The sequence below is a fragment of the Hippopotamus amphibius genome, chromosome 1 (genome assembly GCF_030028045.1).
Source record: "Hippopotamus amphibius kiboko isolate mHipAmp2 chromosome 1, mHipAmp2.hap2, whole genome shotgun sequence".
Taxonomy (NCBI): domain Eukaryota; kingdom Metazoa; phylum Chordata; class Mammalia; order Artiodactyla; family Hippopotamidae; genus Hippopotamus; species Hippopotamus amphibius.
In genome coordinates, this window is record NC_080186.1 from 76636060 (window position 1) to 77129951 (window position 493892).

Below are 493892 nucleotides of genomic sequence, written 5' to 3' on the forward strand. Positions count from 1 at the left end.
GGCTGTGGCCACTGGAGGCATATTTGTACAGTGCTAAGATGCTAATCATTTTGATCCCAGCCAAGCCTTGTTACCTCAAAGTTGATCCTGGGATCAAGCTTGGGTTCAAATGTTCCAGTCTATCTTCAGTAACAGAACGTTTTTGTTTTTGCTTTTGTTTTTCTTTCTCATTTGTTAGGTGTGTATTTCCCAAAGCTTAAGAAATTAGAGATGTGAAAGGTTGTTATGTTGAGATGGTTCTCTCTGCAATTCACCCACAAATGTGTCAGCACCATGCCTGACAGACAGGCCTTGCACCTTTGAGACCCAGAGAGATTCATGGATGAGTTAGAAATAACAATAAATGCTGACATGCAGAAAATACCTCTCACTACTATAAAACATTTCTCTGTTCCTCATCTTATAGCAAAGTGTGTCAGTGGCAAGAATTTTATAGTTGACAGACTAGGGTTCAAATTTTAGCCCTGCTGTGTGACCTTAGGTAAGTTGCTTAACCTCCCTGAGTCTCCGTTTCCTCATCTGTGAAACTGAGATACAAATGCCACCCTCAAACTGTTGTTTTGGGAGGATTAAGAAGGGTAGTAATAGCTAAGCGGAATGTCTGGCATGTGGTAAAAGCTCAATCATGGGTGGCTAGGACTGCAATTATTCCCACTATAACTCTGTGAGGTGGGACAGGCCCACTTTACAGATGAAGGAATTAGAGCTCAGAGACACAGAGTGACTGATCCACGTGAGTGGCCCAGCCCGTGGGGGCTCAAACTCTGGTTCTCCAGGCACTGAGTCTAGAGCCCTTTCCTCATTCCACATGTAGGGTGCCCGCTCTCATCACTGCCACATTCACAGACACTCAGCTGAGGCTCAGACGACAGAGCTGGAGAAACAGCCATGTCAGAGGAAGACAAAGTAGGGAGTTGAAGATCCACCGGACAGGCATGAGCTGGATGCCCGGAGCTCAGGGACCTGAGGGCCCAGACACAGGGGTGGGGAGACTCAGCCCTGTGTCCATGGCAGGGAGGGCTAGAGGGGTATGTGAGGCTGAGGTCTTGGCATTAAAGGACACACGGCCTAGCAAGCAACTGGTGAAGGCTGGCTCAGGGAGACACGCAGTGACTCGAGGGCCAGAGGCTGGTGACAAGGACAAATATGAAGAACTGAGAAAGGGACAGAAATAGAGGAAGGGAAACTTGACGAGAGGCTCCAGAAGTATTAATTAGTATTAATTGAGGATGGCACCTGCCTTCTGGGGTGTGACAGGTGAAAAGTCTCTGTGGTGGAGTCAGTTAAAATATTCCTTTAAGATTCCTTCTAATGACAAAAAAAGAAAGTGTCTTCCTTTTCTTTCCTTAGCAAAGCAAGCAATATTTCATAAGTCAAATTCCTCCAAGTCTCCAGTCAAGGGGAATTAGCTAGGAGAAACTTGATTTCCTACAATTTGATGTGAGATGCTCTGGGTATCCATGTGATATGTCCGTGTGATATTCACGTGGCAGCCCAGCAGGAGTAACCAGAATCTCTTTAAGCTTGTTTTCCAGAGAAACTGGAATCATGGACTCCTAGACTGAAAGGTCATCCGGCTCGCATTTCCCTCCAGTGCATGAAGTTTCCCCTTAAAAGTGGTCTGTCAGGCTCTGCTTGGACACCTCCAGTGACAGGGAGCTCCCTACCCCTCAAGGCAGCCCTTTACATATATGGACAGCTCTGAATTTTAGAAAATGTTTCCTTATTTATAGTCTTCAGTTTCCAGTGACAGAAAAACCCAACTGAAACTGCCATTAGCAAAAAATAAACAAATAAGGAATACATTGGGCAGTAGACTCTTGATGTGCCACCCGGATCCCCTCCTATGAAGGACTTCTAGCACCAGCTGCTGGAGAGCTGCCAACAGGCAACCTTTGACTGGCAAACCCTTCAGGGACTGCTTCCCTGCAGCCGTCTTTCCTGGGGCAACCCACAGCCAATGACTAATCGATGCCAGTGTATAGATGTCTGGGTCATCTCCACCTAGGGCTCTTCCTGGGCTTGGCTGAAGTGTCCTCAGGACTGCATTTAGTCCTCCCTCTGCAACTTCTGCTCCCTTCCCTTCCCGCCCCTCCCCTCCTTTCCCCTCCTCTCCCCTCCCCTTCCCTTCCTCAAGCATTCATCCCTAGGACACTCCTGAATAAACATCCTGCACCCTGAACTCTGCTTCAGAGTCCACTTTCCAGGGAACAAAATTGTGGCATACTGGCTCCCCTAACGGGATGGTCTAGAGGATATGAGGCACAGCTGGTTCTAGGGGCTCAGGAGGAGCGAGCTGGGGCATAATATCACCCCTTGTCTTGGCTGTGCTCGGCTGCGTGCCAACTTCACTTTCAGATACTGGCATCCATGCAGCCTCACATCCAGTGGCGGGGGGACGGGGAGCTTTTCACCAGCAACTCCATAGAAGTTCAAAATGTACTTCTCATTGAACTGATCTAAGTCACAAGCCGATTCTTGGATCAATCATTGTGGCCGGAGAGGATACGATATGCTGATTCTCTTAGGCCAGAATCATAAGGTCACCTGGATGGAGGGATGTAGTCATCGGCCAAAACATGAGGGCCGAGAGTAGGGGAGGGACTATCCCATGAACAACACGTGGGTTCTGTGATCAGAAAAAAGGAAGACAGATGCCACGCAGGCAAAAACCACAAAGGTCTACCACAATTCTGCTGTGCAGAAGTCCGTCTCCCTGCTGTTCCCACCCACAGGGTCACACGGCACGACAATCCTAGCCCTCTTCCACAGGACAGCCCTGTGCATGTTCGAAGAGCCCTGTTCTTCCCACCCCTCCAGGCTTCTCCTCCAGTGTCCATTGACCATCTTCTCCTACGTGGCTTGGCCCTGAGCCCTCTCACCTCTCAGGGCATTTTCTTCTAAAAACAATCTCTTTTGTCTTTAGTTTCAAAGTGCACAGCCCAGAATGAAATATAATACTCTTAGAAGTGGACCAGATAATCCCTCCTTTGAGACATTCTACTTCTATTAATGAAGTTCAAGGTAAAAAGAATGAGCTTCTCTTGGTGGACATAAAAATTGACTTCTAACAATAAATCAGGTGTTATTTGCCTAATGTCCCGAGTTCTTTCCCAAGTTCCAGTGCTGTCATGTATCTTCTCATTCCACAGTTGTGCAGTTAGATTTTTGAACAATATTGCATACAATAAATGACAATTATATATATATATCGATTGGATATATCAGAGCTCGTCCTACTTTGACTCTCTGGGTTTGGGCATATAAAATTACATGTGTGAGAAAGATTACTGGACCAGAATCCTGGATTCAAGTCCTGAACATCAGCACTGACAAGCTGTGCGACCTTTGCTGATCACTTAATTCCTCAGTCTCTACTTCATCATATAGATATGAGTTAAAAACATCTACCTTATAAGTTGTACATATCAAAATCAAACATCATATATGCTTTGAAAACTATATGTATATGTGTGTAAACAGTATAAAATGTTTTATATTATAAAATGCTTTTCTTACTGTACGAGAAATGTTACATCATAGAATGTTTTCTTACTGACGTTTTCTTACTGTGGGTCACGGTTTAAAAATTTGAAGAAAAACACCTCTTCGAGGCCTATACCTGTCTTATTCACCAGTGTATACACAGACACACACATATACAAACTGAAATAAATTTTCATGAAATGAAACTCCGTCTTATTACATATGAGTAAGGAACAAATAACAAAGTTAAATAGCAAACATAATTGTATGACTACTCAAATACAACATAGAAAGATTATCCCAAAATAAATAATACAAAACCCAAAAATGCTGGTCACGACCCCACTACATTGATTTCATAGCCCATCAATAATCGCAATTCAGATGAGTAGATAGCAATTCTAGCAGAGTGTGGTACATGCAAGGATGAGGAAGCTACACCTATGGGTACCACCTATGGTATGGAAGCTCCAGGGGAACACCCAGTGGAGACCCAGGAGGTTGAAGGCATTTTAGAAAGTGGCATTTAAGCTGAAAGCTGAAGGCTGAATATGAGTTGCAGAGGCTGGGGGTGGAGGGTGAGAGAAGCCCGGACAGGTGTGGAGAACTGCTGGCAGAAGGGTCTGCAGAGAGAAAACAGGCCCCTGGCCTCTCACCACTATAGCACAAGAAAAGGGAAAGGTGATGTTTCCTCCCTGAAATGTCACAGTAAGAAGCCATTGGTATCCCTCTCCCTCCCGGTCCTCCTGCTGCCCGTCACTCTCCATTGCCCGCCTCTCGCCACTGCCTCCCGTCTTCTCTCCCTCACGGCAGCCTCCATGTCTTTCTCCCTCTCTCCTTTGAAAGCTGATCTTTGGCTCTTAGTGTGAAAGTGATTTGAATTTGGCTCGGAGGTGCTCTGCGCCCACGCCCAGCCTCTGGCAGGCTGGCTCCTTCCAGGCAGCTGTTTTGGTTTCGAAATTCCAATGTGGCAGAGGCTGCAGTCCGTCTTCCCTTCAAAAACTTGGAATGATTTCAAATCATAGGCACCTTCGATCAATGCTACGCTAACCTACTGGGTTTTCGCTCCGTGCGTTCAGGTTAAATGAATACCTGACGAAAGGGCCCACATTTCAAGGCAGTGACATTTAATAGCTGAGAGGAAAAGTGGCTTTAATGGAAAGCAACCTTTGGAATTCCTGCTTGTGAGAAACCCAATTCAGCTTTCTGTGCTGCCAGCAAGAAATGATCAGTAGCACCAATGTTTATGACCTATTTTAAAAAACCATCTGCTGGAAGAAAGATGGCGAAGTAGAAGGACGTGGAATGCATCCCTCTCCACAGATGCATCAGGAATACACTAAAAGACGCAATAATTCCCACAGAGAACCAGCTGAACACCAGTAAACGACTTCGGACACCAGAAAGGACTGAAAAGATCCCGACATAACTGGGACAAGCAACCTCTGAAGTCTGGACTACTCCATGAGAAGTAAAGCAGGAGGCTCTGGGGAGGGAACACTGAATCCAGGATGCTAGACTACTAGGGAGTCCTCAGACACAGGGAAGATTAACTACAGAGAACTCTCACAGAGCCCTGTATCAGAGTCTAAGACTGGCTTCGTCCGACTGTCTGCAACTGCCAGTGCTGGACACCTCACACCAAACTACAAACAAGATAGGAACACAAACCCACCCATCAGCACACTGACTACCTAAAGCCATATTAACCTCACAGATACCCTAAAACACACCTCCTGATAGGGCACTGGTCATCAGAGAGAAAAGACACAGAGCCACACCCTGGAAAGCAGACACCAGATCCCACCCCCCCCACCCCCACCCCCCGCACCAGGAAGCCTACTCAAGACATTGGAGAAACCCCACCACAGGGGGCAGAGTGCAGAAACAAGAGGAATTACTACTAGGCAGCATAGGGAAAGGAGACAGCAAATCCTATAAATTAGACAAAATGAGAAAACAAAGAAACACCATGCAGGCAAAGGAGCAGGAAAAGAAACCCAAAAGATCAAGTTAATGAAGAGGAAATAGGAAAGTTGCCTGAAAAAGAATTCAGAGTAATGACAGTAAAGATGATCCAAAATCTTGATAACAAAATACAGAAAATACAAGAAACAGTTAATAAGGACTCAGAAGAACTAAAGAGCAAACAGTAATGGATAACAAAATAACTAAAATTAAAAATACTCTAGATGGTATAATGAGCAGAATAACTGAGGCAGAAGAATGAAAAAGTGAGTTGGAAGATAGAATGGGGGAAATAACTGCCACAGAGCAGGAAAGAGAAAAAAGAATAAAAAGAATGGAAGACAGTCTCAGAGACCTTGGTGACAACATTAAGTGCACCCACATTCGAATCATAGGCATCCCAGAAGAAGAAGAAAAAAAGAAAGGGTCTGAGAAAATATTTGAAGAGGTTCTAGTGGAAAACTTCCCCAACATGAGAAAGGAAATAATCAAGTCCATGAAACACAGAGAGCCTCATACACAATAAACCCAAGGAGAAATACACTGAGGCACATATTAATCAAACTAATGACAATTAAACACAAAGAAAAAATATTAAAAGCAGCAAGAGAAAAGCAGCAAATAACATATAAGGGAAAACACATAAGGATAAAAGCTGATCTATCTGCAGAAACTCTGCAGGCCAGAAGGGAATGGCAAGATGTATTGACAGTCCTGAAAGAGAAAAACCTACAGCCAAGAATACTCTACCCAGCAAGAATCTCACTCAGATTCGACGGAGAAATCAAAAGCTTTACGGACAAGCAAAAGTTAAGAGAATTCAGCACCACCAAACTAGCCTTACAACAATTGCTAAAGGAACTGTTTTAAGTAGGAAACACAAGAGAAGGAAAAGACCTACAAAAACAAACCCAAAATCATTGAGAAAATGATAATAGGAACAGACACATGTCAATAATCACCTTAAATGTAAATGGATTAAATGCTCCAACCAAAAGACACAGACTGGCTGAATGGATACAAAAACAAGACCCTTCTATATGCTGCCTACAAGAAATCCACTTCAGACCAAGGGACACATATAGACTGAAAGTAAAGGGATGGAAAAAGATATTCCATGCAAATGGAAGTCAAAAGAAAGCTGGAGTAGCAATACTCATATCAGACAAATTAGACTTGAAAGTAAAGACTATTACAAGAGACAAGGAAGGACACTACATAATGATCAAGGCATCAATCTAAGAAGAAGATATAACAATTGTAAATATCTATGCACCCAACATAGGAGCTCCTCAATACATAAGGCAAAGGCTAACAGCCATAAAAGGGGAAATCAACAGTAACACAATAATAGTAGGAGACTGTAACACCCCACTTACATCAATGGACAGATCATCCAAACAGAAAATAAATAAGGACACACAAGCTTTAAATGACACATTAGACCATCTGGACTTAATTGATATTTATAGGACATTCCATCCAAAAACTACAGAATACACTTTCTTCTCAAGTGCACATGGAACATTTTCCAGGATAGATCACATCTTGGGTCACAAATCAAGCCTTGGTAAATTCAAGAAAATTGAAATCATGTCAAGCATTTTCTCTGACCACAATGCCATGAGACTAGATAGCAATTACAGGAAAAAAACTGTAAAAAAATACAAACACATGGAGGCTAAACAATATGCTACTAAACAATCAAGAAATCACTAAAGAAATCAAAGAGGAAATCAAAAAATATCTAGAAACAAATGACAACGAAAACACAACAACCCAATACCTATGGCATGCAGCAAAAGCAGTTCTAAGGGGGAAGTTTATAGCAATACAGTCCTACCTCAAGAAACAAGAAAGATATCGAATAAACACCCTAAACTTACACCTAAAACAATCAGAGACAGAAGAACAAGAATACCCTGAAGTGAGCAGAAGGAAAGAAATCATAAAGATCCGAGCAGAAATAAATGAAAAAGAAAGGAAGGAAACAATAGCAAAGATCAATGAAACTAAAAGCTGGTTCTTTGAGAAGATAAACAAAATTGATAAACCATTAGCCAGACTCATCAGGAAAAAAAGGGAGAAGATGCAAATCAACAGAATTAGAAATGAAAAAGGAGAAGTAACAACGGACACCACAGAAATACAAAAGATCATGAGAGACTACTACAAGCAACTATATGCCAATAAATTAGACAACCTGGAAGAAATGGATAAATTCTTAGAAAAGTACAATCTTCCAAGACTGAACCAGGAAGAAATAGAAACTATGAACAGACCAATCACAAGCACTGAAATTGAGGCTGTGATTAAAAATCTCCCAACAAACAAAAGCCCAGGGCCACATGGCTTCACAGGTGGATTCTATCAAACATTTAGAGCAGAGCTAACACCTATCCTTCTCAAACTCTTCCAAAATATAGCAGAAGGAGGAACACTCCCAAACTCATTCCACGAGGCCACCATCACTCTGATACCAAAACCAAGCAAAGATGTCACAAAAAAAGAAAATTACAGGCCAATATCACTGATGAATACAGATGCAAAAATCCTCAACAAAATGCTAGCTAACAGAATCCAACAGCACATTAAAAAAATCATACATCATGATTAAGTGGTGTTTATCCCTGGAATGCAAGGATTCTTCAATATACACAAATCAATCAATGTGATACATCATATCAAAAAATTGAAGGCTAAAAACCATATGATAATCTCAATAGATGCAGAAAAAGCTTTTGACAAAATTCAACATCCATTTATGATAAAAACTCTCCAGAAAATGGGCATAGAATGAAATTACCTCAACATAATAAAAGCCATATATGAGAAACCAAAATCCAACATCGTTCTAAATGGTGAAAAACTGAAAGAATTCCTTCTAAGAACAGGAATAAGACAAGGGTGCCCACTCTCACCTTTATTATTCAACATAGTTTTGGAAGTTTTAGCCACAGCAATCAGAAAAGAAAATGAAATAAAAGGAATCCAAATTAGAAAAGAAGTAAAATTGTCACTCTTTGCAGATAGCATGTTATTATACATAGAAAACTCTAAAGACTCTACCAGAGGGACTTCCTAGGTGGTGCAGTGTTTAAGAATCTGCCTGCCAATGCAGGGGACACAGGTTCAAGCCCTGCCCCAGGAAGATCCCACATGCTGCAGAGCAACTAAGCCCACGTACCACAACTACTGAGCCTGCACTCTAGAGCCCGTGAGCCACAACCATTGAGCCCATGTGCTGCAACTACTGAATCCCACATGCCTAGAGCCCGTGCTCCACAACAAGAGAAGCCACCACAAGAAGCCCACTCACCACAATGAAGAGCAGCTCCTGCTCTCAGCAACTAGAGAAAGCCTGTGTACAGCAACAAAGATCCAACATAGCCAAAAAAAATAATAATAAATGCAATAAAAAAAAAAGACTCTACCAGAAAATTGCTAGCACTAATTGATGAATATAGTAAAGTAGCAGGATATAAAATTAATGCACAGAAATCTCTTGCATTGATATACACTAACAACGAAAAAGCAGAAAGAGAAATTAAGGAAACTCTCCCATTTACCATTGCAACAAAAAGAATAAAATACCTAGGAATAAACCTGCCTAAGGAGGCAAAAGATCTGTATGCAGAAAACTTTAAGACATTGATGAAAGAAATCAAAGACGACACAAACAGATGGAGGGACATACCATGTTCCTGGATTGGAAGAATCAACATCGTGAAAATGTCTGTACTACCCAAAGCAATTTACAGATTCAATGCAATCCCGATCAAATTACCAGTGGCATTTTTCACAGAACTAGAACAAGAAATCTTATGATTTGTATGGAAATGCAAAAGACCCTGAAGAGCCAAAGCAATCTTGAGAAGGAAAAATGGAGTTGGTGGAATTAGGCTTCCTGACTTCAAACTATACTACAAGGCCATAGTGATCAAGACAGTATGGTACTGGCATAAAAATAGAAAGGAAGATCAATGGAATAGAATAGAGAACTCAGAAGTAAGCCCAAACACATATGGGCACCTTATCTTTGACAAAGGAGGCAAGAATATACAATGGAAAAAAGACAGCCTCTTCAATAAGTGGTGCTGGGAAAATTGGACAGCAACATGTAAAAGAATGAAATTAGAACACTTCCTAACACCATACACAAAAATAAACTCAAAATGGACTAAAGACCTAAATGTCAGGCCAGACACTATAAAACTCCTAGAGGAAAACATAGGCAGAACACTCTATGACATAAATCAAAGCAAGATCCTTTCTGACCCACCTCCTAGAATCATGGAAATAAAATCAAGAATAAACAAATGGGACCTCATGAAACTTAGAAGCTTTTGCACTGTGAAAGAAACCATAAACAATACAAGAAGAAATGGACAAAGGATTAATCTCCAAAATATATAAGCAGTTCATGCAGCTTAATACCAAAAAAGCAAATAACCCAATCCACAAATGGGCGGAAGACCTAAATAGACATTTCTCCAAAGAAGACATACAGATGGCCAATAAACACATGAAAAGATGCTGAACATCACTAATCATTAGAGAAACGCAAGTCAAAGCCACAATGAGGTATCACCTCACACCTGTCAGAATGGCCATCATCAAAAAATCTAGAAACAATAAATGTTGGAGAGGATGTGGAGAAAAGGGAACTCTCCTGCACTGTTGGTGGGAATGTAAGCTGGTACAGCCACTATGGAAAACAGTTTGGAGGTTCCTTAAAAAACTAAAAATAGAACTACCATATGATCCAGTCATCCCACTCCTGGGCATACCCAGAGAAAACCATCATCCAAAAAGAAACGTACCATAATGTTCATTGCAGCACTATTTACAATAGCCAGGACATGGAAGCAACCTAAATGCCCATCAACAGATGAGTGGATAAAGAAGATGTGGCACATATATACCATGGAATATTACTCAGTCATAAAAGGGAATGAAATGGAGCTCTATGTAATGAGGTGGATAGACCTAGAGTCTGTCATACAGAGTGAAGTAAGCCAGAAAGAGAAAAACAAATACTGTATGCTAACTCATATATATGGAATCTTAAAAAAAAAAAAAAAGGTACTGATGAACCTAGGGACAGGGCAAGAATAAGGATGCAGATGCAGAGAATGGACTGGAGGACATGGGGTTGTGGGGGCAGGGGGCAAAGAGGAAGCCGGGACGAAGTGAGAGAGCAGCATGGACATATATATACTACCAACTGTGAGGTGGATAGCTAGTGGGAGGTTGCTGTATAACAAAGCGAGATCAACTTGGTGATGGGTGATGCCTAAGAGGGTCAGGACAGGGAGAGCGGGAGGGAGTCGTGGGAGGGAGGGGATATGGGGATGTATGTATAAATACAGCTGATGCACTTTGGTGTACCTCAAAAGCTGGTACAAGAGTATAAAGCAATTGTATTCCAATAAAGAGCTTAAAAAAAAGCCATCTTACTCTTATTCTAACTGAAAAAAAAAAAAGCCATTGAACAGAAAGGTCGCAAGATAAAAACAAAGCAAACAAAAAATCTTGACAGAAGTGTAAATATTCTTTTTTTTTAAAGTGTAAGTATTCTTGACAAAAATATTAAGTAGAAAAAAGCGTATACCCAAATAAACAAACAAACAAAAACTGAAAACTCTTAAGACAGACCCAAAGGAGGCAATTATGATCAAGATATTTGATGGGTGGGATGAAGTTCAACGTTATTCTCTCACACTTTCTTAGGGAGTAGTAAATCAGGCATAATTTATCTAACTGCTCACACTTACTTTTAATCTCAGTGAAAAGGAAATTGCTTAAATTGCAAAGGTGATAAAGCTTTGAAAAACGGAGACAGGTGTGGTTCCTGGCTCCAGAAAGCTCCCCTTCTCTGTGTACCCCTCCTCCCTGCTCCCCAGTGCCTGCCACGCTCAGCATTACTCACACCTGCAGACAGGCAGGGCCTCGGGCTGCAGCTTCCAAGTGGAGACAGGGCAGGACTATAAAAATCACCTCAACCACAAATCAACCAGCTTCCAGCTGACTTGGCCTCACACTCCACTTTCCGGCACTCCAATAATTGGGCCTCTGATTGACCTGTTTCCTGGTTTGGGTCCATCTCTCTCCTGCCAGGACCTGGCTCCCGTACTTCACCCCCTTTGGCGTGGCATTTAAGCAAAGGTTTTTCTTTCTCCACTTGGCTCCAGTCTCTGCCTCTGCTGTTTCCTCTCTGTATAATCCTTCCACACACCTGCAAGCGAGTTATTGCACCAAAGGCTCTTGGAAGCCAGATGATCTGAGAAGGAACATGCACTGTCATTCATTTTTTTGGATTCATTAAAAAAGTCCAAAGGGACCAGAATAAACTAATGCTGAAGGAGAAAGGGCAGATGAGAGGAAAGCAGCCAGTCTGAAGAGAGAGAGAAGGAAAGAGAAGGAGAGAGAGAGTGAAAAAGAGAGAAGCCTCAGGCATCCAACAAGGCTGCATGGAGATAGAGGCTTTGGAGTCATGTGTTGAGGCAAAGAAAGGAAAGAGCCCACAAAACAAAGCTCTTTCTTTACATCAAAATTTTGCTGCCACCCTGGCCTTTCAGTTGCTCCAACACAAGTTCCTTCCTCGGCGTTTGGACCCCTCTGCCTGAGCACGCTGTTCCCCACCTGGATCCTCTCTATTCATTCTGTAAAGTCACCTTCCAGGTCTCCTGCGTGGGGATGACCCTGGCACCCTGAGACAAAGCCCCTATTTAATCCTCATCCAGCCCGTTCTTTTCCTCAGTCTCTCCCATCTCACCACGATTACTCTATTGAATCTGCCCGATTTGTTTAAGGTCTCTCCACTAGATTGTAAGGCCTACAGGGCAGGGATCACATCTAGCTTGACTTTCTGCCCAGCTGTTCCTGATCACCCCTAGACCTTCGACGCAGGTGAGCCATTATGTCACAGGGTCCCTCCCGGAAAGTGGAGTCTGAGACGGAGTTTAGGGTGCAGACTGTTTGTGAGGGAGTGCCCTGGGGGGTGAACACTGCAGGAAGGGAGGGGGAGGGAGCAGAAGGTGCAGAAGGACTGAAGCCAAGCGCAGGCCCCAGGACAGTGAGGCCATGAGATGCCCTGCAACTAGAATGGCCTCCAGAGTTAGGGAGTCGGACGGAGATGACAAGAATTTATACTCAGGCATTGTCATGCACTGATGGGGGGGTCACCTCAGGAAGGGGTGTGTGGGGCAGGGTGACTCGGCTCAACGCCACCCCTGAAGGGGCTGACCATTAAAGGTTGTCTGCTGTTTGTGGTGGAGCTGAGTTAGAAATTAGAAGGCATTCATGATGATTTCACTGTTGGCCATAGTGACTGTGGTGGCAGTGGAAGCCTTTAAATGCATGTTTTATTCATTTCTCCATCCATCCCTCCATTCATCTGACCACTGATCTCACAAATATTTGTTGAGTGCCTACCAGGTTCCAGACACCCCTCCACAGCACAGAAAGAGCCTACTCATCACACCTCCACTGGAGGTCTCTCCAAGACTGGAGAAAGTATGTGGGGGGAATAAGGGGCCAGAAGAGTAAAGAAAGGGAACAGAAGGGTCACCAAAGCAAAACCTACACCTAGCACACAATTTGAGAAGAGGAGCACGTAAATGGTGTGCACCAGCTACAGAGCAGCTCTTGCCCTGTGTGCTCTCATCCCCCCGGCAAGCCACAGACAGAGCTCTCATGTTTCATGAAAGAGGAAACTGAGACTCAGAAAGCTGATGGAACCTGCTTAGAAGCATGCAAACCCAGCTCTGCCTGAATGTGGGGCTTTTGCTCAACCATTTGCCTGAAGACCTTGGCTCAGCCCCTGCTGGGAAGCCATCAGCTTGGACACAGAAGGCTACAGCTGCAAGTGGCCTTGTGGCGGCTGGGGAGATGCCACCAGCCAGGGATTTGACCAACCAAGTCTGAACAACCATGGTCCTCTCTGCCTGCTTCCCTTGTGGGTGAACCCTAACCTGCTCACCTTACCGGGCCTGACCCGACTGCTCTCTTTGCAGAATGAGTCAGCTCAGCCCTCCTGACCTTGGGTTGCACTCTGACTCTAATTAACCTGACCACAGCCACAGCAGCTCAGCCATGAGGGCCCATAACCCTTTCTCTGATGCTCCTGCCTACTCTTAGGTGAATGAGCTCATGGAGGATAACAGATGTAGGTGTTCTTGCTTCTATGGAAATTCCCAAGCCTCCCACTGTCTGTGTCCTTCCATGAAAACACGAACTTGAGTTGCTAACTGGTAAACTCCTTCAGGGCAGGATCACAGTTCAATTCAACTTTGATTCCTGGTACCCAGTGCCTCACCCAGCTAGAGCAAATGCTCATGGAGTATTCATTAAGAAAGTAAAACCAATCAACACACACACGCAATGAGTAAGGCTAGAGCCATTCAAAACTAGAATGACACTACCAGAACTTACTAATGTGTTCCACTATATCAGAAAGATCCAGCTTTAGAACATATTTTATTCATTTAATCATTGCTTACGGAAGACTTGCTAAATGTCAGGCATTGTGCTAGGTGCCAGAAAATCATCACTGAAAAAGAAGATACAGTTCCTAACTTCATGGAGCTCACAGACTAGTAAAAGAAACCGACATTAAACAAATCGTTGACCAAATGGTAGTCATTGTGATCAGCAGCACAGGTGCCGTGCAAATTAGCATAACTGGGTGTTCGTCTGGTCCCAGGGGTTGCAGATTTTCCTATGGAAGGAATATTCAAGCTGAAACTTAAAAGATGAATGGGAATTAGCCAAAGAGGAAAGAAGTGCTATGACAGCAGGGAGGGCCTAAAGGATTGGAGTGTGCCTGTGAGGTGAGGGCACTGAGAGGACAGAGAAAGGGGGCATGGGGACACTAGGGACATTGATGAGGAGGGTGTAGCCAGGTCAGCAGGGCACTGTGAGCCCTGGCAACAGATTTGCATTTTTTAATAAAAGAAATGGGACATCACTGATCATGTTTAAGCAGGGGAGTAACAATTAGATTCGTGTTTTTAAAAAATCTTTCTGGCTGCTACATGGAAAGTAGATTAGAGAATGTAAATAAGGACGTGAGGCGTAGCCCAGGCAAGAGGCTCTGGTGTCTGGTGTCAGGCAGCAAAATGCAGAGCAATGGACAGAAGTGAGAACTCTTCAGGAGGTTACTGGGTTGGCAGGACTTGAGGACTGTCTGATCATGCAATGGATTGGGGTGCAGGGGAGGTGAAAGGGAGACGTGGCGTCAATGACGGCACCACCCAGATTTCCTCCTTGATTGTCTAAGTGGTAGGTGCTGCCATCCTCTGGAGAGGAAACCAAAAAGGAGGGGCGAGTTTAGGAGACAGCTAATGAATTCATTTTAAACGAGTCAAGTTTGTGATGCCAGGCCGATATCCAGATGGTGATGGCAAGTCAGTGGTTGGAGACAGAGGTCTGAGCTCAGAAGATAGATCTGAAATGGAGATGTATGGTAACCACTCCCACATTTATAGGTGGCATTAAAAGCCGTGGGAGTGGATGAGATCACACAGGGAGATACTAGAGAGGAAAGAGAAAGTTAAAACCGACAGGAGCCAGAGTCTAGAATAAAATCTTCATGACCCCTCCCCATCAATAACAAAGGCTCAGGGAGGACCAGGAGATCCTCACACGCGCCCGGCACAGATTCTTCCACGTAGGGCTGGGAGCTTACAGGATCAACAATGGAGGAAGGTCAGCCAAGCAATTTGGCAAGGCAGCCTTGGCAGAGGAAGGCAAGTGCATGTTTAAGCCTGGATAACTCTGAAATAAGGCCGTTCCTCAGAGGGGCACTACTGGAACTCTAAACACCTCCTGGGTAAAAGCCTCTGGGTCCACCTCCCTCCTGTTCTCCTCCTTGACATTTTTGCAGCATTAAAATGCTGAAGTCCTATCGGGTTGATTCCCAAAGCTGAGGAAATCTGATTTCTCAGATATGAAAGGGAATCTGCCTCCCGAGTGCCAGCGCTCGCCCGGAAGATCGAACCTACGCAATCTAGTTGGCTAAACGTGAACTCGCCCACAAACAGCACATCACCCCCCTGTCAAGCCTCACAGTCCCAACTGAATTATGTAAGCACAGTGGGTTTATTAAGAGCTATTTGTCAATTTAATAGCACAAAACCAAGGAGGAGCCAGATTCTTGACTGAGGCAGACAGATTTATAAGGAGTATGACTCAGGTGCTTTCTCCCAGCAAGCTCCCTAATAAAATGCCGTGGTTGCCTGAAACCTATAAATGCCGTAGGAAGATTAGCTTGTACATTAGAAGCAGCAGCTTCCAGAAAATAATTTGCGAGATTCTTGATCCACACCCACACACATGCACACGTACATATCTACACCTCCCTATGTATGCATGCACATGTGTACACATACACATCTTCATCTGTGTACACACCCATGCGGATGTGTAGATGTGCACAAATACTTTCTGGAAATGAGAAAAGCACTAGTGGGAGCGAAGTCCTAGATCCTAAGTCTGCCCTGTAATTAACCCTCCTTTGCACAATTTACCATAATGTGTGTGTGTTGGTGCCTACATTGCATATTTTAAGCAAAGACAAAGTTGTGGTAACCGATCTTTTTTCCCTGCAAGGAAAAAAGCACTTAGCTCAGTTCCTAGCATATTTATTGCAGAGGAACAAGCCTTTCTGAAGAAGGTGGCATCTGAGCCAGGCCTAGAAGGTGGCCTGGGGTTCTAGTAGCTGGAGAGTTGGTGGGGGTGGTGTCCTAGGAGGAAAGGAGCAGTTTAAGCAGAGATGGGAAAGTCAGGACCTTGGGAAACAGCAAGCTTTCACTAGAGCATTGGGTATATCTGGAAAAGCAAGGAACATAAAAATGGACAAGCAGGTTGAGGGGAGGGTCCTATCATGGAGGCCCTCAAATTTGGGGTGAAATAATTTGGACTTCATCTGTAGGACATGGGGCATGGGGAGCATTTCAAAGGGTTTCAACAGGAGAGTGACACGATCAGGATTATGCTTCAGGACGACTAATCTGCTCACAGGCTGGTGAGAAATTGGAAATGGAAAATCCGGGAGGTTGTAACACCAGGCCAGGCCAGAATCTGAAGTAGTGAGATTATTAATATCTCTTAACACTAAAAGATGCTTGTAATACATTCTACGGTTAAGTCAGTTGCAACTTGATATGATTATATACACAATCTCATTTTTGCAAATATAAATACACAAACACCTACCAGGTATATCTGAAGCGGAAAAGTCTGCAAGAAGCACATCCAAATACAAATATTGCTTATTTGTGGTTGGTGGGCTATTGGATCACTTTTATTTTTTATTTGATTTTGTATATTTTATATTGTTTCCTACAATGAACATTTTCTTGTGTTAAAAAAGAGGAGGGAGATGGAATCTGCCTCTATCAACCAGAAAGTCCATCAAAGTAGTTTCCTAAACAATAGAATCATCTACGTTGGAGCTGGATTGGGCCTTTCCCCTCACTTAAAAGCCCAGAGTCAAGGTCATGGTAACCAGGACCAGGGAGGAAGCCACCAGAACGGAAAGGACACAGTATTTTCCTTCTGAGGTTTCTAAGCACAGTCCATCCTGGCACTTGAGAGCTAGACAACCTGGTTTAGGTGAAGAATGCCAACAGCTGTGAATCTGGGCTGCAAACTGGACAGGCCACAATGCCACTCACAGGCTGAGAACGCCTTACTGCCAGAAGAGTTTGGGGATGATTAGACCAACCCTACCGCTGAGTAGCACTGAAAAACAGGACTGTGAAAGTGAAAGGGCTTGACGGCGTTCTTGTAAACTCTACAGCACTTTCTTGCCTAGTGCTCATTAACTCAGGCTGTATCAGTCACCACACACACCTCAACTCCACTCACCTTGCTGAATCTAATCCATCCACGGCAAATCACGTACCAAGCTCTTACCGCGTACCAGGCACTGTTCTACAGGTGGGAAGCCCAGCAGCGATCAAAGCAGATTCCGTGGGTCAGACCTGGGGCATTTCATGTCCTTGAAGGTCTCACCATGCTTTTTCCTCCCTCCGTTCTTCCTGCTCCCTTCCTTCTGGCTTCCTGGATGTAAGCTTCGCGATAGCTGGGATTGGTATTGGTTGTTTTCTCGGCTGTGGGCCCAGGACCCAGAACACCTGCGTGGCTCACAGCAAGGGTGCCACAAATAATCGCTGAACCAATGGGTTTCACATGGGCTGTGTCCTCGACAGCAATCATGGTTCTGCTACCATTTTGTCAAGCTTATTCCTCTGAACCCCTCAAGCATCACTCTCTCTGAGAAGCCCTCTGGAATTCACCAGATTCTTCTGTTAATGACTCTCGGTATCCTGTGCTTCTCCTCGCACATACCATCACCATAATTACATAATTACCTAATTTGTCTCTCCTGTGACTACAGAAACTCCATGGACCCTGGGCCTGGGCTGGTCTTACTTACCACTATATCCCCAGTTCATAGCACCGAACCGGGCCCATGGGAGTCACTCAAAGGTTGTCAAGTGACTGACTGCATACAATTGATGACCACCGAATCCCAGCTGGAAACAGAGTAACCCTCATCCCTATGGTTACCAAGAATGCTCCTGGGCAGCTGTTGGCAGAGCCGATTACAGCAACCAGGCTACATCCCGGGCACTTTTGCCCCCGGTCCTGTTTCCGAGAGTAAATTCAGGAAACTGCAGGATGCACTGCAGTCACTGATTCATTCAATGAATATTTCGGCATCACTAGAGGAAGTACAAAGATGACTAAAGCAGTCTCTGCTCTTGAGCGGCTTGTACTTTAGTGGGGCCGATGGAACGAACAAGACAAAGGCACTGATGTGTTGAAAGCTGTATTAGTTTTCTAGGGTTATGATAACAAAGTCCCGTAAACTGAGAGGCTTAGGAATTTATTGTCTCACAGTTCTGGAAGCTAGAAGTCCAAGATCAAGGTGTCAGCAGGGTCATGTTCCTTCTAGAAGCACTAGGAAAAGCTCTATTCCAGGCCTCTCTACTAGCTTTGGGAGTTCCTTGGCTTGTGGTAGCATGACTCCAGTCTTTGCATGCCATCCTTGCTATGTATGTCTGTGTCCAAATTTTTACCTTTTTATAAGGACACCAGTCACATTGGATTAGAGACCACCCTAATGACCTCATTTTAACTTGATTACCTCTAGAAAGACCCTAACTCCAAATACAGTCACAGTCTGAGGTACTGAGGATCCGGACTCCAACATAACTTTGGGAGACCATAATTCAGCCCAGGACAGAGGCACTCTGAGAGAGGTCTTCACAGGACCCAGAGTGGCAGCAGGAGGAAATAATCCACTCCCGTGGGGGTGGGGCTGGGGATAAGGAAAGGGTACAGAAAAGGCTTCTCAGAGCACATGAACCTCAGACTCAATCTTGAAGAAGAAACGAGTGTTTTCCAAGCCATGTGGGGTGGAGGTGGAGTGGGGTGCAGAGAGGGTGGGACAAGGTGGGCAGGAACCAGATCATAAGAGACTTGGTCTAACCTAAGCGTTGGTCCTGAATGTCCCTCAAGTCCTTCCGCTTTCTAGAATGATCCTTTCGTTCGGTATTCAAATGGAAAAAGCTGAAATAGCCACGCCATGAACAGTGGGGAGCCTGATATCACTGAGGATTCAGTGTGGTTCTGGTGGAGGCAAGACTCTCCTGGGCCACTCAGCACCACAGCTCGCCTGTGACGGGGACTCGCCACTGCTCTCAGCCTCTGCTACTGCCATCTGTCCTCTGCATCCCTCAGTCCTTTCTAGACTCTTCTTCCATGACTGTGGGCACGGCAAGCTTACGCTGCGGGCTAGGGAGAGCAAAAGGACACAGCACGGAATAGGAAACAGCTTATTCTGACATGCTAGCCACGGTGGCTTCAACTTCCCTTGGCCACCTCCACTAAAGGAACGTTCTTACCAGCCAACTGTATCTTCTTAGGCTCCTGTCACCCCCACCTTCTCTGTCTCACCAGGTAGAATCTTTTAGAGGCTTTTAAAAAGACCAGTGCCCAAGACCATCTCAAACCACTTGAATCAGATTCCACGGGAGTGGGACCAGGCAGGGATATATCTCCAGGCTCCCATGTCCTTCTAGATTGACAACAGCACTGTGTCCAGACCTGGCTCATATCTCCCTCTTCCCTACCTCCTTGGCCTGGCAGCGAAGGAAAGCTCCGGTTCCTGTTACCTTATTATGCAGAGCAATTCCTCTGTCTGTCTTTCTTACTTGCTCTCACTTACTTAGGCCTAAGCATATTAGGCCAGCTCTTCTCAAAATAATGAACAAATAAATGAGGTCAGTCATGAGGTGTTCCTATAAAACAGACTCCTTTTCCTCTGAAATGAATTGTGTCTCTCCCCTTACAGGGAAAACCACTGCAACTCTTAGCTTTTGTTTTAAATACCGTATTTCAATGATTTTAAGACTCAAATATTTTCTGCATTTTAACGTTATCTGAGATCAGATGTAGCTTATCATCAATGGGGTATCATAGTTTATTTGACAATGGTTGTTTTTTTTTTTTTAAAGTCCTTCAAGTAATGTAGATTTGATTTGAGGGGAGATAGTATAGCAATAACTTTTTTTAAATAAATTTATTCATCCATTTATTTGTTTATTTACTTATTTATTTATTTATTTTATTGGCTGTGTTTGGTCTTCATTGCTGCACACAGGCTTTCTGTAGTTGCAGTGAGCGGGGGCTACGCTTCATTGTGGTGCATGGGCTCCTCATTGTGGTGGCCTCTCTTGTTGCGGAACATGGCCTCTAGGCGCATGGGCTTCAGTAGTTGCGGCACATGGGCTCAATTGTTGTGGCTCACAGGCTTAGTTGCTCCGCGGCATGTGGTATCTTCCTGGGGCAGGGATAGAACCCGTGTCCCCTGCGTTGGCAGGCGGATTCTTAACCACTGCTCCACCAGGGAAGTCCCAGCAATAACTTTCTTAATCCTCTTGCCACAAGGGCTGGTTTTGCCAAGGAGTTTGGACTTTATGTCATAGGTAGGAGGGAGCCAACAAAGGGTTTTGAGTGAGGGAGTAACATGACAACGCCTGGCTTTCCAGAACCACTCTGTCCCATGCCTGTGGGAGTAAGGCCAGAAGGCTCCTCAGTGGAACTGGAAAAATCAGCCCTGCCTAGGGATGAGGGGATCCAAACTTGCTTCCTTGGGGACATGAAGGATTTCAATTCCCTGTGTTAAGGCCCATGTGGTCCAGGTGGTATCCTCAGAGAAGGCCCATCAGCTCTCTCCTAAGTGGCCTGAAGAGGTAGCCTTCACTGCCTCCACCTGCAGGGCTGGCTCTCTCGCCAGGCCAGGACTTGATGCCAGTGGTCTTCTCCACCTGGGGCCTTCTTCCCCAGGCATCCCAATATTTACCAGGCATACACAAGAGACCTATGTATAAACCACAGGATGTCCGTTTGTTAAGTTCCAAAGGGAAATAAAGATGGCAGACAGACAGCACACTCTGGTAGAGAGATCAGACCATTCCTTCCCTGAAGGCAAATTACCAGCAAAGCCAAGTTGTCACGAGAAGGCCAAATGATTCACTTGTAATGAGAAAATCAGCTTTCAAGAGTACTGAAAGTTCACACCAGCCAGAGCACCTTGTTCTTTCTCTGTTAAGAAATGAATACAGAAGCAGCCAAATCATCCAGCAGAGACTTAGTGAGCAAGGAATCAGGGCAGGGATCATGGTTAAGCATTAGCCACGTCTTGCAGCTGAACTGCTTGCATTGCTCTCCCCGCCTAGAGGGGCTGCTGTGCCCAGTGAACCCCATCGCTCAGGTCTGCCGGCCAAGCATGCTTCTTGCCTGGACGCTGAATGGATGGACATCGCCAGCACTTGCCCGAGACTCATCATGTTCAGCTTCCAAGGCTGACCAGTGCCTGCCTCTGACAACGTGGCCCTCCCACCCCCCAGAGTAACTGGGGCTTTGTTTCCTCCCTCAAGGTCACAATCAAGCCCAGCCTCCACTATCCAAGAACACATTTAAACACAATCTCTTGGATTTTTCCCACAAATGGCTTATCTCAACTTCCGTGTGTGTACTTCAATGTTTAACCCTTCACAAATTTATTTACAAGCTCTTCAGACTCCTGGCTGTCACTTCCTGGGGACAAGCACCAGGAGGAAATGGTCTTCTTTATAATAAGGAACTTAATTCCCCTTTTTCATCCTGGGCATGGAAACCCTCCCTCCTCCTAGTCTGGAGTAGCCTACAGGACTTGTGAAATAAGCTGGATTTCATACACAGGAGAGAGGAATACCAGTGCTCATAGCCCAGGGAAGTCTCGTAAGTAGCCTCAGGCCAGGGATGGATTTTGTTGGGTCTACACTGCAGGGCTCATCTTATCGGAGGGTTAACAACATAGACCTTGAAGCCACACAGAGCTGGGTTCCAATCCTAGCTTTGCCTTAGAGACAGCAGTCAACCTCTCTGAGCCTTGCCTTTAAAATGGGATAATAATATCTGTATCTCCTGGAAGGATGAAGTAAAACAGTAACACACAGTACTTGACATACAGTAAGCATTGTTGCCTTCTCTTTGCCTTCTCAGTTTTTCTCATTATTGGAAATTGTCCCATAAAAGCCTTAGACCTCCACAAAAATCTCCTCTTCGCCCTCCCTGCCCACCCCCACCCACCAGGCAATTCAAAGCAGCGAGAGAGGCCTAGCAGTTACATTTTCTTCTTTTCTGTGCTTTTTTTAAACAATGTCTTATATACACCCTAATATTCACAGCTATGTATTTACTCCCAAGATTTACTTTAAAATAATGGGATGAGAAAAAAAAAAAAAATGGGATGAGGAAGGAGAAATGGAGAGTATAGAGGAAAGGCGACTGGCATGAGCTGACAGTTGCTGAAGCTGCATAGTGGCTACAAGGGAACTCATATACCATTTTCTGTACTTTTGGATATGTTGATAGTGGAAATTTTCCATATTAAAAAATATTTTTAGAAGAAAAAAATCATACTGATGAGTTTCTATTTGCCAGACAGCAGTTGAGGAGAGAGGGTTTGAAAGAAGAATAAGTTCAGGCCCTGCCAGTGAGGAATTCACAGGTTGGTGGGAGAGACAGGCGTGACAGTGGTCATTTCAAGCAGAGCAATAAGCGGACACAGTGCAAGTGGGGGCTCGATGGGGAACCTGGGGGAGAAGGGGGGCGGCTCCACAGCTTCTGCTCTCCCCCTAGACCACATTGCTGGCTTGCAAAACTGCATGTGAGAGGCAGCAGGCATGCAGAGAAGGACATGCCTGAATGGGCATCCTTCCCATCATGACGCACTTCAGGCACTGCCTCCACCAGAAGCCGCTTCACCCTCTCCCTTCCAAGCTGGGTTAGGTGCCTTCCTCTGAGTTATGTCTACCTTAGCCTTTATAACGCTGAATAGAGTGATTATATTGGGGGGGGAGGGGAGGGAGCGGTGAGGAGAAGGGAGGAGTCGACCCTGAAAACCTTATATAGTGCAAAGCTCCCATAACTCAGGACCAACTGTGACAGAATGGCAGGTATGTCCATCTACCAAATGATGGTGGCGCCCCCGTGTGGCAACATTGTGAACAGTATCTGCGAATGCCCAGGTTCACCTGCATTCAACTTAAGAAACTCTTAACCGATTTACTAGTTCAGAACCTTCTCATTTCTTCAATATTTGCACATAAATGAGACAATATATTTCTACCACATTCCTTCAAATCTGCAGCATAAATTAAAATTGCACATAACTTGACTCCTGAATTGTAATTATCTATTCTCTGACAGGGTCCTCTTCCTCACCTCTTTTTTCCCAGTTGACTAGAAGGAAGGAAGGAAAGAAGGGAAGGAAACAGGGAGGGAGGAAAAGAAGGAAGGGAGGGTAAGATTAGAGAGAAAGACTGTCTTCTCTTCCTCTTCTCCCTTCCCCACCCCCAAATGCAGAGGCATGTCATATGAGAATTTGACATTAGTGATCATCTTTTCTGTGCTGAGCAGTAATTGACATAAAAGTGAGGTTAAATCCTGATGCTGTCTAGCTCCCCCATCTTGGGATTGTCATTTGCTTTTCAAAAGCCTTCATTCTCCCGGCAATCATGTAGGAAGAGCAGTATCAACCGGACCTCTGAAGGGTCATAGAAGTGTCATATTAGATAATGCAGGAGAAAGCTTTTGAACACTGTAAAGCTGCAGACTCACGTTAGGGGTGTTGTGACCGGCTGACACAGGGCATGCACAGCCTGGCACTTCCGAGTGACTCATCGGCCTCTTATATGAGCCCATCTCACTAGGAGGCCCTGAAGGTGGCTGAGCTAATGTTTGCAAACCACTTTAAAGAAGAGAAGGGCTTTAAAACTGCTTCGATCACTTCCGGTTAGATGACCTCTTTACAAGAGTACAAAGAAGAGCAAATGTGGACTTTTCTCTTCCTTTTAATTTTCTTTCCAAAAGGGAGACAATTCACTCCATCATTAGTGTACACCATAGTGTTTGAATTAACCAATCGAGGGCAGAAGAGTTGGGGGTGGGTGGGCGGGGTTATTAAAAATATTATTATTGTTATTTTTTAATGGGAGAGCAATGTGTGCTTATTTTTTAAGTGTAAATGATATACAAATATAGAAAATAGAAGGGAAAAGCCCAACTCTTCTAAAGACCACCTCTACCCCTTCCCAGAGGTGGCCACTGTTAAGACAGATGTAAGAGCTTTCTGCGTATTTGGTCCTGCAATTTTCTTTTTTCACTTAACCATAAACAGTAGGGGTCTTTTTTTTTTTTTTTTTAACAAAGATGGAAATTTTTAAAGAAATTTAGAAGGCAATATAAATGTTTTACCAAGGGGACTGCTTATTCAAATCTGTTTCTTAAGCCAAAAGCGAGACTTGGAATGTTACCCTAGCATCTGAGGGGAAGGATGTCCTGTGCACACCTTTGTCACATGTTCGTCCTCCGAAACTAGAATGTGAGCTTCTCAGAACCTAGCACCATGCCCGGCACAAATCAGTGTTTGCCAAGTGAGTAAACAAGTGACCCTGTGATTCCCCATAATTAATCACCACTGGGCCCCTCTGTGCTTCACAGCATCTTGCTTTCCCAGCACTTTCACAGGTTGGGTCACTTTGGCCTCACAATAGCCCTCTAACTTGTGTCGCACTTCGTATTTCATTTTATGGTTATTTTACAGATGGGGAAACTGAGTCCTAGTGAAGTCACAGAGCTGGGCCTAGAACGCAGATGTCTTTCGTTGCACCCACTCTTTGTATTCACCAGTGCCTGCCTCTACTGTGTACAATGGTCAGAGGATAACAGAATAAGTTGAATGTCTACACAGCTGAAAGCTCGCTTTGAGGTGGTAAGGGTTAATCCTCTTCAGTGCTACTTTAGGTTGGGTACACCAAGCTCTATGAAGGCCTCTGGTCTGCAAACCATCTTCTGCCATCTGCTGGATGAAAGCAGCATTTCAGTCCTGCCGCCCATCAGCCATGGTAACAAGTTTCCATCTGTTAAGGACCTACTTAGTGCCATGTAATTTACATGTGTAATTTCTTTGGCTCCTCCAAGCAATCCTATAAGGTAGGTCCAGTCTTACCCCCATTTTCGGAATAGGCAACTGAGGTTTGCAGTGTTTAGGTAACCCACGTTTACATATACTAGTTTCCTAGGGTTACTGTAACAAATTACTGCAAACCTGGTGGCTGAAATAGGAATTTATTCTCTCACAATTATGGAGGCCAGAAGTCTGAAATCAAGGTGTCAACAGGGCCAGGCTCCTTCCAAAAGCTCTAGGGAAAACTTTTTCCTGGCTCTTCCAGCTTCTGGGGGCTCCAGGCATTCCATGGCTTGTGGCCACATCACTCTAATCCCTGCCTCCATCTTCACACGGCCTTCCTCTCTTTCTCCCTGTGTATCTCTCCTCTGTGTTTCTCTTATAAGGACATTTGTCATCTAATTTAGAGCTCACCAAGATAATACAGGGTGATCTCCCCTCAAGATCCTTAACTTACATCTACAAAAACCCTTTTTCCAAATAAGGTCATATTCACAGGTTCCTGGGGTAAGAAGGTGAGCATATCTTTCGGGGGTTGGGGGAGCAACCAGTCAACCGACTACCCTATGTTCTTTAGTTGATATGTTGCAGAGTCTATGCTCTTTATCATTGTTAGATGGGGTCAAGACTGTTGCGAGCAACCCTCCCCTCTGTGTCTCCTCTACCCCTCAGTCCTTCCCATTTTAAGTACCCCCCTTCTCTCTTTTCAGTGAAGGAAGAGGAAAAAAAAAAAAAAAAAAAAGCCTTGCACCCTGAGCCTCCCTGCTCTTGCTCATTGCATATGGTGACCGCATGATTTACTATCCAAATGAGGACATATTTGAGGATCAAAGAGTAAAAGTGAGCGTTAACAATTATACTGTGATGACAGGCACACTAGGACTGTGAGGGCAAAGCTAAAAGCAGGGGAGCCCTGCTAGGGCCCCTCCAGGGTAAGCTGCTCCTGCTGGCTTTCCCCAAGACTCCGTGCCTCTCTTTTCTTTTGCACCTGAAGTCAACTCCCTCCACGGGTACCTCCACCTGGCAGGTGATCAGGAGACACAGAGGCCCAGCAGACATGCACTAAATGAGGGCTGAATTCCCTTTTAAAATATTTGTTGAACATGGACTTTGTGCTGCTAAATCGCTGGCACGCAATCCCTGCCCTTGAGGAGTTTATAGACTAGCAAGGGAGTGGCCGACAGCCGGAAGTGTGCTAAAGATCTCTGGCTGCCACCCGAGGAGGAAGTTGCACGTGGGAAAGGCTCACTGGGGCAAAGGGGAAGGAAAAGGCCCCCAACACAGCTGATCCAGGTGTGCTAGCCCATCATCTCATGCAGCCCTCACAGTCCTATGAGGAAGGTATGGATCCATGTTCTATTATCAAAAATCCTCGGGGCCAGTGTGTTTTGGAATTCAGATACTTCTGGATTTCAGAGCAATAATGTGTTGTAAGCATTTTCTATTCTGTACCCTATGGTCTGGGGCTATACACCCCCTCCCATGAATATATTCACAACTCTATAGCAAAACATGTATATTCACATTAAATAAAATAAACACAGACTGTAAGAAGTTTCATGTCAGTTCAAGGAAGAATTTTATGGCAAATTAATTCAGATCAATTAGATTTCACTGTTAAATGAGTCAAGAAAAAAATGTCCATTTTTACAGCTTTGGGATTCGGGAATTGTAGATAAACAACTGTAGGGCTGTAGAATTTGCTCCAATTTGAAGACAAAGAAGCTCAGGCTCCGAGAGGTTATGAAACTTGCCCAAGACACACAGTAAGTGGTGCAGCTGGAATTGAACATTCATCTGCCTCCTGGGTCACCCACAGCATCACTCTGATTTGAGTTTTTTTTTGATTCAGGTAAGAGACCAGAGCCTGATCGTGAGCAATGTCATGGTTTCTGAGATAATACTGGCTGCTCTGTCCTGCTTGTCTTTGTAGAAACACTTGAACCAAAGCTTTAAGTCACATGGACATGCATGATCTTTTTGTCTGCCAGTGTTTGTGGTGTGCCATTCTTGAGGCATCTGCAGTGTGAATGATTCTGTGGTTTCAGGCCCAGGGGTGCAGTTCCTACTCATGAACTTGGAAGGGGCTTTAATTAAAAAGTCATGCAGAGTTGCTTAGACAGCAAAACCAGACAGCTCCTTTTTGTTGACCTACTTCAAACACATAGGATTACTTAAGTTTATAAAAAGAAAATACAGTCCTCAGGAGAGTAATAATTACTCCTAACAGTAACTTTAAAAGAAATGGTCTGATTAATAGAAAACACCAAATCCATGAATAATTTTAAATGCTTGCCTCCTCATCCATAGTGTGGGATCAGATTCCCTGACCTGGCACTCCCAACACATGCGCACACACACACACCCCCCCCATATACACACATCTCTCTCACACACACACCACATACACACACACACACACACGCATACACAGACACATGTACTCAACACACACACACACCCCACACACGCATACACAGACACACGTACTCCACATACACACACACACACCACACACACACACACACACAGATAATGAGCATCCTGTGCACGGTGAGGCTTGGGTGAATTTGTTCTCCCTGTCCCCTCTGCTGGGCGGTGGAGTGCTAAACCCTACTGGTCGTCGCTAACTCCAGCTAAAGTCAGCTGGCCAAGGAGTCAGGCTTGTCAGGTTTAACCACATGACTTATCACCACTTTTTGGCTTCCTGGAGTGAGAATTCACTCCAAGCCAACAAAGACGGTAATCTTCCTTCCATAGTTAAGCCCAACCCTACCCCTCTCCTCACAACTAGGTTTTCACCATTATTTTGTCTCTTGACACAAAAGATGACACGTCCAGAAAATTTCCTTAACAGGTCAGTTTTCTGTTGCTCACATTTCTGCAACAAGGAAAGAAGTAACAACCCACCTAAAACAATCCAGAGGTTTCCATTTCAAATTGCAACAAGGACAGTTATGATGATTGCTAACCTTACTGACTGAGCGGTTACTATGTCCCAGGCAACTCAGCGTGCTGTCTGATTCATCTTGGAAGAATGAAAGTGATCAAACTACAGCTTTCGGGACTGCACTGTATTGTATTCAAATAACAATAAACACTTACATAGCACTGTCATGTGCCAAGCACTGTTCTAAGTGCATTGTACGTAATCCTCTCACTGCCGCCCATGCAACAGCCCTATATGGTAGATACCTATGTAATGCCATTTTACAGATGGGGAAACACTAAGTAACTTGTCAAGGTCACACAACTAGAAAGCGGTGTAGCTGGAATTATGATTGAGATGCTCAGGCCCTAAAGTCTGTGTTTTTCCTGCTGCAGTGAGAACACTGTCTCTCTAGGGATGAGATCTATGTCTTATTCACCCCTGCATCCCAGCCCCCAGTGCTGGACCTGGCAGAAATACATGCTTAACACATGTTCAAAGAGAAAGGAAAAGAGGAATTGAAAGATGGGGGACGGGAAGGAAGGAGGCACCTGTTTCAGAGACATACCTGCACAGTGCTCCCCGTGGAAATGAAGGTCCAGGGCCAGTTAGAAACCAATGGCATTTTTCTGAGAAAGAAGAGCTGATGGATGCATCTTTGGGGGTTCGCTTCTATAAGCTGACTGTCTGCTACAACCCCACATAGGAGGGACCCTTTGCAACTTTACCAATGGCCCCAAAACAGAGTCTATCAGAATCTGCTCATGATCCCAACAGCAGGATTAAAAGGCCCTCCACGGACAGAGGTGTGATACGGGGAGCATCGACGCATAGCTAGATAGGGAACAATCATTCTGCTGGGTCCGTTCTCCAACTTACAGTATTTTCTAATATCTGTAAGGAAATATTTAGACTTGGAGATTGTGAAGACTATGCTGATGTAGAGCAAAAGCCAAACTGTGCAGAGAATCAGCCCACTATTTCCTCAGGGTTCCAGAATATCAGTCATACCTAATTAAGGTAGGTATCGTGTTCTATAGGAGTTATTTGTTTATTTCTATCTCTCATGCTAGCCCAAGTGTTCCTGAGGCGCAAGGACCTTGTTACTCATCCTTAGTATGGTGTAAGTGGTTAAACATGTGACTCGAGGAGCCAGATTCCCTGAGATAACATTAAGACCTCATCATTTACTGTGTGGTGTTTGGCAAGCTACCTAACCTCTCTGAGCCTCTCTTTTCTTATTTGTTGAGTAAGAAATAAGGATAATGTTTTCCATAAGGGAATTTCACTAGCTCTTGAGCTGCCTGGGAAAAGCCTTACTGGGGGAAAAGAAAAAACAATGGCACGAAAGTAGGGTTCTGCATGCATTATTTCATGAAAGCTTGATGATTAAGTGAGAGATTTATGTAAGTTGCTTAGCATAGTGCCTCACTCATACTGCATGTGACAAAGACTGTTTCCTAGTACCCACATTCCCCTTCTTTCTTTAGTAATAATGACGCCAAAGTTTTAGTGGGGTGTGTGCCTGGTTTTAGAAAGAAGGCTCTGGAGAACTGTGAAGAAGTGGTGGGGTGTGTGTGGTTAGGGGCAGGTGCCCACTTGGCCATGGCCAAGGTCAAGGTGAGAGGAATACCGAGCACCCTGTCAGTGGTGGAGAGAAGTGGTGAGTGCTAGGGTTTTCTGGGGCAGATTCAGCCAGATTTTATGAATGACACAGGGAGAGAAGGAGGCAGATGGGAGGGAGGGGAAGAGGCCAGAGGATACCCTGTTTCTCAGCATGGTGACTAAGTGTGGGGACTTAGTAATTAATAAGTCACTGAGCTAGAGAATGGAGAAGGAGGAACAGGTTTGGGAGGCAGGTGATGAGTGCAGTTAAGGACACACTGGGCGGAAGGGGCTGGGAGATGTCCCCATCCAGAGGCCCAGCCAATTTCCTTTGTTCGCTGCCTCTGTGGAATGGTGTTTCACCGTCAACATGAGTCCTGAAAAAGGGTTTTGCAAAGAGCATGCAAATGTTCTGTGCCTGATGTTCTGTGCCTGGAAGATCAAAACCACCTGCAGAGGCAGCAACTTTCACACACACATCCCCCTACCCCTCCAGGTCTGCTTTCCAAGCCTGCAGCTCAGCCCGGCCTCAGCCCACACCAGGCTCCAAAGGCAGGAGACAAAAGGTGTGTATCTACAGCACAGAATGACCATATCCACCCCATCAGCAATGGTTTTTGTGGAACGTTTGGTCATAGTGTGCAAGGTTTTGTTTTATGCAGAGTTGTTCCTGTGAAAATAGCTAACGTGATTATGTTGAATTGCACAGCTAACACTAGAGTCGTTTCTCCCTTGCAATTCTGGTCCCTGCAGATGTTTCCCTGCAAGTCTATCTTGCACCAACTCCATGCAGGCTCTTACAAGTCTTGTAAAACTCCACAGGGCCTGAAGCAAGTGTGCTACCCAATCCCCTGACCTCAGACAAAGGAGGTCAAACTGCAAGGTTGCATGATCTTCTTTCTCAGCAGGGAATTTTAAGATGTCAACTCATCACCTTAGAGACCCAGCCTAGTACTTAACCAATGCTTGTTAGTACCTGTCACTATACAAAATCCTGTGTAGGCATTATTTTATTTAATCCTTAGATCTAAACAACAAGGTAGGGAAGATGCAGCTCAGAGAGGGCGAGGAGCTTGCCTAAAGCTGCACAGCTAATAAATGGTAGAGGTGGGATTCCACTCAAACCTGTCTCACCCCAGTTTTCAATGCCTAACCACTGGGCAGAACTGCCCTCCACCATCAGTCCAGGGTTTCATTTCCCTGGTGATAGGTTTAGCATTGCTGTCATTTAGTTCCAGGTCCTCTAGCTCAGTTTGCCCTATTTTCCATGTGCTGTTCTTCACATCTGGACTGTCTGTTTTACTGAAGAGGATGTTTGTGGTTTCCTACCATTCACCCAGTGTTAGAAAAGGAAAGGACTTGGCCATGAGGAAACTCAGAAGAGGTGTCTCTGGCTCTACTTGCTCTCCTAGAAATGATGCATGGAGTAGACAGTGGTGACCAGTGTCATGCTGGCTCTGCTAGAGTCACCGCTTGACGAGCTCTTTGTGCAGGTGACCATCACACCTAGCTCGGGGCATAATGATCTTAGAAAAGCTATCTATTTGGGTCCACATCAGTATGCTTTTTATAAAGCAAATCTGGGCTATGAATGTTCAGAGTTGCAAGGTGAAACAAATGAGAAAGGAGGGATATGTTCAGAAGAGACGGATAGTTCTGTTTGTCTTCCCTCTGAATTGTTTGTTCCCTCTTAGCTGCCCTCTCTCTTCCTCTTGGTTTGCCTCCATCACCATCTTTCCCGGTAGATACTGAGTTGTCAGCATGGAACAGGCTCAGCTGCAGCACTTACAGCGTTGCAGAGGTAGAGGAAGAGCGAGTGTCATGGTAGCACCCAAGCTTTAAATGCTTCCACCCAGAGCAGCACATGTCACTTCTGATCAAACTTCACTGCAGAGAGCTAGTTCCAGGGCTGGGGAACGTGATCTCCCCCATGCCCAGGCAGGAGAGGTGACGGGGACCTGGGGAGCACTTGTTACCTCTATCGTTGAGACTTTCCTTTGATGTCTACTGATACTTAGTTGTTGACATGATTAGGGACAAGGGGAATTCTGGTAAGATGTCATGGTAATGGTGCAGGGTTGTTTGTGAGGTTCTGTTTTGTTTTTTAAATTTTGTCAAGGTGTGATTTGTATATCATACAATTCACCCATTTTCAGTGTACAGTTCAATGATTTTCAGTAAATTTACCACGTTGTGCAACCAGTAGGTAGAGCAGTTTTTGAATCTCCTTGAATCCCACCACTAAAACATTCACAGCCACGAGGTTAGCAAAACCAAGAACCACCTATAACCAAACCTGGCAAGCAGTTTTGTTGAACTCCAAAATTTAAGCGAGTAGGAACAAGCTGCCAGTAATTATATGACCCACCTGATATCAGAATCTGCAGAAGGAGAAAGAGGAAAAGTAAAGGGGCTTCTGATGCCCCTAAGAATTGGAGGACCCTCCATCTGGCAAAGGAACTCACTGGAATATTCTGTGGGTGGTAGACTACACCCTGCAGGCCTACAAGGCCTGCACTTGCCCAGCTTTAAGACCAAAGAAAGAGCCTGGAGTCAGCAACAGAGACATCAAGGGTTTCATGGACAGGGGAGCTTACACATCTGAAGCATGGTCCTGGAGTGACACTCCACCACGTGCGGCCCTCGGTGGGTGGGACACAGTGGCCGTCCTCACTTTCTCCGGGGGTGGGGGGGTGGGGTGACGGGGTGGGGGGGGAGTAGAGGGGGAATTACCAGTTATAGGGGCATTGATGTCAAGTGGGCTCATCAGTTACCAGGGAAACCAGCAGAGGGGCACACCCCTTCCCTCCACTTTGATACGAACGATCACTAGCTGGGACCTGGGACAAGTATGCAGGAAGGTCAGTCCCGTGCATAGGGTGTGGGTGAAGCAGGCACTGGTCGGGCAGGGGATGCACAGAGAGCAAGAGAGCAGCCACCCTGAGTGGCCTGACCATACAGCGGGCCATTTGAAGAATGGAGGCAAAGCTGGGGTCTGGTTCAAGGGAGGTTCTCATGCTCACATGAGTACAGGGTGACTGTGGAAAGATCTGATCACACTGGCGGGGTCCAAGGGTCCCAGAGGCCATGGGTCTGGGCCCTATGAACTCTTAAAGCCAACAAGCCAAGGCTCTCTTCCAGGACGAAGCCCCACCCCAAGGAGAAAATGCCGGGAGTGTCATCCAAACTGAACAAGACAGGAAAAGGGGCAAAGAAAAGGTGGTGTCAAAATGAAGGGTGCGGAGGGGAGCAGGGAAGAGGAACTCAGAACTTAGGAGGTCATATTTATAGCTACTTCATGAAACTAACAGACGTGGACGCTGTAGACTGAAAACAGGAAAAGCTCTCTTGCCGTTTTTTAACCCCTGAAAGTAGAGGGGAAACTCCTTTCAATAAAAAATGAGCCACAGAGAAGGATTGTAGTCAAATATGAACAACACTATTATGAAAAAAAAGGGAATAAGAAGCAGAATAATACCACTACAATGAAAAAATACCAAAAAACATGCCACAAAACTGATGAAACTTATGATCTAGTATTTCAAGATAGCTCAAAAAATAAGAAAACAATAGAAACTAAAACAACATAAATCAGAATGAGAAAAAAGTAGGATGATTCAGGAAAAGGAATATTTGAAAAGAGAAATAAAAGAATTCAAAAAAGAATTGGCGATAAAAGAAAAATCATTTCAGAAAAAGGGTAAACTAGAAGGACAACAATAAACAAACCAAATGAAAAATGCCTTGAGAGAAATAGAAATGGAAAATGGAAAAAGGTTTTAAAATCAAAAAAGGAAAGAAAAAGAGATAAAAAGGGCTTGGAGGAGAGTACCAAGTAGAGAAAACAAGTAAAGACTATCCAATATACCTACAATGAATTCTCAAAGAAGAAAATAAAAGAATGAGACAAAAAATTATTAAAAACTAAAATACAAAAAAACCTTGAAATTAAAAAAAAAAAAAACACCTTAAACCACATATTTAAAACACGGACCTACTGTATAGTGCATCAATATCTTATAATAACCTATAATGGAAAAGAATCTGAAAAATTATATGTATACTATATACTAGTATATAGCATATAATTTTTATTATATATAATAAATATAGATAACTGAATCACATTGCTGTACACCTGAAATTGACACAACATTGTAAATAAACTATAGTTCAATTAAAAACATTTAAAAAAATTTTTAAATTAAAAAAACCCCACATATTGAACAGACACACTGCATAAATTGGGAAAATCAGCACTCAATAGCTCCACTCTGAAACTATTGAATTTTAGAGAAAAATTTTAAAACTCCTTTGTGCAGCCAGACAAAAAGAACAAAGAGAAAGAAAATCAGATTATCAACAGACTTTCGTCATCAATGCTTCCTGTCAGAAATCAGTGGAGTAACTTACTTAGGATATTCAAAGAATATGTAGCCAAGAATTTTTTTTTAAATTATTTTTTGAGGGGTACACCAAGTTCAGTCATCTGTTTTTATACACATATCCCCGCATTCCCTCCCTCCCTCATTTCCCCCCCCCCACCCTCCCCGTCCCAGTCCTCTAAGGCATCTTCCATCCTCGAGTTGGACTCCCTTTGTTATACAACAACTTCCCACTGGCTATCTATTTTACAGTTGGTAGTATATATATGTCTGTGCTACTCTTTCGTGTAGCCAAGAATTTTAAATCCAGCTAAATTGATCTTCAAATATAAAGTCAGCAAACATACTGTTGTAAACATGCAAGAACTTGGGAGGCAGTACTTCTAGGAGTCTCTTCTGAAGAGTCAAAGAAAGCTTCTGCAACCAAAATGGCTGAAGAAACAGCAGCATAAGAACTGCTCAAGTAAGTCAGCTAACAAAGCAAGACGAATGATAGAATTAAAATAAATGATTTTGCATCCCCAGATGAATTAATAGATCCATTTATTCAATGATCATTAGTGGCTGCTAACATCACAAAAAGAGAAACAAAGATAAATTACATGCCCCATGATGGAACTACACAACACAATTAATGAAGGAAAAGAATAAAACTTCCCAAGCCTCTAAAGCTAGCCACCACCTAACAGGCAATACAGGGAAATACCACAGTCATACCACAAGGATGCAATCAGCAAAATTCAATCTAGGAGAAGTGCTTACAGCAAGTAGCATAATTCTTTAACACTTTTTACAGTTAAAAAATAAAGGAGAGAATTATGAGATTAAAAAATAATCAGAAGGAGGCTTCCCTGGTGGCGCAGTGGTTTAAGAATCCACCTGCCAATGCAGGAGACAGGGGTTCGAGCTCTGGTCCAGGAAAATCCCACATGCCACGGAGCAACTAAGCCCGTGAGCCACAACTACTGAGCCTGCGCTCTAGAGCCCGCGAGCCACAACTATTGAGCTCACATGCCACAACTACTGAAGCCCATGCACCTAGAGCCCATGCTCTGCAACCAGAGAAGCCACTGCAATGAGAAGCCCACACACCACAACAAAGAGTAGCCCCGGCTCTCTGAAACTAGAGAAAGCCTACACGCAGCAATGAAGACACAACACAGCCAATAAATAAATAAATTTATTTTAAAAATAATAATTAGAAGGTATACAGATCAAGTTGCAAACACTGTTTAATCTAATTTAAGCTAACATACTCTGGGAAAAAAATTATTGAAAAATCAAGGAAACATGAACATTGACTGGATATTGATGATATTAAGGAATTATTTTTTAGGTTGACATTGGTATTATGGTTATATTTTAAATGAGCAGTCTTCGTCTTCAGAGATTCATGGTGAAATATTCACAGATAAAATAATATGAGGTCTGGGATTTGGAGCTAAGGAGTCTGGGGTCAGCGTCAGAGAATAGATGGGAGTAAAGAAGAAGCAAGCTTGGCCAGGAATTGATCATTGTTGAAGCTGAGCAATGAGTGTATGCCAGATTCTCTCTACTTCTGTTTATTTTTGAAATATGCTGTAATAAAGAAATATTCTATATTTTTGTTAGAATTTCAAATTTTTATTATAAACAAACATCCCTTTAATTTTTTTCAATTTCATAGAGATTTTTTAAATTGAAGTATAGTTGATTTACAATGTTGTGTTGATTTCAGGTATACAGTAAAGTGATTCAGTTATACATATATATTCTTTTTCAGATTCTTTTCCATTATAGGTTATTATAAGATATTGAATATAGTTCACTGTACTATACAGTAGGTCCTTTTTGTTTATCTATTTTATATATAGCAGTGCGTATGTGTTAATCCCAAATGTCTAATTTATCCCTCCCTCTCCCTCCAAATTATTCTGCATTTTTAAAGAGAGAAAGACAGTGCACACGTGACTGAGAGAGAGACTGGGAGATTATGGGAATAAAAAGTGAATTGGAAGTTCTGGGTGCAGTTTCTATTGACCTGGGGCTTCACTATAAAGTCATTTGCTTCAGCCATTTGATGACAAACTCCTAATATCAGTACCTTTCAGTCTTTTAACTTGGGCAGGTTATATTCCCCAGAATAGATTCTTCCTGTTACTAGACATAGATGGTAAAGGCCTGGCAACCAGCATTTCGTTATTAGAGTACCAACATCCTCACCTGTGCCTGGGGTCACCCTGTCCAGAGGCCCTGTGCTTTTCCTTCTCCAGAATATAAACCTCTAACCTGCTTGGAGAAGGAAGCAGCAGTCTGGATGGGGGAGGGGACCGACAAATCTAACTACTTCTTCAACAGCTGCCAACAAACCCTCCTTACTGTAAATAACACCTATTTTACACTATTTCTTTTTTTTAAATACTTATTTATTTATTTATTTATTTATTTATTTATTTATTTATTTATTTATTTTTGGCTGCGTCGGGTCTTAGTTTCGGCACTCAAGATCTTCCTTGCGGCATGCAGGATCTTGTGTTGAGGCGTGCGGGCTCAGCAGTTGTGGCGCACAAACTCTGTAGCTGTGGTTCGTGTGTTCAGTAGTTGGCAGCGCTGTGGCATATGGAATCTTAGTTCCCTGACCAGGATCCCACTCATGTACCCTGCATTGGAAGGCAAATTCTTATCCACTGGACCACCATGGAAGTCCCTACACTATTTCTTTTTCTTTTTTTTTTTTTAATTAATTATTTATTTATTTTTTGGGGGGGTACACCAGGTTCAATCATCTGTTTTTCTGTTTTTTTTTAAATTTTTTATTTATTTATTTTTTTTCGGAGGTACACCAGGTTCAATCATCTGTTTTTATACACATATCCCCGTATTCCCTCCCTTCCTTGGCTCCCCCCCCTCGAGTCCCCCCCACCCTCCCTGCCCCAGTCCTCTAAGGCATCTTCCATCCTCGAGTTGGACTCCCTTTGTTATACAACAACTTCCCACTGACTATTTTACAGTTGGTAGTATATATGTGTCTGTGCTACTCTCTCGCTTCTTCTCAGTTTCCCCTTCACCCCCCGCCCCCTCCCATACCTTGAGTCCTCCAGTCCATTCTCTGTATCTGTGTCCTTGTTCTTGTCACTGAGTTCATCAGTACCCTTTTTAGATTCCGTATATGTGAGTTAGCATACAATATTTGTCCTTCTCTTTCTGACTTACTTCACTATGTATGACAGATTGTAGTTCTATCCACCTCATTACATATAGCTCCATCTCATCCCTTTTTATAGCTGAGTAATATTCCATTGTATATATATGCCACATCTTCTGTATCCATTCATTTGTTGATGGGCATTTAGGTTGCTTCCATGTCCTGGCTATTGTAAATAGTGCTGCAATAAACATTATGGTACAAGTTTCTTTTGGGATTATGGTTTTCTTTGGGTATATGCCCAGGAGTGGGATTACTGGATCATATGGTAGTTCTATTTGTAGTTTTTTAAGGAACCTCCAAATTGTTTTCCATAGTGGCTGTACCAACTTACAGTCCCACCAACAGTGCAGGAGAGTTCCCTTTTCTCCACACCCTCTCCAACATTTGTGGTTTCCAGACTTTGTGATGATGGCCATTCTGATTGGTGCTGAGGTGATACCTCATTGTGGCTTTGACTTGCATTTCTCTGATGATTAGTGATGTTGAGCATCTTTTCATGTGTTTGTTGGCCATCTGTATGTCTTCTTTGGAGAAATGTCTATTTAGGTCTTCTGCCCATTTGTGGATTGGGTTCTTTGCTTTTTTGGTATTAAGCTTCATGAGCTGCTTGTATATTTTGGAGGTTAATCCTTTGTCCGTTGTTTCACAGGCAATTATTTTTTCCCATTCTGAGGGTTGCCTTTTAGTCTTGTTTATGGTTTCTTTTGCTGTGCAAAAGCTTTTAAGTTTCATGAGGTCCCATTCGTTTATTCTTGATTTTATTTCCATGATTCTAGGAGGTGGGTCGAAAAGGATGTTGCTTTGATGTAGGTCATAGAGTGTTCTGCCTATGTTTTCCTCTAGGAGTTTTATAGTGTCTGGCCTTACATGTAGGTCTTTAATCCATTTGGAGTTTATTTTTGTGTATGGTGTTAGGAAGTGTTCTAATTTCATTCTTTTACATGTTGCTGTCCAATTTTCCCAGCACCACTTATTGAAGAGGCTGTCTTTTTTCCATTGTATACTCGTGCCTCCTTTGTCAAAGATAAGGTGCCCATATGTGTTTGGGCTTACTTCTGAGTTCTCTATTCTATTCCATTGATCTTCCTTTGTATTTTTGTGCCAGTACCATACTGTCTTGATCACTATGGCCTTGTAGTATAGTTTGAAGTCAGGAAGCCTGATTCCACCAACTCCATTTTTCCTTCTCAAGATTGCTTTGGCTATTCGGGGTCTTTTGCGTTTCCATACAAATCGTAAGATTTCTTGCTCTAGTTCTGTGAAAAATGCCATTGGTAATTTGATCGGGATTGCATTGAATCTGTAAATTGCTTTGGGTAGTACAGACATTTTCACGATGTTGATTCTTCCAATCCAGGAACATGGTATGTCCCTCCATCTGTTTGTGTCGTCTTTGATTTCTTTCATCAATGTCTTAAAGTTTTCTGCATACAGATCTTTTGCCTCCTTAGGCAGGTTTATTCCTAGGTATTTGATTCTTTTGGTTGCAATGGTGAATGGGAGAGTTTCCTTAATTTCTCTTTCTGCTCTTCCGTTGTCAGTGTATAGGAATGCAAGGGATTTCTGTGCATTAATTTTGTATCCTGCTACTTTACTAAACTCTTCAATTAGTGCTAGCAGGTTTCTGGTAGAGTCTTTAGGGTTTTCTATATATAATATCATGTCATCTGCAAAGAGTGACAATTTTACTTCTTCTTTTCCAATTTGGATTCCTTTGATTTCTTTTTCTTCTCTGATTGCTGTGGCTAACACTTCCAAAACTATGTTGAATAACAGTGGTGAGAGGGGACACCCTTGTCTTGTTCCTGTTCTTAGAGGGAATTCTTCCAGTTTATCTCCATTGAGAACGATGTTGGCTTTTGGTTTTTCATATATGGCTTTTATTATGTTGAGGTAATTTCCTTCTATGCCCATTTTCTGGAGAGCTTTTATCATAAATGGATGTTGAACTTTGTCAAAAGCTTTTTCTGCATCTATTGAATTGATCATATGGTTTTTAGCCTTCAAATTGTTGATATGATGTATCACGTTGATTGATTTGCGTATATTGAAGAATCCTTGCATCCCAGGGATAAACCCCACTTGATCATGGTGTAGGATTTTTTTAATGTGCTGTTGCAGTCTGTTAGCTAGTATTCTGTTGAGGATTTTTGCATCTATGTTCATCAGTGATATTGGTCTGTAGTTTTCTTTTTTTGTGACATCTTTGCCTGGTTTTGGTATCAGGGTGATGGTAGCCTCGTAGAATGAGTTTGGGAGTGCTCCGCCTTCTGCAATATTTTGGAAGAGTTTGAGAAGGATAGGTGTTAACTCTTCTCGAAATGTTTGATAGAATTCGCCCATAAATCCATCTGGTCCTGGGCTTTTGTGTGTTGGGAGATTTTTAATCACTGCCTCAATTTCTGTACTTGTGATTGGTCTGTTCATGGTTTCTATTTCTTCCTGGTTCAGTCTTGGAAGATTGTATTTTTCTAAGAATGTATCCATTTCTTCCAGGTTATCCAATTGATTGGCATATAGTTGCTTGTAGTAGTCTCTCATGATGTTTTGTATTTCTGCGGTGTCCGTTGTTAGTTCTCCTTTTTCATGTCTAATTCTGTTGATTTGCATCTTCTCCCTTTTTTTCTTGATGAGTCTGGCTAATGTTTTATCAATTTTGTTAATCTTCTCAAAGAACCAGCTTTTAGTTTTATTTATTTTTCTTATGGTTTCTTTCCTTTCTTTTTCATTTATTTCTGCTCTGATCTTTATGATTTCTTTCCTTCTGCTCCCTTTGGGGTTTCTTTGTTCTTCTTTCTCTAGTTGTTTGAGGTGTAAGGTTAGGTTGTTTATTCGATCATTTTCTTGTTTCTTAAGGTAGGACTGTATTGCTATAAACTACCCTCTTAGAACTGCTTTTGCTGCATCCCATAGGTTTTGGGTTGTTGTGTTTTCATTGTCATTTGTTTCTAGATATTTTTTGATTTCCTCTTTGATTTCTTTAGTGATTCCTTGGTTGTTTAAGAGTGAATTGTTAAGCCTCCATGTGTTTGTATTTTTTGCAGTTTTTTTCCTGTAATTGATATCTAGTCTCATGGCGTTGTGGTCTGAGAAGATGCTTGATATGATTTCAATTTTCTTGAATTTTCTGAGGTTTGATTTGTGACCCAAGATGTGACCTATCCTGGAAAATGTTCCGTGTGCACTTGAGAAGAAAGTGTAGTCTGTCGTTTTTGGATGGAATGTCCTATAAATATCAATTAAGTCGAGATGGTCTAATGTGTCATTTAAAGCTTGTGTGTCTTTATTTATTTTCTGTTTGGATGATCTGTCCATTGATGTAAGTGGGGTGTTCAAGTCTCCCACTATTATTGTGTTACTGTTGATGTCCCCTTTTATAGCTGTTAGCATTTGCCTTATGTATTGAGGTGCTCCTATATTGGAGGCATAGATATTTACCATTGTGATATGTTCTTCTTGGATGGATCCCTTGATCATTATGTAGTGTCCTTCCTTGTCTCTTGTAATAGTCTTTACTTTCAAGTCTAATTTGTCTGATATGAGTATTGCTACTCCAGCTTTCTTTTGACTTCCATTTGCATGGAATATCTTTTTCCATCCCTTCACTTTCAGTCTATATGTATCCCTTGGTCTGAAGTGGGTTTCTTGTAGGCAGCATATAGAAGGGTCTTGTTTTTGTATCCATTCAGCCAGTCTGTGTCTTTTGGTTGGAGCATTTAATCCATTTACATTTAAAGTGATTATTGACATGTGTGTTCCAATGACCATTTTCTGAATTGTTTGGGGTTTGTATTTGTAGGTGTTTTCCTTTTCTTGTGTTTCCTACTTAGAGAAGTTCCTTTAGCACTTGTTGTAAGGCTGGTTTGGTGGTGCTGAATTCTCTTCACTTTTGCTTGTCTGGAAAGCTTTTGATTTCTCCGTCGAATCTGAGTGAGATTCTTGCTGGGTAGAGTATTCTTGGCTGTAGGTTTCTCTCTTTCAGGACTTTCAGTATATCCTGCCATTCCCTTCTGGCCTGCAGAGTTTCTGTAGAAAGGTCAGCTGTTATCCTGATGGGTTTTCCCTTATATGTTGTTTGTTGCTTTTCTCTTGCTGCTTTTACTATTTTTTCTTTGTGTTTAATTGTCGTTAGTTTGATTAATATGTGTCTTGGTGTATTTCTCCTTGGGTTTATTCTGTATGGGACTCTCTGTGCTTCTTGGACTTGGTGAATTATTTCCTTTCCCATGTTGGGGAAGTTTTCTACTATAACCTCTTCAAATATTTTCTCAGACCCTTTCTTGTTTTCTTCTTCTTCTGGGATGCCTATAATTCGAATGTTGGTATGTTTAAGGTTATCACTGAGGTCTCTGAGGCTGTCTTCTAGTCTTTTTATTTTTTTTTTCTTTTTCCTGCTCTGTGGCAGTTATTTCCCCCATTCTATCTTCCAACTCACTTATTCGTTCTTCTGCCTCAGTCATTCTGCTGGTTAGAGCATCTAGAGTATTTTTAATTTCAGTTATTTTGTTATCCATTGCTGTTTGTTTTTCTGAGTTCTTATGAACTGTTTCTTGTACTTTCTCTATTTTGTTATCGAGATTTTGTATCATTTTTACTATCATGACTCTAAATTCTTTTTCAGGCATTTTTCCTATTTCCTCCTCATTGATTTGGTCTTGTGGGTTTTTTTCCTGCTCCTGTGCCTGCATGGTGTTTCTTTGTTTCCTCATGGTTGTCCAAGCTTTTGGGGTTGCTTGTCCTGGTGATATAGGTGTTTATAGAAGACTGTCCAAGCCTCAGACTAATGTCCAAGTATTGGATTAAACGAGTATTAAGTCTAGGAAACACATACATGTATAAGACACACAATTACTGAATCCGTTAGGACATAAGGCTCTAGAAAGACCTGACAGAACCCCAGTGTGCTATCAGATATTCACAGAGAAACCCAGCAGAAATTGACAACTGAAACAGAACAAATCAGAGACAAAAGCAAAAGCAAACAAACAACAAATAACACCCTACACATACAAACATCAATCCTGGGAGATTTTGTAAGCTAGGATCATATATAGAAAAGAGCCAGAGTACCACCAGAGAAAATGGAGATTCTCAGAATGAAATTAGACAGTTGTACTAAGAACTAAGATAAAGATAAAAACCTAATATTAAATACCAAGGCGGTGCATCATCTGGAGAATAGAGCAAGGAGTCTGAGCAGATCGATAGTGTTGCTTATAAGTATGTTAAGATAAAATAAACTTAAAATGGCTGGAAGAAAGGGGAACAGAAGAGCATAGTGTGGTTGGAAATATGCAAATAAAAAGAAAGGAATAGAAATGTATAAAAGATAGGGATGAAAGGAAAGTATGAGAGATATAGTGTCCGTACTACCAAAAACTTAGCTAGATATAGAAGTATATAAAAAGGCAAAAAAAAAAAAAAGAATAAAAAATATCATTAAGAAATTATGTTATAAAACTTGTAGATCCCTTAGGGCTAAGATCGTATTTAATAAAGAAAAAAAAGAAGAAAAAAAAGAGAGAAAAAGAAAAAAAATAAATAAATCCAGAACTGATCCCAGAATGGACCAGTTCAATAGGAATTGATACTAATATTTCTGTTTCCTTGGAGTCTCAGCTGTAAGTGTCCTTCTACTCGCCTGGGGTTTTTTTGCATTATTCTGTGACTAGCAGAGGTTCCTTTATTGTTCGTCTGTAAGCGTTGGTGTGTGGGGAGGGAGAGGGTACAATAGTGGCTCCTTCTCCTGGGAGTGAGTGAGCAGTGGCGCACTGTTGTTTCAGTTGGGTGTGGAGGTGCCTGTTGCAGAGGGACGCCGGTGGCTCAGGCGTAAATAGAAAGTCTTAGAGTTGGGCCTCTCTCGGGTTTTGTTGTTGTTGTTGTTGTTGTTGTTGTTGTTGTTGTTTTCTCGGCAGCCTCCATGCTGCCGGCGATCCAAGGGGTTTCTTTTTTTTTGTTTTTTTTTTTCTTCAATTTTTTTTTTTTTGGGGGGGTACACCAGGTTCAGTCATCTGTTTTTATACACATATCCCCATATTCCCTCCCTTCCTTGACTCCCCCCCCTCGAGTCCCCCCCACCCTCCCTGCCCCAGTCTTCTAAGGCATCTTCCATCCTCGAGTTGGACTCCCTTTGTTATACAACTTCCCACTGACTATTTTACAGTTGGGGCGGGGGGTGAAGGGGAAACTGAGATCCAAGGGGTTTTAATCTAGCCCCGCCCGAGGGCCTGAGGGTGCTTGTTATCCCTGAGCACCTTAGGTGGCCCACGGGGCGTCTCTCCACTGCCTGTTGCAGAAGCGCCGAAAGAGACGCGCGCGGCTCCTCCCCCCCGCCTGTGAGCCTGCAGCCTCCAGCTGCCATCATGGCCGGGCGGCTCTCAGGGGCAGGCACTCCTCGCCGCGGAACTCTTCCCTCCTGTCCTCTCGGTCCGTCACCTTACTGGCAACAATGTTTCTCACCCTGAACCGGCTCTCCGGTTCCCACCCTCCTGCTCCCAGACCCTCTGTTCAGCTGTGGATCGACGTCTGGGTCCGGGAACGCTGAGCTGCGCTGCGGACCCTCCGTATGTTTCTCACTCCCTCCCGTCTGCTTCTCACTCCCTCCCGTCTGCCACAGCTCCGCCGCTTCACCCTCTTTGAGCCCTCGTAGATGCCTCCCTACCGGCTATGTCGGGCTCCCCGCAGCCCTTTCTCGTGTCCGAGGCCGTCTGCTGGTGTTCAGCTGGTTCTCTGTGGGAATGACTGCGTCCTTCCGTGCATTCCCAATGCATCTGTGGAGAGGGATGCACTCCACGTCTCTCTACTTCGCCGCCATCTTTTCTCCTCCATTCACCTGTTTTTATACACATATCCCCATATTCCCTCCCTTCCTTGACTCCCCCCCTTGAGTCCCCCCCACCCTCCCCGCCCCAGTCCTCTAAGGCATCTTCCATCCTCGAGTTGGGCTCCCTTTGTTATACAACAACTTCCCACTGACTATTTTACAGTTGGTAGTATATATATGTCTGTGCTACTCCTACACTATTTCTTAATATTCCAGGTGCCACAAATTCCTGAGCCTTTTCAAGATTCTGCAGTGCAAATAAAGTTGGTTCTCAGCTGCGGACAAAAAGTTAATCAACAGTCCATCTAAGAAAGAAATGGAAAATTTTATTCAAGCCGACCTGAGGATTATAACCTGGGAGACAGTCTTTCAGAAAGATCTGAGGACTGCTCTGCTTGCTAGAGGTCAAAGCACAGTTACATACGTTTCTGAGACACAGGATTACACATCAAATAATGTAGTGACGCGGACTTCTCTGGTGGCACGTGGTTAAGAATCTGCCTGCCAACATAGGGGACACAGGTTCGATCCTTGGTCCAGGAAGATTCCATATGCCACGAAGCAACTAAGCCCATGTGCCACAATTACCAAGCCTGTGCTCTAGAGCCCACGAGCCACAACTGAAGCCCACATGCTGCAACTACTGAAGCCCTCGTGCCTAGCCTGTGTTCTGCAAGAAAATGAATCTAGTGACAGGGCAGGAATAAAGATGCAAACATAGAGAACAGACTTCAGGACACAGGGGAGAAGGGGAGGCTGGGATGTAGTGAGAGAGTAGCATTGACATATATATACTACCAAATGTAAAATAGATAGCTAGTGGGAAGCTGCTGCATAATACAGGGAGATCAATTTGGTGCTTTGTGACAAACTAGAGGGGTGGGATGGGGAGGGTGAGAGGGAGGCTCAAGAGGGAGGGGATATAGGGATATATGTATACATACAGCTGAATCACTTTGTGGTACAGCAGAAACTAACAACATTGTAAAGCAATTATACTCCAATAAAGATGTATAAAATTTTTTTTCTTAATTTTTTTGTTTTTATTTATTTTTTTAAAGTTCTTTATTGGAATATAATTGCTTTACACTGTTGTGCCAGCTTTTGCTGTACAACAAAGTGAATCATCTGTATTTATAAATACATCCCCATATCCCCTCCCTCCTACGACTCCCGCCCACCCTCCCTATCCCATCCCTCTAAGTCAGAAGCCACTGCACTGAGAAGCCCATGCACTGCAACAGAGTAGCCCCCGTTCGCCACAATTAGAGAAAGCCCACGTGCAGCAATGAAGACCCAACGCAGACTAAATAAATAAATAAATAACGTAATGACAGTTTACACCATCTAGATCTACATGAAAGAGTAGTGGGTCACCATGACCCCTTACAGCATTAAGAAGGAAGGTTATCTCCTAAGGAGGTCTGGTTAATGCAGATGCACAATACACACTAAAGGGGAGATGGGAGGCCCAAATGCGCAGGGGAAATTTTTATGCTTAGATTTTTCTTGTCTTGCCATAAAATTTGAATTTTATTTCATCACAGCTTTCCCCATCGCCAGTTTAGAATTCTACTTAAGTGAGTCTGTTGAGCCATTTACCACTCATTCAGCTGCATTCTCTTCTTTTGTTCCCCTGGGCGTGCAAGTCTACACAAAACACACACACACACACACACACACACACACATTTTTAGCTGGGTTCTGGGAGAGAGCAAAAAATGAAATGTGTATGCTCAGCATACCAATTTCCTCATCCTTTACCCCTTTTTTATTCTTTAATTCAAAAAATAATATAAACATAGAAAAGTACATACAAATATGTACAGTTTGATGAATAATTATAAAAACAAAGGTCCATGTGACCACTACCCCAGGCCAAAAACAGAACAATGCCAGCACCAGGGAACCTCAGTGAGCCCCATCCAATCCCAGCCCTGTCACCACCAGAGGCAACCTCCATCCTGACTTTTATAGAAATCCTTCACTTGCTTTTCATTTATTTTTCACTTTTCTCTACAGTAGTCATCTCTGTACCAAATAATTTTGCTTTGCCTGTTTAGGACCTTTTTTTCCTGAGAAACACTCTGTCGTATTCTTCTGTGTCTTGCCTCTTTCCTTCAACATCGCGTGTGTGAGGTGCGTCCAGGTTGCATGTAGCTCTAATGTACTCATTTTCTTTGCTGTTTTTCCATGATGAATGAATGCATGGTAGCTTTGTTTTTCCATTTTATTTTGTACAGACACTGGATTGTTTACAGTTTGGGTCTATGATGCACAATTGTGCTACACACATTCTTGGACTTATATTATTGTATATTTACACAAATTTCTCTAGCTGTATGTCTGAAAGTGAAACTGCCATGTGATAAGTATGTGAATCTTCAACTTAACTAAAAATTCCCAAGCTGTCTTCCAAAGCAGGCCACCTCATTGTACAATTGAAGGGGGCGTCATCCCCCCAAATGTCCTATGCAAAGGGCACACTCTTGAATGTAATGAGTTGGCAACTTTTGGGCTCTGTCAATTTGTTCTCTCACTGGCAGTTTTTCAGAATTATTCCTATTATTCCATGTTTTGCCAGTTCTTGGAGTTTTCAGACTTTAAAATTTTTGTGAATCTGGTGAGTGTATAATTATGTTTCATTGCATTTCCATGGTTACAAGTAAGATTGAGCACATCTTACGTTTATTGGACTTTGGATTCCTGATCCTCCCTTTTTTAACATTATTTTGAAAATATGTATTTGTTTCTGTAATCTAAACCATGTAGATAAAGACTTACATATTTGATAAAGTGTGTTACCCCTGTAATGACTGGGGAGGGGGAGGTTACTGTTTCTATGCCAATATATGTTAAATTGTGAATAATGCCAACTCAACACAGTGCAGTTGAATTCTTTTTCCAGAGTTGACAGCACAGCTAACACTTCCTTTAACCTACAGAAGTCTGATTTCTTTACCAAATTGCTCCTTAAAATGCTGTGTAAAAGGTTTTCTGGGACTTTCTGTAATCAAATGGTCTCTGACATTGCTCATCCTTCTTGGCTGTTCTGTAACATTTGACACTTTATGCCTCCCTCCATCTTGAAATAAACCCTTCTCTCTATTGGTTTTCCTCCTATCTGAAGACTCTTTCTGCTTTTCCTTCCCCATCTCTTCTCTCTAACATCCAATCAATGTTGGTGTTTTCCAATGCTCTGTCTCTAGACCCTCTCATTTCTAGTAAATACCATTATCCCCACAGGCCAACTCTAGTCCTTCTACCTGGGAAAATTCCCCAGCCCCATCCCACATCCATGGGGATGAGCCTTTAACAGGTGTGTTCTCCTGTTAAAGGCTCTTCCCTGCCTTAGCTGAGTGGCCCAGGGTGGACAACAGACCAAAGATGGGCCAACCTGATGCCTGCTCCCCAAAATTAGGAACGGAGACCCAAAGTCTTGTTGAACTTGGGCCGGAATTGTGATATGAGAACCTCGGAGCCAGAGGTAGCCTCATTCTAACAAGTGGGCTAAGAATTGAAGACAGCTGTCAGGGAGAGGACAGAGCAAAGCACACAAGCATAAAGAAGCAGAGACGGGAGACAGTGAGAATTCCTCGCGTGATGTTTCACTTCCTAGTCCCAGCTCAGCCTTATTTCAAGTCCCCTCACTGTGTTCAGGTTCACTTACCATGTTTACTGTACTCACAACCTAAGTCCCAACCAGCGTCTTCTCTTCTACCTCTACCCACTTATCCTGGATGATTTTATTCCCACTGGAATTTATGCCAGAACCCTATCCTACCCAGCTGAACGTCACCATTGCTTTCTATCTCTTGAGGAGAGAACTCCATAGCTCAGGAGAAATTCTCAGCTGTGTGTCTGAGTGGTCCCTGCTTCATCCCGTCCTGGGGTTTGAAGCTTTTCTGCCATGGTTTTCCAACAGGAAATCACCTGCCCCTTTTCTTTCCTCTAGGCCCTGCCATCCTTCCCCAGCTTAGAAACTTCACTTTAGTGCCCCACTGATGCGTCTTTTCCAGAATTCCTTTTTCTCTAAGCCTGGCCAGTATGACTTAGCACCTGCCTGCTCTCCCCAAGAACAGCCATGCTCTCAGCCATGGCCGTCAGCACCTGCTGTGAGGACCCAGTTCCTTAAGCCCTTCTCAGGACAGAGCTCACTTCAGAGACAGCAAATATATGGCACAGGCTGTCTGTTTCCCCATCCCACAACAGAAATGTGTTCATTAATCCTATCACTCTTTCTTGCTGATGCTGGACACGACATCATCTTAGAATCTTTCTTAACACAGTCCTGGAGTACCAACAAATTATCCACCAGAGCTGGGTTTCTGACATTGGCAAGAAAGAGACATTTAGAAAGATTTGGGGGTATGTGTTGAGTTTACTTTTAGCCCTTAGATTTGAGGAGAAGGCGTAATTTCAAGTGCAGCAGACTCATAGATAGCTGGAAGGCCACGGCCATAGAGGAACAGAGCCCAGGGGTGACACCTCCCTTCCCTCCCTGGGATCTCTCTGCAGGCTGGGCTTGCTCCCTTCAGCTGTCTTCAACCCTGGTCGTGGCCTCTGCATCTCTGTAGGAACTATTTGCTGTTTGGACAACATAGTGGTTAAAAGCATGGGTACTAGAACCAGGCATTTTTTTCCCTGGGTTTGAATCCCAACTCTATCATTTACCACAAGTGAGAGGGATTTCTGGCAATTTATTTTACCCCTCCCTCTCCTGTACCTTGATTTCCTCATCTGCAAAATAGAATAATAATCAGATCTACCTCACTGGATTGTTGTGAGGATTAAATGAGTTCATATGTGTAAATGCTTAGAACACTGCTCAGTAAATGTCTGCAACTATTCTTACCCCACAAGGAAACTAAGCTCCTTGAAGACTCAGTTGGTCTTCCTCATCTTTTCCTGGCACATAGATGGCTCTGAATTGAAGAATACAGTCTTTGAAGACTTAGAGATGAAATCTCAGCTCTCCCACTCAGTATTTGGGTGACTGAAAAATAAGTATCTTTGTTGTAAAACTGAGATGATCATACCTACTTTATAGAATTTCTTTATAGAATTGTAAGTATTAAATGAGATATTGTACATAAAGCTCCAAGGACACAGCAAACCCTAAAAAACTCTTATTATCAAGGCTAGGTATAGTGTCATGGCTGTGGAGCCAGACTGCTTGGTTTTGAATTCTGGTTCTGCCGCACAGTTGCTTTGTGACCTTGTCAAGTGACTTCAGCTCCTTGTACCTCAGTTTTCTCCTCTTTAAAATGGGGATAATGCTAGCACTTACCTTATAGGGGTTGGGCAGGATCAAGTTAGAAAATATGTGTACGGCCCTTGGCCCAGTGCCTGACACGTATCTCAGTCAATGCCAGGTTGTTATTGTTTGTTTAATAAATGAATGAATTGTAGAGAAGGTCTTCAAAAAATGAACTTGCTAAAGGACAGAATCATTGAGCACTGTAATTACCAAGACCCATCCTGAAGTCAGATTCAGGTTGAGCCAAACCGTAAGTGCAAGGAGAGCTGTGAGAGACAGCAGCCCAGAGAACTAAGCCCTCTCCCTGTCGCCTTCTTCCACTGGCCTGGGGCATGGGAACAACTGGCACCTAGAATAATAGGCTGCTAGAGCTGGAAGGATCTTTGTGACTAGATCAGGTAGGCCGTTTTCTCTTGAGTAATCGAAACCCAGAGAGATCAAGTGACCCCAGTTGCCCAAGATTCAGGTCAGTTCAGTGCCTTCATCACTGCAACACGCTGCTTCTCAGCTCCACAGTCTCCTCATGTGAAAACGGAGATGTGCTTGTTGCCGGTTGTCTGCTTCAAGGCATCTGACAGCCACTGAACTTCAATTCCTCCTGGGCTGGAAAAAGTTCGGCGGGAACAATAGAAAGATAAAGAATGGTGTAGGATCTACGCGCAGCCTCTAGAGGGAGCCCTGAGCACAGGCGGGGAAGCGCTAGCCTGGCGTGCAGCCGGGCCCTGGGGCGGTGGCTGCAGCCTAAGGACTGACCCTCTGAGGGCTCCTTCCCACAGGCCGACCCCTTCTCTGGCACTTGGAGCAATGAGAAAACCCTGGGATACAGGCGCAAACACAAGGCTTTAGGCCCTTATTCCTTTCATGCAAGGTGTGTGCACCTGCCCACCGTCCCTTAATCCCACTGAGCCTTGGCTGTCAGGTGGGAAGTCACATCTGCCTTGCCCCTTCCAGGATTTAAAAGACTGATCTTTCGACTAAAGTCTAGGAATTTACCCAAATAAGTAAACAGAATCAGGCCCAGAGATGTGTATACAACAGCAAATCTCACAGTTTTTGTCTCATGACCCCTTTATATGGCTAAAAAATTATTGAAGGCCCCAGAGAGCTACTGCTTAAATGGCTTATATCCATCAATATTACCGTACTAGAAATTAATTCTTAGAGGTGTCTAAATATATACTCATTTAGAAATAACAAGTCATTATGTGTTCGTATAAAGAGCATTTTTGTGAAATAACATTTTCCAAAACAAAACATTTTTTTTCAAGTCTCTTTAATATCTGGCTTAATGGGAGAGAGCTGTATACTCCTTTTGCATTGAATACATGGCAACTCCACATATCATGTAACCTCTGAAAGACTTCACTGTTTACTGTGAGAATGAGAGTACAAAATGTCTTTAACCTTGAGGACTCCCTAAAAGGACACTGCAGAGGCCCAGGGGCCACACTTTGAGAACTGCTGGTGTAAAGACATTTTTCTTAGTGTTATTTATAGCAGGGAGACTCCCCTCTCCTTTCCCACTGCTACCAGGCTGGTTCAGACTTGCATTATAGGGGGCAGGTGACAGCAAAAGTCTCAGAACTGGTCACCTTGCCCCTACCCTCCTACTGCTCCCATCCTTGGAGTGAATTCTTCATAAAACACTGCATGATTAGGTCACATGCCCCTCTCCCAAATCCTCTTATGACCCTTCACTGCCTAGTCAGTGCTCACACATCTAAGGGTTAGGCTCCCTGGTCTGACTGCAGCCAAAATTCCCACCCTTATGTCATACTCCACCTGTCTGACGTGCCTGATGGTTTTAGCAAATCCAGACTATCAACCCTCCCTCAAATGTGCTTTCTGTGTCCCGCCTCTATGTTTTTGTTTCTTTGGGTCCCTTCACTTAAAATACCCTCTCTCAGGACGTCCCTGGCAGTCCAGTGGTTAAGACTATGCACTTCCACTGCAGGGAGCGCAGATTCCAACCCTTGTTGGGGAACTAAGATCCCACATGTGGCACCTCCCCCCACAACCCCGCCAAAAAAAAAAAAAAACCCCAAAAAACAAACCTCTCTCTCTCCCATTTCCTTCCATTCTCCTTTGGCTTTCAGACTCATTCCCCCAGCTGGAGACCTTCTACAAGCTTCTAAAATACTTGTTTGTCTTTTATGCAAAGCAAAGTGTTCTGATGTGGAGCTTTTGATCCAGCTGTTTAGAGGAAAGTTTCAAAAAAAAAAAAACCCCTTGCTTTATTAGTTTCCTATTGCCACTGTAAAAAAATTACTACAAACTTAGTGGCTTAGAATGACACAAATTTACCACCTTATAATTGCGGGGGTCAGAAGATGGAAATGGTTCTTAGAGGCTAAAATCAAGGTGTCGGCAGAGATTTGTTCCTTTTGGAAGCTCTAGGGGGAGAATCCGTTTCCATGCCTTTTCTAGCTTCCAGAGGCCTCTTGCATCCTTTAGCTAGTGGTGCCCTCTTCCCTCCTCAAAGGACATCACTCCAACCTCTGCTTCTGTCATCACATCTCCCCTTTCTCTCTGACTTTCCTGCCTCCCTCCTATAAGGACCCTTGTGATTACATTGGACCCACCTGGATAATCAAGGCTACTCTCCCCATTTCAAGCTTCTTAATTTAATCACATCTGCAAAGTCCCTTTCTGTGTGTAAAGTAACATATTCACAGGTTTCAGGGATTAGGATGTGGATATCTTGGGGGCCATTATCCAGTCTAATATCACAGTTGCCAATACCAAAAGATAAAAATCAAGATGCAATCTCAATGCTTAACTGTACAAATCTGAGTCAGACATACACCCCTAAGTGAGATAAATCTCATTCATCTGATTGCTTTGAAGATTCAGCGAGATAATCCGTGTGAAGCATGATGACAACTACACTGAGATCACTCACCAAATGCCTGTGACTATTATTATTGGCCATTATTTCTCATTTTACCACCAGCTGACTTAGAGTTGCCATCATAGCACTTGTCATATTTTATAACTATTCATTTCTTTGGGGTGACTATGTAGTGTACAATGATTTTTAACTGATTTTTAATTATGTAAATATGACCTTAATTCTCCTACAAACAAAAAATCCGTTTAATCTGTCTCTCTCTCATTGGATCGCAAACTCCACATGGGCAAGAGCTATTTTACACACCATCATACTCCTAGAATCTAGTCCACGAGTGAATACATACATACTTAGCAATCTATAAATGTTTGTGGAATTAATGAATTCAACCTAACTTATAAAATAGCTCTTCTAGTTCCCCATTGCTTTCTATTTAAAATTCAGGTTCTCTACTTAGCAAGACAAACAAGTTTCAGCAACAGCCAGTCCCAACTTGCTTCAAATCTCACTTCCCACCACTCCCTTCCATCGTGTAACTTACCCTCCAGCAATACCAAACTTACCCCATCCTCTCAGGCCTCCAGGCCCTTTCTTGGGCCAGTGCATCTTCCTTTGCCTGGGGTGGCCTCTTCCCACCCTCAGCGATGGGAACACACCCACATATCACCCCCTTTTTGTCACCGGGTTAAGTCCTGCTCACCCCTTCTTAGCCCAATGCTCCACTCTAGACAGCGCCCTCACAGGCCCCAACATTCTGGAAAAGGGGGCCAACCAGATCCTCCTTAGCCCCTTGAAGGGCACCAGATTGTAAATGCCTGTCCATCTGACAGCTTCTTCCCACCCCCACCCCAACAGCCTGTAAGGCCTTTAAAAGCAGGGACCAGACCTTACTCGCTGTTACATCCCCAGAAACTGGCAGGAGGTACATAGTAGGTACTCATTTAGTGTTAGCTGAACCCCTGCCTCTGCCTCTGTCTCTAGAATGTCAGCTGCTTGGGTACAGGGACTATTTTATTTATCTTTATATCTTCAGCCTCTGGCGGGAACATCGTGGGCACTCCACCAATGTTTGCTGAGTGGCCAAGTCTGTCCACAAGATGCCCTGCCCACGCTAAGTTACAGGCTGAATGTCAATCACTGTGTGCTAATCCCCACTGGTAGGCTTTGGAAGGGTTAAAAATAAATAAAAATAAAAACAAAACACTGTTCTTCCCTCCAGAGCTTATGGGAGTATATATTGGGCAAGACTCAACATAACTGTCTATTGATGGCCTCTGAAAATGCTTTTCAATGGATTCTACTAGTCATGCTGAAACCATGCACCTCAGATTGGGAATTGAGCCCACACAGCCGGGACTCACACCCAGCCAAAACCCAAGGTCCTCCAACTGAGATCACACACCTGGTTTTAGGACTTAATGAAGCTCAGATTCTTGATGTCTCATCTCAGAAAGAATTCAGTGAGAGACAGAGTGATAGGTAAGAAGTAGACTTATTTAGAGAAAAACACAGAGTGTGGGCCCTCTCAGAAGGTGAGAAAGGCACCAGGGTATGGGGGTTGTCAGTTTTTGTAAGGGTGGGTAATTTCATAGGCTAATGAGGGGGTGCAGTATTCCAGCTGTTTCAGGAAGCGTTGGGGAGGGGGGAGTTCCAGGAATTGGGCCACTGCCCACTTCTGGATCCTCATGGTCAGCCTTGGAACTGTCACGGCACCTGGAAGTCGACCTGTCCACCATCCTGGACCCATTTGGTTCTAATCAGTTTATGTCATGTCCTCAGGCTATGTCATTCTATCACAGGTTGTCCCCTGCCCCCTGCCCTCCTGTTTCAATACTTCTTGCCAAGAAGTATACCTCACAAGAAAGGCTAACGAATAATCCTAAACTGGCCACTATTCCCTGCCTTCTATCCATGATGCTCTAGTTCCTACTCTGCCTTATGCTTGCTCTGCACCTGCCCAAACCCTTCTATGGATAACACCAGGGCTCCAACAACTCTTTTGAGTAACCAACAGACCCACTGTGTGTCCAGCATCATCCCTTCCTCCTCTCTTTTGACCTTACTGATGCTTTCCCAAGCAGCCCAGAGGGCTTGCCTTCCCCAATCCACTCCTATCTCACTTGGCAGTCCCCAGATGCCCAGAGCGCCAGCCCTATCTTCTGAAGCAGAGCTTTGGTAGCAGAAGAAAGGACGGTTGGGGGCAGGAAAGAGGTACGTACAGAACAGTCTCCAGAGCACCCAGACATACCCACTGAAGTGGCAGATACAGCTTTATTTCCTGTATTACGGAGAAAAAAAATGATCAGTCTCCCATTAGGGAGCACATGGCTGGTTGTGTAACTGCATCCTTTACAACCATTTACCTAGTTTCTTTCCAACCATCCTATTTATCAGCAGATATATTTAAAATTACTGTGAATTGGAGGGAATAGGAGATAAAGAAGGGAATTAACATTTGAGAAGAGGCTACTTACTATGTGCCAGGCTAGGACTGTGCTGGGCATCTTTTTATGTGTTAGCTCCTTAATCCTCACCAAAACCAGCACACAAACAAAAAGACCATGTGGTACTAGTATCTCCCAGGGCCTCAGAAAGTTTTAAGTAGTTACACAGCTGATAAGCAGTGTTATCATGATTTGAACGCAATTTCCACAAAACCCGTGCTTCTTACACTACACAAAGTTTTCTGTTATGGAGCAGCTACTATATGGAAGGCACTTTGCAAATGATATTCCATGAATCTTCCCCACGACGCCATGGGAAGTGGTTTCACACAACCATTTTTATAGGCAAGGAAACCAGGCTCAGAAAGGTTAGGCACCTTGTCCAAATCCATATTTACACATCAGGAGATTTCACATTGAAATCTTAAAACACACCCCCACCCACACACATAATAGAAAACCAGCTCCAGCTGTGTTAAGCAGGAAAGGATTACAGGGAATTGGGCGCTTACAAAATTGATGGAGAAGCGGGCTCTAGGCTGGGCCCCCAGGAATGGCACCCTAAACAACATACAGATGGCATCTCAACTGCTGTCTCCAGGCCCTGACCGCCTTAAGGCGATCCTTAGCCACAACCCAGGATGAAGGGGCTGCTATTGTCAGTGTTGGCTCTGCATCAGCCAAGCCTACACCAGCAACATAGTGTAGCAACAAGGTGGCCCCACCTTCGTCCCCACTTAACTTGATTCTAATTTGAGTCTCCTGCAAGCACATCTGAATGACACTCTAATCATACCCAGAACCTGTAAAAGAGGCTGATAAGGTGGATTTTACCTTTGCAGCCTCTGCAGTTCAGGAAGGCAAGCGGAGGAAGGATAGATAGATGCTGAGCGAGTCATTCTACTGTATCTGCCACAGCCTGCATTCCCACAGGCCCCCAACAGCTGCTGTTGAGAAGCCCCCTTCAGAAGGAGCTAAGAATCAAGTCCTCCTACTCACCAGCACTATGCACGCTGCATATTTATTACTTCTGTCTGCTACATAGATCCCATGGTGTGAATCCACCATTTGTTACCTATCCACTCTGCCAGGACAGAAACCCAAGCTGGCTTTTGGGCCTCCTTGGGAAATTACCTAAGACATATGCTTGGACCTCATGGGCTTTTGAGCCCACATCACCTGATCTCACTTTCATCCACTACAGAATAATAGAATATATAATTATATATGTATGTATGTATGCATGTATATATGTATATATATAATTACGTATGTATGTATGTATAGAACATAGGATAACAACAGGTAACTTCATGGAGCATTTACCTTGGGTCAGATATTTTTCTAAATGTTTTAATGTACTCGTTCATTTAATACAGTCCTCATGGATTGTCATGAAGATTAAGTTAAGCAACATAGGTATCTGGCACTTTATACCAAGGACATAGTGGTGCTCAGTAATTATCACCCAGCACTAGGTCAAGAGAAGGACACCAAGGCCTGACCATTGTCTGATAACAGTCTGGAATGTACTACCAGGCAAGATATCTCAGATTCCCTCTGTGTACCCATCCTATGGCCTGCGCCACTTAGATTCTAGCCCCTGAAACACAAGTCGCCCTGATCTGTTTCTCTCTCTAACTCCCCATGAGATTAGGATGCCTTTGAGGCAGGGGATGGTCCTATTTTTCTATACTCTTTTCAACACCTAACACAGTGACTGGCACATGTAGGCATTCAATCCATGACTATTAGGTGAATATATTAATGTGAATAAGAGTTTATGATAGGCCTAAACCTCATAAGAAAAAATTCTTGGGGTATAGATTCCATAGGTGTTTCAAGGAGTATGGGTACATTGACCTCTGAAGGTCAAAAAAGGTTACTTCATAATATGACAAGGAATGCTATTCTCCTAGAGGATGAACTATAAGGAGATACAAAAACTAGGGCTGTTTCCTATATGCCTGGCAGAAGTTTCGTTGGGGTTGGGATAATAGGGGGAGACCGCACCTTCCACAACACTGAGGCAGGCCTGCTGACCTCAGAAATGGACACTTCCTAAAGGGCACTTCACAGATCAGTTGCAAGACTAGGTGTTAGGCTTACAAACTCAGATGCCTACAGAGGGCAGGCAAGGGACTTGAGTGAGGAGTTCTGAAGCAGTGGAGACCTGCTTCTTCTCATCAGCAGACAGCTGCTGCTTAATCTCAACCATTGTTGCTATGTAGGCTGTGGGCCCAGTGTCACCAGGTTTTTCTATTTTTCAAAGAATGCCAGATGATACAGATTTTTATGGGAGTCTAACTTTTAATATAAATTTGTTAGTTAAAATGGTCCTCAGGGGGAAAAAAAAATTGTCCTCAGGCCTCACATGTTCTCTGAGGAAAGTATAAGCTATTGCAGTTATCCAGGAAGAAGTGATTAGGTGCTTACCTAGGGCAGTGGCAATGCGGACAGATAGACCTGGTAGCGTTAGGATCAACTAGATTTAATGACTAGTTGGATGTAGATGATGAATAGATGTTGTAAAAGACTCTGATGTTTCCAGCCTAAATGACTTAGAGGAAGCCAACGCCACAGCCAGCTTCATGGAATGGAATAAGAATGGATCTTGAATCGGACAAAACCGGTTCAAACTCAGCCTCATCACTTACTAGGTGTGTGACCTTGAGCATGCTGCTTAACTTCTCTGAGCTTCAGTTTCTTCATCTATTATAATTGGGTAATATTGATATATATCTCATGGCGTTGTTTACAAAGATCAAATAAGATTGTGCATGTAGAGTGCTTAGCACAGAGCCTGGCACACAGCAAGAGCTCAAATGCTTGTCAAATTTATTAGCAACATCCCTTCATTCTACTTACAGTAAAATGAATTGTTGCTGTCGTTGTTGTTTTGGTAGTTTGTACTCTTCCCGATCCCCTGATCCAGGAGTATCATGTGACCCAGGCCTGGCCAATGAGAACACTACACTCTTCTGGTGACAGTGATTAGCTCAGGGACCAAGTCAGACAGTCTGAGAATGAAGTCCACAGAATAAGGCAGCTGAGAGATGAAAGAGAAACTAAGTCCTTCTGGAGCATTTCATTGTCTTCATCATGCCACACGTGAAATCAACCCCATATCTGGACTTTGCAATTAATATTCCTTTAGATTATGTCATTTGGATTGGATTTTCTAACATATCACTAAAACAATACTGAGGTTATTACTATGACTATTGTTATTGTGACTTTTTAACTTAGATTTCTAATGATTGGCATATCCTTATCACTAAAACAATACTGAGGTTATTACTATGACTATTGTTATTGTGACTTTTTAACTTAGATTTCTAATGATTGGCATATCCTTCATAGAGTTGAAAGCTTGACAGCACTTGGGAAAGCCATCTCCAGCCATGGTCCCCTGGGGATGAGGCCCTGTTCTTGAACACCTCTTAGATGACAGTGAGAACATGACATATACCTGAGGTATCCTGAGAAGCCATCCCAAAGTGGGAACCTACCCTCTCACAGCTCAGCAGCACTTACCCAGCTTGAAGTTCAGAAACCCAGTTTGAGGGTGAGGCAACAGGCAGTGTGGTCACTGCTTCTGTAACTTCTGTGGTTCTCGTCTGGTTTCCAGAGGAGACTTTCAGGTTGGACATTAGCTCAGGAAGAAGAAGTCAGGTGAGATCTAGAGACTAAAAACCCTGAATGTTTGGAGAGAAAAGTCTTCACCTTGATCCTCCAGAGTTATGGTACCTAGGCCTTACCAGCCTACTGTTACATCCCATGGGGTCATGAGAGAGGGTGTTACATGTGCAGGGCTCTGGCTGGCATTTGGGAGATATGGGTTTTAGCCTTGTCTCCAAAACACACTAGATGTCTAATCTAGGACATGCTACTTGCCTCTCTGACCCTTATTTTCCTCATTAGGAAAGCTGGGAGAATTTAATAAAATGATATATCCATAGCACTTAGCAGTGTCTGAAACATAGTATGTATGTTCTTAGCAAATACTTTTTTTCCTCTCTGAGTCTCAAGTTACTCATCTGTAGAGAGTAAAGGTGATGAGACTAAACTCTGGTTACTGCATAATCCACAAGATTCCTTACAGCTTGAAAATATTTCAAAACATTCTATATTTCTTTAACTTATTTAAAGTGATAAAAAGCATACTGCAAGCTTATCATACTACAGAAACATAACCCTTCATCCAAAACTCTTGGTGCCAAATGCAATTCATAATTATTTAGTAATCTTTATCGAATTCTTTAGTAGGGTAAGACTGCTCCAAAGCTTGAATATAACAGAACACCCCCAGAGAGGTATGGGTAGCATTCCTATGGTGGTTTTAAAATATGTCCACAAATTCTGTGATATTCTCTTCTTTAAGAGGTGAAAACTAAATCTCTTCTTGTGTGGGGGCTGAACTTGGTGACTCTCTTCTAAGAAACAGGACAAAGCAGGAGGAACAGTGTGACACTTGGAGACCAGCTCATAAAAGACATTGTGCTGCCTCCTGCCGAGAGCCATATGAATGAGCCATCTTGCAAGAGAATCCTTCAGCCCTGGTCAAGCCTTCAGATTGCAGCCCCAGCAACACCTTGTCTGCAACCACACGGGAGACCCTGCGTCACAACTGCACAGGCGAGTTGCTTTGGAATTCCTGACCCACAGAAACTGTGACATGATAAATATTTGTTGTTTCAAACCATTAAGTTTGGGGGTGATTTGTTATGTAACTATTAATAAATACAATCCCTTAATCAAGCATATTGATAATTTTGTAGTGCAGTGTATAGATATTCATAGCAAGTGGTTTAAATAACATCTGCAAATAAACTTACTTCAATTCAGTCAAATTTGACTGCAAAATGAGTTGCTCCAAACTTAAGACTTTTGGTTTTCGGAGCATTTTCATTTGATTTGATTTGATTTGATTTTGGAATGGCAGATGAGAAATTATGAACAGGGATTACATAATGCAAAACACTTACAGGGGCACAGTTTTCAGTCCCAGTGTGCCTGTTAGACAATGACCATGTCAGAAAAATGCCCTGAACTGAGTTACTTTTCTTATAAAAAAAAAAAAAACAAACATTAACAGCCACAAACTGCCTTCCCCACTAAACTGTGTACTCGAATGTATAGATTTTCTCATCTTCACAGACTTTGTAGCCAGTGGGATTCTTAGAGATCATCTAGGCCATAGTTTTCCAAAGTACAATAAAGAGGTCGCCCTCATCGGAATTGGGAAGGTTGGGAGAGGTACTTGTAATGCAGATTCTGAGGCCTTAGCCAAGCCTGCTGAGTCAGAACCTTAGACCTAGGAATCATATTAGCTTCATGGTGTTGGATAAGTTAGCTAACCTCTTTAAACCTGAGTTTCTGCATCTATAAAACAGGGATAATAATACATGCTTCTTATGATTATTAGGAGAATCAAAGGAAATGGTGTAGTAAAGTGTCCGACACAGTGCCTGGTATAAAAATGACTTCTGAACTGAGTTATATATTAAGGCTATACCTTGATTCCAGGCAGCCGAGCACCAGGAGAACACATAATACCACCTCCCCACCGTACAAGGCGTCAGTGGGGTACCACAGCTTAAGTATGATAATGACATTAATAACAGCAACATGACTGTTGAATGCTTAAGTGCCAGGTACCAATCTAAGCACTTAGCTAACATTAACAAATTAAATTCTCATAACAATCCTGTGAGGTAGATGCTTTTCTTAGACTTGTTTTACAGATGAGAATACTGAGATACAGAGCAGTTAAGTAATAGACTAAAGTTACAGCTTCTAGGTTAGCAGAACCAGGATTTGAACTCAGAGAAAGTAAATAGTTTGTAACAGTAAGATTTACTCAGACTTACTTGCCCTAAGATAAAAGAGGAGGGACCCCAAGTCCCGAAGTATCCTCCTTTTTTTTTTTTTTTTTTTTTTTGGTTAATCCCTCTTTACTTTCTATTTATTTATTTATTTATTGGCTGCATTGGGTTTTTGTTGCTATGCGTGGGCTTTCTCTAGTTGTGGCAAGCAGGGGCTACTCTTCATTGCGGCGCGTGGGCCTCTCACTACAGTGGCTCCTCTTGTTGCAGAGCACGGACTCTAGGCACGAGGGCTTCAGTACTTGAAGCACATGGGCTCAGTAGTTGTGGTACATGGGCTTAGCTGCTCCACGGCATGTGGAATCTTCCTGGCCCAGGGATGGAACCCGAGTCCCCCCCATTGGCAGGCGGATTCTTAACCACTGCACCACCAGGGAAGTCCTCATCTTCCTTTCTTGATCAACGTCTACTACACTGCCTCAGAGCTATAGCTGAAGTTGAGATCCCAAGTGAATTGTGAATCCTGGCAAAGTTGGCTCTCATGCTCTTACCAGGAGCATGTTTGGATGAAACAAAAGGAAGCACTGGGCCTAGGACAGATGGTCACCTTCTGGAGAAAGCAGTCCAGCCAGGAAGGCTGAGGGCCCTCAGGAGGCTTAGTTTCTTTTAGCCTGAGCCAACCTCAGCTTTAGAGCCTTCACACAATCCATTTCCTCTGCCCAGAATTCTCCCTGGGCTTTCTTATCCTTCAAGTCCTATCCTTCACATCCTCAGAGAGGCCTTTATCTGATAATTCCATTTGAAATAGATGTCCTGTCCCATCCCCCATTCTCAACTATTCTCTGTAATAGCCCACTCTTCAGTTCCTATCAGCACTTTCCATAAATGTTAATGATTTTTAGAAATCGTTCATCTGTTTTCTGATCTTTCTCACTGCTACAGGAGGGCAGGAACCATGTTTGTCTCATTCACCACTGTAAACTCCAGGACTTGATTGTAAACAAGGTCTGGCACATAATTGATTCCATCAGGACTTGTTAAATGCTGGTGAATGTGATGAAAAACATGAGTGGATATCCTGCCGTTTCCCTCTCCTGCCCACATTGATGCCCATTCCTCACCACTTCACCCTACATCTTTTCCTTTGAAGGGAATCACTGAGCTAAGGCCCTCGAATAAGGGACAGACCTGCTTTCTGCACCTTTCACTGTCCTCAGCAGAGGATTTCTCCCACTCCCCACCCCCAGTCTTTATCACAAAGTGCCCACATCTTTTGGGAGGAAGGCTGAACCAAGCACAGAAGAGTGACCTGAACAGAGTGGTTCAAAAAACCTACTTAAACATTTAAAAAAGTAACCAGCTTTGGAGCTCCAAAGTCTTCAGTCCTAGAAAGAAAAATAGAATGAATTCAATGATCTATACTACAGGGGGCAGTGGCTTTTTTTTAAGCCGGAACCAGTATCATTAGCTACTGTACACAATCCATTGAGTGATATCCAAGGTTTGAACCAATTAAGCCACAGCTTGAGATCACAGCTGGAGATAAATGATGGCAGAGAGAAGGCACTAGGGCCTCATCTCACATCCCAGCTGTAGACAATCCATAGTTCTATTGACTTTGGCAAGAAAAAACACTGAAATATATTTGGGGGCAGGGGAGTAACTTTTCTGTTGAATGTGTTCTTCCTCCACAGAGCCTTAAGAAAGTAAAACTGATAACTCGAAAGACTTCAAAGTGGCAAATGGTGCAATTCACTAAGAAAATCAGGGTTGTGTAATCATTAAACAGCAGAATCTCCCAGAAGGCAATTCCTAGAAATAAAATGCCAACCACAGTACAAGTCATCAGAAAGCCTTTGTAGCAGGAATTTCCAGCTTGACCGAAACCACCTACTTAAAACAACTATACCCCAATAAAAACAGAGGAAAAAAAAAAAAGAAGAAATCATCTACTTAGAGTTCTGAGAGAAAAGACCAGCATTATCCCAATTCCTTACACCTGCATTGTTACTGAGACTTGGAATTAATTATTCAACTAAATAAGTGCTCCGAAATTCATCTGACATGTTTAACTCTGTGAGCCTGGGCATGTTACTTGACTTCTCTGGGTCTCTATCTATAAAATGGAAATAATCATAGTACATATTTGCCTTATATGGTACAAAGACTAAATAAATTATAATATATAAATGCTTAGTGCAGTGTCTGACAAATAGTAAATGCTATGAAAGTGTTGAAAACTGATTATTTTTTGCAGATGTTTACATGGTTATTGCAAATATGCTCCCAGTGACGCTTGTACACATCTCCATCACATTGAATCCTATGACCAGTTTGCCCTTCCACTTCCATCCTAGAGCAACCTGAGGGCAAGGACTCAGTCTATTTCTCTGTGTATCCCAGTGCCATCAATGATCTAGCAAATAATATTCATTCAGTAAGTATTTGTGATGAATAAATAAAGGCATACTACTCTGAGGTTATAAACTGAATAACACACAGTCCTTGCCCTTGATGAGCTCATATCCACTGGGGTAGAAAGACACTAAACAAAACCCCATCATGTGATTGATTAGAATTCTTAAAGAGGTATGAAAACATTGCTGTTAGAATTTGCTTAGCTTGGGGTAATGAGGGAGAAGGTGATGTATAAAGCAGCCTCAACAAGAATATACAATGGAGAAAAGAGCCTCTTCAATAAGTGGTTCTGGGAAAACTGACAGCTACATGTAAAAGAAAGAAATTAGAACACTTCCTAACACCATACACAAAAATAAACTCAAAATGGATTAAAGACCTAAATGTAAGGCCAGACACTATACAACTCTTAGAGGAAAACATAGGCAGAACACTCTGTGACATAAATCTATGACAGCAAGATTCTTTTCGACCCACCTCCTAGAGTAATGGAAATAAAGGCAAAAATAAACAAATGGGACCTAATGAAACTTAAAAGCTTTTGCACAGCAAAAGAAACCATAAACAAGACAAAAAGACAACCCTCAGAATGGGAGAAAATATTTGCCAATGAAGCAACTGACAAAGGATTAATCTCCAAAATATACAAGCAGCTCATGCAGCTCACTATCAAAAAAACAAACAACCCAATCCAAAAACGGGTGGAAGACCTACACAGACGTTTATCCAAAGAAGATATACAGATGGCCAACAAACACATGAAAAGATGCTCAACATCACTAATCATTAGAGAAATGCAAAACAAAACCACAATGAGGTATCACCTCACATCACACCAGTCAGAATGGCCATTGCAAAAAAAGCTAGAAATAATAAATGCTGGAGAGGGTGTGGAGAAAAGGGAACCCCCCTGCACTGTTGGTGGGAATGTAAATTGATACAGCCACTATGGAGGTTCCTTAAAAAACTAAAAATAGAACTACCATATGACCCAGAAATCCCACTCCTGGGTATATACCCTAAGAAAACCACAATTCAGAAAGATACATGTACCACAATGTTCATTGCAGCACTATTTACAATAGCCAGGTCATGGAAGCAACCTAAATGCCCATCAACAGATGAATGGATAAAGAAGATGTGGCACATATACACAATGGAATATTAGCCATGAAAAGGAACAAAATTGAGTTATTTGTAGTGAGGTGAGTGCACCTAGAGTCTCTCATACAGAGTGAAGTAAGTCAGAAAGAGAAACAAATTATGCTAACGCATATATATGGAATCTAACAACAACAAAAAATGGTACTGACGAACCTAGTGGCAGGGCAAGAATAAAGATGCAGACGTAAACGGACTTGAGGACACAGTGGGAGATGAGGAAACTGGGACAAAATGAGAGAGTAGCACTGACGTATATACACTACCAAATGTAAAATAAATAGCTAGTGGGAAGCTGCTGCATAGCACAGGGAGATAAACTCGATGCTTGGTGACAACCTAGAGTGGTGGGATAGGGAAGGTGGGAGGGAGGCTCAAGAGGGAGGAGATATGGGGATACATGTATAAATATAGCTGATTCACTTTGTTGTATAGCAGAAATGAACACAACACTGTAAAGCAATTATACTCCAATAAAGATCTGGAAAACAAACAAACAAACAAAAACAAACAAAAAAACAGCCTCAAAGGAGGAGAAGACTTTCGCCAAGTAAAGGTTGAGTGAAGGAGGTGGCATCTCCTGAGTTTGAAGGATGAGTAGGAGTTGTCCAGATGAAGAAGGAAAAGAGGACTCTGCAGGCAGATGAAGTAGCGTATGTGCACTTCAGATTCTTGTGTGGGGAGAGTGTGTGGATCTGTGAGAGAGACATTTCACCATCAGACTATAAATTCCTATAGAACAGGGGTCAGCAAGCTTTTTCTATAAAGGGCTAAACAGAAAATATTTTCAGCTTTGTGAACCATTCAGTTTTTCACAGCTACTCAACTCTGTCACTGTAGCAAGAAATCAGCCATAGATAACATGTAAACAAACAACATGGGAGGATTCAGCCGGGGGAGGGCTGCATTTGGTCCATGGGCCCTAGTTTGTCAACTCCTACTACAGAACAAGGAAACTGCCCTCTGGCTTCCCAAGGATAGAGCTCATGAAGGTGCCCAACCCACAGGGCTTATGCTAGGGAGCCCTTCACATGATCAGACTTGCTCTTTGCGTGGGTTATCAATTGCTGTGTTACAAATTATCTCAAAACTTAGTGGCTGAAATTATTAATATCTATGACAGTTTCTGTAGGTCAGGAAGAAATCTGGGCAGTTCTGACTGAGAATCTCTTATAAAGTTGTAGTCAAGATATCAACTAGGGCTACAATTATCTGAAGGCTCTAAAGGGGCTGGAGAATCTACTTTCAATAAAAGTAGCTGACAAGTGGGTGTTGGCTTTGGCAGGTGGCCTCAGTTCTTTCCCATGTGGGGGCCCTTCCACATGGCTGCTTGAGTGTCCTCCACAACATGGTGGCTGGCTTCCCCCAGAGCAAATGGTCCAAGGGACCAAGGTGGAAGCCATGACCTAGCCTAGGAAGTCACATACTGTCACTTTTGCCATATGTTATTTGCCCTATAGACAAACATGGATTCAATATGGGAACAGACACTGTGCAAGACATGAACACTAGGAGGCAAGGAGTACTGAAGGTCATGTTGAGGCTGCCTACCACATCCTTTCTCCATAACCCACAGTGACATGTGCTTCACTCTTCTCTCCCTTCTTTCAGTCAAATGCTATCACAGAATCTTCACAGAATTTGAATGTTCCAAACCCTTCATATTATCCATAAAAGACAATAAGAAGAACTCTTGGATAACATGGAGATGCTAAAAAATTAAATGAGTCCTTGCTACCTTTACCTACAGCATGAGAGATACTAGGGTACAAACACAGGATGCTCATCTCTGAAATTCTTCCTGAAGGAAATGGCTTATTAGATAAACCATTAGTTGCTGCCTATCAATCAATCTCCATTCCAGCTTCCTCACTTGCCTAAAGGTGAGTTGCACAGGATAGCCAGATACTACACTCTTTGCTTTCTGTAAATGAAGTAGAATCAAGAAACTGCTAAAAACTTTACCTAGAAACACAGCTTGGGACTTGCCTGGTGGCGCAGTGGTTAAGAATCTGCCTGCCAATGCAGGGGACATGGGTTCGATCCGTAATCCAGGAAGATGCCACGGAGCAACTAAACCTGTGCGCCGCAATTACTAAGCCTGCACTCTAGAGCCGGTGAGCTACAACTACTAAGGCCCATATGCCACAACAATTGAAGTCCATGCACCTAGAGCTGGTGCTCCGCAACAAGAGAAGCCACTGCAATGAAAAGCCTGTGCACTGCAACTAGAGAAAGCCCGTGCAGAGCAACGAAGACCCAAAGTAACCAAAAACCAAAAATAAATAAATAAATAAATTTTAAAAAAAGAAAAAGAAAACCAACACAGCTTACTGTTCCCCAAACAAACCCAAAAGGGCTATTTGAGGAAACAGGCTGAACAACTACATTTCTATCAAACTATTTGGGACCTATATAGAAGAACTGGTGAGACCTTATCATTCTTTCCAGCCTCTAACTTGGTCCAGCACCCGTTTCCCCTACACTCCTAACCATTCCTGCTTCTGTTCACAGGTATCACAGGTCCCTTTCGGCTAGTCAGGGCCTGGGGAGAGGCTAGGTGACATCTCTGCAAAGTATCTCTTCAACTGGTGCACGGAGGCGCTGTGTTTTGTGGCTTGGGGAAAAGAGATTTTTATTTATTTTGCTTGTCCAGGTGAGAGTAGATAGTTGAGAGAGACATAAAGGTGACAGGGAAGGACAGGCTATTGTATGACTCAACTTCAAGTGCTGGACTTCTCTGAAACCCTATAACTAAGAAGATGAGGGCTGGCTGAGAGAGATGTTGTTGTGGAGAGATAGAGGACTCTGGCCAAAAGTGGCGTTTCCTGGGGACTCAAATGACCGACTGTGGCACAGAAGTGGGACCATTCTTCACAGCTCTCAGGACCCAGTGACACACAGGGATGCTGAGCCCTAGGGACTAGGGTGCCTTGTGAGGAAGCCCCCTTGGTACTGGCATTGCTATTCTCACAATTAGCATAGTCAGCAGAGGTAGCGGCAAGTCTGCCTAAAGTGTTGAGAGCTGAGATGTCACCAAGAGGGAAGCCACAGTGCATGACGGGTGCCTGTACCATATGCACTAGGTTGTAGGTGTAAGTAGGTACTCCACAGGGACTCTGGGAAATGGCCCAGGCACCTCTGGGTGAGAGGGACAAACTCCTATAATTCGACATGTAGGGGTCTACAGTCATATCTTAGGATATTCATATAAATGTGACCTCACTATAGTGCTTAAGAGTATGGATTTTGGAGCCAGACTACCTGGGTGGCCCGGGGCAAGTTACTGAAACTCTCTGAGCCTATTTTTCCTCATCTGTAAATTGGAGATAATAATATACTATTTTGGAAGGTTGTTGTGACTATTCCAGGAATTATACATGTAAAGTACTCAGAACAGTGACTGACACATAATAACCACCATGTAATGACTGAAAAAATTTTTTTGTTCTCACAAGTTGGTGATGCCTGAAACAAACGTGTTATATAAACTTCCTGGGATGAAACTTATCTCCTCCACTATAGAGATTGTTGCTTGTTGGAAAATTCTAGTTATTAAAATTTCTTTCTGTTAAGGCAACTTTCCTCCTTGCAACTTCTCCACATTGATTTCAGTTTTTCTCTGAGCTATTCCAAAATAAACCTTTCTCGTGGTAACAGCTCATTGAGACACTTCTCAGGATCTCCCTGTGTTTTCTCCTCTCCATGCTGAGCAGCCACAGATCTTTCAACCATTCCCCAGAAACATGGCCCCCAGGTCCCTCTCCATCCCAGGTGCATGCCTCTGAATGCACTGCAGATCGTCAGCATTGGGGAGGGTTGTGGACTCCAAGCAGACAGCCTGGGGACTGTCTCCAGGAGACCCTCCCCCTCACATGAACACATGCTCCTTAGAGGAAAAAATGTCAGATGAACCCAACCGTTTCAAATTAATTTTGCTTGGGAGAGCAAAGGATAGGGAATTTCCAAACCCAGCCAAGGTCTTTGTCAAAGCTGTTCCTCTAAGACAGAGATGGACAACTGGCTGCCTGGAGAAGGGCCAGCTGGGAAGTGTAACCCTGTCCAGGGGGACGTGAGCCAGCACTGGCTCCTCCTCTCAGGAGGTGAGAAGGAAAACCTGGTTTCCTCAGTAGAGATAAGCATACAGTATGTGCTCCGTAAATAAACAAAACTTCTTGTACCTGGCACAGGCCGTCACTCCTTCCCCAGCAGGGACATATGCCTCTCTCACTCCACTTTCACTGTCAGAAGCCCTGGATAGCAGTTGTCTGCCCCCCACCTCCAGCACAGGAGGCTGCCAGCACATTTCCGGGTTTCACTTGCTCGGGACTTTCTAAATCATTTTCTTTTATGCATCTGATGGGTAGAAGAACAGGAGGTAGGAGGGAGCATGGAAAACATCACTTTGGTCTCAATCAGATTATTTTCTGAAAAATAACAGTTGAAATTGTCTTCAGCTGCTTTGTGTATGGCAGTATTTAATAGGGATTATACCCAAAGACTGTTTTGGAAATAAGGCCTCCCTATTTTTTTTTTAAATAGTTTCCCCTATTATAAAAGTAAGCCCTGCTCATCAAAGGGGGAGAAAAGCTATCAACCATAGTTCAACAACCCAAAGACAACATCTTCATTAACACTTCAGTGCATCTCTTGCCAGAATCTGTCAGAGCTTTTTATCTCTTTTCCAAATAATTATAATCATAGTTTATAAAACACAATCTCAAAGCATTCACACATTTCTGAACATTCCTTCTATTAGTATATACTTTACACAAATGCATTTTTAAGAGGTTTTTTTTATTTTATTTTTTTTATTTATTGGCTGCGTTGGGTCTTCATTGCTGCACATGGGCTTTCTCTAGTTGTGGCAAGCGGGAGCTACTCTTCATTGTGGTGCTCGGGCTCCTCTTTGCAGTGGCTTCTCTTGTTGCAGAGCACAGGCTCTAGGCGCATGGGCCTCAGTAGTTGTGGCACACAGGCTCAACAGTTGTGGCTCACAGGCTCTAGAGCACAAGTTCAGTAGTTGTGGCGCATGGGCTTAGTTGCTCCGTGGCATGTGGTATCTTCCTGGAGCAGGGATCAAACCCGCCATGTCTCCTGAATTGGCAGGTGGATTCTTAACCATTGCGCCACCTAGGAAGTCCCTAAGAGTTTTATTAAGATGGAATTCGCATACTATATGAATTTAAATTTGCCCATTTAAAGTATACAGCTCAGTAGTTTTCAGCATACACAGAACTGTGCGACCATCACCACAATCGATCTGAGAACATTTTTATTACCCCAAGAAGAAATCTGGTAATCGTTAGCAGTCACTCCCCACCCTCACCCCTACCCCAACCCCAGCCTTAGGCATTCACTCTTTCTGTCTCTATAGATTTGCCAATTCTGGACATCTAAGTGGAATTATACAATACATGGTCTTTTGTGACTGGCTTCTCTCATTTAGCATAATTTTTTAAGGTTCATCCATGTTATAACATGTATCAATACTTCATTCCTTTTTATTGCCAAATAATATTCTATTATATGGGTATGTTACATTTTATCAGTTTGTCACTTCATGGACATTTGTGTTGTTTCCACTTCTTTAACTATTATGAATAATGTTGCTGTGAACTTTTGTGTACAAGTATATGTTTTTATTTCTCTTGGGTATACACCTAGGAGTGGAATTGCTGGGTCATATGGTAACTCTATGTTTAACCTTTTGTGGACTTGACATGACATACTGTTTTCAAAATTTGCATCACTTTATGTCCCCACCAGCAGTGTATGAGGCTTCTAACTTCTCCACATCCTTGCTAGCACTTGATATTACTTGTCTTTCTTAGTGTAACCATCCTAATGGGTATAAAATGGTATCTCATTATGGTTTTGATTTGTGTTTCCCTAATGACTAATGATCTTACAATGGAATACTACTCAGCCATAAAAAAGAACAAAATAATACCATCTGCAGCAACATGGATGCAACTAGAGATTATCATACTAAGTGAAGCAAGTCAGAAAGAGCAAGACAAATACCATATGATATCACTTATATGTGGAATCTAAAATATGGCACCAATGAACCTATCTACAAAACAGGAACAGACTCACAGACATAGAGAACACACTGGTGATTGCAAGTGGGGAGGAGGGTGGGAGAGGGAAGAACTGGGAGTTTGGGATTAGCGCATGTAAACTATTGTACATAGGATGGATAAACAACAAGATCCTACTGTATAGCACAGGGAACCATACTCAATACCCTGTGATAAACCATAATAGAAATAAATGTAAAAAAAAAAAGAATGTCTCTGTGTATAACTGAGTCACTCTGCTGTGTAGCAGGGATTGGCACAACACTATAAATCAATTCTACCTAAATTAAAAAAAAAAAAAGAGAGAGAAATGCAAATCAAAACTACAATGAGGTACTACCTCACACCAGTCAGAACAGCCATCATTAAAAAGTCTACAAATAACAAATGCGGGAGAGGGTGTGAAGAAAAGGGAACCCTCCTACACTGTTGGTGGGAATGTAAATTGGTGCAGCCACTATGGAGAACAGTATGGAAGTTCCTCAAAAAAATAAAAATAGAGTTGCCATATGATCCAGCAATCCCACTCCTGGGCATACATCTGGATAAAACTATAATTTGAAGAGATACATGCACTCTATGTTCATAGCAGCACTCTTTACAATAGCCAAGATATGGAAACAACCTAAATGTCCATCAACAGATGAATGGATAAAGAAGATGTGGTATATCTATACAATGGAATGTCACTCAGCCATTAAAAAAAAGAATGAAATAATGCCATTTGCAGCTACATGGATAGACCTAGAGATTATCATACTAAGTGAAGTAAGAAAGAAAAAGACAAATACCATGATATCACTTATATGTGGAATCTAAAATGTGACACAAAAGAACTTATCTACAAAATAGAAACAGACTCATAGACATGGAGAACAGACTTGTAGTTGCCAACAGAGAGAGGGATGGGAAAGGGATGGTTTGGGAGTTTGGGATTAGCAGATGCAAAGTATCATATATAGGATGGATAAACAACAAGGTCCTACTGTAGAGCACAGGGAACTATATTCAATACCCTGTAATAAACTATAATTGAAAGGAATATGAGAAAGAATGTATATGTATAACTGAATCACTTTCTTATACACCAGAAATTAACACAATATTGTAAATCAACTATACTTCAATAAAATAAATTTTGAAAAATAAAACAAAATAAAGGTGTTTGACTACATTACTTTCTCAAAAGTTTTTATTCATTTACACTCCTTTCAGCAATATATAGTTGGCGCTCTGTATCCACAGATTCAACCAACCTTGGATCAAAAGCATTCAGAAAAAAAAATTTCAGGAAGTTCCAAAATGCAAAACTTGAATTGCTGCACACTGGCAACCATTTACATAGCATTTACAGGCATGCTTCTGAAATATTTTGGGCTTGGTTCCAGACCACTGCAATAAAGCGAATATAGCAATAAAGCAAATCACATGAACTTTTTTGGTTTCCCAGTACATATAAAAGTGATGTTTACACTATACTGTAGTCTATTAAGTGTGCAATAGCAGTATGTCTGAAAAAGTACATACCTTAATTAAAAAGTCTGAGCCTTCAGCAAGTTGTAATCTTTTTTTGCAATAGTAACATCAAAGATCACTGATCACAGATCACCATAACAAATTTAATAATAATGAAAAAATGTGAAATATTGCAAGAATTACCAAATGCTATTGGAAAAATGGCACCGATAGGTTGCTCAACACAGGGTTGCTACAAACCTTCAATTTGTAAAAAGCACAGTATCTGTGAAGCAAAATAAAACAAAACTCAGTAAAATGAGGGCTATGTCTGTACATTGTATTTACAGTTATTTACATAGCATTTATGTTGTATTAGGTATTATAAGTAATCTACAGACATTTTAAAGTATATGTGAGGATGTGCATGAGTTATGTGCAAATACTATGCCACTTCATGTAAGGGACTTGAGATTTTCACATCTGTGGGGTTCTTGAAGCAAATCCCCCCACAGATACTGAGGAAGGATTGTATAAGCAAGCCCTCTTTTTGCCAATATTGCAAGGGAATTCGTTTTCTTTTTTTTTTTTTAATTTTTGCTAACTTGATTGGCACCCATTTTTTTCACTGATTTGTTTTCTGGTTGCATTTCTTACTCTGTGAATTGTCTGATTCTATCCTACCCCACATTTAAGTGTTTTTCTTGCTGCCTTGTTTGAACTCCTTCTATGGCCCATCTAATTGTCTGGCTCCCTATCACTCAATGCCCTGCAGCATACTGATCAAAAATTCTTGCTGGATCACTTGCATCTGCTGCCTCCATAGTGAGAACTTGCAAAAACTCAAGTTAGTTTTTTTTTTTTTTTTTTAATGTTTTAGCATCTTTTTGCCAGCCATTTCCACTTCTGGAAGTGCTCATCCTGCAAAACTTCTTATAGTTGTACCACAACATTTTTGGTTCTTTACTTTCTCCTGAAAATGGTCCTTTGCTTTCTTCTGAAAACTTATCAGTCCTGTGTTCACCTCCTCAAAGCTCTTCCAGGGACTTCCCTGGTGGCGCAGTGATTAACAGAATCCGCCTGCCAATGCAGGGGACAACAGGTTTGATCCCTGGTCCAGGAAGATCCCACATGCTGCGGAGCAACTAAGCCCGTGCACCACAGCTACTGAGCCTGTGCTCTAGAGCCCTCAAGCTACAACTACTGAAACCTGAGGGCCTAGAGCCTGTACTCCACAACAAGAGAAGCAAGGGTGAGAATGAGAACCCATGCACCACAATGAAGAGTAGCCCCCACTCGCCACAACTAGAGAAAGCCTGCATGCAGCAATGAAGACCCAATGCAGCCAATAAATAAATAAATTTATATATTAAAAAAAAAAAAAGCTCTTCCAGTTGGCTCATTAAGTAACTTAACTGTGCAAATAATATAGTTATGTAGGACAGAGCATTCTGCATGCATTACCTCACACTGGCTCACATAAACACTAAGAGAGAGTTTTCACTATCATTCCTGAGATTGCAAACATGAAGCACAGAGAAATTTAGTACCTTTTCCAGAACCACACAGCTAGTAAGTGGTTGAGCTGGATTTTGACCTCAAGCCCTCAGACTCCAGAGCCACTGGGGTGGCCAGCTAGTTTATCTGATCCATGAAATCACATCAAGGGAAAATGGATGAATAGGGCCTGGTGTTACCATCCCAGGTTAAAATGCACACTTTAATAGTGACCTCAACCCAAAGTTATGACTAGTTTTGGGCACCATGGCAAGACTGGTACAAAGTAGAGGAGCTATTTTGGAGTCAGATGCCATGGTTTTCCCTTTCTCAAAGCATGCTGCTTTGTTCTAGTGTATCTGAGCTAAATTTGTACAGTCCTGGCACAGAGTAAGTGCTCAAGAAACACTGGTTTTATCTCCCTGTTTCCTTGGCCCCCAAGAGATGCCCTGTCATCATCAGTGCAGAACCTTGGTGATGGATTATCAACTTCACTATTAGAGTAATAATAAAAGTTGCCCCTTGAGTGCAGTCTATCACCAGACACTGAGCTAAGCAATTCATATACACATCACCTCATAAACTCAGGTCAACTTCACTGCATGCCTGAGAAGTCACTCCTTAAACACACAGTCAAATGACATGTTAAAACATCTGGAAAGATGACCCTTTTCCATATACATCAGATCACGTTACTACTCTTCTGCTCAAACCCCCAGTGGCTTCCCAACTTATTTAGAGTAAAACTTAAAACTTTCCATGGAGTAATGTCCCTTCTTACTTTTCCTCACTCATTCAAAGCATACCTTCTGCCTTAGGGTTACTGCATCTGCTGTCCCTCCCACCTGAAATCTTCTTCTCTACGCTTAGTTCATGTTTCAGCTCAAAAGTCACCTTCTCAGAGGGGCCTTCTTCGACCACCCCTTCTAAATAGCTTCTCTCCACCCCTCATACCCCTTACTTTGCTTTGTTCATTGCACTTGCCACCTGGCATCCAAATTTATCTCCTATCTGTTTCACTCGACTAGACTCCTAGGTACATGATAAAAAGAACTCTGTTCACTTCTGTACTTACTTCCCAGAACCTTGAATCACACATTGTAGGTGCTCAAAAAAGTATTTGTGGAAGGAGGGAAGGAAGGAAGGAAGGAGGGAAGGGAGGGAGGGAGGGAGGAATGAAGGAACTGTTAATATCCCCATTTCATAGATGAGGACTCAGGTTAAGCAACTTGCTCAAGGTCACACCGCTAATTAAGTGGCAAGACAGAGATCTAAGACTTCAACTCTTAACCACATTAAATATCGCCTCACACATACACGAGTATCGCAGAGCTTATCTGCAATGTTACATGACTTTTTAAAAAGAGGCCTAAGTAAATGTTATTTATAGATTACTTGCTTTAAAAAAAAAAAAGGAAAAAGAAATCACAGAACTAAAAAGCAACTACACATTTTGAGTAAAAACACAAAATTAGAAGTGCTTGAATATTTTAGTTGGCTTTGGTTTAGTACTTTATTTTAATTCCTTCTCACATGCACACTAAAAGGCATGGAATAATCCTTCTGTCTGTGACATTGGGCAGTCACTGCAAATGCCTGGGCATAGGGCTCATCTAGAAGGCCACAGTCCAGGCATCTTCTCAGAATACTGACCTATTCCTTTTATTTAGCCCGAGGTAACATAATCCTTTAGACATCCAATTTGTAGGTCAGCTGTAACAGGGGTGGGAAGTTGGAGGCTGGTTATTATCCTTCTTCACTCTTTTCAGTTCTTAGTAAACAAAAATTGAAATACTATTTCCAAAATACATAAACCAGAGTGCATAAGTGCGAGAAAGCCCTTTAGGGAGCATCTGGTCTACCCTCTCATTTTCCAGATGAGGAACATAAGTCCCTTGGAGGTGAATTTCTACATATATAATAATATGCTTGACATTTGCTTTCAAATTTAGCATGGCATTATGCCAAATGAACCCAAAAGCTGAGAATATATGGCCAAAAAAGTCCATGTGTTTCCTCAGGAACTCATTGAACCATGACATCAGTTTTCTTCTCAAGTCTCTAAAATCTGAGTCTCACTAAAAATGATCTCACACCTCAACAGGGAATAAATCTGTGGGACTGTTAACCTCACACTGGCCAAATATTGGCACTCTTTGTGTACCCTGGACCACATCGGATTTAATCCACCAATCTTTGTTGAGCTCCATGTCAATTCAAGGGCGCTGACCATGCACTACAGATATGAAGGCTTGGTCTTCAGCCAAGCCAGAATTGAAGTCTAAGGATGGTCTATGTGACTGTAGTAAGATCCCTGCACAGGGAACTTGTTAGCTTTGATGGCCAGAGACAAGTCTGAACAATTTTTCTTTTCTTCTTTTTCTCTCCCTATTTTATTATTGTTTCATTGCCTACTTTTTCTTCTTTTCTTCAAAATGCATGTTTGATGCCAAAAAAAAAAAAAGAAATCTGGAAAGAACAATTAAGTATTGACAACATTATATTTATAATTCCAAACACTGGAAACACTTTCATGTGTAGCACTTAAAAGTCCATTAATTGAGAAAACCAAGCTGGCTGTGAGAAATTTGGAACCTCAGGTTTGACATCACCGATCAGAACCTCCTCCACATCTCCCTAGGGCCCATACTGAGAAAGAATCTTGGTGTGGGTAGTTGAGTCCATGATGGGAAATGTTTTGTAATTGAGATCCTAAAAGTAAACTGCATCAGAAGATTACCTTGAGATTGAAATGCTGGTGAAGGAGAAATGAAGGTTAAGGCTGTGGTAAGCACATCATGATTAAGCCCCTGGAGGTTTTGGAGCTTGACTCCTGGGTTAGAATCCTATCTCTGTTACTTTAGGCAGGCAGGTTACTCAACCCCTCAGTCTTCTCTATAAAAATGGAGATCAAGACCCCTTCCCTGTAGGAAGATTGTGAGGGCCTCATGAGACGGGCCTATAGAGACCTTAGTGCAGAGCCAAGCCCGTGATGTGTCCTCACTCAGCATGAGCCATTCTTGTACGCTGGCCTTCAGTGCAGTGTCATGGCAACCAGAACTAAAGGAAGAGTCAGAAAAAGTTGGCTCCTTGCTCTGAATCATCCACATTTTCACAGGGGCTCTGCCAGCAACCTCATGGTAGGTGGTTTACAGAACCCAGGCTAGGATCAGGCACAGCCTGCACAGTGCTCTGGGTCCGGGGAGTCAGGACAGCAGCTGCCAGGGATACGAAGTATGTTTTTAGGTTGCCAGAGTCACTCCCTCCTTCACTCCAACATAAAATCTGGTGAAAATGAAGAGTCTGGACCACCAAAGGAGCAGGAGGAATGGAGGCCCAGAGGGACAGTCTGAAGCCTGAGAAAGGGTTGGTGTGGAGTCAGGGAAGTGACTCCCAGGTCCACTGCCCTGGTGATGGGGGCAGGAAAGGAAAAGAAGTCAGCTAGCCGGTTCCTATGACAGGAAAGGGAACTCGCCAAGCTAGAGCCCTTGGGAAATCAGCTTAGGAAATTAGACGGGGCTTAACTTGTTAAACCGTTGGAAGGATAAAGATACTGGGAAAGGGGTTCCAGGTTCCTTGGGAGAGGGGACAGCGGCACAGCCTCTGCAGGGACAGATTCATATAAATACATTTCTTCTGTTGCCTGTTTTTCAGTGGAAAGGAAAAACATACACACCCTCTCCTCCATAATAAGAGGTTTGGTCTGTGCCTCTCTCTGACTTCCTCACAAACAACCACAGGGAGCAGATAGACTCCTCAGATTACTCTTGACCTTGGGAGTTGACCCTTAAAAATGCATTCTACTTCAAGATCTGAGAAAACAAAACAAAACAAAATCCAACAACCTCTTGTGGAAAATGGTTTATTTCTGTTGGGTCCCTGTTTCCCTTCTCTAAGTCACTGCCGCTCCACAGTTAAGATTACTTTAATAAGCGTGTGCGCGTGCACATATACACACACACACACAGAGCAGGCCATTCCTCTTCTAATTAAAGCACTTCATAGCTTCCCACTATCCCTAGATTAAAATCCAAATGGCAAACTGTGGACAATAAGGTCTCCCATGATCTGGCCCTTGCCCATCTCTCAGACCTCATTTATACCACTCTCTGGATGTTTATTATTTCCAGCTACCCTGGCCTTGGTCTTCTTTCAGGTTTATTCCCAGTTAGGGCCTCTGCACCAGCTGGTCTCTATATCTGAAATGCTCTTCCCCCTGATTTTATCATTGCTGACTCCTTGCTTTTCAGGTCCCACTCAAGTGTCACCTTCTCAAGAACTTCCTGAACCACACAGTCCAAATCTGAATCTGTACACATTCCATCATTTGCCAGCATTTAATCACTTCCTGGCCTCTTTCTTGTGTCCTTGCTCCTTGTCTGTTGTTGTCACTCCTACAGGGACATAAACCCCATGATCACAAGGCTTTGGCTTTCCTATTTATCACCATCCACAGAGTCTAGATTCTTGCGTGACACACAACCGAGCTCCATACCTAATTATAAACCAGAAGAATGAAGCTCATATCTCCCTACACTTTCCCCCATTGCCATCTGGTAATGACAGAACCCGATTCCTTCTCATCTCCCACCTATACCACCCAGATATCAGAGCCTTATTTGGGCCTTCATCATCATACTCTGGGGCTCCTGCTCAACTGTCCCTAGCTTGGAACCCCTCTAATCTCTTCAAAACTTCTACATCTTTCAAGTCGCCTTTACCCCACCTCCACTAAAGCAGGAATTCCAGTTGCTCAACCCTTCCCAAATCTCCAAGCCCATTAGCTTCCTTTCAACTTGACTCCCTGCACAGACTTTTGGTATCATGGCTAAAAACACAGGGTTGTGGCCACACCAGTGACCACAGTTTGAGGTTTGTTGTGAGGATTAAATGAGCTCAGCACAATGCCTGACACATACTGAGTGTTCAGTCCACGGTAGCCAGTCTCATTAGTAATCACTACCTTTGCCTCCGCCTCCTACTATTTCTTCTCCCCCACCCCTACTCCTATTTGGATAGTTTTACTCTGTTTGGTTCATTTATATGAGTTGAAGTTGGGACCCTGCCAGGTCTTCTTGGTGGTAGTGCACAGTTCTGACTGGATAGAACCAGCTCAGTGTGGGTTGGAGAAGAGCTAAGAGCTTTCCAGACTCCCCAGGAACCTTGCACACCAGCCTTCGGGTTTCAGGCTCTGGCTGTCTGGTGCCCATGGGTGGGCTTCTAAAGCTGTTGGAGGTGGGGCAGAAGCCCTCTGAGCAGGGTATGTTGGAGTGACGTTCACCCATGTTTTCACTTATTAGATGCTTAAAAAGCCAGCTTCTACACTTTGGGGTTATCAACTCAGGGTTTACTACAACCCCTTCAGGTTTTTACCCTTTCTCATACAAGGTCCCAGGCATCCAGAGAGGCAATCTTTGGAAACAATCATGAGTAATTCCTGGCCTGATTCCCTGCATGGGGTGGGGTTGCTGCAAACAGGGGAAGCTGCCCGTGTCTTCTGGCTATAGTTCTGTGACCCAGACAAAGTGAAATTGTAAGACCCTTTCTTTGCCTCTCCTCAGATATGTCTCAGGCCTCAATTATGGGGAATTTTTCATTTGAGGAAATCCAATTTATTACAGGATGGTTAAAAGTAAACACCAGATTCTCAAATATTTGCAAGAAGAATTTATAAATGACTGAGTAAAGGAACTCAGAAATGGATATGACTAGAGACCTTGCTGCTATGAGGGACTGGCAAGTCTGGAGTAACCTTGTAATTTTACAAATGTGACCTTATAAAATTAACTAAATTATTTCCACAAATGCCCTGAGCACACTGTATGTGCCAGACACTGTGCTAGATGCTGGAGATGCAGGGATGAGCAAGGCAGGCCCAGTCCCTGCCCTCCTAGAGCTCAGAGTGTATGAGCAAGGATTATACAGTGTGAGAGATGCTCCTGCCAGAGGAAAGGTATAGGATGATCTATCTGGGAGCACATGTGAGAGGATACTTAACCCAGACTCGAAGCACTGGGCTCGGGGAAGGCTTCTTGAAGGACAACACGATGTTCCAGGTGAGGCTTAAAGGATGAATGAGTCAGTCAAATGGTAGGAGGAGTGGCAAGGTTAAAGGGAAGTGTTTCAGGCAAAGTCAAGTGCATGTGCAAAGGATAAGACAAGAGAGGGTATGATGCACTGCAGGAACCAAGGAGCAGTTGGGTAGGGCTCCACTGCCAGGGGTTCTGATATAATTGGTTTTGGATGAAGCCCAGCCTTGGGTATTTTTAAAGGCTTCCCAGATGACTTTCATGTATAGTCAGGCTTGAGAACTGCTGGACCAGAACATGGGATGAAAGGGAGGGAGTGGTGAGAGGTGAGACTGGAGATATGAGCTCGGCCAGGTCACGCAGAAACTGGAAGACTGTGTCAAGGAGCTTGAGTTTTCTTCTCTGAGCGCTGGGAGGCTATTTAAACATTCAAGCAAGGGAACAAATGGCACGATCAGACTTGCAGACTTCGGAACATCCCTGTTGTGGAATATGGATTAGAGGGGGGCAGGAATAGAAGGAAGAAAACCAGTTGAGAGGCTCTTGCAAGAATTGAAGCAAAAGAGAACCACAACCTGAATTAGGCAAGTGGCAACAGGGATGGATGGAGGCAGATGAATTTCAGAGATATTTAGGAAGTAGAACTGCTAGGGCTTGATCAAAGATGGGCTGTGTGAGGGAGAAGTCAAGGGCCATCCCTCTGTTTGGACGGTCAGGTGGATGGAGTATCATCCCCTGGGATAGGGCTCACCGGAGGGCAAGCACCAGGGAAGGAGAAGCTGGCGTGTGGATAGGTGGGTGAGGACAACAGCCTGGGATCTGTTGAGTTTGAGGTGCCAGTGGGACATCCATGCGAGATAAGCAGTCAACAAATAGTAATTTAGCCCTCAGGTAAAACATCTGGGCTGAAGATAGAAATGAAGAAGTCATCAGAAAAGGGTAGGAATGGATGCGATCACCCGGGGGAGGGTGTGGAGTGTGAAGAGGAAAATATGTTCACAGACTCTCACAAGTTGTTTCCTTCCTCCAGGTAGACAGCCCTGGAACCATTAAGGGTAATTAGGCTACCTGGTGGAGTGACTTGTCCGAGCTAGTCCTCCTCAAGCATGTGAACTGGCTTACCCCAGCCAATGTGAACCCCTGCCACTGGCCTATATTCAGTCTGTTACTGTCAGTGCAATTGGATCAAGTTGATTGGCAACGAGGAGTGGCTGGCAGTTGTGTCTTGCACCTATGGAGTTTAGCTGCAGGAGGCAGTTCCAAATTCCGTGGCTCTGCTTAGAGGTTTCTAAATGCAGTGGTAGTTATGTGTTAGACATCTGAGGCGTTTTAAAGAAAGTAAGCCTGAATCATCTGAGAATGGGAACATCTGACAACTAACTCAACAAGAAAGTCCTGGGAAGAATTTGCTATGGAGAAAGAAAGGATGTGTAGGTAGCAAGAAATGCTTTTATTCTAGGTTCTGTGTAATTGTGATTCTATTTTACATTTAGTCTGCCTGGATCTAAGTGCCCCAGGTGCCCTCAGATTCCAGAATCAATCTCTGTTGTATTGTAAACAACAACAACAAAGCACTTTGACATTAGGCAGAGGTTGTTTTGTTTTGTTTTTTGTTTTGTTTTATCCCAACAAGCCCATAAAATAAGGCAGGTGTTAGCCTCATTTTAAAGATGAGGTAACTGAGACCGAAGGTAACGTATTAGCTTGCCCAAAGTTGCAGAACATAAAAATTGGACTGACATTTTCTCACTCCAAATTCACTCCAATCTCTCAACTCTGGCTTCCACCTTTTTTAAAGGGGCCTTTTTTAATGTGTTCCAGAGAAGACCTACAAGAGAGGATGGAAAGAAGATTTGGAAAGAAACTCAGCAGTTACCTCCTGTGATTGCTGTGTTTATGACTTTTTCCTTTGCTCTCAATCTCATCCCAGCATAAATCACACATGCCTAATAGCAAAAAGTTTGAAGGAAGTTGTCTGGAGTGGGCAGAGGAATCGGAGAACCTGATTCCAGATGAATTATAGACCCCAAGGACTGGAAGGGACCAATGGGTCATGTACTCTAGCCCCTAAATTTACAGATGGGAGAAAGTGAGATGAACATAAGTCATGCATGCTCACCTAGCCAACTGTGGCCAAAAGGAATCCAGAACCTTAGCCTGCTGATGTACACCTAAATAACAGTGTAAAAATAACCACAGACTGACACAAGCCAAACAAACACAACACCCCAAAATATATATGGGAATAAAGAGCTGACCTAAAAGAAGAAGTACACACACACTCTGTTACACATTTCCCTTTTCTTTTGGATACATTCTCACAGGGTTCTGACTGAGAAAGTTAATTAGGAAAATTATTATGGTACTCTCTCTTGTCTTTTACTGAAGTCATGGGGGTAGGTTGGTAGAAGTGCCTAGAAGGTAGAGTGGGTGGAATTGGGAAATTGCTCTGTAAGATTCAGGTTGGTGACAATGGGACTGTTGATTCCACCAGTAATTCACTAGGCACTAGAATTAAATGTAATAATAGCTTGCATTTGTATAGCATATTCTAATTTACAAAGGTCTTTTATAACACTATCTCATTTGATCCCACTGACAACCATTTAAGGTACACAAGACAGGTATAATTATCCCACTTTATGGGTGAGAAAACTGAAACTTGTAGAAATGAAATGACTTGACCAAGCAAATTCACTTACTAGAGTCTGGACTACAGAGCAGCTGTTCTTACTTAGAGAACTTCAACTGTGCAAAGGTCACACAGCTAAGTAGGACTTGAATCCCAGTGAGGCCACTTCCAGAGTTTATGATTTTGACTACCATGTTCTACCAGTCATTCAACAGACATGTTGAGGGTGTCTTTTTTTAGTTCCCTACTCATTGTAAATATAATCCATGTGCTACTGCTGAGACAGGGACTCATTAGTGAAGGCATGCCTGGAAAAGGCTTCCAGAACTCTCTCATACCTCAGCAAACACAAGTCTGTGTCCTAATCCCAGAGTCCCCACTGACCCTAACTTCAGAGAAGACGAGCTAAGAGGAGCCTGATGGGCAGCCCAGTGATGGCCACAGCCTTCAGTCTCTGGGCACATGAGAAGCTGGTGTGCTACAGCTCCAGCTTGGGTCCAGTCAGAGGTAAGGAAGCCAGATGGAGGCTGTTCTTCCCAGGAGTCTTCTGTGTTGTCCTCTCCTTTGCCCTGTTAGCACTCCTCCTGAAAAACTAGTAGCGGCTGCTTGAAAATTGACCAACCTGAGGGGAACATGTCACAAAGCACACAGGGCCTCCTTGGGGCAGGACCCCTGGGACAGGCGGCTCAGCCAAGCAGCTCCATAAATAGCACTGTCATACGTGAAAGGGGAGGTAGGTCGGGAAAACACGCTGGCTCCTCGGTGACTGTAAACCAGTGGGTCTAAATGATGAGTCTCAGGAAAAAAATAATTTCTGTTACATAGGTTTAATGCTGAGGAGTCCCTTTAAGAACTAATTCGTGTTATGAGTTGTTTAGGACTTTCTATTCCTCATTCTTTTACTCCCTTTTCTTCCGTCAGTCCCTGACTAACATGCCTTTTCCATCTTGTCTGTCAGATGATATTGTATAAGAATCCAGACTGAGTTTTTCTGACTATTTATAGAAGACAGTTGTGCTGCTTTAGCACAGGAACTAAAGTTTGGTTCCAAGTCATGTTACATGTAAAAAACTTACAGAAATGTGTTTGCTCTCAAATGTTCTCTCCCACTCCTGTCCCATCCCATCAGAGAGGCCTCTTTGAGTAACATATCCCTTTCCCATGTCCTTTTTGAATATTTTTTTTTTCTGTTTGCAAAAGCAGTTCATGCCAATAATAGGTTTCAAGGACTGTGCAAACGTATAGCTAAAAACCTAAAAGTGCTTCTTAGTCTCTAGCCCAGAGATAACTGCTGTGAACAGCTGACCTCTCTTTTAGCATAAAGGCTTTTGCAATGATACATAGGAAAGGTCAAGAACACGGATAGTAGGTTTTGATAGGAGGGGACCATACAACAAAGTTTCAAAGGAAAAGCAACAGGAGGTGGGAAAAAAAAAAAAGTGAAGAAAATTAGCCCCAGTCTTTCAGCCTGGCTGATTGGGAGGAAGGTGCTTTGGGGAAAGAACTAGGAAAGACGTTTAGTCTGTTAGGCCTGGGTGGTCATCCTGTGTCAATTATCATCATCATTCTAGTGGCGACAGTGACAAATGCTTCAAAGGCTACAGTTAGCCTCCCAGCTGTTCTGTTTGGTATTCTGAACTCAGACCACTTCAGCATCTCAACAGGAATTAAAAGCTGAGAGGGAGGGAGAAAATTCAAATGTAGAAAAGACGGACTTACCTATTTGCGGAATCTAAACTTTTCAATCACCACCTCCAAGCAGCTGCTCAGAACATTTTAGCGCTAGCATCCACAATTTCTATAAACTCACCCATAACCTTCTCAAAGTTTAAACACTCTCTAATTAACGCAAAATCACCTTCAACAAAATGTAATTTGAGCCAAACAAACATCTTAAGGTTAGGGTAAGAGGTAGACAGACTTTCTAAGTTGGAAATGTGAATTCTGCCAACCTACGGCATCTAATAATTACAGCAGACCAAGAGTCAAGCTTTGGATCCCATCACTCTTGCCACTATTAATGTTGCTGGTACTCATTGCTGTGTGTATAACCAGGCAAATTCCCACTTTAGGACCCTGACAAACAGGTCCCACTGGTCCTTCCCTCCTTAATCCAGTATCCTCACAGACAGCATGTGTTATTAAGTAGGCTGTACTAATGCCAGTTCCTATGCACCTTGTATGAGGGTGGTGAGGATAGTCAGCCCTTGGCCCTGCTGACTTCAGAGCAGGAGGGTAATTGCTGCTGACTTGTAGCTCTAGATCCTCGGAGGCTCCTACTCCCTGGATTGCTCCTCTGGTGACATTTTCAATGGGGGTGATGATTGCTATACCTGTACTTCTCTTTCTTTTCAATTATCACAAAAGAAAAATAAGCGTGCAGAGATAATATTGTTGTTGTTACTGGTTATTGAATTTAATTTTACTTTGCTATTTTAGGTTTTTATCCTTGGCTTAACTAAACCAAAGCTCAAATTTTCTCAGCATAGCCCCAAGGGATAGAACAAGGATCAAAGAGAAGAAACGGAAAAGGAGGCAAGCTGTGAGTGAAGAAGCAACCTCCTGAATGCGAAGTTCCCTCTCTCTAACAGAAGTCAAGTACAGGCAGTAGGATCTTTTGTTAGGTTGTCATTGTCATCTGAATGAAAGACCTGAGGTAAAGTCAGATATGACTTGGGCCACAAAACTAGTTGACCAACTAGCAACTTTAGCAGATGGTGGCATTAACTAGGTATAGTCACCAGATTTCCAGGAAGGGTTATACTTGTTAAAGGCTCATAAATTACAAGTACACCAAGATATGATCAAAAGCTAAGAGAGATATATATACGAAAACTAGTGTGCCACTTACCCGTTCCCTATGAGAAATGTAACCACACATGTATTGGATATGTCAACCAACTGACTGCATTCTCAGTTGTGAGGGTAAAAACACACACATTTAGACACATCTACAGAATCCTGGAAATACACTGTCAAGACTGTGTATAAGTAGGTATTTTACCACATTCTAAGTTCTCTAGGAATAGAACCAGCCTCATCACATGCAAGATGATTGAGCAATTTTAGCACAGTCACCTTTTGGAACGTGTTTCCAACTTTCAACTCCAGATAGGATAGGCCTGCCTTTATGTGTTCAGTAAAAACATTTGTTTTGAAAGGGGAGGGTTCACAGACTCTCTCTTAGGTCATTTCCTCAGTTACTAAGTTTATGCCTTACATTTTGATTCTCACTAATGCCCTTCTCAGAGACTTCTGAGTTGAGTCAATTGTGAGAAAAACTGGCAGCTCACCCCTCTATTGACTACAGGGTATTCAGTTATTGAATGGAAACTGTACAAGATGACCTTTCTAGTCCTTCTCAATTCTATGGTTTCATGAACCTATTCACAGGGGAATAGAGGAAGGGATAGGAAAAGTTATACAGTCGAGGCAGAGGAATAAGGAGAGGGTTGAATCTGATTTAAGTAAAGAAACCATTTTTACTGAGGGCAGAGATATGGGATTATGCATCCCGTGTTTTCTCTACTTTCATTGTTTCTAACAGGCACTTGCCTTTTTTGGCAGCTAAAATCCAAGGAGGCTCTCCTATGAGACAAACTAAGCAGCAGCTCAGAATTGTGTCTATGCAGCAGCCCCACTGTGTAAGGCCCAAATACCTTGCACTGAATTACCATAAACACTTTCTGATTCCACACAGAAATTGGTTTGGCTGCAATTCCATTCAGCTAAGTACCTTGCTCTATCTGGTCATTCACTTATTCAAACAACTTTTACTGAGCACTAAGGCAGATTCTGGCAGAGAGAAATAAGTAAGATATTGTCCATTCACAATCTAATGAAATAAGATATAGAAGGAATGATTTTAAAACAGAAAGTTTTGTGTTTTGCTAAAAGAACATGCAAAGTACTGGGGTATTCGGAGGATGGAAAGAGTATCTCCAAGAACTGCTTTAGTTGCATCTTACAACAAAAAGGTTGTATTTTTATTTCTATGCACTTTTTTTATTCCTCTTGAGACTTCCGTTTTAACCTAGAGATTATGTAAATAGATTTGGTTTGTTTTATAAGCGCTTGGAGATTTTTCTGTAATCTTTCCTTTATTCTAATTTGATTTCATTGTGGTTAGAGAACACACTCTGTATGATTTCATTTTTCTAAATCTTGTTGGTTTGTTTTAGAGCAAACCTCATAGGACATGGTCTATCTTGGGGTATGATCCATGGGCACTTGAACAGCATGTGCATTCTATTGTTGTGAGGTAGAATATTCTGTAAATGTTGATTAGATCCTGTTGGTTGATGGTGGTGTTGAGTTCTTTTATATCCTTGCTAAAATTTTGTCTAGGTGTACTATCAATTGTTGAGAGAAGTGTATTAAAGTCTCTAACTATAATTGTGAATTTGTCTATTTCTCCTTTCAGTTTTATAGGTTTTGCTTCACATATTTTGTAGCTCGGTTGTTTGGTGCATACATATTTAGGATTGCTATGTCTTTTTGATGTAGTGTCCCTTTTATCATTATTTATTGTCCCTCTCTGTCTTTGGTAATTTTCTTTTTACTAGAGTCTATTTTTTCTGACATTAATATGGCCAATCATGCTTTATTTTGATTAATGTTTATATGACATATCTTTTTCTATCCTTTTGCTTTCAACCTACCTATTTCATTATATTTGAAGTGAGTTTCTCATAGACAACATATTTGGATCATATTTATTTTAAGCTCTTTATTGGAATATAATTGCTTTACACTGTTGTGCCAGTTTTTTGCTGTACAACAAAGTGAATCAACTGTATTTATACATATATCCCTGTATCCCCTCCTGCCAGTGACCCCTTCCCACCTTCCCTATTCCAGCCCTCTAAGTCATCACCCATCATCGAGTTGATCTCCCTGTGTTATGCAGCAGCTTCCCACTAGCTATCTATTTTACATTTGGTAGTGTATATATGTCAATGCTACTCTCTAACTTCGTCCCGGCTTCCCCTTTGCCACTCCCCTCGCCCCCCACGGTGTCCTTAAGTCCATTCTCTACATTTGCATCTTTATTCTTGCCCTGTCACTGGGTTCATCAGTACCATTTTTTTAGATTCCATATATATAAGTTAGCATATGGTATTTGTTTTTCTCTTTCTGGCTTACTTCGCTCTGTATGACAGATTCTAGGTTCATCCACTTCACTACAAATAACTCAATTTCATTCCTTTTTATGGCTGAGTGATATTCCATTGTATATATGTGCCACATCTTCTTTTGGATCATATTTTTTAATTCACTCTGCCAATCTGTCATTTGATTGGTGTATTTAGGCCATTACACATAATTATTGATATGTGAGGGCTTAAATTTGCCATTTTATTTTTTTCTATTTATTCTGTTCCACTTCTCTGTTTTCCTTTTTATGCCTTCTTGCAGACTACCTGAATATTTCTGAGAAGTCTATTTTAATCTATCTCTAGTGTTTGGAGTATGCTTCTTTGCACAGCTTTTTTGATGATTGCTTAGGTATTATATATGCATCAAGTTATCTACTGGTAACATCACTTTACCAGCTTGAATAATAAGAATGATTGAATTATAAGTGAAATTTTTTCCAAAGTCTGCAGCATTTAACTATAAGACATCTCCTCTGGCACCTGAGGTCTTGATGTCACTGAAATCTAGATTGCAGAACTTCCTCATGTTTCCAGAGGTGCCTGACTGTGAAATCCAGCTGTCACCACCACAGGAAAAAGAGATGCACTGAAATGTTTAGGAAGCTACCAATTGTCCATGTTTATGAGCAAAGGGATAGACTTGATGCTTAAAATCTAGATAGAACTTTCAAAATTCCAAATTTTAGTTACATATACCAACTTGGTAAACTTTTAAGAGGAAAGTTTAAAAATAGCAAAATTACATTATTCACATTTTACCTCATGATTTCATTTTTTTGCTAGCATTTCATGTAAAGGGAAAAATGGGTCATAAGTGACTCACACTGGATCATCTGACTGCAGGTACTTTGAGTGAGGCTACATGAATTTGCAGTTTGGCTGTGTGGAAGATGTCCAGACTTGGATGTCAGATAGATGTGGGGTTGAATCCAGTCTTTGCCATTTATAAGCTATGTGACATTAGATAAATTACTTAACTTTATGGATACCTTGTTTATAATTTGCAAAGTGTGGTCAATCATTTTTCCTGTAAAAGGCAGGATTAAACGACACATGACATATGTAAAAGGTTTAACCTAGAGAAGGTGATAGACAAAAATGAATTTCCTTGCTATGTTCCTGTTGACTTTCACAGAGAGGAACCAAATAACTGTATTTAAAAGCATATGGGATTGATGAAAGAAATCAAAGATGACACAAACAGATGGAGGGACATACCATGTTCCTGGATTGGAAGAATCAACATAGTGAAAATATCAAGGGGGGGGAGTCAAGGAAGGGAGGGATTACGGGGATATGTGTATAAAAACAGATGATTGAACTTGGTGTACCCCCAAAAAAATAATAAATAAATTAAAAAAAAAACAAAAAACAAAAACATAGTGAAAATGACTGTACTACCCAAAGCAATTTACAGATTCAGTGCAATCCCGATCAAATTACCAATGGCATTTTTCACAGAACTAGAGCAAGAAATCTTACAATTTGTATGGAAACGCAAAAGACCCCGAATAGCCAAAGCAATCCTGAGAAGGAAAAATGGAGTTGGAGGAATCAGGCTTCCTGACTTCAAACTATACTACAAGGCCATAGTGATCAAGACAGTATGGTACTGGCATAAAAATAGAAAGGAAGATCAATGGAATAGAATAGAGAACTCAGAAGTAAGCCCAAACACATATGGGCACCTTATCTTTGACAAAGGAGGCAAGAATATACAATGGAAAAAAGACAGCCTCTTCAATAAGTGGTGCTAGGAAAATTGGACAGCAACATGTCAAAGAATGAAATTAGAACACTTCCTAACACCATACACAAAAATAAACTCCAAATGGATTAAAGACCTACATGTAAGGCCAGACACTATAAAACTCCTAGAGGAAAACATAGGCAGAACACTCTATGACATCCATCAAAGCAAGATCCTTTTTGACCCACCTCCTAGAATCAGGGAAATAAAATCAAGAATAAACGAATGGGACCTCATGAAACTTAAAAGCTTTTGCACAGCAAAAGAAACCATAAACAAGACTAAAAGGCAACCCTCAGAATGGGAAAAAATAGTTGCCTATGAAACAACGGACAAAGGATTAACTTCCAAAATATACAAGCAGCTCATGAAGCTTAATACCAAAAAAGCAAAGAACCCAATCCACAAATGGGCAGAAGACCTAAATAGACATTTCTCCAAAGAAGACATACAGATGGCCAACAAACACATGAAAAGATGCTCAACATCACTCATCATCAGAGAAATGCAAGTCAAAGCCACAATGAGGTATCACCTCAGCACCGATCAGAATGGCCATCATCACAAAATCTGGAAACCACAAATGTTGGAGAGGGTGTGGAGAAAAGGGAACTCTCCTGCACTGTTGGTGGGACTGTAACTTGGTACAGCCACTATGGAAAACAATTTGGAGGTTCCTTCAAAAACTACAAATAGAACTACCATATGATCCAGTAATCCCACTCCTGGGCATATACCCAAAGAAAACCATAATCCCAAAAGAAACTTGTACCATAATGTTTATCGCAGCACTATTTACAATAGCCAGGACATGGAAGCAACCTAAATGCCCATCAACAAACGAATGGTTAAAGAAGATGTGGCATATATATACACAATGGAATATTACTCAGCTATAAAAAGGGATGAGATGGAGCTATATGTAATGAGGTGGATAGACCTACAGTCTGTCATACAGAGTGAAGTAAGTCAGAAAGAGAAAGACAAATATTGTATGCTAACTCACATATACGGAATCTAAAAATGGTACTGATGAACTCAGTGACAAGAACAAGGATGCAGGTACAGAGAAGGGACTGGAGAACTCGAGGTTTGGGAGTGGGTGGGGGGTGAAGGGGAAGCTGAGACGAAGCGAGAGAGTAGCACAGACATATATATACTACCAACTGTAAAACAGATAGCCAGTGGGAAGTTGTTGTATAACAAAGGGAGTTCAACTCGAGGATGGAAGATGCCTTAGAGGACTGGGACGGGGAGGGTGGGGGGGACTCGAGGGAGGGTGGGGGGGGGGAGTCAAGGGAGGGAGGGAATACGGGGATATGTGTATAAAAACAGATGACTGAACTTGGTGTACCCCCCCAAAAATAATAAATAAATAAATAAAATTAAAAAAAAAATTAAAGCATATGGGTATTTCCAAACTAGGCCTCTCTCATCAACCAAGGTTTGTATTTGCTGATACCATCTTGACATATAACCATGAGGTAGTTACCAGAGACCAGAGAAGTGTGCCAGATAGTTAATATTTTGGTAACATTAAAGAAGTTCCTTCTTAAAGAGCTTTAAACACACACACACACTCTCTTACTGATTCCTGACCATGTGACGAGCAGGGGTGGGCACTCTGACATCTGACATCATGGCTTCCTTTCATTGCACCCACCTAGTCATCTCAGAGATCCAGAGAGATGAAGAGCAGGTAAAAAGGGACCTCACCTAAAAATTAAGTCTGGGATGCAGATCAGAGTTGCCTAGATAATTCTTTAACCTTGAAGAAGTTACTTAGCTTCTTTAAACCTCAGCTTCCTCATGTATTAAATGAGACTAGACCACCTTTGGGGCAGTTGTGAGGGTGAATTAGGTCATGTCCATAAAACACTTGAGGTCTTTGAAAGAAAAGCTTTTACAAACCTATAAACAGCACAATTAATGTCATCATTGCCATTATTATTGTTGATGAGGGGGAATAGTTTAGCACACATGCAAACTGCAGAATAGAGAATATTTGTTTCAGAGAATCTGAATCTGAATACTTTTCTATGGAGTATATCTTACCCCACACTCTTTTTTGCTGGCTTAAAACATCCCACTCCTACTTTTGCTCTTAGAATTGACATTTTATTGCTAGCAATAAAATGTATGTATAAAAAGTCCCCAAAGCCATCACCCCCATCTTTCACAATGGTTAAGAGTCCCTCAGGAGTGTCTTAGGTGGAACTAGAAAACTTTTGACCTTTCCTGTAATGCAATACCTTCTTTAATAATCTAAACAGCTAATATTGATATAGCACCCAGTGTATTCCAGATACTGTGCTAAGATTTTATCAGCATTATCTCATTTAAATCTTACAACAGCCTAGAATACACCTTACTCTTTCATTTTCTTTAGTCTCTACCCAAAGGGCACCTACTAATGGGGGCTTTTCACCTATAAGAATAACCTACTCCCTCACCCCCTAGTGCTTTTACTTGGCTTTGTGTTTTTCATAGTCACCATCTGACATAACTAAGTTTCTTGGTATGTTCTTGTCTCTCATTAGAATGCAAGGTGTAGAAGGTTGGGATCTTGTTTTGTTAACTATCTATCCTCAACATCTAATACAGTGCCTAGCAGGGGAGTGCTAAAGAAAACTGATGAGCAAATTAATGACCTTATGAGTTAGGTAAGATTATACTATTTTACTGATAATGAAATAGAGGCTTTGAGATTTGTCCATAGTCACACAATAAATGGCGCAGCTGGGACTGGAAAGAAGTCTATCTGATTCCAGGCTGGTCACTAATCATCGACCTCATGCCCCACTGCCTTCAGGGAAGATCGCAAAGATGATACTCTGTTGCTGTTTTGCTGTGGCATGTTTCTGTTAGAAGAGTCATGAAGGTAATAAAAATGAGATAAAGGCAAGGGATGTGTCTGAAGTGTCAGATAAACTGGGGAAAACAATTAGATTCTAGTAAATTGTCCTTTTCTCCCCTTCCAAGACTTTTCATATCTAAAAAGATATATTGGTCAATTTTCTCTTTAGGTCTAGCTAAGATGACCTGTAAATATGGGGCCGCATATTTCTCCTTTCCCTTATGTACCTTCTATAACTTCTGCATCAGTGTGCTGGGGCCACAAGTTCCTATAAGGAGAGAAAAATGAAATAACATTTTAAACATTTAATGTGCATTGCCACTGCCCTAGATACACTACATTCTTTATCTCTACTACACACCAATTTATAGGCAGTGGGTATTTTATTTATTTTTTAATTAATTAATTTGTTTTTGGCTGTGTTGTGTCTTCGTTGCTGCACACGGGCTTTCTTTAGTTGCGGACAGCAGGGGCTACTCTTTGTTGCGGTGTGTGGGCTTCTCATTGTGGTGGCTTCTCTTGCTGCAGATCACGGGCTCTAGGCACACGTGCTTCAGTAGTTGTGGCGCGTGGACTCAGTAGTTGTGGCTCAAGGGCTCTAGAGCGCAGGCTCAACAGTTGTGGTGCATGGACTTAGTTGCTCTGCAGCATGTGGGATCTTCCCAGACCACGGCTCAAACCCGTGTCCCCTGCATTGGCAGGTGGATTCTTGACCACTGCGCCCCCAGGGAAGTCCCCAGGCAGTGGGTATTTTAAATCTACATTTTATAGATGATAAAACTCAAGGAGGCTAAATACCTACTTCAAGGTGTCTCAGCCTGCCTTCAGAGTATGTTCTTTATCTGTGTAGATTAGTGAAGACAGTCAGAGACACTGAAGCAGGCCCATGGTGACTTTCCTACTAGGATATCATTTGGTATCCTAGGAAACTGGTGGCAAATGTCAGTTCTTGAGTATAATGAGTACTCAAAACTGCAGGGATTGCAACACCAGAGCAAAATGACAAGATTAGTATCTCTGTACTTGACTAAGATATATTCTCATTGTCTCTACACTTGGTCCTCAGATGTTCTTCCATGTGGAAAAGACCAGGGTCTAGGACTGAGCATCTCTACCTTTGAGCCTTTACTCTCTTCTGGGAGGATGCCTATGCCTAAGAAGATCACAATGAAAACAAGTTATCCTAGGAGTATGCTAGAATCGGGTCATGAGAAAATGAATCTGACTCTGTAAAACGAAAGAAAGGCGTGTTGAGGAAAGGCAGCCCCATGGAAGAAAAGGTAGTTAGGCTCCAAGCACAAGACAAGAATTGGACCCGACACTTTCCTCCCCTCTCTACTTTCTTCCCATTTCCTCTTCTAATCCCATCCTCCCCATCCCCTAGACCATCACCTATATACTTTCTGTAACCCACCTCCACCCACCACTCACCCTCCCTAGCATGCATTCTAAAAGGACTCCCTCAGACAGAAACAGGCTGGTGGTGTGGTGGGGGGGCGGGGGGCAGGTACAAATGCCTAATAAACATTAGAAAAGCTGCCAACCTCTCTGGAAAGCTGGGAAATGGAAATTTAAAACAAAGTTAACAATGCTTGGAAGAGTTTTTAAGGAGTGATATGGTCAGAATACAGTAACCTTGTCTGACTTGAGATTTTAATGTAGTGTGTAATTCTTTGGATATATCCCCCAAAAGAAGTGATTCAATTTCAGCTTTTAAAAAAATATACTAACAAATATGCTGGTGTTTTGGTGTTTAAAAATAGCATGGTATCCATGTATATGGAAAATTAGTTTTGCAATTACTAGCTACCTTTCCTTTTCCGTATCTGAAAGACTTCTTTCACCCTGGGAACTTATAAGAGAAAAAACAAAAACACAAATGATCAGTGATGAAAAAGCAAAGGGCAAGGCATATTCTAACATGATAAATGTACAGTTTGTTAACTATTGATATTATTGAAACAGATTTGGATAACATAAATTCCATTTAATATGAAGACATACCTTTGGAGTGGGACTGGGGTTAAGTGAATAACAAATCTTTAGAAAAGTTCTAAAAGCTGAAAGTTGGTAGTGTTTAGTTTGGTTTGGTTTAGTTTTGTAACTCACTCCTGGCAAGACATAATCTGATCTGAATTCTTTTAGTGGCAAAACTCGAACTGAGCTCGTATGTTATGTGGCTATTTATAGTATTTATTTCCCACTTAGTATGAATATTCATACGTTTTGCTGCAGAAAAAATGTTTGATTACAATTACAGGACTGCTGTATACCCCACTACAGTGTTACATAATATACTTTATATGCACATATTATCCTTCTTAAATCTGAAAAATTCTGAATTCTGAAAACCTCTGGCTCCAAAGGTTTTAGATGAGGAATTGAGGACCACATTTCTCCATCCAGGCGTTAATAGCTGCATAACATTTTTATGTTAAGGGGTTAGATGTTGGACATCATGATCTCTGAGATATTTTCCTGCATTAAGTATAACACTTCCCCCCCTTTTAAAGGGTGAAAACTAGTGTCTACCGAGGGAGAGCCTCCAAGCACACAAATGGTAACTCATAAAGCTGAGGCTAGCGTTGCCAAGTCTTATCTCTGATTCTGGAGAAATTCAGCCAGGGAGTGGCACCTATGCTGTCTTGGCCTGAGTTATCCACTTTTACTGTCATGATTCTGAACCTGGCTTTCGTCTACCTTCTCTCAGAGGCTGAGAGAAGCCCAGGCCATGTGTGGTTTTTGAGAATCTTGGTATGTTTTTTAAAAATGCTAAAATAGAGTTACAGAAATTGTGGTCCTGTTTACATTAAGTGGTTTTTGGTAACAGTTTTGTTAACATATGATAAAAGCTATGCACAAAATAATTACAGAATTGTCTTTTTAGGTTTAGTAATAATATTAAAAATGTTAATTGATAACACATTACAGGTGGTATGGTCCAGCAATGAAACAAGTTTAAAATTGCATTATGAACATAACCCACTTTCAATTCTGTAAATATACCTCTAAGACAATCAAATATATAACCTCATTTGGAAATAACATCAAAAGTCTGCACTGGAGGGTTTTGAATGTGAAGCCCAGGCCCTGTGTCAGGCCTCCTGGACTGTCCCGGGATTGTTTGCTTTTCTATTTTAATGCTGATCTGCCAACTACAAAGAACTCTCAGTCTCTGAAGCTGCCCAAAATTGGGTCTTTCAAGCATGGGGTTTCCCTGCATTGTGTATTTCTATTGCTGAATTTATATTACTCTTATGTTTTGTTTCTGTACATAGTAATAATAGAAAAGAACCACACATATCAGGAGCCATGACTCTCCCTCCAGTCAAAAATCCCTCTGAAGGCTCTAGAATGCCAGGGACTCTTCTCAGATCCATGGTGGAAGGATAAGCTGTTAGGCACCTCTGGCTCTAAAGTCTGTTGAAAAGAAGACTGTCTTCTGAGCCCAGTGCTGCCCGGAAGACTCTCCTCTTACTCAAAAACCTTTTCCCCTTGGGTTGTTTCCTGCCTCTCACTGTAATTGTCTCCCTAACAGAGGAACCACCTGCCCTGGTTCTCCCTGACCTGGGGTTTTCTGTTTAACTACTTCATGCCTATCCCATGTGGGATGTTATTCCCTCTCTGCAGGCAAGGAGACTGAGGTTGAGAGAAATTATGTAACTTGCCCAAAATCTTACAGCTAACAAATGGTAGAACAATGATGTTAAAATCTATGCTTTATTCCACCATGCTAGATAGCCCAGGTAGTCTATTCCTTCTGTCTTTTACAAAGCGTTTGTAACTGATTGTTTAATCAGTTACAAATCACCTAACTCCACTATCCTGTGGCCCACATTTCTCTCTCTTCCCCTCAAGAAATTCATGAAATGCTTTGCTAAATGCCTTGAATTCCTTACGAAATATGTGGTAACTCCATCAAAAAATGAAACAAAATTAGTTCATACAGCAAGTATTTTTTGATGACCTGCTATGTGCCAAAGCCCTGTGTCCACCATGAGTTATTCCTAATGAATCAGTGTGGGATCCAATGATCAGTTCTTCCTCTTTCAGTACTTCACAAACTATTCCTTGAACATGTTATTCCAGAATCTAGCCCAGGATGATCATTGGAAGTATTAATAAATAAGCTGTTGTTTGCAGAATTCAACTTTCTCACTTTTTTAGAAAATCAAACTATTCATGCATCCCCAGAAAACGTTTTCATTCTCCCAGATACCTTAGAGAGATAACCAAAATGGTTTGGCTCCCTCATTTTTAACTTCTTTCCGTTGCTGCAATAAATCTAATTGCAGAGTACACTTTATTCGTATTTTGTTTGACTTTTATCTTTAATGGTAATGCCATTAAATTCTTTCAGCTGTTTCTGAGGCAGCTATACTGCATGCCTTCTTCTCCCAGAGTCTGCCCAAAGGAGAAAAATTTCTGACCCCAGGCAAGCCTTACTCCTGGATCTGGGATTTATGTGTTTTATTCTATAAAATCAACTTTCTGTGTATATTTCAGCAGAGGATCCTTTCATAGACTTGTTACCTTTAGCATTTTTTTTGGTTAGGGCTACCTGCAGTTGTTCTGCCGGAATGTTCTCATGATCTATTCCTGCATAACAAACCACCTCAAGACTTAATGAACTGAAATAATTTATCATTGTTCCGTGGGTTGACTGAGTTCAGCTGGGAAGTTCTCACTTAGGATCTCTCAACTGGTTGCAGTCAGAGTCTACTAGGGCCAGGGTGGGCTTCGTGGCTGTGACCTACACAGTCACACAAGGCCCCTTCTTAGAAGGGCCTTATGCTTGATTCAATGTCCTGCTGTTGCCGTCTTGATTCTCTTACTACTTTTTGAGGAGCCCAGAATTTTCATTTTGCACTGGGCCTTACAAATTACAGAGCTGGTCCTGGCTAAGGCTGCAGTTATCTGAAGACTTGACTAGGCTGGATGTCTAAGATGCCTCATTCACTGCTAGCTGATGCTGGTTGTTGACTGGGAGTTCCACTGGGGCTGTCACCTGAAATCCCCACATATGACTTCTCTGTGTGGCCTGAATTTCTTAGAGACAGTATCTCAAGAGTGAGGGGTCCATGGGATCCAGGTACAAGCTGAAATGCTTCTTAAGACTCAGCCTTGGAAAAACCAGAATATCACTTGCAACACATTCTGTTGGTGAAGCGAGTCATTGAAGACCAGCCCAGACTCAAGGGCAAGTGCATTGGACTCCGCCTCTTGATGGGGAGTTGCAAGATCACATTGCAGGAGAACACATGGGATGAGACATTGTTCTGCTCATCTTTGGAAAATACACTCTGCCACAGGACTATTTGGGGGTACCCCATTGCTTTGTCTTGAGTGCTCGGCTTCTTTCAGGCTTCCCTGAAAGCTCTACCTTGTTGGCAGGCATTCATGACCAAGTGTGGCTAGATAAGACTGCTTTGGGATATCAGCCCTGTTTTTTGGTGTCTGCCTAATATGATTAAAGTGGGGCTTGCTCAAAATCTCTTCAAACCAAGTATGTGCCTGGGGGATGAGAGATGTGCTTAATGCAGGTTCTGATCTTGAGGTGGGGTAGGGACTGCTAGGAGGAACTACTTTTTGAGGTTTTGCCACATTTCATGTTGAGCAAAAATATCGAGCTTTTTTAGGTTACACTGCTAAATCTTGCAGCTTTCAACTAAAACGTCTTATAGTAGAGATGAAAGGAAAGAAGGTGCAGTGTTTGATAATCCTTCGGCAAATCCCAATTCCAGCACCTATTAGGTAGGGGAAACTGAGAGCTTCAGTTTCTTTATTTGTAAAGTAGGACTAATGATACTCCCTTGGGGCTATTGTGATGATGAAGCAGGATAATGTATTAGGTGTTCAAATAGTTACCATTATTAACAAGTATATCACTTGTCTTTGATTTAGGTTTTTATCTTTTAGGTTCCTTTTGCCAAACTCGTGGTTGAGTTATTAGACCTACCTTGATCCTCTGGGGTTACTTACTGATGTAGATATAATGAAAACACGCTAAGAGTGCCATGGTCCTGAAGCCTCTGTATTAGAAGGTGTGGTTTACACCTTTCAATGTTCAGGGCTGACAAAACCAGTAGTAGTGGGTAATTAAAATGTATTGAGCAGGGTACTTAAATGTGTTAGGGGCTTTTGATTTAATTCTCACTCAACCTTCTGAGATGAGTACTATTTTATTTCTGACATTATAGATGAAGAAATAGTAGTTTGGTGAGAATAAGCAATTTGTGCAAAATCATCAAGGAGGTAAATAGTGGGCCAGGATCCAAACACAGGTCTCTTTAGCCTTAGGGCCTGTGTTTCACCATTGTGTTATATGGCCTCCTAGACAGAATAAAGCATTCACATATTTGAATCCTTTGTGTGTGACCTGAGATCTCAGGCTCTTGTTTAGTGACTGATTTGGGAGCTTAAGATCCTAATATTTTACTATCAAGTCTGGTTTAAGACCTTGTTGAAGAGTTCCTAAAGCCATCCAGTTTTTAGGCCATTGGTATAAATTTCCCTGGAGGATTATCTTGTGGTGGGCCAATCCCTGCTGCTTGTGGCTGGGTAGCTTTCAGCAAGGCCTCTCATCTGACATTTGGCATTTTTCCTGGCAGGCAGCCAAGGGACTGAGTATTTGTTTTCTTTTACTTTCATTCTTAACCATTTCCTCTCAAAATAAACAAAAAAGAACTCAGGGATTTTACTAGTGGAAATGAATCTTAAAAAGCTGTTTGTGAGGACCATAAGAAAAATAAATAAAACTAAAAGTTGGTTCTTTGAGAAGATTAACAAAATTGATAAACCATTAGCCAGACTCATCAAGAAAAAAAGGGAGAAGATGCAAATCAACAGAATTAGAAATGAAAAAGGAGAAGTAACAATGGACACCTCAGAAATACAAAACATCATGAGAGACTACTACAAGCAACTATATGCCAATCAATTGGATAACCTGGAAGAAATGGATACATTCTTAGAAAAATACAATCTTCCAAGACTGAACCAGGAAGAAATAGAAACCATGAACAGACCAATCACAAGTACAGAAATTGAGGCAGTGATTAAAAATCTCCCAACACACAAAAGCCCAGGACCAGATGGGTTCATGGGCGAATTCTATCAAACATTTCGAGAAGAGTTAACACCTATCCTTCTCAAACTCTTCCAAAATATTGCAGAAGGCGGAGCACTCCCAAACTCATTCTACGAGGCCACTATCACCCTGATACCAAAACCAGGCAAAGATGTCACAAAAAAAGAAAACTACAGACCAATATCACTGATGAATATAGATGCAAAAATCCTCAACAAAATATTAGCTAAGAGACTGCAACAGCACATTAAAAAAATCCTACACCATGATCAAGTGGGGTTTATCCCTGGGATGCAAGGATTCTTCAATATACGCAAATCAATCAACGTGATACAGCATATCAACAAACTGAAGGATAAAAACCATATGTTCATTTCAATAGATGCAGAAAAAGCTTTTGACAAAGTTCAACATCCATTTATGATAAAAGCTCTCCAGAAAATGGGCATAGAAGGAAATTACCTCAACATAATAAAAGCCATATATGAAAAACCAAAAGCCAACATCATTCTCAATGGGGAAAAACTGGAAGAATTCCCTCTAAGAACAGGAACAAGACAAGGGTGTCCCCTCTCACCACTATTATTCAACATAGTTTTGGAAGTTTTAGCCACAGCAATCAGAGAAGAAAAAGAAATATAAGGAATCCAAATTGGAAAAGAAGAAGTAAAATTGTCACTCTTTGCAGATGACATGATATCATATATAGAAAACCCTAAAGACTCTACCAGAAAACTGCTAGCACTAATTGAAGAGTTTAGTAAAGTAGCAGGATACAAAATTAATGTGCAGAAATCTCTTGCATTCCTATACACTAACAACGGAAGAGCAGAAAGAGAAATTAAGGAAACTCTCCCATTCACCATTGCAACGAAAAGAATCAAATACCTAGGAATAAACCTGCCTAAGGAGGCAAAAGATCTGTATGCAGAAAACTTTAAGACATTGATGAAAGAAATCAAAGACGACACAAACAGATGGAGGGACATACAATGTTCCTGGATTGGAAGAATCAACATCGTGAAAATGTCTGTACCACCCAAAGCAATTTACAGATTCAATGCAATCCCGATCAAATTACCAATGGCATTTTTCACAGAACTAGAGCAAGAAATCTTACAATTTGTATGGAAACGCAAAAGACCCCGAATAGCCAAAGCAATCTTGAGAAGGAAAAATGGAGTTGGTGGAATCAGGTTTCCTGACTTCAAACTATACTACAAGGCCATAGTGATCAAGACAGTATGGTACTGGCACAAAAACAGAAAGGACGATCAATGGAATAGAATAGAGAACTCAGAAGTAAGCCCAAACACATATGGGCACCTTATCTTTGACAAAGGAAGCACGAGTATACAATGGAAAAAAGACAGCCTCTTCAATAAGTGGTGCTGGGAAAATTGGACAGCAACATGTCAAAGAATGAAATTAGAACACTTCCTAACACCATACACAAAAATAAACTCCAAATGGATTAAAGACCTACATGTAAGGCCAGACACCATAAAACTCCTAGAGGAAAACATAGGCAGAACACTCTATGACATCCATCAAAGCAAGATCCTTTTTGACCCACCTCCTAGAATCAGGGAAATAAAATCAAGAATAAACGAATGGGACCTCATGAAACTTAAAAGCTTTTGCACAGCTAAAGAAACCATAAACAAGACTAAAAGGCAACCCTCAGAATGGGAAAAAATAGTTGCCTATGAAACAACGGACAAAGGATTAACCTCCAAAATATACAAGCAGCTCATGAAGCTTAATACCAAAAAAGCAAAGAACCCAATCCACAAATGGGCAGAAGACCTAAATAGACATTTCTCCAAAGAAGACATACAGATGGCCAACAAACACATGAAAAGATGCTCAACATCACTCATCATCAGAGAAATGCAAGTCAAAGCCACAATGAGGTATCACCTCACACCAATCAGAATGGCCATCATCACAAAGTCTGGAAAGAACAAATGTTGGAGAGGGTGTGGAGAAAAGGGAACTCTCCTGCACTGTTGGTGGGACTGTAACTTGGTACAGCCACTATGGAAAACAATTTGGAGGTTCCTTCAAAAACTACAAATAGAACTACCATATGATCCAGTAATCCCACTCCTGGGCATATACCCAAAGAAAACCATAATCCCAAAAGAAACTTGTACCATAATGTTTATTGCAGCACTATTTACAATAGCCAGGACATGGAAGCAACCTAAATGCCCATCAACAAATGAATGGATACAGAAGATGTGGCATATATATACAATGGAATATTACTCAGCTATGAAAAGGGATGAGATGGAGCTATATGTCATGAGGTGGATAGAACTACAATCTGTCATACATAGTGAAGTAAGTCAGAAAGAGAAGGACAAATATTGTATGCTAACTCACATATACGGAATCTAAAAATGGTACTGATGAACTCAGTGACAAGAACAAGGATGCAGATACAGAGAATGGACTGGAGAACTCGAGGTATGGGAGTGGGTGGGGGGGTGAAGGGGAAGCTGAGACGAAGCGAGAGAGTAGCACAGACATATATATACTACCAACTGTAAAATAGTCAGTGGGAAGTTGTATAACAAAGGGAGTCCAACTTGAGGATGGAAGATGCCTTAGAGGACTGGGGCAGGGAGGGTGGCGGGGACTTGAGGGCGGGGAGTCAAGGAAGGGAGGGAATACGGGGATATGTGTATAAAAACAGATGATTGAACCTGGTGAACCCCCCCAAAAAAATAAATAAATAAATAAAAATTAAAAAAAAAAAAGCTGTTTGTGAGGGAAATTTTGTAGCTGGAGGGGAAAGGGGGTAAAGGTGATTGAGAGAAAGGAAGAAACAGAGCCCTTAAAATTAACAGAATTCAGAATTCCCTTGAACTAGAGAAGTTCTAATTTTAAAAGCTGTTTAAATTCCTCAAAAGAGAGGTATTCTGTAAGTATCAATATTGGAGAGGTGCCTCTTAATTAGCTTTGGAGAATCTCTAAGGTGAGTATTTATTTTTGCTGTGTCCCCAACATTTCCCTTTAGCAAATGTTTACAATGACCTTCTCTTTCCTAACATTTAATTTCCAAACTTGATAAAAAGTAGCAGGATTGGCTTAAGTTTGGATGCTTGCTCTTCCCTCTTCTGTTCATTTAGAAAGGTGCTGGCAGCTATTCACAAACCACTGAAATGATTATTTGGCTTTAGTGACCCTCCCCAAGAAAAACTTTTTCCTCCTTACTATTCTTTTCCTTTTTTTTTCTTTAAAGCACTGAACTACATGCCTTGCTTTAAGTATTTTACAAGTGTTAACTTATTGAACCCTCACAATCCTAAGAGATCTCTAACAATTACATTCCTATTTAACAGATAAGAAACCTCAGGCTTAGAGAAGTTAAGAACCAGGCTTCAGGTCACATGGCTGTATCAGTGGGGTTTGATGGGAGAGCCTTTTTTTTTTCACAGCCCCAGGATCAAGACCGGCCTCTATCACCTCCCAGCGTGACTGGCCAACTCACAATTGCTTACACTGCCTGTAATATGCCTGAAGTTTCCACAGTATTTCAACCAATCCCAACAAAATCTGACATTATTCCCATGAGAAATTAAGTGCATTCCAGTTTCTAACGGGTTTTCTATCTTCCCTCCTTAAATAGGCTAATGTCTCCTGGGCTTCTGCTCCAGTAGAGGATGGAAAGGATTCTATTTATTCATTTTCTCACTTGACAGACACACACACAGGCAATACAGCACAGGATCAGAGTGCGGACATTGGAACCAAACCACTTTGTTTGAATTGTGGCTTTGTCATTTACTTGCTCAAGGTCACACAGCTCGTTAGTGAATCTTTCTGTGCCTCAGGTCTCTTATGTAAAATGGGTTAATGATAACATTGACCTCACACAATTATTATGAATTTAAAATGAGTTAATCTATATTAAATACTTACCACCATGCCTGGCACACAGTAAATGCTCAATAAGCACAAAGTATCATTGAACAGCTATTTAGGAAATAGAAGTATGCTAGGCACTGGAAATAAAAGCACTTAAGGGCTTCCCTGGTGGCGCAATGGTTAAGAATCCGTCTGCCAATGCAGGGGACATGAGTTCGAGCCCTGGTCCGGGAAGATCCCGCATGCCACAGAGCAACTAAGCCTGTGCGCAACAACTACTGAGCCCACAAGCCGCAACTACTGAAGCCCATTTGCCTAGAGCCTGTGCTCCACAACAAGAGAAGCCACCACAATAAGAAGCCTGAGCACTGTCCACTCTCCGCAACTACAGAAAGCCCTCACGCAGCAATGAAGACCCACTGCAGCCAATAAATAAACATTTTTTTAAAAAGCACTTAAAATCTAGTGAGAAATATAGGGCACATTCAATAGTCCATTCATGTGCTAAGCACCAGGCACTGGGGGGCATAAAAGCTAAACAAAACACCCCACTGCAAATATTTACAAACTACTAGAAAAGGTAAATAGACAAATAATGACAATGTAGTGTAATAAGTACTGCAAATAGAGTAGAAATGAGTTATATTAGAGCACAAGAGAGGGTGGAGGGTCATGACATTTGAGGGTCAGAGAAGGTTTCTTACAGGAAGTGAACTCAAGGTAAGACCTGGTGGATGAGAAAGAATTTGCCACATATTACTAGAACAGGATAAGAACTGTAAGGTATATAAAGGGCATGCAGCATGTGCATGGGATAGTGAGCAGTTCTATATGGCTTAAGGAATAGGGTGCATGGGGTGGGCGGCAGGAAGAAGGTGAGGAAGCTGGAAAGAAGATATCACCAGATTATTAAAGGCCTTCAGTTCTTTGCTGAGGATTTTGGACTTTACCCTGTAAGTAACAGGGAGCCATGAAAAGCTGTTGAGTCTTGGAGTAATATGATCAGATAATCCAAACCTGATGAGATTTGAACTCCTGACCACAATGATACTCCTAGAGAGAAATGAAGGCCTGCACTGGAGTGCTGGCCACGGGGATGAAGAAGAAGAGATATTTGGGAGATAATAGGAAGAACTATTAGAATGTGATGACTGTCTAGAACAGAATGGAAGGGCAGAATATCCTACACTGCCCTCAAAAGTGATATCCTTATAGCTATGATGGGTACTTAGTTGGAATAGTTTGAGGAGTACAGGTGGCATAACAGAAAGAACATGAATTTTTGGAGCTGGATGGGAATGAATTCAAATCTAGTTTCTACTATTTGTTGGTTTCATGTTTAGCGTAGATAACAATCCTACCTCAAAGTTTGTTATATAATAACACAAGCATGTAAAGCACCTAGTACAGTGCCTGGCACATAGTAAGCTTGATCATTGTACTCTGAGATTAGAAAAATAAGACATGATCAGAGGTTCATGCCGGACAGCAGTGGTCCTTAGTCTTTTGAATGCCTTAGAAACTTTTCATTTAAAAAAAACTTGGGAATTCCTAGATGGCGCACTGTTTAAGTATCTGCCTGCCAATGCAGGGGACACAGGTTCAAGCCCTGGTCCAGGAAGATCCCACATGCCGAGGGGCAACTAAGCCCGTGTGCCACAACTACTGAGCCTGTACTCTAGAGCCTGTGAGCCACAACTACTGAGCCTGTGTGCTGCAACTACTGAAACCTGCGTGCCTAGAGCCTGTGCTCTGCAACAGGAAAAGCCACCAAAATGAGGAGCCCATGCACCACAATGAAGAGTAGACCCCGCCTGCCACAACTAGAGAAAGCCCGTGTGCAGCAACAAGGACCCAACACAGCCAATACATAAATAAATTTATTATAAAAATAAAAAAATTAAAAAAAAATAAACTCAAACCCAATGTTTACAAAGTTGGCACCAGAGGAAGAAACTTCCTGTGGTAATGGTGGGTGGGAAGGGCTTGTAGCCCTCACTCCTGTGTCTCTGCCTGACCTGAGATCTCTGCACACATATAATTGGCTCCAAAATGTCTACACATGATCTCTGCATGTGAATGTCAGCCACAAGGATCCATCTCCTTCATCCTCACCATTTATTTCTTCTGGGAGCAGCAGAAACCTAAGAAATTCCAGTCAGCAATCAAGAGTAGTGTCTTTGAAGATCAGTTTAAGCTATCGCGATAAGCTCCTATTCATTCAGTGCTTATTATGTCTGAGCATTGCACTTATAATTATCTCTTCTAATTTTTCAATTTTAGGGATACCACCTGCACATGTACTGCTTCAGTTTTTCAGTAGCTCCTGGTAAATAATATGATATTACCATGAAGAAACCTTCTGCCAACAAACTTTGGTATTGTTAACCTCTAGCCTACTTCACAGAAGCCAAGAACAGTCAGAGTACGGAGGGGGAACTTTTACTGAAAAAGTTTTGGATCAATAATAAGATTGCCTTTGCCCTCTCAATGCCTAAAGTATCAGGTTAAAACTTCAAGAATGTGGATCTGGCTTCTTTTAGAATAACAAATGAGAATTTTGATTACAGAATATTTTAAATTTGAAGCTTTATTACCATATTAGTTGAGGGATTCTTCTTGGTAGAGAAAATTGGAAGCAATTTGAAAGCACACACAGACTAAAATTACCTTCGTATTCAGTGTAAGATCTGTCTTGCAATTCACCACTCCAACTTCACGCTCATCTGGCTACAGACACTCAGAGATTTTTGTTTTTGCTTTTGTTTTTTGTCTTGGAGTCTACAAGCTCCTTGCTACTTCATATTGTCTTGCTTGCTGTTTCTCTGGCTTTTTCTTTAAATCTCTGCAAGGCTGATCTCTTCTCATTGTTCAGGCCTTAGCTTAGAGGCTTTCTGACCATACAATCCAAAAAAGTTGTCCCTCCCTCACATTATGCTCTCATGGTACCTATCACTCTCTGAAAACGATGTCAGTGACATATTTACTTACTTGTTTATTCTTTGCTTCTTTCCACCAGTATGTAAACTCTATGAAGCAGAGGGCCTCGCCTGTTTTGTTCACCACAAAATCCTTAGGGCTCAGAACAGTGCTGAACACCCAAGTGGATGTTCAATAAATTGTTGTTGAGTTAAATGTTTACTATGAGAAAGAATAAATAGTATTAAGTGTGAAATATATTTTCTGTTTTCAAAGGGGTTTATACAAATGCATTTGGAACTTCATTGAATGTATTTAAACCTAAAAACTTGCTATTTATTGTAATGTCCAAAATAAAATGTTTTTAAAAGAGTAAGATGAAAAATAACAATATTTTCTCTTCTAAGGTTTTTCTTTTGGTTTGACATAATCAACATTAATTTAAAAGGAAGGGGAATACATCAAACAAAAAATTAATTTTAAATGGATTATAGGCCTAAATGTGAGATTCTAAAAATCTATAAAACTTTTAGAAAACATAGGAGTAAATCTTTGAGATTTTGGGTTAGGTAAAGGCTTGTTAGATATGGCAACAACAGCACAAGTGACAAAAGAAAAGTAGACAAAGTGGACTTCATCACAAAAGACCACACCAAATTAAAAAGTTTTAATGCTGCAAAGGATACCACCAACAAAGTGAAAAGTCAGCCCACAGAACTGGGACAAAATATGCAAATCATATAACTGAGAAGGCCCTTAATCTAGAATATATGACGAATTCTTACAACTCAACAGTAATTTAAAAATAAATATACTAGTTAGAAAATAGCAAAGATCTAAATAGACATTCTCCAAAGAAGATATACAAATGGCCAATAAGCATGTTAAAGATGCTCAACATCATTAGCCATTAGGGAAATACAAATCAAAACTACGATGAGATACCACTTCACATCCACTAGGATGGCTATTATCAAAACACAAACACACAGGATGCGGAGAATCTGTAATCATAATTGTCAGTGGGATTGTAAAATGGTGCAACCTCTTTGGAAAACAGCCTGGCTCCTAAAAATGTTAAACATAGAGTTACCATATGACCTAGCAATTCCATTCCTAGATACATATCCAAGAGATATGAAATCATATGTCCACACAAATCCTGCAAACAAATATTCATAACAGTATTATTCCTAATAGCCAAAAAAGCAGAAATAACCCAAATGTCTATCAATTGGTGAATGTATAAATAAAATGCAGTCTATCTATACAATGAAATATTATTCATTCATAAAAAGGAATGAAGTACCAATAAATGCAACAACATGGATGAATTTAGAAAATATTATGCTAAGTGAAAGAAGCTAGTAACTAAAGACCACATGATTCCATTTATATGAAATGTCCAGAATAGGCAAATCTATGAGACAGAAAGTAGATTAGTGCTTGCCTAGGGCTGGGGGTGGAAGGAATGGGGAGTGACAGTTAATGAGTATGGGTTTCTTCTGGAAGTGATAAAAATATTCCAAAATTAGATAATGGTAATAGTTGCACAACTCTGTGAACATGCTAAAAACTTTTGAATAGTATTCTTTAGATGGGTGAATTATATGGTGTGTGAATTACGTTTCAATAAAGCTGTGTGTGTGTGTTTTTTTTAAGAGTACGATATAGGAGAAAAAAGGAAGGGAAGTTTAAAATCAAGAGTATCAACCTAAGAAAGTTTGAGGTGGCAAAATAGTGTAATATTTCTATTTTTAGCTTTGATATCCTAACTTTAGCAAGAGCCTAGACTTGCAATATTATATTTAGCAATTCATCCTTAGAGATAGAGGATTTGCCCTTTTCTTCATAAGAACTTTTATTGTTTTTGTTTTAAAAATGTATTATATACTTAGAGTATACTAAAAATTAGATTCTCTTATTTACATTTATATGATAACTGTATCCAGTGTTCCCAAAGTGTTATAATAGAATAATAGTTTTCTCTTGCTACAGATGGTAGCCATGTAAGGATGAAAGACTGTTCCCTCTATCATGTCACTCACAAGCATAACAGGCTGTGAGGTGAGACTGTCTGGACTCTTCCAGGCAATGTGAATTTGGGAGAGGCATTTAACCACAGTTTCCCCATGTGTAAAAGGGGAGTAGAGGTAGTAATATTATTTACTCCATAATGTTGTTCTGAGAATTAAAGGAAATGACTCATGTAAGGTATTCAGCACAGTGTCAACTGCACAGCAAACAAACTGTAGTCCTTGTTAGTAATTATTATTATAATATAGCAACAGTAACAGATGGTTGAGATTATTTTGAAATGGGTAAAAAACAAGTTGTAATGTGGTTGATAACTGAGTATTGGCATGCTAAAAACAAGTGAGGGCTGGAAGGAGGTATAATATTCCATTTCTCAATTTCACTGACATTAGACAAGTAAACTGGATACTTAAGATATTTGGATAGTTTTCAGCATTTACTGCTAGAAAACTCTAGAGAGCGTGCTATAGTTAAGACTGTGAAGTTGCACAACTATTTTTCAGAAAACAACATGTGATTCAAGCATTGCTACAGAGAGCTGATATTTTAGGCTACATTTCTAATCAGCCATAACTTATAATTTGTTACTTTACAACTCCTACGTTTCATTTGAATACCAGTCTGCCAAGAAGTCTCCTTTTCCTTCTCTCTAGAGGTTTATTTGGCTAATATTTTTCTATTGAGAGTAGCAGGAACTTTCAAATACTTTTAAAGACTATTTTAACTTCTCCGAAGAAAGGAAACATTTGCAAAAATAATTACATAGAAAATAAAATTGATTGTGAGATGTAAAAGAATTAGCATTTTGAGCTCTATGTACTTTAAAAATGGGCTTTAAAACTTTCCTGGATTAACCAAAATTCCAGGAGAGACAAAAGGGAAAGAAGCAAGTTGAAAGTTCTTACAAATGTTTCCCATTTTCCCCAAATGTTTATTCATATTTTTATGTTATATTAATAGATAAAGTCCCTGAAAAGCATGAGTGAACCTCAAAAATTCAAGGCCATACAATTTCTCTATGTGTAGCTTATCTTTAAGTATTCTTGTTGTAAAAATGCTTGGTGGTCATAAAGATCTGTTTGAGGAAACCAGAGACCTGTATGTAGGATAAAAAACAACTAAGGACAGGTCTGCCCCACCCCTCAGACTGTGGTAGGAGTGGGTAAATTACCTAGCCTCTTTGTGCTTCATTTTCCTCACCTTAAAAAGGCAATAATACCTTCCTCATAAAGTAGATGTGGGGATTAAATGAGATCACACATGTAAAATGCACCAAGTAGGCAGTAAAATATCAAGTTTTAGCTCTTGACATTGTTGTGGCAGTGGCCAGAAGCGGGTAAGAAGAGGAGCTGTAGCAGATGTCTCAAAGATACAGACATTAACAGGCCTTGGTAAAGAGAAAGTTTGTTAAAGCATGGAGATCCTCCAAACTGCACTTAAGCTATTTGCAAAGGGACATGAAGAGTATGGTCAAAAATTCCTTGTCCTTTGTCTTGGTAGACACCACAAGAGCCAGAGCTTGTGGAAGAAGGTGGGGTCTGTGTGTGAGATGGGAGTGTGTGTGGCAGGGACTGAGGCAACATATAAATAGGTGACTTTGAGGAATGGGGGCTGGATTTAGAAATAAAACCACTAGGCTTGCTGCCACATGCCTGTAACATGACTCTTTTTTTTTTCCCTGTTAAGGAATTGATTTAAATTCTGCTCAGAAATTGATAAGATTACATTTGGCCATGTTACATTCCCTGCCTGACATGCAACAATATTTAAATCGTATTAAATATTGGAAATTAACTTATATTGACTGACTTCTATCAGAAGGCAGAGCCTAGATTAAACAGCTGATGTCGGGAGGCTCATAGTCCAGTTAGAAGACTGGGTTAACTCCTGGCACTAGCACTTATAGAGATGTGAACTTGGTAAGTCATTTCACCTCTTAAATGATTTCATCTGTGAAAAGGGAAAACCACTTACCTAACAAGTTGTTGTTGACATTAAGGTTATCCATAGCACCTGGAACATAGAGATGTATTTTTCTATATTTTTTGTTAACATAAGAAGGTTTTAAAATTGATACTACATTTACACTGCAGCATTACCAAATATGCTTGAATGTGCATTGACACTCTATTACATTAATGGACTGTAATATTCTCAACTAATATCAATGCTTCTGGTAATGACAGTTAATTCGCTGACATTATTTTCCTTCCCTCACTGCATCTCTCAGCACACCACACTTTCAGATGCTCTAAAATGTTATTTCTTGAGCACATTTTACTAACACTCAATCTTTGGCTTGCGGGACACGAATGGACAACTGGACTGACTCTAGAAAGTGTTTCTACAAACAGTGCCTTTTCTGGCTAGTGCTGCACTGTCAGGAGTTTACTGCAATTAAAGCACCGGTGGCAACACGGCATTTCTCACACAAGAAAAGCGCGCAACACTCACATCTGATAGTTCAACTTGTCTTTTGATTAATTCCGCTGCTCGAGTCCCCGCGAGAGGAAGCGTATTCTGTCTCACACTAAACAGAAGAACCTCGATTCATTATTGGGGCTGCAGGAGAGAGACTCCAGCCACTGAGCAGCTAGGGACTTGGAACAGAGTGTGTCCCGCGTCCGCGAGGCCGGTGCGGCACCTCAGCAACCCGCCAGCCCTGGAAGTTTGTGAGCCTCCACTTGTACGACTGGTAGTCGCCTTGACCCTCCCGGACGGGTGGGGAAAGTTAGCCCTGCGCCGGAGGCGGGGAGTAAAACCGAAGACTGAGAGAACTTTCACGAGCAAAACACGCCGTCACGTTTTCCTGTTTTCAGCGTAGCTCCAGACGCGGAGAGTTTAAGGGCGGTGAGAGCAGGTGGCAGGACTCCGCCTACCACTGTGCTTCTCCTCACTCAGCTTGCATGCTCCACTCTCTAGGCGAGGTCCCGCCTCTGAAGCGCGCGCGAAGAGTTGTCGCGCCGTTCATTCTGGGGATTGTAGTCCTGGCGCTGGCAGCAGCCTCGGGAGAGGCGACTCTGGCCTACATACCCCATAGTGCCGTGCGGCGCCAGCCGCTCCCGGATGTGTGCCTGGCGCCGGAAGAGAAGACGGCCCCCCTCTCTCGGCCCGGCCATCTTGTGGGAAGAGCTGAAGCAGGCGCTCTTGGCTCGGCGCGGCCCGCTGCAATCCGTGGAGGAACGCGCCGCCGAGCCACCATCATGCCTGGGCACTTACAGGAAGGCTTCGGCTGCGTGGTCACCAACCGATTCGACCAGTTATTTGACGACGAATCGGACCCCTTCGAGGTGTTGAAGGCAGCAGAGAACAAGAAAAAAGAAGCCGGCGGGGGCGGCGTTGGGGGCCCTGGGGCCAAGAGCGCAGCTCAGGCCGCAGCCCAGACCAACTCCAACGCGGCGGGCAAACAGCTGCGTAAAGAGTCCCAGAAAGACCGCAAAAACCCGCTGCCCCCCAACGTCGGCGTGGTTGACAAGAAGGAGGAGACGCAGCCGCCTGTGGCGCTTAAGAAAGAAGGTAAAGCTGTGGTGGAAGGTGGGGGAGACCCGGCATGGAGGGAAGGAACGAGGGGACTTGGCGGCTATCACTTGCCTCTGGGCCTCCAAGGGTCCGCGGGAGACTTGGCTGCCGACTTCGCCGCGTACCCCCCCCCCTCCCCGACAAAAGCCAGGTCCTGCGAAGGTGCTGGGAGCGTGGTAGCTCCGAGTTCAAACCGCCACCTGCAAGAATCTTAGAGCCACCCCTTCCCGCCTCGGGTTCTGAGCGGAGGAGCGTGGTCGGGATCCTGGGAGGCTGTTGCCTGCCCGCCGGATTCCTTGGCGGGCGAGCGCATGGACCGAGTTCGGGGAAGGGAGCCACTTTTCGTAGCATTTGTCGTTAACGGGATAGCGGCGGCTCCGCGGCTTTTTCCTGCTCAGAGCTCTCCCTCAGCCTGCTGCTCTGAGGTGCGGTTGTCTCTTTTAGGCTCCTGTCCTGCCATCTTGTCCCAGGGTGGCGTGAGGTACCCCCGAGAAAAGCTGGGGTCGGTGTTTCTGCCCGAGCTACGCCTGTGTTCGAGCCTATCGGATGTTGTGGAGTAAGCTGCCTTTTTAGGTGCCACATGTGTTTCACTGTTCCCCCCTCGGCCCCTCACTTATTAACAAACTTAATAATTTGCTGGAGCGAGTCAGGCCGTTGGGAGGGAGAGAAAGTTGGCCACCCTGGATTGAGCAGAAGCGGGAGTTCTGAATGAAGGTTGGTGATTGCAGGAAATCTTGAAGCTCGTCCTCGGGCCGCGATCCTTTTCCGCGGCCGGACCCCCAGCACGCATGTTTCGGGTAGCGTGGCCCGCCTTGGGCCTCGTGGTGAAAAGAGTGCCGAGGCTGTCACAGCGTTAGCCGCCGCCGAGCCCTTTTGAGTCTGTAGCTTTTTCTCCCCATGTGCGTGAAGCATGGTCAGGATTTCATGGGCGAGTAGTGGTTGCTTCTAGGTCACTGCAAACTTCACAGGATTGTCTTGAACTTGGTTTTTGCACTCTCATTCATTACTGGTTTGTCTTTTGCGATGGATGAAAAAGCAGAACAGTGGGGGATAAGAAAAAGTGCACATGATCCGTAGTAAGTAGGTGTAGGACCTAAGCTGTGAATCTTAAAGGTTTCCTTTATGTGTTGAAAGTTGAAATTTTGCCACGTGCTTCTGAAGGGCGTTCTCATTAGCTTTAATTGAATTTAATAACATTCAACTAATTTAAATTAAAAATCATAACAATTGTGTTTTTTGGTTTAGAATTTTTAAAAAACAGCTTTGTAAGGCTTGGGGTGAAAAACCAAGGTGGTAAATAAAACAATTGTATTGAAACTACAGGTTGGGAAGGGATGCACAAATTGGAGTACTAGAGAGCTTGTATACATCGTTTAGACTAAAAAGCTATTCAGTCAGCTAAGTTTTATAGTAGCACAATGTAATAAATCATTTAATTTATTTTATATGTTAAGGAACACTGGCTTGTGTATTTATTTAAACTGATCTTAAGTTTACCTCCTTCATCACACTAATCTAAAGAAGGTACATGAAAAGATGGAACGTGAAGTGTGTTCACCGGTCTTGAATGGTCAAAACATGAAGCATGGTTTAAACCCCTCACATGTTTTGATCATGAAGTCCATTTTTGAAATAAGCGCTTACCTGGAACCTAGTATTTTAAGTTACAAGTTTAAATTTGTAATTTGTAAATGAAATAATTAGAAATTATTTTACGAATATATAACCAAGACTGAACTCAACATTCAGTAGTCTTTTGGGGAAAACTTCCATTATTAGCTATCAACATTTTCTTTAGGTCAGCATTTCAGAGCGCACTTAACCTTAAGTTGCATAAAACATAAGCTTATGAAATATTGAATGAAAAAAATTCGTCTTGAGATCCTACTACTTAGCAGCTAGTTCTGGGCGTTGGGGAAGGATAGACCTGTAAACAAAGTCCCTGCCTCTTGTAGTGGGACGGATTGTTAACCTGATCATGTGTTCTGTGCCTTTGAAGAGAGGTCCTGGCACAATCCTAGATATGCCTCAGATGTGTATTTAATATTTATAAGAGACGGTTGCATTTTTTAAAATGTCAATCATTGGGTGAATTTATTTGTAAGTTTTTTAGATTCTTTAAACCTGATAGTGAATATTGGGGTGTGGGGAAGCAAGCCATTGTTCATTTGGGTGTGTGTGGCTTGGATATAAGGACTGGTTCCGTGGCTCCACCCCAATATACTACCTCTGACGAAATTTATTTAAAATGCCTTGGTGTAAGATCTAACGTTTGTAGTCTGTCCTAAGAGTTAATGTGAAATGCGCCTTAAAATTTCATTGAAGAGTTTGACATTTACCATTTGACTTTAGCTACAAGCAGTGGAATACTTGGGTGCGTCCTCGTGGTGTTACACTTTTCTTAGAAAGAACCAGAGTGAATCAACTTAATTTCTTGTTGTGAAACCAGTTCCTTAGGTGCTTTTTGACTTTGTCAGAAATTGTGGTTTGGGAATTTTACAGTCCTGAATTTAACCATCAATCTACTTATTATCCTTAAGGCCACCAGTAATGCATATTGGTTGCCTTTTTGGCCTCTGACACTAACAGGAAAAAAGTAATGAATGAAGGGGGAAATCAGTAAGTGCTTCAGCCATCACTTAGTGTCACAAGTTTCTATTTCTTTCATCTTGCTTGAAAGGGGTCCTTTGGTGTGTGTAGTTTTTAAAGGTTCTTTGGAAACAAAGATACTTGTAAATGCAAACCAAAAAATTTCTCCATAATAATAAAATAACTGGACTGTTTTCTACTGGTTGGATAACAGTATGTTTTAAAAGTTAGGTGTGGTGTGTTATATACATATATAAACTGCGGTAGGAGAAGATGGTACTTTTTTTCCTGTTAAATAGCTATTTTCAACTATGGAGATAATCTTTTTTTAATTAATTTTTTATTGAAGTGTAGTTGATTTTACAGTGTTGTGTTAATTTCTGCTGTACAGTGAAGTGATTCAGTTATACATATATACTTTTTTTAATGTATTCTTTTCCATTATGTTTATCACGGGATATTGAACATACCAATAGTTTCCGGTGTTCCACAGTAAGGCCTTGTTATCAGTCGGAGATGTAATCTTAAATGCCATTTGTTTTTCTTTCAGTTTTGTAATTTCATACAATCATCAGCCTTTTTACTGTTTTTCCCGCTCCAGATAATGTGAAATAAAATGTCTTCATTGGGGGTTTTTTTTGAAGGACTTTATCTGATGATTGTGTTGGTTTGCTTGATTATTATTTATGAATGGCTACTGGTGTTGTCTTTGGTATCTTTAAAACCAAAATGTATTATTTGCTTAAAATTTGTTTAAATTTAGAATTTTAAATTGAGAGACTGGCATCTTGAAAAGTGAGGGAAATAATGACTAACCAAGTGACTTACGGGTCAGGTGTAGAGAATGCTTTAGGGGGAAAAATGATTTGACAAACTAAATGGAAGTTTGAAACGAGTTTATTTAAATAGGAATTTTTCTGAAGTACTTTGTTAAATTTTAGAGATACCCAGTGTTAGCCTTTTTCAATAGGAAGTGCCAGTTAGTGGACTTAGTAGCAATCTTTTTTTTTTAACAGTTTAGGTGTAAATTTTTTGTATTGCAAAAATAATTTGCTTTTGGGGGGTTTTTTAATCATTTTAGGAATAAGACGTGTTGGAAGAAGACCTGATCAGCAACTTCAGGCTGAAGGGAAGATAATTGATAGGAGACCAGAAAGGCGACCACCTCGTGAAAGACGATTTGAAAAGCCACTTGAAGAAAAGGGTGAAGGAGGAGAATTTTCAGTTGATAGGCAAGATTGTTTCTTAATCTTTTCATGTTTTGTCAGTTTTATAGAGTCACATCTTAACGCAAATAAATTGAGCATAATTGCCAGGACGCAGTTTTTCAAGCATCTGAATGTGTGTGTTGTTATTCTTAGGACATTGTGGTAACAGTTTTTAGTATTTAAACTTAGATATCTTGTAGTGAAACATTTCAATTATGCAAGTTAGATGTGTTTAATTTTTAAGTATATTGGTGAATAGCAGTTTACTACATTATAGTGTGAAATGAGTAACAATGAAAAAGTGTATGCGTTAGTAGTAAAGTTTTAGAGAATGTCAAAATAATTTTCTTTGGGGAGTTTCCTAGTTTTGATTTCCTTTAAGTGTTTAGAAGTAGACTATTTTGAATTTCCTAAAACGTGTTTAACAGTTGGAATATGAACCAGTAAATATGGTCCTGCATTTTTGAGCCTTTGAACTTCCCTTATTCCTTTTTCCAGAAACCTTAGAAGTATATAATATTTTTTATTTGTTGTAGACCAATTATTGACCGGCCTATCCGAGGCCGTGGTGGTCTTGGAAGAGGTCGAGGAGGTCGTGGACGTGGAATGGGCCGTGGAGATGGCTTTGATTCTCGTGGCAAACGTGAATTTGATAGGCATAGTGGAAGTGATAGATCGTAAGTCTTATATTGGTTTTTATTATACTTTTATATTTGAATGTACTTCTTTAATAAAACAAAATTTGAATTTCTAGAACTGAAGAGTATTATGTTAACTCAGTTTTGTTAGTTCTTTTTCACATTACAGTGGCCTGAAGCATGAGGACAAACGTGGAGGTAGCGGATCTCACAACTGGGGAACTGTCAAAGATGAATTAACGTTGGTATTCTGTTTTTTTAAATAAATACTTTTAATAAAATTGATCATACCTTACTAGTGGTTGCCCATTAAATTTTTGCTTGTCCCTGGGACAAGAATAGATGCTTTCATCTCAGAGCTACTTGCTTACAAGATAATGAATGCTTTTTTGGGTATATTTGGGTTATAATGCATCACATGATCAGTTTTTCTACATTTCAAAAAATAGGTGATAGTGATTTTTCTTTTCATATGGGTATATAGCTTTTATTGAAATCCTATTTGGAAATTATTTAGATGTTACAGTAGTGTATGTTTTTTATTTAATAGTTAATTTTCTAGCTATTGACCCTTTCGGTGATTACAAAAATTTGAAAAGCTGGTGAGGCTTTTCTTTTAAAACTAACTGCTGTCATATCACTTTCTGAGTAATGTACTTGATCTATAACTTGAATCAGTATACATTGTTAAATTATTTTCTCTTAGTGGTCTGCTGGGGACTAAATTTAGTAGGAAGAGACTTTGGGAATGTGAGAATTTTAAAATATTTCTGTATAAAGACTTTTTCAGCTACATGTAAATGGACCTAGATGCCTTTTTTTCTTTCTTTCCTTAGAGAGTCCCCCAAATACATTCAGAAACAAATATCTTATAATTGCAGTGACTTGGAGCAATCAAATGTGACTGAGGAAACACCTGAAGGTGAAGAACATCCAGTTGCGGACACTGAAAATAAGTAAGTGCTTTTGTGTGCACAGTAGCAGTAATGCTCCAGCATTGAAATGTTTGAGGTTTAATAAGAAAGCAGCCTTTAGGCTTAATGCTGTTATTTATTTGCTTTTTAACAGGAGAGACTTTATTGTACTCCATTCCCTCAGATAGTATTTAGAGGAGTGCTTTACACATGTATATGTTGGGCTCTAATGGTTTGATAAATAGAAATGGTTATTTCTATTTGAAATTACCATTGTCATCTTAAAAAGATAAGATACGTATTTTAGTAAATCCTGTTAGCCCTAAGCACAAAAAGTAGCTATTTTAACCTGAGAAATATTTGGAACTCATAGCTCAAAGTACTTTGGACTCATAACTTTACAGATTTTATTCTGATACAGTTTAAAGTGAGAAAATATGACCATTTTAAAATTAGTTCCTCCATCTCTTAAGAGTTGTCTCCCTCCCCCCCCAATCAACATAGAATTTGGAACATAGCATTATTGGCTTGTTTTAAAATGTGTAAAGAGAGCAAGGGCCAGAATATGTTATCAGTTTACACTGGCTTTTTTAATCCTTTTTATTTTCTGAGTTTTTAGGTAGAAGACGGTTTTGAAATTGTTCAAGGGTGGGAGAGTTTTAAAGACTCAAGTTATGCTGGTAGAAATAATTTAATGCCTTCCTCTGGTTTCCATCAGTACAAGCAGAAGTTATATGCCAGTCATTTCTTTCAGTATGTTGTTTAAAGTCTTGCATTACAGATTATTTAGGTCAGTAATTCTTAATCAGGGTATATTCATATCATTTAGGGAGGGGATGCTTTTCTAAACTTTTCTTTTTCTCCAGAAGGAATTGTTCTTACAGTGAACCACTATTAATGATTGGAAAGTCATATTTCATGGATTTGTTTGAATAGGGAATAATAATCGATTTACCATCAGAGAGAATAGATAAAAATATATGGTGTCAAGTGATGTGTTGAACTTGCTAATATAAATTCATTTATACGAAACTATGGAATCCTAATTTTGTGTGGTAAACAATGAAATTGTGATAGGTAAGATAAATGAATCTTATGTAGTGTTAGGTACTTTACAAAGCACAACACAAATGTTGTTCCCTTAATGAAGAGCTCATGCTTAAATCACTTTAAGAGTAATCTGCCAAGATTATAACTGTTTACCAGAAGAAAAGGATGTATTGATAAGGTATTGGAAGCAAATCTTTAGCTCAGTTCCCAGGACTGAAAGACCTAAGACGGAAAGACTAAAGACCATGATGATGACAGTAGAGCAGCCTCAAGACCTACTCCAGAATAGGGGAGAACCTGAACATAGTATTATGTCTTTTATATGCAAGTGCAAATTTAAGAGAGACAGCTTTGGCTGAATTTGATTAGCTCCCTTATGGATAGTTCTGGAGCTTCTGTTTTGTCTCATTTGATTCTTACAACAGCCCTTGAAGGTAGGTGTCATGGTTTCATGGTGTGGTAAAGGTGTGCTGAGTTCTGTTGTTGGCTGTGTTACAACTTATGAGTAGTTAGGACCCTTTTTCAATTTTTAGTTTTCTCATCTGTAAACTGACAGGATTGAACTTTACAGTCAGTATCGCATCAACTCAGTGTAAACTTGGTCTGAGAAGTTTTAAGATGGGGTTTGTCAAACAGTAAAGAGTAGCATGGATGGGAGATATTTGAGCTCTGAGGCTAACTGAATCACCTGCTATCTTTGGAAAGAAGCAGTGCTTCCAAAATAGCAAACAACTTGTTTGGTGACAATTGGAAATTGAGATTAAATAGTATATTCCTAGGCCCATGCTTTGTTTCTGTGAAAAGGGAAAGGGATAACATAAAACAGTTACACAGCCTGAGAATTATATTTAGAAATAACTAATTTGGTGTTAAATATTGAAACCAGTATTTTGTAGAAAGTTCCATTAGTAGTGAAACTTTATGTAGTCTTCCTGTTGGTATACAGATTGGTTTGAAAGTTGGAGTATATAAAGTTAGGATTTGTAGAAATTAAAGGTTTGCTTAGATGTTAAATAAAGGATAGGGGAAAGGGTTCTTTTATATTCTAGAATGTGAAACTTGGCTGCTCATGGACATCCTAGATGATTATCTTCATATATGTTACGAATTATGTATTGTTGGAAATTAATAAATGTGTTTTAGGAGAAGCAAGGTCAAGGATTTTGATCACATAGTGTAAGTTTTAAAAACAGTATGGTTTTAAGAAATGTGTTCTAGGTTTGATAAAGCCGATTCAGGATTGTGTTACTGATAAATTATTTTAGAGTTTATGAAGATGAATTGTGTGTTCCTTAGTTATCCACACTTTCACTAATTCAACAAACATTGGATTTCTGGTCTCTAGAAGATTACCAACTAGCCAAGATTAACTTCCTTACTTATAATCGTAAGTTATATGATTTTATCAGCCCCTCTACCAGGTATAAAACTTAAATATCTTCACACAGGGAGAATGAAGTTGAAGAAGTAAAGGAAGAAGGTCCAAAAGAAATGACTTTGGATGAGTGGAAGGCTATTCAAAATAAGGACCGGGCAAAAGTAGAATTTAATATCCGAAAACCAAATGAAGGTGCTGATGGGCAGTGGAAGAAGGGATTTGTTCTTCATAAGTCAAAGAGTGAAGAGGTAAAATGAAGTTTTGTGGTGTTTGAAAATGTTCACATGTTGTCTTGACTTGCACTTACCATTTTTGTTTTAAAATTTCACATGGATAATCTGGTTTAAAAGTTTTACATAGGACTATTTGAGGCAGAGAAATTGTCCTAAAAGGAAAATAAACTGCATTATCATATATTCTAAGAAACCATTCTTTCAAAGTTGTAAAATATTTTTAAAAATCTTACTAACTGGGAGTCATTAAGACTTGTATTAAGTTGAAAGGTTGGCATTTTTATGTGGTTAACTGTCTGCCTATGCCGTATAGAATATCCAGGAATCTTCAGTAAGTGGTGTTATCCTTCTTTACAGAGGAGTGATGTCTTGTAAAGACCAGAGAATTAATTTATGAGTTTCCTTTCCTTAGAAATGAAAATATTTGAGAAGGACGTGTGACTTTTAATTCGGTATCTTCTGTTTAAGCCTTGGGGCACATTAGATGAAAGTCCCACTGCTGTGTCATTTTAGGGTTTGTGTAAGTAGGAGATTTAGTCATAGTTAAATTGAAATGTTATGAAGGCAACTTGTTATTAAAAGATTTAGTAGACTCTTTCCACATTTTAATTTTCTAAACAAAAAATAGCTGTGAAACAAACTTGGAAATATTTTGAAATAAAATAGAGGTTTAGAGATGATTTTTTTAAACATCGACTTCATGAAAGTAGTATAAATGAGGCCATTATCTTGTGTCAATTCCTGTAGGGAAGAAAAAACATTTTGCTTCATTTGAATGCTTTTGGTTATTTTTTTTGTAATTCTTACAGATAAAGTTGTTTTGTGTATCTGTGTAAAACAAAGAGAATTCTTGATGTAAAGAACCATGAAAGTTCACTTTGGAGAGATTTTTCATTTGAACTAATTAATAAACTGTTTAGGTTAATGTGAAAAAGATTTACTTTGGCATCTTGGAAACAATTATTCATAACTTTTTTGGGGTCCCAACAGAACTTCTCTCCAGAACGGAACACAGAGACATAAAATATTTTGGTATATTTTTAGATTATATCATTATTATCATTAATACCCTGAAGTGTCTTCATGCATTTTACAGACATCAGGTTAGGTATCCCAGCTTTAAGTATTATTTTATATTGAGCTTTTCAGAAATAATTATATTAACGCAAGGTGATGGTATATAATTAGAAATTTTAGAAAATTATGTTTGGACCCTTATAATTATGCTGCCTTTGTGATGTGGGTACTTGAAATCTGGCCTTATTGGCATATATGGCCTTATCATTTGAATACCGATTGTCCCCAACTTAGAACTTTTGGGTTTTTTGAGTTTAAAATGGTGTGAAAACAATACACAGAGTAGAAACCATACTTCAAATTTTGAATTTTGATCTCTCAGGCTAAATATGCAGTACTTGCTGCTCTCTTGTGATGCTGGGCAGCAGCAGCGAGCTGCAGTTCCCTGTCAGCCTCCTGATAGTGAGGGTGAGCAACCTCTACACTTAGAACCATTCTGTTTTTCACTTTCAATATTTCATTTGATAAATTACATGAGATATTTAATACTTTATTATAAAATAGGCTTTGTGGTTTTGTGTTAGCTGATTTTGCTCAACTGTAGGCTAATGTAAATGGCCTGAGCACGTTTAAGGTAGGCTAGGCCAAGCTATGGTGTTTGGTAGGTTAGGTATATTAAATTTATTTTGGACTTAAAAGATATTCAGGGTTTATCAGGGTGCAACCCCATTGTAATTTGAACAAGATAGGTATAATAGGTTTGTTGTATACAACACTTTAAGTACTTCTTTTTTAATTATCTTCATCTTCACAAATATGAATAGTTAGGGAAAAGAGGAAACTTTTGAGATACGGGGAACTGAATTATTGACAGCTGAGACCAGAGCTCTTATTTCTTCATTGTCATACAGTGCTCTAGGGCAGGGGGGACTTTGTTAAATTTATTCTACTAGTTAACTTGAAGGTTGGGAATGTGACCTGAACATCCAGACTTCCTCCTCACTGTTACAGTAAAACCTTCAAGATGTTTTCAGTAGTATATCAACTTAAGCTTTTTTGCTTCTGTGCTCAGAAATTTATAAGTCCTTTTAATTAATAAGTTGATATCGTTGCCTTACAGTAGCTAATGTTTAAAATCAGACACTTGGTATATATAATTGACTTTAATTTGCTAATGATTTTTGTGGGTTTGTATTTTAGGCTCCTTTAAAATTAATATTTTAAAAAGGATCTTCTGTTGCCTTTAAATTTGGTTTAAATTCAACCTAATGGAAGACACAAAGGGATGACATTTAATTTGGATATTAGATGATTGAAAGGATGATTAAATCTATATACAAATACAAAATTTATTTGTACTTTAAAAGGTAATTATTAACAGTTGTACCATTACAAGATATTTAGAAAGAATGAAATGTCCTGTCAGAAAAGAGGATTATACATGTATTTAGAAAAATTAAAACATACTTTAAATTGGTATAAGAGGTTTCCAACTAGAAGATTGAAAACCATTCATCCCAAACATGCAAAAGAAATCAAGACATTAAACAGTGTGAAGTTCTCTGACCTTGTTTGCAGAGTCCATCATGTAGCTTAGGATCTGGATTTCACAAACACGGGGATGAGTTAATTTTTAGAAGGTTTCCTTTGGTAAATTTAAGGCATGATTTTATTTGTGCACAGCTTTTCAAAGTTCCTTTCTTATGTAACGTGTTTCACTTGAATTTGTACTTCTCCAGTTTATATGGAAGAACACATAGTTAAATATGAACAGAAAAGCATTTGAAGAAGTCTGTAATTTCTTTCCCAAGTCATAGTTGGAAGAGAATAGAGTAAAAAGTTTTTTAAAACTTGTAAAGAGATTCAGTAATATCTTTATTTTTTTAATTTATTTATTTATTTATTGTCTGTTGGGTCTTCATTGCTGCATGTGGGCTTTCTCTAGTTGCAGAGAGTGGGGGCTACTTTTTGTCGTGGTGTGTGGGCTTCCTTGTTGCGGTGGCTTCTCTTGTTGCGGAGCACAGGCTCTAGGTTTATGGGCTTCAATAGTTGAGGCATGTGGGCTCACAGGCTCTAAAGCGCAGGCTCAGTAGTTGTGGCACGTGGGCTTAGTTGCTCCACGGCATGTGGGATCTTCCTGGAGCAGGGATCGAACCTATGTCCCCTGCATTGGCAGGCGGATTCTCAACCGCTGCACCACCTAGGAAGCCCCAGTAATGTCTTTAACAGAAATATACACCGTCTATCCAACAGTCTTCATCACAGGTTCATATTGGAATGGTAATCTGAAGGACATACTTTAAATGTACCTATTCATACATCACTGCTAAAGATGATTCAGTAGGTTTGAGATGGGGCCCAGCCACTTGAGTAGTTGTGATTATATCTCTAATCAGGACTTGCTGATATCACCTGTAATTTAAAGTTAAGGGAAAAGTAGAGAAAAGTAAAAGGAATTATTCCTCCTATATTACTGTAGCTGATCCCAAAGCTCACTTATTACCTATAGAGGTGTTGCTGTATTTTTTCACACAAAGTACAGGTTGGATTTTTGGTCTTTTTAGGAGAAAGCTCGTTATTTAGAAATATGCAACATTACTTTCCTATTACTCACCCAGTGGCCTTCACTTAAATTTTTAGGCTCATGCTGAAGATTCAGTTATGGATCACCATTTCCGGAAGCCAGCAAATGATATAACGTCTCAGCTGGAGATCAATTTTGGAGACCTTGGCCGCCCAGGACGTGGCGGCAGGGGAGGGCGAGGTGGCCGTGGACGTGGTGGACGTCCAAACCGTGGCATCAGGACTGACAAGGTAATTTTAAGACTTCTTCTACCCTTTTAAGTAATTTGAGGACCTCTTTTCGTAAATCACTGCGCTAGGTCCTTTAGGGCACATAAGTAGAAGAAGAAAAAGAGGTTAACGTGCCTTTAAGAAACTACATTTTAAGTTATATTTTTGTTTAAAGCACTTACATGACTGAATAATGCTGCCAGTAGTTAAGTTTACCACCCTTTATTGAGTACTTATTTGGTGCTGGTCACCGTACTGTGCTGAAAAAAAAAGTCACCATTTTATGCAAGATGAAATTCAGGTGCAGGGAACCAAGGTGATTGTTCTAAACCTTTGCTAAATAAGGTCTGGCTGAAATGCCAAATACTGCTTTCCCTTCACAAATCTTCACTGATTTTTAGGGCTCAGCTTAACCTTTGTGTCCATTATATAATTGTGTGACATTGACTGATTGATTGTTGACACCTTTTTTGTTCATGAGAGCTATTCTCTGAGAGTTGGGATTCATTTTTGTCCTGTTTTCTGTAATCTCTATTGCCTTGCCTTGAGTGTGACACAAAACAGATTCTTCTGAAATATTTTGGTAGAAGCCCTAATAATTGGTAGATTTGAACTGATCTGTCTGATGCCAAAGCTCATGGTTTTAATGACTAGATATTATTAAAGTATTAGAGATAACTTGGGTTAGTTCATTGTCTCTTATGGTCTACCTAGGAAACAACCATAATGTCCTCCTGAATTCTCAACACCTGATATACAAATTGGGGGACCCATCTGCTTGATTGAGTCTGGCATTGTTTGGTAGTGGTAATGTACCACTACCATTGTTGTGGTGGTAACCTATATCCTAGATTTTATGGTCACCCATAACAATGTAGCAATATTTTGTTTCTGTTTCTTTGTGACATGGGTTCTTTTTAAAGGCCAGCTTTGTGTATATGGGTCTTTTCAATACTTTTTTTGTTTTGTAATTTGTATTTTGACTCTAAATAGCCATTGGGTTCCTTTCTATCAATGATGAATGTGCTGCTTAAATAATTATAATTGGTTTCTTAGCCTGCTTTCAAATTGATGCCATTCTTACTTAGCACATGGGGAAAATAAAACACTATTGAACAACAAAATAAGAATCTATATACATACCTTGTGTGAATCTGTGTGTGTGATTTATTAGAAAAATAACCCATGCAGTTACTGGGAAATTTTCTGAGATCTTGATAGAAATTCAGGACAAGGCTCATTGGAAATATTTGTAGTCCTATTCTCTTTTTTCTTTCTTTCTTTTTATTGGAATATAGTTGGTTTATAATGTTGTGGTAGTTTCTGTTACACATACATGTAGTCACTCCTTTTTAGATTCTTTTCCCGTATAGGTCATTACAGAGTACTGCGTAGAGCTCCCTGTGCTATACAATAGGTCCTTAGTTATCTATTTTATTTATAATAGTATGTATATGTCAATCCCAACCTCCCAGTTTAACTCTACCCCACCCCGCAGGCCTATTCTGATCCATAATTTTGCCTTTTAAAAGTAAAAGCTTTAACATATTTTACTTACTGTAATAAAACTTTAAGATTTTTTTTTAGAGTTCTGTGTCTAAATGTAGACTCTGGAAATATGTTAATAAGATTTGAGAATCATTAATTTTGCTTCTGTTTCTTTTTCCAGTCAAGTGCTTCTGCTCCTGATGTGGATGACCCAGAGGCATTCCCAGCTCTGGCTTAACTGGATGCCATGAGACAACCCTGGTTCCTTTGTGGACCCTCCTCTTTGAGGCTTGCATGCTTAAGGATCCCAAACAACTAAGAAATTTAAGGAGAAAAAAAAAAAAAGACTGTCATTCATACCATTCACACCTAAAGACTGAATTTTATGTTTTGAAAATGAACTTCTCCTGCTACACAGAAGTAACAATATGGTAGTCAGTTTTGTATTTAGAAATGTATTGGTAGCAGGGATGTTTTCATAATTTTCAGAGATTATGCATTCTTCATGAATACTTTTGTATTGCTGCTTGCAAATATGCATTTCCAAACTTGAAATATAGGTGTGAACAGTGTGTACCAGTTTAAAGCTTTCACTTCATTTGTGTTTTTTAATTAAGGATTTAGATGTTCCCCCTATTACAAACTGGTTTTAAATATTGGACATAATAGCAGTTTTAATACCTGCTTTGCATTTTCACACATTGTCAACTGGGACATGTGAACTTTGATTGTCAAATTTTATGCTGTGTGGGATACTAACTACTTTATGTATTTTAACTTAGTTTTAATATTTTCATTTCTGGGGATAAGGTCTTTTTTCACTTCTCATGATAGCTGTTATATATGCTAAATCTTTATATACAGAAATATCAGTACTTGAACAAATTCAAAGCACATTGGTTTATTAACCCTTGCTCCTCCTGCATGGTTCATTAGATTCAAATTATGATTGATTCACAATTTCAATTACATTTACTTTTAAAATATGTCACTTTCCCGTTTTTAAAACCAATCTAGACACCTTACTGGTGAAAGTTGTTTAATTAAGCTACTTATTGTTGATAGAAACATACTGTCAAGTGAAGTAGTTTTATGGGTGTTGGGTTTTTCCTCCTCCAGTAGGGTGGGTGGAACAAGTTAATTTGGCTAATGCATAATATTTAAACTGCTCTGTAAAGTAAGTGGCCGCTCAGTATGATTTGTATGTGTGAAAGGTCCCAAATCAAAATTGTACATCCATAATCAACCCTTTAACCCTTCCTTGTTTTAAAGAAACCAAAGGGCACTGGTTAGTTGGGGCGGGGGGGGGGTTATGTTAATTTTTGGAATTTGAAAAGCAGACAGCTTTACTTTATAAGGTTGGAACAGCAGCACCATCCATGAAATACAAACCAAAAATTTTACTGTTTCTGAATTTCCTATATTGCTATTGATTTTGGTCTTAAGTTCATAGATTCCACAGAAGGTGATAAGTATCTTTTACCTCTTTCTCCATTAGAAAATTAGGCTAATAATGGATTTCTCGATCGAGAGCATCACCACTTACGAAAACGTACATGGAGAGAATAATCAATAAACAGGCTTTCTAGGACCTTTTTTTTTAAAGACTTCTACAACGTTTATTGATAAACATGAAATGGGTTTTATTTACAGTTTTAAAGATCTTTTTGTCACTACTAGTAATTTTCTTTCTATATATGGTAATGTCCAGTTTTAAAAATACTTTATGATTTAAGACTTTAAACCGTAAAATGTCTATTTAGCTGATTAGTTCTCCCCTATACTTCTAAAAGAGAAGTTGTACAGTACAAGAGTTATTCATTGGGATTAGAGTTATTAATCTAGTTACCTACTAGTACGACATCTTAGGAAGGAGGTAATTAGTTTTTTTAAATGATGGATAAACTTGTGCTGGTGTTTTAGATCTTATGATGCTGAGCATGTTCTGCACTGGTGCTAATGTTTAACAATTTTATATTTACAAACATACCTGCTACCCAGAGGCAAGTATTAATTTAGTCCATATGGACTATTGACCCCTCTTGAGATTGCAACATACACACTCCTAAACACATACATAGTGTGTTTAGACTTTAAAGTATCTTAACTCATTTCTGGACATGAATGTGTTATAAATTTGCCTGATTTCTAGCAACATATAGAAAACACCTGCTATTAAAAACACTTCACAAGTTCTACTCATTGTCAGCCATTGCTGGCATTCTGTCACTAGAGAATACACAGCAATATCTGGTATGTTGCAAGCTTTCAAGATAGCCTGGATTTTAAAAGTTGGTCCATTAGTTGTATCTGATGGATGTAAATTTGCCTCCTAGTTCACTTTGTCAAGAGCTAAAACTGTGAACCTAACTTTCTCTTATTGGTGGGTAATAACTGAAAATAAAGATTTTATTTTCATGCTCACTTCTTAAAAAGTCATAAAAACAATCAAATAGGAGCCCATTTTTCGTCATGTGTTTTCTGACCTATGTGTGCACCCCCGGGGTGATGCTCACATTTCATTTTTCCTCCTAAAACTTAGGTTTTATGTGGGGTGTTTATTAAACTAGGATGGGATACCTTTTTAAATTATAATTAGAAAGTTTAATTCTTGTAAAGTGAATTTCAAGGACTGAAGACAATTGGCATTTCTTTTAGAAAACCACATTTTTGAGTGTGAAGGTTAATCATATTGAATGTCGGGTGGGGGGTTTGCTTTTACAAACGGTAATAATGGTGGCTAATAGACTGTTTTAATGAACTTTTATCTTGATGCTTTTAAACGGAAATAATGCCAGAGTTTATTTTTTTTTACTAATGTTTTCAGTTTGCATTGAGATAATTGGGATAAGGTCTCTTTTTACAGTTAACTATCTTGAGACCTGTGCGGAGTTATGAAAGATTTTAAAATGTGTTGCTAGGCACTATACATCTAAATTATTTTACTCAGTTTTATTTAAAAAGTGGAAGCAGGATATGTCTTGAGTTGTAAATACATTTGGGCTTGTTGGTTTGGGTGTGGAGGGAAAATATTAAGTATTCATTTTGATTGTGTTATTTTTCTAATTGCTATAAATGGTTGTCCTGGAACAGAGAAATTTTGTTATGCCTTTAGGGAGTTGCATTAGAAAGTCTGACTACTGTATATTGGATTTTAAAAATACATCTTTAAGAGCACTAGTAGTATATGGAAAGAATCAACAAAATATTAAAGGGTTAAAAAAAAACTAAGGGAGAAATGTGGAGCTACTAGAACCTGAATGATTTTGACTTTTAAGATCACATGAGGTATACTAATGGACATCTATCCCAACCTTGAAGTAATTGGTAAAGCAAATTCTCAGGCTCTTGGGTGCCTGCAGTTCTACTTTGTAAAGAAAGTAAATGCTTATAAAATAGATTCTAACCCAGACATTTGTAATTCCACTGAAATTAACATGTAAATAAATGTTTAGAGAGTGGGAACACATATAAACCAGATTTCCAAGTTAACTGGAGGAAGCCCAGGTGATGACTGGTATGCTTTACAGAGTATATCTAGTAACAAGGCAGTAAAATCCCTAATCAAATTTTCAGATCTAGTAATTAGTGAGATAATCTACAAACATTGTAAAACTGTCAGGTTTTATCATTGAGCTGTATATTAAGTGGCAGCTTTCAAAAATTTGGGCTCGATTTTTTGCTCAGCGTGGGTTTATCTATGACATTCTCTCAAGTTCAGAATCTTAACTTGATCTAAGTTAGACAAATATGGAGGTTGTATGAGAAGTGATTGAAATAAGGCTGAAAAAAAAATAAAGCTGAGAGGAGTTCATTTGATCAGTAATACACGGAAAGATTGTAACCTAAAGGTTAAACTTAATTTCGGAAAGTGGTTAGGATATAAATTATTGAAACCATTAAGATTTTGTCCATGGTGGAAAGTACTAACATTGGAAACGAGTAATGAGTATCATTTAAATATGTGGTATATCTAAGCCAGCAGTCAACAGATTGTAGCCTATGGCCTATTTTTGTATAGTTCCTGAGCTAAGAATGGCTTCTACATTTCAGAAGGGTTAAAGACTATTCTACAAAGATTTTTGTAGCCCACAAAGTTTAAAACATCTGGTCCTTTACAAAAAACATGTTTGCTGACCCCTAATCTGAGCCATCAGGTCAACATAAAAGTTCTTTTAAAAAAATTAAAGTTTAGTTCTAGGTACAGATTAAGTCACCCTACCTCCTGGGAAGTTGTGAAATTAAAACTATTTTAAAAATTTTTGCCTCTTAACCTCTAATCAGAATAAGGGCAAGATGTTTGATAGCTTCTTAGTAAAGATCTTGCTATTTTAAGAAAAAAATTTAGCTTGCAACTTATATTCTGAAAGCTGTTAAGAAAAGTATAAATTTGCTAGAATAGTACACTTAATGCCATGGTTATAGTTTTTCACATTTAGTGGCACTTATCACTTAATGCTAAGATCTTTCTGTTGTGCTATGACTTCTTCATATAAGAATTATGAATATTTTTGTATAGGTAAGAAAACATCTCTATTAACTCCATAGGTTGAACTGGGGCAGGAATTAATGGCTTCTGAGGACTGCATTTCTCAGGAGGATATCTGGGTAGAATCTAGCTTTTGTGCCATTACTTCTGTCTTAAATAACTGGGAGTCAGTTTTTTGCTTCTGTCTTATAAAATGACTGGGATTCAGTTACTCTTCAGAATGGAAGGAAAGAAAGTGAGAAATGGCCTGTACAACTTACACAATAATTTTCCAAATTATGTTTTTGTTGGAGGTGTTAATTACATAGTGTTAAGTCTGCAACATTTGTCCCTTTTGCTGCCCATTGGAGGGCATGACAGTTCTGGTACACTTGAATGTGTATTCTAAGTCTTGTGCTTGGGAAACATAGGAGATATTTGTTGATAACTAATTGACAGTTCTGGCTTGTGGATTTCTAACAATTATTTAGTACCTAAAGTGATGAGAATTGCTCTGAACTGATCTTGCTGGGCTTTATTCCTTAAATAGCTGCACTAAGTGTTGCTGGTATGGAAATGTGAAAAGCAAAGGGCTAGTTAATTAGAATTTTGTTATTTGAAGAACTGAGCTGGGAAAATGGTAAGTTGTTTGGACAGTATTGTTTACACTATGTCACCTTAACTGCAGTTGTAGTTGATTTCTAAAGTTTTTTATTAGCTGATAAATAATGTCAGAAATTTTTTTTATGGGAACTTTTACATGTTGAATTCCTTGTTTCACACCTTGGGTAATAATCCATAGTGAAATGTTTTTTGTTTGGCAGCCACACTGACAAAAGTTCAATGAGCACATGTTTAGAAGTTTTGTCAAAGTGCTCAGTTGACTAAACACATCAAAGAAGATGGTAGCTTCCACACCACCCCCAACCCCATTTCATACCTGAAAACGTTTAAGCTTACATGACTGGTGAAGTAAACACAGATAACATTTCTGTTTAGAGATACAATTGATTTGTCTATTCTGTGGAAATTCTGAATTTCCAGTGAAGCTTCCACATTTTTTTTTCCCAGTAAAAAAGGAAAACCCTTTCCTAAAAACTACAGATAATTTGGTTTCAGCTTGATTTTGTGTACATGTGTATCAAGGCTTTACTTAAGTACTACAGTGGTAATAGCTTCTTAAAAATACCATAGGAAGACTGGATTGGATAAAACTAAATACAGGTGTTCATTGGTTACTAATCATACAAAGAAAATCAGCATACCCAGCCACTTATATTGTGTATGCTTCAGACCACTGTATTTTGTTCATAACAGTATCCCTTGAAGATTGAGTGGCACTTTGTCACTGTATCAACAAAATCCTGTAGATGAAAAGCATTTTAACAATTGGATTGGCCCAGTCCCACACAGCCCGCATTTTGAGTCAAATGGTAGAACTGGAAGTTACGTTGACTGAAATAGAGCAGTGCTTTGGATGCTGTATATGCTGAGTGAAAATACTTGCTTGAAGAACTTAGATAACCAGCACCTCCTAATTACAGCAAAGCATGGATGTTCCCCCCTTTTTTTTTCCTGCTTAGAGTTATTAAAATTTAAAAATAACTGCAGATTTTTAGAAGAAAAAATTTGAAGAGTATCTCTAGCTGGAGAAATTATTGACTTATCCTCTAGTTTTTTTACTCTATTGTAAGCAAGTGAAAAGTGGGTATTTTTTTTAAAAAAACAGTCTACAATTGCTCTGAAAGCTGTGATAGACCAGAGGAAGGTCTAAAAGGAGTGTTTATAGGAATGCAAAGGAATCCCATCATATGCAGTTGTTGGCAGTGTGAAGGCAGAGAAAACATAGGAAACAAATATTTTCCTACAGTATTGTAGAAAGGCAAATGGTCTTTTACTCCCCTTGTGATGGGATAAAGTAAGATTTCTGCTTCTAAATGAAATCTTGTGACATCCTATTTTCACCTTGAGAGATTTTTTTTTTGGCGGGGGATGATAGTCTCCAGGCTCTATGCTTTAGATAGCACAGGAAAAACTACCAGGTTAACACAGGCTATGTTCTTAGCTAATGTGCAGGGAGATACATAACTGACATTTTAGTAAGTGAATTAGATTTTGTTTTCTAAAGGGACGATTTTTTTATTTTGTTGCAAATAATTTTTGTCCAATTTCAAAAGGATGTTTTTGCAGTTTTTTTGAACTAGTGAAAATGTTCAGCTTGTGGGTGTTATTTTATACCTTTCTAGTGAAAATTCAGGGCCTTTGAAAACAATTTAGTCTCCATGAGGATCTCATGACAGCTTTTATAGTATTTCATTGGGTCCACTTACCTATGGGTAGTAAAATATCTGAAATTGGAAAAGGGAAGGTATTACGGACCTCACCTGACATTCTCTTGCCTAGGCAAGGCCAGGGTCTCTTTGTGGAAGAATTCCTTACAGTTGTGGAAATTGAGAAGTGGCCTGAATTGATTTAAAGAGACCCCGTGGCAGCACATAAGAGGTCTGTATGTTTCTTGGAGATGTGATTTGAAATCTCAGAGCCAAATTAAGAATGGTTTTGCCACTTGTAAATGAAAGAAAGGGCCATTAACAAAATGTGGAGCCGATCACCATAGAACAAAGGAAAGGCATTTATGTTTCAACAGTTCATACAAGCAACACAACACAAATTGAGTCAAATGCAACCCTGTTTCCTTTTTACTTACAAAATAGCCATGTTCAGGAAAAAAATCAGGTAAATTGGATGGAGTTATAGTTATTTTAATTAAAGAGAACACTGCTCTGGTTACTTTTCTATTTGAAAGGCATAGTGTTTTTATTCATAGTTTTAATAATAGTTTTACCAATTTCCTTAAAATAATGAGTATTGGGAGTATTGTTTCCCTTCTTTGGCCTACACAGTGTGCCTTGTATTGTAGGATTTAGATTAGCTGGGTAGATAAGAGCAAATTCAGGGGTACCAGATTTGTCCTGGTGTCGTACTCTTTGGGTTAGATTTCTCAAGAACCAAGAAGGCTCTAGAACTTCAGAAGTATGGAAATGCCAGTTTTATGGAATCACAGTTATAGTCAGAACCTCAATCGATACAAATTTGTTGTGCAGTCACTTGCATAGAAAAGAATTAGAGTAGTTGAAAGTTACACTCTAAAACCGGACTGGTATCAGGTACTGATTGTGTGACTTTGGCTGTTACTTGTTTCACAGTTTCCTCATCTCTAAAGTGGAGATAACACCTACTACCCTAAACCAGTCATGATGAGAACTGAGTTACACCCCTTAAATACTGCATGTACCAAGTACTGTGTTAGAGGTTACTGGTCATTATTAACAATTCCTGTTTGGATGGGAATAAGGAAAAATTGGCTTTTTGTATAAACTTTGTATTTCAAGATCCATTGCTTCAGTTGTTACTCTGACATCCCCAACCCTCACCCAGTGTGTCAGCTATTTTGTATTTTCTGTCCTCTGACAGGAGCATTAAGGGTGAGAGTGCCAGACAGAGGAGGTGGCGGATGAAAGAGGCCATAAAGAAAGTTGTTAGTAGTGTCTGTCTTTAGGACCCACTGTCTCAGGTCTTTGGAAAGAAATTGGTACTATTTTATATTTCATTGACTTTATCCACTTAGAGTAATAAGTATTTGTGATGAAAACAATGGAAAAGCGTAATTTGAAAACCTATGGGACTTCCTTGGTGGCTCAGGTTAAGAATCTACTTGTCAGTGCAGGGGATACAGGTTCGATCCCTGGTCCAGAAAGATCCCACAGGCCACAGAGCAGCAATTAAGCCTGTACACCACAACTACTGAAGCCTAGAGCCTGTGCTCCGCAACATGAGAAGCCACCGCACTGAGAAGCTCACGCTCTGCGCAACTAGAGAAAGCCCGCGTGCAGCTGCTTCCAGAAAAAGAGCCAACTAACATTCCTGCTGCCAACCACAGTTCTCTGATTAATACTGGCTAATTTTTTCATTAATGTTGCTAATTTGGTAAGGGAAAATTGTACTTAATTTTTATTTCTTTGATTACAGGTGGGTTTTTTTATGCTTATTGGGCATTTATCATTTATATGTATTTTGTGAGTTGCTCACTCAGTCCATTTTTCTTTGAAGTGTTGGCTTTTTTCATATTGATCTGTAAGAGTGCCTTAGTAAGTTACCTTGGCATATCTTGCAAATATTTTTATCTAACTTGGTGTGTGTGTTTGGCAGTTTTAATTGGAAATTTATTCCAGTGTAGGTTGTGATGTAAAGATATGACTTGTTTCTTTCCATCATCAGCTGGCCAACTGATTAAATTGCTTATCTTTTTTTCTTTTAGGGTGAAGAAGAGGCCTTTCTGATCTCTTTATTCTAGACAGTGATTAATTTGAGGGTTCCTCTATCAGTCTTTTATAAGGGTGGATAATGTGAATGTCCTTGAGTCCTGCAGGCTGGGAAGAGAAAAACAGGGCTCCTTTGGAGGGCATGAGAAGTGATATTGAGACAGATGACAACTACATCAGGTGAAAGAAAAAATCTTGATGGAGAAAACCAAGATTTGAACATGGGGGATAGACTAGAATAGAATGTGCCTAGCTTGGCATCTCCTTCACTGGCCTCTGGGAATTGGTGAGTTGCAGCTGTAGGCTATTAATGGAAGCTGAGAAATTGGGACAGTGTGGAAGGGAAAATGCACTAAAGGGAAAGAGCTAGATAACACCAGTTTGGCTTTCCTGTTACCTATAAGGAAGACAGAGGCCTAGGAAATAGAATTTCTGGCTTGTGGAAAAGAAGCCTTTTTAATGCATAATTCAGGGTAATGATCTGAACACAAGAATTGGTAGAGAGTCCCATGAATTCATTGAGAATGAACTTGGACTCTATTTGTAGTAGAGAATTAAGGAATTTGATGTGTTTCAATAGAGCAGAGATTTCTGGGTTGGCTCTTGGATATGTATCAGGAGTGCAGATTTAAAGGGTTGTTAATTTTCCCAAGGAATGAAAGCCTGGCTATATGAATATTGGTGAGCTCTACCTAGTCCTGGTAAACTAGGCAATCTCATTTGGGATTTTGTGTATGGGCAGGAAGAGAGACTATAAAAACTATTTGGGGCAAGGGCAGAATGAGGTTACCCATCCTGTCATTCATGGAAAGAGAACATTTTATCTGGCAGAGGGAGCAGCCAAAGGCATGCTCAAATGTGTTTTTAAAATAAGAAAGTGCTACATGTATTACACTAGTGCTGTCAATAAACAGTAGGGTAGAATGGGGGTTGAGAATGAAGAGGATTACAAGCAAATGCAATTGTCTCAATAAAGAGGAAGCAGGCTGGACTGGCTTCTCGAACAGAAGGAATAAGGTGGAAGTGGTGGCAGGAGACATCTTTTACTTTTTACTGATAGCCTCCTATGGAACCAGGCACGGTGCTGGAGAAACACATTGCCATGGTTCCTGCCTTCAAGCTATTTACAGTCCATTAGGGGAAGTAAGTACTTCATGCTAGGGGAGCATTGAGGAGGCCTCTGCGTCCTTAGAAGGAGCCTTTAGGGGTCAAGCAACTCTCCCTTTAAAAAAATTTTTTTTCACTTTTTAGGAAAACAAGTGAGGACTGCAGTACCACCTGGGGCTTTAAGAGAAGGAAAAGGTGTGGGGGTAAAAGGGAGACTGGGACCTGTGTGTTTAGTCCAAAAGGGTAGGGGAAGAGTGACTAACATAGCTATCAGGTAATCAAAAGGTAATCAAATATAGGATAAGCAGGTATTACAAGAAAGAAAAGTTGGCTTTTATTGCCAAGAGGTGATAGGTTGGTCTGCTTCTGAGGTGGCAGGCTTGTCATGGCCCATTGCAAACAGTCAAACAAGGGGCTCCACATTCTGGGTGCAGACGAGCCAGTGCTGAAGCTGCTGAGATGCAAGGAACCATGGTGTGGGGGTGCTATGCAGCAGCAAAGGAGAGTAGAATAGAGATGTAAGGAAGAAGCTTAAGCTTTTCAAAGAAAGCCTGGAGAACTAAATGTGTTAGTCTGGAATAGCAAAAGGCATGGATGAAATGTTAAATAAGCAGAACAAACGGTCATTTCAAGTCTAGGGCTTTGAGGGACATCTGGTAAACCAAAGCCACCTCAGTTCCAGTGTTTGGGTGGGATCGTGGTAGGGTATAGGACTCAGGCTTGATAGGGATTTAAGAAAAAGGTTCCTGGACCTTTCATCCTGTCCTTTTGTGCAAAGGGTACTATTAGCATTTAGACTAAGATTCTTCTCTACCAGCTTAGCAGAAGTGCTTATAGTTAAGGCAGTGATGGGTGAAGGAAGGGTGATAAGCCACAGGCCAGCTTTAAAGCTTTCCAAGTTCACGCTGGAGAAAAGAGAATTATCTTCCATGCTCAACTTGAGCTGTCTGATGACCAGCTCAGAGTTTTCCTGAGAAAGGAAAGCAGGAGGCCTTCAGAAGGGACAACTTCTGAGTGCAATCTTGGCAGTTTGGTCTTAGATCCTGAGGTGGCCCTGGTCCTAAATGCAGCATCAGCTGCAGCAGAAAGAATAGGACACACAAGGGGTCAGAGAAGCTTTGGCCCACTCTTTTACAAGACATCAGATTTCAGAGAGGGGAGGCTGCTTGCCCAAGGTCCTACAGTGTGTTTAGCAGTAGCTTTCCACCATCAAGCTGCTGTTGATTCACTGAAAGAGGGTAAAGGCAAAATAAAACAAACTAGCAAAACTATGGAAAAGGTACATTCTTAGGCTTCTACAAATAAGAACAACCATGACCATCTTGGGAGCCCTTTTATATTGATGTTCACCGAGTCTTACGCCTGCACATGTAAAACGAGGTTGATCTGTTTTGAAGGTACCCAGTAACTTCACTAATATGTCCATCATTTAGTGTATTTAATATATCCAATACAGTGGCCAAGTGTCATATGTGACTATTTTAATTACAACGAAAAGTCAGTTTCTCAGTCATACTAGAGATACATTCCTAAGTGGTCAATGGCCAATGTGGTTAGTATCTACTGGATCAAACAGCAGCTATACATAGGAACATTTCTATCTCAGGCCTACTGGACAGTACTGATCTAGACACAAGACCTAGTTTGTAGTAGCTGCTTTATAAGTTGACCCTTAAACAATGTGAGGGTTGGAGTGCCGACTTTCCTGTGCAGTTGAAAATCTGCATATAACATTTAGTTGGCCTTCCTTCCTTGTCTGTGGTTCTGCATCCATGGCTTCATCCAACAATGGATCATGTAGTACCGTAGAATTTAATATTTTAAAAAATTTGCAGGGACTTCCCTGGTGGCACAGTGCTTAAGACTCCACGCTCCCAATGCAGGGGGCCTGGGTTTGATCCCTGGTTGGGGAACTGGATCCCACATGCATGCTGCAACTAAGAGTTCTCATGCCATAACTGGGGAACGCACCTGATGCAACTAAGACCTGGCGCAACCAAATAAATAAATAAATATTGTTTAAAAATCTGCATATAGGTGGACCCATGCAGCTCAAATACATATTATTCAGGGTCAACTGTAAAGAGTTGTTGAATGAATGGCCCTCTGGACTGTCTGCCATTGCTAGTAAGAGTTTTGGTTTCCACTCTTGCCTTTTCCCTTTCTGGCCAACACAGGCAAGAAAGTTGCAGGAATCCAGACTGGAGTCTCTAGGTCCACACAGCAGAGGATGTACTCTTAAGGCTCTGGAGAAGGTAAGATGAGGTATTTGGGTTACAGCCAACTCTCAGTTCCTGAGATTCACCCTGAGCTTTGCAGGCCGTGTAGCTGCAACCAGACCTGATGGTAGCACCCAGAGATGACGACCACTGGAGCAGGCAGCTGGGTAGATGGGGCACGCTGTGCTGCTTGGGGACATATCAACTTCCCAAACTTCAAGCTTCGCCACTCAGAGCATGAGGGAGCCACACCCCATCTTTAACTGATCCAGAGTCAACTTCTCACCACAGGAGAAGGTGAGAGGGTGAAGGGAACTTGAGGGGAAAATGGAAAGAGAGATGTGCTGAGGCAGTTCTTCCAGAGGGTCAGTGATGGGAGCCTCATGTGAAGGGAGATAATCTATGTTGGAGGGTAAGTAGCCCTCATGGGTAGGAAGGTAGTCCACTGGGAGGACTGTCAAGGGGCTGGCTAGGTTTCCCGGCTTTGTGTTGGGGCCCTTGCTCCCCAGCACCTTGTACAGATCCACCCCTTGTCCCATCTCTGCTGTGAGAGCTCTTGGAGCTGGTGGGCTTGAGGCACTGTACCCTGCGTCTTCCTCAGAGGTATAGTGACCTTGGACTCCTTGTCCCTTTTCTGGCCAGTTGGGGTGACGGGGACGTCCGAAGACTGGGGTCACTTGATGAAGGACTTCGTTGATGACCAGGGGCTCAGGTTCTTCGGGAGTGGCCCAGTCTGTCAGGAGCCTATCCAAGGCCAGCTGCGTCTTCTCCTGAGAAAGGGGAGGAAGAGGCTCAAATGGCTGTGTTGAATAAGTAGCCGTGACAACCAACGTCTCCAGGGTTCCAAGAGGCCTCCCAGCCCGCACTGCATAGTCAGCGGAGGCGGAACACTGTGGGCCTTTACTTTGTGAGGTAAGAGAAGCAGTTAACATTGTTGGGGAGGCAGTTGGGCAGGAGCCGTGAGCTCCTCTCAACCCCCAGCCAGTGAGTGATTCACTATCCTGCTCAGCCTTCAACGAGACTGTTTCTGGTGAGTCAAACTGCACCAGCTGCTTTTCCTCTAGCATAGAGGGCATGGTGGGTGCAAAGGAAAGCTGAGCTTGCATTGTCTGGGGAGGAGGCACGGAAGACTTCAAAAGGGTCACACTAGAGCTGAATCCTGAGAGAGGTATAGTATTTTCCAGGTAACAAAGTGTTGGGCAAGGAGAATTGGTCTATTCTGGAACCTGCTTTCTTAGGACAGGCACACTGAGGCTTTGAAAATAGAAGGAGGTCACATGATGAAGGGATGCTAAGGAGTCTGGGCTTTGATACAACTGCTGAAAGGTTTTTGGCAGGGTAATATCAGTTCGGCTCTTAAGAAAGACCCTTCTGGAATAACTTTTTTGGAAGCAATTTTCATCCTTTCTTCCCTATAGCTAATTTTGTCTGTTACTTTTCTTGCTTTGTTTTTCTCAACATCTAACTGGTTACCAACTCTTCAATGTCACATCTTTCCTCTCCAAACTTACTACTGATTCCCGAGTCCAAGTTCAAGCACTTTATTAACATTTCTTTTTATAGGCTTTATTGGTCTCTGTTTACATCCTTGAAACTATCTTGTATGCTGACTGCTTGATCTTTCTAAAGCAGAGCTCCAAAGCCCAGTTTCATGAAGCCCTACTGACTGTTACCCCCACTGGACTCCTACCAAAGCGAAGAAGCCACCTGTTAGGTTCTTGGCACAAGATGCTTTATAATATCACTTTTTTTTTTTTTAAACATGTCTGTAAGTTATCTGCAAGCAGGGACGATTCTTAAGGAAGGAAGGGGACAACAAAAAATAGCCTTAGGACAGGGCAAACCCTGAGGACTAGTAGAAGAGTCCTATAGACTCTGAGACTCTACAGCTTGGGAAAACTCAATCTACCTCTCTGGCCTTTGGATCCCTTGTCTGTCAGATGCCAAGCTGTGCAAGATGGTCTGATCTGGACTGGACCCTGATGTCCCCACCCTTGCCTTGAGCATGGCAAGTGTCCCCAAAGTGAATGATGGTGCTGTTTCAGGGTAGACTTCTGCAAAGGGCCCTGAGCAGCCAAAGGGTACGTGTGTACTTTTCTTTCGGGAGCCTGCTATTTTCCTGTCGCTCTATCGCTATGCAAACTGGCCCTGGCATGTTGGTCTGGCTTTGGAACATGGCTGGCAGCTGCCAAAGCGCTGCCACCACTGCTGTGGAAGAGATCTCACAGGATGAGGATCACCTTGTTGTTTTCACAAGGTGAGGCTCTGCCTTCTTGAAAGCTTTGACAGTATCAACAGAGGCTGTTTCTCAGAGCTTTTACAAAGCAGGCCCCCTGGCTGACAAGTCCTAGGGCAGGGCCTCTTGGACCACTAATAACTCAGGTACATCATGGAAACTATTTTAAGCTTTTTCAAGCTCAAAATGGATAGCATCCCAGTGATCCCCTTTATGACTGGGCCTTTTCATCTAGAGCTTTAAGACCCATGGCTTTTCAGCCACATTTTAAGAAATGGTAGGGGGATGTAAAGCCTGAGAACTCAAAGCACATTTTGTTGGAGGTGAAAGATGTCTGCTCCCGCCTGTCACCAGGAGAGCAGTTTGCGTCTTTAAAAACAGTCTACCCCTTCAAGGGTCAGGTGACATGGGGTTCTGAGGCTGCCATAAGGCCATTAAAGATGGCATGTTTAATTTTTTAAAAAATGTTTTAATTTACTGGTTATTTTTGCAAAAGAAACATATGCACATAGTTTTGTAAAAACATTTTTTTAAGTTCACAGGGAATTTATAATAAAAATTAAGTGGCCTTCATGCCTACAACTGCCTCCCCAAAGGCAAACACCATTATCAGTTTCATATTTAGGCTTCCAGAAATATCCTGTGCACATGCTGGAGACTGTGTGTGTGTGTGTATATCTATAAAATCATCTTCCTCTTTATACAAATGAGAACCCACTTTAGACAATTATTACAAACTCCTTTTTTTTTGCTTTTAAATACATTAGAGATTTTAGACACATACATCTCATTTTTTTTAGTAGTTGCATAATATCCTGTTGTACAGATATACCCAAATGTTTCACCTGGCCCCCTGGTGGCAGGTTACATTCTGTAATGTTTGGCTTCTATTTATAATGCTGCAATGAACATACTCATACTGTATAACTCTGGGCGTGTGTGGCAATTACTGTTATTTTTCCCATGTGTTACTTTCTCTAACCCTTTGTCTTTCTCAGCATCTCTTCTAGGCTTTGTACGGGCTCTTCAGTGTCTCTGCATGCCTCTGTATTCCCTCATGCCCAGGCAGTGGCAAATAGAGACCATGATGCCACAGTTACCAGCTTGGGAGCCAGGTGTCTGCGACTGACCCAGAGCAGCTTCCCACTGTGCTATTTCAGGCTTTTAGGACATGGAACGTGGAATCTCAGCCTTGGAAGAGAGAGAGATCTTAGAGCTCAGTTGATTCAACTCTTGGTACCTGAATCCCCTCTAATACTAGCAGTGGCATCCTTATTGAGTGCATTCGCATAGGTCATCACAATATTTCCACCAAGTGAGGGCCCAGTGTGTGAATACTTCTTGAGTTAGTCTGTTCAGCTCAGAGGTGTTGACTGCTGGAAACACCCCTCTCAGCCTGTGCTTAAAATCTTTTAGAACATATAGTATAATGGCAGACAGCACATCTTGCTTATATGTGAACCCAGAATCTACTTACTAGCTGACAAACATGGGGCAAGTTACTGAGTCCTCTGTGCCTCACTTTCCTCATCTGAAAAATGGGGATAATAATATTGCAACCTTATAAAGCTGTTGTATAAATTAGATGTTAACACATGAAAATTTTTTTTAAAGTGCCTGGCTTATAGAAAGTAATGTATGTTATATATATATATAAACATAAATATATTATTATGAAATATTGGTATTTATCATATATAATCATGTCATGTATAATCAAATATATATCATATACATGCCATACACATATACATATACTGTTATTATTATACTGCTCTTGCTACTGTAACTTACCAGTGACAAAACTCCTCAATAGAGAGGAGACTTCAAGTATAGATCTTCCTGTGAAGAAAATGATCTTTGCCTTGTGTGATCCATGCGCTTTACTTGACATCTTACTTAGTCTTCACAACAATATATATGAGAGATATTGTCAATTCCTATTTTATGGAGGATGAAACTAGGGCTCATGTCATCAGGCAAGGTGCTCAAGGGTCACTGACACAGTAAGTGGCTTTATTTCAAAGGCATTAAACTGCAGTCGCTCATAAATTCCTACTGAGGCAGACATGGCTGGGACCAGCTCTTTCTCTGAGGAATGGCTGGTACCCCTGGCTTCTGGCCTGAGGCAGGGTGTGGATGAGAGAATGAATGCATGAGTCACTAAAGCGAAGAATCTTGGTGGAGGAGGGCTGTAAGATGTGAAAATGTGGGGTTGCCGAGGCCCCAGGCAATGGGAAGAACATGGGCACCCCTCTCCTCCCCTTTGCTCCCCTTCAGTGCACAGTGTTGCTCCACGTTCAGATGCCTTCAACTACAAGACCCTCTGCCAGAGTCAGACCCTGTTGCCCACTGTGGGCTGCGCTCCCCTTCTGGGACTGTGCGGCAGCAGCTCCCAGCAGGCCCTTTACTCCCAGCACGCGCATCTGCCAGCTGAGCAACCTCTCCCGCCTTAAAACCTTTTCCTTGCACAGTGGAATGACTTACTGGCTTCCTGCCAAGACCAAAATAATCTGGGCTCTATTTATCTGTTCTGTGCTCACACAGGACTGGGAATGTCACAGTAAAGCTTCACTGCTCTTGAATTTGGATGAGCCAATGCTCAGACGAGTGCTCGGCAAATATACTTGCTTTTTAAATTTCTTTTTAAGTAAGGTGAAATGAGGAGGGGAACATAAGGCATAGGAAGGAATGAAAAGCTGGGAGTCTTTTAGTCTTGGTCATAAGCTTCAGCAAATTCCTGTGCATGGGAGTGATGACTCAGATGGTAACCTAGCACTCATGATAAGCAGCTTATCCATAGGATCGAACACCCAGGTTTCCCTGTAACTACAACACGAGACTTAGGTGTACTGGTCACCAGAACCCCATCGACTGACCACTAAGGCTTTATACCTTACCTCCACAATGGGATATTTCTTGGCCCAAGTGCTATTCGCTGGGTCTGGAATTTCTTTGCTACACCATTGAGGTCTGAGGGCCAAAAGGAGAACAAGTACCCTGCAGGTAAAGAAGACAATGACTTCTGGTTAAGTGTGCACACGGTGGCATGGAAGCACAGGTTCTTAGTGCAGTGGTTTCAGTGTAGGGGTATGCAAATGAGTAAAATGTAAACACTGCAGGAGAAAGATGATGCATCATCCAAGGCTGGACTAGTTTTCTGTGAAGTTTGGATAGACAATAAAGACTCGTGGTGCAACCACTTAGGGTTTGTTAAATAAACTATGCAACTTTTGCTCAATGGAATGTTTAGCTATCACTAAGTAGCCAAGTACTCATTCAACGAACACGGATTGACTCCTTAATGTATGACCAGCACAGTGCCACATGCTGGGGATAAAACAGCAAACAAGAGGACACGGTCAGTACCCTTGGGGAGATTACTATTTGTATTTAGTAAATTAGAATGTTTATAAAGAGCTTGTAATGACAGGTCAACTGTTTTGCTAAAAGTGAAAAAATACAAAGATTTAAACAGGATGCAAGTTATGTATAAACAGCTTGGACATAACCAAGTTAAAAAAAATGCTAAGAAAAAAATACCATATGGAAATATCCAAACTATTAACAGTAGTTGTATTTGGTGATCAGAGGGTCTTTTATTTCTTCTTTCCACATCTCTGGGTTTTTGAAAATATTTTAAAGTGAGTTTATGATGTGGAAGAAAAAAATCCTAAAAATGTTTTTTATATGCATATGACAACTATTTTGACTACTTTTTAAGAAATTCAAGACAATATGAAGCATTATTAAAGACTTGGCTTTAACAAACTTTGTTTAATAAGAAAAGTAAATTTCTGGGATGTGTTTAGCCCTTTGAAACGAGATGGGGCCATGTGACTAGGTTTTTTCCAAAAGAGTGTAAGCAGGGGTAACTGTGACCTAGTATAGATTTTGAAGATGAGGAAAGTACCCAAGGGATGGTGGGCCAATAAAATGGGAGAAAACTGGATCCTTAAATGACTGTGTGGAGCAGAGTTGCTGACCAATCTGGATGACATACCTTGTGATTATTATATTGGAGAAAAATAAGCCATTTTATTAAAGCCACTATATTTGGGGGAGGGGAGGGGTCTTTTTCTTTTTTCTTTAACAGCAAAAGCCTCCACCCTAACTGATACTATTTCCCTGAAGAGGATGCATGTGATCCTAGTTGACTCTTTGAGTTCAGGTTTTTCAACATCTACCTAAAGAGAGCTCTGTTTTGAAGTATCAATTACATATGGCAGAGCTTCAATAAATAGAAAACATTTCAGACAAGTTCAATGGCTGACAGAATAACTTTGAGCTAGTTTTATTTTGACCTCTTCTCCTACTTTACACAATATCTTAAAAAACTATTGAATAACTCATGTAAAAAATTCTGTTTACCAAATAATACATTTAAAGGAATTTTAGAAAATATAGTTAAATAGAACTGAAATCACCTATAATTCTATCCCGTTATAACCATCATTAATATTTTAGTGTATACCCTTGGGTCAGAGTGTATTAACTGCCATCCAATACCCATTTTCCCCTCTTTCTTAGGAAGGGGACCCTGATTTACTGGAATGATAGTGAGCTGAGCTAAAAGGCCACAGTTTAAAGTCTCCCCTGCCTCACCAAGTTCTGGCCAATGAGATGTAACTAAAAGTTGTCATGTGTGACTTCTTCATGTGAAGGCTCCTGAAAAGGTGGGTGTGGGCACCTTCCTTCTCCCTGTAGTTGTAGAATGCAGGCAAGATGGCCATAGTTCCTGCAACCGTTGGACCATGAGGTGAACCGTTGGACCATGAGGATGGAAGCCAATGTTGGGATAGTGGAGCAGAAAAAGAAGGAGCCTCGGTCCCTGATGACTAGGGAGCTCCTACACCTGCCGTTACCTGAGTTTACTTCCTTTACCTGAGTGAGAAGCTTAGCTCATTTGTCATGTTATTTTGGCTTTTTATGTTACATACAACCAAATTTAATGCTAACTAATATATCTTGTGTGTCTGTGTGCATGTGTGTATGAACTATTTTTAAAAAATGAAAGTACATGTTTTGCAACCTGTTTTTTAAAATGCAATATAGCAAATATACCATTTAATTTTTGTCTATATCTTTAATAAATGCATAGTATGCTGTGTAGCCTAAAATGTATTGTGATTTATTTAACCAATCCCATATCGTTAGGCATTTAGGTAGCTTCAAATTGTTTTCCTTTTATGAACAATACTTCAGTGAACATATTTGCCACTAAATATCTGTATATACCTATGATATACTTAGAAGAAATTTATAGTTGGGAATTGCCAGCTGAAAGGTGTAATATTTTAAAAATTTAAACATATACTGTCACCCAAAAAGTTGAATATATTTAGTCTGCTGCCAGCAATGTATGAGAGTTCATTTCTTTGACGCATAGCAGCCACAGCTATTACATTAAAAAAAATACATTTACCAAAATCGGCAGGTGTAGTGAACTTACTTTTGCCGGAAGCAGCGCACTGAGAGAATGCCCACCACGATGACAGCCATGCAAATGCTTGGCACCACAAACGCGCTCCAATTGGCTTTACCTGAAATGAAAAGTTAGCAAACCCTCTGACCGAGTTATTTTCAAATTTCTAAATACTGACTGTTGTCTGAACCCGCTGGGCTTTATCCACAACTCCTGGGTAGCTGGACTCGGAAACAATGCCAATTCACTTTTGCCCATTCAGTTAGGGAGAAAGGGCCCAAAGGGGCCAATTCTATCGTTTAAGGGAGGAGCTCCAGCCCTACAAGGACTTCTTCCTCTAACAGGGGCAGAAGGAAAGGGAGTATAATATACAAAGCACTGGTTGTAAATTGGGAGCCCTGGATTCTAGTCCTGACTTTGCCACTGACTGATACGTGGACCTCAGATTCTTGATCTATAAAAGGTGAATGATGACACGTACCTTGCAGGTTGTTGTGAATATTAGAGATGGTGTATTTAAAGCACACAGCCATGTATCTGAACATAGGAGGCCTCAAGAAATGGTAGGTATTAATTTTAACAAACCATTGGGTAAGCCCTCTATCTAACTAGGGTCTTTGAAATTGTTCTAATTCCTTCCTATGAACACATAAATATTTCACTAGCTGTTGGAATTTTTCATTCATTTATTCAACATTTATTGAGTGTCAACCATGTAACAGGCCAGGTTAGGTGCTGGAATACACAGATGAATAGGACATGGGCTCTGCTATCTTAAGAAGAGTCTTCTTAAGACATGACTTCTGCTTCTCAAGAAATCATGAAGATAGTCCAGGAGACATGTGTAAACATGTAAACAGTAAACCATGATGCCACAGGATACGTGTAAAAACATCACATACAAGGCAGTGTTGCAGAGAATAGCATGGAAAATGGCTTCATGAGCAGCTCAGGAAGGTTTCCCAAAAGGCAGGATGTCAAAAGTTTAGATTTGGATGGCTAGGAATCAGCAAAGCGGACAAGGTAGGGAAGTGCAAATTAGACAGCACGCACAGAAGGAGGAAACGGCGAGCACTTCAGCAACCGCAAATAGTCTGGTCGGTACGAATGATGAGTGTGCGGCAGAGGACGAAGCTAGATGGGTGAACAGGACCAGGTTGTGCAGGGCTTGGTAATGAAGCGGTTTGAATTCTAACTTGAAAGTCCCTGGGGAACCACTGGTGGGTTGCAACTGGAGGTAGAATGTCAGCAACAGGGATCTTGCAGAAAGCTTCTTCTTCTGATAGACTGAAGAACAGGCTGGGAGGGAGGGAGAACAGGGGTCACTAGCAGCCAGAGACCTGCTAGCCCCTGGGAGAAGGGCTGTTGCCAGCACTGAACAGGGGAGTTAACACAGGCAGCCTTGTCACCACCCCACACAATCCACACAATCTGACATTTCTTTAGCATATGCCTTTCTTTCTGGGCAGATGGGACAAGTCTGGAGTACCAGGAGTAGAAAGATGCTGAGTCCTTAATCCAATTAATTGCTCACAAGTTAACTTCCATGGGAGTGCTGAGAGATGAGAAAAGGGCCTGTCAATTTTCCCAGTGGACAAGTATCTGGCATAGAACAACAAAGTCCTGAATGATAAACTTGATCCTCCATGTCACAAAGCAAGAACAGCTTGTTTTATGCTTGGAGCAGATGCACACGGGCGCTGCCAGAGAGAATAGTATACCTTAACCGGTGCAGAGAAACCCATGTTAGCTGGGTCACTTCTTCACATACCCAAAGTTAACTTAAGAAACTCAAATCTGAGTCTGATTTGTATTCTGCCACTTGCCACCTCTATGACTTTGGGTAATCTTTCTGTACCTCACACCCGTAAAAACACATCGTCATCCCTCATTCCTTTATTCATTTCATATTGGGTACCTGGTAGTATGGCCAGGTACAGGCGTGTAAAGCAGGCACATTACATGTTTGTGGTCAGGTTTAAATGAGCAAAAGTATGTGTTACATGGGTTGAATTGTGTCCTCCCACCTCAAAAATTAATATATTGAAGTTCTAACTTCCAGTACCTCAGAAAGTGACCTTATTTGGAAACAGGGTCATTGCAGAGGTAATTAGTTAAGACAGGTCAGGCTGCAGTAGGGTGGCCCCTGGTGTCCTTAGTGAAAGGGGAACTTTGGGCAAAGAGACACACACAAAGAAAACTCTACGAGAGATGAAGGTAGAGATCTAGAAGCCAAGGAACGCCAAAGCTTGCCCCCAGAAGCGGGGTGAGAGGCACAGAACAGATTCTCTCACAGCCCTTGGAAGAAGCCAGCTCTGCTGACACCTTGATCTCAGATTTTCAGCCTCCAGAACCGGGAGGAAATGAATTTCTGTTGTTTAAGTCACTCAGCTTGTGGCACTTTGTTACAAGAGCCCCAGCAAACTACTACAGTATGCAACGTGCTTCACACACTGCCGGGCACAGAACTACCTGACATGCAGTCGCCATATTATTGTTGGGATTATTCTCATCACTCACTGAACAGGTATTTAGTTAAGGACTAGGTGTTGGGTGCCATTCTAGACCTTGATGATAGAGGTTAAACAGATACTAGTCCCTGCCTATTGGACTCAGAGTTTTGAATAGGGGTCAAGTATAGCACACTATGAAGGAAATATGGACGTGCATTTGGGAAGGCTTTCTGGAAGGGCAACATTTTTGCTGAGTTTTGAAAAATGAGTCTCCAAGCAGACAATGAAATGGTAGGGCACTCTGGCTAGAGGAAATAGCAAGTGCAAAGGTGTAGCAGCAAGAAAGTAATTAGTGAATTAAAGGAAATCTGATCATCTCCATATCAAGTAGTGGGAGTCTACGCCTATGCAGGAATCCAGGGCGGACTCGCCCTCTCTCAGGGTGGTTCTTACCTTGCAGACAAAATTCTCTTTCATTTCCTTGGGGGCTTTCACCAGCAGCTGTCAGAGCTGTCATCCATAGAGTGTATGTCACTCTGGGCTGCAGGCTGTCTATGGGATGTGAATTTGGGGAGACCCTGTAGGGAATTTCTGAAAGGAAGATAAATATAAAGGAGGAAAGGCACAAATTAAAGGAAATATCTGAATGTAGGCTCTTACTCATTTTTATTTGTTAATGCTTCATTTAATTTGAAAGAGAAAAGCACATTGCTGTTTTAAAGGCGTCCGAATTCATTAATACTTAATACTTTAAAAGGCCCTAGGCGCTGTCATTTATGAAGGCCCCACTTCACAGCATATCAAGAGAATTACATTTTTTTCTGTGGTAAAATCTTTTCGAAGAGTTATCATTTTGCTTTTGATATTATTTAGCTGTAGTAACTCCTTTTATTTCCTATGATTACAATGTTTCCAACATTTACCAGGTCTATCTGAGAGCTTCTGGGGAGGAAATTAAATGTACAAATTGTTTTTAATGGAATTTTTAAGAAAGCTAAGTTTAGCAATTAATGAAACAGACATTAAATAATATAAATTTAGATTTCCTTTTTTTCTTTTTGGTAAGTTCTGTGTACTGGTCTTAGTGGGTTTAATCATAGACCTGCTTCAATCTGACATAAACTCTAAAAAATAAAAGTAATGGTACTTAGATTTATTTGGGTAGTTTAAGCCTAGATTGTCAGTTCTTTATGCTTTCAACACCCCTGCAGGTTCTCAGCAGGGAAGATTTTGGTTTTTGAGCAATGTGTTGATGCTGTTTTTTCATTCCAGAAATATGAATGTTGGTAGCCTTTAGTAAGTAGGCAATCTCCTCCCCCAGGGACCTATGGGGTGTGAGTTTCAGAGTGACCTCTCAAAAACTGAGGGGGAGTGTAAAATCAAGGCCAGAACTTCGGCAGGTGTACCCTCCTGGCTTGCCTAGCAGACTTGTGCATGCGCTGGTGATCAGGGTGGAAACTAGAACTCAGCACTTTGTGCCTCACCATTATTTCCTGTCTCACAAACCCCAGGGCAAGTCAATTGTGACCCTGTTTGCTGAATTTCTTTCAACAGTCACACATATTTATTGAGTGTCTGCCCTGGACCAGGCACCAAGGCACAGAATCTGCCTCAGAGAGTTCACCATCTAGTAGGGAAAACAGACCCCTTATACTCCCACAGCCCTGCTTACTGTGTGTGACCAGGAAGATGGAGCCCTGTACTATGGCATCCACTCCACCCAAAGGAGCTGAGGCCTCAGCAGACCATTTAACAGCTGTGACTATCAGAGCCACTTCTATATTTTACATCCTTTTGAGAAAAAGTACCATGTGGAAAATTCCCAAGCCTACTCTATTTTATTTTTTTTTTTTGTGGCACACGGGCTTGGTTGCTCCGCGGCATGTGGGATCTTCCTGGAGCAGGGATCGAACCTGTGACCTCTGCATTGGCAGGCGGATTCTTAACCACTGCGCCACCTAGGAAGCCCCCCAAGCCTACTCTAACCCGATGAAATTGCTTGCACAGACTTCAGCTATATGATTAAACTAAAGTGTCTCTCATTCCCAAGGCAGGGGACTAAAAAAATAATTTGGGAGAGACTTCTGCTCATCTTGCTGCAGCAAAGATTAGGCCAGCATCAGGGAGTCAGTCATCGGATTGTGTCAGGGCGTCCTTAACTCTGGGAGTGAATGAGCCATTGGAACGTGAGGGAAGGGGTTTGAATGATTTGCTGGGCCAAAAAAGTTTACATGCAAACACACATACATACACATGTGTACATTTGAAGAATAAAAATAGAAACTATGGGAGAAGCAGAGAGGAGGGCGATGGTGTCAGCAATTTGGTTGGCAAATAGGTTGAGTTGAGTAATGGGAGAAAGAAGTCATGCAGGAAATACTGGTTCTGCTGCCTCATCTGGGCTGTGATCTCTGGCAGAGATAAAGGAGGCCATTCAATCCCTGGATCTGAAACTTTAGGCTTACAGTGGTTAAATGACAAAGGCACCAGTTTAGGGAGATGTGATGGTTGTCAGTCATCTGAAAGGTCACCAGTAAGAAGGTCAATTAGTACCAGGCAAAACAGCAGCTTGGCTCCTCGAAATCAGCTTTTATCTAACCATCTGCAGTGGTTTAACAAAAGCCCAGGGCAGTATTCACCCATTTGTTATTCAAAAAATACTGTTTTTATTAAGCACCTACTGGGTGCCCTGCTGTATTGTAGGCAAGGGGCAGATAATAGTGAACTAACTGCCATGGCTTCTGCCCTCATGTTGGCAAAAACAGCCAAGTGATAAGTAGAATGTGTGCTAAGCAGAGCGGTGCCCACGGCGGTATCAACAAACTTCCATGGGAGTGGCTGTGTACCTGAATCTCCTGGGGAATGCGGACGCCCTGCCCCAGTGCCACACCTCTCTCCTGCCCAGGCAGGGTGAAGCGTTCCTACTGCACCCTGCTTGTGCTGTTAGAGGCCGTGCCAGAAGACACCTAAAGACAGGGCCCTTCCTCCTCAGAACTCCAACCTCCTTTTGATGACGTGGAGCCTCTCTGCTTTCTTTTTCCCTACTATTCAACCTACTGCCCTCTACCACTCTCTAGAAATTGCACTTGTGGATTCACCAATGATTTCTGGTTGCCAGATGCAATAGGTAGTTGTCAGTCCTTGATTACAGCACTTACATCACTTCTGTGTACTTTTCCATCTCCCTGGGTGGACTGTGAGCTCTCTGAACATAGGGAACAGGTCTTGTTCATCTATAAATGCTAAAAGGGAAACCACCTAAACTGGTACAAAACAGGGCTTTGAATCTGCACCTTCTCCCCTGTAAACTTGTTTTAGAATACATTTACACAGACTTTACATTCATCACATTTGGTGCAAATAAGGTAGGTAATTTCTTCAACATCTATAAGAGCAAATTTAAGAACCATCTAACCATGTTGATCTTGTTATAAATAGGCATCTTGGTTTAAATTCTGTCAAAATGAAAATTTGGGAGGGAACAAATTTCACATGAAGTATTCCAAATGGCTCATGACAAGATCAATTGATTCATCACCTTTGGGGGTGCATTTCAGAACTAACCCCAACAGTGGGGAGCAGTTCTGTTTAGTGATACGCTGTGTTTAGCAATGGTGGATTATTAAGTGGATTATTGTAAGGGTTTATGGTGGCATACTATAGAGCTGTTAAAAAAAAGAATGAGACAAGTTCCCATGGACTGATGTGGAAAGATCTCAGGATGTATTATTGAGAAGCAAAAGTAAAGTGCAGATCAGAGTACAGATAGTTACCTCAAATGTATGCATTAAGTTTTTTTCTGGAAGAACTGCTAACAGCCTAAGTATGGAGGAAGGGATAATTTCTACTTTATATCTTTCTGAACTACTTGAATGCTTTTATGATATACAAGTATTATTTACTTAATAAGAAATTAACTAGCGTTAAAAGTCATAACTTTTAGAAAAGTAGCCCTGCAGATCTAAGGTCAAGAGAGAGGACCAATTCCTCACGCTTCCCAGGTAAAAATCACTCTGCAGGCAGCTCTCTGACACCTACTTCTCAGGTTGGCCTTGTTACATTCTTCTTGGACCTAGTAGTTCTCATGAAGGAGTAAAATGGTTGTTTCTTTATGATAAATGCTCCTGAAAGAAAGCCAGCTGCCTATGAAATACTAAAGGGAAGCTCAAGCCAGGAAAAACAGAACAAAACTGAGTAAATCAAAGATTAGAACATTAAATCTGGCAAGTGACTTGGAGCTGTTCGGTGAATGAGTGAGGAAATCATTTGAGATAATGCTCCAGCCAGAATTTAATTGTTTTAGTCTTACAGCATAATTATGGGTCATAAGGAGTTACTTAAATTGTATTTTATCCATTTAAGGAGAAAATAATATGCTATGATGGCATTTGCAAATGTGGGGATTCAAAGGTTCTCCAAATGCATTCCCTGCAAGCCTCAAGGGTCCACGTAATAGTATCGAAGTGCCTTTGTTGTTTTTTGAAATGCTATCTCCCCATATGAGTAAGCTCCTGGAAAGCCTCGTCCACGAGCTTCATTTCTTCAATTTGCTTGGCACGTAACACATATTCAGTAATTTTGTGTGTGTCAGTGTGTGTGTGTGTTTAGATGCCTTTTATTTTTCTTCATTCAATTAATTTCACAAATATTTATGGAGCACCTACTAAGTGCCAGGTATGGTGCTAGCACTTGCACAAACATGTTTCCCCAACATCTAAACAAGAAAGTCCCTGCTGCCTTTGTTTCTCACACATACCACAAAGCTGAGGCTGGGAATTGGAGTCCCGTTCCTTCCAATATATCCTGTAATGGAGGATGCAGCCCATTTGCTCCTGGGCTGGAATTTCGTCCCATGAAATTAAAATGTTCCCCTTTTCCTCTGAGATGGCATTAATGTGGGGGCCACTCAGTGGTGCTGTGAAGTAGAACACAGGAGGCTTTTGTCACCCTCCACATCCAAACCATTAAACTAGAGCAAAATTGGGCAAAAGGTCCCAAGACTCACCTTTGTTCTTAGAGTTACCCCAGATGGAGCTGCATCCTCCCTGGTCCCCTGAAAGTGCATGCACGCGGATTTCATAACAGATGTAGGGTTTTATGTCTTCTGCAAGACATAATGACAGAGGCTATTCTGGTTGAAACAAGGATTTAAAGAAAACCACACAGACAGCTTTTGAAACAAAACTCACCTTCAAGGAAAAACTTTTGACTTTTATAAATAAGTTATTGCTGTTTACAGAAAAGTAAGTGCGGTGTTTTGCAGGCATTACACCTGAATGGCCCTTCTAATTCCCTAGATGCTTATCAGGATCTGACAGGGCAGAGATGACACATTCCCAGCAGGCCTGACTAATCAGGGCAAGCTCAGTGCAGTCTACCCCCTTGTTCCTCTCCTACCCCTCCCCCCCCAGGTTCCACTCAGATCTCAGTTGCTTCACAGCTTGGCAGATTGGGAAGATACCTGGGAGTGTCAATGCTCCTTCCTAGCTTTTAAAGTGCCACATTTTGCAATTTTCTGTCACTCATGAAGTTTATTGGCAAGTCACTCTTCCCTTTACAAACTCCTTAATTCCATGAACCTTAGTTTCTACTTTCTGTAAAGAAAAGGTCCTTCTCATAGATAATGCCCATGACATATCTTTAAACTCCCAATGAAAGTTTAAAGGAAAAAGATTGTTTCTATTAGGTACCTAACTGTAGTCTCATGTGGTCAGAGTAAGGACTCTCTCCCATATTGTTCAATGTCCTGCCATAGGTAGATCTGGTCCCCTACACAGATAATTGATTAGGGCTTAACATTTTCTTTTTTGGGAAGAAGAGTGTTACATCACAAAATAATTTACTAAACTGTGTTTTATATAAAAATCCATTGTCCCGTAAATATTCCAGCAAGTAGGTAGTATATAAAGCTCAGACATGCAACCAGTACTGTCAGAAGGGACCATGAGGAAATCAAAACTCACATCATGGGTGAGTTCCAATCCGTATTATGGAGCAAGGCTGCAGTCAGCTTAGTCCTGTAATCCAACGATGCTTTGTGGTGGCCTCCAGACCCAGAAGCCCAAAGGGCAACACGGAATATGGAATCATTTCATTTGGGAGGGGCTGGTGCCTGGCTGCTCTGTTGCTAGTTCTGGAAGGGACAAACCAAGCACTGTGCCATGTGGGAGTTCCAGATGAGCTCATTAGGCGAATGGTTTCGTTGCATTTTGCCATGCAAAGTCATGCAAAGTATGCGTTCAGGGCAGGGGTCTTGGGAACTGCTGTGTCAGAAGCTATGGGCTTCTTCTTGTGAACAGCCTACCCTTAGTGGAGGAGGGAGGAAAATGTGGCTTCATAACTTAGCTGACATTTTCCTTTCTATGAAGAGTAGAGCCCTAGCAAGCTTGTTCCCCAGTTCTGACCTTAAGCACTCTTGTTTTATTGGCTAATTCTTACATGAACACCCCCTAATCACGGTCTGCTCCCCACCTCACAAGTTCCTTAGCCTTCGCTGCTGGTGGATGAAGCCCATACTCTTAACATTTTCCTTTCTTTCTACAGTCTGGCCCCAACTTCCAGGCTTATTTCTTAAGACTCCCATGCATGCACATATACCTTGTACCCTTGAGCAAAGGCTCTGTCCTCACATTTATAAACCACCTCTTAGGTGGTTTTTCTGAAGAAAGCGAACTTCACCTATTAAATCTGGGAGAAGGCAAATATGAAAAGATCAGCAATGAGGAGTAATCATAGAGGAGGTATGATGGGACCGTGTGGGGGCCCAAACAGCTAGGCGTCAGGGAAGGTTTTCTAGACACTGCGATGGCTACAGGTTTGCAAAAGCAGTGGCTCTATAAGGTCAGAACTGTTTTCACCAAGACAAGACAAGACTGACAGTTTCTGGCCTAGGCCCCATCAACTTATAATCCAGGAGTTGGACTTCAGTGCAGCCCGCTGCAAAGCATCCAACTCAGCCCCAGCCAGATGCTGGGAAAAGACTGGTGAGGATCTGATGGCAACGAGTCATCTTACTGATTGGAGAGGGTTACTTTGAATTCCTGATAAGTATGAGCTAGTTAAATTTTAAGGGTTTATTTTCAGAATGTAACATCAACACAAACTCAGAAGTGCTTAAAAACATTTTAGTTTCCTAAGTATGGAGAACGTTCTCTCTTGTCATCTATTTTATGCATTGTGTGTAGAATTACAGAATTTCTAAAAGGAAAGAATTGTAGCCACTGTATAGTTCAAACTATCCCAAAGGGGTAAATCCTAATACAGTTTATAATAAGCGTTTATAATTATATAGCAGTTTAGAGTTCAGTAAATGCCTTTTCTATCCACTGTTTCATCTGATTTGATGGGCAGAACAGCCCTAAAGGAAAATTGGTTCTACTGCAACAGTCTAGGGACAGAGACCGCACTGCCTTGAGGGGTAATCAACTGTTCTATTAGAGACCATCAAGTATAAGGAAAGATCTTTCTCAAAACTGAGCTGACATCTGTCTTCTTATCATTTTTATACAGGGGGCTTTTGTTTTGCTCTCCAGAACAACAAAGGACACACATTCTTTCTTACATATGCATCAAAGCCAGCAACAACTGTCAACCCCCTCCCCCCAGTGCAGAATTCTCTTCTACAGGCTAAATGGTTTCCACATTTTTAAGACCCCGAATGGCTTGCTCACCTTCCTCTGATGCTCACTGGCTTATCCAGGCAGCATTCTCTTTTAAGTACAGTGATTAAAACTGAACACAACCCACTAGAAGTCTAAGCAGCAAGACTCTAAAAGGGGCACGCAGTTAAGGACTGGCTCATGTATTGTTGTGCAGTGCCCTGTGTTTATTTCATTTGCAGAAGTCTTCTCTCCTTAAGCAGGCTATGTGTATCCTCCTGGTCAGGTGTAATTGTCATGGTGTAATGAAAATACAGGATTTAGAGCTTGAGAACCTATTAAAATCTTAGCTCCATCACATATAATAATAATAACAATAGCTAAATTATTAAGCACTTAAAATATGCTAGGTACAGTTCAAAACGTTTTCTCTTTCAGGTAGTCTTCACAATAACCCAATGAGGTAGGTGATACTACCCCCATCTTACAGAAAAGGAAACTGAGGCACAGAGAAGTTAAATAATTTGTCCTGGATCATACAATCTAATAAGTGACAGAGCCAGGACTCAAACCTAGATAGTCTGGCTGCAGAACTTTTAATCACCATGCTGAACTTATATTTTGAAAATCACATTGACATTTTTAACACATTAACACACACGTAGCCATACAGAAGACACATTTATCAACACTTTAATTTGGTGATGCTGCTGACCTAGATTGATTAGTGTTAATTATCTTATGATGATTTTGAATTATTATAGAACAACAATTAGTAGGAGAAAAATAGAAGGAGCAAAACACTATAGTTTCGACTTCTGAATGTCTCAGTGTGCACGCGCGCTCTCTCTCTCTCACACACACACACACACACACACACACACACACACACACACACAGAGGCATACGTGCCTTGTTCATCAAAATTCGTCCTGGAAGAAGATTTTCAAGCAAGTGACCATCTAACTAATCTAATTTTGATATGCAAATAATACCATTTCTCTTTGGGAAAATTAAAATAAGAAATTTCTATTAATAGGTTTTTGGTAACATATTCATTGGTAAGTAAGGGAGGCCTCTGAGTATTTCAAACACAAAACAATATTAGAAGCTCACTATCAATAACAGACAGAGTAAGACTTTAGAGTCTGTGAATTAAGAACTTGAAAAAAAAAAATAAAGAATTTGAGACCTTGCCCGTTAATGTTTGTTCGGCAAATGTCAACTACCTGTGACTAGGACTAGATCTCTCCTCTGAGAGAAGAAGTTAAGGATTCTTTTCGCTGGTCAGGAATAGCAAGCCCCATTTAGGGATTGCTACAGTGACAGCTAAAGGACAAGCATCAGACTCTGATGGGAGGAAGACGTGCACCACAGCAATCATTTATAAAAATGATTAAACAAGCCTCTGGCCACCTTGTTTTCCAATTGTCCAGTGTTGCTTATGCTCAGGATTGAAGCTGACTATTTGTGAAATTTCTTTTCAGTTTAGATTCATATTGTATGATACAGAAATTTAGGATGTGCTCTGAGGGTAAAATGAAATAATAATAAAAAAAAGACATTGACTAACTTCTGTCCAATCATTTGAATATATTTTCATATGCTTTCTATCACTTGATTCTAACCACTGACAGATTTGGAATTTGAGCACTAGAGATACCAATTATCATATAGATAATTCTGGATTTGTTATCACAAAAATAATAAGTAGCAGAATTGGACATGAAAGATTTCCTGGTTTCCTCATCTGTATAATGGGTGTAATATCTCTTGCCACATGATTGTTCTCAGAATTAAATGAACACCCAAATGTAATGTCCATCACACTGACTTGCTACCACGTAGCTCTAAGCCATGCTTGTTGGGTGCATTATTCAGTCATCTTATACGGCACTGTACCAGGTACACGAGTTTCCCATAAATACTGGGAATTTTTTTTTGTCAATCAGTGGGTCTTCATGGGTGCAGTGGTGCATCCTGATGGGCTCTAGGTCATCACTGTCCTTCTTCTCATGCAGCTGCCTGTAACTGTAACTGGGTTCCCACCTAAAATTTCCTTGAAAAACATGAACTTATTAATCCTCTAGAAGGAAGGTGAATAATTAAGTACCTGAAATCAGAGCGGACAGCTTGTAGGGGGAACTCCGTAACCAGCCTAGAGGGGGCTGCGTGCTGCCCCTCAGATGGAGTTCCCTCCATTCCACCACGTACTCCTGCACAGCGGGGGCAGCTTTCCCCGGAGGTGCCCATGTCACCATGAGGTTGTCCACACCCTCTGAGTTTGCTGAGACCTGTCGAGGAGCCAGCAACCCTTTATGGGGAAAGAGGGAGAGGGACAAAAACAAAATCACAGTGGATACAGATATAAAACACAACAGAGCAAAGTTGTAGTAAGAACTGATTTCTTTTAAAGGACTTCAGCTTTACAGATTTTGTTCACCCAGTTTCTCAGTTCTTGGAGAACGGGCATTGGTGCCAGGACCCTGTGTGGTGGTATTTATGGAATTATTTTCTCCATCTTCCATTCCACTTCCCATTTCTGTGTCCCCAAAGGTATCTGCACTAGTGAATATAATATGCATCCTCCTGATCCATCTCCCGTATGTTTATCTGCATATATATGTGTCCTTGAGAATTAGTGTTGCTTTGTGCTTGTGTGTTTTATTTTCATGAAACATGTTTGGAGTAAATATAATGCTTTCCTAACTTTTTCACTCAACATTATGTTTCTGGGATACATTCATCCTGCTGCTATAAGAAAATCCAGCTCATTCCTTCAGACTACTGCCTCAACGCTTTTTTTGTTCAGTCTCCAAGTGACAAGCAGTAGCTTCCTTCCAACTCTTTGCCAACACAAGCAAGGATGCAACGAGTATTCCCTTGTATGTCCTCGTGTGTGCCTTGCAAGAGTGTCTCTCTCACCCTCCTACACTATTGGTGGGAATGTAAATTGGTATAGCCATTATGGAGAACAGTATGGAGGTTCCTTAAAAAACTAAAAAATAGAGTTACCATATGACCCAGCAATTCCACTACTGGGCATATATCTGGAGAAAACCATAATTCAAAAGGATGCATGCACCCCGATGTTCACTGCAGCAGTATTTACAATAGCTAGGTCATGGAAGCAACCTAAATGTCCATCGACAGAGGGATAGATAAAGAAGACAGGGTACATACGTACAGATATTACTCTGTCATAAAAAGGAACAAAATAATGCCATTTGCAGCAACATGGATGGACCTAGAGATTGTCATACAGAGTGAAGTCAGAAAGAGAAAGACAAATATTGTATAATATCACTTATATGTAGAACCTAGAAAAATGGTTCAAATGAACTTATTTGCAAAGCAGAAAGAGAGTCACAGATTAGAAAACAAACTTATGGTTACCAAGGAGGGAAGGGAGGTGGAATGAACTGGGAGATTGGGATTGACATATATACACTCCTATATATAAAGTAGATAACTAGTGAGAACCTACTGTATAGCACAGGGAACTCTACTCAATGCTCTGTGGTGACCTACATGGGAAGGAAATCTAAAAAAGAGTGAATATATGTATATATGTTACTGATTCACTTTGCTGTACAGCTGAAGCTAATACAACATTGTAAAGCAACTATACTCCAATTAAAAAAAAAGAATTGTCTCTATATAAATGCACAGAATTTCTCATTTATAAACTAAATTCACCTATTTCACTAAATATGGCCAGACTGATCTCTAAAACAGTCAATCAGTTGACACTCAAACAAGAAAAGCATGAGAGTTCTCATTTCCCCACCAGCATTTGGTATTTTCTGACTTTCTCATTTTGCCAATCTGGTACATGTAAGGTAGTATTTAACTGTGGTTTTATTTTCATTTTCTGATTTCTTATGAGGCTGAGCTTCTCTTCACATATTACTAGCTGTCTGACTTTCCCCTTCTCATACTTCATTCATTTTTTCTGTTGTGTTTCCTGTCTTCTTCCTAATTTGCAGAAATAGCTTTTATATTCTAGACATTAATCACTTGTTAGTTTTCAACACTAAAAATATCTCACTCCAGTCTTTCAAGTCTCTGATAAATTTATGATGTGTTTGTTGCACATAAATACTTTGATGTGGGTAAATTCATCCACAGTTTGTGTACTTTGAGTCTTATTTATGAAATCCTTCCATTCTGGGGTCACAATGATACTCTACTACATTTCCTAGCTTTTGGTTTCACATTTAGGTTTTTAATCCAAATCTAGCTAAAGGGTGTTTTTTATTTTTTCTTTTTAAGGGAATAAACCTTATTGTTTTTTCCACACAGCTAGTCAATTTTTCCAAGTGTGGTACCATCCCTGTCACACACCAAATTCCACACATTCATGGGTTTGTGTCTGGGTCAGCTTCTTCACCAGAACACACTTGTCACCTTACGAGGTTTGGTGGCACCTATTTGGTGGTTAAAGTCCCTCCTCATTTTGCTCTTTTTTTTTCAAAGTGGTCTTGGGTATTCATGAAACTTTATTTGTCCAGATAGCTTTTAGAATCAGTTTACCAGAGTCCTCAAAAATTTCAGCTGGTATTTTTATTGGAATTATATTAAATTTATAGGTCAATTCAAGGAGAACTGACACTGTTACAATGTTAAATTGTCCCATTTATAAATACATTGTTTCACTGAAATTATTTAGGTCTCCTATTATATCTTTTAATGGCATTTCAAAAATTCCTCAAAGTTTTAATGCATTCATTTTTAGGTTAATTCCTAGACATTTTATACTATTAGTTTGCTATTTAAAATGAATCTTATTTTCTACTGCTTTTTCCACTATTAATTTGTGTTTGTTACTCTTATTCTGGTGGACCTGCTAAACTCTCCAGTTAGTTCTAATAATTTGTCTCTTGCCCTTGTTAAATATTCCATGTAATTTGCCCTTGTAAATTTTCCATGTAATAATGTTATTAGCTGTTCACTTAAAATATCTCCTCTTTCCAATCTTTGAATTAAATCTCTTATTCCTTTTTTGTTTTTATCTTGCTGCTAATTTTAAAGAGAATGTTCTTATGTATCTTTATTAAAATGATGCTTGCTGCATGTTTTTGGTAGGATGTCTTTTTTTCTTTTTTTTCTGCATTGGGTCTTTGTTGCTGTGCACGGGGGCTACTCTTCATCACAGAGAAGATGCGTGGGCTTTTCATTGCAGTGGCTTCTCTTGTTGTGAAGCAGGGGCTCTAGGCACATGGTCTTCAGTAGTTGCAGCACGTGTGCTCAGTAGTTGTGGCTTGCAGGCTTTAAAGCGCGGGCTCAGTAGTTGTGGTACACAGGCTTAGTTGCTCTAAGGTGTGTGGGATCTTCCTGGACCAGAGATCGAACCCGTGTCCCTTACATTGGCAGGCGGATTCTTAACCACTGCGCCACCAGGGAAGTCCTGTAGAAAGTCTTAAAAAAGCTAAAAAGTTTTCTTTTATTCATAGCTTTCAAATAGACTTTACTTTTATAAAATACTATTTATTTACTAAAAACTTTGTTTTACTAAATACTTTTTCACATCTGTTAAGAACATATCCCTTTTTTCTCTTTCAGTATTAAAGTAATGAATTACATTGATACATTTTTCTGGTGTTGATCTATCTTTGTATTCTTGGGAGCAACCCTGCTTGATCATTCTGCACTCAATATTCTTTTCTTTTTTTCTCTTCTTTTCTTTTCTTCTTTCTTTTTAAATAGACTTTATTTTTTAAAGCAGTTTTACATTCACAGCAAAATTGAGTGGGCGGTACAGAGATTTTCCATACACTCCGACCCCATACAAGCATCGCCTCCCTGACTACTGACATCCTGCACCAGAGTAGTACATTCTGTAAGATTCTTGATAAATATTTTTGAATGTTTTTCCCTTTCAGTTACTTTTTTCTCTTATTGGGACTCCTTTTAGGTGGTTGTCATTACTTCTCTTTTTATTCTTTCAGTGTTTTAAGTCTTCTCATGTTTCAAATTCTTTTCCCCTTTTGATGACTTTTAAAAGAGTTTCTCGCCCAATCTTCCACTCACTCGTTCAGTCTTCAGATGAGTCCTTTCTGCTATCCAACCCACTGGGTGAGTTCTTTATTTCAACAACTGAACTTTCCATACTGAATCTCTTTATTTGGGGCTTTTTCAAGACCACCTATTTCTGATTCATGTTCCTAGCAACCTCTCTTTATCGTTCTAAGGATATTTATTATGCTTAGTCTAAACTCTTGCTCTTTCTGTTGTGCTGGTCATACTTCCTACCATACGGGTAGTCTCATTTGATGCCTTTCTTTCCTAGAACTTATGCCCCTCAGATTTCTCCTAATTTTCTCCTTTGGGATCATGTTTTATTTTCTTGGATTGATCAGCAGCGTTGGCCTTTATTTTTCTGGGGGGGGGGGGGGGGGGGGGGCGGAGGAGTGAAAGCTTAGCCAGAGCTCATGCTCCTTCAGGTAAGCTTCGGTGCGGAGGAGAAGCTTTTCAGGGTGGAAAGCCAGAGAGCCTGTAATGATGCACCCTGAGTTCTGCCTGTCCCCTGGTTCCCTGTAGGTGTGCCTGGCAGATCTGTGACTGGCATTGGTCTTCATGGAGGAGTGGGCTGTTATTCTCTTCTGTAATTGCCAGGCCACGGGTAGGTGGCAGGAGAAAATCTCAGGCACTCTTTGTTAGGCTTCATGGCTTCCTTGTAGTTACTCTGCCCTTCAGACTTTGCTGCCCCATAGCAAAAATGCCTGGGCGATAGACATCTCAGGGCAACATGGGGAAGAAAAAGGAGTTCCGCCAGTAAGTGCTACTTCAGCCCTCCTTCTTCATCACTATTCCTCATACACAGGAGCTCAGCCATCCTGTCCTGTCTCTCCTGTGGCATCTTTGGAGTGGGTTTGGTGGTGAGAGTCTGGAACCTGTGTGTTGCCTACCTGGCCAGGAACTGGAATTCTTCAGCCCTGGTTCTTTATCTTCATTTGCCTTGGTATCTTATTTTCTGGCTTTGCCACGAGTTTGTTTTTGTTTTTGTTTTTGGAGAATAAAATGTATTCACTCAGTAAATATGTATTGAGCACCTAGGGTTTGCAAGACCCTTTGCCAGGTGATGGGCTAAAACAGCCAAGGTGTCTTTCCAACCACTGTTTTCTCTGCAATTAGCTAAGTAAATCAACCTGGCATTGCCCAGCCTCTGAGTCACCACACTTACCAGGAACCAGCCTGAATTTCCTCCCAGTGATGTTTGCTAGGGCATGCTCCCTCCTTTAGAACACTGCTAACAACTCACCTCTCTGGCACCTTTCAGAATTCTTCCTTTAGCCTCTATCATTCAACTTCCCATCTCCATTTTCACTGAGAACTTCTAAACAGAGTTATGAAGTCATAAGGTATTTGGGAAGAGTGCCCACCTAAGAGACAGGTGGCTTGCTTTTTAAATCCAGCTCTGCCACTAATTGTGTGTATGATCTTGGCTAAGTTACTTCACCTCCTGGGGCCTCAGTCTCTGACATCTGTGTGGGCCTCTTTTTATGGCTGTACTGGCTTCTGTTTCTTGTCATAGTTTCAAGAATTCTTAAGCACAGGGACTGGTCTGAAATATTAAATATGTTTTACTTGTTGACTGGCGGGTTTAGCACACATTCAATTTTCATCATAAACCAACAAAATCATCCTCATGCTGCTTCATATGCAATGCTGTGGCATATGCCTTTTACAACAAAGTTGTCCCTACTTTCTCAATATCAACACAGTTCTGCCTCTTGGGGTATTATTTTTCCTTCCTAGAAGGAAAGCTATTTATGTGAGTAGTGTGAATGTATATTGAAAGAGAGGGAGACAAAAATCATGTACACTATTCCTACAGATCATGTAGAATTTGTGTGAGACACGAAGGCTCCAGGATGCGACCATGTGGTTTGCAAATCTGTCCTTCAGGTCTCCCTGGGATGCACAACTACCCTTATTGGATGGTTCAGGTGTGACCTTAGGAGAGACAATAGGCTCTTGAGATTTCCGGGACCAGGACCCTCTTAGCTATAGTTTGGCTCTAGAGAACTGTTTCAGTGTCCTACTTTACCACCCCTCCATGTTCCTCTTTATTGAGTCTCACCATTATTTAACACCTTCCATTCTGAGAGGAGGAAGTGTGCCTCTTACATCTTTTTGCTATTGGATCCCATCATCCTTTAGCTCCCCAGGAACTTCATTCCATTAGTAATTCCCTTTCCCCTTTGTCTTCAACTCTTTCCCACCCGGTTCTTCTTTTCAACTTCTATGCCTGTTCAGATCTCACTTTAAAACAAATCCTCATGCCTGCACACCTGCACTCCTTTGCCTGGCTAACACCATCTTGTGTCTCCACTCTCTGTTCACATGTAGCCTCCTCTCCAAACCCATGCTTCAGCTTTTCTGTTCCTAGAGTGCCCTGTGCACACCTCTAATCTCACTCTTATCTTGTACTGCAGTTTCCTTGTTTATATGTCTGCCCCTCCCACTGGACAAAATATCAAAATATAATTGTAGGACTTTGACTGTATCTTTTACCTCTTGCTGAATTCCAGTTACCTTATATAGTAATCTCAATAAATTTTTGTTGAATCAATAACGTAGAGGCCAAGTCTAAAATAATGAATGTGCCATTTGGAGAAGCTGTTTCCATATCTAAATAAAAAAGCTGGAATGGACCCAGAAAATTCAAGAGGCTTATTTCCTCAAGACCCATCTGTAGTGACGTTTAAAGAAATAATGTATTTTGATGTACTACTTTTTAACAAGAGCAGGATACTAAACAGATCTCAATTCTCCCCCCACCCCCCACAGAATCCCCTTTAAAAATTACATATGTAGTACTTATTCATTGAAGAAAAAAAGTTAATATAAAAATCACCTGTAATACCATAACGTAGATATGATTTCTGTTAATATTTCCATGTACATTCTTCTAGATTTTTTTTACTATGCTAAAATGTGTATTTATGTAAATATATATTTTAAACGACATCATACCATGTATGCTTTTGAAAGCCTACTTTTTCACTTATTATGTACATCTTTCCATGCCAATAAAAACAGCTACAATATCACTTTAATGCTGGAGCAGGATTAAGGTGGGTGAGGCGTGTGATATATTTAACCAATATATCCTCTATTATAAATACTTAGGCTGTGGTGTTTCATTATTTCAAAAGCATTTCAACAAACATCTTGTGCTTACATCTTTTTAAGCTCATGCCTTACTATTTGCTGCGGATACATTTCTAATGGCAAAATTTCTTGCTCAAAAGATATGTTCATATTTAAAGTTTGTTAGTGTTACAAATTGCCAAATTTCTCTTCAGAAAGTTGTACCAATTTATACACCTGTCAGCAGCATACGAGAGTATCTTTTCCCCACACTCTCACCAATATGGGTTATGCTAATTCTGCTTACTCTTTCTCGGTTTGGTTTGATTTCTCATGCTTTTTTGCAAAATTTGTGTCTCACTGATTGCTAATTAGGCTGAACATATTTTCACATTTTCATTGTTCCATTTACTTTATATTTATTTTTTGAGTTGCCTGTTGATATCCCATGATCTATTATTTATTTGAAGAGTTATATATAGATAGATAATCAACCCTCTTTTTGCCAAAAATGTAGCATACACTTCTCTTAAATTGTGCTTTGCATTTGAGAGCCTTATTTACGGTATTTTAAAATTTTTACTTTACTATGCATAACGTTTAAGCTTTGTTTCCCCCATAGTTAATCCATCTTTTCCTTCACGTTTCTGCCTTAGATGCCTTTCCCACATGAGACAGAGATTAACAGTTACCTACCAAATACCCTCTCCTCATCTTCTTTAGCAAGGGAACAATGTGTTTCTGAGCCTCCTTTGCAGTTAGGTGTGACCAGGTGACCAGTTAGGGTCATTGACTGCCAGTGTTATTGTGTGACCCAGGGCAAAACTCCTCAAGAGTTTCTGTTGCCCAGAAGGAAACAGCTAGAACTCCTGCAGCCATGCCTGGACCACTTCCATCTTGCCAATGGAAGTCAACTTGGCAGTCGGTACAGAAGGAAAGAGCCTGGAGTCCCCACAATGTTATGAAGCTGTCACACCAGCCCTGGGCTGTCCACATCCAAACTTCTTTTATACAAGAGAATAAGTAAATCACTGTAGTCAGGCCTCTGGTAAGAGCAACTCTTACTCCTAAGAGCAGTTCCTAACTCATATTTCAACCCGAGGTTATATCAATATTTATTTGTATTTTTATCTACTATATTATCTCTACATTTACAGATAAATGACTGAAAAGACATTTAACCAAGATTCAACAGTGTATATAAGATAATTATTTTTGGTAGAAGCTTCCTCAAAATGATAATTGCTAGACCCCCATGTGGATAAACTGTTACACTGAATTTTAAGGAAGAATCTAATTATAGAGTTTTATTCTATCAGGCATTTTTTGTAAAAGTTAAGCTAATGATCTTGACATGAAAAACTTCTATAATACAGAGCTTGAGAAATAGCTTTAATATCTGTTTTCTTGACAAGTTATGGGCTTTTATCCTGACAAGTTAGTTTTCAGAGGATGCAACTATAAAATGTGTATAGCTAGTTGGGAAGTTTTCAGTGTAGATAATTGGATACATATCTAAATTTGTGTAATAAAGAGCTGTATTAGAGCAAAAATGTGCTATAGTTCCATTACAGACAGAATTTTATTTTAATACTATTGATTTTAAAACATGTTTTGACTACAGGTATGCTTTTTCTAGAACTTGACAACACATATTATTCTTGCTTCTGGAAAAATTAGCCAGATATTCGTGTTCAATTTAATGTAATGAATATTTCCTTACCTGATATTTATTAAGCACCTGCTATGTATTAGTCTCTGCATTTAATCTCACAATGACCTGCAATTCTGGTAATATAATCCCTAGTTTAGATAGGGGGAAATTGAAGCTCTGAGGTGTTAATTCACTTGTCCAAGGACACTCACTGACTGTTGACTCCAAAGTCTAAACTCCTGCACTACTCATACCAGACCCTGAGCTGGACCTGAGGGAGATAAGAGATTAGTAAGACGATTTCCTACAGGCAATGTTAAAGAAAATTTGGTACTTACCTGCCCCACACAGGTCCGTTATGTTAATATAAGTGGGCAGGGAACTGCCTTTTGAGTTAGCTGCAGACACAGCCACAGCCCAGTTCCCAGTTCCGGGAATGACCCAGGTCCAGGAGGTGTGTTCTGTGATGTTCTGTAGTATGGCTTTCCCCTCTGCTACCTCCTGCAAGGTCACTCGATAGTGGAGGATTTTTCCTCTTGCCTCTGATAGACTCAGATTCTGCAACAGAGCACATCTACTTACTATGTACTCTCAGACAAGGCCACTGGATGCTCTATGCTAGGACCTCATGACTGTCTGCAGCAGACGGCTACATCAAAGTGATCTTTTTATTTATATCTTCTCATCTTCATTGCACACTTTTATGCCTCCATCCAGCCCTGCCACTTAGAAAAATCACCAGTTAACATTTTTTTAAAGCTAATTCTTAAAAACACATTGATTTTCCTTTCTTGCTTTAACATAAAACTTCTTAATAGTAGACAACTCAATTACAGTCAATGGAACAAGTGAGGGATCTGAACTCAGAAGACCTGGGTTTGAGTTCCAGCTCTACCAAGCATCAGCTGTGTGACCCTGGGCAAGGCATTCAGCCCCTCTGAGTCTCCATTTCCACATTTGTGAAACACACACATGTATGTATTTTTATATAGAAAGTGCAGTGCTGCTCCTGAAATCAAAAACAAGATTTTCAAGAGCTAAACTAGTAAAATCCATACATAGTGAATTGGATTAGCCATCTGTGCTGGGAAACTAAGACACAGCTTATAAATGTGTGACTAACAAGTTTTGGAACTGCAAGAGTTCCAATTGAGATCGTTTGGGAACAATCCCAGAAAGTAAGCAGAAAACTAATTATTTGCATTATAACCCTGTTTGGACAAGGACCATGGGAAACAGACGCATTAGAAATGGAGAGTTGCCAAGGCCTGCTCCATGCCTAGTGCAGGGAGAGAAAGGCATTGCTCACCAGACTTAAGCATCACAGTTTTCTTAGCAAGACTCCTCCTTCCATGGGGTGTGGGGTAGCCTCAAGCCACTGAACGACACACCTTAGGACTGGCAAATGCCCCTTTCTCTGGTTCCCTGCTCCCTAAGCAATCTTCTAATAATTTGGTTTCCTGTGCTGTTTATCTGTCAGGAGAGGCTGGGCTAACATGAACATCTGGTTCACTTAAAATTTGTATCTTTCACTTTAAGTGAAAAAATTGGCCTTCTGACTATAATTTGGCTTCTGAAATAATTAGCATGCTGGGAGAAGATGTTCCTGTCTGCTGATTCAAGCCTTCTGGTTGGCTCAACAGCTGCAATTCTCACTATAAATTAATGCATGAACATCCAGCTTTTATATTTCAGGCTCTGGGAGCTTGAATAATGCAGGTCATGTCCCAGGTGCCCTTCTGGACCCACAAGGCCCAAGACTGGATCATAAACAACAGCCAACGCACTGGGTGAATGCCATGTTGCTTGGGGCACTTTTGGGTGCACGTTCACCTTTCCTTAGAAGACGTCCTCTGTCCTGGCAAGAGCCAAGAGAATGCTGCACATGTCCATCACAGCCAATCTCAAAGGCCCATTGTGTGGATTAAAACAAGTGAGTGCTTTTGACATTGTGATGTATTGAACTGTTATTAATAAATATCCCCTTTGTCATAGGAGAAAAAACAAGATAAATGAAAGCAAAAGCTGGCTAGGGAAGGCAATTCCCTCAGCTATCATTCCATCTTTCCCTCCTGGTCTCTTCTGCAGCTCCAGAGGGAGGACTGTCACCCCCATCCCAGGCACTCTCATCCAAAGGCACTCCCCAAGAGTTAACTGAGCTCACAACACTCCCCATTCTTGCCAGGGACCCAAGGGGCAAATAGGGAAACAGCCTGTATTACCACCCTCTCACTGTCCTTCACGGACACCTCAGCAATCTCGTGCAATCCAATGGTGGAGTGCTGACAGAAGGGGGGAAATGGTAAGTCTTCTTGGGTCCCACAAACCTACCTAGAGACCTGCTGTGGAATTCTAGCTGATCCCAGTGATCTAGTAAACAGAGGGGTGGGTTGGAAAGATGAGTGAAGGTTCCCAGAGGGCAGCAAAGGGCCTGGATCCACCTTGCATTTTCTCTTCATATCCCATATTTTTGCGTTGTAAATATCAGTGAGAAGGTAAGCATGGGGACAAGGAGTTAGACAAACAAATATGGTATTCCTTGAATTATGCTTGTATAAAATGTCAAGCTCAAGTTTGGGATAAAGGTTAACATCTCTCAGATAATTGGTCTCCTTAACCAAACTGGAAAATGAGCCTAACTTGTCTAGCAGGGTCCACAGGATAAAAGATTCAATGAGTTCAATGAGCCAAAGCGAAAACAGGTATTTAGCCAGCAGGGAACTCAGTCTCCTGAAGCAGCTGAAAACAGTGTGATTAGGTTGGTTAAAAAAAACAAAACAAAACAGTAACATCGAGTTTGCAAGTCTTGTATATAATCCATCACCCCTGGATTACACCTGGCCCTGATGGAATGGAATATCATCGCAGAACAACAAAACAGGAAGGGATTCTACTGATTAACAATTAATTCAGTGTTTCATTTTTATCAATGGGGAAACTAAGCCCCAGGGACATGAGATGACTTGCTTACGGCCACTCAAGGGACAGATGGAGGGGCTGAGAGTGGAATCCAGGGCTCCTGACTTCTGGACTCGTGACCCCCTCCACTCTCACTCGCTGCTCCTTCTATTGTCATGCCTGAGACAATGAACTGGTGAGTACGAGCGCCATGTTGCACAGTTGGATCCCATTCACCCTCTGGCCCAGAGCTGCAAAGCAACTGATGTGGAACATCAACATTGGGCATGAGGTCAGCAATTTGGGGAGGGTGGAGATTCAGAATTCTTTTATTCCAGCGCCAACAGGCCCTGAGTCAGAAGTAGAGAAGCTCTGAACCAAGAAGAATCTTGGCCTGAGGAGCCAGCTGGCTTTTCTCAAATAAACTCATTTTTGCTCTAGTGTTTATTTGGGTGGGTGAGAAGGGGGAATCTATCATTTATTCGGCCATACCATGAGTCAGGAGTTTTACATCTATTGTCACATTTATTCCTTATAACTCCCCATTCTGATGAGGGTGCTAAAGCTCAGAGAGAGGTTAAGAAACTGACTCAAGAAGTCCCCCCAGAAAAGTGATGTGAGATTTTAGTGCGCCCCCTGGTGGATGTGAGAGAGGAAGTTGATATCCAGACGGCGTCTGGGGTTCCTGGGAGCATCTCAAAGACAGGGTACTTCTTGTCCCTTCTTGGGCAGTGCTGACAGTGGGTTTCAAGCCAGTGGTCCTACTGTCGTTGTCACCCTCTTCTACTGGTAAGAATACACTCAAAAGGAAAAGCTGTCCACTGCCTCTTTCCCTTCAGTTTTCTTTCTGCTCTGTCCTGTGGAAAATGATCTAAACTTAGTGAACTTAGCCTTTCTGACTTCGGTTTGTCTGAAGAAGAGAGTGAACAGCTTCCTCATAAACCATTATAAGAATTCTGCTGCCTGAAAAGGCTTTCAGCATCAAAAATAACTTGGTGAATGTAATCTAAGAGAGGACAAAGTCTGATGCATTTCAGAATGCAGTGCTTTGTTTTTGAACTATATTATAGGAAAGGTGTTTCTGTGAATTGATAAATCATTTTCTCTTAGACTTAAAGAAAAACTGTTGTGTAATATTTTACTTGTGAACTTCCCTGATGCACATAATAAATTTTTAAAAACTGTTAGAGCTTAGCCTATATCAAAGAAGAGAGTCTGTAATCAAGACCCCTTGGAAAGCTGGGGAGTTTGAACACTTACTAGTCACAGCTTTATCTGCGAAGGTTTTGGGGTTTTTTTCTTTTTTTTTTTCTGGAACACTGCTGACTTGGTTCTTGTTATTGGGGCAGATCTTTTGCTTTTCCGCTCCACCACCTACTAGCCATGTGACCTTGGGCAAGTTATTTCACCTCTTTGAGCCTCAATTTTCTCCTCTGTAAAATGAGGATAATTCTATGTGTAGCATAGGTTTATTGGAGGATTCAATGAGCTAAAGGAAGTAGACTGTTTCAAAAGAGTGTTTGATGCACAACAAATGTGAAGACACTTGATGGGTACTCTTCTCTCACTTACTCTAATATAAAAATCATTATAATTGGCACTTTTCCCATCATACTCATATGGCTCTTCTCTTAATCTTGACCTGGCTTATACCACAGCTCTCTATGGAAGTCTCACCAACATTATACAGTTGATTACAAAGTATATACAATTTGTGGGTTTAAGTCTGGGTACCTTGACTTCAGAACTTACGACTGCCTTCAGCAACCCCAGTCCAAAGTGAAGACAATCCTCACCTGGAAGTTTTAAAAATCATTGTACTGGAAATTTCTATCTGTGGCTCTGTCTTCCCTCTAGCTGTCGCTTCATCTTTGCATCCTCAGTGTCATGCACAAGGTTTGCCTCCTAACGACAACCTAGCAAACACTTCACAATTCTCTCATTAATTTTCAAATCAAAATCATGTAGTATATACTATTATTATCTGCACTGTGCTCATGAGGCAAGTAAGGCACAGAGAGGTTAAGCACTTTGCTCAAGAACACACAGCCAGTAAGCAGTAAAGCTGGAACTTGAACCCAAGTAACACAGCTGCTGTATCTGGAGGATGAAGTCTTAATTGCTGTCACGCTGGCACTCAGTAGACATTCCCCAGGTGTTCTGCTACTCTGAACTGATTTAACTGATAGTCATACCTCCTGGTAGTTACCCTGGCATAACGATTTCTATCTTGTTTTACAGCTAGAAAACAGCAAAATAATGGAAACTTTTTAAGAGCAAAGCTTTAACTCCCCCTCCATCTCTGTTTTCTGTCTTCTGTTAATTCTCTGCTACTTACTCTTATCTTTGTCACCGACCACATTCTGCTATTCAACCCAAATTCCCTGCATTGCAGCTGGTATAGTATGTGTGACTAGTAAGCTAGGGAAAGCAACCTGTTCTGTCTGAAAATATCTCTAGAAATGCTGTGCCAGCCTGTGATGGGACAGGGTTGGGAAAGGGAAGGAGAAGAGAGTTGAATACTGCAACAAAACTAATCTTTCCATCTGCTGCTTTTGTATTTAAATATTGATTCTGAGGTTGGATACCTCCTCTAATTATATAAGGGCCTCAGGTTCCTGGCAGCCAGTTTTCTCTGGGGATTTACAATAGACTTTTGTCCTCCATCAATATAAACCAGATTACAAGTAATACTTTCTACTTTTACTGTATCCCTTTCATATGAGGAGGCCAAAGAATTCATCCCTTCAGTGCACTGTGATACAGGTTGGAATATTCTTCGTTCACCAAAGACAAAGACAGGGAGAAAGAGACCAAGTGAATGTATTGAAGAAGCTGCTTCTGGTCTCAACGGTCCGAGGCTGTGCTGTAAACTGGTGTATGGGGCTGGCTCTTCTCTCTTTCTTTTTGCCTTTTATGGTTTGAAGGTAGCTGTTTATCAAAATGAATTACTTCACTGAACAAGTGAATATAAAACACCCAATCTTTTCCCTGCCTTTGGAACCAAAAGTTTCCTTATCTCTCCTCTGTCCTGCCTGTGAAGGCTCAGGGGCCTCGTCATCCACTACAGGAGAGCTGTGCAGCCCTTGAAATGAGGCTATCCTGACCTGAGACGGGCTGCTATCTGGAGGGTGAGCTCTTGGCCCTTGTGCCGTACTGGCGCTAAGTAGACACGGCAGTTGTCAAAGACATGGTAGGAAAAAAAGAATGTAAAATAGCTCATGAATAATTTTTAAATCGATTTTACATGTTGAGATGATAACATTCCAGATATATTTGTGTTAAGTAAAATGTATTATTAAAATTAAGTCCACCTGTTTCTTTTTATTTTCTTAACTGTGGCTACAAGAAAGTTTTAAATTATGCATGTGGCTTGCATCTGTGGCTTGCTTTATATTTCGATGGGATAGCGTTTCACTAATGTGATTCTTCACATGCCAAAGCCATGTCCCCAGGGGGTCTCCTGCCAAATATTCTCCCACCCTTGTCCTGACTAACTTGTTCTTCTGGGGAGCGCCAGTATTACCTTCCTTTTTTTTAAGAGTCAGAAAACTTTAATAACACCTAGACAGAATCAACACTAACAATTCAAGGGGAAGTTTATACATGATATTTTCTAAAGCTTTTAAATATTCCAAAAGATTTTATCCTTAAAATTCAGTTGAAACAAACAGGCGCACAGAAACTTCACCCTATTTAACCCTCAGCAACTGGACTGCTGACTCACTTTACCCACACCTCCAAATCCTTCCAACCAATTAAGAAACTAAAAAGCAGAAACTCACATGGCATTCTGACTGCCAGGCCTATCTTTCGATGTGTAGACTCTCCTATCCCCTTTGCCCACCCCTCCCCCCCCTCCATGCTCCATCTCTGTAACTGCAGTGACTCGCTTGCTGCCTGAGCTCCACTCCGTTCTATGGTTCACGAAGTCAGTCAGCAGCATAGAGAATGCAAGATGCTGAAATCTGCAGTACCACCTTCTGAAAGGCCCTCTTGACTCCTCACCCCCGCCCTGCCTGGTCACTGTCCCCCCAGCTGAGCCGTGAACCCCTTTGTAACACCTGAGTGCCCTTGCCCTCCCCTCTGCTATTTCTGTCCTCCTGCTGGACTACAAGCTCAGGGATATGGAGCCTGGACCTGGCTTGTTCGCTTCCATATCCCTGCATGCAGCACAGGCTCTAGGCCTAAAAAGGGGCTTTAATGTATTTGTTTGGTTAAAGAATAAATGAATGAGTGAGTGAATGGAGGAGTGAATTTAGCTCCATCTGCACACAGGTATTTCTCTTCCAGACCCACAGCCTAAACTACTATTTCAGAAAGTTTGTGATTCACCATGATAGAGACAGTGAGAGGACTCTGAAGAAATTTACAGAAGAAGCTGGAAAGGTTAATGTGGCTTTAACCCATTGTCATATCTTTTCATACGTCATCCACATATACATCTGAGGTGATTTTCTTCTTAAAGGATAGAAGCTGTATTAACTGAAGGAAAAGCGTACTGGAATCACAGATTGAAATGCTTGGTCAAAGCAAAGGAAATGATATGAAAGTTTGCACAGAAGAAGGTGATAGAGGGAATCTGAGGGAGAATATATGACCAGTCCTCCACCCCGTGAAGGGATCTAACCCAACATTGGGGCTGCTGGTGACAGAGCAACATTTTCTACCTGTTATCGAATTTACTGTTTTAATAATACCCAGGTGTTTTTGCTTTATTCACAGATCAGGTTCTACTTTTTGGCTTCAACATACAAAGTATTTTTTCTCTTAAAAGCAACTATGGGGACTTGCCTGGCAGTGCAGTGGTTAGGACTCCGCACTTTCACTGCCAGGGGGCGCAGGTTCGATCCCTGGTCGGGGAACTAAGGTCCCCAGTGCCGTGTGGTATGGCCAAAAATTTAAAAATAAAAAATTTTAAAAAGCAACTATGGCAAAAAATAATACAGGATATTTTTGAGGAGATGCAGCTTTTAGGAGAAACCAAGGTATGGGAAAATTAGTGACCACGTGGGAACCAGAACAGAGGTCTCCTTTACCCTCAACACACTCACACACTCACATTCATAAACACACACACAGAGATACTTGCATTCACACACATTCACAACCGCCCCACACCCACACACATTCACCCACACCCGTACCCACAGATACCACACACTCACAACTTCAGGCTCACTCGCTGCGATGGTGACTCACGTGTTGGAAGGCAACACCTAATGTGATGGTGTCAGGAAGTGGGGCCTCTGCGAGTTGATTAGGTCAGGAGGGTGGGATTAGTGCTCTCTGAGAGACCCCAGAAGGCTGCTTAGCCCCTTCCTCCATGTCACCGTGTGAGGATACAAGAGAAGTCTAAGTCTGTGACCCAGAAGAGGGCCCTCACCCAGCCATGCCGGTAGATGGATCTCAGACGTCCAGTCTCCAGAACTGTGAGAAATTGATCTCTGTTATATATAAGCCCCTGGTCTATGGTATTTTATTATACTAAGACACTCACATACATGAATAACATCCATGCCCGCACACACACACATACTCACATATACACACCCACACACTCACATCCCTCACACATACAAAACTCACACGCATGCACACACACAACACACATGCACACACACCACTCCATACACGCACACTCACACATCCTCACCTCCGCCCCCCCCCCCCCCCCGCCCCCACGCACTGGGGCTGTACCCATTCAGCACCAAGTTGCTCTCCTCTAGTGTAAACATCCTACAAAAATGAAAGGTCATCTCACATTTCCCCAGCTGCAAGAGAAAGCCGCTCTCTCTGTGTTCACAGGCTGACGGGGTTTTACTTGGGGCTTCCTTTGGTGCCAAAGCCCAAAATTCCCCTCTGCAGTGGTGGGGTGTCCCTCTCATCAGGTTTCCCAGTACTGATCAAAATAAAAAAAAAATCACCCACCGCACGCATGTCTTTGCTTCCTTTCCCCAGTGAGGTCTGACTGGGGCTCCACCGCAAAGCACCTGATCGGGCTGCAGCGTTTCTTTCTAGCCTGAGGTTTAGATGAGTTCCTGTGTCACAGCACTGCCCTGTCAGCTCCCAAGCCTGCCTGAGGGCAGCAAGAGGAATCCCCAGGAGTGGGAGAGGGGTGGTTCCAAACAGAAGGGCAGTATTCTGCCCAGGAAAGGCTCCCAGCAGCAAGCACCACGTTATAGAAATCCTCTCTTGGGGAATCACTTCCCCTCCCTAGACCTCAGTTTCCATGTTAGTAAAGCAACTGCTGGAACTGTGTGCTGCTCAAATGTCGTTTGGCTCTAGAGGTCTGGGATTCATGGTTCTGGGGTCCAGAGCAAGACTGCTCATCTCAATAACTCCAGTCGGGGTTTAATTGCCACTCCCAGGTGGGTGCCTGTTTAGGGCCTCTGAAGAAACCCAGGATTCAAGAGACAGGGACCTGTAATGACCCTGTAAAACTGAATCCTGGATTCAACTTTCCTTTCTCAGGCTGGACAATCACTGAAAGTTTGGAAGGTGCCCTGTCATGACTACCATTTGGCCCAAGATTGTAGAAGCTTCTAGCTTTTACATTTTTGGTTTCTTATTCAAATCAGTTCCAGTCCAAAGCATCCTTCTTGGGCCCACAATTCTGGCCCCACAAAAGGAAAGACTTTCTAACATATTGATAAGAGATGCCATCAAGGCATGGGCTGCCTCCAAAGCAGTTCTCCCTGTCCCAGAAGGTCCTAGCAGAGACATCTGTCTGTTCTGGCTGGACTGGGAGCAATGTTTATGAGAGAAAAAGCGTGGACTAGAAGAGCTTTAAAGCCCCTTTGAATTTCAAGATTTCATTTTAGAACCTAAGCTTTGTGAGGAATAGGGACAAGATCAAGATGAGCAACAGAGGGGAATCTGGATCTGCAAGCTTGCTAAGCGTTACCTGTGGCTAACAAACAGTGACTGCGACTTTGCTCTGATGCTGGTTTCAGGGTACCCTGCTCATGTCTGTTTTAAATTCTCTTTGTGAAAGTGAGGAACACAGCTATAGCACCGGGTGTGCTGCTTACACTGTTGGGGTAAAAACCATGATGCAGTACCATTTAATTTTTCTTCGGTGGCCGCAGTGATTTTTCTAGGTTTGTGTCTTCTCATTTACTGGACCCCACGATGGTCATGTCAGCTCTGCGGAAACCAGGATCGTTACCCTCATTCTACTGAGAGCAACCCCAGAGCAGAGAGGAGTGAAATGGGACCAGAACAGCATTTTTTTTCAGATGACTGTACAGGACATTTTGGAAGGAGGGATCTTTATGGGAGGGAGAATTTTGGATTTAACCAGTTGCTTACTTGTGAAAACCAATAGCCAGGAATCAAGCTGGGTTCTTCTATATTATTTACAAATTATGGCTGCTCCAAATGCCTTGCTTGGAGAATAATTTTGCTGTTAAAAATGCTTTAAGATAAATTTTAAGCTTCAGTTTTAGTTTCAAAGTGAAGAACTTGATTATGACTCACCAAGCTATTTATAGCAGTCTCCACTTATACCAGACATTTTGTGTGAGAGAGAGAGAAAGAAAGGGAAAGAGGGAGAAAGAACTCATTGCTTAAAACTAAAGAAGATTGCAATGATCAATAGCTATCATTCTAACCTCATCAGAGGACTTTATTACTCTGACCTCTGGTTTCATGCTCATCAGCTTCATAATTCCAAAACTGTTTATTTAACCTTAACCTGAAGACGTGTTGTAAAAAGGATGTAGGTTTTGGGAATTAAAACCTCTTCTTATGAACATGCCAATCAGTAGCTCAATTTAAATAGTATTTATTTATTTTTTTTGCAGGGGACAAAGATGAGTCATACTGTAGCAGAAAGAGCTTTGGATGGGGTTTCAGGCCCAGCTCTGCACTTTGTAGGTGGGTGACTTTGGGAATAACCTCCTTTTTCGAACACTCAGTTTTCTCATTTGTTAGTGGGGATATCAGTGTGTATTTCTTAGGGTTTTTGTAAGGATTAAGTGAAGTGATAATGCCAGCTTTCAGCATGTTGTAAAACTTTTACCTTCTGTAATAGCAATAGGCCTCACTGTTTTCAAGTGTTCAGTTCACCACTGTTTTACTACTATTCCTGAGCAAGGGCTGCTTTCTCTTCCTATTCCTATTTCCTACTATTGTTAGTGTTCCTGAGGTAGAGCACGTTTCTTTCCACCCTTCCCCTTTTCAATGACCACAGAAAATATATTCCTAAATAACCACATCCACAGTCTTAATTTTCCCCAAAATGAATGAGGGAGATGGCATGGTCGCTGCTGGGCATACTGTATGTAGGAGGGGGTAGGGGTGGCGCAGAGGAGACGAGAATCAGAAGAGAAGGCATAGTGAGTGGGGTCAGAGGGTGCGCATGCCTGGGGATGGGAGGGGACCTTGATCCAACTGGAAGTGAGTGAGGAAAAGAAGTGATTGTGTGGAGGCAGGAAGTCAGAGTTCTCACCCTTGTCTGGGAAAAGTAAATGACACAGGCAAGTATCCTGAGGATGTGGCTGAGAAAATGAGCTCCAACAGCGTCTCTGAAGTTGCACTTCAAAGCCGCTACGCAAACAGAAGGTCTTTTTCTGGCCTCGAAACTTATCATCCAAAATGTAATTCTCTTCATATGTCCATTATATCTCAGCAAAAACAAAACAAAAAACCCCAAGTATGTAACTCTCCTGAATTTTAAGTGGGCACTGCAAACTTACCTTCCAGAAGAGAGAAATCTGTTGTCTACTGTAGTCAATGTGCTGTCTCATGTACCAGACATCTAACATCCCAGTAGGCTCTGTGTTGAAAGGGAAAAAACCATAGTTTCATAATATACATATATATATATGCACAATATAAAAACTTTAAAAGTCAATTGATTATTGATTAAATGATTCTGGAAGTGTATGATTATAGGATTATTTCAATTTTCTTTGTGTCCCAGTATTTTCCTTTTTCTTTTGTTAAACAATGAACATGTTGGATCATAGAAGTCAGAAAAAAACAAGGTTACTTTAAAATCAAATTTGTAAAAATGACAGGGGGGAAATTACATTCTTAACTTACTCTTAAAACATGTATTAGTAAAACAACTCAGAGAAAGTACGTGTGGTTAATTCTTTTTTATTGGAATGCAGAAAGAATTCTCAACAGAAAAACAGACATAAATCATGAGGGAAACATTTTTTGATCCCGTAAAAATACAAAACACAAACGATGCACTCTGTGTTCATCTCCATTCCTGAACTTATGCTGGAGTATAATTATTTGGTTTTATGATTACTAGACAATAATCTAAGGAAGCCTATCTCATTCATTCTAACACTCCTTATACCTAGCACAGTGCTTAGAATGGAACAAGCTCCCAATTCTTTGTTAATTGATGAATAAGCAAATGAACAAACTAGGCAATATTACCTACTTGATGCTGAAACACAGGCTGAACTAGTAAAAGAAATAACCACCAATCCATAAGATAATGGCCAAACATGACCTAATTTAATTTGAGAAAGTCAATCGAACATACTCGAAAAGAAACTGAATAATCAACTCCTGTGTCTAAGAGTGTGTGTGTGTGTGTGTGTGTGTGTGTGTGTGTGTGTGTGTGAGTGAGTGAAGTAGTTTTATTTCTCCCACTGTCACATTTGTTTTGATTTACAGCCAGGGCTGGAATCAATAGAAGCAATCCCTGAAAACAGGCTTCAACTGCACTAACCTTACTTGTGTAACAGCGACACTCAGAGTATATTAGGGTGAGGCTATCTTGAGGTTTCTTCTGGAGCAGCAAGTTCCATTTAACCAGATGGAAATTTCCAGAAAACTAAGTCCTACCTGGATAGCAGAAGACAAGTAGCTAGAGAGGGGAGAAGAGAAAGAAGGACAGGGAGGGAGCACATGTTCCAGCACATCTTATGCGCAGGCCCTGTGGGGCCCCTTCAGTTACATCATCAGCCCTGTGACGCACTAGCTTCAGTGCAGTGGTTAAAGTGTGAGCTCCAGAGCCAGACCGTCTACGGGCTAATCCCGGCTCTGTGATCTTGAACAAATGCTTACCGTGTCCTCAAGCCAGGTTTCTCATCTGTCAAATGAAGACATTAATTCTACACATCAGATGGGGCTGTTGTGATAATTTAAATGAACGGAAGAGTGCTGACACATGGTAAGCACTCAGTAAATTTAGCTGCTGTGTTTTCGTCATTTGAAAACCGAAGGGCCGGGAAATTAAGGAACTGGATCAAGTTTCCAGAACTAACCATCCGAGAAGCCAGGCTCTGAACTCAGCTCTTTTTTATCAGGTAGCCTGTGATCTTTGCTCTGCACCATGCCGTTGCCTGGCTCTGTGAAGGCTTATGATTTCTCTATAAAACTTACATCCTCCATCAGGTACAACTCTTTCTATTCTCTTCCTTTGTCACTTCCTCTTCCTGCCTCTCTCGCCTTCGTCTCTCTCTTTTTATTTCTAAACATTCACTTCTTTTCTTCCCCCTCTCTTCCCACCAGTGGTAGCATTTACCCTTGCAGTAGGACTTAGAGGTAAGAAATGTGTACAGAAGACATTCTGAAAGTGCTCTCAATCCTTCAGGATTACAGGGACCCAGGAGTCAAGCTCAGAACTTTTTTTTCCTGCTAGTGCAGATGCAAAAAGGAAGAAAGCACAGGCAACGGAAGGAAAGGGGTTTGACATTTATTAACCACCTACCATGCATCAGGTAATCTTTGGACACTTTATATGCATGATCTCAATCCTCATGCAAGGCAGAGGGTACATAAGATTACACCTGCTTTGCAGCTAAGGACAAGGAGGTTGACAAAGGTTAAATGATTTACAAAAACCGTGGAGCTAGTAATGGCAAAGCTAAGAGCTGAGTCCAGGTCTTGCTGTCTCCAAAGACCCTGCTTGTCCATTACAGTTCACCATGTTGAGCAAACATCTGAACAGTCCACAAACTAGATAATCCAGACATTGACACATAATTAGGATTTGGAAACTTGGGTGTTTTCAGTGTCAAAGCCAGTTGACATGTTCCATGGTGCTAAATGTCTTCGGTTAACTGCACACTTGTAAGAAATTTAAAGGGAACATTCATTGCCTCATTGCCACTCCTTGCCTCTACAACCTACAGATTATTACAGAGCTAAGAATCAAATTCTAGAGTCATATTTTCTTCAAAGGATAAACTGCAAATGAAGCTGAAATTTTAACAGTGCCCACCTACAGCGTAAGCCTCTATGGGAGAGAAATCATTCGCTGAATCTGTATGAGTTTCAAAGTGTAAAATTTCATGACCAGGAAGGTCAAACCATTGCTGCTTAAAGCAATGTAAGAACTAATATTAGAGAGAATCTTTGGCATTCACCTGTCACGAAACCACTTAAAGTCCTAACCTCAGTTATCTAACAAAAGGCAGATAAAACTATTCTAGGCAGGTGAGAAAAGGAAAGTCAAAGGCCCATTCCAAGTGACAAAAAAAGGATGGGCACAAATGATTAAAAACACGAATATTGAGAAACAGAATTCAGTTCGCCTGAGATGAACGTACCTTCAACGTAAAGGAAAAAAAAAATGTAGGGTTCAAGAGGAGGGAGTCACCAATATGAAAAAAGAGGACAACTTACATTAAGCAGAAGTTTGATCTAACTGACCTAAGTGACCTCATGGGTTCTTTCAACTCTAAATCGCATGATTCCAGGACTCTATGAAACAGTACATGTGGTAAGTAAATCAGGGCCCAGCCATGTGCTGCTTCTGAGATCAGCACCCATCTCTGAAGCCAAGGCGAGTGCAAGGGCGTGGACAAGAGCAATTGAGTTGCGAGTGGAAAGTAATCCCTCTACAGAGGTTTTAGCAGACAGTGGAGGGGAGTAGAAATTATCTTCAGGACCAGTGAAAATGGAGAATTTAACACAAACTAAATAGGGAAAAGGTATATCTTGAGAAATTTGAACCCATGAGAATATTTTGGTCCAAACCATGCTCCAAGCAGGGCAGATAGAGATAAACCATTCACTGCCTTGGCTCCTCAATGTCCACTTTTTGGACTGTGATACATTTCCCTAAATCTAGTTTCAAATAACTCAAACAGATTTACAAACACCAACTCATTTAAACAAGCTTTTTAGCGGTAGGCTCTTGCCTTTAGACATCACCACCTGCTATGTCTCCACGGGAAGCCCTACACATACTCCCACCCTTCCTCCTCTTTGATAACTTTCAACACTTGGTTCACTCCTTCCACTCCTTTCTGTCACTATTTTTGGCAGCTAATCCACACGGGTGTTCCTTGCCAATGACTGGGACTCTGCTCACTTCCAGTGATCTGATTCTCTTGACTGATGCCTTTGCCTCACATTCCACTGAGCAAAAGGAAGCAATCAGACAGGGATTCCCTAACCTTTCCACCATGAAAATTTTCAAACTTCCCCATCAATTCCCTAACACAGCACCCCTACTGATTTTACTGTGGATGAAGCATCCCTACTTCCATCAAAGACCAACCCCTTAACTTTAGTTCTGGATCCCATCCTCTTGCTTTATCAAGGATCTCTCTCCCACCATTATCCCACTCCCCATATCAGTTTCTCCCTCTCTGCGTGGCCCTATCATCACCGTGCAAATATACTGTGTTGTCTCTGATCCTAAAAACAAAAACAAACAAGGAATTTCTTAATAGCACATCCTGCTTCGGCTACTGCCCAACATTGCTGCTCCCCTTCACAGAACTTCTTGAAGAGTTGTGAATTGTCACTGTCTTTATCCCCTCACCTGACATTCACTCTCAACCAATGCCACTTGGGATTCTGTCCCCATCACTCTTCCGATGCTGCTCCTGGTTGGCAGTGAATGTTGTTTTGTCAAACCTAATGATCACGTCTCTATTCTTGTTCCATTGGGTTTATTGGCAGCATTTGACATAGATGAATTCTCTACCATTTTTTTTTAAAGAAACATAATCTTTCAACATCCAGATCACAACTAAAGAGCTTATTTCTTAACAGAAGCAGGACTGTTTCCTCTATACTAAAATCAATGGAGGCATCGTGTTTAGAGTGCTGATGGGGAAAAAAGTGAGTTGCAAAAGATTACATGCAGCATATGATTTTGATTAAGCTCAAAAACAAGCAAAACTAATCACTTTTTAGAAATACTTACATTTATGAAAACTATGAGCATGACACAAATGCACAATCCAGGATAGTGGCTACCTCTGGGGAAGTGTGAGAGGGTAAGAATACATCAGTAATTTTTATAGCATTTAAGTTGAATGATGGGTTTGTAAATGTTCATTTTTTGTTGTTAAGCTTTGTCATGAGAAAGTCGCTTAAACTAGGATATTCATAGCAGCAATGGAAGGAATGAATAAAATTTGAATATATTTAGGAGAGTCAACTGCTGGTATGAAGGGATGGGAGAAAAGGAGAATTTAAGGATAATTTCTACATTTTTGACTTGAATAACTAGGAATATGGTGGTGTTATTTACCATCATAGGAAAAATTGAAAAAGAGGCATTTTGGAAGCATTTTGCTTTAAAGAAAAAATAAAAGTATCCGTTTAGGCTATATAAGGTTTAGGATATCTGTTGACATCTAAGTGAAGATATAGAATAGGTGACTGGAACACAAATCTGAAGTTCTGGAGAGAGTCCAGGACAGAAACTATATTCTTTCTCTCTCTCTATCTCTTTACCTACCTATTTAGTTTTAGAGCCATGAGACTGAGTGAGGTCAGTTGGAAAAAGAAGGAGACCCAATATAAAGCACTATAGATTGATATTAAGAAGAGAAAGATGGCCAGCAAAAGAGACCAAGAAGAACTAGCCAACAGGGTAGAGTAAAAACAAAAAACAAGAGATTTCACAGAATTCAAGAGAATCAAGCACTTCCAGGAGGAAATAGCTCTTTTCTTCTCCTGCAGTAACCTTGGAGACCACATGTTTCAGAGAGAGGAAGGCTGCAAAATTCCCTTTGGACTTTGCAGTTTTTTCTTGGTGTCATCTCTTCCAGGGATCTTCCCCTAATGTTCCAAGATAGACTGAAAGCTTTTGAATCTGAGGATCTCATTGATGATCATTGTGTCTGAGCACGTGGCATAGTTCCTGATATACACACATTCCTCACAGATCATCCAGAGGAGTGTTTCTCCCCCCATTGGCTTCTTTTGGATGGTTTCATGGAAAGTATTTCTTCCCACCGGGGTGATACCATCTTATCAAATAATTAAACTTAGGCATTTACTTCTTCCAGGGTAGGTGTTGGGCTTAGAGGAGACCACAAGAAGAAGAAAAGAGGGTAGGGACACTCATTGAATCTCAAACATAACATTTTCCCTCTAATGAAAATGCTTGTAAGCAAGTCCCTTTAGAAGGTAAAGAAACATTCATTCTCATTTCTCCAAGCATTAGGCAAAAAGATGCAAGTATGATACTTTCAAGTTTAGCTAGTTTAGGAGTCAGCAAACTGTGGTCCATGGACTAAACCTGGCTGGTTCCCTATTCCCTCTTTTGGTATAGGCAGTGAGCTAATAATAATGGTTTTCACATTTTTAAATGATTGAAAACAAATCAAAAGAAGAATCATTTTTAGTTAAATGAAAATTTTATAAAATTCAAATGTCTATGCAAAAATGAAATTTTGGACATAGCTTTGTCTATGTATTTGCATACTGTCAATGGCTGTGATAACAGCAAATTTTAGTAGTTGTGACAAGGATCATACAGTCTGCAAAGCTGGAAATATTTACTATTTGGACCTTTATAGAAAATGTTTGCTGACTCCTAAGCTAGACTTACTATCTTGCTTGCAAGATGGTAAAACAACCTCTAGTTGTTCACACCTAAAAGTTCAAGATCACAAATGAGTGAATAATTGTCTAGCTTCTCAGTGTGCAGATGGGTGGCTGCAGCTGGTAGCCCTGCATTTTCTCCCTCTTTGGGCATCTCTCACCAATCACCTATGCCATCACCATCATGGGGGAGGACTTCTCCTTTACTGCTCTGGCACTAGTATGAGCATTTAATACTTCCTTTATTAATTGTCCACAGTCAAGTTTAGCAAGACCAAACACATAAATAAGACTTTGAAAAATGGAGAATGAACAGACAGAAACACCTAATTGATAATATAGCTCTAAGGAATGGCTCATTCATCTTTATTTTGGAGTCTCCTCCTGGAGACATTGGAAACGATGAGAGAGTACCTTCCCCCAACAGCTGGGCATATTCTCCCGCATGTTTGGACACCATGAAGCCCAAATTAAGACCGTTTTCCCACTAGAAGCAAAATATGATTGCTCATTTTCCAGTATCAGGCCCACATCTGATGGATACTGATTGCTGGACTGTCCTCCTAAATATAGGAAAGTGATTTCTTTCCTTCCACCCCTTACTTAGTGGTCATTTTAGAAGTGTTTTTCATGGAGGACCATGACAAGAGTTGAATTTAATGACACGGGAAAGGGCCATATGGAGTGAATAATGCCCTCATTCTCTGCTGGCATGCTATAAATAACTGCACCCAATCCACCAGGAGATAACACACTCTTCTGTTTTGAGTGGCCAAGGCTGCAAAGAAAGAGCTCTATCATAAGATCATTCAGTTTCAGAGAGTAACAAAAAAAAAACAGCTTACGATATTTTTTTTTAAATGCCAAGTTACATATGCATACACATCTCAAGGGTTAAAAGGAAGAAGTGTTAAAAAAAATTCACACCTTTTAGGTTTACATCAGTTGATGTTTCATACAGAAACTGATGACAGAAACAGTGGTAAGAGGTGAAAACCATGAAGCTTAGAGTAAGAGAAAAGAGATCCTACAACAACCCACAGAAAGATCAAACACAAAAAAGGGAGATTCAGACACTGAAAGGAAGTCAGCAGAGCTTGGTCAACGTGGTGTGTCTCAGAGAATGGGTTTCTCTCTTTATGAATGCTTGCAGTTACTCTGAATAAGCCAGCTTCCTTGGTTCAATTCATAACCATCCACGAGTTCAACACCATAACAAGTTGCTGCTCTCATTGTTATGATGGTGGTTTATTTTATAGGATATGAGAAAGTTACCATCCTGCCTTGAAGGGTTTTTAATTCAACAGATAAACACTTAAAAAAAAAAAAAAAAGGAAAAGGAAAACATTTTCACACATCTCCAAACAGGTCATTACTAAATGTGAGTAAAAATGACAAGAATTTACACGCTCAGAGTTTCCCTAGTTTATACTTTAGCTTAATGTGATGAAACTTAAAAATTTCTCAGCCTATTTACTACCTTGGATGTGAACGTAAAATATGGCCCATTTCCAAGAATTTTATCTGTACTATGTATAAGTAAACTCTAATCCATGAGGTAATTTAAAAATGCATGACACTGACATTGTAATAAAAGGGTAATATGAGTAAGCTCTGGATTATAAAAATGATACACATTTAAACAGAGAACAAGTGGCTCAACATTAAAGAGGTTTTTATCATAAAATGAGAGGAATAAATTATAACTTGAATGAATTCATTTTAAAATATTTTTTAAAATAGGGAAATGAACTATTGTAAGAAGAAAGGAAGAGTATACAATTATTCTACAATTTATATATTATTTATTTTATTAATAGTTTACATCCTTGAAAGTCATTGGGGTATCACTGATAAGCACCATTAGTTACCAAAAATCACTAGTAGCTCACAGAAAGTGAATGCAACTTAATCATTAGGCTAGTTTACGTGCACATGTAACTATAAGTTTCACAAACAAGGATTTAGCTTTTCTGACATTAATGCTTCAAAATCTCCAGATAATAAAGCAATAGATTTCATGCCAATTATCTTTCCTCTAAGACAAATTAACATAAATTACGAAGTCCTATACTGTATCACTAAGTGCTTTTGAAAACTAATATTCAGATGGCTCTTTCTCATGTCCCCAAAGATTTTGTACTGGCATAAAGTTCATATAAGCATTTTTGCTTTTTTGATTATACTTCAATAAAATTGTCTTCCCTATAATTACCAAAAAGAAAAGTCCATCAGACTTAAAAATATATGTGATCTCTTCAGAGCTGTGGGCAGTCTAGTGGTACTCATGTAAGCAGTGAGTATCAAAGTTTTGAAGAAGTGCAGTGGTGTAATATTTGGAGGAGGGACGATCACTGGATGCTAAACTTTATGTTACAATGTTGTCTCCAGAGTCTACCTTTTGTCAAGCTTTTAGGATGGCTTATAAAGCCATATTAATTTTCATAGAGTCCAAAGGGTAAAATGTATCAAGGTTTAATGATAAAGGACTGAAATTAATTACACGTTGTAACTTTCTGGAGTAAGGGAGAGTAGCTGAGAAAGTAAGTGAAATAGAAATAAGATATATAATCAAACAGTATTGAGGCATAAGCTTGTAACCAACATGATAACGTGAGGCAAACGGGAGTAGGACTTACCTAATGTTGAAATTTTTTTTAGCAACGTCAACGTATCTCCCCGACAGTTTCAATACTTAAGTCAATGTCAAAATGAGTCTGTTGATTAATGCACTCACACTTTTTGGTTCCGTATCGGTACTTTAGAGATTCTACTCCAAGCAAATTATTACCTCTTCCTCTCTCCCTCCTGTCTTTCCTTCCCTCTATCCACCTCCCACGCCCCCACCTTTTTTTGACACATACCTTCTTCTGGTGTTTGTGTTCTCAATGATTCACTCCAATCACTCCAACTACCTTTATAATGATGTAACTTAGAGGAAATCTGAAATTCATATTCTGTAAAGGGTTTCAGATCCAGCAAATCATGTCTTCCTTTGGCATTTGTGGCATTAACCTTGAATCCAACAAGATTTTAAAAACAGCCTGTTAATAATAAATTGATTTAAATAAAGGTAAGAGAACCAGACCAGATAACCCTTTTCACTTTTCAAATCTGTTATTCAACGAAGAAACATCAATGACTGGGTTACTAAATACACACGATGTTAATCTGAAACAATAGCTTCTCATTAAAAAAAAAACACCAAAAAACTCCCGCGTCTAAGAACCCATCTATACGGATTCCAAGGGGAGCCTGAAACCAGCTGAAAAACACGATTGAAAACTACCAGTTTTAAAAAGGGCCTTGAAGAAGTTTGTTTCTACACTAGAGGTTACTGCTTATTTAGTCACAACTAGAATGTGATGAATGTTTTGACACAGACATAAAACTGGTTCCAAACAGAAAAATTTAATTATATAAGAAAATTATAAAGGCAAAAGTATATGTGAAAAATTTATTACCTCTCTACATGTGGAACTGATCCTTTGTTATTATTACAAGCCATTTTATATTTTACAAAAATACTAGAAGGAACTATAATCCTACATTTTTTTATTGTAAAAAATTTAATGTTTAGGGAAATCCCTGGCGGTCCAGTGGTTAGGACTCCTCGCTTTCACTGCTGAGGGCCTGGGCTCAATCCCTGGTCAAGGAACTAAGATCCTACAAGCTGTGCAGCGCCGTCAAAAAAAAAAAAAAAAAAAAAGTAATGTTTAATGCTATACAAAGTGTGAAGCTTTATCTTTGGAATATTCAATTCAGACAAGCCTTTTTGAACATTCCCTAATATTTCTCTTTCCAATATGTTAAAAGGAATTACCAAAAAGTAATAATGGAAGTAATAATGGGGTAGGGAGTAGAATAACAGGGAGAAATGACTCATTTACTAGAAATAAATTGTAGAAAATTAATGTGGGTTTACATAAGCCTATGGCTTAAAAAAATTTCAGAATCAGTGATCAAATTTTAAGGTATTTCTTAATAAACAGAAGTGTAAATGACTGGTATGTTTCAAATGTGTATCTGTACTTTGGGTTAAATACTCTTAAACTGCATATTTTGCTGGTAGGAAAAGAGAGATCTGCACAGTGCTCTAAGAACCCTCCCTGGTCTCCCCTTCGCCCTAGAGACCATTACCATATTCCAGGCCCTGCTGTTAGTGGGCCGATATCTGAGTCGATTAAGCAGCACCAGCCCCTCATCTCTCCACTGAAGGGCACACCTGCTCACGGATGCGTTTACACATTTGATTCTGATGTCCCACGGAGGAAGAGGCCTCACTGGTAACCAGGACAAACACAGAAGTGTGATTCAGTCTCCACAATTGGAAATTGTCTTACGTATTGACATGAGCTTATAAAGAGTTGGACAAATCTCATTTCTAAGATGCATGGCTGCCAAACTTGGTGAAATAGATGAGAGAGTAGTCCCTGGCTTTTCGGAAGAAGGAAAAGTCAGATTCACTTCTAAACCATTAAAGTAAGTCCCTTTAATCTACCCTCATTTTCACCAGATAGGCTACCATGAACTTCAGTGATAATTTCAATTCCACTTAATTCAATGATTTAAGGAAAAGCAACGTGCCAAACCCAAGAGTTCCAGTGGCTGAGAAGGTGTGGCTGGTGGTGATCACCCCAGAAGGAGGAGAAATGTTGGCAGGAGAAGGCATAGGAAAGAGACAGAGCAACACAGGAACAGAAGAACAGGAGGGAAAGAAGGTGGCTGGAGACGGTCAGTGTAAAGAGGTGGAAGGTAGAGTGGGGAGAACTGTGACAGGAAAACGCAGAGTAGGTACCGACCGTCAGACTCACAGTCAGCAGTATGTGTGTAAAGAGGTGCTTTGGGAAGAGAGGAGAGAGACACACAGTGTGAGGCCAGAACTTCAGGCAGGCCAGAAGCCCAGTTCTACCTGGGACGGTCAGACCTTGGGAATGCCTGGGATTGGCCTCTGATTCAACTGGGCCAGTCGTATTTGCTCAGAAACGTGCTGAGACTGGCGCACTCCAGCTCCCAAGCTGATCAGAGGGAAGGAGGTAGGTATTTTCCAAGGAAGATGCATTGGTACAATGAAACACTTTATGTATAGGTTGGCACCTAGCTGCTTTAGCTCTGCAGGCCCACGTGCAGCCCATCTCAAAACAGTGGAGTAGCCATGGGGGTGAAAAGACACCTCCACCAGGAAGGGCTTACACCGAGCTTCCTGAGTAACTTCACACGATCCTCTCTTCAGTCAGATGGTAACACAGGCAGCCGGTGCCTCCATGGGATTTGAAGCTAGGGGGCTCTTATTTCTCCAACAGAGAGAATAATGTTGAGTATCCCATTTTGTACAACCATCTCTCTATAGCTCTAGAGACATACATCCTTTTGCTTGCATCAAAGAAACATCTATCCTTTGCCTATGCCTACTGGCCACTTCCCATGAACCACTGTCCCTTTTGAAACAATCACACAGAATATTCAAGTGATTTTAAAAATAATATTTATGTGCCAATGATCGAAACCCACAAAAAGTGAAATAATACATACCTATGTCCAGCAATGTGAATGAGGATGTAAATGAAGAAGCACTCCCAAGACTATTGGCAGCAATAACCTTCGCTGTGTAATTAGATTCAGGTGATTCAGGGGTTAGGCTGATTCCAAGGTCCAAATGGTCACAATAGTGATCATTACATGGCTTCTGCCAAGTTAAATTTTTTGGTCCATTTAACCTGTAAACGAAAGACAATTGTGTTTAGCAAGATACTTTATGTGCTATTGCCTCCTTTTAGTACAAAGGAACAAAATGTTCAACTATTTTAAATTCTTGACATTTTTTAAGGTCAGTTTTACTTCTAGGCGATACACTATGGGAATATTTGTATTCTGTGGTCATAAATAGGACCATACTTCACCCTCTCTTTATTTTTGGTGGGACTGAGACTTTTTGACATTCATATGGATGAGTAACCATCTCTACACTTCCTGAATTCCCAAAACCCTAGCTGAATCTTGGCTCCTTAGGACAGATCCAATCACCAAGGGATCCATGGCCACCCTGGCATTTACTGCACAGAAGTGCAAGATCCTAGTACAGACCGGAACCCTGAGCCACACTTCCTTCCCCCTACCGCCTCCTTGCTTACGCATAGTGCTACCAGCAGGATCTTTGGATGGGACCAACTCCAAAGAAAACTCCAGACTCTCTCTCTTTTTGTGAACTCTCGGGTCAGGCCAAGATACTCTAAAAAGAAACTTTTTTGTGGCAGCTAATGGTAAGCTACCACAAAAAAGAGTCTATATACATGACCCCAAGAGTCCGCAGCTGCAGAAGAGGGAAGGGATATAATGCAGTCAGTTTCACACTACAGAGCAGGGAAGAATGCCCACAACGCAGGCCTTGGATGCCCTGAAAAGAATCTGAGTTAGTCCTCAGACCCAAGACATAAGTTCTCACACTTTAATTGAATGAATCAGTTTTACTTGATGAGCACGATATATTTTTTTAAAGTATCTAATCATCTAGAGGTGTTTTCTGCTTCTTCTCGCTGATAAAACTAGAACTGTTAGATATTTCTAAATGCCATCTAAGAGGAGACCTACCAGAAAAGCTGCAAAAATATAGTCTCACTCACTGTAAAGTGTATGCAGTATATATGTGAGTGTCTCGTCCTCTGTCCCAGGTGCAGGCCACGGTCCCACGTACTCCCTTCTGTATACAAGATAAATTTTGAGGCTGTTCTGGAACAACTTTAAAAAGAAAGAACAAAACCGCCTATTTTAAATAGCACACAGGTGATATTTCAATTACATTGTTCGTATTTGCCAACAAGATAACAATACTTCCCTATGTCTCCCACATCCAGATGAGCTGGGAGCTATTTCAGATCTCATCAAATTCAAATTTGCCTCCTAGGCATGAATTTCTTCTAATAATAATTGTAATAATAGTGAATATAGATCAAAAATTTACTATAGGCCAAGTCCTGTGCCAAGTGTTTTATAACTGGTTTTTCTCATCAGAGCAGCTACATCAAGTACATGCTATTATTATCCTTATTGTATCAAAGAGAAAACTAAGACATAAGAGATGAAGTATCTTGCCCAAGATTACACAACTATGAAGTAGCAGAATCAGGGCTCCAGCTCACGTGTGGCTGACTTGAGTCCAAGCCTTTCACCATCATATTCTACTATTCTCCCTGACAGGTGAGCATCCAGTGCTAGCTCCATTACCCCACGTGAGGTGAGTTTACTTTTTTAGAATGAAGCCCATTCAAATATTAGAAACCTTTAAAAATTAGGGGCTTGCTTTCTTCATTGATCTGAAAATTGTTGCCAAGGCACTTCTACCCACCAGCCCTAGTCATGTCTTCCTGGGCTGTACCACCTAAATCTACTTTCTGCAGCATCACTTGGAGCACCTGAATGAACATTTATAAATTAATTCTTTATGTACGCAGACACTGAGAACCTTCCATGGGCTAGGCAGTGTTAGCCGTGGAAATGCAAAGGTGCACAAGGCAGGCATGGTCCCTTCTGTCATTAGGTGTGTATTTTTAAATGAAGCCACTTTATAGTCAAAGACAGAACTCAACGCTAGGAGTTACTCAGATTTAATGGAGGTAAGAGAAAATACTGTTACTTTGTCGTCTCGTTTGACCCTGAGACCCACATGTAGTAGAGGCTTCCTTTGGGTGAGATAAAACGAGTATGCCACTGAAGCCCTAGATATTGTCTGCTCAGAAAATAAAAGGTGTAATTGATGGGATAAAAGTTTTTTTGTCCTTAGCACACACCATAGACCTGGGGACAGTAATTGCCCACTGTGTGACCTTGGCAAAATGAACTTCTCAGAACTTCAGTTTCTTCAACTACAAAATGAGTATAGCAATATGTAGCTCATATTTTTAATGGAATAATAAACTCTTTTCCTAGAACAATAGATTCTTTCTAGTATGTGTATATAGACTAGATATACATCATATACATTTATATGTACACTTTATACATCTATATACACAACTACTTATGACTAATACTATGTTAACTTTTCATTTTATGCACAGTTTCTTGTTTATCTTGGAGGTAGTAATTAATTGCCTTGTTTTTCCATTTGTTTAGTTTCCTTATTATTAATATAATTCCAAATTCTTAAGTCAATTATCTGAATCACTGTTCAACATATTCAGATGTACTGAGAACCCTATTAGTTTCATCTGCTTGGAGACCAGTTTCTTGGAGACTTGTGAACTTTCCAATAAGACAGGTTTGCCTCTATGCCTGTACACAGCTATCTTTCTGGAACTGCCAGCCTTCAGTGTTTTGGAAATTTCTTCTTTTTCCCCTGTTTTGGATCTCCTGTTTCTTAGATCCAATGCTTTCTTCTTTCTTGATTTAATTACTTGTTTTGGTGGAGTATATCCTTTAGTAGTTCCCTGGGAAAGGTGGCTTGAGAGGAAATATTTTGAACATGGCTGAAAATGGCGTTATTCTACCCTCACACTTGACTGATACTTTAGCTGAGTATAAAATGTGCTTAATGAGCGTCTATTTTCTTTCATTCTTATGGATTCTCAAAGAGTTCATACGTTCCAGGAACTTTTATTTTTTATTTTGGGAAACAATTTTGAATTATTTCCCTAACAACTCCTATCTCTCGTTTTTTTTCCTAAAAATCTCTAGTGTCATCTTCGTCTAATTTTGTATTTTATCTCCTATATTTTAAAACCCTTGATCCTTTTGCTCTAATATGAGAGAAAAACCTCCTCAGTTTATATTTCTTTCCTCCTATTGAGTTTTTCTTTTCCACTTATCATTTTTTAGGTGGGAATGTTTTTTATTCTCTGAATATTTCCTTTTTATAGTATCCTATTTTTGTTCTGTATGCAATATTTTCTTTTAATGCCTAAGGGTATCAAGGACATGTTTTGTTTCTTAACATTTCTTCTCCCTGAACATAATCTATTTCTTCCACTTTGCTTTGCTCCACATGTTTGTTTTGGTTTCTGTTCTTCATGTTAGACATTTTCCTAAGATCCTTGTATTTTTTTATTAATTAATTAAAAAAAATTTTTTTTTTGGTCGCTCTGTGCAACTTGTGGGATCTTAGTTCCCCAACCAGAGATTGAACCCAGGCCCTTGGCAGTGAAAGTGCTGAGTCCTAACCACTGGACTGCCAGGAAATTCCTGGATCCTTGTGTTTTCACTCATATATAGGAGGCGGTTGCTAAATTATAGACTGGAGCTCTGCAGGTATGCCAGTTGAGGGACATTTGTTGACTCTGGGTTTCACTCCAGTGTGATCTGACTAGGGTTTCTTAGGAACCTCTATTGCAAATCATTTTAGACATTTCCTCTTAGCCTTGTCTGATTTCCAGAAAAGGATTTTCTAATCTGCCCGGAGGAAAGTATGTGTCAATGTTCCTTTCATCCCTCTGTTTTTCAGTACTACCAAGCTCAACTGAATGGGCTGAAACTAGCTGAGTGGCCCTCTGATAACAGGGCTCCAGGGCTATGCCTGTGTAGCAGGGCCCTGAGTGACTGGCTACATGGAATTGGGAAGAGAATATGAGAATCTGTTTTTTTTTTGTTTTGTTTTTAATCTTTTTTTTTAAGCTCTTTATTGGAATATAATTGCTTTACACTCTTGTACCAGCTTTTGAGGTACACCAAAGTGAATCAGCTGTATTTATACATATATCCCCATATCCCCTCCCACCAGCGACTCCCTCCCGGCTCTCCCTGTGCTGGCCCTCTAAGGCATCACCCATCATCGAGTTGATCTCCCTTTGTTATACAGCAACTTCCCATTAGCTATCTATTTTACAGTTGGTAGTGTATATATGTCTATGCTACTCTTTCACTTCATCCCAGCTCCCCCTTCGCCACCCCCCCCAACTCTGAGTCCTCCAGTCCATTCTCTGCATCTGCATCCTTATTCTTGCCCTGTCCCTAGGTTCATCAGTACCATTTCTTTTTTTTTTTTATTTTTTAGATTCCGTATATATGCATTAGCATACAGTATTTGTCTTTCTCTTTCTGGCTTACTTCATTCTGTATGACAGACTCTAGGTCTATCCACCTCATTACATATAGCTCCATTTCATTCCTTTTTATGGCTGAGTAACATTCCATTGTATATATGTGCCACATCTTCTTTATCCATTCATCTGTTGATGGGCATTTAGGTTGCTTCCATGTCCTGGCTATTGTAAATAGTGCTGCAATGAACATTGTGGTACATGTTTCTTTTTGGATTATGGTTTTGAGAATCTGTTTTTAAAACAATAGATTTTTCAATCAAATCTTCCTTTTTATCCCCCCTGCTACCCAGCAGTACATGGTATCACCAATTTCTGTCTGTCTGGGGTGGGAGCTTCTGCATTAAATCAGGTTGCATCTTGATGCTTCTCACTGCCAGCTGTAGGCTAAGCCAGTTATCGCTGGTCCACTTGCTTTCCAGCTTCCAAAACTTTTTGTCCTTTAGGATTTGTGCCTCTTGAAAACTTTCTTCACTGCAGCTTGAATTTATTTCACGGGGAATGAAAGTAAATACATGTGTTCAAACTACCATCATTTCCCTAATGTTTCATAGGGTCTTTTGATGACCAAATGGGATAAAGTACCTGGTACTTTTGCATAATAAAAAAGTTAGTCTCACCTTCGCCTTTACTCCTAAAAGTTTGTAGAGCATCTCATTTTAAAGACTACATCTTTTACCCACAAATCAAGTCAACTTTCTCAAGGGAGTTTCCTGGACCATGAAATCAAGGTGTCCACTTCAGCCCAGGACTTGGTTTGGGCAGGGACTATCTATCCCAGGAGAAACCAGACCTGATTCTCTCCAGTACAAACTTATAATAGCCAATGCTAGGAAAGGTCAGAAATCAAAGCCTCTGAAAATTAAAATGGTTTAATCTCTGAATTGTTACATGTATTATGCTCATTATTATTTTTAAAAGCCCTATTTACTATGTGAAATAAAAAGTCTTAGAAAAATACCTTTCAGAAATATCAACAGCTAAGCATATATTGAAAACAACTAAGCAAGGATCTATTGTCTTTCATTTATCTCCTTGATTGTCCAAATAGTCTGTGGCCCAATTCTCTGAGGTTAAGTAGAGCACTGGTTTGTTAGTTACTGCACAATTTGGGTGAGCTCTGGGCAGCAGAGCAGCACAAGCCCAGAAAGGGGCCAGAAAGAAAAGGCTTAAAGGCCATTTACCCATTCCCAGTTCTGAAGAACCAGTCAGCTTTATGAAAGGTCCACTCAGGGTATGCAATAGTACTAGGGGCTAGCTCTTATCACAGAAAAGAAAATGGGTTGCTCACTCCCTCACTAGATAGGATTAAGCTTACTACACTGGGTGAAACCAACAATCATTGTGTCTCTTCTTGGAATGACTAGGCATACTCAGAAAAAGTGTTGCTTCCAGTCAGTCCTTCACCTCAAAGGTGCTACACTTGTTCAAAGAGCAGCCACTTGATCGTGTGGTTACCACCTGAGCAAGCTGCACAAGCAACATTCCAGCAGCGCTACCCAACTGAGCTGCACCGGGGCAGTACTCCTCACCATCTCCCTAGATCTCCTGATGCTACAAACTGTCACAGATGCATCCACAACTTCTGGATGGAAAAGGAAACAAATGAAAAGGGGCTGCAGCATTCTCATGCATCTGGGCAAACATCAGAAATGGAATGGAATGGCTTAAGGACATTGGCAAAGATACTGACTTCCAAGGCCATTGTTAGCCCCCTAAAAAGATGAAAACATCTGGAACCCTGACACCACAGGGCTGTGAATGTTTGATACCAATATGGTATGTTGGTCTATAAGATGGTGAATTACCTGGATGAAATATTCAGGTGTTCTGAGGACAAGGGAGGTGAGGACCAATGGTGTTTTTCAGAAAAAAATTTCATTTTGTCTGTAACTAATGTTTATACTTCCTTTCAAGCGAAACATGCTCAGCCACTCAGCATGCTGCACATGTGAGGAAAAGAGTAAAACTGATGGAACTGCAACCCTAGCGCTCATCACTTAAATGCCTCCTTTGTGCCTGGTACTAGATTAAGCACTTTGCATAAAAGGTGTCATCTAATTGCTACAAGCATCTTATGAGGTAGGTGTATTAGGATCTTCATCACACAGATAGAGAAACTGAGGCTCAGAGAATTAAAATTATTTAAGTGTCCACTGCTAGTGGCAGGGTTGAGATTCAAAGCCCAGGCACCTTTTATTACATCACAGGCTGTCAGAGCTGAGAGTACATGACCCATAAGTTGTGTGAACAGGAGCCCCTGAGCTGGAAAAGGAGTATGGGACCTAGTTTATGCCTCCGTACCCACAAATAATTTGCTTAGACATTTGCTTGGTGTTCTTCTCAACGCTTGTGGTGGCCCCCCAGGAAGACGGCTTGGCACCAACCACCTCCTTATAGCTCACAGAGAAGAGGCTTCCATCTTTCCTGAAAAGAGTCTCATTGAGCTCTATATCACTCTCTTTATGAGAGGGACCCTGTCCTTGCAACTTGGTCAGTCAGCCTGCTACAGCAATTCCTCCTACTCTCCTCATGCCTCTCACCTGCCACTTCGGAGCGTCCCTGGATCCACAGAGGCACAGACATTCGTGGGATCGCTCAGGGCCTATGCATGTTCACCAGCTTGCCGGGCTGAGACTTTAAGGCTGAAGGCTGCAGGCTGCAGGCCGCAAGCTGCAGGAAGGTGTGCTGCTGGCTCACTCTGTGCACCGTGGCTCAGGCTGCAGACGCCAACTCTGACATCTTAGTTCTTACCCCCCACAGCCGCATGGAGGGACCCGCAGTGCAAGCCAGCAGTGCAGGGGAGTTGGTGCTCTGTGGGTGAACTTTGACCGGCAGACAGTTAATTTGCTCTTTCATCTGTCACTCTATTTCCATATATTCTTTCTGGGGATGTCCCTGGTGACCGAGCAGCCAGCTGTATCTTCAGTTGGTGCCGAACTTAACCACCTCATGTTTGCTCTGCTCTTTTCCTAGTTCACTCCCTCACTCTTGCTTCCCTGGAACTGTACAAATCCCCTCCCCTTACGAAGTCTTAGAACATCAGTTTTGTCTAGAAAACCCAGGAAAAGATACTAAGTATGATTACAGTTCTCTTTTAACCTCTGCTAAGTATGATAAGCAGTGGTCAGGAGTGAGATGGATGGAAGAACAATTTTTTGTGCATTAAGTCAGAGGGAGGAAGAAGTACTCAGCCTTGGGTATCAGCCTAGGCTGCATAAGTCAAAAGAGACATTTCTTTCTTCTTTTTAGGAGGCTGTGGCTTTGAACAATTCTCATAAGTCAGGAAGGCATGAGACTGTCACACAGAGTGAAGTAAGTCAGAAAGAGAAAAACAAATATCGTATATTAACATATATGTGGAATCTGAAAAAACTGGTATAGACGATCTTATTTACAAAGCAGAAATAGAGACACACAAGTAGAGAACAAACATGTGGATACCAAGGGGGAAGTGGAAGGTGGGATGAATTTGGAGACTCGGATTGATGTATATACACTATTGATACAAATGTATAAAAGAGATAACTAATGAGAACCTACTGTATAGCACACGGAACTCTACCCAATGCTATGTGGTGACCTAAATGAGAAGGAAATCCAAAAAAGAGGGGATATATGTCTATGTATAGTTGATTCACTCTGCTGTGCAGTATAAAATAACATAATATTGTAAAGCAACTATACTCCAACAAAAATTTTTTTAAAAAGGTATACCTGCCACTGGTGATGTGAGTTTTTGAAACTATAAAAAGCTCTTGGTAAAACTCAAACACGAGAAATACAGGCATCCCTCAATTTTTACTTAATATGGGTGTTGCTGTCTATAAAATTTTTATTATGCTGTATTAAAATCAGCAAAATGGAGTTTGTTCTAGTTCCAAATGCATTGTTAGTTTCAGTTCCAAATCCCTGTGGGTATCAGGAGAATGGGACTGTTCCACGACCTGCAGGAAATCTACCGTTGATTAAATGTCTGAGAACCATAAGATTTATCATGACAAACAATCCCCATTCCTCATGTGAAACAACATATAAAATACTCACCTGGTGCTGACAGAGCACTATTGGAGAACCACTGGTCCAGAAATAGACTTAGATGATTATTTCAATATGTAATCAAATAAGTACCTAATACTTTCACTTCCTTTTTACTCTGAATTTTAAAGAAAATGAAGAAAATTTGAAAGTGTTTATTGGACTATGGCCTCCTTGCTATTTTACTTTGTTGTGAAATACTCTTTTGATTTGCTGATGTGTCAAACACCAAGACATTTTAGACAGAAAAGCATAAAAGTTATAATCACAGCAACAATTAGGTTACTGACAACTATTAAAAAGAAAGAAGATTGTGGTTATTATTACTCCAGATGCAGAAATCCTGGCCAAATCGCTCTTGAAAATGCCTGTCAAAATGTCACTTATTAAAATGTAACATTTTCATTGAAGATTGGTATATCTTAATCTCAATCATTTTAGATGAAATAAACAAAGTGCAATATAAATTAATCGAAGAAGAAGGAGGAGGAGGAGGAGGGGGAGGGGGAGGAGGAGGAAGAGGAGGCGGCTGCGGCATGAAGACTCAGCTGTGGAGAGCCATGTTCCTGACACTGGAGCCCAAGGGCAACAGGTAAATGGTATTAATGGCCAAAAAGTGGAGAGAAAGAGAGATGGGAAGAGAGGGGTGCAGAGGAGAGGAGAGGAGTGGAGAGGAGAGGGAAGAAGAGACTTACTAAAAGAGATTCCAGTTCTATTGATTTCTGGACTTCTCACACTGAAGTGCTCGTCTTACTATCAAGGTTAAGTATATCCCTGTGGTGGGAGAAGAAAGAACACTGTCTTCTACTTGGATTTCTGCTTAATACATGACAAAGACCAGAAGATCACCAATTTTTAGGAACTCAGAATGGAATGCTCACCACCAACGGAGATCTCTGCCCCACATATTCGAATCTCATCATTACTGCTACAGGCCAGTTTGCAGACAAACAGGGTTGTACCCAGGGGAAGACCTGTGACTTGAGAACTGAGGGAGTGACCATGCTGGAAATAGATTCTTCTGTCAAACTTGTAGAGGATTAACTTGTTAAAACTGGAGTATCTCAAGCAGCCTTGTTTGGGCTTCAAAGAGCAAGAAATGTTGACAGCTGACCCAAGGGAAATTACATGGGAGGGCTGAACAGTCACATCCCCTCTCTTGCACACATCTGCAATAAGACACAAATGCAAAAGACATAAGTCAGCACATAAGAAACCCATCTCGAGATGGAGGTTTTGTGTAATTCCCTGCAGCTGGGTAAAACTAACCCCATCAAATCATGGAAATATACGTAAGCTACATTGCTCTGGCTGTATTGGTGAAGCACAATGAGGACAGAAGGTAACTGTATTAAAGTCTAACTGTATTTGAATTAAAATATACCTCCTTCTCAAAACAGTAACACTACAACAAGAACTATAAATAGGAAAGTGGTGAGAAAATAGGGTTGGAAGAACATTCAGGAACACAGTTCTAGGAAAAACCAATCTCTCTTATATGTAACTTATTCACCAGACTACTAAAAAGTACTTCCCAGACTAAATCACATTTGTTTCCGTCCCCATTTATGATTTATAATGCTTACTTCAATACTCATACCAGAATGATTAAAAAGCTATTACAAATGTTTAAAAGCCCACCACAAATGTTAAAGGGCAGATCTGGGACGAATTCCCTCTCTTGCTATATTAGGGGTATAAAGTATGTTCAAGGATGGAAATTAGGTCTTACCATGATATTCCTTCAAGATTTAAGACCCTAGATAGGATGAACCATTACCCAATACAGTTAATATGAAATTACATAAACGTATTCTTCTTTTAAAAAAGAGTCCTCCATATTATTTTCTGTAGTGCCATGTCCCACAACAAACTCTTAGTTAAAGAGAGGTCATTCTTACTCTCCAGGAGGTTTTGTATGTGTAAATATGATGGCTAATCAGAAATTAGCAGTTTTGGGTAGTACTCAGTAACTGCTGATGAAAAAACCCTTAGAATTATAGATTCACCCTAAATTTTTAGATGTGATATAAAGCCTCCACTGAAAGCTTTTTTTGGGAATTATAAGATTGCTCGGATCAACTACCATAAACAAACTGGTAAAAAAGTTATTTAAATCAAACAAAGGAAATACTGAATACTGAAAAGTTTCCATTTTTATTTTCAGAAGTCTCTTTCTCTCTCTTATCTTACTTATATGTTTGTTTTCTGCTTCTTTGATCCTAATGGACCAGAAAGTAAAAAATAAGATGCCAATAAAAACAGCAAAGAAAATGCCAGTCATTATTTTTTTTAGCAGAGCTGAATCCATCCACGAATATCCTCTGTTAAAACGCACTATAACGTAAAATATTTATTCATGATGCTTAGCTTGGTGCATAGTCATTTTCTTAAGAGGAAAAGATATCATTGGACTCTTATCCATTAGTTTTAATGAAATAAAATACACATTAGTAACAGACATGGAAGCAGACTTATCCACTTAAACTTGACAGAAGATTGACTACAAAAGACCAACTACCAGAACATTTACCACAAATGCATATTTCAACTGTAACGGATAATTTAAACCAAAAATCCCTCCACAGATTAGATTACAGAAATATCTTACCTATTTTTGCCTTAACTAACAGCAACTTGATGATAAAAATAAGCGCCAGTGAGCACCCGCTAACCATATGTGCCATGAACAGTCAACTCTGGAAGACACCTCTGTACTTTTCCTTGTAAAAGAAGACAAATTCATTCATGTTAAATACATTCAGAAAATACCAAAACCAAAACCATTCAAGGAGCTTAAAATGCCCCTTTAACTATCTCTGCATTGTTAAGAATTTTTTTTTTTTTAATGATGTTTACCTTTAAAGCTAGTAAACTGAAAATCTTAGCCACCTCTAACCACCCATGTCATTTAAGCTTCTTGGGGTCAGCAAAGGGTGGGGAAAGGGACCTGGCCTTTAGAACTGGGTTTAAATATTTTGAGACTATGGGCAAGTTTCTTAACCTTCTGAGCTTCAGTCTCACACAAAACTTTTTTTCTTCCAAACAGGGCTGCACCATCATAGTCAAACGTAGTAAATTCTAAGAGTAGTGAAAATTAATTTATTTATTATTTAATTTAAAGCCTTTTATTGATTTTGTTACAATATTGCTTCTGCTTTATGTTTTGGTTTTTTGGCTGTGAGGCATGTGAGATCTTAGCTCCCCGACCAGGTATCAAACCCGCACCCCCTGCATTGAAAGGCAAAGTCTTAACCACTGGGCTGACAGGGAATTTCCAGTAGAGAGAATTTCTGATCTAGTCATATACTTCTGGAAGTAACAGGGGATTAAAAAGTGGCTCATAATCTACCCCCCTCCCCCAAAACTTAGTAAAAGATTGATTTCCTTGGTAGTAAGAAAAGAATTCCAAGGGTTCTAAGGGGACTGTTTGGGTTTTCTATAGAAGTTCCATTTTACTTGTTTGTTTGGTTGTTTATTCATTACTCATTTATTTTACTAAGTATTTTTATCTTGAATGATTTGGAAAATGCAAGCTGGTGATTTTTGTTTGTTTCCAAATTTAAACCTAAGAAATGGCTTCAGCAAATTCTCTAAATTCTATTAAAAGTGGGCCAGAGATTCATGAAGCAGGCCGAAAAGCTCTGTGATGTTGGGCCACTGGCAACCAGCCAATGCAAATGTTCACCTCTTTTTCCCATGCCTAGAAATGTGCCAGAATGTACTGGAGAGCCTCAGAAAAATTCACTTATTCATTCAACAGGGATGGCTACCTTTCACGTGCCAAGCACAGTGTTAAGTGCTAGAGAGGCAACAGTCCTGCCCTAGTGGGCTTCTAGGAAAGTGTCTACTTGCTCTTCTGACTCCTCTACCTCTAACCTAGTCATCACTCAGGGAAGCCCCCAAATAATATAAGTGTGTTTTCAATAGTCTTTTCTGGTGGCTTTTCCTCCTCCTCCTGACTATTAAGTCTTGGAGGACCTCAGTGCACTCAAGATGTTTTTTTTCTCTCTTTCTACTCTCTCCTTAGAGATCTCATCTGGTCACCTGGCTCTAGATACCATCTGTATGCTAAAGACTCTCAGACGCTTATCTTCAACTCAGACATTGCTCTGAGCTCTAGTTTCATATGTCTGTCTCCTTGGCATCACTTCTTGGACATCTAACAGACTGCTCAATATTAACATGTTCAAGTTGAATTTTTGGTCTCCCTTCTCCAAACTGGTTCTTCCTCTAGGGTTTTCTACCTCCATGAATAACATTTTTATCCCCTGAACTGCTCAAAAACCTAGATGTCATCCTTGATTCCACCCTCTCTCTCATGCCCCACAGCCAAACCATCACTAAGTCCTGTCAGTTTTACCTCCCAAATACATCACAGATCAGTCCACTTCTCTCCATCTCTACCGCCCTCACCCCAGTTCAAACCACTGTCATCTCTCCCCTAGATGACTGCAGTAGCTCTTTAGTGTGTCTCTCCAATCCATCCTTGCCCCTTTCTAAGTCATTTTCACATAGCTGACTACTTTTTGATTATGTTACCTGCTTCATATCACCTCCATTTAAAACCCGTCCCCATCGCTGTTAGAAAAAAAAAAAAAAGTCCTTACCACACATGACTCTCTCACGCACTGCATGGCTTCATGTCTCCTATCTTGCCACCATCATTTTGCTCTACTTTTCTGCCTTGCCAACTCTGCTTCATGCACACTGGCCTTCAGACTGTTCCTTGAGCAAGACGTGCCCTTTGCTGCTCTGGGTACTCTGCACTTTTCATTTCCTCTGCTAGAATCCTCTTCCCCTGGCTCTTAGTGGCTCACTGACTTACATCCTTCAGACTTCAGATCATGCGTCACTTCCTCAGAGAGCCCCTCCCTGACCACTCAGTCAAAGTGGTCTTGCCCAGCTCCTTTCTACTCATCACCTTGTTTATTCACTTCACAATACAATCTGTAACTATCTTGTTTATTTACTTGATTGCTTGTTTGTCATCTATCTTTGTTCTAGAATTTAAGCCACCAGGAGAGCAGGAACATTGACTGTCTGGCTCACTGCTGTGCGTGAGCACTTGGCATTGGGAAAGAGCACCCAACAAATGTTTATTGAAAGAGAGAGGGGAATGAGGGAGGGAGGGAGGGAGGAATATGAGCTATAGAAAATTCCCTATAAACATGCCTGTGGTAGGCAGCATAATGGTCCACCAAAGATGTCCATGCCCTAGCCCCCAGAACCTGTGAATATATCACGTTGCACAACAAAGGGACTTTGGAGATGTGATTACAGTTAGGGACCTTGAGGTGGGGTGATTATCCTGGAAACCAAAATGGGCCCAATCTAACTATGTGAGTCCTTAAAAGTGGAGGAGGGAGGCAGAAGAGTCGGTCGGAGAGCTGGGATGTGAGGACGGTGTGTGCTGCCTTTGAAGATGGAGGAAGCGGTCATGAGCCAATGAATGTGGTGGCCTCTACAATCTGGAGATGACTCTCAGTTTACAGATAATATAAAATGTATTCTCTGGGTCTTGGTTTAAAAATGTTTGAGAAACACTGATCTAAATTGAAATCGGACACTTTTGCTCTCTCTAAATCATAAAGGCCCAGGTCATGGCACACAATGGCCTCTGTGAGCTAACGCCTGTTTCCATCACCAGCCACATCCACCAGTGCTGACACTACTGTCTAGGAACACGGAGCTGCTTCTAGTTCCCCTGCACATCCCATGCCAATGCATGCTTCTGTGTCTTTGTTCATGCTATTCTCTTACCTTTCCACTGTTCTTAGGCTGGCTAAGTCTTACTCCTCCATCCCAACTCAGCTCAGACACCTTTTATTCAGTCATTTATTCAACAAATATGTATGTATTCAGCAGTTGCTATGTACCAAGGACTTGGGAGAGAGTGGAGAACAAGACAGACAGGGTTTTAGCTCTCATGGAACCAACAATATGGGAGTAGATAGACAAAAAGCAAATAAATAGCAAACAGATACCTTCAGAGAATGACAAAAGAGTAAGAGAGGCTAAGGGGAGAGAGAACCTGGGGAGGAGAGAAGCGGTCAGTAAAGGCATTTCTAGTAGGTGAAACTTGAGCTGAGATTGGCACAGGCCAGGTGAAGACTAAGAAAGACTTTTCCTGACGGAATACATGTTGAGTGCAAAGTCTGGAGGCAGAAGAACAAGATTGCTGTGGTTGAGGCACAGAAATAAGGTCAGGGTAAAAAGTGACTGTGGGGAGAATGGCATGAAATGAAATTTGAGAAGAAGGTAGGAGCCAGATCTACCATGGGCTTGTTTGCCATCGAAGGGAGCCTGGATTTTACTCTCCAATCTATGGGAAACCCCTGGTGTATAATTAGAGGTTTTATTTATTTATTCAACTGGATTTTAACTAGGGTGTCACAAGATAAGAATTACATTAAACACACACACCAATACAAAAGCAAACAAACAGAAAAACCAGTCTTGGCTCCGTGTATGGAGGCAGGAGAAGAAGCAAGCAGAACCCGTCAGGAAGCAACTGGGGAGACCCAGGTAGGAAATGGTGGTGATGTGGACCACAGCGATAGCGGTAGAGATGGAAAGAAGTAGCCAGATCTTAGGAAGCCTTACTGATGTCTTCAGGTCAGACTTAAGCCTCCTACTAGTATCTTCGTAGCATCCTGGCATCCTCTTATCTTAGCCCTGCCATATTAAACAGAATTAATTTCTTTAGGTATCAGCCTGTCTCCTCCATTAGCTTGAAAGTTCCTCATGGGCAGAGCCCACAATTTGTGGCACTGAAAAGGCATGTGCTGAACTGAATGAAACTCAAATCGCTTTCCAGTTTTTTACTTCTGGTTTAGTTTAATATAACTACAATACATTAAATCTCATTCTGCTACATGGTGTTCAACATTATTAACGCCTTTTTTTATTGTAGCTACCTTAGTTTAGTTTAAAATTAGTTTTCATTAAACTTTGGAATATTCTGGCATAAAGGAAATTATGGATTGAACTAGAAGATAACTGAATGAACAGATATATAGGGATTAAATAGGTTTCTGCTTTCTAACTGCAAAGGGTATCTACAGGGTATCTTTCAATGTGCATTGCAACTTATGAAGATATAACATTCTCCAAATAGTAAAATAATTAATAGTAAAATATTACTTGGTTATTGTAAGAATTTAAAAAATGTACATATATGAAGTATGTGTATATATAATATATACACACACCTATATATTAAATAGGCAAAATAGAGGATAAATTTGAGTTTATATAGTACATTGATCCAAACATAAACATGCCCATTTTCTCTGAATGACCAGGTAAAACACCTTCTTCATTTATAAGAAACTCAGAACCCCAAAGACCTTCAAGTAAATGAGGTATCTTCCAATAAAATGAAACCTCCAATCAACTGTAAACATCCTTCACATAGTCTGCCTGGAGGGTCGATATTAAAACTACAACTCTGTCTTGAATCAGAGAATCAAAGAGTGCTATGTCATTGACTCATCACTCAAGTGGTGACAATTTCCAGATAGCGAAAACAACATCTCAATGAGGGGGGCAGGGACCAGCCAGAAATAAAGCAACTGACAAGAGGGCAGAGACAGCAGTTGACCCTCAGGGAGCCTCTCTTTCCCCACTGCTCCAGAAAGAAGCACAAAATAAGCAGCTAAAATCATATTGACTAGGCTAGGAAAAACCCTTACCACAGGTGATAATTTCATGTAGGCAGGAACTCTTCCTACTTCCACACTACTTTTCTTCTGTAGCACCACAGTAAGCTTAAGACACAGCACAGTATTGTGGGGAAAAAAAGGCTAGCGAATCTCAGTTCCACTGTATACTGTTAACTGTCAGGGTGCCATTTCCTCATTCATGCAATGAATACAGGAATATCTACCCAGACAAAGTTGTTGGGAGGGTGAATATGCCCAGGTCCTGGACCCATGGGAATACCTAGCACAGGGTAGGCACTCCACTGAGGCTAGCTCCCATTTTCCCTTCTGGGTCCAGCTTTTGCATCTCTTTTCTAAATCGCTTATGACTTTCATCGTATAGGAATTGTGTGTTTTGTTAGACTAGGTAAAATGTCATATGCTAGGCAATCTTAACCCTGGCTATCGAAGAATTTAATAACTCAGAGGAGGAGGGAACCTCAAAGGTTAGCCAATAACTACCATGCCTTGCTGCTCCTTTCCCCTCCCAACAGCTGACATTTGAGTCTGGGCCATCAGAGAACCACCAAGTGATTGTTTTGAACGTGCATGAAGGCTGTCTGCCTTACATATACAGGTCGTTAATTACCCAGTTGACTCAATGAGGCAGGGTACAAAACCGTTCCCTTCCGCTGGCAAAGCAACTGATAGGCATGTCTTACTGGTGGCAGATCAGTATAAAGACAACACTTTGGAGGTTATGTATTCTACATTCCTCATTTTATAGACAAATAAACTGAGCCCTAAAGAAAAGAAGGGACTTGCCAAAGGTCACATTAATAGCAGAATCCAGATCTGAACGGAGGTCTCCCAATTTCTAATCCAAGATTACTTCTAGCAGGTGAGATTGCTTCTGATTAGTAGCATCAGTAGCAGCATAGAACTAGAAATAAGGCTAACAGTATTAACACTGTCCTTAATACTAATGTTACCGTTTGTTGATCTCTTATTATGTTTGATGCACATTACATACAATCTTTATGATACCCATCTAGTAAAGCACTTACAATGCCTAATGCTTTAGTCTTCAGAAGGTTGAATCACCCACCTCCCTGAAAAGAAGATCAAACAACAAAACCCAGTGTACATACAATATGTAACCATCTCTAATGATCTACTCCACTATAAGGGTGGAAAAAGAAAATCAAGTTCACCAAGTAGCTAACTTGCAACTCAGTCATTGGAGCCAACCTTCTCCTCCCCATGCCTTTCCATGAGCTATATCATGAACAAGAAGAGTTTCCTCATTGAAGCATCATCTCCTTTTTGCTCCTGAGTCTACCATTTGTTGAAAAACCTAACAAACCATAACATGGACAAATCCTGGCCTGCCAGCCTCAGATCATCAAATTAGCCCCTTCAAAATGTCATATCACATGCTTAAAGGCAAAGGAAAGTAACCACATCAACCCCTTCTGCTTCTTCTTCTTTCTAACCAACAGTTCCAACCCCCATGAGCCGAACTGGACGCACACCTGTTTTCCTTTCTTAACGCAGCTGCTGAGGCTCTCTTGAACTTCCTCTCATCTCACTGGTAAGCGTTTGTAGTCTAATTACAGGAGCTTTCTTCTCTTGCTTGAATTCAGGAGACTTCTTAAGTTTGGGTCCTTCTCTCTCTTTTTTTTTTTAATTTCCCTTTTTATGGGGATCCCAACCCCAGAATCATGTGTACTGTAAACTGGCTTATAAAATTGAACAAGCATTCCTACAATAGAGCAGTAAAAAGGAAATAAAGAAGAAATAAGACATGGATGGAGTCTTGAAGAAAACGTACTTTCAAATCAACTGGTGTTATTTAATATGTTTTTTCTGTCTTCGATTAGCTCCACAAGGTTACAATTTTCATGGCACTTGTTCAATTGTTTCAAGAATCCAACCTTCTCATTTTCACTCTCTGTATCCTTCAAGAGCTAGAAATAAAATAAGCCATCTTTTACTGGAAAGGATGACATATTGGAAAAAGCCTGGTATTTGGGGCCAGAGGACCATCCTGGGGCCAGATGCCATCCTGGTTTCTCCACCTCTATCTGTGTCATCATTGCAAATAACTTTGAAAAATGGCAATCCACATTTATGGAGAAAATTAAATCTCTTCCACTAACTTTTCTTCCTTAGTTTATGGGAAACGTCTCTCCTTGGACACATTCAATCTTGAAGTCCCTATTTGTGGACAATGGCATGGGAGTGGCAGGTTTATCCTTGGGTCTTGAGTACTTTAGAATCCTGGCAAGTTTTGTGACATCAACCCCTGAGTATTTTCTTAGTGCTATGCGGCATTAAAAATATTAAAGCATATTACAATTACTTTAAGAGTTTTCTAGGAGTTTCACAACTATCTTAATGTAATTGGAGGTACCCTGGGTGGGTGGTGGGGGCACTAAGACTAGTGATCACCTTTGCTGCAATATTCCAAAAGGTTTCTTCTATAAACTAAAAATTCAACTGAAATCTCTACACTAATGACCCCATGTGTCAGTATCTCTGCCTGATGTTTTACTTAGTATTTTCCTTTTCTTCTGCATATTACTGCAATAGAGATGTAAATTAAAATTCTAATCTTAATAATCTTTTATAGGAGTTTACTTACCAATTTACCACAATGCAGAGGACATGACTGAGTTGTTAATATCTGGTCTTCTACTAAATAAAGTAACTATTGGTATCTCTATTCTACAGGTAGAGAAATCTGCAAGTTGATCAAGATAATACAGAAGAACCAGAAATAAATTCAGAATTGGGTAAATTAGAACTACCTTCCATGCTTGAGTTTCCTCAATTGTAAAATAAAAATAAAAATAGCACCTACCTCATGGGATTATTATGGGAATTAAATGAGAAGCTCTTAGCAAAGTGTCTGGTATATAGAAAGAGCTCAATAAATACTATCATCCATTATAATTATTATTATTATTAGAAAAAAGATAATATCACCTACTTATCAAGGACATTGTTAGAATTAAGTTAGCCTCACTTTTTGACCTCTCTCTCGGCCCATTTATCTGGCTCACCATTGAAGGATTAATTTGATTAAAACTAGATCCTATACCTCCTTCATAAAAGGTGACTTTATGCCACCTATCATTTCTGATAATACTAAATGTTCTCATAATTATTTCTTCCTAAAGAGTTTTAACTTCTTGAGGACAGGAACTGAGACTTATGTTTCTTCATATATATTACAACGACCAGCACAATATCTTGAACATAACAAATGTTCAATACATATACTTTAAAAAAAAATTGTCACCATTAGCAAAGAGCACCACAATGTTCCAGCAACAAAGGAAACTGAGCAAGGCTTCCTTGGGATTTAGCTCTTTCCAGATTAGCCTGCGCAAATGTACATGCAGAAGTTGAGAGCAGTGCTGTGAGTATAACTGCAAAGATGACAAATAATTGGCCAAAGAACAAAGCAGGTACAATTTTTTAAAAAGTCCACAATTGAGAAATGATGTACAACATCTACTGTACTTATAGGATTCTTCTCCCATAAAAATCTCACATGTGCTTTAGAATTTTTCCACACTAGAACTCATTCTAATACAGGAAAGATTCAGAGCTGGCCAACATTTGGGAATTTATGTAAACATCATGACAGTCAAGAAACATGATACATGCTAAAAGAATGTTGCAAACTCTTCTAGAGTCTTTTGTGCTCAAGAAAGTGACAGTAGTGAATTGAGAATTTCACATTAAAATGGAAGGAAAGAGTATCAGCTCGCAGCCACCAAGGTCCTTTCAGTAATGTGCTGGACAGAGAAACAGGGCACTGTACCATTCCTTGTTAATGGGAGCCAGAATCTAATGTTTGCTTGCCCAAGTGGAGGTGGATATAATGTTTTGCATCAGAGGTACAACGGCAAGGAGCACAGAGCCTGGAGCCAAAAACCTGTAACTCACTCTCTGTGAAAGTGTGAGAGTTTCCACATCTGTAAAACGAGAATACTTACAACCAGTTCACTGGGTTTTCAGAGAATTATAGAGGGGGATTTACCTGGTGGTGTAGTGGTTAAGAATCCATCTGCCAATGCAGGGGACATGAGTTCCATCCCTGGGCCGGGAAGATCCCACATGCCACTAAACCCGTGGGCCACAACTACAGAGCCTGCACTCTAGAGCCCCTGAGCCACAACTACTGAGCCCACAGGCCGCAACTACTGAAGCCCGCGTGCCTAGAGCCCCTGCTCCCCGCTCGCCACAACTAGAGAAAGCCTGCGTGCAGCAACGAAGACCCAACGCAGTCAATAAATAAATAAATTGAAAAAGAAAAGAATTATAGAGGATAACAATGATACCCAAGGGCCAAGTACATAGTAGGTGATCAACGAAGATTTTTATCGACACAGGATATACACCTAGGGGATTGTAACAGACATTCGGAGTTTTTCAAAAGGCTGATTTTGCCCTGTTCTTTAGACACACGAGGGCAAAAATTTTTTGTATACATTAGGATTGCTATTCGTAAGATCTAAATCTAATCATAGGGATACTTAACCTCTTCCAATGCTTGTATTCAGTGCCCCTCAACCAGGTGAAAAGGGCCTCTCTGAAGAGACTTGGCCCCGCGGCTCGCGCCATTGCATTCTGCTAGTGACTAGCCGGGCCGGGACTCTGGGTCTACCCACGCTCCAGGAAAGTGCTACGGAGAAAGGGGCAACTCGCCCCCATGCAAGACTAGGTAAGACTCCTCCCTATCTTACTCACAGACGGTCCCCCTTCGAGTCCCGAGTCACGTCCTGGGCCTGGCCCGCGGCCGGACCCCGAGGGGCGCCCGCTGCACTTTCCAGACGCCGACGCTCCCCTCCGAGCGCGCCCACCCCTCCGAGCGCGCCTCGGAGGCTCAGTCTGAGCGCCGCCTCCCCCCCATCTGGCCAAGCGCGACCCGGCACCCTCAGGCGAACATCCCGCCCGGAGCGAGGACCGTGGTGAGGAGAGGCCGCCTCCAATCCCCCCTCCCGGCGAGAAGCGAGGCACCGAAGCCCGGGTCCCGGCGCCCCCACCCCGCCGAACCCCGGGTCACTCACCGCGCGTCGCCCGCCCGCCCGCGGGCCCGCTGCGGGGCGGCGCGGAGCCTGTGGCCCGGGTGCTGCGGGGCGCACGTGCCGCGCCGGCCGTGTGCGCTCCCGGCGTCCCGGTGCCCGTGCCCGCCCCGCTGGCGGCCCCGGGGTGGGCGCTGCGGCGCCCGGGCGCGCGCGGACGTGCGGCGGGCGGGGCTGGGCCGTGGCGGGGGCCGCTGGCGGAGGGAAAGCGGCCGCACAGTCAGCGGTGGAAGCGGGCCGGCCAGGGTCCGGTTCCCCGCCCCCGCCCCGGGAGGCTCTGCCCGTGTCGCCCGGAGCAAGGCAGTGACCGCTCCACGCCGCCGGTTCCCCTTCTACGCAGTGCGGTTAGGAGAGCCTCGCTCGGCAGCCCGAGCGAGGGTTGACCGGGTTGGTGAGGTGAGTTGATCGCCAGGGTGTGATCGTGTTCTCGCCTTTCAGGGCCGCAGGGAAGTGGCACTTCGTTGACACTCTTGAGAGAACTTTCCTCAGAGATGTTCTTCCTCTCTGCTTGCCCAGCACTTACCACACCCTAGTGCCGCGGTCTCCAAAGTGGGCTGTGTGCAAGACTGGGTGTGGGAAGAAAATACTAGAACTTTCATTTGTGTTTGGTAAAAAAAAAAAAAGAAACCAACATTTAATAGATGACATGAAAAAAGAAAGAAAGAAAAATAGATGGCGCGACTCCCGACCCTAAATCGTCCGGTGTTCTGTATGTTATAAGTGGGGTTCTGAGGGAAGAGGGAAAACTGCCCAAAATGTAGAGGAGATGACAGTGGTGACTTTACTTTTGACAACATTTCATTGAATCTAGGAATTTAACAGTAAGACATACTATTTTTAATGTACTAGTAAGAAATAAAAAGAACTGTCTCATAAATTTATGACACAATTCTTTCTTATCACTTAGAATATTTATAATTAAATTTTTATTTTTTTTAAAAATGTCGCTTTACTATCACACTTGCTCATTCAAAAGAAAATATAAGCAAAAAAAGTATTTAAAATATTGTTTAAATAGGTTCATATTCAGTGTGAACACTCCTGATCACTTTTTTGTCTCACCTTGTATCATCCTCAGTGACATGCGTGTTAATGAAGCTGCATTTCTTAAAATAAGAAGAATGTCTCGCTGTAACCTCTGGGATGTTCTTGGCTTCCACTGAAACCAATCTAGGCTTGCTGAGCATGTGCAGAGCCAACTCTGTCACCATACTGTTTGGGCAGTAGGCATAAGACACCTCCTGATTTTGGAGATGTTAAACATGAAAAATGTGCATCTTCGAATTGACAATGCACAGTGGATTGCTTTTATGAGACTGGGACATGTAGTTTACATACTTCAGTGATTTATCTATATGAATAATTTGATTAAAACAAACCCTTAAATTGTAGAATCTTAACATCAGGAGATGGTGAGTGACTGTGAAAATTTTTTGCAACAAAGTTGAAAGAATTTAGTTAAAAGTGAGTTAATTTTTTTTTTTTTTACCAAAGAAGGCAAATATTCTAAACTTGCTGATCTTTTCTGTAATGATATGTCTCTTAGCAGTATGTTACCTAAGAGATTTTTTTTTTTTTGGAAAAAATAAAAAACAAGGCTTGTTTGTCCCTGAAAGTAAAGATGACATTTCAACAGGGAGTGAGAAAGTGCTATAAGGAGAACATTTCAAAACAAATATTTCAAAATGTTACCACTATTGTGGGCTTTTTTGTTATTGTTGTTAACAATTGTGTAACTTTGTCACCTACAAAAAAATGCTTTAAAAACTTGGAAACAATTTACTAACTTGTTTCAATCTTTCAACTGAGTAATTGAGTGAATTTTGAACCCACTTGTTAAAAAATATGAAAATGCAGCAGCTTCTGCTGTTTGAAAGGAGAACTAATCAATACCAGGAGCAATAAAATTATGGTAACCAAATGTTAATTATAACTAAATGTTATAATTCATGGATTAGCTTATTTTTCTATAATTTTTAGTGAGAAGAAAGGCTTTTTATTTTAATAAATTATTCAAAAATGAATTTTACTCTTTCACTTTAAAATTAATTTATATTTTGTGTACATTTTACAATATATGTTATAAATATATATTTGTAATATATATTTACTTATGTATATGTAAAATTTGAGTAAGTTTAAAAAAACCAACTGAATATATATTGGGAATGTGTTCTCGAATCCCTTTTTTCTTTAGGCATGCACAATCTACAGTGTTTAAAAAACAGTACTCTGTTAACTTCTAACTGTAGCATGTTACAAAATTGCTAAGTCAGACACAAGATGGTATTCCAGTACATCTGAGCCATTTTCTGTAGGGGAACAGATGAGAGGTATTGGAGAAAGGACTTGAATCTGTTAAGCAAGCAAAACAAATTAGGAGAAAACTGTAAGATGCAGGCAACAATGACAGCCTTCATTAATCTCTTCTTTTCCCTGGATGCAAACAAATCAGAAGATGACTAATCTTGCATAAGTAATATTACAGAAATTATCTTCTCCTAAGTTCATCAGTGTATCATTCAATTTAGGGTTAAATATTGAAGGAAAGCTTGTGCTAATAGTTATTAATAACAGAGGTTCTCCCATCCTCCCTGCGTCCTCCCTGTTATTGTAAGCTCCAGGACTGCAAGGACCACATCTGTCTTGTTTGCTCCCTTATCTCCAGCACCTGGCACAGTGAGGGGCAAAGAACAGGGGGTCAACAAATATTTGTTGAGTCGAATTGACTTGTTCTGGAGAGATATTCTCTTTGGTCAACCAAGGAGTTAAAAAAGAATAGTTGGAAAATTATATATAGTTTTTCTTAGCAAGTCAGTGACCATTCCATTTGGAATTTAACCATCTGTAGAGGTCTTCCTGTTTTCTTTTTTCCTTTCTCTTCCTTTCCTGCCTCCTCTTCTTTTAATATCTGGGGAGTTTTCCCTAGTAGATACATGGTGGTTGTCAGTGGTTACCTATCTAGTTAGAGGGAAAAAAATCTTACTTCTGTATTTTCTGAGAACAAGCCCTAAGAGAGTGGAGAAAGCCTGGTGAAGCAAGAGCCTAACATACAAACCAGACTATAAACCTATGATGGTTAGGATGACTATTTTTAAGTCTATTGATGTGAGATGGCCATCTGTATAGCTATAGCTAGATGAATGCACTTGCAAATCAAAAGATCAATTAAGTGAATAACCACAGTGACAGTGACAAAGACTTTTCTAGGAAATACTAGTTGTTTCCATTTCTGGTATTTTTCCATTCCTTTAAATGTCTATTTTGGTTCATTGTTGTTACCAAAAGTCCTGAAAATACTTACTCACACTGTGCTATTGAGTGTCATTTGTCAGAATAAGTATTAAGAGATGGTTGCCAACATAGTGATTTAGTGCATCAGACGAATGATGGCACCAGTTAAGCTTGGTAAGAAGGTTTCGACATACATTTTAACCTTTTACTTTAGTAAGAAGATTAGAATCTAAGATTAATTATTCATTCTTACTGCTTCACTTTGCAAAATTTCCATTTCTGAAAGTTTTTGCTTAATTATGCATTTTACTCATCTGTCCAAAGTGTTACACAGATAGGACACCAATGTCTCTCTTAAATGTACTTGTAGTGTCATATGTGGAAAACATAAAATATTGTAGTGCAAGATTCTTAGATTATTAGTAACCCCAAACATTCTTAAAACGCAGAATTGTAACTTTTCCATAACTGACATTCAGCAAGCACAGATGTTGTTTAGACATGAATAAACCACATGGAAAATGCCATATCTTGGATAGGAACCATGCATTTTCAAGAGGTTTTTAGGTTGCCAGAAGTCTTATTAAATGAAAAAAAAAGGTTAAAGAGTAAAATGAGACAGGAGGCAAATTTAAAGCACTGACAGCCACAGGCCCTTGCACAACATAAATTTAATTCACAATCTGGCTCTGTTATTCTCAAATAAATCTAAGAGACATATGATACACAGGACTCACAGATTCCATCATATAATGGCTCGTAACCTGGGCATCAGAAGCAGAACTTTTGGTGGCCCAAGAGAAAGTTCTTAGGTTCTTCTAAAGAGGAGAGTGATTCACATAAAAGACAAATTTCTCACAAACATTCCTACACAAAACCACACAGCAGTTTCTTATTTATTTAGTTAGTTAGTTAGTTATAGATTTGCTCAATGAAAGTCTAATGAAGGGCATTCTGGAACATAGATGCTTGGCGAGAATTAACATTCTTTTCCATGTATCAGTCTTTTAGGCTCCAAATATCTCTTTGCTCCATGCTTCTCATACATAAAAAATATTCTCTGATTTCTGAAGTGAGATAACCTCCAATCTGTCCTGTCAATGTATTCAGAGCCAAGCTCTCTGGGTGGTGAGCAACAGTGACTGCGTAGTGGGCTATGACTCCTCTGGTCTACTGCCTGTAATCCCAAAACACACATTACCTGTACCCCACTCCTTCACCCATGATGTAAAGTGGTAGAACAGGAACACTGAACGCTCCCCTTTGGAAGGGAGAAAAATGTGAGACACCAGAAGTCATTGGTCTGAAGCACTACTATCTGCTGGGTAATGTGTTAGAGTTTTTGATTTTAGCCTATAGGATCTCTGTTAAAACTGAGACAGAAAGTATCTCAGTTAAGTATCCTTTGCTACAAGTCAAACACAACAGAATAATAATAGGGTAAATTAATAATTTGTCCTCTCCTCTCTAGTCTCTCCCTCCAAAGTAATAGTTTTGTGAGAATCTTTCCACATTTTTCTTCATGCCTTTATAGATGTGTAAAAGCATGATAGATTTTTTCTGCTTTAAACAAAAATTGTCTATCTATCTATCTATCTATCTATCTATCTATCTATCATCTATCTTTTGTTTTTCTTTACCACATGGCATAAACTTCATTCCACAACATACATAATAGATCTAATTCATTTTTTCAATACCTATAAGTATTCCATACTATGTATACAGTAAGATTTAGTTGACTGTTCTTTTACTTATAGATCTTCAGGTTTTTTTTCCAGTTTTCCTCCAAACAAAAATATAACATACCCACCAAAATAAAAATATTCTTAAACATAACCATGTACAGATGTGTAGTGCTTGTTGAATCAAAAGGTTTGAACTTTTTCACTTTAATGTATTATGCCAGATTATTGTCCAAACGGTAGTAATTCACACTCCTACTTGCATACCACGTCATCACTAACAGTGAATGCTATCCATCTTCTGTAATTTTTAATCAATATAACAGGTGAGAAATGGTATTTCATTGCTTTAAACTGTATATCCTTGACTACGAACATCCCTTCACATGACTGATAGTTTTTACAAATATGTATTATTAATTTATCGCAGCCTATCTGTAAATAATGTATAACGCGTGAACTTTACAACAGTATACTTGTGTCTTCATAACTTCTGTGCTATTCCATTGCACATTTTACCTTCATGCATATTGCAGCCCACACAATACATTATTACTACTTTTGCTTTAACTATCTTTTAGAGAAATTTAGAAATAGAAAACAAACGTTTCTCTTTATTTCCCACATATTTACGATTGCCAACACCCTTTATTCCTTTTCAGAGATCAGAGTTTCCACTAGGTATCATTTCACTTCTGTCTAAAGAAATTCCTTTAACATTTCCTGTAGTGCAGGTGTGCTAGTGACAAATTTTTTCAGCTTTTATTTGTCTAAAAAGGTGTATTTCGCCTTAACTTTGGAGTATTTCTTGTGTTGTACGTAAAATGACAGGCTTTTTTCCCCATAGCATATTAAGGATATTATTCCATGGTCTTTTGGCCTGCGTTGTTTCTGATGAGAGTCAGTGGATTTCTTATCTTGTCCTCCCATATGTAATGTCCTATTTTCTCCTCATGATGCCTTCAAGATTTTTCTCCTTCTCACTGGTATTCATATTATGTAATGATGTGCTTTGGTGTGATTTCCTTGGTGTTTGTTCTGCTTAGTGTTTGTTGCACTTGGTAGATCTGTCTGTTTTTTGTTTTTGCCAAATTTGGAAAATTTTTCAGACATTGTTTCTTTAAATGTTTCTTCTGCCTCCACTTCTAGATTCCAACTACACAATTTTAGAGTGCTTTATATTGTCCCCAGGTCATTGAGGCTCTGATCTTTTTTTATTTTTATTTTTTTCCAGTTATTTTTTTCTTTTTGCTGTGTTTTCAAGTTTATTGCTCTTTCTTCTGCAGTGTCAAATCTGTTAAATCCATCCAGTTAGTTTTACATAAGATGTTAAAATATTTATCCTCTCTAGAAGTTTCATTTGCTTAGTTTATAATAGTTTCCATTTCCCTTGTTATCAGTTTTTCCTTTCAATTCTTGACTGCATTTATAATAGTTGTAGTAAAGTCCTTGTCTGCTATTTCTATCATCTTTGCTATTTCTGAGTTTATTTCTATTGCCTATTTATGAGTCATATTAATTGTGCTTCTTTGCCCATCTAGTAATGTTTTACTGAATCCTAGAGATTGTAAATGTTATGGGATCTACAAAGGCTAAAATATTTGCTATCTGGTCCCATACAGAAAAAAATTTGCTAACCTTGTTCTAGATGTATAGAATTGTTTTGAGTATAATTGTCAGTACATGGAGTACACAGCATGCAGTTGTCTTTTAAAGTCCTACCTCACCCACCCCCTCTTCCTTCCTTCCTTCCCTCTTCCTTCTTTCCTTTCCTTTCTTTCCTTCCTTCCTTCCTTCCTTCCATCCTTCTTTCTTTCTTTCTTTCTCTCTCTCTCTCTCTCTCTTTCTGGCAGTTAATACATCAGTACATTTTTTAAAATTAAGCAACAGTCAAGAATACAAAAGTGGGGCTTCCCTGGTGGCTCAGAGGTTAAGAATCCGCCTGCCAATGCAGGGGACATGGGTTCAAGCCCTGGTCCGGGAAGATTCCCACATGCCGTGGAGCAACTAAGCCCGTGCGCCACACCTACTGAGCCTGTGCTCTAGAGCCTGTGAGCCACAACTACTGAGCCTGTGTGCAACAACTACTGAAGCCTGCACTCCTAGAGCCTGTGCTGCACAACAAGAGAAGCCACCGCAATGAGAAGCCCATGCACTGCAATGAAGAGTAGCCCCCGCTCACCACAACTAGACAAAGCCTGCACACAGCAACCAAGATCCAATGCAGCCAATAAATAATTAATTTAAAAAAATTTTTAATTAAAAAAAAAAAAACAAGAGTGGAGAGCAAAATAAACAATGCCCTTTGTTCCCCACCCTCATCACAAACTCAACAATTATCAAATTTAGGGAGATTTTGATCCTCTCATAATATCTATCAGTCCATCCAGACCATACTTTGATAGTGACACTTTCTGTTTTTTGAATTTATGCAAAGTTCAAAGCAAACACAAGTTTCAGCTGGGTCTCCTGTTAACAATTTCTAACCTCTACACCCACTTTCTATTCACTGTATTCACAAACATACACCTTTCTTTGTGTGGGTATATTTGGGACCATGTTATATATGTTGGTCTTTTCTAGCATTGTTCATTTTGGAGTTCTTTCCATGTCAAGCTGTGTAAGCCTACCTCATATTTTTCTTAAACAACTTCATCACATCTATATAACACAAATAGGCCACAATTCATGAACTAGTTTCATTTTAATGAACATTTTTATTTGTAATTTTCCATTATCACACATGATATTGCAAGAAACATACTTTACATAGTTTATATATTCATTTCTGAACATTTGTGGCTATTTTGTGGGATAAATTTTGGAAGTAGAATTCAAACATCAGAAAAAGTTCATGTTTACCATTTTTATTGAGATATAATTGACATATAACATTATATTTGTTTCACATGTACAGTATAATGATTTGATATATGTGTATGTTGTGAATGATCATCACAATGTCTAATTAATATCCATCACTCCATAGAGTTACAATATTTTTCTTGTGATGAGAACTATTAAGATTTACTTAGCAACTTTTGAATATGTAATACAGTATTAGTAACTATAGTCACCATGCTGTATACATCCCCAGGACTTATTTATTCTGTTTTATAGCTGAAAGTTTCTACCTTTTGACCACCTTCACCAATTTCACCCACCCTCCCTCTTCTGCCTTCAACAAACACCAATCTTTTCTCTGTATTCATCAGTTTTGTGTTTGTTTGTTTGTTTTTTAGATTCCATGTATAAGTGAGATCATACAGCATTGTTTTTCTCTATCTGACTTATTTTACTTAGCAAACTGCCCTCAAGGTCCATCCATGTTGTTGCGAATGGCAGTAATTCCTTTATTTTTATGGCTGAATAATATTCCATCTTACGTGTATGGATGTGTGGATATATACATATATATATGTATATATCTCACAACTTATCCATTTGTCCATTGATGAACATTTAGTGGATTTCCATATCTTGGCTATTGTAAATAGTGCTGCAATGAAGTATAATTGCTGGATCATATGGTAGCTCTAGTTTTAATTTTTTTGAGGAGGCTCCATACTGTTTTCCATAGTGACTGCACCAATTTACATTTTCACCAACAGTACACAAGCGTTCCCTTTTCTCCACATCCTCTCCAACACTTGTTATTTCTTGTTTTTTTTTTTAATAATAGTCATTCTAACAGATGTGAAGTGGTATCTCATTGTGGTTTTGATTTGCATTTCTCTGATAATTAGTGATATGGAGCACCATTTTCATGTGCTTGTTGGCCACCTCTATGTTGTCTCTGGAAAAATGCATATTCATATCCTCTGTCCATTTTTTAACTTGAATTTGTTTTTTGCTATTGAGTTGTATGAGTTCTTTTTATATTTTGGATATTAATCCCTTATCAGATATATGACTTGCAAATTTTTTCTCCCATTCAGTAGGTTGCCTTTTCATTTTGTTGACAGTTTTCTTTGCTGTGCAGATGCTTTTTTAGTTTGACATAATCCCACTTTTTTACTTTTGCTTTTGTTGCCTTTGCTTTTGGTGTCAAATCCAAAAAATTCATTGCCAAGACCAATGTCAAAATTTTACCGCCTATATTTTCTTCTAGGAGTTTTATGGTTTCAGGTCTTATGTTCAAGCCTTTAATCTGTTTGGAGTTAATTTCTGTGTACACTGTAGAGAGTGGTCTGTTTCATTCTTCTGTATGTGTCTGTCCAGTTTTTCCTGTACCATTTATCAAAGAGATTTTTTTTCCCCATTGCATATTCTCAGCTTCTTTGTCATAAACTCATATTTGTGTGGGCTTATTTCTGGGCTGTCTATTCTCTTCCATTGATCTGTGTCTGTTTTTATGCCAATACCATACTGTTTGATTATAATAGCTTTGTAATATAGTTTGAAATCAGGATGCATAATGTCTCTAGCTTTTTCTTCTTTCTCAGGATTACTTTGGCTATTAAGGATCTTTTGTCATTCCATACAAATTTTAGAATTGTATGTTCTATTTCTGTGAAAGAATGCCATTGGAGTTTTGATAGGGATTGCATTGAATCTGTAGATTCTTTGGTATAAACAGTTTAACAATATTAATTCTTCCAATCTATGAGCATTGACTATTTTTCCATTTATTTGTGACTTCTTCAACTTCTTTCATCAATGTCTTATACTTTTCAGTGTACAAGTCTTTCACCTCCTTGGTTAAATTTATTCCTAAGTATTGTATTCCATTTGATGCAGTTGTAAATGGGATTGCTTTCTTAGTTTCTCTTTCTAATAGTTTATTATTAGTGTATAGAAACCTAACTGATTTTTGTATATTGATTTTGTATTCTGAAACTTTATTAAATTTGTTTATTAGTTCTAACAGCTTTTTGTTGTTGTTGAGTCTTTAGGGTTTTCTATAGATAGTATCATATCATCTGCAAATAGTGATGGTTTTACTTCTTCCTTTCCAATTGGATGCATTTTATTTCTTTTTCTTGCCTAATTGCTCTGGCTGGGACTTGCAGTACTATGTTGAATAAAAATGGCAAGAATAGGCATCCCTGTCCAGTTCCTGATCTTAAAGGTAATACTTTCAGCTTTTCTCCACTGAGTATCATGTTAGCTGTGGATGTGTCATATACAGTCTTTATTATGTTGAGATTTGTCCCCTCTATTTCCACTTTGTTGAGAGTTTTTATCATAAATGGATATTGAATTTTGCCCAATACTTTTTCTGAGTCTATTGACATGACCATATGATTTTTATCCTTCTTTTTGTTAATATGGTGTAACACTTTGATTGATTTGTGGATGTTGAACCATCTTTGCACCCCTGGAAAAAATTCCACTTGATTATAGTATATAATTCTTTTAAGATATGTTGGATTTGGTTTGCTAATATTTTGTTGAGTATTTTTACATCTATGTTCAGCAAGGATATTGGACTGTAATTTTATTATCTTGTAGTAGCCTTCTCTGGTTTTGGTAGTGGGGTAATGCTGGCCTCGTAAAATGGGTTTGGAAGGGTTCCCTTCTCTTCTATTTCCTGGGAAGATTTTGAGAAAGCTTGATATTAGTTCTTCTTTAAGTGTTTGTTAGAGTTCACCAGTGAAGCCATCTGGTCTTGCACTTTTGTTTGTTGGGAGGATTTTGATTACCGATTCAATCTCCTTACTAGTAATAAGTCTGTTCAGGTTTTCTATTTCTTCATGAAAGTCTTGGTACTTTGTATGTATCTAGGAAATTATCTGTTTCTTTTAGATTGTCCAATTTTTTTGCATATAATTGTCCATGGTAGTCTCTTATGATCCTTTGTATTTCTGTGGTATCCATTGTAATGTTTCCTCTTTCATTTCTGATTTCATTTATTTGAGTTATGTCTCTCCTTTTTTTGGTGAATCTAGTTCATACCACCTTTTAACTTTTTGGTTTGTTTACTTTTATTTTTCATTTCTAATTGTCTATGTCCAGTCCTATTATCCTTACCACCCCATTAACACTTTCATTTATATAATGTATCTTTCCAATCTGCATTCAAAGTGTTTATTCACATACTTATGAATTTATGGTAAATATCTAATAGAGTTATGTTTTAAAAAATTTAAATGAATGGTCTTGCTTTATAAATTTTTTTTCAGGATATTTTGCATTTTCTTTTACAAAAAACTGCATATGTTTAAAGTGCACAAATTGATATTTTTTTCTTATTAGTAATGTATATATGGCAATACCAATCTCCCAATTTAGCCCACCCCTACCTCCCCCACCCCTGCTTTCCCCACTTGGTGTCCTATGTTTGTTCTCTACATCTGTGTCTCTATTTCTGCCTTGCAAACCAGTTGATTTGTACCATTTTTTAATATTCTACATATATGTGTTAATATAGGATATTTATTTCTCTCTTTCTGACTCACTTCACTCTGTATGACAGTCTCTAGGTCCACCCATGACTCTACAAATGTCCTAATTTCATTCCTTTTTATGGCTGAGTAATATTCCATTGTATATATGTACCACATCTTCTTTATCCATTCATCTGTTGATGGACATTTAGGTTGCTTCCATGACCTGGCTATTGTAAATAGTGCTGCAATGAACATTGGGGTGCATGTGTCTTTTTGAATTATGGTGTTCTCTGGGGATATGCCCAGCAGTGGGATTGCTGGGTCATATGGTAACTCTACTTTTAGTTTTTCAAGGAACCTCCATACTATTCTCCATAGTGGCTATATCAATTTACATTCCCACCAACAGTGCAAGAGAGTTCACCTTTCTCCACACCCTCTCCAGCATTAACTGTTTGTAGATTTTCTGATGATGCCCATTCTAACCTGTGTGAGGTGATACCTCATTGTAGTTTTGATTTGCATTTCTCTAATAATTAGTGATGTTGAGCAGCTTTTCATGTGCCTGTTAGCCATCCATATGTCTTCTTTGGACAACTGCCTATTTAAGTCTTCTGCCCATTTTTTGATTGGGTTGTTTGTTTTTTGATATTCAGCTGCATGAACTGTTTATATAGAGATTAATCCTTTGTCTGTTGATTCATTTGCAAATATTTTCTTCCATTCTGAGGGTTATCTTTTCATCTTGCTTGTAGTTTCCTTTGCTGTGCAGAAGCTTTGAAGTTTCAAGAGGTCCCACCTATTTATTTTTGTTTTTATTTCCATTACTCTAGGAGGTGGGTCAAAAAAGATCTTGCTGTGATTTATGTCAAAGAAGTTTCTTCCTTTGTTTTCCTCTAGGAGTTTTATAGTGTCTGGCCTTACATGTAGGTCTTTAATCCATTTTGAGTTTATTTTTGTGTATGGTATTAGGGAGTGTTCTAATTTCATTCTTTTACATGTAGCTGTCCAGTTTTCCCAGCATCACTTATTGAAGATGCTGTCTTCTCCATTGTATATCCTTGCCTCCGTAGTTGGCCATAGTTTATCTCTGGGCTTTCTATCCTGTTCCATTGATCTATATTTCTGTTTTTGTGCCAGTACCATATTGTCTTGATTACTGTAGCTTTGTAGTATAGTCTGAAGTCAGGGAGTCTGATTCGCCCAGCTCCATTTTTTTCCCACAAGATTGCTTTGGCTATTCGGGGTCTTTTGTGTCTCCATACAAATTTTAGGATTTTTTGTTCTAGTTCTGTGAAAAATGCCATTGGTAATTTGATAGGGATTGCATTGAATCTGTAGATTGCTTTGGGTAGTATATTCATTTTCACAGTGTTGATTCTTCCAATCCAAGAACATGGTATATCTCTTCATTTGTGTCGTCTTTGATTTCTTTCATGAGTGTCTTATAGTTTTCTGAGCACAGGTCTTTTACCTCCTTAGTTAGGTTTATTCCTAGGTATTTTATTCTTTTTGTTGCAATGGTGAATGGGATTGTTTCCTTAATTTCCCTTTCTGATCCTTCATTGTTAGGGTATAGAGATGCAAGAGATTTCTGTGTTTTAATTTTGTATCCTGCAACTTTAGCAAATTCATTGATTAGCTCAAGTAGTTTTCTGGTGGTATCTTTAGGATTTTCTATGTTTAGTATCATGTCATCTGCGAACAGTGACAGTTTTACTACTTCTTTTCCAGTTTGGATTCCTTTTATTTCTTTTTCTTCTCTGATTGCTGTGGCAAGGACTTCCAAAAGTATGTTGAATAGTAGTGGCGAGAGTGGACATCCTTGTCTTGTTCCAGATCTTAGAGGGAATGCTTTCAGTTTTTCACCATTGAGAATGATGTTTGCTGTGGGTTTGTCGTATATGGCCTTTATTATGTTGAGATGAGTTCTCTCTGTGCCCACCTTATGGAGAGCTTTTATCATAAATGGGTGTTGAATTTTGTCAAAAGCTTTTTCTGCTTCTATTGAGATGATCATGTGGTTTTTATCCTTCAGCTTGTTAATATGGTGTATCACATTGACTGTGTGTATTGAAGAATCCTTGCATTCCAGGGATAAACCCCACTTGATCATGATGGATGATCCTTTTAATGTGTTGTTGGATTCTGTTTGCTAGTATTCTGTTGAGAATTTTTGTATCTAAATTCATCAGTGATATTGGTCTGTAATTTTCTTTTTTTGTAGTATCTTTGTCTGGTTTTGGTACCAGGGTGATGGTGGCCTCATAGAATGAGTTTGGGAGTGTTCCTTCCTCTGCAATTTTTTGGAAGAGTTTGAGAAGGATGGGGATGATCTGTTCATATTTTCTGTGTCTTCCTGATTCAATCTTGGAAGGTTATACCTTTCTAAGAATCTGTCCATTTCATCCAGGTTGTCCATTTTATTGGCATATAATTGCTTGTAGTAGTCTCTTATGGTGCTTTTTATTTCTGCGGTGTCCATTGTAACTTCTCCTGTTTCATTTCTAATTTTATTAATTCGAGTCCTCTCCCTCTTTTTCTTGATGTGTCTTGCTAAAGTTTTTATCAATTTTGTTTATCTTCTCAAAGAACCAGCTTTTAGTTTTATTGATTTTTGCTATTGTTTTCTTTGTTTGTATTTCATTTATTTCTGCTCTGATCTTTATGATTTCTCTCCTTCTGCTAACTTTGGGTTTTGTTTGCTCTTCTTTCTCTAGTCTCTTTAGGTGTGAGGTTAGATTGTTTATTTGGGATTTTTCTTGTTTCTTGAGGTAGGATTGTATTGCTATAAACTTCCGTCTTAGGACTGCTTTTGCTGCATCTTATAGGTTTTGGATTGTTGTATTTTTGTTGTCATTTATCTCTAAGTATTTTTTGATTTCCCCTTTGATTTATTCAGTGATCTCTTGGTTATTTAGTAGCATATTGTTTAGCCTCCATGTGTTTGTGCTTTTTACAGTTTTTTTCCTGTAATTGATTTCTAATCTTATAGTGTTGTGGTCAGAAAAGATGCTTGATATGATTTCAATTTTCTTAAATTTACCAAGGCTTTATTTATGACCCAAAATGTGATCTATCCTGGAGAATGTTCTGTGTGCACTTGAGAAGAATGTGTAATCTGCTGTTTTTGGATGTAATGTCCCATAGATATCTATTAAATCTAGCTGATTTATTATGTCATTTAAAGCTTGCATTTCCTTAATAATTTTCTGTGTGGATGATCTGTCCATTGGTGTAAGTGGGGTGTTAAAGTCCCCCACTATTATTGTATTGCTGTTGATTTCCTCTTTCATGGTTGTTAGCATTTGCCTTATGTATTGAGGTGCTCCTGTATTGGATGCATATGTATTTATAATTGTTGTCTTCTCTTCTTGGATTGATCCCTTAATCATTATGTAGTGTCCTTTCTTTTCCCTTGCAATATTTGTTATTTTAAAGTCTATTTTATCTGATATGAGTATCACTACTCCAGCTTTCTTTTGATTTCCATTTGCATGGAATATCTTTTTCCATCCCCTCACTTTCAGTCTGTATGTGTCCCTAGGTCTGAAGTGGACCTCTTGTAGACAGCATATATATGGGTCTTATTTTTGTATCCATTCAGCCAGGCTGTGTCTTTTGGTTGGTGCATTTAGTCCATTTACATTCAAGGTGATTATCAATATGTATGTTCCTATTACCATTTTCTTAATTGTTTTGTGTTTGTTTTGTAGGTCCTTTTCTTCTCTTATGTTTCCCACTTAGAGAAGTTCCTTCAGCATGTGTTGTAGGGCTGGTTTGGTGGTGCTGAATTCTCTTAGCTGTTGCTTGTTTGTAAAGCTTTTGATTTCTCTGTCGAATCTGAATGAGATCCTTGCTGGGTAGAGTATTCTTGGTTGTAGGTTCTTCCCTCTCATCACTTTAAATATATCGTGCCACTCCCTTCTGGCTTGCAGAGTTTCTGCTGAGAAATCAGCTGTTAACTTTATGGGAGTTCCCTACTATATTATTTGTCATTTTTCCCTTGCTACTTTTAATAATTTTTCTTTGTCTTTCACTTTTATCCATTTGATTACTATGTGTCTCCTTGAGTTTATCCTGCCTGGGACTCTCTGCCCTTCCTGGACTTGGGTAGCTATTTCCTTTCCCATGTTAGGGAAGTTTTCAGCTATAATCTCTTCCAGTATTTTCTTGGGTCCTTTCTCTCTCTCTCCTCATTCTGGGACCCCAATAATGTGAATGTTGGTGCATTTAACATTGTCCCAGTGGTCTCTTAGGCTGTGCTCATTTCTTTTCATTCTTTTTTCTTTATTCTTTTCCACATCAATGATTTTCACCATTATGTTTTCCAGGTCACTTATTCATTCTTCTGCCTCAGTTAATCTGCTATTGGTTCCTTGTAGTGTATTTTTCATTTCAATTATTGTATTGCTTATCTCTGTTTGTTCTTTAATTCTTCTAGGTGTTTGTTAAACTTTTCTTGCATATTTTTGATCTTTGCATCCAATCTCTTTTCAAAGTCCTGGATCATCTTCACTATCATTATTCTGAATTCTTTTTCTGGAAGGTTGCCTATCTCTACTTCATTGAGTTGTTTTTCTGGGGTTTTATCCTGTCCCTTCATCTGGTACAAAGTCTTCTGCCTTTTCATTTTCTCTGTCTTTCTGTGGTTGTGTTTTTCAGTTCCACAGAATGGAATACTGCTGATACTACTTGATACTGCTGTCTGCCCTCTTGTGGAGGAAGCCATCTCAGAGCCTTGTGTGTGCTTCCTGATGGGAGGGACTGGTGGTAGGTAGGGCTGGGTGTTGCTTTGGTGGGCAGAGCTCAGTAAAACTTTAATCTGCTTGTCTGCCAATGGTGGGGGCTGCGTTCCCATGCTGTTGATTGTTTGGCCTGAAGTGACCCAGCAGTGGAGGTTACAGGCTCTTTGGCAGGGCTAATGGCTGACTCCTGGAGGGCTCACACCAATGAGCACTTCCCAGAACCCCTGCCACCAGTGTCCCTGTCCCTCTGGTGAGCCACAGCCGCCCCCAACCTCTGCAGGCAACCCTCCAACACCAGCATGTAGGTCTGGTTCAGTCTCCTATGGAGTCACTAGTCCTTCCCCCTGGGTCCTGGTGAGTACACTATTTTTTGTGTGCCCTCCAAGAGTGTAGTCTCTGTTGCCTCCAGTACTCTGGAGGTCTTGCAATTAAATCCCACTGGCCTTCAAAGTCTGACTCCCTGGGGATTCCCCCTCCTGTTGCCAGACCCCCAGGTTGGGAAGCCTCTCATGGGGCTCAGAACCCTCACTCCAGTGGGTGGACTTCTGTGGTATAACTGTTCTCCAGTTTGTGAGTCACCCACCCAGCGGTTATGGGAATTAATTATTGTGATTGTGCCCCTCGTACCATATCATTGCAGCTTCTCCTTTGTCTCTGGATGTAGGGTGTCTTTTTTGGTGAGTTCCAGTGTCTTTTTTTTTTTTTTGATGATTTTATTAGTTGTAATTCCCATGGTCTTGCAAGAGGGAGTGAGCACACATCCTTCTACTCCACCATCTTGAACTGTCTCTTGCTTTATACATTTAATACTGTTTTTACTTTTATTTCCCTTTCAACATCATGTTTTTATGATCGATTCACGTTGTTACAAGTAGCTTTGGGTCATTGTTTCAGCCTGTTGCATAGCATTCCTTCAAAAGTGTAATCCACATTTCCACATTTCCACATTTATATTCATATTGATGGGCTTCTCAGTTGCCTCCAACTCCTTGCTATCACAAATAATACCTTGAACATCCTCACGTATGTCTCTTGTGCATGTACATGGATGTTTTTATAAGGTGTGCACCCAGAAATAGAAGTGCTGAGTCACAAGTGATGCACACACTCAAGTAAAAAATAAAAGATTGGCTGCACCAGTTTGCAGTCACATGAGTGACACATGAGGGTTTCTGTTTCTCCTCATCTTTTTCAGATTCTTGCACTATCCAGTTGTATTAGTTTCCTGTTGCTTCTGCAGTAAATTACTACAAGCTTAGTGGCTTAAAATAACACAAATTTCTACAGTTCTGAAGGTCAGAAGTCCAAAGTGGGTCTTACTGAGCTAAAATCAGTTTGTTGGCAAGGTTGCATTCTTTTCTAGAGACCCTAAGGGAGAATCCATTTTCTTGCCTTTCTCAGCTTCTAGAATCTACTCACATTCCTTAATTCATGGCTCCCTTCATCTTCAAAGATAACAATGGCCAGTTAAGTGTTTTTCACATCACATCACATCACATCACATCATCCTAACACTACTTTTCCTGCCTCCCTCTTTCATATTTAAGGACCCCAGTGATTACATTATGTCCACTTGGATAATCTCCCTCTGTCAAAGTCCATTTTAATTCTACCTTCAACATTAATTCTCTTTTGCCCTGGAACCTAATATATTCACATGTTCTGGGGATTAAAATGTCAGTATCTTTTGAGGTGGGATATTTTTCTGCCTACCACAACAGCTTTATAGTTTTTGCCAATTTGTAAAGCATCTTGTTGTGGCTAAAATGTACCAAAAAACTCATATAAATTGGTTAAAAAAAATGAATAGAAAATTAAGAATAGATATAAATAGACACATCACAAAAGGAAAAACCTAAAATGCTAATAAATGTATGGAGATATGCTCAACTTCACTCAAAAATAGGAATGCAAACTAAAACTACACTGAGACCATTTTTTATAACAATTTGAGTTTTTTTTTGTAACAGTTTGAGAAACATTGAGATATAGTTAATATACTGTAGAACCCATTCATGTAAAGTGTAGAAGTCAGTAGTTTTAGTATATTTGCAGAGTTGTATAACCGTCACTACAATCAATTTTAGACTATTTTCATCACCTCCCAAAGAAACACTGTAAACTTTAGTTATCACCTCCAACCCTTCCATCCCTATTTTCTGTGTCTGTATAGTTGCCTATTCTGGACATTTCATATAAATGGAATTATATAATAAATGGTCTTTGGCAATTGGCATCTTTAACTTAAAATGTTTTCAAGGTTCATCTGTGTTGTAGCATCCATCAGTGCTTTATTCTTTTTTACAGTTAAATAGTATTGATATACTACATACTGTTTATCCATTCATCAATTGATGGACCTTTTGGTTGTTTCTGTCTTTTTGTGGAATGATGCTGCTATAAGCATTCATGTACAAATTTATGTGTGGACATATGTTATCATTTCCCTTGGATATATTCCTGGGAGTGAAATTGCTTCGTCTAATATAGCAACACTGTGTTTAAGTTCTTGAGAAATGTTCCAAGGTGGCTGAATCCTACCTAAATTCCTACCACCAGCAGTATATAAATGCTCTTCACCAAAACTTAATATCTGTCTTTTTTATTATAGCAATCCTACTGTATGTAAAGTGGTATCTCTTTGTGGTTTTCACTTGTATGAGACCATTTTTTTACCTGTTGTATTGGCAAAGATCAAATTTTGAAAAAACACTGAGATGGCGAGTATATTGGGTGAAAACAGGCACTAACCTACATTGCTGGTGGGAGTGTGAATTAGTACAACCTCTAGGGAAGTTTTTTGGCCATTTGGCTTAGTTATCAACATTTTAAGTGCACATAAGCTTTGACTTAACAATTCCTCTTCTAGCAATTTGAACCTGAGATATTTTTACATACAGAAATGTGGAAAGTGATTTACGTACAGGGATTTTCACAATAGCATTGTTTGTACCAGTATTGGTTAGTATGGGACTGGTTATGTAAATGGAATGCAATGCTACACTTTAAAAGAATGAGACAGTTTCATATGCACTCATATGAAATTATCCCCAAGATATACTGATATATGAAGAAAGATGGGGTGTTGAGCAATGTTCTACTATGCTGTCATTTTATTAAAAAAAAGAAAAATATAATATACATTTGCCTGTGTATCCCTAGTGTATCTCTGAAAGAATGCATAAGAAACCAAGAGTGATTTCCACTGGAGAAGGGAATTAAATGGCTGAGAAGGGTGGGAGGGCATTTTTAAATAATATTTCTTTCTTTTTGTATTTAAAATTTTTGAACTATATGTATGCTATAGTTATTTCATAAATAATTTTTACTTAAAAATTTCTACATAAACGTCTGGCATTACTTTTTATGTTAATCCCAACTTTATTTTTTGTTATAAAAGAAATCTTTTTATTATATTTTCTAATTGGATATTGCTGGAACCAGGGGGCACTAATGATTTTTATATACAGATCTTGTTCTGATAAATTATTATAGCAATCTTTTATAATAGTTTATCTTAATGTTTATCATAGTTTATCTTGTTTTTTTATGTAAATGATTATATCACCTAAAAATATGAAATCTTTGTCTCTTCTAATTCTTATACTTCTTATTTTTTAGCTGTCTTATTGTGTTGGCTTGGTGGAGTTATTCTTGTCCCATTTTCACCAAGTCAGCCTTGAGTGGTTCACAGAATTATTCAGGCTTTCCATCAAGCCTGGGTCTGAGGCTATTTGCTTACTCTTCCCAAAGTAGTGAAACTCTAATCCCAAAGGTCTGTAATTATTTCCTTCATCCCCATGAATTCTGTTTTAGCTCCTACTCAGTGCTCTTACTTTGGGCCTCTCTTCATTTCTGGCAAATGGGGTTGTACTTTCTTGCTTTTGGCTTGACTATGTATTTTAAACAAATTTATTTAAAAATTCAGAATTTCTGTGTATTTGGAGTTAGAGACAACTTCCTGCATCATCTACTATATTACTAGCAGGAAGTTTCCACCTGCTATGGACAGAATGTTTGTGTTCCTCTGCAAATTCATATGTTGAAGGCTTAATCCCCAGTGTGATGGTATTTGGAGGTAGGCCTTTGGGAAATAAGAGGTTTTGATGAGGTCATGTGCATAGAGCCCCCATGATGGGATTGGTGCTCTCATAAGGAGTTGAAGATACCTAAGCTCTCTCTTTACATTGTAAGGAAACCAAGAAGAGGGCTCTTACCGGAACCTGACCATGCTTTCACCCTGATCTCAAACTTCCAGCCTCCAGAACTGTGAGAAATAAATACTGTTACTTAAGCCACCCAGTTTCCAGAATCCTTGTTATAGCAGCCCAAACTAACTAAGACACGATTTGACCACCACCCCCTTTTAATAACCGTTATTGTACACACTTCTTTTCCCAGTCACTCAAATGTGGATATATTTGTCAGGAATTTGGTCCTCTATGGTTCTCTTCATATTCTTCTTCCATTGGTATATTAGTATTCTACTGCTGCATCACAAATTGCCACATAGGTAACAGTGTAAAACAATATACATTTATTATCTCAGAGTCTTGGTGGGTCAGGAGTCTGGGCATGGCTCAGCTGGGTTCTATGCTCAGGGTCTCACAAGGCCACAGCCATGGTGTCAACCAGGGCTGTGACATAATCTGAAGCATGCCATCCTCTTTCAAGCTCACATGGTTGTTGACAGAATTCATTTTCATGTATCTATAGAACTCTTGGTGGCTTGTTCCTTAAAGGCCAGAAGAAGAATCTTTGAACTTGGAGAGGGCCTCTTTTAGAGGGCTCATCTGATTAGATCAAGTCCATCCAAGATAATCTTCCTTTTAGCTGACTCAGTGTTAACTGATTTGGGACCTCAGTTACATCCGCAAAATACCTTCACCTTTGCCATGTAAGGTAGCACAATGACAGGAGTGATATCCTACCACCACTACCATTTTCTATTGATTAGAAACAGGTCACAGGGTCCACACTCAAGAAAGGAGGATTGCACAAAGGTATGAATACAAGAGAGTGAGAATCATGGGACTATCTTAAAGTCTGCCTATCACACTTGGTAATCTCATACTTGAATACTATTTGAAATTCACTCTTTAGCAGGAATGAATCTCAAATCTGTATCTTAATTTCAGTTTCTTTTTCAATAACCACTTCAACTATCTAATGAGCATCTCTGCTTCTGTGACCCATTAGCATTTCAAACTCAATACAGTAAACCTTCATCAATGATGTATCTAATTCTCATATAAGAAAATGATTGTCTGAGTTCATAATTTAAACTTAGCCTTTAAAGAGTCCTCTGCATGTACCCACTCCATAAGCTGATCTTTTTCACTTCATTAGGGCTAGTGCATTAAAAAGTTGTTTCATTTGCTAGGCAATCCGCTGGGCTACCTACTAAGCCCAGTGGATTGCCTAGCTGTTATAGACCACTGCCTCAGTCTTCAGCATCCTTAGAAGTTACATGTCATGCTCCTCAAGGGTCTCTCTAGAGTAGTCAAAACCATGCACACTGCAAGGTGTTTATTCTGTATATTCAAAGCCCGACTTCTCTCCACTTCTCTAAACCAACTATTTTTCAAGTTGTTCATAGGTTGCTTGATGATATCACCGTCCTCCAAACCATCCAGTCTCACAATTGTAAAGTAGTGGTGTGTGAACTTCAGTGGGGATATTTAGGAAAGGAAGGAATCTCCTGATTTACTATGCCAAGAAGAGTTTGTGAATGAGCATATGTGCATTCTTTTTTCAGGAAAGATGTCCTTAGCTTTCTTTAGATTTTTCGAAGGCATGCATAACTGAATAAAACTGACTTAGAGTTTTATTGATGGGTTGTCAATTCCTTTTAACATTGACATCTTGATATACTTAGTATTTCTGTCAGTACTGGCATCCTGGTTGAGGTATTCATTGCCTTTGTATTATATTCCTAATTACTCTTTTGCCAATTTAATCCTCCTAAAGCCCATATTTGAACATGTGTTTATCCAGTCAACCATTCATTCAGTTTATAGTGCCAATTGCTGAGAATATCAAGATGAGTAGACATTTCAATTCTCAGTCTTTTCCCATTTTGGTGAAGAAAACAAATATAAAGATATTTTTAAAAAGCAGCATATGTGCAAGAGTAAGTTTTAGAATATATATGCTGCTATGGGAATAATCGGAATAGTGTCTAACTCCCTTATTCTGAGGCAATGAAAAATGGAGGCACACAGGATGTGACACTCATGGTGGGTCTGGAAGGATGAATAGGAACTTTGCACATCCAACAGAGTGTGGAAAGATCATCAATGGAGATAGACTGTATGCTTAGATGTAAGGAGTCAAAGTGTTGCTTGAGCTTGGGAAGATATGAATAATTTCTATGAATCATAAAGATGCATGGGGTGGACTGTGGGAAATGACCCGACATATAGGTTTGGTCAGATTGGAAGATTCTCATTTGTCCTTTGTGAAGACCCATGAAAGATTCAACTGTACATTCCATTAGTGGCAATTTGTTAAATGCCTGGTATGGGTTGGGAGTTATGATAGTCCCCACAGGAAAAAGATGATAAAAGACACAAACTGAAATTTGCTAAAAGAGTAGAACTTAAATGTTCTCACACACACACAAAAAAGATAACTATGTGAGATGATAGATGTGTTAATCAACTTGGTGCAGGGGGAATCCTTTCACAAATGTATGTATGTATCAAATCATCATGTTGCACACTTTAAATAGTTTTATTTCTCAGCCATACCTCAATAAAGCTGAGGGGAAAAAAGAAATGTATAGATAAGTAATCATAACAGAGTCTGATAAATTCTGTAAAAGTGGCGATCTTGTGAAATGGGGAGGCAGATCAGGGAAGCTTTTTGAAGGAAGATACGTGAGCCCAGTGTTTTACACATAGAAGGCACACATTAAAGTTTCTTGCATGATTACATGGACAAGAGACTGACTGCTGATAAGACAGGAAGGGTCTTCCAAATAGGTGACACAGGAATAAGCATGCTATGTTAAGGGAGAGAGAATTATCCTGAAGTATATAGAGAACTATTGAAGCACTAAAAACATTGACCTAATTCTCTTTTTAAGTCTTGAAATAGAGAGGAGAATGACCTGGTGGAAGAAGAGAATGGGAACTTTGTGAGTGGGGCAGAGAGATGCAGAGGAGACTATGGAATTAAGAGACATTTTGGAACAGATTCCAAAATAGGCCTTGGCCAGGAGATTATGGGATGTCACAGAGAGAAAGATAGTGAGTTCAGCTTTGGATATACTGAGTTTGAGGCAGTTTGGGACTATGATAGAGGATGTCTAGTAGGCAACTGGCTATATAAGCCTGGTATTTTGAAGAGAGATCTAGCCAAGACATATGGATGTTGAAGTCATCAACATGAAGGTGGTAATTGAAAACATGAAAGTACATGAGATCATCCAGGAAAATTTTATAAAGTCCTTGGGAAACTTACAAACACTAATCTTGAAAGAATGTAAGAAAAAAGGGACAGTCAAAAAACAGTAAGAGGTTGGGGAAAAATCAGGAAAAGAAAGAGGCCATGGAAACTGAGGTAGGAACTAACTTTAAAAAGGCAAAGAGCAGTCCAAAATGATAAGTGCTGCTTCAGAGGAGTACTTTTAGTCATTAAATTCATTTATAAAATATTTGTTGGGACCTTAGTCTGTGTTAGGTTCTGAACATTAAGAATGGAAGCAATTCTAGGGGAAGAAAAGATGGCAGTGAAGTAGAAGGATGTGAAGTGCATCTCTGTCTCCACAGATGCATCAGGAATACATCAAAAGATGCAATAATTTCCACAGAAAACTGGCTGAACACTAGCAGAAGACCTTGGACATCAGAAAGGACTACAATGATCCTGGCATAACTGGGACGAGTGACCTGTGGAGTCTGGATTCCTTGACCAGAAGTCAAGTCTGAGGCTCTGGGGAGGGAGCACCAAGTCCAGGACACTAGACCACTAGAGAGTACTCAGCCACAGGGAATATTAATTGCAGAGAACTCTCTCTGAGGCCTCTATCAGAGTCCAAGACCCAGCCTCACCTGACTGCCTGTAACTGCTGATGTTGGATACCTCACACCAAGCTACAAACAAGACAGGAACACAAGCCCACCCATCAGCACAAAGACTACCTAAAGCCATACTAAGTTCACCGATACCCTAAAACACACCACCTGACATGGCCCTGCTCATCAGAGGGAAAAGACTCAGATCCGCACACCAGAAAGCAGGCACCAGACCCTCCCATCAGAAGGGACCTGGACCAACCCCACTACAGGGGGCAGAGAACAGAAACAAGAGGAATTACTACAAGGTAGCATAGGGAAAGGAGACAGCAAATACTATAAATTAGACAAAATGAGAAAACAAAGAAATATCTTGCAGGCAAAGGAGCAAGGTAAAAATCCACAAGACCAAATAAATAGAGAAGAAATAACCAAATTGCCTGAAAAAGAATTCAGAGTAATGATAGTAAAGATGATCCAAAATCTCAAAAACAAAATAGAGAAAATACAAGAAACATTTAATAAGGTCCTAGAAGAACTAAAGAGCAAACAAACAGTAATGAACAACACAATAACTGAAATTAAAAATACTCAAATGCAATCAACAGCAGAATAATGAGGCAGAAGAACAAGTACATGAGCTGGAAGATAGAATGGTGGAAATAACTGCCACAGGGCAGGAAAAAGAGAAAAGAATAAAAAAGAATGGAAGACAGTCTAAGAGACCTCAGGGACAACATTAAGCACACCAACATTCGAATCATAAGCGTCCCAGAAGAAGAAGTAAAAAAGAAAGGGTCTGAGAAAATATTTGAAGAGATTATAGTCAAAAACTTCCCCAACATGGGAAAGGAAATAGTCAATCAACTCCAAGAAGTGCAGAGAATCCCATATGGAATAAACCCAGGGAGAAACACACCGAGGCACGTATTAATGAAACTAATGAAAATCAAACACAAAGTAAAAATATTAAAAGCAGCAAGAGAAAAGCAACAAATAACTTATAAGGGAAAACCCATAAGAATAACAGCTGATCTCTCTGCAGAAATTCTGCAGGCCAGAAGGAAGTGGCAGAGTATACTTAAAGTCTTGAAAGAGAAAAACCTACAGCCAAGAATACTCTACCCAGCAAGAGTCTCATTCAGATTCGATGGAGAAATCAAAAGCTTTACAAACAGGCAAAAGCTAAGAGAATTCAGCACCACCAAACTAGCCTTACAACAATTGCTAAAGGAACTTCTCTAGGCAGGAAACACAAGAGAAGGAAAAGACCTACAAAAACAAACCCAAAACAATTAAGAAAATAATAATAGGAATATTCATGTCAATAATTACCTTAAATGTAAATGGATTAAATGCTCCAACCAAAAGACACAGACTGGCTGAATGGATACAAAAATAAGACCCCTATATTTGCCATCTACAAGAAACCCACTTCAGACCAAGGGACACATATAGACTGAAAGTAAGGGGGTGGAAAAAGATATTCCATACAAATGGAAGTCAAAAGAAAGCTGGAGTAGCAATACTCATATCAGACAAATTCAACTTTAAAGTAAAGACTATTACAAGAGACAAGAATGGAGACTACATAATGATCAAGGGATCAATCCAAGAAGAACACATAACAATTGTAAACATCTATGCACCCAACATAGGAGCACCTCAATACATAAGGCAAATGCTAACAGCCATAAAAGGGGAAACTGATAGTAACACAATAATAATAGGAGACTAACACCCCACTTACACTAATGGACAGATCATCCAGACAGAAACTAAAAAAGGAAACACAAGCTTTAAATGACACATTAGACTATCATAACTTAATTGATATTTATATGACATTCCATGAAAAAACTACAGAACTCACTTTCTTCTCAAGTGCACACAAAACATTCTCCAGGATAGATCACATCTTGGGTCACAAATCGAGCCTCAGCAAATTCAAGAAAATTGAAATCATATCAAGCATCTTCTCTGACCACAATGCCATGAGACTAGACATCAGTTACAGGAAAAAAACTGTAAAAAATACAAACACATAGAGGTTAAACAATATGCTATTAAACAACCAAGAAATCACTGAAGAAATCAAAGAGGAAATCAAAAAATACCTAGAAACAATGACAATGAAAACATGACAACCCAAAACCTATGGGATGCAGCAAAAGCAGTCCTAAGAGGGAAGTTTGTAGCAATAAAATCCTACCTCAAGAAACAAGAAAAATCTCGAATAAACAAGCTAACCTTACACCTAAAACAATTAGAGAAAGAAGAACAAAGAAACCCAAAGTGAACAGAAGGAAAGAAATCATAAAGATCAGATCAGAAATAAATGAAAAAGAAATGATGGAAGCAATAGCAAAGATCAATAAAACTAAAAGCTGATTCTTTGAGAAGATAAACAAAATTGATAAATCATTAGCCAGACTCATCAGGAAAAAAAGGGAGAAGATGCAAATCAACAGAATTAGAAATGAAAAAGGAGAAGTAACAACGGACACAGCAGAAATACAAAAGATCATGAGAGACTACTACAAGCAACTATATGCCAATAAATTGGATAACCTGGAAGAAATGGATAAATTCTTAGAAAAGTACAATCTTCCAAGACTGAACCAGGAAGAAATAGAAAATATGAACAGACCAATCACAAGCACAGAAATTGAGACTGTGATTAAAAATCTCCCAACAAACAAAAGCCCAGGGCCAGACGGCTTCACAGGTGAATTCTATCAAACACTTAGAGAAGAGCTAACACCCATCCTTCTCAAACTCTTCCAAAAATTTGCAGAAGGAGGAAGACTCCCAAACTCATTCTACAAGGCCACCATCAGCCTGATACCAAAAGCAGGCAAAGATGTCACAAAAAAAGAAAATTACAGGCCAATATCACTGATGAATATAGATGCAAAAATCCTCAACAAAATACTAGCAAACAGAATCCAACAAAACATTAGAAAGATCATACACCATGATCAAGTGGGGTTTATCCCTGGAATGCAAGGATTCTTCAATATACACAAATCAATCAATGTGATACATCATATTAACATACTGAAGGATAAAAGCCACATGATTATCTCAATAGATGCAGAAAAAGCTTTTGACAAAATTCAACATCCATTTGTGATAAAAACTCTCCGAAAGTGGGCATAGAAGGAAATTACCTCAACATAATAAAAACCATATATGACAAACCCACAGCAAACATCATTCTAAATGGTGAAAAACTGAAAGAATTCCCTCTAAGAACAGGAACAAGACAAGTGTGCCCACTCTCACCACTATTATTCAACATAGTTTTGGAATACACCTGCCTTGGGGGCAAAAGAACTGTATGCAGAAAACTATAAGACACTGATGAAAGAAATCAAAGATGATACAAACAGATGGAGGGACATACCATATTCTTGAATTGGAAGAATCAACATTGTGAAAATGATTATACTACCCAAAGCAATTTACAGATTCAATGCAATCTTTATCAAATTACCAATGGCATTTTTTCACAGAACTATAACAGGAAATTTTGTGATTTGTATGGAAACAGAAAAGATCCCAAATAGCCAAAGCAATCTTGAGAAGGAAAGATGGAGCTGGAGGAATCAGGCTCCCTGACTTCAAACTATACTACATGGCTACAGTGATCAAGACAGTATGGTACTGGCACAAAAACAGAAGTATAGATCAATAGAACAGAATAGAGAGCCCAGAGATAAACCCATGCACATATGGGCACCTTATCTTTGACAAAGGAGGCAAGAATATACAATGGAGAACAGATAACCTCTTCAATAAGTGATGCTGGGAAAATTGGACAGCAACATGTAAAAGAATGAAATTAGAACACTTCCTAACACCATACACAAAAATAAACTAAAAATGGATTAAAGACCTACATGTAAGGCCAGATACTCTAAAACATAGGCAGAACACTCTGTGACATAAATCAAAGCAAGATCCTTTTTGACTCATCTCCTAGAATAATGGAAATAAAATCAAAAATAAAGAAATGGGACCTAATGAAACTTAAAATCTTTTGCCATGTAAAAGAAACCATAAACAAGACAAGAAGGCAACCCTCAGAATGGGAGAAAATGTTTGCCAATGAAGCAATGGACAAAGGATTAATCTCTAAAATATACAAGCAGCTCATGCAGCTTAATAGCAAAAAAAGCAAATAACCCAATCCAAAAATGGGTGGAGGACCTAAACAGACATTTCTCCAAAGAAGACATGCAGATGGCTAACAAATACATGGAAAGATGCTCAACATCACTAATCATTAGAGAAATGCATGTCAGAGCCACAATGAGGTATCACCTCACACCGGTCAGAATGGCCATCATCAAAACATCTAGAAACAATAAATGTTGGAGAGGGTGTGGAGAAAAGGGAACCCTCCTGCACTGTTGGTGGGAATGTAAATTGGTACAGCCACTATGGAGAACAGTATGGAGGTTCTTTAAAAACTAAAAATAGAACTACCATATGACCCAGCAATCCCACTACTGGGCATATACCTGGAGAAAACCATAATCCAAAAAGAAATATGTACCACAGTGTTCATTGCAGCACTATTTACAATAACCAGGACGCGGAAACAACCTAAATGCCCATCAACAGATGAATGAATAAAGAAGATGTGGCACATATATACCATGGAATATTACTCAGCCATAAAAAGGAATGAAATTGAGTTATTTGTAGTGAGGTGGATGGACCTAGACTCTGTCATACAGAGTGAAGTAAGCCAGAAAGAGAAAAACAAATACCATATGCTAACTCATATATATGGAATCTAAAAAAAATTGGTACTGATGAACCCAGTGACAGAGCAAGAATAAAGATGCAGATGTAGAGAACAGACTTGAGGACATGGGGTGGGGGGTGAAGGGGAAGCTGGAATGAAGTGAGAGAGTAGCATTGACATATATACACGACCAAATGTAAAATAGATAGCTAGTGGGAAGCTGTTGCATAACACAGGGAGATCAACTCAATGATTGTTGATGACTTAGAGGGGTGGCATAGGAACAGCGGGAAGGAGTCTCAGGAGGGAGGGAATATGGGGATATATGTATAAATACAGCTGATATACTTTGTTATACAGTAGAAGCTGGCACAACAGTGTAAAGCAATTCTATTCCAATAAAGAGCTTAAAGAAAAAAGAATAGAAGCAATTCTGAATGTTAAGGATAGAAATTCAGAGTTTGGTGGCTTACATTTTGGTAGATGAGTATTTATATAAGCAAATGTGTACAATAAAATATGTAAGGTGTTTGATCTAAATTTCCATAAGGTACCAAAAGAACACCAATGCAAGAGAGACCAGTTCTACCTGTGGAGGGCAGGGGAAAAGGAAAGGATTCATATGGAAGGTGACATATGTGAAAGTATTAATTGGATCTGGCAGTTATCTGCATAAGAGGAATTCTTTAGAGGTAAGGAAAAAAGTCAAATTGTAGTTGGTAAGGAGTAAATGAAAAATAAACAAACAAGAAATGTAAGTTATTCTTTCAAGCAATTTGGCTCTGAAAAGAAAGAGGTAATTTCAGGTTCTGTCTCCTTCTTTCTCAGATTCTTTCTATTGCTTCTGCTTCTGATGACTTCTGTCTGTATGTCCGTATTGATCATGTTTTATTTTTATTGATCCTATATTTATTTATTATTGAAGTATAGTTGATTTACAATATTGTGTTAGTTTCAGGTGTACAGCAAAGTGATTCAGATATGTATATATGTGTATATACATACATATCATACCATTCTTTATCCATTCATACCATATCTTTATGCATTCATCTTTTGATGGACACAGACTGTTTTCATGTCTTGACTATTGTAAATAGTGCTGTTATGGACAATGGGGTGCATATCTTTTTGAATTAGAGTTTTTGTCTTTTCTGGATGTCATTTTTTTTAAAGAACTTTTATTGAGATACTATTGACATATGGTAAACTGCATATATTTAAAATGTACAGTTTGATTTTTTTTCTCATCAGTGTTTTATATATGGCAACCCCAATCTCCCAATTCATCTCACGCCACCCTGGCTTTCCCCACTTTGTGTCCATATGTTTGTTCACTACATCTGTGTCTCTATTTCTGCCTTGCAAATGGGTTGATTTGTACCATTTTTCTATATTCTACACATATGTGTTAATGTACGATATTTGTTTTTCTCTTTCTGACTCACTTCACTCTGTATGACAGTCTCTAGGTCCATCCATGTCTCTACAAATGCCCCAATTTCGTGCATTTTTATAGCTGAATTATGGTTTTCTCTGGGGATATGCCCAGCAGTGGGATTGCTGGGTCATATGGTAATTCTATTTTTAGTTTTTCAAGGAACCTCCATAGTGTTCTCCATAGTAGCTATATCAATTTACATTCCCACCAACAATACAGGAGGGTTCCCTTTTCTCCACACCCTCTCCAGCATTTACTGTTTGTAGATTTTCTGATGATGCCCATTCTAACTGGTGTGAGGTGATACCTCATTGTAGCTTTGATTTGCATTTCTCTAATAATTAGTGATGTTGAGCAGCTTTTCATGTGCCTCTTGGCCACCCACATGTCTTCTTTGAAGAAATGCCTGTTTAGGTCTTCTGCCCATTTTTTGATTGGGTTGTTTGTTTTTTTGATATTGAACTACATGAACTGTTTATATATTTTGGAGATTGTTAATCCTTTGTCTGTTGATTCATTTGTAAATATTTTCTCCGATTCTGAGGGTTAACTTTTCATCGTGCTTGTAGTTTGCTGTGCAGAAGCTTTGAAGTTTCATTAGGTTCCACTTATTTATTTTTGTTTTTATTTCCATTACTCTAGGAGGTGGGTCTTCTGCTCATTTTTTGATTTTTTTTTTTTATTGAGTTGTATGAGCTGTTTGTATGTTTTGAAAATTAAGCCGTTTTTGTTTACATCATTTGCAGATATTTTCTCTCGGTCTATAGTTTGTCTCTTCATTTTGTTTATGGTTTCCTTTGCTATACAAAAGCTTATAAGTTTGACAATCATGTTTTTTACTTTCTGTGTTTTATGATGCATTGACATTTTGGGGCCTTGCAGACCTGGAGAGAGACTGCCCCTCCCAGGGCTAGCTAATTCCTAACATAATAAGCAATTTGCCTTCAAACACTCTTCATATACAAACCAACTGTCTTAGTCAGCTCAAGCTGCTGTAACAAAATGCCATAAACTAAATGGCTTAAACAACAGACATCTACTTCTCAGAGTTCTGGAGACTGGGAAGGTCGAGGTCAAGGTACCAGGATATTTGTTCCTGGTAAGAGATCTCTTCCTGGCTTGCTTAAGGCTGCCTTCTTGCTGTGTGCTCAAATGGCCTTTCCTCAGTGCATTCTCATGGGGAGAGATCTCTCGCTGCTTTTCCTCTTCTTACAAGGACACTAATCCCATCAGGAAGGTCCTACCCTCATGACTTAATCTAAGCCTAATTACTTCCCCAAATCCTAACTTCCAAATACCATCACATTGTGGGTTGGGGCTTCAACAAATGAATTTTGGGGGGACACAAACATTCAGTCCATAACACCAACTAACCTAAATTCCATATCCCTGAACACCTCCTTTATATAATTTTTTACATATCAAGTCAGTGTTTTCCCTTCCCTAAAGCACCCCATGTCCAAGTACCAAACAACTAAAGACTACTCCTATAGCCCAGGGCCCAGTGTAATTATTCCAACTACCCAATCCTAAACTTGCCTACTCTGTCTTGCTCATTCCTTCCCATGAAAACTCCCCTAAAGGCTCTAGGCCATGCCCTCCCCTGGCTCTTTCTGCCTCCTGACCAATCCTGGAACTTTCCTATGTGGCCCTGCATGGCGTGGTGTGTCCCCTTCTCTTGGGGACTGTGAGTCATAAAGCTTTTTTTCAATGGCATTGTCCTCTCCATGTCATCACTCAGTCACCCCTATGAAATAAATCCCAAGTATAATCAAGACAATGTCTCAGATTTAATACTACTAATGGGAGAAGTTGTGATTAAATTTATTAGTCACTGTATTAAATTCTTTAGGGCAGCTGTAAAGAATTACCACAAACTAGGTGACCTAAACAAAGGAAATTTATTCTCTCACAGTTCTGGAGGCAAGAAGTCTGAAATCAAGGGGGACCATTCTCCCTTTGAAGGCTTTAGGGAAGAATCCTTCTTTGCCTCTTCCCAGCTTCTGGTGGTTCCCAGTAGTCCTTGGAATTCCATGGCTGTGGAAGCATTCAATCCCTACCTGTGTCTTCACATGATGTCTCTCATGAGGACACCAGTCATTAGATTTAGGGCCCACGCTAATCCAGTATGCCCTTATCTTAATTTAGTTAATTATATCTGCAAAGACCTTCTCCCCAAATAAGGTCATATTCTGAGGTTCTGGGTAGACATGAATTTGGGGACACTATTCGATCTAGCACAGTCACTCTCCAAACTAGTATGAGGCAGAGTTCTCACATCAGGCTGCTCACATACAGTGCTCATGCTGCTGGCTGTGCTTACATCCAACAATCCAGCTTCAGATGGAGTTTCCTATCTAATTTAAACTTACACAGATTCGGAGGAGGAGCTGTGGAAAATAAATGCCTTCAAAACAATGATTCTCTAGAGAACATATTTTTAAGGCTTGCTTGTCCCCAGGCATACACTCCTGCTTATTGGAGAAAGTTAAGATTGGTGATGGGGCTCCTTGTTTAAGAGGCAGTGGTACTGGTTCCAAGAGACATCTGAGCATAGCTCAGTGGACCAGCCAGTATGTCCCAACAGTGAGACCCTCTGAGAAAATCGGCTTCTGAAAAGCTGATTCTGGTTACCTCTTCCCATCCAAACCTGGTTGGTAAGAGGCCAGGGAAGACAATGAGAATTTGCAGGACCAAGACCTGGAAGTAAAGAAAGTCTAGATATGTGAGGTTGGCATTTGGACTCTTTTATCTTTTAGAGATGTAAGATAAATGTGTGACTGAGAAGCTCCATGAGGAGTCCCAGGAGCTTTAGGACCAAAAAAATGGAGGAGCAAAAAGATGGAGCTCAGAAAAGGTTCCCTGCTAATTTCTCCAGGCATTCAGTTGCAATCCTGAAGGGCTGCATCCTAGGAGTCAATGGGAATGGGAAATAGGCTTCACAAAAACTCTGGCCTAGCTTTGCATTATTTTAATCCCAGATTGCATTAAGATGACCTACCTCTGGCCAAACTTCTGCCAAAAGTAAAAGTCAACCCAGAGCCTCAAATCGCCTTCATATTTCTTCACGTACAATGTCTAGAATTCAATAAAAGAGAATAAAGCCTACAAAAATAATAATTGACCTAAAACAGGAAGAAAATATGAACAGAGCCACAGGAGATACAAATGCTGGAGTTTTAAAATATTTATTTATTTACTTATTTATCTGTATTGGGTCTTAGTTGCGGTGCACAGGCTTAGTTTCCCTGAGACATGTAGGATCTTAGTTCCCGAGCTAGGGATCAAAGCTGCATCCCCTGCATTGGAAGATGGATTCTTAACCACTGGACCACCAGGGAAGTCCCAAATGTTGGGGTTTTTAGACATGATTTTAAAATAACTATGAGAATGTATTTAAGAAATTAAAGAACAAGATGGATAATTTTGTCAGAGAAATGAAAACTATAAAAATGAATCAAATGGAAGTTCTAAAACTGAAAAATAAAAAGTAAGCACTGAATAGATTGACTTAATAGTAGACGATGCAGCTAGAGAGAAAATAAAATTGAATAGAGGTCAGAGTACAATATCCAGACTGAAGCAGGGAGAGACAAAAGATGTAAAGGACATATGGAATACAATGAAAAGGTCTAACATACATGGAGCTGAAGTCCATTGAGAGAGAAGAAGGCAAAGAGAACAGAATTCAGGCTACATAAAGAGCTTCTAGCAGCAGACGACTCAGAAGAAAGATGGGCAAGAGACTTGGAGACACTTCTACAGAAGAGGGGGTTGTGGGCTGACTCATGCACCGCCCCCCCTCAATCCATATGTTGAAATCTTAACCCCCGGTACCACAGAATGTAACTGTATTTGGAGTTATGCTCTTTAAAGGAGTAGTTAAGTTAAAATGAGGTCATTAGGATGGGCCCTAATCCAACTTGACTAGTGTCCTTATAAGAAGAGGAGATTAGGACACAGACATACACAGAGGGATGACCACGTAAAGACAGAGAGAACACAGCCATCTACAAGTCAGAGAGAGGCCTCAGAAAACACCAACCCTGCTAACACTTTGATCTTAAACTTCTAGCCTCCAAAATTGTGGGAAAATAAGTTTCTACTGTTTAAGCCACCTTGTCTGTGATACTTTGTTACAGTAGTCCTAGCCAGCTAATACAGAAAGTACTCATAAGGCCAGTCAATATATAAAAAGGTGTTTAACCTCATTAATCATCGGGGAAATGCAAATTAAAACCACAATAGGATATCAGCACACCCACTAGAATGTCTAAAATTTAAACATCTGACAATGCCAAAAGTGTTAACTGTTACTATAAATGTTGACTCAATTAATAGATATTTGTAAAACATTGTCCCAGGCACTGTGCTAGAGAAAGGGGCTATAAAGAAGGTAGACACTTTCCCTACCCTCCTTCAACTTGTGGTCTGGGAGGGAAGACAAACAACTAAATTAGTTAACAAATAATATGTGCTAAGTGCTATCTGTGATTGTGGAAGTGTGAGATGCATTAAGACACACAGCAGAATATCTAGCTTAACGTGGGAGTAAAATCAGTGACAATTAAGAAATGGGTAAGTATTTCAGGGCTCTTCTAAAGAGAGACTGAGATGTGTGGGCTCCACCAACAGGCTAATAACTGCTGTTGTTTTGGGGTGATGATTTTCAAATAAATGTTCAACGTTTGTTCAAAGATAAAGCTGAATCTCTTTGGGGAAGAGCAGAGAAGGCCCTCAGGGTCTGCTTCAGCCTCTCCCCTGCTATTCACAGCAATCCTGCTCTGGTCCCAAATTGATCAGAACAGAAGCCTGCAATCAAGGCTGGCTTCATGATGTGTAATCTGTGAGGATGCACAGGCCCCAGGCTTAAAAGAGTCCTGCACTCGTTTTAATGCTCAGCTGTCACCAATTACTGAAATTCTTAATAGTTTTTTAATAAGGAGCTCCAATTCATTTTGCACTGGGCCCCTTAATTTATGTAGCTGGCCTAGCCTGCAGCTAACAGCACTTGAGATCCTTAAACAGTAGTTTAACATGCTCCTTGGGATTTTTATGTGGCCAGGATTATTGTGAATGTAGACTGTCCGGGTCTACTCCAGACCTCCTGAATCAGAATCTGCATTTTAGAAGTTCCCTGGCAATTTAATGCACATTTAAGTGGGAGAAAGGTTCATTGAGAACACCTCATCCCCCATAGGTACTGAGAGTGGAACTAACCCCATCCCTGACTCTCAGGTATATGACTTGGCCTGGCCAATGAGAGCATTGCATTCCCTAGTAACAGTGATTAAGTAACTTTGAGGTAAGTATGTGACACAGGTTACTTCAAGCACCATAAGTATTGGAATTTGTATGGGAACTGCTCAGCTGAGAGCATCTCTTTTTCTCTGGTACTGTTAGCAGTAAGAGTGACCTGATGGTGGACACTATATGAAGCCTGAAAATGAAACCAGTATTGCAAAAGGACCGGCCAAGAGTTGGTGGAAAACTGAGTCTTGATGCCATTGCCTTAGCTCCTGGGTTAAGAAGTACTTGAAGTTAAATCTACCCTTGGATTTTTATTTTATTTTAGTTACCTGATGCAATAAATTCTTATTTTCATTTAAGTTCATTTGAGTCAGGTTTTCTACTCTTTGGTACCAAAAGAGACCTGATGAATAAACCCTTCTCTGTTCAGTTTTACATAAGGTGACCCTCAGAGGTAGAGAGATGTTTTGCTGCAATTGTGTGTACTCATCAATAGATGCACTTTTTGCTTGAATTATCCAGTTCAGTGATCAAGTTGCATAAATTCACCTTATAATTACCAAATTTCCATTTTGTTTTACTTTAAATGACACCAGTCCTGGATCAGAAACATTTTCTCTTTGTGCTGTTCTGCTGTTTTAAAACATACTATTCAGTTGTAGCTATTAATGGAGGACCAGTCAATTCCAATGTGTAGTAACAGGTTTCCTTCTGGGGTGTAACTTCCTTAGGCGGTTCACTGAGCAAACAATGCTAAGAATGAAAAGCTCCTGTTTCCACATCAGGCATCTACGGCTAAAAGTGCTTCTCTAACTAAAGCTCGCCTTCCCTCCATGCTGACTATCTCCTTTAAAAGTTCCATTACCTCAAAGAAATGGTTAACCAAGCTTTTTCTTTAATATGACATCAGAGTCCTTTTTCCTTCAAAGCATTTTAAACTATGTTTTACTTGTCTCTGACTACCTGGTGGGTAACTGAATGCCCCGCATAAACTATTTTCTCAATGTGTGCCTGTTGAATTCTGTGAAATTGTCTACATACACCTATAAGCAGGCTAAAGTTTATAAAGTTTGTTAGGTTACAAATCTAACTCGAATATAGACCATTAGAACTGGAAAGGACTGAAAGATACTTTAGCTGAAACTTTTACTTTCTCTGTCTGTCTCACTGTCTCTTTCCCTCTGTTTTTCTCTCTCTAAGAAATAATACATTATAGATACAACCAAAGCCCATGCTACTGTTCCCTTCCTTCTCCCTCCTGCCTAAAGGTAAGCTCTATGGTGAGGCTGGTATTCATCAATCCAGTGTATGTTTTTGTATTTTTATGAAGTATTTTAGAGTCTGAAAATTTGTATAAATGGAATCAGATTGATGTATCCTTTTGCGGTGTGCTTTTTTTCCCACTTACTCTTATATTCTTGAATTTAACCCTCTCGATAACGTGGATCAACTCTGGGACAAGCTTGCATACGAGCACAAGGAAGCATGTTCATAGCTGCTCGCTGCAGCACTGTTTGTGGTGATGAAAAGTCGAAACTACCCCATGTCAGGGAATGGATAAGCTGAAGTTTATTTATATAATGGAATGTCAATCCATCGTTAAAACAAATAACTTCTGTGTTTTACATGGTCCCGAGAGGTTATGTGAAATGGCAAATGTCACTGAGATGAGTAATGGGAAATCTGAGCTTGAATTCAGAACTCTGGGTCTAAACCTAGTGCTCTTTTTAAATTAACCTTATATTTTTAAATAATCTCCAACTTACAGAAAAACCATGAAAATAACACATACAAAGAATTCCCATATACCTTTACCAGATATTTTTAACATATCACTTTTGTTTTATTATCTCTCTTTCTCTCTCTCTAGATACAATTTCTTCACTAAGTCATCTGAGAGAGGTTTTGTTTGCGTATATTATGGCCCTTTAGCTAAAATACTCCAATGTGTTTTCATATAAATAGAGGTTTTTAAAAGTATTCACAGTACAGGTATCAAATGCAGGAAATTTCAACATGATACAGCATTTTAAAAATAAACTGCAGCCCATATTAAAATTTTGTTGAATATCCCAAAAATAGTCTTGATACCAAATTGTCCCTCATACTTGCCCTTGGCATGGGATTCAGTCCAGGATCATGTGTTGGATTTGGTGGTCAAGCCTAGTTTTTAAATGATTCATTATTGCTGAATCTGAACGTTTCACAGGTGTTTTTTTTGTAGTTTCTCTATTACACACACGTGCTGATTTTAATATACTCTTGGTATAACTGCTATATTCTTGGTACTGTGTACAGTATTACTACCAAGAAGAAAACTCCAGTCTTGAAGAGCAAATCTTAATTTAAACAAACAGTTTAAACACAGCTGAGAAATTCACAGTAGAGCACAGTGCTGAGTTAGGTACATGGTGGGAGGGAGGTGACCTACGTTCAAAATCTTACGAGCTAGGTGCAGTGCAGCAGCTCTCTGACTCAGTTTCCTCAGCTGTAAAGTCATGATGATAATACTTCACAAGTTGTTGGGAAGTTAAGCAATGTTTGGAAATAGCCCAGTATGAATTAATAGAACTCATTTAGAGCAGATGGGGTTTTTTTTTTAGTTTGTGCACTGAGATTTAGTTTCTATCAAGTTTGCATTAATGGTATGACGCCTAGTAGCCCTTAAGCCTGTTCACAGCAGGAGATGTGGGAAGTGATACTTAAGTCATTTCTTCCCCAGTTTATGACAAGGTTATCTGGTTTCTGCACAAACACAGATAAGGTACTTTCTCTTTTACACATTATACCACATAAAACTTGGTACTGTGTAAAAGATTTTTGTTTACGTAGTCATAGTAAAGGAAATTAGCATCAGTTGGCTTGAACATTTTGGTTAGCCATACTTAACTTACCTTTTGAAACTCAGTCACATAATTTAAAGGTATTTTCCTCTTCTCAGATAGTGTCCAGTAGTATCTTTATCCAGGCATAATTGTTTGAGATGGAAAGATGAGAGTTATAAACATTTATAAAAACAAAAACATTAAAATTTCATTTCTAATTTTTGTCTGCCAAATAGGAAGTACAATGAGTTGATAATGCAATCCAGTGGTCCCTCACAGGCTTTTAAAATTTATGTTTTTTTTTTTTTTTTAAGCTGAATTGCCCTTGTGGACAATGCTTCCTATAACTGCAATGAGGTTGACCTAGGAAGAAGTTGTCAGGATGGCTTGAGGTTTAACTTCAATTTACTAACAATCTACTGAAAACAACACCAAATATATGTTTGTGCAGCAGTCCCTGTTCAATTTCAGGTAAATTAGTTTGCAAGATAAACACCACCATTGCTAATCATTATTTAAAGAAAACCATATAGGTCTGGGAACAAAATACAACGCTTTTTTCTTTTTCTTTTTAATTCTGGGGGGTTGTAATAGGACTCTCAATTACAAATAACAGAACTACAACTGTAAGTAGCTTAAGCAAAAAGGTGACTGTATGATAAAGTGTTCTCTTATACTGTAGGTCATGAATGTAATTGAGCCTTGTAAACAGTTAAAGCTAGGAACTCTGATACCTTTGGGGTTCTCATTCCATCTCTCCTCCTTGCCCTTTTCTGTTCATTTGTTTATTCTCTTGCTCTCTTTCGGCAGACCATCCTTCTTTTTAAATTCTGGTCATGTGGGAAAAAAACATGACTGACAATAGCTTCTGAACTTTGCATCTAAAGTTCTGTCACTGGAGAGACTCTCTGTTTCTCCAGAAATTCTGGGGAAGGCCTTTGGTTGGTCCAGCTTACATCAGGTGTGTATGTCTAGCCCAACTGTTATAACCAAAGTCTTGGGAAGGCATTGTTTGGCCTGCCTTGGGTTAGGATACCCCACACCAATCAACTGCAGCCAGCTGGCCAGGGTGACACTGAAGGAACATGTAGATAGGAGGAAAGGGGCAGTTCCCAGAAAAGGGGAACTGGGCAGACAATAGATGACCACCATCAGGGTATACTCCACCCATTCTTAGAAAAATTAATTTCTGATTCCTTATTGCATCCATAAGGGTTAATTGAGATACAAATATCAAGACCACCAATAACAGTGAGTTAAAAACATTAGTGACATCGAAAAATAGAGATAAGTGCTCCAGGGAAGCCCTTTAAAATCCTCAGGGACATGGGCTTCTTCCATCTTTCTGCTCCACCATCCTCAGTGCGTGGCTTATCTCCTCCAGGTCATCTCATGGGCCCAGATGTCTGCTGGAGCCCTGGCTATTATGTCCACTTTCCAGTCATCAGGAAGAAGGAATGGGGGAGAAAAGGGGAAAAGATTTCTCCATGTGTCTGTCTTCCCTTTTAAAAATACTTCCTGGAAATCCCTCTAACACCTTCTATGCATATCTCATCGGACAGAACTCAGTCAAATAGCCACATGTCGTGGTAAGGGAGGCTGGAAAATGGCTTTTAGCGGGTGTCTTGCTGCTTCAATAATATAGGGGTCTTGACAGTAAGCAGGAATGCGAGAATGGATACTGGAGAGACAACTGGAAGTCTCTACCACATTTACTGCGAGCCAGACACTGGTAGATAGGAACACGGTGGGTGTGATATATAAACAGTTAACTATAGCCAGTTCTGAAGGAGGCACAAGATGAGGGAGTGAGTTCAGTGCCAGGCAGAGAGAGTAGCCTGACAGGGGAAAGGTGTACCTCTTTTGTTTTATGGAAGTAAGGAGAGAGGATGGGAGAGAAGCAGTCTGTAGGTGAGCTAGTGGCGAGGGGAAGGGGCTCCCATTGATTGGCATCTGTTGTCCCTGAGAAGAAGTCATGGAAGAAGTGGGGGTGCTGAATAACAACGGACAAAGGCAAAAAGTTCCTTTTCACAAGGGAAAACACGTGGCTGGTTCTGAACCCCGGCCGTGCATAAAATACCCCTGATGAACATTTAAAGATGTATGGACGAGGCTGGCGACGGTGATCAGGCTTCAGGAGGCTTTGGTTTTTCTTTTCTGTTTGGTTTTTTCGTTCACCAGGTGATTTTAACGTTCAGGCAGGTAAGAACTACTGGTCTATTTCTTTTCTTTCTGAATTGATTAAGGGTTTTATTTTATCAATTTTTTTTATTGAAGTGCAGTTGCTGTACAATACTCTATAAGTTACAGGTGTACAAGATAGAGATTTATAATTTTTAAAGGTTGCACTTCATTTATAGTTATTATAAAATACTGGCTATATTCCCTGTGTTGTACAGTATATCCTTGTAGCTTATTTTATACCCAATAGTTTATACCTCTTAATTCCCTACCCCTTTATTGCCACCCCACCCCCACTGGAAACCACTAGTTTGTTCTCTACTCTGTGATTCTGCTTCTTTTTTGTTATATTCACTAGTTTGTGTATTTCTTAGATCCCTCATGTAAGTGATATCATACAGTATTTGTCTTTCTCTGTCTGACTTATTTCACTCAACATAATGCCCTCCAAGTCCATACTACTGGTCCATTTCTAAGCAGTTAAGTTGGTGCAGGTGGTAAAAGAACCTTGGAGTAGGAGTCAGGAAAGTGGTTGTGCCCCCAGCTCTGTCATGCCACATAAATCACCAGGCCAACCCCAGCTTCACTGCAAAAATTAACAGGCTAGATTGAAACAAAATAGGTGGCATTTAGAAAAATAATAAGTAAGTAAATGTATGCCATGGATTATCTCTACTGGACTATTTTAGTAGAATATAGTGATTTTTTTACACCAAAGTTCCTATCGACGAGAATGCCTGATCTTTCAGAATTCAGCTGGTGTTTTTTTATTAGTGAGCTATTTAATTAATGTCCTGCAAGGTGAGCACACCTGCTGGTTTGCTCATTTTCTTTAACACACTACACAGTTTTTCTGCTCCTGATTATCAGGGAGAGCTGTCTCATTAGTGTGCTGGCTAGAAACATCTTCTCCTGAAGAAATGGAAATTGTTGTCTGCTCACTGAGGTGTTTTTAACTCTGCCATGTTAATCTATTTGAAGTAAGGAATTCAGTCAAAAGTAAAAAACGTGGTTGAAAACAACTGCCATGTTGAAATGATCCAAGGAAATAAAAGAAAGCTGCAGAGCTGAAGAGAAAAATGCATTTTTTTACATTGTATCATTGCTTTCTCATCGATGATACAGCGGCAGCTTAGAGAGAAACAACAATGATGACAGTGAGAGTATACGGAAGAGCCTCAGAAAACACATTGAGGCCTGAATGGTCTCTGATGCCTTCAGGTGATATTGTTTTCCTTCTCATGTCTATTATTCATTTATTCTTTTAACAAATATTTATTGAGCACCTGTGATGTGCCAGGCACTCTCCTAAGCATTAAAGATTGGTGGGGAAAAAAGCAGACAAAATTTCTGCCCTCCTGGATCTTACATTGTAGTGGGTGACAATGAACAGTGTGTGAAATATGCAGCGTGTTTGGTTTTAGATGGTGGTGAGTACAATAAATAGGGAAGGGAGGGGGAGAGATTGGGAAGTGTGGGGGGCGGGGTTCCAGTTTTAGAGAGAGTGACCAGGGAAGGCCCGGAGGTAGTGTGCTAGTGAGCGATGTGATAACCTTGGGAAAAGGTGTTCAGGGAAGAGGGAACAGTAAGGCAAAGGCCCTGAGGTGTCTGCTAGGTGGCCGGGGGACAGAGAGAGGTACACCAGGTAGGGCTTCATAGGTCACTGTAGTGACTTGGACTACTGTTATTTGTGGGATGGGAAGCTATTGGCAGGTTCTGAACAGACAAGCATTGTTCTAGCAGGATCATCTAGTTACTCTACTGAAGATGGTCCATAGGAGACTTTTGTAATAACCCAGGCAAGGGAGGATGGTGGTTTGAACTAGGGTGGCTGAGTTGCGGTAGTAAGAAGTGATTTAATTTCTGGATATATTTTAAAGGTAGGGTGAATCGATTTTCCTGGTAGACTAGACATGAGGAGTGAGAGAGAAAAAAAATCAAGGATGACACCAAGATTTGTGAGCGTTACTATTTACTGAGATGGGGATGTCTGTGGGAAGAGAAGTCTTGGGAGATCATCTTGTATTGGGTCTTACGGCTTGTGAGGAGGTGCAAACGGACATGTCAGACAGATAATTGAATGTATGAGTCTTGAGTTCAGGGTCGAGGTCAGGCGAATCTGTTTTCATGACATGTAGACAGTGCTTAAAGCCACAGGAATGGACGAGATCACCTATGGAGAAACAAAGGCCTGAGCTGTGGGGCCTCCAGCATTTATGTGACAAAGAGGCTAGGAGAAACCTGAAAAGGAGGCTGAGAACGAGTAGCCAAAGAAAGAGGTCATGGGCTGGTGGTGTCCTGGAAGTGAAATGAAGAGAGTGTTTCAGGAAGGAGAGAGTAGTCAACTATGCAAGGTACACCAAGATCCGCATCCTTGTCCCAGAATAGGACGAGGAGAGAGAACATGAAACTCCAGTGACTGCCCAAGGTCACACACTTGGCATGTGGTAGATTTGAAATTCAAAAACCCTGATTGTTTGACCTTAATCCAAGCTCTTAAAGGGAAAATAAAACAAAGTGTGGTCCACCTATTTGCAGCATTAGTTGTATTTGTAGCTCTACATGCTTTTCTGCAAAATTTTTGTTAAGTGAGGATTTCCATTGCTTACTAAAACGAAAGAAACAAAATGGGGGAAAAATAAGAGTTTTAAAAAGTGTTTTAAAAATCTTCATTTCATTAAAGTTATGCGGATAGGCTGAAACCATCATCAAGCATGTTTCTGAATTTGTTTGCTTGTTTGTTGCATTAGAATGGCTTTTCTGCATTACTCTGGGCTTTTAGCGAGCTCCCTCTCTGTCCCTCACAAGGTTCTACATATGCTGCCTCTGTTCAATCGAATGGAATCTCTGAAGTAGCACACTGGGTAGAATGTGCAATGAATACTAAAAAAGGGAAAATGAACCTGCAAATACTTGGTAGCTGGCAGTTTCTTAAAATCCTAATCTCATGTAATGAAATACAAGTGATTTTCAATGTTAGCAACTGAGATAAAATAAATCTACATTGAATACCGACGTAAAATTAGTGCTGAACTTTGTTTAAATCCAGATGAGAAGAGGTTTTAAATTAGTATCATATCAGCCAGTATCCAATGAATATCAACATTTGCATCTTCACTGTGAAATCCTGAACACTGAAACAAAACGGCAGGAATACGATGAGAGTTTAGGGTTGATGCTGTTTACTAGGTGGACAAGAGCAGCCTGCACTACCTAAAATGCATGCTTTTCAACGTTTCTAGTCCTGTTTCCTCCTCTTCAGTCCACAGGTCTAGTGACACTTCCTGTCTCACCTCTCAGGTACCTCATATTCCCACTCTTGCTTTCTCCATTTAGGTATCTATCCCTCCCTCCAAATTCTCATATGTGTGTACAGACATATATAAGAGGATCATTATAGGAAAGGGTATATTAGTGAAAAATTGGAAACAAACTAAATGTCTGTTAACATGATACTAGGTAAATATATTAAAACACAACTGTTTAAAGGAATAAGATAAGGTTCAATATCATAACATGTGAAGATTTCCAAGATAAATGGATAGGTGAAAATAACAAGTCAATGAACAATACCATAGGTTAACCATCTAGGTACAAAACCAATTGGAAAGAACACCATTAACTTGTTAAGAGTCACTATTTTTGATGATGGGGATGGCACAAGGGAAGCAGAGGTGGGAAGAGGCACTGTCACTTTTCACTCCATTTACATTGGTATTGCTTATATTTTTTTGTTTTTTTCATGTGTAACTGTGTAGCTTAAACCTATAAATATATATATATATATTTCACAATTGTACTCTTTCTTTCTCACTCACTTCTAATAAAGTGCTCAGGCAGGATGTAAACAGAAAGAAACAGTCAGGTTTATTGACTTCCTCATCTCACACTTGGGTTTCAGTGTTGGACTATTTATGATTTCCTTCCTGCGCTCTGACAAAGTCACTAATTTTAGGTATGCCTTTATGGTTAGAAACAGCATTTTGTTTTGCTTGAATTTTTGAACAAATGATCTCAAGAACTGTGTTTCTGCAACACTTGCTTAGTCTATATAAGTACGTATATACATATATATTTTTTTTTCCTCATAAAGCTAGGCCAGAATCCTCTTCCTGCCCCAAACAAAAATGGACCATTTAAGAATAAGTTCTTAATTTGTTGCTAAATGCTAATTTTTAGAAAGATAATAAATTGTTTTCCTGACCACACACATAAAAGAAATGCATGTCCAGAATATCCATGGAAATTCTGTATATGAAAGATGCAGCCTATTTATTCTAAATTAAGTTTAAAAGTGAAATTAGCAAAATGGCTAGGAGAGTCCTAACGTGAAACATTAATTGGGATTTAATGGTATAATCTTAGCAGTGGGAAAGAGACATAATAACATTCTATCAAACCTTTGTTAGAGATCCTTGTAATATTGCCTTAACTGTAGCATACAAGAAAGCTGCACACAATCCACTCCATGAATCAGAATCCAATTATTTTATATTGGTTTCATGCTTTTACCCAAGAGAGTTCCATAAATTGTTTTTAATCACTTCTTTTATTTTAAATCAATAGTGTCTGCCAAGTGGGTAACGTTTTCTATTAAAACATCACTTTCTATAATTGGTATAATTACTTCATAAAGAGAGAAACTGCAGCGCAATTTGGCAGTCTTTGGGTTCATAAAATCTAATTATATTCACAACACAATATTTTATTCTTAGCGATCACAAAAAGAACATAAACTTGAACAAAACCCAGACATTTATGATGAAGTAATTAGAGAGAAACAAGTTAATCATTGCATATAGTACCACCTCTATTAGCAGTCTCCGAGAGAAAGCTTTATACAGAGTCATTTAGAGTGTAGGGAGGTTCGAGGGAGTTCAGTCCACTTTGCCTGGGTGGCAGCCTTGTGGCTGAGATGGAGAGTTTAGTACAATCCTGCGGTGCAGGCTTCTCAAGGCTAGGCTAGGACCCAGATCACCCAGGTGTGGACTAGAGATTCCCCAGCCTTGGGTTTTCATACTGCGTGGACGGATAGGCGGCTTCAGCAGCAGCTACGGAGGAGAGGTAGCAGGGATAGTCATGAACTTCACCCTGTGTTTCAACAGAAGATTTGCTTTCACTTGTTTTATACTTGGGGCTTCTGCAACAAATTTCATTTGGAGAAAGGGGATCAGTCGCTAAAATTGATTTTTGAAAACCTCTGCCCTATGCCATAGTCATGGCTGCCTCTATGTCAAAGGGACTAAAAATATAAGGAAAGAAAAGAAGCTGGGAACACCTTCTGACTGAACCAGGAGGGCCAAACAACAACCCACGTTACCCAAGAACCTCATGTTAGAACTCTAAAGCCCTCTTTTTTTAAAAAATAAATTTATTTATTATTTATTTATCTATTTATTTATTTATTGGCTGTGTTGGGTCTTCGTTGCTGCGTGTGGGCTTGCCCTAGTTGCAGCAAATGGGGGCTACTCTTCATTGTGGTGTGCAGGCTTCTCATTGCGGTGGCTTCTCTTGCTGCAGAGTGCAGGCTCTAGGCCCATGGGCTTCAGTAGTTGCAGCACGTGGGCTCAATAGTTGTGGCTCACGGGCTCTAGAGCACAGGCTCAGTAGTTGTGGCACAGGGGCTTAGTTGCTCCACGACATGTGGGATCTTCTGGCCCAGGGATTGAATCTGTGTTCCCTGCATTGGCAGGCAGATTCTTAACTATCGCGCCACCAGGGAAGCCCTAAAGCCCTCTTATAGATCAATATTATTTCTAACTCTTGCAAAAATAAATTCCTAATTTAAAAAAGGTTAAAACACACACACACATAAACCAAGAAGATACCCCCAAATTGTACTTCAATTCCTCCCCGTATTGTTTCTTTGTAAGAAAACGGAGGTAGGGGGCAAAGAAGATATAAGAACAGGAGAAAATTGGTTGTCCCTTAATCAGCTCCAGTGTTGTCCAGAACCAAGGCGTTCCATTTTGCTTCAGCTTCACTGTATATTAACCTACATTTCTTTCTTTATATTTCTCTCCCCTTCTTTTCTCTCAGTGATATCTCGAGGGGCTTTTTCTCTCCCTTTCTTTTTCCTCCTCAACCCACACCAATAAGCATGACACGTTCATTTAGGAAGCAGCGGCTTAAAAAGATTGTGAGACTCAGAGAAAGTTAATAATAAGCCCAAGGGCTAGATGGAAAGGTGAAAAGATACAAACTTGTCCCCTAAAGCTACAGAAAATTCTGGCTGAGGAAGTGAAAGGTGGCAGAGGACTGGGATTAGGGGCAACTTGTCCAGGAGGGAAAGAAGTAGAGACATTAGCTACTGGAGAATTCGTCTATAAAGGAGACGTATCAGTGGCAAGCTGATTCTCACATGTAGCTCCTACCTGCAATTCAGATTGCAGACCTCTCCCAGGTCCCCTCCTGGGAGACACCTTCCCTGACTGCCCAGCACAAAGTGGCCACCAAGTCCCTGTCTATCACATTATCCCATTTTACCTCTCTACATGGCACTCATTATCTGGCTTTTTCCTTTATTTTTTCCTGCCTCTCTCTATCTCCTATCCTCACCCCTTCTCCACCAAAAACTCCCTGAAGAGCAGTTGTTTGATTCCATATGTTATCTGCTTCTTGCTTCTAGAATATAAGCTCCAAGGCTGCAGGGATCTGGCTGGTTTTGTTAACATCTATATCAGTTCAAAGTGCCTTACACATAGTAGGGGCATTCGACACTTCAGTGAATACTTGTTAAATAAAGAATCATAGAAAGAAAACCCTTTGCCACTTAGCAAGGCTGCACTGTGATGAAGCAGTTGAAATTCTCCCTGAGTTGGGACAATGGCAGGCACATTGCTCTGGTTATAGGTATGGCCTCAGTTTTTAGTCCATTGGGACCAACAAGGGCCAATGGCATGGAGGGAACTAAAAGTGTCTTCTCCATGCTTAATGTGATGTGGATGTGGGGAAGACACCATAGGAAGAGAAAGCAGCGCCCCTTCCTGCTCCAGGGGGCAAGAAGGAGATGTTCTAAAGGAGGCATTGACTGCCTTGAAAACACACTCAGAAGATCAAATAATGCTGCAATCCTTTAAGCTTGACAAAAGTTTTTGATGTGTGGCAGGTTACAATTATACTAAAATACACTATGAAAATATTCTTTACTTGTTAACAGATATCTTTAGCAGATTGGTAAACATCAAAGATGCATCTTGGTCTTTTGTTGTTTCTATCTCAAATACTATCTGCCTCTTTGCTTCATTATATTCTCCCTTTGGATAAAAATAACGTAAAGGCAATTTAATATTAGCATTTCATTAGTGATTTAAAATATACACCTTTCAGAATATGTAAAGTATAACAAATATATACATATTTCAGTGTAAATAGAATAGAATTTCACAGCAGGAGGTACATATTTTACACTAATAGTAATGTTCATTTTGGAGCACAATGGCTTTAGTAAATGATAGAAAGTAAAATAATTGTCAAAAAAAAAAGAGATAAATTGTGATAAATTATTTATATGTTGGACATTTAACAGTCTTTCTAGATAGAGTGACCAAATGATTTATCACCCAAAGGGATGCCTCTGAGAGGGAAAAGGCACAAGGCACACTGGCCATAATTAACACTGGGACAACAGACAAAAACCAGGATAAACCACGATGTATGGTCATCCTCCTCATGGGTACATTTAATGACAACAAAACCGCTTTTGGGTTTTTTTTTTTCCTCAAAAGTCAATAGCTTGCTCATGTGCTAACAACTGGTCCTGTTTTGATTAACTGCTTTGTTATAATAAAATTAAACTATTTAATCTGAATATAAATTGTTGCTGACAACTGTTAGAAGAGGAAGAAAAATTCAATGGGTAATCAATTTTAAAATTGTTCTGATCATTAGAGAAAATTTCCCCTTGATGTAAAAATTAATCATAATAGAGAAATCAGCTAGGTACCACTTCTCAGATTAAAATATGCATTTTATATTTTTAAGATCACCCACTTCCAATATTGATCTGGTTGGAAGATGGAGTTCATCCTTAGTCCCAGCCTTTACTGACTGCGGCCATCAGGAGCACTGTGTTGAGAGGCTTCTGAGGCCACCTTAGGGCTCAGCAGAATGGTGCGTGGTGATGAGTTGGTGATGTTTACAGGAGACATAAGATACGGGGCAGTGACAGGTATGGCGAGTATTGCCATCCAAGATTTGGAAAAAATACCTGTTTTAAGAATAATTTTCTGACATATCTAATACTAAAGAAATAATTACACCTTGTTGATCCTGCATCTTCTACCTCGATAAATCTACTACAGTGTAATTAATACACCAGCTACACCACAGGAGAACAATGCCATCACTCTTAACTGGAAAGAAGACTGCTATCTCACGATTTCCATACATCACTCTTTTACAGCTCTCTCAGTCCAAAATCAAAACAAGGAAGATCGAATTCTTAACATCTGAATAGAAAGTAGTGGGGAAAAAACCCAACACAGTACACATGTAATTAATTGTTCCTCTGTTTGCATCCCTTACCTATTTTGTTGTTTGTAGGCTATATTTTTATCTACTCGAAGAGAACACTAAGTAATAAAATGAAAATTAAACTTGCTCTTCCTCTTGAAAGTGAGTACTAATACTCTATTTTAAAGAACTATTTTCAGCAGTTATTTCACTACCACATATTTTGTATTATTTATCCTTCATACAACAGAGAGATCTGTTTTGTGCCTTGTAATGAAGAAAACTTACAAAGATATAGTTGATACATTTTTTAAAATATAGGAGGCATCCCTAATATTGCTGCTGCTTTTGTGACCATAAAGTATGTTCCATCTTTGGGTCTTAATTCTCCAATTAAAAAAAATGGGACAATTAAATTTGTGTTGAGGGAGAGAGCCATCTTCCGAAGCAAGGCAGCTTTTGACTACACAGCTCTACTTTTCTAAGAGTGAAATCCTATTGAAGTGGCTTTCCAAAATATTTTGTGGAAAATAAGAATTAATAGATGGTAACTCCTCATTCATGCTCCCCAAACAGGAGACAAATTCATCAGGCAGCAGGGTCTGTTCTGGAATAGTTTCATTTGGCGATGCATTTTCCAGAAGCATGGTGGTTTCTCCCTCTATTGGATTTTCCACGTCTGGAGGACTGCATTCTCCTTGATTTAAAATGAGGCTTAATTCTTCAAGAAATAGTGTGTTGCTTAGCGAATTCATACTTGAGACAGAAAAAGCGAAATTAGGATGTTTTTTAAACCTGGCATTCATTCCCAGGTTTAAGGAATCAGCTGGTGGTTCCAGAGTTGAGGAAGTGGTTTCACCATTATTGCTGAGACGGTCTCCCCCAGTGAGAAAATTTGAAATCTGGGGTTTGTACCCAGTGTTAAGATCAGGAATATACACAACTGTAGTGTTGGCGAGTAGTGACTTTCGCAGGCTGTCCTTTGTTTCCAGGGATCCTGTATTCTTTTGCCTCTTGTATTCCATGGGTTTTTCTTCTGGAAGAAAGATTTCTATTTCTGTAATCACTGGATCAACATATAGGACCTGTTCGCTGGAATTATTATTCATAAATTCACTTTTTTCCTAGGAAAAAAAAACGTTTTATTTTACAAAAGACATTTAAAGGGGCCAACTGGATAGTTGAGTAAGGACTGGAATTTGCTTTCCCCCAACTTTCCTTTCACCCTCACTTTTCTTCATATTGTTCTCTTTCCATATGATTTTCTCCTTTTGTCTTTTGTTATCCTGCTCCATTCCAAATGTTTGTTAAATTCTCCCAGGGGGAGACTGAAGGAAAGGAGTAATAAAAAATAATCCATGCCGTAAGCATGTCTTTATTTAAAAATTTTAAAGAGAAAGAAGCCTCTTGCATATTAACTAGCGTATTAATTCAGGGCCTTTTAAAATTTTGGAATATTTCTTAGTATTATAGAGCCTTACTACAAGAAAATACTTGGTTGCTTAAATGAAAGTTGCCAGGTTGGGGGGTTCTGAAGGTGTGCAGCTGCTCACAGTTCAGACTTGTCTGTGATGATCAGTCAGGAGAGTGGGTGGAGAAAGTTTTTATTTGTATAAAAGCCTGATGACTCTTCTGGTAAGGAAAGGACTGGAGGCATTCCAGCTCATGGCTGACTTCCCAGAGCACATAACTCCCATCCAACACAGTTACAAAATTATAACCACTTGCTATGGACTGAATGTTTGAGTCCCTCCAAAATTCATATGTTGAAGCCCTAGCCACCCCTACCCCAATGTGATAGTATTAGGACGTGGGGCCTTTGGTAGGTAATTAGGTCATAAGGGTGCAGCCCTCATGAATAGGATTAGTGTCCTCAGAAGGAAAGACACTAGAGAGCTGATATCTCTGTCCACCATGTGAGGATACAAGAAGACAGCCATCTACAAGAGAGCCCTCACCAGGAACCAAATCTGCTGGTGTCTTGATCTCAGACTTCCCAGCCTTCAGGACTGTGAGAAATAAATGTTTGTCATTTAAGCCACCCAGTCTGTGATATTCTGGGTGGAGCAGCCTGAACTGACTAGAACATCACCCCTTAGTCTTTGGGCAGAAAACAAAACCTCATCTGAAGGAAACCCTAAGGTTCATTTCTAATTCCAGAAGCCCAGAATGGGAAGGAAGTTTGGCAAAGAGGAAGACCTTGAATAAAACAGCATGGAGAGTCATTCAAATTTTCTTTGGCTCTGCCTCCCCAGGGCACTTGCCAGGTTTGGGTTGGGAAGGGCAGACATGTAGTCATGGGTCAGATGAAGTCAAAGGAACTAGACTTGCTATAGTAAACCAAGAGGAAGGGGGTGTTTTCCTTCTTCAGGCTGGCAGCTAAGTGGAGAAGTGGGTGGGAGTCAGACCACAGTGAAGGACACAGAAGAGGAACAGGGACTATTCCATAGTGAGGACAACAAAGGAAGAGGAGGATCTGATCACAACGAGGTCAGGGACAATTCTCTGAATCACACAATGTCCCCAGTTCCCTAGGATAACTAGTGGGGGAGCAAGACAGAATGACTAAGTGGAATGAATATCAAGACTACAGTGTTTATCTGCTGTAGTTTGGTGACTACTTGTCTGCCAGTCAATAGTTAACTATGAAATTTATTCTATATGTGTGTTCAGTTATTCCGGATCACCCCTCCATCATGTAGGCAACATCACCTCCTTCAAAATCAACCACGTCCACACCCTTTCTCTCCTTCAAGTATCCAGAGACAAGGATCCCTCCTCTTGCTCAAGGTGAGCCTTTCCTCCTCATCCCTTCATAGTCTTACTTGATCGGTCCCATTCCTGCCACCCCCCTACCACCCCCCCCCAAACTACTCCTCTCAAGCCCGTTTAATTTAGTACAAACATGCTTCTGAGTCCATACTGTTCTGTTATACATTCATTGCATCAGTATTGAGAGTATTTGACCATATGTCAGCATAGCTGCTTTCTTACTTGCCTTCTAGTCTACACTTATCAAAAGATGTCTCCACTCTCAGTCCCCACTTCCTTACCTTCCATTCACTTCTAACTGAACCCCTGGATGGGGACCACCAGTGACCTGCTCCCTGTCACACTCCACAGATGCATTCCATTTCTTATGTTATAGATCTTCTACAAAGTCAGCACTGAGGACTCTTGCTTCTTGACTCTGCTCACAACTCACGATGCTCATTTCTCTACCCTCCCATTCTGCCTCTTTCCTAGGACCATTCCTATTCCGGTGGAAACCCCCTCACTGACTCCTTGCTATCTTTCGCAACAGTTTTCAACCCCTTAGCAGGTTCTCAACACAGGCTGTGTAGTGGAGTCACTTGGGAAGCTTTGAAAAATGCTGTTGCCTGGGTCTCTCCATGTCCTCCCTGCCCTAAAGATCCTGGATTGTGACCTGGAAATCAGAATTCTAATATGCAACCAAGGCTAAGAAATGTTCCCTTAGAGACTCACCTGGGGCTAGGGAAGTTGATTAATGGGCTCACTAGATCTCCAAATGGAGCCACTTTTTCTTGTTTTACAAATACTTCTCTTCCTCACATCATTTGAACAAAGGGTTCCTAGGCTAAAAATAATTTTTTTTTTAAGTTTGAAAACTATTGATTGGCAGAATGAAGTCTGAGTTCCATAACAAGGCCTCCTGTGACCTGATCCCACTCTGTATTCCCGCATTATTCCAGCCACTCCTCACATCAAGTGTTTGCGCAAAGCCACACCCAACATGCTCTTCTTACTTCTGTGTCTTTGCTCATTTTGAATGTCCTTTGTTTCTCCTGAGCAATTCCTTCCCATCTTTCAATATGTTTCCTCTATACTGTTGTCATATTTGGGCTCATCTCTGTCACTGTACTATGTCCCTGGATCACAATGCGTGGATGATACGTCTGTCCCATCCACTGAGTTTTGAACCCCTTGACAGCCAGGCCAGAGAGCCAGAAAGCGTAGGAGCACACATAGCAGATTCCTTCTCCTCCTCCATAATCAGCAGCAGCTCCTCAACCACTGGCAAAGTCCCCTATAGCCTCAGGGTCTTCCCGGGGCACCCTTCTATTCTTTGTTAAACTGGAAACCTGGCCCACCCCCGTGAGGCCGTCTGCCACAGTCTCCTCACATTCATCTTCTCGAATTCCACTGGGTCTCAGGAGCAAAGTGGTGTCCTCCTTGGGCTCCACCTGCTTCTCCAGTCTGATGTAAAACAGAAGCCCCTTGGTGTCTCTGAGGCTCAATCTATTGAGATTTTCTTCCCTTGTCCTTCTGTCCCCGAAGACACCTTCCAATTGCTTGGCCACCAAGTGGCTCTGGCACCTGGCTCACAGTCTTCTACTCACTTTTCTCTTTAGAATGGCATTGCTTCTCTCTTCCATCTCTCTTTTCTTCCCCTAGTCCATTCTCTCATCTCCCTTAAATATGATTTGAAATATGTATAATCTTATTTCTACATAAGTTTATACAGTTGTGCAAATAGGCACACACATTTCTTTATTTGAATGGAAATTCTACTCCAATTATTGAACTGCACCCTTGGTTTCAGCTGCCATTTAGTTTGCATTTGATGGTGTTTGGTTACCTGTAGCATTTTCACAACATTACTGTTTTCCATATTAGGAATACCTTCATAAAGCCACTTTGGTATTAGCAATAAGATTCTTCTTTTAATTCTAAAAAACAAAAATGACACAGAATAAGCATCTTACTTGAGGACTGGTGGGGGCAATCATCTAGGAGATTAGGAAATGAACTAGAATGGAATGCATAATAAAAACCAAACTTTCTGATGCGGGAACTAAGATTTCCATCTCTTACTTTAAAAAGTTATGCGGGAAGTTGATGCAACATCTTTTCAGATTTTCCTCTTCTCTCGATTGCTCTGCATGTCTCTAATGAGCCAGAACATTACAAAACACTCACACTAGATTCAAGATAAGTGGGAGAACCACCCAGGAAGTGAAACCGTACACGTTAAATATGGCAAACCATTATAAGCGAAGATGTCAGTGTGGAAAAGTTTGTAAAACTTACAGGATATTTTGTAAAACTTTCCATGGGGACCGCAACCACAGAGAAATATTAAAGAAGAGAATGTCATATAATAAAACTATAATATTTGAGCTCCTCTAATTGTAATGATTCTAAATAAGGTTGAGATGATAGTGGTGGCTCCAAACTTTCCTTATGTGTTTGGAGTAAAAGTCTGGGGAAGTTTTCTTACATTTGTGTGACACGGTGAGAACACCAGTTTTTACATAGGCTGTGAACTTATTAAAGATATCTGGGGTAGGGTGACAGAAAGAGGAGTGAGAAGCTGTGAACACTCCACTTTTCCTCCTTAGCTACCCCTTGGTTCCGCCACTGTGTTGAAAGCACTTTCTACATCTACATAAAAATTGATTTCAGCAAAGAGGTTGTCCTGGGAGCTTAGGAGAGACTACATTGATCTCTGGCACATTATTACATGTTAACAACACACCACAATGGATCAGACTTTTTAACTGTTTATGCAGCTTCTCTAAGAACTTTTACTAAGTAACAACCAAAATGGCTGCATGGACTTTGCTAGCCCAATTTGACCTTGAACTGTAGGGTAAAAATAATTTCTTTACACATATTTACACAGTGTTTTATGGTTCAGGATTTTTTTTTGTTTTTTTGTTTTGTTTTGTTTTGTTTTTTACTAATTCACATTCCCTTTGTATACCTAAAATTAGACCAAATTAGTAACTTCATGCTTTTGTAGAAAGTTTTTATACAGCATACTGATACAGTGAGAAAAAAATATATATATATCCACTCTTATTTTCACTATATTTAAAAATGTTTTGCCCTCCATTTTCCAGTTCTGCTTCTGAAATTAGGCTTTTATAAATAACGTATAGTTATAGTAAAAACACTGTCTGCTCATATGTAAAATAGTTATATTGGAATTGTCTAGTTTTATCTTTTTAAAAAGAATGCTTGTTTAAATAATTAAATTAGCAAAGAATTGTTTTATTTTCTTATTATCATTACTACTAGGAAGTTAATTTTGAGTTAGTAACAAACAATGTTATTTAAAATTTCACGCAATCTAGGACATCTTTGGGCAATGAAACAAATATTAATACTCTTATGCACTGCAAGTTGGAACATTAAGATATTTCAGAGGGTTTTATGATCATGTATATTTTACAACCACCTAAAATAAAGTTCCATATTAGTTTTCTCACCTCCCAAGTGTACCAGGGATATGTTCATTAATGTATAATTTAAAAATTTAGAATTTGAGGAAAAAGCCTATGTAAATAAAAAAAAAATCACTAGTGTACTTTATTTAGAATAGCTCATTCTGAATCTTTTTACTGGTTATAAATTTCAAAGAAAGTAGGATTATGGAGCAAGTGATGGCAAGAAATAGAAACAGTGCCAATTAGGCAAAGAACATTCACATATGTTAAATGTGTGCATCATTGAATGAACTGAGTGACTGCCACATCAAACAACTCTATTAACAGATTAGAAATACTCAGTGCATCTAATAAAATGTAGAGCATCAAAAGCCTTGCTTCCCTCAAAGCCTTATTTTTATATAATTAGGCATGATCTTTACTAATACCATACTGCAAAAAAATGATTGAAGGAGGCCAAGGGGAATGAGCTTTGGGGCTGGATGCTAAAACACTAACACAATTGGTATCAAAGTGGGAAATTCAGACATTGCCACACTTCTCTTCACATTGATTCAGCGGATTTGTTTGAGTAGAACTTGAGGCAGGTTACGACTTAACTACTGTGAAGAGTCCAGGCACTGTAGACAGACTTGAGGGCACAATGAGAAGGCTGTGTAGGGAAAGAGAGAACACGGGCTGAGATGTCAGCTGCGTCTGGACTCCTGGCTTTGTGTTTGGTGACCTTGGGCTGAGCACTTAACCTCTGTAAGCCTCATGTAAGTCATCTGTAAAATAGGCCACTGAGTTTTTCTGGAAGAGTCGCTTGCAAGGATTAAAGAATGACATTTGTAAAGAGTTTGGCATGGGTGGGTACTCGTTAAACACTGTTCCCTTTGTTGTATCTTTCTCTCAAGAAAAATGTTGATGAATTTTTCTGGTAAATCACAGTATTGACTACATTTTGATGGTACACATACATGGGCTAAATGATAAAACAAATTCTACAGAAACCTACCCAGTTCGAAGCGATCTGTTAAATATCCCAATCAAAGAAAGAATTGACAACATAACGGCAAAGAAGACCATTCCCAATAAAAGCCCAATGTCTTGTTGCCTGTTGTCTGAAAGGAAAGAAAAATAATTTTAGCTATAATTTCCCTCTGTGTGACGCCAGAATCATTGTTCTTTCTACCCTGCTCCAAGGGAAGGTCATTGATCTCAAAGGACACAGGAGGGGGAAATAAAATTAACCTTTACCTTGGGCTGTAAAGTGACTGCCCTTCCAAACCACACAATGATACATTTTGTTTGAGGAAATTGGGCTGCACGTATCTGATGTCAGTGGGTTTCCAGAATTGAGTCTCTGGCAAATGTGGTCAGCATTAGACATTTTTCTGAGCTTGTGCTTGCATATTTTATATAAAAAAGTCTAGTGATGAACCTCATTTGGTTTGTCTAACACAAGTGAGAATTCCTAATTGCCCGCAACAGAGTCTAAAGCTGGTCACGATCACAACTGAAGATTTTTGTTTTTGTGGTTGTTCATTTGTTTTTTTAACCCTTCGTACACATAGCAGTTATGTACAACTTGTCACCATTCTTCCAAATTTATCGTTCGTGAATTTTTTCCTGCTGAAAAAGAACATTCACTCTACTTAGACCAATATATGTTGTAAGAGAGAAATCCAAATTGCCATATATCTTACACAGACATTTTATTTTAAAAACAATGCTTTTAAAAAATTTTGAAGTGGAATTAATCACCTGCAATCTTTAAATGATTAATATATTCAACATGTGTTACCTACCAGGCTCATCACATTTCCTTCCTAGTACAAGAAAAACCCTATTTTGTTTTTTCAAATGTAAACTTTGAGACATGACTGGAGTTGGTTCTCAGCCATGCCCATGCTGGGTATTCGCCCCTTTCATCCTTCTTCCTCCCTTCTTCTCTCCCTTTGGCAAATGTTTATCAGATACTTACCATGTGTCAGACACTGAATTGGCCCTTCCCTAGTTATTTCCCAGCTGCACTTAGCATACACTTGGGGGTCTCCAGGCTGTCCAGTCCCTCTCCTAAAGCCACTGGTGGGCCAGGGCCAGTGTGGCTTACTTCATGCCAGAGTACCAGTGGGGTATGGAATTAGTGTTTTTCTAGCACTAAAATACTATTGCTGAGGATTTCAAGCACCTAATGGGAGGTACTGGCTGCCACATACCCTTGGACATTAGTCCTGGAAGAGGATGAAGAATTCCCAAGTTACCATGAGGCCAGGGAAAGGAGTATGAGTAGAGCAGAGTCACCAAGAGAATAACTTGAGATACCTGGGTTCAAATTAGATGCTGCCACTTATCAGCTTTGTAACCTCGGAGCATAATAATTGAACTTGCCAAAGCTCAAGTTTCCTCTACGGTAAAGTAATACCTATCTAATAGAGCAGCCATGAGTTCCTAGCCCCCACAATTGCTACAGAAATATCAAGGTGCAGGTTTGGTGTGGGCGTCTGTAGTTAGGGGTCTATATTGAACCTAAGCATTTGGCTCATAATTGATTTACATAACACAGATTCAGAGCACCCTTACACTGCCTCATTTTCTTTATAACACTTACTGCACCTTTTCTTTTTGTGTTTGTTGTTTCCCCCACCTCCCACCCCACGCTGTCTATCTGGAATGGAAGCTCCATGAAGATAGGGGCTTTATTCATTTTTTTTTCACTGCTGATTCCCCAGTATTTAGAATAGTGCCTGGCACATAGTATATGTGCTTGGCAACATAGAATATTTTTTGAATGAATAAACAAAAGTCCAAAGAATGTCAATATCACCTGCCAAAGTTTTTATACTATTCCTGCCAGATTTGTGTTCAAAGAGATAACCTGATCTAATATCTTTTTATGCCTAAAACATTTAGGTATGCTTATCAATGGAAAATACTGAGCCATACTAACAAATAAAATGGGAGTTGGTTTGTGTAAGAGAAAGAGCACAGACTTCAGGATTGGAAATAGGATTTGAATTTTAGTCCAAACAAGTTCCTCAACCTCTCTGAGCTCCAGATTTCCCATCTGTAAAATAGATACATAACACTTACCTCAACAGGTTGTTTTGAAGATTGATAAAGATTTTGAAGATTGAAAAAGATGAAGTATATGAAACTCCTAGCACATGGTAGACACTCAAATAATGGTATTTTTTAGGAAGAATTTTTAAGGTCTTTAGCCCCATCACCAATAACCCAGAGCAAAAGCTGGCAAAATCTATCTAAACCACTCCTTAAATTCAATTTTAAGCAGATTTTTGTTGTTGTTTTTTTTCCTATGGAAAGCATGTGGCATATCTTACTATCAAGCAACGAATGCTTAACACATGATTTTTCAGTGTAGCGCATTCAGGTGAATAACTAGTAAAGACTATTCAACAAACCTAAGCAGTATTTTCTTACCAGAAGTAAGGTGTCCTTTAAAGATGGAAGCAAGTAGAAGCTTAGAATTCTGCGTATCGTATTGGTATGATTTCAGTGTGACCTGGGGGACTTAAACAAAAAGAAAATAGCATCACCTTTTTACTTTTTGCACTCAGGTTACTTAGTTTCCTAAGAGAGTTTCTTCACTTGTTTGGAGATGATTAAAGTAAACCAGTAACTTTAATAGGCTGGAAATATGGAGTAAAAGCAAACACCTTCGAGTGTGTGTGTGTTTTCTTCTTGTTTTTATTAAATTGGGTAAATCCCAAAGGAGGAAATATTCAAAGGACAATAAAAAACTACCTAGGGTTTGTAAGACTTCAAGGTGTGTCCATTAATTTCATGAGGCTTCTAGGCCACAAATACCAAAGAACTTTATTTCATTCACTGAACCAGAAGAAAACACACAACTGGTCTCTACTTGATTCTTTCCAATAGATGATGCAATAAAGTTTAGGTTTCCTTAAGAGTCTCTAAGATGTGTCACTTTTGCCTTTGCACAATCTTAGAGATGTTGTTGGTAAACAGCGTTTTGGCTCCATATAAGAAGCCCAGTTTTGATTAGCAGATGCTTTGAGGTTATAACGTAAGAGTGGAATGCCATTAATGACTTCCCTCTGCTCTTTTTGCACTGGGAAGAATCCTGGCCAGCCCTGTCTACCCATAATGGCTGTCAGGATACTGCTCATAAAAGCTTCTGACCAGAGTGGAGTCAGCTGCCTTGGTAGCTAACTCGTTTTCAGTCTGCACTCAAAAGAGTCCCGGAACTTCCTTACCCACCTCCTCCCTCCTGATAATAAAAAGCTGCCAGAGGTGACTTCAAGGACACGATTCTCCCAGCTGACAGGAGATATTCCTGAAAATGGTTCTAAGCTGTGGGTCCCCAAGAGGGTCTCAAGCCCTATTTATTCAGTCACTCTGATTTCAGTGTTCAAATTCTTCTTTTAGAATAATTACTTTAGGGACCAGGGAGATATCACAACTTGAGGTCTCCTTAACTGCTATGGAGATATCACAGGCTTGTATAACAAGCTATGTGGCAACTCTCTTTGAGAAAAATATCACAGAGTTCTGATAAAAAGATTCCTACGGGTCTTTGGAAATGTTTTAAAAAGACTGATCTGGGTGCAAGCCCAGGCTCAACTGAAGAGTAGTTTTCTAAGAACAATGCGTAGGGAATTTTAGAAGATGAAAACATCAGAAAAGTCAAAAGTTCTCTCCTGTGTTTTTATTCTCGCTTCTCCACAGCAAGAGAGAAATGTCTCACTGTGAATTGTGACAAATCAGAAACTCTTTCTGGCTCCTCAATGCTTCACTAAGTCTCTTTTTACCCTGAGTATGTGGTTCCATCCCCAATGGTCAACAGCCAGGTTTATGCATCTAAATTAGTATCTTATAGACTCATGTTCATTCTCAGGGAGCCCAAGCAGGAATCTGCACCTATATTATTTTACAATTTTAAGAAAAATATTACATTAAAATGTAACACAACTTTAAATTTGGCAAAATCATGGGTTTATAGCATATATTTCTGGATTACTTTTGTTTTAACTTTTATTATCTTAAAATTAGCATTTTTATTTAAAAATAGTATATGGTACTTTTCATACAGGTTGATATAATTCTGTTGTATAAACTACAGGTGGTTATTTGGCAATGAAACATCAGTTATTAAATTGCATCACATAAAAATAATTTTCATATCTGACTAGGGCTTTATTAGCCCTAATAGAGAAGAAACATAATCTTCCTTTAGAGTCTTTTTGCTATCACAGTTTCAAATCAACCAGATGTATTAATTTAAATTAGGCTAAGTTAAAGTCATTTAAAAGAGATTCTTAATTATGAGAGGGTAATTTCACAAAGAATCAGATATCTGAAGTAAGAAAATTTATAAACAAAACTGTCAGAGAAGAAGTTAAGCTAATGACAAGTTTTTTTAATTAATTTTTATTGAAGTATAGTTGCTTTACCATGTTCTGTTAGTTTCTGCTATACAGCAAAGTGAATCAGTTATACATATACACTGTACATATAGCCCCTCTTTTTTAGATTTCCTTCCCATTTAGGTCACCACAGATCATTGAGTAGAGTTTCCTGTGCTGTGCAGTAGGTTCTCGTTAGTTGTCTATTTTGTACATAATGTATATATGCCAATGACAAAATTTTTAAGTGTAGGACTGAAATGAAGCCATATAGACTATATTCTTCACGGCATACTGCCACCAAGTGGCTAGGTCATTTCTTCTTAAATCATACTTAATATTTTTCATTATAAAAGCAGTAACTATAATAGGAGAAAGAAATTTTAAAAAGAAAAATAAAAGGGAGAGGGGGAAAAAACTCTAATCCCATCCTCTTAATCCACCTGCCATGACTGAAAAACATTGTTTATATCTACTCTAATCATCACTGTATTGCCTAAAATGCTAGAAAAAGAAAATCTCATGGTATTTTTGTTATTTATTTAATGTCTGTGGTGTTATGTCCATAAAAAGACAATTCTGTCCCTGCATCAGAATATTGAATTATGCTTATTACACTCACAGCACATATTTAAGTATACTCAGAAACCCCAAATCATCTCTAATTTGCTAAGAATTTTTATATAACTTATGCACACTGACATTAGACACTAGAGTTAGTCTTAACAGAAGACAATGTGTTTATAGGGAATTTAGAATGGTTTTTAAAAAAAGATGTAGTTTCTTATTCTTGGACAAAACTAGAAGCATAACTACATTCTTTGGCTACCAAATAGCAACTTAATTTAATCAAATCTACTCAAAAGAATTAGTTTTAGCAATAATGTATTCCATCTGTTTCTTAGGGATAATGTCAAATCAGTTTCCTCAGCCTTTCCCTCTATGTCTACCATGGGGCAGAGTGTTTTGTTATTCTTTTAAAGTGATGATTTATTGAGTACTAATTATGTTCCAGATAATGTACTAGACTTTACATGCTTTCTCTCATTTAATCCTTACAACAACTCAATCAGGTAGATAGTACTGTTGTCCTCATTTTATGGATGAAGAAACAGAGACATAAAAAGGATAAATGACTTGTCCAAAGTCACTAGATAGAGGTTCAAGGGTGAAAATTCCTTCTTAGTCCTGGCACGTAATTTGTGCTGGTCACTGGCCCCATTAATTAATAATCTCACTTTTGTAGCAGGATAGCTCCAGGTGGGGCAGCTGAGAGCCTTGCAAGCAGTGCTGCCATGCTGAGACTTAGCCATTACTCCCTGGCGGCTGGCCAGTGTGTTAGAGCTGCCTGGCCTTGTAGCGCTCGGGACCCACCACAATGGACTATGTTTGGACTAACCCACCGAGCACCAATTCTTAGACTCTTCCAGCCTAGAGTTATTTTTGTCTGAACACCAACTATTTTCCTTGATTATACAAGTGATACATGCTAACGGTAGGATGCTTTAAAAATATAGAAGAGTATGAAAAAGAAAATACAATTTTATATTTGTTCACAAACTTGAAATAATCTTTTTAAATATTTGTTAGCAGCCTTTTGTGTATATCTGTACCTTAATTGAGATCACTCTCTTTACTAAAGAGTGTTGTGTGTGGAATTTTTAAATTTAATATCATATCATGAACATTTTTAAGTTTTATTAAAAATTGTTCAGAATCATCATACTAATGGCAATTTTGATATTTCATCATGTTTATTCAATCATCCCCCACTGAGAAACTACATAGCTTGGTGATTTCAAATATCAGCTTTGGATTCAGAGGAAACTCAGTTCAAATCCTGGCTCCACCTCTTGGAGTTGCATGGCCCTGGGCAAGTTGCTTAACCGCTTTGTGACTCAGTTTCTTCACTGGATAAAATTGGATGATAACAACACTTCATTCATGAGTTTTGATGAGATAGTTCATACAAAGCACCTAGTACCATGCCTTATACAAATTAAAAACTTAATAAGCATTAGCTATTGCTATTATTGGACTTTTAGATTGTTACCAAATTCTTACTTTTATAATTAGCTTTCAAATAAATATCATTGTACATAAGATTCTTTTCCATATCTCTGCTTATTTCCTAAGGCTAGATTTCTTTTTCTTTTTTTTAAAGATATGTAATTTAAAAAAATTATTTTCTAAAATTTTTGGTTGCACTGGGTCTTAGTTGCGGCCGATGGGCTCCTTAGTTGCAGCTCATGGGCTCCTCAGTTGTGGCATGTGAACTCTTAGTTGCAGCATGCATGTGGGATCTAGTTCCCTGACCAGGGATCAAACCCGCATCCCCTGCATTGGAAGGTGGGTTCTTAACCACTGTGCCACCAGGGAAGTCCCAAGGCTAGATTTCTATAAGTGGGATTAGTGGGCCAAAAGGGTATGGACATTTAAGGCTCCTTTGTTCATTTTTGTCCTTGCCAGTCTTGGTGTCAGAACCACACTAACCAAGGCCTGCATCTTAGAGGTTTGACCAGAGCTGATGCAGAGACCTTTCTAGACCTTTCTTTCAGAAGTTTCTAGATATTTAAGAAAGAGGAGCCATATTAAAGGTGTGTTTTTCACGTTAGTGAAGGTTTTTTTTCTGTCTTGTTTTTCGTGAAGCATAAGCATCTCCTTTTGGTTTCTTTCTATTCTCCTTCTTCTAATAATCTCAGCTATTTAACAGCTTTAACATGCTATCTCCCTAGGCCAGTTTAGCTTTATGGTTGGAATTCAACATTATTGGGCCAAGGGTGAAGATCTGACCCCAGTCCATGTCAGATGGCAAAGCAAAAGACAGTGGCCAGGCCTATCAAATAGACACCAGAAGCCCAGGGCAGAGAAAATGATACGTTCAGAACTCTTTACCACACCTTGAAAAACAAGTCAAATGATGAATCATTTCATAAGTCACCATGTCATCCCTGTGTGAAGGATAGGAGGTCGTGCCTAGACATAGTCAAGGGATTACCTTCATGCTTATATTCCTAGGCTGTAAGCACTTGGTACATAGGGAGTAAAGAAGGTTAAGAAATATGTATATGGTGATCATATTGTTAAAGAGAAAGAATAAGAGAAGGAAAAGGTGAAAAGCAGCAGCCACCTAGATATTTTCTTGAGTGACATGGACCATACAGAGGTAAGGATCTGATGTCAAAGTGTAGAAAAATTCTATGTGCAGGAACAGGCAGCTTCCAAGTTTCACCCGGTGGTTTAGAATTCTTCAAAGGTGCAACCTTGCTGTCAAGTCTAGCACTTACCTGTTCCTGAGTCTGAACAGTCTAGTGGACATTTGCCATTTTTCAGTTGCCCAGCACCAGGACTTACTTCTTTGTGGACATCCTAGGGTAAGCAGGAGGCAGGTAGGGCTTCCCACTGTGGTAGCCTCAATGGAGCAGAGACTCCCTCTCCCACAGCCAGCAAGTAGCTGCAAGCATATGACCTAAGCCTAGCTCATCAGATGCCCTCCTCCCTCACTTGCAAGGGACACGCAGCTCCAGGAAATCACTTAGAATCCAATATGGGTGCAGCAGCTATATCCAGGGTCGGTAACAGCAGCACCAGTGCAGTGTCCAGGGCACAGGGCAGGCAGTGGCAGTGGCCACAGTACCAGCTGCAGAGTCCTCACCAGATTCTTGCTAGGCTGTGATTTTGGCTGTGGTTCTAGTTCACGCAGTCCCTTGGATCCTGCTAGTGACCATTTTGCCAGCCTTTCTACTACTTTCCAGCTATCTTTCCAATAATTCCCTTTCTGCTTAAGAGAACTAGATTATATTTCTTTTGCTTGCACCTAATCACAATGAAAAATTGTGTATTTGGTAAAAGTTGCAATTGTTGGTAGTGGGTGGTTAGGTGAGGAGACAGGGTAGGACAAATAATGTCCCCACAAAGATGTCCATCCTCTAATCCCTGGAATTTGTGTATAGATTATTTTATATGGCAAAAGGGATTTGAGATGGGAGATTATCCTAAATTATGGGGGTGAAACTTCAAGGGTCTTTATAAGAAGGAGGCAGGAGGGTCAGAGTCAGCAAAAGAGATTGGCAGATGCTATGCTTCTGGCTCTGATGTTGAATGATGGGGCTGCAAGTCAAGAAATGCAGGCAGCCTCTAGAATCGGGAAAGACACTGAAAGTGACTCTCCTAGAGCCTCCAGAAGGAACACAGTTCTGCCAATGCCTTGATTTTGACCCAGTGATACTTATTTTGGATTTCTCACCTCCATAACAACTAGATAATACACTTGTATTGTTTTAAGTTAATGAATTTATACTAACATTTTACAGAAGCAATAGGAAACTAATACAGGAGATTATTACTTCCTCATGGAAAAGCATAATCTTTATTCTCTATTACTGGATTTCAAACCTCAGAGAAATTATGAATTGTTTTTATTCTACAAAACCCTGGTGATTTATTAGGGACAGAACCCAAAGAAGATTAAATAAACCCAGATGAAGGATCTAAAATGATCAGTATTTCAAGGAACATTGTGTATATGTTTAACCCAGTTTAGTAACCATAAATCTACAAATTTATAATCCATCTCAATATGAATGAATCAGAAATCTCTAATTACAAATAACAGAATTTTTGTAAAGTACATTCTGTGTGCCACTTCTAATTTGCATTATATTTAATATCACCTATATTTTGTTCCATTGATATAACATTTGTTTTGGTGGCTAAAAAGCCACTAAAAGTCCTGAAAAATTAATGAAAATCTTTGAGTCACTAGTAATGCAACAACCAATAGTATTTCATGAGAACAAAGTACAATGTGGTTTAATTTAATATCTTGCTTATGCTTGCCTTCCTCTGGAGAATTGTCAAAAAAAAAAAAAAAAAGAAAAAAGAAGAATATGATTTCTATGGGAAACTTTTCTACTGCAAGTTGTAGCTCAAACAGGTTAATTAGTCATTATGAAATGTGACTACCCATCCCTCAGGCCTCTGACTTGTCATTAAAGGGATTATAAAGCCTGTAACTTTTCTTTATTACAAAGGGATCTGTATTATAATGCAGAATTGAAAAACATTCCTGCCTAGAAGACCTCTTCTCACATTTTTCACACCAGTAGTAGCGAAATTAGGGAATTCATGTTCACATTATCAGTGTTGGTTTTCTAGGCTGACAAACTATTTTTTCCCCTTAGGGGCTCTTTCTGTACTGCTTAAAGACCTCGGGAACTTTTACAGCGACTTATCAAGGTTGGTGGTCTAGAAGCTCCAATCTTGGCAGCCCTTGGAGGTTTCCAGAGCCTCTGCTGAAATCTCAGTCCAGAGGCAGATGGGGTAATATGGGATGTGGTGGTTCATGGGAGCCACGGTCCTGCATCCTGTGCTTCTTGGGATCCTGGGCTGCTAAGGGGGCTGGGGTGCCCAGTGACTGAGGAGGCAGTGGGCAGGAGGAAAAGTAAGCAGAGAGGGAACCACACAGCAACAGAGAGAATGGTCTGAGATTCTCATGTCCCCACCCTTTCCTGGCCCCCAAAACCACTGTTACTAAGCCAATGGCTTCGGCACTTAGTTCTCTCCCTTTCTGTCCACATTTCCTGCCCACAGCCTTCATGACACTTCTCCCTCTTAAAGGGTGTGTCCAGCCTCCAGAACACTGGTTTTTACACTTTGCTGCAGAAGTATCATTTGGCTAGAGGCTGAGGAATCTGCATTTTAAACTAGTACCGAAGCATTTCTAATGCAGATGGTCCACAGACCCCACTCTGAGAAGCATTTCTTTCAAGACATTTTATTAAACCAGAGCCAGCTGGAAAAAACACACTGTGGTGCCTTGTCTTGGGCAAGGTCACCTTTTCTACCTATACTTTGTCCTCATCTTAGACTGCCCTATCCTATCCCAAGGTTTCTATGGTTTCAGTCTCATCACTTTAACCCAAACCTGCTTCCACAACTTGCATTCATTGCCAAAGTAGAAATAGTTGATAGCATCTTGTAGTTCCCTTTTCTCTCCTGTATTTGCATTTCATAACAAACATTACATTAAATGCAGCTCTGTTGGCATATTAGCTAATGTGTAGAGGAGAATTTGGTTAGGTGGCCCAGGGGAGGCTGACACGGGACCCTCCTAGGTCTCTTAGGAAGGAGACCAGCAGAGCTACAGGGTGAGTGCTGGAATCCTACAGCCTGAGCTATGCTCTGGCCCTACCATTTACCAGCGTTATAACATTCAGCAAAGTGCTTAACCTCCCTGAGCCTCATCTTCATCCGCACAATTGGAATAATAGTTTTGTAAGGATGCAGTGGTGAGTAAAATCCTTCTTACAGTGCCCAACATATAATAAGCATCCAATAAATGTTAGCCATATTATTTATTATCCTGAAGTCACCTGGATTCAGTCACTGAATTAGCCTCTTGTTATTATACCAGGATAGAAAAATATGAGCCTTTACACCAGAGAAATTTCTCCTATGTGTTTGCTAAAGTCTGATAGTATTTTCTGAGGTTGATTTTTTTTTTCTCTTTTAGTATAGTAGTCCCCCCTTATCGGTGGTTTTGCTTCCCTCAGTTTGTTACCCTGGTCAACTGCGCCCAAAAATATTAAATGGAAAATTCCAGAAATAAACAATTCATAAGTTTTAAATTGCGCACCATTCTGAGTAGTGTGAAGAACTCTCATGTTGTCCAGCTCCATCCAGACGCGGATGTGAGTCATCCATGGGTCTCTCCTGTTAATCACGTAGTAGCCTGCTTGGTTATCAGAACAACCTAAATTTCCTGGTATCTCTGCGCTTGTGTTCAAGTGACCCTTATTTTATATAATAATGGCCCAAAGTACAAGCGTAGTGATGCTGGCAATTTGGATGTGCCAAAGAGAAGCTGTAAAGTGCTTCCTTTAAGTGAAAAGATGAAAGTTCTCAACTTATTAATTAAAGAAAAATAATCCCATGCTGAGGTTTCTGAGTCATACAGTAAGAATGAATCTTCTATCCTTGAGATTGTGAAGAGGGAAAAAGAAATTGTGCTAGTTTTGATGTCATACCTCAAACTGCATAAGTTATAGCTACAGTGCGTGATAAGTGCTTAGTTAAGATGCAGAAGGCATTAAATTTGCACAATAAGATATTTTGAAAGAGACTACATTCATGTGACTTTTATTATAGTATATTGTTATAGTTGTTCAATATTATTACTAGTTGTTGTTAGTCTCTTGCTATGCTTAATTTAGAAATTAAACTTTATCATAAGTGTGTATGTACAGGAAAAAAAAACATAGTATTTATAAGGTTTGGTACTATCCATAGTTTCAAGCATCCACTGGGGGTCTTGGAATATATCCCCCACCTATAAGGGGGGACTACTGTGTAAGGCTTTGTTTTCCACTGAAGTCTAAATACTCTAAGAAGTTGCCACAGCAATCAGAGAAGAAAAAGAAATAAAAGGAATCCAAGTTGGAAAAGAAGTAGTAAAACTGTCACTGTTCGCAGATGACATGATACTATACATAGAAAATCCTAAAGATGCCACCAGAAAAGTACCTGAGCTAATCAGTGAATCTGGTAAAGTTGCAGGATACAAAATTAACACACAGAAATCTCTTGCATTCTTATACACTAACAATGAAAGATCAGAAAGAGAAATTAAGGAAACAATCCCATTCACCATTGCAACAAAAAGTACAAAATACCTATGAATAAACCTAACTAAGGAGGTAACAGACCTGTGCTCAGAAAACTATAAGACACTCATGAAAGAAATCCAAGATGACACAAACATATGGAGAGATATACCATGTTCTTGGATCGGAAGAATCAACATTGTGAAAATGACCAAACTACCCAAAGCAATCTACAGATTCAATGCAATCCCTATCAAATTACCAATGGCATTTTTCACAGAACTAGAACAAAAAATCCTAAAATTTATATGGAGACCCAAAAGACCCCAAATAGCCAAGCAATCTTGAGGGGAAAAAACGGAGCTGACTTCAGACTATACTACAAAGCTACAGTAATCAAGACAATGTGGTACTGAAACACAGAAATATAGACCAGTGGAACAGGATAGAAAGCCCAGAGATAAACTATGGTCAACTTATCTATGACAAAGGAGGCAAGGATATACAATGGAGAAAAGACAGCCTCTTCAATAAGTGGTGCTGGGAAAACTGGACAGCTACATGTAAAACAATGAAATTAGAACACTCCCTAACGCTATACACAAAAATAAACTCAAAATGGATTAAAGACCTAAATGTAAGGCCAGACACTATAAAACTCCTAGAGGAAAACATAGGAAGAACACTCTTTGACAAAAATCAGCAAGATCTTTTTTGACCCACCTCCTAGAGTAATGGAAATAAAAACAAAAATAAATAAGTGGAACCTAATGAAACTTCAAAGCTTCTGCACAGCAAAGGAAACTACAAGCAAGATGAAAAGATAATCCTCAGAATGGGAGAAAATATTTGCAAATTAATCAACAGACAAAGGATTAATCTCTATATAAACAGTTCATGCAGCTAAATATCAAAAAAACAAACAACCCAATCAAAAAATGGGCAGAAGACCTAAACAGGCATTTCTCCAAAGAAGACATACAGATGACCAAGAGGCACGTAAAAAGCTGCTCAACATCACTAATTATTAGAGAAATGCAAATCAAAACTACAATGAGGTATCACCTCACACTGGTTAGAATGGGCATCATCAGAAAATCTACAAACAGTTAATGCTGGAGAGGGTGTGGAGAAAGGTGAACTCTCTTGCACTGTTGATGGGAATGTAAATTGATACAGCCACTATGGAGAACAGTATGGAGGTTGCTTGCAAAACTAAAACTAGAACTACCATATGACCCAGCAATCCCACTGCTGGGCATATCCCCAGAGAACACCATAATTCAAAAAGACACATGCACTCCAATGTTCATTGCAGCACTATTTACAATAGCCAGGACATGGAAGCAACCTAAATATCCATCAACAGATGAATGATAAAGAAGATGTGGTACATACATACAATGGAATATCACTCAGCTGTAAAAAGGAATGAAATTGGGACATTTGTAGAGACATGGATGGACCTAGAGACTGTCATACAGAGTGAAGTGAGTCAGAAAGAGAAAAACAATATCGTATATTAACACATATGTGTGGACTATAGAAAAATGGTACAAATCAACCAGTTTGCAAGGCAGAAATAGAGACACAGATGCTGTGAACAAACATATGGACACCAAGTGGGGAAAGCAGGGTTGGGGGGTGTTAGGGTGGGATGAATTGGGAGATTGGGATCGCCATATATACATTACTAATAAGAAAAAAAAATTGTACGCCTTAAATATATGCAGTTTATTGTATGTCAATTGTATCTCAATAAAAGTTCTTAAAAAATAAATAAATACTCTAAGGAAGGAAAAGATAATACGTCATTTAACCCTTATTATGATTGAGTTCCTTTGCTTTCTTTTGGAGACCAGGTTTTTAAGGGCCAAGGAAAGGCACTATCCAGAGGGAAAGTGATACAGAAGAATGCCAGGGGCCTGCAGGAAAAGCCATACCTACTTCATGATTTGTCCTGTGGTGCCATCTGGGCATAAATTTGAAAACTCATTGTTTCAGGGTGAATCAATTTAGTGATATACATAAGAATTTTAGAGAACAAGAACAGGAAATTCCTGCATAGAGGGAAATTATTCCCTGGGTTGTGTTTCTTCATAAATAAATAAACAAACAAACCTTTAATTACTGGGAAAATTTGGCCAAAAAACCCCATTATTAAACCTGTTGGTTAACTAAAGTATTATAGGAACTATATCTTTTTATTTTTTCAGTTATGAAACAACTCAAACTTCAGTTGTGAGGTTTGATTCTTAGTGCTTTTATTTATATCTTTATTTATAATGGTCTATACTTTTTATTATACTTTTGTATTGACTGTCTTCTCTAGAATTGAGATCTTTGTCTCCTTTGCCCACTGAGGTTCTGCAAGTACCTGGCAAGTCCTGGTGCATGGTAGAGAATAAATGAATATTTCATGAACAACTTAAATGAATGACTGTCTTTTCATGGATAGCTTTTTAAAAAGCAATTGATATTAAAGATTTACTGAAAAGCAATTTGGCAATTTGCATCTTAAAATGTGCTTAACTCTTGATCAAAAAAGACCTAAGACATAAGGAGAGTTTATATACAAAGCTATTCAAAGAAGCTTATTGATAATGGGAAAAGTGCAATAACCTAGATATTGTTTAAATAGAGAAATGATTAAATATACTACATCCATAAACTGGAATACACCCATTAAATAGGTTTTTAATTCAACAAGGTAGATTAAGTAAGAAAATCAGGATATAAAACAGTATATATACCACAGCATCAACCATTAAAAAAATATGTGCATAGGAAAAAACTAGTATTAAATCCATTAAAATGTAAACCACTTATTTCTAGGTTGCATATTACAATAGACTCGCATTGCTTTCACAAATAGAAAAAAAAGGGATAAATTTTCTAGAAGATTTAATACTAGCATGTTCCCTAACACACTTACCCTGTTTCTTCTTTAATGTGTCTTAGAAAGGACTTTGTAACCAAGCAAATAGTTTATAGTTCCTTTTAACTATGTTAAACATGGATAGATGCAAATCTTCAGGGATATTTAATTTTAACTGGCATTTTTGCCTCTTAAGTGATTTTTTTTCCCCTTAGGAAACAAAGACTTTACATTTAGAATTGCTGCAGGGTAGCTGTGATGTTCCTGTTCCTTCTATGAGAGGTTTGTGGCCTTTACTTTTATTTTTTTAGGCACATGGGCTGAGTTGCTCTGTGGCATGTGGGATCTTCCTGGAGGCTGGGATCAAACCCGTGACCTCTGCATTGGCAGGTGGATTCTTAACCACTGCACCACCTAGGAAACCCTGTGGCCTTTACTTTTAAAGGAGAACATTTGTACAGTATCTCTTGGTATTTCTGGGGGATTAGTTCCAGGACCCCCTGCAGATACAAAAATCAGAGGAAGCTCTTCCCTTAATTAAAATAGAGTAGTATTTTCCCATAATCTATGCACACCCTTCCGTATACTTTAAATCATCTCTAGATTACTTATAATGCCGAATATAATGTAAATGCTATGTAAATAGTTGTAAATACAATGTAAATGGTATGGAAATTGTTGCTGGTGTGAGGCAAATTCAAGTTTTGCTTTTGGAACTTTCCAGATTTTTTTTTCCCAAATATTTTCTATCTATGGTTGGTTGAATCTGTGGATGTGGAACCCATGAACATGGAGAACTGACTGTACTTAACTTGTAGGATATTTTGTTAAGCTGTTCCTCCACTTTGATGTATAGTTGACCCTTGAACAACACAGAGGTCAGGGGCGCTGACCCTCCACACAGCCAACATCCGCATATAATTTATAGTTGGTTCCCTGTATTCCCTGTTCCATTGCATCCCGGTTTTGCACCCGTGGATTCAACCAACCACAGATTGTGTAGCATTGTAGTATTTATTGAAAAATATCTATGTATAAGTGAATCTGTACAGTTCAAACCCATGTTGTTAAAGGGTCAACTGTAATTAGTTAAAGAAAGAAACTGATGAGATTGCTGAGGGCTGGTAGTGAGTAAGAAAATTCGTGTTCTGCTTTAACTGCTGTTTCCCACTAGCAGTGAAGCAAGTCATGCTTCAGTTTCTTCATTTGTAAAATGACGCCAATTACACTACCAAATATGACAGATGTAAAGGTCAAACAAGCTTATATATAATCTTGCTAAACAATTCTAGATTTCATTAAAATAACTGGATTATCACCTAAATTAGACTATTTTAAAATGGCATATAAAGTCCTAAGAATTTTAACAATATCAACTTAAGACAGAATACCTTAAATTGAAAACTTACTTTAAAAAAAGAGAACTGATAACCAGTATTACAAATGTTTCCCTTAATGATGTATTTCTAATATTTTGGCATTAGGGGGCGCCAAAAGAACGTTTAAGCTTGTCTCTCTCTTGGTGTCCTCTGCTTATTTGGTGTCCATCAATATTTATAATGTACGTCAAAGTGCTTTGAAAACATAAAACACAATTACAAGATGTATTATAGTAAGAATGATATTAACAATGCTGTGATTACAATTAAGTACTTCAGTTCTGAAAAGAAAATTTTAAATCTAGTGTATAAGCAACCTGCAGTAGGGAGACATCTTCAGGATAATGGGGCCACTATGGAGTATTATGACAATTACAATAGATTCATTTTATTGTTTACTCACAAATGGAGTCTATTTGGCTAGGATTTTATTGAATGACATGTAAATGACTAGGAAATTAAACAAGTAATATTAAGAACAGGAAAATACCTAAAGATAATAGCTCAGCTAGATTTTATTGAGAAAAGAATTAAATAATCCCGTGCATACTAAACAAGCACCCTAGGTGGTTTTTATGCCCTGGAATGTTTGAGAATCATTATATAAATTGTAGTCAGCCTTAACAAAATCAAAGCAAAATGACAATTTAAATGTTATCACCTGCCCTAAAATAGTTTTGTTGATTTTGATAGAAATAAAGGAGAAAAAAATAGATATACTTAGAAAAGAGACAAGTTAAAATTAAAGCCTAAGAGATTGAATATATAAATACACTCACCTGTTTCAGGAGTTTTATGAAAAAAGGGTGGACTCCAGTGCTGCCAGTACCTTTTACCTGTTTCTTGACATCTTACTTGAAATACATACTTAGTATTTGGCTGCAAGTGGAATTCTGACTGTTGCATGTATGTAAAATTGGCGTCAAATTCTTTAACCTAAAATGAATGAACAACCATAGTGAAATACCATAAAGAAATGAGGCAGTGTGCTTTTAAAACAAATAATTATTACATTTAGCAGAAATGTATGGAGCACCTATTATGTTCCAGGACTCTTCTAGACCCTGGGAAAACAGGGAGGAATAGGATACTTTGCATAAAAGATGGCCATAAATAATCAAATACATGTTATTTAGCCTTATAAGTGAAATACATGTTGCTTAGTGTTTGACAGCTCTTTCAAGCTTTTAAATCTCAAGAAATTCCAAAATGTAATCGTCTTAATTTTGGAACAGCTGATTTTAATAGGGTGGGAGAAGGGGGGACATAATAGCGATTGTTAGAATTCAGTCCTTCTTCCCTCCTCTCTCTCTCTCTCTCTGCAGTTGCATATTTAGATCAGTAATTCTTCCTGAATGATGAAATAATTTCACTTGCTAATGATGACTCTTGGAAAAAATTACCTACAAACTAAGCTGTTAATTGGTCCTTATTGCAGGTCTATGCATTCAACAATTTATCATCTATCTATCTAGCTATCTATCTATCTATCTATCATCTATCTATCTAGATATGGACATATATATATATATATATATATATATATATGTCCTTATTGCAGGTCTATGCATTCAAATAGAAAATAAAATAAAACATTTAAGAATGTTGAACTGTGAAAATCCAGTGGAAGATAAGCAAGAAAATAGCTGAGAGATAAACTTAAAAATCATTTTTCTGGGACTACAACCTGCTATAAAATATAATGAAAAAGAATCTCCAGACAAGCTAGTTCAGTTGGGAGAGGGAAACCAAGGCATTTACACAGTGTAATTTACACAGCCTTAGTGTGTTGCACTAAGTGAATAAAAAAAGTGAAGCACAATTGAAAGGTAAACACAAAAAAAGTCTAGAAATGCACTTATTCAGCAACTGGGAAAAAACAGTTGCCATGAAAGAGAAAGTTAAAACTATTATGATTAAAACACACGCACACACACACGCGCACACACACACACAACAAGGTATCCATGTCATTTAGAGATTCTATTGTTAAAACTTAGTCTTAACATAAATCTTCAAAGCTTGCAATGCATTAAAGATGTAAAAATCATAAAAATATCTGTTTTGGGATATCATGTTCCCTGAAAGGTATCATTCAGAGTTCCCATAAGCCACTTTTCTACACATGGCCCTTGAAATTTTCTGCATCTCTAAATATGACTGTAGGCCCCTGGAGTCTCCTGCAATCCAGGGGAGATTTTACTAGTGCCAAAAATTTGACTTCGTTATGCACCCTGCTTCATATCAGCTTCTCTTGGAGGACAGTTGCTGTTCTCCAGTATGTCTCTTGCTGTTATATTTATAAATAAGTCCTCTAAGAAGAGAAATACCCTAAAGTACAGCCAGAATTCTAAAATAGAAGAATTTTATGGAACTGTTAACAGATGTTTCTACTAAGAGGCAAACCAGGTGACTGCTTAGGGACTTGCAAGCTTAAGATGGGACCTCAAAATGATACTTTCAGAGGCTAAAATGAACATTGAGAGAGCTGGATCTAATTGTGTTCCTATGGAGAGGGTATGATCTCAAGTGCCAGAAATGTAACTTTATTTTTATAGCAGCTAATTTCTTTTTAAAGCCTCAATTCTGAAGGTGGGAGGCCTGGAAATTTAATCTCCATCATTTTGAGGTACCTCTTTCCTTAGGGTTATACCCAAGGATATAGGTATAACCTAGAGTTCTGGGAGCTTCCTTGGGTGAAGGGGAGAATCTCAACCTATTCAGAGTTCTATAATCCTAACTTCCTCTCACTCCCAATCTGGGGCATGGCGCAGGGTGAAGGGTCCTTCTCAGTAACTACCCAAGTCTAAACTCTTTTTGTTCTTCCCCCTTACCAACCCCTTCCCCACCTGCATTTCCTCCTCTCTCTGCTTAGGAGTCTTTATCTAGCGCTTGGTGTGGGAGGGAAGGGGGTGGGGATTGGGAAACCTAGTGGTGACTAATCATATGTTCTTACAGATCTTGTGTCCTATACGAGCATTTATACTTTTGAAATGCCAAGGCCCAGGCCTGTTGTTCTATTAGCCATTCCAGAAAAAAAGTGGATGCTTGGTTTTGTGCAGCCCATGCGCTAAGAAGGGTTTTTACATTTTTTAAATGGCTGAAAGAAAATCCAAAGAAGATTATTTCGGTGATGCATGTAAATGATACAAAATTCAAATTTCAGTGTCCAAAAGTAAAATCTTACTGGAACGCAACAGTGTCTATTCATTTACATGTTGTCTATGGCTGCTTTCATGTTACAAATGCAGAGTTGAATAGCTGGAACAGAGATCTTATGCCCTGGAAAGCCTAAATTGTTTACTATTTGCCTCTTGAATAAGAAGTTTGCCAATACCCTGGTCTAGCTTAATCAGAGACGTGAGTTACCGTGAATTCATTTAATTGAACTTATAGTCAAGATTTCCCTACTTCACTATCACTGTTGTTGGCACTATTAAAGGCAAATAATAGTAATACTAATAGCCAATGTGTCCAAATATTATCTGTGTGAACCAGACACTATACATACCAATGGAAATACAAAATGATTATGGAACAGCCCTATCTTCCAGGGGCTCCTAGTAAAAAGATAGGAAATACACATATAAACAGGTAAATACAACATGGCAAATGCTCCTGAGGTAGGGTGCATGGAAGTGGGCAAGGATTGCTGTTGAGGATTGTGAGCTCAAATTTTTTATACACGTTTCAAGTGCCAAGAAGACAGTTGATGAAGATAAGCAAAGTAGATATTCTCCCCATGGCATCAGCCTTGCAGGTTCACCTGGAGGACTGGCTGATACCTCGTAATCTATATGCAGCTTGGTTAAAAATGGCTGAAAATCATTGCAGCACTATTTACAATAGCCAGGACATGGAAGCAACCTAAATGCCCATCAACAGATGGATGCATAAAGAAGATGTGGCACATATATACAGTGGAATATTACTCAGCCATAAAAAGGAATGAAATGGAGCTATATGTAATGAGGTGGATAGACTTAGAGTCTGTCATACAGAGTGAAGTAAGCCAGAAAGAGAAAAACAAATACTGTATGCTAACTCATATATACAGAATCTTAAAAAAAAAAAAGAAATGGTACTGATGAACCCAGTGACAGGGCAAGAATAAGGCTGCAGATGCAGAGAATGGACTGGAGGACACGGGGTTGGGGGGGCAGGGGATGAAGGGGAAGCTGGCACGAAGTGAGAGAGTAGCGTAGACATATTTACACTACCAACTGTAAAATAGATAGCTAGTGGGAAGTTGCTGTATAACAAAGGGAGATCAACTTGATGACAGGTGATGGAGGGCCAGGACAGGGAGGGTGGGAGAGAGTCACGGGAGGGAGGGAATATGAAGATATATGTATAAATACAGCTGATTCACTTTGGTGTACCTCAAAAGCTGGCACAAGAGTGTAAAGCAATTTTATTCCAATAAAGAAGTTAAAAAAAAATGTAACACTTGAGACCCACATAAGCTAATTGACACAGTGTGAGTAGATCAAATTATGAATAGATGATCACTGCGCTGAATTGTCTCAGAACTCACTGAGACTTCTTTTTGAGGGTCTTTAGTTAGATATTCCTCCTTTTCCTAAGCAATAAATGCTGAATCAGTCAAAAAAAATGGTTGAAAATACCCTCAATGAACTGATTTTGATTTTCAGATGGGCATCCTTGGCTCGACCACACCTGAAACGTGACACTCCTGAAGGTTAAGATGAAGAGTAACAGTAACAGCCAGCATTTACTGAACATTAACTCTATTCCAGGCATTTGACCATGCCCCAAACCATGAGGTAGGTGCCTATCTTATTCCTCTTTTAAGTGTGGTAATAATGAGGCTCAGAGAAGCCAGGGAAGGCTTAGCTTCCCTCGGCTGCACAACCAGAAAGTGGCAGAGCCAGGCTTTGAACTCTAGAGCCTGTGTGCTTAGCCACAAGGCTGTCTGCGTAGCTGTCTGCCACTTTGAAGTAAAGAGCTTCCCTTCAGCAATTATCTGATGGAGGCAGAGCTGGGTGGAAGAGTAAATCGGTACTCCTTTGTGTCTGCCCACTCTTTAAGACTCTCACTTCCTGTCTTCTTACACGGAGGTAAAGACAACATTTTAGGCTGTGATCCAGATGAAATTGACAGGTAACAAATGTGAAAAACAAAGCTCCATTCTGGCTGTTAACAACCGGACTTGGGTCATATGTGTGAGTAGTTACATTTGGAGGAATCATGGTAAAAGGGATAGGATACAGATTTTGAATTGAAACTGGTTCCTTCACTTCCCAAACATTTTGGGGTGCCCAAAGTGACGTAGGGTCTGTGAGAGGCACTAAGTTACTAACACTGCAAGCTTGGAGAACCTGGCTTAAGCTCTTTCAAGCCCATGTCCTCATTTCTGTGAAGGCGCTGATACTACCTATCACGAAAGATTGTGGTGAAGATTAAATGAGGTAACAGATATTCTTCCAGCTCCTTTATTTGCCTGCTTCTTATAAAGAGAAAGTTTTGAAAAGGGAGCTCAAATTTACCTCTAAGTTACCAAGTTTCACAGTGGCATACGTAGCACCACCAGGGGAGCAGAAAACAAGTTTCATTCAGAAAACAGTTGTTGTTTTTTTTCTCCCAGATCTAACAGTTTTTTTTATTTTTTTAAGCTCTTTATTGAAATATATTGCTTTACACTCTTGTGCCAGCTTTTGAGGTACACCAAAGTGAATCAGCTGTATTTATACATATATCCCCATATCCCCTCCCTCCCACGACTCCCTCCCACTCACCCTGTCCTGGCCCTCTAAGGCATCACCCATCATCAAGTTGATCTCCCTTTGTTATACAGCGACTTCCCACTAGCTATCTATTTTACAGTTGGTAGTGTAAATATGTCTATGCTACTCTCTCCCTTCGTCTCAGCTTCCCCTTCACCCCCCGCCTCCCCAACTTCATGTCCTCTAGTCCATTCTTTGCATCTGCATCCTTATTCTTGCCCTGTCACTGGGTTCATCAGTACCTTTTTTTTTTTTTTTTTTGGATTCCATATATATGAGTTAGCATATTTGTAACAGTATTTGTTTTTCTCTTTCTGGCTTACTTCACTCTGTATGACAGACTCTAGGTCTATCCACCTAATTACATATAGTTCCATTTCATTCCTTTTTATGGCAGAGTAATAGTCCATGGTATATATGTGCCACATCTTCTTTATCCATTCATCTGTTGATGGGCATTTAGGTTGCTTCCATGTCCTGGCTATTGTAAATAGTGTTGCAATGAACATTATGGTACATGTTTCTTTTGGGATTATGGTTTTCTCTGGTTATATGCCCAGTAGTGGGATTACTGGATTAAAGACCTAAATGTAAGGCCAGACACTATAAAACTCTTAGAGGAAAACATAGGCAGAACACTCTATGACATACATCAAAGCAAGATCCTTTTTGACCCACCTCCTAGAATAATGGAAATAAAATCAAGAACAAACAAGTGGGACCTAATGAAACAAAAGCTTTTGCACTGCAAAAGAAACCATAAATAAGACAGCAAGACAGCCCTCAGAATGGGAGAAAATACTTGCCAAGGAAGCAAAGGACAAAGGATTAATCTCCAAAATATACAAGCAGCTCATGCAGCTTCATACCAAAAAAGCAAACAATCCAATCCACAAATGGGCGGAAGACGTAAATAGACATTTCTCCAAAGAAGACATACAGATGGCCAACAAACACATGAAAAGATGCTCAACATCACTAATCATTAGAGAAATGCAAGTCAAAGCCACAATGAGGTATCACCTCACACCTGTCAGAATGGCCATCATCAAAAAAATCTAGAAACAGTAAATGTTGGAGAGGGTGTGGAGAAAAGGGAACTCTCCTACACTGTTGGTGGGAATGTAAGTTGTTACAGCCACTATGGAAAACAGTTTGGAGGTTCCTTAAAAAACTAAAAATAGAACTACCATATGATCCAGAAAACAGTTGGTTTTTGAAAATCTATTCAGAAATACTCATACTATAACTTCTTTCTATTTTCTAAACGTTCTTATTGCTTATTACTTCCTCCTACTTATGCCAAATAAAGGAATTTCATATTCTCAATATCATCCTATGACCATGGCACTATCCAGGTGTCTTTTTAGAGTAAAGCCTCATTCACTCAAAATCTAAGATGAGAACTTAATTTGGGTTGTTTTCAAATTTACCTAAATTGCACATTTGCAAAAGATTGGCTGTGGATTTTTTTTAATCTTGCTTGTCCTAGGCTTCAAGCATGTGGTTGTTGTGCACACAAATGCTGTAATTATTTAGTCAAGGAGTCCAGCAGGATCTTCATTTGGTTATTGAGCAAATGTTGCAGAACATGGGCTTGCATCTAAGTGTGATCTAAACAACTAAAAGATCACATTTCTTACTTGAATGAACAAGGGTAAATAAGTTGGCATTGAGGATTTATTTTTAAAGAGCAGTCTTTAGAGTTTGTCATGAAATCAGTATAGTTTTACCCTCATTTTCTTGATGCTCTTTAAACATATTGCGCCACAGCAAAGAAAATATCATTCATGTTCAGAACAATGAAGGCTTTGGAGTCATGCTAATCATCAGATAATAAATACATTTCATATCACTTAGCTCCCTGAAAACCGCTAAATTCATACGTGATACATAACTGTTAATTAAGCAAAGCCATAAACTCCATTCCTTAATTATTTTGTTTAAATGGCAGTTTATTGTACTTAAAAATAATAAAATGGCATTTCTTTTCAAATATATCAAAATTGATACTTTTTCTTCAGTCAGGCTAGTGTTACCCTGTAGTTCAAATTAGTGAGTTTTTATTATAGTGTTCACAAAGTGCTGTCATGTGATGTGATTTTATTAATGAACCTTGTACTTATGCCTCTGCTAAGACACTTGTTAACTTACCATTGGTATTTAAGAAAGGTTAGTTTGCCTAGACATTCACTTTTTGCCTTATGCTCATCTAAGACTAATATAGTAACAATTCTTACATTTTGGATTGAACATTTTTCATTTAAAAAGAGACACCCGTCAATCTGAAGCTTTTTGAACAGATTTTATTTCCCTGGATGGCTATTATATTTCAGCATAGAATACTTACATTTCATATTCATAATCACTGATACAAATTTCACCCTAAGAGACACTGAATTACAAGGAGCTAAATAGATTAATCCCTCCTAGTTGGACATTTGTCTATTTAGCAGTTTACAAAAGGCAAGCGACCTTTTCAGGAAACACCTCTCTATTTGGAAGCATCATTATTAAAACTATAGTGGTTTGAATATCACACAATCAGATAAAAACATGTAAAATAGATCATTATACACCCACTGTGGTCACTGACTGTTGGCTGTCTTTTCTTTCACTCACTCACATGCAAAAGAATAGTGAAAGTTAGCTTACGTTCCAAGTTTGGTTGGTTGTAGCCTTGTATCTCATTTCACAGGAAACCTTTTCAACTGATGTTTGGCTATTCCAGTGGATTACGGTTTGGGGCACTGTAGTATTTATATCCTCAGCCCTGGAAATAATGGTTGCAGAAGGTATCACTAGAAAAAAAACAAAAGCAGAAATCCAGCAGCTTAAAACTTGCCTAGGGAGAAATCAATATTTTTTCATCAATATTTAGACATGTTAAAACTCAAAGTACTAAAAAAAAATCTCATAATCTAATTAACAATGAAATTTTTCTTGTTTTCTAATCTATTATGTAGAAGGAAACTGCTGTTCCTAAGTAAATATCTATTCCACCCATTCTCCATTTCTTTTAAATGGAACTCTAACAGTCTTGTCTTTTCCCATCTCACACTCTCTAATATTCCTAACTAGTGAAATTCTGAAGCCTGACCTATTAACAAAAGAGTGTAAAAAAGAGGTAAAGAAGATATCACTTCTTTCCTGTGTCTGTTTAGGGAGAAATGATGTTTTGCATCCTAAATTTAGTTCAGAAAATCTGATTTGGTAAGATGTTAAGTTGAGATCTTTCACAATAATATTTTTATTCTCTTATGTCATAGGGAAATTTTTATGAATATTTATATCTATTGCTAACTGGTTTTGTTATCTATTAAAATAAATCTGTATTTGAAAGTATGATTTGAACAAAGAGTCTCACAAGACTCTAAGACTTTACAAATTATTGCCGTGTTCTGTGATTAGGTTTTTCAAAAGAAAACAAATTCTGATTGGTTATCTTACTAGCTACTTTTTGTACTAGGAGTAATGGTGTAACTGGAATCTCTGTATTGCTAAACTGTGTAAATTCTTGTAAATTTGTTCTGTCTGAACAGAATAAAATCATTGGCACTTTCCATTTCTCCTACATGCATAATAGAACAATGAAAACCTATGACTTTGTTAGATGTATTTATTATTGGGTTGGCCAAGAATTTCATTCAGTGTTTTCCATAACATCTTACAGAAAACCCCAAAAGAACCTTTTGGCCAACCCAATATTTATTTAACAAAGAACTCAAGAACCTGTATGTGTGTTTTCAGGGGCCATTATTACAGCTTAATATTCTCTATGAATTAGTTTCCTTTTTGTTTATTCTAAGTTTATAAAGTATTCTTTGGGAAAATTATTTTATTTTCAATGAATAATATCTAAAATTATATGCACAGATACATGATTTATAGAAAAATATAAAAATTAAAGGTTTGCTTTCTAGTAGCACTGACAAAATAAAATCCTTGAGCTAAACCTAGCATAGAATATAAGTAGTAGTAGCAGAATTAGTCTAATTAAAGAGCTTACCATACTGAACTTCTATCATCTGAATTCCATAGTTGGCTTCCTTTTGCTAGTTAAAGCTTCTTGTAATAAGAATCAGAATTCAGTGATTTCTAGAGTCAGGGAAGTAGATCTCCAGGGCTCTGAAACCACTTGGGACCGTTTAAGCACCCTCAAACTATAAATTACCCACCCCCTCCTGTCTCCCACCCCTGAGTGTAGCCTGCCACAGGTACAACAGCACAAGCATTCTGAGACCCTTTCACAGAAAGAAATGTTCTAGGGAGGAAGCAAAAGTCTGGTTAGTCCTATGAGAAATGCAGATAGAACAGTAAGTCCGGTTTAAGATAGAGTCTTAGCACAGAGCAGATCAATGCAGTAGAGATCTAAGGCTTTATGTTTAAATGAGTTTATATTTTTCAAATAAACATGTGCTACATAATATGTACTTGAACATTAATTTGTTACACAAGACTCAAAATGTTGAATTTTTGCTCTCATTGCTTAGTGTCAAACATTCCCATCAGATCTTACATTTTTGAAAAAAAGTCCAGTCCATCATAGATGCCATATTTTTAGTTTCCACTTATATTGAAATAAAGAACCATATTATAGTTGTTTGGTATCTTTATAACAACATGTATTTACTTATAATTATTCAGTCGGGAGAACTAATGCTCAAAATGGCAGCAGGAAAGCACTAAATTTTCTGTATTGAAACTCATTTCTCTATAAGAGAAGCTTAAGCATTCCCCTCACATGTCATTTTGGCAGTGTTACTGCACTATTAACTCAGCCCTGCCTTTCAGCATACCTCCCTAACTTAATTAAATCCCAATCCCTTAGCTGTTATGTGGAAATTGCTCCCAGGAGAGTCCTCTGTCTTTAGTTTCATAGAACAGCTCATTTATCTAACTTGCAATGTCTCATTCTTAAAGTGCCACAAATGAATACAGTTCATCCGTTAATAACCTACTGTTGGGAGTAGCCTCCTACACTGTCAACCTGTGTTTTTCAACCTGAGTTTCTAAGAATCCATTTTGGGATACTGAGAAAGGATGAGAAGGAGGAGGAGGTGGAGTAACTCCAACAAGAGGCTTCCTGGTTCAGTGTGAAAAGCAGATTTGAAGGTGACAGACAGATGAGATTTTGGGAGGTGGGGTGGTAGTTAACTTGCAAGTCAGCAAGTCTGGGATGAATTCTGGTTCTCCTCCTTGGTAGCTATGCACTTTGAGCAAATTACTTTATCTCTTTCTTCTTCTATAAAATGGGCACAGTGGTACCATGTATGATTGTTTCCACAATTAAATGTGATTTGCATATTAATTGTCTGGAATGCTATAGGTGTTCCAGTATATGGATGCAATGACACTAAGATCATAATGAGATAGCAATGGTAATACTAGCAGTAATACTACTAACAATAATCTAGTTCCTCAAAATGATACTGCCAAAATGATACTGAGCATGATACCTTTAAACATCATTAATCCATTGAAAGGAAACTGTTTTTAAGAAAAGGGCATGTTATGGCTATATCCTACCTCAAAATATAAACTTACAAAAATGTGTAGATCGTGGTCCAAAGAACTATAACTTCAGGAATATACAATACAATGGAGTTACTATTCATCTCTATAGTTAGCAGTGTTTGTTTTCAAAGCCACTATTCATAGCATAAGGACAGATTTTTAGACCAATCCTATTAGTTGAGATAGTTGAGTTTAGTTGAGACGTTGAGATATTAGTTCCAATAGAAGATCCCAGTAGAGCCCAAAGGATACCCATGTTGTACCCTGAGAGATGTTACATCCCCTAGATCATTAATCAGCAGGAAAGTTGTCAGACACATTGCAATGTGCTTTTAAATAAAGACTGAGGATAGGAGTTGAGGATACTAGAACTAGAGGCTTCCCATTCTGCAACCTCAGCTTTCTTAATGCCACTTAGCCTTGGTTTCCTCATGTATAAATTATAATCATTTCTACAAAATAAGGTTGTTGTGAGGGTTAAATAAGATAGTGCATGTAAAAGCAGTTAGCACTGAAGAAAGTGCCATAAATGTTAGCTACAGAAATCATCTTTAATAATAAAATCAGGAGTAATTGGCACTAGGATCTGCAAAGAGAAGGTGATTCACACTTGGTGCTCTTTGGCTGAACTCTCGCATTAGGACCAGGATGTAGTTGTAAAAGGCTCAAGGGCAATTACTTTTTGGAATTTATCTTAAGGAGAAAAACAACTACTATGCAAAAATTCAGCCAAAAGATTGTCCATGGCCATATGGTTTATGATGGTGTAAAACTGAGAACAATAATAAGGGACTAATTAAATATATTAATTAAAAATAAGATTGTAGACTAAATTCATACAAATATTTATTCTATATTAATTTTTTAAAAAGGCAAATTCTAAAACACCTAAAGCAAAAGATGCTAACTTTTGTTGAATCTGGTTGGTGTACATAGAGATGTCTACATAATTCTCCACAATTTTCTACGTTTTTTGGAGAACTTGTCAAACAAAAGCAAACAAAAACATAAGTTCTGTGTATACAGTAGAATGCTTTAGTATGCTGTACCTCTCACAACATAAGACTCATCACACTTTATTATAATCCTTATTTATTTCCCTCTTCCCTGGTAGATTGCAAGACAAGCAGGTACCTTCCTTGTCTATCTTATTCTCCCTAGCCCTTAGAACAATGCATGAACAAAAGAAGTTCTGAATAAATATTGTGAAAAGACATACCCCATGTAGAAGTAAGACTGGAAAAATACACAAGACAATGGCAGCCTTACTAATCTTTGACTTGTCTCAGGCAGTGGATTATGGGAAAATCTTGTTTTCTTTATCATGATCTTCAGGAACTTTAGGGAAACTCCTTTCAGATCTCAACCTCATTTGATTAGGTCAGCACAAATTAGTTGTTTTTTTGTAAAGCCATTATGGAATTTCTTATTCTTTACCTATATCATCCAGGTCAATTTGCACTTGTTTCGACTTCTCCATGCCCAGTACATTTGAAGCTTGGACCCAAACCAAATACTTTTTGCCACCTTGCAGTGAATCAGTGGAGATGTTAATATAACTTGAAGTGAGATATTCTTGCTCTTCTTCTGTCTCTACACTTAAAAAAAAAAAAAGATTATGATCACCAGTTACGTTGGTTTGAATTAATCATTCCTCAATTTTTTGAAGCTATCTTTTTAGCTTGCTTTCAGAATGCAACCTTTTACTTAAAAAATGAATCAGAATTGGTTTAATTTTTAGAATTTTTTAAAACAAAATCAAGACCATCCAGGGCCACAGTATGACTTTCATGGGCTCTAAGCACTTTTGCCTTCATAGACCTCTTCTTCCATTAAGATAAAAAATTTTATATGTGTGTAGGTATGTTTATGTTTATATATATATGTACATATATATACACACACATGTATTCATATAGACTATGTTTTACAACTGTTGATATAAAAGCAAATATATTAATGTCACCTATTAAAACATTTTCTTTGACATAATTGTTCATTTTTTCCTGGGATTTCAAAAGAAATTAAACATTTTGGTAGACTCTTGAAAGTACGGCGAGCCCTGGGTACTGTGCCTACTGTGCCTCTTTGGGAAAGTCAGCTGGGGACATGGCTTGAACTCTGGGAAGGAGCATTGCACAGGGGTTCTGTGCAAGGGCTTTGTAATAAGGAATGCTAACTTCATGTTAATAAGTACTCAAAAGTGAAAATAAGAGAATGGCAACTATGTGTAAGTAGTAAGTAGGGCATCTTTGAATATTTTCCAGTTAGAGAAAACCACATACATGTTCTTAATTGGTTTGTGGCTAATTCTTTTATCACACGTATTGAGACCACAAGTCAAAATGGAAATGTATTCTCAAACCGACATCAACCATAGCTACTAGTAATTTAATTCTTCTTTTAAAGTCTACCCTCATATTAGCACCTAGACCACAAAGCACTACTTTAGATGAAGAATCTAATCATGATGACTGACTGTACTTTAGGACAATTTTTGCATACAACCGTATATTACAAAGTTTTAAAATTTCTTACTTCTTTTTTCCTGTGCTAATTAATACATAACAGATTATTTGTTGAAGGGAGTCAGCATGATTTATATTTTTCTAAAGCTTCCATTGCACCTAATCCTAGTTGTAGTTAATAGATTTTCAGTAAACACTGCTGATGATGGTGAACAGTATCTTTTTAATTTGATCATTCATTCAACAAATATTTATTTAACACCCACTATGTTCCAAGCACTACTTTAGACATTGGGACTACCACAATGAACAAAACAGGTAAAGTCCCAACCTTTGTGGAGCACACATTCTAGTGGAAATAAATACATATACAATATGCCTTGTGGTGATAAACATTCAGAAGGAAAAAGGAAGGGGGTTAGGAAAAGCTGGGAGTAGGGGTGGGTTTTGTTTTTGTTTTTTTGTTTTGTTTTTTTTTAGGGAGATGGGGAAGACCTATCTGAGCATCTGAGAAGGTAACACTAAAACAATACAGAATCAAGTCTTGTGGGTCTATGAAGGAAGAGCATTCTAGGTGTTGTGCAAAGGCCCGGAGGCAGGACCTTGCCTGTTCTGTTCAAGAACAGTAAGGAGGTCATTGAGGCTTGGTAGACTTGGTAGACTGAGGGAATGGAAAAGGATGAGATGAGATCAGTGAGTCCTAGAGGAGGGGGAGATTTAGAAGGCATTGTAAGATCACATCAAGCCATGGAAGGGTGCTGACTTTGATCTCTGAGTGAAATGGAAGATTTTGAGCAGAGGAGTGACTGATGTGCATGTGAAGAGGATTACTCTGACAAAGTAATTACTCAGGCAAAGGTGGAGGCTAGAGCACTAGTTTAATAATGCAGGTGAGAGATGATGTAGCTTGGACCAGGCAGTGAGAAGAAGTCAGCTTTTTAAAGACAGATCCAACAGGTTTTGCTGATCAGTTGAATGGGATGTGTGATAGAGAGGAATCCAGGAGGAGTCCAATGATTTTAACCTGAATACTGCAAAGGATGGAGTTGCCACCAACTAAGATAGAGAATGAGAGTCTGCGGAGAGGAAAATTGGTATTTGGTTTTGGAAATGTTAGCTTGAAAATACCTTTTGGACATCTAAGAGGAAATATTGAGTAAGATGTTAGATAAATGATGGCTGCAATTCAGGAGAGATATCTGGACTAGAGATATAGATTATGAGTGAGTTTTACACCATAAATTTGGATGAGATCTTTTAGGTAGTGAGTGTAGATGGAGATAATAAGAGGTCCTAGGATAGAGCTCTGGGTCACCATTACTTTACCAGAATAAAGGGGAATTGCCAAAAGACACTGAGAAAAAACATCCAGAAAGGTAGGAGGAAAACCAAAAGAGCGAGCTGTCCTGGAAGCCAAAAGAAGGAAGTAAAAAGCTAAATTAAATGCTCCCAATAGTAAATCCTCCTGATAAGGAAGGTAGGGACTGAGAATAAACCGTTGCATCTAGTAATGGGGAAGTCATTAGTAATACTAATAAGACCTGCAGGTGGAGGGCAAAAACTTGACTAGATTAAAGAGAGGATGAAAAGAGAGCAAGAAGAGGCAGAAAGTACAAACAACTCTTTTGAGGAGTTTGCCATAAGAAGGAGCAGAGAACTAGATTAGTGGAAGGGAGGGAACAAGGGAGGATTGTATTTTCAAGAAAGCAGATGCTACAACATCTTTGAAAACTGATGTGGAGATCCATTAAAGATAGAAAAGGTGATGATAAAGAAGAAAAAGAGGAATACTGTTGGAGGGTTGTCCTCTAAGATCTAGTACACAGCAGAGAGCTGGCCTCAGGGCAATGATAGTTCATCCATGGTAGCAGAAGGGAAGACCAAGTATGTGGGTACAGATGTCAGCATGTCAGCAGATGAGGAAGGTTGTGGTATTTCTCATTACTCCTATTTTCTCAGTGAAATAGGAAGCAGGTCATCAACAGAGAGTGAAGAGGGGAGAAGCTGTTAGAGACCAAAGATGCGAGAAAGAGTAATGAGATAATTACCTAGTTAGTGGGGGAATGACTTGGCCAGCGAAGTGCAGTAGGACTCCTGGGTGGCTATCTGGCCCAGCTGAGGGGAGTGGTCATGAATGTAAAGTAATATCAGTAAGTTTGTGTTTGTCCCCAGCCCCAACTAGCCCTCCAAGCACTGGTGCAGAATCTGTGAGGAGATGAATTTTATCATATGAACTGATTATTGAGTCTAAAAGAACTCAGTAGAAATATAACATCACGGCCTTAAATATACTCAGAATTATATCTAAGAACTCTTTCTGGTTGTTATGAATATGCATATGGAGAGGAAGATGTGGAAAAAAGAGCAGGCCTTATGAACTGGAAGAGTAGGCAATTGATTTTAGAGGTCTCATTAAAACTAAAAGACTCTACTGGTCTTTCACAGTACCTGAAAATTCTACCATTGTTGTTATTCTAAACAGTTTATGAACTTGTCATACACATAGATGTTGTCTATTTTTTTTTAATGTTCTAGCATTTAACATAGTTCTGAGAAGACATGAAATGCTAAATAAATATTTGTTAAATTGACTTGAATAAAATATAATGAAGGGCCATCATGCACTCATTTTCATTCAACAGGTATTTATTGAGTAGAAGGTACTGTGCCAGACACTGCTAGAGTTATCCAAGATAAAGAAAGAACATATTTACATGAAGCTGTTGAGCGTAATGGGACAACAGTAAGTAGATGTTTATTAGCAGAGGTTCGTTTCTTTTTTTTCTGTCACCACCCGTTGGTACAAAGCAAATTACAAAGGGGTTGAAGAGTGTATGTGAATGGACATGCAGCTTTGCTGGTGGGGTCACCACAAAGGTACTGGGGAGAAAGAAGACTTGAAGCAACACAGACACAATTACTCTCCTTTACAACTTCAACCCAACACCAGATGGAGGCCCTGATGGCCCCTAGGCTGCCATAGAGGGAATTCCATCTTTCTGCCACTGTGGAAACAAGTGGGTGGTGGGCTGAGGTGAAATGCCTCTTTCTATACATGATTTTACTGGAAAACAGAACCACATGAGTTGGAAGTGAAACTTTGCAAATGCTGATCTCTACCTATGTGCCCAAGTGGAAAATACCCTGAGAACCCAGGATCTAGAACAGCCTTTTTAAATCTGATACCACCTCAACCACAAAATTGATTATAAGTCACCTTTTTCCTAGGGGGAAAGGCCTTCTTAATTGTAAGTTAGAAAAATGGGTTTCTCTAAGTTTTCTCAACTCATGGGTGCAATTTTTAATTTAATTACACACTCATGGGTGTAAGACGAACAGGTGTTTATTTTCTTTTCCAATTTATCTGTTCTTATAGGAGCTCATTCTTTGAATTTGCTAGAGGAGAACATTCATTTTTATGGTAACCTTTCACATCTTTTATGCTAAAACATGAAAAAGTTTTTTAAAAATTGATAAAATTCCATTAATCTGGGCTCAATTCAGAATTTGGGTTAGGTTTGCCTGAGTTTGGCTATAATTTGCTCTTGGTTTCAGAAACGACAATGAAAAAAGTTTTTTAAATATATAAGACCTTGTAGTATTATTATTTAACTCAATGGTGAAGGGAGGATGCAGAAAATGTTTATTTCTAGTTATCAGAATAATCACTCAGTGTTTATTGAGCACTTACTATGTGCCAGGCCTCATCCTAGGCTCAAGCAATACAGAGTGAACAAAACAAACAAAAATTCTTGCCCACGTTGGGTTTACGTTTCTAGTTTGAATAAATGAGTGGCTTTACTACTGACATATGTACAACAGCTAGAAAATTAGTCTTACTTATTAGAGCACATTTAACAATCTTTCTAGATAGTCATCTGTCCAAAATTACTGTTACTTGAAAATAATGTAAAGTTATTGTTTATAATATCCTGTAAATGATCATTTTTTATGTCTTTACATTAATCTTCTCTCCCAAATGAGTCAGGTTTTGATTCTGAAACAAATCAAACAAGTATAGAGTCAACCTTGAGTTTCACCACAAAGTTCTAATACTCTAACATTGCCTTTTTGTCGGTTTCTAAGAATTTCCTATTTGTGAGCCTTTTCTTATAATTTGCTTTCTTGGAAGTTTTATAATACTCAGTATGGTACTACTTACACTCATTTCTCAGGAGGCTGAAGCTTAGCAAAGCTAAATAAATTTGCCAAGATCACTCAGCTAGCAAATGTGGCAAATACTGTTAGATGACAGTACTGGACCCCATCCACAACACCCCTCTCCCAGGTTCCCATCCAGACAGAGGAGACATGTAACTCAATTCTGGCCAATGATATGCAAGGGGAAATCCATGGGAGAATTTCTTTTTCCCTTCATCTCTTTCCTTGCTGAAACTTGGATGAAAAGCCTGGATGTGCAGCATCTGAGAATTAAGGCCAACACACTAAAGACTGCAGAGGAGAAAGGTGGAAAGAGCCTGGGTCCTTGGGGTATCATTGAATTAACATGCTAGTTCTGTACCACCTACCACTATGGCCTGGTATAAATAAAGCCTTGTCTGTTTAGGTCACTGCACTTGGGTTTTCAGATATTTGTACCATAAAAGACATCTATAAATTCTCAGAACTGGAAATCAAACACAAAACTCTAAAGCCTGTGCTCCTTCCAATGGATATTTCTGACAGTTTGCTCTTTAATCAATTTATTCTTAAGACTTTCAAAGTGACTTTTTGAGTAGTGAGAACAATTTCAATACTCATAACTACTGCAACTATTCCTCACTTGATAAAGTAGATGTGTCCCTCAAAAACTATGTGTGAATAATTTAGACATATACAATTGTTAATGCATTAATGGCTTTTAAAAGAGATATATAATAATCTTATAAAATATTAGGAGAACATTTTTTATGATACTAAATAGGAAATTAGGAGTGGTTGACAAATGTTTGTCTAACAAATATATTTTCTCAAAGTGTGTTATGTGTGTTCCAAATTTACAACACGGTTTCATTGCCAGAAGCCTGAGAAGGTACATTAGTAGGATTTGAGAGAATTAACCCATACCCAGTAGGGTGGCAATAATCAACAAAATAATAACAAGTATTGGCAAGAGTGTGGAGAAGTTGGAATCCTCATACACTCCTGGTGGAATGTAATGGTGTAGAGAAAACAGTATGGCAGTTTCAAGATGGGCAGGCAACCTGAATAGGCATATTTTCAAAGAAGATATACACGTAGTCAACAGGCACATGAAAAAAGGCTCAATATTGCTAATCATTAGAGAAATGCAAATCAAAACAACAATGAGAGGGAATGCCCTGGTGGTCCAGTCGTTAGGACTCCGCGCTCTCACTGCAGAGGGCCTGGGTTCAATCCCTGGTTGGGGAACTAAGATTCTACGAGCTGTGTGGCATGGCCAAAAATAAACATAAAAAAAAAAAAATGAGATACCAGTTCACACCTGTCAGAATGGTTATCATCCAAAAGTCTACAAATAACAAATGTTGGCAAGGATGTGGAAAAAAGGAAACCCTAGTACACTGTTGGTGGGATTGAAAATTGGTGCAGCCACTATGGAAAACAGTATGGAGTTTCCTCAAGAAACTAAAAATACAACTACCATACAATCCAGCAATTCCTCTGTTGAGTTTATATCAGAAGAAAGTGAAAACACTAATTCAAAAAGAGACATGCATCCCAATGTTCATTACAGCATTATTTACAATAACCAAGATATGGAAGCAACCTAAGTATCCATTAACAGATGAATGGACAAAGAAGATGTGATATATATATATACACAATGAAATATTACTCAGATATAAAAAAGAATGAAACTATGCCATCTGTAACAATGTGGATGGATCTAGAGAGTATTATGCTTAGTGAAATGTCAGACAGCGAAAGACAAATACTCTGATATCACTTATGTGTGGAATCTAAAAAATAAAGCAAACAAATGTATATAACCAAACAAAAACAGACTCACAGATATAGAAAACAAACTAGTGGTTACTAGTAGGGAGAAGGGGTGGGGGAGGGGAAAGATAAGGATATGAGATTAAGAGATACAAACTATTATCTATAAAATAAATAAGCAACAAAAATATATTGTACCGCACGGGGAAATATAGCCATTATTTTATAATAACTTTAAAGGGAGTATGACTGATAAAAATATTGAATCATTATGTTGTACACCTGAAACTAACATAACATTGTAAATCAACTATACTTCAATTAAAAAAACAGTATGGCAGTTTTCCTCAGAAGTGTAAACTGAGTTATCATATGATCTAGCAATTCTATTCCTAAGTATCAATATATACTCAATAGAAATGAAAACGTATGTCTACACATAATCTTGTACGTGAGTGTTAGTAAAGCATTATTCATAGTAGCCAAAAAAATGGAAACAACACAAATGTCCATCAACTAATGAATGGATAAATGTGATATATTCATACAATGGAACATTATTCAGCCATGAAAAGGAATGAGTACTGATACATGCTGCACCATGGATGAATCTTGAAAACCTTACACCAAGTGAAAGAAGCTAGCTATGAAAGACCACAAACTGTATGATTCCTTTTATATAAAATGTTCAGAGTAGGCAGATGCACAGAGGATGCCTAGGGCTGGGAGAGTTGAGAGGAAATGGAGAGTGACTGCTAATGGAGATGGGGTTTCTTTTTGACATGAAGAAAATGTCCTAATATTGTGGTGATGGTTGCACGACTCTTTGAATATACTAAAATCATTGAATTGTACACTTTAAATAAGGTGAATTGTATGGTATATGAATTATACTCAATAAAGCTGTTATATTAAGAGAAAAAGGATTAACCAACTAATCAAGATCAATGGGTCCATGAGATAGTAAAAGTTCCAGGAGACAGCAAGGCCTAGGCATTCTCTGTCAGTCTGGCATTATCTAACTTTTCTTTGAGCTTAAACTGTGGTGTTTGCCCCCTTACTGCCTCATTTTCACATTCCTAAAGTTGCCTTTGCAATGAGATTCTTGTCCTCATGGACTCTTTTCATCTCAATGGGACTACTTTATCCCAGAGGCAAGGAGGAGTGATTAAGTCTCAGACACCTGTTAGAATCCTGGCTTCCCTTACGTCTCAGCCAAGTGACTTTGGGAAAGTAACATAAGCTCTGTAAAGGGGGACAATTCTAATAGTTACTGCATAAGGTTGAGCTGAGGATTGAAGATGTAAGGCACATGAAGTACGTAGTGCATATTGTATATTATTTGACAACATAACCCATCCCTGATCTCAGTGTTTCCACCATCCTTTTGATACCTGACCACACCTCTATTTAGTGAAAAATGTGAGCTTCTTGCCCTTGACATGTAGCCAGTAACTCCAGGTTTAGCAATGTATTCATAAAATCTGTCTAGTTTTTACCCCAAATGTCTTGAACTTAGAGGTGTTACTTTTTATGTTTCATTTAATCAAAATTATTCTGAGTATATAAAAGATGGAGAAAGAGAGCAAGATTGGAGAGCATCATTCCCTCCCATAATGATCAAACCTGGATAGCATCTCTCAAATACGCCCTGTGAACTGGGTTCCCACACCGCTTCAGCAGAAAAGACTAAATTAGAAAAAAAGCAGTCAGGCACCCCAGGTTCAAATCCCACCTCTCCCTCTCATAGCTGCATGGCCTTGGATGCATCACATAACCTAGCTAAGCCTGAGTCACCTGTCTACAAAAATTGGAAAAAATATATGTACCACACAAGATTGCACAGGGGATTAAATGAGGTAGCACATATAAAGCATTTGGTCCAGTGCTTGGTAAACAGTAGGAGTCCAATAAAAGCTTTTTTTTTTTAAGTAGTTTGTGAAACTTTTGAGAATCACTGGCAAAAAGATGTACTTCAAATACAGTTGACCCTTGAACAACATGGGTTTGAACTGTTCAGGGCAACTTATAGGTGGATTTTTTTCAATAAATATATTGGAAAATTTTTGGAGATTTGTGACAATTTGAAAAAAACTCATAAATGAATTGCATAGCCTAGAAATATCAAAAAATTAAGAAAAAGTTAGGTATGTAATAAAATATTTGTAGATACTAGTAGATACTAGTCAATCTTTACATAGGCATAAAGTGAGTGATATTTAATATAAAATTAATAATGGTTAGTTTTCTTACTGTTCTATAACTTGCTTTCAAAGAATTACGTTACCATACAGTATGCCCGTTTTTCCTAGTCAACTGCATATCAACCTATCATCACAGGTAAGTGGTTTTATAAAAAAAAGTAACAAAATTTCCAATACTGTATTATGAATATGACTGTAATATTGCATGCCATAAAAATTTTATGATTCATTCATTAGTACATAGGCTAGGTTACCATGAAGTAATCATGTCAATTACACCAGGCTACTATAAAGCAATCATAGTACTACTTCTTCCCTATCCGTACATGAATTGTTACACCTGTAAATAAACATGAATTTCTTTTTCACAAGATCTTTTCATTTTTGATGTCAGTATTAACAAATGATTAATCTTGTAAACAGACAACATTAACTTACAGTATCAATAAATACAGTATAGCAGCGAGAGAATAGCACAGACATATATATACTACCAAATGTAAAATAGTCAGTGGGAAGTTGTTGTATAACAAAGGGAGTCCAACTCGAGGATGGAAGATGCCTTAGAGGACTGGGGCAGGGAGGGAGGGGGGGACTCAAGGGGGGGGCGTCAAGGAAGGGAGGGAATACGGGGATATGTGTATAAAAACAGTTGATTGAACCTGGTGTACCCCCCCCAAAAAAAAAATACAGTATAGTATTATAAATGTATTTTCTCTTCCTTATGAGTTCCTTAATAACATATTCTTTTCTCCAGCTTACTTCATTGTAAGAATACAGTATATAATACATATAACATACAAAATATGCCAATCAACTGTTTGTGTTATCAGTAAGGTTTCTGTAGCTGTTTTTTTTTTTTTAAGGTAAGGCACAATAATTTTTTTTAAGCTCTTTATTGGAATATAATTGCTTTACACTCTTGTATCAGTTTTTGAGGTACACCAAAGTGAATCAGCTGTATTTATACATATATCCCCATATCCCCTCCCTCCTGCAACTCCCTTCCACCCTCCATATCCTGGCCCTCTAAGTCATCACCCATCATCGAGTTGATCTCCCTTTGTTATACTGTAGCTAAGTTTTGAGAGAGTCAAAAGTTACATGAAGCGATTAGCATCCCAACCCCCGCGTTTTTCAAGGATCAACTGTGCAAAACTGAAGATATTCTTAAAAAAAAAAAAATAAATGAAACAAAACAAGGATAGGGTGACCAACCTAGCCCAGTTTCCCCACAATTTTCCCCCCAAATTAATGGTATTATCAACATCTTTAATACTAGAAAAGGAATCCAACACAGACTGATATACATGGATATAGCTTAGATATAGTGAAATTTTTTTTTTAAGGGATAGAAGAGAGTTTTATTCAAGCTAAACTGGGGCCTATAGCCCAGGAGACAGCCTCTCAGTAGCTCCGAGGAACTTCTCTAACAGTGAAACATTTGAATTATGTACATTAAGGAAAGGAAAAATTTTTTCACATCAACCTTTTCCTATTTTGTAGTTTCTGAATAGTAGAAACTAAAGATACATTTTTTTCCAATTTAATTTAGTATGAAGTAATATAACTTTTATGATCAATTATTTGTCTTAAAGCATGAAACAAGAGATTTTGGCGGCATGGCTGTCTGGCTCCTGAAGTCTGTTGTCGTTACATGGTAAAAAAAAAGAGTGTTTCCACAAAGCCCTCCTCAACTCCAATTAGAAAATTTTTACTTTCATTCAATTATTACCTTCAGTTTTAAAATTGAAAGTCCTGTGTCCTGATAGCTCCCTTAGTCTCAGGCAAACCCGGGAAGATGGTCATCCTATATAGACACCAAATTCAAGATTTGGGGGTCACTAATAATTAATGGCTTCCATGAATGTAGTGCTAACTATGGACCTGGCACAGTGATACACACTTTAAAAGCCAAATTCCACTTAAATAATTAGAATTAACCTGTGCATTAAGTTCTATTTTTAAATCCATTTCAAAGATAAAGAAATGGCAATTTGGAGAAATTAAGTTGCCTAAACCCTAGAAGGAGGATAGAGGTGGGCTTTGAGCAAAGATCCTTTTAAAACTGTGCTGTGCATGGTCATTGGATCCACTAGAGGTCCATCACATATTTCATCACCTAGAAGCCACCAGCATGGTAGAGCAGTACAATGGTCTTTATAAGACCAGCCAAGATCTTAGGTTAGAATTAACACCCGTTAAGGATGTGCTGTCATCATCCAGGGTGTTCTAAATCTGTGACCATCATATATACAATGGAACATTACTCAGCCATAAACAGGAATGAAATTGAGTTATTTGTAGTGAGGTGGATGGACCTTGAGTCTGTCATACGGAGTGAAGTAAGTCAGAAAGAGAAAAACAAATACCGTATGCTAACACATGTATATGGAATCTAGAAAATGGTACTGATGAACCTAGTGACAGGGCAGGAATAAAGACGCACACATAGAAAATAAATGGACTTGAGGACATGGCGGGGGGGGCAGGGAAGGTGAAGCTGGGATGTAGTGAGAGAGTAGCATTGACATATAAACACTACCAAATGTAAAATAGATAGCTAGTGGGAAGCTGCTGCATAGCATGGGGAGATCAGCTTGGTGCTTTGTGACGACCTGCAGGGGTGGGATGGGGAGGGTGGGAGGGAGATTCAAGAGGGAGGGGATATGGGGATATATGTATAAATACATACACTTTGTTGTGTAGCAGAAACTAACACAACATTGTAAAGCAATTATATTCCAATAAAGATGTATTAAAAAAAATAACAACTGTGCTGTGCCGTGTCCTATTAGGCCCTTGCACCCAATTACCTGCAATGAGTAAAAAGAGTAGAAAGATTATGGAACACATTGCCCCACAGTGAAAATATTAATGGCCTGCAGAGGGTTTTTGTAGCTTCCTTGATCATAATTAGGGAGTTGAGTTAATAAGGATGCGTTTAATGTTTGAAGCTGATTTCTTGGATCTCTGCTGGAGGCACAACACTGGCTGGACTGGAGTGGAATTGCTCAGGTTAGACTGTTAGGAAGGAACCTACCTCTTCACGGACACCACATACTTTGTGTCTATGTAGGTGGGCTTCCCGGGGTTCCAGGTACAAGTCATGTTGCCTGAATATTCATAAATGACACAGGTTACTTTGTCAGGGACATCTGGTGGATCTGCAACAAAATGTATCACTTAGGAGCCACCACAGAAATATAAAATTTTCTATAGTTAGTTGATAAACTTTCCATTTTATTTGGAAAACCAGGCCAATCAGCGCACAGCACCTCCCCTGTTCCATTGCCACCAGCTCACCTTGCAACCCACTTTGCCCTCAAACATCGCTACTTTTCTCCACATACTTTACAATATTCTCCCCTCCTTTGGGGATACTAAGGTGACCAAGTTCCTCCCATCCAAAAAAAAAAACAAAACAAAACTCCTCCCCAAATTCTCTCTCCTCAGCTGCCAATGTATCTTTCTCCTTTTCAAAACAGCTTGTTTTTTTTTTTAAAGTCCATTATACTGGTCTTTTTCCTCAACTCCCATTTACACTTGAACCCCAAACAATCAAGATTCAGACCGACAATTCCACTAAAACCACTGTTGTTAAGGGCATCAGTGACTTTCTAATCCACAAATCCCATGATTTCTGTGAGGTTTTCATCCAGCTTGACCTCTGCAGCATTTGCTATTTTGGTCACTGTCACCTTGAAACCTCTCTGCCTTTGGCTCTTGTGAAAGGGTTCTCCATGGTGTTTTTCTTCTACTCTGGGAACTATCTCCTCCTCCAGCACGTATTCCACTTACCCACTTTAAAAGTTTTGTGTTCATACATACAATGGAGTATTACTCAGCCTTTAAAAGAAAGGGGATTCTTACACATGCTACAATATGGATGAACCTTGATAACATTATGCTACATAAAATAAGCCAGACACGAAAGGACAAACAATATATGATTCCACTTATAGGAGGTATCTAGAACAGTCAAACTCACAGAGACTGAAAATAGAATGGTGGTGGCTGGGGAGATGGGGGAAATGCTTAGCTGTTGTTTAATGGGTACAGCATTTCAGTTTTGTAAGATGAAAAAGTTCTAGAAATGGATGGTGGTGATGGTTGCACAATGATGTGAATGTATACTTAATGACACAGAACTGTGCACTTAAGAATAGTTAAAATGGTACATTTTACTACAAAAAAAGATTAAAAAATTTTTGGCATTCACGGAATTCTATTTCTAGTTTCTCTCTCTTTCTCCCTTCTCCCATGCCCTCAACTCTTTCTCTGAGTGGCCATATTATAGAGAACATTGTTAGTTTTTGTCTGCTACCATCTTTCCCTTTGAGAACTGACATCTCCCTCACTTCCAACCTCATCTGCACTCCACCCCTATGCGAAGGGCTATCAATCACACAGAAGTGTGCCCTTGACCTAGGCTGGCTAATCAGAGTATTTCCCTTGGGAATGAACACATGGCTCAAGATGAACCAATCAGAATTATCCAAGGATCTTCTTCTGGAGCCATTGTAAATGAGGTGCTCTCTCCCCCACTGAAATTGCTATCTCTGAGTAACATGTGAACTGTGAATTGTTGATGGCTATCTTGCTGTCATAGTGAAACAGTCTATTTAAGAATCAAGCCAGGCTTCCTAGGTGGCACAGTGGTTAAGAATCTGCCTGCCAACGCAGGGGACATAGGTTCGATCCTTGCTCCAGGAAGATCCCACATGCCACGGAGCAACTAAGCCTGTGAGCCAAAAAAAAAAAAAAAGAAGAAGAAGAAGAATCAAGCCAACACAGGGGAAAACAAAACCCAAGAGATGAAAAAAGATGAGAGAGTTCTGATGACATCGTTTGAGCTCTTGGAGACTCTGAAGCCTATGAAACCCCATCAACTATAGAACTGCATCTGGAATTTTCAGGTGCATCATCCAATAATAAATTACCAAGAGTCAAGGTCAAAAAAGACGTATGGAAATACTGAGTGTTTACCGTATGCTCACTTTTTAGGTGTGGCTCTCAGCTTGTGCCTACATTTGCAATACTGCCTGGGAAACTTGACTACTCAGAAAATGACAAGAGGGATTTCCCTGGCAGTCCAGTGATTAAGACTCTGTGCTTTCACTGCAAGGGGCAGGGGTTTGATATCTGCTCAGGGAACTAAGATCCCACATGCCTTGAGGCGCAGCCAAAAAAAAAAAAGAAAAGAAAATGATAATTCTTTCCCATTAAAAAAAAAGGGAAAGGATGAGGCTCAGCAAGAATAAGAATACAGACATTTATGCACCTGAAGTTATACCCAAAGATTGATCTTAAATACAAATATATTCTTGAACTTCACCTGTAAATCATCTACCAAGAATACTACTTATAAAATAAGAAATAAATATATGAAAAAATTTATCCTTATTGCAAATTAAACCAAAAATAGATGTCATTTAGATCTATCAAATTGGCAAGTATTTTGAAAAATTGTAACCCACAGTACTGAAATGGACTCAGGGAAATCATCTAACACACTGCTGGTGGGAATGCAAATTGGTACAACCTTTACAGAGAGCGCTTGAAACCATGTACAAGCCCCTGTGTCCTTGTCTTTTGAAATAAAATGCTGACTCATTCAACTCAATCCCTATCAAATTACCAATGGCATTTTTCACAAAACTAGAACGATAAATCTTACGATTTGTATGGAAACGCAAAAGACCCCGAATAGACAAAGCAATCTTGAGAAGGAAAAATGGAGTTGGTGGAATTAGGCTTCCTGACTTCAAACTATACTACAAGGCCACAGTGATCAAGACAGTATGGTACTGGCACAAAATTAGAAAGGTAGATCAATGGAACAGAACAGAGAACTCAGAGGTAAGCCCAAACACATATGGGCACCTTATCTTTGACAAAGGAGGCACGAATATACAATGGAAAAAAGACAGCCTCTTCAATAAGTGGTGCTGGGAAAATTGGACAGCAACATGTAAAAGAATGAAATTAGAACACTACCTAACATCATACACAGAAATAAACTCCAAATGGATTAAAGACCTACATGTAAGGCCAGACACCATAAAACTCCTAGAGGAAAACATAGGCAGAACACTCTATGACATACATCAAAGCAAGATCCTTTCTGACCCACCTCCTAGAATCATGGAAATAAAATCAAGAACAAACAAATGGGACCTCATGAAACTTAAAAGCTTTTGCACAGCGAAAGAAACCATAAACAAGACAAGAAGGGAACCCTCAGAATGGGAGAAAATACTAGCCAATGAAACAACGGACAAAGGATTAATCTCCAAAATATACAAGCAGCTTATGCAGCTTCATACCAAAAAAGTAAATAATGCAATCCACAAATGGGCGGAAGACGTAAACAGACATTTCTCCAAAGAAGACATACAGATGGCCAACAAACACATGAAAAGATGTTCAACATCACTAATTATCAGAGAAATGCAAGTCAAAGCCACAAGGAGTTATCACCTCACACTGATCAGAATGGCCATCATCACAAAATCTGGAAACAACAAATGTTGGAGAGGGTGTGGAGAAAAGGGAACTCTCCTGCACTGTTGGTGGGACTGTAAGTTGGTATAGCCACTATGGAAAACAATTTGGAGGTTCCTTAAAAAACTACAAATAGAACTACCATATGATCCAGTCATCCCACTCCTAGGCATATACCCAGAGAAAACCATAATCCCAAAAGAAACATGTACCATAATGTTTATTGCAGCACTATTTACAATAGCCAGGGCATGGAAGCCACCTAAATGCCCATCAACAGATGAACGGATAAAGAAGATGTGGCACATATACACAGTGGAATATTACTCAGCCATAAGAAGGAATGAAATTGAGTTATTTGTAGTGAGGTGGATAGACCTAGAGTCTGTCATACAGAGTGAAGTAAGCCAGAAAGAGAAAAACAAATACAGTATGCTAACTCATATATATGGAATCTGAAGAAATGGTACTGATGAACCCAGTGACAGGACAAGAGTGGAGATGCAGATGTAGAGAATGGACTTGAGGACACGGGGCTGGGGTAGGGGGTGAATGGGAAGCTGGGATGAAGTGAGAGAGTAGCATAGACATAGATACACTACCAACTGTAAAATAGCTAGTGGGAAGCTGCTGTATAACAAAGGGAGATCAACTCGATCATGGGTGATGCTTTAGAGGCCCAGGACAGGGAGGGTGGGAGGGAGTCTCAGGAGGGAGGGGATATGGGGATATATGTATAAATACAGCTGATTCACTTTGGTGTACCTCAAAAACTGGTACAAGAGTGTAAAGCAAATATATTCCATTAAAGAGCTTAAACAAACAAGCAAACAAACAAAAACAAACAAACAAACAAAAGAGTTAATGATTGGGAAATGTGAAGATGTAGAAACAAAGAATAGCTGTTGGGCTGAGGAACTGGTAACAATTTAGACTATAATTCTGCCACATAACAGAATCACCCAACTCCCAGTTCCCTGAAAGATATAGATAAAAGCCTGACAGACATTCTTAAGTTGTTTTTACAGGAAGCAGACCCCCCACCACCACATGAAAACTGCTGACCATAACAACATAGACTAGACTGATTGAAACCAGAAGGTTGATGATGCTTGAAACTTCACCTGATGCCATCCAATCTGAGAATTGTCCACGAGCTGATCACACCCTGCTCCTTGCGCACTATAAAACTCCTCACTGCCCCCTCTGGCGGGGGTCACACAGTCTTGAGGGCATTAGTCCGCTGTGGCCCCCTTTGCCTGCCAAAGCAATAAAAGCTACTCTTTTCTAGTTCACCCAAATCTCTGTCTCCACGTTTCTATTCAGCACTGGTGAACAGAAGCCGAGTTTTGGCAACACACTTTACATATCACAGTCTTTAAAAGCGGGAGTAATATCTTGCAACTCAGCAATTTTAAATCTAGGAATGCATGCTTGCTGAAATGTTCATAGGTATACAAAAATATTTGGCTGAAAAGGGTTTGCCTCAAAGTGTTGTTCATAATTGAGACCACTTGAATTGGAGACCACCTTAACACCCCAAAATACACTACTAAAATACATCCCAAAACAAAGTTGTAGAAGACAATTTAGGTATCTGGCCTTTGGAAGTCACTAGAAATATGTTTAATTAAGTAAGTAAGTACTGGCCATATGATATAGTGAAAAAAATAGGTTTCAAAATAGTATAGTATAGTCATCTCATTTGAGAGACAAACAGAGAGCTAGAGAGGGGTAGAGAGAGAGAAAGACTGAAACTTGAAAGTCATATTCCAAATTGTTAAAGAAAGAGTCTGTTAGTAGTGAGATTATGGGATTATAGAAATGATGGATATTTCTTTTTTGTTGGTTCAAAATTTTTAAACTTTCTACATGAATCCAATTTGATTTTACAATTAAAAAACATATTTTCAAACAGTAAGAACACACTAAAATTCTTTAGAACATTTTTGTGAATTGTAGTATCAAGTTACAATGGGGAGAAACGGGACTCCAAGTAGGATAAAAGAAATCTCTAAGTTTTATTTGAACTTTAAAGGAGGTAGCTGTGGAAACAAATTTAAATCATTTTGGATATTAATTGAGTTGGGGTCTCTCAGTGATTTATGCTAATTTTTCCATCAGTGATTGGTGTTCATTTTTCCCTCTGGTTTCAGACAGAGTATCATTGATTGGGCTATCGTGAAAGACAACTGTCAGTCTTTTGCGCTATTTGTTATTCTACAGCATTCTCTCTGAAATGTCTGGTAACTAATTAACTTTGCAAAAGAACAAGTAGATTATACACACACAAGCAAATAAACACACTATTTGTTAATGTGAAGCTATGTAAAGATGGGAATGTGAATATGGTTATAAGCATAAGACCGAATTGTTTTTAGATCTCATTGCCAGGTTATTAAATGTCCGTGGATAAAAACCTGCTGAACAGCCAGATACGAGAGAATACTCTGCTCACTCCCACCAATCGCATCTCTCCCGTACCATTGGGTCCCTCACTATTCACAGGCCAGGTTTCTTGTTAATTCAGTTTAGCCAAGTATCATTTTCTAATGAGAGCTTCTTGAAGGCACAGTCTGTGATCCCCTCTTCTCTGAATTTCTATCATTCAACACATTTTTGGTGCATACCAACCATGTGCATACCAGCTTAGTAAAGTTTATTTCATGACTTGATTGGCTTGATTAATAAAATGATAATGAGAAGAATTTAAAATGAAAAGAAAGTCAATACTTCTGGCAAAGATAACTCGGTAATTCCTCACCTAAGGAGCGCACAGACCAGCCTATGGTGTCACTAATGAGGCTTAGTAGCAATGTTTTTTTGTTTTGTTTTGTTTGGCACACAGGCTTAGTTGCTCCGCGGCATGTGGGATCTTCCAGGAGCTGGGATCGAACCCGTGACCTCTGCATTGGCAGGCGGATTCTTAACCACTGCGCCACCTAGGAAGCCCAGTAGCAATGTTAAAGACGAGTATTCATTGCCTTTTATTGGATAACACGTCTGCTTTCATCATGATGACAAGTAGAGATGAAAGATGGTTAAAATTTAAGTCAAAGATATTTAAACTTTTAAATAAATGATTACATGGGAACATGCCTGTTTCATGAATAGTTTGATCTGGTGTTTTTAAATGAATAGAGACATTTTATAGTGTTTCATCCTGTGATTGGTGTAACTCTGATAGAATACTTTTCATAGTGTGTGTGCAGATAAGAATCTAGGAAGTTTTTAAGATTATGGCTAAAAACGAAAACTGTGATAATAATAGTTTGTATTTCACAAATTACACATTAAAGTACAGAACCTTTTTAATATGTTTAGATATCTTTTTTAGGAAAAGCAACGACTCATTCATCTTCTCTGTCTTTTATGATCTATCTCCAGTCTGAAAAAATAGACATAATCATTTTGTTCAGAACAGTGATGATAAGTTGACACAGTAAAGCTCACAGGATGAATATCCTGTAATCAGAGTGATCCAGTGAAAGCAATGTGATTTCTAGAATACCACAAAAACCCTCAAAAAACTTTACTTGACCTACTTAAATAGGAAGTTTTGTTTGCTAAGAATTCAAAGCCCAAGAACACAGGGGTTCTTGAATCCAGGGGTTTGAGTAAATTCTTACATGGCAGTTACAATTTCACACTCATAACCAGAGGTCTATGTAAGAAATTCCAACTCACAAGGTAAGTTAGTGGAAAGGTTGATGTTCTTTCTAAGCAGCCGTCAGCAGAAAATATAAGTGCTTCTAATATGTTGTCCTAGAAGGGGAGAAAAGGCCATTCCCTGGCCCTAAACCTCACCTGGTGGTTGTGTTTGGGGGCAGAAGGCCTCAGCCAACACTGGGAGAGTTGTTGACAATAATCTGTCACCCAAACTGCAACAGAGGGAAGCAGGTGTACTTCTTTTGCCTCCCTTCTTACTCTGGCTTAAATTAAAAACTAACCTTTCCCCACAACCGTGAAAGTTGCTCATTTGCCCTCCAAAGAAATATTCTCTCAACATCCCTCCCCCACCTCCAAAGGATAAATAGGAAAGTATTTAAGCATGAAGGGTTATTTCTGTTTCCTGAGGATGTGGACAAGCTAAGAAGTCCTCAGACATCAGATAAGATGTCTACTTGTGGTTTCAACTCCCACAATTTAGGGCAAGTTTAGCATATTATTTATTATTTTAGGGCATGAGTTTTTTGACTCCAAAACCTACTAATTTCCTTCCTTAGTTCACATCTACCACCTCCTACAGCTCTTCTCTCTTAGAAATCACGGCAATCAAGGTGCCAGCAGGACCATGGCCTTACTTGAGAACAAGGAAGCCTCCTGCTTCTCAGGCATCCCCTGTAGGGGCAGGGGAGGTGGCCAGGTGGGTTTGCTCTATCTGAGGACTGGAGATGAGGAAGAAGAACTCAGACCTGATTCTCAAAAGTATGGAGAAAGGGAGCATGACAAAGACCCAAAGCCCTCTATCTTTCACTGAAAATGGGCCAAGATGCTGTAGGATGAATCTCTGGGTTAAAACAGTGCTGAACTTACTAACTTTTCCTTCATAATAGTAGAACCAAGAATTAAGTACAGGGACTTCCCTCATGGTGCAGTGGTTAAGAATCCACCTGCCAATGCAGAGGACACAGGTTTGACCCCTGGTCCAGGAAGATCCCACATACCTCAGACCAATAAAGTCCATGAACCGCAACTACTGGGCCTGTGCTCTAGAGCCCGCGAGCCACAACTATTGAGCCCTTGTGCCACAACTACTGAAGCCCACACGCTTAGAGCCTGTGCTCTGCAACAAGAGAAGCCACCGCAATGGGAAGCCTGTGCACTGCAATGAAGAGTAGCCCTACTCGCCACAACTAGAGAAAGCCAACGTGCACACCCAATGCAGCCAATAAATAAATTGTTAAAAAGTTAAAAAGTTAAAAAAAATCTGCATGAGTATTAAAATTAAAAAAGAAAAATAAAGAATTAAGTATATAATTATACAAGCCAGCCCATATTACTATAGTAGTTTAAACACCTTCAGAATACTATGAAGACAAATTGAATCTAGCAAATATTTTAAAAATTAATAATTAATTTTTTCCTTAATAATTATAGTAAGAAACACAATGATTCACAATTGGGGCAGTGACTTTAGGAGCAGAGAATTGTATTATAATCTCCCCATGTTTTATCAAAAGGATGCATTTAAAAGGGTTTAGGTGGAAAACAATTTGGAGGTTCCTTAAAAAACTACAAATAGAACTACCATATGATCCAGTAATCCCACTACTGGGCATATACCCAGAGAAAACCATAATCCCAAAAGAAACTTGTACCATAATGTTTATTGCAGCACTATCTACAATAGCCAGGACATGGAAGCAACCTAAATGCCCATCAACAAATGAATGGATACAGAAGATGTGGCATATATATACAATGGAATATTACTCAGCTATAAAAAGGGATGAGATGGAGCTATATGTAATGAGGTGGATAGAACTACAATCTGTCATACAGAGTGAAGTAAGTCAGAAAGAGAAGGACAAATATTGTATGCTAACTCACATATACGGAATCTAAAAATGGTGCTGATGAACTCAGTGACAAGAACAAGGATGCAGATACAGAGAATGGACTGGAGAACTCGAGGTATGGGAGGGGGCGGGGGGTGAAGGGGAAACTGAGACGAAGCGAGAGAGTAGCACAGACATATATATACTACCAACTGTAAAATAGTCAGTGGGAAGATGTTGTATAACAAAGGGAGTCCAACTCGAGGACGGAAGATGCCTTAGAGGACTGGGGCGGGGAGGGTGGGGGGGACTCGAGGTGGGGGGAGTCAAGGAAGGGAGGGAATACGGGGATATGTGTATAAAAACAGATGATTGAACCTGGCATACCCCCCTCAAAAAAAAAAAAAATAAACAACACCTAAAGTGGTGAGTTATAAATTTCTATAAAAAAAAATAAATAAATAAAAGGGTTTAGGAAAAATCATACACCGTGATCAAGTGGGGTTTATCCCTGGGATGCAATGATTCTTCAATATACGCAAATCAATCAATGTGATACATCATATCAACAAACTGAAGGATAAAAACCATATGATCATCTCAATAGATGCAGAAAAAGCTTTTGACAAAATTCAACATCCATTTGTGATAAAAGCTCTCCAGAAAATGGGCATAGGAGGAAATTACCTCAACACAATAAAAGCCATATATGAGAAACCAAAAGCCAACATCGTGCTAAATGGGGAAAAACTGAAAGAATTCCCTCTAAGAACAGGAACAAGACAAGGGTGTCCACTCTCACCATTATTATTCAACATAGTTTTGGAAGTTTTAGCCACAGCAATCAGAGAAGAAAAAGAAATAAAAGGAATCCAGCTTGGAAAAGAAGAAGTAAAATTGTCACTCTTTGCAGATGACATGATATTATACATAGAAAACCCTAAAGATTCTACCAGAAAACCGCTAGCACTAATTGATGAATTTAGTAAAGTAGCAGGATACAAAATTAATGCACAGAAATCTTGTGCATTCCTATACACTAACAATGGAAGAGCAGAAAGAGAAATTAAGGAAACTCTCCCATTCACCATTGCAACCAAAAGAATCAAATACCTAGGAATAAACCTGCCTAAGGAGGAAAAAGATCTGTATGCAGAAAACTTTAAGACACTGATGAAAGAAATCAAAGACGACACAAACAGATGGAGGGACATACCATGTTCCTGGATTGGAAGAATCAACATAGTGAAAATGACTGTACTACCCAAAGCAATTTACAGATTCAATGTAATAACGATCAAATTACCAATGGCATTTTTCACAGAACTAGAGCAAGAAATCTTATGATTTGTATGGAAATGCAAAAGACCCCGAATAAACAAAGCAATCTTGAGAAGGAAAAATGGAGTTGGTAGAATCAGGCTTCCTGACTTCAAACTATACTACAAGGACATAGTGATCAAGATTGTATGGTACTGGCACAAAATTAGAAAGGAAGATCAATGGAACAGAACAGAGAACTCAGAGGTAAGCCCAAACACATATGGGCACCTTATCTTTGACAAAGGAGGCACGAATATACAATGGAAAAAAGACAGCCTCTTCAATAAGTGGTGCTGGGAAAATTGGACAGCAACATGTAAAAGAATGAAATTAGAACACTACCTAACATCATACACAGAAATAAACTCCAAATGGATTAAAGACCTACATGTAAGGCCAGACACCATAAAACTCCTAGAGGAAAACATAGGCAGAACACTCTATGACATACATCAAAGCAAGATCCTTTCTGACCCACCTCCTAGAATCATGGAAATAAAATCAAGAACAAACAAATGGGACCTCATGAAACTTAAAAGCTTTTGCACAGCGAAAGAAACCATAAACAAGACAAGAAGGGAACCCTCAGAATGGGAGAAAATACTAGCCAATGAAACAACGGACAAAGGATTAATCTCCAAAATATACAAGCAGCTCATGCAGCTTCATACCAAAAAAGTAAATAATGCAATCCACAAATGGGCGGAAGACGTAAACAGACATTTCTCCAAAGAAGACATACAGATGGCCAACAAACACATGAAAAGATGTTCAACATCACTAATTATCAGAGAAATGCAAGTCAAAGCCACAAGGAGTTATCACCTCACACTGATCAGAATGGCCATCATCACAAAATCTGGAAACAACAAATGTTGGAGAGGGTGTGGAGAAAAGGGAACTCTCCTGCACTGTTGGTGGGACTGTAAGTTGGTACAGCCACTATGGAAAACAATTTGGAGGTTCCTTAAAAAACTACAAATAGAACTACCATATGATCCAGTCATCCTACTCCTGGGCATATACCCAGAGAAAACCATAATCCCAAAAGAAACATGTACCATAATGTTTATTGCAGCACTATTTACAATAGCCAGGACATGGAAGCAACCTTAATGCCCATCAACAAATGAATGGAAAAAGAAGATGTGGCATATGTATACAATGGAATATTACTCAGCTATAAAAAGGAATGAAATGGAGCTATATGTAATGAGGTGGATAGACCTAGAGTCTGTCATACAGAGTGAAGTAAGTCAGAAAGAGAAAGACAAATATTGTATGCTAATTCATATATACGGAATCTAAAAATGGTACTGATGAACTCAGTGACAAGACAAGAATAAGGATGCAGATGCAGAGAACGGACTGGAGATCTCGAGGTTTGGGGAGGTGGGGGATGAAGGGGAAGCTGAGATGAAGTGAGAGAGTAGCATAAACATATATATACTACCAACTGTAAAATAGATAGCCAGTGGGAAATTGCTGTATAACAAAGGGAGTTCAGCTCGATGATGGATGATGCCTTGGAGGACTGGGATGGGGAGGGTGGGGGGAAGTCGAGGGAGGGAGGGGATACGGGAATATGTGTGTAAATACAGATGACTGACCTTGGTGTACCTCAAAAACTGGTACAAGAGTGTAAAGCAATTATATTCCAATAAAAAAAACGGTTTAGGCACATTAATGTTGTAGTTTAAAGTGTATATATAACATGCTTTCAAATAAATTACTAAAATTTGGTGCTTACCATAGCCAGTATAATTAGCCTCATTTTTCCAACATGGAATTGAGGTTCAGACTGGTTAAGCAACTTGCCTACGTCACACAGCTGGTAAGAAGTATAGCAGGGACACAAAGCTAATGTTGCAAATGTTTCTTCCTTCCTAAATCTTAGCCTCAGAATTTCTCAATGGGACTTGCTTCAAGGTTGATATTATTGAATAGTTTGGAAAACAACGTTAAGTAAAAAACAGATGAAAAGTGCAGCAGGCTAGTGTTGAAAAATGATTTTTTGAATGCATTGGCAACATTTAAAAGTTTGTAGAGTCCACACTGAAAGTTTACACTTCTGTCTTCTTTTGAAGAGTCAAAACATCTAAGAATACTTGGCCCTCATAGATGCTGAAGCTGGGCAGTGGCTGTGCCCAGTAGACCATCTATGTGCTTTCCTCTCTGCAAGGATCCCACCAGCCTCCTTAACTCACACATTTCACCAACCTGGCCCAGCGAGACATTTGAATTTGTAACTCCTACATTAAATTAATAGAAGAAGTGAACTACATCAATTTGCCTCTATTTTTAGACAAGATCGGTAATTGCCAGTTAATTGTTAGACTAACTGTCATTTGGATTTTGAATGCACCCCAACACTTACATCCAGAAGAAATGTCTTTTCCACATATCAGTGTCTCTTGAAAATATCCGGGACATTCAGCAGTACAGTACACAAAGGCTTGTGGCTCCAGAAAGTTGTTATACCAAAGGCGAGCTGTTGTTTTATTAACCCTTATGATCTGAAATCTTTCTTTGATGCCATTTTTATAAAAATAAAGTTTCCTTGGTTGGCAGTTCTTAATTGCTGCTTGACAATATATAGAGATATTCATACCCATCTTAAAAATTGTGGCTGGTTCTACCCAGATGCGTCCAGAGCAGTTTATATTTGTAATTCCTGGAAAACAAGTAGATAAAATAAAAAATTCCATGTAAAACATTAAAACCAGAGATTCAGAAGAACATGCTATCACATTTAAGATTTTTTTTCGATTAATTGAATAATTTCCATTGGAAAAGAGTTTTAGGACTCAGAGTATCATTTAATTGCTTAGATTATCGGGATGTGTTTTTACCATATTCTGTTGATGTTCCGTAGCATGACACAAGACTAGAGTAAACTTTCAGCTTCTCTAGCTGTCTAAAGAGCAAATATAATTAGCTTTCCTATTTTAAAGGTAAGGACTGAGGCATCTTGAGTCTACCTTGTTTTTCAAAGGTAACGTTAGGAGTAACAATTGGCACTGCAGAATCCAAACCCCATTCTCCAGCTACTCAATCAATCTTTCATTCTTTTATAGATAAAGGCTACTTTTCTCAGAAAATTATGAGTTTAATGAGTAAAATCATACTCTTACTAATTGCAAAAATTTATTGCTTGACAACTACTTAAAATCATCATTAATTTAATAATATGGAAAATGTTCAGAATATATTTTTAAGCTGAAAAGCAAGTTGCAAAACAACATATTTAATATAGGCTCTATGTTAAAAATAAATAGATGAATTAGTTAAAGAGGAATACACTGAGATATTAACAATGATAATCTCTGTGTTAGAATAATTTTTTATTTTTAATTGTATATTTCTGTTTTAAAAATTATATAATGTATTATTTTTATAACCAACAATAATTTGAAGTCATTATCATAAACTTGAATGACAATGCAATGCAATATCAATTAAATTAAATTCACATCAAGGAAAATTTATTGTAGGCTTTTTCCGGAAATACCTGTATTAGACTATGTTAAAACTTTATCAAAATAGTGATAATGAAAGGTCAGTATTTGATTTTTAAAAATCCTTATCTTTGGGATTCAGAGCTTAAAGAATTAACCTTTTTATACTATAAATGTAATTGAATATGTCCATTTATGTAATGAACATTTACATATAAGTTATAAATATTTAAATGTTGAAGTAGTGATATAAATAATTCCATCATTATCAATAGGGAATTGAAACCAAAGACATGAAAAGAAGTTTTAAGAAAAAAAAAAAAAGTTTTAAGAAAGCATCTGACTGCTTTAAATAAGTTTAACAATTTCAAGTTCAGACAAACTGCATCTTAAGCACCTTAAAAAATATGTGAATAATACCATGAAACCATTGTGAGTAGTGTTTGAGAATACACAGAAAGTATCAAAAATGTCAGAAGACTTTCGATTTGGACAAATGTTCTAGTTTTCAAAAGTGGAATAAAGGATAACCCCAGAAACAGTGGACCACTGAGCTTCACAACATTCTAGAATGAATAAGTCAATGATTTTTCTGTATGTAGAAAAAAGTCAATAATCAGCAGGAGTTGACATGGATTATATATGAATAAGTCATAAGAAATATGTTAATTTCTCTTTTTAATATGTTAAAATGTCATATAAAATGTTAATTTTTTTTAGATTGGTCAGAGGAATATTAAACAGTATATTTTTTATTGCAGCAAAGCAATTAAAAAGGGGTAAAAATATCATTCTAGAAGAAAACTTGGAAAAGATAGTCTGGATGATATTAAAAATATTCATAGCAGATTGAACAATGATATATAAAATAATTTCTAATGGACAGTTGGAAGGTCTCTAATGCCACATCACACAGGTTTGTCTTATTTCTCTACTCTTTAATCAGTTGGATGTATAAACAGAAGTTCTACTTATCATTTGCATATTTACAGAAGCTGGAAAAAGTAGCTGGTGTTTTATTTCTACTAAATCTTCTTGGATAGTTGGATAGCTGTTGGTCTGACTCTGGAAGTGTCCTATATCCTGCTGGAAGGATTCTAGATATCAAGGTGGGGCTACTTCTACATCTCCAAAATATGTATGTCCCAACCTACAGAAGACAGTTTTGCTTTTGTCACTATTCTGAGTAACTTGCATGATTTGCACAGCTTCCTTCAAGGTCTAGAACCCTGCTTTAGTGTTGCTTATCTCCTAGGTCGCTATGCCCCCAGGTCACTATGCCCCCAGTAAAAACTTTCAAATGCCAGTGGCTGCCTTGCCTGAACTTCTGATGAGCTCCCTCCTGGACTCCTAAAAGCTGTGTGTGCCTGTGTCATAACTTTTGTGTGAATTACAAAATAGGAATAGTAATGACACATAATACTACTGCACAAAGTTGTTGTGTGGGCTACAAAGCTTAGCCCAGCACCTGACACGCAGTAGCCATCAATAAATGGTTTGTGGAACTGAATTAAGTTCAAATGTTTGATGAGTTATCATATAAGTTTAAAATGTTCAAAGATAGAATATGCCAACTCAAAATAATAAGCTCCTTCATGGAAATGTTGACATAAGAATTAGACATCTGTCTGTTAGGATGCTTGATAAAGGAATCCTGCATTAGGAGGGAGGTTGCACTTTATTTCATTCCACATAATTATATGTACACATAATTTTTCCAATATAATATTTTCTTATTCTCCAGATACTCTAGCATAATGCCGTGAACATAATAAACACTCGATAATTTATTTGAATAAAAAATAGTAATAGGTACTCAAAACACTGTACCTCCATGACACCAGTTGAAGAATATATAAAGAGCTATTACCACATCCCATTGAATTGTGATCTGATTCATGCCTGATAGCAGGAAAAAGCTCTTTGTCGCCCTCTAGAAAAAACATGAAAAATGTTTAAACTGTAATATTTTAATAAAATAACAATACTAAAAGGCATAACATTTTTTTCTAACAGTTGTTGGTTATGTTGAGAACCTTTAACTAGAAAGAAAAGAAGGAAGGAAAGAAGGAAGAAAGAAAGGGAGGGGGGAAGGAAACAGGGCAAAGAACAGTCACTGGAGTGTGAGGAGGTATAATACAGGTAGAGGAGTAAAGCGAAAGAGTGGAATTTTATACCCTTCAAAAATCACTATGAATTACTTTAGTAGGACATTTTGACCCTTGATAAAATATAATGCCTCCTAATCTTGTCTCTCTCATCAGAAATCTCTTTCTGATCTAACTCCTGATGCTCAGTTCTTCTCCTGACCAGGTTTACATGCCTATCAGGCTCCCAAAATATTAGTCTTTGATAAGTAAAACTCGGGAAAAGCCAAAAATATCAGAACTTCCAGAAAAAAAGCATTCAAAATGAAGAAAGAGGAAGTGAGCCAAAGGCTTACGTGCTATCACCAGTTAAATTTACAGAAAGCCCTTTTATCTGTAGGGAGTTCCAAAGAAACACCTTATAGCAATTTGAAACAATATTGCCATTAGTTTACAACTGGAGTTACGTTATTCAGTTAATCAGTTACCAACATTATTGAATAATATTCAATAATCAATCTTATTCAGTTATTTTTATCTTTTTAGTAAATCTTAAGCCTTTCATATAAACAACAAAACTCATACCTCATCAAATAGCACAAGATATCTGATAACATTTTTAAAAACTGGGGTCCCCAGGACTTATGAATATAAGGATCCCTTTCATAATGTGTTAACAATAGTAGGTCTTCTCTTTATGAATAGCAGGGAAAACAAGCCCTAAAATATTCCTAGTTAGGAGTTAACTACTCACCTAATAGAACATATGCAATAATATTATTTACAGTGATGTGATAGACAATATTACAGATTCAACTTCCATCAGTAACCACTGTATGAAATATCACAAGAACTTATAAGAGAAGACAAATTGGCCCATGTATTTCCAAAAGAAAATATAGCTGTTTTTGAGTATTTAGATGATCCTTGTCTCTTTACCTTTTAACCTGTTTGAGGCACATAATTCCAGAGCCAGGCTGCTACCCCGTCGCCTGCGTCACGTCTTCTCTCCTCACTGCCTGCCTGTCAAAGATCACTTCAGGTTTTCAGTGATGAGACAAATGGAAATGTCAGCAAAACTCCGACCTACATTTCAGATTCTTGAAAAGGAACGCAAACCGTCCAATTCAAAATGACTGGCTCTTATGTCACTATTTGGGAAAACCCAGATTACTGAAAGTGAACTACCTTGTCAGTACTTTTTTCCCCCCCTCATCTTAATTTAAAATAATCTGTATCATCGAAGAAGTAGAACACATATATGTGCTTTCTCTATCAAAATCTTTGACACCAAAGATATGATGCTTAGTTTTAATTTGCAACCAACATTGATATCTATTATAAGCCCATTTCTTAAGAAAAGAAAGTTTAAATGCTACTGTTAACCATTCATTTATTTAACAAGCATTTTTGAGCATGTAATATGTGCCCAGGTACTGTTCGGGGCATTAAAGATATAATGGTGATTAATTACAGAACAGCCACTTTATTGTATTGTTTACAATGATAAAATTACAGATCAGTGGCTTTGAACTATTGTTCATGGTTTAGCAGAATCCTATGACCAAATAAAAAATTATCAAATTATTTTGTTGGTTTATAGTAAGCATCACCAGGGGACTTTTGCGGTACACTTTCTCTTCTTGCCTCCTTATTTGTTCTACGTGAATATCTTTTTACTGTATGTATTCCTTTCTATTGTAAATGACAGTTAATTTACTCATTTCCTCCACAGTGAATTTCTTAAAGTCAGAAACTTCATATGGTTTTAAATTTTTATATCTTTAGTACCTAGCATATTAGAATACTCTGGGGGAATATTTAAAACAGTCCTATACTCAAATTTATTGTACCCAGTGAAATCAGAATTTCTGTGAGTAGATATTGAGCATCGATATTTTTAAAAAGCCTCTCCTGGTGATTATAATGAGCAGTCAGGGCTGAGGACCACTGGAGTACACGAATAAGAGTGTCTTTGACTACCAACCAGGTTTTAATTACTAGTAACAAGTTTCTAAACTGTGAAGGAGAGAGTATGGGAAAACATTTCACATACAAAGAACAGAAGGTGAAAGTAATATAGGTGGTTTGGGACTGGCAAGTTGTTTCTCCAGTTTGAAGTGAAAAGGATTTGAGCTGGGAAATTAGGTCAGTGGCAGAATGTAATGGGCTTTGTATTTCTTTCTATTGCTGTCTGTCCTCCCAATCACCCAGGTGCATCTTGCCACCTGGCCGTTGCTTGTCAGGCTACATAGCTGAAAAAAAGCAATACAACGACAAAAACCCCTCAACTTCCTTTATCTGAAAGTGTCAGAGATAGCAAAGATTTGTTAGGCAGAGAAATACATAATCAAGTTGGATTTTTAGAAAGATAATTCTAATATCTGTGTGAATTGAATGAGGGTAGAGAGTCCAATTAGGAGGCTATGGCAAATTAAAGGCTGATGAAGGCCTAACGCAAAGCAAAGCTAGTGAGAACTGAGAGGAGGAAGCACACCTGAGAGCTCTGTGGAGGCCAATTTGACAGGAGTTACGCAGTGAACATCCTGTGTGTGGGGCTAAGATTTCAGGAGCATAAGGATTGACTCTGGTGGCTACTTTTGCTGACCCAACAGATAACAGCTTTAACCGAACACACAAAAGGAGGCGTGAGGGTGGGGAAGTAACGAATTTGGTTCTGATCATGTTGATTTGGAGGGGCTGATAGCATGTTCAGAGAAGACTGGTAGGCTATTGGAGACGTTGGTAAACTTGAGAGAGAAGTTTGAGCTGGAGATTAAATTTTAGAAGCTTTCAGAATGTCAGTAGTAATAAAAGTAAAATTAGAATAAGAGAACACAGAGAGAACATCCAGGGAGGTAAGGGAAGGGAGTAGGTGGCCAGAACCAGAAGATCTTAACCAAAGGACAGAAGAAGAGACACAAGAAGAAGTGTGACTAGTGTCAAATGGTCAGAGATTAAATATGATAGGAACTAAAAGGAAGTGTTGAATTTGACAATAATCAGTCTTCCCTGAGAATAGTTTCAGAAAAGAAATAGAGGTAGAAAAGAGATTGAAGTGAGTTAGAACAGAAAATAAAGGAGAGGACATAATCTAATCTTTTGGGACATTGGAGAGTGGAGATGAGATTGATGGACAGCTCAGTGCAAATCAGGGTTCATTTATTTATTTTAATGGGGGCTGGTGGTAGTTCTTAACCATCTTTTCTTTTCAAAGATATTTGCCATGCGTATCTCTTCTTTGGTGAACAATCTGTTCAAATCTTTTGTCCATTTTTATTGGTTTATTTGTTTTTATTATTGAGTTTTGAGAGTTCTTTATATGGTTTGGAAACTAGTCTTTTACCAGACATATGTTTCACAAATATTTTGTCCTAGTCTTCTGTGGCTTATCTTTTCATTTTCTTACCAACACCTTTTTTTTTTTTTGGATGCGTTGGGTCTTCATTGCTGCAGGTGGGCTTTCTCTAGTTGCGGTGAGTGGGGACTGCTCTTCGTTATGGCGCTAGGGCTTCTCATTGCAGTGGCTTCTCTTGTTGCGGACCACAGACTCTAGGTGTGCATGCGTGGGCTTCAGTAGTTGCAGCATGTGGGCTCAGCAGTTGTGGCATGCAAGCTTAGTTGCTCCACAGCATGTGGGATCTTCCCAGACCAGGGATTAAACCTGTGTCCCCTGCATTGGCAGATGGATTCTCAACCACTACACCATCAGGGAAGTCCCTTACCAATATCTTTTGAAAGAAGTTTTTAATTTTGATAAAGTCCAATTCATTAATTATTTTAATGATTGTTTCTTTTTTTGTCCTGTGAGCCTCTGCTTACAATTTTATCAATGGATCAATACAAAATATTGCTTTATGTGTGTTTCTGTTTAAAGACAATTTATATTGTTGACTCATTAACTTTGAACTTAGGGCCAACAGCCCTATAATTCATATCTGCACAAAGCTTACCTAACATGGATGGTCTTTTTAATGTACATTGCAGACTTCTTGCACTTAGGAGCACTAGACAGTACTTCAGGAATATACATGGGGGCCATGTTAAACAGTGAAATCACCAACAAAAGCACAAAATGTGAAAAATGTAGCACTAAATAGACTTGAGAAAGGACATGCAATTATAGTATGATGCTGAAATAAGTTGCTTAGCTGGGAACTTGCACGTTGGGTGACTCAAAGCTTTCGCCACTCTGTAAATCTCTGCAAATGACTGACAAAGTGCTGCAAGTATTGATTTGGGGGTTACAAAGAAATTTTAGTTAGTAAATAAATTCACAAATACAGAATTGGAATGATGAGGATCAACTATATAAAATCGTGTATGTAAATGGTTTGACTTCACTTGCTAATCAGAAATCATCAAGACCCATTGTCTTGGCTTTCTTTCCATAGGCAGGGTTGCCATCTAGGTACCCTGGGACAGTCCAATTTAAACTTGTCCCAGGGTAATTACACATAATACTCCATTTTATTTTCAAAATTATTCCATTTTAGAAGATATCACCATCTTATAAGCCTACAAGTAATAAACCTTGTTTATTTCCTAAAAGTCACACAATTTCAAGTTTTTCTCTAGCACTTGTTAAAAGTTTGGAGTTGTTGTTGACTGAGGGGATGAAAAGGGTGATTGAGTGTAAAATGCATGATCTTGAAAACATTAAATTAGTAAGTATATTCTGAGTTATATCACAGAGTAAATACATTATCATGCAACATTTAGATTGTTTCCAACTTTAAAAAAAAATCCTGTTTAGGGAACTTCAGAACAGAAGGAAACAACTAGAGCAACTGTGCTTTTCTATACATTTACCTGCCTATTGTGGATTGAAAATATCTCCAGTTTCCCTGTCCAGTGACAGCAAACATTGTCATAAACTGACTACTAGAGGGAATTCCTTGAAGTAGTTTGGTTAGGATCTTCCAGTTTAGGAAGTATAGCTGGACCAAGACCTGGAATGTTAAACTGTTGCCTGGCAACATTGGTCTACCCATTGGGGAGGAGGTCTAGAGGGATCTATCTTGCCTCAGAACTCAGATGCCATATATGGGTGGAATGAGAAGAACAAGGAGTGGCCTGTTGATCCCTGACTCTGCATAGAGGTGGAAAACCTACCACCTCTATACAGGAAAGTGATATGGCAGCCCCAGCATTTTTAAATGGGCTTGGCTTAGGGCAGATAATCTGCTTAGAGAGGAGGACTGCGGAACCCTTGAATTTGTGCTTGCATAGCAGGTACACTATTTCTACTTTTGATTACTGCATTTCTTTGAAGTGGTTTTAGTAGGGGAGAGTGTCTGAATATTATCATGTGTAAAGCTCCTAAACTATCCCTTTGAAGGTACCACTAAATATGCAAATCCCATTAGGTAGACCTGATTTGGGAGGCTTAAAATTTTGTGCCATAGTAATCTGGCAATTCTGTATGGCATCAGGAAATCAATATTATGGAAGGGTGGGGAGACTGATGGGTGGTTGGATGAACTGTTTTCTGAAGGAAAGAAGATGACGATGGCTACCAACAGAGGCCAGAGGAAGTTCCTTAATATATGGATATGCTCAGGGCAGACATTTGTACATATCTGCACAATTCTTGGTAGCTAGGATGCAGTGGTACAGCCCAGTCTCTCTCTGTACTTGGGTGGAAAAAAGGTGTCCACATTTGAGAGGGCTTACACTACTACAATGACTAAAATGTAACGGGATCCCTCCTCACTCCCTTCTGGGGCATAACACATATCCACCCTCCTTCTTGAATAGTCACAAATCGAACCAAGATGACAGAAGAGGGCCTTTAGAAACTGCAACACAAAAATAAGACAGGAGGGCTTCTTTTTTCTTAAGCAAATAACAGGAGTTATGCTTTGGAGCAATTCCCCCAATTCATGGTAGAATAAAAGTCTAATTGTTTAATAGATGTTTGGCTAGGAAACTGGCTTCCTTCTCCCAATTTCTTCTTTAAACAACCAAGAAAGAGGCAAATGCATGGGTGGGCCCCCAGATATTGAGGATAAGAGAAGAAAAGCCCACTATGACTGTGGACACACTTGTGCAGTGAGCCTCTCCTCAGGCCTGTTTAAGGTTGTTTCTGTATATACTGCATTACGGGGCTTGAGCCTGGAGTAAAGAACCCTTTTGCAGTCTTCAATATACTGACGTTTGTATGTGCAATTGAAGACTTATTTAGGTAATTGACTGTGTCACCCTGCCCTTCTGTTGTTACAGACCTAATAAAGGGGCTACGTGTTCCTTAAATGCCTTCTATGTGCCAGCATAGACTGGCTAGGGGTTGTGACTAAAGAAGAGGATGTTAATGGTTTTCAAGGACCCTGAAGTAGGAAAGAAGATTGTATCTAAAAATTACAATGAAAAAGATTAAAATGCTAATAGACAGATATGAAAACAGTTAGGGGAGCCTAGAGGAATATACAGGAGACTCAGGTTCACACTTTTGCAAGCTTCAGCCCTGAATGCCACCTCTTACAGGGCAGAGTTTACCTGATCTGGGTCAATGACTCAGGCTTGGTTCCTCCAGGTTGATCTCACACTTGCGACTCTGAACTAGATTTTTTTTTTTAAGCTCTTTATTGGAATATACTTGCTTTCACTCTTGTACCAGCTTTTGAGGTACACCAGAGTGAATCAGCTGTATTTATACATATATCCCCATATCCCCTCCCTCCCGGGACTTCCTCCCCACCTCCCTGTCCTGGCCCTCTAAGGCATCACCCATCATCGAGTTGATCTCCCTTTGTTATACAGCAACTTCCCACTAGCTATCTATTTTACAGTTGGTAGTGTAAATATGTCTATGCTACTCTCTCACTTTGTCCCAGCTTCCCCTTCACTCCCCACCCCCACCCCCATCCCGTGTCCTCCAGTCCATTCTCTGCATCTGCAGCCTTATTCTTGCCCTGTCACTGGGTTCATCAGTACCTTTTCTTTTTTTTTTTTTTTAGATTCCGTATATATGAGTTAGCATACAGTATTTGTTTTTCTCTTTCTGGCTTACTTCGCTCTGTATGACAGACTCTAGGTCTATCCACCTCATTACATATAGCTCCATTTCATTCCTTTTTATGGCTGAGTAGCATTCCGTGGTATATATGTGCCACATCTTCTTTATCCACTCATCTGTTGATGGGCATTTAGGTTGCTTCCACATCCTGGCTATTGTAAATAGTGCTGCAATGAACATTATGGTACATGTTTCTTTTGGGATTATGGTTTTCTCTGGGTATATGCCCAGTAGTGGGATTACTGGATCACGTGGTAGTTCTATTTTTAGTTTTTTAAGTGGAGTGATATGGTGTGGTACACACCCATTGGAGGATGATAGGGTAGCAGTAGAGGCAGTTGAAAGAGGAATGCTGGTACTATAAAAAGGCAAAAGATTTATATGATCTGAAGAGAAACCAAAGTTATTTGGTAAATACCATATGAACTAGATTTTATGGCACCAAATAACTTTGGTTTCTCTTCAGATCATATAAATCTTTTGCCTTTTTATGGTACCAGCATTCCTCTTTCAACTGCCTCTACTGCTACCCTATCATCCTCCAATAGATGTGTACCACACCATATCACTTTGTGCCCAGCTCACTGTCTGGGCCTGCCCTACTTTTCAGCACTCACAACTGAGTAATTATGAAAAGTGCAATTTCAGTTCCACAGTCTTAATTTAAAAAGGTAACAGAAAATATTATTCATTTCAGAAAACTTTTTATGAAAAATGTTGAACTTGTTTTTCTAACTTCATGACCTTGAAGTTATAAGTTTTAATTATCTGAGGATAATTTTACCTGGAAAAACTCATTTTTCAAATATGCCAGATAAAGGAGATGTCACTTTACTAATTTTCTCAACTACTGAATTACTAATCCCATTATTCATAAAGAGTTATGTAGACTCTTTGAAGAGAAATAAATACCATAACTCCTTTGACTCATCCAAAGGACAGTACCGTACATGCAGCTGCGAAGATTTCTCAGTATCAAACACCTTATAGTTCATTCAGCTCTGTCAGAGGAATGGGTGCTACTGGCTGAATCATCACCATTTCCTGTGAGGTGTATAGTAAATGTCAACTTTATCTTATTTCCTATGAGCTTGTTAAGAGACTTAAGAATGCTCAGAAATGGAGGTGAACTCAAAATCTTCAATGTACAACTGCAGCTCTTGGAGACTTTATGTGTACTTTTAAGGAGCTCAATTTCCAGATTTTCAACTTCCTAATGTGCCCTTTCCTGAATTTGATTTCTCTGAGAATAAGCCTGGGTTCACAGTGTCATTCTTTTGCTTCATAAAGAATGGTGTCCCTCCATCCCAAGTATCAGTATTGTGCATGACCCTGAGTATAATTAGCTCCAGGGTACCAAAGAATTAGAGAAACGGAAATACTAGTTTCAGGGAGAACTCTTCAGATAACTAACCAAGGCACTTTAAATTCATAAGGCTTCCAATCTTTTCCTGCATTGTATACATTTTTTAGAAAAGTGAAGCTTACTAAAATACTTGTATTCCAGCCCATGTTGACATACTCTGAATTTTAGCCAGTTTGGGATATTTGGGCCTATTTTGAAATAGTCTGAATGCTGAGCATCAGAAGCAATATGGGGAACTTATGGTTATCCTCGTAAACGTAAATGAGATTTTTGAAGGACTATCATATTTTTTCTCGACACATTGGATAAAATTCAGGTGTAAAGTTTTACTTGATTTCTTTCAGATTTGCTGTACTTTATTGATAAGGTAGTTAAAGATTATGTTATCAAATTATATCACAGCATGTTTGTTCCTATTACAGCCTTGTCTAGCTTGTTTCATCTTATAAAATGTTCAATAATTTCTATTTTCTATTTTCTAAAGGAAGTAAACTTTTTTAGACTTCTCTTTAATATTTTAGACATTAACTTAAAAATGTGCAAAAGGGTACATAATTTTTAAAGTTTATTTTAAGGGTATTTAAGGAAAACATTTGGAAGACTACTGTACTAGTGTTCACCTATACTAGCCAAACAAAATCCATATGTGGAGAAAATACACCAAACTATCAATGGTGGTTTCTCTGGTTTATGGAGTTATGGTTAGTTTTTCTTCCTTTTACTTTTCTATAACTTCCTATTTTTTAGGATGACTATATTATATATGATAATTTAAAAACATTTGGAAAATACTAAACACATTAAGGACAGGAAGTCTTTAAAGGGAGGGATATAAACAGGAGATTCCTTCCTAGTCGATTCTAAAATATGAGGCAGCTGGAGGGAAATATTGATATGTCTACTGATGTACACATTTTATTTATACAAGTTCAACTATAGGTGGAGGGGGGAGAGTTTTTATCCCATTAACTTCTCCTTCATTCTTCTACCATCTTCTTCAAAAGACAGTTTGAGTCTTTAGTGACTCAAAGAAGTCCATACCAGAAATGCAATAATAATAAATACTTTTTAAATTGAGGTATAATTGACAAATAAAATTGTATTCAATATATATTTAAAATGTATATATTGCAGTAAATGCACTGATTATGGTATATGTATACATGTGTTAAATGATTTGGTATATGTATACATGTATGTGTATATATGTGTTAAATGATTTGGTATATGTATACATGTATGTGTATATATGTGTTAAATGATTTGGTATATGTATGTATACATGTGTTAAATGATTACTGCAATCAAGATAATCAGTGCGTTTATCACCTCACATATTCTCTTTCTTTCTTTCATGAAAACACTTCAGATCTACTCTCTTGGCAAGTATACAATATGGTATTATAAAATATATTTACCATGCTGTATGTTAGATCCTCAGAACTAATATACTAATTATAGATTACTCATAAATAAAAGTTTGCACCCTTGGATCAACATCTTCCTATTTCCCCCACACTACAGCCCCTGGGAACTACCATTCTACTCTCTGTTTCTATGAGTTCCACACTTCTTTTTTTTAGATTCCTCATATAAGTGATACCAAACAGTATTTGTCTTTCTGTCTGGTTTATTTCCTTTTGTGTAATGTCCTCCAGATTCATCTATGTGGTTGCAAATGGCAGGATGCCCTTCTTTCTCCTGGCTGAATAATATTCCATTGTGTATATACATCACACCTTTTTTATCCATCCTCTTGTCAGACACTTAGGTTGTTTCCATACTTTGGTTATTGCGTATATTGTGTATAAAGGCAATGAACATGGGTGTGCATTTGTCTCTTCAAGATACAGATTTCAGTTGCTTCAGATAGGTATCCAGGAGTGAGATTGCTGGATTATATGGTAGTTCAATTTTTAATTTTTTAAGGAACCGCTATACTGTCTTTCATAATGGCTGTACCATTTTACATTCCCACCAACAGTATTTAAGGGTTCCCTTTTCTTCACATCCTCCCCAACGTTTGTTATCTCTTGTTCTTTTTAATAAAAGTCATTCTAACAAGCATGAGGTAATATCTCACTGTGGTTTTGATGTGCATTTCCCTCATGATTAGTGATGTTGAGCACCTTCTCATTTACCAGTTGGCCATTTGTGTATCTTTTTTGGGAAAACATCTATTCAGTTCCTCTACACATTTTTTAATCAGATTGTTTTGCTGCTATTGAGTTTTATGAGTTCCTTATATATTTCAGATATTAACCCTTATCATATATAGTTTGCAATTATATTCTCTTATTCCACAGGTTGCCTTTCCTTTGTGTTGGTTGTTTCCTTTGCTGTGCAGAAGTTTTTCAGTTTGATATAGTCCCACTTTGCTTATTTTTGCTTTCGTTGTCTGTGCTTTTGGTGTCATATCCAAAAAATCATTGCCAAGACTAATGCCTTTCAAGGAGTTTTCCCCTATGTTTTCTTCCAGGAGTTTTATGTTTTCAGGTGTTACACTTAAGTCTTTAATTAATTTCAAATTAATTTTTTGAATGGTGTTCAATAGGGGTCTAATTTCATTCTTTTGCATGTGGAAATCCAGTTTGCTCAGCACTATTTATCAAAGAGACTATACTTTCCCCATTGTATGTGTTTGGTGTCTTTGTCAAAGATTAGTTGATCATATATGCATGAATTTATTTCTGGGCTCTTTACACTATTCCATTGGCATATTTTTATGCCAGCATCATGCTGTTTTGATTACTATAGCTTTGTAATATAGTTTGAAATCAGGAAGTGTAATGCCTTCCGCTTTGTTCTTCTTTTCAAGATTGCTTTGGCTAGCCGAGGTCTTTTTTGGTTCCATACAAATACTAGGATTGTTTTTTTCTATTTCTGTGAAAAATGCCATTGGAATTTTGATAGGGATTGCATTAAACCTGTAGATTGCTTCAGATAGTATGAACATTTTAGCAATATTAATTTTTCCAATCCAAGAATACAGGATAGATTTTCTTTTTTTTCATTGAAGTACAGTTGATTTACAATATTGCATTAGTTTCGGGTGTGCAGTAAAGTGATTCTGTTATATATATATTTTTTCTTTTTTTTCTATTCTTTTCCAGTATAGTTTATTATAAGATATTGAGTATAGTTCCCTGTGCTATACAGTAGGAGGTCCTTGTTGATTATTTTATACATAATAGTGTGTATATGTTAATCCCAAATTTCTAATTTATTCCCACCCCTTTCCCCTTTGGTGACCATAAGTTTGTTTTCTATGTCTGTGGGTCTATTTCTGTTTCATAAATAAGTTCATTTGTATCCTTTTTTTTTTTTTAGATTCCGCATATAAGTGGTATCATATGATATTTGTCTTTCTCTGACATACTTCACTTTGTATGATAATCTCTAGGTCCATCCATATTGCTGTAAATGGCATTATTTCATTCTTTTTTATGGCTGAGTAGTATTCCACTGTGTATATATATAAGATGTGATATATGTATATATATCTTACATCTTCTCTATGCATTCCTCTGTCGATGAACACTTAGGTTGCTTTCTCTATACATTCCTCTGATGATGGACATTTAGGCTGCTTTCATGTCTTTGTTATTGTAAATAGTGCTGCTATTAAAAATGGGGTGCATGTACCTTTTTGAATTATAGTTTTCTCTGCATATATGACCAGGAATGGGATTGCTGGGTCATATGGCAGCTCTTTTTAGTTTTTTAAGAAACCTCCATACTGATTTCCATAGTGGCTGTATCAATTGACATTCCCACCAGCAATGTAGGAGAGTTCCCTTTTTTCCACACCCTCTCCAGCATTTATTATTTGTAGACTTTTTAATGATGGCCATTCTCACCAGTGTGAGGTGATAGCTCATTGTAGTTTTGATTTGCATTTCTCTAGTAATTAGCAATGCTGAGAATCTTTTCATGTGCCTGTTGGCCATCTGTAAGTCTTCTTTGGAGAAATGTCTATTTAGGTCTTATGCCCATTTTTGATTGGGTTTTTTGTTTTTTGTTGTTTTTGTTGTTATTGAGTTGTATGAGCTTTTTGTGTGTTTTGGAAATTAATCCCTTGTTGGTCGTATTATTTGCAAATATTTTCTCCAAGTCCATAGGTTGTATTTTCCTTTTGTTTATGGTTTTCTTTGTAGTGCAGAAGTTTATAAGTTTGATTAGGTCCCATTTGTTTATTTATTTATTTTTATTTCTATTACTTTGGGAGAATAACCTAAGAAAACATTGCTACAATTTATGTGAGAGAATGTTTTGCCTATTTTCTCTTCTAAGACTTTTATGGTGTCATGTCTTGTGTTTAAGTCTTTAAGTCATTTTGAGTTTATTTTTGTGTATGGTGTGAGGGAGTGTTCAGACTTCATTAATTAACATCAGGATATCTTTTCATTCACGTCAGTATGTTCTTCAGTTTCTTTCATCAGTATCTTATAGTTTTCAGTGTATAGATCTCTCACTTTCTTAGTTAAATTTATCCCTAAGTATTTTATTGTTTTTGATGCTATTTAAATGGATTGTTTTCTTAATTTCTCTTTCAGATATTTTGTTGTTAACATATGGAAATGCAACTGGTTTTTGTATTTTGATTTTGCATCCTGAAACTGTGCTGAATTCATTTATTAGCTCTAGTTACTTTTTGGTGGAATCTTTAGGGTTACTCTATATATAAAATCGTGTAATCTGCAAACAGAGACAGTTTCTTTTTCAATTTCGATAGCTGTGATTTATATTTTTGCGTAACTGCTCTGGCTTGGAGTTCCAGTATCATGTTGAGTAGTAGTGATGGGAGTGGACATTCTTGTCTTATTCCTAATCTTAGAGGAAAAGCTTTTAGCTTTTCATTGTTGAGGATGATGTTACCTGTGGGGTTGTCATATATGGCCTTTTATATGTTGAGGTACATTCCTTCTATACCTAATTTATTGGGTTTTTATCATGAAAGGATGTTGAATTTTTGTCAAATGTTCTTTCTGCATCTATTGAGATGATCATATGATTCTTATCCTTCATTCTGTTAATGTGTATCACATTTCTTGCTTTGAATATGTCGAACCATCCTTGTATCCCAGGGATAAACCCCACTTGATCATGATGTATGATCTTTTTAATGTGCTGTTGAATTTAGTTTGCTAGTATTTTGTTGAGGATTTGTGCATCTGTGTTTATCAGGGATATTGAAATGTAATTTTCTTTTCTTGTGGTCCTGTCTGGCTTTGTTATCATGGTAATGCTGGCCGTATAAAATGAGTTTTGAAATGCTCCTTCCTCTTCAATTTTTTGGAAGTTTGAGAAGGACTGGTGTTAACTTTTCTTAAAATGTTTGGAAGGAATTCACAAGTGAAGCTATCTTGTCTTGAACTTTTCTTTCTTAGGAGATTTTAGATTACTGATTCAATCTCCTTAATAATTATAGGTCTTCATATTTTTTATTTCTCCATGATTCAATATTGATACGTTTCTTGGAATTTATCTATTTATTCTAAGTTATCCAATTTGTTGGCATATAGTTGTTCACAGTAGTCTTTCATGGTCCTTTGTTATTTCTGCAGCATCAGTTGTAATGTCTCCTCTTTCACTTCTGATTTCATTTATTTGAGTTTCTCTTTTTTTCCTAGTCTAGCTAAAGGTTTGTCAATTCTGTTCACATTTTCAAAAATTCAGCTCTAAGTTTCATTGATCTTCTCTATTGTTTTTCTAGTCTGTATTTCGTTTATTTCTGCTCTGATCTTTGTTATTTCCTTCCTTCTGCTAACCTTGAGCTTAATTTGCTCTTCTTTTCCTAGTTTCTTGAGATATAAGTTAGGTTATTTGTGATATTTCTTTTTTCTCAACGCTTATTGCTATAATGATAATTATTACTAACAGTGAAACTTTATTATTATTATTATTATTATTATTATTATTGGCTTTGATGGAAATTTTATATCACTTGCTAAAAATGGTAGAAAGTAATAGAAGAAAAAAGTTTTCTTTATCCTTTTACTGCTGCCAATTGGTAGAAAAAAATATTTATGAAGTCTTTCATGATGTTAAAATATTTTTAGAGAATTTTTCAGATAAAGAATAATAGAACATAGCATGATCAAGACACACATTCATCACTCTATTTTGCAGGCCTCTCATTCACTTGGCCTTCATGTATAATTATGATGGAAGCTCACATTGTAAGGGTGATTTTAAGCTGTTCAAATTAGCAGAGATATCAATAAGATAGTCTAATTTTAAACCCAGTCATGAAAACGATTTTGAAGATTGAAGTTTTCCTTCAGAAAGATTTAGAGTTCTATCAACTCAAATGAAAGAGTGAGAACTTGGGTGCATGGAAGCTAATGATCTTCAGCGGTTTTCATTGTTCATCTCTTCAAAAAGTAAAAATCTGAGGTTTAATGGGACTTTGGATGATACAATTGACAATTTGAAAAGCATCATTTAAATACTCCTCTTCAGTTTTCACATGTGTACTCAGGGGTTTTTACTGGTACATCCAAATAGTCACTAGATTATTCTTCTAGGACCACCATTTTAATACTCCAGTACTCAACATTCATCAGCTTCTCAAAGTGACATTTCAATTTAGTGCTAAAAAGAATGCAGTAATGGGTTTGAAAATTCAGTACGTAAGAAAACATACTAGTGAACAGCATCATCCAAGTTATCCGTTCAATGAACAGTATCAGGAGAAGGTTCACTATGATCATGGGCAGGCCTGTATCCCGCTCCAGTGGTTCCTATGGTGTACAGATTACCATAGCTCTTCCTGTTGTAGCCTTATCTTAAAAAGTCATGTCCAGAAAATCACCTTTGTGATGTGCTAGCTTTATTTTTCCTGACACACGTTAAAATAAGCACGTGGCTATTAAATGAAAATATTTATTTGTGTACCATCTAAAATGACTCACTTATCACCAGAAGTACACACTTTGCCCTAAGGAAATTTGTATAGAGTATCCTCTGTAGCAAACTAAATTTTTAGAGTCAAATCCCCCCCCTCCACTTTTTCTCTTTACTTTGACGTATTTTTTCTGCCATTCTACCCATATGTGTTTTTTTGTTTGTTTGTTTTTGTTTTTGTTTTTTTTAATAATTGAATGAGAGTGTTTTACTAACAATGTAAAAAGTACCATGGAGTCATTCTTACATCTAGGCACATTCACTGAAAGGAAAATTCGAGTGAAAGAAAAGTATTCCTCATCATTTTGCTCTGTCCATATTTGTTGTGAACTTATGTGCCTATCTATGTTGAGAACATTCATTTGTTCAAGAGATATTTATTGGGTGTTTGCTATGTTCCAGTAGTTATTCTACCACTAAGAGTAAAAGGGTAGACAAAACAGACAAAAATCTAGTCCTCACAGAGCTTAGATTCTAATTGAAGAGACACATGGTAAGTAAAATAAATGTGACATATAATTTTAGATGGTGATACCATTTGAAGAGAAATAAAGTGGGAAAGGCAGACAGAGTTCAGTGTGCTCAGAGAAGGTCTTGCTGGAATGTAATATTTGAGCAGAGATCTGGTAGACTTGAATGAGGGGCCATGGAGTTAATTTGAGGGGCCAAGTGTGTTTTAGGCAAGCAGAACAGTGGGTGGTAGGGAGGGGGAAGAACAGAAGCTCTGGGCTACATTTGAGTACAGGTAAGGAGGCCAATGTGGGAGGAGCTTAGTGAGTAAAGGGAGATGAAAGTGGGAGATAAAATCAGGGGGAAATGAGGTCAGAGAAGTAACTGCAGTGAAGGGTGGTGGGCAATGGTGTCAGGCTCCATGGGCCTTCAGGTCTTCTGACAGTTGAGCTGAGAAGCTATTGGAGGATTTTAAGAAGAGGAGTGACAGTGATTTGACTTCAAGGAGTCTCACCTAAGCAACTAGAAAAGTTGGGGAAAGTGGCCATTAATTGAGATGGGGTGAAACTTAAAGAGGATATATTTTGCAGAGGAATGGGGGAAGGAATTAGAAATTTATTTTAGGACATGTTAGGTTTAGAATGTCTACTATGCATCCAGACAGAGATGTTGAATAAGCAGTTGATTATATCAGTCTGAAATTCAGAGGAGGGATACAGGGGGATGCAAAAACTTGAGTGTCTTCTGCACATAGATAAATTTAAAGCCACAAGCATGAGTGAGATTACCAAGAAAGTAGATATAAACTAGAGATAGAAAAGGGAAGAAGCCCTAGGACTGAGCCCAGAACATTCTTATGGAAAGATATAAGGAAAAATAAACCAAGGCAAATTTTTTAACTATCCTTAAGAAGGTTACCTGGCAATTCATTTATTTATGATTGGAAAAAAGAATTAGCTGTATGTATCACAAAGCCAAAGAATTTTAAAACTAAAACAGATCTTAATCTAAAGGATGATCAAATTCAACCTTTTAGCAACAAATATTTTGACCTTTAAAAAACTAGCTGACTAATCTGCCCAGTTTAACGTAGGAGTTTAATTTCAGTTAAATGATGGGAAATTATTGAAATGTGAACCTTCAACATAAAGTAGGTGGATTAAAGTAAACATGGGCTTACTTGGACAAAGGAGGGGATATAGTTTAACTCAGGGGTTTGGGTGAGGGACCGCTTAATTCCACAAATATTTATTGAGTGCCAGTTATGTATAAGACACTTGAAAGAGTAACTTGGAAAATACAAATCTGATTAAGAGACCACCTTTTCCTTCAGAAGGATTACAAAAGAGAAATAGAGAGTAAGACAAGTAAAATGTGATAAGAGGCGGAGAGAGAAATACTTTATGAAGGTTCAAGTTGAAGAAAAGGATTCTCCATTGGAAATATCTTAGATGCTCCATGGAGGACATGCTATTTCAGATAGCCCACGAACTGTAGGTAGGATGGATTTTAACAGGTAGAAGGTATAAGATGGGGAAGGGCCCTGGGGTAGAAAAGCTCAGGAGTACGTTTCACTGGTGGGTGTTTATGTCCTCAAATCATTGTTATTCTCATCCATATTTCTTTCATTTTTTTCCTCCCAAAGTGGAGAAGCAGGGACTGCACACGCAATTATGCATTTGAATCCACTAAGAAGATACATGCATATTTGCAAACCCATCTTCATGGCAGCATTATTCACAATAGCCGTAAGGTGGAAGCAGTCTAAATGTCCATCAAGGGATAAATGGATAAAGAAAATGTGGTATATACATATAACAGAATATCATGCAGCCCTAAAAAGAAGGAAATTCTGTCGTATGTTACAACGAGGATGAACTTTGAGGACATTATGCTAAGTGAAATCAGCTGGTCACAAAAGACAAATAGCTCAGGATTCCACATATGTAAGGTATCTAAAGTAATTAAACTCAAAGAAACAGAAAGTAGAATGGTGGTTGTCAGGGGAAGGGAGGAGGTGAGAAAGAGGACTTGTTAGTCAGTGGATATAGAGTTTCAGTTTTACAAGACAAAAAAGTTCTAGAGATCTGTTGCACAACAGTGTGCATCTAGTTAAGTACTGCATACTCAAAAATGGTTAAGATGGTAAATCTTACATAATATGGTTTTCACCACAATCTTTAAAAAGGGAAAAGAAAAAAAATGCGTACAGGTCAATACTCATTCAATTGCAAGTGACTAAAGTCACCTAAAATAGCTTAGTCGAACAAAGGAGAATTCATTGGTTCAGAGAACCTAAGAAGGGTTAAGGATGCAGCGAGGTCTTAATAACTGCAACCAGGGACTCTAAAGAGCCCCTAGGTGTCGCTCTTCACCTCCTGACTCATCTTTGTCACTGCAAATCTGCTTTCTCCCCAGGGTGGCCAACATGGCTGAGGATAACTCCTAGGTTTTACACCTTAGACTTTCTGCCATAGGAGGAGTGCCCCCATGCTCTTCTCCCTCCAAGTTCAAAACATTGAGAAGAGCTCTAAATAGCCCCCGTTGGCCTTTGGACCAACTGTTGACAGGATCTTGTATGAAGATATTTCAAGGGGACAGATCTTATAAGAAGAATTTGGTAAGTTCTATGGGAAACATATGATTGGGAATGGGGTGGGGTAGGAGATAATTAGTTAGCTATTACCACTTTAATGCTGTATAACAAAGCACCCCAAATGAGTGGTTTAAAACAACTATCATTTATTTCTACAGGTCTGTGGATTAGCTGAGGAAGCTCCACTTTAGGCTGTGGTGACTAGGGTGGCTATATACTGCACCTTGGTCATCCGCCTCTTGGGCAAGTAAAGTAGTCAGGGCATATGGGAGGCTTCTGAAGTTTAGGCTCAGAACCATCCCAAAACTGCCACTCCCACTCACATGCTACTGATCAGTGCCAGTCACGTGCCTAAACACTAAGTCAAGGGGCAGCAAAAAACTCTGCCCACAGTGAAGCTAAAGTCAGAGTAGGATGCAGGGAAGAGGGAAGGATGGGGCTAAAGGGGTGAATGTGAGAATCAGTTCCCAGAAGAAGTTTGGATGTTGGGCAAACAAGACAATAGGAGTCCTGTATAGTATTATTACATAGATACAGTAATATCAAGTAGTAGAATTTATCAATCCCCAAAGGCTAGAGAGCATTGGAAGAGAACCAGTTAGCCCTTACAATGTAACAAGCTCTGTACTAGCAATTTTGTAGATATCATCTCAAAGGAGATGCAATAAAGGCTGTTATTAACCTGAAACAGTGTCATTTTGCCCATAAACTCTCTTAGGTTGCAAAGAAAGTGTCCTTGAGGATTCCAAGTTAATAATCTCTTTCAGTTGGTGCTTCTTTAAGAGTAGGTCATGCCTATTAAACTTTCTAACCTTTATGTCTGTAAAACGAAGGCACCAGCATGGAACAATGGGAAAGAGAAATATTATGCAGCCAGGTAAACCTGAGTTTAAATTCAAGTTTGGCCACTTACTTGTTGAATGACCTTAGACAAGTCACAAGCCCACTTTACCATTAGTTTTCTTCTCTGTAAAATGTGGGTAATAATACATACCACATAGGATTTGGGGGGGAATTGAATGAGATTATGTCTATAAATGTATATCACAGTGTCTGGCACATAATTATTCACTAAATGTTAGTTTCTTGGGTATGGTGATAACAAATGGATTACGGCAAGATTCCTGTCTTGAATTCAATGCTGTGTTCCTTTCCACACTAAAACTGAATACTATTATAGGATGGAAAAAGTCTCAAGTAAAATGGAGCACAAGTTTACAAAGAAAAAAAAAGGTAAAACATTGAAGTCATTAGCACTATACTTGAAACCAAAATTCGATTAAGGAAAAAAAAAAGCAGTTTTTTGTTTTGTCAACTATTTCTGTCGGGAGAATCTTCTGGCAACCTGTGGGAGTTTTCACTTCATGTCTCAGTCAGTAGTGGAGCACACATAGCTTATTGTTAAACTGTTAGAGTACAGTGGCTTAAACACTGAGGAGCTTAACACCTTTCACTAATCACAATTTGCAGGTGTGACTCAATTTTTTTAACAGGAGAAATGTTAACTTTACTGTCAGTAGCTAACTGACTGTCTCTCTCAGGACGTTCTTCCATGTGCCTCCTTTTCTTCACAGTATTGGGAAATCAAAGTGCTCGCACCTGTAGATACATTGTAAAAAGGCAATTCATAGTATAAATTAGGTTGTCAAATTTCTACTTTCCTGTTTGACAGAGTATATCTTGGATGATTAATTTAATTAATTTGTCTTCTTTAGATACTTTTATGCTTTACGCATTTCACAAATGGTCCTTGCCGCAGCCTTGTTTACAAGAATCTTATATTTTGCTGAGATTTCCTTCTTAGGTCAATGCTAATCAGTTATTAAATAAAAGAATGATTTAATTTGTTAGCATTAAACATTTATACATGTTTTATGCTGGAAACCAATAGAAAACTTCATTAATCCAGAGCATAGTATTATTCAAGAGTAAAGAATTCTCAGCGTTTCATTACTTCATATTGTTATCATGTATCTTTTCAGGATTGCAAAAGTATAGAGATATTCTTTTTTTAAAAAACCAAAATTTCAAATCAGATTTGTAAGAGAAAATGGTAAGGCTGAGTAACTTTTAAAACCATCGTTTTACTGCAAATAAACATATATTTTCCATAGATTTTTCCCATTACAAAAAACTCTGAAAATCTAATTTTCCTTTCTTGAACAATTTGTCAACCTCATTAGATCATGGTAATCATAAACTATATAATACAGCAGGGGTCCCCAACTGGGACCCAGCAGGAACTGGGCCACACAAGCAGGAGGTGAGCCGCAGGCAAGTGAGAGATGCTTCATCTGTATTTACAGCTGCTCCCCATCGCTCGTGGTACCACCTGAGCTCCACCTCCTGTCAGCATTATGCTGAGTTGCATAATTATTTCATTACATATTACAATGTAATAATGATAGAAACAAAGCGCATAATACATGTGTTGAATCAACCGAAAACCATTCCCCAATTGTCTTTCATTAAACCAGTCCCTGGTACCAAAAAGATTGGGGACCACTGTAATATAGACATTGATTTCTTATAACTCTTTAAATATACTACAACTTCATTTTTTTTTTTTACTTTGTCATTTTCCCATTATAAATATAAGGCAGATAAATTAAAAACAAGAAAAAATGTTTTTATCATTTTGGTGTGTTTTTGTTTGCAATAGTCAGAACATTTTTTAAACTGTAACTGCTAAAAATCCAACTCAGACTACTTAAGTAAAAAATGGGAATTAATGGGACAAGAATGTGGCCCATTACAGAACTGATGGAATTTCTCTAGGGAGCAGGTAAGTTTGGGTATCTTAGGGAGAGACACTTCCAACTTGACATGACTAGGACTTACTTTCTTTCACACCATTGATCTCTCATCTGCTTAATTCTTCTAGGCTTTTTTAAATCAAAATATTTTCCACATGGAAGCCCAGGATTACAACTTTCTTATTCTGTCTGTGCCCTAAGAAAGGAGTCTTTTCCTGAAAAAAATCTCAGAGAACTCTGTCTTCCCTGTTTGGGGGCCTGTACTCATCCTTTAGAATAATCCCTTTTCCTAGAGACATGAGGTACTATGATTGACCAAAACAAGGTCATGTTCTCCTCCCTGTAGGCCAGATGGAATGATGTACTGTCATTTGCCAGTCCAACCAAAACTAATTAAAAAGGGGCAAGGGCAGTTTCCCCACGGAGAAGGGTAGCTGTTAGCAAATGAAAGTGGGAAGCGTAGAGGTATTCTGCAGTTAAACATATGAAAGAATGAATATCTCTAGTCTTAATCCCACTAGAATCTGGGCATGTTGAATCTCTTGGTTTCAGTCTTCTCTGGTCATGTCTGAGGGTCTGGTGGGCTTCACATCTTAGGATCTACATACATCAAGGACCTTGGTGCCTCTCTGGAGACATTTTAATCCAAGGGAAGGGAATGTCATGGCACAAAAGTATGGCTTAAGGACAGTGGGCCAGGCTAAAGGAGGAGAAAGGATTATGAATATGGCACTATTGCTGTCTGTCTATCACTCAGATTATTTAGTGGCCCAGCCCCCACAGTTTCATGCCTGAGTCCTAGAGTGAAAAGGATGCAATAGAAATATGATCCACTCTGAAGGGCTGTGACACAGTGATCTCTGTGGAATAACTGAAGTGCAGGAGGTCAGCAGCATTCGTGACAACAACTTCTGTAGTGACCTGAGACTGCACCCCAGTGCAGACATCTGCACTCCCAACATCTCTTCATTTCATTCTTTGAACCTACTTATCTTCTGAAACTGCATTTTATTCTACTAAAGTTACACACACACACACACACACACACACAGACAATTATTTATTGAATTCTGTTGATGTCCTGCCTGTATCCCCTCATATTCACTCTTGATGTCACTTGTAGCTTCAAGGAGAATTCCTTTGTATGCCAAGGGCATCTTACCTCAAGCATCTGTGTCTTTCTGCCTGGAGACTTTCTCTGGTCTCAGGAGTGAGCTCAGCTCATTTGTGGGGCAGAGTGGAAGTGGCAGGGATATAATGGCCCAGATAACCATCAATAAGTAAGGGATGAGTGTTGTGGTTAAATACCCTAGCTTCCTCACCTATCGAAGGAACGTGGATTCTACGTCAATTCCATCAACTCTCAGAATTACCCAGGGGAACTGAGCCCCAGGTTTCCTCAGCAATAACCCACTCATTAATGCATTGACTTTTCTTTTTCCCTTGCTTCGTTGCTTCATCACACTTTGTGGGATCACCTCTTAAGTGATGCCCTTATACTCAAATCCTTGTTTTCACTCTGTCTGCTTTTGGGAGAACCCAAGTAAGACAGCAATTCACCTTTAATTTTACTTTTAAAGCAAAAATCCTTCCCAGCACTATATCCTAAGTCATGCTGCTCATTGCCAAACAATCTAAAGATTGTTTATTTATTAGTCTGTAAAATTTGTCTTGATTCACAGACAGGATATTCACTCTGCCTAGGTTTTACTGTGAAGCACATGTATAGCCTTTGATTTTGTTTTGCTGTGAGGGGGAGTAGAAAGATCCTGGCTTTGAAAGAGAAAAAAATTAGTCTTTTACTACGTAAGTGGCTTTGTCAAATTACTTCACCTGTCCAAGTGTCAGTTTTCTCATCTATGAAATGGGGATAATAATACCTACCTCTTAAGCCTGTGAGGAGGACTAAGTGAGCTTATGCCCTGAAGACAGGGTCCAATTAAAAGTGGTTCATTCTTAATATTGCCATTTGCAGCGACATGGATGGATGTAGAGAATATCACACCAAGTGAAGCAAGTCAGACAGAGAAAGACAAATATTATACGATATCGCTTATATGTGGAATCTAAAAAACAATACAAATGGATTTATTTACAAACAGAAACAGACTCATAGACATAGAAAACAAACTTATGGTTACCAGAGGGGAAAGGGAGGGAGTGATAAATTAGGAGTTTGGGATCAACAGATACACACTACTATATATAAAATAGATAAACAACAAGGACCTACTATATAACACATGAAGCTATGTTTAATTTCTTGTGGTAAAGTATAGTGGGAAATAATCTGAAAAAATATATATATAACTAAAAAAAAGGTGGTTCATTCTTTAATGAAATAACATAGATAAAACATCTAGCAAAATACCTCACACATGTCATGTATCTCAGTTCCTTTCTCCTTACCTTCTTTCCGTTAAAGTTTCACTTTCTCTAAATAGTACCAAAAACAAAAAAAAAAACAAAGAAATATCTAGTGCATATTTTTATTTGTACCATAAAACCTTCATGATTATTTTTCCTTATTTATATATAAATTATTTATTTGCTCTTTAATACTCTTCCCTCCTATTCAGTTTATTCTTATTTCTCTCTCTGTCCTTTTCTCTTTCTCCTACCTTCCCTACCAACACTCCTTGGTTTAACTTTGCCTGGCTTATCACTGGTCTACTAGGACTATAATAATAATCTTTTTCTAATTTAGTTTTAGAGTATTTTTGAACAGTTTAAAATAAGACATATTTCTTAGAATTTTCCTAAAGGTAACGAATCCTTTGCAAAATATTTCCAATAAAACATTTAAAAATCACGTTAACCTGGTTTTCTGTCACAGTTGTAGAAAAGTTGAAAAACTGATTTTGGAATTATAATAAGATTCCCAACCCTAAGTTCATCTAAGCAGGAATTCTCTGTTCAACTCAGTATAAGACACTGTTTTAATTCAGTTGAGTGCATCCTCACTAGTTTTGAGCAATAAAAATATTTATATCGATGTTATGAGCCATAGGAGCAACTATGTATTATTTCCACTCTAGGATACAATCTATACTTAGGAGTCTTGAAGTCAAAGTGAAAATGTCTTGACCATTTCAGATTTTTCCTACCTTAGGATCAAAGCAGATTGCTGTATTATATTTGTAAAATATCTCTGATTGCAGGCCAATTGGAGGGGCACCAGCTCTTATTCACACAAAATTGTCTTGGCCCCTCCCTCAGGTAAAAGTGCCACAGCCTGGAACAGAGAATAGTAGCATTTTAAAGGTGATTGCTATCAAATTATCTGCAACTTTCCTTTTGTGTGCGCTCAGATTTTCTATTTTTCATTGGTTTATACTTTACTTTTGAAATCATTACATTATTATTTTTAAAAATCTTTAGCTTTATGTACTTTTATTAAAACTTTTTTGGATGCCAAATGGAAAGACATTTCAAACTTTTTTTTTTAAAGACGCTTTTGCCTTTTCAAATTTCAGAAGAGGAAAAAAAATTGGGGGCTGTATTGAAGTATTTTTATAACTTGGGTGCAAAAATAATATATATTCATATATAGTCTCTACTATGCATTAGTCTTTTGTGCATTTAGAAAATGCAAAAGAGTACAAAGTAGTAAAAAAATTCCAAGGAATAATTTTACCACCCTAAGGTAACCATCTTTTAAGTGTTCTATTGCAGATCTTTTTCTGTGAACAGACCCACACTTTGTTAAAAAAAAATTATTCTATATGCAAATATGTAAAGTTCTATAATCTGATTTTGTTTCAATTAACACAATATCATGAACATTTTCTTATATCATTAAGTATTCCTTTACATCACTTTCCATAGCTGCAGCATATGTAACATCCTATGGCTGGACAAAAGCTTGACATGAAAACCTGAAAATACAAGTCATAGTAGTAAAGATTATAGGCTTTGGAAACAGATATAACTGAGTTTAAATTCTGAATCTGCCACTTACCAACTTTGTGATCTTAACCAAGATACTTAACGTCTCTGCATCCGTCTTTTAATCTATAAAATGAAGAATAAATGAGACAATATATGTGAAATTCAGTCTAATACTTGATACATAATCCATTTAGTAAGTGAGAATTCAATAAATAATAAATAGATGCTATTATCCTATTTTTTAATTTTTTACACCATTATAAAGAATGTTACACTCACAGCATCTTGCCTAATTCTTTGGGCATTTCTATGATTAATTTCTAAATATAAATTCTTGAAAATGGAATTGCTGGGCCAAAGTTTACATATATTTTGAAAGATTTCCTACAAATTGTAAATCACCATTCTAATAATTCATACTTCTGCTGGTACAGCATAGGTGTGCATGTGTCTCTGTTTCTTTCCCCAAATTGCCAATATGATAAAGAAAAAGTTGTATTTTGTAAGTTTAATGCATATGGCTTTGAATATTTTGTTGATAATTAAAAATATAATTAATGATTATTTGTAGGTATTCTTTTGCAAGTGGAATGTTTATATCCAACACATTTTTTTCCCCATTATTGTGTTTGTCCTTTTCTTAATGATTCCTAGGATTTTTGAGATACCTTTTGTTTACACATGTTGGGAGTTTTCCAAGTTTAACGTGTTTTGATGTTTTCTGATGTGCAGAAATCTTAAATATTTATGAAGCCAGATTTTACAGTCTTTTACTTTAAATATTGTATTTCTGCATGTAAAGCAAGCAAAACATTTTAAGATACTATACAAAGGAATACGTTCAAAGCTGTGGTCTTTAATGGGAGGAAAGGATTCATGGGGGAAAAGCCTAGGATTTAATAATGTAAATATTTGAGAATATGTACTTTTTTAGTACTTTAAAATCAAATTCAGGTAGCAGTTTCGAATTGTGTTGTGTGGACTTTGTGGGAATAGGGAGAGGGCTAGGGGCACAGAAACAATGAAAGTTTTGAGTATCTGCCTTTGCTCAGCACTGGGCTTGGTGCTTCAAATTGGTAAATCATTTAATTCTCAGACCAGCCCTATGAGATCATTAATCTACCTATTTTATGGTTTCCATTCATTTGACAAATATTTGTTGAGCACAGTATCAGTTTTTAGATTTCCTTTTTATTTTATTTCATTTTATTTATTTATTGGCTGCGTTGGGTCTTCGTTGCTGCACACGGGCTTTCTCTAGTTGCTGTGAGTGGGGGCTACTCTTCATTGTGGTGCGCGGGCTCCTCATTGTAGTGGCTTCTCTTGTTGTGGAGCACGGACTCTAGGCACGTGGGCTTCAGTAGTTGTGGCACACAGGCTCAATAGTTGTGGCTCACGGGCTCTAGAGCACAGGCTCAACAGTTGTGGCACAGGGCTTAGATGCTCCGTGGCATGTGGAGTCTTCCCAGAGCAGGGCTCAAACCTGTGTCCCCTGCATTGGCAGATGGGTTCTTAACCACTGCACCACCTAGGAAGTCCTAGATTTCCTTTTATAGGAAGTGAAAAAATAAATCCAAACTGGTATGTGCACAAAGAGAATTTAATTTATCATGAAAAAGTCTGGCAGTAGTTCTAACTTCCATGGTAGCTTGACCCAGGGCCCTAACTGACCTCACATGAGTCATGTGCCTCTCCCTGAGCCAACACTGTGGTCAGAGGGTTGTGGTCAGTGGTCTCATTGGCATAGCATAGACAACATGTTCTGCCTTTGGAGCTTTGGGATTAGGTTCTTCTAAAGCGCCTTGCTGAGGGAGCAGCTGAACAAAGGCACAAAGATATGAAAACCTGAAACATTTGACAAATTTACATGAACTGATAATGTTGTCATTTTCAGTACCAGGGATTGGCTGAGATAAAAAAAAAATCAGAACTCAGTTCAACATAAACTGGACTGGAAGAAGTTTCCATATCCATATTCTATGCTGCATAATTTGGACTGTGTTCTGAGGGCAATGTCAAAGCCAGGAAGGGAACTGAAACCGCACACCTCACATGGGACTGGAACCCAGCCAAAACTCAGATTGGAAGTTGAACTCATGGGCTAGGACTCAAACCTACTGTTTTTTAATTGAGATCACACACCTGGTCTCAGGACTTGATGAAGCTTGTATTCTTTATGTCTCAATGCAGAAGGAATTCAGCAAGAGGCAAAGGGATAGATAAGAAGTGGATTTATTTAGAGAGATACACATTGCATAGACAGAATGCAGTCTGTCTCAGAAGGTGAGAGTGGCCCTGAGATATGGGGTGGTTAGTTTTTATGGGCTGAGTAATTTCATGAGCTCACAAGTGGGAGGATTATTCCAACTATTTTAGGGGAGGGGTGGGGATTTCCAGGAATTGAGCCATCACCCTCTTTTTGGCCTTTTATGGTCAGCCTCGGAACTGTCTTGGCTCCGGTGGGTGTGTCATTTAGCTGATGTATTACAATAAGCGTATAATGAGGCCCAAACATCTACTGGAAGTTGAATCTTCTGCTATCTTGGGCCTAATCAGTTCTAACCAGTTATGTTGTATCCTCAACAGCTATGTCATTCTTTTAAAGGTTGTGCCCTGTTCCCTTCCCTCCTGTTTCAGAACGAAGGAAGATAATAACAGGAAAGATCTCAGGGTAGAATAATGTTTGAGGAATGAGAAGAGGAATTGGAGTCCATAAAGGAGGATAATAAGAAAATTCTCAGTAAGGCAGGAGAAGTAGGCAAGAGAAATAGGAGAGAATAGCATCCTTTGAAGCCAAGTAACATTTTAAGGAGCCAGAAGTCAACAGCATCAAATTCAGACAGAGGTCAAATAACATAGGGTCTGAAAGATGTCCATTGGATTTGCAAATGAGAGAAATGGAATTAAGGGGTCACTAAGGGGCCAAAGAGCCTGTTATCTAGAACTAAGAGAGGTGATGGGCTCAAGGGATAAGAGTTTGTGATCTGAGATGATCTGTTAGAACTCAAGATTTCAGAGCTATTGCTTTGGTGGACAATGAAGTAAAGATAGCTTTCATCTGGGAGGTTAATGAGTGTTGAGGCAAAACTATTGGCTTCATAAATTTAATATGGAGACTGAGAAAGGCCCCAAATCCCTAAAAGTGAGAAATGGCTGGGAATTTGTTAATAAGTAGGTATGGAGAAATGGTTGGCACAAACCTCATAAAAGGAAGCCTTTCCTAAGGAAGAAGAAAAATAGAGGTGTGAAAGCGATAATAAGAAAGTTGAAGAATAATGACACTTCTCCCAGGCCTCATGGTTTGTGTGGGGCAAGAAAAGAAATGCTCCCTTTTCCAGAGAGGACAGAAGGTGGGGAAACACAGGATTTCACCATGTCTGAATGGCTAAATAAAAATCTGGATGTTTTCTAAACAAGATACAGTCAGTATGCAGTAAAGAATATATAATACAGAATCTTTGGCCCAAAAAGATGCTCTGGACTTTGCCCTTGGCTTCTGGGAGGTAATCTCTGGGTACTCGGAATGTCGTGCCTGATAGAGTGTCTTTGTTTGCCTGGGGGCCTTGGGTCACACGGGATAAGGCCAACAATGTGATTTAGGGTGGAGGGCTGGCTCCTCCCACATAGTCTTAGGGTGGGGACTGACCACTCCAGAAAGACCAGCAATGTGACTTAAAGTGGGGGCTTTGGATCAGCCTGGAGACTGAGGTTAACCATGTGGGCAATCAGTTAGTCAATCATGCCTATATAATGAACCCCCACTAAAAACTCTGGGCACAAAACTCAGGTGAGCTTCCCTGGCTAGCTGTGCTCCTTATGTATTGTCATACATCCATACAGGGAGAGTAACCTGTTTCTGATCCCAGGAAAAGAACAGAAGAAGCTCTGCAGTTAGCACTTCTGGACTCTGCCCTATGTGTTTTTTCCCTTGGTTGATTTTAACTTGTATCCTTTCCCTGTAATAAACCCTAATCCTGAGTATAACGGCTTTCACTGAGTTCTGTGAGTCCTTCTAGCTACTTACTGAACCTGCAGGTTCAAACTTGGTGCCAGAAGTGAGTGGTCTTGGGGAAGGTGCCCTCTAACTTTGTGGTTGGCCTAAACACCTTGCAGGAGTGAAAAGTCTGAAGATATTAGTTTCTTTGCTTTCTTATATCGTTAGAATATAAGGTATCTTATGTTTTAAGATAGTGTTGTTTGTTTATGTTTTAAGACACTGTATACTTTTAAAATAAAGCATTCATTAGACTCATTTACTCAATATTTGTCTATAATAGGTTCATGAGCTCATTCAATAAATACCTGTTGAATTTAACTGAGAGCAATTAAGGAAGTTAGGAAAGAATCCATTTAAATTGTTTCTGGTGTACATTTTATCAAGCGTTTTTTATTAAGGAGAAAATACTTTGTTATATTAATACTTAATGATTGTATAATATTGGGCAAATAACATAATTTCTTTGAGTTTGATCATTTCTAAAATTGAAGATAATGCCTTTCTCATACATGCTAATTAAAGATTAAGGATTAATGAAAGCTGAAGGATGGAATGAAAGCTGTTATTAAAAATTTCTAGTCTAGTATCTGGCACGTAGTTTGTGTTCCATAAGTATTAGCTGATATAATGATAATATTCCAAGAATTTTATATGATTCATGCTTTATAAATTTTATTGACTAAAAATTTATAAGTGGCTACCTTTTCTGAACTCAGTTCTCCTTTATTTAAGAAGCTAATTTCACCTTTGGGCAAATTTGAGGTGAAGGCATTATAATAATATTAGTCAAATGTCCATTAGATTCTAGTTACCAATTCCATACAAATCATTATACTTAAGTGGATATGGTTTTACAAATATGATAGAATTAAACTACCTTATACTTTTATCTTTGAAAATATTATATTTGAATAATTTGATTCCAATGTTTTCATACATTGGCTATGGATTTCTAGCTGAATTTTGATTACTACATAGTTAAAACTACTTTTTTTGCAAAGTTTTGTCATTACCACTAGCATGGACTTGTGCTGTGATGATTAATGCTGTTTTCTAAAGCTTTTATTTCTATTTTGATTTGGATCAGTTAAGACACATTCCTGAAATGCTTATCAACATAACTCTTGACGAAAAAATTAATCATTGTTGTAGAAATGCCCCACCATTCTTGATCAAATCATGAATGTTTTCAAGTCAATCATTTTTAGATTATGATTCTATGGTATGTATGAATAGTGTAGTGTATGTGTGTGTGCAAGCGTGTGCGCGTGTCTCTGTGTGTGTGTGTGTGTGTGTGGCTGAACCTGCTACACAACTTGTAAAATACAAGGGTGATCTTACTAATCACATGGGTGGCTTCTTGGCCTGAGAAATAAGAATGGGTACTTTTTTTTTTAACATCATAAGTCATGAAAGCAATCTTTCAAGTATTCAAAAACAGGCTGTCAACTTCCACTCAGAGCTGCAAACTGCATGGAAGAAGCTTTAAGCTTCTTTTTGAACTTCTGCGTTTCCAGTAAAGTACAAAAGGAAGAAGGAAATAAAGAGAAGCAAAGTCACTGCTCCCCAATTCTTTTTACTTGATTTTCTCCTTTCCTTAACCTCTCACTCCTTCCACTCTTCAGCATAATCATTTTTAAACCTGTAAGGATTTGGTGAGTCACTTTAGCTTTCAGTGACAAAAGTATGGGCGAAACCCCTTGGAGGAGAGAGAACTCTGCTCTCAAGACCTTTTCAAGGTAGGGAAAGCTCAGGAAATTGTTTCTATGGACACAGGACGCTTTGCCAAGGTGCTAAAGCAGACAGAAAAGAGCTACCAGAGCCAGAAGAGAAAAGAAACAAGTAAATGCAGTTTGAGGAAGCAAAGGAGTCGGAAATCCGGGAATTTAAAATTTGTACGGAGATGGAAGACAAAATAAGAAATGCATAGTTTATTAAGTCTTAGGCCCTTTTCCTCCCCTGGCGGGTGTAATTTCTTCAGGGGGATCTGACTGAGGTGGGATTGGGCGAGAGGCGTCACTGTTGCGCTGGGCTGCGGGGTTGCTCCCGCCACGGTTTCTCAGGTGAGTGTGGGATGCAGGTGGGAGGCGGGCCTCAGAGGGCTTTTCCCAGGTTCCTTGAAAAGATCTTTGCCTCTTCTATACTTAATTTTAAGAAGTTTCCTCAATCAAAACATCTTTAATATTTTGGCTTCCTATTACAGAACCATAGACATAGAGTGTTTGAGCAGGTCTTCCTGTTCTCCTGGTGCCCCTGCACCCCGGCGTGCCGCTCATGGGGTGGAGGTTTTCCAGGGAAGGTGAACTGGAGGGCAGGCATGAGGTGCAAGCCGACTCTGGGGTGCATAATTGGTGCACTTCAAACTCCCCAAAACAGACAGGACGGGCCTGGACGGGGCTGGTTAGAGTTGATCACTCCTGCAATAATTGTGGTGGGATTTCAAATTTGCCAATGGATTCTTGCAATCATTATCTCACTGGTTGCTCACAGTAATACTCCCCAGATCATATACATCATACTTTTAAAACATTCTTGATGTTTTTCTTTAGATGCTTACCATCCAACTCAAATTGGTGACAGGCGAATTTTAGTAATGTTTGAAAATAGAGTCAATTTCCTTTCCTGCTCACCTATAACCAAAAGGGGACAGGAAATTATATGGTGTGGATCTATGCAAGTACGCCAGGTTTAATCATTAAATCTTCTAAGAATGAGTTTTTAAATTAGTTCTCGTGATTTGTGGGCTGTGTTAGTTTGCTGAAGCTGCCATAACACAGTACCACAGACAGTGTGACTTGAACAACATTAATTTATTCCTCACAATTCCGGAGGTTAGAAGTTCAAAATCAAGCTGTCTGCAGGGTTGGTTTATTCTTAGGCCTCTGTGCTTGGCTTGCAGATTGACACCCTTCCCCTGTGTCTTCACATGGTCTTCCTTTGTGCATATTGTCTGTGTCTTCATCTTCTCTTGCTATATGACACCACTCATAATGGATCAAGGTCCACGCCAATGACCTCATTTTAACTTAACTACCTCTTTAAAATAAAGGCCTTCCCTCCAAATAGCCACATTCTGAGATACTTGGGATTAGGGCTTCAACATACAAATTTGGGGGTGATATAATTCAGCTTATGAGTCATTTATCAACCTTTTAGACTAAAAAAAAAATTCCCTTGTGTGTGTACCTGGAATGTGAGGTAAAGTAATTCAGCCAGTTATCTCATTATTGAGCAAAAAGTAATCATTTAACAGCAAGTGCTTACTATGTGCTCAATACAGTGTTTAGTAGACTGTGTCAGGTACAAGACAGAGGCCTTGCCTGCAAGGGGTAAACACGGGAACGGATAAAGCCAGATAAAGGAGTAAATTTTAATTTGAGCTCCATTTTTTAGATAGTTGCTCAGTCCTGCTCTTTAGTTTGTGAGTTCAGAGCCAATTTCAGTTTTCCTGCATTCTTCCTTTAACAGGAGACATTTGCAACTTGCTGAAGAAGTCTTCTTAGGAGAGCCTATTATGTTGGCAACATTGGGCTTTTTGTTTGATTTTTGACTTTTTTTGGTTCCCAAAGGACTAACTGTTAAAATAAATTAATGCTCTTAAAAGTAACTTTTTAGTTTGGTATTGTTACTTTTAGTAATGACTCAGTCTCTAATGTGCTTATAATGTTGGCCTTGCAACCTTGAAATTGTTTGTTGATGCAGCCAAGTCTTTGCAGTGAGGCCTGTGGATGATTTACTATGAGAGTGACTGGGAATTTTATTCTGCCCTAGTTGGCAAGTTTTCTATTTCATTGTGTTCTTTTTCAAAAAACTGTCATTACTGAGCCAGCAATTAAGAACAGAAATCCAAGTTTCCTTTGAAAATTATTTTACTGAGTTTAAATTTGGCAAGAACCAAATTTTCTAATTCACTCAACTTCATATTTCATTCCCAGTGAATCATCGTGAATTGATATCATCCATCACAGATATTAACTGGGATTACTCCCCTTAAAACGTTTAATTCAGAGACATCTCAAAACTAAATTACAATTTTCAGATCCCAGTTAGGTGTAAAATCCTTTGCCTGGTGCTGAGATTCAAAGGTAGGTAAATCAATTCTTGCTTTAAATGAGCTTTTAACACAGTGAGGAGGAGATTTGTCAAATGGTAAGTCTCTGTAGCACAATGTGCCAAGTTCCATAATGAAAGACAAAGTATAGTAGGAGCACACAAGAAAATGAAACTGTCACCAGGACAAAGAATGAGAGAATGTCAAGCAATGTCTCACAAGAGAGGTTGGCTTTACATTAAGAGTTGGGAAAAATAGGCTGTTAACTGGAAGACATGAGGCAAGAACAGACCAAGTTGAAGGAATAGCAGGAGTGAAGGACATGCTTGGAAAAGGGCAGGATGTGTCCGAGGAATAGGAGTAGTAGAGTATGGCAGAAGATGGGTTATGGTGGGAGATTAACTGGAAAGGTAGACTGAGCCAGGTCCTGAACTGTTTTCTTAAACTGTCTTGTATGTCATCTGCAGAGCTTGTGCAGGTAACGGGGAGTAAGCCAAGGTTTGTGGGCTGGAGCTGGACCTGATCAGTGTCCTGTTAATGAAGACAGCTCTGATGGTATTCTGAAGGACCAATATTTGAGGGATGAGGAGGAAGGTTAGGGGCCAGCAAATTAGGGAGATTAGAAGTGTAGTAACTGGGCTTCCCTGGTGGTGCAGTGGTTGAGAATCCATCTGCCAATACAGGGGACATGAGTTCGAGCCCTGGTCGGGGAAGATCCCACATGCCGCGGGGCAACTAAGCCCGTGCACCACAACTACTGAACCTGCGTGAGCCACAGCTGTTGAGCCCATGTGCCACAACTACTGAAGCTTGCACGCCTAGAGCCCATACTCCACAACAAGAGAAGCCACAGCAATGAGAAGCCCACACACCACAACGAAGAGTAGCCCCCTCTCCCCGCAATTAGAGAAAGCCCGTGCACAGCAACGAAGACCCAATGCAGCCAACAAATAAAATGTATTAAAAAAAAAAAAGTGTAGTAACTGAGAAGAAGGAAAATGAACACCTGAGGGTCTGAAGGAAAACAATGGCAATGAAAATAAAAGCAAGGATCAGAAAGATCTTGTCCAGTTGGGGTCAATGTTGCCTCTCTGTTCAAAGAATTATGTGAAAGACTATCGACCCATTTTAACCCCAATATTCTGTAGGTTAGGTTTCTGTAACCACATAAGAACTCTCCATTCCAGAAGGGAGCGTTTCCCAGCAACCGTAAGTATATATAAGAATGCTACGGATATGTCTATACATATTTAAGAAGTGAGATCATCTCTATAGCCCCTAGTTAATATATCAGTTGAAAGGGGGATGATTAGATATATTTACTTGAACACAAACTAATTTTGTTTTTTGATGAGTCTCCAGTATGGCAATACAGTAATGCTTATCAAGGTAGTGTCCCTAAAGAGTTACTATATATTCAAGGCCTACGCTAACGCTTTATGGGACAATGGGTTTTAGTTTCTGCTCACTGAACTCAGAATAAGAATCTAATAAAAAAATTGAGAAGTAAAACTATGAGAAAATTAGAGAAGGAAAGAAAACAAGATAATAGATGACATAGTACAGAAGATACTGAGTTTCTGGATTAAAATAGAAGATACTGAACTATTGGATTAAATTAGAAGATACTGACTTGCTGAATACTCATTGTTTCCCAACTTCCAAGCATTCAGTGCAATATAATTGAAGAAATATACTGTGAAGGAAGCAAGCAGGCCATAAGACATATGAAGACCATTGGTAATTACATGGTGGCAGGTATGCAGAAAAAACCAAAATAATGTGCAGATGGGGAATATGCATTTTGCAGAATTTATAGGTAATCTCACACATCTTAACTGTAATTGGTAAGTGTATCATTACTTATATTTATTTCTTTTGCTTATCAAGAACTTAACATGTCGCTTGCATTCACTCAGTTAAACCTCATAACCCCATGAAGTAGATCCTCCTATTATTCCCATTTTATGCATGGGACAACACAGAAAGATTAGGCAATTAGCCCACAGTCTTACAGCTGGTAAGTAGCAGAGCCAAGGATGCTTACCCAGGCAGTCTGACTTTAGAGTCCATGTTTGTAACCTGCCTTCCTAAGTTTTAAGGTGGGAGAGAAAGCAGTGTTTTTTTTTTAATGCTATGGCTTGATCTAGAAGAACCTCAACAGGACTCTGTCAAAGATCTATGCATACTCATAAATGTAAATGCAGGCTAAAAGCAAGCATAGCATTTACCATTCTCCATTTCCTCTATGGTTGATGGTTAATTCATTTGTTCAGGTTGTTAGGTATTAGGGATGCAAAGATGAATTAGACTTGGTTCCTGCCTTCAAGAGACAGTATGGGGTTGGGGGGAATAAAGTATATCAAATGCTGTAATAGCATGTGATTAGGTACTAGGATAGCAGTATACATAGACTATCATGTGAACACAGACATTGGATATCTAAATCACAGTTTTAGTTTACTAAAACAATATGTAGCATGTAGCATATACAAGAGAAAGTGATTGTATATTTAGGGAAAGAGTGGGACAGAGTTTTCCAGGAGAGTGGTGACCAAATTCTGGTTTGGGGAACAGCTGCATCAGAATGGCTTTAAAAAAATATATCCCTGTCTTTACCTCTGAGGTGGTAACTGGGAATTTGTATTTCTTGGAAACTTCTGACTTCATTCTGCAGTATAATTAGGATTGAGAACCATTACAACTCCTAACTTTATCAGCTGGATACCTAAGATATAACCTATGTGATAATGAAGAGATGCCTATGTGATAATAAAGGTTGGAAGAGATTTTTGGCTAAGGGAGCAGAAGAATGAATTTACTTTTAGACCTACATTTGGGCTACCTATGGGAAATCTGGGTTGAGTGAGATATATAGGTTTGGAACTCAGAAGAGAGATGTTGTTTAGAAATAGATGATGGTAGATGAAGCCATGAGTTTGGGAGCTCATCCTGGAAAAATAAATGGAACAGTGGAAAAGGTGGCTGAACATTTAAGAACACTAGTATTTAGGAAGCGGTCTGAGAAAGAAGAGCAAGTTGAAGACATTGGCAAGGAATGTTCAGAGAAGGTAAGAAAATGTGACCGTTGTCATAGAAACCAGGAGAAGGGAGATCCATAGAGAGGGGTGGTCAACATTAGCAAAAGTTTTAAAAACTCAAATAAGGTAAATAAGAGCAGAAAAGTGCCCACCTATTTATAAGCTGGTGACCCTGGTGACTTATGAGAGCAGATTTAGAGGAATAGTTTAAGAGGAAGTCAAATGATGGCTGACTGAGAAGGAAAAGGATGTAAAAAATTAGAAAATCTAAGTATAGACAACTATCTTAAGAAATTTGGCAATGAAAGGAAGATGAGAGAGAATAATGGCTAGTAAGGTCAGAGGAGGAATTTTTTCCTTTTTTCTTTTTTTAAATAGAAGAGACTGGAGCATACTAAGGAGAAGAAATTGAGGAAGAAAAACAATGAAAGATAGAGGAAAGAGGGGATTAAAAATGGAAGTAACTCTTTTAGGAGGCCAGAGGTAGTAGAGTCTAGAGTATATGGGAGGGATTAGGTTTGGATGGGAGAGGCAACACTTTTATTAAAATTAAAATACAGGGGAGGGATAGGATTAAGATGGTGGAGTAGCAGGACGTGCACTCATTCCCTCTTGCAAGAGCACCGGAATTACAACTAACTGCTGAACAATCATTGACAGAAAGACACTGGAACTCACCAAAAAAGACACCCACATCCGGAGACAAAGGAGAAGCCTCAATGAGACGGTAGGAGGGGTGCAATCGTGTTAAAATCAAATCCCATAAATGCTGGGTGGGTGACTCACAAACTGGAGAACAGTTATACTGCAGAAGTCCACCCACTAAAGTGAGGGTTCTGAGCCCCATGTTAGGCTTCCCAACCTGGGAGTCCAGCAACGTGAGGAGGAATCCCCAGAGAATCAGACTTTGAGAGCCAGTGGGATTTGATTGCAGGACCTCCACAGGACTGGGGGAAAGGGAGACTCCACTCTTGGAGGGCACACAAAAAAGTGTGCTCACCAGGACTCGGGGGAAGGAGCAGTGACCCCATAGGAGACTGAACCAGACCTACCTGCTGGTGTTGGAGGGTTGCCTGCAGAGGTGGGGGGCAGCAGTGGCTCACCGAGGAGACAGGGGCACTGGCAGCAGGGGTTCTGGGAAGTGCTCATTGGTGTGAGCCCTCCCAGAGTCCACCATTAGCCCCACCAAAGAGCCTGTAAGTTCCAGTACTAAGTAGCCTCAGGCCAAACAACCAACAAGGTGTGAACACAGCCCCACCCATTAGCAGACAAGCAGATTAAAGTCTTACTGAGCTCCACCCACCCAGCCCTACCCACCATCAGTCCCTCCCATCAGGAAGCACGCAGGAGCTTCCTAGACAGCTTCCTCCACAAGAGGGCAGACAGCAGTACCAAGCAGTATCAGCAGTATTTCATTTTGTGGAACTGAAAACCACAGCCACAGAAAGATAGAGAAAAGGAAAAAGCAGAGGACTTTGTACCAGATGAAGGGACAGGATAAAACCCCTGAAAAACAACTAAATGAAGAGGAGATAGGCACCCTTCCAGAAAAGGAATTCAGAATAATGATAGTGAAGATGATCCAGGACTTTGAAAAAAGACTGGATGCAAAGATTGAAAAGTTTACCAAAGACCTAGAAGAATTAAAGAACAAACAAACAGATATATGCAACACAATAACTGAAATAAAAAATACACTAGAAGGAACCAATAGCAGATTAACTGAGGCAGAAGGGCGAATAAGTGGCCTGGAAGACAGAATGGTGATAATCACTGATGAGGAGAAGAATAAGGAAAAAAGAATGAAAAGAACTGAAGACAGCCTAAGAGACCTCTGGGACAATGTTAAACGCACCAACATTCGCATTATAGGCGTCCCAGAAGGAGAAGAGAGAGAGAAAGGACCCGAGAAAATACTGGAAGAGATTATAGTTAAAACTTCCCTAACATGGGAAAGGAAATAGCTACCCAAGTCCAGGAAGCGCAGATAGTTCCAGGCAGGATAAACCCAAGGAGAAACACACCAAGACATATAGTAATCAAATTGACAAAAATTAAAGACAGAGAAAAGGTATTAAAAGCAACAAGGGAGAAACGACAAATAACATACAAGGGAACCCCCATAAGGGTAACAGCTGATTTCTCAGCAGAAACTCTGCAAGCCAGAAGGGAGTGGCATGACATATTTCAGGTGATGATAGGGAAGAACCTACAACCAAGAATACTCTACCCAGCAAGGATCTCATTCAGATTCGATGGAGAAACCAAAAGCTTTACAGACAAGCAACAGCTAAGAGAATTCAGCACCACCAAACCAGCCCTACAACAAATGCTGAAGGAACTTCTCTAAGTAGGAAACATGAGAGAATAAAAGGGCCTACAAAAACAAAAACAAAACAATTAAGAAAATGGTAATAGGAACGTACATATCGATAATTACCTTGAATGTAAATGGACTAAATGCACCAACCAAAAGACACAGACTGGCTGAATGGATACAAAAACAAGACCATATATATGTTGTCTACAAGCGAACCACTTCAGACCTAGGGACACATACAGACTGAAAGTGAGGGGATGGGAAAAGATATTCCATGCAAATGAATATCAAAAGAAAGCTGGAGTAGCAATACTCATATCAGATAAAATAGACTTTAAAATAAAAATTGTTGCAAGAGACAAGAAAAGACATTACATAAAGATCAAGAGATCCATCCAATAAGAGGAGATAACAATTATAAATATATATGCACCCAATATAGGAGCACCTCAATACATAAGGCAAATGCTAACAACTCTGAAAGAGGAAATGCAAGGCAGAAATAGAGACACAGATGTAGAGAACAAACACATGGATACCAAGTGGGGAAAACGGGGAGGGTTGGGGGGGAATGAATTGGGAGATTGGGATACCAAATTATACACTCTAAATATATGCTCTTTATTATCTGTTAACTGTATCTCAATAAAAGTACTTAAAAAAATACAGGTGAGATGGGAGTGGATGCCAATGAGACTTTGGTATGAGAAGTGGAAGTTGAAGAAGTTCTTACCTGATGGTCTCTATTTTTTTTTTTTGGTGAAACAGGAGAGACTATTTGCCTTGCCTAGGAAGATGGGTGTCAGAAGAAAAATGTCTGCCAAGTGCCAACTTACACAATAAATTTGGTAGAATACCTAGCACAGTGTCTTTCACATAATAGAGTTAGTAGCTAGATGTGAAATGAAATGTTTATTATTAAATGCAAATGTGTGTTTATAGAAATAGGACAATGAAATGGAATTTATGCTCATAGAAGTATGAATATGAAGCAGAAGTATGAAGTCAATATGCTGGTTTAAAATAGACATTAAAATGTATCAATAAAAGATTAAATCAAGAAAGGACTGAAACAAAAGGTCAAATTGAGGAACATTTAATACAGTCAGTGCATTTTTCAGTAAAAGATTAGTTTTTACTTCATGCAAAAGTGGTTGAGATGCATCATCATATTAGACCTGATGTTCCTTTGCTCTCATCATTTACTTGAAGAGTCACAGTTAGGTCCTTGATACCCTTGGTATAATGATGAAAGCAAGCAAGTTAGTCTGTAGTGTTTTCTCACCTCCACTTTCTCCCAGTGCCCTCCATCCATAGGAAACCATTGGCACTTTGCCGAAGACCTATGAAAACATTTGCAAACTGAAACAGGAAGTATTGGCTCCGAAATATGAAAATAAAACTGCAAAACTGAAACTAATAACATTCTGTCAATTTCATTGTGTCAAATTTTGTATTCTTCACTTCAAAAAAACTCATGATATGCACAGTGATTTGCCAGAAATTGTATCGTAGCTGAATAACTAACATAGCAAAATAATTTTAAATCAAAAACATAAACATTTTTCAAATTACAGCTTTCGTGTGTGTGTGTGTGTATAAAAAATGGGATGATGTGGTATAGCTTAAAATATCTGATGTGATATTGAAGATGAGGGACTCTAAAAGTAAGAGGCATAAGACATTCTACCCCTTACCCTTTAAAAGAACCTACTTTCCTTCCCTCTCACAATAAGCAGCATGTCTCAGTTCCCTCATGTAATTGTTACCTTACCCAAACTTGGAAATGCGTTCGTTTCAGTACACCGGTTCCTCTAGTTATTTATCTCTCTATCTCTTATTTAGAAATAGAAATCTTTTCGCCAATAAAATAAATTCTGGTGGGAAATATAGCATCCTTCCCCATACTTGAAGGCATATTTTGTTTAAGGGAAATATAGAAACTAAAATTCCTGTAGTTGTTTTTAGGATATATAAGGGGGGTGGTTTCTGAATCTGAAAAGACAGTATATAGTGTCCAGATAATCTCTATTCTCTTCCAGAATCCCTCCCCTCCTCTCCTGTAGGAGACTCAGAGAGTCTGAGGCATTCACACTGCGCTAACACCCTTGCCCTGCATCTCTCCTTTCCAACCTGCAACCCAAGGTTATGTGATTCATAACAAGGCAGGCTATCTGTCTGCAGCCTCATAGCCCACAAAAGTCCTTTGTCACATTGGACTACATCATGGGATTGAGGTGGAGTATTTAGATGTAGCAAAATGTCAGAGGGCATGCTGGGATGGGAAGACACTAACAGAGCACCAGGAATTCACTCCCATGGCAATAGATAGTAAAGGAAAGAAAGTAGAAAAGAGAGATAAAAGAAACCAAGTACAAAATAATATGAGCTTTTGGCATAGGATTCTTTTTTTTTAAATAAATTATTTATTTTTATTTATTGGTTGCATTGGGTCTTCGTTGCTGCACATGGGCTTTCTCTAGTTGTGGCGAGCAGGGGCTACTCTTCATTGTGGCGCAGCTCCTCATTGCAGTGGCTTTTTTTGTTGTGGAGCACAGGCTCTAGGCGCATGGGCTTCAGTATTGCAGCACACGGGCTCAATAGTTGTGGCTCACAGGCTCTAGACTGCAGCCTCAGTAGCTGTGGTGCACGGGCTTAGTTGCAGTGCAGCATGTGGGATGTTCCTGGAGCAGGGATCAAACCCGTGTCCCCTGCATTGGCAGGTGGATTCTTAACCACTGTGCCACCTAGGAAGTCCCCAGGATTCTTAATTCTTGTCTTTTCATAGTTTATTGCCTCTGTGTGACATTGATTGAATAATATACAATATGGGAGAGATTGCATAACATTTTTTTTGAGCTAGAAAGAACCTTAGTGTTGACACCGATGCTCATTAGAAATATTAATGAATTCAATACTTTCTGTGAACTTTTATATTTAAATGCCACGGGAGCCTATTCAATTCACTGAGCAAAAATATGTCAAATGCATAAATGTCCACTCAAATTTTTAAAATAAGAAAATAGAGGGAGATTTGGGTTATTATTCCTGATCCTTGCCTCCACTCTGCCCTTAGCTATTTGTATTGCATTGTAAGGTATTTTGTGGTTTTTCATTTTCTCATCTGAAAAAGGAGATAAATTAGACCACGTCCTGATGGCTAACATTCAGGTCCCCAAAACTAATGTGGATCATCTGACCCCAGATGAGATTTTCAGCAAATTAATTAACTGGAAATTATGAGCTGTTACAGCAGCAGAACCTCACCAGCTTGGCTGCTGCTCCTCTGTGTGACTGATTGCCTTCTAAGTGCTATATTAACAGTCTGGGGTCATTGACCGATTTAATTTGAATGTAATTAATTCTACAAACGTGGGGTCTACTTATTTACTTTCATTAAAATTAAATCATGACAAAAAGAAAATAGATATAAATCAAGCTGCATGCCCTTGCTTCAGGAATGAGTCACATCTGGTTCTCATATGGTAATCTTGAACTTTTTTCAACTCACCTTTATCATACATTGAAAAATTCCTGGGGCCCACATGCTTCTGGGAATTCTGATCATATGAGCTTCTGTCTAAAAAACTTGGGTACCTCTACAATTCTGTGATTTATTCCATGATCTATACAGCTCTTTACTTAAAACAGTATTATAAAGGTGGGTCTCTTAATTTATGCCTAAATAACTAATTATATGTTTAAATTTTGATTTGGAGATTTATTCCTTCCCCCTCCTCCTTTTAAAATAGGAATTTACTGACTGACAATGGCCGAAAAAATCTTAGAGAAGTTAGATATTCTGGATGAGCAAGCAAAGACACTCTTGGCTGTAAGAGCAAAGGTTTGTAAAATATAGGTTAAAATTCAATTTATCATTAAAAGGTTATCATTTCAAGTGTGAATGATTTTTACTTTTTAGTTAATGATGCATTAGTATGAGGCTACAAACTAATTTGTTAAAAGCAAACAATTATATTCGTTGCAAGAGTCATCTGTGTAATACTATAAAGAATAATTAAATATACAAGGTAATTTCTAGCTAGCCACTATATGTAGTTATGATATATCTAACCTGCTTTAAAAAAAATAATCCTAAGCAGTCAAATAGTAAATGTGACTACTGCGATAGTTCTTACTAATATGTTAAACATAAAACTTGTTTAGTTGGTTCATTAAAAAGAAGAAAATATTTGGTATAGCTACCAAATGAGAAGTAAAGTTCATAGAAAATAAACTAAAAAGGGTGAGACTCATAAAATTCAATGTAAAATATTAGTAAAGAATACAGTTCTGAAATGCCAGATTTTTTACCATATGTGAGCAATTTGATTTGGTTACACAAAGGCTTGTAAGATAATATAACAATGTGGATAAATGAAGCATATGTTGATATAATGAGCAATGGTGTTTGAGAAATCAAGGAAGATACCACAGAAAGTAACTCTTAACTAAATGAATGCATTTGCAAACCTGAAAATGAAAACATTGATGTTTGAATAATAATTTGGTTTTTTTAATTTTTCATGATTATCTCCTTTCATTCAGAAAACAAAGTAGAGGGACACTGAAAAATGGAATAAATTCATTCTGTTAAAGCTCCTAAAATTGTGAAACAGCAAACCAGGGGTAACTTAACTAAAGCAAAGCTGTTAGACTTTGACACCCCAAAGTTTACTGCTTTTTTATTTTTTGTATAAAATGAATTGTAATCTACTTTAAAAAATATAATCAGAGATAAATCTATTAAATTTGCCACAAAATTCCTTTTTACATGAAATTTTAAGTTATAATTAGTAATAATAATTCTTACTTTCCTGGGAGCTTCCTTCGTGCAAAGCATTTCCATGTATTTTCTCATTTTGTGTTACTATGCTTAATTCATGTGACTGATAGAAAATTCTCTGGAGATTCTTTTAAAAGTATATATAATCATTTTTAAAACCTTTTCTTATTTTTCAAGTTATACTTTGGGAACAAGTAAGCAACTTATAGATACGTATAAAGAAAATTATACATAAAGAAAATTATATAAAGAAATATTAATAGTCTTTGGCCTTTTCCCTCTAATCCTTTCTTCTGAGGCAAACACATTTTAGCAGCTGAGGTTTATTCATCCACATCTTTTGTACTCTTACAAGGATACGCAAGTGTGAATATATGTGTGTATACATACATTTATCTTTACTTACAAATATCCATAATATGAATATTCATGTACATATATATACACATACATTTGTGAAGGTAGATTATCTCTATTTTTTTATTGACAAAAAAATGAAATACAGTATATAAATCACTTTGGTAACTGTTTTTTAATTTTGTAAAAACTTTTATTTTGAAATCATGGTAGACTCACAGGAAGTTGCAGAAATAGTACAAAGTTTCATGTGCCTTTTACCCAGTTGACCCCGTCGGTGACACCTTGCATAGTTGTAGTTCAATAGCAAAGCCAATATGAGTCACATCCAACATCGACAGGGGTGTATTACTGCTAACTAGACTACAGACTTTATTCAATTGTCATCATTTTTTAACCTTAATTCATTTGTGTCTGTAGTTTTATGCAATTTTATCCCATTATAGATTTGTGGAAATCACCACGATCAAGACACAGCACACTTCCGTCCTGTAAAAGTACTCCCTCATATTACTTCTTTGTATTTGTATCCACACCCCCACCCCAACTCTCTGTCTGTCCCCAGCAATGACTAATCTGTTCTCCATTTCTATAATACTGTAATTTTGAGAATAGTATATAAAGGGAATTATTCAGTGGGTAAAATTTTGAGATTGACTATTTCACTATGTCCCTGAGGTTCATCTAAGTTTTTGCATGAAGCAATAGCTTTTATATGATAAATAATATATAAATTTTATTGCCGAGTGGTATTCCATTACATGGATGTGCAGAGTTTCAACTGCTCACAAATTGAAGGACATTTGCGTTGTTTTCAGTATTTTGCTTTTAAAAATAAAGCTGCTAAAAAAATAAGATGAAATAAAACTGCTATGAATATTTGTGTACAGGTTTTTGTATGAACATAAGTTTTCATTTCTCTGGGGTGAATGCCTAAGAGTGTGCCTGCTGGTGCAATGTCTGTCTCTCAAACTCAACAAGGTCAGAGCCACAAGGTTTGGTTTGAGTTACCCTTCCTTGTGTGTGAGTCCAGAAACTGCCTCCAAGAAGTAAGCTAGGCCACTGTAGGGTTTATCTCATTTCTTTCCCTTTTTTTCAGGGATCATGGTCCTGCTCTGCCTCTCTTTTAATGCCTGATTATAGTTGCTTTCATATACTTTGTCTGGTTTTCTAGTTGTTTATAGCAGAAGGGCAATTCCTGTAGCACTTAATCCCTCACTGGCAGAAGCAGAAGTTCCCATATCCTTTGACTTCCTTTTCAAATTTTTCTCTCTTTATTCCTCTGTGCTGTGCTCTGAGAGAATGTTTTAGAGGAGATTATCGGCTCCTTAACTCACTCTTTAGCTTTACCCTTTTCCCTCTTCAGTCCATCTCTATAAAGAGTTGGACAAAGTTCTCTTTTGATCGCTTTCTTAACTCTGTTTCTGGCTCATGCTCCACCACGTGTGTGGCTGCAGGGAGAGGAGCAGGTTGGAGAGAGCTGCCAGCTATAGTTCCCATAACTCTCCGTATCCGTATTGTCTCTGCTAAATATATAGGTTGTTCTTAAATTCTGAACTTTAGAATTTGGAGGGAGCCTTCATGATCATCTAGTCCAACACCCTCATTTCATAGATAGGAAAAGAGTTGGTACACAAGGGCTCCAGTTTTCAATCTGCATTATTTTTCTATTGTTGCCTGCCATATAAATTCTGTGTGTGTTTGTATGTGTGTGTATGTATGTGTTTGTAAGTGTGTTTGTATGTGTGAAGTGAGATTAATTTTATCCTTTCCCTATATGAAAAGTGCTCCTTTTTACACTGTGTTATGTTTTGGATTTGCTGCAGAAAAACTGCCTTCAGGGTAAAGTAAAGAAGATTTCAGTGATACCCCTGACATTTGATTTTCAGCTGGAATTTGAAAAGGATATTGCTACTTCCATATCTGAGACAGAATCAAAGATCACAAAAGATAGATCACATGGCATTAAGAAAACAAAAAGGTAATCATCATAACTACCTCGAACTTTCAGTTTGAAGTTTTAAAGCATTATTTTATATTTGTCTTAGATTATGCAATCTATATTACATGTAAGCTTTGTCAAACATAGATATATTTGATAATAGTTATGAGTTACAATATGCTAGATTAGCATTCTGAATATTCCTAGTTTATAAAATATTTATTATAATATTTTACTATTGCAGATGATAATTGTATGTAGTAATTATAATCCTAAATTTTTAAAGAAAGACTTCTTGAGCTTTGTTATATCACCCCAAATTAATGTCAGGATTTATTTCAAACTTTAACCAATACACTGCAAAAAAAAGGTATGCCTAGAAAATTAAGTAAGGCAGTTTCTCTGTGTACTTACAAGGAGCAGCCTGAATATATAATAATTGATCTTTCACTGGCATTGTGTATGTATGTAATGCTATATAATTTTCTAGGCATCAGAAATGTGGAGGAGAGCCCAGACAAAAGAAATACTAAGGTGTAGAATCAATAGGACTTCAAATCAATTGAACACTGGTGGTAGTGTGAATACTGGTCTTACCTCATTTATTCTGTAGTAACTCAATGTAATAAGCGCAGTTTTATAGCTGACAAACCCAAGTCTCGGTGAGGTAAAATAACTTGCCCAAAGTCTCACAGCTAACAAGTGGCAGAAGCTGGATTTAAACATAGTCTGGTTTCAGAGCCTGTGCTCTTATCGCTACCACACTCAACAGAATGATTTCCAGCTTTTGGTCTTGGTGACTAGCTGTACTCTGGAATTTTGTACTTAGGTAGAGATCATAGGATGAAAAGCAGATTGGAGTGGATATGAGATTAGAGTGAGAAATGCTGAGCTTTATTTTGGATATGTTAATTTTTAGATGCCTGTGGGGCATCCCGGTGGTGGTGTCTAGAAGACAATTGGACAAACATGTCAATGCAAAGTAAAACAAGATCATTTAGATGGAAAATACAGCTTACTCAGATTATTGTTATTTATGATTTACCAGGATATCAGAACATGTTTCCATTGTGCAGCCATGAGAAAAAGGAGTTTGTTTCTAACCCAAATAAAAATTAGTGATTTATGTAATTCAGCTTTATCACAAACTTCTTTCACTACTACCTTGTTCTTTTGTAGATAATGCCAATACTTTTACTTCAAAATCATTTATAGAACTATCCATTTTAAAATAGAATATTTTAATAACAGAAAAAATTGCATGAAGTAGAAGTTAGGCATTGTAGAGAAGGGAAAAATAATATCTTATATTACATATTATATAATTATATTTTATATTTGTATATATTTATATTTTTGAATTTATATATATGTATATTATATATGTATGCTATTATGTGATAGCATAATATACAGCTAATGACCCATTAGACACATTTAAAGATAACGTGCTATGTGTTTTATGGCAGTATTTTCCAGGATGATAATGTTGCTTTCCCTTTCCTGTCTATAGTTTATAAAGGCATCATTGATCCTGTCTTTAGTGATAATATCAATAGCTGAGTAATGTTCCTTTTAAGTCCAGCTGACTTGAAGTTTGAAATCAGAGTCTAAGATAAAGATAAATAGGCCCATAGTTTCAAGATTCAAAGACCGAGTAAATTTTGTTTGATCAGTGCCCAGAGTACCAAAACTATCACACACACACACACACACACACACACACACAAATGGACAGGAAAATGTCAAGAATTTACACAAGAATTAGGGTGCAACCCAGTCCAAGGGAAAGAAAATTTGGTTGAAGAAATTAAGAGGAGCTAGTGCATACAGGTAAGTCCAACTGACAGAGTATCTAGGCTCTGAGTTCTACTTTTAAGACCACTTCGAACATTTGCCTCTCTTCAAGTAGCTTTGTGGCAGTTTTGTACTGTCACTCATGCTTGAATGATTGACCCTAAACCAAGTTCAAATAAAAAATTCTTACAGATAACTTCTTTTTAATTTTTGTTAACAATAGCTCTGCTATCACATACTACTATAATTTAAATTTATTGATTTTATTCTACAAGTGTTTACTGAGTGACTACTATACTCTGGGCATATGACAGCAAGAGTGAAATATACCTCTTCGATGGAGATTCAGATAAGCAAACAGGCAAACACCAGTTGCCACAGAGAGATTTCTAATGTGAGGATCTGCAAACGTTTCCTAGAGGAGGTGGCCGGCTCAGGTGAGACCCAGAGAGTTAGTGAAGAGGCAACAGGATTTAAAAGAGAGAAATAGATCCCTGGCCAAGGCAATAACATGGGCAAAGGGTCAGACAGAAGTAAAGGAAAGGCCAGCTCATTTGAGGAACCAAAAGTAGCTCAGTGTTGCTAGACTTGAAAGGGAGGTGGGGTAGAGACTGGAGGTGGATTGGTAAAAAATGAGGCTAAAGGGGTAAACAAAGGTCAGATCACCAAGGCCTTATGAGCCAGGAAAAGAACTCTGGACAATCTCCTTCAGTGAGGAGCTGCTGAAGGGTTTAAATAGGGCAGTACATACTCAGATTTGGATTTTAGAAGTATCATTAAATAGCAAAAGAGGTCATTAAAAATTATGAGGACTCCTTAGAATTTATTAGAATTCATAGTGTCTCCAGAAACTGCCTCTTCCAGGAAGCAAGTTATCTTGCAGTGAGTCCTTTTTCAGCCATAACAGAACGATTACTTAGATAACGAGCATAAGGCAGAAAAGAAAGTTTTTTTTCCCATATCAACAATGATATGCTGATTACATTGGCTATATTGCACAGATTTAATTCCTCCAAATCTTGAGATGCAGCTCCTGGTCTTATAAGTTATGTTAATTATAACTAAGATACCAGCCTCCACCAGTGCCCACAAACCTCACTCCTGCCCTGAACCATGATGTCAGATCTGAGTCACACAGCTTTCAGCTTAGCCTAAACCTTGCATCATAACCACCACTACCACCATAGTAACTTCTGGTAACTGCAAGCCTCTTTCATTTTTTATTTCTACCATCCAGCAGCATCGGTATCACCTTGTTTGAAATGCAGAATCTCTGACCCTATCCCAGACCAAAGCTGCAGCTAACAAGATCCCCCATATGATTCCCATGGACACTAATGATTGAGAAACATGACTCTAGCCCAGGGGTTCTCAAACATGGAGAACTTGTTAAAACACAGATCATGGTCCCCACTGGCAGAGTTTTTGATTCTGTAGATCTGGGCTGGGGCCTGATAATTTTCACGTCTAGTAAGTTTCCAGGTGATGCTGACGCTGGTGGTCCAGAGACCACCCTTTGAGTCCCTGCTCTAGCTGTGTCCCACTATAACCATGCTGCCCAGCACTGACACCGGTTCCATGCTTCTCCTTAGCTTGCTGAATATCATAGCAACGCTTAACCTGGTGCTACCCGATTTGTAGCTGAGCTTTGTTTTCAGAGCAGTTGTTTTCAACCCACCTGCATATTAGTATTACCCGGGAAGCTTTAAAATAATTGGATTCAACTTTAGTTTGGAATAGGTCCAAGGCATTACTATTTTAAAGATTTTCCCAGATGATTCTTACATAAAGCTAGGATTGAAAACCATTAAAATGCATAGGGCTTCTTTTCCAGTTACTCCCAGAGACATCTTTTCCATGTTACTGTTATCTCAGGATTTCTGCATTTTTCTTGGGTAAATGGAAACTGATAAAGGTGATGGCCACAAAAACCCAAAATTTGCTGGAAGGACCTTCCTAGGATTACTTTCCTGATACAGAGAGAGTTTTACAGTCACTCAAAGATCTCAGTCTTTGCCTTTCATTTGTATATAGTCTTGAAGATTTGTCAATAAACACCAAATCTAGTCTTCTTTGCAACATTTCATAATTGGACCTTTTACAGAAGAGCCATACTCATTTTAACAAAAGTCTTTTTCGAGAATTACCTGGAACATAAGAACTGTTTAAAGAGAAACAAAATGAGTTCTTTATTATCTAAGCATTTAGTACTGGATCAGGTGAAAATGGCAACTTTACCATTTATTAAGTGGAAGAAATAGGAAACAGGAGTAAGTAGACAAATTTAGATTAATAGGGGCTTCTCATTAGAAAAATAATTTTCCTAAAAGTAAATTCAAAAGAATATTCCTTTTAGAAATATTTTTATGACAGAAGGATAAACTTGCATACAGGAAAGATAATGAAATATAGAGAATACAGTTACAGCCCGTAGTGAAATTTAACTGGTCAAATTCCTTCTTCCTTTAGTTCAATATATCTGTCATACTCTGTGTGACATTAGCCTGGATAGAGATTAAGAGGATGAGGATATAGATCAGCTGCCAAGTTTGTATCTTAACTTTGCTTCCTACTAGTTGTGTATGACCTTGGGCAAGTCACATAACCTCTTTGTGCCTCAGTCTCCTCATCTTTACAGTGGGGACAATAATAGTATGTATCCCATAGAGTTGTTGTGAGAGCTAAATGGATTAATACATGTGAAGAGTTAAAATCCCCAACATACAGTAGACAATTAAAAAAAAAAGACACAATAATAAAAATACAAACTATAATTTGCAGTATAAAATTGTATATTCTAATCATTAAAAATAATATAGTAATGAGATACACATGAGCCATATTTACCTATGGTAATCCTTTCTACAATAAAATCCTAGGTAAAGTATGACTTATAATAGGTAGGTGGGGTGGGGTGGTGTGGGGCAGGAGCTAGAGAAGAAGGAGACATTTAAGTGAGCGAAAACAGAGACTCATGCCATGCTTGCTGCTACCCACACAATTGCTCCCTTATCTGGGGACAGGCTCCTTAAAGGCCCCATGAGGATTCTGGGCAGGTAACAGCCTCGCCTCTTCCAGCTTTCTGTGGAGAGAGCTTCACTCTTGGGCTGGACGCTTCCTCTTCCCTGCAGCTGGAAGAGGGCTCCCACTTATTGCTCATACCTGGAGAAACCTGATACTCTGCCACAAAAGCTTCTCAGCAGTGGCTGCTCACTTCAAAGCTTTTGGAAAATGCGCTAAGCCCTGCCCTAGAGATCATCATTTAACTAGTAGGGAAGAGTCTGGGTGTAGATGCTTTCTCAGAGCACCCCTGATGGTTCTAATATACAACTAGAGATTTGAGAACCATTTCTGGAGGCCTCTTCATTTCTCACTCCCTCAGTTGTCCTGCGAGACCCTTGTATGACAGCTTGTTTACCACTGATCATTGCAAAAGAATCTTCTCTCTCACTGCCTGGTGCTACCTGAGTCCCAAATAGCCTGACCTTCATAGGTACTGCAGGAACCCACACTCACTGAAATGAGTAAAGAGAAACCACAGGCCGTTTAAGGGAACTCATATGAAGGATGGAGATGAAGCCAAACAATCAGAACAGGTGCTTGACTCCTAACGAGGCAGATTTATGGGAGGAAACAGAAGAGAACTTTAGAAAATCTCTCTCTTAAAGACAGTAAACAGGAGAAAAGGGGATTTAAAAAAATAGACATTTTTGAATAAAAAACTGAGTAAGGAAATTAAAAATAGAATACAGATGAAGACTGAATTGATAATCTAGAAGATAAAGGCACAATCTTATTAAAATTACCAAACCATGGAAATCAGGTTGAAAAGAGACAGGTAGTAAACTTTCAGGATACTCAATATGAAAATATACATTTAATACACAAACCAGGAGAGCAGGAAACAGATGGTGAGGAAATAATCAAAGAAATATAAGAAAAAAATGCCCTTTGTTTAAGACAGACTTGAATTTTCAGATCAAAAGTGTTACCATGTGCTAGACTTATGGTAAAATTACACAATTCCAAAGGCACAGGAAAAAAGCAGTTAATTACAAAGGAAAGGATAGCAAATGTTTCATATATCTCATCTGCATCTCTGAGGCTAGAAAAGAGTAAACCATTTTCAACTCTTAAACAGAATGGCAATCCAGTAATCTGCTACTTGGATCAATCATTATTTATATTTGAGAACAAAAAAGAGACAAGTTTTTGGACATGAAAGACTTTAGAATATAATCTGCTTATTTATTCTTTCTGAGGAACTTACTTGGAGAAATTTTTTATCCAAATTTAAATTAAATATGCATAAAATAAAGATCCACACTGGGTATCTTTATTACACAAAAAAGTATTTGAAAATTTCCCATGGTGTCTGAATGAAACTCTGGACTTCCATCTCAAAGTGGCTATTCTATAAAAAACATAAAACATTCCAAAGAATTAACAGGTTAGTGGTGCATAAGAGATTTCCAGTTGGGAAGAGGCAGCTTTAGCTCAACCCCCATCCTTCCATCTGAGCTGTACTGTTCTCTGGGTATCTTCCTTTGTGTGCCAGTGCCACTTCAGTGGTCCATCTCAGACACATGCAGCAGCCTTCCTTTAATTCCAGCCCATGCGGCACAAATCAAGGCCTTTAATTGTATTCCCTTTAACTCTACTGCAACAGGAGGTAGAGGTAATATCACAGGGAATTTTTCCAACTATAAGAAAAACATATGTCTCTGACCCAGGAGACTCATGTCTTCTGCCAGAAGAGAGAAAACTGTGGTAGGCTAACTTGTTACTTTGTAAGTAGGATCAACTCTCCAACATTTCCCAGTTCTTCACACCTACTTGGAGGGAAGGAGCTTAGGGGTAGAGTGAGAGAAACCTTGGCCCTTCTCACAAACTGAGTGGTAAAAGTAGTTGTGGCTCATTCCTCAGTGAATAATAGAGCATCCTTATCCAGGCCACTGTGAGCCTAGAAGGAACCTATTTATATACACATTTTATCTATCCTATAAGTCTACCTGCTTTTAGGTAGCAGGATTTATAATTTAGTTATACCTCAACTAAGTCCACAAAATTAATCCACATAATAAAATTTTTAAAAAAGAAAGAAAACAACATGACAAGGGACTGTGTAAACTATAAAAGAAAGATGTGATTAGTTGAGGACAGAGTTTGTGTAAAGTTAATTTTATAAACCAAATACCTAGCACTTAGTTCAGTTTATTTTTTACAAAGTATGTCAAGTGTACATTTACCAAAAATAAACAAATAAATTAAGCTGTCATCCCAGTGCTTCCACCAGACTTTGGCTTTCTTCTCATAAGCACACTGAATCTTTAAGAGTATTTTGCAAAATTAGCATGTTTAAGACCTCTCCAAAGAATGTTAAAATGACCCTAATTTAAGAAATTGAAGAGAAAAAACAGATTACATAAAGGCATAATATTAGTAATGAGAAAGTTCTACCCATGGATGTAGAAGAAATGAAAATAATTATAGTGAGTACTTTGTATAACTGTCCTGCTTTGAAACATGAGTCTGACAGTGGATGATCTGGGAAAATATAAATGGTGAAAATAGAATCAACAAGAAAAAGAAAACATGAATAAATCAATAACTATAAAATTTTGAGAAATTGTCAAAGAACTGTCTTTTACAAAAGCACCATCTTGAAACTGTGTCAGGGATGAGTGTCTTCAACGTTTCAAAGAACTATTTAAATGATTTCTGAATGTAGAGATGGAATAGTTCCAATTCATTTTATAAAGATAGCTTTGATCCTCAAGTCTGATCACAAGAATATAAAACCATTGCAGTTTCTCTTATAAATATAGATTTTTAAAAAATTTAAAATAAAAATATTAGCTTAACTGTTTCAGTGCCTGTTCTCAACTTGGGAACATATAACCTAAAGCAGTTTTATATTTCTCCAATTTTAGTCTGATCATCTTTGGTTATTAAAAGTCCGACCAGACTAATCTATGACAAAGGAGGCAAGAATATACAATGGAGAAAAGTCAGTCTCTTCAATAAATGGTGCTGGGAAAACTGGACAGCTGCATGTAAAAGAATGAAATTAGAACACTCCCTAACACCATACACAAAACTAAACTCAAAATGGACTAAAGACCTAAGTGTAAGACTAGACACTATAAAACTCCTAGAGGAAAACATAGGAAGAACATTCTTTGACATAAATCACAGCAAAATCTTTTTTGACCCACCTCCTAGAGTAATGGAAATAAAAACAAAAATAAACAAGTGGGACCTAATGAAACTTAAAAGCTTTTGCACAGCAAAAGGAAACAATAAACAAGATGAAAAGACAACCCTTAGAATGGAAGAAAATATTTGTAAATGAGTCAACAGACAAAGGATTAATCTCCAAAATTATAAACAGGTCATGCAGCTCAACATCAAAAAAAGAAGCAATCTAATAAAAAAATGGGCAGAAGACATAAATAGACATTTCTCCAGAAAAGTCATATAGATGGCCAAGACACACATGAAAAGCCACTCAATATCACTAATTATTAGAGAAATGCAAATCAAAACTACCATGAGGTATCACCTCACACCGGTTAGAATGGGCATCATCAGAAAACCTACAGACAATAAATGCTGGAGAGGGTGTGGAGAAAAGGGAACCCTCTTGCACTGTTGGTGGGAATGTAAATTGATACAGCCACTATGGAGAACAGTATGGAGGGTCCTCAAAAAACTAAAAATAGAATTACCATATGACCCAGCAATCCCACTGCTGGGCATATACCCAGAGAAAACCATAATTCAAACAGACACATGCACCCCAATGTTCATTGTAGCACTATTTACAGTAGCCAGGTCATGGAAGTAACCTAAATGTCCATCAGCAGATGAATGGATAAAGAAGATGTGGTACATATATACAATGGAATATTACTCAGCTGTGAAAAGGAACGAAATTGGGTCATTTGTAGAGACATGGATGGACCTAGAGACTGTCATACAGAGTGACGTAATTCAGAAAGAGAAAAACAAACATCATACCTTAACACATATATATGGAATCTAGGAAAAGGATACAGATGAACCGGTTTGCAAGGCAGAAACAGAGACACAGATGTAGAGAACACACATATGGACACCAAGGGAGGAAAGGGGGGGTGGGGGTTGGATGAATTGGGAGATTGTGACAGACATATGTACACTAATATGTATAAAATAGATAACTAATGAGAACCTGCTGTGTAGCACAGGGAACTCCACTGTACAGTAGAAACTAACACAACATTGTAAAACAAGTATACCTCAATTGAAAAAAAAAAGTCTAACCAGTTTAGTATTTTGATCCCACATATTAGTCTAGGTTTTCCCTTCCCCTCTATAAGCCAGTTTAGTGACATTGGAGGACCTGAAATGAAAAGGGGTATGGCCAGCAATTTGGTTCTTCCTGTCCTGACCTGTAAGTAGGAGATGGGTGTGGTCTTCCTCTAGCACAACTCCTCTTCTTCCCTCTTTTAATCTTTTTTTTCTTCAGGTATGGAAACATTGGTGTGCTAGAGCCAGCTCCCACCAATTTGTTAGAGCTGATTGTTGAATTTTCAGGAATTTTGTTAGATGGTTATTAAACATAGTCATTATTTAAATTAAATATGTAAACTAAAAATTCAATGACATACTAAAAATAAAGATAATACTCAAAACTCACCACTTCCTAATTATTTTATTACGTTTCACAATTATCTAATGCATTTGTTTGTTTGTTTGTTTGTTTGAAGGCCCAGTATTTTATTTCATCCAACAGAAGTTTCTATTTGTGGGAGCAAACAAATGCTGGGGATTAGAGCTGAAGAGGGGGCAGGAAAAGGGAAAAAAAGCCACATCCACTACCATGCATAGGTCTTCCCTGGAACTGCTGCATGGGGGTGAATGAGTGATTCTGGAATTTATCACCTTCTCTATCCTCTGTTCCCTGGCTGCCACCAGGCCTCAGCAACACCCACAGCTCCAACAGGGAGGCCCCAAGGCGAGGGGCTGTGGGGAGATCCCCAGGGCAAAAGGCATCACCCTGTGGCTGCAGCGAGTGGCGGGTGCCTATCTAATGTGCCTAATTCTTATAGAACAACCCCAAGAGGTAAGTATCACTCTCATTTGGCATACGGGAATGAGATTCAGAGAAACTCAGTGTTCTGCAGAAGTTTACATAGTAGGAGTCAAGATGCAAAGTCTGGTCTAACCTCAAAGCCCATGCTCCTTGGTCCACTATTAGGAAATCCATATCTGAATATCTTTATATAGTCTACAAATATATTTGAAAAAATACCTTAGTAAGATAAGGATAAAAATATCATCTCCTTAAGACTATACAGCCAACAATATTAGGGTGGAATCCTTGACACATTCCCATTTAAATTGGAAACAGAGGGATGTCCATTCTCACTAGTATACCAAACTATTCTGGAAGTACTTGCCAATGATATTAAGTAAGAACATAAGATACAAATTTAAGTTTTGAAAGGAATGGATAAATTATTTTATGAGGATTAAATGATTGTTTACTGAAAAACCTAAAGAGAATAAACTGAAAACTCACTGGAAATTATAAGATTAAAAGAAAGTTCAATCAAAATTTACCAAAACGATTCATACATTCAGCAAATGTTTATTACATGTGTACTATGTGCCAGTCACTGTTCTGGGTGCTAGGAATACAACAGTGGCCAAAACAAAGACCCTGCCCTCAATTTACATTCTAGGATAGGGTGGAGAGACAGATAACAAATAAACAAATGAATATATAACATAAATTTTTCTCCTTTTAAAAAGAATTTTATTGAGATATAATTGACATACAATAAACTGCATATATTTAAAGTGTGCAATTTGATATTTTTTTCTTATTTGTCATGTATTTTATACATATTAATGTACATATGGCAATTCCAATCTCCCAATTCATCCCACCCCAAGCCCGGCCCCTGCCCCCGCTTTCCCCCCTTGGTGTTCACATGTTTATTCTCTACATCTGTGTTTCTGTTTCTGCCTTGCAAGTCGGTTCATCCGTACCATTTTTCTAGATTCCGCATATATGCATTAATATACGATATTTGTTTTTCTTTCTGACTTACTTCACTCTGTATGACAGTCTGGATGTAGGTCCATCCACATCTCTACAAATGACCCAATTTTGTTCCTTTTTATGTCTGAGTAATATTCCATTGTATACATGTACCGTATCTTCTTTATCCATTCGTCTGTTGATGGACATTAAGGTTGCTTCCATGACCTGGCTATTGTAAATAGTGCTGCAATGAACATTGGGGTGCATGTCTTTTTTTTTTTTTTAATAAATTTATTTATATATATATTTATTTATTTTATTGGCTGTGTTGGGTCTTTTTTGCTGTGCACAGGCTTTCTTTAATTGTGGTGTGCGGGCTCCTCATTGCTGTGGCTTCTCTTGTTGCGGAGCATGGGTTCTAGGTGCATGGGCTTCAGTAGTTGCAGCACATAGGCTCAACAGTTGTGGTGCACGGGCTTAGTTGCTCCGCGGCATTTGGGATCTTCCTGGAGCAGGGATCGAGCCCGTGTCCCCTGCATTGGCAGGCAGATTCTTAACCACTGTGCCACCTAGGAAGCCCTGCATGTGTCTTTTTGAATTATGGTTTTCTCTGGGTATATGCCCAGTAGTGGGATTGCTGGGTCATATGGTAATTCTATTTTTAGTTTTTTGAGGACCCTCCATACAGTTCTCCATAGTGGCTGTATTATAATATAAATTTACTAGTGTTAAATGCTATGAAGAAAAATATAGTAAGTTAAGAGAATTAAGATTGATAGAGATTACTCTTTTAGATGGAAGGGGGCACATAAAGACCTACCTGGAGAGATGGAAATTTGAGTACAGACTTATGAAATATATCTTTTACGATTTAAGTGAGTAAGACTCGCAATACCAAGGGGAAAAATATTACAGGCAGAGGGAAGAGCAAGGGTCAAGGTCCTTAAGTGGGAGCGTAAAGTTCCTTTCCTTAAATCAGCAGCCAAAACACTCACTCTGCTTCCATGTGGAGGAGAGGGGTGAAGGGATGCACAGAGAGAGGCCTGGAGGGGCATTCAATGGAAGTTCCTCTACCTAGAAATATGAGAATTGGGAGGAGAGTTTCTGTCTTGCAATGAAAATTTTGAATTTTATTTCAGTGTGACAGGAAACAAATTGGAGGGAAATGATAGTCTCCTTTATATTTTACAGGTGCCAACATGGTTGCATTGGGAAAAGACTGTTGGGCACAAGAGTGGTCGTGGAGAGAGCAGATAGAGGAAGGCAAGGGATGTAGAGAAGTGGTTCAGAGGAGAGATGAAGGGGCCTTGGGCTAGGGTAGAAGTGACAGGGAAAGAAGTGGTTGGAGTTGGGATGTATTTCGAAGAAAGAGCCAATGAGATTTGCTGAGATATCAGGAATGGGAAATGAGAGAAAGAGAAGTCAAAGATGACCACAGAGTTTTTCGCCTAAGCCTCCAGTTGAATGGAAATGAGAAAACCTGGGTAAGGAACAGATTGGGAAGGAAGTGGGAGCAAACATTTGATTTTGAATATAAATTTGAAATTCCCATAATACATCTAACTGCAGAAATCATGTAGCAGTTGGATACATAAATCTGGAGCTCAGGGAAGAGTTTGGGGTCTGTACTATAAATCTGGAGGACATCAACCTATAGATAATATTTCAAGGTGGGAGACTGAATGATATCAACTAAAGATGAGTGTCTAAGGTCTGAGTCATAGCATTTAGAGGTCAGAAATATCATGAACTATATAGTACTATTTCTTACATACCATCAATAATCAGTTAAAGAATTTAGTGGAGAAAAAATTGTTTACAATAAATAGATTCTGTAATCTTATCTGGTATACTGAGTGGGAATCTGAGCTGACCCTAACTCCATATCCCACCACTTTGACTAGGGTTGGCAGTGTCCCTAATATCTCATTTAACAAATTCCCAACATATTTTTCTAAAAAGGTTAATTAGCTTGTGAATAATAGTTTCCTGAGTGCCCTCAGTTCTATGACAACAGCAGTATTTTCTCTGTTTCCAGTGATTACCACTATTGTTTTCAGCTTCTGCTTAATCAGTCCTAACCTTTTACATTTTGTATTATAATATATTAAAACAATAATATTCAAATCTATATAACTAGTACTTGACCACATTTCTCCAAATTTATTTTTTAGATTAATTTTGTAAATTTTCCTATTATTTTAATTTAGATTAATTTTATTTCTTTCAGATATGTCTCCTTCAAAAGTATGCCTGAACCTAAAAAGAGTGATTTTGAAAAGTCAAATTTAAGATCACACTTTGTACCAACAAATATAAAAATTCAAGAGATCAAGTCAATAGGTAATGCTTTGTGTAACATACTTACCCTTTTGATATAGTAATGAAGTGCTTTTATTAAATACTTTATTATTTATTAATGTTTGTCTTATAAGTTCTTATAATTTGATGTTTCTGTTGAAAGCATTTGCTTGAAAGCATATGGGTTATAACTGCAGTGTGACAGATGTCAGTGAGCTATAGAGAAGAATTTTCTGAGAGAAAGAGATGATAAATATCAGAATAGACATTTGGACAATTCACAAATTAAGAATATATTTTTATGTTTATTTTTCTAGAAAGAAAATCTCTGGATTTCTTTTCAGCTCAATCCTGAGTTTCCTTGTTATTGTTTTTTTAAAAAATCACTCAAGTGTGGACATCTTACTTAATAGAAACTTACTTTACAGGGACTGTAAAGGAACTCGCTTTCCTAGAAACTTAAGGAGTCTGTGAGCTAGGAACCGGCACTATAGATCCTCAGAGAATTTGAGTGCTTTACGTTGTCATTGTTTTTCTTTCTCTGGCATTATAAAAACATCCAATTGCGTCATTCTCATCAACGACCTTGACTGAAGCTCCTTGATTCCACATTGCCCCATATTGCCCGTTTCTGTTACTCTTCATAATCTAATTCTTCACAAGATTTGTTTACATACACTGTCTCTACTCCCTCAACTTTTGTTCAGACTTCAACCTACTCCAAATTGGTTTTTGCCTCCACCACTCTACTGAAGCTACATTAAGAGTACCAATGATCTCCATGTTGCTAAATCTAAAGGATGTTTTCTGTTTTCATTTTCCTCCACCTCTCAATACCACTCCCTCCTTCTTAAAACTCTTTTTCTCGCCCCTTCCCAGTCTCTCAGTTTCTTTTCTCCATCCTTAAAATTCTGTATTTGCTCAGAGCTCAATCCTGAGCCTACCTCTGTTTCTATACTATCTCCCCTTGGGTGATCTAATCCAGTCTTAAGGTTTAAAATACTATAGAGAAAAAAAGAAAAGAAAAGAAAAGAAAATACTATAGAGATACCATTAAATGCTTCTTTGTATCTCAGTCCAGACTGATCCTCTGAAGGGCAGATGCCTATACTGAACTACCTATTTGACATTTCCACTTAAACTTCTCACTACGTGTTAAACCTAATATCCAGGACTGGTCTCATGATTACCTATCCTAGCCATCCTCTCAAGCTTTCTCCCCTACCCTCTTCAACAGCGTTCTATTCTCAGTATATTGGACCAGTTTGCGACAAGTGGCTCAAATCTAAAACCTAGAAGCCACCCTTGATCTCACCTTTCCCTCCTCCCCCAAGTTCAATACATCAACAAGTTCTTTTCATTCTAACTCATCTTGAATTAATCTATTTTCACCATTTCTGTCATCTATAGTAGCTTGCTGACAGGTATTTCTTCTTTCATCCTTGCCCTCTTTCTAATCAATTTCCTTCTTTTTTGTTAAACCGTTTTACATTATGAAATAGCATACATTATGAAAAGTGAATATAGCATAAAATATACCGTATAATAACCAATTATAAAAATAAACACCTACATAACCATATTTCACATGAGGAAATAGAGCATTGCCAACATCCCATCAAACCACCACTTGATCTTTCCCAAATCACCTCTCCCTTTCTTGTCCGTGGGGGTTACTACTGTCCTGATTTCTGTGCTAATCACTTCCATACTCTTCTTTAAATTTTTACCATCTATTGTTCGCATCTCTAAAGAATATTGTTTAGTCTGTTTGTTTTTTACTGCACATGAATGTAATCATGCCGTATGCATTCATCTCTATTTTTTTTCCTTAGCATTGTTTGTAAGATTCACTCATGTTGTTGTGTGGAGGTGTAGTTTCTATTTTCATTGCTGTTAAGTGTTTCATTGCATGAATATACCACAGTTTATCTGTACTACTCTTGAAATTTGGGGTTTTTAGTTTGTCAGTCACCGCAATGCTGAAATGAATATTTTTGTTTAGGCATCCTGCTGCATCTGTGTAAAAGTTTCTTGAGAGTGTATATCCAGGATTTACATTACAGGGATGCTTATCTTCAACTGAAAGAGATGATGGCAACTTTCCAAAGTGTTTTTACCAATTTACGCTCCCATCAGATTTGTGAGGGTTCTTTTTGTTCTGCTTTCTAACATTTGGAATTGCCAGTTTTTCATTTTAGCAATCTACTGGGTATATAATAGTATATCATTATGGTTTAATTTGCACTTCTGTGATTACTAGTAAGTTTGAGAACTTTTTCATAGACTATTGACAAACTGGATTTATACTTTTGGAAATCATCCAAATTTTACCTTATTTTAAAATTAGCTTTTTGTCCTTTTCTCATTGATTTTTAAATATATTCTTTTTACTAATTCTTTGTGTTGTGAATATCTTCCCCTTTTCTATAGGCTTTCTTTTCACTCTCTTTATGGTGTCTATTTTTTTTAAAATCTTTATTGGAGTATAATTGCTTTACAGTATTGTGCTAGTTTCTGCTGTACAACAAAGTGAGTCAGCTATATGTATACATATATCCCCACATCCCTTCCCTCTTGAGCCTCTCTCCCAACCTCCGTATCCCACACCTTTAGGTCTTCACAAAGCATCAAGCTGATCTCCCTGTGCTCTGTAGTAGCTTCCTACTAGCTATATATTTTACACTTGGTAGTGTATATATGTCAGTGTTGCTCTCTCACTTCATCCCAATTTCCCCTTTCCACCCTCCCCCCCAATGTCCTCAAGGCCATTCTCTACATCTGCATCTCTATCCCTGCCCTGCCACTAGGTTCATCAGTACCATTTTTCTAGATTCCATATGTATGCATTAGCATAAAGTATTTGTTTTTCTCTTTCTGGCTTACTTCACTCTGTATGACAGAGTCTAGGTCCATCCACCTCATTACATATAGCTCAATTTCATTCCTTTTTTATGGCTGAGTAATATTCCATTGTATATATGTACCACATCTTTATCCATTCATCTGTTGATGGACATTTAGGTTGCTTCCATGTCCTGGCTATTGTAAATAGTGCTGCAGTGAACATTGTGGTACATGTTTCTTTTTGGATTATGGTTTTCTCCGGGTATATGCCCAGTAGTGGGATTGCTGGGTCATATGGTAGTTCTATTTTTAGTTTTTTAAGGAACCTCCACACTGTTTTCCATAGTGGCTGTACCAATTTACATTTCCACCAACAGTGCAGGAGGATTCCTTTTTCTCCACATATGGTATCTTTTTGATGAACAGAAATTTTTCTACTTTAATAAGATCAAATATACCAAATCTTTTCTCATTTGATAATTACTTTTTGTACCATATTTAAGAAATCTTTTCCTTCTCAGTGGTCATCAATATCTTTTTATATTTATCTTACAAAAGATTTTGATTTTTCTTTTTACGTTTAGGTCTAAAGCCTACCTAGAATTACATTTTGAGTGAGGTAAGGGTCAAATTTAGTTTTTGTTCATGTGAATACCCAGCTATCCCAGCATGGTATTAAAAAGGCTATTCTTTCCCTAAAGCTCTGGGCTCTTTGTTCTGGAGTTCTTATTCTGTTTCATTGTATTATTTATCCATTTCAACATCAATACCACACAACATTAATTTCTGTAGCTTGAAATAAAACTTGATATCTACTAGAGCAAGTCTTCCCAACTTGTTCTTCCAGAGTATCATGGTTTTATGTTTTCCATTATGATTTCTTCTTCTGACCCATTGGTTAATAAGAAGTATGTCTTAATTCAAAATGTATGAGGTTTTTAAATTGTGTTTTGGTTAGAAATTTTTAGCACAATTACATTGTAGTTTGAGGATGCATTCAATCGGATTTCAGTCCTGGATAATTAATTAACACTTGTATTTTCACCCAGCATATGGTCAATTGTTGTGAATATTCAGTATGTGCTTGAAAATAATATATATTCTGCAGCAGTTGGGTACAGTGTTCTGCATATGTCTTTTAGGTCAAATTTCTTCACTGTGTTTTTCAACTCTTCTATATCCTTACTACATGCTTGTCTGTCAATTGCTGAGAAATTTCAGACTTATTTATTTTTCCTTATAGTGTTACCAAATTTTGCTTTACAGATTTTTAATATAGTTTAGGCTGTTATTAATTTCATAAAATTTTAGAATTGTTATATACTTCTAGTGAATTGAACCTTTTTAAATTATGAAGTGATTGTCTTATTATCCAATATTACTGTAGTTACCCCAGCTTTCTTTTGGCTAACATTCACATGATATATCTTTTTCCATCATCTTGTTACCACATTTCTGTAACATTATTATCTATCTCTTACATAAGAAACATCTCTTGTAAACATCAAATTGTTAGATTTTAAAATCTACTGTATAATCTTTGTCTTTGCAATGGAGCATTTAGTCTGTTTACACTTAATGTAACTACTTATAGCTTTGGATTTAAATCTGCCATCTTATTTTGTTCTTTCTATCTCTCCTGTGGATTCTGTGTTTCTTTTTCTGTCTTCTTATGTCTTATTTAGGATTGAGTTTTTAAAATTTAAACTTTTCCCCTTTATTAATTTGAAAGTTATGTATTCTGTTTCTGTTCTTTAAATGATTACCCAGAAATTACAATATTCATCTTTTCAAAATATATTGTTACCCTCCTTTTGAACAATAAAAGATTCCTAGAACATGTTAATTATTATACTGCCATAATGAGTTTTATGTTGTTACCAGAGTCCAACGTCTCACCTAAATATTATCTAAATCAGTTATGGTGAGACTCAAGGTATGATTGATCCTGAGGCAAAATTCCTTTCCAGCTTAAACCTATGGAATCAAACAAATTATGTGCTTCCAAAATACAAAGATGGGACAGGAATAGGATAGACATTCTCATTCCAAAAGGGAGAAATAGGAAAGAAGAAAGGAGTGATGGGTCCCAAGGAAGTTTAAAACCTGCTAAGACAAACTTCATGAGATCTTAAGGCTCAGAGATAATCTTCTTTGGCTCAATGCTCTACCTCCCTGACCCACTCGGGCAGAGGTCCTGCTGTCACAACTCTGCTGGGTGAGGGGGTCACATCTCCCCACTGGGGACTCTGCTAGGCCAGGATTTCATCCCCAAGACTTTATCTAGTGGCAGTGTTGGCCCACCCCCAAGGGCTCCATAGGCAGAAACTGAGGCAATGGCCTCTGATTTTGAAACTGAGGCAGGCCTGATGATCTCTGAGTCACCTTCATGGTCATTCTTCCCCTGTCTTGAGGAATAGTACATTTTTGCAATGAATAGCTCTATGGTCCTATCCTGTAAAACCCAAGAAGTCCGACAGCCTTCCTTCATTTTATCCCATCTCTATCACCTTCATTTCAAACTAGCAGTGTCTGCTGGGATGCCTGATTAGGTCCATGTTTCACACCCACACCAATCTCCTCATCTCCATATCAAATGGTCAGTGCACCACAGCCTTAGTGTTCCTTTTGAACATGCTTCCTCAGTTTTTGTAATATGAGAATTTTCTAAATTTTTAAGTTCTGGTTCCACTTTGCTTAACAATGTTGTCTTCATTTCTCTTGTCTTGCATTTTACTACAGGCAGTCAGGAAAACCAAGCCTCTTCTGTAACACTTTGCGTAGAAATCTCAGCTAACTATCCAATTTCATCACTACAAGTTCTACCTTCCACAAAAAGCCAGAACACAAACACAATTCAGCCAAGTTCTTTGCCACTTCATAACAAGATCACCTTTTCTCCATTGTCCAATAGCGTGTTCCTCATTTCTGTCTCGGAGCTCGTCAGGATGGCCTTTACCATCATATTTCTACCAACATTTCCGCATATGGTTATTCATGTATTCTCTATGAAAATGGAAGCTTTCTCTATAGCTCTCCTCTTTCTTTCTGAGTTCTCACCAGAATTGCTTTTAAAATCTCTTCACGGCCATATTGGCTTTTTCTAGCACGCGCCTCAAAACTCTCAGCCTCTACACACTACCCAGTTCCAAAGAGACTTTTATATTTTTAGGTATTTGTTACAGCAGCACCCCACCTCTCAGTCCCACTTTCTCTCTTAATCAGGCTGGTATGACAAATTACTATAAACTGGGTGGCTTAAAGAACCAACATTTATTTCTCACAGTTTCAGCGGCTGGAAGTCTAAGATCAGTAGGGTCAGGTTCTATTGAGAGCCTCCTTCTTGGTTTGCAGACACCCACCTTCTTGCTTTATTCTCACATGGCAGGGAGAGCGTTAATCTCATTGTGGGCATTCTACCCTCATCACCTCATCTAAACCTAATTACCTCCCAAAGACTCACCTCCCAAACCACCACATTGAGAATTAGGGCTTCAGCATATGACTTTTGGGAGGGACACAAACATTCAATCCATAGCAACGACCCTATTTAAATTACACCTCCCTCTAATGCTGTCCCTCCCCAAAATCTATGTCTGTCACACCATGCATCTCAATTTATAACTGTTCACTCCTTTGTTTCTTTACTCAATTCTTCTCTGTACTATCCAGTAAAATGTGTGCATCATTGGGCAGAAATCACAATTCCAGAGTCCAACACCAGTGCCTGGCACATTGCAGGTGATCAACAAATAACTGTTGATTGAAGGAATACCAGATGTAAGTTTGTTACATCTATTATCTCATTTAATCCTCACAGCATCCCTGTTACATAAGTACTGTTATTTCCACTTAACAGATGGGTAAACTAAGGCTCAGAGATGTTAAATGATTTTCCTAAGGCTACATACCTCATAAAGAGAAAAGTAGTTTTTGGTCCCAGGCTATCTACATCCAAAGTCTGTATGCTTGACCCTACATTGTACCTACTTAAAAAAAAAAAGTCCATTAAATGATAATCCAAATTAGTAAAATTCATAATCGGAGCTGGGGATTCAGGTTGAGGGAAATATTTATCTTTTCAAAGGAATTAATGAAAAGATTTATTTGACTATCAAGTATGATTGTTTTATTTAGAAATCATTTTTTTCTAAGAAAATACAGCATGATTGTATAATGGTAAGTAATTGAAAGTTATATTCTGTTAATAGAAATTCTTTTTAAAAGCAAATTATTCTAGAACACATTTAGCTCTAACAAACTACATTTCTGAAAAGTTTACGTGTAGAGAAAATGGTTTGTTGCTTTAAATTAGAAGTAGTCTAATAGTACAGAAATATCATTTATGTTTGGATTTGCTTCTTTAGAGCCAGTAGAAGAATATCTAAAATCAAGATCTATTAGATCTTTTCATTTTCTAAAGGATACAACTGAGGTAGGTTTAATTTGCATGCTTACAATTATTTAATAGAAATTCAGATTATCCCTAATAGGTTTATACATTTTTCTACAAATCCCAAATTGAAATGAATTTTAGAATTCAGAAGCATAAAATTTTAAAGTGATTTCATCTCTGATATTATGCAAAACTTTGTATATGGAAATAATAGAGAAAATAATATATTATTTGTTGGACAGGCAATACAGTGGAAATAATTTATTGAATGTGAGAAGTACTAGCAGTTATCATAAAGTCAGTTAAGACAGGGCCTCATAGAAAATTATACATGCATAATTTAAATATTTTATTTTAATTTAGAATATGAAAATATACATCTATTTGTTAATCTTTTGGTATGTAGCCAAGACCACTTGTATTATAGTTATTTAACTCACATGATTACAATGACAATGATCATAACAGGTTTAGCACCAATACTATTGGGAACTTTCTTTAAATTTTATTTTATTGAAATATAGTTGATTTACAATGTGTTAATTTCTGCTGTACAGCAAAGTGATTCAGGTATACATATAAATATACATTCTTTCATATTCTTTTGCATTATGGTTTATCACTATAGTTGTCTGCGCTATACAGTAGGACCTTGTTGTTTATCCATTTTACATATAATAGTTTGCATCTGCTAATCCCCAAACTCCCAATCCATCCCTCCCCCACACTTCTCCCTCTTGGCAACCCCGAGTTTGTTCTCTATGTCTGTAGCACTAGTACTATTGATTCTTGCTAACAACTTGAGCAGAGGTACATGGGTGTCCTGAAAAGTGGCCAACCAGCCTTGACCATTGAGCATACCTGAATATCATTCAGAAGGTTTTTATCTAAGAGACTACAGAAAGAAGTTAATACAGAGAATCAGCAAAGTCATTTAAGAGAGTCTCTTAGGTATTAATTTACTTATTATTAATCCTGCTTATTGCTAATATGGAGAATGAAACATGAAGAAATACGTGCTTTGCACCATAGTTAATAACATGTTATCATTTTATTGCATATTTATACCTTCTATACTTTTTAAAAATGTTGACAAAATACACTGTCCAGATTATTAGTTTTATCCTCATCTACATGTTTTATTTAGGTTCGTGTTTAATAAAAATCTCCCAAGAAATATATTGTAGCATCATAATAAGATTACTGATCATAATAAATTTATTAGCATCTTATATAAAACATTTTAATTTTTAGAAAGACAAATCACAATATATATATGCCTTTTTAAATTAAATAATACGGAAAGGCTAATAAGAACACAAAGCCCTTGCACACATTCTTCCTGTTTTAATTTCTTCTTTTCAGAAGCAACTATGTTTAACCTCTTGGGGTTTCACTTCCTCTTATGATAAACTCTGTAATTCTAAAGAATGAGCTGTTTTTTTATTTATCAACTTTAAGCATTATGTGCTGCATAATTAAAAATAAAGATTTGAATTAGCTTATTTACACTGCTCTACATCTCACCTCTCTCCCTCTTCCCTCTTCTTAATCTCTGATAGTTACTTTTCTGCTTCTTCTATTTTAACTTTTGCGCCTTGAAGTAATATATTTAAATACTTTTTTTCTTTCCTTTCAACTTTAATCACTAACTCCCTATTATTCTTTATATAAGATGAAAAATCTTAGCAGTTTTAGCCTTTCCTCCACATCTTCTTACCTAGGTCAAATATATCTTTATTCTTACATTTTTGAGGTCAATGGTTATATTCACTTTGCAACTCTGATTAAGCCTTTATCTTTTGTCTATAGATTAATTCTAAAACTCAAAATGCTATAAACAGCGTTTATATTATTACTTTTTTGTAAATAATTGTTTTTTGTAGAACAAAGCAAAGTGCTAGGATTATGTTTCTTCTCAACAGGTACAATGTAAAAACAGTAGGCTCTCTTTCTTTATTCTCCATCAGTTACTAAAAAATAATTGCTGTTTACTAATAAGAAAAAAATCAAATTGTACACTTTAAATATATGCAGTTTATTGTATGCCAATTATATCTCAAAGTTCTTAAAAAATAATGTCATATATTAATTTCCCTTATATTTAGATCTTGACTTTCTTGTGTACTTTTTCTGGAATTCCTAGTTGCCTTTCTTTTTTCTTATGGCGAATGATAATAATAGCAAACATCTATGTAGTACTTGAGTGTGTCAAGCACTGTTCAAATACATATATATACACATATAGTCAAATATATAATATATTCATTTGTATGAAATATATGTGTAAATATATAATTTATAGCTTCAACAACCAAATGAAACAAGTACTATCATTATTCCTATTTTATAGATGAGAAAAAAGAGGCACAAAGAAAATAAGGAACTTAGCTGAAATCAAATTATAAGTGAGAGCCAAGAAGAACGCAGCAGTCTCATTCATGCTCTTTACCTCTAAGATAAGTCGCCTCCAATAAGGAAGCATGCACCTTTCTTATTATATGTGATATGATTAAGTTTCCTTTCTCATTCTATTTAGTGGAATCCATTCCAGTCTTCTTGGAGGAATCGTTCATGGAACCCAGAGACTTCCTGTTCTGAATTTGACTCACTGCTTTTAAGCCTGCTCCACAGTTGTCACTGGGCCATCCCACTCCTGGCTTAGTTTCCAGATTCTAATATCCCATGCCTTATTTCTTCTTGGATTTAATCTTTACTTTCCTAGACTACATCTTCAAGAAACTTGCCTAGAAATGGTACATGAATGTCTGAGAGTGTATTTATTTTTACCATACACTTGACTGATAATTTGGCTGAGTAGAATTATAGGTTCAAAATCTTTTTTTCTCTAGACTTTGAAATCTTTTTTTCTCTAGACACTGCCCCACTGTCCTATAGCATTCAAAGTTACTAATGAAAAGTTCTGAGTCTCTTGTAAGTGATATTATTTTTTTTCTCTGGAAACTTTCAGGATCTTCTCTTTATCAATGTTGTTTTGAAATGTCTTGAGGTTATGCCTAAGCATGCTTTCTTTGGGTCTAAAAAATGTCTTTCCATTACTGCTTTTCCAATTTCCTTTCCACTATTTTCTCTGTTCTCTAATGTTCAGGTGTTACATGTCTTAGATTGATTCTCTATATCACTTTCCTCTATTTTTATCTCTTTGAAATTTTACCCTTTATTATGGAAAATTTCCTTAACTTTTTCTTCTGGTCTTTTTACTGCACTTTTACTCAGCAATCGTGTTTTAAATTTCCAAAATTTCTTTTTGGCTATTTTTTTTTTCATAGAATCCTATTAACATTTGTTTCTAATTTTTCTGAGGAGAATTCATATTTTCTTAAGTTATTTTCTGAAGTCTCTCTCCAGAATTGAAAACTACCTGATCCTACAGTACATGACAGAGTTCTCAGCCATGTACTGTAGGATCAACTTTACCGCAGGATCAGAAAGCAGAGAGCAGGCAGCTTGCATGGTAGCCTTCCTTCCAGATGCTAACATGAGGAGATACTCTGGGGAGCCAAAACCCATGCCAGCAGAAGTTTATTCAGAGAAAGCCACTTATTTTAGCCTGGGATTAATTTCCTATAGCTCTCTATGCGGGATAGGGGAACTAGGAGATGGGGGAATTGGCAACTGGTTCAGAAATTCCATAGCAGAATTTCAGTTAACCTGTCTTTTTTTTTACAAGTTTTGTTCTCATTCCTACCCTCAGTACCTGCCAACTTTAAGCCTGGAGTTTCATCAGAAAGATAGAAAGATAGTGTGACTTTTTTTAAGTGACACCACTACTGTGCTACTAGCTTCAATTAACTTTACATCTTTCAGAAATCTGTTTGAACTCTCTCATGTGCTAACACCTCTCCCTCTCTCTCTCTCACACACACATACACACACACACCTACCTGTTCTCTTTCTATTGTAGGTTGATTGTTTTTTGTACTCCTTTGCCACAATTATAAATGGCTCTCAATAAGATATGGCTGTAAAGAGCATGGTCCATCACATTGACTCAGGAAGCCCCCTCCCCTTTAAAACTACTAACCCCTGTATCAGTTCCCCTCATCTACATTCACACTGACTCCCGAAAGGCCTTGCTCCTTCAATGATTTTTTGTTTGACTTTTACCAAAATACTTCTTAGACAAACATACCATCCGTTGCCGTATCTTTTCCATAGACCTTCAAGGTACGAGATGGTGAGGCACTGAACCAAAGTAGTAGCAATGGGAATGAGAGGAGGGCACTGACTGGCGAGAAATAAAGTAGTTAGAAACTGTAAGGGTAGTGGACGGAAACAGTTTTTGGTGGTGAGCACACTGTAGTGTGTACAGAAGCAGAAATATAAAGTTGTACACCTGAAACATATATAATGTTATAAACCAATGTAACCTGAATAAAAAAACATTTTTTAAGGCAAAAAAGAAAAAAGAAAGAAATTAAGTAGTTAGACGACAGAATTTTTTAAGTGACTGGATGTGGTGCTTAGAATGATAATCCCCAAATTTCTTTTTTGGAAAACTGGAAAAATGATGGTGCCGTTAATTAAATTCCATTAATTTTGATATGCTATATTTGTGCTATCATTCAGTTTGAAAAACTATCTAATTTCTCATTTGATTTCTTCCTTAAAATGTGGGTCCTGCAGAAGTTTGTTGTAGAAGTTCAAATACTTAGAGTCTTTCTCGGTATCTTACTGTTATTGATTTCTAATTTTCATTGTGGGTAGAGAACATATTCTGTAGGATTTCAGTCTTTCTAAACTTATTGAGACTTGTTTTAAGATTCAGCATATGGTTTGTCTTATTGAAAGTATTATGTGCACTTTAATAGAATGTGTATTTGGCAGTTGTAGGGTGTAGTATTCTGTAAGTATATATTTATAAACATATAAATATATCTATATGTTGTAGATGTATAAATATGTAACTATACCTATAAATTAGGTTAAGGAGATAGTTTTGTTCAGATCATTTGTATCTTTATTGATTTTTTAGCTAGTTATTCTACCAGTTGCTGAGAGATGGGTGTTAAAACCTCTATGATTATAAAATTGCCTGTTTCTCCATTTTATTCTGTCAATTTGCTTATGTATTTTGCAACTCTGTTATCAGGTACATACATATTTATGACTTTTATGTCTTGCTGATGAATTGATCATCCTTATCTCTGCAAATATTATGTCTTGAAGTCTATTTTGTCTGATATTTAAAAAGCCACAACATGCATCCTGTTTACACAGTATATATTTTTCCATCAGATTACTTTCAACTCACATTTAAAGTACATTCTTATAGACAGCATATAATTGGATCTTGCTTTTTTCCTATTCTGAGAATTGCTTTTAACTGGAATGTTTAGTCCATTAATATTTAATGTAATTATTGATATGAATGAATTTAAGACTAATATTGGAGGGGTTGTTTGTCTCTCTATTTTTTTGTTCTTCTGTTCTTTTCTTGTCTTCTTTTGGATAATTTGAATATTTACTAACATTTCATTTTAATTTATCTATTGACTTTTAGCTATACCTCTTTGTGTTTGGATTTTTTAGTGGTATCTTTAGGGATTAAAATATACATCATCAAGTTTTCAAAGTCTACTTAGAGTAAAATTGTACTATTTCACATAAAGATTTAGAAGACTTAAAATTGTATAAATCCATTTACTAACCCTACCTTTCATAATACCTTTCATAATATAGTTTTCATATATTTCTATAAACCCCATAAGACTATTATAATTTTTGCTTTCAACAATCCTATGTTTTACTTATCTTTCCAAATTACTCTAAAATTCTATTATTTGGAAATAAAATCTAGATATTTTGGAAGTTTGCTTATAATAGCTAAGTGCCAGTTTTTGCTAGATTTAGCACCTACAAAAAATGGGATATGTTAAGAGCCTCAAATTTTGAGAGTTTAATTCATTTTCATAAATGTACTAAACACTTAAAATTAACTCGACTACAGCCTCAATAATAAAGCCAATACACTGTGAGAAATACATTTTTAATCTCTGCAGATCTCTCTAAAATGAAAATATTCTGTTCTTACCATTCCCATGTAAAAGCTGTGAGGTTGTTATTATTTTGCACTAGTTACTTTCTCTTTGGAAACAGAATTATTAAGGTTGTGCCTAAATTGATGAGTTCTATTAATCTTCCAGGTGATGCCTTTGTAAAAGAAAATAAAGGTTGCGCTGTATTGTATGTCTTTGTTCTTCCAAAATGAGGGAGTTTTATAAAGATTGGGAACATTTAAAATGAAAATAAACAAACAAAAAATAATCCTATATGTTTTAAAGAAAGTAACAGAGGAATTTCCCTGGTGGCGCAGCGGTTAAGGGTCTGCCTGCCAATGTAGGGGACACGGGTTTGATCCCTGGCCCAGGAAGATCCCACATGGCGCAGAGCAACTAAGCCTGTGCACCACAGCTACAGAGCCTGTGTGCTGCAACTACTGAAGCCCGCGTGCCTAGAGCCCGTGCTCCACAACAAGCGAAGCCACTGCAATGAGAAGCCTGTGCCCCACAACAAAGAGTAGCCCCTGCTCACCACAACTAGAGAAAGCCTGCTCATAGCAAAGAAGACCCAATGCAGCCAAAAAACAAAAAAAGTAACAGAGTGAAAAATAACGAAGTATGACCAACTCTGATGCTCTTCAGTACTTCCTGAAGATATATTTCCATCTAGTATCATTTCCTTTTAGCCTGAAGAACTCCCTTAAGTATATTTTGTAGTGAAGCTCTGCTGGCAACAAAGTGTCTGTTTTCTTTTTCCTGAAAGTGTCTTAAAGATATTCTGAAGGAAATTTTTTCGTGATACAAAATTTTGGCTGATAATTTTTTTTCTTCTGCATATTGATGATGTTCCAATATCCACTGGCCTTCATAGATCTGACTGCCATAGTTTCTGATGAGAAGTCAGGGGTATTTCGAATTGTTCCCTTGTGTGTATAACTTGTTCTTCTCTGGCTGCTTAAAGATGTTCTCCTCATATTTGGTTTTCAGCAGTTTGATTATGTACTTAAGCATGGTTCTCTTCTTAACTATTCTGCTTAGGGTTCATTAAACTTTTGGAATTTATACACATATGTCTTTCATCAAATTAAGATCATATTTCATCTGACCACTATTTAAATATTTTTCTACCCCATTCTACTTTTCCTGTCCTTCTGGAACTCTTGTTAGACGTATGTCAGACTTTTCATTATTATTTTCTCACCAGGACACGTGTCTCTGAATCCCTTTGTAAAAAAAAAAAAAAAAAATTCTTCTTTTTTTTTCATATTAGGTAACTTCTATTGATCTGTATTAAAGTTCCCTGATTCTTTTCTTTAATGTCTCCATTCTGTGTAAAGTCAACCAGTGAGGTTTTTTTTTTAAGAACTTTTATTGAGATACAGTTAACATACAGTAAACTGCATATATTTAGAGTGTACAATTTGGTATTTTTTTCTTATTAGTAATGTATATATGGCAATCCCAATCTCCCAATTCATTCCACCAGTGAGTTTTTTATTTCAGATATTATATATTTTCCGTTCTATAATTTCCATTTTTTTGAATAATTTCTATTTCTCTAAGATTTCTTTTTTTTCTATTACTGTGAACATATTTTACTTTTTTCATTGAGTACAATTATAATAGCTTCCATAAAATCTGATAATTCCAACATCTGGGTTGTTTCGAGGCTGGTTTTTATTGTCTTCTCTGTTGAGACTAGGTTTCATTTTCCTGGTCTTTGTATGTTACGTTGGATTTATCCTGGACACTACGACTTTTACAATATGGAGACTCCAGTGTCTGTTATATTCCTACAAAGAGTAATGATGTTAGTGTTTTAGCAGTCGCTAACTTGGTTGGGCTCAAAATATACTCTATTTCTATAGCAGCAGCTCAAATTTCAGTTCAGTTGTTTTATCCTTAGCTGGGCTGCTTGCAGTTTTCCCTAAACATGCATGGTTCATGGGTCAGCGAGAGACTTGGACAGGGTTTATGCATAAAGGATGGGGCTGCCATCTTTGACACTCTTCTTTCTATCATTCACTTCTCATTTCCCAGAAGTTTTGGTCAGCCTGAACTGTGTTCTGTTTCTTCTGGCCAGAAAGAACACAAGTTTTCTATCAGAGTTTTAGATGTCATATACTTTGGCTTGCCTTCAAACTAAAAGTCATGAAAGTAGAAACTTCACTCTATGCAAGTCAGTAATTCCAAGTTTCAATGCTTTTTCTTTGTCACCTGCTTTCATGCATTCTCCAGGACCTTCAGGCAATTGTGTGTGTGTGTGTGTGTGTGTGTGTGTGTGTGTGTTTTCTGGAGTATTTTGTCTAGAGTTTATAGTTGTTATCTGAGAGAGGGTGGGTCTGATGAGGCTTACTCAGCCATCCTGAATAAGAATTTTCCAGAGTTTTTACTACTTCCATTATCTTTTCCTACTGCATTGCTCAATATTTCCTAAACATCTATAAATAATAGTGATGATAGGTGTCACTCTTATCATGCTGCAGACTAGTGTATTATCATCAATCATAATATTAGTTATTAGTTTTATATAGGTATAATTTTTAAAAGTTTGCTAAGATATTCTTTATCATATTAAGAAAGTATTCTCTCTAGTTTTATTACAGTTCTTGTCAATGATGATTACTGAAGTTATCAAATGTATTTTAAATATTACAGCTGTTAAAATAATTACATTGTTTTTCTCCTTTGATCTATTGGGAGATAAATTATAATAACTTTGAGCTATTAGGAGCTTTTAATTTACTGATAATTTTGTTTGGCCATTACAAATTGTTCCATTAGTATAGTGTTGAATAGTATTTTATTTTGAATTTGTGAAATCTCCTGAAGTCATATGTGAAATTAGCTTGTAGTCTTCTTCTGGTGCATTATCTTTTCAGACTTTGGTATTAAGACTATGCGAGCTATAAAAAGGACTGAAAAATTTTTGTTATTTACTCTTTAGTTTAATTGATATCATTTGCATAAGAATTGTTTGTTGCATAAACATTTAAAAGAATTTACATATAATCTATTTGGGCTCGGTTACTTTTTTTTTTTTTTTTTTGGTGCACGGGCTTAGTTGCTCCATGGCATGTGGGATCTTCCTGGAGCAGGGGTTGAACCCATGTCCTCTGCATTGGTAGGCAGATTCTTAACCCCTGCGCCACCTAGGAAGCCCCCTGGTTACTTTTTTAAAGGTAGTTATTTGAAACTTCATTACATTTCTTTTAAGAATTATTGGTATGCTCAAATTTTCTACTTCTTCTCAAGTCAATTCTGGCCATTCTTCTTTACATTAAAGTTTATCTGTTTGACTTTGAAGACATTGATTGTCTATGCCTCTCACAACCATCCTTCTTGACTGTTGAAACTTACCCTTTATACACAATAAATGATAAATGCTTCCCTGCCCCACCTGACTTTAAGTATGTTGTTGACTGTCTTGTGAGTACTCTGGACATGTGTTGTTGGCCTCTCCTGAAATGTCCTCTTCTCCAAATCCCAGCATTAAATTCTTCCTCACTGATGAATTGTATCTTCTCTATTCCAGCCCTCATGGATATTCTTCTCTTCTAAACCCCTCCTTAGTTATAGATTTATTGTTCAGTTTGGTTCTGAATGATATTATTCTATTACATTATTTACTAATGATTCATGTACGCTAATCGTATCTATCCAACAAGAATGTGAATTCTTTATGGCCTAGGTTTTTGTCATATTTTAAATTTTTATCCCGTATTATCCAGAATGAAATATATTCTGTGCCTAATGTGAAAAAAATTGTAGATACTAGACAAATATTTGTTTGGTTGGTTGATGGACAGTCACAAGTTACACAGTTTATACTTATAGATGCATGCTTATTTTGAATATCTAAATAATTGTATTTAAATAAAAATATACAGAGCCAATCTGAGACACTAGGAAAAGTTGGATCACTTTTTCTCCAGTTTCTCCCCCTCTATTCAGAACTATTATGCTATACCTACTCTGTGTATGAAATAGTAAAGTTTCTTTTTGAACAGATAGGGCTTTTTTTCTCTCAGTATTTAAACTTTAGACTTTCTCTGAATTTAGAGAAATACATTTTGTATGAATATAAATGCTAAGTTTTAGAGACAAAGAAAATAAAAGTTAGTAAAAAGTGTGAGCATAGGCAAATTTTTTAATTTCTGTAGATTTGTTTCCTCATCTATGAAGTGATAATATCATTTCATAGGGCTTTTTTCTGAGGATTAAGTAAGCATTATATTTGAAATTATTTAAAGATCTAGTCAGCTGTTAGTTATCACAATTAGGTATTCCATGTGAATAATCAAGTATAAATTTTTTATCAATATAGACATGAAAAAAATTAATTTCTAAGATAGTTTCCCCTCTTCTTCATGTTTAGGCGGAATATGCTAAGCCCTTCCCTGAGCTGTATTCACACAATAGACAACAATGTAGAAGAACACTGGGTTCTACAATCTTTTCTCCTGTACCCAGCGTTCAGTCTAATACTTATAAGAAGGAAAAAGACTCTATTTACAGGTATACACTTGGTATGTTTATATCGAAATAATGAAAATTAACTGCATCTAACTTTGATATGGGTATTAAGAAGATCTTTAGCTAAAGAAAATCAGTATCCAATCACATTACCACGTTATTTCACTACTTAATAACATCTGAAGACTCTATTACAAAATGGTGAAGTCCACATGTAATGGCATGTAATATCTTTTCAGCCATCAATCCTGTCTTTTATTTGTACTGATTCTAATCAATGAACAGTCTGTTCCAACTACTGTGTGATTTGACCCACTCTGTTCTCTATGTTCAGAACATACTTCTCTGCTGGATAGATTCCTATTTATCTTGAATAGTTGGGATACTTTTAGCTGCAGTTAAAAGAAAATCTAACTGCATATGATTTAGACAAAAAAAGATATCTATAATCTCAAATAACAATAAGTCCATCAGTAAGGCAGCTCCAGGTTAATTCAGGGGTTTAATGATGCCATCAAATATCCAGCTCCTCTATCTTTCCTCAACTTGCCTCAACTGTCTCAGAAAGTAGCTTGTCCTCCTGGCCTTGTTATACACGATGGTGACTACTATTCAAGATAACTGGTAACAGCACCCACTGAAAAAGAGAAAAGTTCTTTGACCCTTTTGTAGGAATGAGGAAAGTGCTCCCCAGCACCCTCCAGCAGACCTCCCCTGGTGTCTCCTTGGCTAGAATAGCTTCATGCACCTATATCTAAAAATCAGTAAATCATTATCAGCTTTTAACAGGACCCACAGTAGGAAATACTTTTTATATCAAAATGATTGATATCTGTATCAATATCTCTGTCTTTCTATCATCTATCTATCTCTCTGCCTACCTATGGAGCAGAAGATTCAGATTCATAGACCCCTAATTATTTATTTTTCTCTCTGTTAGTTGAAATTGATTGCAGTACTTTAGTGTTTTGAACAGTTATTGTTAAAGATGTATGTGATACACTCTATTCTATTTTCTTAAATGTTGGTCAGGAGATGCTAAATTGATTTAGTGTCTAAATTGATGGGTTGTAGCTCACATTTTGACAGCTTAGATTATTCAAGATTCATTCTCTGGATTTAAAAGGAGCCCGCCTCCCTTGAAGGACAGGGTTGCTTGGAGAAAAATGAATAAGATCTGAGTTCTGTTAGCAAAAAAGCGGGAAAAAAGACTCAAGTAGGCAACCCTCTGTTTACCACATCATTCTTTAAGTTCTACTCAGATGTCACATTTACTCTGAAACGCTCCTTGATAGCAGTGGCAGGCTGTGTTACTCTTTCAGCAAAGCAAATTTCCCTTTATAAAATTTCTTGAGTCTTTCTATAGAAGAAACATTGTAGTTCTTTTATCAAAGTTCCAAATTAAAGATTCCTGGAAAGTTGGCAACATGCATACAGGTTTATCCTGGCTAAAGTGAATAACAAAAAGAAGAAAAATAGAGACAAAAATTCATTAAATTGAAACTAGGACATTTTGTCTCAAACTCAAAGAAAATCTGTTACATATTACAATACGAAGTAGCTTGAAAGAAGATTCCAGAAGTCAATGCGCAATTCCAATTTCTAGAAAATAAGGAAAAATGTTGAGGAGCTAGTAGAAAAAATACTCCTATTAACCATCACTCCCCCACTTCTCACCCCGTCCACATCCTGCCACACACACACACACTCAAAGAAAAAGGTTTGTTGTCAAGGATAGATCACATAAATATGGGAAATCCTCCCCTTTGGGATACTTTCCTCACCACAAGTCAACAGCATTTGAAGTCTGTGTTAGCAGTGTTTCTAAGATTGCTTCTGATGTACTCAGGGAGAAAACCTCCTAACTTGGAGGAGCAAGGTCTTAAAGGAAGGTTGACCACAGAAGAGACAAGATACAATTTCCTAGGAATCATCTTTGCAAGTGTGAATAATGACCACCCAGATAACTGTCTAAAGAAAAAACATATGACCCACATCAAACAGCCTAAGAGCCATGGGGCCATTCTTTGACCGAACTCCTCCCCAGACTGAGTTGCTTACCCTAAGAGAGAGGTAAAACACTGGAACTCAAGTGGCACCTCACACATAAATGGACAAAGTACCCACCACTGCTACCACATTAGAGTCATTGAAGAGGTTTCACAAAACATACAGTGCACAGGAACAAGTTTCCCCATGATTTTCCAGGGCTCTACCTCCCTCACCAGCTTACTCAGACAGCTCAATGCTCGAACTGATAACATAAGGTAACAACATCCGTACTTACCTGTTAATTTTTAAAGGGAGAATTTAATAGTACCCAGGTAAACAGGAAGAACATCCAAAGAAAATGTACCCCTATTATTTGGGGGCTAATATTAAGCACAGATTTAAGTGTCCTGATTCAAAGGTGAAAAACTAAAAACAAAACATGGGACCTATCAGCAATTCTGCAGCAAAGGAAATAATTTAAAATATAGCTCATGGCCACATTTTGACAGAATGTGTACTCCATGACGCAGGAGAGAAGTTAGACAATAATTATTTTATATGCTCAGGAAATTAAAGAAAATAAAGGTCGTATATTAAAGGAAGAAAGCAGAGATAATTGGTGTGTTTGAAGAAGAAAACATAACAAATTGAATGAATTGATTGAAAAGTGTGTGGGGAAACCATCTTGGAGTAATGGAAATACTCCAGTGTCTTGATTTTGGTGATGCTTATTTACATGAGTATATATTTGTAAAAATTTATCAAATTTTACATTTAAAAGAGTGCATTTTATTGTATGTTAACTACACCTCAATAAAGTTAAGCTAAAAAGAAAGCAAAGGACTACAAAAATCTAAAAACACCAGAAGTATAATAAATTAAAATAATCTATATCTAAAGTGATCTAAAGAAAGTAATATTTAATAATCTAAAGTAATTGATAAGGGCTTCCCTGGTGGTGCAGTGGTTAAGAATCTGCCTGCCAATGCAGGGAACACAGGTTCAATCCCTGGTCCAGGAAGATCCCACATGCCATGGAGCAACAAAGCCCATGCGCCACAACTACTGAAGCTCGTGCGCCTATAGCCTGTCTCTGCAACAAGAGAAGCCATAGCAATGAGAAGCCTGCACACCACAATGAAGAGTAGCCCCTGCCCTCCGCAACTAGAGAAGGCCTGCATGCAGCAATAAAGACCCAATGCAGCCAATAAATAAATAAATAAATTTATTTTTTAAAAAGCAAAGTAATTGATAAAAGTTTGCATAAATGCAGTAAATATTAACATTTCATTTAAAGTACTAAATAAGATTTGTTTTTAAAGGCATAGATAATTAAGTATACAATGTAATTTATTAAATTCTTGCTCATTGTTTCCTGCATCCTGCCATCTGTGTCACTTTTGTTTTTCCTGAATGACATCCTTTAGTAGTTCTTTCAATAATCTGTTGGTTTTTAACTTTTTGATCCTGATGTATCTGGAAGTGCCTTTGTTTTCCTGTCACTCGTGAATGACACTTTAGTTGATAAAGATTTTTAGGTTGAAAATTATTTTCTCTCAGTTGTTTAAAGATACAACTTCATATATTCTAGAATCATAAGTTAGAATTTTTGCTTTGGGGCTAATTGTCATTTCTTTGTAGAACAACAATTAATGTCATTACTTTCTGGAGTTTCAGGATTTTTCTCTTATTTCTTTATGTTCTGCATTTTTACTACCATGCATCTGGGTATAGATTTATTTTTATCTGTCGTCCTCAATTCATGAAATATACTTCTCTTAGTTAGAATTATTGGCCATTATCTCTTCAAATATAGATTCTTCACCATTATCTCTGTTTTCTTTTTCCCACACTTAGACATTTGAAGTCTTTCAGTCTATCTTTCATGTTTTCTATCTGTTCTCACATATTTTTTATTTATCTTTTTTGTGCATTCATTGTTAATTCCTTGATGCTTTCTTCCAGTTTATTAATTCTCCCTTTGGCTATGAAATCTAGAGTTATATTATCTGTTTCCAATATTTCTAGTTTTTTTAAATTGACTTGCTCTTTTTTATGTACTTCAGCCTGTTTTTATTTCACATTTGTTCTTTTACATGAATAATTTTTTATTTGTCTTTGAAATTCCATACCATATTTTATCAACATACCATATTTTATCAAATCTAGGCTGTCAACAATTAACATTGTCAAGTTATTACATACTGCTAATACATCTTAGGATTGAGACATGGTAAGAATTTTAAAATTGTTTTTAGATTCCTCTATTATATTTTATTGCTAAATTTGTCTTCTACTTGATTTTGTTGGCTATCTTTCTTAGCTTTGTATTTTTCATGTTTTAGAATTTCAGAATCATCTCTTTTCATTCACCACTTAGTTCACCTACTCTTCCCTTTCCAGAAGTTTTGCAGTTGGTGCCACTCAAGCCTTGTGGCCCTCGGTTCAAGCCAGATTTTAGAGGTGTGAATGGGGCTCCCCTGCAGGGAAATCTTGGGGATATGGCAGATCCAGTCATCATGCCCTGATGTGGTTTGACTTGGTTCTTAGTTACACAGTTGGCAATTGGAAGGAGTGACTTTTAGTCTCTCTTCACAAGCCAGGAAACCTCAACCCAACCCCTTGTTTCAAGCAGTTGACCTGGCTTTCTTCCACTTGCCTTTCCCATTTCTGTAAATGGCATCTACCCAACTGATGAAGCCAAAACCTAGAAATCATCCTTGATTTCTGTTCTTCCATTTTACTCCATATCCAATCCACCAGACAGTACAGTTGGATCTACCTCCAAAAAACAATTCAGCTTATATTTTCCCACGATTTCTTTGTGCTACAATCGTTATCTAATCCACTAACATGTCTTATTTAGACCACAGCAATAGTCTTGTAATAGATTACTCCATTGATATTCTTGCCATCCGATTTCCCCTTACCTCCATAGACTATCCATCTCCAACTAGAGTGATTTTTCTAAAACATAAATCCAGCTACTTTATTATTCTATTTTAAACCCTCTAAATGATCTGTTATAACCAGAATAACATCTGTTATTATTATTAATATGTGGCCCTGTGTGATTTGGCCCCTGACAGCTGTCTCACCTCATCTTACTCCACGCTCCTCCTCATTCACTACTCTCCAGAAACACTGGCCTTCCAGTTCCTTGAGCATTCCAAGCTGGTTTCGTACTCAGACCTTTATACCTGCCTCTTCACCCAGCTGCCCCCTTTTCTTTCTTAGATTTCAACTCAAATATCACCTCCTGAGAGAGGTCTTCCATAGCCACTCTAGAGGAAGTATCATGTTTATATTTTTCTGTAATACAAGTAGTTGAAATTATTTTACGTAGTTCTTTGTTGGTTTGTGTGTTTATTGACTATTTCCTGTGGTTTATTGATATACTGTGGTAATTTGTTGTGCTTGGAGAAGGTTATAGGTGTGCTGAAATGTTGATCCTTCAGCCTTCAAGACTTCTGAGTTGGTCCTATGGTACCCTGGCTACAAGTGTCCTCAAGTATTTATCCCAGTGTACTGAGCAAAGCATATTAACAAAAATGTCTGTCATCTTATGGAAAAGTTTGGGAAACATTGCACTCGAATACAAACTACTTGAGGACAAGGAAAAAGCTGAATTTATTGCCAGTAGCATGTGTGTCTGGGAACACATTTAAGAAAGTAGAGAAATGCTGGAGTGGCCAGAGGCATATTTGGAAGAGTTCAACCTTGGACACTTTATTCATGCCAGGTGATAAGGTCTATTTGGCATGTGCTGACTGACCTCTCTCCGTACCAAGTGTTTAATCATCTGAGGCTTCCTACTGGCTGATAATAACATATTAGAAAGATTTGCAAATTTGGGAATACATTTCTTCAACAAAAATCTCCAAGACCAGTTTTATGTTTGATCTGTCTTAGCGAAACATTAGATCCTTGATCTCGGTCTTTTCCAGTTCTATCCTTTCACTTAAGAAATTTTTACTGAGTAGTTACTACAGATCAAGCACAATACCAAGTACTTTCCATGTTATTTTACACTGTAAAATATTTTATACAAAATATTTTCTAAATGCCATAATATATATGTGTCTTTTATGAAAATCTTTTATAATTTCAGTTCAAACTGAAAAAACAAAAAACCTAGGGAATCATTTGATTTGGTTGGTCACTTAGAAGATTATGTTAATAAAAGTTAATTTATTTAAAATTTTTTATTTTATTTTGTTCAAAGATGTTTCTAAGAAGAAGAGTTCTGCCTTTTATTTTCTTGTAGACCAGACTGAATTTATTCTGGCTCATTATGGCCCTCTAGGCCCACACTACAGTCCAATGACCGTTCTAAAACTTCTCAGCTCGTCATGTTCACATTCAGAAAAGGTCACAAGCATGTGAGACAAGGTCACATTCAGACCTTGAGCACATGCTCTATCTGCTGCAAGTTCATAGTCAAATGGAGAAGAAGACAATGAAAAATGAATGGAGAGAATACAATTGCATTTTTATAGTAGATACAATTTAATTACACCATAGCATGAAGTGAAAAAAGTAGCTTTCTATTTTTATATAGCTCTGATACTTCTCATGAGATCCTCAAACTCTGTGTAATGAAAAAAATTCATATTAACCCATCCTGCTTTAAATTTTGTAGCAAAAATACATGGCCTCTTTAGGTTTAACACAGTCCTTCTGTTTCTTTCTACAATGGTATCTGAGTATATGAGTGAGGGGCTCACTGGACTTTGTGACACTGAGGAAAAGGTACTTGGCCAAGGATCTTGGTCAGTGCCCTTGCACTGCCGGCCTCATTCCTAGATATTCTGCGGCTCCTGACATTTGTGGTTCATGAACTTATAGTCTGTTCTCTCTGAACTTGGATGAGGTCCATTCTCAACTGTCATTAGTATGGTAGAACTCATGGAGTTTCTGTCATGTCTTCATCTATTGTTAGACTGTCTGTTTATACCTCACTCAAGCCAGTCCTTAGCTATGGGTTACTGCACCCCTGCGATGATAAGCTTGTTGGCAAGTCTAATCTCAGTCTGCATTTCACATGTGGACCAAGGGAGATCTGGAGTGAAAACTATATCCTCTCTCTGCCTGACCACACCATTTCATCCTGATAACAAAGCTAGGGTCACCCTGTGTGGACAGGAAGCTGCCTTGCAAAGCACTTTTGTCCCAGAATCTCAACAAAGGATGTGGCAAATATACCTCTCTTCCTTTGTTGTTTTCCCCAACCTACATAATATACCTCCTCCCCACTCAAAAACCAAAGAGACACACATATTACTGCTTTGCTTCCACCCCTGTTTTTGATATTTCCCCCCACAAACCAAGCAGGAAAGGATGGTCTTGTCAGGTTGAAAGTGTGTCAGAGGGTTTGAAGATGTTAGCAGTAGTGGTTTTGAGGAATGGAGAGGCAGAGATAAGAACAGACAAGCTGAAATCAGCCCTATAAACATTTATGCTGAACTTATGTTCATTTTCAGAATAAAATCTCCTCCAAAGATGAATGATTTTAGTACGAAAGAAAATAAATCCATCAAAAATGATCAGTTAAATGAGTATTCAGTAAGAAAGAAAAGCTTGCTCCCCTTGTGCTTTGAGGATGAATTGAAAAAGCCAAATGCCAAGATAATCGACATTTGTCCAGCAAAGACAGTAACGTCTCACATGGTAATAAAGACATCTACTACTGTTCAGTAAAAATGTTTATTACTGTTATTTGTGGGAATATCATATTCTAGTGACCAGAATCTTTGATAAATTCTTCTTACCTCTTGGCTTCATTTTCTGAAGTGACAACAACACAAATTCTTAATGTTCTTTTTAGAATCCCCACCCCAAACCTGGGGATTCTTTTGCACCAGAAAATTTTGTGTTTTTCTGTATGAAGAAGGATTTATCAAATTCTCTTGATTATAGAACTATAAAATAAAGATGGCATTTTTAAAAATTACTGCATTATGTTTCGCTTTTCTTTCAATCTATTTTAACTATTTCAACCAGAAAATACATTTATTAAAGGTGATTTGGTAGCTGAAAGTCTCTAGGAATGCTGGAGAGACAGTCTGGCTTGAAAGCTATCCAATCAGGACTCACCCTGTCATAGCCCCAAGTTCTTCCACTGGGGCCCAAGCTGTTGTCACAGATAAAAGTTTACAACTCTCATTCTGGGCAGGGGACACTTAAAAGATCTTAGAAGAGATCTTAGAAGAGATCTTTGCCACTGCTGCCCTTCAGCTAGATATATCTACCACTATACTCACTAGAATAGTTTTCACAATACCTACTTTTCACAATGCTTGCGTTTTCTGAACTGAAGACTGTCTTAGGTGTATCTGAGTGGCAGAGCCTAGGTCACACGCCTATGCCCTAACCTCAAGAGAGGCTGATAAAGCAAGTTTTTGCCTCTACCCAAGGGTACATTGACTTGTAAGGTGGAAAATTCCCTAAGGTATAGGACAGACCAAAAATTTGACAAATCTCTACTATTATGGCTAAATAGGTAGCATTGGCATCACCAGTGGATTGCAAAACTAGATCTTCTGTCATTTTTTCAGTAATCATAAGCATTAATATGCCTTTCACACTGACACTGATATACAGTTAGATGATCCTAATTGCCTACTTCATTAATTATATTTCTAAAAGAAAAGTAGCAATCATTGACTTAAAGTTTACAAACTAAATACTGGTAATATTCATATTTGATAAGTTTCTATAGAGTTAATCTTTTTTTCCTTATAATGGAAATGTGGAAAAGAGTTCAGTGAGTAGCTCATACATACAGATTTTGCTACCACTGTGATAAAAAGAATCTATTTTTAGGTCAATCTATTACTTTGTCTATTTTATTCCACAGATATATATATTGGAATATAATTGCCTTACACTGCTGTGCCAGTTTTTGCTGTACAGCAAAGTGAATCAGCTGTATTTATATATATACCCCCATATCCTCTCCCTCCTGCGACTCCTTCCCACCCTCCTCATCCCAGCCCTCTAAGTCATCACCCATCATCAAGTTGATCTCCCTGTGTTATGCAGTAGTTTTCCACTAGCTATCTATTTTACATTTGGGAGTGTATACATGTCAATGCTACTGTCTCACTTCATCCCAGCTTCCCCTTTGCCCCCCACCCTGTGTCAAATCTGTTCTCTACACCACAGATATATATTGAGCACTTTTTCTTATACTAAGTATTGTACTAAGTGTTGGGGTATACTAATGAATATAATTATTTTAAAGAAAATTTTACACTTTTTGGATTTATTAGGATATTCAGTCTTTGTAATTTTGGCTTATAATCAGTTATGTTTCTTTTGATCTTTAACTCAATCTATTTTTTGGTATGCTGCTTATTTCTGGACATGGAAACCTAAGAAATGCCAGAACAACGTTCCATCCCACCAACTATCATATTTCCCGATGACAACACCAAACATTTCTTTATATGTCACTCTATTTCAAAAAGGATTTTAGGAGGCCAAGTTCAGATTTTACTCCTAACACATCAACAGAGTATTAAGAGAAGGAAGTGTGTCACATACAAGAACATCTTTTTTGTATGTTTAAATAGCATTATTGTTTGTATTAAAAACTTCTATGTAGTCACTTTTAGAATACTTTACCATTTTATTTTCATTGTCTTAAAAAAATGTAGCCTCCTTGCCTCAATAGACTGATGATAAATACTCTTTTCTTTAATCCACAGGAACAAAATGATACAAATCCCATAATTTTCCATGAGACTGGATATGTACAAATGTTACTTTTGACAAAAAACAGGCTTCCTTCCCATTCTATGGAAAATGGAAATGGTTACCCATATAAAAGATCAAATATTGTTTTAGAAAGAAATTGTGAAATGCTCAACTCTGTAGCTAGAAATCAATCTATTACTCCTTTCAAACCCAAAAGAACTCTGCCTACAACACACAAGAAAGCTGTACAAGCAATACCTTTTGAAGTAAGCCGTAAAGTTGTAGATGATAAACTAAGGAAGAAAACAAGTAAGCAGACATTTGAAAACATATCTTGGAATAAACTCTATAATTTTTCGCAGACGTTTTCCAGCCTAACAAAAAAATTTGTGGGTTTCCCTGATAAAACTGTTATTCAAGAAATGAGCGCAAAAATGGGAAAATCTGAAAAAATGTTTTCTACAGTAAAACCAATGAGCAAATTCAGTGCCTTGCCTGTCAAACATTGCTCAAAGCCTTCAAAAAATATACTCAAAGTCCATAAAATAAATAATGTAACACCATTGGATGATTTGTTAAGCTTGTCAAGTAAAAATTAAGCACCTCATAAAATATTGTTTATACAGCAATATTTGGGTAATAAGAAGCAAATAACAAAGTTCCAAGATCATAGAAGAGATTCTTGTGTAAATGCTAATGTTCTAGTGGATGGTAGAAGAAAACAAAGCATAGAAATTGGAATTACATACCAACAATGGTATAATATTTTCAGTAAATACGAGGACAAAATTAGGAAATAATGATCAACAAGAGCAACTAGTTCAGGAATTTCTCTTATCTCAATTAGATCCCTCAATCATCAGCAGTCCTACAGTAAAGTATGATTCAGGACCAAGAATGGCATAGACTGACTCTGGAAATTTGCTATTGGACGCCAAATAACATCAATAACCTTGCTCCATAATTGGATATCAAACAAGACAAATATACCATTAACTTGATGCCTGTGGAATTAATCATATAGCAGCATTTTGGGTAATCTTTGGAAACTAGTATTACATTAGCAATTCATGCAATTAAAAGACTTTGTAAAATTTTAAATATCTTTCTGTTGGTAAACATTGGAACTTTTTTACTATATATTGCCTTTACCAAGTATAACTTTGACTTTTTTCTGAATTGTTAAATAATTTAAAAGAATAACTTATCCTTAATAAGCTAAATAATTTTGGTAGCACATCCTATGAAAGATTGAAATTTTTAAATATATTATTATATTGCTATTTTACTTACTCATTAACTTCTCATTAACCCAAACACTACAAAGGCAGAACTCAACATAGAAACAAGTTGTATTTGAAGAGTTCATTGGTAATCCACCAGTTTAAGGACTTAAAAAAATTCTTTACTATTAGTACTTGAGGAGAAGTAGGTTAATTAGAAGCATTTCAGTTAAAGGAAGGTTTTGGAGATCTTTTGGAAACTTTCAAGGGTGAAGAGGTAAACTTGTTCAGGTTTCTCTGTTTCCACTGACTGGAGGTTTTCTTTCTTGTGTGTCATTAATGCTACTCTTGGGCATCTTTTCACAAGTAGAGGCAGATTTGGGCTCTCAAATAGGATGACAAGGAGAGAAAAGGGAGATGAAGGAAAGAGAGTGTAACTGGAGACTCTGTAAATGAGGGACGAGCAAGAGAAAAAGGGTTCAAAATAAGGAAATGGGTTCAGGAATGTAGGAAGTAGTAGGGTGGGAACACACGCTTTCCTGGCTTTTTACCTTTCTTTTGGTTACTGGCTGAGGAGAAGAAGCAGCAGCAGCAGCTTAAAGTCATGGAGTCCTCTTTCTCTCTTTGCAGAAAACAGGGGTTGACCCTCTTGTTCTCTTTGCTTGCTCTCATTCATTTTCCCCTTATCTCCACCCCTCCCCCATATTCACTCCTCCCTCCCTCACTGTAAAGCAAAATAGTTTCCCTAACTACCCTGCTGGTTCAGAAGAGAAGACACAGACTCTTCTTAACCACTAACAATAAACATGACAAGAAATAGAAAATATACCTAATAATAGCACAAGTAGTCATGGTAGGGTTTCCTGATATTCAGTATAACAGAAACAAGTATAGGCCCTGGATTTGGACAGTTGTGCGTGCACTTGGTCAAATAATGTAAACTATTTGATTCTTACTTTTCTGTATCCCTGCCTTAAGATGAGGGCAACAATACCTTATTTTACAGGATTATTATTTTTAAGATTAAAAAACAATGTGGAATATCTTGAGTATGGTAAGTATTCATTTAAAATTCCCTTTTTATTCCCATCCTTTCTCCTGCTCTTAATGTAAGTAAAATATCTTAAAAGATGTTCCCAAAAGTCTCTTACTACAATCTTTTCTAAATTAAATGCTAAACCTAACTACAGTCAGTGTCCAGACTTTAGCCTAAAGTAGACTCAAATTAGAACTGAGGATTTTGTATGTTATTTTTGGAAGCCTCTGCTGGAGCTTGTGAGTCTTATCTTTTAGAAAGGCGCTAAATCAACTTAAAAATCTCATTTGGCTGAGGATTGACCATTGAAATAGCTGGACAGCTGGGAGCAGTCTGGGAAGATGGTGACATAAGTTCAACACCTTTCTCTTCTACTCTCAGCTTTAATCTGTTATCTCCTCAGCCATACAGATGCTGGGATCTGCACAAAATGGGGTGCAAGATTAGACATGATTTCTATTCTGATGCTGAGATCTGAATAATGGCCCTGGAGACCAGTCTCTGAGTTAGAAGGCAATAATGGAAGTTGTGCTGTGTCCAGGGACTAGCTGGCACTTGGGCTCTGTGGATTACCCCAGGGAAAGGTTGTCTTTGGCCCTGTATGAGTGTTCCTTGGCTCATTGGTCCCCACGAGACCAAGAAGGAAACACTACACCTATGAAAAATCTAGGAAGTCAGAGATCCATGAATTTTCCTTCAGATGGCTCACCAGGGGGTTGTGTTCTGCTTACTTTTATAGTACCAGTCCATAATGGGCAGGACTTTACCTTCTACCATTTATACAACTGTGGTCATTAAATACTGCAATAAACAGACCTGAGCTTCCCTGAGCCAACTAAGAAAAATAACAACCCATCTAAAGGGGCACAGCTAGAAGACAGTGGATATCCAGGTGGGATATAACAGGGAAAAGGGCAAAATTGTGAGAATTGCCAGAGGTTTCACCTAGGGATGGGGAGGAATAAAAAAACATAGTAATTTTGTAGGATTAGCAGTGAGAAAAAAATTTTTTTAGAAGTTGTTTCCTGCTTGCTCAGCCTGCCAAATCCAGCTCATTCAGCAACAGACTACAAAATAAGTAGAACAGATAAAGATGCTAGAGGAGACAGGGATAATTTGATAAGTAAAATAATAAAAGCAGTGAAGTATATTTCAGTGCAGGACACCACACACACACACACACACACTCATTACACTATTTTTATAAAACACTGGTTGTACGTATTACTTTCAATCATAATCTGAATTGATAGAAGAGGTAACTATTAATTGAATAGAAAATATAAGAAGATTTCCAAAATAAGGAGAAATGGAATCAATAAGAAAATATAAGAAAAATGAAAAAGGACAAACAGAATATAAAATCATAAAAATATTGATATCAAGTGTCTGCCATACTACGTTTGAATTGGTTGAATTTTCCCTTTAAGAAACAGAGACTCAGACTGAGTTAAAAAAGAACACTTAACTATATAATCAGCTCTCTATATTCATGAGTTCTACATCTGAGGATTCAACCAACCACAGATAGAAAATATTTTTTAAAAAAAATTCTGGAAAGTTCCAAAAATCAAAACTTGAATTTGCCTAGCACCGGCAACTATTTTCATAGCATTTACATTGTATTTACAAATATTTACGCAGCATTTAGATTGTATTAGGTATTGTAAGTAATCTAGAGATGATTTAAAGTATATGAGTGGGACTTCCCTGGTGGCTCAGTGGTTAAGAGTCTGCCTGCTAATGCAGGGTACATGGGTTCAAGCCCTGGGCCGGGAAGATCCCACATGCCGTGGAGCAACTAAGCCTGTGCTTCACAACTACTAAGCCTGCGCTTTAGAGCCTGAGAACCACAACAGTTGAGTCTGAATGCCACAGCTGCTGAAGCCTGCGTGCCTGGAGCCCATGCTTTGCAACAAGAAAAGCCATCACAGTGAGAAACCTGCACACCACAGCTAAGAGTAGCACCCACTCGCCACAACTAGAGAAAGCCCATGTGCAGCAGTGAAAACCCAACACAGCCAATAAATAAATAAATAAATAAATAAATTTTAAATAAATAAAGTATAAGGGAGGATGTGCATAGATTGCATGTAAATACTACTCCATTTTATGTGAGGAACTGGAACTGGAGCATCCATGGATTTTAGTATGGGGGGGGGGGGCGGTTCTGGAACCAATCCCCTGTGCGTACAAAGGGATGACTGTATCCTGCTTATAAAAAATATAGTTAGAGTAATAAAAAAAAAAAGCTTGAAAATAAAGGAAAGGAGACAGAGATACCAGACTAATGAAACAAAAAGAAGTTGGAGTGGCATTATTAATATCAGATGTTAAAATTTGGAATTAGAAACAACTATGACAAGGAAGGACCTTATGCCTCATGTACTAATAAAAACACAATATCTGAAAAAGATATAACAGCATCTTTGTTACACTGTATATATATACCAAACAACAAAACAGCTAGTTATATAAAGCAAAGGCTATTGGAAATTTCAGGAGAATGTAACAAAAATAAAATTATTGTGGAAGACCTCAATTTACCTCCTTCAGAGTTAAACAGGTAAAACAAAAAAAAGTATGGATATAGAGTAATTATACAATGCAATTAATAAAAGTGATGTAATGGGTGTAGACCCCTGTTTGTTTCCTTGAAACAGAGCACATAAATGTTTTTTTTTTTTAGAGTATACAATTTGGTATTTTTTTCTTATTAGTAATGTATATATGGCAATCCTAATCTCCCAGTTCATTCCCCCACAACCCTCCCCGCTTTCCCCACTTGGTGTCCATATGTTCAGAGAACATAAATTTTTGAGTTTGTCCATAGAAGATGGGTTATATATGGGGCTACACAAAAACACTTAACTTTTTTATTTTTAATGAATGTAGAGGCCTTTTTAAAAAAACCCAATAAAAAGGAATCAAAATGAAACAGAATCCAAATATATTAACTATTTAAAAATAAAGGATAGAGAAGAAATCAAAACTCAAACCATAAAGTGAAAAATAATGAAAAGGAAGCCACTTCATATCAAAGCTTATGGCACAACAGCAAAAGCTAACTAAAACAGAAGTGACAGTTCTTATTTTTCTTTCCTCGCTCTCATCCTTTTCCTTTCCTCCTCCTTCTCTTTCTTCTTCTTCCTCCTCTTCTTCCTTTCTTCCTTTTCCTTCTTCTTAGTAAAAAGACTTCAGTGAAAAGGATCCCAAGGTTCTTATTTTGGAAAACAGTAAACATACAAAATAAACCAAAAGTAATTATGAATAGGACATTAATACAGATAAACACTAAAAATACTTTAGAAATAAAATATAGTATAAAAGGATAAAAGCAAAAGTTGTTTTGCATGTTTGTTTTTAAAATACACTAAAATGGATAAGCTTTTCTCAAACCTGATTTAAGGGAAAGGAGCCAAAAAAGGAGTATAAGATTATGAATGAGAAACGAAACAACCATAGATACAGGAGTGAGCAAAGGAATCTTAAGAAATATTACATGCAAATTTACGCCAACACATTTGAAAATTAAAAAAAAAAAAATAGGTTGCTTTCCTATCAAGAAAGAAACACTCAGAACTGACCCCTAGGAATGAATACTTTGAATAAACCAACTTCCTAGAAGACAGTGAGATGCATCAGGACTAGATGAGTTCACAAGTAATTTTTCTTACTTGCTTATTGAAGCCAGTGTGGTAAGTAGAATTTTAAAGATGTCTCCCCAAGATTCCCAACCCTTTCTCAAACACTAATCTAGATACAGCTGTGAAAGGACTTTGTAGACGGATTTAAGGTTACTAACCATCTGATCTCAAGTATGGAGATTATTCAGAATTATTAGTGGGCCTAATGTAATCACCTAATCTCTTAGAAGCAGAGGAATGCTGAAGTCAGAGAGATGTGGCAGAAGAGAAGGTAGGAAAGATGGGAGTGAAGTAGAGGTTGGAGACTTTAATTCATAAAGGCAAAAATTTTAAACACTTGTTTACAATATTTCCAGTTTGTTCACAGTTACTTGTTTTCTCCCTACCGTTTCCAACTACCTTTTCCATAGTTGGAGAGTACTTCCCTACTCCATTGATGTGGGCTTGGTCATAGGACTTACTTTAACCAACAGAAGGTAACCAGACGTGACTTACAGGATTCAGCGTTGCTCCCCTTACTCCTGCCCTCCACCATGAGAACAACATGTCTCAAGTAGTGGTCACTCCTTGAACCTGGGTGCCAGTGTGAGAAGACATTTCCGAACCAAGGCGAGCTGAATCCTTCAAAGCCCAGAAGCGCCTCAGCCAACGCATAGCCCTCATGTAACATGACCAAGAAATAATTTTTTTTATATTGTAAGTCACTAATAAAATGTAAAATTGTTTCCACAACAAGGGCAGACTGTTATAATCTCTTTGGGACTTTAATCTTTAAATTTAATTTCTCACAAGAAATTTTATAGTGGGAGGGAATTGTATTCAAAATTGGGCATTTCTGTGTTAGCATTTTATTATTAGAGTGTATTAATCTCACAACGGTACTTCTGACAACTTAAACCTGGCAATGGGCTGGCCATGATTTGAGATAGGAAATAAAATAGGAGATGAAATTTTTAATCTTGACACATCGTGGTCTCCAAGTTAATTTAAGTAATACAATTGTTACTGAGTCCAAGCTTATACTGCTCACTGCATGACAAGTCAATAAATTGAAAGGCAAGGTGTTGTGGTAAGGAATACTGACTTTATTTGGAAAGCCAGTGGACCGAGAAGATGGCTGGCTACTGTCCCAAACTGTCTCTTACCTGAGTTAGAATTCAGGCTTCTTTATACTGAAAGGGGAGTGGGTGTGGCTGGTTATTGCAAACTGAGGGGATGTGATAATCCCTTGTTCTTGCAGCTGTCCAGGCAGGTCTGGTCATGATGTTCCTATACACCTCCAGACAACTGTTATCCTCTGTTTTGCAACTTTATCTCTATATGAATGAAAAGTGTTACACCTTTAAAGGTCAAGGGAGGCAGAGCCTTGAGAATGGACTACCTGTATTTCAGGTTATAGGCAACACTGTTTTACAAAGATGCAGAGCCAGCATGACTAAGCACAGGCGGCAGAACACAAAGGTTAGAGCTAAAGGAATAGATCCAATATAGAATCGGGTTTGTTCTTCTCTGTTACATAATGATTAATGTGTATTTTAGAGCCTTCTGAACACAAAATTAACACTATTAACCAATATTCCTGGGAGAATCCACAAAGGTACACTGCTGGAGCAATCTTATAAAGGTAGGAGCAGGACTTCCCTGATGGCTGCTAAAATCCTCTCCAAAGGGTGCTAGACATACCCCTGATTGAACGGAACTTAATGATAAAGTTCAAAAGGTAAGGCAAAGTTAGGCAAGAGCATTTATTCCCCCAGTCTTCTTGTTTCCCTGTGGAGAGAGGAACTTCTCTATGGTAACACGCATGGTCTCCTGCCCACCCACTGCCCCACTTTTCTCTGCTGAGGAGGAGTGAAAAGCCTCATTAGGGGTGGTAGCAATTAGCCCAAGTTTCTTGACTGCATGGGACTAATCTGTTAAGAGGCTGTAAAGACTAGGGAATTGGTTCTTTTCTTCCCTCTTTGACCCATCTCAGAGGGAGCAGCAATAAATGGGGTAAATGTGTGCAGTCTGCAGACTCAAACATTCCATTGGGTGGGCTATCCCATCCTTGGGGTCAGGGAAGCAGAACACACCCCTAAGCAAGTCCATTTAGCTCTCAAACCTAAGTCACACTCTCCAAACAGCTTGAACTGTGTTATGATTGCCATCAAACTACCTGTCGCATCTATCTCCCAATTACTCCCAAAATTTGGGTGGGGAAAATGGGCCTTATTTCTTTAGCTCCCTCAAATTCCAACATATATTTTCCAATGTATTTTCCCAAAATGCTTCTTGTTATAGATATTGATTCCATCACATAACATTGAGTGTGGATGTGGATGGAGTGGCAGGGAGAGAACCACCAGAGCAATTCAAACTGCAAGTCATCAATCTTCCCTTGTGTCCTGAGCCACTCTCCTGGAACTGCCTAAAACCCTGGGCCAGCCTCAAACATTTCCATGCCTACCTCAGCTCCTTCACACCAGCCTGTTCCAACATGGTGACTAGAAATAACATGGCTTTTCAACTCACAAATAATGCCTTTTGTTCGTTCTTTCTTTTTTTTTTTTTTTTTTGTAATATACATCATTAAATCTGAGATGACATTTCACCATCTTGAACATAGTATAAGCAGCACACTTGGAAACGTCTCTCCTTGTTACAAAGAGTAATAGAGCCTTTGCATACCCAGTTGAAATCTACACCTGAGTACCATAAGATGTGTGTAGTGATACCCAAAACTGGGTTTGCCTGGTGTCCAGCCAAAGGTACAACCAAGCCAAAGATCAGGAGAAGGATTTATTACTTGCCGTATATAAGGAGAATAGGGGGATCTTTCTCAAATTAGTTTCTCCCTGAACAGCAAAACGGGGAAAATTTTAAGCTAAGGGTACATGTATATTTATGAAGGGGCTTGAGTGTTGATTGAAGTCAGGAGGGTCAGAAAAGGTCAACATCATTATCCTTAGGTTCCAGTTGATATGGTAGTTGAGCACCTGAGGGGGTTTAAATTCTACAAAACAGCTCAAGAATGTGCTTCAGGCTAGTCTTTACCATAGAAAACAGAACTGGGAGTCTTTACAACTGATTTGTTATCTTTGCTGTTGTGAATTCTCTTGTTTGATAAGTTTGTTCTTTTATTCCCTTAAGATCATTATTACTGAAACCTGTTCAAAGGCAAGAATTGTGGCCAGGCATAGATTACAAAATGGTTTAGGCCAAAAATGACTTCTCTTAAGTCAAGAAAGCCATACCTGGTTTTCTTTTTCTGGGGACCCCCTACCTCATCTGCTTACAATGGTAATAATAAATACCAGAACCTCATTCTCCTCTTGTGCTCTTGTGACTATAGTGCTATGGGCTAAAATCAAGCTCTGAGACTAGAGTGGGGCTAGAGAAGTGCCTGCAGGGCACCACATTTAATGAGGCACTTTCTGTCAGGGCCTGAGAGTGAGTGCTTTTTTACATGTGGTGCCCTAGGTGTCTCTCTTGCCTCGTTCTAGTCCCAGCCCTGAGTTAGAAGAGCCCATGATGTAATAGAAATCAACCTCCCAGGGCACAGAGCTGGGTGGTGAATAGATTCGAGGATCAATTGGAAGATACTCAGTACACACTGTCAGAAAGTTCTTTACTAATAATAAGTTTAAAATCTAAGGGGCATCCCTGGTGGTCTAGTGGTTAGGACTCGGCACTTTCACCGCTGGGGCCGGAGTTCAATCCCTCATGGAGAAACTAAGATCCCACAAGCCACACAGCATGGCTACAAAAAACAAACAAACAAAAACTATAGCTTCCACTGAACCTGCTTGATTCACTGGACCCACCTGATTCACTGGGCTTGACCCATCAGCATTACTTGACCAAGTTAGATTTCTTCTAAGTATAGCTTTCAAAAACTTTACAAGCATGACTCTCATAGAAATATAAAATGAAGACAGGTCAAAGATTTTATTCAACCCATTAATTAATGAGTAAAGAGTAAGCTGTTAAAACTAATTCAAAAGAAATTATGAAGACATATTTGTAACATTCAAAACAATGTTAAAGTGAATATGCTAGTAATAAATGCAAATCTGATCAACATCCTGGGACTTCCCTGGCAGTCCAGTGGTTAAGACTCCAGGCTTCCAATGCACGGGGACACAGGTTCGATCCCTGGCCTGGGAACTAAGATCCCACAAACTACACGACTCGGCTGAAAGACAACAATCACACTGATTCTTTCTTCCTTTTCTTTCTTTCTTTCTTTCTCTCTCTCTCTCTCTTTCTTTCTTTCTTTCTTTCTTTCTTTCTTTCTTTCTTTCTTTCTTTCTTTCTTTCTCTCTTTCTTCTTTCTTTCTTTCCTTTTAAAAAGCTGATTAACATCCTATAGGGAAATAAATTTCCCTAGAGGGAAATCTATTATATCTCTATAGAAAATTTATTTGCATTGCTGTGAACAAGAGTCATTTGCATTACAGTTGATTTTCTACAAGTTAACCTCTTCTAAGTAGAAAGCCCATCAAAGGTGCACACCTCTATAGAATTAATTAATCCACCAACAATGCCCAGTGTCCACTGAAAGGACGTTCAGTAATCATCTTTTTTATTCCTACACTTTGATAATTTTTTAAAACATTCCTCCTCTGTCTGGAAGCCATTCAAATATTTAAATATATCAGACATCTCATTTTTCTCCCGAAGTCAGGTGCCCAGGATTAGACACAGGTGTGGTATGAGCAAGACGGTGTTTTATTTCAGTTCCCAAAGGGAGAATCAGAACAACTCGTTATTAAAACTGGGGTATATTATTAAATATAAATCCCATTTACCACCTATTTCACTCTAAAGAAAGCCTTCATTATATTCTCTTCCCCAAAAAGAGGTAGGACACTATTTGTAGCTATAGCAGTGGGATGATAACAGGAAAAAAACAAAGAACTGGTCAGACAAGTAGTAACAATGTAGATTCCAAAGTGGCATTTAGTTTGTCAACTTAATTATTTTTAGTCAATAGTTAATTTGATCTGAATACTACACTTCTGTGTGAAACAGAATCAAAATATGACCTCTATGTTTCAGATATGCGCTACCTGTGTTTAGTGGCAATAATTGGTCATTGATGCTGCTGAAGACAATTCTGTTTCATTCTGTTGCCTTATTTTTCTTTCTCTCAGCATCCTTACTATCTTGTTATTTTCTTTCATTGATTCGCTTAGGACCTCAGAGGTTAAAAAAGGATCCTGAAAATCTTTTAGACCAGAGCTGTCCAGTAGAATGTTCTGCAAAGATGGAAAAGTTCTATATTTGTGCCGTTCAATATAGTAACTGCCAGCCACATGTGGCCATTAAACACTTAAAATGTTTCTAGGGCAGGGCTTCTCAGACTCAACACTATTAATATTTTGGGCTGAATATTTCCTTATCATTGCCAACACTGCTGAGAAAATTCATGTACCATGCTGAGTAGGTCCATGTACAGTTATCCTATTTAATTTCAACCTCATTCTCTCAGCTCTCAGCAACCTTCTTATTTAACTCCCGTTGACTTCCCTTTGCATGTTCCATGGTAGTTGTTCCAAAGTCTCCCACTCGGCTCAAACTCATGACTTCACCCTGCCCACCAGTTCCAAGAATAGGAAGAAAGCAAAACCAGTTGCAGCTGTAATATGAGATTACTTCCTCGTTCATTCCTGGAGTTTACTTAAAATTTCCACTTCCTATGTGGATGATAGTTTTGATCATCTCTGAATTTCTCCATGCTATGAGAAATTCATAGTGGGGTTACTTGTACTCTTGGAGCAAAGAAAGGGAGCCTAGTGCAGCGAAAAGAACACTGGATGAAGATATAAGAGGCCAGAGTTTTTCAACAGCTCTATTAATAATTCATATGGTTGATTGGGCAAGATTTTCAACCCGTCCAGCCTCAGTTTTCCCACTTGTATACCAGAGAACACTTCTAATGATTTTACCCGATTTTAGATGAACTTTCCAGGTGTAGACCTTTAAGATTCTATTTTCTTTCTCTACTGTTCAACTTGTAATCAAAAAATGTTGATTGAGTACTTACTATGTGCCGTCACTGTGCTAGCTGCTGAAACTGTAACAATGACTAGGACAAGCTTGGCTTATGCGCTAACATAATTTGATGGGGAAGTGAACTACCTGTTCAGTGCTCTCCCCGAGACAGCTCAGCCTTTGGGGAGAACAATCAATCTAAGCAATAAGGTTGCATGGCTCTGTTCTTAGGCGAATCCACGTGTACCAGAGGGTAAGACTAGGCCTCCTCCCAGTTCATGATTTCTCCCATGCAGCTATGTCAACTGCTTAGTCGAAACTGAGGTTGCATGCAGAAGATTTAATAATAAGCACAGTACAGGCACTGGCCAAACTTACGGCTAAAGCAAGATATTACTCCTAGATTTGGTTGGTGGTTTGTGGGGAGGTCTGAGGGATTTCAGAGGAGGGGCTAAGGTGACCTTGGCAGTAGGTCCAGTCTCAGAGGATCTGAGGAAGTTATTGCTCACCAGCATTTATAGAAATATCCCCGTATTGTAACTGAAGAGTGACCATCCTGGTGTGTTGCTACTGAATATCAACCCGAAGTAGAATTGATGAGGCAGCATGGACACACAGCTCAGTTATTTATCAACAACATAGCCTTTCCAAGGTCATCAGGAGAAGCCTGCAGTACCCCAACATTTCTTAGAGATGCCTGCTTGGGTCTATATATGTATGTAAACCCTCCATCTTAACTTTTGTTTCTTCTTTTGACTCGACTCAAGTTCTCATCCAGGACCTCCTTCTCCTGGGCCATTTCATAGTTCTGCCTACTTCTGAGTCCAAATAGGCCCATCACCTCCTTGTGTTGACATGTCATCTTAATATGTGGAGTGGTTTAAGGATCCTAGACTACCTCATTTGGCCCAATGCATCGTCCTTCCTTGGAAATAACTCTGAAGATAGTTGTTTTTTGCCAAGTGTGGAGAAGCCATATGACGCTTCTGTAATCCAAATTATGGGAAGAACTACTCCACTTCTCTTCTGTCTCTCCTCCTTCCTTTCTCTCTTTAAACATATATGTATCATATGCCTGCTTTATGTAAGACACTCTTCTAGGTAGCAAAAATACAGCTGTGAACAAAGAAAACTTCTCACTGCTATGGGCATGGACCTTGAAGTTGATGAAACAAGCTTCAAGCCCCTTTTTCTAAGGCCCCAAGAGGGACCCTATAAGTATGTTTACCTGAATTATATATTTTATACATTTTATAAAATTTGCAGAAGATGTTCTAGCTGAAATTGGTTAAGAATGCTGTCTCTTTCCACCACCTCCCCCTTTTTTTCACCATCAAACTTCCCTTCAAATCAGTTGACATTGAGTGACAGAAGGCATTTTGGGAATCCTTCTAAGGAGAAACTGAATTAGGACTATATCTGGTCTGGGTTTAGTAGGATGTATGTAGATGATATTTAGCCCCTTCTGTATGAAGTTAAGTTGTTTTAATGAACAACTTATTCTTGGCTTCCAAGAATACTCCTATTGTCTGCTGCATTACTTATGTACCATGTGACACAACGTTACAGGTCCAGAGGACATATCATGAAATAAAATGTGTCCAATAGTGGTCAGTTTCAAAAGTGTGTGGCTACATGGAGAAACAAGATCTGTAACATACAGAATCTGAAGTTATCTATGAAAACTTCTTCCAGTCATCAAACACATGCAATTATTAGCAGAAGATGAGTCTTATCAATACTTAGCCAAAACAGAAATTCTCTCTTGTTGCAAATACTCAGTAATGTAGTGTACACTATTATAGATGCACTTTTTTTCCTGTTTTGATGGGAATCATGCAAAATAGAACTTATCAGAATTTCTGTGTTTGTAGGGCACGTATTTGTAGTAGTACCACAGTGAGTTTGGGTGTCAGGATGCATATTTATAAATCCCATCTACCAATAATGAAAACAAACTGTTCAAACCATGCCAGAAGAAAGACAGAATTATTTTCCTATTATCTCTACTAAAAACATTATAAAATTATTATCACATACAGAAGCAGTCAAATAAAAATGCAGCAAAAATATAGAAAAATTATAGAAATGTGACAGGCAATTAATAAAAATATATTTTCTGTGATTTGTCAGATTTTAAAAATTTGTTAGCTCTCATTTCTTATATTAAGTAGATATCCATTTTTGTACCTTATTTTACATTCCTAACTTTGCATTTTTTTTTCATTAGGAAGGACTCACAAAGCTTCAGGTTTCATAAAACTTGCATCCACCCCTGCTCATGGAGCTAATGTTTTATTGGGAGGAGACAGATAATAAGCTAATATAATATAACCAAGAAGTGGAAAAGCTAGAAGAAAAGATAAGGTAAGATTAGAGAACAGTAAGCCACAGGAAGTATGACATTTTAGGTAGGTTGGTTAAAGAAGACACTTAAAAAAAAAACCCCACTAAACTAAGACTTTATTTGAATTTCACCAGATTTTACACAACGTCCTTCTTCTGTTTCAGGATCCAATTCAGAATACTACATTACATTTCTTCATCTTGTCTTTTAAGTATCCTCTAATCTGTGACAGTTTTCAGTCTTTCCTTGTTTTTTATGATCTTGAGAGTTTTAAAGAATACTGATCAAGTATGTTGTAGAGGTCCCAAACTTAGGTTTGTCTGATGTTTTCTTATGATTAGACTAGAGTTGTGAGTTTTGGGGAAGGAAGTGTCTTGCTAATCACATCATATCAGGGAGTACATGTTAATTACATGACAATAGCATCAAAAGGAATAAAATACTTACTAGTAAACTCAACCAAGAAAGTGAAAGATGTACACTAAAAACTACAAAACATTGCTAAAAGAAATTAAAGAAGACACAAATTAATGGAAAGATATCTGTGTTCATAAATTGGAAGACTTAATATTGTTAAAATGAACATACTACCTAAAGGAGTCTACAGTTCAATGCAATCCCTATCAAAATTCTATGGGATTTTTTGCACAAAGAGAAAAAAAAATCTTAAAATTCATATAGAACCACAAGAGACTCCAAATTACCAAAGTACTCTTGAGAACGAAGAGCAAAACTGGAGGCCTCACACTTCCTGACTTCAAAACATAGTACAAAGCTGCAGTAATCAAAACAGTATGATGCTAGCATAAAGATGGACATATAGACCAATGGAACAAAATAGAGAGTCCTCAAATAAATCCATGTGTGTATGATCAAATGCTCTTCAACAAGGGTGCCAAGACTATACAATGGGGAAAGGATAGTCTTTTCAACAAATGGTGCTGGGAAAACTGGATATTCATATGTGAAAGAGCAAAATTAGACTCCTATATTGCACCATACAGAAAAAAATCAACTCAAAATGGATTAAAGACTTAAGTATAAGTCCAGAAATGATATGATTCTTAGAAGAAAACATAGAAGAAAGGTTTAAAAACATTGGTCTTAACAATGATTTCTTAGTTATGACACTGAAAGAACAGGCAACAAAAACGAAAATACACAAGTGGGACTACATCAAACTAAAAAGCTTCTACACAACAAAGGAAACAATCAGCACAGTGAAAAGGCATCCTATGGAATGGAAGAAAATACTTGCAAAGCATATTATGCGATAAGAGGTTACTATCCAATATATATGAAGAACTCCTACTAATCAATAGCAAAAAACAACCTAATTTCAAAATGGGGAAAGGAATTGAATAGACATTTCTTCAAAGAAGACATGCAAATGGCCAACAGGTATATGAAAAGATGCTCAAAATGAGGAAAATGCAAATCAAAACCACAATAAGATATCGCCTCACACCTGTTAGGATGGTGATTATAAAAAACAAAACAAAAACAGAAAATAAGCATCAGTGAGGATATGGAAAAATTGGAAACCTTGTGGGAATGTATAATGGTGCAGCCACTATGGAAAACAGCATGGAGATCCTTTCAAAAAGTTAAAAATAGAACTACCATATGAACCAGCAATCCACTTCTGGTATTTACCCGCAAAGAATTGGAAACAGGTTTCCGAAGAAATATTTGCACTACCATGTTTACTGCACCATTATTCACAATAGCCAAGACATGCAAACATCCTAAATGTCCTTCAATGGGTGAATGGAAAAGGAAATGGTATATCAATACAATGAAATATCATTCAGCCTTTTAAAAGAAGCAAATCCTGTAATATGCAATAACATGGATGAAGTTTGGACATTATACCAAGTGAGATAAGCCACTCACAGAAGGACAAATAAACTGCATGATTCCACTTATGTGAGGTAGCTAAAGCAGACAAACTCAGAGAAGCAGAAAGTAGAATAGTGGTTTCTGGGGGCTGGGGAGAAGGGACAATGAGGAGTTGCTCTTCAATAGATATAGAGTTTCAGTCACGCAAGATGAAATCAAGTTCTAGAGACCTACTGCACAACAATGTGCATACAGTTAACAATACTATACTGGATACTTAAAAACTTAAGAGAGTAGATTCCATATTATGTGTTTTTTACTACAATTAAAAAAATAAATAAAAAACCTTGCTGCCAAACCCACGATTACAAATTTTCTCCAATATTTTCTTCTAGAAGTGTTATACTTTTAGGTTTTATATTTAGATCAATGATCTATTTTGAGTTAATTTTTGTATAAGGTGTATGGTATGTGTTGAAGTTCATTTTTTGTTTGTTTCTTTTCGTTTGTGGACATCCAATTGTTCCAGCACTGTCAAAAAGACTATTCGTTGTCTGTTGAAATTGTGTATGTTAGGCAAAAATCAGTTGACTATATTTGTGTGTCTATTTTGGGGCTCTATTCTATTCCATGGATCTATATAAATATCCTTATGCTAGTATCACACTGTCTTGATTGCTTTATAGTAAGGCTTAAAAATGGGTAGTGTGAATCTTCGAACTTTTCATAATTGTTTTGCTCATTCTCATTCATTTGCCTTTCCATATACATTTTAGAATTATCATGTCAACATCTATAAAAAACTTGCTGAAATTTTGACAGGAATTGCATTAAATCTACAGATAAGTTTTGAGAGAATTAACACCTTAACAATATTGTATTTTCCAATCTATGAACACAGTATAGTTCTTCATTTTTTAAGTTCTTTCATTTTTTTCTTCAGTGTTGAGAAGACCACTTTGATAAGTTGAAATTTGAATTAAGACCTGAGTTAAGCAACAGAATGAACCTTGGGGATATCTGGAGGACCTGTATTCTAGGCAAAGTACAATAAGTTCAGAGGTCCTAAGGTGTAGTGTAATTCAAGGGTTCTAAGAACAGCAAGGAAACCATTGTTGCTGAATTGAGGGAGGTGGAGTGGAAGGGGTAGAGGATGAAATCACAAAGGTAGCAAAAGGCCAGATCATGTAGGGCCTTGTGAACCATTACAATGTTTTGAATTTTATTCAGAGTAAGATGGCAAGTGATTGAACAACTTTGAGCAGAGGCATGATATTTGACTAATACTTTAGGTCACTTTGGGTGCTTTGAGGAGAAAGGATTAATGAGGAATGGTGAGTACACGATGGAAACAGGGAAACCATTGAAGAGACAATTACAATATTTTAGCAAGAACAGATGGTGACTTGGACTAGGGGGTCAGTAGAAGTAATAAATGTTGCAATATGGATGGACAGTCACCCCTCCATACCTGTGGCTTCCACATCTGTGGATTCAACCAACTGTGGATAGAAAATATGAAAAAAGAAAAATAGTTCCAGAAATTTCCAAAAAGCAGAACCTGAATTTGCCCACTTTGGCAACTATTTACATAGCATTTACCTTGTATTCGGTATTATAAGTAACCTAGAGATGATTTAAAGTGTGTGGGAGGATGTACATAGCTTATAAGTGAATACTGTGCCATTTTCCATACGAGATTTGAGCATCCTTGGATTTTGGTTTCCATGGGGGTCCTAGGACCAATCCTTCTCCGGTACCAAGGGACGACTGAACTTTAAAGATAGAGTTGATGGGATTCGCTGAAAGTTAAACATGGGCTGTGAGAGAAAAAGAAAAAGAGGAGTCAAAGATGATTCCAAAGTTTTGGGCCTAAGCGACTAGAAGAATAGTTTCCAACAACTCATGAGAGAAGGAACCATGAGAGAAGTTTTGGAAGGTATTTATCTGGTTTGGAAGGAGTATGCAGAAAAAAGATTCTTTCTAAAATCTTTTGGCACTTTTGGATCTTAAGCACAGAATCTAAGAATTTGCAGCCTATGATCCGAGTATGTTGTAATGACAACCATCTGTGATAATCAGCCGCCTGAGCACTGTGGTCTGAACATGAGTGACAGGGGGAAAGAAATAGGCAGAGAGTAGGAAAAGACTATTTCAAGGAGTAGCTCAAGTTATTATGTCTCTTAAAGAACATGTAGGAATGAGTATTAACTGAGTCTGTGGGTAGGGAAGAGCTCACTGAAGATTCTCTCTTTTATTTGAGACTTGAAGCAGTTAGCCAGAGGAGGGAGGTGGGGTTTGTGGGAAATAGGGGTTTAATCTATTAAGTCAAGTGATGAACAGGGTCAAAGATCCAGAAATGAGAGGGTGTGTTTGAAGAATTAAAGAAAGTCAACTATGAGTGTAGAGCAAGGAGAGCTAAAAGGAAAAAGCTGTGATGTAAGGCAGGAGATAGATTTTATCCTGATACTTAGGTCTGCATTTTACAGAATCGCTGTGGCTGCTGTGTAGCTGCTGTGTAGAGAATGAATTGGAGACGCAGTCATCTGGCCTGAAGACTAGTTACATTGCTGTTGCAGTAGTCTTGGTGAGGGTGAAGATGATGGCAGTGGCTTCAGACCTGAGAGATATTTAGGGGATTATACACGGCAGATGAGAAGATACTTGCCCTGAGAATAACTACTAGGTTTCTAAGGTGAGCAACTTGGTTGTTCCTTTTACTAAAATGCAACTTGATGGTTCCTTTTACTGAAATGGGAGTGCCAGTTATTAATTTATCGTCTCTCAGCTCCAAATAGGTTTGGACCACCCTTCTCTGCTCTAATTTGTGAAGCTAGTGCTTGTATTTTGCAAACCACGTTCCTGCTTTGCCAGCTGGCTCTGTGTTAGGCTCTGCCATCGGTGGTGCTAGGGAGATTGCAAAGCTGGAGGCAGAAGGAAAAATGCCCTTTTCAGTTATCTTCCTGTTAGCATCACTCCAGCAATGATTCTTCATCCCATCAGCAGGAAGTCATTTTCATAGCAGTAGCTGAATATCATTTGCAGTTTTCCCTGCATTTGCAGAGCCAATCTATTAATACCTTCCAGAGCCCCCATTACCTGCCAGATGGTGCTTCCTCCTCAAAGGTCTGGGTCCCAGGCTCACAGGGAGCCTTCTCTAAACTCAAAGATTCTAGTATCAGTTGGGCAGCATCTCTTCCTCAGAGTTCTGTGTTTTAGCTACTGGGGTTCCTTCTACAGGTGTTTTGTTTTTTATAAACTTATTTAGTTATTTATTGGCTGTGTTGGTTCTTCGTTGCTGCACACAGGCTTTCTCTAGTTGCAGCAAGCAGGGGCTACTCTTCATTGTGGTGCGCAGGCTCCTCATTGTGGTGGCTTCTCCTGTTGCAGAGCATGGGCTCCAGGCATGTGGGCTTCAGTAGTTGCGGCACATGGGCTCAATAGTTGTGGTGCATGGGCTTAGTTGATCCATGGCATGTGGCATCTTCCTGGGGCAGGGATTGAACCCATGTCCCCTGCATTGGCAAGCAGATTCTTAACCACTGTGCCATCCAGGAAGTCCCCTCCTATAGGTTTTAATAATTTCAGTCTCTTCCTGTTATCCCCCCTTCCCTTCCTGCAGTTGCTACCTCCATAATATCTTAGAGGGTTTTTTTTTAACCTTTCATTTACCTAGTTAATATTTCTTTATATTGATTCTCTCTAATCAAAGAACTAGTGTGATTTCTGTCTCCTAACTGGACTCTAATTGATACAGAAATTGTTACTAGGAGTGATTCCAGGAAACAGACCCTAAAACATGGGGTTTGGGGATTGGTTTTGTTTTGTTCTTGGGTTTGAATGTAGTGCTGAGCTCCTTGCTAATGGGAAATGAATGCCAGCAACTCATGCTATGCAGAAGTAGCATGATTGATTAAGTAATCACCTGTAGGAGAGATCCTGCATAGCTGACACAGGCCTCCCCGTCTCCTCCTTGTGCCCACGCCACTCATCCCTTGGGTACTCCTGGACCTGCTGGAGCTGGACTTCAGCAGGTGGTGCCCGAACAGGGACCCAAAGGATGAGGAACTGAGGCTGAGCGAGTCTGGGGAACTTCCCTGAAGTCAAACACTCTGGAGCCCTCTGCCTGAGGCTAAGAGGCCTCAGGATGTTGTGACTTCTCTTTTCTGAACATCAATAAAATTCAATTTAGAAGTTTCTATCTTCAACCCTGTCTTAAGGGACCAATGAAAAATAATGACACTGTGGCAGCTGTCCTCACTCCACACTTGCTGGGTTGTCCTGGACCCTGCACTGTTCTAGGGAAAGCCCAGCGAAGAGGATGGGATTCAGATCTAAGCATTCCTGGCTCCAAAGCTCACTTGCTCTGCCACTGAACTACGCTTCCTCTCCAACTGGAATGAGAAAGAGCTGGCTGTTAGGGAACCCACTGACCGAAACTGCCCACCGTGGCCAGGCCTGATAGTAACCACGTGCATGAGTTCTCTTAGGACAGGAGGTGCTGGTAAGGAACATGGAACTAACAAGCTACCACCACTGGGAAGAATTCGGGAAAGGTCAAAAGGAGAGAGGAGTCTCCGGTCCATGTGTCCTACCAACCTCCCAGAATCCTTCTCGCTGGAATCCACCTTGGCTGAGCGATGCGTGCGCCACCAGGAAGTACCCTGAGTCAGAATGATTGGCCAGGGACAACCTGGAAACCAATCCCATTATCATAAAACCCAAGACTGCGAGCCATGTGGCAGCGCAGTCCTCCTGGGTTCCCTTCCCCTGCTGCTCTCTGCCCGGGCGCCCCTTCCCAGTAAAGTCTCTTGCTTTGTCAGCAAAAAAAAAAAAAAAAAAAAAAAAAAAAAAAAAAGTAGTCACCTGTAGCTGACTGTGAGGAAATGCCTGCTGACACAAGTGCCCCCGGAGCATGTGCCTGCTGCACTTGACTGTTACAGCAGTAATTATGACCATGAAGACTGTGGTGTGGGATAGATTCTTCTGAGTGCACTAAAACACTTACAGAAAGAAAGTATCAAACTCGGGTCCTTACACTCTCTGCTTAAGTCTCATCGGAGAGCTAGAGATATTCTTTGGCAGCCCTACAAGAATCTCTCATTTCTTGTAGCCACAGGGCTGGTCTTGCTAAAAGTGAATAAATATTTAATTGTCCAGTTTACAGAATTTATATCAGTTGAATTTACAGCTTTGCCAGTTCTCTCATGAAGAAGTTAGGAAAATGATAGGGTAGCAGAGGGACCCTAAGTCTTGAAGTGGGAATACATCTGGCTGGATTTAGATCAAGTTGAGAATTTTGAATTCTCAGTTCACTCTGAAACTCTTCTAACAGTAGAAAGAGCTTGTCCTCCTGTGCCTGAGCATATTAGCCTTTCCTTGCTTGAAATCTGCTATCCCCATTAGTAGGGTCAGATATCAGTATGCTCCAGGGGAACAAGTACAAGGTCTGACCCAGGAGGAAGTGGTTTACATACCAAAAAATTTGCAAGATTTTCCTAATTTATATCAATATAAACCTGGAGAATATGTACAGGAATGAGTTTTAAGGAAGATGGATCATAACACTGGATTGGGCCAAATGTATTGACATGAGTGCTCTTATCAGAGGTTCTGGATTTAATGTTTTAGCTCGTGCAGGTGGAAGTATTCTGACAATTTAATTTGTTAGTCGACTGAGATCTGGGCTCAAAAGTGGCCTCTGTTTAATGAGATTGAGAGACCAAAACTTCCTCCATTATAATGTAAATGAAGGAATTCCAAGGTTTAGGGAGATAGGAATATTGGAGTGCTTTTATCATGAATAATTTACATACCCATCTCTCAACTACATCCCAAGAGGATCGGAGGACATACCCATCATCAACATGTTGAGAAACACATTTGTGTGTAGAGCGTGTATGTCCTTGAGAAGTTCCGTCATGGCAGAATGGTGGGAAATTTCACTATTGAGGTGGGCTCATTGTTTATAATAGAGATAATAGAAGTCCTGGAGTATCAGAGGCAATTAGCAGTTCTAAACCACCAAAGGCGAGATGAGCACATTTACCACAATAGGAAAGCAGTGACATAGTGGTAACCAGAATGCTTTAATCCCTAGGAATCTCTGGCAGTGGCTAATTGATTACAACATCCCTAAGAATGTAATAGTGAGGCAATCTACTAAAATGGTGTTTAATCTGTATAACAGGAAAAACCACACTGACAACAAAAAAATCTAACTTGAGTTTCTGAAATGGAGACTGTCTGTCACTCAGTTTCCAGACATAAGCCAATTCATAGAACCAGAACCCTTTGCATTGAAGGTGGTGTCAAGTCTCCTTGAGGAAGGCTCCTGTATCATGGTACAAGTATACACTGTGTATCTTCCTCCGAGTCTTCCTCAAAGGGACCTGCAGTGATTTACTAGGGTGACTGTGTACTGCGGGAAAGACCTTTTAGGGATTATAGAACACTGATTAGTATCAAGTATCAAGTATTAGTATCAAGTAATACTAATACTAATTCCTGAGCACCCATATCACTATAGACTACCAGTGAAACTGGGGGCTGTCAGGTGACAATTGGAGTCTTAGCCCAAATCTGAAACACAGTGGGCCCCCTGGGTCTGTAGACCCGCTATGTGGTTATTTATCCAATTCTTCAATGTATAATTAGAAGAGATATATGTTTAGACATAACAGATGTACTTGGCAACTAGCAAAATCCTCTCATTGTTTCTTTGACCCATGGAATAAAGACCATAATGGTAGAAAGAGAAAGCCTCTAGAACTTTCCTATCTTACCAGGACAGTAACAGAGGGAATAGCATATCTTCAGGGAAATTGCAGAAATTAGTGCCGTCATCAAAGACTTGGAAAGATGCATGAGTGGTGATACCTAATGCAGTTCCATTTAAGTCACCTGTTTGTTCAATACAGAAGGCAGATCTTGACAAATACCTGAGAATGATTATAAACTTAATCAGGAGGTGACTCCAATTTTAGTTAATGTTTCACATCTAGCATTTTTACTGAGGCAGATCAACACTACAGCTTCTGACAACTAGTACACAGCTATTGATATGGCAAATGCTTTTTTGTCTTCATCAGTTTATAAGGACCAGTTAGAAGCAGTTTACTTCTTAAATGGCAGTCAGGAGTACTTCATCACAGTCTTGCCTCAGGGTTACATCAAATCTCCTACTCTCTGCCATAACATAGTCCACAGAGATCCTAATCCTCTTAACATTCTCATACAAAATCAACCGGTTCAACATAGAGATTGAATTATGCCAATTGGATCTGATAAACAAGAAGTAGTAAATTAAAAAAAATTTTTTTGGCCAAGCCAAAAAACTCATAGCATGTGGGATATGAGTTCCCGAACCAGGGATTGAACCCACGCCCCCTGCATTGGAAGCTCAGAGTCTTAACCACTGGACCACCAGGGAAGTCCCAAGGAAGTAAATATTTTGGATAAGACAGCCAGGATCTCAGCTGGTCAGAATTCATTACTTGATACCATAGGGAACAATTGAGGGGAAGCAGTTTGCTGGGGTGCAGGGGATAAGGATGAATTTCATTTTAGACATGTTGAAGAGCCTCAGAGAGGGTCATCCAAGTGAAGATGTTCATATGTTCAGGACACAGTTGGATATATAGATCTGCAGTTCAAGAGCACACACATGAGTAGATTTAGGAAGCATTGTCAGAATGTTAAATCATAATTGAAGCCATGGAATGGGATGAGATTATTTAGTGAGAATATATAGAATCAAATGAGAAGACCCAAGACTGAGCCTCAAGGGATATGAAACTTTATTTTAAAGATGTGGTAGAAGAGGAGGAACCAGCAAAGAGGAATGAGAAAGGGGCATCCAGAGAACTCGGAGGAGCTGCAGTGAGTGCGGTGTCCCGGGGTCAAGGGAAGGGAGCGTAGCTAAAGGAAGGGAGAGCGCCAGCAGTGCAAATGCCGTGAAGTGGTCAAGCATGAGAAGGACTGAGAGTCGGCTGGGTTTACTTCCATGGAGGTCATTGGTGACTTAGGGGTGATCAGCTTCAGTGTAGTGGAGGGGATAAAACTAGTTTGGTGTGAGCTGAAGAGTGATTGGAGTTGGCTATAGATTGGGCAGAGCCATGGTGAATAGGTGGATAGTGAGGCCAGTTCACAGAGATAGAAGATTCAAAGCAGCTGACTTTGGATAGATTTGTAAGAAGGTTCAGTTGTAAATTAATTGAGTTTGAAATGTCTCTGTGTTTTCAATGCCTAAATTGATGTCTGGTATGGTATTGCTGTGAATAGGTCACGAGTGACAATGGGTTTAATAGATTGGTGTTCCTATATCCTGGTTATTCTTCTTCATAGCATTGCTAAACACTAAACTTGGTAATTGAAGGAAGTAATGGCATCGTGAGAACTTCAAAAGTGAATATATCCACCTACCCAAAATAAAGCAGGGGTGACTAGTGGAGAAGCACACACTAAATGCTGAACAGACTGGGGCCAAATCTGTACAGTCACTTAGAGCTGTGAGACTTGGGGCGTGCCTAATACTTCCACTAGGTCTTTGCTTTCCGTTTATAAGTTGTTTCACCATACCCATTTCCTAGAGTGGTAAGGATGAAATGAGATAATGAATTTCAATTGCAACACATTGCCAGGCTCACCATCAGTGGTCAAGAAGTGGTCATTCCTTCTAGCCCATCACAGAGCAGTATGAGGCTCTACAGAGAAGCTGCACTCTCCTTCCATGCACTTTGGTTCTCAGAATTTTATAAGCATTGTTCAAATAGGAAACACCTATGACTTTTGCTCCCTGGGTATAGCGTAATCAGTGGTGTAACACAGTAGGTTATTGGGTGTGATCTAGGCTGGCAGTGAAACAAGAAATTGGTGAACAAAGGTGAGCACCAAAAGAGGCCAAATAAATTCCAGTATGAGAAGAGCAAGTGAGCCAGGGGAAAGTGAGAAGTGTAGGGAAAAGAAATAATGTGAGTCGTATTAACAAATAGTGTACAGATCAATTTCCTTCATGGAGAAACAAGGTGGCTAAAGCAAAAGACATGATTTAAATACAAAGAAGATTTTTCTGCTGGTAATTACATGTAGCAAGATATAAAATATATCAATCTACAATGCTGACATTTCCAACTAGAGTAGGCTTGTATATCAGTGAGAACATTTAAGTCCAGTCTTTCTAGTCTTTATACAGCTTTTTTAGATGTTTCAAACTTTATTAAATTTTATCAGATAATGTATAAATTTCCCGTATATAATTCTGTGATTAATATTACTAAGGTTAGGAAACAGGTTTGAGTACCTAAAATACCTAAGAGTCTAAATACCTGTAATAAAAACCCTACTAGAGCATTGGTACCTATCTTATCTTCATGGACACCTGATGAGAATGTGTGACTTCATTAGACTTAATAGCATTTTACCAAGGCTCCACAAATCATTACTGGAGTTGAGAAAATCCAGCACAGTTCTTGGCCTGTCTATGGTAGGTCTTAATAAATATTTGTTAATAAATTATGTAATCATGCTGAGAAAAACAACAGTAGTTGTTTGGATCAGTACTTTTTAGGAGATTTATTTTCATTTCATTTTGTGTAATTGCAATCGATTTGTTGCAGAAATTTGTACCTGCATTTCATATTCCACAGAATAGCACTTGAACTATTATCTGGCCTCTTTCAGTGGTTTCCATTATCGTGGTTTCCATTATCAACATCTGACTTTATAGAAGAAGATTTCCTTTTCATACAGTGTTAGTGGTAATATAAAATTGGTACAACCTCTTTGGAGATCAATTTGTTCATTCTATTAATTTTTTTAAAAAGTAGTCTTTAATTAAGCAATTCCTCTTCTAGAAACTGATACGTGTAGAAAGTTGAATGGACAAGGATAATCAAAGCTGCTTTGTTTATAAATTGAAAAAACGGCCACAACTTAAATGTCTGTAGCATGGACCACATCAATTATGATGCATCTAGTTGATAGAATTCTCTGCAGCTGTTAACAAAGAATGAGGCAGTTTCTTTACTGCCACAGAAAGGCCTTCAAGGAATATGAAATGAAAAGAGAAAGGTTGCATTATCATAATGATAATAATAGTAATTATTATTATTAGGAACACTTGTAAGGTGTGTATTATATTCTAAGCATTTAACTTTATTAATTCACTTAATTCTCATCACCACCCTATGAGGTGGGTGCTATTGTTATCCCCATTTTACAGATGAGGGAACCAAACCACCATAACGTCAAGCAACTTGCCTGAGATCACAAAACAAGTGTCAGAGGCAGTATTTGGCTTAAGCATCAGTGTTTTTACCTGCTTCTCTCCATTTATGTTTAAAAATGTAGAACAATACATGTATGTAAATATATGTGTGTATATGTATATGCATATGTATGTGTGTATGTATGTATTTGTATAGGCACAGAAAGTGGCTCTAAGCAGAGTCTTGAAATGGTTAGCAGCTGCTTTCTCTGAAAAATGGGTTGGGGTGAGAGAGGAAGAGAGCAAGACGGTTATATGATACAAATCTCTTTTGCTTGTTTGCTTTTGTTATGAGGGACATTATTATTTTCATAATAATTTTTTTTCACAAGGGATGTTTCTCAAAATATTACTTTCTTGTTATATTTCTTCTGCTGCCAGCAGTTAAGGAAGCAATTTGACCATTTTTTTCATTGTTGGAAAGTTATATCATTCATTGATTCATTTAGCAAAAACATCTAAACTGTGCCAGGTGTCCCTGCCTCACCCAGCCCTCAAGGAGCTCACTGTCAAGTGGAATAGACTGACATGTAAACATGTAATTCCAGAGCCTCTATAAAGAGGATGCACAAAGATGCCATGGGAGAAGCACAAAGGAGAGATGTCATTTCTGTGCAGGGCAAGGAGAGGCAGTGTGAAGGAAGGTGCCCAGAGAGGAGATAATATTTTGCCCAAATACTGAAGGAAAAGTAAAGTTCTTCAGGAGGAAAGGGAGGGGAGGGAGAGCAAAAGCATCCCAGATGGAGGGAATATGGGAGTTAAGACATAGAAGTAAGGACACAGGAACCCATATTATTCTTCAGGGAACTGGGTGTAGTTTGATTTAGCTGAAGCCTAGGGAGGAAAAGGTAAGGAGGGCAGGAGCTATGTCACCTAAGGCCTTGTGGACTGTGTTAAGAATTTCATCGTGTGTGCCAGTTTTTCTAAGGAACAGTCAAAGAACACAGGTGTTCCCAGAATAACTTAATATATATAGATCAAAAGATACACATACAATGGAATATTATCTAACCTTGAAAAGGAAGGAAATTCTGACACATGCTACACGTGGATGAACCTTGAAAATATGCTAAATGAAATAAGGCAGACACAAAGGCACAAATACTGTATGATTCCACTTATATGAGGTACCTAGAACAGCCAAATTTATAGAGACAGAAAGTAGAATAGCGGTTACTAGAGGATGGAGGGAAGGAGGAATGGGGAGTTACTGTTTACTGGTTTCATAATATGTTTGAGATGTGAAGGTTCTAGAGAAGAGTAGTGGTAAGAGTTGCACAACAATATGAATGTACTTAATGCCACTGAATTGTACACTCAAAAAGTGTTAAAATAATAAATTTTATGTTATGCATATTTCACCATAATAAAAACCAGTAAAAATGGTAAATTTTGTTATGTATATTTTACCATAATTTTAAAATATGGAAAAATGTTTTAAAGATATAGACAAAATATTTAGGTAAATGATTCAAAGTTATTTTTCTTTCTTGACATTAAAATTAGATATGTCATTTCTTTGCTTAAGCTGGTAATAATGATTTGTTTCTCTTACATAACAATGTCTACCATTTACTGAAAACCAGCTTTACTTCCAGAGACGAGGAGTTGCAGGCTCAGAGAGGTCAATTAACTGGCCCAAGTGGACACAGCTAGTGAAGGAGCATTTCTAGGAAACCGAGAATTGGAGCTCAGCTCCTAGCACCTTGCTGTTTCACCAATCCCCAAGTCACTCAATCAGCTTGCTACTTTTTGGATATGGCCATACTTTAAATAATCTCCCTTGATCTGCAAAGACAGTATTGTATGGTGTTTCCTGGGTTCAGAAATCATAAGAAATCTGAGGCAATGCAGAATGAAATATTTGTTGAATGTTTACTCTTGATGCACTTCTGACAGTTTTTAAGGGCTTGGACCCTCCGCAAGAGAGACCAAATGAGTCTGGACGCATGCACCTTAACTACTCAGCCAGGCATCTGTTACCGATTGGAGGAGGGTCTGTATTTTTTGCTGCGGCAGTTATCTGGAAAATACGGCTCTCGGTCCCCGAGCCGCCAGCCTCCCAAGCCCGGGTACGCGACCGCGGAGAGACTCCGCGCACTCGCGCGCAGGCGCTCCTCTTCCGCTTCGTTCCGCGACTGTGCTGAGCTGCCAGGCTCCCTGGTGTCCCCGAGTGGTTCCCCCAAGCGTCTTCTCCCTGTCTGTCCGGGACTCAGGGTCGCCACTGCCCCTTCTCCGGGCCCTCCCCAGCCCCTGCCCAGGCCGAGCCAGGCGCGGCCCCTACCCTCTGACCCCGCGTTGCACAATGCCCGACCAAAGTCCCAGGGCGTGTGAAGCCCAGCGTCCCTGCCCCTGGGCGGGGACGGGCGGCGGCCGCACGGGGAGCCGAGGCGGAGAGGCGGCCGGCTCAGTGCGTCGGCCGCAGCCTGGCGAGTGCCCCGCGAGCTGCCGCCGCAGACCCCCCGCGCCGCTCGGCCCCGCCGCTCCCCTCGCAGGCCGCCGCCGCCGCCGCCGCAGCCATGGCGGAAGTTCACAGACGTCAGCAGGCCCGGGTTAAAGGAAAAGCCCCCGCGAAATCCTCCACACACAGACATGAGGAGGAGCTGGGGATGGCGTCGGCCGAAACGCTGACCGTGTTCCTGAAGCTGCTGGCCGCGGGCTTTTACGGCGTGAGCTCCTTCCTGATCGTGGTGGTCAACAAGAGCGTGCTCACCAACTACAGGTAGGGCCGACGCGGCGGCGGCCCAGGCCGCGGAGAGGGGCGGGCGGCGGCGCTGGGCGCCGGCTCCCTGGACTTTGGCTGCGAAGTTGGAGCTGAACAAAGTTGGGCGGGAGCCGGGGAGGGCGGCTGACCCGCGGCGGGGGCGGCGGAGCCGGCTTACGCCCGGCAGGGAAAGGGGGTCCGTCTCCCGGCGCGGAGCTCGGGACGGCCGGGCGCGCGTTCGGGGCCGCGTTCGGAGAGCGCCTGTCCTGCCTGCCCGCGGGGCAGCGCCCTGCAAACCCTGCCCCTCGGAGCGACGGAGCGAAGTTGCTTCGTGACTTTTTGACTCCTGTGCATGCCAGGCAGGGCTCCAGGAGACGGATGCCCGCCTTTCCCCGCAGCCTGGGCCGGGGTTCGGGGCTTCAGGGTTCCGTGACTTCGCTGACAGACAGCCTATGTCACGGACCTGCGCATCCTCAAGCCCATTTAAGATGATTGTGATGTTGCCACTGGGACCCGGAGGCAGAGGCTTCTTTTTTTCTTTTTTTTTCATAAAGGTGTGAAACCGTGTAAGAGATGTATGTCTTCACTTCCAAGAAAAATCCGTTGCAGGCAGCCGACTGAAATTGTAGCATCGGACAAGATAAGACTAGTGGCAGCCCGAGGCTACAAAATCAGCGGTGTTGCCTGACAACCAGCAGGGATTTTTCTCACGGAGTGTCATTTGGATGAGGGGTAGACGCTGGTGTGTTTTGTATCAAAGTGCCTCGTAAGGTTGCTGATGTGCAGATTAAATTTACAGAGCTCGGGTTTTTCTGACGCTGTTTGTTTTTTTCCTCTACCGTTTTCGTAGATTTCCCTCCTCACTGTGTGTTGGACTTGGCCAGGTTAGTTGGAATCTTCAGCATTACGTGGTATGTGTCCTTAGAACTTCTGAGTGTGTCTTTATATGTAGAATAGTGAATCTGTGTTCTCTGTTTACAGATGGTGGCCACAGTGGCAGTCCTCTGGGTGGGAAAGGCACTCAGAGTGGTCAAATTCCCTGACTTTGACAGAAATGTACCTCGAAAGGTAAAAGAAAAAAAAAGTAATACTTTATTTTCTGAAAAGACGTCACTGTACGTATTTTTCATCAGTGCTGTACCTATTCAGAAATTGTGGCCTTGAAATCACCCAATCCAGAGTGGGTATAATGAAGGTAAAGAACAAATGTACTCATATGTGTCTTTGAAAAGTCTTACAGTCTCTTTACAGTTAAGAAAAAAAGCTCCTAGATCTTGTGTTCTTTTGTTTAATGAACACTTGTTGGGATTACAGCCATTTTGCATTTTCTACATCCATCTGATGTAGCCAGTGCATTCTGTATTCATTACTCTTTGAGTTTATTTTCTTATTTTTCGGTCTGCCTCTGCTTGACTCCACGTGAAGATGAAATGCCTTTCCTCTTTATGCTGACATTAGAGCCATGGGCTATACATTGTATTGTGAAGCAAAGATGTTGTCACATATGGTTTGATCATATTCACATTTTTTTTCCCCTCCATTTTCCCCTCTCTCTCTGCATAGAGCTACTTATCCAGGAGTAATGTTGTTTGGGTGCTTCATGGGGGCCAAAATTGTGTGTGAGAACTAATCTTATGTTTTAAGTAGAAGGAATTTGATCATGTAAACAAAACTGTTTCTGTTTGAAAAGAACCTTGCTTTAGCTGTCTTTATTATTGAGTTTTGTTATCCCTTTTTAAATTTTCTAGACGTTTCCACTACCTCTACTATATTTTGGGAACCAAATCACGGGACTGTTCAGCACAAAGAAACTGAAGTATGGATAACTTTATTTTACTAGTGAGGTTAATATAATGTATGTTTAAAATTGTACTTGAATGTCAAATGTTTAACACATTGTTACTGATTCTGGAAGAATGAGAAGACCAGAAAGCTTCTGTTCCTAAATGAAGATTACACCAAAGGTTTGAGTTTAATCTCTTTAGGTTTGAAGAGAAAGAGGTGTTTTTTTGTTTGTTTTGGTTTTTTTTCCCTTCACTTTGGTGATAGAAGTCTTAAAATGTTAAAAACTACTGTGATAGGAGATTTTTATTATTTTCCAGACCTATAATAGTGAAGAATATATGTTAGGCTTCTGAAATTTCAATTCTGTAGTACAATGCATAAATATTGTATTTTAGGCAAATTCCACAAATAAAATTAGATGGTGGATATGAGAACTTTTGTAGTTTTTCTTTTAACATAAGGTAGTTAAAATAACATCAGATGAAACCCTGATATAAATATGATTAAAATTTTACCCGTGGCCATATGGTCACAGAGGCAGCATTTTCACTTTTAGGAAGGAGCAATAGCGCTCTGCTCCACGACAGCACTGTCTTACTATCCTCTAACTTCCCGACTCTTGGCTTTTCTACTCAAAGAGTGTATGTATCGGGTATATGTGATGTTAAAAGTATACACACAGGGAAGCCATTTAACAGAAACCCATAGCTTTACCACTGCCACGTGAGCTGAACCTGTGGCATAATGGGTCATTGTAAAACAGAACGGAGAGATCTCTGAGGGTCAGAGACCAAACTTTTTTCATTTCCTCAGACCCAGGAAACTTCACAGAATGACCACGGTGATATCTCTGGGGAAGGTCCCATAGAAGTCAGATTTATCATGGATGGAGCATCCTTTTATATCTCATTATCCACTTGGAAAGAAGTGCAGACCTGCTGCAAAGTGCTGTTTGTATATAGAGTTTGTTCTGTTTCATCCGTTGTCATCCTTCTGTTCACACCCTATCTTTGATTGCCAGCTAAGTATAAGGCACTTTGGAGTGAGATGAGATAGATTCAGAAATAATTATATTGCAAGAGGCAATATGTTTGATTAGTGCAAATCAAATATATGTTTGATCAGTGCAAGCAAAATGCTCTGGGAATTTAAAGAAAGACAGAATTACTTCCACAAAAGGACAATCAAGGAATGTTTTATGGGGTGAGATTATCACTGATATTTGAAGGTTAGGGGTAGGAAGGGAGGTCAGTCTAGAAAAGAAAGGTCTTTTAAAGACTAACATGATTCCTGTTCAGGATGTTTAACATAATAAGCAGAGTAAAGTTAGAAAGTGGCTGTTATTGGTCTTTGATAATAGTTGTATGTTTTCTACTATTTTACAATTTGGTGTTTTTCACTTCTAGTAGTTTTATAAAAGCAGCCCTTTCAGGCTTTCAGATGCTTTCTAGAGAGAAATAAGGACTTAATTTAGTCACAGGTTAATCAGCATGGAATTTCTGTAATGGAAGGAAGCGATTAGCATTATTTTAAAATACTAATTTTGGAGAATCAAATTTTATTTTACCTGAATTTTTTTTTTTTTTTTTGCAGCTTGCCAATGTTTACAGTTCTGAGAAGGTTCTCTATCCTGTTTACAATGTTTGCTGAAGGAGTTTTACTCAAGTGAGCTAAATTTCTAATTTATCTAGTGTTTGACAAACTTTAATCACCCTGAAAAGGTGCCCATAATATGTAAGATATTACCATTATTTGTGTTGTTTCTACTTTATCTTTTGAGAAGTTTAAGCAACTTTCTCCCTTTGGTGTAGGAGTTGATAGTTTATGACTTCCTTATGGAAATCTATCTGAACATGAGATACACTTTCAAGAATTCCTATATCAGCTGATGCCACTGGGTGAAGCTGGGTCAGAAGATCAGTATAGGTTTTAAATAGTGTTCATGTCTTGGCTACTCTTACTGCAAATGGGTGTGACCGTTTTCTACTTAAAGAAATCTGATTTGCAAAAATTCAAACTCAATAATAATAACAAATGATAAAAATAAGAAAAAATAAGTATACTTATCTATATAAGAATATCCGTTTTTGCTTCATCAGAGGGGTTCTTTTAAATATCCAGTTCCTTGGAATCATTTGTTTATAGCTTTTTTTTAAAGAAAACATATCTTTTTGCCTATGTTGTAAAATGAGTCTGTAAATAACTAAAGCCACATGTATATATTTTTTAATTATTTTATTTTGTAGGAAGACTTTTTCTTGGGGTATTAAGATGACTGTATTTGCAATGATTATTGGAGCCTTTGTAGCTGCCAGGTAAGATGTTGGCCTATATAAAACCTATGAGAGTACATTAGAATTTATCAATAATTATTGATAATAGGTGATCAGTTACCAGTAAAGATAATTTTTTTATAGGCTAAATAAGAATCATGTCTTTGAAAAGTATTCAAAAAACTTCAAAAAGTTAAGTCTTTTTGGCTGTATGAAGATGAAGGCTAGCAAAATCAGATTCTTGGGATTCTTAAAAGTTAAATTCATTCTAAAATTTCATTCATTCATTTTAAAAGTTAATTTAGAGTTTATTATGCTATCTTCTATTTATTGAGCATATACCATGTGCCATACAATATATTTGGTATTTTACACATATTATTATTTTTGTCAACCACTCTGAGAGGTACAGGTATAATTTTCCTATTTATGTTGAGGAAACTAAAATCAGAGTTCAACAACTTGGTCAAGGTCACACAGCTAGTAAATGGCAGAGCTGGAATTTGAATCTGTGCCTGACTCCAGAGCCTGTGTGCTTTTATAAACCACGTGGCATTCTTTTCCTTTGCATGCTGCTGAAGAAAATAGTGTCTCAGAGAAGGCAAATGATAATAAATTGTTTGCCTTATGGGGTAATAAATAACAGAATTGCTTTATTTGGCTTCACCTAAGGTATCACAAATGCCATAACTTAGATATTCTATTAAATTATTAACATTTTTTCCTATTGTTCTTAAGTTTTAATTTTAAAATGAATGGAGAAGTGTATACCCAAAGATTCAGAAAATTGAAATGATGAGTAGAAGCCTTCTACAGCATTTTGCTTAGCCCAGAGCATGCATGTATGGCTTTGCTAATACCGCAAATTCTGCTTGACGTATAGTTTCCATCTGGGAGTTCCAGTGTGCTTCTTGAATTGGCTCATTTACCTTCTTCATATCCCTATAGTATAGGTGAGGGGAAATATTATAAGTCAATTCTATTCCACCCTAACTCTCCAAGTGAAATTTCATTCTTAAAAAATAGAGTAATTAGTTACTAGAATTTCATTATATAGCTGACTGCTTTTCCCTCTAGGTAACCTTGCCTCCTTGGAGAAAATTTCTATACCAGCCTCCTACCTTTCTTTTTAAAGGTGTCCTGCTAATCTTTGAAGCATTTCATTGAAGCTGGTGGGATCCAAAATTAAGCCAAACAGCAGGCATTTCTCAGGGCTAACTCTGGCCTGCAAAAAGTTACTGAGGCAGATCTCTATCTGGTAGAACGTTTTACTTGGGAAAGAAATTTGGAGGAAGAGAGTTTGGAGTTAGAGGGTTGTCAGGCTGCTGGGAAGAGGAGGGCTTCATTAGTATTTCTGCCTGAAGTTGCAGTGGCATAGGGCTCCTCAGAAGTCCTTCTTGTGTAGTAGTTTAGCTACAAATAAGATAGTACCTTTGTAAAATCACAGAATGTGGGGCCCTTGTTTTAGCTAGGGTGCTAAAGTATTTCATTTATTCTGTTCCGTTTACTAAGTTCTTGTGCCTGGTACTCTGCTAAATACTAGGAAACTTCAGTTTCCCTAATCCTACCAGTTAGATCTGGTAGGCTCATTAGGCAGTTATTTTAAATATTTGAGTTCCCACTACGTGTTTAGACACTGATGTAGTCTGATCTCAGAACTAACTACCGTCCACATTTCAGAAGTTCCACCCAGTGGCCCAACCACCTGTGCAAGACAGCCCTACCTTTTGTGTGAACCTTTGAAAAATAGCATGTAACAACTTCATTCTCCTTTTGGTTTTCTTATCTGTGAAATTGAGCTCTGATGCCTTCTGCTTGCTTCAGATGTATTGTAATGGTGAATTTGGTTGGTTCTTTCTTGTTTTCTGAGTTTGAATTCAGAGCGGTGTGCTGTTAACTGACGTGGTTGATTATTGCTAATGATTGTGTTTAAGTGTTAGAGCTTCTCATTTTTGAAGACTCCCTTACTGATTGTGAAATTGCAGACTGTAACCAGGAACCAAGAAATGCGAGTAGCTGCTAAAATGCCTAAAATTCACTTACTTAGATAACTAGATGTTCTTGGAAACACTGTAGTTCAGACCTATTTAAAATGTAATGCATGGTCTTTAAATGTTAGTTGTTATTAAAGTATTGTTTATGTTTTGCAGCTCTGACTTGGCATTTGATCTGGAAGGATATGTTTTTATTCTGATAAATGATGTCCTGACAGCAGCAAATGGTGCCTACGTAAAACAAAAATTAGATTCAAAAGTAGGTAGTAGTCTAACGCTTCTTTAAGAGATGTTTACTGATGTTGGGGATGGTCATGTCAGTTCATCAGGGGAAAAAGTGGGGAATAAAGAAAAATGCTTATGGAAGATGCGAAAGACTAGGGATCTCTGAGGGTAAAATGCGTGCACCTTGGTGCTCACATAAGAGACTTTATTTTCTAATTAACGATTAGATTTTACTGTTGGCTTTTCTGGAAGGGACTGGGTGAATATTGACTTTGAGTGATATAAGTAAGGGGTGTTCATTAGAGAACAGTGTCATAAATGTTCATGGCTGTGTCCCAGAGGACTTGGTGAGGGACGTGAACAAAGAAATATTTGGAAGCCCTCGAGCAGATTTCAGAAGAGAGTTGGAAGGGCTGCAGAACAAGAATGGACTCTGCATATTTGTCCTGCAAATACAGTAGTCCCTCAGTATCTGTGGGGGATTGGTTTCAGGAACCCCCAAGATTACCAAAATCCTCTGATGCTCAAGTCCCTTATATAAAATGGAGTAGTATTTACATGTAACCTATGCAGATTCTCCCATATTCTTTAAATCATTTCTAGATTACTTAGAATACCTAATACAATGTAAATGTTGTGTACAACGTAAATACCTTGTAAATAGTTGCCTGCGTGGCAAATTCAAGTTTTGCTTTTTGGAACTTTCTGAAATTTTTTTATTTTTCTGAATATTTTCCACCCACTGTTGGTTGAATCTTCAGTTGCAGAACCCATGGATATGGAGGGCCAACTGTAATAGGAAACTTAGGCAGTGTGAGAATCTCTCTCTTTCAAGGGCAACACCAAGTTCCATGGCCTAGATCTCATACACATGAACTTCACATACCCAGCTATTTTCCTTCAACTTGCAGCAGGCACATGAAGGCTTTAAAGATATTTTTATTTGTCTAATATATACTTTGAATATAAACACACCAGATTTTATTTTGAGATCAAGCCAGACCATCAGAAAGCTGAGCATTCGAGCCACATTCGAGCTTTTACTACATTATGGTATAAGATTGCATTGTTGTAAGGAGAAGCTACATGGAACTCAGCTTTATATATCATAGTTTTATATATCTTCCTATAGGAAGAGCCACATGACATGGTTATCATAGATGTCATCATAGTTTTTCCGGAGCAGCTGGTGTATTTTTATTTCATGTTTAAGTCTTGTAACTGACCGTGGTATTATCTTATTTTCCTACCACTGTGTTCTCTTCAGTCAGATGACCATATCTGCTTAGTTTTTAGTCGGCTCTATTATATGTACTAGTCCTGAAACTACGTCAGGTCTGTTTTGGGGTTCAGATCATAAATACAAATGCCCTACCTGTTTGGTAATAGTATAGCGTTTGCATCATCTTGGCAGGTGGCTTTGCCTTCTCCAGAGAGAACCATAGAATATGTGGCTATCCCAGTAGTTTTCATTATTCTCAGAGAATGTTTGTTTTGAATAACCTAGAAGAACTAGGGACAGTGTAGATGTAGTTCCAACAAATTTTCTTCGAATATACCTTTTATGTCTTGTTCTCCGTTTATTTGCCTTAATGACTGTATGATGATTACATTTTTTTTATAAGTTTATTTATTTTTGTCTGTGTTGGGTCTTTGCTCTGCGCGGGCTTTCTCTCATTGTGGTGAGTGAGGGCTACTCTTTGTGGCAGTGCGCGGGCTTCTTGTTGCGGAGCATGGGCTCTAGGCACGGGCTTCAGAAGTTGTGGCTGACGGGCTCTAGGCGCAGGCTCAGTAGTTGTGGTTCATGGGCTTAGTTGCCCCACGGCATGTGGGATCTTCCTGGACCGGGGATTGAACCTGTGTCCCCTGCATTGGTCAGCAGATTCTCAGCCACTGCGCCAACAGGGAAGTCCCATGATTGCATTTTAATGGAAGCTACTATTAAAAAATTTAATCTTTGTGTAATAGCTAGAGAAGAGGGAGCAGTTAGAGATTTAATTTTACTCTGCTTTTTGCTGCTTTGGAAATAGTAATAGCCTTTCATTTGTCCAACAGCCTCAGCTGTCTAAAACAGTACTGTTCAGTGCAATTCTGTGATGATGGAAATGTTATCTCTGCCGTCCGTTAATGGTAGTTACTAGCCACATGTAGCTGTTGAGCACTTGATAAGTGATGGCACAACAGAAACTGAACTGATAATTTAATGTAATTATGATTAAATTGAAATAGCTGCATTTGGCCAATGGCTACTGTATTGGATAGCACAATCTAGAGTGCGTCCTAGAACCTACCAAAAAAGCAAAGAGGGTTTCTGAGTATTTTATTCCCAGGGGAGCCCTTTAGTTCCTCACTCAGAAGTGACTTATGACTTACTTGTGTTAGAACTTTTAAGCATATTGATCTGCTCTTCACAGTTCATGGATTAGGAGAAACAATCCTATCTTGAGGCAGAGGCTTATCAGCAGTATAAAGGGTCAGCTGGTAACAAGAGAAGCAGGAAAATTATGAAAGTCAGCTGGAACTACTCAAAATGGGCAACACCATAAAGACACAATACAATAATGCGTGTTTATGGTGATGCCCTGAGTTAAATTGTAGTCAGTGTACTCTGTTTCAGAAGGCAGGGGAAAAGATACTCAAAAACAGTTAACAAGTGAAAAGAAAAACAACAATTTGGCATTTGTCAGCTGTCTGGATGATGTGTGTATGTGTAGGCATCCTCTACTTCCTGGATAACACTCACGTCTCTTGCTGAAGGGGCACCTGATGTTAAAGGTTACTTTGTCCTACTGTGGGTTTTTCCTTGTTGCCTTAGAAATGAGGCATACTTTTTCATTGATGCTTATGGTGGCCATAAGCAGTCAGTTATTTGGGTTATCCAGGATGCAGTAGAGCCACAATGAGATGCTTTTAATAAATCAGGAGTTTTAGTTTTTACCTATAATTTCAGGACTGCTTATAATTATGGTCCTTTGAGCATGGGTCACATGGCATAAAGACTTAGTGCTGCATTTCAGACCTGAATGCAGCTACTGAATTTAAAACATTCTTAACTTTAAAGAAATCACACAACACGTATTTATAATAGAAGTAGTAGAAAACATAGGTAAGCAAGAGAAAGAAAATATAAATCTCTCTTAATTCCACCATTGAGTGAGAAGAACTGTTTGGTAGATACCCTTTTGTAAAAATGTGTGTGTATTTGTACTGTGCATGTACACACTTAACTATGAGAAAAACTTAAAAGAATGATGATATATAAGGTTTTCTGACCTGTGTTTTTCATTTAGCACTGTTTGATGAACACCTTCCTCATCAATCAGTATTATTAAACATTTTTAGTGACTGTATAATATTTCATTGTATTGTTATATCATAGTCTAATCAGGTAGTTTTTAGTTGTTGGGTATTTGTTTCCAGTTTTTCATTGCTGCTTTTGATATAGCACAGGGAACTCTGCTCAATATTCTGTAATAACCTAAATGGGAAAAGAATTTGAAAAAGAATGGATACATATATATGTATAACTGAATCACTATGCTATACAACTGAAACTAACACAGCATTGTTAATCAGCTATACTCCAAAATAAGGTAAAAATTAAAAAAAAAATTATCACTAAAAAAAAAAGCTGAGGTAGTTTGACTTTTCATATCACTTGGTGATCTTTCAGTCACAGAAGTTAGGCAGATATTATGCCCCTATCCTCACGATTCCTTTACCCCCCATTTACCCTCCAAACTTAGGCCTACTTTTTCAGATGACTGCTTCCTGCTGAATGTCCCAGAATTGTGTGAATCAAAGGTGGACCCAGAGTTCTCACAGGCTCCCTGCGTTTGAAGATGTGTATGGTCCTTTGTTGTTCCCCAGTAGCTGAGGGCTCAGCTAGTCAAACCATGTTTTGGAAATTGTAGGGTAATCTTAATCTTCTTTATTTCTTTTTCTTTCTTTCTTCCTTTTTTCTTTTTCTCTTCCCCACCCCCCTCCCTCCACCCCTCTTCCTTCCTTCCTTTCATCTTAATCTTCATTGTACTTCCCATATACATTTTTACATTTTCAGAAATACTTCTGGGAAGTTAGGTCTGTCTATGTTGGTCTAGGTATGAGTCTGTGTGTCTGAATCTGTCCTTCCATCTCTCTTAAATCACACTCTGTTAATGGTTCTGAAAAGCCCAAGACTAACTTGGTGACTTTTGATTCAATTCTGGAAAGGGAAGGGCTCCAAGGATATGTATCTATAGAGATGTGTGTTTGTGTTCAAAATATCCTCTTTTCTCCTTGCTGTTTTGAGGCAGCCAGTTGATGTCATTTTTATTTCTTTGATCTTAAGCAGTCAAGGAATTTATTTCAAGTAAACTTAAAATCTTGTAAGTTTGCTTTTTTTTTTTTTTCTCCGAAAGCTTAGGTTATTTCTTTATGTTTGTAATACTTGCGACTTGACTAATTTGGTGTGTATATTGTGGGGGAGGGGCACATGTGTATTTGTAATGGGGGTGGTACTCTGTATAGGGTTGTCTGTATTTGTCTTCTGGAACCAAATGAGATGCCTAATTTTTATTTTTTTTATTTTTTTTATTTTTATTTTTTTGGGGGTACACCAGGTTCAATCATCTGTTTTTATACACATATCCCCATATTCCCTCCCTTCCTTGACTCCCCCCCCTCGAGTCCCCCCCACCCTCCCTGCCCCAGTCCTCTAAGGGAGATGCCTAATTTTTTACTCTCCTAGGAGCTGGGAAAATATGGTCTGCTCTATTACAACGCACTGTTCATGATTCTCCCCACCCTCGCCATTGCGTATTTCACGGGAGACGCGCAAAAGGTAGGACTTTCTAATTATGGCTTCATGGCTTATGTTTTTGATTTCATTTTTATTTGTATGACCAGAAGATAGACAGTTGGGTTGTTAAAAAGTAATGCTGTTAGTAAAACTGACCAAAAACTGAGAATTTACTTTTTAGCTTGTTAATGTCATGCTAACCTTTTTGGATAGTACTAAAATAGCTTAAAATAGCTCTGGCTGTCAACATAAAAATAGTGCAGGCCAACTAGTGTCCTTCTCTTATGTGCCAGAAGGATAGAGGAAGGGAATTTTTACATTTCTACTAAACTAAAAAATAGGAATAGTGGCAGACTATCCTTGAGATACAAAAAATCCTGAAGTAGTAGAATTCTTCACACTGAAACAAAATGCTTGGTGTCTCTGGCAGCTCTCAGTTTCGGTGTACAGTGGTCATCCTGGCTTAAATCCCAACCTGCTTTTTTTCCTCCTTAGGAGATATTTAGCTGTGTGGTGACTTAACCATAAAAATAGCAATTAATATAATAGTTTACTCATTTTCTGCAAATGTTTAGCTAAATAAATCCAGAATAAAGTAGCAAACTAAATCCAGACAAGATTTTTTCTCTGAAACAAGCACATATTCATAGGATAAAAGTTGGTAACATTTTTAGAGTACACAGAATTTTGCAAATTTAATGGAAATCTAGAATTCTGCCAAGGATTTCTATACCAAGATTCCTTCTAATGATTCCCCTGGCTAGTACTTTCTTCAGAATAAATGTGTTGATTATTTATTCTAATGACAGTGACAAGTTCCACATATCATTGGGAAACAAAATAAAGAAAAGGTTTTTGGAAGTGGTTAGACTGTTAAAAAATTGTTCTTGAATCAGAGGTAGGAGGAGACTGGCTGCTTATAAAGCTGTTTTGTTTTTTTCTTCAAGAACTCTTTCTTTTAAAACTGGCATGGAACATATGTAAATGTTTTAATGAACCATGACCTGACTACCATCAGGCCTAGAAAGGACTGCAAAGTAGGAAACTATTGTAGAGCTGTTGCTCTAACAATAAAGACGTTGAATAAGTATTTTTGTGGCTGTGAAGAAAGTGGAAAGAGAAAGTAACATTTATTGAGTTATTATGTGCTAGTCCCTTTATATATGTAATGTAATATAGTCCCCATAACAGCTGTAGGAAGTTTGAATTAACCCTATTTTACCAATGTGGAAATAGAGGTTCAGAGAGACTAAATAACTTGTTCAACATCATGCTGTCCATGGGTAGTAGAGTCAGGATTTAAACCCAAGCCTGACTGCAGAGGCCATGGTCTTTTGAGTGTTCAGCCTCTGTCTAGCTTACTCTGGCAGAAAGCACCCTTCACTCTTTAGCTTTGGCGTAAAAATGTAATGTAAAACAAGCAGACACCTCTTGGCCGCACAGATGGTTCCAAATCTTGAGGCCAATCTGTACATGAGAAAGTTGGAAGAATTAATGTGGTTAGGTATTCTACAGACTTGGCAAAAATGGAATTTTCATTAATATGAAACTTTGACTAGTAGCTTGTAGCAACTTGAAAAAATTGACTGAAGGAGATATTTCTTCATTCCAGGGTGATGATCATTTAACGAGAAGTTATTTGCCAGGTTGTAGCAAAATTCATGCCTATTTTGAAGTTCACTAACACACTTTCAATTTTAAATGCTTCAATATAATTACAAGTGTTTACTTATAGTGGAAAAAATGACTTTGCCACCTATACTGGGATGAGATTTAGATTTTATTCTTTTCTTTTTTTTTAAGCAGAGGAGTGGAATTTGAGTAATCTTTTTATTTTTTCTAGTGAAAATGCCAAGCAAAGATCAAGAGAGGTTTGTTTTGAAAGAATAATGTTTTTTAAGAATGACGGCTTATCTAAATGCTTTCAAGTTGGGATAATAAACCTAACTATGGGGGCTGAACTCACTGCTTTGTGATCAACCCCCATCAGTGTTTTGGGTTTCACATAAATGTTTGTTCCTCCTCATTCTTATTAATTAATATGGTTCTTATAAAATATTTATTGGGGTACAGATGGACCTACTGGCTGGCAGGCTTACAGTCTCATGCTCTTTTTGTTAACATTCTCTCCTTAACATACTCTCCCGCTCACATCCTTGAGTAGCTACGAAGTGCTGCTGTGTGTCTCACAGTGCTAGGCTCAGGTGATAAGAAGGAAAGATGAGTTAGGTCGTCGTCTTGCCTTTGAGGGGCAAAGGCAAGTCATCTTGGGGAGCAGACCTGTCCACATCAGAGTCATTACTGTTACAGGTTCTGTGGGAGACGTGTTGGGGGCATTGTGGGTTGGAAAATGGAAGTGGGTCAGTTCCATCTCCTCCTTGGAGAGGGAATGCCTGTCTCATGGAGCTTTGCCTACAAACAGAATGAAAATACAAATGATATGAATAGTCAGTATTGTTTGGTAGGTTTTGAATTAAATTTGGAGCTTAGGAACTCTGAGAATTCTGAGTTTGATTCTGTTCCTAAATTCCTTTGTTCCTCAATTCCTTGTGTGCTTACTACAATTTCATTGTAAGTTCAATTCAGGTTTGATCAAGTCACTATTAACTGAGCATCTTCCTTATGCTAAGAAAGCCCTGTGCTAAGTTCTCTTGGGAATATATGAGAAATACAGCATGGTCCTTGCCACGTGAGGAGGACATTTGGCATGCTACAGGGATGGTGTAAGATCCAGCACCACAGTGCGTGCCCGTCAGTCAGTACTGTAAGTATTCAGGTTAGGAAGGTTAGGAAGAAGCTGGTGTGGGTTAAATATCAAGCTTGGCTTTTTAGAAGAGATAGGGCTTGGTTTTCTTATCCACCAACTGCAACCAGTAACACTGACCTGTTTTGGGGGTTGTTGTTTGAGACATAACTTATAGAGATAGTTGAATGGTTTGCTTTTATTAACCTGCACGGAAGCAGTGCGTGGAAGCCACAGGTGCCCTAACATGTCCTAGAGGCTCATAGTATCCTATGAGAGTTTGCAGTTGATTTCTTCCCCTGAAAATTCAGTTTCATAGTGGTCAGTGGACTATTTGTCTGAAGTTCTGGCAAAAAGAGTTTACATTACAAAGTGGAATATGTGGCAGAATTTCAGGTAAGTTTTTTCTAGTGTCAGGTTCACGTTGAGTGTGTCTTTTAGGTTTGGATTTTTCCCTTCGAAATATGTATACTATAAGTGGACACATTCATTTACATGCATGTGTTAAAGAATGGACACTTTTTTGGTATGACTGTATCTTTAAACACAGCTGTTTCTGTATTAACAGTTTCAGTTTACTTCTGGCCTTCAAGTAATGCTTCACCTATAGGGTGTTATGCCTTATACCTGATAAGATGTTTCCACATTAATGTTTTTCCCTGATCCTCCTCGTGGTAGGTTGTTACCTGATTTATAGAAGTTAAGGGCATGCTTGAGGTTGCATAGTGGCAGAGTTTGGCATTAGAACCAGTCTTTTTTTTTTTTCCCCCCACCGTGTGGCTTGCAGGATCTTAGTTGCCCAACCAGGGATCGAACGCAGGTCCCCTGCAGTGGAATCACGGAGTCCTAACCACTGGACCGCTAGGCAGTTCCCTAGAATCAGTCTTTTTGACTCCAGGGAGATCTGTTGCTGTTTGCCTGACCACATCTGTCTCCCAAAGCCGTTTGCTGCCTCCCTGACTTATTTTTTCCCTGTTCGGGACTTTCATGCATACAGAACAAGCTATTGAATGGGAGAAATATCTCAAATTACTGTTAGAAGTGGAGTCTCAAGCTTGGCTTTGTTGTTACTTATTTGTTTACAAATAATTATTTCATTCAGCGAATATTTATTGAGTGCTTATTATGTGTCAGGTGCAGTTCTAAGTTAAAAAAAAAAAAAAAGACATCTTTGCTTCAGATGAGCTTGCATTCCAGTGGGGTAAGAGAGACTAAACATAAATTGTATAATGAGAGCTATGAAGAGAGATAAAATAAGGAAGAGAGTGATTGGGGAAGTGCTATTTTGGATAAGATGATTAGGGAAAGCATCTTTATAAGCTTCGTTTGAGCAGACACTGAACTGAATGGACTGAGAGACCAGTTCGTGTGGCCCTTTGGAAGGAGTCGTCTGGGTCCAGGGAAGAGCAGGTTCTAAGGTCTGAGGTAGGAGCTTGTTCACAAAGAACATTTTCTGACGAGGTAAATGTTGGAAGTCGGAGTCGGCCTTGAAAGATGTGGAGGCAGAGAAATGAAAGGTATATTCTGGGTGGAGTTAACTGTGTGAGCACAGGCACAGCCGCAAGGGCCAGACTCTTCAGTGTGGTTAGAAGGGGGACGTCGGCGACTTTGGAGCCCTTAGGAGACCTTGGAGAGCATGTGGTGCCAGCCCCTCATTTCACATTTGAGGGAACGGGGGCCCAAAGAGGGCTCAGGACTAGACCCCAGATTTCCTGACTCTACAACTAGTGTCTCCCTCTTCCTGCCGCACCACATCCTACTTCCTTCTCAGTTGGGACCAGTGCCAGACACAGGAATTTGAAAGTTACTCTGCAGATAGTGACAAGTCCCTAAAAGTTTGTGATGTAAGTGGTACAGTGGAGAAAACTTGGGGCAGAATGCAAAAGACCATCAACCTCCAGTTCTGTTTGGGACCACTGTCCTGACTTTGGACGAGTCCCTTCTGCTCTCCAGGCCTGCTTTGTCATGTGGTAACTGAGTACATTGGGTCCGCTGAGTTGGTTGGTTCTCTAGGTAGGGCCTTTTTCGGGGTTGAGACAGTGTTTCTGAGGAGTAGAAAGCACACCAGTGTGGAGACTGGGCTGCAGTTCTAACAGCTGGCACGTGCCCAGCTGCTCCCCAACTCCTGATAACCGATGCTGATAAACTGCTCTCATCTGTTGGACTCCTGGCTTTCCTGACCCAGAGCTTTTTTGATTGTAAGCTCTCTGTGTATTGAATGAAAAGATCTCCAAGATAAATTGTTAAATGAACAAGCACAATGTAAAACAGTGTATATGGTGTACTAACTTTTGAGTAAAATAAAAAGGGAAAAATAAGAATATATATATACACATTCATTTGACTTACTTATTATTTAAAGAAAGAAACTGGAAGAATATGCATGAAACTAATAAAGTACCAATGTGTGTGTGTGTGTGTGTGTGTGTGTGTGTGAGAGAGAGTGAGAGAGAGAAACAGTGTGAGTGTAGAATAGAAATGAGAGGGAGACTTTTCATTATTTATCTTCTTATTTTTTTTAATTGTAGAACCACATGAATGTATTTTAAATTACATTTTATACAAGGAAAATAAGAAAAAGATAAAGTTTTTTTCTATAAATAATGACTATCCTGTGATGAATTCTAAATTTTAAAATAACTGGGGGAGGTGGGATAAACTAATTTGTTCTCACTGTTCAGAGTTGCAGACTCTTGACCCAGGATTCAAATTGAAGCAAAATCAGATCCAAATTGTTTTTCTCAAAATCTCACTGTTAACTTTAGTTAGGAGAGGAGGCAAAACTTCCCTCTGTTAGGGCAGGAATCCAATAAGAGGGCTGTAAAAGTTCAGCTCCCCAGGGAGGCAGCAGTTACACCGAGCAGTTGATGAGCTAGCACAGCTTTTAAGCAAGAATTGAAGGCCAAGGAAGAAAAAAACTGAATTACCATAAAAATTGAAAGGCAGGATCTAATTGAGCAACTCGTCCCAGTGAGCTCATAATACAAGTCCTTGGCAAAGCATTCTGAGAAGCCAGACGTGTGCGTGTAATTTTTCAAAAAATTTAAGTTCTCAACGTCCCGGTTTTACCAGAAATGAAGGAACCAATATATCCAGCATTTAGTTTTTTTAAACACGTCTTCTAACTTTAAAATGTTTTCCTTTAAAAAAAAACTATGTAGCATGCAAAAGCCAGCTTACTTTATTAACCAAAGATATCTAGTTAACGTAGATAAAGGCAGAGGAAGCATTAATTGACTAATGACTTTCCAAAGTGTTAGGACAGACTGTTTAAACTTGTTAGTCGCTGCCTCCAAAAGAGAATGTCTGCAGCACAAAGCCAGTGATTCAGAGTCTCAGGGATTGGAGCCTGGCTTCCTGACAGCACACCCTGCTAGGTGTTCTCACCTAGGGATGGGAGAACAGACCCCTTGCTGTAGTTCTCACAAGGCCAGCACTGTAGGCACTGGTACACTGTATAATGTCTTCATTATATCACTGGTTAAATTACGTGGCTTAGATGAGTTTTACAGGAAAAGTCCCTGCACAGATCATCTACCAGGAGGTGTCTCTTACGAAGCATTACTACTAAATAATGAAGAATTTTTAGGCTGTTGCTTTAGCCTGTCCAGAGTTCCTAACCTTTTCTGGGTCACTTTGTGGACCATACAGACTGATTCTTAAACCTTGGAGTGTTCTTTCCACATAGAGACAGTACCCTTCAGCTTTCTGGGCCTTAGTGTTCTCAAATGTAATATGAATGGGTTGGATCAGTTTTTTTTTTTTTTTTTTTTTAATGAACAATTAGGTCTTTCTTTTTGCCTGTATATTGTTTGACTGACAAAGTAATGTTTTTAGCCATTCTTACCTTTGAGGATATGCTTTTTTCAAATGAGAGTAAGTGACCCCATTGACGCTAGTACTGGAGTGTGTAGTTTTGCCATGGTGCATAGGTTTTACATAGGCGGCAGAACCTAGCAAGCAGGGGTATTGAAGATATCTGGGTTCCTGTCCTTTCCTAAACTTGGAGTAGGAGGCAGGCACAGGGTTACAGTAGTGCAGAGGATGCGGTGGTAATGGGGGGAACCAGGCAGATCATTTGCACCACTGACATTATCTTCTGCCTAAGCAAGTTTCCTAGCAGTTCGCTTTCTAGGCTAAGGATTCAATTTTTTTCTCAAGTGTTTTGGGGAAAGAATTTTTGCAATAGAATTCATGAACTTTTTTTTTTAACCGTAAAGTCCAAAGACTAAGTGGTTTGTTTATTTTTAGGCTTTATAGTAAGCAGGAAGGTATCCAAACACATAAGAAAATGTCTCAGTCATGTGTTGAATTTTATTTCAAATCTCAAGTAAATTGGCAGCTCTTGCTTAGCAGATTTTCCTGGGAGTGAGAATGGTTGCATCTAAGACTCAGGTACATGTTGAAATTATTCCATACTTCTCACTAGATTAGGGTGGCGCTTTGGTGCTGATGTGACATTATAGACATTGCCAAGTAGTCCAGCACTTTCTTGCTAATAAGCCTGCACATAGCCTCAGACTTTTCACCAAGATAGTGGTCTAGATAGGCAGATCTGTGGATTAGAGCTAATTGATTAGACAAAATCTGATTGTATACCTGCACTAGATTTTCTTTTTTTTTTTTAAGTTGAAGTATAATTGACTTACAATATTATATTAGTTTCAGGTGTACCTTCACTAGATTTAATTGAATATGTTATTGATTATGTAGTGTTACTGCCTAATCTTACTCAGAGACTCCCTCTTTCTGTTGATTTCCTTAGCCTAAGCAACTAAAGAACACATTTCTTTCATTAAAGTTTTTTTCTAAATATTTTTATTTGACTAAAAGTCTCATTTAAGCCAAATGCCTAGTTTTAGGAAGTGGTAGGTCCATTACTTATGCCACATTCTTTTCATGCCTGTGGTGTGTATTACATTACACTGCCAGCACCTGTAGAACCAGAGACTTTGTTCAAAACAAAAGGAAAGCCTTAGAAAGCATCTTTGTATGTTCAGTCTGACAGCCCCTACTCAGCCAGGACTGAAAATTGTCAGCCTTGTGACAGAAAGTCTGTCTAGTTCTGTGTCACACAGAATGACCAAGCAGGTCATTTTCTTCTCAATGGCTCTTTATCAGTGTTCTCCAGAGGCAGAAGTTTTGTTTTGTTTTTAAAAAAATTTTTTTTTCTTGAATAACAAAGTACATTCTCACTGTGCCTTCTTTATTTCCTGTCTTGTGGAGAAGAAAATTTCACTTGCAAATCTATTATCGTTGAGAGATAACAGTGGTAGACGTTTAAGGGAATAATCTCTCCGAATGTAAGTTATGTGTATGTTTAAAGTGTCTGTATTTTATTCTCTCAATTGATTCTCCCAAGAGACAGATGGAGCAGTTTTCTATATTTGCAATATAGGTAGAGGCTTAGAAAGGTTAAGTGGCTTTATGATGGCCTCACAGAAAATTAATGGTAGAGATAGAATTAGAACTTCTGCTTTTTGACTCAGTGACCACGTGGAACCATCTAGGAGAAAAAAATCAGAATATATTGCTTTGTCTTTGGTTTTCCCCAGTAGTCCAGATAGAAGCATGAAGGTATGGAGCTGAATAGGCATTTACCAGCTGAGTGATTTTGGGAAAGTTACTCAATATTTCTGAGCCTAGAGCATGATAGCATAATAGTTTAATAAGCAGTAGCTTTTATTGTTGGTTTGTTTTTATGCCATCTTTATGGTAGGGAGAGTGGACTCCATTGTGCTGTAGGACTGTTTGGGTCATATTTGTCGTGCGGCTGTACTTGGAATGTCTGCTGCTTGCCTGAGATCCATTCCTGTGGCAAAGCAAGGAAATGCAGCAGGCTGCCGTCCACAGACTGGCTTTCTCCAGAGACAGGCGGAGTATTAAGGGAAAGAGAAAAATCCCATGAGAATTGGTTTTCTATCTTTGAATTGTATATAAATGGAATTATGTCTATGAGATTTATTTAAATATTTTACAGATGTCATTATTATGTTCCCAAAGGGGTCTGTGCACTATATATTTGGGGCATTTTTCTTTTTTTTTGGCGGGGGGGCATTTTTCTGAATAGAATGTAATGCTCTGTGTGGAGAACATTGGGCTTAAAACATGTTACATCTACCATGGATTAGCTGGTTACCTAAAGTAAGTCACTCATTGTCTTCTGGGGATAATAAGGCATGGCCTTTCTATCTCACAGGGTTCTTGTAGGAATCAAATGACAGGCCATATATAGAAGCACTTTGTAAATTATAATGTGCTCTACAAACATGAGGCAGTACGTTTTTTTTGCCACAGTTTGTCCCTTCATTTTCAGCAAACCTAACTAAACCATCTTCAGCTTAGTGCTCTGAGGTCTACCACGGGGCCTGACGCATGATCAGGACTTAGTAAATGTTGAATGGTACATTGAAAGCAGTGAAGGATTGTTGAGAGAGAAAGAATGAGAAGAGAAAAGAAAGATATAAAAAAGACCCAAGTGGAACTTTGAGGGATGAAAAATATAATCAGAATTGAAAAATAAAGCAGAAGGTATCAAACAGGTTAGGCACTACACTGGAAAAGTTCAGTGAATTAAAGAAATAGCAGTAGAAACTATTCAATATAAAATACAGAAAAAAAGACTAGAAAACAAATGAACAGATTGTTAGTGACATGTGAGATAATATTAAGAGGTCTAACGTTTGTGTAAGTATAGTCCTGAAAAAGGGGTGGGAGAGAAAAAAAATATTTGAAGAAATAATGGCTGAATTTTTTCCAAATTTGATGAAAACTCTGAACCTACACACAACAAGGAACTCAATAAACTTTCAGTAAAATAAACACAAAGGAAATTATACCATAAAGAGGGACATTTCACAATGCTAAAAGAGTTAGTACTAGTGGGCACAACAGTTCTGAGTGTGTACGTATGAAGAGAGAGCTTAAAATATGAACTAAATAAATCAATAAATAATATAATAAATCTTAAAAAAAGAAAAAAGAAAATGTGAGGCCCCTTGTTGAAAAGTTATTAAGAATTTCAAAATGGTGATAGCAGGGTATTAAATCAAGTGTGGGGCCCTTCTAAACACAAGACCCTGTATGACTGCAAAGGTCACACACTGATGACACCATGGAGTCAGTGAGATAAGAAGTATTACCATTGCTCTGTTTCATGTCTTCCACTTCCTCTTTGTACACTAGATTTGCCAGTAACAGCCAAACATGCCCTACTCCATCAAAACAAACACACACATGTATTATTAAGTTGTTATTATTAAGCAAAAACTGATAGAACAGAAAGGATAAATAGACCAATCTGCAGTTATAGTTGGAGATTTTAACATTCTTTCAGTAATTGATAAAACAACTTAAACTAGAAGTCATTAAGGATAGAGAAGACTTGAACAACACCATCAGCCAAGCCGACCTGACATTTGTCGAGCACTCTGCTCAACAGCAAGAGGACACACGTTCATTTCAAGTGCATGTGGAACAATTCTCCAAGAGAAACTATGTTCTAGGCCATAAAACAAGTGTTAATAGTTTAAAAGAATTGAAACCATACAGTGCTCGCTGATCAGCACAGAATTAAACTAGAAATTAATATGTGTATTAGAAAAGAAGATTTGAATTCAGTAATCTAAGCCTCTCCCTTAAGAAACTAGAAAAAATAAGGGCAAATTAAACCCAAAGTAAACAGAAGGAAGCAGAAATCAGTGAAATAGAAAACAGAAAAGCAGTAGAGAAATCAATGAAACTAAAAGCTGGTTCTTTGAAAAGATCAACAAAATTACTAAACCATGGCCAACTGATCAGGACAGAAAATCAGAATACACAAATTACCAACGTCATGAATGAAAAAGGGGCATCGTTATAGAGCCTGCATATATTAAAAGGATAATAAGGGAATTTTATGAATAATATGCCATAAACTCAAAAACAGATGAAATGGACAAATTTTTGAAAGAAACAGAACTGCCAAAGCTCACTCAAGAAGAAATAGATGACATGAATAACCTTATTCTATTAAATAAGGTGCTTTATTTAATTAAAATAAGTAAAAGCCCTAGTTAATAGGGCTATTTAGCCGTATCTTTATTAAGAAATTGAATTTGTAGTTTAATGCCTTCCAAAAAAGGAAACTCCAGGCCCTGATCACCACACTGGAGAATTTTAAAAGATGTTTTAAGGAAGAAACCGTGCTAATTCTACATAAATTCTTCCAGAATGTACAAAAGAAAGAACACTTCCCAATTGATTTTTTTTTTAATGAGGCCAGTATACCCTCTACCACTAGCTGACAAAAAATTACAAGGAGAGGAAAAAAACTACAGTCTAAAAAAATCCAGCAATATGTAAAAAGGACACTAGGTCATGACCAAGTTGTGTTTATCTTAGGAATTAAGGTGAATTTAAAATTGGAAAATCAATCAGTGTAATTCATCATATTGGCAAGAGTAAAATAGAAGAACCGTGTCAATAGTTGGAGAACATGTATTTGACAAAAATTGACACCCATTTATGAGTTTAAAGTTCTCAGCAAACCACGAATAGAAGGGAACTTGCTCCACCTAATAAAGGACATCTACCAAAATAATGTTTTGTTATTGTACTTAATGCTGAACAACTTAATACCTTTACACTAGGATTGAAAACAAGGCAGGGATATCCGCTTTCATATAATGTTCTATTCAACATTATATTAGAGGATCTCATCAGTGCACAAAGGTAAGAATTAGCGATTATAAAGGAAGAATTAAAAATATCTCTGTAAAAACCATGATCATATATGCAGAAAATCCTAAAGAATCTAGAGAAGAGTGATTAGAACTAATTAGTTTAGCAAAGTTGTAAGATACAAGGTCAGCATATAAAAATCGACTATACTGCCTTATACCAGCAATAAACACTTGGAAACTAAGTAAATAATACCACTTATAAAAGCTTCAAAAGTATGAAATACTCAGGGAAAAATTTAACAAAATATGTCAATGTCTGTACACTGAAAACTTTATAAAACAGTACTGAGAGAAATTTTTAAAGACCAAAATAAATGATTTTTATATTTACGAATGTTTATGAATTAGAAAACTTGTTATTATTAATCTGTCGATTCTCCTCTAATTGATCTGTAGATTCAACACAGTTGCAATCCCACAGCAGGATTTTTTGTAGAATCGATAAGCTGATTTTGAAATTTATGTAGAATTGCCAAGGACTTAGCATAGTCAAGTCAATTTTGAAAAAGAACGATGTTGGAGAACCTAGAGGATATCATACTAACTAAAGTAAGTCAGAGAAAGACAAACATTATATAATATCACTTATATGTGGAATCTAAAAAATAATACAAATGAATCTACATACAAAACAGAAACAGACTCACAGATGTGGAAACAAACTTATGGTTACCAAAGGGGAAAAGAAGTTGGGGGAGGGATAAATTAGGGATATGGGATTAACATACAAATTACTGTTACATAAAATAGAGAAACCACAAGGAGTTACTGTATAGCACTGGGAACTATATGCGATATCTTATAATAGCCTATAATGGAAAATAGTCTGAAAAAATACATATATAAGTGAATCACTTTGCTGTATACCTGAAACTAACACAGTATTGTAAATCAACTATACTTCAATTAAAAAGGTAACAAAAATTTATTTAAAAAGAAAAGAAAAATGTTGGAGGATTTATCCTACTTGATTTCAAGACTTTTTATAAAACTACTGTAATAAAGATAATATGGTATTGGATTAAGAGTAGACATAGATCAGTGGAACAGAGCAGGGAATCAAGAAGTAGAAATAGACAGTGTGCTCAGTTGTTTTTGTTGAAGGTAACTAAATCAATGAGGAAAGGATAATCTCTTCAACAAACTGGTGCTGCAACAATTTAACATCTATATGCAGAAAAATGAACCTTGACCCTTACCTCAGGAGATACACAGAGATTAACTTGAAAAGTATTTTGAGTTGACATTGTGTTGTTCCTCCCCTCAAAGTCATGTTGAAGTCCTACGCACAGTACCTCAGAATGTGACCTTATTTTGAAATAGGGTCATTGCAGATGTCATTCGTTAAAATGAAATCATAATCGAGTAGGGTGAACCATAGGTTATGAAAAGGGGAAATTTGGACACAGGCAATAACAGAGAGAGAATGCCATGAGAACTTAAAGGCAGACATCAGAATGATGCCTTAGTAAGCTAAGGAACACCAAAGATTGTCAGCAAATCACCAGAAGCTAGGGGAGAGGGATGAAACAGTCTCTTTCATAGCGCTCATAAGGAACCAGCCCAGCTGACACCTTGATCTTAGACTTCTAGCATTTAGAACTATAAGACAATGCATTTCTGTTTTTTAAGTCACTCAGGTTGTGGTACTTTGTTACAGCAGCCGTAGCAAACTAATACAAAAAAGGATCATAGACCTAAAAGTAGAGCTAAAACTAGAAAACTAGAAGAAAACACAGAAGAATATCTTTATGATTTGGGCTTAGACTGGGTTTCACTGAAAAGTCATAAGAAGCAAGAATTACAAAACACAAAATTGATGTTAGACTCCATCAAAATTAAAATTGTTTTTCAAAAGGTACCATAAAGAAAACGCAAGCCACAGACTGAAAATATTTGCGTAATTATATATATATGGTTAAGGACTTGTATCTAGAGTGTATTTTTTAAAAACCCTTAATTTAAAACTTAGTAGTAAGAAGACAAATAAATTGAATAAAATTTGGAAAAGATTTGGATAGACACGTCACCAAAGAAACAGTACTGATAGCAAAAAAGCACATTAAAAGACACTCAACATCATTAGTGATTAGGGAAATGAAAATTAAAATTGCAGTGATACACATAGGGAATGGTGGGTTTGGGATTTGGGTGCAGTTCTGACTTCAAAGCCAGTAATCAGTTTATGAAGGTTTTAAGAAAAGAAGAAATGGGACTTACAAGAGGAAAGTACTACAAGTTTCAAGGCAAAAGATGTTGGTGTCTGTATGTGAAATGGAATGTATTCTGTTTCTTCAAGAGTATTAGGTCTGTAATATTTATTACTCTGGTTTATCTGTGTGAGTTTTGCTGTGCTTCAACCAGATAAAAACTACAATTTTCATGTCAGCATATAAATATTTTAAACATTTAACCCTAAAAATAACATTTGATCCCCTAGACCAATATTTCTCAAAATGTTTGACCTTTACATACACTTAGTAATAAATTATATTGTGATTCAGTATATATTCCCACACACACATAATTGCAGCAAAATTTCATGAAAAAATATTTCTTGTTACATGGAATACACCCTGTTTTCTGTTTTCTGTTTTATTTTTCAGTGCTATTTGTGATACAATAAACTGATTCATGACCTAAAAAAAATTAAAATTACAATGGGATACCATTTCCTGAATCACTAGGATGGTCTCAAATGTTTCCAAGTGTATATGTGACTGTAGATCATTGGAAACTCTCATACAGTGCTAGTGGGAATACAAAATGTTATAGCTACTTTGGATAACAGTTTCACAGTTTCTTTTAAAGTTGAAGATACGTTTACTGAAAGAACCAAGCCATCCGCAGTATGTCAAGTGAAAGAAGCCAGACGTAAAAGAGTACATACTGTACAATCCCATTTATATGAAATTATTGAATGGCAAAAATCTAGAAACAGAAAGTAGATGAGAGGTTCCCAGGGACTGTAAATGGGATTGACTGTAAAGAGGCAGGAGGGAACTCTCTAGGGGGGTAAATATTTCTTTTTTTTTTTTTTTTTTCTAGTTTTACTGAGATATAGTGGACATTTAATATTGTGTAAGTTTTAGTTGTACCACAAGTTGATTTGATACAGTTATGTGTTAGGAAATGATTACCACAGTAGTGTTAGTTAATCCTGCCATCACCTCACATAACTGCCATTTCTTTTTTTTGGTGAGAACGCTTAAGATCTACTCTCTTAGTAACTTTCAAGTATGTAATATAGTGTTGTCAACTATAATATCATGCTTATACATTGGATCCCTAGAACTTACGCATCTTATAAATTGTAAAACCAACATCTCACCATTTCCCTCCTGCCCCAGCACCTGGCAACCACCATTCTACTCTCTGTTTCTGTGAATTTGGCTTTTTTAGAGTTTACATATAAGTGAGATCAGACCATGTTGGTCCTTCTCTGATTTATCTCATTTTGCACAATGCCCTCAGGGTCCATTTATGTTGTTACAAAAAGCAGGATCTCCTTCTTTCTCATGGCTAAATAATGCTCCATTGTGTGTGTGTCTGTGTGTGTGTATTTTCCGTCCTGGCTGTACAAATTTACGTTCCCACCAACAGTACACAAGGATTCCCTTTTCTCCATACCCTTGCCAGCACTTGTTATCTCTGGTCTTTTTGATGACAGCTATTCTAACAGGTGTGGGGTGCTATCTCACTGTGGTTTTGATTTGCATTTTTCTGATGATTAGTGATGTTGAGCACCTTTTCGTATACCTGTTGTCAATTTGTATCTCTTTTTAGGGGGAACTGTCTACTCAGCTCCTTTGCCCATTTTTTAATTTTTTTTTTTTTCTTTAAGAACTTTTATTGAGATACAGTTAACAGACAATAAACAGCATATATTTAGCGTGTACAATTTGGTATCCCAATTTCTCAATTCATTCCCCCCAACCCTCCCCGCTTTCCCCACTTGATATCCATGTGTTTGTTCTCTACACCTGTTGTCTCTATTTCTGCCTTGCATTTCCTCTTTCATAGTTGTTAGCATTTGCCTTATGTATTGAGGTGCTCCTATATTGGGTGCATATAAATTTATAATTGTTATCTCCTCTTCTTGGATGGATCCCTTGATCTTTATGTAATGTCCTTTCTTCTCTCTTGTAACTTTTTTCATTTTAAAGTCTATTTTATCTGATATGAGTATTGCTACTCCAGCTTTCTTTTGATTTCCATGTGCATGGAATATGTTTTTCCATCCCCTCACTTTCAGTCTGTATGTGTCCCTAGGTCTAAAGTGGGTCTCTTGTAGACAGCATATATATAAGTCTTGTATTTGTATCCATTCAGCCAGTCTGTGTCTTTTGGTTGGTGCATTTAGTCCATTTACATTCAAGGTCATTATCCATATGTATGTTCCTATTACCATTTTCTTAATTGTTTTGTTTTTGTTTTTGTAGGTCCTTTTCTTCTCTTATGTTTCCCGCTTAGAGAATTTCCTTTAGCATTTGTTGTAGGACTGGTTTGGTGGTGCTGAATTCTCTTAGCTGTTGCTTGTCTGCAAAGCTTTTGATTTCTACTCAGTTCCTTTGCCCATTTTTTAATTGGGTTTTTTTTGTTTGTTTTTGCTATTGAGTTATATGAGTTCCTTATATACTTTGGCTATTAACCTCTTATCAGATACATGATTTGCAAATTTCCCATTCTATAGGTTACCTTCTCATTTTGTTGGTTGTTTCTTTCACTGTGCAGAAGCCTTGTAGTTTGATGTAGTCCCTCTTATCTTTGCTTTTGTTGTCTGTGCTTTTGGTATCATTCTAAAAAATTGTTGTCAAGACCAGTGGTAAGGAGCTTTTCCCTGTGTTTTCTTCTAGGTTTTATGGTTTTAGGCTGAAATTACTTTATCATGATTGTAATGGTGGTTTCATGACTAAACAGTTGTCAAGACTCATTGAATTACACACTTGGTGAATTTTATTTTTTATATGTTATGCCTCAACCAAGAACCATAAACAAATGAAATGTTTACTGTCCGTTAAATGCTGTGTTCGGAACGTGAGTCAATTAATGTGATGTGGGCCCCCCCCAGGGAGCTCACAGTCTGTAGAGGTTGGTGTAGAAAGACTTGCAGTTCAGAGAGATAAGAGCACGAAGGAGAAGTACTGCTGAGACACAAAGGAAGGAGTTCTTGTTCTGGAAAAGCCCTACAAAAGAGCTGCTTGATGTCTAGTGTGATGGGCGAGCAGGCGTCAGGTGAAAGTTGAGGGGAAGAGCATTCCAGGCAAAGGCACGTGTGAGTTTGAAACTGCATGTTATATTTTATAAACCACAAGGAGCCTGGTATTGCTGGAGCCCTGGAACTGTGAGATTTATATTGAAGTGGCAAGAGCTGAAGCTGGACAGGTTGGCAGCGAGATAAAAAGTGAAATGTTTCTCATATTTGCTTGACAAACTCATATCGCAAGAGAATTTATGTACTTGAGAGAGAAACTCTCCCTATTGGATTTGAGATGAGATGGTCAATGCACCCTGTCATTTCTATTCATTCCTTTGCTTTTGGCTTAAAAACAAACAGAACAGCAGAAATCTTGCTTTTACAAAATCAACGCTTTTAAAATAGTAATTCTCCCTGGACAGACCTCAGCTGAATTTGTGTAACTAAGGTTGTACTTGAACTTTCACATGTTACAGGGAAGAAATATGTTTTAAGGTTTGTGAAAGCCTTTATTTAATACCAGCCATCTGGGAGAACTGCTGAGATTAGCAGGACGTGGCCTGTGCCTTCAAGCGAATATCAGTTTCTTTGTACCAGCAGGGAGAAGTACAACACCTCCCTCACGTTACATTTTGGAAAGGAGGAAACCTTAGGAAACTGCTTGTTGGTTCAGCTCCATATGTGTGAAATTCTTGAACATCATTGCTTATCCTTGGGGTGATGCAGGGAAATGTGTGCTTGTGACTGTGGTGGGAACAAGCACACAGGATTCTGATTAGTGCATGGAACAGCTGCTTTCGAGGGCCTGCTCTAAAACCCGGTGTTTTCTTGTGTGTTACAGGCAATGGATTTCGAAGGCTGGGCTGACACCCTCTTTCTTGTGCAGTTCACCCTCTCCTGTGTGATGGGGTAAGCCTTTGCTGCCTTGTTAGCAGATAGTTTTCCTTGAGAAATTTGTTCTAGCGTCTTTTTGCCTCATTCCCCAGTATCCTGTTCTGTCTCTTGAGTGTATCAGCTTAGCATGAACCTCCAGATTCAACTGGCTTTACCACCCTCAGGACTACCAAACCGATCTCAAAGTCATGCTTAGAAGGAAGAAGGAAAAAAACTAATATTTACCCAATAAGCTAGTACGTGGTAAGCACCATTATATTTCAACATGCATTATTTAATTTTACTTCTACACTGACTGTTTGACAGATATTGTTTTCCCCTTACCTATGAGAAAGCAAGCTCAAAATTCAAGTAAATTGTCTAAGTTTGCAGAATCAGTAAGCAGCAGTGGCAGCCTTTGAATTTGGGGCTGACTCCTGCCTGCCAGGCTATAGAAGGCAAGAGTGTATCTGCAAATGTGCCTCTTCTCTTCACCTCCAAATTTCCATAATGCTTTTTCCCCTCAACCAGTTGTTTCAGTTGATATTTGTGACTGGACCTGGCACAGGCTAGGTACACAGTGATTGGATGCTTTGAAAAAACTTAACATGATACCTTGGTACTGAATCAGGCTCAGAAGCCTCATTGTAAAATCCAGGAGTGCTGACGGCTGCCACTTAGCTGTTAAGTGAACTATTTCCCCTCTTAAAGTAGTTCTCATTTGCTTTTCTTCCATCCTTGAGAATCTCTCTTGCCTTCACCCCGGTCGGGAATCATATTGGCCTCATGTGACATGCACACCTGAGCCAGGGTCTGTGTGCCGTGAGCTTTTCTATCTGGGTTGGGTGAATTAGGACTATGATCTAAAAAGAGTACTCATGATTGTGAATGGTGGTTTTAGGATTTTGGTGCAGTAGCTAGGAAAAGCACCTGATCATTAGATGGACATGTGTTTCTCTTTAATGAAATTTTAAAAAAATCTGGGGGCTTCTCTGATAGCTCAGTGGAGAATCCACCTGCCAATGCAAGGGACATGGGTTCGACCCCTGATCCAGGAAGACCCCACGTGCCTCAGAGCATCTAAATCCATGTGCCACAACTACTGAGCCTGCGCTCTAGAGCCTGTGAGCCGCAACTTATGAGTCCACGTGCTGCAACTACTGAAGCCCACCCATCTAGAGCCCGTGCTGCACAATAAGAGAGGCCTGCTCACCACGAGGAGCAGCCCCCGCTCGCCACAGCTAGAGAATGTCCGCACGTAGTAACAAAGACCCAACACAGCCAATAAATCAAAATGAAATAAATTAATTAAAAAAAAATCTGAAGCTGCAGTGTAAGCAGCAGTGAGGTAGGGAAAGCTCATAGTCAGTCAGTGACTAGTAGAATGTACTGGCATGGTCAACACTGTTTCTCTTGGCTAGCTTGTAAGATAGCTTTTCCTTCTTTTTTCCAGATTTATCTTGATGTATGCCACAGTGCTCTGCACTCAATATAATTCTGCTCTTACAACTACAATAGTTGGCTGTATTAAGGTGAGTTGAAAAAATGCTGTTCTCTTTTGGGTACCTGCTTTATTTGAAAAATGTTCCTCTGAAATAAGTCTGGCTATGGTCTTTAGCGCATCATTCTTATTTCCTCATGTATTGTCTTGATGATTTGACAAATTGTGGTGGTGGTTTCTAGAACAATCCTTAAGAATTCAGGGAGAGCATAATCTCTACTTTCAGGCAACTTAGGTCTGAGGAATATGGGAAAAGGAGAATGTGTCATCTCAGAGCAGAGGGAGGAGAATCAGCCCTGTTTCTGACAGAGCAGGTGACTAGTCCAGTACTAACAGGTTTGTCCCTGTAATTCCCAATGAGAATTGTTCTCTGCTTTGCTGAGTTCTGGCTGTTTTGTAGGAGAAGGATGCCTGCCAAAAGCTAATCAAGGGAGTTTTCCTAAGCGTGAGCCAAACCTTAAATGGCCCACTTTTAAAAGCTGTGTCTGACATTTCCAGTGATGTCATTTCCTCCTGATCTATTTTATTTGAGGGAGGCGCATTTGTCTTCAGCCAGGAGAGCCAAGTTGACTTGAATATTGAGCTGCAGTTGGTGGCTTGAAGCCTAAGGCCTCTTTCATCTGACTTTGTGATTCTAGGGTTTTTTTTATGTATGAATTATTAACATTTTATTTCATTTTATATACGATAGTTGCAATCATAACATTTATGCATTTTTCCAAACAAAATAATTTTTCCATGTAATTCTAAGTTACTCATGAGTATCATTTTGATGGCTGTAAAATATGTATATCTATTTTATAAATTTAATTATTTATTTATTTATTGGCTGCATTGGATCTTCGTTGATGCGAGGGCTTTCTCTAGTTGCGGAGAGCAGGGGCTACTCTTCGTCGTGGTGCTCCGGCTTCTCATTGCGGTGGCCTCTTGTTGCGGAGCACAGGCTCTAAGTTCACGGGCTTCAGTAGTTGCGGCACACAGGCTCAGTAGTTGTGGCACACAGGCTTAGTTGCTCCTTGGCATGTGGGATCTTTGTGGAGCAAGGATCAAACCCATGTGCCCTGCATTGGCAGGCGAATTCTCAACCACTGTGCCACCTAGGAAGTCCCTGTAAAATATTTTGTTTTATGATTGTAACACTTTACAATTACTATTTTATTGAACATTTATATTATTTCCAATTTCTTGTTATTACAAATGATGCAATACGTGTTTTGTAAATAAAGCTGTTTTACCATTTTGTGATTACTTTAAGTTTCCAAAATGAAAAGTATTGGATCAGAGGGCATGAATATTTTAAGAATATGTGTATGGATCCAGTATTATCAATACTAACATATCAATAGTCATTTAAATGTAGGATCCCTCTACTGGATTTTAAAACATGTTACTACAGCATGGCAAAAATAAAAATGTTATGGTATTGGTTAAAAATTTAAAAGATCAATTTGTAGAACAAACCTGATGCATGGTACAAACGAGTATCTTTACCGTTCAACATGTTTTTTTCGCCATTCTTTCTTACAATAACCTTGCAAAAGCAACCAGAAAAGTTTTACTGTTTCAAATATTAGAAGTGAGGAAACTGTAAACCTAAGGAAATCCTAAACACAACACTGTAAATCAACTATACGCCAATAAAAATTAATTAAAAAAAACTAAGGAAATCCTAAAAACCACTCAGTAATAATGGAATTAAAATTTTAAGATCCAAGAGGCCGCAGCATCCCTGAATTCCAAAAGAATTAGCGAAGTAGGTTTGCCTTCTAAAGAAACAAGATCCTTGATCATTTGGAGGAAGGAATACGGTTGCCCTTGGGACTTACTTTCTGATGCCTCATTTGTCAATAGTGAGGGAAGGGGTTGCAGAGGTAAAGTTTGTATGCTTCTGCTATGTTTCCCTTTACAGCCCCAATGGCATTGTGTCTCCCTGACCTCACGTTAGAAACTAGATTTGGGTTAAAACTTCAGAAGGTCTCTGACTTCAAATCATGGAATGTTTGGTGTGAATAGAATTCTAACCTAAGCTGTAACAAGTCAGCTGTATGACTTCCCATGAGAGCTAAAGATAGGCATTTGAAGACCTGGGCTGGCTGAGACAGTTTCAGCCCCCAAATTAGCTCTCAGCCCTGTTTGGGTTTTGTAAAGCGAATGCTTCAAGGGCAAGAGATGGCTTGCCTCTTCAGAATAAAAACAGCAAGAACATGAGAGACAGGACAGTTGGTGCCATGTTTTTAACCAAGAGGAAGGATGATGTGGGAGAGTTATTTAGCAGATAACCAGACGCAATGTCTTAGAATTTCTTAGTGTCTGTTCTTTATTATTATCAGCATGGAGTACAAATACCATCATGCTCTTATTAACATAAAATCCAGGGACGTCCCTGGTGGTGCAGTGGTTAAGAATCCGCCTGCCAGTGCAGGGGACATGGGTTCGAGCCCTGGTCCAGGAAGATCCCACATGCCGCAGAGCAACTCAGCCCATACACCACAACTACTGATCCTGCGCTCTAGAGCCCATTAGCAATGACTGTTGAGCCCACATGCCACAACTACTGAAGCCCACACACCTAGAGCCTGTGCTCTGCAACAAGAGAAGCCACCGTAGTGAGGAGCCCATGCACCACAATGGAGAGTAGCCCCCGCTCGCCGCAACTAGGGAAAGCCTGAGCACAGCAATGGAGGCCCAATGCGGCTGATAAATAAATAAAGTAAATAAATAAATACAATTAATTAATTAATTTAAAACAAAACAAAACAAAACATAAAGTCCAGTACTTTTCTTTTGATATTTCCTCCTCCCTACAAAACCATGTGAATTTAGTCCAAAGGAAGCAGTTTTACTTGCAAACTCTAGAGGGAGGGAAAAAACTCTATTATCTGATTACAGTTGACCCTTAAACAATGCAGGTGTGAAATGCTAGGGTCCACTTAATATGCGAATTTTTTTCAGTCGTAAATATTATAGTACTGCGCCATCTGTGGTTACTGAATCCACAGATGCCGAATCGCAGATAAGGAGGGCCATCCATAAGTTATACTTGGATTTTCCACTGCACCCCTAACCTTTGCCTTGCTCAAGGGTCAGCTGTGGTTTATAATTGCTATTGCATCCCACAGCCATGTGGTATTGCTATTAAAGGATGTTTTATACCTTCAGACAGGTGGGAGTACCCCGATGTCCTTGCTGGTTTGGAGCCAGGCCACAGTGGAGCTTCTTTCATCAGCCATCCAGTTACAACCCTGTAGCTCAGTCACTGTTCCCCAGTGGGCTTTAAGCTTCCTTCTGTGCTTGAGGAGCCTAAGCCATAAACCCATGGGTCAGGGTTCGCTGTTTGTCTTAAGTGTGGTGGGAACATTACTTAGGAGAGCTAGTTAAACACGGAAAGTCCTAGGCCCACCTCACGGGTTTTGAATCAGAATCTCTAAAGTGGGGTTTCCAGCTGAGTCTCAGGTATACTAAAGGCTGAGATTGCAGTCTTAGTTTTGAGCTGCCAGGAGAGACGCTTTTGTGCTTCCTGGTAAGTTCTACTTTGGGGTCATGAGTGTCTTTCCTGATAGAAAATCTTGGTTAGAATGGTCTAATGTATACTTAAAGTTATTCTAACTTCTGACTGATTTTGAGCAACAAGGATTGGGTTCTCTGTTCCTTCCCTTTCTGAAGTTCCCTGGGCAGCTTATGCAAATCAATCTCTCTTTTCCCTGGATCTCTGTATCCAAGAGAGGTCTTGTTACATACTTCCCCAAGTTGCCTACCAGCCTTGTTTACTGTTACATGGTATTTAATTTTATTTTTTTCCTCTCAAATAATAAGAAAATCTGCTCTAAAGTAATTTTCTGTCTCCATCCTTAGACCTAGAAGAGGCTGACATAATTTTGAATGCTCTCTCAAAGGGTACTCCATTATGAAAATAATTTTGAAGTTTGTTTTTGGCTATTTAAAAACAAACACTGTGACACTTTACTTTCTGCTTCAGAGGCCTAGTCTAAGGGAGTCCAGGTACTAAAAATATTTGTGACATTTACCGTTTCTGGCAGTTGTAATAGCACAGAGGGAGGCAGCGACTTAAGAATGTGAAGGCAGGGAGGTTAGGGAAGAATTGAATAAGAGTTTAAAGTTTGGAAAATTTTATTTCACCTTTGTGGTCTGAGGATAATTAAAGGGAGCCAGACGCTTTCACTGCCCTGGCCTGGTTGCATCCCTGGTTGAGGAGCTAAGGTCTCACAAGCTGGAAAGGGAACGAGATGAACAGAAGATGTTTACACCTGGGAGTTTAAGGGAGTTGGGAGAGGTGATTTTAGGTATGCTACTTTGAGATGACTTCCCCCGTGTTTTTTAAAGGTACCAAGGAAGATTGCTCTAGAAACAGTCTTTGAATTGGTAAATTCCCCACCATCCGCTTTTTACTTTTCAAAAAAGAGGGAAAGATGCTTGCATGTAGGCAGATTTTCCTTTTTCACTCTCCCCTCATAAGTCAACTGCTACCTCTGTGGGAGGAAAAAAGTATTTTTTTCTGCGATTGCTAAATGTGCCGTAGTGTTTTCTACCCCTAGTAATAGCAATGTTTCTCTGTTTAGATTTATAATAGCCCATGCCACAGGGCAGGGAAAGTTTGATAATCTTGCTAGTATTCTTCAATATTGGTGAAAGCATTTAGCTTCTGGAGAGAGACTGGGAAGAGGCTGATGTCATTGCTTCTTTATTAGTTAATGTTCATGCTCATACCACACTTATTTTAGGATTGTTGGGTTTTTGTTATTTTCTGTTTGTTTTTGTATTTTAAGGATATGTGTTTGAGTTATTGTATGGGTGAGTTTATATGAATATTGAAAAAGTTCAGTTAACCCTATGTAACAGTATGTTGCCATTTTTCTTTTTAGAATATATTAATAACTTATATTGGAATGGTCTTTGGTGGAGATTATATTTTCACATGGACAAACTTCATTGGCTTAAATATCAGGTGAGTAAGAACATATAACTGTATCCACTTTGACGAGTGGATTTGGATTGTCAGATAGTCACAGTAAGCTTGGGTATTTAATGGCGGAATTGTTCATTTATTATTAGACAAACATTGATGGAGTGCCTACAGTGTACTGTATATTTACTGTCTTTTGATAATGCTTTTTAAGAAAGGAGAAAATTGTTCCATATTTTCAGTGGATTCCAATTTTCAACACTCCAGTTTCTGGGGAGTCTTTTCTGGAAGTTGAACCCCTTTTACTTAACCTTCAAAGAATAATCCTTTATTTATTGTGCTAGTTGTCAGTACAGTGTTCTCAAGAAAATTTCAGGCTAAAGAATACCAGCTCTGTTAGAGTTGCTTTATATGTGTCTAACCTCGGATGTATCACTACATTTCTTTAGACTTTATCTTCAACAATGATGAGGGTGACTTGCATGAAAGATCTTTTTCAGTTTGAGAATTTTGAACTTCATGGTTTTAAATACTGTTTGTATTTAAACTCTGTCCTGAACTCAGACTTCTATATGTAATAGCCCATTTGACATCTCTGGCTGACATGTCCAAAACTGAACTCCTTTTATTTCCTCCAAAGTCTGCTCCACACACAGCCTCTACATTTCAGCTGATGGAGACGCCATCTTTCTAGCCTCTCAATTCAAAAGCTTTGGAGTCATCCTTGACTCTTCAGTCTTATATCCAATATCTGGTGTCTTAGCACATTCTGTTGGTTCTACCTTCAGAATACCACTTTTCACCATCTGCGTTACTTCCATCATCATCTAAGCTACCAACATCTGCCGAAGTTACTGCCCAGTCTTCTGTACTTGTATCCCTGGTTTGACTCATCCCCCCCACCCAACCCGCAGTTAGTTCTCAAGAGTTGACAGTGTATTCCTTGTAAAAGCTAAGTCAGAACATGTCACTCTTCTTTTTCACTCCTCTCCCTCATGTCTCTCCATGTCCCAAGGTCCTGACAAGGCCCTACAAGATTTATCCTCTTGTCCTCCAGTTTCAGCTCTTGCTTCTCTTCTCCCTCACCCCATTTCATCTACACAGACCTTCTTGCTGTTCCTTTAGAATACAGGGATGCTCTCTCTTTCGGAGAGAGAGATTTAGAGAGAGATATCCTGTCTCTTTGGGACAGGATATTTCCTCTACCTGGAACATTATACTGCCAGATACTTGCATGGCTATTTCCTTTATGCCTATAAATTTTTGCTCAAATGTTAGCTACTCAAGGAAGTCTACCCTAACCACCTTATTTAAAATTATAGTCTGCTCTTCCTTTTCTGATATTCCCAAACCCTCTTATTCTGCTTTTCTAGTTATCTTTATATATATTACCTATTTTTTATCTCCCCGGCTATAATGTAAGTTCCATGAGAGTATGGCTTTCTGCCTGTGTTCTTCACCCACATTTCCCAAGCTCCCAGAATGAATCCTGGTCATTGCTTAATAAATATTTGTTTGATGAATTCTGTATGGATTGGTGAGAAGACACTTTGGAAACTATAGCGCTCTTTACTAGAACATGGTAGTATCTTTTTAATTTGCAATAAATGATATAACTTCTCTTGAGCTTTTATTTCTTCAGATGTAAAAATGATAATACCTATTCTACCTTATGAATCAACATGAGAATTTAATATTCAATACTGATATTATTAATAGGTTAATTATTCATTAGTTCCCCTTCCCTGACATTTTTTTGCCACTATTGTTGTCTTTTAGAGGAAAAATCATTTATTTGTGGGGCTAGGAGTTGCTGAGAGCATGGGTATGTAGTATACCTAAGGATTCCATATTATAGAAGGAAGATGAGTAATTGAGTCTCAGATCTTGTTCAGAGTTGCAGTTCTGATGCTTGCTGCCTGCGTGATTTTGAATGCGTTGTTTAGCTTTTCTGAGCTTCAGTTTTCTTATGTGTTTGGGATAGAAATACTTATCTCTTTAGAGTTGTTGAAATGAAACAATCCAATGAATGTTAAAGTACCTGATTGGTTGCTTAACATCTATGCTTAGTAAATATCAGTTTCTTTCATTAATCGATGTGAGGAAGGGCCAGGATATGAGGATCAACATGGTGAATCAGTTCTGACTTTGGATGTGGCCTGAGTTTCCTTCATTTCTGCAAATCTGGATTAAAGAATCATTATGGCATGTTATAGACCTGATTCAAAGATGCCTTGATTTTCTTTCTGTCCCCTCCAAATAAGAACTTGATAGTCAAAATGAAGTAAAAGCTGCTGTTTTGCATTTTCGGATATCTGCAGTTCAAATCTCTCATAACATAGTATCTTGTAAGAAATAGTAGGTATCTTTTTCCACATTGCAAGCTATTTAAAAAAACTTCTAAGTGCCTGAGTATGTTGGAATGTTACAACGTATGTCAGCCTAACATATATCTAATCTAATTAACATCTTGAAAATTCTTCCAGTGGAATTTCTTTTTGTGTTAAATAGTGCATTATAGTTCTGGTTAAATAGTACTGTTTTGCTAGCAAGGTTAGTGGATAATGATGTCATTGGTACTCTTCCCTTATGTAGTATTTTTAATAATTTCTAATTGCTTTCACATTTTATTGTAATAAATTGTACATGCCATATCTCTTTAATCTCTGTTTCATTACAAGGTTAAGAAGAATAAGTAGTATACTTAGCCATTCAGCGTTCAGGTTATTTGCAGATTTGGGATTAAAATCCAGGTGACATTCTATTTCAAATACCTTTCCATTACCATGTACTTTTCAGCATTTGTAAAGGAAAGTATATGTTGCCTTTTTTTTCTTTTACCTTTTCTCCTAAAAGTGAAAATTATTGTTTTATTGTTTTTTGACTTCCAGTAATTAATAGACTCATCAGTTGTGAACATTATTTCTTTTTTAAATGTGAAAACCAAACTTAAATTGGCTATTTATTAGATTTCACTTTGATTGGACATGGTGTCAGTCCATCCTTGGTTGATTGCACTTTGAAGGAAATCACTAATTTAACTGTACTCTTAAAGGATTCTCTGATTAAACTCAGATGCATCTAGCTCGCCTTTACCCTGCCTGGTTTCTTTGCTGTTTTAAGTAAAAGTTTAAATAGCCCTCTCTGATGTGATTCAGTTCCAGGAGGCAGGAGGTTTGCATTGGTAGCTTCTCAGGCTCCATTCAAATTTGATGCTGCGACTTATGAAGGCATTTCCTTTTTTTCCCAGTAGGGCTCTATTAAAGTCTGGCTGTCTCCAACTCTCTTAAGTTCCTTTTTCCAGTGGCCAATTACTGCGTCTTCACCTAAGCCCAAAAAAGCAGCAGAGTGAGTGGGAAATGAATAGTGAAGGATGGTGACAGAACATGCTTCTGTACTTTGATTAGAGGTTGGGCTCTGGCCTGTGGCTTTGGCCCGAGTAATGTATCCTCTCCAGATAATGACATCATCATCCCCATAACTGCCCAGGCTAGAATTTGTAGAATCTCTGGAGCTTACCTTTATCTGTGATTTTTTTTTTCTTCCATTAAAAAACAAAACAAAACAAAACACTAACATATAATTTAAATACAGTAAAATTTCCGCCTTTTCCTGTACAGTTCTGTGAGTTTCGACAAATGCATAGTTAGGTAACTACCACCACCATATTCAAGGTATGAAACAATTTTATTACCCCCCAAAATCTCCCTATGTCCCTTTGCATTGGACCTCTCTCTCCAACAGAGATCTGTTTTGTATCCATATGGTGTCCAGAGTGTCCTGTAATGATACACAATGTTATGTATCTCTTGGTCTGACTTCCTTCACTTAACATATTGCATGTGAAGTTCTGTGTTGCATTTGAGATTCTGTGGTGTGCATGTATCAGTAGTTTGTAACTTTTTACTGCTGAGTAGTATTCCATTATGGATACCGCCATTTGTTTATCCATTCACCAGCTGAAAGTTATTTGGGTAATTATCAGTTTTTAGGTGTTTTGTGTTAGTTGCTAAAACATTTGCTTAAACTTTTGTGTGTGAACATTAAGTTTTCATTTCATTTGGGTAACTATTGGGTTGGCCAACCCAATACTTAGGAATGGAATTCCTGGGCTGCGTGGTAAGTGTATACTTAACTTTGTTAGAAATTGTCAAACTCTTTTTGACAGTGTCTGTACTATTTTGCATAACCCCCAGCCGTGTATAAGAGTTCTAATTGTTCTGTGTCCTGGCCCTTGGTATAGTCAGTTTGTCTTTCTTTTTCAAATTCTAGCCATTCTAATAGATGTGTAGTGGTATCTCATTGTGGTTTTGATTTTCGTTATGATTAATGATGTTGAGCAACTTTTCATGTGCTTATTTGCCACCTGTATGTAAAATGGCTATTTTGGTAAAATGGCTACTCAAATATTTTGCTCATTCAAAAAACTGAGGTTTTTTTTTTAATGAGTTTTGATAGTTCCTTATATTATTGTGGATACAAGTCCTTTATCAGATGTGTGATTTGCAAGTATTGTTTCTCAGTCATGGCTTGCTTTTCATTTTCTTAGTCTCTTTTGAAGAGCAAAATTTAAAATTTTTGATGAAGTCTAGTGTATCAGTTTTTTTCTTTTTGGGGTTGTACTTTCAGTGTTATATCTAAGAAATCTTTGCCTCACCTAAGGACACAAAGATTTTCTCTTATATTTTCTTCTTGAAGTTTTATCATTTTAGGTTTTATAGTTAGGTATATAGCCCATTTTGGAATAATTCTTATATGTGGTGGGAAGTCTGGATGAAGATTCTTTTTCCTGTGTATTTTTTTTTTAATATACAATTGTTCCAGCACCTTTTGTTGAAACTACTATCCTTTCTCTATTGAATTGCCTAATTCTTCACAGCACTCTTTTGAAGCTGTTTTATTATCATTATTTTATAAATGAGGAGGCTAAGGCTTAGAAAGTTTGAGTTGAATGTGTTCTGAAGACATGTATTGAGCCTGTTTCTGTGTGCCAGGTATTGTGCTCTAGAGGACATGGTGCATTCACTCATTGCTCTGCCAAGGTCACACACGCAGCTAGTAAGTCATCAACCCAGGTGGATTGGACTCCAGAGTTCAAGTTCTCACCTCTTAATGAATTATCGTTCAGTAAATGATTAATTATAATGCACCCTAAGTAGACCTTACATATCCATTGCCACTTTAGATTCTCCACTGTTTGAGGGCAGAAATCACTTGTCTTATTTATAACTGTGTCAGTATTTATCAGTGCCTGGTTCATAATAGGTATCTAACCAGTGAAAATAATAATAACAAAATACAGACAATATTTTTTATGCTTAGGCATTGCCCTAAGTACTCCATACTTAATCTTTTTAACAGCCCTCTGAGATAGATGCTATGAATATTCCCTTTTACAGAGGGGCTGAGAAGCTTGCCACATATTACCTAGCTGGTAAATGTTCAGTCCATGATTGCCTCCCACGTTTTCTTAACTGCAGTGTAGTAAATAGTGAAGAGATGAATGAATGAATTTTATTTTCATATCCCTTCAGGATATGTCATCATACTGGTTACATAACTCTTAAGTCCACCTCCTTTTGTGTAACAACCCATTTTATGGTAGCTTCTGACACCAAACCAGAGTTTACACTGAGCCTAGCTCCAGAGTTGGGTCCTGAGGGCTTTGGTCTACCTACCTCTGCCCAGCACCTGAATCTACTATTCCTTCATTGTGGACTCCTCTGCCTGTTTCCTAAAAAGGATGTGTTGCTTCCTAGTTCCAGACTTCTTCTCCTAAATAATTCCATCATAGCAAACTCTCTTCTGTTCTAGGCTTCTCCTAAAGTGAGGACATGAGCTGTTCCTTTACTTAGTGGTTCTCTCATTTGGAGAGAGAGAGAAGGACATGTTTTGCATTATCAGTTGGTTGCTGCTGCTGTAACAGTACCAGACTTTTTATAGAGATAAATAACTATGCTAGTGGCATCTCACTAGAATAACTTGGAATTTTAAATAGGATGTAGGGAGGTTAGCTAGCCCTTGGTTATATAATTCCTTACAGAAGAGCAGTGAAGTGGAATATAGGAAAAAAAATTGCGTTCTCTCATGGGTACTGCTGCTAGCTATTTATAGTTCACTTTTCACGATCTCGGTTTTCAAGCTAGAGTTGTCTATCCTAGTTCTGCCACTAAACGTCTCTGATTCACCCTGAGGAAGTCCTGTGAAACTGTGCCATGTGGTCATTGGGTCTAAAGTTATTTTGTAAGAGACTAATGACATTTGAAGAAACTTCTTCCAGGTGTGGGAAACACATAAAATATATTATCTTTCTAAATGGGAGTCCTCCACCCATACTTTAAAGTTTTTTAAGAGGCAGGAAAGAAAAAGGAATAGAAGTAGGGGAGAAAATGATGAAAATGCTTGAGTAGTTTGGACTCAGCCCCAAGTTGGAGAATAGAATCAAAGATGTCAGGAAAGCTCCCCCCCCCCCCCAAAAGCTCTTTCTAAACATGTAAGAGAACCCCTTTCCAAGAAAACTAACATTAAATGGTAAGAATAGGTAGGAAACAAATTTTTAGGTTTATATTCTTTTTTTCTTTAACTTTTCTGTAGTGCAGAGTCCTTTTAAAAATCTATATAGTACATGGGGTCAGTCTTACAGAATTCCAGTCTTAAAGAGAGCATCTACCTGACTCATATCAGTTAATAAAGCAAATAATATCTTTGCCAAGACCCATGAGTTCCAAAAAACATCACGACAGAATTTGAGAGCCTTTTATTTTTTTCTAAATTTACTGCTGGGCAGATTCCTAAAACTCCTAGGCAGATAGAATGGTTAACAAAAACCTGGCCAGACTTCTGTGACTAAGGTACTTCTATTTTTAAAGTATATGCACACAGGAAACTATATTCAATATCCTGTAATAAACCGTAATGGAAAAGAATATGAAAAAGAATTTATATACATATATAAATATAAAATGAATCACTTTGCTGTAAACTGGAAACTAACACAATATTGTAAATCAACTGTACTTCAATAAAAAATAAATGAAAATAAAGTATGTGTACAGACCAACACTTGCCTTGGTATACAAAGGACATAGATAGATATCTGTGAAGGCAACTGATAGGCTGTTAATGTTTATTGAGTGCCTAGTCTAGGACGGCCACCTTTATAGTGTCATCTCATTTAGTCATCTCTCAGTTCACATGAAAATGAAATTGAAACTCAGAGGGGTGAAATAACTTGCCCAAGATCACACAGCTACCATAGTAAGAAGCAGAGCTGAGATTCTAACCCTGATCTGGCTATAAAAATCTACCCCATGATTTAGTCATGTGAGGGTACATGGGACAAAAGATTAAAATGGTCCCTCTTTGTTTTGAACATCTCCAGAGTCTCCTGGCTTACTTACCTCTTGCCTTACTGCTCACCTGTCTCTATTCTCCTATCTCCCTTAGCAGGCTGTGGCTTTGCGTGCACGAAGGAGGTGACTACTTAGTACGAGCAAAGCCGTAGACTAATTTTTACCTTCAGGGAATTTGTAATCTAGTTGGGAAGATTCATTTATTCCTAAACACACGTATGGTAGGTACCTGCCGTGTCCCAAACATTGTTTTAGAAAATAGAGATGAAGCTGCTGTCAAAACCCTGGCGCTTCTTGGAGTTTTCCTTGTCGTATAGGAGACAGAAAATGAATGAAGATAAATGGGTGAAATATTTTCTGGTGATAAATGTGTTAATTGTGATAAATAGTAATGGAGGAAAATGAAGCAGGGAAAGGGGATAGGGCATATTGCCGGGGGTGGGGGCACTTATTGAGAAGGCTGCATTTTGTGTGAAGACCCCCAAAATGGAGGAACTGAGTCATACTGAGTTCTGGAGGGAATAGGAGGTAGAAAGGTCCTGACGTGGGAGTGTGGGAGTGTGCTTGGTGTGTTCAAGGAACAGCAGGGAGGCCAGTGCGGCCGGCGGGAGTGGAGCGCATGAAGAGATGGGGCTATAGAGGTGATGGGGTGGGGGGAGGATTAGGGGTGACTTCTAAGAGAGTGGAGGACAGTTGGAGGGTTGTGAATAGAGAAGTGACATGATCTGATTTGTTTTAATTGGACCACCCTGGCTACTGTGGTGAGATTAGACCAAAGGAGGAGGGGAAGTGTGAAATGTTTATATTGATAGTAATGGCTTTCATTTATATAGGAATCATATAGCATTTATAATATATTAGGCATTTATATGGCATTAATAACAGCAATGCCAAGGCCCTTTTAATACATTCCTTCCAAAAAGCTTTCAACAGCTCTCATCACTAAAAGGTCACAAAGTATCTATCCAGACTGGCACCAGTTAAAAAGGTGTGGTAGTCTCAGGAACTAAAATCACACAGAGTTGCTTGGGAGATCACATAGTGGTAAGGATACTTAGGCCAGGCCTTGACCAGGTAGGATCTGGAGAGGTGGAAAAGAGAAAGCTGGGTATTCCAGCCGTGAAGTACTGCATGAGCAGAAGTGTGGGCTGGAAATGCAGATGTTGGTTGGGAGCTGGGGGCAGGAGTACTGGTAGGGACTCCATTACGGCTAGAGCAAGAGGTATTTCACAAGGGTGAAACATACCTCCCTCAGTATCTGCAGCGGGGATTTGTTTCAGGACCTGGAGTGGATGCCAAAATCTGCAGATGCTCAAGTCCCATAGTCAGCCCTCTGTATCTGTGGGTTCCACATCCACAGGTACCAAGGGCTGACTGTGCTAGAGAAGTAGGTTGGCACCCATGTGCAAAGTGCCTTGAATATTTCATAACAGGAGGGATGAATTCCCAACTAGGAAGCTACTCTGAGCGTTGCCAGTACACGACAGATGGTAGAGGTTAGGTCAAGGTTTGCTTACTCATAATACAGTTAAGGCCTAGTTGGGATGACCAAAACCGGGAAGGTTTTACTTTACTTAGGACTCCTTGATTTTCTGGATGAAGGAGTGGGTGTGCAGCCACAGAGACGGGGGAGAAGCAACAACTGCCAAAACCCCTTTCTTCTTTTTGCTTTTTTGCAGTATTAGTCCCTGTGTGCCTTAGCATTTTGACTTTTGCCCCCTATTGGATATCTACTGTATGCTAATTAACCTTTTGAAAATGATCTGTTGTCCTATTAAGTCTATAATTTAGTTATATAATTTAACATATCATTATGTATAACATTGTATAAATAATGTAATTTAATTCTCACTTCAGCCCTGTAAGAGTGATATTCTCATCGCCATTTCACAGATGAGGAAATTTGCCCCACATCACAGAGCTTTGTAAATGTCAGAGTCCACAGTTAATAAGCTTTTTACTCAACCCATGTCACCTTTCTGTTTCCCTTTGTTCAAGTTGGAAAGCTCTGGAAGATAGATAAAGAGGCAACATAGCTCTGCTTTATGTGAGAAGGATGAGAAAAGGGTCCCCAGCAGCTGCTGTGTGGGGAGTGAAGATGGGGTGTCCTTGGTCACTATAGGAAGAACGTATTCAATTATTTGGCAGAAATTGTGTGTATTAGGAAGTTGCAGTAAAAGTCAGACTGTCTTGGTTCATAGGTTTTGATGTGGGTTGACATATTTTACATATGGAATATAGAGGGCAGGGTGTAATCTAAGAGTCATAGCTACCTGGCTACACATGTGAACAAACAGGTCAGCTGCAGGGGGAGATGGAGACAGCCTGTTCCTTTGGACTCGTCCTTGGGAATGGAGCTGCTATGTTGAAGGCATTTTTAGTCTATATTTGTAGGATGGATTTCTAATTGTCTGAGGCTGGTAACTATGTCCATGGCTGTATAGGTCTCGGAGAGGTAGGTTGTACTTGCCTGGCTTTGGAAGATCAGGAGTGGATGGCAGCAGGTGAAGTGGCGCTAGCCAGCACTTGCCAACCAGCCTCGTGGTATTCTGACTAGATCCCTGTCTGCAAGGCACTGTTGCTTTGTCTCTTTCTTCTGTTTCTCTCCTGGCTGTGTCTGCCACAGCAGGTCTCAGTGAATTCATAGTTGGTAGTACTATGATCTTAATATTAGGCAGATGGAGAATTGCTTAAGATTTAAAAAAAATGAGTATTTAAGATGGTCGAATATCTAAATACCAATTCCAAAGTATCAGAGGTCAACTTTAATGTGAATATTTATAGAGCCAGTAGATTAATGAGAAGTTTTTTGAAGTAAAGCGGAAGATCTTGATTCAAAATCCTTTGGTAGTGATGTATAACAATTCAGATACAGGCCTTTTCCTCCCAGATTAAAGCTTTTCCTTTTCTTTTCTCCATCCTCCTCATCTCCTCCTTCCAGCTTCCCCACATTACCACAGCTGCTAGGAAACAACTTATATTCTTTCCACAGCATTAACTCATCACTGCTTGGTACATAGTACCCTGTGATGAAGAGTTACTTCTCTTCGGGTGATTCAGGAATGGCCATTTCTGAAAATGTAGATGTTTGATAATGAGAAGGGCAGGAGTGAAGATGAGATGAAAGCCTATTATTTTTGCGTCGTGTTGGAACTTGTGGAAACCTCAAGTCTGAACTGTTTAATCTCCAGAATTAGGACTAATGGTCTCTGTGTTTGGTTTTGTTCTGGTTATTTAAACAACTCTGTGGTAACAACATGCCCTTTTCTTGCATCAGGAATCTCCTTATTATACCACTCTACCTTTCTTTAACAATGCATCTCGCCTCTAGTCTGTGAGTATTGGAGCTGCCATGGAAGCGGGGAGAAGGGAATCCATGTTTCCCGATTGCTCGTTGTGTGCCAAGATTAGGGCCTGGTTCTTTATACATGTTATCTCATTTATTCCTCAAACAAGCCTAGGTAGTAGATAGTATTATTCTTATCTCATTAGTATAGAAATAGAATCTCAAGAGAAATTAACAGATTTGTCCAGGGGCGCGGAGCTAGCAGTTACACTCAAGATTTGAATCAACACCTAACTCCCAAGTCCGTGTTTTTTGTTACACCACTACACTAGGGATATAGGGCCCAGGATCACCATAAAGAGGAAGTCCAGAGTAAATTCCAGGGCATTCTTTGTCCTCTGTCTTACGTTGCTCCATTAGTCCTGTTTAGATGAAATCGGCTTAATATGAACATAAGAGATTGTCTTGATGGGAGAAATAAAAGAGAGAGTGTTGGTATGCTTTAGGTTGTCATGGGAGAGGGGATCTAGAGGAGGTTAGGATGAAAGTAAGAAGGAGCATTCCTTCTCCTTTTTTTGTGGTGTTGGAAGCAAAGAGAAATTGACTATCACGTAGTCAACCTCAAAGAATTTTTAGCTTTGGTCGGGAAGGCTACAGTAAGCTACCCGTCCCTTTGGGTCCTAGCCCAGCTACCAAGGAAATCTTCTACTTGATGCATTAGATAAATAAGAAGCGTTTCCAGAAGAGTCAGAAAGATCAAATTCTGAAAGAAAGAAAAGAAAGAAATGGAAGAAAGCTACTAGATGAAGGAAAAGATGAAGCTCTGTGAACACTGGCACAGAGATGGGTTCATGAGGCGCCTTTCTTTGAATGGGGCCATAGTGGATATTCAGTTCCGCAGTTACTTATTGTGCTGCTATGCTACAAAGTGCCCCGCCTGCACAAGGCACTGTCTAGAGCTAAGAGTAAAGCCTTGGGAAATTCATAGGCTGATGGGAACAAAATAAAGACAGGTACCTGCGGTATCAGGTGGAGTGGGGGCTGTAGGGAGGAAGCCGATTCAGTGGAGAAAATCGGACTCGGGTTTCATTCTAGTCCATCATTAGGGTGTTTTGTGACCCTGAGCAAAGTTAACGTAGGACCTCTGGGACTCAGTTTCTTCATCCCTGAAATGAGCATCGCAGAGGGCTATTACACTGGCAGGAGATGTGTGTAAAATGCCTGACACATAGTAGACTTCAATAAATGATCACAATTTGATCATTAAGTTCCCTGAATGCTTGATCTTGCTTTCTTATTTGCAGAAGCTAGGTGGCTTTTACTCTCTTGTAGCTGGTCTGGGGCCAGGATGCCAGAGTCCAAAGGAATTAGAACTAATTTCAAATAAGCAGCAAGTTTATAAATCAGGTGGTCAGGTAGAAGGTGGGGGCCAAATCCAGGACAGAGACATCTGAAAGCAGAGTGTAGGCCAGGCTGCCGGCTGGAGACCTAGGGAGTCACGGGTTGCAGGCTCTGCGGGAGAGCTGGTCAGGGCAGTTTAGCGTGTTTAGCTCCTCCAGCTTACTTTCAGTTTAGTGACTGGGGCGGGAGGCGGTGTAGCCCAAGTGGGCTTGAAGGTCCCCACAGAGAATAGACAAGAGTGGTCACGGTCGCAAAAGAGTGAACCCTTCTGGCGGTAGGTGTGGTAGAAAGTGAGAGGGGTAGCAGGAACCAGCTCAGAGGCTGAGGGCTCAGATGGGTTCTCTCCTGTGCACTTGATTCTAGTCAGAGAGAAATCAGCTTTGGGAATCTCCCCAGAGTCTGCATGTTTCCTTACTTATTGGGATGTTTTTTATTCTTATTAAAATAATATTTCTTTGTGTTGAATGATTATTTATTAAAATGCAGAAAATACAAATAGAAGTCACCTATAATCTCACCATCCAGATATGACCATTGTTAATATTCCTGTTTTGTTCCTTCTAGACTTTTTTCTATTCTGATGCATATTAACGTACATATTCACGTTCATTTAAATAAAATGGGATTGGACAATATTTAATTTTTATAAGATTAGTTTTTCATTTTAGATGTCATTGCCAGTTTTTATTTTATATCATTTAAATGGATAATAGTATTGTAGTGTATGAATTTATGTAATTCCCTACTGTGGGACACTTATCTTTTAGCTAATTTTCTGCAGTTACAGATTTTGTGGTAATTTGTCAATAAGTCTATGAAGGTGTATGCAGTTCATCCATGAAATAAACTGTGTTGAAGAATAAGCAAAATTGTGAGGTTTTTATTTCAACAAATTGTCGTGAAGAAAGGCTGTATAAAATTGGCACTCCTGCTGGCACGTGTGTGCAAACATCCATTTTCCCAAAGCATCAACAGCAGTGGATAGTGTCATATGAGGGAACGTCTCTAGTTTGGTGTAAGAAGATGCTGTATGTTTTAATTCTCTGTGCTGTTGATTTATAAAGGTAGCTGCCGCCCTCACACCCGTCTCCCTTACGTTTGCCATGCCTTCCTTCCTCCCTGATGGTGGTTTTCTCTTTTGCAGCATTGCTGGGAGCCTGGTGTATTCCTACATCACTTTCTCTGAAGAGCAGCTGAGCAAACAGTCAGAGGCCAGTAACAAGCTGGACATAAAGGGGAAAGGAGCAGTATGACCAGAGGATTGCATCAACGACATAGGCCCAAGTTTTTGATCAACTCAGAACACTGGCAGTTCTTAACACAGATACTGAGGTGTCTTGATTATGGAGAAAATACCATTCCTTTGCACTTGTACAATCTGAGGATTGACTGCTGCCTTTTAAAATTTTATGAGAGAAACTTATAATTGACTCTTTTAAATATGCCATTTGAATTAATTTATATCAAACTGGAAAATATACTGGGCTTTTTAATTTATTTTTCTTCTGTGCCGACAGTAAAACATCACTGTTTTGAAAATATTTTATTCCATAGTTTTATATCCAGGTGTCCCTGAGAGCTGCATATGTAAAGTGCCCCGACTGGAGTCTCATCATTCACATCGTTTCTGCATCTGGAGGCAGCTCAGCCTTTCTTCTGCTGGAAGTGCAGCCGAGGATCTGAAATTTCTCTTTGAATTTTCTTTCTTAATGATTACATTTTCTTTGTAAGGATATCATCACTGCTTTCGCCAAAGGTGACATCTTTGGCAGGAATGAAATGTGTGCAGCTCTGAAGTGTGTTGGTTTCCACATTGGCTTCCCTGAGAACTCGTGGGATGAGCAGAGTGTGTTCCTTGAAAATGTCCTGTATCCTCTTTGTTGTGTAGGATGAGGACAATGAAGGGATGGAGGAAGTAGGCCTTTTACTCATTTACTTGTCTGTCTGATTCATTCATTCAACTAAAGTGTATCGAGTATGTAATATGTGCCAGACATTGTTCTAAGTGCTGGGGGTAAAGGGATGTTTTTGGGAGTAGTTGCCTTGATCTCATTCCTGCCATGGTGACTGAGGGTAAGACAGAGAACTTAGCTAGCTCTGTTGATTTATTCAGAAGACGTTGTGACCATGAACAAGTCCTGGAAACGTTTTCAGCTCTCAGAAACTTTGCAAGTCTGTAAGTGGGGTTAGAAGCACCTGTCTACCAGCCCCACAGCGATGTGAAACCAAATGCAACAGCATACATCAAATATATGTGAAAAGCTGCAATTGTAAACCATGCAGCTCAGCCTTTCTTCTCTGAGAATGGCATGTAGGGAAGGTGACCCTGTCTGTTTCCCCACGCTTCCCGCCTCTGGGTATGGGTGCTACTCTTTTTACTCCTCTTTGAATCAATATGACTACGCCTTACATTTCTGAGTGTATGGTTTAAGGGGAAAGGCTGGTTAGATGTTTCTGTATTGTCGAGGCTTGAACAGCCTCTGGCAGTGTCCGTGTTCGAGCCATCACCTTCCTTTCTCCTTCAGCTGCGTGAGCATACCTCTTTCCTTTGGACGCTTCCCCGTACATCCCATGTCCCTTGGTCACTTAATGAGCATGCTTGCTTCTCTCAAGACCCGTGCTGTGTCCTGGGAGAGCAGCTGTGGATGGGCATTGCCTGAATTGCCTCTGGGTAGGTCAGGTGTTAACTCAAACGCAGTAGTGTGACTGGGCTTAGAGATATCCATTGACGTTGGAGATGCTTGCCCAGGCCAGCTGTTCAGTCAGTGTGAGAGAGGCTGGGTACCTTTGCGTTCGTGCACACACTGGCTTCCATTTCATTAGGTTTGCAATCTGCTGGCCTTTGTTGACCTAAATAGTTTTCTGGTGCCTCAGTGGGGGACCTGGAAGGTTTTGATTTCTTATTTTTGAAAAAGCACTATATTGAGGTCATTTTCATATTCATATCTTTCCCTTATTTTGGTTTGTCTTTATTGAAGCCTGGCCAGTAGTGCTGGGTCCCTAAAATTAGCCTCATGACCAGCTCCCAAGTGACAAGCTCCATGTAGGGGATCCTAAGGCTCACTTTTTTCCAGTATTATGTGAACTGAGAGAATTCAAGTGGGGGAATAGGATATTATCTTGTGTAAGATAACTTATTCTTGTTTTATGGATAAGAAAACAAGACTCAGAGGAAGGTAGGTGACTTGCTAATAAGTCAAAATTCCTGTTTTTTCCAGTGAACCCATGCTGCCATTGGTAACCTCCCTTCTCTGAGGGAGTGAGGAAATGGGGTTGCCAGCTAAGCTCTTTCAAGGAGGCAAGCGGGGGGTTGAATTTGGAGTCAGAGAGGAATAGGCTTTGGGAATCAGGGAGAGTGATGGGTCACTCTGCGTGCCTGAGCTTCTGTCTCACTCCCAGGCTGGCCTCGGTTGACGTGCACGTCTGGCTGTGCATGTTGCTGCCACTGCCTGGTTTTGCCTGGGGACAGTGGGATGGTGTTGCGGGAGCTAATGTTAGCAGTTCTGTTCCTTCTCCTATCAGCGACATGGAGGAGGGAACTTTAACCTTAGAAATAGTTTGTGTGCATTTAGAGCTGTTGGACTAAAACCCCACCATGGGTTGAACTGCTTCTTGGGGATCAGGTTCCCTTGACGATCTGTCACCTCTCCAGGTTTTTTTGAGAAAATCATGTATAGTTAATACCTTCACTAGATGCACGTGTCTTCAGGGCCCGTTACTTATGCTGAACTTTCTGACTGATTAGAAGCGGTAGAACAGCTTACAGCTTCTGCCCTGTCCATGTTGATTGCTGGATGTCCCCTTACCTCCCACCAACATTTCAAGATAAGAGAAAGAAGCCTGGGGAAGTTGGAGAGTGAATAGATTGGCCAACCATTTTTGAAGTTTGTCTTCAGTTATGTTCAGGCTTGGTTATGGCGCACAAAGAGATTTACCTGGTATCCCAGCATCTTACAAGGCAAAAGTTCTTTGACCTGTTAACTATCTCTTGGGAGAGAAAGAGGCAGTATAGAAGTTACATCTTTAATTTGCCCTTTGAGACAGATGAGCTTTGGTGAGAATTTTGAAAAAATGTTTGTAACTAGTGGCTCCTCTTCTTGAGCTAATGACAGTGGTGTTCTCCTTGGCCAGTCTGTTTTTAAGGCTGGGCCAGATGGATTTGAATAACCCTGGTTGGCCAGGCTACACATTGCCAACATGTCAGGTGATTTTTAATTCCCTCATATAGCTGTTGACTGTATGAGTCGGTCATTTGTAGGATCCAGCTTGCATGTAGGTTAGGAAAGAAAAGCATGTTTGCAGGTTTGTTGTTTGAAGTCCCAGTGTGTCAAGAATGCACGAACGTTCACGTTAGTAACACTGATGCAGGATCTTCATGGAAAGAATGGTAGAGTTTCACGTTCGACTGGTTGGGAACAGTACCCAGGATTTGGGGTGGGCCTGCCTTTGCTCTTGTTTTTATGGCATCCTTCAGTGAGCAGAGATTAACAGTTTTATGCCAGGTGTTATGCTAAGCCCTGGGACAGCTGAGCTGAAGAGGACATGGTTCTTGTTCTCAAGGAATGTATAATTCTTTAGCCAGACCCCGATTGAGAGAGAGAAGCAAATGAAAGGAGTCAGTGGTTTATGAGTAGAAGCTGTCTGCATAATTGTCAGCACCTCTGATTAGGGGTGTCCCACCCACAGAGCTGAATGAAGCACTTTTTTAGTCTGAGAGGACTTATGACTCATACTACTCTCTAGTCCTGAGATGAGTGCCAGGCCGTTAGAATTCTGTAAATATCCTGGGTCCCTCCTCCCTCTCCTGCACGTATCCTTGCTTCCCCATAGCTGTGTACTACTGGTTCCTCCTTATGAACAAGGCTGTAATTGATTTTTTCACTCCCTGAGGGAAAAATAATAATATTCAGGATAAGTGAGATAGTGGATGCAAACTACTCAGCACAATGCCTTGTACATGTTAGGCACTCGGCAAATGTTAAGACTCTAGGCAGAGATTAAGAGTCTTAATTTGTGCTTCTTAAATGCTAGAGGCCTGGGCAATGTATTTCTTTTAAAATGTGACCCTATACTTTATTGCCTCTAGAATGCTTAAAGAACGGTTTATGCTCACAGATGTCTTTTTTAAAATACCTACTGGATATAATTGTGGCTATTGTGTGATGCAGGTGAGTCCACCTGTTTAAAAAAAAAATTACTCTCATATTTTGGTAAATGTCAAAAAAAGAAAAATTATTTTCCATCTTGGAGGAAGGTAATCACATGTCAGAATGGTGATTTGGTTAAAACTTCCCCAGTTTGTCACCCTAAGGTAGCTCCTGTATAGGTCGGACATTCCTTCTTTCCGTCTTCGAATTAAATACATTGACTTCATGCTGCCTCTGTGTCCAGCCTTTTCTCAGTTGTTGGTGTTTGTGAACCTCTGGCATCATCGCTGTTTTCTAACCCTACCTTCTAGTTCTTACAGTTAGGATGCCACTTCATCATGGTAAGAGGAGATATTCTACGGTTTTTTTTTTTAAGCTTTCTTTTTTGAAAATACTTTTAAAAATCTACTGGTTAGTTTTTTTTTGTCTCACAAAAATGTTTTTAGAGATTTTTTGTTCATAAAATAAATGTTTCTTTCTCATGCTGATGAACAACTGATTTTTGTCTACAGATGTTGGCCTATCAGTATTTTTTCAATATAGATTCTATTTACCAGATGACCATTTTAGTGTTTTTAAAAGGTACTGAGGATTGAGATATGTAAATCAGGGGACATAAATATCAAAATTATGTGCCTAAATATTTTTGTAAAGGTGTTAAATAAATACTTTTTTCTTCAACACATGTATTAATTTCTTCCTGAGTGCCTACAAAGACAGTCAGGAGCCATAAGTCTGCCTGAATTGAAGAGGATGGCATCCAAGTTAGTTGATTGAGACCCAGTATTAGAGAAAATACAGTTTGCCATTGTGATATTATGATTTATAATAAATACATATTTGATTTTCATCCCTGTTCCTGGCACACAGCTCTTAAAACCCTTGTAACTTTTTATGTAAGAGCCATAGGAACATCTTTTGTTATAGTGTTTAGTTTTGTTTCCAGCTCCTGAAATAGCTCCAGAGCGGTGAAGTGGGTGGGTGTCTTTAATTACCATCTTTCAGCCATACCTGAGTTTACGTTAATAAGGTGACTTTTGGAAACTCCCCAAGGCTGGGAGCTGGTTGCCAGGGGAACCGGCTGAGTGATTTATATTGGAGCTTTCAGCTTCCCAAAACGCCCCCTCCAAGTGGCGGGAAGAAATGGTAGAGGAGAAAGGCTAGAGGTTAAATCAATCACTCATGGCCAGTGATTTAGTCAATCATGTCAACATAATGAAGCCTACATAAAAATCCATGAACTGTGAGATCTGGACAGCTTCCAGATTACTGACCACACATAGGTGTTGGGAGGATGGTGTTCTTGGAGAGGGCATGGAAGTTCTGCACCCCTCCCCACACACCTTGCCCTCTGCATCTCTTCCATCTGTTGTTCCTGAGTTACATCCTTTTACAATAAACCAGTAGTTTAGTAAGGAAAGTGTTTTCCTGAGTTCTGTAAGCCACTCTAACAAATTAATCGAACCTGAGGAGAGGATGTGATTTATAGCTGTTTGGTCAGAAGCACAGGTAACAATCTGTTGTGATTTGTGTTGGCAATGGGTTGGGGAAACAGTCCTGTGAGACTGAGCCCTTAGCCTGCAGGATCTGATGCTAACTCCAGGTACATCGTGCTGGATCTGAATTGTAGTGCACCCAGCCTATGTAGCAGATTGGCTTGGTAGGGAAAAAACCACACATTTGGTGACCAGAAATGTCAGTAGACCGTTGAGAACACCCAGGAGCAGTTTTTCCTTTATAACCATACAGTGTTTTGCATGAATAGCACATATGACCAAATACACAGTGCCTTTGGTGTGCTTGTGGTAAATTGAGAGGAAAAGAATGGTAACATCTCTGCTTTTAAAATAGTTCACCTGCTTAATCATGTGTTTAAGACTTTATTAGGAAATAACTCCAAAATAAAACATGCCAATCAGGAAGCATTTTTTTGGTACTGGCAAACTCACCATCTGTAGAAGTACCTTAAGGCATTAAAAACAAAACAAAAGCCACAAAAAAAAAAAAATGTAGAAACATAAAATTTACTATCTTAATACTTTCTAAGTGTAAATTCAGTAGTAGTATATATATTCACATTGTTGTGCAATCAGTCTCCAGAACTTTTTCATCTTGTGAAACTGAAATCCATAACCATTAAAGAGCTCATTTCCCCAGTCCCTAGCAACTACCATTCAACTTTCTGTCTCTCTGAATTTGACTACTTTAGATAACTTGTGTAAGTGAAATCGTACACAAATTGTCATTTTGTGACTGTCTTATTTCACTTAATGTCCTTGAGGTTTGTCCGTGTTGTAGCACGTGTCAGAATTTCTTTCCTTTTTTAAGGCTGAATAATTTTCCATTGTGTATAACAGCTTTTGTTTATTCATCCACTAATGGACACTTTGGTTTCTTCCACCTTGTGGCTATTGTGAGTAATACTGCCAGACAAGCCAAGCTGTGACTTTGGGTTGCTGTAACAAATTGCCATAGACTGGGTAAACAATAAACATTTGTTTCTCATGGTTCTAGAGGCTGGGATGTCCAAAATCAAAATGCCCGCAGGTCTGGCATGTAAGAACCTGCTTCCCGGTTTGCATGTGTCCATCTCCTCATATTCTCACATGGTAGAGAACAGAAAGGAAGCAAGCTATCTTGATTCTTCTTATAAGGGCTCTAATTCTGTTGTGAGGGCTCCACCTTCATGACTTAATTACCACCCAAAGGCCCCATCTCCAAATGCTATCTTATTGAGGATTGGGGTTTTAACAGATGAATTGGGAGGAGGAGCACAAAATCTATAGGAATGGTGTGCAAATATGCTTTTGATCCATTTGAAAGTGTTAGGTCATATAATAATTCCATTTTTAACTTTTTGAGGAATTGCCATATTATTCTCCATTGTGGCTGCACCATTTTACATTCCTACCAGTAGTGCATGAGGGTTCCAATTTCACATCCTTGTCAACACTTGTTATTTTCTATTTTATCGATAGTAGCCATCCTACAGGGTGTGAGGTGATATCTTACGGTGATTTGTATTTCCCTAATGATTAGCATTTTTTTCTTTGGAGAAGTGTCTATTCAAGTCCATTTTTTTTTAGTTGGATTTTTTTGTTCTTGAATTGTAGGGAGTAGTTCATAAATATTCTGAATTTTAACCCCTTATCAAATATATTATCTGCAAATATTTTCTCCCATTCTGGAGGTTGCCTTTTGATTCTTGTTGACTGGTGTCCTTTGATGTACAGTTTTAAATTTTGCTGTAGTGCCATTTGTCTATTTTTACTTTTGTTGGCTATGCTTTTGGTGTGCTTTTTGCAAAATCCATTGTCATGAAACCTTTCCTCTATGTTTTCTTCTAAGAGTTTTATAATTTGAGGTCTTGGATCTGTTTATAGTTAGTTTTTGTATATGGTTCAAGGTAAGGGTCCAACTCTTTTTTTTTTTTTTTTGGCATGTGAATATCCAGCCTTTCTTTCACCATTCATTGAAGAGACTGTCCTTAAGGCATGGGTTTTAATCAACTTTTATTAAATATCATCTTAGAGTTTTTTCTTTCTAATTTATGAGATATATGCTGTTTCATGCAGCCCCTTGCTGGTTTACCACCTTGCTTGGTGTCTGTGCACAGGGGTGTCGGTTCCTGGGGAGCAGCACGGAGGAGGCCCTGCAGAGAGGGGCAGAGCATAGAGCTGGGCCTTTGTGTATCCACAACAGGTGAGCAGTGAGCAGGTGACCCCAGGACTTCTTCCCTGCAGCTCTAATCACACCTGTTTGTCCATCCATCCATCCATCCATCCATCCATCCATCCATCCATCCAGAAAGACTGAGCTCACGGGGGCCAGCGCCCAGCCTCTAGTAGAGGCCTGGCACAACCCTGTTTTACAGGTGAAGCTCAGGGAGGTACAGCTGTGCACTGTTTGTGGAACCCACATTCCAATCCTGATCAGCTTTTGCTTTTCCCACCTAGTATAAGTTGTTTCTCCTAGTCTGCTTCTAATAGACTTGGTGGTACCAAGCTCATCACCACCATATGCCTGTCAGTTGGCATTCTTCAAAGTTCACACAGAATGGACTTAAAGCTGGCAGGAGCTGGTAGCTGGTCGAATCTGAGAAGGCAAAGCAGTCATGCTTTTCAGTTGTGTTGACGGTGCCCTCTTGTGGCAACAGCTACCATCGGGGGATACATGATGGAAAGCAGTTTGATTTCCAAGAAGGAAAAGCAGTATTATTTACTTATTTACATTACGCCTACTATATGCTTTCACAGAGTTAAGCGTTGAGCATGTGTTTTCATATTACAATATTGTTGTACAAATGGCGGCTTAAACAAGGCTGAGCGATTTGTCCCTCAGCTGATACACTGAAAT

General features: G+C 39.0%; 5 protein-coding genes and 1 long non-coding RNA gene across 22 annotated transcripts; 3 read left to right on the forward strand and 3 right to left on the reverse strand.

Moving 5' to 3' along the window:
• Positions 1–68079: 68079 nt before the first annotated feature.
• Positions 68080–110349, reverse strand: LOC130840932 (uncharacterized). The gene is made up of 3 exons (XR_009050093.1): positions 109721–110349; positions 109241–109279; positions 68080–68232 (listed from the first exon to the last, which is right to left on the reverse strand). It is a non-coding gene; the product is annotated as an uncharacterized LOC130840932 (long non-coding RNA).
• SERBP1 (SERPINE1 mRNA binding protein 1) lies at positions 110340–124665 on the forward strand. 4 transcript variants are annotated; one of them, XM_057716912.1, is made up of 8 exons: positions 110340–110782; positions 114456–114606; positions 115119–115259; positions 115390–115461; positions 116102–116176; positions 118633–118810; positions 122453–122626; positions 124275–124665. In XM_057716912.1, the coding sequence occupies exons 1-8, from the start codon at positions 110470–110472 to the stop codon at positions 124329–124331; spliced, it is 1161 nt and encodes a 386-aa protein (XP_057572895.1). In that variant the 5' UTR covers positions 110340–110469; the 3' UTR covers positions 124332–124665. The 4 variants fall into 4 exon arrangements, with proteins under 4 accessions (XP_057572895.1, XP_057572870.1, XP_057572887.1 ...); XM_057716887.1 differs by having other exon boundaries at positions 110358–110782; positions 115372–115461; positions 116057–116176; XM_057716904.1 differs by having other exon boundaries at positions 110358–110782; positions 115372–115461.
• Positions 124666–129954: 5289 nt separating this feature from the next.
• Positions 129955–209448, reverse strand: IL12RB2 (interleukin 12 receptor subunit beta 2). 10 transcript variants are annotated; one of them, XM_057716819.1, is made up of 17 exons: positions 209135–209448; positions 205885–206020; positions 199016–199127; positions 197286–197573; positions 188959–189073; positions 187871–188055; positions 186479–186621; positions 185203–185353; positions 176275–176354; positions 165013–165232; positions 156035–156235; positions 151329–151427; positions 151080–151238; positions 146777–146914; positions 143898–143988; positions 141346–141445; positions 129955–136979 (listed from the first exon to the last, which is right to left on the reverse strand). In XM_057716819.1, the coding sequence occupies exons 3-17, from the start codon at positions 199089–199091 to the stop codon at positions 136440–136442; spliced, it is 2586 nt and encodes an 861-aa protein (XP_057572802.1). In that variant the 5' UTR covers positions 199092–199127; positions 205885–206020; positions 209135–209448; the 3' UTR covers positions 129955–136439. The 10 variants fall into 10 exon arrangements, 9 of the variants coding, with proteins under 9 accessions (XP_057572802.1, XP_057572790.1, XP_057572796.1 ...); XR_009050080.1 differs by lacking the exon at positions 205885–206020 and adding an exon at positions 140240–140568 and having other exon boundaries at positions 136844–136979; XM_057716807.1 differs by lacking the exon at positions 205885–206020.
• On the forward strand, positions 209273–415093 carry C1H1orf141 (chromosome 1 C1orf141 homolog). 3 transcript variants are annotated; one of them, XM_057716964.1, is made up of 10 exons: positions 209273–209545; positions 286162–286293; positions 364388–364479; positions 367605–367759; positions 380785–380897; positions 388070–388137; positions 398500–398639; positions 406073–406259; positions 408302–409325; positions 414607–415093. In XM_057716964.1, exons 3-9 carry the CDS (start codon positions 364405–364407, stop codon positions 408887–408889), a joined length of 1326 nt encoding a protein of 441 aa, XP_057572947.1. In that variant the 5' UTR covers positions 209273–209545; positions 286162–286293; positions 364388–364404; the 3' UTR covers positions 408890–409325; positions 414607–415093. The 3 variants fall into 3 exon arrangements, with proteins under 3 accessions (XP_057572947.1, XP_057572938.1, XP_057572930.1); XM_057716955.1 differs by lacking the exon at positions 398500–398639 and having other exon boundaries at positions 209281–209545; positions 409138–409325; XM_057716947.1 differs by lacking the exons at positions 398500–398639; positions 408302–409325; positions 414607–415093 and having other exon boundaries at positions 209281–209545; positions 406073–406522.
• On the reverse strand, positions 254073–322053 carry IL23R (interleukin 23 receptor). The gene is made up of 10 exons (XM_057716977.1): positions 321984–322053; positions 319073–319369; positions 306408–306531; positions 294208–294368; positions 289909–290054; positions 282286–282442; positions 267700–267789; positions 265271–265376; positions 262680–262770; positions 254073–259203 (listed from the first exon to the last, which is right to left on the reverse strand). Exons 1-10 carry the CDS (start codon positions 322051–322053, stop codon positions 258553–258555), a joined length of 1893 nt encoding a protein of 630 aa, XP_057572960.1. The 3' UTR covers positions 254073–258552.
• Positions 415094–436634: 21541 nt separating the features above from the next.
• On the forward strand, positions 436635–485865 carry SLC35D1 (solute carrier family 35 member D1). 3 transcript variants are annotated; one of them, XM_057716995.1, is made up of 12 exons: positions 436638–437353; positions 438186–438219; positions 438317–438403; positions 439084–439151; positions 440714–440785; positions 441367–441435; positions 443544–443646; positions 448342–448434; positions 465897–465964; positions 467382–467460; positions 472310–472392; positions 485534–485865. In XM_057716995.1, exons 1-12 carry the CDS (start codon positions 437151–437153, stop codon positions 485640–485642), a joined length of 1068 nt encoding a protein of 355 aa, XP_057572978.1. In that variant the 5' UTR covers positions 436638–437150; the 3' UTR covers positions 485643–485865. The 3 variants fall into 3 exon arrangements, with proteins under 3 accessions (XP_057572986.1, XP_057572996.1, XP_057572978.1); XM_057717003.1 differs by lacking the exon at positions 448342–448434 and having other exon boundaries at positions 436635–437353; XM_057717013.1 differs by lacking the exons at positions 465897–465964; positions 467382–467460 and having other exon boundaries at positions 436635–437353.
• The last annotated feature ends 8027 nt before the right edge of the window (positions 485866–493892 follow it).

Excerpts from the sequence above, each read along its gene's own strand:
- SLC35D1 (XM_057716995.1), top strand. The coding sequence starts at position 437,151 with ATGGCGGAAGTTCACAGACGTCAGCAGGCCCGGGTTAAAGGAAAAGCC. Across the intron at positions 438,404-439,083 it reads ACAGAAATGTACCTCGAAAG|ACGTTTCCACTACCTCTACT; the intron begins GTAAAAGAAAAA and ends TAAATTTTCTAG. Across the intron at positions 472,393-485,533 it reads TTCATTGGCTTAAATATCAG|CATTGCTGGGAGCCTGGTGT; the intron begins GTGAGTAAGAAC and ends TCTCTTTTGCAG.
- IL23R (XM_057716977.1), bottom strand. The coding sequence starts at position 322,053 with ATGAATCAGATCACAATTCAATGGGATGTGGTAATAGCTCTTTATATA. Across the intron at positions 306,532-319,072 it reads AAAAGACATTTCTTCTGGAT|ATCCACCAGATGTCCCTGAC; the intron begins GTAAGTGTTGGG and ends ATTTTGTTGCAG. Across the intron at positions 259,204-262,679 it reads ATGTTGTGAAAATGCTACAG|GAAAAAAGTGAATTTATGAA; the intron begins GTAACCAAACAC and ends TTTTTTTCCTAG.
- IL12RB2 (XM_057716807.1), bottom strand. The coding sequence starts at position 199,091 with ATGGCACATATGGTTAGCGGGTGCTCACTGGCGCTTATTTTTATCATC. Across the intron at positions 186,622-187,870 it reads ATTCACATTGCTGGACATAG|TGAGGCCTCTTCCTCCGTGG; the intron begins GTATGTATTATT and ends CCTGGTTACCAG. Across the intron at positions 151,428-156,034 it reads GCTGTCCGCTCTGATTTCAG|AAGACATAAAACCCTACATC; the intron begins GTACTTAATTAT and ends TATGTCTTGCAG.
- C1H1orf141 (XM_057716964.1), top strand. The coding sequence starts at position 364,405 with ATGGCCGAAAAAATCTTAGAGAAGTTAGATATTCTGGATGAGCAAGCA. Across the intron at positions 367,760-380,784 it reads GGCATTAAGAAAACAAAAAG|ATATGTCTCCTTCAAAAGTA; the intron begins GTAATCATCATA and ends TATTTCTTTCAG. Across the intron at positions 388,138-398,499 it reads TTCTAAAGGATACAACTGAG|GCGGAATATGCTAAGCCCTT; the intron begins GTAGGTTTAATT and ends CTTCATGTTTAG.
- SERBP1 (XM_057716887.1), top strand. The coding sequence starts at position 110,470 with ATGCCTGGGCACTTACAGGAAGGCTTCGGCTGCGTGGTCACCAACCGA. Across the intron at positions 116,177-118,632 it reads GTTGCGGACACTGAAAATAA|GGAGAATGAAGTTGAAGAAG; the intron begins GTAAGTGCTTTT and ends ATCTTCACACAG. Across the intron at positions 122,627-124,274 it reads GTGGCATCAGGACTGACAAG|TCAAGTGCTTCTGCTCCTGA; the intron begins GTAATTTTAAGA and ends TTCTTTTTCCAG.